The sequence below is a fragment of the Plectropomus leopardus genome, chromosome 4 (genome assembly GCF_026936395.1).
Source record: "Plectropomus leopardus strain MGB_pleo_1.0 chromosome 4, ASM2693639v1, whole genome shotgun sequence".
In the NCBI taxonomy this organism is placed as follows: Eukaryota; Metazoa; Chordata; class Actinopteri; order Perciformes; family Serranidae; genus Plectropomus; species Plectropomus leopardus.
In genome coordinates, this window is record NC_142179.1 from 26,155,966 (window position 1) to 26,591,980 (window position 436,015).

Below are 436,015 nucleotides of genomic sequence, written 5' to 3' on the forward strand. Positions count from 1 at the left end.
CTGCGAAAATGGCATGATCGTAAAAAGGGGCTTAAAAGTGGAGTCGCACAACAATCATGTAATTAGGACACATAAAAGCTAATAGCTGAGTAAATTCACAGGCTGACTCTAAAAGCTCTCATGAAGGTAAATGAAAGTTTTGAGACTGTCTGGTAGCTGCAGGGATTGAAGACCTTACATTTTAAGGAAGAGGTGAAGCACCACTTCTTGAAAATGGTTCCTACTTGCCTGAAAGATATTGGCTAAAAATAAAATAACAGGACAATGCAGATGCAGCTTTTTCCACCAGAGTTGAGTGGTGATAAAATGGTCATCTATTTCTCTTCTGCAGTTGTGCGTCAGAGGGAGTTGTCTCACAATTTAATGCGGTTATGGCCATATGGAAAGCATTAAGGTCATATTACATTCTCATGGATTTCACATTTGATTAAATAAGACAGTTGCTCAAGCATGTTTAACCCTTTTCTGATATTTTCTCACGAGATCAGATTTAAAACTTAATGTATTTTCCCTCCATTTTCCTTTTTCAGTCCCACATTCAGTGAGATGACACAGATGTCGTGCTAAAAAACACTGCAGCTACATTTGACACTATCCACATTTCCTCCCCATGTTTTGATCTGTTTAAAAGGGGATGCCCTATTCCCCCATCTGTTGCGGATAGAGTATGACATTTCAAAATGATTAACATTTAAATGTCAAAATAACCAAATATCGACAAACTGTCCAAATCTCAAGAGGGATTTTTTTTTGTTTGATAGATAGATGCAAAACAAGTTTTTTGTTTTGCTGTATTTGAGATGATCAAAAAAGCTCTCTGCAAAAAAGAAGAAATGTGAAATTAAGCTGTTTGTGTTCACACAGCTCCCATATGAACGAATGCAAGAGGTGAATTTAAAATGTAGAAAGCAAACACATGACCAGATAAGATCTTAAATGTAAAACTTAAAAAAATAATCAAATGCAGAAATTACTAAAAATAACTTGCAGAGATAAGGTGTGTGGGGATATTTCAAAATTTACAGTAACACAATCATTGTTTATTTCATACATGAGGCTTGATAGGAAGCTTATTTTAATTCCATTTAATTGTGACAATATGTTCTGCAGATCTCTTGAGAGTTTCTCTGTCTCCTGTAACCGACAACAAATGTGGAGACGATGAGCAAAAACATCAGTTTAAGACAGAAAAAAATCCCCAGCTATTCATTTCAGACTTTCACTGACACAAACATACAAGGTTGAGGTGAGGACAGCACGTTGTAAAATGATAACGTGTGGAGAAAATATTGTGAATCCAACACAGAAAAGATTTCCTGTCTGAAGTGAGTCACTATCCTGGGAACAATCTGCAGATGTTATAACTGGTACGTAAGAGACCAGTCATGTTGAGAAACGGTGATTAAGCTGAACCAGGTTTTCCAGAATAAATGAGATTAAAGAAACATCAAATTCTGTCAGGGATAAAATTTACAAAAATGTGCAATCATTAAAAGCAGATGTAAAAGGAGGTGTAAAAGTTTCAATTGTGGGAGTTCATATTTTCATGTTGTTTCTATAGATTGTGTAGGTGGAAGTGGAAATTATCCACTAAATCCAGATAGCAGGCTGACTCATTTAGTGACAACAAAATAATAAATTTGAATGCAAATTTTGATTCTGACTGACACTGACTATTTTGGGAAATATTTAATGGAACTTGAGCATTAAGATGGCATTTTATTGCAGTAATACTGAGGGCCTAAAATCTATCTATCTATCTGTTTTTCAGCAATATTCAGCTAAAAAGTGTGAAATTCACAAAAAAACCCAATTTTTAATGAGAGCTGTCTGAATAAAATATAACATCTTCAATTACTTGTTTTGCCCATTTCACATCTGTAGTTGGGATTGTTATGATGTGTTTAGACATCCGTTATAGATTGCTATTTATTTATTGAACAATTTACAATACAATGCAAAATTTACAAAAACCTCAAGCAATTTATGACAAATGCCTAAATGAAATATAACATCTCCAATTACCGATGTGAAACAGGCAAATTAAGTAAGGCAATGTTAATGGAGATAGACTGCACTTTGCAATATAAATTGCAAATACATTTTATGCTGGTTTAATGTTATTATTTCATAATTTTTAATTTGTAGGACACATTTTTTCTCATTCACCTGAGCAAAGATGTAACTGAAGGATGTAGGAGATGTGAATTCAGATTTTCTGGTGTGAAATTGAAACCTATGCATTAGAGGTGAATTCCCCAGCTGTTAGCTCATTCCAGGAAACTGACTGTAGAGCGCATATTGAGTCTGTGTATACGCCTGAGTTCCTGTTAGACCTCTGAAAATCCCTTAAGGTTTTCATGTTATTTCAACCTTTTCTTAAATGTATGCAGCCTATGATACGCTTGGCCTATCTAAGAAAAATTAACAACACCGCTTTGTTTTCTTTTTATTTTATTATGAAGAATGTCTGTGCATTACAATAGACTCTGGAAAAAACAAACATGTATGATGCAATGGATACATGATGCCCTTTTCTATTCATTCTTATTTTTCATTTTATCAGCTGACCTCAAAGCTTAAAAGAGCAAGAATTTTGTTCAATGATAAAATCAGTAAAGTTGCAAATTTTCAAATAAAATGTCGCTGATGTCACATCCCATCATTACTCCACCAAACAGCACATATTACTTATTAGAGCTGCGTTATGCACTCAACCTCTGACCAGCGAGATCCAAGCAAAGAAATGTAATGCAGGCCTAAGTTTTCTTGTCTTCAGCTTGTCCCTGAAAAGTTACATTGTTGAAATGATCTGGTTCAGAAGATGACTTGAAGGAGGACTTGAAATTAAAGCGCCCGTTATATAATCACAGTTAAAGGGAACTGAACCGTTTTACGCATTCCCCACTGAATCCACCCAGAGCACAGCAAACATCATCTGATTTCTTTTTAAATATTCACTTCAACCACAGTGAGATCAGTACTTAAAACATAGTTTGAAATTCACACAGAATCAATCACAAAAAAAGTAAAGTTCAGTCTGCCGGTAAAGAAAGGCAAAAAACAAGGCAAAAGATTATACTGTAGCTGGTACCGCCATCCTTGGTTTTTTTGTGTTTTTTTTTTTTTCCTGAAATGTACAGGAGCATTTGCTACAAGTAACAACAAACTTATACCTGAAATAGAACTGAAGTCACTTTGTAAGGAATGTGAACTAGAAGTGCTATTAATGCTCACAACTGAATTTAAGACTCAAAGGCTGAAAGTGTACTGCATCACATTTATAGGAAAAGAGATGGAATTTTTTGGGAGGGGCAGGGAATTTTGGTTGGACTATGGGTCTTCACAAATCCCTAAACTATGCCATCAGTTGTTCACAACATCAACAATTTAATGGAATTGCTTTCTTTAAAAGAGGAGAGATTTCAAAAGCGTCTGGCCCATGATTACCGTCCGTTCATTGGTCCGTGATGTGGAGGAACGTTTGCTCCGTTTCAGCCTGATCAGCTGACGTGTGTACGAGGACTGATTGTGCTGGGTGTTGTTTTACTGCAGAGGTCCTCTGGGGCTGCCAGTGTGATAATCTGGGGGCGGAGAGGGGGGGGGGTGGGGCCGGGCTAGATGAGCTCCACGTAATTGGCGGGGAACATTCCGAAATGGCCGTCTGGGCTGAAGCCTCGCCACCAGCCCTCGTCTATCATCTCGATCCCTGTGATGATCTCGTCAGGGTCAAATGAGATCTCTGTGTCATCAGCTGGAAGAAAAGAGTCGTGTTTCATGAGCATCAGCAAAATCGCTGTGTGTTTTTCTCTTTTACATTTTCTCACCATCTATTTTAAAAGGTTGTTTCAGTGTTTTAACCTGGACGCTGGGCCCCATTTTCCCATGTTTTTGTGTAAGAGACTGATGAAAACAACAATTTTAAAAACTGGATCATAGTGAGCAAAGAGCGCTGCAACAGGCAGCAATCTAACCACTTAGGTCGATTTTGCACTGTAAACTTACGTCCACTAAAAGCGCTTCTGGTGGGCTCAGATTGTTATTCCAAGTGTCTGACAACATTATGGAAAAGATGCAGAGGTAAACCTTTTTCTTTAAAGAGTAAGATCCTTTTTGTTGAAACAGTAACAGCCTAAAAATTGCTATCGCCAAACCCTCCAGACTCCATTTAAATAAATGGTCATTTTAATTTAATTTTACAGCCAGCATATTTTCAAATCTAACTGCATGTATTAAGAATTTATTTAAACCAAACCAGAGTTGGTGATTGTTGAAAAAAAAAAACAAGATAATATTTTTTGCTATTTTTATTTTCAGGGTCAAGACAAGATCAAGACAGCTATAACCAAATTTAAGACTAATTTTTGGACTTTTTCTGATTCAATCATTGCAGGTTGGCGTAAAGGTATATGTGTGGTCCTATGCGGAGGTAGGCTTTATGTAGGAATATTATTAGAAAGAGTTAATCTAATCTACAATTTACAAGCAGTTGAGTCTAAGTATAAAGTACAAAAACAGTATTAGGTTCAATGGCTTGGAAAATCAGAAAATGTGAACTTGTAAGTAGAGGCACTCGACTCTTTTTAAAAAGATGGATAAATTAATCAAATTTGATAAAATGTTTGTGGCATTCAAGACCTCACAAATTCAAATTTAAGACTATTAAATAACCTATGAACCAAAACTTATCAAATTGAATTTAAGACATTTCACAGCTTTTAAAGGACCTGCTGACCCCCTGATGTGTGTATTATGATGCTATAATCACTTTTTATTTAATTGGACTCTTGTGGGTTTGGTGAGAGTAATTTGGGGCTGTTTCTGCTTAAACAAAAAGGATCTTACCTTTAAAAAAAGATCTATTTCTGACATAATGCTGCTTTTCAGATATTAAGATGAGTGTATGTGTCAAAAACAACCACTTTCAGTGGACGTACACTGACATTGCTCTAAAACTCCAAAAGCTAGTGTTCTCATTAGTAACTTCGACACAAAAACATGTGAAAATAACTTATCCTTTAAGAAAAACTTTAGGAGCCAATAATTACTCCTCTGCAAACATTACAAACAAGTAACAACTTAAAAGTAACATTGCACTAAATATACTTTTTTGAGTTAACATAATATTTGTGCTGTCCCTTGATTACATTATCATGGTGTAGTAATATATATATAAAAAACTCACCAGCCTGGTAGTCATATAAGGCTCTGGCACAGATGCCTCTGTCTGATGTATCCTCAGCATTCACCTCACAGGAGTTACTCTCCTCCACCTACAATTATTGTTATTTATTAATTTATGTAACAGGAAAAAAAAAAACAGGTCATTGGATTTCCTGCTAAGGCATGTAAATAATCACCTGAGCGGGCTCTTCATAAGCCGTCTCTTGGATGTAGGAGTTGGCAGTTGGTGCCACCTCTGAAAAGACAGATTATTGTCAGTACGACGTGTCTGAGCTGTGCTGTCTGCCGACCAGCAGGTGGCAGCAGCTGATGCTGACAGCACTGTTCGGCTGGAGGGAATAATGTGCTTATGATGAATTACACAAGAATTCTTATAAGAAGCAGATGGGTGGGTTGGAAAGCTGATGCTTAACACTGAGGCTGGTGTTGTGTGAAATGAGCCCCCACCTTCAGACTGCTCCTGAGGGGCCGCCTCCTGCTCATCATACTCACACCTGGACTGTCCATCATCCACATCAGGCTCTTATCACCCAAAAACACAAGCACAGACATGCATGTACACAGGGGAACACACTCACAAGCCCACACAGGCTAGAAACCACCACCAGTCTCAGACATAAGGGGACTGCTGGCACATTTTACATGAAGAGTAACAAAACAATTATCTGGATGTTTCTTAAGAAACAAAAGAGTACACTGAATGGAAGCATGACTCCTGAAGATTATAAGGGATATGAAGATGATCACACAAAGACACGACGATGAGAGATGAAGCATGGAGCTTTTAGTTAAGTATGAAAACTGTCACCCAGCATGTTGTGTGCGCATTCTTTGTGTATGTGTGCGTGTGTGTGTGTGTGTGTGTGTGTGTGTGAGCTCACACCTGTGGCATGGACAGGAGAGGCGGAGCCTGCTGGCACAGGAGAAGCTTGGCGCTGAGGTGAGCTGGCTCGCTCACTTTCATACACTGGCTTAGACAGAAAAGGGCTTTGCAGACGCCCTGAGCAGAGACACACATGGAACCCCCAAGACATGCAAAACAAAAAAAATGGACGAGAGAGAAAACAAAGTGCAGACTGGTTGAGCTGAAGAAGAGAAGACACCATGATGGAGACACAGCGTTAAATATGACTATGAGACAGTCTGATGGAAAGTTAAAGCTCCGAAAAACAGACAGCGTTGGGAGGTGATCTCCTCAAGAAAAATCACCTGTTTGTACCTACCGCTAGCTGAGAGAGCTTTGCAGTAATGCACGAGGGACTGTGACATTTAAAGCAAACAAATTTATATGGAGAAGTCACGGGGTACACAGGGGTGATACCTGGCTGGGGGCTTGCAGGGGCAGCAGAGGGGACGTCTGAATCGCTGGGCGTTATTCCCCTCTCTCTCTGCTTGAACATCTCTCTGGGGTTCACAGCGCGCTGAGAGATGAGAGAAGCTGCCTCCTAGGAAAAAAAAAAGAAGAAGAATACGTACAATAAGCATCAGACAGCCACGGGTTATGAATAATGCAGTGGGAAGTGTTGTTGAGGGGAAACTACAGAAGAGACAGATGTCTGGTATCCGTTAATGATCACAGAGAGAGAGGAGAGATCATGCAGTAAAGACTAGAACAGCAGTGAGTTACGCCGAGCTTCAAATCGTTTGATTAGAAAGACACAAACGCTTGTTTTAATAAAGGCAAGAAGAAAGGATGTTTGGCCAGAAGAGAGCATTTTCAGGAAAGGGGAACTCACATTGGCCTTTTCCACAGATTCACCTCTCCTGACTGCTTTCTTCTGGGCTGCCTGGTTCTCCTCCTGCTCCTCCTGATAATGTCGATATCAATGTTTGCACTGCTGATGTTTGCTACCTTACTGACTTAAAGCACCAGATGGTATATTTGTGAAAACAACTTTGTGTTGCATTTGCTGAAACTGTCACTATACTCTGAAAGAAGTACATAAGGCACAGTGAAAAAAATAATGTCCCTCCTCCTCCTTCCACTGCTTCTGATGGCATTTGCTAGAATCGAACACGGCACACCAAAATTAAGAATCAGAGCTGAGGCGTCTATCGTAGCTGTCAGCTATGTCCAGCAAACTTCCTTTTTTTTTTTTTTTACAACTAAACAGTACAATAAAATATGTTTCTGAAAACATTCCAGGCGAGAAATAGGCAACGCACTAGAAGAATCTTGATTCATATTTATTCAGCGCTGCTTAGTTTGACTGCAGTTTACCAGCAGTGATCGACACAACAGTTGCGTTTAGAGATTCCTCGGCTCTGATTGGTTGTTTTCATTCACACGTGTACAGCCATTAGAAGCAGCACAAGACAGGTGGGCAGGCAGAGAACATGATTTTTTTCAAAGATTATCTGCCTCAATTAGTGCTGTGTGAATCTAGTGACAGTTTCAGCAGATTTGAAAAAGTAATTTACAAGATGTGTGCACCACTAAAACTTGTTAAACCGTCAACATAATTGTAGAAACTTAAAATGAACATTAATTTCACTTAAATCCACATTTGCATTCATGTCAGCATGTGTCCTGTGTGTCTCTGTCAGGTCACCACTCAAATTATAACCCTGTGACACACTCACCCAGCGTGCTCTCTCCTGCTCTTTACTCTCAGCTTCCTGCTGCTGTTGATACTTCCTGTTCAACAAATGACCATTTATTAGACACGAAGAGGAATGTAATTTGAGCCCTTTAAGAGATGCAACTTCAAACTGGTCTGCATGTCCCATCAGCTTCTACCTACTTTTGTTCATCGATTTGAATGGCCCGCTCTTTGTCCCTTTTGTCCCTCTGCAGCGCTTCCTTGGCCTCTCTGTCTTTTATCTCTTTCTCCAGGTTCTGGCGCTTCTCATCTGCCCTGCGTCGCTCCTCCTGCCGACGGTTTTCCTCTTCTTTCTAAAGTCGAACAAGCCAACAAGGTCAGCGATGGGTTTGATATTTTGCAAATACTACCTTCATAAAAAAAAAAAATAAAAAAAAAAAAAAGCTTCATTTCATAACAGTTGAACTGCAATGAGCGCCACTTTCTGGGTGCATCTGTGACAGGTATAGTGAGGAGCCAAAATTGCACACGAAGGACAAAGTTACAACAACGTTTTGGCTGACTACAGTTTAAACTGCCTGCCTTGTATTTTTGTATATTCTTTTAAGAGAAACAGAAATATGTATAAAATGTCTCGAAACTGCAAACTCTTGCAATATTTTGGAGAGTTTATGCAATTTCAATGAGCCAATGATACATAACATCCCACCAAAAATAACAAAAATTGTTGGGATTTATTTTTAAGCGATACTAAAGGTTGTCATGACGCCGTCTGACAGTTGAAGTTGAAGTTAGCAGTGAAAGTTCAGGACTGTACCTCTGCCTGAGCCCAGAAGTTGTCTTTGTTGGTCTTTCTGATTTCAGACATGGCGTTGGTCTTCTGGTACACTGAGCCCTACATGAGGGAAAAGACAAATATTGCATATTTATAATATAAATAGAAACCAAGAAATAGAATGACAATAGAACTGACATTAACCTCTTTGCTGTGGTCATTTCACAAGCTCAAAAGAACATTTTTTTCTTAGTTTTTATGGTGACAAGACACGTTGGTGGGGCCTTAAGTGTGTCACACTCCAAGTTTGAGATACTAATTAATAGAATTCGATAATTTACCAATATATAGCCAATAATTTACCGAATGTATTAAGCAACTAAGATGCAAGTAAATCAGCAATCCTTAATTCCTCTCTTACAGACAGGCTACAGAAATAGTGCACAAAAGATGCCTCTCCACGGTTTGTAATACTGCTACTACTCTGAAGTGAGTATGTAACATTCCACAAGTTGGTTTGTTTATACGTTAATATGGAATTTAGGCCGGTATAAATGCTGAAATGGCATTGGTGTATGTAAAAAAAGCTGCTCTTCAGACCATCGACTTCAGAAATTCAAATTAGGAATGGCTACTCTCATTCTTTTTCTATAGTGTAAACATGTTGCATAAGGAAAAAAACCCAGAGGACTATATAACAACAGTTTGCTAGCATCATTTACCTAACCCATCTCTTTTCTCTGTTACTACTTGCTATTCAGTCATTGTTTCTTAAATGGATACAAATTAAAACATTTATCTCCTCTCTAACTGACGCCACACCAGACATTTGTTATAATGTGCCTGATTTATATACCATGTGTTGTTTTGATCTTTTAACAAATATTAGATATAAACTAATAGTGGCTTTGGCTCATAAAGGGAGCATAACAGATTATATTCAGTGTATTTATGCCTTTCTTGCAGGGGTGCATTTTCTACCTTTTAAGAGTTTGTTTGAAAAATAGTTTTCAGTGGTAGAGTTGGCTTAGTGTGAATGGAAGACCAGAACAAAGAGGATAAAACAAACACCCAGCTCAAATGTATCCACGTTTTGAGATAAAGGAGCTCAGTTAAGATCTGGTGCTCTGCTTATCTTTCTAGCATGAAACGTAAGCAAACAGGAGGGCACAAGGCAGGAACTGCATGCGCTGCATACCACAGGACCCTGAGGACCGCTGTCCTGGAAGCGGCTGGAAGCTTCTTTGTGGAAGCTGTAGTTGGCTCCCGACGCTTTGGCCACTTTTTGCATGATCACCTCTGGTTCCACGTCCTCCTCTGCTCTGGCGTTTATTGTGACATGGGCCCCCTGAAAAGGCATGAAATAAAAAGTTCATTTTAATGTTCACACAAATATAAAATAATCTAGAGTTTGTATCTTGCTTTATGCAAGCACCACCCAGCGGTCTGTTTACATGCACTGTTTGCTGGTATGATATAAATGATACTGACACCACTCCAGCAAAGCTGTTTGTGTTCTTCAAACTATGTCTGTAGCACGCTGTATAGTATTTTCTTTATTTTATTTTAAGTCCTGCTCAGAGCCAACATTAACATGCAATTTAGTACACAAATAATCTCCTCTGTAAACATAAACAGACTGAAGCAGAAATTCAAAGGCATATTTAAACTGCACTCAAAAATGAGTGCTGTGTTACCTTAAGAAAATTGGCCATGGCACTGACATGATTTGCACATAGTCCTTTCCTGGCGTCCTTCACTCCCTCTCCAGTCTGAAACACAAAGGTTTACCCTAAAAGTTCAAGGACGGCCACTTCAAAGAAGAGAAACAAATGTACAATAGCTAAGTGTAGCACAAACCCAGTTGATGAGGACATATTTAGGCAGACCAGAGTTTGGATCCTGGACCCGACAGAAAGCATACATCACTTTTCCACTGTTAAGTTCTTCAACCAACTCCTCCAGTCCTCCATCTGAAGCATAAACATTGTGGAATTTCAAATGGTTACTGTGGTTGGTTGTGTAACTGTGGACATTTTTTTCTGTTACAAATGATGGGGTGAGAAAGCAGAGGCAAGCACTCCTTTTGTGCTGATATTCCAGTCCTGTAGCTGCATGCTGACAATGAAATTCCTGCACACATTTGATAATATCGTGTTGAGATCATAAAAACGTGATAATATCCACTCGGTTACTTACCCCCCTTTTCTGCCAGGCGGATATCATTACTGTTTCCCTCGTAGGTGAACAAGGCCCTGTGGAAAACACAGGATTTAGGATATTAAAATACCATTTGAACAGATCACACTGACACAGAAGAGAGCTTGTTCCAGAGGCTGATGTGCACCATCTCACACTGAACTTAACAATAGATGTTATGTAAACTGATTTTATGCAACTTTCAGCTTTCAGACTGATTCCTACGAGATACATTTCACACATGTAAGGTACTGTAAATACAACAGTGCTTCAGTTTAACTCCATTTTAAATCAGCCATGTCAGTAACTTTTACAAGCTGCGTGCCCCTGCAGCAGTAAGGATTTCACTGACTTCTCCTTGATACTAAATGCCCAATAAAAATAATTTAGGATTAGCACCCCTACACAAACTAAATCCCTCGTTAATACTGGCACAAGTCCCATCTCCTCTTTGTCAAGTCATGACTTCTGCTCTTGAAGTACACAAACAGTCTGTCTTCTTCATGTTTGGGCAGGCCAAACAGTCTTTTTGGGTTATATATGGGTGTTTAATTATTTTTTATAGGCATTGAATAGTAAAAAAAAAAAAAACGGATAATGATATTAATGACAAGATTATGCTGACACACACTAAGCAGAGTGGCTCCGAATGTGTCAGGTTTAGGTTAATTAGATGGTGTTGGTGATGTTGTTTTAGTCTATAAATTATTTTATGGCCATTGTGTAGCCTCTAATTGTTATATTACTGTATTCAACATTGCTGCAGGGTTTTCAACACATTCATTTATTTGTGGCAGCCCACCACAGCTAAAATATTTGGCACCACAAATAGATTTTATGTTTTTGGAGCTGGACTGTTTGGTAGGAGCACTGTTGACATATATATATATATATATATATATATATATATATATATATAATTATTTGGTTCTGCATTTCATCTCTCGAAGCGCAAAACATACTCTGGGCACAGCCGGAGCAGCAGACCCTCAGGGGCATTGAAAGTGAAACTTAACCATTCTTTTCTGCTGGATCTGAAAGTCTGTGTTCACTCAGAGCTGCTCCGCTAATCCATCAGTCATATTTGATCAGCTCTGAATGGATCGACTGAATGCTGTGATAATAAATAGTATATAAGGACAGTTGGATGTGAGCTGATTTGACTGATCGGGACATTTTCTTATGCAAAAATGATTTGATTGTTATATCTGCTGGTTTGATGCTTTTCTTTGTTGTAAATGAGACTAAATAGAATATCTTTGGGTTCTGGACAGTTGGTTGGACATCTAAAGACATCAGCTTGGACTCTAGGAAATTATGCTGAGGCTTTTTTTTTCTTATAGGTTATAATCAAAACAACTATTCCAGCAAGAAAATAGTCTGCAGATGAATCGATAATGAATAATTGTTAGTTGCAGTCCTAATCTATTGGCTCAAATAGAGGACTTAACCATGACTGTAAGTGATGTGCAACACCCTAGAGTCCTGTTGAATTCAAAATGATGGATGCGCTTATGATTTTGCCATCAGTGCTGAACAGACAAATCATGATTTGCCTGCTTTTATGCTTAAATACTTAACTTGTAGGATGTGCTTGCATTATTGTCGTGAATCCATGTGAGTACATATTACAATAACAAATCTCTTCTTATTTTACAGTTCCAAAAAACAAAAAAAAACATTTGCACAAAGGCTCATAGTCATGATCAGTGGTCAGTGGTCATAAAGGCATTTGCTTCTGATCAGTGCAGTGCATACTTTCAGAGCTACGAAAGTGGAACTGATGACTGATTGTTTCCTTATTCTCTACAACATGTTTACTTGATCCTGTCATCATCAGTTCAGAAATTCTACAGTAAAAGCAAGTTATGGTGCTACAAGGCTGTGGCTGAGCGAGAGACACATTCAGATTGAATATGGGGCCAGCAGGACTCCCTGGACAATTGCTCCTTGGGATTAATTAAATCAGGTCACCATTAAATACTTCAGCAGTCATCAACAGGTTTCATTTTAATCCCAGGACAAACAGAGACACTTCCGTAACGCACAGAGGAAGTTCCTGACTTTGACTTTCACATATTGGCCATATTAAGGCTAACTTCTGATATCTTACCAGGAAGTGGGTGAGGCAGCCATCATATCAACCCATTAACTAAATTTCGCGACCCACATTCTTATCTAAAAATTTAAATAAAATGCAGGCAAAGTCTATAAATTAAAGCGAAGTGTTAAACCTGTTGGTTGATCAGTGCATACGGCTTATTATTAGTGTTACTAGCCATTCAGTTAGCTCATCTTTTACATCGAACAGGCATGCATGTAAGAAAGCTAAACTCACATATAAGCAAAAATGGCTTTAGCTAACGTTATCATTCAGTTTAATGGATATGAGGTCTGCGCTTGTTAACAAAGTAACATTAAGTCCCATGTTAAGTTTATCTAACGTTAGGTTACCATTAACTTGACGACTGGCTCAGTGCTAGCCAACACTGAAGCTAACGCAGTGCCTCCTCTATTGCGCTATTACCGTTTTTAAAATGTTGCTCCTTACCAGTTGGTGTTGGACTTTTCATCTACCACTTCTTTAAACGCAGCTGTTAATGCAGGGCCATTTTTGCTTAGGTTAACTGCCATCGTTATACTGAGTACAGCTAGCCAGCTAGCTCTCCGGGATGCGCCCTTCCTATTGGGAGGAGTGGCGATGATGCTGACTTTCAGCTGTGCAGGAAGCTAGTTTAGCTACTGGCTACATCTTAGCCACGGCATCCTGCATATGTTTAACCGTGACACCCCGAAAGCGCGGAGCTAGTTTGCGTATTTACGTTATTCTAAACTTGACTTGTGAACCTGTCAGATCACATCTCCAAACTATTCACGAAGAAGCACTTTATTATCATTTTAGGAAAATGAAATCGCACTAAGATCGCTCTGCACAAATATTGTGTTGTCCGCACCGCACAAACCTCGCATGACATGTTGTTGAATCAAACGCACCCCTAGGAGCGTAGCGTTTACAGGTATACGGTGGCTCTATAAAGAACAACTTTTTGTTACTTTTATTTACTTTACATGGAAATAAAGTTATATACACTTCCTTGAACTCCTCTGCTTATTTAGAATAAAACTTTTGGTTATTTAGGAACTGTTCGTTATTTATGAGAGGGGAGGGGGTTGTGTTAAGGGGGGTGTCGTCATATAGGCCTACTTTTCTACAGGAAGGACTTTGTCTTTGTGGAGGGTCATACAACTTTAAATGTCAGTATTTATATTTATTTCAGCACCGACTGTTTTAAAAAAAATCCCTTTGGATTTGGAAGACATGTTTTATTAAGAAATTGCCAAAATTACACCATTGATCATGGCCACAAACTGAACCTGAACTGAACACATTTCTTTGGTCATTGCAGCTAACATTAGCCTGTACACACAGTGCTTAACTGTGGGCCTCGGCTAACTTGCTAGTCACCCTTTTGAGATGCTTTTGCTACTTTGCTAAGATAAACACTGCTAGCTGTGTGGTATCAGTAAGATGAGCTGAACAACTAAACTGTAAAAAATCAAACTGCGCTAACAATATGCAGCATCTGCATATTGACAAAGGTTTAAACATGTACATATTTTGTTTTTCAGTTTATCAGCTAACTGGCTCGCTCAAGCAGGACACCCAAACATCAAAGGTAAGCTTTTAAAGTCTAACAACTAATTTATGGTGGAGGGAGAGTTGTACATTTTTCACCTGTCATTTGGGAAGGCTCAAGGAAACATGTTTACAACTTAGAGGAGGTTTAAAAAAAGATATAAATAAACAATGATAGTTAAATCACATCCCAGCCCTCTGTTAAATAACAAAAATAGTCCCTTAGTAGTTTAACACTCTAAAACCTTGAACATAATTTTTCTTGTGCTGCATTTAGACACCTTTTAATATACATTTAAAGAAAAATGTTGACCTCTTCTAAGAAACATGGCTAAAAAGGCAATGGATAGCTTTGCAAGAGATGTCCCAAGAAATTAGGAAAAGAAAAATTAGTTACAAAAAGGGAGAGAAAAGTAGTAATAGATAACAAAAAAGAAAAAAATATCGAGAAATCATATTTATTAACTATTTTATCTTAATATTTTTTTCATTTATTTTTTTTAACCTGTTTGTTTTTCTTTTTGCATTTTCATTTTCTGCTAGATTTCAGGCTATTTTCTGGTATCCTGTAACCTGTAACTTCTTCCAGTGTTTTTTTTTTTTTTAAAGCAATGAAGCCAATATGCTCAAGGTTTCAAAGAGTTAATGTCATCAATGCACAGCTAGCTCTGTCTCAGTCTGCTGCTGGTTATTACTACATCACGGAAACACACAAAAATGACTGCAGACAATGGTAAACCAAGATGATCTTTATTCATATGTTATGACAAGGTCAATAGTTATCTTGTGTAGGCTATGTGAGGACAAGTGGATGTTCATGGTGGCATTTCAAGCACACATATTCCAATTTTTTTTTAAGATGCATGAAGGCTGGTCCTGCATTTGGAGAAAGCCAGGCTGAAATTTTCAACAAAAATATTGGTACTGTTCAAGCAGGTTTCCATTATCTACTGATGAAATGAATCACCCATTTGGGGAATACAGCCCTGATAGCAAATTTACAGTTTATGACAAATTAATGTTCTCTCTATATATACAAAATGACGGTTAAGGCTAAAATTTTTAGTCGGAGGTGTTAGGCGGATGAATTGTAACGAAATCCCTGATATCTGGCAAATGGCTGTGAGAAGGTTCTCCAGAGTGCAAAGCATGCCAAGCTGCCTATATAAACTCTATTGAGCACACTGGACAAAGGAGGTCAATGTCGCACCACTCACATGATGAATCGAGGCTGCATTCAATCGTACAGTTGGAAGATACTCTGCTTTCAAATAAATAAATAGCCAGATGAACAAACAACAATGCACACACAATTTGAACTAGTACTATTACACACAAGTCATTTTCAATTGTGGTCTGGCGGCAGAAGGAGTTTCACTGAATTTTGAGGATATATTTTCAAATCCTTTTAGTGTATACTGTGTTTCAGGAGAACTGGTTTTGACAATTTTCTCTACAGCAGCTAACACGTAAATCTATATTTGGCGCCTAAACCATGGTGTTAATTCTACAATCAAAGCCTCTACATGTTCATGCTTTAGTATGGACCTTTGTGGATGAATGCACCCAATAATGCCCTCAAAAGCAAAATTCTTTCCCCTTTCAAACACCAAATACTTCCCTTTATATTGGCAGCATCAGCACATTATGAGCCATGTCTAACAAAACAAAACAAAAAACAATTATAGCATTTCTTACCTACTTTATCCAACAGTTACAATGGATTATATTAAAACCAATATTACATCATGACACATCACAATCTTGTTCAGTTCCGGTGACATGAATGGAAAGAAAAACCAAAACACCTATTACTAGAGCTTTCAAAGATACAAAAGGTCACAAACGCATCACCTAGACAAACCTTTTTACTGTCAGTCTGGATTATTAATCCCAAAACAAAACCTTTGCAGAACCGAGTAATAACACAAACAAAAGCTGACATACTTCACATCACTTGATATTTAAAGCAGCTCAAATCGTCATGGCAGCTATGTTTACTTACCTCAAGTAACAAGATGCACATGACTTGAAATGACTAGATTCAGAAAAATGTCAAGTCTGTTTGATTTCCCATTTTGAGAACAAGTGACACTAACAAGGCCTTTTCATTTTAGAAAAACAGTAGCAAGTACATGTTTAACAGCATCATTTTAAAAGCTGTTCACATCCAAGTGTTGCTCAAAAATAAATGGAGACGTTAATGAAAAGAACTCGAGAGGAATAATGAAACAGATAAACCTCTCTGTGACATGATGACAGTACTTATGTGACAGCATATTTTTGTGCAACACAGACCGTCAGTGCCTGTATGCATGAAGAACCTCAGGAGTGATCGGTCTTTGATCATTTTGCCTCTTTAGGAAGCATTTTCTTTTAAATGAACAAACCAGTGAACTGTTTTAGAAGCCTGATGATATGGGACCTGGTCATTTTTCTCACCATGGGTCACTGCAGGTAAAAGGCTGATGATTTGGTTAGATACCTGAGTAACTGTACTGAGGAGGTGGCACACAGCTCAGCTATATGCCAAAGAGTAGCTGTGTTCACAGCTATACAACAAGTCAAACAACAGTAGTATTTTGTGCACTATGGACACCAGCCATGGGTGGTAACTTCTACTGGATATAGGGGCAATGACAGCATGTGTGAGAAAAATGGAAGTTGACATTCTCCCCATGGAGCTCCACAACAATGGGGCAAGGGCCAGCTAGCTCTTAACAGCAGCTCTCCAGTGTCCTCAAAATCACGAAATACGGTTGCAATTTAAAAATGCAGTGGGTGATAAGAGATCAATCCTTCTTTGCATCTTTCACATTGTTTCGGGGTGGAGACAGTATGTGCCAACAGATCAGCTGCTGGTAATGGCACCGCACCATTTCGTGTTGAACAGGGAAGATTCTGCCTCAATTGCACATATACCGAAAATAATAACACAGAAAGGCCACTAAATACATGGAAATACAGTAATAACAAGACATCCAGTGGGACACAGACAGTACCTCTGAAATGAAGGGAGAGCTGATCTCCTAAATAAATCAACCATTTCGCTTTTTGAGTAGCACAACAATATGAGTCATTGACGGTTAAAATGATACGTATGAATAGCAACAATGACGGTGATAATCACGATAGCAGGAGTAACAGTTTAAAGTCTGAGTGTGGCGGTATGGACTGTGAAGAGTTTCCGGTATTCCATATGGGAGTGCTTTAAGGAGCCCATCGGATCCTGCTCAGCAGATCCATACAAGTCATGAAGGACAGCACATGGTAGCAGCTCAGCACATGGAAAGCCAGGTGGCACTGTACCTCATTGTATCGCTTCCTGCTCCAAAAGATGGGCTGTTGTCTAGTTTTTTTTTCTCCCCCTCTGTTGCTCATTTGCCTCAAGTTACAAATCAAAGGTGTTTCTTTTGTTCTCATTTGTATTTCGATCTCCCTGGCATTCTCACATTGCATACTTCTGTGTCCATTCTCTTGCTGATTTGTTGTACCTGTAAAACAAAAAGGGTTTCAGGAGAACTTTAATAACTTAATCTCAAAAAAATAACGAGTCAGTATGACAGTGAGCAAAGTTGAGAGGTGCGGTAAATCTCATTAAAATTTTACACTCACTTTTCCCTGTCAGCCTTGTATGTATGGGCAATCTCTGGTACCAGTGGGTCGTCCGGGTTTGGATCACAAAGCAGAGAGCAGATAGACAATAATACTGTGGAAGAGTGAATGGGATAGTAATTAGATTACATTAACAGAGAGGCAGTGTGAAAATGAGAGGGGAATTATTGGCTATGGCCCTGACAGGCCTGCTTCTAACACCTGCACATCCAGGTGTGATTTTGACATTTTTAGATAATCACCACAGAAGGGCCAGGTGATAATTATTGATAATTTTCACATATATATAATAATGATACTGAGAATATCAATATAGCTGCAACCTTCACGACAACACGACAAAAAAAAAACTGCAGTTCCTCAAATTGCCATTTCAGGCAATGCACACCCATGTTAAAATGGCAACTTTACAACACAAATTAACATGTTAACAGCCTGATGTAAAAAAAAAAATGTTATGGTCTCTGTATCGTAAGTCCGTGTTCATGAAAATTGAACAAAAAAGGTAATTAATGCTTAAAGTTACACATACTTAAGGGCATTGCCACTTTGCGTGGAAGGAAGGTGCCATATGTTGACTAGTTGCTACAGTGGCTACAGTTGTGTTTAGGTAATGTAAACATGGTGTAACCCCAGACTCACAGAGTATAGATGTAGCTGTAGCTGCCATTATTTCACTGTGTTTTCAGTTCATGAAAGTTAATTGTAACGTTTTGGTCCCCTAAAAATGCTCGTTCAGCATTGAGCAGGACCCTCAAAGGAGTCGGATGTTCAGTTTTTCCAATCAGCACAATTTCTTTTAATGGTTTTAAGCCTGTTTCTTGCGAGCAAAAAGTAACCTTAGCATCATCACAGTTTAGAATAACTGAAAATGTACCATGCTAATCAAGCTAGCAGCTAGTGTTAAAGTTGGGTCCACTGGGTCCCCTCTGGCTCGAAAAAAAAGAAGGTGGTGCCAGACAAAAAGCCAAACTCAAGGCTTCAAAACAGCAGTGCACAATCCAATGGGGGACATTGTGGTGGCTACGTCAGTTTTTTTCTACAGTTTGTGCCTCAAGAATAGTATTGTTAGTGTCACATATTTACAGGCACTGATTAATTCAGTCTGTTACTGTTATTTTTATGTATCCTCTTCAAAAAAACACTATTACATTTAAAAGTATTTCAGAAATTCCCTTAATACAGGATTCCATTTGCTCAGACTTGACGTCTCTTTTTATGTTTAAACATGACATTAAATGTCATGGACCTGATTTGACATTTGACAATCAGTCTCAACATTTTGACTCAAGACTCACAGTTGAAGACTAACAAAAGCCTGGAAAAAGCTGCATTGGGGAACAGGTCGATATCACTCTTTTGTATGATACAAACATGCTATGCCAGCTGTGAATGGAAAGAGCAGAATTCTGAAAACTGTACAATGTACCTGAAAGTAAGTGGATGTTGCAATGTGGCGAGATATTAATTATTTTTTTACATATAGTGGGGTATTTCACTGGGGGATTCCACTATACACCACCTGAAGGCACACAAGAGTTCTCACCTTCAGTCAGAGTGTATCTGTAAGGTCACTGAGATTGTGTCACATAGTGATCCAAAAGGTCGCATCACATTTAACAGTGAAAGTGTCAGAGCCATAGCTCTGTGTATATAACAATCACCACTTTTAATAAATGAAAATGTCCACACACTAGTATGAACAATGCATTATCACTTACCTTTTGATACTGTAAGTGCAGGTGACCATTGCGATCTCAGTATATCCAGGCAAATACTTCCATTGCTGTTGATATTAGGGTGGTATATTTTTGTGGTGAATGCAACCTATTAGAAAACAGGAAAATATGATGTTATTTTCCAGTAAAGCCAATTAGATATTGCAGTAAAATCAATGAATGACAAGTGAGTTGAAACATTTGCCACATAATGTTACCCTTACTCACTTTGGGTGGTTTGAAGGGGTAGTCTGTCGGGAAGTGAATAGTGAGGAAAAACACTCCGCTCTGATATGGGCTGTCACTCTATTGAAATAAAAATAGAAACAAGATAAGTCGACAGCATTTTAATTGCTTTTGTATCATATTTCAACTTGGTTATGATACAGCCTGACTTACCGGACCCATTATTGTTGCCTGCCAATGAAACACTGGGGGAAAAAAAGCATAAAAGATTAATAACATCTATACGTTCAGATGCAAACTCTGCATGCACAATGACATTCTCTGCTAATGTATCTTAAAAGCCAATTTATACAAAGCAGTAATGCATTTTTAGTTTCAGGCAAACACTGATGCAGCAATTTCCTAACTACTTACAATCATCTCCAACTGGTCCAGCAGAGCACTGAGCTGGTGGGTCCCTTTGTAGGTCTGAAAGCTCCTAAAGGAAAGACAATCACATAATGAAACAGCCTGAAATGTACAGGTCAGGTGCAGTTTTGTGACACCTGTGGTCTGTGGTTTATGTTTATTTATATCGTATACGTGTGAGGACACAAGAAAACACACTGATGCTTAAGCCTATTTAGAGCAATGCACTATATAGTAAAGTATAAGAAAATAGTTTTGCTTGTAAACAAAGACCAGCCTCTTTGAAACATCCCTTGGGCTTAATCCATGTAATATCTGGCTTTATGTCAAGTGGGCTAAGTTAACCTTTTTTTTGGGTTCAACCCCAAAGTTGAAGCAGGCTATAATTAAAGTCTTTTCAGTTGCAGCCATGTTCTCTGTACAGTATTGCACCATTGCGGCTGACATGCAAATACAGGTTTTAGGACATTTGACTTGATGAATATTTTAGTCAGCAGTTCAGTTTCCACCATAGATGCTGACTAGAAAGATTACAAAACTCAACAGAAAGCAACAAAAATGTTACGTGCAGTCTGTTCATTATATCGATGATGATTGTAGATGATTCCCACACATTTTTGTGGAAAAATTTAAAAGCTTTCAAAGACTTTTCCAGGAACCAAAATAACTTTTCCCACTACTTGCCTGCCTGGCGATTTACAAACATGCCAGATTCACATTGTTTTCAAACATAATTCCACCTAGCTGGACAACATGAAGGGAGAACAGAAATTATTATATATATATATATATATATATATAATTTTTTTTTTAATTTAGGGAAAAATGTCCAGAAATCTATCTACACACACACAAACAATGTTGCAGATTTACTATTATTATTTTCAAGCAAATTTCCAGGTAATTTCCTGTTTTAAAAATGTGTAATTTTCTTCCCATCTTGAAAGAAATCAAGCCAATTTGCTCAGGTTTCAAATGGTTAATAATCAAATAACGTCTCCAAAGCTTCCAATGATTTTACTTATTTCGTGACTTTTCCGGGCCTAGAAAACATTATTGTGAAATTCCCTGACTTTTCCTGTTTTCTATGACCGTGGGAACCTTGCAAACGCAATTTCCGACTGCTCATGAAACCGCAACGAGCAGGGACAGAAAAACAACAGATGGTTAAATAGAAATTATCTCGTTATTTAACATCTCCTGAAAGGAAACCTATCTATTCTGTTATATAAATACACACCGTGGCCTGCTCCAGTGCCCCATTTGCCATTCCATATATGGCAACACTGACACTAGGGTTCAATTTTGGCAACAAGCAAGCAGCTGTCATTCAGCGACTAAACACATCAGCCGCCACACTCTTAATGACAAACCACAAGGATAAAGACAACTGTCAAGCTGTGGAGATAAAAGCAAATCCTGCACACGTCAATAAATTAAACTATACATCAAAACACGTAGTAATGTTAGCTTGCTGCTAGCCTAGCGCTGCACTGCGAAATAACTTGTTTGGTTTAAAAGTTAACGCTAGCCACCTTTGCTAAGTACCGATAAGGTTTTACGTGTCACGACGAAAAAATAAAACACAAACAAAACGTAGCTGTCAAAACAAGGGGGCTGTTGTAGCTGTTATCGATTAGAAACAAACGGATACTGTAGCAATGCACCAACAGGGCCATCAGTGGTTAGCTCGTCTTTGTCTGTGAATTACTTTAAAAAGCAGCACAAAAACAAGCACCTAATGCTACGGAACTAATAAATGACAAATACAAACTCTTATAATCTTCACAGAAGGTCCCACATTCAAAAAACTATCTACTGCAATGTATGATTAGCTCGTAAAAAATATACACTCACCTTCTGAATTCTTTTCAACGCCATTGCATCAATGGCTATGCTATGTAGCCTGTCAGCTAACAGTTAGCACTTCACACATAAAATTTGGCTTCTGTGGCCGCGTACTTCTAAATCTATCTTAACGTATAGTCAGGAAATCGCGTATGGCATAAAGCAGGCTCGGGGCTTTTGATTTGTAGTTAAATCTAAGCGTCAAATGTGTCAAATCTTGATCTCTCTGTCGCTTGCAGTTGAAACTGGACAACGAGATATTTTGCTGTCTCTCGGTTTGCTGTCTCTTGGTGCCTGGCAAACGTTTTTTAAAATATCGCGAGACTTTCTTGCAAATCGTGAATTGACCATTTTGCATACAACTTCCATGGCTGTAGTCATATTTTTTTTAATTCTCTCTTTTTTATTTTATTTTTTTGTTAGTTTTGACACAAATCACAACTCGACATCATATCACTTTTTATTATTATGCACGCTAATGAAAACGATTATTTTACAAAACAACTGCACGAGGCCAGCTACTTTTTTATAAAAATTACATTCTATTACTAATTCTATGAACCAGTGCAATTATCATCTATATCATACACTAAAAATAACTGAATTAAACCTAAAAAATGGACCTAGTTTGGGTCAATACTACTTGATTTTACAGAGAATTAAAGGGCTGTACAATGACCTGTCATGAACATCTTGTAATTTATAAAAAAATATATGCATTCAAGGGACAAATAGTCAAATATTATTTACGAATTGTAACATATACTGAAATGTGTGCTTAAAAAGATCTACAACCATAACCATATTTTATTTTGGGTATATGATTTTCACACTAATATAAAAAATAAGCACTAAAAGTAGGTCAAAACATACCATTGTCTTAGGTACTGGCTAAAATGACCCTTGTGTTGTGTTTGTCTGATATTGACCCAGTAGTTTTTAGTGTGCATCAAGTTCATCTCACAAATACTAGATAGGAATGCAGTGTTGTCACAACAGTGTAATACATGGGCTTTAACGCAGCCTGACTTCAACACAATAACTGAGCCCAGGTGTCCACAAGATGTCACTATTTGAAAAGAGCAAAACACACACAGGAAAGACATGGCCAGAAAAGATTATGTACAGCTTTGACCGGAAAACGGTTTTACAAGATCTACAGTGTCATGTATCAAACAAAATATTGCATTCTCTCTTCAAACAAATTAATTTGAAGTTTTTTCCATTACATTTGCTTAAATGTTAAAGTGCATGACAATGGAGCAGCAAAGTACAATGAGACCAGACACGTGTATTATTTACGCATACATAAGAATAAAGAAAAAGACTATAGAATTGTTCATTCAATACCCAATCATTGTAAAGGCATATTCATCTGAGTCAGCTGCATGCTCTGGTTTCTGCGCAGCCTTGTCTCGAAAGGCCTCATGAGCTTCCCTTTATATGTCTTAAACAAGAGTGAAAAAAGAGCTCTCATTATTTTAGTGAGTGTGTATGAATGGGTCGCAGTGTTCATTCTTCTTAAATGGCTGATTCAGTGTCAGGTTGAGGATCCTATCGTCAATGTGACACTGAGAGGGACCATTTTCCTTTGGAAAGCTGAAGATTCCTTTAGATAATATCTTATTGTTTGCTCATCTCTGTGCTCTCAATGACCTGCCTGTCCTCAGGGCCTGCCTGTAATCAGATTCAGAGGTAGCAGTTTGGGTCTTGTGCAGCAGGGGCCTTGTGTTCTGAGTTTGTCTACTTGGAGAGGCCATTTATCAGCATGAGGTTTTCAGACACGGTCAAGCCCACACTTTGTTGGCTTGAAGCCTCGGTTCACAAAGCCTCCCACAGTCACCCTACTGTAGCTTCCTCTGAAATTTCAAATCGCATTGGTTTTTCTTGCTACTGTGTGCTTCAACCCTTTGCAACCTCAGCAAATTGGTTTGATTTCTTTCAAAAACATGGGGAGAAGGGAACAAACAACTTAACAACTCACAGCCCAAAAATAGCAAGTAATTTGTTAAAAGTTTTTTTTTTTTTAAAAAGAAAAGAAAATTACCCAAAAAAAGTGAAAAAAAACCCCAAAACAAAACAAAAAAATCCCAACAACATACAAACAAGAAAATGGAAAATAAGTGCAGAAAATTTAAATATATACTGTATATATTTATATATCTATACTTTTTTTCTGCGACATTTTTAAATATTTAATTAGAATGATTATAAATATATTTTTCTAAACATTTGTCCCTAGTTTTTGATTGTTTTCTAACAATTTTGCCCACTTTTGAAAAACTAATTTTCAGGTCAGTTTTCTTCCTCACCTTTTACTAAAAAAATTGTGGGACATTTCCTGCCAAGTTTCTCACTGCCTTATGTTTTTGAAAGAATTTAAAGCAATTTGCTCAGGTTACAAAGGGTTACATAGCTTGTTAGAGGCGTCTAAACGCAGCACAAGAAGAACTGATGCTGAACCAGGTCTTAAAGGGTTATAAAAAATGGTTTCCAACTAGTCCAGCCATGGGGTCCAGATTTCCCCATAGCCATTAGTTCAAGGTCTGGATCTAAAAGAAATGACCACATATTTATTTGACAAAATGTAAACAACTCATGCACAAAATGAAATTAAACACATTTCAAGACAAATGTGCAATTAGTTAAAAGTGCATATTTTTGTTTAAAGCCTAGTGACACTGCAAAGGCACAGCAGGCCAAATGATACCAAGAACAGGGCAATAAAATAGTTTCTGTGTTCAGAAAACAAACAAAAAAAACCCCAAACAAACAAAAAGAAAACCTCACTCTACATCATGAAGCCTCACTTTACAATGTCTGTGCTGAAAATTCACTGTACTGTACACAATGTTTGTTTTTCACAAACTTGTGATGGTCTCGAGTCACTTGCATCCATTCAGAATAGACCTCCGACCCACTTTTGGACGCACCAGTTGGGAACCACTGCTTTAAACCTACAGGGTTTGTGGTGGACAAATAGAAAGCCCTTCACTTACAGCATGATGCTACCTTGTAAACGTTCAAAGCAATAAGCAAGAGCGGCTTTCATAAGGCAACATATCACTGACCTGTATGGGGAATTTCCCACCTATAAGCAGAAGTTGAGTTTTTAGTTACAGGCCTGGTGCCCCAAGTTCCAAATTGATGTATGAGCCAAGGTGTGAGTGTGTCAGAACTGGGATGATATGGGTGGGGGTAGGAGCTTACTTGACCCGTCTCATGAGGAATATAGCCTATAGTGCTGTTATTTGAAACCACAGACTCAACAGACTCCAGTGATCTGTCTTTTTGGTCACATGAATCATCATTAGAAGAAGTTCCATTGTATAACAGAAAGCTTTCCACTTATTGTGGCAATTATCCTAAAGCTGCGTCTGAGCTTAAGTATATTCCTCTCGACGACACTTTTCCCATGGTTGCCATGACAAAGCGCATATGCTTGCTGTCATTTTCGAAAATTAACTTAAATGGATCTTGCTAATGTCTGAATTATCCAATAAAAGCACAGCCAATTAATGCTGAGCACAAGCTGGGCTCTCAGTCCCCAGAGGTGTTCTACCTTCGGTCAGTGTATTAGCTTTCTGAGGGCTCTCCTATGGAACAAAGATCCATTGTTCCCACATACTAAGAGATATTTGTTCACTCCTTGTATCAATGGTCTTGATTTGATTATACACTCAGGCAATATGTGCAAGCAGTGCTCATGTTTGCAGTGAAGTCAGCACTCTGCACAATCAAATAATTCTTGAGCTAAGCAACTGGAAAAAAGGGTCATTATGTGTGGAGCAATCAGTGTTTCATGGCTCATTTCCTTAGCTGTGATTTGATTTTGCTTGTCAGTGTTAAGGTGGCCTTTGACCCAGAAAATCTCAGAATTATTCCTCAAATCTTCCTTTCGTTTTTGTGGATATCAGTGTTAGTGAGGTTTTCAGCACGGATCAATAACTAAAAGGGCTTTCTTCAGAGATCCCTTGTCTTCTCCTTGTGTTTCTGACATTAGAAACACGCTGGTACACGACTGCATGTTCTGCATTTTTATTTTTTTGGCTTACACGGTTTAAATGATGCAATCATATAAACATTTATAGCTTCAAGGATGTGCTTATTAAATGGCATTATATGCTTTAACTGTGGCTGTAGACTACTCTGCAGGTTTTATTGGCCTAATTGCATATAGCTGGTTACGGGATGTCTCATTTACAAGCAGGGGTCCCAGCGCAAAAATAATAACTTCATTTTAGTTTTTTCAGAGACCAAACCTGTTAAAAGTGACAGGCTGAGTGATGACTTATTTAATGAAAAACAGTTTTTGGACTCCTTTTCAACATACGAAAACAAATTTTAAAGAATGGTCCCATTCAAAAGCATCTTATGTTAGGTAGTGTAACCCTTCAAAACCTGAATTAACATCAGTTTTCTTGTGCTGTGTTCAAATGCCTTTCACAAGCTATTTGACCCTTTGAAAACTGAGCAGATTGGTGTGATTTCTTTCTAAATCATGGAGAAAAAGGCAATGAAAAACAGCAAGAAAACATTATTTTTAAAAAAGATTCGGAAATCGTTTAAAAAATAGGAATAAATTGTATTTACAGTTATAATAATTTTATATTTATTACATTAAATTAAAATTACATTACAGAAAAAGTATATAATAAAATATATAAATATATATAATATTTTCAGGACATTTTCTTGTTTGTGTTCTACTTTTTTGGGGCTTATTTTCAGGTAATTTTCTTGTAACTTTTTTGCTCATTTTTGGGCCACATCTTTTTAAGTTGCTCAATGCCTTCTCCCCATGTTTTTGAAAGACATCAAACCAATTTGCTTCGATTTCAAGGGTTAAGCTACAGCAATGCATCAGATAAAAAGTTTATTGTTTATTTCATGCATGGAAAATCTAAATTGAGAAAGTAAATACAAACATCAGAAAAAAAGATGAATACAAATGTTGAATATTTTTCTTTGGAATGCACTTAAATAGTGCTAAAAAAAAAGTGTTACAAACTGGAAGAACAGGTAAAACCAGTATACCATATTGCAAGTTCTTGTCCAAATATACTTAACTCCTTTCATTTGGATTAAACCAATATCACTAAAAGGTTATTACAACACTGATCATGAGTATTGGATGAATTATATTCAAAATGATTTATGTGTGTTTTTTTTAATTCTCCTCTGATTATCAGGATTTAATGTCTCTCCAGAGAGGGCAGAAAGAATGAGATCAGATCCAGTCCCCTGCGTCTATCACTTCTGATCCACCCTTATCAGATGTGCATCATGTGGAGCACAGACACAAACCACACATATAGTCATAAAGAACCAGTAATCCTCTGGGGTTAAGCACTTAAAGAGCAATCCCCAGAGCCCTCTGTGTCTCTGTGTTGCTCCACAGTTCTGGCATGTTGATTGACAGCTCTGGAAACTGTTTTACTGTGCTGCTCTTGCAATGAGTGGTCTCCAGAGCCTTGGTAATAACTAGTCTGGAGTGTTGACTAATACGTTTAGCGGTGACTCTCCATAATCAAATGCGTTCCAGCTGTTTGAGTTCTGATGACAAATTCAGGTTTTCCCAGTTTGCCGAGCTTCCTTGAGAGACAAAGGAGGGATTTCCTCTGAAACAGACAGGCAGTGGCAGCACCAACAAATGGCTTGGTACTGTTATCAAATAGAAAGTCTGACTAAATATAAACTTATCATCTGCAGCCGGAGTGCATAAATGAAGTAGAAAGCAGAAACAATGTCCCAAGACAAAGAGAGTAGATATTAAAAGCACAATAAAAGAAGTAAAAAGAATCTTTCAGTCACAGCATGTGGTAATATTTTGTGACCACGGTCAAAAGGAAATATCTTCGTTATCTTTGTACTTTTGCAGCTTGGCATACACACATGTGCACCCTCTTGTCAGGAGATTTGAATTTAACTGTTGCTGCATAAGATATAAAAGCAGCCACCTGTCGCTGGACAGGATTTTACTTTGCAGAGGTGTGTGGATAGTGTCTATGATTGTGTGTGAACGTAAGTGACTGGGCCATGGGGGGCTGTCCATCCTGCTGCACAATAAACAGTTTGTTTCCCAGGAGCACCCCTCATGTTCCTGTTGTTGGCTCCATCGCTGCTCACTGGGAAACGTCCTGGCCTCTATTGTCCAGGAGGTCGAGGGGTCACAGGATGCTCCTAAAGGCCCAAAAGGGGAGGTAAGAGGTTGGATCATGAGGCATGATAAAGAGCTAACCCCCCCTCCACACATGCACCCCTTAAAAAACAAAACATTAAAATTGCTTTCTTTTTCTCCTCTCTTGTCACAATGTCTTTCATTTGGAATCCCAGTCATTATCAAGAGTTTCAGGAAATGAAATCAGGACAATGCTCTGACCGACTATTTCATATTGAACATCCTGAGTGCCTTTAGTACGTTTTTCATGTGTAGAGCTCTGTTCCTTGCGTGCGTTCTTTGCATATCTTTTATTGGAGGACTTAGTCCACAAGCTTTCCCATACAAAAATGGGAAATTCAATCTAAGCAGCTAACAGAGGGTAAGGCATATCATTAAAGACAAAAAACAGCCAAGAAAGGAGTGGTTGTATTGTACCGTTTTAACCACACAAATGTTATACTTTAACCACAGCCAGGGCTTAAACACCAGTTGAGAGTATGGAGCAGATATATGCTTCTGATTACAGTGACCTTTTAAACACAATAGCACATAAACAGCCACATAAATGCTGTTTTTGCAGCCCAACTAAATATGTCGCCTCATAACTGCAGACATTCATAATAGTTTAACTGAGACACCATGCTGCCATAATGGAAACTTCTTGCGCCTTTCTTGGAAACATACAAACTGACATTAAACTCTGAGGTGTGTGTCAGTCTGAGTTCTTGTGTCTGTGTGTAACACCATCAGGGCAATACTTCGCAGTGCAGATACTTTTTTAAGGCTTTTGAGCAGTGGCAGACTCAGGCTGTCTGAGAGGCTGGGGCGAAAAAAACAAACAAAAAGGACACCAACTGTATGCCGTGGAGCACCAGAGTGCAGGGAATTGTCTAAGATGATGGGTCAAGGTATATTGCACTGCATCATGTTTTCCCAATTTTAAGGCAACTCTTGAGGGCACATTTTCTCTACTGGAAGGACAGGGCATGTCATCATGTTTTCCCCGCTATAAGGGCGCTTTAGAGTGCACTCAATCAGGTTTTCTCCACTAGAAGGGTACCTTGGAGGGAACTTTGTCATGTTTTCTCCACTGGAGGTGTACAACAGATGGCATTTAATCATGTTTTCTCCCCCTTAAGGGTACCCCAGAGGGGACTTAATTATGTTTTCTCCACTGAAGGGGTACCTTAGAGGGAATGTTTTCTTTCCATAATGGCATCCAAGAGGGCACTTTTGCTTTTTTTCGCTTTTTGTTTTTTCTTTTTTAAAATACCTTGATAACCCCCTAGCCCCACCCAAAGTCCATCAGTGTTTTTGACCAATAGTCTCATTCTTTTTTTATTGCACTTGAACCAAAGAGCTTTAGGCCCTGCAGCCTGTCCTGTGCCTCGGTGTACCGGGGGAATAGGATGAGTAGACATGTTATTCTCTGGAAATTCATGGGGACACATTCATCTTTTTTATGGAGCTGAGCTAACTGGAGCTTTGAACAATATTCCAGATGCTTGTTGAACTGCATTTTATCAGCTTAAAAATGGATTGCTATCCACAGCATCAACAGCAACAAAAAGTTTGTGATCTTTTATGTTTGTATCTGTCCCCCAACTTTCTTTTGATGTGTTACATTACATTTTTAGATAGTGCCATCAAATGACTGACAGCCTGATACATCTACTGTTTCTCACATTCATTGGTAAAAATGACACATATATCAAAAAATAATTATTGCACAATTACAAAGTGGATGTTCAAGCAATGGCGAAAGAAGTTGTCAAATATTTTACTTCAGTTAATGTAGCAATGGCAGTGTGAAAGTACTCTATTATAAGTATTGTATTATATTCAAAATTTATATCTTTATTTTAATAATTAATTCAAATTTATTTATAAAGCACACATTAAAACAATAACAGCTAAACAAAATGCTGTTCAATCAAGAAAACCATAAAACAACACAATAAATAATAACAATGTATCAAATGACCATGCAAAAATGTGACAATGTGAAAAGTGATAATGTACAAATTTTATAACCAGAATCTGCAGCTGCATAACAGCATTACAGGGCTTTATAGTGAATTTCAGCTCATTGTTAAGCTGCCACATGCAATTTTAGTGTTTGTTTCTCTATCACAGCTCTAACTGCAGGCTTTCAGCTGCAGCTATTCTCCGCGAGAAAGCTCTAAAAACTCTCTGTACACAACCTGCGCAGCACCAAACTGCAGACAGACCGTTAGAAACTAGCTGGTGACCTGTAATGGAGCAACTAGAGCTATAGAGGCAGGTATTTCTCTAAGGAGCAGGTGGAGACCAAAAACAGATCTAAAGGAGATAAAGCTACTGTGGAAATAACAATTTACTGTTTGAAATTTAAACTGTTATGTAGTTTTTGGTAGTTAAATCTCAGACGTTTGCGGTGCCTGGTGGCTCAGTTGGTAAAGCAGTTGCCCGATGTACAGAGGTTGTGTCGTTGCTGCAGTGGCTGCGGGTTTGAGTTCAGCCTTCGTCCTTTGCTGCATATCATCCCCTCTCTCTCTCCCCCCTTTCACGCTATGTCTGTCCTATCAAATAAAAGCAACAAAAGCCCTAGAAAAATCTCTTTTAAAAAATTCTCAAATGTTGATATGTAAAATGTAAATGAGTAACACATCACTACAATTTTCTAATAATGTAGTGGAGTAAAAAGTATATTTACCTTTTGAGTAAAAGTATAAAATAGTTTTTTAAAAAAAGTTTAAAATAAAAACAAACGAAAACTACCTGAAATTGTACTCAAACACAGTGCATGAGTAAATGCACTTATTACATTCCACCTCTGCATGATTGTAGCTTTTCATTGTTCTTAACCTTGTTATTATATTTATGAAGACTTGTAGTGTCTGATGAAAGATGAGAAGTTAATACAGGTAACATGAGAGACAATAGGTGCAGCACTTGGCCATCTTCATTTTTCAACCACAGGCAATTATGAATATTATGCTTGTAGCTTGAGTTACATGTTATGAATCTTCCTCTAGGCGTGACCCTCACCTCGTCTTGCCCTGTCATATCAGGTTAGGAGTTATACTGGTGCAGGGACGTGACAGCTGGAAATGGTTTGAGGCTCTCTGGATAGTTTGTTTTCAGACTGCGCTGCAGGGAATGGATGAGAGACACGTGTGGGTCAGCCTTTAGCTGTAATGCCTCATGGAGATTAAACTGTGACTGTGAATGATATCGGTGTAAAAATCTGCACTGCAGCATATTTAGTCTGTTCTTAGTGTTCCCTGTCTGTCGGACCTGAGCTGTCCAGGTATCCCAGTAATGTGTCACTATCTGACTTAATTAGACTCCTCTGTGCTTTGGAGCTCTTTGACCTATTGGGGATTCATTTCCTGGCCTGTTGTGTTTCCAAGTCTGCAACTGGGGTTCTGGCATAATTTGCGTTCTCACTTCCCCAATCCTTCTCAGATGGTGGGGTGCTTTTCCTTTCTTTATGACCAAATAAATCTGACTGGTGCCAAAGAAAAAAAAATGGGATTAAAATTCCCCCTTTCGCTGTCTTGAGGAGCCCAGCTGCACTGCACTGTTTGTTTTCCACAGCACAGTGCAGCTGCAGAGTCGAGCATTATAGAGAGGTGGGCCAAAGCAAAACAGAAATGACTTATTTTTGTTGGTACGTACCTTCCCATTCACTGAGTGATAATTGTATTGTGGCGTTAGAAAGCAAGAGTGACAGTCTGGTTGAGATAATCTTAATGTGGTTCAACGTGCTTTCTGTTTACATGTAATATCTCCGAGGTGGTTTTCTTCACTCGGATGATTTTGTACAGTAGCTCTTTTTCTCAGAGTTAAATTTTCTCTTCTCACCACAGTCTATTTGAGAAGACACACTGTACTCGCTGCACTTACTGTATGATGTTGAAGCGCATGAGTGGCAACACAAATAGTGACTGTCGCCAGACAATGATAATAGCCTACATGGTTGAAAGCTGATGTAAACTATACAGAGCGACATGTACAGTGGGTTCTTTTTTTTAAAAAAGTGCTGCAGATATTTAACAGCTATTTTAACAACCACACAAGCAGCGAGTCATTCACACAAGAAGGAATGAGCTGCAGAGAAAAAGAGAGAGAAAGAGAGGTGCTGATGCACCTAGAGATAACACATGAAGAAATGTGGTGCAGCAGGTAAAACGCGTCTGTGAGTAATATTATCTGGGCACTGTCAGTTGAGGTGATTCTCGGTCAATAAGGCCTGGATGTAAATGAGCATGACTCGAAAACCCTGCAGGTTTATGAGAGCTCACTCTCTTGGCCGAATCACTCAATACCTGCCGTAACCCCGGAACAGAGAGGAGACTGAGAGAGCTGCTCTTTGCTTAATTATCCGACCCATCTCATGCTATTTCTCTTGGATTTTTTTCCCTCACAAACAGTCCTCTCTAATCATGTCCATTTTCAGTTCTTAGAGTCCGGATATGTCTGATCAACATGACTCAGTTCCCTGCAAAGAGTACACAGCCAGTACATCGATTTACTAACAGCAAAACATGGCACCTCTTTTATCCTCTGGATTAAAAATAGTATTCAAAACACTGGGAAAAAAGATCTGTACTTTCAAAATCATGCAGTTACTACCTCAAGGCTTAAAAACAGGAGCACTATTACCCCAAATTAACACAACCCTTAGAAATAATCTACTCTGACTGATATCTGAGCCCAAATTGACACAGACGTAAACTGTTATTTTGTTGGAAATGTACAGATCTCAGTCTCCTAATCACTCCTCATGTCTAAAAATTCACATTGAAGTGTACTAGCTTCGGTGGACCTGAGAAACACATACAATCTTTCTTTTTTTCTGAAGCCACTCTGCCTCCTGTGCACACACTACCAGCTGTACACGTTCAACTGTGAGGCAACCTCCAGCAGCGAATCGTGCAGCAACTCCATGGGAGAAAGATTTACGCACCAACACATAAAGATGATGACTTCCAGACCCTGTGCATTATTCTCACCGTGTGCTGGATATGCTCATTCTATAACTAGAGTACAGGGTAAAAGAAAGGGGACCAAAAAGACAACACTAATAATAAGTAAACCATGTGAAAAACAAAAGTCCTGTGGCTGCACATAGACAAAAACCAGCAAGGACGCTAAAAATATGCAGAAGACTTGTGGTGCAGTTTCCCAAGGCCAGAGAAAGGAAATAGACTGACAGTTTCTCCCTGACCTCTTTACTACCCCCCTGTAACCTCCTAACAACCCCCACGGGGGATCCTGTCTCTATGTGTAAAACAGACAGTCAAAAAGCATCCTGGAAACTCTAGAGCCACGAAAACAAGGGGACATGAGGAAGTCCAATAAGCTTGTATGTAGAGGGCTCAGTCGGGAGATAATCTCGAGGCCACACAGACCAGGCGCCAAGCCTATAGAGCCTAAAAGCTCCGTGGCGCAGCAGAGCAGCGTGGTCATTGTTGTCTTTGGAAAGTAAGCAGCTTCAGTGAGGCCAGTGGTGTGAAAGCCACCTCTCTTCTTGAGTGTCTGCTCCAGACCCTGTTGTTGACATACAGGGCAGGTGCAGCTTCTGCTTTCTACGACTGCATCAAGTAGAGCCCCCCTAAACACACACACACACAGAGCTTGGATGTCACAAGACAGGGTTTTATGGACAAAGACAAAATCTACCATTTTCTTTAATATCTCTGCAACAATCAGCAAGGCACTGCTGAGTTAACACAGGGCCCACAGAGATGAAACAATGGCTGGATTCTTCTGGCTTGAAGATGGCTATGGGAAATGGCAGGGATGCCAGGGCTGATAAGTGACCGAGGGGCTCATGTTACTTCCAGCTGTCTGCAGCCGTGCATGCCTCTGCGAAACGTATGGTTCACGCATAATGCAAACCATTTCATTTGCGTAATGCTCGTAAAAAAAGAAAAAAAAAAAAAAAGAAAAAGAAAAATCTGGCGGACATATTAAATAAAGTCAACAGCCTCTCACTTGGGCAGGGTTTTACATCACAGGAAAGAATCTCCAATCCTCGGGAGGAGCGCTGCAATGAGTCCTCAGCTGAGAAAACACAGGCAGTTGAAGACTGTGACCTTGCAAAACGATAATGTTAACTGGATCAATAAAACCAGGCGATCACAGAAAGCCTGGATGCAGCATCTGGACAGAGTCTGGCTCAGGCTTTGTGGACAATTATGGTAGCCACAGAGCTGTGCATAGTAAAGAGTGTCCACGAGGACCTGTTGGCATTGTTGGCTGTGCTTGTTTTTTTCCCCCTTTAACTATAAAAGAAAGATTTCCATATAGACACAGCAAAAATAAAGAGCATATTTGTCCTCTTGTATTTAAGACGATGGGAAATAAAAGTTAATATAAAATCAAGCCCATAAAAGACTAATAGTACTTTAATACAGGCTGTATATTTGTGCTGTAAACCGAGGTACACTGAAAAAACAGCGCCACAATGCATTAGCATCACCTCAATACCAGTGAGGGCCTCTTCCTGTCCATTTGGAAAATATAAGTACATTTTCAAGCTACTGCACACTCCAAAAGGAGAGTGCTTTTGGCAGGCTTTGAAGTTCTCAGAAATAATGTTCCTTAAAAGCATCCTCTGCAATACAGGAAAACATGAACATATATTTTTGTCAAGAGGTGTGAGCGAGCACTTCTGAGCATCCATGTAAATCCATGCTGGGGGACTAAAGGGCATGTTTGATGTCTTTAAAGTCTCACAGTGTTGCATCTTTTGCAAGAGAGGCATTCATTCATTTATTCATTGTCTTTATTGGAATCTAAGCAGATCAAGCACTGGGCAGAAATATGTTCATTCGGTCTGTTTCTCACTGAATTAAATGCCGTCACAATTCTGATTTGATCATATAAAAATAAACATTAGCTGTCTTTGAGTGTTTTTCTGCAACCAAACACTTTCTTGTCTCCAGGAAAAAAGATACTACAAAATGCAACACTATGCCAAAAAGAAGGAGAAAGGCGAGGAATCAGACTTTGCAACAAAGTCCTTTATTTTCTTCTCTCTGCACAGTTTAGTGTTTCAGTTACACCCTTTCGGCAGTAAAAGCTGTCATCTAATCATATCCTCACACAGTCTTAAATGCCATATACGCCCATACCAGCCTGGAAAGGAGACCTTTCTGTGGATTAAAACGGATATGAGGTTATTTTTGTGAGATCCATGATTGCATGAGGCACTCCCATCCAGACTTAGTGTGATGACTGAGGAGGTGAGCTAATATGGCACAGTGGTGATGCAAAAACGAGTTGTATAAATCCATCTGCAGTGGATCTGGCCCTTTGGTTGAGAGGACAAATGTTTAGTTTTTCTGTCTTTTTAAATCTTTTGATCCATCTGTGATGCCTGAAAGAAAGTTGGTACACATTTGGGGTTTATATATCAGGGTCATATGAGGGAAATTTCACCATGTTTAAAAAATGTATAGACATCATGGATAATTCAACACCAGCAGTAGATATTGAATGATAAGAAACCCTTGAATCAGTTTTTTTTTCTTCTTCTTTTTTTTTTTTAGACGGGTCAGGTTAGGAGGGCAGTCGTGCAAAGTATAGCCTGGGGGCCAACTGTGGCCCTCAGACCTATTTTAAAGGCCCATGGCTTGTCTGTCAAAATATACCATATGATGAACACAATATTAGATAATCAAGCATGACATTTTATTTATTTTTATTCACCTCACAATGGCAGGACAGTCATACTGTTTGGAGATATACATCAAGAAGGATTTACGTATGTAAAACTAACGAGTTTTCATGAACAGACAGTATAAAAGCAAACTTACAGTTACCTAGAACCGGATATTTTCTGCGAGGTAGCAAACATGGCCACAACAAAGAAGTGTAAAGTCACTGTGAGGGCTGTGCTTTTCAGGAGTAGTGGAAAGTGGACTATGTTTTCTCTATCACTTTTTTGTGCCATATTCAGATGCTTTTCACAAGTATTTAGACCTTTGAAACCTGAATTGGCAATGAGCAACTTGGCAGTAATTGTCCAGCAAACTGTAAAAAATAAGTACATTTAAAACATATTATCACTCATATTAAAACAAGATTTTTAAAAAGCTAGGGAAAATATCCAGAAAACTATATTTATAATTATCACAATGAGATATTCATAGTATTTCACAGAAATATAATATTTTTTAATCTTTTTTAAGGGCTTTTCCTTACTTTAAAATTTCTTTCACTTTCCTGTTTCTTTTGCATACTTTTTTACTAATTTCTTGCTAATTTCTTCTTTCATTGCTCATTGACTTATTCCAATGTTTTGAAAGAAATCAAGCCTATTTGCTCAGGTCTAATGGGTTTAAAGATGAAACAGTTATTTTTGTGTCATTGTTTATGTGACTTTTCTTCTTTTTTTAAATATCCCTTATGAGGCAAGAAGCTGCTGGCCCACAGGTATTTTCTCATTATCAAATCTGCCCCCCCTTTTCAAAAAAGGTTTGACAACCCCTGGGTATGGGTCAGGGACATAAACACCATGTGTTGCCTCAAAATTGATGCAGAAAAGGCACAAACTGGTGCCTAAAAATTTACCAGAATGCAGGAAATTGTGTTTGATGCAACTACGCCCTTGGTTTACACAGCCCAGCTTTATAAATACAAAGATTTTAAACCACAAACCACAATTTTCATAAGCTTCATCTCCCAAAATTCAAGCTGTACAAAAAAAAGAGAGAGAAAAAATGGAGACATTGCATAGAGCTCTTTGGATTAATGAAAGAACATGACTTGGGTACCCTTCAAAGACAATCAAATGAGACCTAAATCTCCTGAAGTGAGATAGATGGACGCAGCAGTAGCACATTGTGTGATCTGACATGTCCTCCGCACACTTTAACAAGTATTATTAGAGAGCTTGACAGGGCGGGTTTTGCCCTGGCAAGATATGTTGGACACACTGCAGCAGATCAGAGAGAAGACAAGGGAAATGCTTTAACGCCTCTGGAACAGTGAGGCGCAAACGTGATGAGGAGATGGGAATTACTGCTGAATTAAGCACCACTTTGATTGGAAACTGATTGACCGATGGTTGGCAAAACATGAAAGAATGACCTTGAATTCTCCAAAGCCAGTATGGATTGGCACACAGCATCTCCCCACTCGCTCCATCTCTCCTCCCTCTCTGTTCCTCAAACACACATAACACCACACAAACACACACACACACACACACACACACACACACACACACACGAAAACAGACACACACACCACACGTGGAAGGTGAAACACATACATGGGTATCGACACACACAAGTGCTCCATCTCTGCTTTCCCCCTCATTCTCTTTAGTGAAGGGGGGTGAAAAAATGAACACACTGTCACGTACGACAAGCCAGAGTTGAGAGAGCAACTTCAAAGTAAGGCAGATGCAGGGACAGCACCCACTGAATAAATTTTCTGGCCACCAGTCGATCTGCCCCCAGGCTAAGATTGTGGCTGTTCGCATCTCTCCTGACCCCTCATCAACTCCCAGTTAAAACCAATCCTGCTCCAACGAGGCAGTCGTGAAGAGAAGGGAGGGATACGTAGGCAAATTTAAAGGAGATAGAATCCTCTAGGAGGTGTGAAGAAATTAATTTCATCAAATGCTCGATTGTCAGATTTTCCCCCAAAAAGCAGAAGTGCAGCTGCTGTGATGATTAAACAAGCACAAAAGGCTCCAATGCTAAAAAACATAACCCCCCCCCCCCGAAACAAACACAAAAATCCACCTGAAATTAATCATTCAACAAACATACAATAATTATGTTTTCCAAGCAAAGCACTAAGCAGTCAATTAGTGTGCTTTATTTTCACGCCTGAAACCATTTTGTAACAATAGGCATCCTTTTGTTTGTGAAATGGTGGCTTTCTCACTTTGGAATAAAACATTTGAGATACACTGGATTTTTTTTTTTTTTTTTTACATTTATCACCAAAGTGTTACATCTCACTGTGCTGTTACAGCTCACTGCGAACAACAGTCTACTTACTGCATGCCAATGGTGCTTAATAGCACACTGCTGAAACTTGTGCGTGTGTGAGAAGTGTCAGTATTTAAGAGATATTCCTGTTCAGCGTCTGCTTATGCATGTCATTATTATTTTTTCTATGTTGACTTGTTTTAATATTTGATTTCTTTATTAATCATTCATAAGGCTATGGTGCATGAGCACTGAATAATTGTAATTACACCTGCTGGGACATACATAGTCCATTACATGTCTGACATGTGATACTTTTAGAAAAAAATCTGCATTTTCTTCGTTTTGTGCAGGGCAAAAAAAAATACATTACAGCTCAGTTTCAAACTAAAGGGTTGCATCACAAATGTGGATGAACGTCTTTTATAAGCATCATTTGGAGAATGCATTCTCTGCATACTGTAGCCCAGAAAAACAATGATATGTAGCCCTGAGGGCAAATATTCACCTGTGTGTGTGTGTGTGTGTGTGTGTGCATGCAAGTGCAAACATGTGTACCTCAGTGTACGAAAAACCCCACTATCCATAAACCACCCCACATGCAATTCACAGAAGATGCAGTATGCAACTACAGTATATGTTGCTTTTAACTGAATACAAATACACACGCTGACATGCGCACACACATACCCAGGAGGAGTGTGGATCTAATGAGGCCCGTGGAGACACTGCTGAATTGTCAGTCAACCCTCAGCTTGCTGACACGCAGTCGACAACATCAATGACTTCTTTTCTCAAACAGGGGGAAGCCTGTCGAATTGCATCAGAAGTAAAGAGAGGTCCACTGGACTTGGACTGAGACAGGTGAAGATAGGCTGTGGGTAAGAAAATGTTCTCAAAGAGCTTCAGGGACACAAGAGTAGCATCTAGCTTGTGTGTTTACACCCAACTTTGCGAATTTGTCAGCAAACACTTCTTTTTCAGGCATTAAAAACACATCTCCAAGTCATGATTCAGATTTATGTGCAGGTTACTCCACAGGAACGAAGAAAAAAAAAGCTGAAAACCACTTCCCCACATCCCTTCTTCCTTCTTCCAAGACTGCTTGCAAAACAGGGCCTCCAAAACTGTTCCTCAAATCAACAATGGGGCCATGCATTTCTGCAGAGAGAGCGAGAGAGAGAGAGAGAGAGAGGGAGAGAGAGGGAGAGAGAGAGAGAGAGAGAGAGAGAGAGAGAGGCTTGTCCTGTCATAAGGAGGCCTGCATGTTCAGAGGCTTGTTGTCTCTGTCATGCCTTCAGTTGTGCCATAATAGGCCCATGCTTATCCCAGGTGTTATTGCGCTTTGTCTTTCCCAGCACATTGTTTTTAGGACACACAGACGTGCAATTTACATGGCAGTGTGTAATTATGACTTTCTCACTGAATCCTGGTCTGTCATTTTCACACAGATGGAAGCAGTGTGGTCTCTTGCCCCATAGGCGTAGATTTAAAAGTTAGCAGATACCTTTTATTTTGACAAATTTAAATACATTGACACCATATACAAAAAAAATGCACACACTGGTGCGTAAATTTCACCAGAACACAGGAAATTAAGTATTTGATGCTCCAGATGTTCTTGTAGTGGACCCCAACATCCCCCCCATTTCATAGGTGTCCTCCCCAATGTTGCTTTATCAACTTATGGTGTAAATATATATATTTATATACACATATATATAAAAATATGAATTTTATCTTCTGCTACTTTAATGTTTTAATTGGGAGGACAACACCTGAATTTTGAGGGGCTGCGTCCCCCGCCTAAGTTCACTTAAAGTTTCTATGGGTAAAAAAATGTTGTGTTTAGTTGCTACCACACGGGCAACACTGGGGTAATTGCTCCTTTTTTATTAAGTATGCATAATAATAACAATTATAATTATTATTATTATTTAGAAATAATACATAGTCAAATAACTGCACTTTAAATGACTATGCCTTATATCATATGTATTTGCTTACTGTATTTCTCCATGTGCAACCCTCCACTATTCTGTTCAAATGCCCTCATTTTCCTGCTTGCTGTGGTGGCTGCGCGTTGGTGGCTTGAGGGTGAAGAATAGCTGATCTACATGGTGGTGAATGAAGTGTCGGTTTTCAGTGCTAACTCCTCCCCTACGGACGGGCTGCGCTTTTCTTCCACTTGAACAACCAAGTAGTTTTTCAGGGCGCATTCCCCGGCAGCAATGTGGAGGGAAAGGGCGACCACGTCCAGCTGAACATTTTACACACTTTTGCAACGGTTTTTATACCTCTTTTATAAACTTTGCACGAGAAAAAACGCGACTCGTCGCTTCTTTGGGAGGAAAAACAATCGAGTGAGAAGTGGAGAAAACTGCAGCCTGACCGTCGCGTGTTTTTTCAGGGTTTTTTCTCCTTTAACTCGAGCCATTGTTTTCTCACACATGGATATTAAAGGAGATAACATCGGACGCGTTGCTTGCTCTTGAGTAACCCCTCTCGCTCGCTTTGGACTGTAGTTTATGTGGTCCCCGGGCTCTGTAGGAGGAGGAGAGTCCCATTCCTCAGCAGCACAACAAGGAGACACACACAGGGGCCACAAGTTGTCCACAAGCTGCGAAGGAGACCAAACTTTGCCAAGTTGCTGCGCATCCGGCCGCTGACGCCAAAATATCCTGCGATATTTTCGCAACTTTAACTGTGGATTATTATCGCGAGGCTCGTCATGGACCAGGGGAGCGCGTTCAGAGGATGAAAAGGGGCTTTTGAAACATGAACACTTTCTTGTAGTTAGTTTGCTACTCCTGTGACTCGTTTGGACTACACTGATCTGTTAAAAAAATATTGATTTTTTTCCGCCTCTCGTCGATACTATATATTCTGCAAAAATGCCACAGTTGAACGGAGGTGGTGGGGATGATTTGGGGGCCAATGATGAGATGATATCGTTTAAAGACGAAGGGGAGCAGGAGGAAAAGATCTCCGAAAATGTGTCAGCGGAAAGGGATCTGGATGATGTGAAATCCTCGTTAGTGAACGAGTCGGAAAACAACAGCAGCTCGTCAGACTCAGAGGTAAGGGCACTGCAAATATTAAAGCGTCTCTACGCTTCCTAGCGTGCGGAGAAACGAGATTTAATAACGCTGAAAGTTTCAATAGTTTCTTCCCCTCCGTGTGTATATTTCTCCCCCTTGTCAGCAAGCAGAGAGGCGCCCCCAAACCAGACCCGACTCAGAAAGTTATGAGAAAGCAAGAGACTACTTCAGTGAAGGTAAAAAAAAAAAAAAAACATACACAAAAATAAGCAGTACTTTCTGTGCTATAGCTGTCGCTTATGTGCCTTTTCTACCAACTCTTTCTTTTCTTTCCCTGCAGCACTGAGGAGGCAGCAAGATGGTGGCTTTTTTAAGAGTCCTCACTATCCTGGCTACCCGTTTCTCATGATCCCAGACCTCACCAATCCATATCTATCCAACGGTTCGCTGTCTCCGAGTGCACGAACAGTAAGTTTCCCCCCGTGGATATGTTACACTTTCCTCCCTTTTTTCCTCGTTTAGTCGCGCTCTGCAAAAACTTTGGCCGTGCGTAAAAGTTCCTTGTGCACTGCCAGACCGCCATATTCCCTCCGAGTGGCCTCTCAAGGAGTACTAACAACTTCTTTGTTCTTTTTTGGGGATATAAATTTCTCCTTGCCACCCACCCCCTCGACGAGCCTTGCATTTGACAACTTCTCATTCGGCTCAAAGTTCAGACACATTTAGTAATTCTTTTTTTCTTTTTCTTTTTTTTGATTGATTTAGGCAACCCCTAGTCGAGAATACCCTGCAACACCCATGCTGCACGTTTTTTTACACTAAATAGTGACCTTTCTTTACCAAAGCTTACTTTATCACTCTTAAGATTTCTATTTGAAGATTTATTTTGCACTTGAGATGCGGATATTCTTCAAGATTGTGTTTTAAAAAATGCAAATCTGCTTTCCTTTTTGTACTTGTTTTTAAGGAAGGCCTCTCTTCAGTATGCAGCCCAGCAACTATCAGCTCCTTAAAACCCTACAGGCTTTTTGCACACATTCCCTGCAGAAAAAAAGCTGTTCCTGAAGTCATATCCTACAGTAACAACAATGTAATACCTCACTTTGACATACATGGGAGGCATTTCACGGCGGTGTCTGTGACAGCTGTTGTCCGGAGACTTTAAAAAACTCCAGATAAGGTTGACAGTCTTAAGTAAGTGTTGTTGATGCAGAGTTCGCAATGATTCATTGACTTGTTGCATCACATCTCCATGAAGCTGTAAAGGGCTCGCAGCCAGCGCTGGGATTATTGTTGCATTGGTTCTCTCCAGTATAATCCATACATATTACACATTTAACACGCCTTAATAACAGGATAATAAAGCGTGGAGACCTTCTAATAAAACTCCACAGCTGTTAGCAATGCTGCAAACATGACCAATGAAGTCACATAAGAGAGTTTGTGATTTAAAAAATAAAGTGAAAATGAATGCTGATTCCAAACAAACATTGATTTTAAGCAATATTACCATAAATATTTGTATTGGACCAACTAAATGCAATTTAACTATGCAAACTCTCTTGCAATAATCCCCGCAGGAGAGCTGTGTTCCTCCAAACTCGTCCATCCCCCAATCCATGTCACATCCCCCCGAAAAACAAGTACTTTCGTTAAGGCCTGGCAGGCATCTGACTGAAAAGACCCCCCTTTTGCCTCCCCCTCCCTTTTTTCTGTCTCCTTTTCACTGTTCCAGGCCCACTCCCCTCGCCTCCCTCTACCTTCCATTCAATTAGAAAGGCGTTAGTTGACCATTGTTATTCTGAGCAGTCTTGATGGCTTCATTGGAGGTCTCCATTGGGGCTCATTAACTAAATGGCTACTCTGCTCACACTAGGTGATACATACCACTGTGTGTAGATCGTCTATCTCGTTGCTTCTGGCCATCAGAGCTTCGGAGAAATAATGTCAGAGATAAACATGCAGGAATGTAAACGCATTTTGATAATTTGCGTGTTTTCTAAAGCAGGAGACTTGTTTATGGAATAGTTAAGTCACAAACTCTCTTACGTTACTGCGTATTAGCAGCCTATTATCTAGTCTCTTCTTTGTTTTGTCCTGTGTGTCCCGTACAAAAGCAACTCACTTCCTTGTGTTTTTGTCCAGCGAAGCAAAGTTGAAAATTAAAAACCGCTGTTCTTATAACTCAAGGCAAAGTAGCAAATAACTGGAGATTTTAAAAATTCAGAGGTATAATCCTCCACATTAGGAAGAGAAAAGAATGAGGTCAATGGGACAGGGTGAGCTGACTGTGTCAATCATCAGCGTGGCAGAAAACATGCAGGCAGACAATGGCTGGCATACTTAGCAGACGTCTTAGGGTCCACCATATTGCTCGCGGCTTAACGCAGTGAATTTGATTGATGAGGGAGTTTCAACTTAGCACCTTTTTAGGCTCGCATTCTAGAGGGGGGCTTGTACTTTGTTTACACCTGTGGATGAAGTTCAATACAGATGATATTTACCAGCGGCCTGCACCCACGCCTGGCAAACAGCTTAGTTTAACTGAACTCTTAATGCATCATCATTGTGTGGGATATGCTGATTGGCTTGTGAGATTAAAAAAGTGCCCACTGGGTAACCTAATGTGTGTTGCCACCTCTCACAAACAATTCTAGTGTATTATAGTGTGTGTCTTGGAAAGCTCTGCTGGGACTGACAGATTTGTTTTATAAGTGTGGTGTGGTATGTGGTTGTACTTGTGCTGCATGAGACAAATTAAAGTTATGGCCCTCAAACAGATCACGTGACTATTGTAGAATCCACTGCAGTTTCTAGTTTCATAGCTCTGAGCGTAATGTCACTGTTTTTTGTAATTACAGATCGAACAATGTGTGTGTGTGTGTGTGTGTGAGGCGATCTTTTCCACATTTCCTGCATTTCTCTGTTTACAACTCCCCCTTCCGGTCTGGCATCTTTTGCGTAATAATAAAGCTCTGAAGCAGTGTAATGCATATGTATTCCGCACATATCAGCATTTAAAAGCTGCTCCGTAACAGATACGAGATGTTGCTCAAGAGTCGCCGCGCAGTGATTTCACTCAGTAATGTGCAACATGATGAAGGATTTGAGGCCCGAACTTTTAAATTTGGATGTGGCAACCCTATCATGAGCAATGAGAGACAGGCCTACATGGGATCAGCACAGAGTTCCCCTGAGGGCCAAGCATAACTGATTTAAAGCCTGCTCAGAGCTGACATTCTGCTGTAATCCACTGAGAGCTGAGGAGGGAGGTTTTTATGTTTGCAGAGATGTTCCACCAGACTTCTGCCGGCTGTGGTGTGCAGAGAGTTTTTTGTTTTTTTTTTACTCCCCTACCAAGTCATCCCGACAAATCCAGCTTATTGTTTGTCAATTCATTGATGTGATTATCGCCGCATTGTTCCCGTAGTGACAGACTAGTGCCAGATTTAATTGGTGAGCGCACACTCAGCTTTGACGCCACCTCTTGTCAGCTTCATCAGCACTTTTAGATAACTCTGCTAGTACATCATCATCATCACCAAAGAGTGAAATGCCTCTTGTGTGTGAGAGGTGGCACGTAAGCGAGAGCGAGGTTAGCCGCTTGAATATATCTTCATCAAATGCGCAGCAGGACACTCCAACTCCTGAGCATGATTGTTGAATAGAAAATTGTTTGAGACTGAGATATGAATGGAGAGCTTGTATAAGTCTGAACATGTCGGTGGCTAAGATTGCATGCCTCTCTGACTCCCTCCCCCTTTTCTGCTGCTTTTGGTGCTTAAAAATGTGCAGACAAAGAAAAAGTCAACACAGACATTGTCCCGCTGAATAAAAGGGCCTCTCCCTGCATAAGCAAACGCTGTTTGTGTGGAGGTGTCTTTTCATCAGGTGGCTCACTTGTCATTTTGCTCACCTTGCTTGCCTATGAGTTTGTGTGTGAGTGTGCACACATGCATCCATGCGTGCTGCACGTTTGTGTGTGTAAAGTCAGTGAGTGTCAGGGGCTGATGGAGTTGGAGGGGAGGGGTGTTCAGGTGAGGCTCTGTGGATACTTTGCAACAGAGGCAACAGTGTACAGGGCTCACATTCTGACAACCCTCAGTGTTGTGTTCCTGAATGTTAGCGCGGCAAATATTTTTTCAACCAAGCACTGTGTCAACAGAGCTAACATTTTTTGACTGGGTTTATAGTTTTTAAAAGATTTTTCCTTCAAAGGCAAACACATCTACATCAATTTAGTGGCACTGTTCAATTAAAAACAGATCGCGAGCAACCGCAGAAATGCCATAGCAGTCTGGCTGAGAGCTCTCGCCTGGAGTGATTCATTTCGATAATGAACTCAGTGCTGGGGCTTGAGGAAATTAAATTAAATTTGGCAAAAAAAAAAAATGTTTTTTGAAATATTAGATTAATTGTGATTTAGTTTAGAAGATGTGGGAGATGTTTGGAGTGGGGTTTGTGCTTTTACATTTTAAGATTGCAGCATTTTGATTCATTACAGTTAGAATTGTATGTTTTATTTCAACAACTGTGTATCTCAGCAATTACTTTCATGTTACAGGGGCAATCAAGGTTAGGCCTAATTAGAGAAACACAACCAGAGCAGTTTATAGTGATGATTATATCGCCTGAACATGTTGCAAATGTTCCATATTACATGCATTCACGTGTAAAAATCACGCACAGTGATGTCAAAACTTGAGAGAATACACTTTTTGTAATCTGTAACTTCACATACAGCGGCTCTGTCGGAGTCTTATGCTGATGCTGACTTCATAACATCACTTGTATGGAACTGTGTGAAATGGTGTCAGTCCTGGTCTGTATCCTTCCCTCTTTGGTCTCTGTGGAAAGCATGAGCTGGCGTCAATTCCTCCCACTACCCCATAGCCTGCTAGTTCACTACCTAAACCCACCCACCCGCCCGCCTGACATTAGAAATTCTGTTTATAGCGCTCTCTGGCTTCTCGAGCGCAGGGCCCATCAGGAGCATCTCAGCACCCTTTGAGGAAAGGATAACCAACATCTCCCCTCTCCAGCCGCAGACTCCCCATGTTCAGTGACATCAATGAATCCCTTTGATGTGCCAAGATGAATATGTGCGCAAATGTGTTTTTATCAATTAATGTGTTTTTCTCGTTCGCCGTGTTTGGCCGGAGCTGCTGCGTAGTCTGGTACATTGCTTTTTCCCTGTTAAAAATTTGGGTGAACTTGTGTCTGAGTTGAGAGACATTTGGCCACAGGTGAACATCTCAAACACACCTGCGTTCACACCCAAATCTCTATAAAGCTTTGAAGCAGTTTAAAGATGTGTTGTAGACCACATGTGTTCAACATCCAAACAAAAACAAAAAAAGCTGTTGTAGAATTAGATATTAATGCCTTTCAATAAACAAGAAAAATCTCTAGCTGTTTGTGGAAGAATCTGCTCATCAAGGCCACTTTTAAACTTATTGCTATCCTTGTGTAGTGGATAGTCACGGCAGGGTTGAGCTATTGACACTCAAACTCAGAAGAGTTAAGGTTGAAATACAAAGCTTGCTTTCATCAGTCCTCCACAGCTGCTAATTATCAAAAAGAGAAGCAACGAATTGAAACTGTGGGAGATGGAGATGTGGGAGGTGGAGACATGTATCATGTGTCATGTGAATACCAGCTTAGTCATGTCTGTTCTGTGGTCTTAACCTGGAGCCCTGCTGGAAGATGGGGGATGGGGGGGCAGAGGATGGGCCCCTGGGTTTGTCAGGAGGGTGGTCAGACTCCCAGGTGACCACAGTCCTGAAATCTGTTTGTCCTGAAACTATTTCTGATCACAAATTGATCGTCCAACTCTTTTTTCCAGTAAAACCACATAAATCCAAACTTGAGCTCCATGTGGGTTATTTTTTATGATCTTTTGTCAAGTCAGCATGTCATAAGTGGAACATATTTGGCTCATAGTCTACTAGTAAGACAAAAAAACTGAGGCGAAGGCATTATGGCTTAATTGTTTGATAATTGGGCTGTAAAATTCCACAAAATAGTGGAAAACGGCCATTAAAACTTCCCAGAGTGCAAGGTGACATATTTAAGTAGCGTGATTTGTGTTCAGCACCCAAAGATATTGCGCTTACTGTCAAACATGACAATGACACACATCAAATTGTCAAAATTGAGAAGCAGTGAAAATTTGGAGGAATTAAGTTTTTAACATGACAACAATGATAAATTAGTGCTGAGTATCTGCACTCCATACATTTTAAGGTATTGTTTGAAATAATCTAGTACCAAGTAGTATTGAAACTTCTTCAGTCAAACAACACCTGCATCTGATCCCTTTTTTACCTACATCTACAAAAAAGTTGACCGTATGTATGGTTTTGCTCGCAGCCAATTACTGCAGGCGTTCTTTGATTTATTGTGACATGTGACTGGCTCACTGCCACAACAGCTACAACGCATTCAGTTTGTGGTGTGGTGAAGTCGAACATGGTGTATTTGATGGAACTGGCAGTTTTGGGTGTGCCGAGATGTCACCAAAACCTTCATATATGGCTACACTGCACCCCCATGGGGTCTGGTGGCATTTTATGCAACAGAATGCTTCCATACATTTTGTAAACTCAGTTTTTAAAGGAAATATATAAGGTTATTATTCACACGATTGGTATTGAACAAAGTAGAAAAAAGGGTATCAAATTGGTATCGCTATCACTCAAAAGGTCTAGTGTGTAGGATTTAGTGGCATCTAGTGGTGTGAATACAGATTGCAACCAACTGAACTTCTGCTGTGTGCCAAGCATGCAGGAAAACTGCGGTGACTTGACTTTAAAAAAAACCACCCTATCTAAAGCCAGCGTTTGATTTGTCCATTTTGGGCTACTGTAGAAACAAGACCACGAAATGCATTGAAAATACTATAAGTGATAAGTTATAAGTGGCTCATTCCCAGGTAACAAAAACACAACAATATTTAGTTTCAGATGATTGTACAGTAATGGAAACATAATTATGAATATTATATTCTGCCAATATATTTCCCAAAACCCTACACATTGGACCTTTAAGGGTATTGTGTTAGTCACTTTGGTAATTTTTTAAATGATACTCAGCCCTACTGATAGACAAAATAGCTGCAGCTAAGTTTTCTGTTGATCATCTCGTCAGTCAACTGTTGCTTCGGCTCTAGAGGGCATTATATGAATGAACTTTTTAGATTAACTGGTAATAAAAACAGTCCTTAGCTGCAGACGTACAGATAGACAGAGGTGGGTTGGAGGCAGTACACTATTGCTGCTGGACTGTCCCATATAAGTGTATGCGGCCCTCTCATAGCCATAACCACTACTGTTTAGCTCACATAAAGAAATGTTTTCCCTCTGTAATTGTACCTTAAACGCTTCACTCCATGCTAATAAAACGTGATTGTACAGCAGGAAGAAAAAGAAAAAGCTCTAAACAGGGTTTCATCAGTCTGGTATTCCAAGCAGCTGTTTTCAGTTTAAGCACTGCAGGCAGCAGGAGAGCGAGAGAGAGAGAGGGAGAGAGAGAAAGCAGGCAGGAGGAGAGATTGTTGATGAGATGTGGTGGTGGGAGCATAAACTGGGGCAGATACGGGTCCTGCTATTCCTTTGCCTGTTATCCCGAGGTGGGCCGGCTTCCAGACCTTGAGGCACTCACTTATCTGAGGGATTCTGTCTCCCACAGAGTGCAGTTTCTCCACCGTCGACCACAGTACTTCTATTCCCTTACAGTCAAGGCCCAATCGGCAAACAGCAGGAGGCTATCAGATCGTTCACATGTTGCATCGGTACTGCTAAGATTTGTATCAGACTTTGCTTCAGTTCACGCAGAAATGCGTTCTCGCTGTGCCGCGTCTCTTAAAGGCCATGTCTTACAGTATGTGCGTAGTATCAGTGAGGTTGTAGTGGTCATACTAAATTAAGAAGTGGATGGATATCCGTCCAGGAGGAGGTTAGTTGACAGCGAGCAGAGCAGCTGTTCTTCTTGTTGAAGTTATAAATCAGTTTGGCTGCTTCCCACTGAGTTTGTCCCTGCTATGTTGGAGTGAGTTTGGACTGCTGGAGCAGCTCGCGTCCCCTGACGGACGCATGTCACGTCAACACATTGCACCTGCATACACGTGTGACCTAATGACCTTAACCAGATTATGGTTGATTTGGGTTAGCTGTAATTTATGTAGGTGATTCACTGATTATACCTCCTCCTCTTGTATTTGTTTTATGTCACAACGTGGATCTGTCTTTCACTTGATACCTATGAAAAAATAAAGATTAAAACTTACATAGGCTATAAACTTACAGCTGTAACTGATGATGTAACCGATGAGACTGACGTGCCATCTGTAATCTGAATTTAGCTCCAGCCCTAAAAACACAAGTAGAATGTGTAATGGATCGTATGTTTGACTACATAAATCTTAAACAGAGCCTCAGGGAATTTTCCATGTTTTAATACTTTTATATAAGGAGGACGTAAGCTACTATGTGGTTACTTTTACTGAATTTGTCTTAAATACAAGAGGAAAAGTTCTACAGTTTTACATGGAGCTGTAGAAGTAAAACCAGTTAAAACATTCTGTTTAACTTGCTGCTGTATAACGGCAAATGTTCTCTAGCTGTCGATGCAACGGAGCATTATTATGTGTTGATTTATGTGGGGTTGCAGCAGTATACTGGTTTCAAGGTATACCATGCCATAAAAATTGGTAGTTATCATATTGTGTACATTGCCTTATCTACTGTACTGAAAAAATATAACTGGACACATAATATGACATTTATTTTAGCTATTTTCAAAATGAGAAGTTTACACATACTTTCATTTAAAAATATTTTCAAGTTTCAGTTATAGTGATAAAAAAGTTTGTTAAAAAAGCGATCTATTTTCACACCTTTAAGGGTGATTGTAAATGATAATAATAATTCTGTAATACCATGAAAAGACAATATTTTCTGAGATGGTAATCGATCGTACCATGGAAATCTCTCACTCTTGCAGCCCTGGATGTTTTTGTTTTGTTTACCATCACACACGTTTCTTCATTTTAAGTGTTCTGTCTCTTCCCTCTTGTGTGCTCGCTAGTTGAAATTATGCATGTGGACAGTTTTAATATGTCATGTTTAAAAAACACCAGGCAAGTTTGGGAATTTTCTTTTTAAATTTTATTTAAAAATAAATGAATAAATAAATCTTGGGTCATTGAAAAATCATGGAAAAGTTTTGAAATATTGTCCATTACAATGTGTGGGGCCCCTGGTGTATTCCCTATAAAAGTCCAGATTTTCATTTTATATTCCACAAAATGGCCATATTTGCTCTTTTCAAATAACTGGATTTTTTGTTATAAAGTATCAATTTAAGATATGGCTGGGTCAAACTATTTTTTGTGTTGAGATAATTGAATAATAAAATATCATACAAGTAAGTGCAGTTTTCCCATGAGATCAGTCTGCTTGTCCTAATATTGATAAGAACGTAACCTTTGGGTGCCCCTTGCTTCCTCCAGTTACCCTGGTAAACCAATTGTACTTGTTAAGAAGTCACAATGTTCTGCGGAGCAACAAATTCAATTAAAGAGGCACAAGTCATCTAAAATGTGGAGCCTCCTTATCTGGACCAGGACTTGTGGATCCTGTTAGAATAAACAGCAAAAGCAGCAGAAACTTCTGATATTTATTTCTGCCTCAGCCGATAAATATGACTCTTTCTTGACCTTATCTGCTGAATTTAAAATGATGAGGTAGAGATTAGTTATGAGTAATGGCTGTTGTCCAGGGCCTTGTGCTCCTCGGACATGAGACGCTCTGTGATAGAGGGATTCCCCTTGTGCCTGCCTCAGATGATCAGCATGATTAGATGTCTTTGTTCTGTGATTTTGTCACTTGACAAACTCAGGTTTGTCTCTCTGGCTATAAAATGTTAGCACGAGGTGAATCTTGTTTTGGATGATATTTTGATGGATGGCGGCTCCACATCCTCCGCTGACATAATCCCCTCGTCCATTTACATGGCTATATACCAAATCCCTACAAATGTGACTGACTTATTTGCCTCAAATTTAGAGTAGCTACATTAGAAAAAAAAAGATCTAATCAGCCCTATATGACATGGAGTAGGCCAAGGAGCCCTTTTGTTTGATTTGTACATGGGTTGGAGGGGCCGGCTATTGGAAATCCCTGAAGCAGGCTTTAGGGGCAGGTCTGATTCTCGTGTGAAATGGGAAGGCTCTATAGCTCTCGGCTGACTTGACTGGGGCTGTATGGGTGTGTTGGCAGGGGGAGCGCCGGTCATGAATAGGGTCTTTGACTACCTCAGACTTGCCCTGAAAGGCAGGACAAAGACCCTAGGGCAACGGCTTAGAGCCTCACAGCTGAGCTACAGAATGCTTGGCCCAGTCTTCCTCCCTCCTTGCCTGATTTAAATACTACAGTGGCTTTCAGCATTCTGGCGACGAAGGCCCGCATTCACTGCAGCACATTTACCATCAACTTTTCTCTCTGTTTTTGTTTACAGTACACTAATGCCAGAGCTGTTTACGTAATCCATTGTATAGAATCCATCAGAGGTGCTGGTGAATATGCATCAGTGACTCTCTTAAAACCGCCTGAAGATCAGCCTCATGTTGTTCGTATTAAGCAGAATTTATTTGGATACAGACTAACTGCTGGCATATGTGTGCATCACCGCTAATCACAACTCTACCCGGAGTCGTTAATTATGGAACTTTTTTTTTTTTTTTTTTTTGCTTATCTTCGTGCAAGATGGAGACACGTAAACAAAACTTGGTGCTCACCTCTAATTGTCTTTGACAGATCCGAGCGACTCGTTGAGATTTTGCACGGGCAAGAATAAAAAGCCATAAATCTTTTCTGCAGAGTTAATGGGGTTATTTGAGTCCTGTCCAGACACTCTCTCCCCACAGAGTGTCTAGTTTCAGATGTCACTCAGAGCTTTGTTTGCCCCCCAGGGTGAAGGGTTAGAGGTCAAGGTTCAGGGCCAGTTGGCTGAGTGGCCACAAAAGCCCAGGCTTCCCCTCAGCACATCCGATCTCTTCTTCCACACCAGCCTGTAGCCACAATGACGGGATCAGTTTGCAACATTTGTCTTTTCTTATTATAACCTAAAATTCATTTTCGCTTGTGTCAAGAGTGTAATTAGGAGGTTATAGTTCACAATTTCACAATGAGGTCATAAAATTGTCTTAGGTTTACGGCTTGAAACTTTAATTGTTTCTCAGTGGAAAATTGAGTAATTATTCAGTTACACTTTTGTTGTGTTTACAGTCCAGCTTCTGTGTAAGCCCACTTTTACCATAGAACACAAGCCTTAATTGGTCCTTGCATGGTTTGAGATTTTGTATTTTTGAAATCCCTGCACTTCTTCTTCTTCTCTCTCTCTTCCTCAACTTTAACAATCAAAAATAGCAATACAGCAAAAAATCTCACACCACAAAAAAGTTCTTAGTTTCTTTGTTCCAGACACCTCCGAAAGTTTGCAAACCCACAGCCTCGCCCGCATCAGCCCCCACCCACAAACTCAACTTTTCTCCCTGCTCCACCACCACCACCCAAACATGTCCTCCAGCCAGGTTTATTATGCCGTTTCACGCAGACCAAAATTGCAGCTGCATGGAGAACAATCTGGAGCACATTAGCTCAGGCGCTGTGATTTATAAATTGTTTCTCAGGCCATAAATCCCTGCTGTAATTGTGCACAAGCACCCCTCTCTTTCTCCAGTCACTCCCCCCTTTGCTCTCTCTCTCCTTCTCCCTCTCCCTAAGTCTCTCTGTCGCTCTCTGAGCAGCTTACAGTTCTTGGGTTAACACTAATTGTTTGCAGGAGTGTGCAGTTTGGATTGAGTGGAAGTTTGTAGCATTGTGGCGCAGATTTGAGGCTTGCAGAAACAGCTCTTCATGAAAGATAAACTTTTCTACTTTTTTATGCTGTTCGTGAACCCTCTTCTGTCACGTGGTGTGTGCTTAGCGTCCAAAATGGGATACGAGCATTTTGTCTTCAGCTCCATGTTGCTGTGGTTCATGCTCTGCATTCCTGAATACTGTGTAATTGTAAGGGGCCTCTCCTAAACTCTGTCCCTGGGAATTTGATATTTGCAGCAGCCCCTGATCGTAATCACCTTGCCGTTCTCATTAGATTGTATTGAAACTGAAAGATAGCAGCAGCTGTATATATTGTTTTAAATAGCATGTCCAGCCTTGAGTTCTCAGTGGTCTGGTTAATGTTATGAAGACATTTTTTCTGTAGCTTTAAAAACTGGAACAGCCCGTATAAATCAATCCTCTCACAAAAAAAATGTGTAAAATGTAATTTATTCAATATTGACAGAGCAAAAAAAACATTCTGGGGAAGCAGGCAGTCTGTTGCTTAATGTTTCTCCTCCATTGTTTTGCTATAAAGAGACCTGATGAACCTTGAAGAGGTACGGGACCTCATGACCCAACCTCATCTCGCCTTGTGACTCCTCTAAAGGATTTTACCCCCCAACCCCGAAAACTTATACGTTCTTACTGGAAAATTTATTCCTAACAAAGTTTCAGACATGTAAGAGGATCCCTGGATGTGAACGCGACTTGGAATTTACAGCCAAAGCTATCACAGGATCATGATTTAGCACTCAATATCAGTGTGCACAGCGTGATGAAAACGAAGCCTGTAGATTGCAGGGGAATGACTTTTACAAATGTTTTAAGGTATAAAAATGCTCTGGCGACGTTCCAGACCTCCCTGCAGTCGGCTGACAATACGCATAACTAATTCTGGGGAATGTCATGGTAGCAAGTTGCGCACTTTGTGGCACACTGGAAGTTTGAAACTACTTTTGGAAATATTTTTCTTATTCAGTTAGATCCTGTGTAACGGAACAAGCATTATAATTCAAATGAGATTATTTCCAGTCCCACATTATTCATTTATTTTTTCCAGTTTGTCTGATTTAGCTTGTTCGGATTGGGAAAACAGCAGATAAGAGAATTATTTTTCTTCTAGCTTATTTTGAGATATTGTCATATCTCTTTAAATGTTTCTAAAAGTGTACATGCATGCTTTCATTTCAAACAGTCAGCGTCCGACTGTCGGAGCATACCTGTGGCTTGTGAGTGTGTGTTTGAGTGGGACAGAGCTGGGTGGGGGAGGGCGGGCGGCAGGGCGCTTGGACAGGAGACGGAGAGTGGGGTGAGTGGAGTTAGCGGTGGGGTGATAGGGATGTCAGGTAGTAAAAAGTGAGATGAGGCAGGGCCCAGGAGTCTAGAGATTTGCACTCAGAGAGCAAACACAGGAGGCATCTGCAGGCAGCTGTGTGTGAGTGTGTGTGGGGGGGAGGGGCTGCTGCCGCTGCTCAGGACAGGGGGAGGGGGTGTGGAGCTGGGTGGTGGTGTTGGGTGGTGGTGAAGAGAGAGAGAGAGGAGGTGGGGGGGTGGACTTGCCGAGTGAACACAATCAGCCCTCTGTTTTCATAAGACTTGTGGTATGTGAGAGCAGAAACAAATGTGTTTAATTTAGGCCCTTTTTTCTCTCTCTTGCCTTCTCCACTACACCCACTTATGCCCACCTCAGGCTTTCAAAACTGACTTTTTTCCCCCTTAAAGATGCCTCGTTGCCTCTCCTGCCACTGTCAGCTGCTCTTAGGAAGTTTTAAAAAAGAAACAATCACCCAGTGTGCCCTGTCAGAAAAACTTTTAGACACACTTTTAGCAGATGTAGTCAAATTTACTCTTTCGGCGGGGGTAAATATTTATCTGCAGTTTCTGGAAAAAGAAGAAAAAAAGATTATTTTTACGTCTTTGCAGAGAGTTTGGAGTGATTACTGCACTGTGGTATTTGCCCTGTTCAGTGTGAGGGGCGCATGCTGGATTATTGCCTCCTAAATGCCTTGGCAGGAAACGCTGTATTATATTGGTAACCCATGCTGTCTCCAGTCAATTTGTGCTCGGCCATAAATGAACAATTCAGGTCTCACTTGTGTGTCATTGGCGTAGACTTGCACACACACCTACGTTCAGACGTGCTTACACACACACACACACACGCACACACACATTTGATTTCTAAGTCGAGCTTTACTGTAAACATCCAGCCAACCACCGGTAACCACCTCGTGTTCTGGAGTTAATTATACAGACGTTTACAGCTGTGAATTTCAATGAAACGAGGCTACTCCCCAAACAATAAAAAGTTGTGTTCCTGTGCGACTGGACAAACAATGCCACAGGATATGGAAAAGGACAACATCTTTGACATTCGAGGTGTAGCCTGTCTTGACATCAGATCACGCTGACATTAATCGGAGGAGTCTGTGACAACTGAAAGCAGATCTCCCAGGTACGAGAAACCACATTACTGACTGCACATAATTGACTTGTATAGCCTCGCGCCCTCCTCTCTGTCTTTATGAGATGGCCTTGCTCTCACCAGATGCATAATTATTTTCTTGTGTGTCTAATTATACAGTGAGTTTTATATGAGCTGCTGTTACAGAATTACTCACTTATTCCTAAGTTTAACCTCAGCGAGGCTGGACTGTTTCTTTAACCACGTCTGATTCACAGTACCTGAGAGTCAATGAGACAGAATGAGCAACAATGGCTGCTTCATTTAGTGAGTAATATGAACTCTAAAGCCGTGGATACAGGAAGCAATAACTCAGGATCATGTCATGCAAAAGGAAGAGAAAAAACCCTGATACAAATAATTGCTTGAGTTGCAAAAATGCAAACTCCTGCTGAAGTCGCAGCTCACTCACACTGAAGCAGAATGTTAAAGAAGCTCTTCAGGGGGGTTTATCTTGGCCTTGTATTCTGTTAATGCTGGTTTATTACTGAAACAGCAGTAAATTCACTCCCAGGACTTTTCACATAAACCCACTTTTCTGGCCAGCTTGGCCTTATGCAGAATATGCATGAGGCTGTCATGTAACACCACTGCTCACTGACTTTGAAAAACTAAATTTAGGAAATTCTTTGAAAAAGTAGTGGACTTTTGCACCTCATATTCTTGATGGGGGGAAAAGATTGAAACAGCATATTATCGCAATATTTTTGCATGCCAATATTGAATCACTACATGGACGCCAATGTTTTTTTATTATATTAATTAACATTAAAAATACAAATTTATCATTTGGGGGCCTACTATAATAATACAATCAATAACCTTTTTGGGCACCTTGATACAAAATGCTGCAATAAAAATGATTTGGTGCAAGATGAACATACTGAAAACTTTTTATTAGATAAAATAAGTGCTGATAAAGTTTTCTTTGGGGACATAATTTTCAGTTGAAAAAAAGTTAAATATTTTGCAATATATTTTATCGCATTACCCAGCATACTGCAACATGTTTAAAAGCAAGCGAGCAATAATATAATTTCTTAGACATTGTGATAATATCATATTGTGACACAGATGTCGTGATAATGTCGTATTGTGACTCATTTAGTGATAATATTGTATGGTGGGCCTCTGGTAATTCCCAAACCTACTTTATATGTGGCTTAAATGATTTGAACAGGATTTTTTTCTGATTTTGAAATAATTAGTTACCCGTATACAGTTTCTTCTCAGCATCCTCTAAAGAGCTGCTGAAATTTTCCGTCTGCTTCATTTAGACGTGGAAGGAGTTGCAGTCAGAGTGTGTAAGCATCTTGGAAATCTTGGAAAAATCTTGTTGCTGTGTTGTTGGGACCTCCCTCACGCTGCCTCCCCTCTTCACTCTCCTCTCTCCCTCTTTGCACTAATAGTTCTTTTGTGTACAAGAGCATGTTAAGAGGCCAATGAGCCTGGCCTTAATAGGCCACGTTGCCATAGAAACCGCAGCACTCTGGATGTCTGACCTTTGACCCAGTTTTTTTTGCTGGCTGTGAATAAGAGTGCAGGACGACCAACCGGGTCACAATAGAGGCCCGGCGAACTGAGGGAGTGCCCCTGTCATAGTCACTTAACTTCATTCCTCTATGGGCTAATGGACACTTCAAATGTGGTAACCATTAGCGGTGTGCTATCTCCACTGCAGAAACACAGGCTTCGCAGGGTTAATATAATGTGAAGAGACTCGGCTGTTTATTTTAATTCTGGTGATGGGCTGGAAAATGTACAAATGTTCTTAGAAGTTCTTACGGGGTTTTTGAGCATCTAAATACAGTTAGTTGAAGCACATTTCGAAAAAGATGGGCCAGAAATCCAGTTCGTCTGTTTTGAGGACTAATTTCTCCGACTGAAATATGTATATCTGTTGTTTCTTTCTCTTTTTTACCTTTCTTTAAGATAGCTATAATTAATAACTTCCTCCCTGACTAATCTACTTACTTCATAGTGGACCGGATAATAGGACATGGTCCCCATTCAGAAAAATTTGCAGTGGCCCAGTGGTGCATTGTGGGCCTGACCAGCTGAGCTGCTTGTCGTTTCCCCATCAATTACACACTAATTAGCACAATGACTGCCGAGGTTTGCTTAAGAATTGTCAATGTAATTGCCTCTAATGTTGGTAAACAATGAGCCTTAATGCAAACTCCAAGACAAGGCGGGGGCTCCTTATCACATTGTCTTTGTGGCCGAGGCTTTAATTGTGTTTCAAACATAGATCAGGTTGAGGTGTCAATGGCCCCTGCATAAGCAGGTGATATCTGCAGAGCAAACCAGGGAGGGACAGTTGTGTAGGGGGCCTGACAGGGCCATTGTCTGAAGTTGCTGTTCATATGGGCAGGGGACGGTAATTAACACCTCAGCCAAACAGCAAGCTGTGCGGCCCATTTGTTTTCTGTTGGGGGGTAAAAGAAAACAATGGGGAGGGGTTCTCCACACAGTAGGTGATTGACATTATCTGCTGGAGCGATCCGCGGAGGCATTCCTGCTGCTCCGCTATTCAACACGAGTTAGGCGAAGCCATTTCACAAGCGTCTGAGCTGCCACTTTATACATATTCACTCTTTTATTTGTGGTTTGACTTTGTCTGATTGTTTGCGAGTTAATGCAATTCAACTCAAGATGCAGTAAAGTGTAATCTGTTTAAGATAGTCATACTTATTTGGCATTTCGGCTGTATTGAAGAATGAAAATGTTTTCCTTTAACAATTATTTTGCACATTTTATCCGTTTTGGATGAATTATCTGAAAGCAACACTTCAATAAAAGTGCAGATTTCTTGTCAAAAAATTATTTTGGTAGAAGTTAAAATCCTACATTAGAATATTATTTAAGTAAAAGTGTTATAGTATCTGATGTTTACTATATGTAAGTATCAAAAGTAATTTTCTTATATTAAGTGCAATTAACTACTGAAAGTAAAAATACAAGAATGATAAAGTTGTCTTTCCTTTTTAACATTTTCCACCACTGAAAATGGAACCTACATTAGACTTGAAGAAAAACAAGGCCTTTTTTTTTTTTTACAACATGAAGGATTAAAATAACAAAATCCAGTTTTTCTTTTCCTCTGATTCTTTCATTCATCCGTCCGTCACTTCCTCCCTTTTCCCCTTCCTTCCATATTTTATAGTTAGTAACTAAAGTGCCCAGGGAAGATATATTTGAGTAAAAGTATACATTTTATTTAGGAAATGTGGTGGAGTAAAAGTGAAATATAACATACACACTAAAAATACTTAAATACTGAAACGAAATATTATTACTTCTTTACATAACACCACTACATTTTATAGAGCTACTAATTTCACATTGATATTATTTTGTGACTACACTTTTTTGACAGTCATTCTGACTTCTCACTGTAGCCCTGAAGTGGCAGACAGTAGCTAGCAAAAGTTTGGGACTTTTTTTATGTCCCTTTGGCAGAGAGTCTGACTTAGTTTGACAGCAAATGTCCAGACATCTGTCTCTTCTCCGTGCTCTGATGTTGGCCTGCAGTATGGCACCACACACTTCAGAGATGACAAAGACTCTTGGCTGTGTTTTCCTTCGCTCTGTGAGAGCGATGTAACAATTAGAACCCAGCTCTGGCAGGCCACATGCCCCAGAGCATATGTTGCATTCTCTCTGTTCAAAAAACCAAAGGGCTCCAGTGTAGCTTTTTGGAAAATTTCAGTGGCATCACTGCCACCTTTGTCGCATCTGGGTCCTGTAAAAGTAGCACATTCTACTGATGTCTATTCTGAGCGTTGGAGGCAGCAGGGAGGGCTGGAAGACAATTAGAGAGCTATGAAAATGGATCAGCTAAACTTCACTTTAGTTGCACATTTCTTTCAGTAGTCGGTCCGAGTCTGTTTACCAGAGCTTCCAGCTCCCATGCTGAAAGAGATATTGCAGTGGGCCCCGGCCATATGTCTGTATTTGTCTCTAATAAAATAAGGGCATGTGTAAAGCATTGCTAAATGTCCTGCAGTAACATTCATATTAACGTATCTTCTGTTTTACAAACATTTTATATCACTTAAGACATGTCGTAACTCCATTTTAACTGCTGGTTCTCACTCAGCTGTCCTAACTTTTTTTCTTACACTTCCCTTGTGGGTTTTTTTTTTCTCACTGTAACACTGAGAAAGTTTTTGCTGAGCAGCACAGCCCACCATTCCTAGCCTTTTGTTTCCCTCTCTTCCTCTCATGTGTGAGTGTGAGTGCTGTGCTGCTGTAGTCTGGACTGGAGCTAATGTGACAGTGTGCGGCTGGCATTTACCTGGCTGGATGTTTCGGCGAGTGTGTGAACAGTTGCTCCATAGGGCACGCTGGCAATTAAAAGAAAAGTAGGCACTCAGGAAAAAAAAGTGCCTGGGGGCATGTTCCTCAGTCCTGGCAGAAGCTGTCAAATAAGGGATGGATTGGGTGGGAGAGCCGGGGTGGGCACGGCCGGGCAAGACCAAACGCTCACAATAGCGCTCGTTTCATTTGTGGAAGGACTCATGATTGACATAGATTAGACAGAGAAAACTGCATTGTTTTGGATTTTCTCTCCGGAGAGCAGCATTCATTAGGCGCCATGCACACAGCAGAGTAAAGTTTCAATAGGGAGCTAGCAGCCTCTAAAAGCAACTGCCTCCTGACAGTTGTATGGACTTGGGCCCATTAGTTGGAACCTACGATTCAGCCTTGAGCAGTATAGTGAAAATGAAGAGGGCTGATGTCAACTCCAAGAATTTCCCCCCTTTTCGAAGGGAAAAGGGGTCCCCTTCCCCCTGCCTTGGTGCTCTGTTGGACCCCAGCTGTCAGGAAACAATACCCTCTGCCTGCTCCGACAAACTCATTCCTGAAAATGTTTTTTTTTCTCTCCCTCCTCTCCCTTTTCCCCCTCCTGCTATAATGTCTTTTCCATTTTTAACCCACAGCCATCCAAGCTTCCTTCCTCCTTACAAACCCTGAGTGATGAATGAAGTTTTAAAAATCAGAACCTGAATGCATGACTCCTCCAGTTTGCTTGTTTGTCATCATTTATCCTGCAAAAACTTTCGAAAAGCAGACAAAGCTTTGCATATATTCTTTAACTGCTGTCGTCAGTCATTTCTTAAACGCCACTTAGTCTCTTCCATTCATCAGATGCTTGCTATGGGTGGAGGAATTCATATGCACAACGCTATGTAAACACATATGATAGTATGCATTGTAGAATAATAACAGAGAATGCATGGCAAGATTGTGTAAAAACCACTTACTGACAGAATTTATAACTCATAACAGGCAACTTAAATAATGATCTACGATACCTTTATGTCTCGGCACAACATGGGCCTGGATGAGCAAAACATAACCTATAATATAAAACCCTTTTAATTAATTTGAAATTGTACCAGAGAGAAAATCCACATGCATGACAAGCTGCTGTGTCCGGTATTTAAACTGATTCATAAACCAGATGGTTGAGCCGTGCTTTTTGGAGCTCTGGCTTCATGCTATCTCCATTGCTCGAGGACAAAAAAAAGCTTGTTGTATGAAACAGTAAATCACAAAAACCTCTCCTCCAGTACACACAGCTCAGTCCGTGGTGAAGGGACAGGCAGTAAGGTTGTAGAAGTCTTTGTGACGTGATAGAAAAAAGAGCAAACACTTGCACAACCCCTTATGATAACTTAGATACATGTGTGAAAAGAAGTGATACTGAAAAGAGGAGGGACTATGTTTGGGGTTAAAAGGCCAAACCAATGGAGTCGAGTCCACGTTCGACGCTGTAAACGGGGCTTCCTTCCAGCTGTCTCTTCCCACCCGCTCGGTGATGGGCGCCCACAGCTGGCCTCTTGTTTTTCCTTGACAAACGGCAATTTCACAGTCCTCCACCAGTCTGCTGTGTTCACATCGCTCTCCCTGCTCTCCCCCGTGCCAGAACTCACTGTCTGACTCCAGCAGGGACGTGTTGGTCTGGTACAGGTGTCTGCTGGAGATCTCTGTGGACTTGACACCATTCATACCACTTTTTCACGCTTTGGTCCCTATGGTTCAATCAAAGTTAGAGAATTTTTGCAAAATAGAGCCTTAGATTTAGGTTTTTGTTCTTTATATCATGTCTATTTTTAATGCATTTTGTTTTTATTACTGTGCATGTTTTTCTTCCTGAGTGTTGTTTGCTTCTGTTGTATAATTCTCCTCCTTTTGTGTCGCTTGCAGTACCTACAGATGAAATGGCCTCTTTTGGACGTCCCTGGATCTGCAGGACTAAAAGACTCCCGCTCTCCAACACCGGGGCATTTAGTAAGTAGTTACACTCAGAAGAAAACTAAATTTTAACCATGACAAGATCAAGGCAAGGACATTGGAAAGATCAGAGTAAACTAGATAAAGTGTTTTTTTGACAAAAGCACAGTATGGCTTCTCTGAGGAAAAAAAGAAATATTGCACTTACTAAATAACTGTAGCTCCTTTTATACTTCCTGTTTAAGGTGGGAATATTGAAATGTAATGCCACTTCGCCCTACTGTGTGTAAGGTATATCAGCAGATTTTCGGTACAGTTTTCTTGCTTTTAAACTGCCACAGGAGGTAGTAACAGCGCCAAACGGTGTCTGTACAAACTGAGAATCGGCAGCACGGGACCATTAGCAGGACGGGTGTGAAGTTGTGATGACATGATATGAGTGCTCACCTGCTGATATTTATAAAGCAGGTAGAAGCATTTAGTAGCTAACTCAAAGAAAAACAACAGTGACCATGAATGTCTGTAAACTGGGAGAACAAGATTTAGGAGCTCCTTACTCTCTGAGTAGAATGTGAAATAGGTTGCCATATAACAAAGACGGTAAATGATTGTTATTGTCATTATATGCCCTTGTTATGGTTTAGAAAGCATTGCCGACACATGTCTTATGGCACATTAGACCCCCGTCACACCTCTTTTGATTCCATGATGCCGGTATGCTGTCTGTAATCACACACTGGGGAAGAATGATGCTGTTGCTGTTTGGTTCTGTGAAAAATGCAAAGGATGCATAAATAAGGGACTTCATTAGGGCCCTATAGACAAATCTTTGTGTACAAAGGGCTTGTGTGAACACCAGCAGTATCCCAGCACTTTCCCATATTTTGTGGCACTAATAAGATGTTTCCTCCAGGGCTGCATCCCACGGTACATTAACTTAATTATCAAACAAGTCATGTCAGTTTATCAGGAGAATCAGTTTACTGATTATCATGTAAAAGCTTTAATCAAACAGTCACCATAATGTGGTTATTCACAATAATGAAATTATAGTGTAAATGTACTGGTCCCATCCCACCTACAGCTCCCCCTCCACACAAACCCCTACAGCACCCGCACGCAGGCCAAGTCTGTCTGCCTTTACCTCAATAACTCAGTCTGCATCATAAATCTCTCAGGCTTGAACCTCCTCGCCATTCTTGAACTTTCCCACACAGGTGTGAACTAGTCATCATGGTGTCTCACTCTGTTTAGACAATGCAGGTCCTCAGCAGACCTGTTTGGTTTGTGGCTTCGCTGAGGGATGTGTGTTCGGGATCGAAAACATTAGATAACGTGAGCATCTATCTGGCACCTGCTTGATCTTATCAGGACGTTTTCTGGTTAGGGGGAAGTCATGTTAAGCAGTGCATGGAGCAGAAAGCCACTGTCACTGCACTTTGGTAAATACAGCCGTTGTGACGCAGCACCCTTGACCTCACATATCCTGGCTAGACGACGTGCTTGCTGAGTTTGTGGTTGATTTTCTGGATCTCATAATCGCAGCGATGCACATGACAAAGTCCTCATTGAGCGCGAGTCAATGGGAAACTGTTGTGGAGAGGATGGAGTTTGCTCATGGGAATCCAGGACTGACTTAAGTCTCAATAAACACCAATTATATATTTTATTAGAATAAATGCTGACCTGTGAGTGACCCTGTTGATTTTTCTGTTAGACACAGCAGCTACTGTGTGAAATCCTGTTGCAGCAAGCCTTTTTAATGACTTTTGACTTGTAACATTTTGAAATCTGTGAATCCACATCCTAGGGAGAAAAAGTCAAAACAATGAGTACGATAATAGCAGTTAGAATTTAAAGGAAATGAAAGCACATTGACTGTGGTTGAGTTCCCTGCTTGGCTTGTTTCTGTTCTGTCCTTCAGTGGTTGCTGCTATTTTTCATGTGGCTCTATGTTGTTGCTTTTCTCCTTTTTTTAAAAAAAAAGTTTGACCTTCATCTCTTTCAACGTCATTAAGCAAGAGAAGTCAATACAGAAAGAAACATTGTGGAAGACTGAGAATGTGGAGGGATCAAACTGAATAATTAGTAGCCTTCATTTTCTTTGTGTATTTAAATATGTGCTTCCCTTAATTTTGCAACGTTTATCCTTTTGCCGCATGCAATTAAATGTTATTTAAATATTTTTATATCTGCACACAGGAACTTACAAATACTTACACAGGTTCTGCATTGTTGTTAGTGTGGATAGAGGCTTCTTTTTAAATCTTGGTTTTAAATTCAACTCATGCATTTTATTGTGATCAGTTTCCTATTGATATTGCAATTGAATAACACAGCTCTAATGAATGGGCAGCCCAAGACCAAACAGCTTTAATGGAACACTTGAACTGATGGAAAAAAGAAGACGAGATAACATTTAAATTTAAAGCAGTATAAAGAAGGTAGGGAAGTTCACTGAGAGTGTAACAGCTTTCAGTATGTGAGCTAAAAGAGGAAGTCACCATGCTTGATCTGGTGACCTGTGACTAGAGGGTCATTTGATTAGTGGTGGGAAGCTCTAATACTGGGCGCGGCGTACCCTGGGCACAGAGGATAGAGAGTGAAACACCCTGCTGTGCCTTACCCCCCACTCTGGGCCAGGAGCCCACATGCCCCTCTGGTGTGCTGCTGCTGACAGGGAGCCAGGCTGATTATGTGCTCATTACTCCAGCCGAGGAGAGAGAGGGAGAGTGGGAGGGGAGCAGCAGGCTGGCTCCCCAGGCCTGCAGGCTCCCCAGGCCCCAACACTGCACTAATGAGAGCAGGGGGAGCGGATGGGCACACACGGGGGGCCAGGGATTACTGCCCAGGGCCAAGAGGAGCCAGAGAGAGAGACCTGAGGAGAGGAGGCACCAACAGGGACCCCTGGAGCAGACCTGTACTCCTGCAGTCATTCTGCAAGCATGTGTTGAATCTGACATCGTTGTTTTGTTTCTATGATGGACTGGCGTGGTTTGGAATATGTGTCAAGACCTGCTTGTAGGCACATCTTATATTTTACATGTGTGTCAACTATGCATGTAATAGTGAGTGGCCTGCTCAGTCAAGCACCTCTGCAGATTAATAAAGCATCCACTGGCGAGCCTTCGCATGAAGACAATGTTGATATTTTTTTGTGAATGACATCATCTCTCTCATTCGTACATATGCTGCCCTGCAGAGATTTATGCGCTCGTTGTTGATGATCTGAAATTTCTATAACATCTCCGCTAATTCTGGCAGCGCAGAACAAGACTAGAGGATGTTAAATAGAAATCAGAGCAGTCGGCATATACCAAAGTCCAGGGAAAGACCATCCTGTCACTGTGCAGATTGGGTCCATAAGGCCCGTATGCTAATCGGAGCCTGCTCTGGCCTGAGATCCTCAATTATTCAACAGACAGGTTTGTTTAGCATTCAGTTGGTATTGCTTTTGGTAGTAATGGTGGTGGTGGTGGGGAGGGAGGACTGGGAAGAAGGGAACAAGCTTTTCTGTGAACATACCGCATCCCACCATGCATACACACACATGCACACACACACACACACACACACATGCATTCAGCACCCCAAAACCCCATATAGACCCCGGTGTTCAGAGGGCTGCCTCTTCATGAATAATACATCAAAGGCGCTGCAGGGCCAGGTGATGCAGTATGGGGAACATGTCAGCCCATCAGTAGTGGCCGAGCTGGACTAGAGAGGAGAGGAGAGGAGAGGAGAGGAGAGGAGAGGAGAGGAGAGGAGAGGAGAGGAGAGGAGGCGAGGCGGCTTCCGTCTGAATCATGTGCATCTCGGACTCATCTTGCACAACGCACCGATTGAGAGTCATTAACACTCCACTGATAATGAAGTCAAGGCTGCGTACTTCTCTCTGAGGTCACTCACACTAATTTCTCCATAATGCCTATTCTCTGTGTCATTACTGACTACACTGACCTGTACTGTTATTCTGGATTAGAAGGAGCTGTGACTCTCTAATGAGGTAGAACTGACCAGGCTGCCCATTCCCTCAGTTACTTATCAGGTCACGGCGCACTCAGTGCTTAAATATGGGCTGATCTTTACTTGACAGGGACGTAAGAATCACCCTCTTTGTTTCAATATCGTGTTAGCGTCAAGGGTAATCAAGGCATAGAGGGACCTGGGTCCTGTCAGCGTGTCATATGTCACTGAGTCACAGAATTGTTTAAGTGAATTGAAGTGGGGAAGGTCTAGAGCAGCATTCCAGAGATGCCTTTTGTCTCTCTGCATGTGTCCGGTGCAATCTCACTCTCGGGGCTGTACGACACTTTAAGTAGAGATATTAACTGAAAATGTGCTGTGTTTTTTTTTCTCCCAAAGAGATATATACTTGCTTTCGACCCATATTCTTTCAACAGACCTTTGACTGGGAGTCCGGTGAGATTCTCTCGCTTTGCATTAGGCAGCGAACAACCGGGATCCATCACGAAATCAAAGGCTTTGGGAGGACTGAACTGAATACTGATCTAAGGTCTGCAGTCCTGCTGGGCCACTGCAGAGACAAGATCCTCTCTAGAAATGGAATAAGGAACCAGCGCTTTGATTCCAGGCAAACTCTGACACAAATGTAGAATCGGTTCATGAAATTACACCATTTATTAGTGGCAGATTTGCCAGAAAATAATGCTAATGTGCATCATTTTACAAATATTTATTAGATTCCAATTTGTCCATGTTTGTGTCCATATATGCTGTGCTCATTTTAAGAGCACTCTCAATTTATTTAATGACCAATGGGGATATTCACTCCAGTAATATGACGCTGTTCAGCTCTGTATTATTTCAAGCTAGAATATTACTGCCGTTGACCCTTTCAGAGGCGATGACCAGACCAGCAAAAGCGCACGTTGTCTGTGATGAATGGCATAGTTTTTGGAGCAGTTGATTTTAAAGACATACGACACGGTCGGTCCCCTCTCACGTCCGCTTCCTGTTGGCGTTGACAAACAAGGCTTGGATTTCTCAGCATGCCAGGCATTCTTTTCACCCTGTCTTTCCTGGAGTTTTGAAAGGCCTCTGAGCCTCCCACCCAGAATCACCGAGCATAAAGACACACAAAGCTGCGGGGTTATTCAGTTTGTTCTAAGCTCTCTTCCCCATCGGCTGTTTGCCTAGTAATTCAATTCAGATGTGCAGGATCCAAAAACATGTTTGCTTGAATGAAATCCACCCCTCCACCCACATTGACCAAGGACTGTGCTTTTCTTAGCGCCGTTCCAAGTTGGACAGCCAGGCGAGGTACTGCCACCTCGGCCTTTTTAGCTTCAAACCCTCCTAGGAGACAGACATCTTTTTCTCTGCACCGGCTCAGCAACTTTTTTGCTGTTTGTTCTTCCTTCAAATCTTCCTGTTACTACGTCCGATCCGCTCTAAGACTGGTGCGGGTGTTTTTACTTTACACCACTGCAGACCTGTGTGCAACAAGCTATGTAGAGAGCATGATTTCTGTCAGTCGATGTAGATACCATCTGGTTCCAGGTTGCCCTTTATCTGTCCTATCACGTAGATGTTGTTTATATTTAAAACACAGCTCATGTTCCTTGCGGTTACCTTATTACACTTTGCTTGTGGATCATGAAACCAGACATATGAAGCTCTCATTGGGGGGATATTACCTCCACACAGAAAGCAAGAGAAAGAAGGCATTGATATGTTAGTGTTTAGTTTTAAGTCATGATTGAGCCATTAGTGTAGTTTTTCAGTCTCACAAAACCGCATGTTTTGCTTGCTGAGTTCTGCAGAGCTTAATTAATTTAAATTAGTTTCAAGACGATGCTGATTTTGATTTATTTCATTCAAAAATGATTTAAAGAGAGGAATGTGCTCAATGAGGAAGCCATCTCAATTCCTTACGGATAAACCTTGGCAGGTTGGATACAGGTTAGAGTGGTTTTGCATGTCTGCAACCTGCACACTCCATTTTTCCTCCACATTTTGTCGAACTGCTGAACTGAAAGGCAGCCTGGAGTTGAAACTAGTGCCTTCAAACTTAGAAATATGTGTAGGGAGCACACGATTGGTTTATTCCAGGATATGAATTATTAATAGGCATCATTTCAAATTCTCACTGAAGTGCTTCCCAAAATGTGTTGGCACCCAGGTCTAGAGGTCTCAAACAGCCCTCACAATATAGGGAAAATTCAGGCATATTGTACATTAAGTAGAACAACAAAGCACAACTCAAATATACATGACATGTGGGAGCTGGGATTTCAACCGAGCAGGTCAACACTCTTTCTGCCACGAAGCTTCATCAAAGCCTTTTCTGTGTTGTGTGAAATCTCTGTGCATCATCGTATGCATTGACCTTATATGCTCTACATGTGGGGAAACCTAAAAAAAAAGTCCTGAGCAAAGTGATCTTAATATAGCCTTGTTTAACACCAGTAAATATTTTCCTCACTCCATCTGGCATTACCAGAATCAAAGCGCGCTTTAGACAGGGGAGAAACCAATTTGCTAAAGATTTAAAAGGAGGAAAAGGTTGGACCTTCCTTTAAAAAGAAAAAAAAACGTGGCCAAAAAAAAAGCAAAGATTTGGGACAATTCTAAGCAGCGTGAAGCAAGAGAGTGTACAGAAGTCTCAATGCAAACCTTGTTCCCTTAGCAGACCACGTTGGAGAGAGACGAGAGGTTGAGAAGGGGGTGGGGAGGGATATTGAAGAAAGGTTAGCCTGGAGGAACAAGACTCCTTTCTCCCCCCTCCAATCCCCCCCTCCACCCCTTGACCCTCCCATGTGACAAGTTGAGCCAACAAGTGCTCTATTCAGCCAGGCAGCCAGGGGAAATGACTGCAAGGCTGAGCGCTGCCTAATGAAAGCAGAGACGCTAGTTATTATTATTGTCTTGATCATCATCAACGTAGCTGTAATGCCAGTCAGATCTCAGCTGGGGTCTGTGTGTAAACTGTTGTTGAAATACTAAAAAATCCACACCATGTGTAAAAGAAAGTTTCATCTCTGGACTTTCTGTTCTTCACCACTTATCCAAAAGACTCAGTTCACCTTAAAATTAAAAATACATATTCTATATCTTACCTGTAATGCTATATATCAATCTAGATTGCTTTAGTGTGAGCTGCAGAGTGTTGGAGATGCTGGCTGTAGAGATGTCTGCCCTCTCAAATATAATGTACTTAGATGGTACTCCACTTTTGGTGCTCAAAGTGCCAAAAAAATACATATATAAAAACCAACAATGTCGTGTTCCAGAAATCACGACCAGGTTACTGAAGATAATCCACAGAACTTGTTGTGAGGAGTTTCATGAAGGAACTGTTCTCTTTCTACTGAACTATACCTCTATAACCTCATATCATGTAGGGCTGGGTGACTATACCAAATCACTAAGCAGGAGGAAGTGTGCATCTACTCATGAACAAGAGGCTTACGCTCTTGAATGCTCAAGAGGTAAAAATGAACGGGGTCCACCTTGGCTAAGCTATAACGTTAGCTAGCACTGTTGGCGGGTAAAGTTCAGTAGAAAATAAATATTTACAATTATTTTTTGCAGAGGGAACTGTGCATCTACCTAGCAACATTGAGCTAGCTAACATTATAGCTCAACCAAGGATGATGCCATTATGTTTACATCTTAAGCATTCAAGAGCATGAGGCTCTCATTTTTTTAGCAGATGCACTGTTACTCCTGCTTAGTGATGTGACTGGTTGGTGTAGTTTGGTAGAAAGAAAATAGTTTAATAGTTTATTGTATGAAACTGCTCACAACAAGGTCTGTGGATTATTTTGAGTAACAGGGTCATGATTTCTGGAAAGAGACATTGCGATTGAGTTTTTTAGATGTATATGTTTTGTTTGAGCACCACAAGCCGAGTGCCTTCTAGTTCCATTATATTGGAGAGAAGGGAGACATCTATATGGCCTAAAACTCTGCAACCTACCAAAACAATGTAGACTGATAAATAACAGTACAGGTAAGAGAAAAAAGGTGTTTATAATTTTGAGGTGAACTGTCCCTTTAAGCTATACAGAACTTTAAGTGTTTTTCTAACATTAGGGTCATCTGCAGTATAATGTGGCAGTGTAATCCACCCATGGGCGTCTGCTTCTTCCCATCAAATGACTGCTGTCAGACAGAGTGGGAGCTGATGTCTCCACTTGTTTATGGGTATTCAGTTTACCTTAGACTGATTGTGTTTGTTTGTGGCTCGCTGGTGTGACTTTTGGACTCGGTGGCACCGTTGTTTTTCTTGTTGGACTGAACAAACAGTTCTTTCCTCAGCTAAATGACCGTAATGGTCTTGGCATGTGTCTGCAAGGCTTTTTAGTGTTCCTTGGTGCTGGTCCAGATTGCATCACAGGGCCGGTCACATGCACAGACTGATGTGATGTTTACCGTAGAGGGCATTCACACATGATGGCTTGTTTACACCATTCCTTTTTTCTCTTGAACAATCTGAAACAGAAATCATGTGTGGTGTGTACTATGGGGTAGTTACAAGTTTGCTTTAGCCACAAGCATAATAGCTTCAATGCATTACATCCACTCTCTTTTGAATGTTACCTGTCAGACACTTGTTGCACATTGGTCGCCTCCTGCTCATAACTTCTTTGTGTCTGTTCTTCTCTTTTTTTTTCCTTCACCAACAGTCCAATAAAGTCCCAGTGGTGCAGCACGCCCACCATGTCCACCCACTGACACCCCTCATCACCTACAGCAATGAACACTTCTCCCCCGGCACGCCACCATCACACCTCTCCCCAGAGATCCTCGACCCAAAGACAGGTAATGTCTCATGGACAGACACTGATTTACTTAACCGAACACCGAACACAAGTGATATTACACATAAGATAGCATTATACAGAAAATAAATTAATAAAAAATATTATAAAAGTAATAAAAATAAGATATATTGTATATTATATATTATAGATTTCAATTTAGAGTGCGAGCTGAGTGTCTTGTTTTCTGTTTGAAAAAGATAAAGGTTTTACCTATAAGTCGGAGGTACCTTTGTTGTTTCATCTCTGTAGTGATCGAAGAGGGTCAACCTTTAGTCTATATTCACAGTAACTGAATTAACTGGATAACACCTGTGCAAAATTCATGTCAGTTACAAAAAATTCAAATAGTGACAACCTGTCACAGGAGAAAAAAAGTTTCGAAATGTCCACAGAAACCAGAAGGCAGGCACTCTAATGTGCACAAATGAACGCACGCTAACGAGCTTGACAGGGTCACGTAGCCTGAAAAGGAAACCGTGTGTTTAAACACATTTTGGAAAAACTGTTTCAGTTTGGAATGGACAGCGCAAGTTTCTATGGACATTTTGTAACTTTTTCCACCTTAAGAAATGGTCACTATTGGAATCACCAAAGTGAATTCGCCACAGCTGTTGTACTGTGTAAAGGTAGATAGATTTTGGGTGGAGAATCATAATTATGGTGAAGATAATAGCAAGATGCTAATATTGTTTTTTTGCGTTCTGCATATTATAAGCTGTTTTCTTTTGTCTCTGGCACCTGCAGGTATTCCTCGGACACCTCACCCGTCAGAGCTCTCTCCGTATTACCCCCTGTCTCCTGGTGCTGTTGGCTCCATTGCACACCCTCTGGGCTGGCTCATGCCACAGTAAGACGCTCTGATTTTCAGCTGTCCACTCAGTCAAACGTGTTTTGTTCTTAGTTACAAAGTAAAGTTAAAGTACTAACGTTAGCAAATTAACTCTGTGTCTAACTACTTTTGGTTGGTTAACATTTCTGAAAGCACAACAGATTGATAAATAGAGAGTCAAAAAGAAAAGCTGAAATGGACATTTTTGTCATTTCTTTTCCTAAAGCATTGTCAAATATTTATCCCCTGTTGTCCAAGTGCAGGTGCGCCATATAAGAACAATAAGAAATTTAAACATTTGAGTTCACCAGGAGGAATTTATGAACATTCATGGGTTTTGCTACGGCTCTCGTAATCAATTGCAACGGTGCTGTTCCACAAGCAGGGGATTTGAGTTGATGAGTAGAGGATTAGTGCTGGTGGGTTAGCTGTCAGCTGTGTTTGATCCACCTCACACTGGAGCTTTCGCTCACTCTGTCTCACTCTGTCTCCCTCTGTCTCTCTCTGTCTCTCAGGCAGGGCCAGCCCATGTACTCCATCCCTCCGGGGGGATTCCGTCACCCCTATCCAGCGCTAGCAATGAATGCATCCATGTCCAGGTGAGCGGATCATGTTCGGCAACACCCCCACCCTCCCAAAGGAAGACATCTAATATCTTCTGTTTCTATGACATGCTGTAATCACATTTCTCCTGCTTTCTATGTCTGCTTATTTTTAAACGTTAGGTAAAGGTAAAAGAAATGGCCAGTGTGTACTTTTAAACTTTCATTGTTTGCAGTGTTCAGCTGTTTTGGCAATGTTTTACAGAAATAGCATGAATCTTATTTTGAGTAACACACTTGCCACTGGTGACAAAAATTGTCAGATCACGCACAGGCAGCAGTGTCAAGACTACAAAGGGATGTGAGGTCTTAGTCGATCACAGACAAGTTCAGCTTCTTAAAGAGTGTGAAGGCATTATTGGCATTCAGCACTCCCCTTCTGTCTTTTCTCTCGGAGCTAAACTTCTGTGGTCAGGCCAATGTTCTGAGCCACTCCACAACACACACACACATACTGCAGAGATGAAAGGGCTGGGAATCGATAACGACAAATCAAAGCTCATCTGAACCTACGCATCCAATCAGACTAAACTCTCTGACCCTTTTTCAAAACTGGAAAGATTTGTAGGGGCCTTCCGGTGTTGGTTTGAGATAAAATATTCAGAAGGGTGTAGCTCCAACCTGAAATGGACTGACAACAATTGCAAACATGCCTTGCAGAATTTAATGCATCAGATTTAGTGCATGCCAAATACCATGCCAATAATTCAACATAAATGAAAAATTTAAATGGCATTTTATGGCTTACAATAATAGACCTGCTCTAAGCAGGTTTCAGAGTGAAGCTCATCATTTCTGATATATTTTACATTACTTGTTAATCAGTAACATTTATCTTTAAAATTGTGATCATGCAGTAAAATTGAAGTAAATAAAGTAAGGGTAGAATCTCATGGCAACAACATACTGTAGCTAACGTCAACATGAATGCATTACACAGATGGTAATGGGAGGATTATTTTTTTAAATGTGGAGTTGACTGCATGCAGTCAACTTGGAGAAGTGCTGAGTTATTCATCTGGGACCAAGTGGGATGTTTACAGATTTAGTCAGTATAGGTTGATTGCTGTGGGAGAAATGCGGCACCTTCTTGTTTTTACAGCATGAATTATTTAGTGCTTCAAAGAAAAAAATGGAAAATAAATCAAAATATAAGTTCTTAATAGCAGATATTTCATTCGACTCCATGTATTTAAATTAAATTTTTACAGATTTAATATTTTTTTTACTTTAAGTCAATTTTCTTCAGTCAGATGGTCAGAACGAGGAGTCATAACGAGCTTCTGTGTGAGTATTTTCACCGTAAACTCTGCTCCTCCATATCACAGTATTTTTGACCAAATACCTCAATAGTGATATTGTGGCGATATTGTAGGGTTGACTATCTGTGCTTTCACAAATCATTTACACAAAAACCTTTTTGATAAATAATTATCAGTACTTTGGATATAATGACTAAGTGGGCAAAGGCAAAAAAATGAAATGGCTAGAACAATCTGCTGAGTTCATAAAATTAATCGCTTTACTGTAATGCAGACTTTAAAATCTGGACAAGATTATACTTATGATATTGCAATATCCAAAATCTACACAATACCAATCCTCATATCATGTCAGGCTGGGTGATTTGGCCCATAAATATTATTGGCTATTCTGCGTTACACAATATATATCCTGATCTCTTGTAATCTCCTCTAAATTATTGTAGACTACTAAAATACTAACCCATTAAATAAACTACTGCATTTAAACAGTAAAGTTAAAGTACGGTTATTAAAAAGTTAAATTAAAGTAATGTTACTCAAAATTCAACTACACTTGTTATAAAGTTAAATAAAATGTTGTAATAAAGTTCAATTAGCACTTAGCAGAGAGTCAAACAGTTAAAGCGGTGCTGTTAAACTTGAGCGATAATCAAACTAATAGCTCTCCAATTCATGTAATAATAATAACTGGTTTTTGAGACCATTTAGTTGCAAAAAGGGACTAAATGGTCACTGTCTAGAGCCCAAAACACAGCTGCTCACGTGCACTATCGCCCAGGAGAGAATGGTTTGGATGGGCAGTGGAGTGTGACGAATCATTGTGCCGTTGGCTAAAAAAAGATTTGGTGACAGTATAAATTTGATGTTTGCCATATACTCATTTTACAAGCCGCGCAACATCGAATATAATCAATGTATCTCCCATCCCTTATAGTACAATATCAATATAACATCAGTTCATTGCCCAGGGTTTGACTGTTATAAACAGAACGGCCTCTGTATATGCTGTAAGTGAACTCTGGTTAAAGCATACTGAACGTATCATGAGGTAAAGCTGCTGGTTCTGGACTGACACATGTTAAAATAGAGGAATTTTCCAACATTAACTCGGGTGTGTGATAGAGGGAGAAGGAGCTTAATTTACCCTCGTGTTCATTACAATGCTCCATTGTATTAACAATTGGAAATAGAGAGAGACACTTTGTAAAGGTGTTCTGTGTGGACGGCTGTCAGAGCGCTCTCTGGAACGTGGTAAGGAAAGTGGTTTCAGGTGTCACGGCCATGCTGTCGCCATGGTAACAACACACTCCACTTTTCTCCAGCCACTGCTGAATAAAGGGGCTTTTGAAAAAGTCTTTATTTGAACAAAAAGCAAGCATGTAACTCATTGTGTGTATGACTTTAGTCTAGACGGACACAGTAGGCACTGTGAATTTCACGCGGAGGGTAAGGCAAGGCAGACATGTGCCAAGTTAGCTGAACCGTCTCTCGTCAGGTTAACAGAGAATCGCTGTTAAACCCGAATGTTAAAACATTGCCCTCTGTTGCCCTCTCAGCTTGGTGTCCAGTCGTTTCTCCCCTCACATGGTGACTCCGCCACCACACAGCCTCCATCAGACCGGCATCCCCCACCCGGCCATCGTCTCCCCAGCTATCAAACAGGAGCCCAGTGGTGACATGAGCCCCTCGATGCATGCGTAAGGACGTCTTTTAATTGTGTCAAAACGTGCTCTCATTGCCGAAAAATATTTCCCCTTGTTTACTGTTATTCACCAGCACCTCTCCACCATTCACGGTTTATAAACGGCATGTTTTTAATGTTTCGGATTAGCAGGAAATCCCCGGTTCCTCCCAAGAAAGAAGAGGACAAGAGGCCTCATATCAAGAAACCTCTGAACGCTTTCATGCTGTATATGAAGGAGATGAGAGCCAAAGTAGTGGCAGAGTGCACTCTGAAAGAGAGCGCTGCCATCAACCAGATCCTTGGAAGACGGGTAAGTAGCACAGACACACATGTGCGTGTGAGTTTATGATTTATGTGTGCGTGTTTAGCAGTCCTTTGATATCTCCTGTCTTTGTCCACAGTGGCATTCCCTGTCAAGAGAGGAACAAGCCAAATACTACGAGCTGGCCAGAAAAGAGAGGCAACTCCACTCCCAGCTCTATCCAGGGTGGTCAGCACGAGATAACTATGTGAGTGGCACATTTCCATCATCAGCTCTTATATTAATGAGTATAGGAAGTTGTTTTGTTCTCACTAGGCATATGCAAATATGACTGTGTCAGTTAACCCTTTGAAACCTTGAGCAACATCACTTTTCTTGTGCTGCTTTCAGACATAGTTCACAAGTGTTTTAAGTTTTGATACTTGAGCAAATTGGTGTGTTTTCTTTTAAAAACATGGTAAAAGGCAATGAGCAACTTGGTAAGAAATTATTCCACATTGTAAGAAAATTGTAGAACTAGAAAATTACTTTGAAAAAAGCTAGGGGAAATGCTCTCAGGAAACAAGAAAAAAAATAGTGAAAATATGTATAATTATAATTATCAAAATTGCATATTTAAAATTATGTTACAGAATTGTTAGAATTTTTAAAGCACTTTCCAAGTCTTGTGTGCCTTTTTTTTTAACTGAGGCTGTGTGGGTGGTGTACTTTCACTATGAGAATTAACAGCAATGTTTTGATCTGTGCAGGGAAAGCGAAAAAAGAGGAAGAGGGACAACAAACCAGACTCAAAACCAGAAGGTAAGGGGCCTTTTCTCCGGACCACCTTTATATTTTGGATTTTTTTCTTCATAAACTTGCCTAAGAAAGAATAACTGTAGAAACTAACAGCGAGGGCTTTATTTTTCTTGAAAATCCAAAGAGCAACCTGTGACACTGCACCTTTATTCTATTATTTTAAGCCTTTTTGTGCATGGTTTCTTTTCTTCACTAACACTTACTAACTTCTTCCCTGCTTCTATACTTTGACAAGCAGCTTATGAGGTTCAGTGCTAATAGTGGCAGGTATGTGTGCTGTTGTGCAACCACCGTAATTTGCCAAAAATAAACAAGCTTTCCACACTTCAGTGCACATTTTGATCGTGTCATGCTCCTTTTTTGCATCATAAATGCATACCATCTGAATATGTTTAACATGTTTCACTTTCCGTGTTACAGTGTCTTTTCATTTGTTTCACAACTTCCACCGCCATCGTTGTCACTGTTTTTATGATTACCCGTTCGCTTCTGTCACCAGCAGCATTCAGGGACGTGAACCAGATTTGCAGCCAGCAGCAGATTCATAATTCAGCGTTCTCACTTTTCCTTTGTGTTCCCCCAGACTTCTCAATAAGAAGCAAGAAGCAGTGCGTGCAGTACCTGCCCTCAGAGAAGATGTGTGACAGCCCGGCGTCGTCCCATGGCAGCATGCTGGACTCGCCGGCCACCCCCTCTGCAGCCTTGGCCTCCCCGGCTGCTCCGGCCGCCACTCACTCTGAGCAGGCCCAGCCGTTATCGCTCACCACCAAACCGGAGGGACGCATGCACCACCACTTCTCCCTTGCTGGGAAAGCTTCTGGATCCACATCTTCTTCTTCCTCCTCCTCTTCCTCTTCCTCTTCCTCCTCCCACACCCACCTCTCCATCCCAATTGGTACTTCAGGTAGCCAGTCGACCACCCCCATCCTCACCCGACCAATCCCTTTCACCTCTCTGCACCCCTCCATGCTCTCCCCCCCTTCCCCTTTCCATCAGGCAGCCCTTCACTCCCATCATGCCCTCTTCCAGTCGCAGCCCCTCTCCCTGGTTACCAAACCAACTGAATGAATCCGCAAAGTCAAATTCTCTCCCATTTATTGTGCTGTATATTGCTTTTCTTTAAAATAGTTATTAGAACAACTTTTTTTCTAAATAATGAAAAGGAAGAAATATTATTGGTCAATATTTGACTGTCTCCTTTTCTACATCTCTCAATGAAAACAAAATGTATTTTTTGTAAAGTTTACTGCAGAACTGGTTTCTTTTTTGATGCATTTATCCAATGAACCTCTTGTATAAAAGAACCAATGTACATAAAGTTTCTCTATAAAAACAAAAAGGAACAAAAACATGTTTTCTTTTTAGCCAAAACCTGATTAATGTTAGTATTAAGTTTAAGTCATAGTACTGGCCAATAATTGCAGCCCCCTCCCACCCCCCCACCCCCTTTTCAATTCACGAGTGTGTGCCCTTCTTTGACATGTTAAATAAACATTTGAAATTGTTTCTTAAAAGAAATGCCTCGATTTGGTTTTTTCGACACATGTTTTTGTCATCTAATAAAGATAGGTTTTTTTTAACAAGGTAATGTGGTTTGGATTAATATTCTCATACTAGTGACCACAGTGCATAACAAGTTGATAACTGCCTTTTGGAGGTGTTACAAATGTAGATTTAATGGGTGGTATAATTCTATAACAGCCACAATGAAATTGAATAAAAGTCCATAACACACCTGCCATTTCTTACTCAGCTTTAGTTCTAAACAGGGAACATCTTCATAAAAACCTTGCTGATGGTGGCAGCCAGTTTTAATGTTTAATAAAGCGGAATTAGGCTAACCACACTGGAAAAAGAGAGCCTGAACCAGGGTAACAAAATCTGAAGCCCAAAATAAATGCAAATAAAAAAATAATAGACATCTGCTGCGTCTCGGAATATAGCGTCCCACAACAATGACAAAAAAGCAGGTCAGCCCCATCCCAGCACACCGAACCCTGCTCGGTCTCCCTGTTCCTCTTGCACTTTTACTGCATCTTTATTCACCGTTTGGCACACTGCTTAGGCTTTAATTAACTCAGAGGTAATGGGATGGAGCCCTTGGGACCTCATTAGGCATTTCAATTAGTGAAAAATACACAAGGTAGGTTACAGTTTTTGGTGGCTTTGGAGATGAGGAGTAGTGCCAGGGATGGACCAATTATGTCGGAGCAGGGGGGACTGGCCTGGACGAACCCATCGATACCAACCACCTTCTGATTTTATCCAAGATCTTACCAGCAGGGAGAACGGGGGGATGTAAGAATGAAAGAGTATTTGAGCTGACTGGAAAATTCAGAATGTGCATTTTACCAATAAAGATGAGTTTCCAGATAGTAGACAGCACCATCAGGATACTGGAAAAAACAGGGCAGTCTGAGTTAATTGATTCTAAGCTTGGACGCAACAATAATGATCTCAACATTGTCAGAAATATCTAGAATTTTACTGAGCATGTGTTATTTATCCTCAATTTTCAGTTAATCATCTTGCCTCGCTTTCAAACGGGTTTCAGGTGGACCGAGGTTGTGTATTTATTTCTGGCAGAGGCACCAAACTGTCAATGCTCCCCTCGCTCCGTTTTAAGCAATCATTAGCCATAATAAATCTTTTGCTTATTTGCCGTTCTATCTTACATCATTCCGGGCACAAACCACCACATAGTCTCTGGTGCCACGGCTGCCGACTCGGAGCCACTTCACCAATCCGTCAGTGAAATTACAGGTAATGAGTTGTCAAAACAGCCAGGAAATCTGTCTCCTCAAGGCCATACATCCAGTGCAATGTTGAATTCTCCTAAGACACTATCCTTATTATGAAACTCAGCCCCCAAGTGAATGACTTCAAATGTGGCTGGTTATACCAGGTAGTTCCTTTATTAAACACATTCCCCTGCCTGTGCCTGCTTTTTTTATAGTTTCATCATATTGTAGGAAATCCCATGAAAAGCAGGAAAAAATGATTATTTCAACATAATAAACGTGAGCAAATTGGATTTTTGCATAGGCATTTTCTCAGCTTTAAACTAAATATCCATCTGAAATATAATTTTAAAAATGTACGTTGTCTCAAAGTTCCCATGCTCCACTCAAAATGTAACACGCCACTGTTTATCTCTAATAACCTATCTGGTTGCTGCTCCACTCAACATCTGCCATGTAAGCACGAGGTCAGATTTAATACATGTTAATTTTTGCTCATTAAATTCTTCCAATCTCTTGCCAAGGTTCTTTTTTGGGCCTTCCTTTGATCTTGAATTTATTCCAGGTTAACCCTTTGGTAGTTCACATGCAAAATATTACACTGGGAGCTATCATTTAAAAAGTCAGCACTGTTTAGTTTAAATGCACACAACTTGCCTGCTTGATACATTGATGTCATTGTTTAAAAAAAACAACAGCTACATAATTAGAATCAGATAAAGCTGATCCTATATCTTCCACTGACTCATGACCTTATATTCCCATTAATAACAGGATGCTATGTTTTCTTCTCGTGGTGTGTCCCAAAGCGATATTAATTGATTGTTTCTGTAACATTCACTGAGCTTAGCAACACTCAGCTGGTGCCTTTGTGCAGATAGGTATAGCTGGCTGTGAGCTTAAGAACCTCCTTAATGTATTATTCATACCCATTTGACCTTAAAGATGGAAATGCAAATGGGTGTCAAAAATGAGAGGGACCATCTGACTTTTCAAATGTCAAACCACATGCCACACTTAAGACATATTCATTACAAATACCCACAGGTCCCCCACACTTAGCTGAGATGTTAAACATCTCCAGATAACATTTTGATGATTATCTCTACAGCTATTACACACCTTCAATTGAAATCCCTAAAGTTTTGTTGATATTACTTGTGATGTAAAATCAAGTGACTTGTCAATTATTAGACTTAATATTGGCTTAATCTCAAGAATATATATATTTCAATAAGTTTAAAAGTTATTATATGATTAAATAATGGGCTGATAATTATATGCACACTAGTTATCATGACTTTTTTTTTCAACTGCATTGTATATCAATACTGCCATCTGCTGATAAGGTCAAATACTGATGCAGCCACCTCATTTGAAGTAAATACTGCCACCATGTCAGCGCCTTACCTGTGGGTGGCAGTAACAACATAATTGTTGTCTCCTTCTCCATATATTATCAGTGGTGGAGGAAGTACTCAGAAATTTAACCTGAGTAAAAATAGCAATGCCAATGAAATACAAGTACAAGTACAAGAAAAGTGAATCAAGTAAAAGTACCAAAAAATTAGCATCACACTCCATTTTAAGTACCAAAAGTATTCATTATGCAGAATGGCTCATTTCAGAATAATATATTTAACTGGATTATAATTATTCTTGACTTAGCTTGTTTATCATTTTAATGTTGCTGCTGCTGAGGTTAACTTAATCAGTAACAATACATCATACATCATTTATTTGTTGATTTATATTTTGTACCAATCAATGAATCAACTGTAACAAATGTTATCAAATGGATGTAGAAGAGTTAAAAAGTATATTTCTCCCTGAATTGTAGTGCAGTAGAAGTATAAAGAAACAAAAATAAAAGTACAAGTACAGTTCTTGAATAATGCACCTTGTTACTTTTCGCCATTGTATAATAATAATAATAACAATAATAATAATAATAACAACATTTCATTCTTCATTAGAACTCTCTTTACCTTTACTAGCTCAGGTCAGCTGAGTGCAGGGGGGGTGTCAGCACAATAGGAGGATGTCGGCCTCACATACAGTAACTTCTGTGTCTGAATCTGGCCTAAATATTTAGTCTCCCTTTGTTTCCACATCTGCCATTCAAATAAAACTAAATAATGCAGCCGTGAAAGTCATCCCCCCACTGAGTGCTGAGATTCACAGACACAAAGAGCTCAAGTCAACTGGCTCAAATCTGCAAACATACATTGTTATACTCTGTGAAACATATATAGAGAGATATGCAAAGGTGAAGAAAAAGTTCAACGTTGATTTTTATAAAAAGTGCGAGTGAAACATTTACATCCTCCAGTCTGAACAACAGTCATAAACTGTCAACAGTATTTAAATGATGGATGGCTGATGCATCTTATCCGTGTTTACAGCTGGTTCAAATCACTTCAGTGACTGACTACAAGGCATGAAAAAAAGAAGTGTAAATGTAATTGTAACTTTCCACCCAGTGATTATCATAACTGTAGCCGGACTGTAAATATGTTATGCCGAAGCTTGTCTAGTATTTAAACCTATAGTGGCAACATCTGAGGGTTGACATAATGTAATCTGATAGGTTGTGCCAGTTTCTTGTTGCTAAACTGGTGGATCCAGATTTTCAGGGGTGGGGAGTTCCTTTACACCCAATAACAAGCAATTGTTTGTGAAGATGAATCCATGTTGTACTTTCCAAATTATGATGTCAGAGCTACGACTGAGCTGCAACATATTTTAGATGTGAGAAATGCCATTGACGTTTGGCATTTGAATCTGATGCAGTCAATAATGAATTTCAATTAAAATCAGTTAGGCCTATTAATTCAAGTTTAAAGGACAAGCATAGTCTATAATAAACCAACTAACCAACCAACCGAATTTAAAGTAGAGGACATGTCCTTTTACAATAAGTACAAGCACTTTTTAAAAAAAGCAAACTCAACACCAAATTTACCTATAATCTCATTACAGGTAAATCACCTTTCACCTATAATCTCATTATTCTCATCATCCACACATTTACACAAAACAAAGGTGTGATGAATACACAGCCCTGCCTTTAGTAAGCAAATAGATAACCGATAACCTACATGAATGCATACAAAGAAAGGCGGATCTTCTATAAGTATCATAATGCACCACACAGGGGTGGGGTTGGTGGGGGTTGGGCCTGTCTTGCCAAAATTGACACAGAGAAAACCCAACAAAAAACAAAACATAGGGCGTAAATGAAATGGTGGAGTGAAATTTATTTCGGAAAGCATTAGAGTAGGAGAACAGATAGAGACAAAACCCATTGAGAAAGCAGTACAAGACACACAATTTGCAAATGTTTTATGTTTTCTCATTATCTGTTGTTCTTGCTAGTAATAAACAGGCTCTAATAAATGTAAAAAACACACCGTTGTTGTTGTTGTTGTTGTTGTTGTTGTTGTTATTGTTGTTCTTCTTCTTTTTCTTCTTCTTCTTCCTCTTATTATTATTATTATTATTATTGTTATTGTTATTATCAGTAGTAGTAGTAGTAGTAGTAGTATGGGGGGGCAGATAAAGTATCTTTATTAGTTCTTCATTGAAATAAAACCTGGCTATCCCAGTCTGACCTGCTCCCACATCCCCTCCTTTGAAAGCACGGTCCTGTCATGTCAGGCCTCAGCCTCTAGTCGTCAGTAAACCTCGCCGCTGTGTTTTCCTCTGCAGAAGAAGAGCAATCTCGATTGTACACGGAAGCAGGAACAGGACCTCCGACCTGTCGACTTGTGTTTGTCACCGCGGATTGTGGCGTCGCAGACTCAGATTAAAGAGATTCGGTCGGCGTGATAATATTTAGCGGACACAATGAGGACGGCTGTCGTGGTGGTCACTATATTTCTGTGTTTCTGCTTGGTCAGAGGTGAGTGTTTTGTGTCGTTTTACTGTTTAACTGCTGTTTCTTCCTGACAATATTCACATATATGTGAGGGAAATCCCCACTTGCCTATCAAGGTAGCTGTGGCTGTTGCTTTATTACACAAGTATCACTTTTTAATCGAGAGGGGAAGTGCTAACCACCGAGGTTTGGTTTGGGTTCAATAAATGGAAACAGTGGGAATATATTCTTCATGTCCCTGCTGCTTAAACCAGTAATTCAAAACCTTTTTCATGTGATGGCCTCTACATCGATTAGGCCTCCCTTTGATAAGATTTCGCTTTAGGGATCTCCACGTGAAAATATTTTGGTTGTTAGTTATGATTAACTTTGTAGTTTTTAGCTGCAGTTAGCTGCACACTTTGTAGTTTTTAGCTGCAGTTAAGAGGATAAATATTCAGGAAGTGAAATCAGAGTAGTCACTTCATGACTCATACTTACGGTGGGCACTCTATTATAGTAAATTTAATCGTCATGATCAAATATTTCCCATTTTGTGAGTCTCCCTGAAACCCCCTCAAAGATCCCAAGGAGTCCCTGGACCCCTGGTTGAGAACTTATGGTTTAACCTTTATGAAACTGAGCAAATGGACTTGATTTCTTTCAAAAACATGGGAGGAAGACAACAAAGAACTTAATGACAAAATGGCCCAAGATTTAGAAACATTAAGGAAATGTTACAAGAAAATAACCTGAGAATCAGCAACGAGAGAGAAAGAGAGAAATGAAAAGTAGCCTACAAAAGACAATCAAACAAGAAAATGACCATGAAAACGTGCTATATTCTTTATCTGCTATCTTTAACATAATTTTGGATATGTAATTAAAATAATCATAGATATAGGCTTCTGGGAATTTTTCCCAGATATTTCGATAATACCTAATAATCCACCCAGGTCATTTTCAGGTCATTTTTTGTCAACAAATCTTTTTGCGATTTGCGTAATATTTCTTGCCAAGTTGCTTAATAGGATTTTAGCCATGTTTTCAAACCAATTCAAACCAATCAAACCAATTTTAGCAGCTTTTAGAAGTTTAAATGGCTGTGAAAGGAGTCTGAATGCAGCACAAGAAAACCAATGTCGATCCAGGTGTTAAAGGGTTAAACCCTACCTACCTTTTGTGTATTAATATGTTTTGTGCAAAAATAAGCACAGGTAATTGGACTAATCTATTTGGTTTAGTTTTAGTTTCTGTCACCGAACAACATAATCAAATATCTCTTTACATAAAAGACAAAGACGCTGATACTTGTCCTGGCTGGTATATAAGCCATGTGTGCAGGGATTCATGTGTCAGTGAGAGGACCTGTGACGTCACACCGCCATCCCATAGCAACCGTTTTATGGACCCTGTTGTCAAGTTCCTAATAAGTGCAGTATACACAACAGGATACATATAGAATCTTAATTACACACCCAGACAACCAGTTCTCGTCTCCTGAAACTCCACCTAGCTGCCTTTTTTGATGTGTCATTAAGTGTGTGACAATTTGAGTAAACACAAGTTTAGTTAGGAATATGTGTGTGCAATATAAAACAATTCAAAAATAATAATAATAAGTAATTAAGCTTTTAAAACTAGATTTAGACATAGTGCCCTTCTACTAGACATGGCCACGGGGTTACCACTTTAGTTGATATTGTGCTTAACTTAATACATTTTTAAATGCCAAATTGTTGAGACCAACTGACATGCAGTTACCCTGGCACCTACACGGGCCCACAAATCTTGTGTATGGGACACAGCATGTCACACGGGTTAAAGTGGGTCATACACTGACATGTTACATGGCCACTTATTTAGGTACAGTTGTACAGTCTTGTGCATGAGCTTCCACTGGTTAACAGTTTTTGATGTCTCCTGTCTAACATTTTCATTATCTGTAAAGAAAATTCATCACATGACACAAAAAAACAAGTTGTCAAAACAAAATCTCCTGGTGACGTACGATTTAAAAATCAAAAACTCACAGTAACACCTTTATTGCCAACATACACACATCAACTACAGCAAACCTGGTTGTACAGCTATTATCTCATCCAACTGACACACAGGAGCTCAGCAACAAGCATCAATTTGCAGTAAGAGAGCCACCCAACTAGCTCAGCAGCATGAGGCACTGCTTAATGATGTTGCTTCTCTTGCAATACATCATTCGTATTTGTAATACAGGCAATACAGTTATTTTGTATTGGTACATTTCACAATTTCAACTGTTACATATGGTTTGATGAGTAGCCTTCGAAATGAAAAAAAAAAAAGGAAATGATATTGACTTTCAGTGTCATTTATTCTTGTTTAGCCAGTACACCAAAATAATTCTTATATTTCTAAGAAGGCTGCTTCCTTGACTTTAATGGCCTCTATTTCAGGCGTTTGTACAGCATATAATCTAATCATCTAATGAAATCTTCTCGGTTTATTCAATAAAATGAGGTAAGCTCATGAGAAGAAGACTGCAAGAAGGCTTTACCAACAGGGTGGGACAGAACATACAAGTAGTGGAAACTAATTTTAAAAGTTTGCTCTTGAAACAAAGAAGGAAAAGTTATGTGGACAGGCTAGTTGATTTGTTGGAGTTGCCAATGCAGAATTCAGAGATTTACAATCAGGCTCTATATTTCTCTTTGTTCTGCTGTTGTCACCCTGTTTTGTGATCTGGTGCTTAAATTTATTTAGTTTTTTTTTCATTTTCTTATTTACAGGAGCACCAGCACAAGAACCTCCGGGGCTCCCCGACAAACCACCTGTAAGCACTGAGGAGCAAAGCAATCAAGAAACGCAAGGTAGCAAAGACAATCTACCAGCAGGATCCCCCACAGGGGATGAGAACAAAGATGTAAAGAATACTACTGGAGTGGACAATAACCCAAATAATGTAGAGGACACTGATAAAAAGCCAGCACAAGCGCCAGTACCAGCAGATGTCAACGTACCACAGTCGGCAGATGCAGACAATAATGCTAAGGTGAAAACTGGCGCGACACAACAAGTTGACAATGAAAATAAGCAAGGGCAAACAACTTCACAAAGTCAAGCAGATGTAAAAGGCAAAAAAACAACACCTGAAAAAGATAAAAATAAGGATGAGAAGCCTGCTCAAACGTCAAAAGTTCAACCTCAGATCACTGAAAAATCAGGAGAGAAAAGCAAGGAGACAGGAGGGCAGGACACAGACAACGATCAGTCAGAAGGCAATGACAGCAACAAAGAGAAGCCGCAAGGAACGGACGCCAATGAGAAAACAGCAGCACCGTTGGATGACGATGTGGTGAAAACAGCAGCACCGTTGGATGACGATGTGGTGAAAACAGCAGCACCATTGGATGACGATTTGAGGAAAACAGCAGATGACAACAATGAGAGCCCAACAGGAGAGGATGACAACACAGTAGAGGACGGCAATCACAACAATGACAACAAAGCTGAAGAAGTGGACAAGAAAGCTGAAGAAGTGGACAAGAAGAAGAATAATCCAGAAGTAGAGGACCCCAAACTAACAGGAGGGAAAAGTCATTATGACCCAATTGGAATGAAGGATGAGGCAGAAAGCAGTCATTTCTTCGCCTACCTTGTCACCACAGCTGTGCTGGTAGCCGTGCTTTACATCACTTACCACAACAAGCGCAAGGTACTTAGCCATTTGCTCTCGCTCAGACCTCTTTGAAACGTACCTTCTGTTTCCACTGACCCAGATTTTAGTTGCAAATGTTATATTACGTGTCAACCATTTTCCTGCTTGAATGCAGAGCTAAATCTGTTGCTGATCTTTGTCTTTATAACCAGTCAGGGTTTCCACTATATGCAATGAAATAATTGAATAGAAGTAAGAAGGTAGATTTATCAGTCATTTTTTAAACAAAGTTTAAAAAAACGAATACTATGAAGATTTCATCCGTTTGCTGGGGCATGTTGCTGCTGATGGCATTGTTCAATTCCTGCACTGCATTTTTAAAATTTGCATCAGAGTCTTGTGTCCTTATGGCTCCCAGCACGGTCCGACCATCCAGTGCAACAGCTTGAGTCGGGATGTTCGGGGTTATCCATGAATCTGTGAAGATGTGTGCAGAGCAGCCTCTGATTTCCGGTTGCTGAATGAGCCTTGATTGCATCTCATCCACTTTATTGTCGTGACTGGACATTAGCCAGAAGAAGGCTTGGTAGAGGAACAACTCTCGGTCCAAGTCGGATTGGACTAATGCAGTGCAGAAATATGTCATACACTAAATATTAGCATATTACAGTTGAATCTTTGGTATATGTGGTAAGCTTGTGAATTGCATAAACATTTCCCCCAAAACAAGCACATGACAACTAGAGATAATCCGTAATGTTAAAGTACCTGGATGTTAAAACATAATTTAGAATCTTAGAATCTTTAGAATCTGAGCCTGAAAGGAAAAAAAAAAAACAGTCAAAACTGGGAAAAATTTAATATAAAACATTAAACATTGTCCAAAAAACACAGCATATATTTTAAGAGCCTTTTGAGATATAACTCACACTCTTCAATAATCTCATCGTATTTTAAATGCAACTAAAGACAAGTGGACAATAAAGCTTTGGGATACATAATTGTTTAAAATGATTTACAATTTTCAAAATAAGTTTTGTATTTCTGGGGATAACTAGCGAGGATATCAATATATAAATCAACTGGTCTATTATTCAAGCACATTCCTAATGAGTATCCTTAGTATTGCAATATTTTACTTGGTGATATTGTGTCAATACACAGACGCCAAGTATCACTTTTTTTTGTTTTCAGTCCCCCAGATACTTTTTGCTGCACTAAAAATGATTAAATTGACATGAACAAAAAATCTGAAAAATGTATCTTATAAGCTGAAAGAGATGTAAACAAAATTTTTCTTTGAAGACAGATTTGTAGTTGAAAAAAAGGTAACAAATGTCAACATATGTTAATACCCAGCATATTGGAAATGTTATCTTGCACTAATATTTCATTGTGACTTACATACCATAATGATATATCATGGAGCCTTTGATAATTCCTACCCCTACTAATGACAACAGAGAGGAACAACCTTGGAGCAGTACGTTGACATTTTAGGAAAAACACATTTCTTTTCCTACTGAGTTGAATTATATACAGTTTTGTTCTGTAGGTCAGGCGTCATACAACATGCAAAGTTAACCTTAAAGTTGTCATTTTCTCGTTTTTTTTCCACAGATAATTGCCTTTCTTTTGGAGGGAAAGAAATCCAGATCCACTCGTAGACCTAAATCCACAGAATACCAGAAGCTGGAACAGCATGTAAGTTCTTGATTTAAAGAAATAAATTCCACCCTTTTTGAAACTAAAATACAGCGTCATTAAATTAATTGCGATTTTTTTATTATTTTATTCTCACCATTTTCTTTCAGATGTAATCTTAAGTCACTCTACTGAAGCCATTGCCTTGAGCAGCTGAATACACTGGGGGTTGTGTGTTAATATATTTTCCTGGTGCACTCTGCGTTGATTTCACCCCTCGTCAAATGGACATTCTTCTATTTTATACCTTTTAGATGCTTATTGTATGACTATGCAGATGACACTGTTGCCTTATTGAAGGAATTAGTGAAATGCAGTGAAGGTAAAATAAGCATGCTGTTTTTGCACTTGTGTCGTTATTCCACTTTTGAGGCGATCTTGTAATTTGACCTGACTAAGGTCCTGACTCAGGTTATTCCAGTAGCAGATGAAAAATATTAGCTTGTTTGGAGACTCGTTCGTACAGTACATCTGTGATTGCACTGTGCAAAAAATATACTATATGAATCTTTGTACAATTCTGGCTTTGTACAATGTCTATGAGCTTGTTTGAAATGTCTATCAGATAAAATGTATCAAGAGTTTAGATGTAAAAAACTTTCACAATGGGATTTGCTCATGTTAATAACCCTGCGGTGTTGGCCAGATGAATGTAGCGATCTTTATTTTTAAAAATGTGCTGATTTGCTTTCTTGCTAAGAGTTAGATGAGAAGATCAATACAACTCCTAAATATTTCCGGTGAATATCATATTAAGGCCACAGACAGGTACCGGTGAGTTTATTTTAGTGTAAGGATTGGAAATGGGCTGAACATGTAGCCTATGCAAGAAAGCAAACAAGCATATTTCCCAAAATGGCTAACTACACCCTTAAGATACAGCTAAACAACTGCATGATGTATTAACTGCTGTCAGGGTGTTGGCTGAACAGGTAAATGGATTTTACTTTAGGTCAATCTGAGAGGTATGACTCGCAATGTTAAAATGTTGCTAATCTGGAAACTACCAGTCTGGTTACAGTATGGCTCCCAACACCTCTGATGAGCACTTTTGGATGAGCAACTCTATTGTACCACTTGCTTTGCATTGACATCAGACTAAAATGCAGTTAACATAAAAACGGTTTTGTAGGAGGACGTGGGCTCGGATCTGTACTGCTTTCACTGTTAGGAGCGGACTGTTTGAATAATATGTGTCTCTGGGGAAAGGTTGACCACTAATACATTAGATTAAATCTGCCCTCAAGACTAGGTGTGTGTTTATTTTCAGAGATGACAAGACTTGTGCCAAATTGTGAACGGTTTTACTGTGATTCAATGTGTGATTCTTGTGTGTGCCTGTTTCCTAAATTAAATTTTATTTGTACTGGGTGATGGTCATAATATATGGAAATCCCTCTCTGAAAAAGGAAAAAATATAATCTAATTTTTTCTTGGAAGAATCAAAGTCCATAATATTTCCCAAAGTATACACTTTTATTGTCTGAAAAGAAAACTCCTTTTTAAGCCTTTAAAAAAAATGTTATCAGCTCTTTTCATGAGTGAAATGAGCACCAGTATTAGCTGGAAAATGTCAAGAGACAATCTTTCATTGTGCAATGTAGGGGTCAACCAGTATTGGTTTTTCAGGGCAGATGCCATTTATTAATAGTTAATGGGACTGATAACAGATGGAACTGATATGCTTTTACAATAAAAATGAAAATCTTTTTGTCAATATTTAGAATTTGGAGCACAACAAACTTCAACACAAAACTGTTCAAATACCTTTATAGTGTGGTATTACATCAACAATCATGCAAAAACTTCATACTACACTATGTTCTCAAAATTCATGAAGAAAATGTCAGTATTGTGTGTCACAAGCCATGAAAACACATCACAGTGTAGTAAGACATCAAAAATCTTACAAAAACGTCAGTTTTGTATGCCATCAAAGATCAAGCAAAAAGGTCATAGCATAGTATATCGGCACAAATCATGAAAAAATGCATAGTGTTGTTGGCAAAAATGTCAGTGTAGTATATCGTGAAAAATCATGAACAAACGTCATAGTATAGTATATCGTTGAAAATCCTGCAAAATAATCATAGTATAGTATGTCCTTCAAAATCATGCAAGATCTTCATAGAATTGTATGTTTTCAAAAATCATGCAAAAACATCACACCATACTGTGTTGTCAAAAATCATGCCAAAATGTCATAGTATAGCAAACAAATTCATGAAAAATGTGATCTGATAGTTTGCTGTCAGAAATCATGAAAGCATATCATAGTGCAGTATGTCATCAAAGATCACGCAAAGGCGTCATAGGATAGCGTGTCGTCAAAAATCATGCAAAAATGTCGTAATATGCTATGTTGTCAAAAATCATGAAAAAAAGGTAATACTATAGTGTATCTTCAATAATCATGCAAAAAAAATCATAGTATAGTATGTAGTCAAAAACCATGCAACAACCACATAAGTATACGATGTTGTCAAAATTCATGAAAAAACGGCATAATATAGTATGGCGTCAGAAATCATGCAAAAGCGTCAGTATAGTATGTCTTCAAAAATCATGAAAAAAACATCATAGTATAGTATGTTGTCAAAAATCATGTAAAAATCTCATCTTATAGTATGTCTTCAAACATAATGCAAAAAGGTAGTAGTATAGTATGTCGACAAAAATCATGCAAAAATGGTGTAGTAAAGTATTTTGTCAAAAATCTTGCAAAAACATCATAGTATAGAATGTCATCAAAAATTCTGAAAATCTGTCATAGTGTAGTATGTTGTCAAAAAATCATGCAAAAATGTCATAGTATAGTATGATGGCAAAAATCCTGAGAAAACATCATAGTATAGTAGGTCGTAAAAATCATGCAAAACGTCATAGGATATTATGTCATCAAAAATATGCAAAAACATCATAAATAGTATGTTGTCGAAAATCATGCAAAATGTCATAGTATAGTATGTTTTTAAAAATGAGCAAAAAAAGTCCAAGTATTATATGTCGTCAAAAATAACCCCAAAACATCATAATATAGTATGTCTTCAGAAATGACCCAAAATGTCAGCAAAATGTAATTTATAGTATAGTATGTCCTCAAAATTGATCCCAAAACATCATAACATAGTATGTCATCAAAACCTCATAGTATAATATGTCGTCAAAAATTATCCCAAATTGTCATAGTTTTGGGCCGTTTTTGCAACATTCTATGCTATGGCGTGTCTCAGCAGTGTATTTTATGTAGTTTTCAGCTGTTTTTGGACAAGACATTTTTTGCAATACTATTGTATGGCATTTTTGGTCTTTTTTTCGACGTGCTATATTATGGTATTTTTGGCCATTTTTGCAACATTCTAATCGATGGCGTGTCTTGAAACGCTGTTTTATGCAGTTTTCAGCTGTTTTTGGGACATGTCAATTTTTGTCATTTTTCACGTTACTATAGTATTGCTTTTTGGGTCATTTTTTCAACATGCCATATTATGGTATTTTTGGCTGTTTTTTGCAACATCTTGGAACATCTTAGCATCTTGGAACACTAATTTACGCAGTTTCCAGCTGTTTTTCGGACGTCATGTTTTGACATGTTTTGCCATACTATGGGATGGCATTTTTGGTCTTTTTTTCAACATCCTATATTGTGGTGTTTTTGGCCCTTCTTTCAACATTCTATGATGTGGTGTGTCTCAGCACTCTTTTTTACATGGTTTTCAGCTGTTTTTGGGACATGTTATATTTTGACATTTGTAGCCTTGCCTTTTCAGTCATTTTTTCAATATCCTGAATTATGGTGTTTTGGGCCGTTTTTCAAAGATTCTACGCTATGTCATGTATCGGCATGCCTTTTTATGCTGTTTTGAGGTGATTTCAGGTGTTTTTGTGACATGTCATATTTTGACATTTTAGCTGTCACTATAGCCTTGCCTTTTCGGTCATTTTTTCAACATCCCATTTTGGTGTTTTTGGTCTGGTTTTTAAAGACTCTATGCTATGGCGTGTTTCGACACGCTATGTTATGCTGTTTTGATGTGTTTTCAGCTGTTTTTGGGACATGTCATATTTTGACATTTTTGCCTTACTATAGCCTTGCCTTTTCGGTCATTTTTTTCAACATCCCATTTTGGTGTTTTTGGTCCGTTTTTGAAAGATTCTATGCTATGGCGTGTTTCGGCACGCTATTTTATGCTGTTTTGAGGTGTTTTTAGCTGATTTTGGGACATGTCATATTTTGACATTTTTGCCTTACTATAGCCTTGCCTTTTCGGTCATTTTTTTCAACATCCCATTTTGGTGTTTTTGGTCTGTTTTTGAAAGATTCTATGCTATGGCGTGTTTCGGCACGCTATTTCATGCTGTTTTGATGTGTTTTCAGCTGTTTTTGGGACATGTCATATTTTGACATTTTTGCCTTACTATAGCCTTGCCTTTTCGGTCATTTTTTTCAACATCCCATTTTGGTGTTTTTGGTCCGTTTTTGAAAGATTCTATGCTATGGCGTGTTTCGGCACGCTATTTTATGCTGTTTTGAGGTGTTTTTAGCTGATTTTGGGACATGTCATATTTTGACATTTTTGCCTTACTATAGCCTTGCCTTTTCGGTCATTTTTTTCAACATCCCATTTTGGTGTTTTTGGTCTGTTTTTGAAAGTTTCTATGCTATGGTGTGTTTCGGTATGCTATTTCATGCTGTTTTGATGTGTTTTCAGCTGTTTTTGGGACATGTCATATTTTGACATTTTTGCCTTACTATAGCCTTGCCTTTTCGGTCATTTTTTTCAACATCCCATTTTGGTGTTTGTGGTCCGTTTTTGAAAGATTCTATGCTATGGCGTGTGTGGGCACGCTATTTTATGCTGTTTTGAGGTGTTTTTAGCTGTTTTTGGGACATGTCATATTTTGACATTTCTGCCTTACTATAGCCTTGCCTTTTCGGTCATTTTTTTCAACATCCCATTTTGGTGTTTTTGGTCCGTTTTTGAAAGATTCTATGCTATGGCGTGTTTCGGCACACTATTTTATGCTGTTTTGAGGTGTTTTCAGCTGTTTTTGGGACATGTCATATTTTGACATTTTTGCCTTACTATAGCCTTGCCTTTTCGGTCATTTTTTTCAACATCCCATTTTGGTGTTTTTGGTCCGTTTTTGAAAGATTCTATGCTATGGCGTGTTTCGGCACGCTATTTTATGCTGTTTTGAGGTGTTTTCAGCTGTTTTTAGGACATGTCATATTTTGACATTTTTGCCTTACTATAGCCTTGCCTTTTCGGTCATTTTTTCAACATCCCATTTTGGTGTTTTTGGTCCGCTTTTGAAAGATTCTATGCTATGGCGTGTTTCGCACGCTTATTTAATGCTGTTTTGAGGTGTTTTTAGCTGATTTTGGGACATGTCATATTTTGACATTTTTGCCTTACTATAGCCTTGCCTTTTCGGTCATTTTTTTCAACATCCCATTTTGGTGTTTTGGTCCGTTTTTGAAAGACTCTATGCTATGGCGTGTCTCGGCACGCTATTTAATGCTGTTTTGAGGTGATTTTAGCTGTTTTTGGGACATGTCATATTTTGACATTTTTGCCTTACTATAGCCTTTGCCTTTTCGGTCATTTTTTTCAACATCCCATTTTGGTGTTTGTGGTCCGTTTTTGAAAGATTCTATGCTATGGCGTGTCTCGGCACGCTATTTTATGCTGTTTTGAGGTGTTTTCAGCTGTTTTTAGGACATGTCATATTTTGACATTTTTGCCTTACTATAGCCTTGCCTTTTCGGTCATTTTTTTCAACATCCCATTTTGGTGTTTTTGGTCCGTTTTTGAAAGATTCTATGCTATGGCGTGTCTCGGCACGCTTATTTCATGCTGTTTTGAGGTGTTTTTAGCTGTTTTTGGGACATGTCATATTTTGACATTTTTGCCTTACTATAGCCTTGCCTTTTCGGTCATTTTTTTCAACATCCCATTTTGGTGTTTTTGGTCCGTTTTTGAAAGATTCTATGCTATGGCGTGTTTCGGCACACTATTTTATGCTGTTTTGAGGTGTTTTCAGCTGTTTTTGGGACATGTCATATTTTGACATTTTTGCCTTACTATAGCCTTGCCTTTTCGGTCACTTTTTTCAACATCCCATTTTGGTGTTTTTGGTCAGTTTTTGAAAGATTATATGCTATGGCGTGTTTCGCACGCTTATTTAATGCTGTTTTGAGGGGTTTTTTGGTGTTTTTTGGGCATGTCTTTTTTTTCATTTTTTCCTTTCTATAGCCTTTCCTTTTTGGTCATTTTTTCAACATCCCATTTTGGTGTTTTTGGTCTGTTTTTGAAAGATTCTATGCTATGGCGTGTTTCGACACGCTATTTAATGCTGTTTTGAGGTGTTTTTAGCTATTTTTGGGACATGTCATATTTTGACATTTTTGCTATAGCCTTGCCTTTTCGGTCATTTTTTTCAACATCCCATTTTGGTGTTTTTGGTCCGTTTTTGAAAGATTCTATGCTATGGCGTGTTTCGCACGCTTATGTTATGCTGTTTTGAGGTGTTTTTAGCTGTTTTTGGGACATGTCATATTTTGACATTTTTGCCTTACTATAGCCTTGCCTTTTCGGTCATTTTTTTCAACATCCCATTTTGGTGTTTTTGGTCTGTTTTTGAAAGATTCTATGCTATGGCGTGTTTCGGCACGCTATTTCATGCTGTTTTGATGTGTTTTCAGCTGTTTTTGGGACATGTCATATTTTGACATTTTTGCCTTACTATAGCCTTGCCTTTTCGGTCATTTTTTTCAACATCCCATTTTGGTGTTTTTGGTCCGTTTGAAAGATTCTATGCTATGGCGTGTCTCGGCACGCTATTTTATGCTGTTTTAAGGTGTTTTTAGCTGATTTTGGGACATGTCATATTTTGACATTTTTGCCTTACTATAGCCTTGCCTTTTTCGGTCATTTTTTCAACATCCCATTTTGGTGTTTTTGGTCCGCTTTTTGAAAGATTCTATGCTATGGTGTGTTTCGCACGCTTATTTAATGCTGTTTTGAGGTGTTTTAGCTGATTTTGGGACATGTCATATTTTGACATTTTGCCTTACTATAGCCTTGCCTTTTCGGTCATTTTTTCAACATCCCATTTTGGTGTTTTTGGTCTGTTTTGAAAGATTCTATGCTATGGCGTGTTTCGGCACGCTATTTCATGCTGTTTTGATGTGTTTTCAGCTGTTTTTGGGACATGTCATATTTTGACATTTTTGCCTTACTATAGCCTTGCCTTTTCGGTCATTTTTTTCAACATCCCATTTTGGTGTTTTTGGTCCGTTTTTGAAAGATTCTATGCTATGGCGTGTCTCGGCACGCTATTTTATGCTGTTTTGAGGTGTTTTTAGCTGTTTTTGGGACATGTCATATTTTGACATTTTTGCCTTACTATAGCCTTGCCTTTTCGGTCATTTTTTTCAACATCCCATTTTGGTGTTTTTGGTCCGTTTTGAAAGATTCTATGCTATGGCGTGTCTCGCACGCTTATTTTATGCTGTTTTGAGGTGTTTTTAGCTGTTTTTGGGACATGTCATTTTTTGACATTTTTGCCTTACTATAGCCTTGCCTTTTCGGTCATTTTTTTCAACATCCCATTTTGGTGTTTTTGGTCTGTTTTTGAAAGATTCTATGCTATGGAGTGTTTCGCACGCTTATTTCATGCTGTTTTGATGTGTTTTCAGCTGTTTTTGGGACATGTCATATTTTGACATTTTGCCTTACTATAGCCTTGCCTTTTCGGTCATTTTTTCAACATCCCATTTTGGTGTTCTTGGTCCGTTTTTGAAAGATTCTATGCTATGGCGTGTCTCGGCACGCTATTTAATGCTGTTTTGAGGTGTTTTTAGCTGTTTTTGGGACATGTCATATTTTGACATTTTTGCCTTACTATAGCCTTGCCTTTTCGGTCATTTTTTTCAACATCCCATTTTGGTGTTTTTGGTCCGTTTTTGAAAGATTCTATGCTATGGCGTGTCTCGGCACGCTATTTTATGCTGTTTTGAGGTGTTTTTAGCTGTTTTTGGGACATGTCATATTTTGACATTTTTGCCTTTACTATAGCCTTGCCTTTTCGGTCATTTTTTCAACATCCCATTTTGGTGTTTTTGGTCCGTTTGAAAGATTCTATGCTATGGTGTGTTTCGGCACGCTATTTAATGCCGTTTTGAGGTGTTTTTAGCTGATTTTGGGACATGTCATATTTTGACATTTTTGCCTTACTATAGCCTTGCCTTTTCGGTCATTTTTTTCAACATCCCATTTTGGTGTTTTTGGTCTGTTTTTGAAAGATTCTATGCTATGGCGTGTCTCGGCACGCTATTTAATGCTGTTTTGAGGTGTTTTCAGCTGTTTTTGGGACATGTCATATTTTGACATTTTTGCCTTACTATAGCCTTGCCTTTTCGGTCATTTTTTTCAACATCCCAGTTTGGTGTTCTTGGTCCGTTTTTGAAAGATTCTATGCTATGGCGTGTCTCGGCACGCTATTTTATGCTGTTTTGAGGTGTTTTCAGCTGTTTTTGGGACATGTCATATTTTGACATTTTTGCCTTACTATAGCCTTTGCCTTTTCGGTCATTTTTTCAACATCCCATTTTGGTGTTTTTGGTCCGTTTTGAAAGATTCTATGCTATGGCGTGTTTTGGCACGCTATTTTATGCTGTTTTGAGGTGTTTTCAGCTGTTTTTAGGACATGTCATATTTTGACATTTTTGCCTTACTATAGCCTTGCCTTTTCGGTCATTTTTTTCAACATCCCATTTTGGTGTTTTTGGTCCGTTTTTGAAAGATTCTATGCTATGGCGTGTTTCGGCACGCTATTTTATGCTGTTTTGAGGTGTTTTTTGCTGATTTTGGGACATGTCATATTTTGACATTTTTGCCTTACTATAGCCTTGCCTTTTCGGTCATTTTTTTCAACATCCCATTTTGGTGTTTTTGGTCCGTTTTTGAAAGATTCTATGCTATGGCGTGTTTCGGCACGCTATTTTATGCTGTTTTGAGGTGTTTTCAGCTGTTTTTAGGACATGTCATATTTTGACATTTTTGCCTTACTATAGCCTTGCCTTTTCGGTCATTTTTTTCAACATCCCATTTTGGTGTTTTTGGTCCGTTTTTGAAAGACTCTATGCTATGGCGTGTCTCGGCACGCTATTTCATGCTGTTTTGAGGTGTTTTTAGCTGTTTTTGGGACATGTCATATTTTGACATTTTTGCCTTACTATAGCCTTGCCTTTTCGGTCATTTTTTTCAACATCCCATTTTGGTGTTTGTGGTCCGTTTTTGAAAGATTCTGTGCTATGGCGTGTCTCGGCACGCTATTTTATGCTGTTTTGAGGTGTTTTTAGCTGTTTTTGGGACATGTCATATTTTGACATTTTTGCCTTACTATAGCCTTGCCTTTTCGGTCATTTTTTTCAACATCCCATTTTGGTGTTCTTGGTCCGTTTTTGAAAGATTCTATGCTATGGCGTGTCTCGGCACGCTATTTAATGCTGTTTTGAGGTGTTTTTAGCTGATTTTGGGACATGTCATATTTTGACATTTTTGCCTTACTATAGCCTTGCCTTTTCGGTCATTTTTTTCAACATCCCAGTTTGGTGTTCTTGGTCCGTTTTTGAAAGATTCTATGCTATGGCGTGTCTCGGCACGCTATTTTATGCTGTTTTGAGGTGTTTTCAGCTGTTTTTGGGACATGTCATATTTTGACATTTTTGCCTTACTATAGCCTTGCCTTTTCGGTCATTTTTTTCAACATCCCATTTTGGTGTTTTTGGTCCGTTTTTGAAAGACTCTATGCTATGGCGTGTTTCGACACGCTATGTTATGCTGTTTTGATGTGTTTTCAGCTGTTTTTGGGACATGTCATATTTTGACATTTTTGCCTTACTATAGCCTTGCCTTTTCGGTCATTTTTTTCAACATCCCATTTTGGTGTTCTTGGTCTGTTTTTGAAAGATTCTATGCTATGGCGTGTTTCGGCACGCTATTTAATGCTGTTTTGAGGTGTTTTTAGCTGATTTTGGGACATGTCATATTTTGACATTTTTGCCTTACTATAGCCTTGCCTTTTCGGTCATTTTTTTCAACATCCCAGTTTGGTGTTCTTGGTCCGTTTTTGAAAGATTCTATGCTATGGCGTGTCTCGGCACGCTATTTTATGCTGTTTTGAGGTGTTTTCAGCTGTTTTTAGGACATGTCATATTTTGACATTTTTGCCTTACTATAGCCTTGCCTTTTCGGTCATTTTTTTCAACATCCCATTTTGGTGTTTTTGGTCCGTTTTTGAAAGACTCTATGCTATGGCGTGTTTCGACACGCTATGTTATGCTGTTTTGATGTGTTTTCAGCTGTTTTTGGGACATGTCATATTTTGACATTTTTGCCTTACTATAGCCTTGCCTTTTCGGTCATTTTTTTCAACATCCCATTTTGGTGTTTTTGGTCAGTTTTTGAAAGATTCTATGCTATGGCGTGTTTCGCACGCTATTTAATGCTGTTTTGATGTGTTTTTTAGCTGTTTTTGGGACATGTCATATTTTGACATTTTTGCCTTACTATAGCCTTGCCTTTTTCGGTCATTTTTTCAACATCCCATTTTGGTGTTTTTGGTCCGTTTTTGAAAGACTCTATGCTATGGCGTGTCTCGGCACGCTATTTAATGCTGTTTTGAGGTGTTTTTAGCTGTTTTTGGGACATGTCATATTTTGACATTTTTGCCTTACTATAGCCTTGCCTTTTCGGTCATTTTTTTCAACATCCCATTTTGGTGTTTTTGGTCCGTTTTTGAAAGATTCTATGCTATGGTGTGTTTCGGCACGCTATTTAATGCTGTTTTGAGGTGTTTTTAGCTGTTTTTGGGACATGTCATTTTTTGACATTTTTGCCTTACTATAGCCTTGCCTTTTCGGTCATTTTTTTCAACATCCCATTTTGGTGTTTTTGGTCCGTTTTTGAAAGATTCTATGCTATGGCGTGTCTCGGCACGCTATTTTATGCTGTTTTGAGGTGTTTTTAGCTGTTTTTGGGACATGGCATATTTTGACATTTTTGCCTTACTATAGCCTTGCCTTTTCGGTCATTTTTTTCAACATCCCATTTTGGTGTTTTTGGTCCGTTTTTGAAAGACTCTATGCTATGGCGTGTCTCGGCACGCTATTTAATGCTGTTTTGAGGTGTTTTTAGCTGTTTTTGGGACATGTCATATTTTGACATTTTTGCCTTACTATAGCCTTGCCTTTTCGGTCATTTTTTTCAACATCCCATTTTGGTGTTTTTGGTCCGTTTTTGAAAGATTCTATGCTATGGCGTGTCTCGGCACGCTTTTTAATGCTGTTTTGAGGTGTTTTAGCTGTTTTTGGGACATGTCATATTTTGACATTTTTGCCTTACTATAGCCTTGCCTTTTCGGTCATTTTTTTCAACATCCCATTTTGGTGTTTGTGGTCCGTTTTTGAAAGATTCTATGCTATGGCGTGTCTCGGCACGCAATTTTATGCTGTTTTGAGGTGTTTTCAGTCTTTTTCGGGACATGTCATATTTTGACATTTTTGCCTTACTATAGCCTTGCCTTTTCGGTCATTTTTTTCAACATCCCATTTTGGTGTTTTTGGTCCGTTTTTGAAAGACTCTATGCTATGGCGTGTTTCGACACGCTATTTAATGCTGTTTTGAGGTGTTTTTAGCTATTTTTGGGACATGTCATATTTTGACATTTTTGCCTTACTATAGCCTTGCCTTTTCGGTCATTTTTTTCAACATCCCATTTTGGTGTTTTTGGTCCGTTTTTGAAAGACTCTATGCTATGGCGTGTCTCGGCACGCTATTTTATGCTGTTTTGAGGTGTTTTTAGCTGTTTTTGGGACATGTCATATTTTGACATTTTTGCCTTACTATAGCCTTGCCTTTTCGGTCATTTTTTTCAACATCCCATTTTGGTGTTTTTGGTCCGTTTTTGAAAGATTCTATGCTATGGCGCGTCTCGGCACGCTATTTAATGCTGTTTTGAGGTGTTTTTAGCTGTTTTTGGGACATGTCATATTTTGACATTTTTGCCTTACTATAGCCTTGCCTTTTCGGTCATTTTTTTCAACATCCCATTTTGGTGTTTTTGGTCCGTTTTGAAAGATTCTATGCTATGGCGTGTTTTCGACACGCTTATTTTATGCTGTTTTTATTTGTTTTCAGCTGTTTTTGGGACATGTCATTTTTTGACATTTTTGCCTTACTATAGCCTTGCCTTTTCGGTCATTTTTTTCAACATCCCATTTTGGTGTTTTTGGTCCGTTTTTGAAAGATTCTATGCTATGGCGTGTCTCGGCACGCTATTTAATGCTGTTTTGAGGTGTTTTTAGCTGTTTTTGGGACATGTCATATTTTGACATTTTTGCCTTACTATAGCCTTGCCTTTTCGGTCATTTTTTTCAACATCCCATTTTGGTGTTTTTGGTCCGTTTTTGAAAGATTCTATGCTATGGCGTGTTTCGGCACGCTATTTCATGCTGTTTTGAGGTGTTTTCAGCTGTTTTTGGGACATGTCATATTTTGACATTTTTGCCTTACTATAGCCTTGCCTTTTCGGTCATTTTTTTCAACATCCCATTTTGGTGTTTTTGGTCCGTTTTTGAAAGATTCTATGCTATGGCGTGTCTCGGCACGCTATTTCATGCTGTTTTGAGGTGTTTTCAGCTGTTTTTGGGACATGTCATATTTTGACATTTCTAGCCTTACTATAGCCTTGCCTGTTTCAGTCATTTTTTCAACATCCCATTTTGGTGTTTTTGGTCCGTTTTTGAAAGATTCTATGCTATGGCGTGTCTCGCACGCTATTTTATGCTGTTTTGAGGTGTTTTAGCTGTTTTTGGGACATGTCATATTTTGACATTTTTGCCTTACTATAGCCTTGCCTTTTCGGTCATTTTTTCACCATCCCATTTTGGTTTTTTGGTCCGTTTTTGAAAGATTCTATGCTATGGCGTGTCTCGGCACGCTATTTAATGCTGTTTTGAGGTGTTTTTAGCTGTTTTTGGGACATGTCATATTTTGACATTTTTGCCTTACTATAGCCTTGCCTTTTCGGTCATTTTTTTCAACATCCCATTTTGGTGTTTTTGGTCCGTTTTTGAAAGATTCTATGCTATGGCGTGTTTCGCACGCTTATTTAATGCTGTTTTGAGGTGTTTTCAGCTGTTTTTGGGACATGTCATATTTTGACATTTTGCCTTACTATAGCCTTGCCTTTTCGGTCATTTTTTCAACATCCCATTTTGGTGTTTTTGGTCCGTTTTGAAAGATTCTATGCTATGGCGTGTTTCTCGCACGCTATTTAATGCTGTTTTGAGGTGTTTTTAGCTGTTTTGGGACATGTCATATTTTGACATTTTTGCCTTACTATAGCCTTGCCTTTTCGGTCATTTTTTCAACATCCCATTTTGGTGTTTTTGGTCCGCTTTTTGAAAGATTCTATGCTATGGCGTGTCTCGCACGCTATTTAATGCTGTTTTGAGGTGTTTTTAGCTGTTTTGGGACATGTCATATTTTGACATTTTTGCCTTACTATAGCCTTGCCTTTTCGGTCATTTTTTTCAACATCCCATTTTGGTGTTTTTGGTCCGTTTTTGAAAGATTCTATGCTATGGCGTGTTTCGGCACGCTATTTTATGCTGTTTTGAGGTGTTTTTAGCTGTTTTTGGGACATGTCATATTTTGACATTTTTGCCTTACTATAGCCTTGCCTTTTCGGTCATTTTTTCAACATCCCATTTTGGTGTTTTTGGTCCGTTTTGAAAGATTCTATGCTATGGCGTGTTTCGCACGCTATTTTATGCTGTTTTGAGGTGTTTTCAGCTGTTTTTGGGACATGTCATATTTTGACATTTTGCCTTACTATAGCCTTGCCTTTTCGGTCATTTTTTTCAACATCCCATTTTGGTGTTTTTGGTCCGTTTTGAAAGATTCTATGCTATGGCGTGTCTCGCACGCTATTTCATGCTGTTTTGAGGTGTTTTTAGCTGTTTTTGGGACATGTCATTTTTTGACATTTTTGCCTTACTATAGCCTTGCCTTTTCGGTCATTTTTTTCAACATCCCATCTTGGTGTTTTTGGTCCGTTTTGAAAGATTCTATGCTATGGCGTGTCTCGCACGCTATTTTATGCTGTTTTGAGGTGTTTTTAGCTGTTTTTGGGACATGTCATATTTTGACATTTTTGCCTTACTATAGCCTTGCCTTTTCGGTCATTTTTTTCAACATCCCATTTTGGTGTTTTTGGTCCGTTTTTGAAAGATTCTATGCTATGGCGTGTCTCGGCACGCTATTTTATGCTGTTTTGATGTGTTTTTAGCTGTTTTGGGACATGTCATATTTTGACATTTTTGCCTTACTATAGCCTTGCCTTTTCGGTCATTTTTTCAACATCCCATTTTGGTGTTTTTGGTCCGTTTTTGAAAGACTCTATGCTATGGCGTGTTTCGACACGCTATGTTATGCTGTTTTGATGTGTTTTCAGCTGTTTTTGGGACATGTCATATTTTGACATTTTTGCCTTACTATAGCCTTGCCTTTTCGGTCATTTTTTTCAACATCCCATTTTGGTGTTTTTGGTTCGTTTGAAAGATTCTATGCTATGGCGTGTTTCGCACGCTATTTTATGCTGTTTTGATGTGTTTTCAGCTGTTTTTGGGACATGTCATATTTTGACATTTTGCCTTACTATAGCCTTGCCTTTTCGGTCATTTTTTCAACATCCCATTTTGGTGTTTTGGTCCGTTTTGAAAGATTCTATGCTATGGCGCGTCTCGGCACGCTATTTAATGCTGTTTTGAGGTGTTTTTAGCTGTTTTTGGGACATGTCATATTTTGACATTTTGCCTTACTATAGCCTTGCCTTTTCGGTCATTTTTTCAACATCCCATTTGGTGTTTTTGGTCCGCTTTTGAAAGATTCTATGCTATGGCGTGTCTCGCACGCTATTTAATGCTGTTTTGATGTGTTTTTAGCTGTTTTGGGACATGTCATATTTTGACATTTTGCCTTACTATAGCCTTGCCTTTTTCGGTCATTTTTTTCAACATCCCATTTTGGTGTTTTTGGTCCGTTTTTGAAAGATTCTATGCTATGGCGTGTTTCGACACGCTATGTTATGCTGTTTTGATGTGTTTTCAGCTGTTTTTGGGACATGTCATATTTTGACATTTTTGCCTTACTATAGCCTTGCCTTTTCGGTCATTTTTTTCAACATCCCATTTTGGTGTTTTTGGTCCGTTTTGAAAGATTCTATGCTATGGCGTGTCTCGCACGCTTATTTAATGCTGTTTTGAGGTGTTTTTCAGCTGTTTTTGGGACATGTCATATTTTGACATTTTTGCCTTACTATAGCCTTGCCTTTTCGGTCATTTTTTCAACATCCCATTTTGGTGTTTTTGGTCCGTTTTGAAAGATTCTATGCTATGGCGTGTCTCGCACGCTATTTAATGCTGTTTTGAGGTGTTTTAGCTGTTTTTGGGACATGTCATATTTTGACATTTTGCCTTACTATAGCCTTGCCTTTTCGGTCATTTTTTTCAACATCCCATTTTGGTGTTTTTGGTCCGTTTTGAAAGATTCTATGCTATGGCGTGTCTCGCACGCTATTTTAATGCTGTTTTGAGGTGTTTTTAGCTGTTTTTGGGTCTTGTCATTTTTTGACATTTTTGCCTTACTATTGCCTTGCCTTTTCGGTCATTTTTTTCAACATCCCATTTTGGTGTTTTTGGTCCGTTTTTGAAAGATTCTATGCTATGGCGTGTCTCGCACGCTTATTTAATGCTGTTTTGAGGTGTTTTAGCTGTTTTTGGGACATGTCATATTTTGACATTTTGCCTTACTATAGCCTTGCCTTTTCGGTCATTTTTTCAACATCCCATTTTGGTGTTTTTGGTCCGTTTTGAAAGATTCTATGCTATGGCGTGTCTCGCACGCTATTTAATGCTGTTTTGAGGTGTTTTTAGCTGTTTTTGGGACATGTCATATTTTGACATTTTGCCTTTACTATAGCCTTGCCTTTTCGGTCATTTTTTCAACATCCCATTTTGGTGTTTTTGGTCCGTTTTGAAAGATTCTATGCTATGGCGTGTCTCGCACGCTATTTAATGCTGTTTTGAGGTGTTTTTAGCTGTTTTTGGGACATGTCATATTTTGACATTTTGCCTTACTATAGCCTTGCCTTTTCGGTCATTTTTTCAACATCCCATTTTGGTGTTTTTGGTCCGCTTTTGAAAGATTCTATGCTATGGCGTGTCTCGCACGCTATTTAATGCTGTTTTGAGGTGTTTTTAGCTGTTTTTGGGACATGGCATATTTTGACATTTTTGCCTTACTATAGCCTTGCCTTTTCGGTCATTTTTTCAACATCCCATTTTGGTGTTTTTGGTCCGTTTTGAAAGATTCTATGCTATGGCGTGTCTCGCACGCTATTTAATGCTGTTTTGAGGTGTTTTTAGCTGTTTTTGGGACATGTCATATTTTGACATTTTGCCTTACTATAGCCTTGCCTTTTCGGTCATTTTTTCAACATCCCATTTTGGTGTTTTTGGTCCGTTTTGAAAGATTCTATGCTATGGCGTGTCTCGCACGCTATTTAATGCTGTTTTGAGGTGTTTTTAGCTGTTTTTGGGACATGTCATATTTTGACATTTTTGCCTTACTATAGCCTTGCCTTTTCGGTCATTTTTTCAACATCCCATTTTGGTGTTTTGGTCCGTTTTGAAAGATTCTATGCTATGGCGTGTTTCGGCTATTTTATGCTGTTTTGATGTGTTTTCAGCTGTTTTTGGGACATGTCATTTTTTGACATTTTGCCTTACTATAGCCTTGCCTTTTCGGTCATTTTTTCAACATCCCATTTTGGTGTTTTTGGTCCGTTTTTGAAAGATTCTATGCTATGGCGTGTCTTGGCACGCTATTTAATGCTGTTTTGAGGTGATTTCAGGTGTTTTTGGGACATGTCATATTTTGACATTTTTGCCTTACTATAGCCTTGCCTTTTCTGTCATTTTTTTCAACATCCCATTTTGGTGTTTTTGGTCAGTTTTTGAAAGATTCTATGCTATGGCGTGTCTCGGCACGCTATTTAATGCTGTTTTGAGGTGTTTTTAGCTGTTTTTGGGACATGGCATATTTTGACATTTTTGCCTTACTATAGCCTTGCCTTTTCGGTCATTTTTTCAACATCCCATTTTGGTGTTTTGGTCCGCTTTTTGAAAGATTTCATCATATGGCGTGTCTCGCACGCTATTTAATGCTGTTTTGATGTGTTTTTAGCTGTTTTTGGGACATGGCATATTTTGACATTTTTGCCTTACTATAGCCTTGCCTTTTCGGTCATTTTTTTCAACATCCCATTTTGGTGTTTTTGGTCCGTTTTTGAAAGATTCTATGCTATGGCGTGTCTCGGCACGCTATTTAATGCTGTTTTGAGGTGTTTTTAGCTGTTTTTGGGACATGTCATATTTTGACAATTTTGCCTTACTATAGCCTTGCCTTTTCGGTCATTTTTTTTCAACCTCCCTTTTTGGTGTTTTTGTTCCGTTTTTGAAAGATTCTATGCTATGGCGTGTTTCGCACGCTACGTTATGCTGTTTTGAGGTGTTTTCAGCTGGTGTTGGGACATGTCATATTGTGACATTTTTGCCTTACTATAGCCTTGCCTTTTCGGTCATTTTTTCAACATCCCATTTTGGTGTTTTTGGTCCGTTTTGAAAGATTCTATGCTATGGTGTGTCTCGGCACGCTATTTAATGCTGTTTTGAGGTGTTTTTAGCTGTTTTTGGGACATGTCATTTTTTGACATTTTTGCCTTACTATAGCCTTGCCTTTTTCGGTCATTTTTCAACATCCCATTTTGGTGTTTTTGGTCCGTTTTGAAAGATTCTATGCTATGGCGTGTCTCTGCACGCTATTTAATGCTGTTTTGAGGTGTTTTTAGCTGTTTTTGGGACATGGCATATTTTGACATTTTTGCCTTACTATAGCCTTGCCTTTTCGGTCATTTTTTTCAACATCCCATTTTGGTGTTTTTGGTCCGTTTTTGAAAGATTCTATCATATGGCGTGTCTCGGCACGCTATTTAATGCTGTTTTGATGTGTTTTTAGCTGTTTTTGGGACATGGCATATTTTGACATTTTTGCCTTACTATAGCCTTGCCTTTTTCGGTCATTTTTTCAACATCCCATTTTGGTGTTTTTGGTCCGTTTTGAAAGATTCTATCATATGGCGTGTCTCGCACGCTTATTTAATGCTGTTTTGATGTGTTTTTAGCTGTTTTTGGGACATGGCATATTTTGACATTTTTGCCTTACTATAGCCTTGCCTTTTCGGTCATTTTTTTCAACATCCCATTTTGGTGTTTTTGGTCCGTTTTTGAAAGATTCTATGCTATGGCGTGTCTCGGCACGCTATTTAATGCTGTTTTGAGGTGTTTTTAGCTGTTTTTGGGACATGTCATATTTTGACATTTTTGCCTTACTATAGCCTTGCCTTTTTCGGTCATTTTTTCAACATCCCATTTTGGTGTTTTTGGTCCGTTTTTGAAAGACTCTATGCTATGGCGTGTTTCGACACGCTATGTTATGCTGTTTTGATGTGTTTTCAGCTGTTTTTGGGACATGGCATTTTTTGACATTTTTGCCTTACTATAGCCTTTCCTTTTCGGTCATTTTTTTCAACATCCCATTTTGGTGTTTTTGGTCAGTTTTTGAAAGATTCTATGCTATGGCGTGTTTCGGCACGCTATTTAATGCTGTTTTGATGTGTTTTTAGCTGTTTTTGGGACATGTCATATTTTGACATTTTTGCCTTACTATAGCCTTGCCTTTTTCGGTCATTTTTTCAACATCCCATTTTGGTGTTTTTGGTCCGCTTTTGAAAGATTCTATCATAGGGCGTGTCTCGGCGCGCTATTTAATGCTGTTTTGATGTGTTTTTAGCTGTTTTTGGGACATGGCATATTTTGACATTTTTGCCTTACTATAGCCTTGCCTTTTCGGTCATTTTTTTCAACATCCCATTTTGGTGTTTTTGGTCCGTTTTTGAAAGATTCTATGCTATGGCGTGTCTCGGCACGCTATTTAATGCTGTTTTGAGGTGTTTTTAGCTGTTTTTGGGACATGTCATATTTTGACATTTTTGCCTTACTATAGCCTTGCCTTTTCGGTCATTTTTTTCAACATCCCATTTTGGTGTTTTTGGTCTGTTTTTGAAAGATTCTATCATATGGCGTGTCTCGGCATGCTATTTAATGCTGTTTTGATGTGTTTTTAGCTGTTTTTGGGACATGGCATATTTTGACATTTTTGCCTTACTATAGCCTTGCCTTTTCGGTCATTTTTTTCAACATCCCATTTTGGTGTTTTTGGTCCGCTTTGAAAGATTCTATCATATGGCGTGTCTCGCACGCTTATTTAATGCTGTTTTGAGGTGTTTTTAGCTGTTTTTGGGACATGTCATATTTTGACATTTTTGCCTTACTATAGCCTTGCCTTTTCGGTCATTTTTTCAACATCCCATTTTGGTGTTTTGGTCCGTTTGAAAGATTCTATGCTATGGCGTGTTTCGACACGCTATGTTATGCTGTTTTGATGTGTTTTCAGCTGTTTTTGGGACATGGCATTTTTGACATTTTGCCTTACTATAGCCTTGCCTTTTCGGTCATTTTTTTCAACATCCCATTTTGGTGTTTTTGGTCAGTTTTTGAAAGATTCTATGCTATGGCGTGTCTCGGCACGGTATTTAATGCTGTTTTGATGTGTTTTTAGCTGTTATTGGGACATGGCATATTTTGACATTTTTGCCTTACTATAGCCTTGCCTTTTCTGTCATTTTTTTCAACATCCCCTTTTGGTGTTTTTGGTCCGTTTTTGAAAGATTCTATGCTATGGCGTGTCTCGGCACGCTATTTAATGCTGTTTTGAGGTGTTTTTAGCTGTTTTTGGGACATGGCATATTTTGACATTTTTGCCTTACTATAGCCTTGCCTTTTCGGTCATTTTTTTCAACATCCCATTTTGGTGTTTTTGGTCCGTTTTTGAAAGATTCTATGCTATGGCGTGTTTCGGCACGCTATTTTATGCTGTTTTGAGGTGTTTTTAGCTGTTTTTGGGACATGGCATATTTTGACATTTTTGCCTTACTATAGCCTTGCCTTTTCGGTCATTTTTTTCAACATCCCATTTTAGTGTTTTTGGTCCGTTTTTGAAAGAGTCTATGCTATGGCGTGTCTCGGCACGCTATTTGATGCTGTTTTGAGGTGTTTTTAGCTGTTTTTGGGACATGTCATATTTTGACATTTTTGCCTTACTATAGCCTTGCCTTTTCGGTCATTTTTTCAACATCCCATTTTGGTGTTTTTGGTCCGTTTTGAAAGATTCTATGCTATGGCGTGTCTCGCACGCTATTTAATGCTGTTTTGAGGTGTTTTTAGCTGTTTTTGGGACATGTCATATTTTGACATTTTTGCCTTACTATAGCCTTGCCTTTTCGGTCATTTTTCAACATCCCATTTTGGTGTTTTTGGTCCGTTTGAGAGCTTCTGTGCTATGGCGTGTTTCGACACGCTATGTTATGCTGTTTTGATGTGTTTTCAGCTATTTTTGGGACATGGCATTTTTTGACATTTTTGCCTTACTATAGCCTTGCCTTTTCGGTCATTTTTTTCAACATCCCATTTTGGTGTTTTTGGTCCGTTTTTGAAAGATTCTATGCTATGGCGTGTCTCGGCACGCTATTTAATGCTGTTTTGAGGTGTTTTTAGCTGTTTTTGGGACATGGCATATTTTGACATTTTTGCCTTACTATAGCCTTGCCTTTTCGGTCATTTTTTTCAACATCCCATTTTGGTGTTTTTGGTCCGTTTTTGAAAGATTCTATCATATGGCGTGTCTCGGCACGCTATTTAATGCTGTTTTGATGTGTTTTTAGCTGTTTTTGGGACATGGCATTTTTTGACATTTTTGCCTTACTATAGCCTTGCCTTTTTCGGTCATTTTTTCAACATCCCATTTTGGTGTTTTTGGTCCGTTTTGAAAGATTCTATGCTATGGCGTGTCTCGGCACGCTATTTAATGCTGTTTTGAGGTGTTTTTAGCTGTTTTTGAGACATGGCATTTTTTGACATTTTTGCCTTACTATAGCCTTGCCTTTTCGGTCATTTTTTTCTACATCTCATTTTGGTGTTTTTGGTCCGTTTTGAAAGATTCTATGCTATGGCGTGTCTCGCACGCTATTTAATGCTGTTTTGATGTGTTTTCAGCTGTTTTTGGGACATGTCATATTTTGACATTTTTGCCTTACTATAGCCTTGCCTTTTCGGTCATTTTTTTCAACATCCCATTTTGGTGTTTTTGGTCCGTTTTTGAAAGACTCTATGCTATGGCGTGTTTCGACACGCTATGTTATGCTGTTTTGATGTGTTTTCAGCTGTTTTTGGGACATGTCATTTTTTGACATTTTTGCCTTACTATAGCCTTGCCTTTTCGGTCATTTTTTTCAACATCCCATTTTGGTGTTTTTGGTCCGTTTTTGAAAGATTCTATGCTATGGCGTGTCTCGGCACGCTATTTAATGCTGTTTTGAGGTGTTTTTAGCTGTTTTTGGGACATGGCATATTTTGACATTTTTGCCTTACTATAGCCTTGCCTTTTCGGTCATTTTTTTCAACATCCCATTTTGGTGTTTTTGGTCCGTTTTTGAAAGATTCTATCATATGGCGTGTCTCGGCACGCTATTTAATGCTGTTTTGATGTGTTTTTAGCTGTTTTTGGGACATGGCATATTTTGACATTTTTGCCTTACTATAGCCTTGCCTTTTCGGTCATTTTTTTCAACATCCCCTTTTGGTGTTTTTTGTCCGTTTTGAAAGATTCTATCATATGGCGTGTCTCGGCACGCTATTTAATGCTGTTTTGAGGTGTTTTTAGCTGTTTTTGGGACATGTCATATTTTGACATTTTTGCCTTACTATAGCCTTGCCTTTTCGGTCATTTTTTTCAACATCCCATTTTGGTGTTTTTGGTCCGTTTTTGAAAGATTCTATGCTATGGCGTGTCTCGGCACGCTATTTAATGCTGTTTTGAGGTGTTTTTAGCTGTTTTTGGGACATGTCATATTTTGACATTTTTGCCTTACTATAGCCTTGCCTTTTCGGTCATTTTTTTCAACATCCCATTTTGGTGTTTTTGGTCCGTTTTTGAAAGATTCTATGCTATGGCGTGTCTCGGCACGCTATTTAATGCTGTTTTGAGGTGTTTTTAGCTGTTTTTGGGACATGTCATATTTTGACATTTTTGCTATAGCCTTGCCTTTTTCGGTCATTTTTTCAACATCCCATTTTGGTGTTTTTGGTCCGTTTTTGAAAGACTCTATGCTATGGCGTGTTTCGACACGCTATGTTATGCTGTTTTGATGTGTTTTCAGCTGTTTTTGGGACATGGCATTTTTTGACATTTTTGCCTTACTATAGCCTTGCCTTTTCGGTCATTTTTTTCAACATCCCATTTTGGTGTTTTTGGTCCGTTTTTAAAAGATTCTATGCTATGGCGTGTCTCGGCACGCTATTTTATGCTGTTTTGAGGTGTTTTTAGCTGTTTTTGGGACATGTCATATTTTGACATTTTGCCTTACTATAGCCTTGCCTTTTTCGGTCATTTTTTCAACATCCCATTTTGGTGTTTTTGGTCCGTTTTGAAAGATTCTATGCTATGGCGTGTCTCGCACGCTTATTTAATTCTGTTTTGAGGTGTTTTTAGCTGTTTTTGGGACATGGCATTTTTTGACATTTTTGCCTTACTATAGCCTTGCCTTTTCGGTCATTTTTTTCAACATCCCATTTTGGTGTTTTTGGTCCGTTTTTGAAAGATTCTATGCTATGGCGTGTTTCGCACGCTAATTTATGCTGTTTTGAGGTGTTTTTAGCTGTTTTTGGGACATGGCATTTTTTGACATTTTTGCCTTACTATAGCCTTGCCTTTTCGGTCATTTTTTTCAACATCCCATTTTGGTGTTTTTGGTCCGTTTTTGAAAGATTCTATGCTATGGCGTGTCTCGGCACGCTATTTAATGCTGTTTTGAGGTGTTTTTAGCTGTTTTTGGGACATGTCATATTTTGACATTTTTGCCTTACTATAGCCTTGCCTTTTCGGTCATTTTTTTTCAACATCCCAGTTTGGTGTTTTTGGTCCGTTTTTGAAAGATTCTATGCTATGGCGCGTCTCGGCACGCTATTTAATGCTGTTTTGAGGTGTTTTTAGCTGATTTTGGGACATGTCATATTTTGACATTTTTGCCTTACTATAGCCTTGCCTTTTCGGTCATTTTTTCAACATCCCATTTTGGTGTTTTTGGTCCGTTTTGAAAGATTCTATCATATGGCGTGTCTCGGCATGCTATTTAATGCTGTTTTGATGTGTTTTTAGCTGTTTTTGGGACATGGCATATTTTGACATTTTTGCCTTACTATAGCCTTGCCTTTTCGGTCATTTTTCAACATCCCATTTTGGTGTTTTTGGTCCGTTTTGAAAGATTTCATCATATGGCGTGTCTCGGCACGCTATTTAATGCTGTTTTGAGGTGTTTTTAGCTGTTTTTGGGACATGTCATTTTTTGACATTTTTGCCTTACTATAGCCTTGCCTTTTCGGTCATTTTTTTCAACATCCCATTTTGGTGTTTTTGGTCCGTTTTTGAAAGACTCTATGCTATGGCGTGTTTCGACACGCTATGTTATGCTGTTTTGATGTGTTTTCAGCTGTTTTTGGGACATGTCATTTTTTGACATTTTTGCCTTACTATAGCCTTGCCTTTTCGGTCATTTTTTTCAACATCCCATTTTGGTGTTTTTGGTCCGTTTTTGAAAGATTCTATGCTATGGCGTGTCTCGGCACGCTATTTAATGCTGTTTTGAGGTGTTTTTAGCTGTTTTTGGGACATGTCATATTTTGACATTTTTCCCTTACTATAGCCTTGCCTTTTTCGGTCATTTTTTCAACATCCCATTTTGGTGTTTTTGGTCCGTTTTGAAAGATTCTATCATATGGCGTGTCTCGGCACGCTATTTAATGCTGTTTTGATGTGTTTTTAGCTGTTTTTGGGACATGGCATATTTTGACATTTTTGCCTTACTATAGCCTTGCCTTTTCGGTCATTTTTTCAACATCCCATTTTGGTGTTTTTGGTCCGTTTTTGAAAGATTCTATCATATGGCGTGTCTCGGCACGCTATTTAATGCTGTTTTGAGGTGTTTTTAGCTGTTTTTGGGACATGTCATTTTTTGACATTTTTGCCTTACTATAGCCTTGCCTTTTCGGTCATTTTTTTCAACATCCCATTTTGGTGTTTTTGGTCCGTTTTTGAAAGATTCTATGCTATGGCGTGTCTCGGCACGCTATTTAATGCTGTTTTGAGGTGTTTTTAGCTGTTTTTGGGACATGGCATATTTTGACATTTTTGCCTTACTATAGCCTTGCCTTTTCGGTCATTTTTTTCAACATCCCATTTTGGTGTTTTTTGTCTGTTTTGAAAGATTCTATACTATGGCGTGTCTCGCACGCTATTTAATGCTGTTTTGAGGTGTTTTTAGCTGTTTTGGGACATGTCATATTTTGACATTTTTGCCTTACTATAGCCTTGCCTTTTTCGGTCATTTTTTTCAACATCCCATTTTGGTGTTTTTGGTCCGTTTTTGAAAGACTCTATGCTATGGCGTGTTTCGACACGCTATGTTATGCTGTTTTGATGTGTTTTCAGCTGTTTTTGGGACATGTCATATTTTGACATTTTTGCCTTACTATAGCCTTGCCTTTTCGGTCTATTTTTTAAACATCCCATTTTGGTGTTTTTGGTCCGTTTTTGAAAGATTCTATGCTATGGCGTGTCTCGGCACGCTATTTAATGCTGTTTTGATGTGTTTTTAGCTGTTTTTGGGACATGGCATATTTTGACATTTTTGCCTTACTATAGCCTTGCCTTTTCGGTCATTTTTTTCAACATCCCATTTTGGTGTTTTTGGTCCGTTTTTGAAAGATTCTATGCTATGGCGTGTCTCGGCACGCTATTTAATGCTGTTTTGAGGTGTTTTTAGCTGTTTTTGGGACATGGCATTTTTGACATTTTTGCCTTACTATAGCCTTGCCTTTTCGGTCATTTTTTCAACATCCCATTTTGGTGTTTTTGGTCCGTTTTTGAAAGATTCTATGCCATGGCGTGTTTCGGCACGCTATTTTATGCTGTTTTGAGGTGTTTTTAGCTGTTTTTGGGACATGGCATATTTTGACATTTTTGCCTTACTATAGCCTTGCCTTTTCGGTCATTTTTTCAACATCCCATTTTAGTGTTTTTGGTCCGTTTTGAAAGAGTCTATGCTATGGCGTGTCTCGCACGCTTATTTAATGCTGTTTTGATGTGTTTTTAGCTGTTATTGGGACATGGCATATTTTGACATTTTTGCCTTACTATAGCCTTGCCTTTTCGGTCATTTTTTTCAACATCCCATTTTGGTGTTTTTGGTCCGTTTTTGAAAGACTCTATGCTATGGCGTGTTTCGACACGCTATGTTATGCTGTTTTGATGTGTTTTCAGCTGTTTTTGGGACATGGCATTTTTTGACATTTTTGCCTTACTATAGCCTTGCCTTTTCGGTCATTTTTTTCAACATCCCATTTTGGTGTTTTTGGTCCGTTTTGAAAGATTCTATGCTATGGCGTGTCTCGCACGCTTATTTAATGCTGTTTTGATGTGTTTTAGCTGTTTTTGGGACATGGCATATTTTGACATTTTGCCTTACTATAGCCTTGCCTTTTCGGTCATTTTTTTCAACATCCCATTTTGGTGTTTTTGGTCCGTTTTTGAAAGATTCTATGCTATGGCGTGTCTCGGCACGCTATTTAATGCTGTTTTGAGGTGTTTTTAGCTGTTTTTGGGACATGGCATATTTTGACATTTTTGCCTTACTATAGCCTTGCCTTTTCGGTCATTTTTTTCAACATCCCATTTTAGTGTTTTTGGTCCGTTTTGAAAGAGTTCTATGCTATGGCGTGTCTCGCACGCTATTTAATGCTGTTTTGAGGTGTTTTTAGCTGTTTTTGGGACATGGCATATTTTGACATTTTTGCCTTACTATAGCCTTGCCTTTTCGGTCATTTTTTTCAACATCCCATTTTGGTGTTTTTGGTCCGTTTTTGAAAGACTCTATGCTATGGCGTGTTTCGACACGCTATGTTATGCTGTTTTGATGTGTTTTCAGCTGTTTTTGGGACATGGCATTTTTTGACATTTTTGCCTTACTATAGCCTTGCCTTTTCGGTCATTTTTTTCAACATCCCATTTTGGTGTTTTTGGTCCGTTTTTGAAAGATTCTATGCTATGGCGTGTCTCGGCACGCTATTTAATGCTGTTTTGATGTGTTTTTAGCTGTTTTTGGGACATGGCATATTTTGACATTTTTGCCTTACTATAGCCTTGCCTTTTCGGTCATTTTTTTCAACATCCCATTTTGGTGTTTTTGGTCCGTTTTTGAAAGATTCTATGCTATGGCGTGTCTCGGCACGCTATTTAATGCTGTTTTGAGGTGTTTTTAGCTGTTTTTGGGACATGGCATATTTTGACATTTTTGCCTTACTATAGCCTTTGCCTTTTTCGGGTCATTTTTTTCAACATCCCATTTTGGTGTTTTTGGTCCGTTTTTGAAAGATTCTATCATATGGCGTGTCTCGGCACGCTATTTAATGCTGTTTTGAGGTGTTTTTAGCTGTTTTTGGACATGTCATTTTTTGACATTTTTGCCTTACTATAGCCTTGCCTTTTCGGTCATTTTTTTCAACATCCCATTTTGGTGTTTTTGGTCCGTTTTTGAAAGACTCTATGCTATGGCGTGTTTCGACACGCTATGTTATGCTGTTTTGATGTGTTTTCAGCTGTTTTTGGGACATGTCATTTTTTGACATTTTTGCCTTACTATAGCCTTGCCTTTTCGGTCATTTTTTTCAACATCCCATTTTGGTGTTTTTGGTCCGTTTTTGAAAGAGTCTATGCTATGGCGTGTCTCGGCATGCTATGTTATGCTGTTTTGAGGTGTTTTTAGCTGTTTTTGGGACATGGCATATTTTGACATTTTTGCCTTACTATAGCCTTGCCTTTTCGGTCATTTTTTTTCAACATCCCATTTTGGTGTTTTTGGTCCGTTTTTGAAAGATTCTATGCTATGGCGTGTTTCGACACGCTATGTTATGCTGTTTTGAGGTGTTTTTAGCTGTTTTTGGGACATGGCATATTTTGACATTTTTGCCTTACTATAGCCTTGCCTTTTCGGTCATTTTTTTCAACATCCCATTTTGGTGTTTTTGGTCCGTTTTTGAAAGAGTCTATGCTATGGCGTGTCTCGGCACGCTATTTAATGCTGTTTTGAGGTGTTTTTAGCTGTTTTTGGGACATGGCATATTTTGACATTTTTGCCTTACTATAGCCTTGCCTTTTCGGTCATTTTTTTCAACATCCCATTTTGGTGTTTTTGGTCCGTTTTTGAAAGATTCTATCATATGGCGTGTCTCGGCACGCTATTTAATGCTGTTTTGAGGTGTTTTTAGCTGTTTTTGGGACATGTCATTTTTTGACATTTTTGCCTTACTATAGCCTTGCCTTTTCGGTCATTTTTTTCAACATCCCATTTTAGTGTTTTTGGTCCGTTTTTGAAAGACTCTATGCTATGGCGTGTTTCGACACGCTATGTTATGCTGTTTTGATGTGTTTTCAGCTGTTTTTGGGACATGGCATTTTTTGACATTTTTGCCTTACTATAGCCTTGCCTTTTCGGTCATTTTTTTCAACATCCCATTTTGGTGTTTTTGGTCCGTTTTTGAAAGATTCTATGCTATGGCGTGTCTCGGCACGCTATTTAATGCTGTTTTGATGTGTTTTTAGCTGTTTTTGGGACATGGCATATTTTGACATTTTTGCCTTACTATAGCCTTGCCTTTTCGGTCATTTTTTTCAACATCCCCTTTTGGTGTTTTTTGTCCGTTTTTGAAAGATTCTATGCTATGGCGTGTCTCGGCACGCTATTTAATGCTGTTTTGAGGTGTTTTTAGCTGTTTTTGGGACATGGCATTTTTTGACATTTTTGCCTTACTATAGCCTTGCCTTTTCGGTCATTTTTTTCAACATCCCATTTTGGTGTTTTTGGTCCGTTTTGAAAGATTCTATGCCATGGCGTGTTTCGCACGCTATTTTATGCTGTTTTGAGGTGTTTTAGCTGTTTTTGGGACATGGCATATTTTGACATTTTTGCCTTACTATAGCCTTGCCTTTTCGGTCATTTTTTTCAACATCCCATTTTGGTGTTTTTGGTCCGTTTTTGAAAGAGTCTATGCTATGGCGTGTCTCAGCACGCTATTTAATGCTGTTTTGAGGTGTTTTCAGCTGTTTTTGGGACATGTCATATTTTGACATTTCTAGCCTTACTATAGCCTTGCCTGTTTCAGTCATTTTTTTCAACATCCCATTTTGGTGTTTTTGGTCCGTTTTTGAAAGACTCTATGCTATGGCGTGTTTCGGCACGCTTATGTTATGCTGTTTTGATGTGTTTTCAGCTGTTTTTGGGACATGGCATATTTTGACATTTTGCCTTACTATAGCCTTGCCTTTTCGGTCATTTTTTCAACATCCCATTTTGGTGTTTTTGGTCCGTTTTTGAAAGATTCTATGCTATGGCGTGTCTCGGCACGCTATTTAATGCTGTTTTGAGGTGTTTTTAGCTGTTTTTGGGACATGTCATATTTTGACATTTTTGCCTTACTATAGCCTTGCCTTTTCGGTCATTTTTTTCAACATCCCATTTTGGTGTTTTTGGTCCGTTTTGAAAGGTTCTATGCTATCGCGTGTCTCGGCACGCTATTTAATGCTGTTTTGAGGTGTTTTTAGCTGTTTTTGGGACATGGCATATTTTGACATTTTTGCCTTACTATAGCCTTGCCTTTTCGGTCATTTTTTTCAACATCCCATTTTGGTGTTTTTGGTCCGTTTTTGAAAGATTTCATCATATGGCGTGTCTCGGCACGCTATTTAATGCTGTTTTGAGGTGTTTTTAGCTGTTTTTGGGACATGTCATTTTTTGACATTTTTGCCTTACTATAGCCTTGCCTTTTCGGTCATTTTTTCAACATCCCATTTTGGTGTTTTTGGTCCGCTTTTGAAAGATTCTATGCTATGGCGTGTTTCGACACGCTATGTTATGCTGTTTTGATGTGTTTTCAGCTGTTTTTGGGACATGTCATTTTTGACATTTTGCCTTACTATAGCCTTGCCTTTTTCGTTCTTTTTTTCAACATCCCATTTTGGTGTTTTTGGTCCGTTTTTGAAAGATTCTATGCTATGGCGTGTCTCGGCACGCTATTTAATGCTGTTTTGAGGTGTTTTTAGCTGTTTTTGGGACATGGCATATTTTGACATTTTTGCCTTACTATAGCCTTGCCTTTTCGGTCATTTTTTTCAACATCCCATTTTGGTGTTTTTGGTCCGTTTTTGAAAGACTCTATGCTATGGCGTGTTTCGACACGCTATGTTATGCTGTTTTGATGTGTTTTCATCTGTTTTTGGGACATGTCATTTTTTGACATTTTTGCCTTACTATAGCCTTGCCTTTTCGGTCATTTTTTTCAACATCCCATTTTGGTGTTTTTGGTCCGTTTTTGAAAGATTCTATGCTATGGCGTGTCTCGGCACGCTATTTAATGCTGTTTTGAGGTGTTTTTAGCTGTTTTTGGGACATGGCATATTTTGACATTTTTGCCTTACTATAGCCTTGCCTTTTCGGTCATTTTTTTCAACATCCCATTTTGGTGTTTTTGGTCCGTTTTTGAAAGATTCTATGCTATGGCGTGTTTCGACACGCTATGTTATGCTGTTTTGAGGTGTTTTTAGCTGTTTTTGGGACATGGCATATTTTGACATTTTTGCCTTACTATAGCCTTGCCTTTTCGGTCATTTTTTTCAACATCCCATTTTGGTGTTTTTGGTCCGTTTTTGAAAGATTCTATGCTATGGCGTGTCTCTGCACGCTGTTTCATGCTGTTTTGAGGTGTTTTCAGCTGTTTTTGGGACACGTGATATTTTGACATTTTTGCCTTACTATAGCCTTGCCTTTTCGGTCATTTTTTTCAACATCCCATTTTGGTGTTTTTGGTCCGTTTTTGAAAGATTCTATGCTATGGCGTGTTTCGACACGCTATGTTATGCTGTTTTGAGGTGTTTTTAGCTGTTTTTGGGACATGGCATATTTTGACATTTTTGCCTTACTATAGCCTTGCCTTTTCGGTCATTTTTTTCAACATCCCATTTTGGTGTTTTTGGTCCGTTTTTGAAAGATTCTATGCTAGGGCGTGTCTCGGCACGCTATTTAATGCTGTTTTGAGGTGTTTTTAGCTGTTTTTGGGACATGTCATATTTTGACATTTTTTGCCTTACTATAGCCTTGCTTTTTCGGTCATTTTTTTCAACATCCCATTTTGGTGTTTTTGGTTCGTTTTTGAAAGATTCTATCATATGGCGTGTCTCGGCACGCTATTTAATGCTGTTTTGAGGTGTTTTTAGCTGTTTTTGGGACATGTCATTTTTTGACATTTTTGCCTTACTATAGCCTTGTCTTTTTGGTCATTTTTTTCAACATCCCATTTTGGTGTTTTTGGTCCGTTTTTGAAAGACTCTATGCTATGGCGTGTTTCGACACGCTATGTTATGCTGTTTTGATGTGTTTTCAGCTGTTTTTGGGACATGTCATATTTTGACATTTTTGCCTTACTATAGCCTTGCCTTTTCGGTCATTTTTTTCAACATCCCATTTTGGTGTTTTTGGTCCGTTTTTGAAAGATTCTATGCTATGGCGTGTCTCGGCACGCTATTTTATGCTGTTTTGAGGTGTTTTCAGCTGTTTTTGGGACATGTCATATTTTGACATTTTTGCCTTACTATAGCCTTGCCTTTTCGGTCATTTTTTTCAACATCCCATTTTGGTGTTTTTGGTCCGTTTTTGAAAGATTCTATGCTATGGCGTGTCTCGGCACGCTATTTCATGCTGTTTTGAGGTGTTTTTAGCTGTTTTTGGGACATGTCATTTTTTGACATTTTTGCCTTACTATAGCCTTGCCTTTTCGGTCATTTTTTCAATATCCTGAATTATAGTGTTTTTGGCCGTTTTTGAAAAATTCTATGCTATGGCGTGTGTTGGCACGCAATTTTATGCTGTTTAGAGGTGTTTTCAGTCTTTTTTGGGATATGTCATTTTTTGAAATTTTTACCTTACTATAGCCTTGCCTTTTTGGTCATTTTGTCAATATCCTGTCAAAATATGACATGTCCCAAAAACAGCTGAAAAGGAAGAATACTTTGACTTATTTATACTATTTGGGATGACATCCTGTACTGTGACTACCTTTCACGAGTTTTTTGCATGGAATGGCCCAACTTAGTCAGTAAAATTGCCCCCCGTGACTGTGTGTATCACTGATGCCATCATAGTCTATTGTAAACAGAGCAACAGAGAGAGGGGCTGTGCACAGCTGTACATCGAAATAAGCCAAAGTTGCAGTGAAGTTGCAGTGATTTGAGAAGATTGCATGGATGTCATGAATTCACAGAATTGCCTGAATTTTCGCAAATTGTTAAGTGCATTTTGCAGCAAGTATCAGAAATAGTCAGAAATAGTTCCCCATTACTGTCATTTGGAGTTTAAGGATAATTTTTGAGTTCACATATTTAACTCTGTTACATTTCAGTAGTTCCAACCTAATACTGGATGTACAGTTCAAAATCAAAAATAGAAATAAAAAAATAATGTGTGAAATATTTTGGGTATTTTAAATTTTGTTTTATTAACAATGCATCCCTTTGATAGGATTGTATGTTTCTTCAGGTCATCAATGGCCCCCAAAACATACCGTTCACATTATACAAGGGAAACCACGATTCAGGCAATACAGTCTTGAGGAAAAATATTATACATCACTTTTTTTTTTCTTCTCTGGTTGAGCTTACTCTATGGTACAGACATACAATAAACAGATCCGATCTGACATCACTCAGCTGATCTAAGAATCATCTCTCTATGAGTCCATTTGTGTAGCAGCATTATAGGAAAAACAAGCCAATGGATACAGAGATCCCCCGTTTCCCTGGAAACCTTTTACAAATCCTTTAGTCATCACACCGCTCCCCCCCTCCTCCATCTCAGCCAATGACAGACAGTGATATTGCATTTTTAACAAGCATGAAACAGCTCAAAGTGACATTAAGGCTTTGTCATGCTTGTTGCACATGCAGTGGAAGTGGAGCACAGAGGTAAGAAGGCATAGAGCTGGGGGGCTGCTGGGCTTATGCAGGTTTTGGAGATGTCTTGTGAGTAGAGTTTGGTACTAAATCTGTAATGAATCATTCTAAAGATTAACTTGTACAACAGAGCATCTTTCCAAAAGATCAACCCATCTCCTGATAAGATTACTAATGATGCGATGGCTGAAGAAAAACACCAAAGGTCCTAAGCAAGTAAAGGATGGCATAAACTAGCATTAAATTACATGCTATTCTCCTCATGTATTGTGTAAGGTTGGCATATATAGTGCTTTAGAAAATACAATACTAGTGATGTTTGATTGTCTGAGATACAAGAAATAGAAAAGTAATTGGCTGTCTGTGCTGAAACGAGGCTACAGGTTATAGGAGGTGGTGAGGCAAGAGAAGCAAAAGCACGTTACCTGGCTAGAACAGATCACAAGTCGGGGTGGGACATGAACCAGGGAGGCTCCGGACAGGTTTTTAAAACAGCAGGGCCCTTTTGTTTCATACGGAGAAAAAAACGTGGGGTCAGAGGAATCACTGGGGTAGAGACAACAACATGCCTTATTCATTTCATTACAGAAAAACACCACCTCTGGAAAGAGATAAAATGCTGATAGAACTATTTTTTCTTCTTTTGAACACAATGTGAGTCTTTGTCTTAATGTTCCAGCTTGTCCTTTAGCATTGTGTTGATGCATTATTGAGTGTTGTTCAAAATTGCCGACCCATTTGAAAACAGTATTTGGTTAAACTGCTCCCCCTTTTTCCTGTTTGAAAAAAAAAGTCTGAAACAGCACTGGGCGAGTCCGGTTAAATTTTGTTTACAGATACCAACAGCCTTTTGTTTCCAAGAAAGGCGAGCAATGACCACCTCCTCCTCTTCCTTGGATATAGTACTCTGTTTTAAGCAACAGAAACATGCCAGATGCCTCCCCAACCTTATTTCTTATATTTTCTCAGTCGTTTTTTTTATTTATGTTCGTAAGGTGGCAGGACCGGGGCTGTGCAGGTAACACAAGGGGGGAGGATGATCAGGATTCTGCAGGAGGGTCACCATCCTCTTCAACAGGTTTTGGTTGTTTTGTCAGGATTGCCTCTGCTTCCTCATACATCTGAGAAAAAAGTCAAGGGAAACGTTATACATGGGATGGTAAACACAACAGGCTCTGACACATCAAGCCAACTGTCAGCTGACCGTCAATGTTGGGCCGTCCGTGAGTGTCTATTTTAGTCCCCAGTTTTTAATGGGTGTGCAACACTGTTAGCACTGTGGTCGGCTCTTCTCAGCTTTTTTTCTGCCAATTCAGCATCTTCAATTGGAATGAGAGACGGTGGAGCGAGTCTGTGAATAAAATTTCTCTGTTCTCAGTGCACAGACAAACAACTAAAGTCAAGAGAGCGAGATACCAAAAAAAATACTTTAACTGATTGCAGAAATGGTTTATAATTGTTAAAGTTGTTGTTCCCTGGAGTGCAGTAAATAACCTTTGTTATTTCAACATCGAGTTGTATTGTTAATGGCTAACTTAATTATCTGGATAAATAGCACCATGAATCCATCCTGTCGGTCTTCTTGTTTCTCTTTCTTAATGATGAACACAAACTAGCGCCACCTGCTGGTATGAAGAGTTATTTCCTCTCATGCAGGTGCAGAACGTACATGTTATAGCTGGATGATGGTTGTAGTCTTTTTAGTGTGTTTGAGTGCAACTTTTTGGCTGTGACACAGGCAACATGAGGTGATGCAACAACAGTCAGCCTTCCTTGCCACTAGTTTTTTGATGCTGCTTTGGTGTGTCTGGGCATACAGATGTGGAGTTTCAGAAAATAGTATAATAACAGCGGGGGAAGGGGTGGTGTAATGTCTTACCGGCATGAATTGCACGTCCTGGAAGAGTTCCTGTATAAAACATCTTGAGGTCAGGCGAAACATACAGTGGGCTAAGAGGTGGGAAACCTCAGAGTACAGGCAGATGTCATCAAACGCATAGGGAAACTTCTCCTTTATCCTGTGGGAAAGAGAGAAAATGAGCAGGACTTAAAATAACCCTTTGCAATTCAACATTTATCTCAATAAGTGCACGTAGAATAAAGAGAGAGCTTTACGTCAGTAGTCCTGTTTCGTGGCCTTTGGTTCCTACAGAGGAGCTGAGGTTGATGATGAGGCGGAGCACCTCCTTCCTCAGCAGGACTCGGGAGGCGGGGCCATCTTCTGATATGGCCTTGCCACCTACATGACATGTGAATAAATTGTTTATTTTGTTGTGGAAATGATGTAATATTTAACTTTTGTTGTCATGACAAAACTGCAGACTGTAAGAATTAAACATATTTTTCAGCAGTTTATATAACAAAGGAGTAATTTCACAAATGCAGTGAGTTTTTGTTGTCGTTTAAAACATGACATCTTGATAAAGTCTTAAAAAACACTCATCCCTGCAGGTATGGGTAACTCATGCGCTTACCTATGACAATGTCAGCAGGTGTAGGCGTGCTACAAACTGAGCCTTGTGACACGGCAGCGTCGCTGCAGCCCGACACCCCAGAAAACTTGGACTGAGGCATCACCTCCAGACGATGGCCGCTCTGCCCTCCCCATGATGGGAAGTCGACATAGTCTGAGGAGAAGAAAGATCTGTCGTTATACACTATATATAAAAAGATCCGTCGTTATAGTTTAAGAATGCCCATGTGAATGACTGAAAAACTAAGAGTGTGTGTGTGTGTGTGTGTGTGTGTGTGTGTGTGTGTGTGTGTGTGTGCTCACCTGTCCGAGGGTGTGTGCTGTTGATCTGTGGCTGTGTGGGGTATCCGAGGACGATGGCTCCTACACAGTAGAGGCAGTTTTCTTCAGTGTGTTCCTGCAGTCCCGTCTCCTCTGAACCCACCGTGTGGTTCTGGGCGTCGCCTCGGCACACGATCAGCTCAGAGATGCTGAACTGCTGCTTCAGTGCTGGGAGAGCAGGGCGGTCACCTACAGAGGGCGAAACCATGGTGATCACAAACGCAACAAATCTCAAGATCTTTTTCTTTTACGTTTCGTTGATTTCATTATCATTTAATCACACTGAATTTACCGTCTCCATCGCCAAAGAGGAAGCGTTTCTGCTGAAAGTAGGCGGAGTCTCCAATATGGAACATGTCGTTGATGTCCATGGGCAGCGCTAAGCCAACATAGTCATCACTGCACCCGTAGGTGGCGCTAGAAACCATAGAGCGCACTGAAGAGCAGCGGTGTAGAGTGCTTTGGTTGATGGGACTGAGAAGTTCCTCTTTGTCCAGAGAGGCAAAGCTCAGAGCCTTCAGAAACCTAGGGAGGGCAAGAGGAGAGGTGCGTGAGAGGATCCGGGGGGAGAGACTGGGGCAGAAAAGGATCATGAGGAGTAAGTGAAAAAATAAAAGCACAGAGACACAGACTTAGTGAACAGAGAGTCAGAAGCAAGTCTGAATCATCACAACGGCTCTGCAGCCAATCAGGGCGGCAGCAGAGGACACGAGCATCTAAGGTGTGATATCACGGTCTTAAAGCAACGTCAAGTACCGATCGATAAAACACACTAAAGAACCCAAACATCAGTAGAGCAAAGCTTCACGTGGAAAAACATACCTTGTGAAGCACATTAGATAGGAAAAATAATAATAATTGGTGTCCTTGGAAAAAAAGGTGTTTGAGCTGGTCAGTGTTGGGGCTGCTCAGACTGGAAAAAATCATTATCACGATAATTTTAGTGAATATTGAGGTCATGATTCTTTAACAAGATTAGACATCACTTTAATTGAACTTTAAAATCTATTATTTTTAACAGTGAATTTCCTTTAAGTTCAAATAAAATTCAACTGAAAGAAAAAGAAAAAAGGTAAAAGGAAAAAAAAGAAATTAAATATTAAACACAAAAACTCACACATGTAAACACATATACATACTTAAATAAATACTATAAAATTAAATAAAAAAGTAAAATTAATTTCAATAAATGAGATTTTGCAGTATTGCACCTCCACAACATAATAAAAGTGAAATGTGGCACAATAATTTATGTCAATTATTTATCTTAATTGTCTTGCTGACATTATCATTTGAAGCAAAAATTAAAATTGAAAATAATCTCATTAATTGCACAGCCCTAGTCAGTCTGACCTAAAGTTGTATACAAGTGTACAGTTCCAACAAGTGGACAATAACAATATATATCAAAGGTTTTTTCAAGTCATCCAAAATAAAATAAATGTATTAATCTTTTTATTTACTAATGTGTCGTAGAAGATAATTATTTTCTAATTATGCAAATGTAATCATGAGTAATTGTATGTTGTGATATGATCCAATAATGTCATCGGGACTTTAGAGTCTTTCACTGTCCCCAGTAAGTCTGCGTGTTATGATACTGTCAGAGCGATGACACCTTGCAGATGTTTTGTCTACACTGTTAGGCACAGCTGTGTGACGTGTGAAACACGCTGGTTAAAGTCGAATGACGCTGTTCCTTTAAGTTTTTGGTATGTCTCTGTCCATGCACAGGTGCTGTGCCAAAAGCTTCTCCGATCACATTTACGTAATAAATAATAATAATCAAGTGAGGACAACTGACGCCCACCGAGTTCTTTTCGTTATACAAGTTTACAAATTTTCTCATTAAGTTTATTTAATTATACATCAAGTGTGTGTTATCAGTTATTTAAATAGTTTATTTCACCGTTCATTCGTTAGTCAAGAGTACAAGATTTTCCTCAATGGTACGTCATGAAAAATGTCATCTGATAATGTCTTAAAAAATGTAATTAAAACCATCACAGTATAGTATGTCTTTAAAAAAAAATCATTTAAAAAATCGTAGCATAGTATGTATTAAAAGTGTTACAGGAGATTTTGTCTTCTAGGATGTCATTAAAAACATCACCAGCAATTTGAGCAACATATACATTAAGTATTTACATTAGAAAAGCCTCAATTTACAGTAAAATGGCAATCATGGAAAATCATCCTATAGGATACATTCAAATTATAGTTAATATAATAGTTTGTTCTGATGCAACAACTCTTCAGTAGCATTTTACAGTTGTAGCTGGTCAACTTGGAGCTAGTTTTTCTACTTTGGATAGTCATTTCAATCCAGTAACGCCCCACCTGAGGGTCAGACCTCCTCCAAAGGGTCACAAAAAGAATTTGAAGCAGAAAAGTTGCAGCTGAGGGGCCAAATCTGGCCTTTGACAGGATGCCAGGTGGCCTGCTGACCATTCTCTAACTCACAATGGAGATACACAGATTCACACTGAGATGTTTTTTGGACTTTGAATATAAATAATATGCATAAGTGCATTAAAAAAAATCAAAATACAGCTTATTAAAACACAAACAAAAAAAGTGCCAGGGGAGGATCAACCACATCCCCCGACAGAGATCCCAAATGTCCTAAAATCCTTGAAACATCCATGTGTACATCTGACCTGTGCGTGACTTTGGCGAGCAAATTCAGATTTAAGCGCTCTAAGGGGTTGTGAGATGATTCATGAAAGACAAAATTATAAACTACTCTTTTCAAACTATTAATTTTTCAAACTTTTCTCTACCTTATGCTTTTAATAAAAAGTTGTACTTTTTTACCTCTGTGAAAACTGAGAAATCTCAGGTGGAAATCAATAATTGAAAGAACTGCTGACAAACAACTCACAGCCAGAGATGTGAGGAGGGGCCCCAAATAGACACTGCTTTTTTTTTATTAAGGTGCCACAAGCTGAAAAACTTAGGATCATTTGTATTTCACTCACTTACATGTTTTTCTGCTTTTAAGTTAAGGCTTCTCTTTTGATCTAAAACGAGTAACTGTAGCAGACAGATATATATATTGGAATAAAAAGTACAATTTCCCTTGGAAATGCAGTGAATAAATATTATAACTCACCAGGGAGCGCATAGTCTTTCCAAGCATGTCCACCCATTCATTCTGTTAAGTAATGTCCCCACAGAGCAGAGCAGAGCAGAGCAGTGCAGTGGCTCCTTCACAGTGGCACCATATTTCTGGCCTCCACTTCGTAAATGTCTGGCACCTCTCCCATGGACGACGACACCATTTGGACAGAAGTGCACCCATAACGCTCCATCTCATACCGGATCAGCTGTTTCCAGAAGCCATTATTCGGTCTCACCACGGGTCGACTGGTCCTCACCCACCCGTGGGCCTGCAGGAGAGTCGCTCCGCGGTGCTTCATCAGGTAGACCATGCACAGGGCGGCGGAGCGGCTCACGCCCGCGTTACAGTGCACCAAAGTGCGGCCACCGCGCTCCGCAGTCAGCTGGATTTTATCCGCCACCTCGTCAAAGTGCTCGCAGAGAGGAGACATCGGGGAGTCAGAGAGCGGGATGTGGATGTACTCCACACCGGCAGGAGGAGGGTAGCGGCTCTTGGTCTCAGTGACGTTAATGATGCAGGTTATTTTGCACCGAGTCACCTGGGAGGGATCATGAGCTGCTCTGGCGTTACTGACATAGAGATGCTCGGTGACTCGGCACAGGCCCAACAGACCTGCAAGACCCGACTGATGCATGCGCGGCGTTGACTAGTCCACTTGTCTGACCAAAATATTACTGCAAACTATCTGCACCCGATCCGTGCATGGATGTATAATCAGGAAGTCCGATCCGTGCCGCCTGTTTGATCAGTTCTGCGCATGTGCAAGCAGTCCACCATCTTGGACAGCTACCTACGGCAGCCTCACATGGACAAACAGGTCCTGATGCGCGAATATTGATGTGGAGACAAATTATGCTTGAAAATCGCTGTCCATGCTGAGGTCTCAGGAAAAGACTCTGAAAAGTAAAATTTGTATAAAATATAACTGATTATTGATATATGACAACAGCTTGATTAAAAATATGTTTGCAAGTGCGGAGTTTCACAACAATTATTTAGTATTAATAATTAATTATAATTATACCATAAAGCCTATATAATATCATTATACTAAATATATTTTGGCAGTACATCAGCAACCGCTTGGCCAATTTGGACATTTTATGGGTGATTATGGGGGTTATTGAGGATGTTGAATCCATTTCTGACATTTTCAAAATGTATGTTTTAAACCAGAAGTCTGCATATTCTAACTGCATTTGGGCTGATTTTGATGAATTTTTATTCAATTTAGGCATCCTCCACACTAAATGAAACATGACAATCAATTAATGAATCCGTCAATCAGATTGCCAATATGTCCATGCAGAAAAGGTTTGACTATATGATAGTAGATGTCTTATTTTAATTAAATAGATACAGATATACTTTCCATTGCCTTAGTTGAGTTCTGAACGCTGAAGTTGGGGTACACGGGCTTTTCACCGAATTCACAAGCAGGACCTCCGATTTTGGGTGGCTTTCCATTGTACTTTTTCTCATAGGAGGCCAGAATATCTTGACCTCCTGAACGCAGCATGATGACAAGCAGGTGCCCATCTCATTCTGGATGTGAGCCATGTGAATCCTCTTCTCAGGGTCCGTATGGAGAGGGGATTTCAGGATGCTCACAAAATCTCTCTGGTTTTCCAGCTCAGTGGATCCCTGCATCTTGGTGTCGAGCTGGATTTGAAACTAAATGTTTCAGTTTATCTGCTTTGTCTTTCTGCAACACAGCATACTAGTATTAACACGGTTCCCACAGTCATGGAAAACCTGGAAACGTCCTGAAATTTCACAAAAACATATTCCAGGCCTGGAGAAGTCTTTGAATCAATAACTGGTTGGATTTTACAGCCCTCTAGCAAAAAATCCTGAAATGTTTTTTTAAAAGTATTTCTTTTTAATTGTATTTATTTTTTTGGTATCATAATTTAAATATAACGTTATTGTAACAATAAACATAGTTTTTGGGACATTTTTCCTCCTTTTGGATAATTTTGGAGGGTGGCTGTGGAGGGCAGGCATGAGTGGGTGGAGGAAAGTGGGCATAATTGTAAAGTGAACTGTATAGTCATCTGTCTATTTCTGTGAAATCAAATAAAATACAAAAAAAGAAAAAAAAAGAAATGATGATCTTAATTTAATTTAATTGCAAAATCTTCATATTGTGTACCACTGTGCTGCTCAATGAGAAGCAGAAAAGGAGATTAAATGTGCTATGCTGGTGTGTCTATGTAGGGAAATAACTGTAGTTAACATGCAGATAAAGCATTAGTTATGTTACAGTGTGTCCCTTTAAGTAAACCGATAGCAGAATACTGTAGTGCCTTTTGCTTTGAGGTGGTTGCTGCGTGGAGCTGCTGGTGCCTGCAGGCAGTCCTCGGTTGCCCAGGAAACACAGATGGTGGATGAAGGGCGCGCATACAAAAGACCATAAACCTGTGGCAGCAGCTGGAGACCGAGACCGCTGATTAATTCAGGTCTGTGCTTAGTCAAAGGCGTCTCTGTTCTCTCTTAATACCTCCCATCCATTTTCTTTGTCCCGGGGCTTCCGTCCTCCACTTTATCCCGTTTCCCCGGACTGCTCTCCCGTCAGTGCGCAGCTGTTGTTGGCACTCCCACATCTGCTTGTCTCGGATCGGCAGCCATGTAGACGACGCTCCGCCGCAGCTCGTGTTAGTGCGTAGCGTGGAGGTCCAGGGGGCGAGCAGCCTTTTACTGCGGGCTAATCGCAGCACTCACACGGCGTGAATTTGCAGGGTCGGCGGCTGCCCTGGGCATGGAGGAAGAAGAGGAAGAAAAAGAAGAAGAAGTGATGTTTTTGCACCGTTTGATGCTGCGGGACAGGTGCATGTGGAACCTGGACATCACTGGTAGGAGAAAAAAAACACTTCACCTCCTATTGTTTTGTTCTGTTTTTACATTTTTTTTCTAATTAAACTAGTCTAATCGGATTTATCTGTTGTTAAATAAGATAAACATGGACTCAATGAATTTCCTGCAGAGGAGGGCCTAGTCTGTCTTCCCTAAACCTGACATCCTTTCAGGGTTTATGAATATTGATATATGCTTATTTATAGAAAAGCTATTTCTGGTGGACACATGGTAGATTAGATGATTGGTTTAATCTCGGACGATATGTTGCTGGCAGTGTTACAGTATAATGTATAGCCCAAACCAGATAGACAATATCTATAGCATGAGCTGCATGCAATATACCATGTTTTTTTTGTATAGCTTGCATAGGTAGGCAATTGATTTTTTTTTTCGAGGCGGGGCACAGGGGACGTCACCCTCAATATTAAGAACATGTGCATTTGCCCCCTCCCCTCAATTAAAAACATAACAGCAGCACAGCACCTTCATTTTAACAAAACTGAAGACATTTAGCCTACACCACAAATTGATGCAGCCAATGCACAAAATGGTGCGTAAAAATTCACCAGAACACAGGAAATTAACTGTTTGATGCTCAAAATTTTCTGGCCTGTTTAAAAATTAAGGAGGACACGCTCCCTTTTATGCTAAAAACCCACGCCCTTGACTGCATGGACAACAGAAATGTCAAACCAGTTCTTAACCCTTAACCCCCTAGCTATGGTCTGAAGTTCTAATTTAATACATTTCTTTAGATTTTCCTGGGCAAAGTAGGACATCAAATACAAAAATGCAATGCAAAAACATACTGGATCATCTACTGTAACATCAATTCATAGATATTTATGATCAGCTGTAAACATACCCATTCAGTATGCTTTTATTTTGTAGGTAACCTTGTGGTTGGAGGATTCATCCACAGAGCTGCCGACATGTCACCAGTCAGGAAACTGGGAGGATCCAAATGGAAACCAACAGCAGGACAGGTTATGTGTACAGGCTGGATTATATTTACCAAAAATCATGAGGGAGGATAGTGTTTCACAGCACATAACATCAGATGGATAATTGAACAGCACTACTCAGTTAGATAACATGTCTTTTAACAGTGGGTGTGTTTCAGTCTCATTTGTGTAAGACTAAATAAAGCAGCAACAACGAGCAATCCCTTGGGTGTCTTAGGAGGTCAGTTGGGTTGCGTCCCACTTTTCTGCTGCTTTGTGTTGTGTGTTCCTCTCCAGTTACACTGATGAAAAAACCTGGGCTCGCGCTGGACCTCACGAGCTGCACGACTCCATCGCCCTCCGCTGTGTGCTGCCTCACACAACGGTACTGGATCTGTCTGTAGATTTACACCGCTGTGACTTTTATCCCCCCTCATATTCACTTTACACTCCACCCTGTGACTTGTTATATAGGTCTAGATGAATATAAACTGCAGAGCCAATTTTTACGGACTCTTATCTCGCTTTTTGCCACAGGATGTGTCCCTGCGTATGTGTGTGCGTTAAGCCTCTGTGCCGGCTGAGAGTGCAGATAAATGAGGAGCAGATAGAACATGGGAGATTAGTTATGTGTTAAATCGCTGCCATATTTTCCGCTATATGCTGCTGCCCTTTTCCAGGATTATGGTTAAGAGAGGAGATAAACCTGTGAGTGGAAACCGTGACCAAATCAGATTTAGCATGATCAGCTTTTCAGATTCATTATTCAACATTATGCAGGATAATCCTGGAAAGTAAATGTTTGCACAAAAAATACCCAGAGTATGACGTGTAAAAGAGTTCAACTAAAAATGATGTTCACCTCTCTGTTTCCTCCTCTTTATTTTCTTTTTTTAACAGCTGTCGTGTCCTTTCTCCTGCAGCGATCGATGCATGGTGCCATCGCTGCTGTCCTGTACCTTCAGAAGGAGAGGATCCATGTCCAAGTGTTCCCCCACTGGGAGACGACTTCTGCCGCTCCTGTGTATCAATGAAAAAGGGCTTTGAAGAGTTCAAAATGCCACCGCAGCTTTGTAGTCAGTGTCAGCATGATCTGATTTAACAGGAAGGTATTTCACGGCTGGTGTTTTGGGTCCAGAATAGTCTGCTGTAGCGCTCTTTCCTGTTTCCCTCAAATGTGCGGTAATACTAATATAGCTTTGTCCACCCCCACTCTCATGTTTTTTTTTTTTCTTTTTGGCTGATCATAAACACTGCAGCCATCGAACAACCTCTCATCCTTATTTTCATCAGCCGCCGTGTGCAGTAACCTCTTCGCTCTGTTACCTTGGTTACCTTGTCTTTCACACTTTGGCCACTTCTCCCTTTATAAGACACTTTAAAATCACTAGTGTTTTTTTTTTTTTCAATGTGTGTTAACTTCTCACCAAACTAAGCATCTATCTGCCAGATTCAAAACTGGAAAGCTTTAGTTTTTCAAGCCTGTTAAAAAAAATCTGCTTTAGTGTGTGAGAGTTTTCTCACATTATGACAATGTGTAATTCTCACAGTATGTTCATTGTTTGTCTTGAAACGTCTCAATTTGGGTGTGAAGCCGACTAATTTTTACAGTACAAACTCTGTATTTTTACTGTAGCGTGTGGGCGTGTGAGTGTCTGCGTGAGTGCATGTGTTTGTGTGCATGTGCTCTATTTGGTGTGCGTGTTTGTTCCTCTGCATGTGTCCGTCTGACAAAACACATTCGTAATGGGCCTGAAGCTACTAGCTGCTTTCAGTGGTTTTTCTCATTGCTGCACAGATTCTTTTCTTTTAAAAAAATGCCTGAATCTCTTCTTTTAGCACTCTGGATGTACCAGACAAAAGGATAAAAACCATATTTACAAATGATTCTTAGCATTTGTTACGGCTCTAATTGAAGTACCAGTTAGGTGGGGGTTCTTGTGATTCAGATAATCACAAGAATGTCGCTGGAAATTAATGGTGTGTAGTTTTCTAAATGGTGCCTGCTAGTGTTAATTAAACTGTCCTGATGCCTACAGCCCCATCATCTGATACTTCAGCAAATTACAGCAAATGCTAATAATTATGTGCAAATAGCTTTTTACCCAGGTCTGGATTCTACTAACAGTATCTCACTAATATCTAACAATACTAATGTCTGCTAACAGTCGGATGATTACTAACCTGTACTCTGAATGCTGATGGCTGGCCTTGATCTTTCTAACCCACTGACTAACCCCTCTGCTTTATGCCCGCAGTCTGACGCACACACTCCTCTCTCACGATCCTGCAATCCTTCTTCTAGAAATCACAGACAAAGATGAATTATTAAAGAAGAAAATCAATGAAAGCTGTTAAAGTGAGCATGTCAAGAAGGGTTTCAGGACTTGGGAAGGGAAATGTTATTAACCACTAGATGAAAAGAGGAGCAGAAAGAGCTGCTGATATCAAACTGGGTTGACCACATACTTTAGAAGAAGCCTCGCAAAAATGATTTGATCCCAAAATGTCTCACGCCGCTGTTCCACACTTTGCAGGCTAAATTCACATCTTTAGAGGTCGTCTTTCTGTCTCTGCCTGTGTGGTCAACCCTCGCAGGTGAGTGCCTGGCTTGTTGTCACCACAGGCCACGCAAACCTTCACTACTAACTTACTATGGTGTTGATACTAACAGTGGTGAGGCTGTAAAGGCCCGCCTGTTGCTCCTACTAACATCCGTGTTCTTTCTGACTGAAACTTCCTGGTGTTTGTAATCAAATTATTCCGTCTCTTTGTTAGTCTGTAATTAAATCAGAGCATGCCTCTTGGTACTGGGGATGTTTATTAAATGACATTACATGGAGGCTTTTACCCAAAACATCTTCTAGTGCCATGAGTGTATGCTTTTTATCAGTGGGAACAAAGCTCTAACCGTGTTAGTGACGTGCTCGACCCAAATCCTGATAAACAAGTTCTGTTCTCTCAACAAGCTACTAACATCTCCTAAAGTTAAATAACCAGGTACTAACCAAAGAGCTTTTATTAGCTCACTGCAAACTAACAAACTAACCTACTAATAAACTAATAACCTAACAAAAACTAACTAAAATCACTAACTTTGTGCTGAGTGGCAGAATATGTAAAGCATCCTGTTTTGGAGGCGTGGCATCACTGACAGAAACACGTTTTCAAGAGTTACTGATCTAATGTGCCTGTTTGTGTGTGTGTGTGTGTGTGTGTGTGTGTGTGTGTGTGTGAGAGAGAGAGAGAGGGAGAGAGAGAGAGAGGGATAAGAACAGCGTGTGCGTGTTTGTTCTCTCAAAAATAATTTTAAGGAATAGTCTACCCCCAAAGTGATAATTTATATGCGTTACTCAGCCTGTGTTACATTGAATTCATGGGGAAAACTGCTTTTCTTGCATGCCTCCACAGTGCATGAAGAATCAAAAAACAGAGAAAATTCTTGATAAACTGAAGTCATAGAGGGCCATGCTTGCTCAGGCGCACTACCTCTCCATACACGAGCCTATTGATGTGGAAGGTTTTTGAACTGTACGGCTTTAGTTTAAATGCATGTGTCTGGGAAATACTGAGCATACGACTGGATACATGAGATTGTGTGAGAAATTTTTGAACTCATGTTTTGTTATAGTTTTTGTGTTCTTAAACGTAGCCCCCATTTACTTCAATATAATAAAAACAAATTTCCCATTTTTGGATTCTTCGAAGGCATGCGAGAAAAGCAGAGTTTTCGTCATAAGTTCCATGTAGCACAGGGTGAGGATTTGAAATACAAAAGATCATTTTGGGGGTGTTGCTTTAACATACCAATTGAGGTTACATTAATTAGAACAGTTTTAGTCAAATATATCCACAATTGCTCTTTTAGCTGTGCATCAAGATACTAAACTTTAGACCTCTCAAAAAATTAACTGTGATGAACAATAAAGCATGTAAAGAGAAATAAATTCAATGTACACTACTATTTTTGTACTTAATAGCTGATATACCAGCTGACTTTACTACATACTTTTGTAATAATCAATTTTCGCATAAAAAATAAAACGGCTTTATGGTATTGTCTCCTTTGTCATCCATTTAAATAAAAAACTGCACACACACACACACACACACACACACACACACACACACACACACACACACACACACAAACACCCATCTAGACAAGCATTCAAACTGACCACAACAACAGAAGGTACAGTAGAGCCCTGTCCATGAATATGTTTTCCGTAAATTACGAGGGATTTTATTTCTATGGCCATATGGAGTGCCAACTCCAAGAACGCCATTTATCCTAAATAACATCTTCCCTCTATTGATTGCTGCAATCCCGCTGAAGCGTGAATACTGTTGCAGCACGCTCAGTGCTTGCATAGTCCTAATGCATCCATTTTCTTTGAAAAATAAAAAGTATTTAGGAATCCACAAAATCTATGTAATTAATCAATAACAGATTATTTTTTGTTTTATTATTTTTGTGTCTGTTTTTTTGGGATCAAAGCTGGACTTTTGAAATGTACTGAGACTTTCTCATGTTTGTATATGATAAAACTTGCCATATGTTGAATTGATTCATATACACCAATCTACATGTTGCCACACATCAGTGGGAAGATTTTTAGATTGTCGTTCATGCAGTATAACAGCAGGGGGCAGCAACTCATCAGGGTAGAGGATTTGATGTTTTTTGGTGCAGCGTAAGCTCTAACTATCCTATATGCTTCTGCCTATACTCACAAGAACTGGACACATGTTTGAGAAGGTGCAATGATTTCATACAATTTACAATTTCTGTGGATGATAGAATATGTATATTTGCTATATTGTGGTAGTAACTATGCATGTCTGATTCACTTTAACCTTTTGACTCTGGAGTTTTTTTCTTGTGCTGCTATCAGATGCCCCTCACAAATATGTTAACATTTGAACCCGAAACAATTTTTTTTAAAAGCTAGGGAAACATTTCTTGAGCAAAAAAATGTTTTTTTTAATTTTACTTTCTTCACCCTTTTTTAAAACTAATTTTAAGGTTATTTTCTTGTACTTTTTAATAATTTCTTGCTAATTTCTTCTTTATTTGCTCATTGCTTTTTTTTGGCAGAAATCAAGCCAATTTGCTCAGGTTTCAAAGGGTTGAACTCCATATTTATCATTGACTGTTACTTTATTTTAATTGACTTTATATTAATTTAATGAATTATTTTATTTCATTTTATTGTTTTCAAACTTTATAACATTAGCATGCATAAATGTTTCTTTGTAAAATATGCACAGTACATTATTTAAGTGTCTCATCTTTAAGGGGGTGAAGTAATGACTTTTTCACCTTAAAACAAAAGTTGAAACACTGGATACACGCACAGTTTTGTAATTTTGTTATCTGTATTGAAGGCATTTATTATTTCCTGTATTATGTTTGAGATTCCTCTCTGTGACTCTGTCTGGCAGATGTCTGTGATGCAGCTGTCATCAGACTGCTTTTCCAATGCATGCTGTGGAAAGCAGAAATTGTCCTTGTTAGACACGCAGATTCGATTTTGCTGATTTGCTCTTGCACCATCCCTTGTTGATCTAGATACAAAGGTCAAAGGTTATCCCATCTATATTTTGAGAGTTTGAAAGCTATGCAGACTGCAGCAGTGTCAAATGATATTAGATCCAGCGACAAATGTGACCAATTTGTTTATCTATTTATAACAAATAATTCTGATTATTCTGTCTTTGTTACTCCAACTAAATGTCAAACAGGTTTATGTGTGTGACACAGACAGAGAGAATGATAAAGCGTTTGTGTTGCACACCTCAGTGGACCTTCATTCCATTGTCTTCCTCCTCCTTTGCTTGTGTCGGACAGAGGGGGTTCTGCTCTGCCCACCCTTTGAGTCCCGATGTGATCCAGATGACGGGGGTTCCAGAGGTAGGAGCAGCGGGGCCCAGGGTCTTCATGGGTCACCTGTAATTTACCACAGAGCTCAGAGAGCAGAGTCTTAACACACACAAAACCCCTGACAGAACACTGAGGCTCCACTTAAAGTCTTGAATATCACACAAAACTCCAGTTCAAAGGCAGGTATGTTGGGATGAAAAACATTAATCGGCTTAATGATGTTTTCTCGCGAATGGTTAGTTTAGCCATGCTTTGAAAACACACTAATGCTCCAGTTTACAGGGACTTGGATGCAACAGAAGCATTTGTGGCCCAGAAAGAGAGTGAGAGTGAGAGTGAGAGAGAGAAAAAGAGGGAAAGAGAGAGAGAGAGTGATGGAGAAGAAACAGTGCGGGCTGGCAAGAAATAATTCCACAATTATCTCATCGTATCAGAATTTCTGGAGATTTTACCGACTATGTATTTCCGTTTTACTCTTTCCTAAAAAAAGAATGAGGAATGTCTGTGCACAGTGCAGATGTGTCTGTGTTTATGTGTGTGATCCAGAGGCAGCTCTCTGTAACCAGAGCCTCCATCACAGGGAGGATGTCTGCTGAAATAACAGCTCGCTGCCTCCAACGGAATTTGTCTGTAAGCTGTAAAAGATGGCGAGGGAGACGAAGAAGAAAAAGTGAGCTCGGGAAGTATTTCTCTCTGCGGCGCTGTAATCAGCAGCGTTCGGCCCTGCAGAGTTTAAAATAGTAAATCCGCTCAAAGACAGTTCAAGGGCTGAATAGAGATTGCTCTCCCCTGTAGGTATGTGTGTTTGTATGTGTGTGTCTGCTTAAAGTTTGAATGAAGATGTGTGAATCTGGTTCGAATGTAGAGGGTTTCTATTTTTACGGTACAAGTCTTATTCAGGTCTGCTCTACATTCACACTTGTTAAATGCAGTATTTAACAAGCTTAACACTCCACACTGTCAATAGAAACTCAAATCAGTGTAATTTAGTAGTGAGACCATTCATCTGTAAATACACTGTAAATGCATCTGACAAATCACATAAACATCCCCTTGCCAAATATCAACTACAAGCACCATTACAAACTCCACCCTCACTGAAACAAGCCCCGTAGAAAAGTGCATAAATTGGTCTGTGTCATCACCAGAGTTGTATCTCCCAAACGTGTTTTACTTAAAGGTGTCAGTCATCTCTTATCGAGACCGGTAGGTCTTAAGCTTTGAAGAAACTGATTTGTCAGTGGGCCACAATCTGCGACAAAGACAGTCACCTACTTTGGAAAAAAAATCAAGCATAAAATCAATTTTGGGCTGTTGGTGAGTGTTCACTTTAGTCGCTGTGGTCTATCCCACACCATTTGCCCTTGTTGGCACAAGTCGGCTTTTATTCAGCTGATTCATCATGTTGAATTCGTGTCAGCAAAGGCAGAGCCAGTCGGTGATTGAAATCACTCTGATATGCATTTCAGCTCAGCGTATGAAAAGAGAAACGGAAGTGAAAAGTAAACAAAAAACTATAGTCAATAGGGCGTGAGATCGAAACAAGGCAAAAATATTACACTCTTCTTTCTTTTTACAGTTGCATATGTCTTCATGCATCATAGAGTTAGCCCTTGCAATCTGCCACATAGCAGATACAGACCTCAGAGCTCATGGCCAGCGCCCATATTATTTTGGGCCCCAATACAAGTATTGGTGAGCAGGAATGGAAGTGGAGAGCAGTAGAATTTGGGTCAGGGGTTGCGGGTCTTTAAGCGTACAATAGAGGCTTTAACACAAGGGCAGGGGGAGTTCATGAAAATGGTTTGCAGACATTTAAAACACTGGAGAGAGAAAAAATCCAGCTGATCTCCACCAACAGGGCAATCTCTGTCTTTACCAGACTGCAGGTTTTTCAGACCAACACACATCGAAGGACTGACGTGAGGATTGACGTGACTGTCTGCAGAAACACGAACATAATATGGTTCAAGTATTTTGGAAAATCTGAGAGCACAGATTCTTGTTCTACTTTATGTTGATGCAAAATTACTGCATACTTGTAGCTGAGTGTTTTGCGGTGATAATCCAAAAAGACTTTCTTCTTTGCTGATTCTTGCTTCACTCTGCTTCTTTGGGTTGTAAAGTTTTAAAAAATAACAATATTGATACCAACACCAGGCCCCTTAAAGTGACACAGACACCGACAGAGTGTTTAATTCCTATTTTTTTCTCTATCTGATTCAATTACCGTCATGTGAAACCAATTAATTGTGCAAAATGCCACCAGATGCCACAGGCATGTAGTACAGCCATACATTCTGGGGGCATCTCAGCTGTGAATGAAGGGCCTACCGGGCACAGGCACAGGGGCCAAAAGTGTCAGGGGCCCCGTCTGACACTCATCTTCAAAATGTCACTTAAAGTAAAATGTAGTGACCCAGAAGAGACACAAAAAGACAACAAAGAGATGCAGAGGAACTGCAAAGAGACCGAAAATTACTGCAAAAGGGGCCAAACAAACACAAAGGGACAATGAATGACTAGAAATCGACAGAAAAAAAACAGAAAAGGGTCCCCAAAAAACTTCCTCAAAGAGACACAAAATGGCTACAAAAAATGGCAAAACAAGAGACAAAACCACGAAGAAGACACCAAATCACCAAAAAGAACCAACTCAAAACAAAACAAAAAAAATCCTCAAGGAGGCACAAAATAACCCACGGAAGGGGCAAAACAACCAAAAAGAGACACAAAAAAAACCATAAGAGACACAAAATGACTACAACAAAAAATAACCAAAACCACTGAAAAGTCTGTGTGTGTGTTTCCAGTCCTGTGGGAGAGGTGGCAAGACCTTTTACAAGTCTGTACCCAGGGGCCAATTGTCTCATAATCCGCCCATGATCAGGCAAGCTGAACTTCCAACTCTATCAACTATGCCATGCTTGAATTCACCACATCACGGGCTGTATGTGTTGCAGCTGCTGTGATAGTGGGCCAATCACATTAAATCAAAGAATGCTTGCTGTGATTGGCTGTGAGTAAAACCAAACAAACTGTCTTTTTTTTTTTTTTTTTTGATCTGGGTACAAAAAGGATAAAATGCAGGTACCATTTAACTGGAAAAGTTTTGACACTACTTGGGTTATTTCAGCCTATAAAGGTATCAGGTACGGATACCCAGCCTTATTGCTTCATAACTTTGAAATCATCTTCCATCAAATTGCAGGACACATGATCTGCATCCATTAAACTATTTCACACATGATCTACCTGGTCATACCGGATCCTCCTCCCTCCTGTGTCTTTCTTCCATACACTAAGTCTTGTTAATAGTGTGAAAATGGTGATATTAAGTCAGAGACCTGGTGCTTCCTAAACGCCTTTCTTTCCCCCGCCTGCAGCCAACATTCAGAGACTAGATAAGCGGACGGTCGGAGAGACCAATCTGTCCTGCTGGCTGGTGAATGATGGACAGTAATTAAAAGTTAGCTAATAACCTCTTCACACCTGACATTTCAACAGGGAGGTCCTGGACACCATTATCTACATATAGATTAAACAGCGTAATTGGCAGGGAGATAGGGTTAGGAGGATCGCGAAAGGAAAAGGAGAAAAAAAGGCCAGGCCATCGCCAAACCATTAAGCAGAATATCTGAGTGACACTCTGATTTTGCTCCTCTTGCTAATGCGACAGGAATTGAGCTGAACTAAAATGCTAAATGAATGAAGCCTATCTCGGTGTGGTTATTACCGGGGCAAACATCGGCCATGGAAAATAGCTTTAATTTCATAATAATTGCTAGATGGACGTGACTCGTTAGAGACACAATATGGGAGTGGAAGGAGAAGGAGAGAGAGGGGGAGGAAGGGAGGACGGGAGAAACTCTTATGAGGATGAATGCTGTTAGTTGGGCTGCACTACTTTTGCTCCCACTCACTGCAATTTGCACCAACTCATTGATAAGTGATACTGTGGACTGATGAGATAGAAATGGAGAGAATTAGTTGCACTGTCATTAGCATTGTGGACATGTGAAACTACTTCATTTGGAAACTAAAACATTGCTGAAAGAGTTTCTACACAGGTTACACTTTTATAGTTCCCGCAGGTTTGTGTTGAACACTAATAGATTATTACACATGCACCACATCATAGCTTTCAAAATTTCTGATGGCTTTACTAGTGAATGTGATATTTAGGTTATGAACTACTCACTTTCCCTGGCCTGTATGAGAGCTGCTGGCATCTCCATTATAGGGTAACTTAAGTGTTTTCCAGCCTGGACCCAATTTTGTCCCATGGTTTTGTCTCTAAATGACTAATGGAGACAACATTTTTTGAAATTGGTCCAGTATTAAGTGAGAGCACTGCAGCCGGCAGCAGCAAAACAGACTGCAATGTTAAGTTGACGGGCAATTGTGCACCGTCAATTTAAGTCAATTAAAAGTGCTTGTTTCTGCCACTGACAGGCTGAGATTGTTATTATGTCTGACAAAATTATGGAAAGGACCCCACAGAGACAGACATTTTGTTAAAGAGTAAGATACTTTTTGTTTAACAAGAAACAGCCCCAAAATCACTATTGTCAAACCCACCAGACTCTATTTAGATAAATGCAAAATGTATTATCATACAACACACTTCATTCAATGTTGACAGGAAAAAAATAAACAACAAAAACATAAAACATATCAGTCTGTCTCTTCATTGTCAAACAATCACCAACTCTGGTTTGGTTGGAATACACCCTCAATTCACCCAGTTAAATTTGAAAATATGCTGGCTCTATACACGCTTAAATAATTGTTGATTTAAATGGTGTTTGGTAAGTTTGGCAAGAATGATTTTGGGGATGTTCCTGATTAAACAAAATTGAGCTTACTCCTCAATAAAAAGGTCTTTCTCTGTAGGGATTGTTTCCATAATGTTGTCAGAGCAGTTAAAAAAAATATTGTGTCCATTAGTCACATAGACACAAAAACACAAGGTTAAGGTTGAAAAAGACAGAACTTACTTTTTAAGGCCTTAAGTCCATTGATTTAGGCTATTACTTTGTCACGCTAAAGGAATAGTTAGACTTTTTCTAAAACAGACTTATTCTTGTTCTTCATGAGAGTTAGGTGAAAAGATTGATAGCGCTTATATTTGTCTTTTATGCAGCAGCCAGCAACTGGTTAGCTTATCTTGGCACAAAGACTAGAAGCAGGGGAAAACAAAAAAGGTAAAAGAAGGTAGAAGGTAGATTTATCAGTCTTTTTTTTAAAACAATGTTTCAAAAAACCTGCCAGCACATCCAAAATTCACAAGGGCTAATTATACTGCGAAAGTCTATACAAAAACTAGCTGCCCTGTTGTCATTGGAGGTTGCCAGAAAAAAAGCAGTGAAGTCAATGCTCCTGGCCAACATGTAAATCCAACACAAAATGCACTCAAATAAAACCATATGGTTGATTTGTAAGACTACAGTTGCTGGTAAGCAGTTTATTTTAACCTTTGGACAGAGCAGCCTAGCTATTTCCTGCTGCTTCCTGCTTCATGCTAAGCTAAGCTAATCACCTGTCAGGAGTAAGGTTAACGGACAGATGACAGTGGTATCCATGCTCTCGTCTCACACCAAGGTCATTATGTTTCATACACATTCCCGTTGCTATGTTGAAACATCTAGCATTTTTTTTTAACTTGTGTTGAAACCTTTTCCAAAACAAAACTGAATTAGCCAAAATGCAGAATAGATCCTTCACAACAGGATGAGTTTGACAGATGGAAAGCAGGAGAAACTGCCAGCTCTCAAAAGCAGAGGAAGGGAGTCTGTCCACACTTAAGCCCTTTTCTGTTGCAACTCTCCTCACTTGTGTTAAGTCAGTAGAAAAGTGATGTAAAACTGTGGCTGAAAAAAAACCCAAAAAAAAACGAAGAGCCATGAAAACAGCCTTATTTGCTTCCTCCAAAATAAATCAAATTGACAGTAAAGACTGAACAATAATGACAAAAGCATGCAGATGGTTGCACCCCCTAAAGCTATCAAGGTAATGGTTATCTAAAAACCTGCCAGGTCACTGCTCTGTGTTTTTCTGACTCGTATTATTACCCCGTGATGAATATAAACCCCCTCTCCAGCTATAGGAGGGTAATTTAGTCAAATTTTGGACAGCTTTTGATTTTTGGCCTATTATTTTCACTGTCTGAAAAAGGGCAATTAGTCTTCTACTTGATGCAATTGCTTTTACTCAGTAGTTGTTCTTTTCTTTTTTTCTGCATGAGCCATCCATTGAGGGATAATAACGGCCCCCAACACCCCCGAAACATTTCCTTTCAGTGGCAGATAATGGCCACTTGCTTGCTTTAACAAGTCTCCTCTATATCCCTATGAATAACCATATGTTTTGTGGCAGATTGGTCATCTTCATTGCACAAATGTATATGCAGATAAACTATCTTAAAGAATGCAATTGGCTGGTGTCTCATTACAACATGAAAACCTCCATTTCTGTTGTGGATTTTATGTGGATTTTAAATTTTGAGAAAAGAATGGAAGATAATTACTCAAGATATTGTATATAAAGCATACATATCAGCTTTTTCAGCTCAAAAGTAAATAAAATGAGTGTTAATTATTTATAAACATACGTATCTAATGAAATTATCAGCTTAATCCTCTCTACAAAAAGGTTTCAAATGATTATTCTTGGGTCTTTTTTCACTCCGTCTCTTGGTATATATCCTTCTCTCACATACAAGGCTGAGGACTGATTCCAACAAATGAAGCCCACTGTACAGCCATCACATAGAGCATATTTGGCTCTCTAATTATAAGTGTTAACACATTGCTTGGAATAATCAGTCACGAGTGCCTCAGCCAAAGACTATTACGTATACACTCTAGCTCTTCCAACAGCAACCACACATACAGTATGATAAAGTGTTTAACTCGTATATTCATCAATTTTATTGAATTACTTAAATTATTTAAATCGCTATAAACTGTCTAAATTGAGAATATAATTATTCTTTTACATTTAAAATCTGTCAGAAAAGTGTCAGATAAATTTTCTCATCTGAAGCTGAACTGATATTTGCTGTCAGTAATCTTTTCATTGCATGATATTTAGGTAAATAAATTCAATATTTGTAAAAATGTAAATGTTCGAAATGTGACATTTAAAACATTTGCTTGAGATTTTTTGGGGATTAAACGTCCACCAATGCAAAAAGGAAGAATACAGTGTGAAGTTCAGCTCTGTACCACTAGATGTCCCTCTTGCTTTAGTCTGGAGGCCTGGTGTTGTGATTGGAGTGTGTGTCTGAGCCATCTGTCCATGACTTGTCTATCCAGACCCCAGGTTCATCCATCATGTCCAGGGGTGCTAGTCTCTCTAAAACCAAACAAGAAAACATTTCTTTATTCCTCCTCTTCATCTCTCCTCTCGGCTCATTCCTCCTTCTCCTCTCACATTCTCCACATTCTCTCTCCGTCTGTCTCTTTCCGCCCCCCCTCCCGCCTTCGATAAAAGGATCACTTTACTGTTTATACAAGGGGATTGGTGTTGTTAACAGGTCTAGGGTAATGGGATCCCTACTGGCAGCCAGGCACGGAGAGGGTCGCACACCCTCCTCTTCCCCACACTCGCACCAGCGATACTCTTCTGATGGATTGCACCCACCATTCATCTAAATTATGTCACTGGCAATGAGCTATCAGTTCAATCTGGCCTTAAACGAAGCACGGGGTTTGTTTCTGTTGACACTTCCTCAGCATTCACTTCTCCTCCTGATTACTGTCAGGGCCTGTAGGAGTGACGCAACTCGGCCAAGCTTGCACCCGGGCCCCCACTCTGATGCACAGTGTGTGTGTGCGTGTGTGTGTGTGTGGCCCTATTTTCACTGCCACTTTACAGCTGTTGAGAAGCAGTTATCAGAAGAGGACTCTGGATTTGCATTCAGCAGCTACAGACTACATGAACCCTGACATTGCTGTACAATTACAACTCATTAGGTGAAACTTTACTCAAAGTGCAAATTGCTTCACCTTTATCGTAAAACCTCTCTTTACGACAAAGGTCAAGCTCTCAACTAGACTTCCAAAGTTAATCATGGCAGAGGGATCAGTCCTGTTCGACAATGATATACAACCAGGTTGACTGTGTAAACAGAAAGGTGTTTCTTCACTCCTGCCATCTTAATCCACTCCAGCCATTTTGGATCCTGCGTTTCTCTTCTCTCCCAGCCTTCCCTGAGCGTCCCCTCCTCCCCCATGTGTTTAATTCCTTTTTCTCCTGGCGTCCCTTAGAAATACTCCCAGCTGCATAACAGATGTCGAATATCCTTCTTTTTCTTTCTTTCTTTTTGTATCCTCCTTTCCCTTTATCTATATAACTCCCCGATGGCCATGACGATGACTGAATTCATAATTCTGACCACACAGCAACACACGAGATACCGCCGAAAACCGTCAGTGCCATAGAGGCTGTAACATCATTTACATTTATTACAGTTCTGTCTGTCTTTCTCTTCGCCGGGCCTTTCTTTCCCCCTTTTTTTATTTCACTCGATGTGTCTCTCGAATTTGCAGTTCGCCTGGAGGAATTCCACCCTCCTCCAGCTCAACGCTTTTGACGAGGCGAGTGATGAGGGACCGCAGACAAAGTGAGAGGGCCCGGAGTGCAAACAGAGAAAAGTTGCTCTCTGTTCTTTCCACTCATTGAGTAAAATTATGCAGAGTTTGATTCATTGAGCAAATTCCTGAAGCTGATTACTTGACCGTTACACTCATTCATCATGTTAAGCTTTAGAATGCGAGATAAAGTCTTCCCCATCTTAAACACACAAAAACACCTCACACTTTTTTTAACTAGATGGGGGTGGAGAATAACAAACAAGCAGAAATTGAGAAAAGAGAAAATGAGGAGACCAACATTACGCTGGTTTTGTGATTCGCTGGTTAATTGAGCCTATCTAACACGTTGTTAGCTTGTTATTTCAGACAAACAACCCAATAAATGTTCCCCAGATTACATTATTACAGTTGTAAAATGTACCCAGGGAATCAGTTCCTCTATATAAAAAAAAACCCCTCGTGATCATGCCTCCCCCATACTCATTGTTTTTTATTGAGTTTTTCACCCACAGGAGCCAAATATAGAACTAAAGCCGAGCTGATAGAAATAATGTGCAATACTTAGTTTTGAATCTACACTCCCATACGGCTTAAAATGCACGTTTTACCGATGCCTGACAGCAAGTTCACAAGACTTACAAAAGAAAGCCCTTTCACAACATTTGCGTCATTCCTTTGATGTCTAGACGTTATATGTTTCTTTTTTTTCTTTTTTTTTTGAGAAACTAAAAAACCCAACATCTGACGGGCTAGTGTGTCATCTCCTAAGAGAGAGGTACTTGACTGAAGTCACTGTGCAGACAGTACAAAGCTTCCACATTGGTCCATATTCATGAAGGTGTAGCTATTACTGACATATTTTCTTATGGGAACAAATCACCAGTAGGGTGTAAGAAGAAGCTGTGGCGTACACTACAGTCTCTGGAGCTTTGTCACATTCAGCTGATCTGAGTCCGGTCTTTGTGCGCCTGTCGTGTGGGGAAGTTCCCATGGGCGGGACAGCGATTCGGCCCCCGCCTCCCTGATGAGAGTCAGTGGGTGGATAGTGAGACGGAGGGCTGAGTGAGTAAGGGATTAGGGCGACAGAAGGTAAGATGTAAGGTGAAGATCAAGGAGGTTCAACAGCAAAAGAAAAGTGCAAAAGTCAAAGAGAACTAAAGAGACAGAATGAGAGAGCATCTGTTGTGTCTTGTGTACTCAGCAGTTTGGGTTGGGCCTCCAGTCTTTCAGTTTTACAGTCTCAAATGGATGATCTATTTCTGGGAGGGGAGGAAAGTCAAATCATGGCCTGTGAGACAACTGGCTCCTGGGCACAAATATGCAAAAGGCCTCACCACCTCCCCTATATAGGAGGAAGACACACAGATCTTTTGGTGGTTTTGTCTATTTTTTCCACTTTGTGTCATGTGTTTTTTTTTTTTTTTGTTATTGTAATGCATCTCTGTAGTGGTTTAGTGTCTCTTTGAGGTAGGCATATATTATATTTGTGCCTGTTTTTAGTTGTTTTATGACTTTTTCTAATCATTTCATCTCAGTCACTTGTGTCTTTTTGTAGTTCCTTTGCACCTTTTTTTGAATGTTTTGTGTGAGACAATTGCGTATTTTCTGGTCATTTTATGTCTCTTTTTGGTTGTTTGTGGTCTCTCTGAAGTAAGGATTTGGGTGTCATTTTGTATGTCTTTATGGTATATTTGTGTCTTTAATATTTTTGTCTATTCTTAGTCATTTTGTGTCTCTTTATAGTTCGTTTGCATCTCTTTGTGGTTGTTTTGTGTCTCTTTGAGATAATTGTGTGCCTTTTTGGTGATTATATGTCTCCAAGTGGTTGTTTGGTGTCTCTTTGAGGTCCTTTTGTATCTCTTTGGTGTATATTTGTTTCTTTTAAAATTTTCTTTGTCTCTTCTTAGTTTTTTTTCTGTCTCTTTTATGTGGTTTTGTCATTCAGTCTCTTTTTAGTTTCTTTACATCTTGTTTCTGAGGTAATTTTGTGTCTCTTTGTTATTTGTTGGTTATTTGTTTGGTTGTTTTATCTCTTCCTAGTAATTGTTTTGTCTCTTTGTAGCTCATGCTCCACCTCTTTATGGTTGATTTGATCTATCTGATGTAATGCTGTGCCCCATTAAGGTATGTTTGTGCATTTTTTGGGTTGTTTTGTGTCTGTTTGAAATAATTGTGGGTCTTTTTGGTTGTTTTGTGAGTTGTTGTTATTGTTGTTGTTGTTGTCATTTTGTGACTCTCTGCTGATGTTTTCCGTCTCTATGAAGTTCCTTTGCATCTCTGTGTGGTTATTTTGTGTCTCTCTCAAGTTTCTCTAATGTATATTTGTGTCGTTTTTGGCCATTTTGTCCCTTCCTAGTTATTTTATGTCTCTTTGTAGTTTCTTTGCACCTCTTTGTGGTGCTTTTGTGACTCTGAGGTCATTTTGTGTCCCATAAAGGTGCATTTGCACTCTTTTACATCGTTATGTGTCTCTTTGTAGTTCCTTTGCAACTATTTGTGGTCATTTTGAGTCTCTTTTCGGTCATTACATGTTAATTTGAGGGACATTTTGAAGTTAAAGCCCAGGGGTTCCCTTGACACTTCAGGCCCCTGGGCCTGAGCCCGCTTGGTCTGTTCAGTATTCCATCCATGGTGCAATCCTTACTCTACTCCATGCAGCTGTAAAAACTACAAATGGTAACAAAATCATGATAAAAGTATTTCATCAGAAAATCCTCCAGAGAGGGGACGCACCCTCCATGTGCACACTCTACGATAGCCTTTAAATTACAGAGACATTGGGTACGTATGCTAGAAGAGAAAGCTGCAAGTGTGCCAGCAATTAGTCAGTAGCTGTGGGTGTCATCACTATTCTCAGTTTCCGTTTTCATGATGAATTCATTGTGATTCCTGCAAATGCATTGACAATTTTAAGTGTTTGTTGACTACTTGCAAACATATGACCTTAACACACAGCGCTATTGATCACTTACACTGATTGTTTTTCTTGTGTTTGTTGGGACCATTGCTCTCTTTGCCAATATTCCTCCTCCTGCAGGATGACATTGAACATGCGCCGAGTTGAGCACACATGGGAGTGAGGGTTAGCAACAAGTCAATAACCGAAACACAGCAGAGCAGTGAAGGTTATAGAGGTGCTGTATGCATGCAGACTGCTAAATGTGTGACTACCTGTGTGCCTGAGCGTGGCTGCCTGCCTGGCTTCTGTAGTCTGTTGTGAGGCCTAGGTATTCCTCCTCTACCTCATTAGTGCTGATTTACGCCACAGCTAGGTGAAAGCAGGCAGGATGGACCTCCCACCTCCCCCACACACTCATACACACTCTGCCCCCCCCATCTCTCTCTCTCTTCTTCTCCTCTCTTTCCCTATCTCTCTCCTTCTCATTCTCCTGCCGCTCACAGACAATGGGGCCCTGGAGAATACCGGCTTGTGCTGAATTATTCAAATCAGCAGTGGCAGCAAGCCGGAGAGCAAAGGAGAGAGGCAAGGAGGTAGAGGAGAGAGAGGGGAAGAGAGGTAGAAAGTGAGAGAATGCAGGATGATGGGAAGAGGATGTGGAGGGGGAGAGAGAAACAGACAGAGAGAGAGAGAAAGGCATTGTAGAAGTGGTGAATCTCGTTGTCTCTGCATGCAAATAGCCTCTTGCTCCTCACTCCCTCCTGCTCTTTTTCCCTCTCTATGAGTCACCCCCTGCCCTTCACTGCTTCATTAATACACATCTGTACCTCGGCCCTCCCCTCCACCTCCTCTCTCCGCTCCCTCCTAGTGAGGAGGAAGAGAGAAACAGAGGAGTGGGGGAGGAGGTGGTGGTGGTGTGGGTGAGGAGGGTGGGAGGTGGGTAGGCGCTCGACAGCAGCAGCAGCACGCTGTTGGCAGGAGGAGAATGTGCCGGTAATTAGCCAGCACCGGTACAGACGAAAAAACCCAGGAAGGAGAAAGGAGAAGAAGAGGAAGGGAAAAAAGAGCAAAGCTCTGAAAACAAGCCTCCTGCCAGGCTAAACTCCCCAGAGGCGAGACCTGGACATGTCGGTGTGCAGTCTGGGAACAAAGGAAGAAGAGGAGAGCTGGGGAAAAGATGGGAGGCTGAAGAGTGGGCCCATGACAGCACCTGCAGAGATGGAGAATTTGATTGTGTCTGTGTGTGTATGTGTGTGTGTGTGTGTGTGTGTGTGTGTGTGTGTGTGTGTGCATGTGTGCGTGTGTGCGGGCATGTCAGCATTATTTTCGTGTGATTGTGTATGCCTCTCAGTGAAGGATGCCTTCAGATGCACAGATACAAGATTCATCACCAGAATGTCTACCTCAGACTGTAGGGTAACAGCTATGTTTATCTGCCTTATATTTGAAATAATCTGCTTCAAAATTACAAAGAGATTCTCCTGTCAAGACAAAATCCCTCCAATGCTGATTGGCTGTCTAAATCCACTACCAAAATCAGCCTCAGTCGGGCTGCACAGCGTCAGATAGTTAGACAAGAAGCCACGAGAGGCCAAGGTTTACTGTTATTAGTAAAGCCAAAAGTGTGAGTTAATTTATAATTTATAATAATAATCACAATATTCTCCCCAGAAACATAGTTGTTGAACAGGTGGCTAAACAGCATTAAAGTATATGAACGCTGATCACTGGTGATGGTGTTAATATTCCTGCATTCACTTAACAGCAGCTTCAAACATGACTCAGCTAATCATCCTGCACCATTATTTATCACAACATGCAACAGACAGTTTCTGCCTTGATAATGCTAACATGGCAGATGGCACCTCCTGAGGTCACAAAGGTGTGATTTCCCACAGTGATGTGAGATGAAAAAGGAACCTTATCGCCCAGTGTCGTCGAAGGTTAATGAACTTAAGTCTAATGAAGAGACTCTGACCTGTCCTTACTAATTAACTAAGAGCCTCTAAATTTTACCGCCAGTTTTTTTTTTTTTTTTTTTAATACAGAGCTACTAAAAACGGGCGTCAGTGGAGACTCAGTGTGTGTGTGAGTGTGTGTGTGTGTGTGTGTGCGTGTGTGTGTGTGTCTGTGTCTGTGTGTGTGCAAGAGAGAGAACTTGACCCTTGAGTCCTTTGCTAGCCTCATTAGTGAGAGGACTTGGTTCATTAAATGATGTGAGCGAGCGGTGTGGGCTAAGCGCAGATCACACACTGAGAGGCTGTCCCTGTATTTTTCTTTCGTTAATTTAGTGTTTTTGTAGAGGAAAAATGAAATGAGGTTTGTCTCACACCTGAGACAAAGATGCATTTAACTGTCACTGCAGGTCTGTGAGAAGTGTGTTATGGGTTCCTGCTCACCTTCCAAAAACAATGTGTTTTGCAGCCAAGCACATCAAACAGCCTAATTGGTTTATCTCACTTTCTGTTGGAAGGTGGGTTCAAAACAGTAAAGTTTCTTTGATGGTCCGAGTATTACAGTCAAAATGACATATGGATTATATACTATAATGATACTGCAGCTACATGCAGCTTTGTCTGGGTGGATGTTTCTCATCGCATCTGTTGAATGACAATTTAGGGTTGGCATTGTTAGAAGACAGTTGTCAACTACCATGCGGCATTACTGACTGGAGAACATCGTATCTCTGTAGAACGCAAGATATGTTTTGCCAACAAGCATTGGTTATCTATCATCAAGCATTCAAGCATTCTGTCCCTTCACAACATCTAAAATGTAATTTTATAGTTAAGTTTGTTTCCACTCAGAAAGTGTAATCTACCAAGGTAGGTTTTGCAATTTGCAAATCCTATGATAGCATTTGCAAATTTCAAATATCACTATAAATGGCTAATAGCTGCCAGTGGGTGGACTGAGTTTAGGTAAGAGGAATAAGAGAGCCAACCAAGGAGGGCCATTGCTTCGCTATCCCAGGATTTGCAAATTTGTTGCCTGAAAGGTAGAAGCCTAGCTTGCTAACCTAAGCACTAATCCCCAACAGACGTTACATTTCCATCCTGTTCTACCTGCTGTTGGCAGCCCTTGATGCTCAATGTTGTGTTGCATGTAAGGGTCTATCTGGCATTAACTCTGTCATTACTGGGCTCACTCAAGCGATGGCAAATGACTAGTATAACTCACAGAGACAGGTAGTCCTGTAACCTCAGCACTCCGTAGGCTACATGACTGCATGTTTCATATGACACAAAGTAACATACTGAGTGCTAAAATCACAGCTGCGACTAAAGCTTTTCTCTTATGCTCGTGCTGAACACAGTGGCGTGGGCCTCTGTAGATGGAGTGCGAGCTAGAAGCATGCATGGAGGTGTTTATGCTCAATACAATGTTAGCTGCGTTATGCCCCAAAATGACAGGGGTACGTACAAAAAAAATACTCTTGCATAAGCAAGTCAATGAATGTTACCAAAAGAGCATTATCAGAAAAGAAGTTAACATGAGAACAGTATCATTGTCTTGCAACAAAAAGTCTCCTCTTGCACTATAATGGCTATTTCCGTCTAAGAATATAAAGTCTAAGGCATCCATGTTGAAATGAAGAGCGCAGTGCACAGTGGCCACCTAGCTGCAAAAATTCAGAGGAGCACAACCATGCACCATGACTATAGCTGATATGAAAGCCGGGATGGTGTCGGTTTTTGGTGTGAAAACCTCACTCCACAGACACAATGACAACATAAAGCTGGCTTAAGCTCTAGCAGTGACCAGCAGCCTTGCAGCTGAATCACTTCCTGCTGAAACTGAAGAGATATGATGGACTATTTTTAGTGCCTGTGCCCACACAGGAAAATTCACGCTCCCTGAAGAACAATAATGTCGGTGGCAGTGGGTTTTTTTTGTTGTTGTTGTTTTTTTTTATGTGTATAGCCTACTTACAATGCACTTATAGTATTTGGCCAAAGCGTTTTGATCCTGCAATAAAAATTTAACTTAAATTGAATTTCAGTTTGACACTGCAAATGTGTTTCATGCTCATTTTCGAAACTTGCAGCTTGACAACAACACAAAAGCTGTGAGACAAAAATGTAGAAAGTAGAAGTCTGATGTGGAAGTACAATATGTCAAAACTCACAGTTTAAAGGCACTGAGCACATCCTGCTATGCTCCTTCCTTGCTATCATTGATGTGTGGTGGCCTCTCGTGACTTGGCTGTGGATCGATTCAGCCCCATGCGCCTGAGAGCGTCAGGCCCGTCCAGCCGTGCGGAGCCCCAGGAGAGACTGGCTGTGGTTTGACATGCTCGATGCTTCCCTCCAGCACAGCAGCAGCAGCCATCCGGCCCCGGCCAGCCTCCCTGACGTCCCCACACAACGCATGGAATGTCAGCCCAGTGTGCTCTACTGGGAGCTGGGCTTGGCAGTGCTGGGTACAGGGCTCAGATGGACCGCTGATAGGGCCTTCTGCCCAGCAGCCCCATGAGGGCAGGTAGAGAGGGTAAAGAAGACAGGTGTGTTTATGTTCCACTTGTTGCCCCCCCTCCTTTCCCTCTCCACAGAGGCCAGGACAGATGCCCATGACATTGATTTTGGAGGAGGCAAAGACAGAAAATCAGACAAAGGGGAAAAAAATGGTACATGGGATGAAGGCAGAGAAGGGAAAAGGTGATGTGATGGTATGAAAATTGATCTCATAAACTGCTCAATAAAAATCAATAAAGGATTCCTGTAGGATGCAGTTTGTGACAAAGGCTTCCCCTCTGCAAACAGGCCTGTGCATACGATTTCCTCTGCTAATGCATACCCAGCCTGAGGCAAGAAACACATTTCCAGGAAATCCATTTTTCTCAATGTTCCCTGGGCAGTTTTGAGTAGTCCCTTCATAGTCATCAGAGCCTTTTTGGAAAATTAAATGAATACTACACCATGCTCCTGGAACAAGCATTATGCAGGGTGTCTAGGTTGACGACTGAAGCGGAGTCAGGTCGTTTGGCTCAGCAGGTTGCAAGGCTTTGAGTAATCAGGGTTTGGGGATTCTAATTAGGACAATTAAGTCCTAATTACAATGTAAACACATTCTGCTGCCAAAACCCTAGACCCCTAGAGTGAGGCCTCTGTACCGTAGCCTCCCATTCTGCTCCGCTGTCTAAAGAACAGCATGGCCCCCATACTGTGCAGACCTAACACAGATTTAGCTGCTGTAAAGTACCAGCAGAAAACTACCTATAGACGAGACATTTAACCTTAAACCATCAACAATAGGTTCAACATACTTTTAACAAAGATTTATCTGCTAATACTTTAAAAGCCTTATACATTTCCACTGACAGGAAGATTTTTATAATATATAACTGAGTTTTTTTTTGTGGTTACTAATATGGGCAGATTATAAAGATTATGGGTTCCTGGGCACAAATATCCCGAGCCCGATCAATTCTCCTAAATAAGATAAGGACACGTAAACTTTGCAGTGGTTTTGCGTCTCTTTGTGGTAATTTGGTGTCTTATTGTGGTGGTTTTGTGTCTTTTTGCAGTCATTTAGGTTTCTTTGAGGTAATTCTGTGTCTTATTGACATAGTTTTCTGACTTTTGTTTTTTGGTCATTTGGTGTTATTGTGTCATCTTTTTGTGTCCCCCTGTGGTTGTTTTCTCTCTCTCTGCAGTAGTTTGGTTTTTTTTTTTAACTCTTTGTATTGTTTTTTTTCTATTTTTAATGTTATTTTGTGTCTCTCTGAAGTGGCTTCGTACTCACTGTAGTCATTTTGTGTCTGTTATTTTGTGTCTCTTAACAGTTGCTTTGCACCTCTTTGTGGTTGTTTTGCCTGTTTTTGATGTTATTTTGTGTCTCTTTGAAGTGGCTTCGTACTCACTGTGGTCATTTTGTGTCTGTTGTCATTTTGAAGCTCCTCCTGGTTGACATGTATTGATTTGAGGGACATTTTGCAGGTGAGGGCCAGAGAAGCTAAATGTAGGCCTATTTCAATTGTGAATATATGTGGAAAAATGCCGTTTCTGTTCACTGTGTGCATTCAGTATTGGTGCACTATGATGTGCATATAGACACACGCAAGATCAGCCTGTGGTTAACATATTTCATCCTGTGCACACACATGAATTGTTTTTGTTTTTCTTTGTTTATCTGCCAAGGCTGTAACCATGCAGTCAACATTCAGGGCAACTTAATCTGCCCAGAGTTCTGGGATCCAAATCAAAATTTGAAAGCTAAATTCCTACTATATTATATGATTTATCATAAGCATGTACAGCTATACAGTACATTACACGAATATGGACTTTACATGGGCTATCTGACAAATATAGGATAATAAGGACATTAATGTTGTTGAATAGGTCTGTGAGCTGTGTTCTGCTGGGTTATGGCTACACCACTTAAACAAGCAACATGCAGAACTGCAGTGCACTGTAATACTCCAACCAGTAATGGTAATTTGATAACAATTTGTAAGTATGATGACATTTGATGATTATGTGTAACAGTGCATGGTTGCCTGTTGTAACATAGCAATATTTTTTCAAATATATACATTTTTTAAATCTATATATTGAGGTAGGGGGTGAGGGAGATGTGTCTGCCTCAATTTAACTTTTAATTACTGTGTTGATATGTTCTTTGAAATTTTTATGAACATGTCATCTTTCATCCTACAGCTTTGGATACAGACTGAAAATGACTTTAATTGCATATAGCTTGTATTGTAGATGTATGAATGTGAACATAGGTAAGAGTGTTTTAGGGGATTTGATTGTGGACAAAAATACTGATAAACGATACAAGTGCATTTACCCGTAGCTGTGATACAGCATGAAAAATACTGTCACTGATAGAATAGTAAAGTCGCTGATGCAAAAACTAATTCTCAACATATCATCATCTGACCAATACCAACATGTAACAACCATGCAAAAAAATATCCCCTCAACAGATGACACTACACATGGCTGCTGCTGCTGCTGCTGAAAATAGAGGGGGCGCAAACAGACAGAGGCACCAGACAGGACAGTGCTGTGTTGTTCTCCCATCAGCTCTAGAGGCTCAGAGATGAGAAACATACAACGAAGGAGCTCCTTAGAGAGAGAGCAGGGAGGTGACAGGGTGTCAGGGTGCTGTCACCACCCAGGATCGGGATTGTTTGCAGCAGAGAAAGGAAAGTGGTTTGCTGAGGTCAAAGAGCCACCATGAGCTGTTATGCCTTTGAGGGAAAAAAAAAGTATTCTTAGACTTTTAAGCCTCAGCTTTTCCCATCTTTAATATTCTGATGATTTCCCTCTCTCCATCTCTGCATCATTCTCAAATTTCATCATTGCCTTTTTTCCAGTAAGTCCCTCTCAGTGCAATTGGCAGTGGGCCTGATGAGGCCGTGAACTATATATAGTCCCTGATGTCCAGATTCTTTCCTACAAAGTCATTTGATGTAACATGTTGCATGTATAAAGTAATGTAATGCAACATTTTTATCTTGATAAAATGTCATTTGATATTTTCTTCCTCTGACTGATATTATTTCTGAAACCCTTGTAAAATGCTGGCCATTCTCCAGACAATGTTAAGGCCCACAGAGAGAGATTTGTTGTACATTTTATTATGTGTTAGGGACCTTTCATGCTAGTTTTTAGTACAGCAGGGATCCTGGCTGCCCTTCCACACCCAGCCCACCTCCAGTACCACATAAGCACCCTAATTGTCACGCCACTTCCCATTACACATGTCATTCCTCATGCCACGCTCCCATGCCCATGTGCCTGGCCAGCTGTTCAGAAAGGGTTGGAGAGCAAGGACAGGGCAAGGTGTCACTGTTTCCATGTACTTATGTCACTTGAACTTTGGTGTTAAATGAACAATAATTAGTTTTGGTCAAAGTTTTTCTGGCCCGATAAAAAAAATATATTCTGTACATGTTGTAAAGATTATACTCTGATCACTGTTGCATACTGGACAAATCACTTTTTTATGAATAGTCAAGGAATGATTTATGTTACCAAATATCAACATGTTCTCACTCCTCACTCATCAAATATGGCAGCTTGGTCAGTGGCCCTATACCTTTCAAATAATGACGCTCTGAATAACTCTTTAGCAGCAGTTTTGGATGTGTAAGTTTCTGTTTGTTCAGCATGTTTTCATTCCGAAATCGTTAAATACCCTGCTTTTTCAGTGATTTCGGCGTCAGACATCAATGTCAAGTCACCTTTCACAGTGTTTTGATACAAAGCTGGTCAGTCAGATGACACCTGTCGTGACAGTATAATACGTGGATGGGCAGCATCAGTTCATAAGGCAGCCGCAGGGCAACTGTAGCGGCAGTATGATACTGCTCCAGACAGCATCAGTTAAAAATATTGCTGGTAAAGACGTAATATAATGAGCTGGAAAGTCCCTATAAGGTGGGCGGGTCCTACAAACTCCGAACTGTCACTCAGGAGCCCGATGTTCACCTCCTATACGGATGTAGAGCCAACTGTGATTTTTTTTTTTTTTAATGTAACCACGTGCTTTTGTTGCCTAAACCTGACCATGTGTTTTTGGTGACATCCCAGCATTGGTTGCGGCAGCCTGGAATGTTAACAGCGGGTGCAAGAAGATACCTAGCACGTAATATATAGACGTGAAATCCACAGACAAAGCAGGGACATGTGACAACTTGGGATAAGAACATGTTGGCTTGTTATCTGGGATATTCTGACTTCATATTGTTACAGTGAGATGAAGTGGAGATGTCTTGTCCAATTTTTTTTAAACAGTCCATGGTCGTTACATACATACTGTGCTTTTTTAAACTAACTACTGCTGTGTTCACAGGAAATGTAGGTTTGGACACCAAGACTACTTAGTTAGAATTAGGAAAAGATTATAGTTTGTGTTAAAATGATGTTGACTTTTGGTTTGACACAGGACACAGCGGTCTCCAAGGTAAAAGTCCTGTGTTAGTTTGGCCCATCCACCCCAACCACCTTTCCACAGGGATTTTCTAGTTCTTTATACTACATGGCACAAATGACTTTACAGTAGAGTTGGTTAAAGGCCCAGTGCGTCTCATACAGATGCTTAAAGATGCCTTTTATGTTTGTATCAGATGTCGAGGGCCACTGACCAAGTTGCTGTCTCTGACAAGCTGGGAGTGAGAACAGGTTCCAAATATCTTTTTAAAAAGTATAACTGTTTTTATATCAAGTTTGTGTTATTTTAGTTGTGTAATTGCAGGTGTCACTTTTTAAATGTTTGAGTTCTCATTGTGAATGCAACTTCACAAAGATCACATTTTTCCCAGGTTCCTCACTGAGGAAAAATATAATCACTGTCAGTTCTCAGCCTTGGGAAAAAGGCAGTGTTAAGTACATGAGGAATACATTTGAACAGCTTGATATTAGACAGCTTTTGTTCTGTCTCATTACCTTGGCAAATGTAATCTAGGACTCCAAGAGACTCCCGTCCTTTTGAGCGCATTTGCTCCCCGTGATAGTATTTCCCCCGTGCGCTCCTTCCTCTCTGAGAATAGCTGGACCTGACAACTCCTCCACCCCCACCTGCCACCACTTGGACAGAGCAGAAACTATATTCGGCAAATGAGGCAGGGAACAGAGGCCATGGTTGAATGGTCCTAAGGTGAAGGCGAAGGCTGTGGCTAGGGGAGCGGGAAGGAGGACCAGAAGCCTTTCAAAATGAGACTGTTTCACAGCCATGATGATCTCACTTCCTGCTGGGCAGGTCTTGCAGAGCGACCTGTGATGTTGTTGCTGAAGCTGAGAGGCTGGTCTGAAGCCCCTGGAGAAACAGGAGGTTTGTGGTGTAATGCGGGGGTGATGAAACAAGAAATATACACAGTCACAGAGATGCATACATGCATGATGCATGCATACATCACCGTTGGACAGAGAGGGGGAGTGAGAAAGAACATCTCAGTTTTCTTAATTTCCACAAGCTATTTCTGTATTATTCGTGACATAACTACAGAGAGACATTTAACCTCTCCAACATCTCAGTATCTTAAGTCATATTGTGTGTATGTGCTTGCATGTGTTTATTTGCTGGGCTTTTATGCACTTAGTTAAATAATTGTTTGGCGTGAGACAGATTTGTGAAGAAAACTACAGTCAGCTGCTGCAGTTGCAATTATTAAAATGGCTGTTAAATTTGTTCATTAGCACTGAATGAAAAACATCATCAGTCTGTCATAATGAGGATGTGCTCTGTGGCTAGAGTGCAAAGTGTAGTTATGATGGTGGTGGAGCAAGCTGGTCATCCATCATGTAGATTTTCATTTATGATTTTAAAAGGAGCATCATTTCCAGTTAAAAAGTTGCTAGTGGTAGTTGTTAAAATGCATCAAATACAAACCACTTCCTTTAAAGCCACTATAATCACTTTATTCTTAACAACGACTCACATGACTTGCTTGTCTGTGAAGAGAACAACAGAGAATTATCACCTGACTCTGTTGTTTCTTTTCAGCATCTTTCAACTTATTGTTTTTCTTTTCCAACCCTTAACTTTATAATCAAAGTTGACTCTCATTGTCACTATTAACTGCATTTTTGGCAGCAAGAGACAGCAGGAGGCAGCGGTTTTCAGCAAAAAAGCTGTTTGGCTCTAAACCCACTGTACGCCAGAGTCTTACAGGGCTCTGATTTTCAGGACCCGCCCCCTAACCACAACCACAACATGCAATACCGCATCTGCCCTGCTACCCACAAACATGACCAATAAATTCCCCACCCCAATGCGACCTGATGACACAAGATCCGCAGCCCAAACCAAAGCTGCAAATCCTACAATAACCATGTGGTGTTCAAAAATAATTTTGTGACATGATGTGGCTGACATTCCATTTGGCACCAAAGAGAGCATCAGCAGTCATAAGGTAAAAGATTAAAACATTTAATTAAATTATTATTATTATTCTCATTTCATTTCAATAAATCTATCATCCACCACCCTCGATCCAACCGGCACTAAGACAAATCACCACCTGCGAATCACCTTTTTTGCAGGTCACCCCCCAGGTACCTGACCTGATGCAGGACTGCCAGACTGCCCAGCACCAAATGGCAGACAGACAAACTTAACAACTAGCTGGACACCATAGTAAAGCCATAACAGCTAAAGAGACAGGTATTTTTTTAGAGCTGTCTGAGCTGGTGGAGACCAAAACAGAGCAAAACAGAGAGAGTGATTTGACATACATTTGTCAAGGGGCCAGAAAGACAACTTCAAATCAATGCTTTTGTTGCCCCCTAAAAAAGTCTTCTGATGTGTAACAGATGTCAGTTCTACAGTAGTGGTTTGTTTGGACTCAAGAGTAGAACTGGGTAGTTAGCATGAGTTAACATTTGAACAAAAACAAGTCAATTTGATGTTGAAATCCTCCTCGGGCAGCGCAATTTGAAGACAGTATTAAATGCTCGTCACCAAAGATGTCACCAGAAAATGAGCGCAGTGTGTGGTCGTGTGGTTAACTTATTTCTTTCATTTTTATGCAGTTCCAGTTGTTTTTGATTTTTAAGTGAGGTCATGTAGCAGAAAATGGCTCTGAAAAAGAGTCTAAAAAGGGGGAGCTTTAAGTATTTATGCGATGAAATATTTATTCAAACAAAAGAGGTCTGTATTTTATTAGGCAAAAACTGCAAAGTTACATTGATTTTAGATGAGGCAAAAATCGCTGCACCCATGTGTTATGTCTTTATGGCTACAGACATTTAAGTGAGGGTGATTATTCTGCAGATCAGATGTTGGTTTGGCTGTGCAGCTTAGATCATCCTGGGGATTTAAAGGCCTTTTGTGTACAGCATGTTGATCTAATTCCTTCTCAGAAAGTTTCTGCTTAATTCAATATACAGTAATGCTTGAACTGCCAATTCCCCTGCAGCTGGACATAAACTTTTATTCATCTGAATAATCATCTATGAATCGTGGTTCATAAAACAAATTGTCGTTGTAAAAGACATAAAGACATTTTGCGGGCAGCAGAGAGATTGTGGAGTGAGAGCTAGTTGGAAAGGAGGAGATGCCGTCGTCTTGTGTGCAGAGCCTTTCTTGTGCTGCTTCCTCTTTTATGGTCTGACCTTTCTCTTAATTGGCTGCCATGTCTTTACACTGAGATTCTGTTGGTCTCCCAGCCAAGTAATTTCTCCCCCTCTCTCAGCTAAAGCGTCTCCCTCTGACCCATAAATTGGAAGTGCTTTAACCTTTCCTGAGTGTTCACTTTATAGTGCACTCTTTATTCTTTTATTATGCAGATGAGATGGATTTTCAAATTTCAAAAAGGGACTGGTATCACTCACACCTGCTTTTATTAAATACCTTTCATTCCCGAATTTGTGTTTTAAGACAAAATTTATGAAGAGAGCACAAAATAAATGACAGAAGAATGTTAATTGGCTCAGCACAGTTAATCTCTTTAAAAGAGAAAACAACATGACTACGTAAAGATGCACATGCTGCATCATTGCATGCTGTATTATTGCCAATATTTCCAAGAGATTAAAAAAAATATCATCTCCTCATTATAGTCAATAATCCGTAATTCACCTAAATCAGCTGGTATGTAATATTCCCCACAAAAACAGATGCTTAAAACAATCAGAATCAGAAATGATGGCCTAGTTTGCTTATTTCATCCAGTTATCTATAAAAGCCATTACGTGTGCATTAATCAGCCATCTATTAGACTAAACAAGGGTAATAATATATCTGTGAAAGTGTATGTGTGTGCTTGGGGTGTAATATACTTGATGTATTGATATGTTTATTTCAATTTATTTCAAGACCTCATCCTGCGACTCTGACCCCGAAATCAATACCTCCATTTATGGTCCACCACCTTCAATCAATTCTGCCCCCGTCTCCTCTCCACGATGGACTGCCTCTGACTGGACACATGTAAGCAGAGCTCCACAAGCTCTGACTTTCTTTTTTTCCTCACTTCAGCTGGCTGCCTTCTGTGTCACTGTGCAGTGGGAGGTAACTGGTCACTCAAATCCTAGATTGGCTGCTGGTCATCATCCTACAACTTTTCCACGGCACTCTTTGCCACTCTTTGCTCTCCTGCCCTCCTTTCTCTGCGTCCTCCTCCTTTTTTCACCTCCCTGCTCTGCTCGTGACTGGCAGCTATATGGCTCTGATTCATGATAAACAAAGCACGCAGCCAAAGGCAGACTGAGAGAAGCACATGCTGAACAAATGCGAATGGCCCTTAGTTCTGTCACGAGCTTCTTCTCTTTCCACGCTGCACACTCTGTGTCATCGTTCCTGGGCATACTTATCTGCAGAAATGTATAATCTCATTCCTATGAAATATAGATGCTGTGTACATGTAGATACGGTGAAGCATCCCTTTGACCACACTGCAAAAATTGCATTTCTACCAACACAAGCACAGCTGTTAAGAACATCGCCTGGCCCTGGCATTGGAGATTTAGCCGTTTAGCTCGGTCACCTCTTTTTAGAAAAGCATAAGGTTGAGAAAAGCCAGGAGGTTTTTATTCTTCTTAAAAAGCATGCATGAGCTGGCAGTATTGCTCAAACAGCCCTTTGCCTCCTCTGGATTTATTAGCCAATTTCCACTACCATTGTCTTTCACTTCAATCTCAGAAGTGAGGGTGCAGCAGGCAGAATATAGGGCTGCAATCATCTGAGTGTGTGGCGACAAAACCTCCAGCGCTCGCACCTGGAACTCAATAGATATTCATGAACATTCTCGTATTTAGAGAAGGAAATAACTTAATACCGACAGTGTCGATGGAATAATAGCCATTTCCTGCCTGACTTGCAGCCCCTCAGAAAATGAGATTGCGCTGGCCGTCATTTTTCTTGTCTGCTGGGTGTTTCCATGCAGGGGTCTATGGCTGCGGCTATGCTCCCTGCATTGGCAATGAGGTGCAGATAGAGAGAGGTGAAAGAAATAGGGAGGGCGAGAGAGGAAGAGCGAGACACAGAGAGAGTTAGAGCAAGTGAGATTGGGCGGGAGACGGAGGATTTGTTGTTAGATTTTTACCATGAATAAAAATGGAGGTTAAATAGAAAATAAAAACATAAAATAGAGCCGAATCATGTGTTTCATTTTCTAAAACGCCAACATGGTGTCCTCTCATCTCGCCCCGCTTTCTTGATGTAAAAGACCTCCTGGGTTTTAGAGTAAACAGGACACAACTGGACCCAGCCCAGAGATGCTGCTCCCTGGCTGAGCCAAGGAAAATATTTCATTCATACCATGATTAAGATTGATTACTTCTCTGAGGGAACGAGAGTGTCCACTAAGGAAGAGAGAGTTCGAAAAAAAAGGAGAGTGAGGAAAAAGAAGATAGAAGAGGGAATTGAGTGACGGGAAAGGATGCCTGACCTGAGAGACAAAGGAATCTTTCAAACTATTCCTTACCATTACTCGGCCTGTCACGTTACCCTCCGCCACCGCTCTTATAAATTAACCATCTCACAGAGGAGCTCAATCCTGCAACCCTCTCTCTCCTCCACAATTAGGTTTCTCCTCTTTGTAAGCCTTCCTTATCTCTCTGCTTTTACTCAGGCCTTCATCAGCACGAACATACATCACGATTTTCCTTTTCGTTCCATTCTTATTCAGGCCTTCATCCTCACGAGTGCGCAGCATTCATCATGAGTTAGAGAAGGTCTGTTTAAGATTCTAGGTAGGGTTGTTGCTTCACGGAAAACCTACAGAAACATACATTTGGAGCTATAAGAAATGAAAACGCCCACTAAGACAATGCATTTTCAAATTGGTAGTCGACTGAACCCAGACCTTTTTCATCTTGACCTGCCATGTTGACCTGTGGCTTTCTCTGCTGCTGAGTGATTATAATAGAATTAAGAACTTTTAGTGCTAGCATAAAAAGATTGCAGCGCTGAGAGCACAGACGTAGGGATTCACTTTGTGTCTCTGTAGAGAGGCATGGATGGATTACTGGATGGGCCAACCAGGCACAGGCCCAGGTGCCAAAAGTGTCACAGCCTTTCTTGGCCACTCCCAAAATGTCACTCAAGTGAACACATACAGACCTTAATGAGACAACAAAAAAGATAGAGATGCAAGGGAACTACGAAGAATTAGGAAATGACAACGAATTGCAAAGGAACTACAAGGAGACACTAAACAACCAAAAAAGGCAAAAATATACTTCAAAGAAATAAAATTACTTCAAAGAGACAAAAACGACGGCAGAAAATGCAAAGAACTACAAAAAGCCATGAAACAAAAGAGACCCAAAATAATCAAAAATATGCAAATACATCTCAAAGAGACACAAATTTACACAACTGAGGAAATGCAAAGGAAGAGACTGAAAACGACCAAAAACCCACACGAATCAGGCTGTTAAGACTATGAGACATATGTTCAGAACCGTGTTAACTGAGTCATTTAAAGGTTTTCCCTCACCATGATTCTTTTCCTAAGCCTAACCTCTGTATCTTTATATTAATTATGCAATTTTAGGTTATGCTAAGTCATAGGATATCATACGAACAGTTGTGTGTGCATTTTCATAGGATATTATAAGAACTGTTCTATAAGGATATGTTGCACAAATATACCTCAAAGGCAAACAAAATGACTTCAAAAAGACAAAAACAACATAGAGATGCAAATCAACTACAAAGAGACACAAGAAAACTACAAGAAGACCCATAAGAAAAAAAAGAGACACACATCTATCTCAAAGAAACACAATTTTACCGCAAAGAGACATGGAATTACCATATTTGCACAGGACTAGTATTACGTTTGGACTTGCGGTAATTTGTAATAATTGCGGACAGTGTCTGTGATTTTAATCCTGTGCAAATCAGCCATGTCCATGATTTGTAATTAAATAAAATATAGCATAAGATTAAACATACATTGTTTTGTTCGGTCGATTAAGACTAATCAATGACGGCAGAGTTAGCTCAGTGCCGTTTGATCAGCCTATATGTACGTGATGCTGCGGTTTTCTACCCTAAAGTTATTGTAAATAAAGAGTTATGATGATTACGATTCATGGACCTTATAAATAATATAGATTTTTTTGCATTTACATGAAAGGGGCATATCTCCACCTACTGTGGGGCAGAGGACATAATACTGTCAATAAATTGATTCTCCCCCGTTGCTTGCATACTGGGACAAAGACAGTAGCCCAATTAAATGGCCTAATCGAGCTATAACCGTAGCTCGACTAAACTGCATGTAAACGCACTGAGTTGTCAGTAAATCCGAGTAAAATACATACATCGCTTATCCAGTGACCATGAAACATAGATGTGGGGGGTAATTTCTAAATTACATGAGGTCCCCAGGTAATGCTAAGCCCAAGCGAATAGGGATTAATGGATAAAAACACAAAAAGATGCATACCAACTACAACAGATTCAGAAATGCTGCTATATGAGGTGGTGGGGCCTTTTGTATATCTGTGCCCAGGAACCCATTTTCTCATAATCCACCCACAGTTAGAGGACCAAATCCAGGAATGTGTGGCTGAGCTCTGGCCATTTCAGTGTGTCTCTTTGCTGTGCACGCAGACAGCAGTCTGAGGAGAAAAGTCTTGCTATCCTTGGCTGAGTTGAAAGACTCCTTTCTGTGAGATGCTTTGTGAGAAAGAGTGAAAAAGTGTCCGTGTGATTTTGTGTGGGATAATAGTATGAATTTGCGCTGTGGAGAGAGATTTTTCTATAGAGAGTTCAGAGTTGCAATAAAAAGGGTAGAGACAGTGAGCGAGTGTGGAGAAGCAGTGGTAGGACTGTGGGAGTCGGAGGGGGTGGGTGGGGGAGTGTTTAAATTAATTTGATCTCAGATGCCTCAGAGACATGGCCGGCGTGAGCCTCGCCACGCACCCGGACAGAAACCTGAGCAGATTGCACCGCTGCTTTGTATTCCAAATTAATTGGCCTCTGAAGATCGCCCTCCACCCCTCACAACGCTACTGATGCACATTTTCCTCCCCTCAATTAAAAGTGTGTACCCCACACGCAGCCCTCTCCCCTTGTTCCCAATGACTTCTCACTCCCCTTGTTACCAAGAATAAACTGGGCCTTCACATCAGAGCTTAGCAGGACCGTGGGGGGAAAGAACAATTAAAGGCAAGAGGAATTATATGATCCATCAGTCTGAGTGTGTAGTGATTGTCACTAATTGCACTTAAAGGATGAGGCTCCCTATACTTTACATTTTCCTGTTGCAAACAAATTCAAAGAAGACTAAAAACCAACAATGAAATGATTTCTGTGTGCCATAGAACTCTGTTATTGTCAAAAAAGCATATAAATGAAACACACTGTTGCACTGGGGGACATACTCCTTCATCACAATGTAGAGGAGTACTGTTTATTTTGAGTCAGTACCACATTTACTATCCTGCTGCCTTAAATACTAACTAAAGCACCAGCATGTGTAATATTTACTGCTGTTTGAGTAACATTTAATAAAATCTACAGTGCCTCGCTGTTTTAGGAAATTACTGAGCCTTCTGAAAGAGTGAAACTATACATTTGTGGCCCTTTATTCAAAACCTACAAGGGCAAACAAGCTACAATGGCCCAAAACATTTCCATTAGGTGAAATGTGCTGCAGCTTCAGAAACCATGTCAATTCACAAACACATGCCAAAATCCGAAACAAATACAATGAAAACGTGCTGCAAATTAACAGATGTGCTGCAGAAAGCCAAAAAATTAAAACTATTCACACTGTAAATAGAGAAACAATGCTTGAGTCACATGAATGTTTGTGCCAAATCTGAAAAAAAAAATTCCCTTAAGGTGTTTTTGAGATATCACCCTCACAAAAATAAGAGAGATGAGGTCACAGTAAACTTGACCTTGGACCTATGACCACCAAAATCTAGGTAGTTCATTGTTGAGTTGAAGTGGATGTTTGTGCAAAATTTGATAAAAAATAAATTCCCTCGAGGCATTTGTAACATAAAACATGTATTACCTGATGCACAAACCAAACACATAACGTTCCTGGCATGGTTATCGCCAGTGCAGAGATAAACACACAAACATCTGAAACAAATACAACAGAAAACGGTGCATATCCAGTTAACACGTAGGTTGTTGCACCTGGTTCTCCCCCTTTGAGGCCTGGAGAACTTCTGTTGTGTTGAAATTTGCTGCGTTTTTCTGCTGCATTTGTTTTATGGGTTTGTGAAATTTTTGAATTTGCATTGTTTCTGTATTTGCAACTCGTTTGCCATTAATGTATTTGTTTTGGCTTTCTGCAGCTTGTTTTGTTCATTTGCAGCACATTTCCAATGTATTTGTTTTCCATCTGTATTTGTTTGGGATTTTTGTACGTGTTTTTGAATTGGCATTATTTCTCCAAGTGAAATTGTTTAGGGATGTTTTAGCACATGAGCTCTTTTTGGCCACCGTAGATTTACATCTTAAGAAGGAACTACTTGGCTTGCAGCTGAGTGTCACAATCAGGTTGAGGAAAAAGATCAACTTCTTGTTGGTTTTGGTCTTTTCATAGGACTTAATAGCAGCACCAGCATTTAATATATTTTACAGTAACTGAACTGTAAAACATCAAATTAATCCATAGTATTTCTTCTGAGGACTAAATTGTTTACATATTTTGATTTTCTCCTCATTTGTTGTATTATTTTGTATTTCTACAACAAATGATGAAAAGCCCCTAAGAGACACTTTTGGGAAATTTTAACTTTCAACATCTTAAATTGTCTTGTATACTCACTACTGGGAAATGTGCCTCTTAGGAATTACAGTCAACACAAGAGCATGTTGAGCATTTGTTTTTCTTTTTGAGGGTTAATTAAGGGTAAAGCTTGTATCAATGATGAGCTAAAAAAAGTCACAATTAATGGAATTGCTCAGAACATTTTTTTTCATCCATATCAATTACCAGGTTTAATGTGTGGCAGGGTGTAATACATGGGAAATGTGGCCTGCAGTACAGGCCTGATTGTTTGGTTGTTCTGTTCTTTATGAACTGTGAACGCTCCCTGAGCAGCAGGGGGGCAGTTTACAGCTCCACCTGTGATACACAAAAGATATTACTATCCTGCTCCCTATAACTGAAACCCACCCTTGATTCGCTCAGGAACAAAACCAGCCGTAACAAAATGGTGACGATAAACAAACAAAAACATGCATCCGAGGTCTGCATTTGATCCCTTATACCACAACTTTCTCTGTAAAGTCACGGATAGAGAAGTGGAAAAGTGATCCGTCTTGAAGTAAAAATAGTAGAAATGTGCTCACAACTGACATATTTATTTATGAGATTTTAGAAGTTTTGAGGGGGAAGTAAAAATGTAGGATGAATCTATTTATTGAACAAAGGACAGCAAAACACCACAACAAACATCAGGCGGGAAAAAAAAAAAAAGAAACACTCAAGATGCAAGATATTTCAGTCAGGAGAGATGTGAAAATGTTCTCAGAGGAGAATTGCCCCTGCGGACGACAAATGCCAAAACAACTCTGACAAAGAAAGAAAGGAGGAAAATATGAGTGAACAGAAGGAACAACAATTATTTATGTAAATAATGTGCCATTGCTGCTTATAATTAGTGGGAAAATTAAGCAGAAAAGAAAAGAGGGGGGGTGAAAAAAACATCACGCATGTCACCCAACTAATTTTTCTCATGCAAATTAACAATCGAAATTATAAATGGAAATGGTGTTGTTGTGATCGAGAGAGAGAAAAAGGGAGAGCAATGAGAGATGCCCTGCTTTTTTTCTCTCTCTTTCTTTTCCTCACTCTGTTTGGAATTCATTATCGGGTGAAGCAAGCAGAGGCAGATGCAGTTTGACACAAAGGGTGAAGTCGATAGCAGCAGCAGGAGGAAAGAAGTTAGGATTATTTTTTCGGACAGAACGGCTTTAAAAATATAATTGTTTCATGCGAGAGGGCAGGAGGAAAAACTGTTGTGTGATTTTAATACACCTAGAAATCGTCATCCATCATTCCTAATATTATACCTTAATGCTTATTTGAGTGGATTAAACCTACACACCTGCCTTGACACACAGCACTAGTGTCTGTTTAGCTTTTTCTAGTGTATTTGTCCTGTTTTTGTCCACCTCTCCTGGCTTTTCAGTGTAAAAACTGACCTGTGCTATACACTATATATGTCCCTGTCCATAACACCACAGCGCCAGTGTGCACAGATCAGATGTGCCGAGGTGCTGACACAGTTATCAGACACAAAATCCCCGCCGCTCTCCCGGCGAGAGGTGCTGGTTGCAGGGACTATAAAGGCAGTGTCAATGAGGGTGTGATAACTGTGAAAGTCTGTCTACATGTGTCTCCTGTCTGCTCATCTCTCCTGTTCCTCCTTCGCTCACCACCGGCACCCCACACACACTGCGACCTGCTTTTTCTGCCTCCCCTCTGTCATTGGGAAGTGTTTTTTAAAAAGGAGCCGGGATCAAACGAAGTCGGAAAATGCCTGTCTGGCGTTCATCTGACAGCCCTGCATCCTGAACCCTTTTAAAAGAGGGTGCAGAGGAAAAAAGGGAGAGAAAATAGGACATGTTTCGCACAATTTATGCAGCGTTAATTTTCCAGCCCCCGCGTCGACTGTTTACAGAGTCCTGCGCATCTCAAACCTCCGTCTCTTGTTCTCTGTCCCCCCCCTCCCTCCCCTCCTATCTCTCAAACCACAATCCCTCCTTTACTTTTCCTCCCACCCCTCTCACTTTTTGTGGCTTATGTTATTCTGATTTTTTTTTTCTCCAGTCTTTTTTGTGTCACTAGTGAGGATGCTCTCCCTTGGGGTGGCTAAATTTACATCTCTCCATATGACAAACACAAACAAAGAAGCAAATAAATCAAATGTGAGGTAGAGAGGGGGAAGGAGAGGAGGAGGCAGAGAGCAGTTGTGGATGTTTATCTGTCTCAAAGCATATACGTATATAAAAACAACAGTGCGATAATAATGATTAGTTATGTATAGATTATGACTGCTACACTGGATGGATATAATGATTGGATATTCCTTCATAGAAAACAATACTTGCAATGCTTTGTTTTTATTTAACCCTTTGAAAACTCTGAGCAAATTGGATTGATTTCCAAGAAGGCAATGAGCAATGACAGAAAAAATGACCCCCAAAATTAGCAAAAAGATCAAGAAAACTGCTTGACAATGAGCAAAAAAAGACAAAACAAAACAAACAAAAAAACAAGAAATTAAAAAACAAGTATATGACACAGAAAATGTGCTTAAAATTTATAATGATTCTGTAACATACTTTTGAATATGTAATATTCATATAATTATATATGTACATATATTGTTTTTCCGTAGCTTTCCCCCCCTTGACATTTTTTCCAAGCTTTAGAGCTCAAGGTTTAACATTTAAAATACCTGTTAAAGGCAGTGAAAGAAGAAAAGTGATGTTGCTCCAAGTTTCAAAGGGTTAAAGACTATATAGACCAAAAAAAACACCCTTAAGACCCAAACTGTATTCTACACCAGATGGTAGCTTGCCAAATTTTGGATACTAAAATTTGATTGAATAATAATAATAATAAAATAAAAAGAAGTTAAAATATGGTTGTTTTTTAAGGCCTCAAGTGTTTGGTACAGAACACAGAGACTGAACCGGACAGGAGGAGCCATTACCTTAACACCAGCACAGTGTCACCTGTCATCCCTCTCAGGGGGCCACGCTACATCCAGGTTGGATATGTGTGTTGGTGGGTGCATGTTTGAGTGTGTGTCAGAGGAGTCTAGAGAAGCTAACCCCCATCACTGCTCCCAACCCCTCCCTACACCGCTTCAGTTTACCATAAAATTTCACTTATGAAAATTCATGCGGCGGAAACAAAGCCCAAAAGAATCAAGTTGTGCTCAGTTCCTGCTTTGTCTGTGTGAGTGTGCGCTGTAAGTATGTACATATATGTATGTACAACACTTCAGCAGGATGGAGGATTCATAAACAATGGACTATACACATGTATTCAGAGCCTGGTGTCTATTTCCTCCTCCTGCTTCCATATCTGAATATTGAGAGGAGCATTGGGTGGGGGGGCTTCTGTAGAAGAAGGAAAGGGGGGAGCTTGATCAGTCCCAAATATATGTGTGTGTGTGTGTGCGTCAGCGCTTGTGACAAGCCTAGGAGCCCTGCTGTGTCTCAGCGCGTCCTCTCTGATACATTATTAATTAGGTGGCGTTTAGAGTAACGAGCAGAGCATTTGAGCCCCCCTCTCCCCCCCGCCCTCGGTGACACGCTCCCTGGGAATCCGCTGTGTGACTGCAGATCAGAGGAAGCGACAATCCGACACTGCATCACCACCTTCCAGGAATACCACAGAGCCGGGCTCCCGGGGAGATGGAAGACAGGAAGTATCACAATACCTACAGCTGCATGTCTCTGCTCTCACACATTATATTTACAGGGGTCTGCAAGAGTTTGTCTCCTCACTGACATATTACAAAATATCCAGGTGTAAAAAGTAACTAAACTACTCTGAACCAAAGAAATTTTGTTCTGTGGCACTTATACTTGTAAATCCCCCGTGTAATACCACGTATTAAGTGATGACTTTTCAATAAAATTTTTCTCTGACCTTTAACAAGTGGTATGTTTCTATAAGCAGATATTACAAGAGTGGATATTACTGGATAAATCAATGGCAGGTTTCAGTGAACATTTTCCAAATAAGTTTAGTATGAACATTTCGAAACTTGCCAGATATGTTAAAAAAGTTTTCCATGTATTGATTAAAAAAAACAACAACAACAAAAAAACCCAAACATAATTCTGTAATATTATGGTTTCTCTTCAAACATATTTTCTGATGTAAAGTATCATTTCCAGGAGACAGAAAAATTATGTGTATATGGCTCAAAGGCATAAATAACATAGCGTTTCTGTAAATTTTAACAAGTCAAGTAAAATTGTGACGTGTGTTTGCATTTGGCTGGACTTATACTAAAAGTGTAGGAGTTAATTTCAGTTTAAGTGAAATAGGCAGGAATACTTCACCCACAAAATGACTGTTTATATATGTATTAATTACAGTGTTGAATTCATGATGCCTCCATGGTGAAGGAAGAATCCAAAAATGGAGAAAATTCATTATGAATTGAGGTAAGGGGAGATGCATAACAGCAGGAAAAAACTAAAACATCTGCTTATAAACTCTCACACAACTCGTGCAGTATAATACAGGTCTCATTTATCCAGTCATATGCTCAGTGCTTCCTAACCACATGCATTTTTCACTTAAACAATTTAACAAGCAGAGTTCAAACACATATGGTTACCAAGGCTCCCTACTTGTATGCATTAGTGTTTCAAGGTTTCTTAGAGGGCAACATATCCTCATACAACAGCTCGTATGATATCTAAAGAATTATCCCCCAGCGGATGACGTTACACACTTAACATAAAGTTACATACTTAACGTTAAATTGCGTATGTGAGGTTTAGGAAAAGAAATGCAGTGATGACATTCCTTTAAAAACCTCAAAGATTACTTCATTTCTCATGGTTCTGAACACCAGCCTCTTGGGAAAGTCCTGTGTTTTCTGATGCATCCAGCTGCAAGTAGTCACATATTATAGCTTTGTGGACTTCTGCATCTTAATATTACATTTTTGGTATCTTTTTGCATCTGCTCTTACAATTCCAGGATGCCGCTACTGTGATGTCAACAAAAGCACATGGTAGGATGACACTTCATGTTGTTATGTTTAGGCAATAACATCACATGGTAAACAATGCCAGGATGTCAACAAACGCACATGCAGGCATGGATGGTTAGGATTAGGGGAAGCGGGCACATGGGTAAGTGTAGAAAAAAACCCACATTGAGACAGGAAGCGTACACCACTCTCCCGGATCAAAGTCTGTGTTTTAATGACCTATCCACCTGCCGCCCGCCCACCCTTGCTCTACTTATATTACGTCGCAGCGTTTCAACCTGATGCCGTCCTGCCACATTTCATTTGCACGCGACAGGCTCTGTTCGTCCAGGCAGGGTCAGCAGTTGCTGTCCAGCCGGCTGCTGCCATCAGGCCGTGTTCTCTACTGACGCTGTCCATTTGCATTTCAAGCACATGCAAAAGGTGCCTTTTGACGTTGCGCTCAGTCGCCAAAGGCTCTGACAAAGCGGCACTTCTTTACGTGTTTGGAATGATAACGGGCTGTAACACGCAAACTTGCCTCCTTATGCAGATTACTTCTTCCAGACTCAAGCACATTTGTCACATAAGCCTTCCCAAGTATGTGGGTTTATACAGAAAACGCTGGCCCATGATTACATGGATGATATACAAAGTGTGGTGCATCACTTTTAAATAGCTTAATGTACAAACATTACATGAGAACAGCCTGAATGCCCCCTTAACATAAGCCTGTGCCACCCTCTGGCTGTATTGTTAGTCTTTTGGAGAAGAGAATCACACCTATGTAAGTGGTGGTATGCAAGACTTGTGGTTAATATATTTGTTTCTCCTAAAATTGCATGTGGCTCCAGCCTGGCCCCCCATTTGAAATAGTCGAGAGCTGGTGCTGCCATGTCCCAAAAATTACATTGCCGACATTGACCACAACTGCTGATATATCACACATATCCAACGTAACTTTGTCAGTGATAACTTAAGTGGCTTTATGAGCGTGAGTGTGTTTGTGACGCTAGAAAAATGGTGGGCGAGTTGTGGCACTTAGAGGATCAACAGCATGTTAATGAGCCACAAATCCTCTCCTCTCCTCTCCTCTCCTCTCCTCTCCTCTCCTCTCCTCTCCTCTCCTCCTTCCACTGATTCTGATAAATGAAGACTGGACTGTGCAGATGCTTTTTCCTATTATTATACACCTCTCCCACTGATAAATAATGCAAATGCAAACCTTCACCCACCAATTCAGTGCTCTGCATCTTTTCTCTCTGCTGTTAGTTCTGCTATTGTTTTGCTTGATTTCATATTTTAGGTCATAACCCCCCCCCCTTCCTCCCACCAGTGCATGTTCGCATTATACTCATCTCTTTCTGCTATTACTGTCTGACTAATTCAATAATTTTCTCCCCCCTTTGTCATCCCTTCAACTCCCCCCCACCCTCCTTTCTCTCCTCCGTCTGCCCTTCAAATCTTCTGGGTCTGGCTGAGTCTCTGTTGTCTGCCTCATTACTGACTGTTCAGCCATTTGATTTTCTGAAACGGCTGTGCAGCCACGCTGAGACCTTCTCATCCCTATTATTGTCCAGCACCACACAAACAAGCACACACACACACACATGCACAGAAACATATAAAGACACAAGCAACCTTTCCCATTTTTCTTGTATGATGCATGCAGCATCGATGAATACGTGGAAATTCTGAGTTTCCATTTGCTACGTGCGGAGTGCCCAAACACTGGACAGTGTTATAGTGCAGCAAAGCGTGATGGTGACAGCTAAGATTTAGCTTTTATTTTTCCAGGGCTACTCAGCAGAATGTAAAAAGTGCCTCCATAAAGAAGTGTATCGTAGAGCGACTGCCTGTGATTCCACACCACAGTTGGTGATGACACCACCATTCCTCTTGGTGACGGATGCACTGTTGCATCCTCCCAACTCTCAGCCCCACTCAGGTTATGAATGTTGCTGGCATAGCATGGCAATACCGGGGCAAGTCTTTTTCTTCTGTCTAAAGCAGAATTTTAGTCTGAAACAAAAACCAACAGAAGACACAAGGTGGAAAATTGTGCAATTCTGTCGCCTTGCCGCTCTGTTTAAGAGGTACGAACACAGAATGGGTGGGACAGAGTTGCCTTGCCTTTGAGCGGGCAATGGTGGTAGAAACAATGTCAAATGTATGTGTCTATGTAAAAGGGACAGCTGTCAGGATGGGATCCTGGGCTGGATGGGTGTGACCTCTTTACGGTGTGGTATGCGAACAACCCACAGTGGGAGATTTAAAAAGCAGCTAGCAGCAGTTAATGGTTGAACAACAGCTGAAAATATGAATCCGGAGCTCCTTACGCTCTGAGCAGAGGACGAGCTCCGCCACCATAAAACAGACAGTCAGTGATTAATACTGCCATGTTAAACCATTGTTACTGTATGAAATAGACTGCTGATGCATATGCTGTATGTCCCACTACAGTTAGATCCTTTGATGTTAAATGTCAACCCTGTTATGCCTCTTTTGCTCTCGCAGTGCAGGCGTGCTGTCTATAATCACACACCGGAGCAGCATGATGTTGTTTGGTTCTGTGTAAAAATGCAAAGGCAGCACAAAGAAGGAACTTTGTAGTGGCCTGATAGCGTGATCTCTGTGTAAAAATGGCTTCAAAAGCATATTAGCACAAAAGTCAAACATGAACACGTCCAAAACCTACGTCTTTAGTACCACTTGTCATTTATGTCTCTAACCCAACCTCATTTTCACAGATTGGTAAGCCTTGGCCTGGAAATTCCCTGACCACAAGTGTCAGCCTCAACGCCTCACATCCCAGTGGACTGCGGCAAAGGACATATCAACATGCCCCTCGTCCACCAGCATCTCACAGCCAGCAGCAGGCAACACTGTGTAACTACATAAATTTGCTCGTGTGTGCTTGAAAAATTGCCGGTGCTTCCTTCCCTTGTTTTCTGAGTGATTGGCTGTCATTTTTCTTCACCTTGGTTTGTTTTCCTTTTCTGTGATTGAATCAGCATACAAATTAGGCTCAAGTGATTGAGCAGTGAACTACAGGTTTGGAGGCCTCTTGTCTTTCCCAGTGACAGATATGACCGCAGGAATCTTCAACCTGAAATTCAGCTATGAGATTTAACTGAATGCTTTTAAAATATTCAAAGTGGGTTTACTGGTATATGAAATGCTAAAAAACATTTTTATATTCATTACCTATTTATAATTCATGTACATATACACTCTCGCGCACACATGCTTGTACCTGCACAAACCTGTATTGAGACTATTCATTATCTACCCCCCTAGAGCAGTCCAGAGGGGCAAACTGTGTGGCCAATGCAAGCCAAACATGCTTGGAGGCTGCAGGCCAGAGCCAAATGGGCCAAGCACCTGCCCTAAGTGTCAACAGGCCCCCTTGGCCCTGAGTGCCAGACGTCCTCCTGAAAGAGAAAAGAAGATGGAGAGCCAGATAGAAAGCCATCTCATTACCTACTCCCCGGGGCTGCAACTAAGCAGGGGATGGAGAATGTGAGGGCCATGTCACCTCTGTGGATGGCCCTCATGAACTGTGGTTAATTGAAATCTGATATATCTGAGTCCCTACTTGGCGCACAACCAGTCAAACAGCAGGCTTAGTTTCATCCTGCCAAGTGAGGCTGGGAAAAAAAATGGAAAGAGCTCCATCTTTCACTTTTTTTACATCTTCCCCGGCTCACTGTCTCTTCTCCAGTCATGCAATCCAAAGAGTTATTGATTTGTTTGCGAGCTGTGAACATGGTCCATCATTGACAGTGCTCTAGGATGGTAAGAGCTGATCATACAGCACAGTTTGATGCTAACTTGGTGTACTGCGTGCTGACCTTGGCTGGGGTACACAATGCGGGCTTGCTGAAATCCCATAGCCTCTCACAGAGGCGGATGCCAGGTGGGGATACAGGCGGTGAAGACGCATCTACACAAAGAGCTGTTTAACTGTCCAGAGGCCCTCTGGGTACTCCACCTTTCACTTTATCCTTTTAATATTTCATATCCTAGCCCCAACCATGCTCTGGCCAAATGCCTCTGCCCGGGTTGCTGGAATATGGATGAGAGTGCACATTTACCCATTTACCTGGATGTCAGTCGGAAGCAGCTCTAAACAATACACCTCTCCCCCCAAACCCTCACCTCTGCTCACCTCACTGGGCCCAGACCTGGCTTGTTATAGAGAGGAGGAGGGATCGAAGGCGCAGGAAAATAAACTGAAAAATCCTACAAACAGGGGCTTTGGGATAACAACACCTACGAAGAAGAGATATTCGATTCAGAGGAGGAAGATTATAGTTAAACACAAAGTTGACTGAGTATGCGGATGCTCTGAAATGTACATTTATTGGCCTACTGAAAAAAAACACACGATAAGCTTATAAAATACAATTCATTTACATTAATTATTAGTGACTAATTAGTAACTCCCAACCTTTTTCCGCTTGTACTTATTCTACTTATATGTACTTATGCATAGATGAATGAGTATTTACATAGTGCTAGAATATAAAATAATTAGTCATACGGGCATTTGGGGCCAAGTACGTCTACTTTTGATCAAGCGGGAAGCTGTGCGGCTGAAAAATGAAACCAAAGTGGAAGCGCCAAATACTGCAGTTCCTCTAATGGCCACTTAAGGCTGGCTCCAAAAGCAAGTCAATCCCCATAGACCCCCATGTTTAAATGCCTCGCTTCAGAGCAGAAATACACAGTTTACAGCCTGGTACAAAAAACAGTTTTGTCTCTATAGCCTCGCTATAAACTCGCATCCAAACATGGTCACCCTGGGTCACTTCTGACTCCAAAGATCCAATATGGCGACAACCAAAGAGTCCACAAACCAGTGGGCGACATCGTGGTGGCTATTATTTTTATGCAGTCTGTGCTTTTGGTTACTGTGGTGGCAGCGAGTGCTGTTTAAAACTACGGCTAACATTCATCGATCAGCTACTTTGTCAGAAGTACAATAGAAGAGCATTTGCTGTATGTGTTTAGAGTACATTCAAACAATTTAACATTTTTTAATGAGGAAGTCAGTCAGTACTGATAATAACACTGATCTGATTTCACACTGCACACAATGTGTCTCAGTCATTAAAAGTGAGCAGAACAAAACTTTAAAAAAGTTTGTAGAAAAAAAATTATGTGGTTTTTGGCATATATAGCAATCTGTGAAACCATCAAATAGCCTAAAATACTGTGCCTACTGAACCCCAACCAAATTTACAATTGACTAGCCTTTATGAACATACACATGTGCTTACGAAAAAATCCACGTTTTCCCGCTGGTGTAGGTTTTTAGAACAAAGGTGTTTAATGTGCAAATCTAATCACCAATTTACTCAGATTTCATGAACTGACACCAAATGTGAGTAATTTTCCACACAACAGTATGCTATGTTAAAAACCATTGACATCGACATAAAAGTCACCCTATGATTCAAAATTTCAATGCTTTGGATGTGATTTAGCTAACCATCAGTTTAAAACAGTGTTAGAAGAGTGAACAGTACACAGTGAGGCTGTTATAAAGGAGATAAAACTATGCTGGGTTGCATGCATGCATAATTTCATGTGTCAATCCGAATGCAGCGTGGGAACGGCAGACTCTGCCACTAACAATAAAATAATAGCTAGTGATAATATATTTTTTTTTAAAGTTTTTTTTTTAGCTGATTATACTTCTGTACCTTTGCTGGAGTAGGATTTTAAATGCTGGACTTTATTTACTTGTACTGGAGGGTTTTTAATTTTTTTTGGTACCGCTTATTTACAGGATCTGAGTACTACCGGAGCATTTTAGTTGCTTCTGCACTTGCCTGGTTGGTTACCTCAGTGTACCCGTACATCTCCATGCACTAATTGCATGTATAGACTTTTAAGATTGGGCAGCCACTACACAAGACTTCACTTAATGCAATTAGGCTGTGGTTTAATTGTTCTTTAATATCTATGGATAAAGCCAATGTGTTACATAGAGTAATTATGGCTAATGACTGCAGTGGGAGAGAGGAGCAGGAAGTGGGGTGTGTGTTGAAAGAAGCCTGTGAATTCATTTTTGTCTAATAGACCTTTTGTTGAATTGGTTCCGTCCGCATGTGATAAGGGTGTTAAAAATTAATGATTTATAACTATTGAGCCAGCAATCACATTTTAATTAGGCAGTAATTTATGATAATTTGTCTTCTTTCACAGCAGAACAGTTAATAATTGTTAATTAGCCGTTGATGATTTGTCCTTTGAACATATACCCTAATGGCCAATTCTCAGCCTATATGAGCAAAGACCTCTGCGAGAACCACCCGAGTATGTGTTTAAACACATGTGAGAAGACAGACGTGGAAAGAATATAGAAATATTAGACAAAAACAGAAAACAGCAACATGTCATGTCCATCTGTACCATCTCTGTATTGGCACCGGATTTTCTCACATAACCAGGCTGGCTATGTGTGCCTGCCAAGTCTATCCATCTATCTCTGCCTCCGTGTGCCAAGCCAGCACAGAGAGAGAACGAAGACGAGAACACACTCCAGGAGAAGTTATGCCAAGTGGAGAAAAGTGGAGAAAGTGGAGGAAAGACTTGGGGAGAAAGAATGCAAAGAAAAAAAGGGGAACCATACCTTCTCCGCTCCTTTCTAAACAACTGTTATTTGTTTAACAATTTCAAGTGGCTGAAATTGTCTGTGTGTCTAAGTCTTTGGCTTTAGATATTGACCCCGGGCTGCTTTCACTCTAAGTGCTAGCAGATTGCTGCTGGGGCTTTCCACTCCATGCTGCACTCTGCTAACCAGTGCTGTTTTTTATTTGCCGTCTCCATTCCCTCACTTCACTTCTTTCCTTGTGAACCGCAGACTCTTTGGGTTTACTTTAATACATAGGCTTACTCCATTTCCACTTGCACATGGTCATTTGTGCAGCAAGATTCGTGTGCAATTTCTGAAACGAGGTGAATAAAGGTAGATAATAAGTATAAAGCACATATATTTTTGAAACATGCTGCAGCGGGGTAAGTTAGAGAGGTTAGAGGGTAGACTACAGGAGGGACCGCAGTTTTGGTTTTGCTGGACGACTGAATAGAAGACAGAGCTGTCAAAAGACTGCATGTCTGCAGGATGAAAAGCAGCGAGGTGAAGTCAAGCTAACCCCTTTTAAACCCTGTTACCGATTTCAACTATTCATTCATTCCACCAGTATATAGGAGTCTTCAAAGGGGCCGTGTCAAAGAGGCAGAGAGAGGGGTGTTCAAAAGGCTGTGACAATCAGGAAAGTCTGTGGATATGAAATGAATTTGGGTTCCTTTGTAAGATCTATCCTCTGTTGGCTGCTCTGTTTGATAAGTAAAATACATCTTTAATATATTTAGCAGGTTTCTAAAATTAATAACAGCATATTTCAAGTTTCATATATATAATACATATTTTTAACTTCTCCTCTAAGACATCTCCTTTTGATTAAAATATCTCTTTCCAGTTGTTCTTCTTAACACGGTACAGATTGCCGTAAAGGGATAGAGTGCGTTGGGGAGGAATATAACAAAAGTTATACTACAAAGAATATTGTTTGCAAAGCTGTTTGGATCATTTAAGCCATCCTAAATGTCTCCGCAGCATTTGTCCCTATCCACTGTCAACTTACTCCTCCACCTTTGAAACTCCACCTGATGGACACAAAGCTTTTTAAAACTCTTAAGTGGGGCTGCAAACTTCTGGTTGGTTGATTGGTTGGTTGATATTGCTCTTATCAAACCAAACTCTAGTTGGTTGGGCAATTGTTACTTTAATAAAGCACCAAGGCATTTCTTGACCAAGCTAAATAAGTATTTGTCCTCTGTGATGGTTGGTATTGGTCCTGCCCCTTGCCCACTGTGACTGGATGGTTGGTGACAGTGTTGAATGCAGCGTTTCACCCAAAGTTTAACACTTTCCAACTCCTTTATTTAATCACAAATTGCATAAATAACCACAGAAGACAAAAACACATTGAAATTTAAGGCTGTATTACAAAGCTTTTCAAAGAGATGCAATCACACTGCACACAATGGGTCTCAGTCATGAAAAGTGAGCGGAACGAATTTGTGTGTAAACTGTTTGCAGAAAAAAATGTATGTGTATTTTGGCGTTCATCAACATGTTAGTAGCTCCCATCTGTTTGTAGGTACTAAAAGAATCTACACCTGCTTCTGACTGCACATAGTGCTTTTGTAAATTGGGAATGCAGAGAAATATTGCTTGTCATCACAAATTACGATTGGCGATTGACATTGTCATTGCGGCCCTATAGCGTGATCTTAAATGCGTCTAGATATAACTAACCCTTGAAAGTGTTAATGGGAAATTGTTAATGTCGAGCTCTGTGACAGAAAAAAAAAAAAAAAACATTGGACACAAAACGTTACAAAACACGCATTCAGTGCCAAAATTATTGGTTGACGAGACGGTAGCAAGATTTTCTTTGGTTGATTACAGCCTTACTCTTATGAGTGTACTAACTTAACTTCAAAAGAATCCTCATTTGATTCAGAAGCGCTCACTCAGCTGTCAGCTCCATCCCACCTTCACACACTCACACCTTGTCCTCCCTATTTCTGTCACTCGCCACCACACACAACTGTTGTTTTTCTATGTGGGTTATAAATTTGCAATCCTTCCACCTGCAGAACTCAACTTGGGGCTCATCCTCTTAGCACTTTCTCATCCACTTTATGCCTCTCTGTGACCCATTCACTGTGTTAATAGTGCTCTTCTGTGCCCTTATGTGAACACCACAGTCAGCTGGAAGTCACTGTAATGGAAGAACAGGACAACAGTGCCCATTGAGACAATTATTCTAATGTATTCACCTTCTGACGTGAGAGAGTATTTTTTGCAAATGCACACTTTCATATGTTTGTTCATGTGCTGTCATCTTCATTTTGACAGTTAAAACACTTAACATGTGTTGGTGAAAAAGTGGCCTACAATTATGTATTTAAAGCTTTCGTGACGTTGTATACAACGAAAGCAGCATGAAAAACAAGCAAGAGCCTTTATAGGTATTTTCTATTTAAATAATGGCACACCAATTTACTGTGAGAGCAAACAGGAACCTTGACTCCAGGTCTGTGCTGTATGTGTTTCAACTCTTTGACCTACTGTTCTTCAAGCCCCGCTTTGTGGCCTGTGGTCGAAACACATATTTATTTGTGTCTGCGTGAGCGGGATCGCACAAGGGTAATTACAGTGACACAGCTAAGTGTTGTCATATGACGTGCTCTTATATACTCAGCTCCTACACAGCCGAATATATATGCATCTTTTGGCGCTCTTTTGTTTGAAGGCATACCATAACCCTGAGCACACAAGGCAAGGCAGCTGCTAATTAAATCAATATGAGATAATGAAGTGCAATTAGAGGCACTGGCTGGGCCGATCCTTTGCTGTAAGCACCGTTTCCCTCCCTCTGGGCTCGCGCCTCTTTAGAACCTGTTAGTTTTTCCACTTCCAGGAGCCACAATCCCCACAGCAACCGTTTGGAGGAGTGATCACTGAGCTCCCGAGGCTGCCAACGCATTCTCACACTCAAACAGTGTTCTGCTCTCCATTTATCCTCACCTACCTCTCCGAGCACAGAGCGCACACATGCTGTTTACTCCCCCCCACCTCACTCCCCTCCTCTGCTTCGTTCTCCAGTTTCTCACATTTTCACCTCTGCCTCTTAGTGCTTCTCCCTTTTTCTCCAAACCTGGCAACTTGTACGATGCTCTTTTATTCTGTATCGGGGAATTTGTATTTCAAAAAGTCGTTATAACGGCTCAGAGGATGATGAGAGATGCAGCGCTCTGCTGCATGAAGTGAGAATGTTGTGTTAATTAGACACAGCACCTGTTTTACACTGAACTACTGGATTTATTATCTGCAAAATTAAAGATTTATAAACGGTACAAATACCGCACTGTGCTATATTCTTCATATTAAGTCCCCTAATGAATACAGTTAATCATTATTTTTATTATTACTTTACATTACCACTTTATTATCCTCTGGGTTTGCCAGCTGATTCTTAAAAGTCACCAGATGGCACTATTTAGCTTTCACATATTGCATAAAGAACTCAACAAGAACATGCTCATAGTTGATTCCTCAGATGCAGAACTTCACCAGCAGCTTCCTTCCAAAACTCAGTGGTCATGATTGACCTCTATACCAAGCAGGATCCTGTCAGTGTTACGCTGTGAGCTGATACCACACAGCAAAGAGTGACACACTCTTGAGGATTCAGCTTTCACCAGCTAAACATCTGTGTCACACTGTGAACGTGAAGAAATGTCACACCCTGATCTGAGATTTGCTGCCACTCTCTTAGATGTTCACCGCATGAAATGAGCGGAAAAGTCAACAAACATATTCTGATGGAAAAACAGGTGAAAACAGGAATTGTTCTGCATCGGGTCTGTCTTCATGCTTTCCCTTTGGCATCAGGAGCACTTAGCAGTGGCATCTTCAGCACCGTGCGTGGTGACGTCTAATGGGCTTTTAACAGCTTCGCAAGGGGACTATTTGTGTACCATCAGTGGAAGCCTGTGATCGCTATGTGACAACAGTATTTTAAACTAGCTCCACAGCAGCGTAGGATGAGTACCCTGAGCTGTGGCTTTCCCCAGGGGAGCGTATGCTACTGAGATCTAACAGCTCAACTTCTCTCCCACTTTCCAACTCAGGTGTCTGTTTCCAGCGAGACAACTGAAAGTCTTGATTCCTCCTTTTCACCAGAAAATGCATGTTTGTGAAGAAATAGAGCACGACTAAACAGGGCGTTTTCGACACCCGCTCTGCAGAAGAGAGGGAAAGTTTTGATTTGTTGCAGGAGATGTTTGGTTTTCCCCAGAGACAAAGGAGTCACACTTATTTTATTATTTTCAATTGACTCAACATGGAAACTGTTCCCTGTTAGTGGGTAAGCTCATGTTGCTCAGCGACTTAACTTGTGCCATGCAGTAGCATTAATACAGAGTATCCACCAGCACACAGCGATCTCACAGACACAGACAAACATCAAATTCACTAAGTTCACACCACGTGTATTTAAAGCTGAAGTAAATACAACCCAATTTAACAGCCCCTATTACCGTCTCATATGCTTTACACCAGGCATGTCAAACCGGTCCACAGGGGGGCCGGTGTGGCTGCAGGTTTTGTTTCCAACCAAGTAGCAGCACACCAGACTTGACTCATTTAATCAACTGATCTCCGTCTTCAGACAGTTGATTGGTCAAACTGTGTGCTCTTGGTTGGTTGGCACAAAAACCTGCAGCCACACCGGCCCCCCTGTGGACCAGTTTGACATGCCTGCTTTACACTGTGTCTTGATGTGCACATGAACAAATGCAGTCGCGCAAAGACGACTGACACCTGAACAAAATCTTCCTCAGTGTTTGGCTCTTCTCTTGATACGTAACCGTAATTACACAACACATTACACATTTAAGGTTGTTTCAGTTACTTAAGTCATTTAACTAATCTATGTGTTAGTGGATACTGTGAAAAGATGAGTATTTTAGCTGGAATAATTCCACACTGGGGTTTTTGGACTCACATAGTTAATCTGTACCATTGCATACAGCAATTATTCCTCTCTCAGTAACAGCACTTTATTATTATTTTATTTATATATTTTCATGTGTATCTTTAAGTCACCATTTTAAGCCCCCTTAGCATCAAGCAAGAGTAAGAGTAACATTAGTTTCTACCTGCTAGTCTTTGCAGGTACAGGTGGGAGTTTAGTAGACTCAAGGTGACGTGCAAAAATTGAGTGAAGAGAAGCTGGATGTCTGCTGTATTGCTGTTTTGGTGTCAATATAAGAAGATTGAAACGAGACATTGTAACCCACTTCTTATCTACAAGAAGGGCAAGAAAACACTAAGATGGGTTACAGATATATTGTCAAATGTAGGCATTGTGGTGCTTGAAATTGTTTTCTTAATTGTGTAGTCTTGAGTTGTCTGTTGTCTTTGTATGCTGTGTGTTTAAACTGCATTTCCTCGTCTACACTTAATTACAGTAAATGCACAAACTTTGCTTTTATACTGCACATGCTGTTGCTGTACACAGGTTCAACCTCTTGTTTTCAACAAGACATTTTTCTGCAAATCCAAAAATGTGTCTGCACAGAGCGTGCACGAGCAATGTCAAAAACAATGTTTAGGTAAAGCTATTAAATATTTCCTATGACAAACCTTCTGTTGAGAGAAAAGTGAGTAAAAAAGCTCAGCCGTAAGTCTTAAGATTTTTGTGCCCAGATAGGCACAACCTTCTTTATCCCTTTCAGTGTTTGATACATGTGTCCAACAAGAACTTGATAATCCTCTCAGTTTTTATTGTGTTGTTAATGTATTTCATTTTTTGACATTTTTTTTTACACTACAATTATACCTATTAAATAAAGGATGTAGGTTTTGTTTCAGTGTTGGGTGACACTAATATTTAACTGGATGTTTACAAGGTTCCTCTGCCATAAAATTTTGAGCATCTAACACTTTACTTTTCTGTATTGTGTTATTTTACTGCATCAATGTATTGTGAAAATGTCTTTAATTTTGTCAAAAATAAAAGGTCCTCTAATATTTTCAGATTTTTAATGGGGGACACATATGTTTTAAATGTTGAGGGGGACCTGTCCTTTGTGTCCCCTCTGAAACCAATACCTGTGTATTAGATTATGTTGAGTGCATTAAGTCTCTTTCGTGTTATGTTCCTGTACCCTTAACAAACTCGTGAGGAAAAAGAGATAAAAAATTGGTCACAAAAACAAAAAGCTCTTTCACAAAAACAAAGATTAAAAAAACTGCAAGCGCATTTCATTTCCACAAAAAAACAAAACAAAAACAAAACATTAATAAAAGGCCTGAATGCACCTTTTAGTGCTAACGTTTAAACTGTACAGGCATATAAATGATCTATGACACATGACACCAGGTGTTTGGCCTTTTTATAAATCACTTCCAGCCATGTATCAACCAGTACCAGTCCAAAGAAAAAATTATATAGCGGACTGCCATGTTCACTCATTTTCTAGAGTTCACTAATAAATTAACGGATTCTTTGGTTGCAGATGCTGTTGCTTCCCACCAGCACAAAAAAACTCCACTTATCCTCAACAACAACAACAACGGTACAGAGTTTTCCTCTAATTGCTTCTAATAGCTCTCAGTGGGGAACAAGTGAGCATAGTCAGTGGACCCTCCACTATAACTGGATGGGAAAAGAGTAATTAGCTGTGTGTATGGGAACTGTCATTATGTATACATGTTTATGTCAGATATATATAAATATATATATATATATACTATGTGGAATAAAACAATTAGCAGGAGTCGGGGTATAATGCTGCGGTCTAATTGTTTACTCTCCTGTTGGTTATAATAAAGCTAAATATTCCATGCATAATGAATTCCTGGAGGAGTAAATGGAGTAACGTCAGGAGCAGGCCTGAGCCGAGGTCTGTGATGAGTGCCAATCAATTATCACCTCCAGGATTTTTTCATCAAAGGAGAGATGCAGGGAAGGGAGGGAGGCATCTCACATAGGTTTAGATTTTTGTTTTTTTGGGGATGTTGATGCAGGTGACCCATCCCCCTCAATATTAGAACTTTACACTCTAAGTTTATTTTGGCTTCTGTCATTTGTGTCATCACATTGTATGCTTGTAATGACACCATTGTGCTACGTTTTGTACGTGTGGTGTAAAACTGCAAAAATGCACAGTGGCACTAAAGGAATGATTGATGAGTCAATTGCAATGCTTTTGAAATCTGTAAAAAAAAAAAAAAAAAGAGCACATCTTGAAAACTGAATAACATAATTACGAAGTTCAAATACCTCACGGAGTACTAAGAAATACTTTTTGTTTACTTCTACATTTGAAAATCTTTTGGATAAATATGCTTTGTGTTTCTATTTTGAAAAATCCGATTAAGAAAAACAAACCAAACAATGTCACTATTTGAATTATCTTGGGAATTATTATGGTTTGTTGATTTACATTACCTTTTAGCTTAGATTGTACAAATTTAAGGGACATTAAGCATTTGAAGATAATAAAAAAAAGAGAGAGAATTACATCACAATAATCAAAAATATCAATGTAGAGCATAGGGTAAGAGCAACTTAAGCTCTGCCCTTGACATGATAATAGCTCCTGACCCTTTGTAAGTTACTACAATTTCTAACTTTCTATTATATATGTAGACACTGTGCCCTACATCTATCTCTGAGAACAGGGAATAGGGGTGGGGGGATTGTGATTGCACCACTGTACAAATTGTATCAATTTGGACCATCTGCCAACCCTTTATTTTTTATATGGAAAAGCTTAATAAAAAGATTCTTGAAAAGAAAACTATCAATGTAGGCCTTGGTGGACCATTTCTATTGCAGAGTTCAAAGGGTTCAAGCCTCTGACATCATAAATTGACGTAGAAAAAGCACAAATTGGTTCATACAAAAATTACCAAAATGCAGGAAATTACATGTTTGACGCTCAAAATTTTCAGATGCATGTTGAACCAAAACCTACGCCCCCCGTGTATCACATACTGGTATCCCCCCTCTCCTATTTTCCCATTTTTACAAGCGGAACAATTATAATGCATTGAAACACAGTCGCTTGTAAATTTGCAATTAAATAATACATTTATCTGAGACTAGAGTTTACAGCATGTTTTCTTGTTTCATTTGTTTGAAAAGTATTTTAGCAAATTGAACTGCAACAGAAATTAGGAGAGTTATCTTGGAATCATTTTTGCCTCTTTTTTTTTTAAAGAGAAAACACGAGACTTAATGACTTTTAAAGATGGCTATTTTTTTTTCTGGTGTTAAGTTTATAATAGCAAAACCCAAGACAGCAAGGGAGCGGAGAGGAGGAGAGAAGAGAGATGGGAGGGAGATTAGGAATGTAGAGTGTGGGATGTTATCTCAGCTGTGAATGAGACAATATAATTATGATATGGAAATGATGCTGAAAGAGAAAAGTTGAGCAGACTGGAGCTTATCTTGTTAGGATGGCACTTTGCCTACAATCTCCGATATCAATTACTAATGTCTCAATAACAATTACAAAATAATTTATCTATTTGGGATTCTATTCTGTCCTTCAGTAATAATATTATAGACTTGAAATCAATTTGCCATGCCCCCTTGAAACATATAAATGAGTTTGATGCTATTCAAGCATTGTTTACTTCAGTGGCAGCCAATAATGCTGAGTGTGATTGGTGATACATTAGTGAGATGGAAAGAACCGCGCAGCGCCGCAGAGTTTCTTTGAACTTCTCTCACCAGGGAGAACTTTTGGTGAGTGCGTGCGCAGAATACACAAATAGTCTTCTTCTCAATCTTTTATTGGAGAACAAATTCAAACTCTTTTCGCCCTGCATTTTAACACACGCACACGCAGGCAGGGGTGCACTCACACACACACACACACACACAGACAGAGTGAATCTGCCATTTAATAATTATGAGGCGTAAAATCCTTGCCGACGGCGAGCATACTGAAGGATGTAATTATGACCTCTTTCAGAGAGCCCACGCTCAGTGGCAATGCCTACATTTCCACCCAGAGAGAGAGAGAAAAAAACTCCCAAGGAATGACGGGAAAACGTGCCCTTCATTGCAATTAAGGACAATAATTCTCTGCAAGAAAATTGTTTCAATTGCTTTTCAGCCCAGGAGCAAAATGGCATTGATGGGGGTGATGGTTTGAAATGGGGGTGACGGTGGGACGAGGAGTGACATTTTAGATGGTAGAACTGTTGGTGAAGTGTGTGTGAGGAATTTAACTATGTGAGAGGGTGCAGCAAAATCAGGAGGTGGTGTAAAGTAGAAACATGAAAAAGTACATGTAAGCACAAAAAAAAATGTGTATCAACATGATACATGTATCCTTCAGGCGGGGATCAGGCTCAGTAAAAGTAGAGGATATGTCACACAGTAAGTTCCTGTGTTTCACTAACCCGAAATAAATCTCAGCATGCAGAACAGAACTGCTCTGTTGTCCTTCAGCTCACTTTTATCTGAGTTGTTTTTTTCTGTCAGCTGTTGAAAGTGCTTCTTTTTTTTTTGCCTAATTTAATTGGAAGGGAGTGAAAATAAAATATTTTAACAGTTTTAAAAACATGCTGAACAAATTTAAATATGAATATGAAATTTGTGTTTCATGCTTGAAGATAAAGATGAAACCTTATAAAAAAAATAAAAATTTTGAGAACATCTTATTTTATAAAGCAGATGTCTGTCTAGATTGTGCTGCACTTCCTCTGTCTGTATCGCACCCAGTTGTCTCTAACACCACAAGAAGTTGGTGGAAAATTCCTTAAGTTGTCTAGTGCTGCATAACAAGTCTTGTTTAGTAACAGCCACAGTGTGGGGTTGAAGGTCTATTCCACTGAGAACAGCAAGCACAGCACATGCATCCACTGATAAATACACGATGGGGCACCACCATGGCCTGCTGTGCACAGAGAGAAACCATATATATGCTCCAGCATCTGTGAGCTTCTACTCTCTGAAGCTTCCTCACTGGCTCCAGAGGCAAAGTGCCGCGATTGACCGGGACCTTTGGCCTTGCTGCACAAGCAAAAGGAGAATTTCCTTTAAAGATCAATATTGTATTGCATATTTATTATGGCACAAAGGCCTGTAAATTCACTCTGGAAATGATTAGGGAGTAAGGGATATTGGATATAAATAAAACAGTAATTCAATGTATTTTGTGAAGTCCGTGCTCTTAAATAAAATTTGATTTACTCCAATAAAGTAATGCTTTAAACTGGCTGACAACCAAACAGGGCAAAAGCTATTTTCATACCTCAAGATAAGCCTTGCTATTTCAGCCAAGATGGTGACATTAATCTTGGTTTTTTTTAAAAAAGGCAAACAAAAAGGCAACTATTTTAATATGTGCTTTTAACTTTAGACTTAAGATAATATTTTGAATTTGCGGGTGTTGTTGCTTATCAGCAACAAAAGTGTTCCTACTATTTTCTTTCAAATTAAAAGTGCTAACAACGTCTGTGGATTATTTGGATTAACTGGGACATTCTTTTTGAAAGGACAGAGGGCATTTTTTTTTTTAACTATTATTAAATAAAAAGGCATTTTTTTTTTTTACTTCATCTTTTTTTAATGTGGTGGCAGCAAAGTGTCAGTGTTTGAGATCTCAAAAGTGATTTAGGTCATCTGACCCTTTCATTTTATTTTTGTTACTAATTTTGGTGCAGAGAAAGGCCCTTCACACAATTTTGCTACTATTGCCTATGAATAGATGAATGTGGTTAAACATTTAGAATCCAAGAAAGTGTAAATATTGATTTATTGAAACCGCTCAGAAAATCTGATGAGTCTGTCCTCAAGTGTGACAGCATAAAAAATGTTTCCTTTCAATATAATGTCTTTACCTGAAGTGCAAACTGCTATCTTTACTTCATGATGGTGAGGACAGCTGGACTCTGAGAGGGGCGGGCTGCAGGCAGGGGGATCCGGATGCTGTGTTTGTGTACAGTATGAAATCCTGCGGTGGGATTGCATCTGTGGTAGCTGGCGGAACAAAGGTCTGAATGAGGAGAAATGGGCACCAGGGGGAAATGGAAAGCAGCTTTAGAGGAGGGAGGCATGCACGCACGTGCGCGGGCTGTTTACATTGGGCTGGGACGCTACACGCCGATGCATTCCAGCGCTCACGGTGGGCTCACCAGATCCGGATCCATGTTTTCACGCTTGACTTTTCATTACCTAAATGTGTGCATATGTGTGTGTCTCAAGATTCTGCTGCTCTCTCATGATATGTAAAAGCACAAAGCTCTGTAGCTTCTTAGCAGGGAATATTTATGAATCTAGTGTCTCTGCCTCCACCTCCTTACACTGTTCTTGTCTTTGTTTTCAGGCCATTATCACACACCTCTGCATGTCTGTCATCTGCCTCTGGTTGTTGGGGATTTGACAGGTAGAGCAACCCGCTGCAGGGGTCATATGCATCCCAGATCCCTTCTCTGTCTCTAAACAGTTAACACTGCTCCTGTCCTCCCCTCAGCAGGCAGAGGGTCTGCCGTCTTTACTGCAATCAAAATTCACAATAAAATGGAATCCTTTATATGCAAAACAAACAATGCGGAGGAAATAAAACATTCAGGCGAGCTGTCAGGTCCTTTCAAGAATCAATACGAGGCCTTTTCATCTGCGTCCCAACCTCTTCCTGGTAATTATCCTTCATATTTTATGCCCCCCTCTATGCCTGCTTACACACAAACATATAATGTACCACACACATGCAAATTAACGCACACACATTTGCTTTGAAACGGGCACATAGAATTTTCATGAAACATACACAAACACACAATAAAATACTAGCTTGCATAAATCCTTGTTATTATTTACTAGAAACCATGCTTTTTTAATTACAATACAATACTAATTACCAGCTATTATTAGTTTTTTCACCTTGGGTTCATTATAGACAGATATCTGTGGAAATGCATAATTTTTTAAACGGGTACCTCGGGTGCTTTTGCATATACGGTATATACTGTATCTACAGTGAGAAAGCACAGGGAGAGAGAGCCAGCAGTGTCCAGTCAGACGCCTTGATCAGGATTAAAGTGTTGTCAGTGACAGAGTGACGTGCCCTTGAACAGAATCACCCTTAAAGTGTCCTGTCATCACATTCCTGCCTCCCATTATTAGGGCCAGGGGGGCCTCTGGGACGACAGAGAGTGATTGGGCGAAGCCTTCCCTCTCCTAACCAGGCTTGAGCCCCCGTGATACCAGACAAAAGATAAAAAGCAGAAAGAATAGATGAGGTCTTATTGGTCCCATGGTGGAGATGGTTATGAAACTGGGAGCTGAGTGGAATACCTGAGCCGTTGCTGTGTTAAGAGACAAAAGTGACTGACGAGCAGTGGATAGTTAAGTGTTTAAGCCTCCACATATGATGTGCACCCACTGGCAAATATATAAACTACTGCCAAAGCTGTTTTCACCTGTCTGAACATGAGAGAGTCTGGATGAAAAGCTACAGCCAGTAAGAGGAGGCTCACGTGACTGAAGCTGTGCTAGCCCTACAACTCGTGAGTTAATCTGCAGGCATGTCTTCACTGCCAAATTAGAAATAACAAAATTATCAAAACACCTCACTGTGATCAGTTCATGTTCTCCTTACAATCCCACCGCAGGATTTCATACTGTTCACACAATAAATCTGAAACTGAACATCAAAAAATATAGCTAGGGGTGATTTTTATTTTTGAGCTATTATTTTTCCTCAAAGTCAGCCAGATTCTCCAGCCTGTTCTCATTGACAAGTCGTCAAATATCGTTGCTTTTGCTGTGATTTGGCGTAAGATCCTGAAGCCATAAGCCACCTTTTGCGCCTGTGTGATACACCGCCGGGCGACATCAGGTGAGAACGTAGCCAGACATTGTTATGAAATGTTACCGGACGGCACCCGCCGTGGCAGCATGATACATGGAAGAGCGGCATCAAGCGAGAACGTGGCTGGATGGAGCCTGTCACATACACATGATACACCGCTGGACAGCATCAGGTTGAAACACTGCCTATGACAACGTGATATAAGGAGCGTGAAGGTCACTGTAGGGCAGGTGGGAGGGGCAGTGGATGGATCCGACGAACCCAGGACATTTATGCTGGAGTTCAGAGTTCATTTCCCATCTGAATGAGAAGGGTTTTTTTTCTACACCTTATCATGTGTCTCTTTTTTATGGAGCCTCCAACTGAATTTGAAATACATATTTCAATTACCTTGAGTGTTTCGGAATTTATTTTAAAAAATCAAACTTAATTTCAAACAAGACACTTTCAAGTGAAGTAATTTTGTATTTTCAAAATACTTAAAATACATTCTCGGTGACTAATAAAACATAAAAACGGGACATGGTAGAAACTTTGCAGTGATGCATGTCCCTGTGGGACCGGTGGAGGTTGCGCGGCCATCCACCATTATCAGAGGCAAGTTTCACTTATTTCAGTAGTTTGCAAAATGTCCTATCGGCACAGATTAATTGGCCAGACCAATAAATGAGTCAACCTCTATTACATAGTGCCCCCAGTGCTCCCTGCATAATGCAGTTTATCTAGAGCCGTTGTGAATTGCCCAGAGAACCTGATATGGAGAGGGCAGAAAAGAGTCGCAGCAGCTTGTGAGAAATGCCAGTGCACCAGAAAGAGTCACAGGACACCGAGGAGTAAAATGTAGAATAGCTAGTATGGTAGCCTCCTGCATACCAGTGGGTACTGGCCCACTTATAGCACTGCTTGTATCATATGTTAATGAAGTTTAAGACTTCATGCATGAATTTAGGGTTGAAGTTTCAATATTTTCAGCTTGGCTAATCATCTTGCAATTGTCTTTTTGGTAATTTCTGTTCTTACAGGGGAATTTGCTTCTAACTGCATCTTTACAATTGTTAGCAATGGGGCCACACCATGCACTCTATCTGATCTGATTTTTTAACAAATTTGAACACTTTGTTCTTTTTTGTATCCATCTGTCATACCATGACCCTTGCTTTGCAAGTTGTGGAGTCTCCAACCTCTACTAAAGAATGGATGCACACTTTTCTTCCAACTGACAAAGTGTGAACAAAAAAGGAAAAACTGCATTTCTGTGAAAATCTGGCCAATGAGAATCCTCTGAGATGGAGAGGCCGTGTGGTAGTACGTATGGGCCTGGGAGGGTGTGATGGAAGGGCTCTAATGAGGCATAGCAGAGAATGAAATATTAAAGTTTCTAATTAAATAGAGAGACCTCTTCCACTCTCGTCAAGGTTGTTTGGACCATTATCTCTGCCATGTGATCAGCAGTGACCCGATCCGTTTAGGAGTTCCCTTGTGCTGGAACTGACAGAGCGCACATGCGTATGCGTGCGCGTGCGTGCACACACACACGCAGAGTCAGTACTGGCACATATACTGTACACACACCTATCACAAATCTCCATCAACCTGCTGGAGAGATATCTCCCAGTTTGATGCCTTTCAGGCTGTTTATACTTTACAACTGGCAGTCAAGTGTGGAGCTGGAGCTATGATTCTTATTTATTGAAAAAAAAGAAAGAAAAAGAAAAAAGTTTGTGGAGCTAGGGACTGCTGCTCTCCTTGACATTCAGGACCGATGTTTTCTGAAGGTGAAACCTGCATTTGGGACCCTAATACTGAAGAAAAGAAGAAAAGAAAGAGGGGCAAGAGAGTGCCCTGCAGATGGAGAGAAAGAAAGAAAGACAGACAAAAAGAAAAGAAAATTAAAGATGCTTTCAGATGCTGTGGACTGGTGCATGTGGAGTAGGGGCGAAGCAACCCTCCATCCAAAAACTTTCATTCTGAGGTGCATGAATGTGTGAGCAGCTTGTTTTCTGAGACCTGGTGAAAATGTAAAAAGACCTTGCTCTTTACAAGCACTGAGGCCTGGGACAAAGAGACCTGGGGCCTGCATACTGCTGTATATTAAGCAGACAGCCATTGTGTGTGGAATAACGACCATCCTTGCTTGAATTTTAATCATACTGTTTTATTAAGCTCACTGGGATTTTTCCTTGACATAGTTTTAATGATTTGTCCAGCATGCCGGGCCTTCTGTAACCACACTCTGACACTTCGGGTCAAGTCACAGCATAAAGGAATATATTTCTCATACAAAATATATTTGATTTATCCCTTTATTGGCATTTTTTATCCTTCGCTGCATATAATATAGATTTTTCTGTAACAGTTAGGGTCAACCCGTCATTATTTCATTATATCTACATGCTAATCTATTCATCCAAAGATGAGTTTTGATTTGAAAACATGACAATCGGCCTCACAAAGCCGTATAATATCTAGGTTATAGAAACAGACTTCATTTTTATTGTGCTTTTCGACCTTTTTAACAGACTTTTTTATGGGCTTTACACTTTTGCCTCTCATTCATCCATTCACACTCTTACGCCCGGTCTTGGTCTTTGCATCGGGAGTGTGTTGCTCGGATCACCTGCACTCTGTAATTATTTTAGGATTTATACTATGAGAGCAAATATGTATTGCTCTATTCACTTGCTTTTCACCTTCACAACTTTTGACTACATTCACTGCAGATCAGCAGCTGGTATAGATCTGGCAGCCAATTGGGCCCCAATAGGTGGCAGCAGAAGGCGCTCAAGGACTCAGAACAAGCTTGAGTGCCCAACAACACGAGCAAAACACTGAGTCTGGAACATCAAACAGGATCCTGACCTTGCAGACAATATATTTTTCCTCTTTTAATACAACCAAGCAAAACCTCCAACATTTTGAACTGAGAAAAGCTCATTTCACTGCAACAATTTGTATCTGCCTGAACAGCACTGTTCATCCCTTGGGGGAACTAGAATTACTGCTGCATGCTTGTATGTCTCTGCAAACAAGTCAAGTTGCAGTTTCAGTTTACATCTATGTCTGTCAAGTAATGACAGTTGACAATGCTTAAAATATGGATGTTATTGCAAAGAAGCTACAATTTATAAAAAACACACATCTTTCTCCAGACAGCAAAGAAGATCTCTACAATCACTACAGTTTCAAGATGGACACCTAAGATTAATGTCACCATTTCAGTATCTGACCAAATTACTGTTCCTGTGTTCCTGTGAAAAATGGCCAGAAAAGTGTTTTTGCAGAACATATGATGGCACAGTGAAGTTGACCTTTGACCTTGGGGATATTAAATATCAATGGTTCATCATTTTATCCTATTAAACATTTATGTGAAATTTTGTTATAATTAACAAATATATTTTCTTGAGTTATGGCCAAAAACATGTTCTGCTGGGTTAACTGGCCTTTCACCATGAAATTGTAATCAGTACATCGTTGACTCTAATTGGACATTTGTGCGAGACTTAAAGAAATTCTCTCAGGGTGTTCCTGAGGTATTGCATTCATGAGATTGCGGCAGACAAGGTCACATTGACCTTGACCTCTGACCACTTTAATCAGTTTTTCATTGAGCCCAACTGAACATTGCTGTGAACTTTGAAGAAATTTGCTAAAGGACTTCTTGAGATGATGCTTCATAAGAATGAGACATATAAACATACTGGCGGACAGATAACCCGAAAACACCTCTGGCCACAGATCACAGAATATTACAGAGAAGCAACTGTCAAAGTAATCCTCATATATGCATAGTATAAAAATGCTGGAAAATTCTTTCTGTGACACTTGATTTTGAAGACTAATGTGCATTTAGAGGCTATAAAACAGTAGAAGAGTGCTGAGACAGATTGGACCAAACATCCATCATGAATCCTGTGCCTGTTGGATGTTAGTTCATGTTGATCGTGGCTGAAATAACAACACAAGTAGAGTCTCAAAGTAAAAAAAAAACAAAAAACATATGTCTTTTACTTCGCAAAATATTGAAAAATCCATATGGGGAAAAAAGAAACTACTCTGAACTCCTCTTATCTGTCTACCTGTTTGTCTGTCAATCTGTCTGCCTTTCAGTGCACCCATCCATCCTTTCATTCCTCCTTTCATTCATAAATTGCTGACTCTAGCCAGAGTCTTTCTTCCCATTCATAAAGTGGCATGAAGCAAACAAATCAGATCGCATTTAAACAGAACTACACACACACAAAAAAACACACATTCAATCACTTCACATCTCTTTCCGGTGAACTGTCTTGATTCTGGCGGTACACAACAACATCAAACACACCATGCTGAGCGCCCGCTGCCCCCGAGCACATCAGCTCCAACAGCATGCCTGGACATAATGTGTTAAGCTCCTGTTGCTTCCTGACTCCATGCTTCCAACTTCACTTCCTCCTCCTTCCCTGGCCTGTGCTCCCTCTGGAGACTTCAGCCTGATTGGATTCTGAGAGAGAGATCGAACATAGAGGTCAAAAAGAGCCTCGAGGACGGTCTTCATCTCGGCTTTTGTGCGTGTGTATGTGTGTGTGTTGACACAGGACTCTGGTCATTCATGTGCACTCTGACAAGGAAAAGTACTTTATGAACTACAAACCTCATTCTGGGTTATATTGGAATTTATTGACATATACCTATCTGCAGCATAATGAGCTCAGATCATATGTGTGCATGTTCATTATTAACCTTTCGTTTACAGTGTATCATTGAGGCGATTTATCACGACACCATCGCCTTATTAATCATACTATATGGGACACTGGGACATGTTTTTTGCTGACTTGAATCGTGCTGTGTCCGTCCAATTTCGCAGCTCTATAGGAACATGCAGTACAATACTAATAGAGGCTGCTGTGCCTGGGTTAAACCCACGCTCAGCCATATAAGCACCGTGAAGTCAATTAATTTCTGGCTGCTTAATGACTTGGAACCTTTGTGGTGCAGACACCCCGCCCCTCGCCCACATCTCCAGATTGATTGAGTGGATTTCTTGGACATGGTGCAGAATCCGCAGATATGCTGTGAGGAATGATCACATTCAATTTCCCTATTACTGCGAGTTAAAATGCCATCAGAATCCTGTACCTGCACTTTAAGAAAAAACATTGGCAGAATTAATATATTAATGTCAAAAAGGTGAATTTCAAATAGGTCTTTTTTTCGCTGCAGAGAGCCAACCAAATTGCATATGACAGAGAATTTAGGATGTGTTTGCCATAACCTATAAACTATAATGCACATGACATGCAGGTATAATGTGAAGGTCACTGTGTACTCTGTGTACATGTGACATGTGTGCACAGACTTTTTTTTTCCTCTGGATATCATCATTCTAACTGCACGACGCAAGGAGGCGAATAATTACGTCACTCAAAAAACCATCAGTCCTCCTCGCTTGGGTCACTTCCTTGTCCTCCCTCTACCGAGCGCTCCCCCCCGTGTGTTCTCCTGCCCCTTTACCATATAAATGTCTCCTTGACGGGTTGGAAAACTGCCCCTCCGCAAACTGTCCGCTTGTTTATTTCCTGTGATTCCTGAGAGAAGCAAAAATGCACTGATCACTATCCCTGCTGTTCAAGGCTACCTGAAGGTTCTTGTCCTCTCAGAGTTCCCTGGGCAGCGGAGGACGGTGGGAGGGGAGAGACGGGAGAGAGAGATCGGAAAAGATGCTGGGAGAGAGAGAGGGAAAGAGAGATAAGGGAGATGTGGGGAGGCAGGCTGTAAGTGAATGAAGGTGTGTGGGTGAGGGAAGGTGGGGTGGGCAAGCCGTGAAATTGCTCCCAACAGTGGCGACACCGCTGTGCACACTGCTTCCACCAAGGCCTCCACCAGTCTCCTGCAATGGGAACCCCCCCCCGCCCCTCTTCTAGCCCCCCACAAACCCTCAGCTCCCAAACCCCAGACCCCCTCCTGTCTGTCTTTTTTTTTTTTTTCAGGTCTGTTGCACACGGGGCGGAAAAGATCGTATTTATCACCTGTCAGCATTTGGCAGCCCTGAGTTACGCGACGCAGGACAGCATAAAATTATCATACACAGGCATGAAATTACAAAACCGCCCGGGGACCCCACAACAAAATTATTTCATTTTTCCCCCTCCCAAAAAAAGGATGGAGGGTGTTTGGTTGTGAGGTGAGGGGGTGACAGGTGAGAAGTGGGGGTGACAGACGGAGGGAGTGCTGCAGAGAGATGAGGGAACCGATAGTGATAGAGAGAAAACTCCAAGAGGACATTTTGGGAAACTGTCCTTCACACTCAATGTGTGATAAAAATAAAGGCTGGCTCAGGCTCAGCAGCGGTGACGCCACCACCTTTGGTCAAAACAGACTTCTGTGGGGGGTCAGATATCCATCTGCTGCTCACTTTTGTTGTACATCAACAGTCTTTTACCACTTTTTTTTTTTTAAATCACTGCATCTACATAGGGAAGCACTGCTAAAATCAATTCCTAAAAGTTATTTTACTTAGAGATGTCTTAATGCTGTGCACCATTAGAAGAATGACTTTAGCTGCAAACACATGCTCCATGCACAACAAGTGACAGAAATAAGGTATACTTTTACAGCAGCAAAGCAGTATTTCTAGGGGTGTCCTAGTGGGGGGGGGAATGAGACTGATTACCCAGGGCCCCAAAGGGATGGGGGGCCTTAAAAAGCCTGGGATTAGAAGTTTGGTTTTCTTTGCACATTTTCACTTGTTTCTAATTATTAAGTGCTATAAGTAAATTAAATTGGCTGAATAAAGCAGCTGATAGTCTGAACTTTGTATAAAAAATAGTCGCAGCCCCTAGAGAGTAGAGGCCCTTCTCACCTTTTAAAGGTGCAAAATGTTTTAGTCCACCCCTGTGCAGCCACAGTCGATTTGGTGACTTTTACTGCAGGAGTGCCAACGTATGCTGTCATGGCTTTTCCCAATTAAGGAAAATCAGGGTTCCAAAAAAAAAAAAAATAGAAGAAAGACAGACAGAAAGACAGAAAGAAGGAAAGAAAACTGATTGTGTAAAAACATTATAAAAGGTGCTGAGAGAGACATGGATCCAGAGAAGCCCACAGAGGGGGCCCACAGAGACCACTTATACATATAGGGTCTAGATAATGGTGCTCCAGCCCTGAGCGGGCACTTGAGCAGCAACAGGCAGTTGTTTAGGGGGTAAGAACACAAGTAGGTGTATTTGCCTCCCGATTAACCTTAAAACAGTACTTGCTATTTTTCATATTGCCCGCCACCGCAGATATGTATAGATATGACTTTGGTACACCTCTCTCTCACTCTCAAGGTTGGATCGAAATCTGATCAAATGGTAAAACTAGGCAGTGCTTATCAAATATAAATCAAGATTATGTTACTGCACTGCCTGTTTCTCTTTTAACGTGCTTTCAGAAACATATTTTAATGCTGTGTTTGGCTGTGATAGTGAAAGTTTGTGAACAGGAAGAGGGCGCCATGCTGCTTTCTTCGAAAAACACAGAAAAAATGAAGATCAAACAGTAATCTAAACAGCGCTGATCAAATACAAACCAAGATTCTGTTACTGAGTTGCCTGTTTCTTACTTAAATTATTTTCAGAAACATGTTTAAGCTTACGGTTTAACTGGAATACGAGACCCGGCCGGCCACCATTTTTTCACACGGACCATTTCACATTATGTCACCCACCAGTGGAAGTGTTAATTGGTCTGATCGCGCGTATAGCATTCTGGTAGTTGTAGGTTTTCAACCTCTTGAGCATAAGCACCCATCTTCTCTGTTTTCTCTGGTCATATAGAACCAATTTCAAAAATATTTGTGTCTTTCTATTGTGTAGATGGCCTAGTTTATGTTTTCTTTATCTCGCTTTATATCTGTGAAATACTTCTTTGAGCAATACAAACTTTCATAGTTTGTGTCCACGGTTTTTGAGTTCAAGCTCTTCAAAACAAAATCTGAAACTGATGAGTGTGTGTTTCTGTTTTACCTTCTAAAAGGGCATTTAAATTGACCTTTTTCACCCACCTTTTGGAAGTCTGTTTTATGGCACCTTAGTCCATCTATTGTGTTTGTGTGTGTAGGCTCGGATGGCATTGACAGAGGAAGAGGTGGCTTTACATAGGTCCTCCATAATGCTGTGGGTATACTAAATGCTTCATTAACGCCACACACAGGAAATGGAGGGTCAATATTTATAGACCCTGTGCAGAGCACTATGTAGATACGGGATCTATTGGCTTGCATTCTAGGGAGGGGAATCAAATTAAGTCAACGAGGGACTGGAGTTTTTCTCTCGGTCTCTCTTCCTCTATGAGACGGTCAATTTCCCAACGATCGCCGGTGGTGGCTGGCCGCCATGAGGCTTGACCCTAAAATGTGTGGAGAGGAGGGAGAGCTGCACTGTTGCAGAAGTCAGTGAAGGTGGCAGAGAAGATAACTCTTGCAGGCATTAAAAGAGTTATAATGTTAGAAAAAAAAGAAAGTTACCTTCATTCTTGAAAGTCTGCGCGGTATCATTACAGATTATCCAACATTAAGCTAAAATCCTCATTTTACAGCAAAACTTTTAACATTAACAGATCAGAGAAAAGAAAATAACTCCTGGAGATTTTACTTCTCCGGGGTGAAAAATGTGCAAGGTAAATAGCTTTGGTAGAAAAGTAGAGAAGGTGAGACTAAGTTACATTAGCACAAAGAGAGGGATGAGGAAAAAGAGGAGTGAAGAGAGAGAGCTAGAGAGTGTATGCTTCAGCGAGAGAGAGAGAGAGAGAGAAAGGAGGGAAGATATTGCCATAATTCCTGTGTGTCGGCATGGCTGTTAGGAGCTCAGGTGGTTGAGCGTTTGCCCCGGCCAGGCCTCATCAACGTGAAGGGCGATCTCATCCTTTCTGCATCTCTCCTCTCTTCGGCTTGATTAATTGGGTTCCAAATACGCCAGCGGAATACGTAATGCGCCCCTCACAACAGCACCCCCTCCCCACCTGAACACCCCCCTCCTCTCCCCACCACCGACACCCTTCCTCCCCTCCACCTGCCTCCCAACCTCATTGCTCTCCTGCTCCTCTTCCCACCCTCCCACCTTCTCCTCCTCTCTGTCTCACCTCCATCTCCCACCCTCTCTTCTCATCTTAGACCCTCTCTCTCATTCTCATTCCTCGCTTCCTCTCTCCATCTCTCTGTGTGCTGGCAATCTCCAAAACACATTAGCATACACTTGGTATTCCGGGCGGGGGGGGGGGTGGGGGGTGGGGGTGGGGATGGGAATGAAGAAATATGAAAAACAATTTAACAATAATAATGACGCTGATGATAAAATTAATTATGCCCAGGGATGGCGGATGAGAAAAAAGAGAAGGAGGCCTCAACAGCAGTCGCTCACTTAATTTGATTCCCAGACGCTGGCGGATATCAGGTGCCATTTGACAAGCAGACACAATGAGTGTGTACTACAAAATCTCTATGTGTGTGTGTGCGTGCGTGTGTGTGTGAGTTGCATGTGTAAGCGCCTGCGTGTTATCCTCAACAAAGGTGCCGTTACAAGCCTCTCAGACAACACATGGGGTAGTTCTTTTCTTTTTCACAGTATGTGTTCACAGTGACACTGTGTATGACGGCACACCCTGCAGACAACACAGCAAACGTACATGTGGGCATGCATACATGCCAGCCCACCCACATCTCTGCCTGTGCACTCCTGCTCACGAAAAAGGCTCAGAAACAGAAAAACACACTCTGCTTTTTCAACTGCGAAACCACATCAGTAGCCCGCACCAGCGCACAACTCTGCAAACATGTTGACGCGAGTGATGTCGCCTCCATCTTACCAAATGTAGATTTTCCACAACTTGTTTTTATTTCCTTAGTCTTATGAAACATGCAGCCTCTCCCCAGGGACTGTGATTGACACATACAAGCTTTAGGGATAGGAGTCAAGCATGACTGGCTCTCTTGGGGGGGTTAACATTTTAGAGTATTTTTCCCTCCATAACTACTGCTGCCGTGATGTCTTTCTGTAGCAAAGCTGTCTGGCGCTGCTATAGTAACTCATCTCATTAGGATAAACGGTGAGATCATCCTGGGTGGGGTCTGTTTCAGTCTCCTCTGCATCTCATGTTGCATTATCACGCCTGTCATCATGCATGTGCCATGCTGTGTCCCCTTTGTGTTATTTACGCCGCAGCTTAGCACTTTTCATAATTCCAAGACTGCACAGTGTTGGAGCAGAGTAATAAAAACATCCTTATCTTGCTTATTCGGGGAATCTTTAAGGTTTAGGCTCTCACTTTCTGTCTTCATCTGTGGGTGTGTGTGTGAGAGAAGAAAGATGAGGGTGGGAGGAGAAGGAGAAGGGGGGGGGTTGATAGAAGTGAAAGGGGGCAGAGACCGGTGGCTGCATTGATTTAATTTGCGGAGGTTTGCACGACGGCGAGGCATTCCTTTTAACGATCACTAAATTGTTTTCTGACAGAACCCCACCAAGCAATTTCTCCCCCCCACCACCACCCCTCCCGACATTTGATTTACATATGATCTTTAAACACCGCCGAGGCCGCGCTAGCTATTTGGTTATCATTCAAATCACTCTCCTCCATGTCACACTCCAGGATAGGTCACTCTCCTCACGCCGGCTCCCGAGACGAGACGGCGGAGAGGGAGGCGAGGGGGGGGAAAAGAGGAATGTATAACTAATGAAATAAATTGATTAAGGGGCGAAATCAATTGGTTTGCAGGCCGCAATGAAGATCTAGTGCTTAATTTAGCATGGACCCTGCAAGCCGGGGCATTAGCGGCAGAAAGGGAACTGAAAATCTAATTGGTGCTAAATGAAGTAGTGTACAGTAATGGGCACAGGGACACCGTGAGGGGTTCCCATCTTTTCCCTTTTTCCGAGCTCCAATCACTGCCCTTTTTGAATGCACTCAAAGCACACCTCAACTTTGATTCTCCCTAATGCATTTAATAAGCCTGGTTTATTGGAATGAAGGTAAAAGACAGAGAGAGAGAGAGAGCATTTGCATGCCTTTGAAGAATAAAAGAAGAGCACTTTTTAACCTGAGAAGTAAAAAATCCCAGAAATTTGAGCGAGCTGATGGAGAATAATGATTGCAGTGGATCTTTTTTTTTTCTTTCGGTGAACGTGTGAAACATCTTGACAGATGCGGATAAATGAAAACTGAATGCATTTCTGAGGTCGACCCGAACCCCTGATTTCATTTCCTTCCACAGAATTGCACATGCAAACATGCTTCTGCATATAATCGGCCAAGGTGTGCGACGATTTCTCGTACTGTGTCGCTTTACAAAAGATCCATTTATAACGTCGTTTTGACTGCTTGTACAACGGAGCCGCGAAAAGGTTAAGTTAAGTTTAAGCCAATTAGAATCCCGCTGAGGACAACGGGGTCCTCCTGCACATTGGCACAATTAAGGCTGATCTTTAAGATGAGACACACTGCCAGGCAAAGCTCTCCCCATCAGAACAGAGTAGCTGTAAAGCACAGCGACAAAATGACATTATCTGTCTGCTTGTTCTACACCCCGACTAATGTAAAGTGAGGTTCTGACATTAAGAGGAGTCATCTTGAATGTGCAGCTGCATGTTTCCACAGAGGCCCGTTTCATGTTGACTCTTCCCATTTATTTGAAATGTTAAGAGGAAAAAAGTACAAATATACAAATTGGATATGATACTTTTTTTTTCTTCTGAAGCAAAACTGGTAAATTTGTGACCGAGTGATGGGGGGGCGGGTTACGTCAATAAAATTCATAGGTGCTGAAGAAATAGGCATTGATTTTTTTTCCCCCGTTTCTGTCTTTTATGAATGTGTTCCACCTTTCCTTACCTTCCCCGGACTGCTTTTTACAAGACAGGTTTTAGTGAGTCGCCATAAAAGCAATGAGGAGCTACTTAAGTGCACAACAGGGACAGACCCCTGTAAAGATCATCAACAACCTTCGCTTCTTTCAGAGTGGAAGAACGCGGGAAGGAGGATGTAGGAATGTGAAAGATAGTAAATAAAAATGAAAGTAATTGTGAAAAAGCAGTTTTCTAAATCCCTCTTTTTAGTGCCTCAGTCATGTTAAGCAGCTGGAGCGATGGGGAGACGTTCCGCATGGTTTTATTCACACATAGAGGCAATAAACCACCTGGATGTTATCTAAAGCAGACCACATGCAGCCTGATTAAAACGGGTGGAGTTTGTTTCCATCTTTGTTGATTACAAATGCAGTTGTAACTTGTGTGAAATTACTTCCCCCTTTATAGCCAGGGCAGTCTTTTTCCTGTTGCTGTTTTCCAGAAATGGCTTTTCCATCCAGATGTCTGTAGAGAAAGCAAATAATCATAGATCTGGTGCAGCGTGTGGCTCTGCTCTCGATCCATCAGTCACCTAATAAACATTTTAATTCTTTGCTTTTAATTGATTTTAGTGTTCGGAAGGAATGTCTCTGGCTTTCAATGCCATGCAGCTCGTTCATCAGCTCTGTGTGCGAATTCATGCTGAAGGAGACCAGAGATTTGGACTGCAGGAAGTATTTGAACAATTATGCATTCAGTTACTATCTGCAGAAGATATCAGACATGCATTCATGCTTATGCACCGTAATTGTCATTTTGATAAATTATGGATTGGAGTGATCTAAGGGATTTTTGCAGCAGGTTTCTTTAAACATACGTGTATTTATAGGGATGGAATAATGACTGATGTAGAGGAATATGTCAAGCTATTGAGATGGAGAGAGAAAGAGAGAGAGAGAGCGAGAGAGAAAGAGAGAGAGGGGGAGAGAGGGATGCTATTGCGAGTGGCTCAGACTAGGAGAGTTATCAAAGTGGCTCTATGCATGTGAATGAGTCTATTGATCGCAGGGCGGATCGATGCTGTATTTATAACACAGGGGAAGGCTGAATCAATGCATACTTAATGTGTAAAGAGGCGGGGATGCTGGGGCAGGGGTGCAGGACGAGGGCAGGAGGTGGGAGGAGACGAGGAGGGGTGTGTGAGGATGGAGAGGTGGAGGCTTGTTAAATAACCAGCGTTTACATTTTTCTGTTTACTCAGCACTTGTGCGGGAGCTGTGTGTTTGGAATGTTTTAGTACACGAGGTTAGGCATCAGAGCCTGTTATTGTGATGAGCCGTCAATCAAAACTCCATGTGGTGATCCGTGCGTGTGCCCTCGAAGCGACAGTTCGTCTTAAACCTTTACAGCCAATGCAAACAAAAAAATTCTATCAAAACTGAAAAGTCTTTTTACACACCCTTTCACAAAAGTGCACACCAGCACTCACACAGCAGATGTAATAGTAGTCCATGTTGGAGGAGGCTCTCGAGGAAGGCCTCCAGACTCCCCTCTCCACATGTTGGTACCATATAAAACAATTAGCATTTTAATTGTTTTGTGTTTTCTTTCATTTGCTCCTCTTTGTTTTCTCTTCTGCTGCATGGGTGTATGCCTGTAAGGGTGCATAATTACAATAATATCCTCTGGTTTTGAGAAACATTTTGTTTTTAATGAAGCAGTAAGTTTCTTTTTAATCAACTTAAATTATCAGATCATTTCAACTCTCAAGAATTGACTGTAAATGAAAAGAGCAAATTGAAAAATAAAACTAGTTTTTTTTAAAAAATGCACATACTTAAATAAAATGACATTTAACCCTTTGAAACATGAGCAAATTGGCTTGATTTCTTTCAAAAATGTAGAAAGACAGCAATGAGCAAATAAAGAAGACCCAGGGCAAGAAATTAATAAGAAGTTACCAGAGAATTAGCTAATATTGAAGAAAAAAAAAAGAAAAAGAATAGTGAAAGAACAAAATCACAAAAAAATTACCTGAAAAAGGGTGTTAAAATAAAATGATAAATATGAATAATGTTTTCTTCTTTAATGTAACCCTACTCTAAATATATAATTATAAATATATTTTCTTAGCATTATTCCTCAGTTATTTAATAACTTTCTAATGACCCTCTCTCTTTTTTATCAACCAGTTTTCAAGTAAGTTTCTTGTCACCTTTCATTATTTTTTTGCACTTTGCAGGACATCTGTTGTGAAGTTCCTGATTGCATTTACCCTATACTTTTTAAAGAAATCAAACCAGTTTGCTTATTTTTAAAACACTAAATGCTTGTGAAAGGCATCTTAAAACAGCACAAGAACACTGATGTTGATCCAGGTTTCAAAGGTTAAACCTCCTTCAACATGTGAAACACGGGCCGAATTTCACAGTCAACTTTAGCTCCAACATGTCTCTGATAACGCAGGAAGTGACGAGTGCTTTCCCCGCGGTCACATCACATGTTGACGGCCGGAGTAGAGCTCAAGCATCATGTCGTGTCGAGGTTCTTCCGTTCAAAGTGCTCCCAGGGAACACATAACATTTTACTGCTTTCTCCTGGCTGGGAAATTTTTTGGTAAGAATACTCCTGTGGGCCTGATTTGGTTTTTGACTTTTATAGCATCCTACTGAAGACTGGAGGAGCGGACTCGCTCACCGCCTGTCGTAAACACACATGCAGGTGGATACACCGAACATGTGTGAATGTTACACACACAAGCTGATATTTATAGTAGGAAAGGACTATATGGACTGTTTCCTATACCTTTGTCTGAAATGTCATCTTTACTATCAGCAGAAGGATAGCACCAGTGTTAAAGGCTGTAATGTTTCTACAGTGGCCCTGACCTGAGGCACCAAAGTCATTAAACCAGCCATGCGTCCTGGCTAATTAAAGGTTAAGTCAATACAACAAAGAGGCCTTGAAGGCAGAAAACGACGACTAAGAGCTAGTCTTGCGTTGAGGGGTTAAGACAACACATATGACCAACATAAACATCTACATTTACAGTATTCTGTGTTACTGCTCATCATAAAACAATATGACTGTATCCTTGACCCATGCTACAGTGTACATCCAACACACCCAGTGCTGTTGAGAATAACATTAGGTGTGTTTTAATTTGACCTGGCAGACAAGAGCCGCCTTGAGAAGTTGTCACAGCCGCGTTGTTAAAGGGCTCTGGCCGAGGTGAGCGGTCTGGCCATCCAGCAGGTGCTCGGCAGGAGGACTATTTCCCAGAGATTTATGTCCCTGAAAAACGTACAGGGAGGGTTCATGGAAAACTCACAGAGGTCAGGGAGCTGATTTAATTTCAGCTGTGAGTTAATTTTTATTTCCATGTGGACCTGATCAAATTCTGCAACAGAGAGGGTTGTAGACATTTCTGAATCTTTATGGTTTCAATTTTCAAGTTCTCTAAGCAGTATGAAGTTTTGTATTATGCACAGAGCAAACTTATGTTTAGCAAATGAAGCAAATAGTACCAGAGACACAAACTGAATGATAAACACAGTCATTCAGAATTAAGGAAATAGTCTGACAATTTGAAAAAAAATGCTTTTTTTTCCTGTCTTATATTGTAAATATGAAGCTACAGTCATCTTAGCTTAGCACAGATGAGTGCCCACTGTTCCATCAGACCAAAACCAAAACCAAAAGCCAAGTTAGTCCAAAAAATGTCCCACTGGACTGAAAGCCTGACAGCCCATTATCCCCAAAACAACCGTTGCTCCGAAATCCCATTTCTCTAAAAATACACACTCTCTGTCAAACAAAGATACATTACATTTGACAATGTGGTGAATGTGTGGATTTAGGCACAAAACCACTTGATTATGGTTACTAAACATTTGGTGGCACAAAAGTTGCTGGAAAAGCAGGTAGGGGTCCAGGAAAAATATCCAGGTTTGGGGGGAAATGCTGCAAATGTCAGCGATAACTCTCAGGATTGGTGACTGAAATGCTACTGTAAATGCCACAAAGGGTCTGTAAAAACACCAGGATTTGGTGGCTTAAACGCCACTGGGAAACACCACAACGTGTGGTAAAAACATTAGGATTGGTTGCTAAAACCCAGCTGGGAAACGCTACAAACATCTATTAAAATACCAGGTTTTGGTGGCTCAAACGCTGAAAAGGGTCTGTAAAAACACCCGGGTTTGCTGGCACTGGCGTGTATTAATCGCTCATCATTTGCTGGGTTATTCTGGCAGAACAGGTTGTTGGAGAAATGGGCTTTTGGTCCAGTGGGACATCTTTTGGACGATGAGGCTTGTAATTTTGGGCTTTGGAACAATGGCATGTTACCCACAGGGAAACAGGGAAACTTTTAGCCTGGCTCTGTATAAAGGTAACACAGTCTGAGCTACTCCTTTAAGTTTTGTGTTTTGCTCTAAATTTAACTTGTGTAAACAGGGCACAGCCGCTGTGTTACAGTTTGGGACACTCTTTTGCAGACCCCCCTTTTTTTATCGCAAAGTTTAAAAACGGGGGTGTATCTTTCAGAAACATCTAAAATATAGTCCAGTGGCAAATACTGTAAAATAATATTACCATTGTAAAATATTGTAGAATAGTCACAAGTTTCAGAAGAGGAGGAAGTGTAACTATACCATAAATATGTTTCCAAAAGAAAAGAGCGGTGCTGCATATGTGCTCATCTGACGGGCCTCTGGCCTTGACTTCCAGACTCAGTTCTGGACGTATGCTTTTTATAGCTCTCCCCCCATTTGAAACTCACATCTAAAAAGCAAACATTTCTCTCTTTCTGTTCATGCGCACCATCCGGGGCCCTGGTCTCCTGCACATGTTGGCACTGCTCCAACGCCAGCATCTGCTTTCTGCGTCCTGAGCCCCATCCAGCACCAGGAATCCCTCCTCTGCATGGAATGTTTCTGTTCGCGGGAAAAAAATAGATCCCTCGCAAACTGTGCACTGGTATTCAGACTGTGTACAGCCCGAGACGCTGTAAGCTGTTCATAATGATAAGACCTTTCACAACAAGGAGGGCTTTCGCACACTCAGCTGAATGTGAATTGGCAGGTTCAATAGGCCATTAGTGCAACGCGGGGGGAAAAAGGCAGCACAAAACATGACATAAAAAGTCATAACAACTCAATAATGCTCCCAGTTATCATCATACAGTACAAACAGCTGATGCTGACTGAAGGTAGCTGTGTGGCCTGCAGTAAATTACAGTATAAAATGTCATGTCCAACATTAAGTACACTTGATATTCATTTACATCAGCAAGTATCAATACTGTATGCAGGTAGCTACAGTATGTCATGCTACTTCTCACAATGAGCCTTTGAATGTCAAACAGAGGTAAACTCAAATCAGCATGTGCAGTACAGCACAAGTCTATCCACCCATCTACAGAGCATGCATGCACACGCACACACACACACACGCACGCACACAAAGGTGTGCGCAACGGGAAACATTACCTCTATAACTCAATTTGGAGTGGGATGTTAAAGTGAATACACAATGTGAAAAATGAGCATGCAGTTACAGTTGAAATATGGATGTTCACAGGTACATATATTTGTCTGCACGCTGAATCATTTAATCTCACCTCTCAGAGACTGGAAAATCCTTTCACAAGTAAATTTATTCTGTGATTAATCCTGGGACAGTAGAAAAATATTATTCATGAATTTTTCCAATGTTCCAAACATTCAATTTAGGGCGAGGAAAAAATATGCGAGATATGCTCCATAGCTGCATTGAAGAATATTCAAATAGACACATTAAGGAACACTGGACCTTCCTCTGATTATATAAGTCTTTAATCACTAGAATTACCTTTACATGTTAGTGGTGTAATCTACAGGCTGTCTGTGATATGTAGAAAATAGGCAAATGTTTCCCTTTAATCTATCCGTATCTTAAAAAATGCAAAAGTTTAACAAATTTAATGGGTAATATCTAAAAATATAAAAAAAAGAGAAAACAGCAAGAGAAGCGGCGACAAAGATGTGTATTTCTTGTGGAAATAATTATCTGTATAAAGCATATTAAAACAGCAGGGGGGAAACGGGGAAGATTTGAAGAGCTATGCGTGGCTGACAACAGACTCCTGATGTATGGCATTGCAAATTTCATTAAGGGTAAGAATGGCCTGTGCTAAAGCCCAGAAATATCACTGGTGTTTTTTTAATTTGTCAGGTAATTTGTTACAGTGTGATTGAAGAAAGCGCTCATGTAATTGGAAAGAGTCAATCTATGAGGGAAGAAGGGGCGAGGACAGATGAGGAAAGAGAGAGAGATGAAGTTGGGGATGAGGGGGTGGAGAAGAGGAGAAGGTGGGGCAGATAAATTGGGCTCAAAGAGCACGTTTAGCCCAGACGCCAGCAGTGGACTGAGATATAAGAGGACAGAGGAGAGTAGATAAATAGAAAAGCAATAGACAAAGTGAATACATGCAGATAAATGGAGGCTAATTTTAAATTTTAATTGCAGACAATATCCTCAGCACGATGCCTGTAAGGGAGACTCTTTACTCCCTCTCCTGTTGCACAAACACGTCTCAAGATTGTGGGTGCTCCACACATGTCCTCCAGGCTGCGTGGATGTGGTCACTCGCACGACTTTGATAGCTAACAGTCTCTCGGACTTGAAACATTCACAGAAAAGCTGAGATCACGGTGGTCTGCCCAAGGCTCAGAGTGGGTGTGGGCTGCGGTACAGCAGCCTGCACGAGTGACTGGACTAATGAATCACACTCAAACTTTTGCAAGACATCTAGGTCACTGGGCCATGTGTGGCGGTGATTAGAAAATTACAAAGTGTTTACAGCCTCATTATTGATGCCATGTATTGCTGCAATTACATGGCAGTGTATTTGTGTGGGTCTAAATGATAATTTGTCATAAAGATTTCTTCCGCCCTGCACCTGTTTTTCCACCTGAATGTGAAGAGTTAAACTGCAGTTAGAAAAGCAAAATATGGAAACTAAAAATGATTTCCGTGACCATCTCAAACTCTTTCAAAGTCTTATTTTTGTTGTTTTTTCCCCCCAATGAATTCCTGAGGTAAAATGACAGGTGTTTTGCATCTAATTCTTTCCAAAATGCTGTCGTCTGGATGCCACTGATTGTAATCAGAAGGACTGATGATGCTGGAGGTCTTTTTACTTTCAGTAACTTCAGGGGATCTTTCAACCAGCAGGAGGCTTAAACGGTGAAGTGCTTTAACCAACAATCAGAACACAGAGCAAACACAAACTAACACAGTATACGGCGTGCTCGTTTTAAATTTATGATTAGAAAACAGCTGTTGAATAGGCGGAATAAAACTGTGGCACGCTCGCTCTCAGTATACAAAAATATGTTTGTTTATTTCACAATAGCAATTAATTTGAATCACCTGCGTAAACATATTTTTTGTTCTGTGAATACCTTTTCACAGAGACCATAGAATTTCTAGCTTATATTGCTGCAGCTGAATTTCTGCATTATTACATTTCTGTTGCGCTCAGGTACAGCTCTGTATGGATCATAAAGGTAATATAATGTATGCATCAAGTATGAGATGAGAGCATAATTATGTTCATCGGAGGTTTTAGAGCTCAAAGGTTTGGTTAAAATGGCATTTATTTGGATGTATAATGTTAGGTACTTTCCTATGGTGGATGGTTTCTTACATATATGTGCCTGGTTGTTATGATTCAAGCTTTAGAGTTCAAGTATGTGCATTTATTAAAGGTAAAACACACTGACAGCGCTAATGCAGATCTCCTCATACTATCTCACTTGTGTTAGAGACAGTTTAAAAACCTTGGTGGCTTATCTAATGTGTGACAAAAAATAAAGAAAAACTGACATTGACATTGGAAAACAGTTTGTTGCATAACAGTTTTAGAATTTATTTAGTTTCCCCAATGCTAATAAAGTGCAACATCTCCACTTGTATTGAATCATGCTTCCTTATCCGGTGTGCATATGACAATATTTATTTGTAACTAAGGGAACTGTCTGTGACAAAAATGTTTTCGGTTATAATTTCTTACATTTAAAGTAACTGCACCGAGATGTCAAAGGATGTTTTATATAATCGATGACAGGTTTGTTAAGTTTGGGCAATTTATGACACACAAACAGCAATCAATCAACCAAATTTGGCTAACAGAATATTTGATCCTGACAGTGTAGCCACACATCAGCGCATTAATCTGTTGTTCTTGATATACACTGACAGAATGATATACATATACACGACTAACTATTCTGGAACAGTTGATGCTGCACACCCATAATGCAAGGCACTTAAAGGGACATTTCACCCTGAAATTAAAAATACATAATTTTTCCTCTTACCTTTAGTGCTGTTTACAGTCTAGATCGTTTTGGTGTGAGTTTTTAAGTGTGTGATGTCTGCCTTCTCTTCTCTTAAATATAATGGAACTAGATAGCACTTGGCTTGTGGTGGTCAAAGCACCCAAAATATAAATAAATGAATAAATAAAAATTAGAAAAACTCAACAGCAATGTCTCTTTCCAAAAATCATGACCGGGTTACTCAAGATAATCCACAGACCTTGTTGTGAATAGTTTCATGTAGAAACTATTTTCTTCATTCCACTTGAAAACAGTTTCACTGCGCAAAAGTTAGTGTGCAGCTGCTGCTATCCCATGTAGCGTAACTGAGCTAGCTGATGTTACAGCTCAGCCAGTCAGGACACCATTAACGTTTACATCGGGTACTTTCATTAGCATGAGCCTCTCTCACAACAAGGTCTTTGGGTTATATTGAGTAAGTGGGTCAGGATTTTTGGAATGAAACACAACGGTTGAGTTTTTTAAACTCTTTTCTTTTGGCAGTCGAGTGCCATCTACTTCATTATATTAGAGAGAAAGCAGACATCTCTACGGCCAATATCTCCAACACTCAGCAACTCACACCAAAACAATCTAGACTGTTAAATAGCACCACAGGTAAGAAGAAAAATGTGTATTTTTAATTTTGGGGTAAACTTCCTTAAATGCGACTTGTCTTTCTGTTATTTTATTTGAAAACAATTTGGTTTTGCTGTTTAGTGTGATAAGTCAGTTCTACACTGTTAATACAGAATTGCACCCTGGGACAAATAAAATAAACACATAGAAATTAATTCATCACACAAGCCAGAATTTACTGTCTTTTTTACAGCATTAATTCTCATAAAAATAAATGACGCTCTAAATTTAAACACTTTAAGTGGTATAATCATATATAAAATCCAACTAAAGTTTTGTCACTTGGCAGAAAAAAATGTGAAGTGAAGACACGTGCAGACTCGTGGGGGTGTACGCTGACATACTAACACTCTCACTCACATGCAAACAGACAGTATTCATATATCTCAGAGGGCTTAATAGGTTGTGTCTGTCATTTGAGTGTATGATGTAGCGGTGGCAGTGTGATATGTTGCTATGGAAACATAGTGGCATATCTCTTGCTGTGGCGCTCTGCGCATTTCATCACATTCGCTACAATAATAAGCATAATAATGTGGGTGGCGAGAGTATTTTAAAAAAGGGATCAGATCACCCCTAAATTGATGTCAGTGCGATCAAAATGACAGCATCTATGCAAATTTGAATAAACGTCACGGCTAGTGAAGAATAAAGGCTTAATGCGTGCTACAAAAAAAAAAGAAAGAGAAAGAGAGGCGTTCCACTCATCAGGAGAAGTCGGTTTGTAGAAGCTGTTATTTAGCCGTAGCTCCCATTTCGTCCTTCTCCTTCTCCCCTCCACAGCTTATTGGCCTTGGCCACCCTGTAATGTGTGGTGCCTACACTGCCACAATTCCTCCTGGCTCTCAGCTGAGTATGTATCGATTGCTTGCTGGTGTGTATTACGCTGAGGGAAGGTGTCAGGGAGAGGGAGGGAGGTGGTGGAGGAGGGAGGTGAAAGACAGAGAGGGGGTTAGGTGGAGGAAATATCCTGACAGCTCACTCATATGTTCGACAATAACACCTTCAGAAGTTCTGTGGAAAAAGGCTTCAGAACAATGCTGGGTATTGCCATGTATCTGCACCTGTATCTCCATGTATTCATGAAAATGAATCCCTTCACAGCTGCACAGATCCGTAAGGAGAAACCTCATAATTAGAGGCAGAAATCCTCTATTCAATAAACTAAACAACCATGCAGAAAAATCAAAATTGTTAATTCCTCCCTTTCCCCCCTTTCTCTAGTCCAAACATGGAGATGAGTTCTCCCATTTATAATTCAGTGATACTGTATCAGGCCCGATCCCCACAGCAGCCCCTTCTACTTTCCACTGGCCTATGATTACAACTGGCTATATATAGGATAATCAGCGTATGGGACTTCCCTCATTCTCATAAAGGGAAATGAGCCATACGGATGGTGTAGCCTTGCTTGGCTCAGCACAGTGCAGCACAGCCTTGCGTGCACACACACAAAGACAGCATGAAGAGTGCAGATGTGGGTAAAGAGGGCAGAAAAAAATTCCAAAGAGGGTTATATCTTGGATTTAAGTACAGGCGTATTACAGCTCTGCAAGTGCTATTGCCTTTAGTCACACTAACAGGGAAACAGCTAGCTTCTTGCACATTTATCTGAATTGTTAATGAATACATTGTATTTTTAGCCTCCTTTTTAAAATGATCTTTCAGTATATTAGTTGTTTCAATAATTTTGCAAACGTTTATTTTGTTTGTTTCACTACTCTACTCTAATCTTATTTCCTGCTGTGTAGATGACCCAATATCCCCACAGGGATCGTTAAAGTTTTATCTAATTTGATCTAATCTAATATGCACAACTAGGCTAATGTGTATCCACAGAGAAAGGCTTCTTCATCCCCTTCCCTTCCTTTCACCTGGCACTGTCAGAGTCTCCTGGCTCCTCTTGCAAGCTACAAAAGCATCGCTGCAATCAAAGTGAGGAGAGTATGTGGCCATGAGTATCCCTATGCAGCACATAGCAGACAGGGGAGTCTGATTCATAGTGGGCCACTCTGCTCTTCATCACTTTAATAAATGGCCCAGGGGACTGGGGAACATTTTGCCTGCTACAGAGGTACTGATCAGAATGGGGACATTCAAGCTCTCTGTCTCTGCCACTCCTTTTACCTTGCCCACTTCCTTTTGTCTCTTCTTCTCTCTTCCCTCTCTCTCGCTCTCTCTCTCTCGCTCCCTTGCTGTCCTTCCCGGCCATGTCTGTCTGGGTGTCTGCCTTAAACAGGATAGATTCTCTTGGTGCTTTAAAGGATGGCTACATCAGAGGGCCAGCTGGCCTCACTCCTTCATCAGCGACACTGACCTTCTGCTTGTCACCGCTTAAGCGGCCGTCACATCCACTCCACGGGCTCATCGGCCACTGCCACAGAGAGAAAAAAAAAGCTAAAGAGCCACCTTAATCCAATACAGCGTCTGAGAGCCACGTAAACAGCCAGTGTTTTATCTACTGGGGCGGACGCAGTGTGTGTGCAGTGCTGTGTGGGGATGTATGCTGCTGTGTAAAGGGCCGGCGATGATGGTTTGGCGGTCGAGCTTCGCTCTGGAGAGAGATAAAAATTTATAACTGAACTAATGTGGAAGTTTAAGATTAGAGCCATGGAGCTGCATTCATGTTTATTACTGTGACATTACAAGGTTTTGGTTTAAATGAGACAATGTGAAAGTACCCATTCAACAATCAATAATTCAATCATTTTAGAAACTATTCATTTTAGATATTTATATACAACAAGGCAGCAACTTCATGAAACTTCAACCTTGTGCAATGAAAGCCTCTGTAAAAAAAAAAAAAAAAGATACTGGCTCTTTAACGACTCCTTCACTTACAGTGCCGGGGCGACCCTGGCTCCTGAACACTTACTGACCTAAAGATGCAGTGACACAAAAAGCTCAAAGATAATTAAATATTGATTTTTGTTTTCTAATCCTATATAAAAATTGTCCTGAGACTCCCAGCGGTAGTTTTCACACTCAGTAAAAGACGGGGGAAAAGTCTGGATTGGCGGTTAACCTCTATTTCATGTAGGGGGGTGGGGGTGGTGTCGGCGCGGGGTGATGGGATGGGGGTGGCTGCGATGCCGATACGTTCTTGGCTCCAGCCTTGAACCTGGCCCGCACCATTACTCTCCTGCTGCTGATGACACTGATCCCCTCTCTAATCTTTCTCCTGGAGCGGACCGTGGCAGGCTGCCTCTACGCTGCATGCCCGATTGATATTCTCCTCACCCAGCCCCCCCCGTGTTGAATTTACACCCCCCTCCCTCCTCCTCCTCCCCGATCCACTCCCTTTTTTTTACTACCCAACCCTGATACCTCGCTCCATCTCCTCTCGTGCACAGAAGCAGAACTTTGAGGTGACGAGGAGCTCTCTCGCTCTCTCAAAAAAGAAAAAAAAAAAATCACCTCCTTCAAATGTTCTCCCTTTCTCTTTCACACACACTCAGCACAAAAAAACACTTAAACTCATTCACAAATGAGTGCCTTTGGCCGTGCAGAATTAAAAAGTTAGCCACTGGTGATCAATAATGTAAATAAAACTGTAATAGCATTAATTCACAGTATGAGGTGGAAACATGAAAGCAGATTGCTTCCTTGTGGCAACGCTCAATCAAAGACGTAATGCAGAAAAGCTTTGCCAAGTGAGAGTGTGCACAGCACTGATTCTCAACTACATGGTCAAATGCTGTTATTGTTTACGTGTGTGTGTGTGTGTGTGTGTGTGTGTTATGATTTTAGCAAATCACATTGTAGTCACACTCAATCAACACAAAGATGTCCACAGCTTATGTTGTGAGATTTGTCTGTCAGGAGACATGGAAACAAGAGCAGTAACACACATTCAAATCCACACACACACACACACACACACACACACACACACACACACACAGATATAAGCACACAAACACCCGCACACACACATAGATGGAGCATGCCCTGCAGGGGGCAGCAGTGACCAGCCCAGTCTGCACCACAGTGCCTATGCATTAACTTTTTATCCCCTCCATCATGCACGCAGACAAACAAACACTCCTCTGGGGTTGTGGGCCAATAAAAAGTGATCTTATTAGCCCCCCCTCACTGCACCATCTACCTCCTTCCCTCCTCCCCTCACCCTGTGGAACATACAACACAACCTGCTGTCACCTCCGCCGCCAACAACCCCCCCACCCACAAACACACGCTCTCAACTCCTGCAGCACCACCTACGCCACCCCATGTGTTCAACGCCGTGCATCCTGATCCCCTACTTCATTAAATAACACTCCAGCACTGCCACCATGGCCTTCGCTTGCTAAGTGCTCCCCCATCGCCCCTCTTAACCCTGCTCTCCTCCTGCGTGTAACTGAATGGATAACCCAGTTAAGAAAAAAAAAAGGGTAGAGAGAGCAGGGCAGATCCAATCCACAGATTGAAGTCTCAGCTCCACGTTAGTTAGTCCCAGGTGGGTCCGGTGGGAACATGTGTGGCTTCTTCCATAATAGATTATGGTAATGCCATGAATACAGTGAAAAACAGTGGGTCTGGGTTTGGGCCACATAAACACTTCTTGAACATTTGGGCATGCTGAGACACGACATGTTTATTTGCTGTGACATTTTTTTTAAACTCAAGGAGATGTTTATTCAAGGCAGCGTGCAAAAGGAGCCTCATGTTTTATTTACAAAGCCGCTGAAGTCGCAATGAACTTATTTGAGACGGCGTCCTGACCAGCACCAAGGTGATCAGGGATAAGAGGGTTCCTTTCAAATTCCAAATGCCGTTGTTATCGTGAGACACTGGCTGTGGAGCGCCATCCATCATGATTTGTTTAAAAGTTTAAATAACAGTGTTTACCCGTCAGCAATTCATGGGACCTCTGAACAAATGACCCTGAGTTTTGAGGTTTGTCAAACAATGAAATGAATTAGTGTGTTAAAGTATATGTGTTGAAGTATTCTGGTCATTTGTTAAGAAAGTCATAGCAATTACTGAGCAATGGCTAACAGACTTATAATAAAAATGAAACTACTTTCACGTGAAATGCATGTTTTAAACACTTAGACAAGAAAACAAGTCAGGTGTCACGTTTAACATTCATCACTTCACCTCCACAGCTGCAGGCTGCATGTTGATTCTATATATCCACGGCAGGCCCACCGTGGAGGGATAATTCTGTTTGTTACCTGCTGCTGTTATCCGTACCTAAGCTGTCATTATGCCTCTGTTATGCAATGTGTGCCGATGTGATCGTTGTATCGAAGCCCCAGGAAATATTGTATGGCGGTTAAGTAAGAGATTATTCAGGCCACCGTGTGAAATGCTCCTCGGCACTAGAAATAGCTGATGGAGTGGGTGGGAATAGTGTGTTATCTTTGTGAGAGCCCAGTTGTTCCCAACAATCAGAAAAAAACATGACAAGAACATTGTGTTATATACAACTAGAAAATTTAGGTCCTGGACATTCTATCTGCAAGTTCCAATCATAATATATCTCAACTTAAAAGAACAGAAAAAGAAAAGAATTAGAATATCTTAAATGCATACCTCGTCTAATAACATTAATTTTATTCAGTCAAGCCTTCCTCTATTCCTCAAACTATTTATTTTAAATAAGTCTCTATTGTCAAAAGTGTCAAATGTGTTTGCTTTTCTCTTGAAAATTTATACAGACTTTAAGTCAAGACATCAAGTCCAATCTAGTCTCTGTTCCACTAGCTTCTGTAACTCAACATAATCCCTCATCAAACACTTCTTTCATCAATCTTTCTGAAAAACTGAACTGTGTTCCTATTTGTTTTGGGGTTTTTTCATATTCTATGGCGCACCCAGCCTCCACTACAGCAGTTGCTATTAGAAGGTGAAACTTCTGTAATTTCACAAGTTAAACACCAATAACTTTGTAAGCACTGAAAAAACTACAGCTCCCATGAAAATTTACCAACATGGTACTTATCGGTGTGTTCCACTTGTACTGCAAATTCGGTATTTCCGAGTTGGCGGTTGGAAATTTCACCTGGAATGCCCCCTGAACCCTGAAGTCAGATCTCCAATTCAGAGGACCATCGCCAACCCCATCCTCAAAATCCAAGATGGCTGCTGTGTGCATCAACAGTAGGGAAAGCTGTGGTGATATACTGTTTATTAGCACAATTGTGTCAGTTGTGTCATTAAAACAGGCGACCACACAGTTTCTGTATGTTTGTTTTTGCCGTAATGCATTGTTATTAACTGTTAACACTTACAATGGTTTACCTGGCTTGAACTGGTATCGCTGGCAATGTTTTGTTTGTCCAACTTGTTGTGCAGGAATGTGATCAACACGGATGTGACATTATTTCCAGCTCCAACATCTAACTTTTCAGTAAATAGAATGCAGAATTAGTGATTGTATCTTAAATATTATCTTTAAAAAAGTGTTAATTTACAATGTGTGGACATGGAACTAATGACTTAGGAGAAATCTTGACCCCATGACTGGACCAGTTAGGAACCACTGGCCTTAAGAATGATCCGACACTGGCTCTAATCTGTATTTGAAGTTATTCTAATTATAAATAGTTTAAAAAAAGAAGCTCTCTAAGACCTTTACAGACCCTTTATTTCAAAGTCTGCAGCAGCTAAAAGCAGGTAATGTATTTTTTTCTGTTCAGGAATGCTTTAGAAAGCACTTCAGGGTTAAAACTGACATCACATTATTTCCATAGACTATAAACTTCCTAAACTGTGCCCTACAGTATAAGAGCTAAACATTTCTGTTGTCTGGAAGCTCTCAGTACTGCGGAGAGGCATCTATCTGCTCTTCTGTCTCAGCGTGACCGCAAAGACCTTGAGCGCGTGCGCCTATTAGAGCAAAAGTCTGGCTTGATCCAAAATGAATTTGTACATGACGGCTCTGTCAAACATCCATACACCTCCTTCTACCCCCACCAGCAGCTCACCCAAACCCCCCAGACGGGCAGACAGGTGGACGGCACGCGCAGGGGCAGAATGCTTCTGGAGGGGGTGGGTGGGCGATATTGATTCAGTGTCTACTGTACTTGGAGAGAGAAGGGGCCAACGGCGCTTTTCTTACAAGGCTAACTCTGGACCAATCTCATCACACATTCTCTCAGGGGACTTGTGCTTTTTTTTTTTACCTTCTCCCCCTTTTCTTTTCCTCCCACTCTCTGCGTTGCATCCATTCTCTCTTTCATTTTTATTCTGTTAAAGGCAAAAAAAAAACAAAAAAAAAAAAACAAGGTCGACAAAGGTTGTCCTCCCAGCAGTCAACAGAGGGAGGAGGGGGGGTACAGATAGCTCTCCAGAAGACAGGCCTGAGAGCCGAGATATCCCACAATGCAGCTGATAAGAAAGTGGGCCATATAACCTTTGGTAGGCACGTGACAGGAATGCAGACGGCGGACAGCGTTGTGAAGAGGATGGGGATGGGGAGGGAAGATGCTGCTGCTGTGGCTGCCGCACTTGAAAGATGAAGTCAAAGTCGGGAAAGGAGGGAGGATGAAGAGGGAAGGCAGTGATAAGCAAACGAAGATGTTAGGTGCCAGAGAGAGAGGGAGGGAGGATGAAAGAGAGATAAAGAGCGGAATTGAAGGGACGGAAGTGCAGTAAAGTGGTGTATGTTACGTCTCACTGAGAAGCGAAATAACAACTGGCCTGGCTTTATTCTAAATCCTACACCTATCGATAGGAATATTATATTAAACTGTTTTTTAGCTACATTGACATCACATTTCTGCTTATGTCTTTACTGCTTCTTTCACTGAAAGAGTTTTTGGGTCTCACTGTCCAAATAATATTTGAAACAAACCAATTTGACAGCAAGTCAAAGCATCTCTTCTCAAATCCTCATCATTTCACATCTTTGACTTTGAAACACACTACATTTGAATCCCTTGTTCGTGATTAGACTGGCTGAATTAAATCAATACACACTTTTTTTTTTTTTTAACACAAGCATCACTGGGAATATATCCATATCCATGGTAATGCTACATTCAGCAGCTCCCTTTCCTCCCAGCTGCATGCTAACACATATCAGCATGATTTGCTCCAACGTGGGAATAATTGACCCTGAACAATTATTACAATGAGCGCTCTCATTTTTCTTCTCCTCAGCCTCCCTCGGCCATGCACGGTGGAGGCTCCCCCTCAGGTCTCTAAAAAAACGAGGAGTTGCCGTGGCACGGCACAATCCTGGCGAAGACACCTCACAAATGAAGTTCTCCTCTCCATCTCAGGAGACTCCATCGCCATTTGTTTTCATTATTTTGACAACCCTTTTTAAGGAGCTCTCCTCTTCTGCCTCCATTCGCCTCCCCTTCTCTCTCTCTCTCTCTCTCTCTGACGCTCCCACCCGTGCCCCCCATTCCCCCCCATTTATTTGGAGCTCATCCCGAGCGAGGTGCAGCGATGTGTTTCAGTCACAGCTCTCTGCCTCAGAAGACATGAGGAGGGGTGGGAGGGGATGAAGAGAGGCACTTCCTCACCTAGATAAATAGACACCTCCTATCTCTTTCTTCCTCTTCTCTCTATCTCTTTGCTGTGAGGTTCTGAATCAGTCCAGACTGGGTTGTGTTAGCCCTCCAGCTCTGTTTCTGGGCCTTTTGCAGCTTTTACAACAACATCATCACAAAGCTGAAAACATACAGAGGAATAAACCAATTTCTTCCATTTCCCTCTCGCTCCACACCCATTATTTACTTTTCAGGAAATGTCTCCATCCTGCTGGAGGTCATACCATTATACCGATAAATTGAGAATATGTTAATCATCATTTCCATGAATATGCAATGCAGGTCATATTATTCAATATAACCATTACCTTAATTGTACTGTAATCAATGCTAAATTGACATTCTCTTTGTGCGTGTGGGTGCGCTGAGAAAAGCAGCTGAAAGGGTGGAAAATACGAGAGATTGAATCTGTAACTGAAACAAAGCAATGCCCTGTTGCACATTCCCAGACGTGTTCGCGTTTTGAGCCAGCGTTTTCTTGTCAGTCCCTAAAGTGAGGTACCAAAGTATCTTAAACAGTCTGATTTGTATATTCCTGCAACAAAGACCTCCAACATCAACACTTCATCAAGGGTAAACAAATCGTCCTCTCTCTCATCTGATTTCACCTCCGCTGCATTTGTGCGTCCTGTTTCAAAGCTGGTCTTGATTTGTCTTTGGTTTCAGCCCTGCCTCACTACCGCACTAACAGAGCGATACATGAACTCAAAAGGAAAAGTTGAAATCTTGTGGGAGAACAGGCTGTTCACACATCTGGCTTGATTGCTATACAATCCAGCAAACGCTTTTTCTAGCACGGGTGGAGTTTTACACGTTGGACCGTGCAGCGAGAGACACAGTGTTCAGACAAAGGAAGGTAATTGGACATTAAATTAATTTCACTTCAGTTTAACATCTCACCTGACCTACATTTTCTGAACTCTCAAGAATGAGAAATTGTAGTATTTGCAAGTAAGTCATGTTGCTTTCTGACAAAATGTCTAAATCCACTCTCACTTCGTTAGAAATCGGCAATGGCTGACAGTGGCTAAACAAAGATGGAAATATGTCACATCAAATCATTTTCAATGTAGCTTCAAAATAATTGAAAAGCGGGAAATACTGATTCAATCTGAAACATCAATGATAACCATCAGGCTTTGGTATCAGTCCATCAAGAAATTCTTTTTTTCCCTCAATTCACCATTTAACAATCCTAAAGGGAGTTATCCATCGTAGAAGAGACAAACAACCTTCTCCATACAGCCATCGGGCATATGAGTCACAATCTGTGAAACAGGTGCTAATTCACCATCGTGATTTTCAGCATAGCAACATACTCTACATAGCACTAATGCCATCAATAAAGTGTGCAATAAAAAACTTTCTGGAGTTGTAAACAGCCACATAAACAAACACTAAATAAACGCTTCACCAGGGCCGTCACCTATTTTTTCCGTCTTGGTGGGTCAAATACACAGAGGTCAGTAATGATGTGTTTTCCACTTCCAATTTCCCTCTCCTCTAGGAATTACATCCATATTGGAAAATCTAGCACAACATGATTTACATCCAGTGCCAACCTTTAGTTCCAAGGGGAGGGTAAAGAGGTCACAGACCAACACGTAATGTTTCATTTTTTATTGACCGTAACCACAATCTTCCCCTAACCTTAACCAAGTTAATCATGTTATAACTATTTCCATAATCTTAACCATGTTTTGATTTCCATGTGCAGATGCTGTGCAAGGTTTTTTATATATATATATATATACTGGCATTGGAGGTTAAAAAAAGCAGTTATTGAAGGTAATCCTGTATTTTACAGACTTTTTCAATATCTACATTGATGTTTCACATGCTCGTCCGACCCAATTTCATCCCAATTCATCAAATTAAGCTGCTTTGTTTGGGGTGTCTGTGGTGCAGGGGGTACAGCGGGTTGTCCAGTAATTGTAAGATTGGCAGTCCGATCCCCGGCTTCACCAGTCGGCCAATACTGAACCCCAAATTGCTCCAGATGGTTGTTTCATTGGTGTGTAAATGCATGAGAATGGTTAGTAGCAGGTGGCACCTTGTATGGTAGCCTCGGCCATCAGTGTGTAAATGCGTGTGTGAATGTGTGAACATGAAATTTATTGTAAAGTGCTTTGAGGAATCGGAACACTAGAAATGTGGTATACATGTGCAAAAAAATGTCTTGCTAGATAGCCTTCAAAATCTGTTTTGGACGTTCACAAACGGCGTGTTAATTCAAGTTTGTTACATGTACTGTTCAAAATCAGTTTCTGCCTGTTAAATGCCTCCAGTTTTGTTTTTCAAAATAAACTTACAGCATGGCTCAAACACTTACTTTTTAGGTTTACTTCTTTCATGTTAGGCAATAAAAGTACATGGTTAGGTTTAGAAAATAATGTCATGGTTTGGCTTAAAATAAGTACGTTTGTCACATATGTCATGTGACAAACATCACTAGTGTAGCATTCTACACATGCTAGAACACAAATTATTAAAAAAAACTTTATTAAAATAAAGTCTGTTTGCTGCTGCCCAATGCATATCATACCGCCGCAAAAGGTGTCTCTGTGCATCAGTTTCTTGCAACAACATCACTGACAAAGTGGTGGTGTTTGATGAGTTAAGAGGGAGAACAGGCTGGACTGTCTGGCCATAAAGGGTCGTGTCTTTCATCTTGGTGATGGAGGCAGGCTCAAAGGCAGGTTTAGAAAACATCTTTAAACATCTTTGAGTTACAATACTTCATCATAAAATAGTCAAGAATCCATTTAGTAACACATTCATATAAAATATAACTGCAAGAGTCTATATAGACATTGTGCTTTCCAAACAAATCAGCCTTATGATCTTTGGAAAACAGCAGTGAATGTGTTTTTGGGGGGAGAGATGCTTTACTTTTTTTGTTTTACAAAGTATCGTGGCTCAATAGGATTATGTACTAAAAATATATGTGATCATGAAAGGACATCTGGGTGACGGAAAGGAACAGAGGAGGACTATGCAAAGAGGAGGGACAGAAAAAAGAGAGAGAGGTGAATCAGAAGAGAGAGAGACAGACCGAAGGCGAGATAGGGATAGTTTACCACCAGCGTTCCTTTGCTCGGCAATGATAGCCAGTGAAGCAGAAAAGTGAATTACCCTTCTACTCCAGCACTTCTTAATTTAATATCTCCGATGAGCGGCTTCAGCTCTGGATTGGGCCTGGGTGTGCACATTCGTGCTGTGTCACAAAACATTAGACACTGTCGCTGCTATTCATTTCTGTATGGTAATTCTGAGGCACACCTCTTACTAGGGGCACCAAGGGACATCTCTCTCTAGATTTTCTATTTTGGGTATTTTATTGGGAGAATTATCATCCATTGACGTATATTTAGCTCCTTTTTGTGGAGCAGTGGAAGGATGTGTAATGGCTGATTGAATAAAAGGGCATAAGCATTTCCATTGCTCATCTATTTTGCCTTCATTTTTGTTTCCCCTGGAAGGAACCTATGCTCAAGGGTAATAAACAATATAAGTGTGAATGAAACAAAATGGATTTGAGCGTTAGTTACCACTCTTCGTTTCCAACGCCCATATTACAACACAATTTGTATGCATCTTGCTTTACACGTTTATACTCGGCAGTTTACCATCCAGACACAGTAAGTCAAAACAGTGGCAAACTGCCAAATATTTCAATGGTCTGATGGTTGTGTGAAAGTGAAAAGGTTACCTGCTCTTTAGCTTTTAGAGATATGACGGAGCAAGCTTTATGAGTTTCACTTATCAGGAGTTAGCTCAACCATGAGATGCACCTCCAAGGCTTTAAGGACGGAGACGGTAACTTGGTGGGATCATTGTGGGTGGCGACTTTCTTGATGCTGAGTGCTAAGTGTTGCTGGATGCACATTGGGTGATTGGACTCCCCATAACCTAACACCCCCCCCCACCCCTCCACCCCACCACCACCATCACCATCCTTATAGCAAGGCAATTGGCAGGCAAACAGCTGCTTGGTCTAAGCGGGCTGCATATCAATGGCTCTAATTAATTGGATTAATGGAGAGGGTTCTGGGATTTGGGGAGAGGCTGGAGGAAGCATTTCAGCGGAAACAGAATTGCCGTCCCCGAGGGCAGGGGGGTCGTGAGGGAGCTGGGAGGGGGCACACGACTGAATATGGATGAGGAAAAATTGAGTTAAAACAGAGGAGACTGCGGCATTCATTAGACCGCCCACCCTCTGAAGTAGCTGCTTAATATGCACGCTATTACTATGCAAATCAGCGATAATGAAACGCAGAGGATTTTTTTAATCAGAGGAAGAACAAGCAGATGTTGGGAGGGCTTGGAACGAAGTGCCATGAGTGTTTGTGTGTGTGTATATATATGTGTGTTGCTGTCTGTGTGAATATGTGAGAGTATGTACATGCCAGAGCTGGAAGGTGTTGAACCCTTCTCTGAAAAGAAATGGAATAATGCAATCAGTTCTTTAAAGCAGTTTGTAGCGAGCGTGCACTTGGAGAGGGCACAAACACCACGGGAACAAGCTATCTGGGGGCCTCACTCCAACTGATTAATCTTCTCTGCAGGAGCTGCATTAAGAAATCAGAATTAAGAACAGGTTATTTATTGGGGAGATTTGTGTTGGTACCTTGGGGAGAGATAAAGCTTGATCGACTCATACCCGACCAATCTCTGCGACGCCTACGGTGATATGGTAAATCCTTGCAGCAGTTCTCCCCAACTGGAGAGTCAACATTGGGATACACCAGCTGTGCTGGATGGGCTGGTCTTCCTGCTGGCAACAGAGTGGAGTCGTGTGTGTACGGAGTTGTGCAACCAACTGAGAATGATGCCATGTGCTTGTGGCATCACACATACGTCAATGAGTGTATGTATAGTCTGGTAAAGACTCCTGCATGCAAAGTGTCTCCCTGTAAGTGGCTCCCCGTGGCTCCTTGCTCTCACAGCCTAATCAAGGCATTTCTCTGTGGGCCTGTTACATTAATTGTTCTCTCAGCACAAGTGGAGGAATCAGGCGGACTGGATGAAGTCATCGATCATCGGGCAGCTGCCTTTTTAGCAGTGGCTGCCCTGCAGTGCCAAACCAGAGCAAGGAGTTGGGTGGGCCGAGACTACACAGACTGGCCTGGTCACCAGCCTGTGGTGTCAGTCATGGGGTTTATTTCTTTTGCCATACAAATAGATTCAAGCATCCTACAGAGTTAATTGAGACGAATTAAACAAGAGAATGAGGTTGATTCTATCTGGTAGGGATCGATACTATGAGCCATGTGGATTACAGCAGACAAGGATGCAAACATTTGTGTTGAGATGGACTCCAGCATTGGAGCAGTTGATTGTGTGTGTTGTTCATATGTGCGACTGAGAGAGAAAGAGGAAAGAGGGAGAGTAAACAAATTAATGTGTCAGCCCTTTGCCTCAATAGATTGTTGTCATTAGGTGGAGAATGTCAAGTGGGTCCTCCCTCGTAGGCCATATAGAATATTACAGGAGTGAATCTCCATCCTGTTTGACTCCCCATGGCACAGTAATAACAACAATCTAATGACGTACAATACATCAGGTGTACTGAAGTCCCACTGTCCCGGAGCCAGGCTGGAATTTGATCTCAGGCCTGATAATGAGAATGGTGATGATGATGAGGTGGCTGAGTGATGATGATGGTGGTGTCCCTTGTTAGTGTGTCTCAGTCCTAATTAGAGAGGGTTATTACAAGGCTGGATGTAAGAGCTACTATAGGTAGACCAGGCAGACTCAGTGGGTCTCACTGATTAACTACCCCTAAATAAAATCAATTTCTCCATACAGGCACACAGCTACTATGAGGAATTATTTTGCATGCCCAAAAGTTCTTTCTGCTACAAATCAAATCACTGTGTCATCCGGTGGTGGTGTCTGAGCATTCTTTAACAATATAAGGAAACAGAGGACACAAGCGGATATATATCATAGTGATTCAGTAACCTGTGAAATGTTCATTAGTGGATGATTTGTCTTTGGAGACTTTGACGTCATCCAAGAGGGCACTATTCAGAGGTTCCCAAACTTCTTTTATGCCAAGGGCCCCGAAATACTGCACTGCCCGGCAGGAACTCTCCACCAATTATCACCATTGACCCATATTTCTTTGCAAAGCAACGTCTATCAACCCAAATGCCAAAATAAATGTTAGGTATGTTTCAGCAAACCATGGATAAGTTTCAGCGCTGTGTTTTAAGTGTGGTTATTTGTTGGCTTTAAACATCCACTACACCTAGTGAGTTTGCTGACACAAAATGCTAATGGAAATACAGCAACTGGTTGCCAAAAAACACCCCCGCTTGATGGCAAATGCCGCAGGAACACAGCAATGCATCACTAAAAAAAATATCCATGTTTGTTGGGTGCAGCAGCAGGGCAGTAGGGTCTCTGTTATGGGTCAAGCTCCAAAAGTGCTGGATCCCACGATTCCCACAATGCAACCAATAATCCTTCATTAGGCTGCCCCTCTCTTCTACATACACTCCACACCTCCAGTTTGCAATGTGACTTTCTCCAAAAAAAACCTAAATCTCAAATCTGGATAAGAAACAATTACACATCAAGGTTATTTTCTCTTTACAGATCTCCCTCTACAGATGCCAGATATAAGAGAGCTATTTTCACGGCTACTTCTTGTGACCAAGCTAGGGTTGGGTATTGTTGTGGTGTTTTCTGATACTGGTGTTAAAACGATACTTTTAAAATGGTACCAGCGCTTAAACGGTGCCTGAATCACTACTTTTCAAATCATAAAGCATAAAACTGTTAATGACACTAAAGAATGGCTTTTTAAATTTTTTTTCAGGCAAATTTTAACTTGAATATGTCACAGTAATTATACTGTATATTTAAATATACAGTATATATACGGATAATTACAAAGCATTATTAACAAATTCGCCTTAAGAATAAAAACAAACCCTACATTACAATAATCAAACACTAAACAACAGTTAAAGGATGGCTAACAGAAAAAAACACATTTTGATTTGAGGTCTTTAATTGCCTCAATAACTCAGGAGAGACTCAGCAGACAGACATGTCTCTGTTATCTGTGAGTAGCTGAGGCTGTCACTAATGAGAACAGCTGCTCCACCTTAACAGTCCACCTTAAGGGAGCCTGAGAGGCTAATGTAGCTTGCTAACTTCGGTGCTAACCTCCTTCATTTCAATCAGCAGGTGACAATGAAGACACAAGAGTTTGTCTTGAGTCATGAGGAGCTGTAGCATTTATTCACTGACAAACAGCGTAAACTTCATACTCCATGCTCTCTGCAGCCTCACTGCCACCAGAAAACACACACACAAGTTTATCCAGTTTATCTTATACAATCCAACTACTGATGCACATTTTCAGTGATTAAGTCCATTTATGATGTATGGAACAACAGTTTTTAAACTATGGGGTTTCTTGGGTCATGACCAAAATACTACAGTGTGCCGGCCGAAACTCCACATTGAGAGTCAGCAGTGCACTACACTTATTACACTCAGAGAAAGAGCCATTGAGCCACAACGTTGATAACTAGAGCTTTGGCTGCACCTTGCGACACTGAGACCAGCTCAACGAGCCAAGTCCTACTCCGGACTCAAACTGTGAAGGTCAAAGAGGATAAACCCTGTTATGCTCCGTCGCTCCACAGGGATATCTCAGCATGTGTGTGTGCATGTATGTGTGAAAAGTGTGTGTGTCGGGCACTAGAAGGAGCATATAAAATCATCACACAGCACAGCACTCAGATATTATATTGAGCGGCTCTCACTCACATTTCCCACCGTCACTAACTCTGCCACTTCTCTTTTCTCCCTCCACTGTTGTGACCTCAGGGGCAGCTGAGACGTCAAGAAACCGTGTCAAAAGTAGTTTTTCGATGTGGGTAATGCGTCACATTTTGATTTGTTATTAACAGTGTTTTATATGTTTACAGACAATATGTTAGAACAAACTAGATGAAAAAATTGAATTCGGTAAGAGCAATAATGCCAGAAAGGGACAACAATAGCTGATTACAAGTGCTACACATTGTCTACATGTAGACTGTTCTTTGTAAATGAGTTTTCACGATGAATTGTTAAACAAAGGAGCTAAATCAATGACAGATAGAGCAGCAGTTCTTAGACACAGCTGTAAGTTCACACCATGGAGCATGTCTGTATGTTACTCTACCTCTGATTGCTGCTCAGATATTACTGTATAATAAGAAATGCAGCCACAGAAACATGTCAATCGATGTAAGCAGCAGCAGAATTCTGCTTTTACTGTCATAACTTTGTCTTTAACACGATCATGCAGTTTATCTTGCATTTGTTGTGTTTTCCAGGGTGTTGTCATGAACACGGAATCTGTTTGGATGTGTGTCTGTGTGTGCTCGCCTTGGTTTTCTTTGTTTGCATCTGGCCTTGGCATGAAGGGGCCGGGAGGTTTGGTCAGAGAGGCGCTGGCTGATGTCAGCTGGCCAGTGGGCACGCGGTTCAGTCGCATCAGATTGCCATCACAGGCCGGTTTTGGCTCGACTCTGACGCGCTCGCGCTCACTCTCCTGTCTCCCCATCCCCCATCTTTCCTTAGTAACTCCAGCCTCTTTGTCTGCCTCTGTGTGTCTAGATGTGGATTTATGTACTGATAACGCTTTGGAACCAGTTCATCACTCATTTTAAAATTGCCTGACCAATTATCGTTGGTTTAACACCCTACTAATGCCGACCAGTTACACAGAAAGCTGCTGATCGGGGGCGTTACCCTGTGTGATATGCAGGTGGTTCACAGTTCCAATTTCACACAAGCCAGAGTCTATTTACTTCCAGTTGAGCTTGTTTTTTTTCTGCATAGCGAATGCATGGACCTCCTTGATATCTATTCTGCTTCAATTAGCAACAGATGCCTCCTTGCAGAGCGCTAACCCTAATTGTACGTGATGAGCAAAGCTAATCGCCCTGGTGCTGCCTGACCTTCCTACAGCTGTGAGGGGGAACTTCTCCCACAGTCCCTTCTCAGACCCTATCCAAACACACACATGTGCGCACACACACTCTGTGCTCCCCAATATTTAAAATCGAGGGTGGCTGGGGGCAACTGGGAATGGGGCTAGCTTTGGTGACCGCAAATTAGCTGCTGTAATTGCATATCCCTCCCTGCGCCCATAATTTTTCAGGCCTGTTTGGTGCAGTGAGGAGAGTTTGTTTGTTTTGGTGTCAAGGCGATTTAGAATCAAAATGAGGACCTCCAGCGCACATGTGGACCCCCAAGCCAAATGGCAGCGCCATAGCCTTAAATAGCGCTGCCTCGCCCGCTGCATCGTGCAGCCCAGAGGGAGACAGGGCGAGAGAAGAACCAACTGTGTTCACTTAAGCATTTTGCCTGACTTTCATGGTTTTTGCTGCTCACTAATACAAATAACCAGGAGCGCTGCAAGAAATTCTAAGCCCCGTGACAACACTTTAACAACAGCTCTGATACAATAAATATCTAAAATCACTGGCATGTTCAAGGGCTCCTGTCCAGCTGTGGGTCCTCTGATATATTCAGGGTCACCACCCAGTGAATAATTGTTCAGGGCACAATTAAATAACCATTAAAATGCTCATGGTGAATATAGCATTTCTGTGTATCAAGGTGGTAAATAGTTCTCATAGAGTGCACTGCCACTGGGGTCAACTGTTTTTACTGTGTATGTGGTGTGAAATGTAGCTTTTTTTTAAATAAAGACTGAGAAGTTGTTTCCACTGTTCCTCTTAGTGAAGTTACCCAAACACCAATATCATCATCCTCCAAGATAGAAACAAATTTGATCCTTGCCAAAAATGGAATTTCACAAAGTCTGGAGCTTATTGTTTTGCATTAATAGTGGTAACTCTTCAAAAGCCTCCGGCTTATTGCAGAGGCTTACGCAGAGCTTACATAAGTGTGCGAGGCAGAATAAGTGAGCTTTGTGTGCTCGTGGACCACCGGGCAAAGGAGTAAGCCAGTGTTAGGCTTACTGAAAAGTCCAATTTTTCTTATTTACCAAAGACAATGACTTGCAGATGATTTTGCTCTCCTCAAAAATGTGCAAGCTAGCAAGCAACCAAACAAGCATAAATCACATTAATTAGCTTTGCAGCTGTGGTGCGGTCCTGTTGATGCCTCAGTGGCTTCAGCGAGATAAGAAATCCTTATGCCATAGTGTAAATACAAACAGCAAACGAAGACTGAACAACAAAGACCAATTAGTGCCTTGGGTTGATAATTTAGGCTCATATTTAGATTAATTATACTCTTGAGGATCTGAAAATAAACATTTGATTCAAACCTATCTTAATCAAAGACACAAATTACCTGAGTAAATCCTCTTTATCCTTTGCTTTAACTGTGATTTAATCTCTCTCAGCTCCTCTGAATTGTAAACTAAGAATTGACTGAGAAATGTTTGGAAGTGTTGGATTTAAGCAGCATGTAATGTGCATGATAGAGATGACTGCAATATTATGTGAATTGCTGTTACTGTAAACTCTGTCTCTTGTCCCTGCTTCAATCTCCTCTGCTTGGATAATGCAAGTAGATCATATTAAATTATATGCATATGCTGTATAATTTACAGAGAAAACACTTTTTGCACTCTTTATACAACAATGTACTTGACCGAAATTACAGTACTTTGTAAAACTGAAGGATTTACTCAGGTAAAAGTAATTGAAATAAGGTCAGTAAAAATGAGGAAATATGTTATATTCTAAAAAGGAAAAGGGGGGGGGGGGTATATTGATATACAGTATATGATGCTTCTGTTAAATCAACGAAGACTTTAAGGCTACAAAACAGGTGCATATGTAAATGTCAATGTGGGACAACATCTGCAACATGACGGCTCATGTCCAAACCAACAACATAAACGTTACTTGTGTGCATTTATACAACAGCCTCACTGTAGCTTCGCCAAAATTAACCAGAAAAGAAACACAGCTCAGGCAATTAGACAAAAAAGAGTGATAATAATTATAGTATATATAGTAAGTATATGGACACCACGGCGGGTGGAAAAAGCATTATAAAGCCACATAAATTAAACAGCTGGACACACAACAGCAGAATAAAACATCATCCATGCTGGCGACATATAGATATGCAAACAGTATAAACTCTACAGTGACTGCAGCCACAAATAAACATTAAAAGGAGAGACACACTGCATATCGCACACACTGCACATCGCACACACTGCGTAGCACACGCACGCAATTCTGCGTTACCAGGCAATGCAGTGGTTGTTGACATTCTCGTGGAGAGTGAGTTCAGAGAGTGTGTTGTTGTACTCACCTGTCTGAATGTCATTCTATGAGTCTTAAGCCCCGCAAAGTACTCCTCCATCTGCTTGTTCGTAATGAGTCCACTCAGCCTCTGTCCTGGTACGAGTAGTCCACTCGGGCTCTCTCTTCTAGTAGGAGCTCCTAAAATTCAAAAACATTTTGAGCTGAATGAGGCTCTGCAGTCACATTGTGGACATCAGTGGAAAGGCCTCACACACTGCTGGAGGATCCACCATTATCATTATAGCATTTAGCATGCTAGCCAGAGTTAGTCTGCACCTGTTGATGATAGTAGGTGTGTTTGATATGGGTCACTGAGCATGCTTTCAAAGTGGTGTATTAAAACAGTGATAAATTAAAAGGACACTTTGCAGATTTTTTGACCAGCTTTGTATCATAACATTGTTGGTAGTATATGTAAATGAACAATGGTAAAGCTCCCTCCATCTTACCAGCACCTAGATTTCCCTGCTCATTGTTGAGCTCACATCCAATCAGATTTTCACTGGACTGTTGTTCAAACTACAGATTGCACTTCTGTATTTTCACATGCCACCACAATCACTAAGAGTAAAGTAGTGATCAAGAGAGAGGCCAGCCCACATGTCTCTCTCTCTCTAACGCAGACCGAACTCAGATCAAACAATAAAACAAGGCAGTGCTGATCAACTGTATACCAAGATTATGTTACTGCATTGCTCATTTCTTACATTAAATGTTTTCAGAAACATATTTTAGCACACTGTTTGGCTCGAATACAAGAATGTGTAAACAGGAAGTGGGCACCAAACTGTGTCCTGTACTTTTAAAACAGAGGCTGAAAACACTGAGACAAAACGCTAAAATAAGCAGATAAAATATGAACCAAAATTCCGTTACTGTGTTGCCTATATCTTGCCTAAAATATTTTCAGGAGCAAAATTTGGCTTACTATTAAACTGTAATTTCAAGATCGTTTGTTACCAGACAGCTATATTGTTTCCTCAAGACAAAAAAACAGCTGATGCCACTCAGTCACTCAGGTATTTGCATCTTGCCACTGTATCGACAGTCTAGTTTTATAAAAAAAGTCCATCTTTCCAGCAGTGAAATAATTAAGTTATATGCAAGTATGTGTTATTTCCTGAGTGCACAGCAGATCAGGATTGTGGAAGTTTTGATAAAAACTGCAGCACAGTCTAAAGATTCATCTGTAGCCTCATACCTGGTCAACCATAGAGGTCTGGAGAAAAATCACAGTTGGACCTGGATAACATTGCATTTTGGCAATGAGATTGTGCTCAGACCTTCAGTTCTGAAGAGGCGCTTCTGATTTGTTTGTCGGACCAGATAGATCAACAAAAAGAAAAGAATAATATTTTCCACAGTGGTGGAGGATTTAGCCGATTCTAAAATTGGTTGCATACAACCATGCCTTTGCGTCTTCTTCAACTGACAGTTTACATCGAAAAGGCTGACAATTGACTTTAAGGGTTGATGTGTTTGGTCCATTGTTTGTGCTCTTTAAGAATTTTTATTATTGTAAAATGCTATACTGGTGCTTAAATTGTGGTTGAAGTTGCAAGCCAGGTTTTTTATGTTCTAACGTCAAGATGTCAAGAACCTGTTAAAGTCAATTTGTAAGTTAAATAATAGCTCAGTGGGCGGTGAACTGTATGCTTGCTGTTAACATATGAAGTCACTCATCCATTACTAGTGATTGTACAAGTCATAGGGTAATAAAGCTAAACAGATTTCATATGTATGTGCATACAGTACGCACACAGATACCTGTATCTCTACACATGGCCACTTTGAGCTGCAAGTTGCAGTTGTTTTGCAGTAGAACAGTAAAAGCTTGTTAATTTGGGGTTTTTGGAGCTGCTGGCACGAAAGTGACATCAAAGCATGACAATATAGTTGCAAGATGATTTCTGGCGAAGGCAGTGCCAAACACCAAAGCAGTGAATGTTTATCACTGAAGCTGTTGCCAAGAACCACAAAAACAAGAATCTTGAGTAAAAAGAAAAAAAATATGGACTTCATTTATCACTTTAAACAAGTGAGTACCACCCACGTGACAGCATGTTTTCCTTCAGTAACTAATGTTGTCATTGAACTCTTTGGATGTCATACTAAGAGTTGGGTGTAGCAATGTAGGATTAGTTGTTAACTGGAAATGACTCAATGGAAGTCCACCACTAAACTGCACCTGATCTGCTGTGTTCTTCAAAGTATAACAGTTCTCTGGGCTGGACTGCTAACACTGCAGTTGTATTGCAGTATTTGACACATGCCACATTCACACAGAGGGAACTGAAGGCTTGCCTGTTAATGCTTGTCTAAATGAAGCCTGGGCATACACTGTTCATGACCGCGTCCTTTGGCCACCACAGTTAAACACCACACTGACCGCCGCTGGTCAGACCCCAACCACCATGGCCACTGACATTCTCAGTGGTCATAGTTTTCTTTTTTTCCATTGTGCTAAGCAGCAAAATATATTTTACTTGTTTAGAGAGGATGATTATGAGAATAACACATGGCTCCGGTGAAAGCAGTACCGCATAAATCGTATTGAGTGAAGTTCTAGTTTTTCAAGATTGTTAAACTTTTGGCATAAATAGTTTGAGTTTAAAAGGGGCCTTCTCTACCATTAAGCCATAGTTGTGGACAGAACGATTCTTCATTCGTGATTTTCCTCATATGCCTCCATTTTTTGGCAGTTGGCTATCAGACATGTGCATCACATGTCTGAGCAGAACGAGGCAGGGTGGTAGCATTGCGTTGATATAGTTTGGGCCCCCACCATGTGCTGATGATATCATTATCTAGTTGTAACCCTGATCAGCTCCATGTGTTTGTGGGAAAGCTGCAAATACCAAAACAGAGAGGGTTCACTGCCTACATGGAGAAAACACAAACCAAAGCAGAGTTTCTCTTTAAAAACTAAAGGTCCGCTTCATTCAAATTTTGAACACAAAAACAATTCACATGGAAATTAAAGTTGTTTACACCTTTGTCTGACATAAACAAAAAAGCATATTGTGATACTGAGCTAAAACTGTGTATAACCAACAAAGGTTTTTAACAAATTGATTATGTTGTCTCTCCTTTAGCATATACTGTAAGAACCACCATCAGCAATTTTCAACATAAATTTCTGTTTCTAACTTTAGCGAAAGTAAATTTAACTACACTGACCATACATTGGTCAAAGTCTTACATATATGTAAACCCACAATCCACCTAAACAACCTTCCTGCATATTGCCGGCTACATAAGAATCCCCTTCTTTCCATTGTAAAACTTTCATAATCCAGGCAGCATTTAAGTTCACCTCAAAATGTAACCAGAGAAACAAAAAACTGCAACTTACAGTGGCGACCCAAGACTCTGGGAGGCCCCAGGCAAAGAATTGCAGCCCTGTGCTAACAAACAGTATCCAGTTGTTATATGATAGCCAAAGGGGCCTCACTTATACCCATTTTTCACCAATATGGAACCAGTTTCGTTCTGGTTCTTGCACCTAATTTTTAACTGCTCAGAGCATTAAACCCAAAATAAATAGTTTCAGAGCCACAACAGTTGGTTCTCAGATGGAGCCAAAAAGTGGCCTTTTCTTAACCTGAACTGTGAACCATAACCATAACAACATTAGTGTAGTAGAAGCATTGTCCCCTGGGGCACTTTATACCAAAATGAGGCGACTGACTTATTTTACTTTATTTTGTTTATTTTCTCATTTTTTTATCAAGTGTAACTCATATGACCTGTGTGGACACTGATAGTGACTCAAAAGATTTTACACACAGTATCACTTTTATTTGTTTGCACTATTTATTTTAATTTGAGACACTCTTTTTTTAGACGCTATTTAGAAATGGGTAACACCTACATTAGGTATCACCTCACTGCCTTTATATATATTCTAAGGTGTAAAGTGGAACTAATTAGTTGTGATTATAGTGGTGGCAGTGGTGTGTTTGTGTGCTTTCATGTGTATGCCTTCGATGGGGAAATGCTAAAATGGGACTAACAAAGTGAGTGTACAGGCATATTTCTTTCCTGTGTACCAGTCTGAGATGACTCTTGAAATCTTCGAGGTAATTGTGCCGCGCACACACGCTGTTCTATGTTGATTAGTGTATTGTTTCCTAACCAGCATGCCATGAGTCACTTATGAAAGGGCTGTGTTAAGCCATGATGAGGAAAGTGCTACGGATGTGATTTACAATGCTTCATAACCGTAATTAATACAGGCCTTAATGATGTTAAGTGTAGCAAAGCTTCTAACACCCTTTGTATAATTCATGACCCCTGTGTTGTCATTCTTCTTTTCCAGTCGGTGTTCCCTCCAGTGTTCATGATTCCTGTGCTGGGAAAGTTACTGTTGCTACAGAAATGGAGCAGAAAAGCACGATTTTGTGGGAACAACCGAGAAATAGATGACGATTCACCCGACTTAGGCGTCTTGTGTTAAGGCTCTTCATCTTTTTCCTTTTCCATATATTTCTCAATTTTTCTTATTCAAAATCAAAATTGCAGCAGTATTGTAGTTATAGATATGTTCTTGGAGTCCTGCTTGTTTCCCACTTTGTCTTCGAGGTACAAGCAGCAACATGTGCCTCAGGGCATAAACACCCAAACAGATGTTGAATTAGTAAAGATTTTGAGCAAATGGCATGTTAATTCACAAGCTTGGAAAACCGCCGTGATAATCAAGAACCAGTTTGTTCATCTCCAAAAGCCTACAGTAAATGCTAATCTGGGCCTGAACTCAAAGAAACATTAAAAAAATGTGATCTCATCGTGCCAATGATGGCTGTAATATTTTTCTAAAAGTCCCCTTGAGCTCTGCCAGCGGTGGTGCCTGTGCTCTAAAAATGTCAGTCACACTGAAGAGGTTAACCCCAGCCCTATAAGAGAGCTGATGGAATATTACACAAATAGACGGACTGTATCTGATCCCAGCTCAGCATGTTGTAAGACCATCCCATTCCAATCTTGCCTCTCTCTGTCACCTCATTAAAAATACAAAGAGGGTAAAGAAGGGCCAGTCCTGAGCAATCTGCGTTAAAGCTGCCAGTGAATGCAGCAGCGTTAATGTCATTTAATGCTGTTTCATCTGAAAAGCCACATTAGAGTCAGATTTAGTAATCTGGGTTTGCCCATGCTCGTCTGTATGATGTCATTATGCTAAACTGACCTTTACAGCCAGATTAGGAGGGGTGGAGGGAATAGAAGGAGGCTTTGGAAAGGGAATTAACAAGAAATGAAAAATGGTGTATTTGGCATATGGATGATGAAGTATTCAGCAGCATTTTCAACCTAAGTGCCATCGACTACAAATCAGACTGAGAGTGACAAAATGCTTCTTTGTGGTTTGATCAGCTCACGCTCGTGTCCTAAAATTAATGTTTAGCTCTTTCAGGAATTCCTGGTGTCAAAGCCAGGCCTTTTTTTAACACCTCAATAAGCCTTGGCACAAAAAACAAAAAACTAAATCAAATCATATATATATATATATATATATATATATATATGTATATATATATTTTATATATACATATATATATATATACACACAACATAAAACTACTGGGTTGTTCCAAGCCCACTGTGCTTTTTAAGTTCATTTGTTCCACTTAAAGGTTTTCAGATTCTTTTCAGTCTACCCGCTCTCACTGCAGCGGGATTCTTGTTCTCTTTACATTTGGACAACATCTATCAATATGAGCTTACTGAGCCACTGCACACACTGTCCTGAGACAACAAGGTGTAGCTAACTCAGCAATCCCCCACTTCCAAACTTGTGGGATAGAATAAGCACTTAGATACAGTTCTCTTTGCCTTTTACCCAAAACCACGACTGATGATAGAAACACAGATGGCAAGAGTGAAAAAAGGATTAAAGGAGCAATTGGTGGTATTTAGTGACATCCAGCAGTCCAGACTGCAGATTGCACCCCGCTAAAACTTTTCCCTTGTACAAAGCATGAACTCCCAATTAGGATTAAGTGTTCATAATTCAGGAGGTTTTTTACTGGCAGTCATGATTGAAACCAGTAAAAAAACACTGAATAATGCAGTTTCACGTTACAAAAGTGGTGTTTCTCCAATGTTGATCGGCTCGTTGCAGATGGGCTGCTAGCCCAGCACCTGCTAATATGTTCTGACCTTTTTTTCGCTGATAACATAAGATCAAGAGGTTCAGGAGGCTTTTTACTGAGAGCAGAATTATCCGCAGAGGTCTCTTTCTCTCCAAAACAAACAGACCCAGTGATTTAAACTGGTAAAAAACACTGAATAAAGCAGTTTCATGTTAAAAATCTGCGTTCTTCAAACACCGTTTGGCTCACTGGGGAGTGGCTGTTAATTACACTGGCCGACGCGAAAACACAAATGGCTCTTTCAGAGTGAGGACACTAAACTTGCTTTGCCCAGGGACCACTTTTGCAAACTGACAAGAGGCCAGGGGCCAGTTAATAGACCAAAATAACATTAATAAGCAATGCTGTTCCTGTCTCAGTAACCCCGCACAGGTCAGCTGTATGCAGGGGTGTTTCTAGGATTTGAGGACAGTCCAGACCTCTGCTGGAGGATGAGGGGGATCCTCCCTGGGTACTTTTTTGATCTATGTTAAAGGTTTTTAATGTATTTAGGCACACTATTTAGCCTACAAAAAATCCCAGTGTTGATTAAGGTTTTTCCATTGTTAATTAGAAAATGTAAGAAGGGCCACCTGGCGCACTATTGTGGGCCACATTTGGCTGATGGGCCATGTGTTGAGTATCACTGTTCCAGAGTCAGTGTTTGGTTTGTCTGCTCTGGGCTACTGTAGAAACATGGCAGTGATACAGGAAAACTCTGCGGGTAAGGACCAGCTCCCTATATAGATAGAAAGGACTCGTTCCAAAGTAACAAAAACACAGTGACTCTTATTTTCACTAAAGAAAACATATTTACTATATTATTTGGATTTATGCTTAATCCTACACACTGCACCATTAAAAAACTCCACACTTAATCTTGAAGCTGTGCTATTGATCAACGTGGCCATATTTGATATTCAGGGAAGTTAGAGCTCTCTGAGATCTATGCTTAAGAAGATGGATAGAGCTATCGACTGCAATCACAGCGTCGGCCCTCTATCCATCACTCACAATTCCAAACTAGGCCGCACATGTCCTGGCTACTTTACACTGGTTTCGCCTAACACGGGGGAGTGAAAAGAGACATTTGCACACACAATTAACACATAGGGAGCGAGGGGAGGGAAACATTACACGAAAATGTTTTACTGTGACACTGTTGAGCTTTGGCAGTGTTAAATTACTGGGTGGTGAACTTATTGCCTGCCCTGTTGGCACGAGGGGGGATTTTCCCTTTTGCTGCTCTCCTCCTGGAGGCTTAAGACGGAGAGGTTTCTCTCTGATGGAGGTGTCTTCTGGGCGAAAGGGGAAGAAATATTGTCTTCCAGCTGAGCTTTGACACATCAACACCAGCATTGCTCAAACATCCCTAAGGTAAGGAGTTGGGGTAAAATGAAGAGAGGGAGGGTGTATATAGGCTATAGGAGGCAGCGGACTAGGAGTACATGCATGTTTAACGTTACAGATCAAAAGAGTTAACTCTTCGGTCATAACATAAATGTCAAAAACTTGGCACTGACAACTTGTGCTCAAGTATGTATTACAGATAAAGCATGTTTAGGCATGTCAACTACACAAGATGCATGAATGTGACACTTTCATAACCACTGCATACACCTGACACATACCCGAGCACTTTCTTTACCTACAGGCACTAAATGCATCTCTTGTCAGTCCTGGTTCCTTTCTCTGCTGACATGATAAGCGCTCACTGCACAGGGGGGCAGATTCAACTTACACTTCCTTATCATGTCATTATCACAATGTCATGTCATTATCATAATTATTATCATGTTACGTTCTTCCAGGGAGAAAGTAATTGATGGGTCAGCTAAATTTGTCATCTAAGGAGAAGGCACCCCCTTGTTAGTGATCCCTGAGAAATTGCTCAGTGAGCATGTTTGCTGCGCGTGTCTGACTGAGGTGTGACTGTCAACACTGAGCTGAGACCACCAGATGGTGGGGGATGGAGGGGGTGTAGACCTTTGATTGCAGAGTAAAACAGCAAAACATACAGTGCTTCAGACAAGATGGCAAAACAGAGCAATTTCCCGCAGACAGGGGGAGAGAAACACAAGAGATCCAAGCACGTTTGTCTCCTTTTTCTTAGCCCTGTGGGACTCTGCTGAAATGAGTGCATGGTTCCTTCAGTGCTGGTAAATGGAGCGCTTCGATTCCTCCAGCAGAGCCACCATCCCACCCGCTATAACGGCCAATCTGCTCTTCAATTGGGCCTGTCTGGCCTGAAGCCGGACTAAAATTCAGATATGTTCAACATAGTTTGAGTACATCAATGTGTGCCTCTCGGTATGACACATTTCTGTGTTAAAGATGTGCTATGCAGGATTTTCCTGATTTTCCTGACATCATAATATTCTACAAAAATACTTTTCTGGTTGAGCAACATGACAACTCCCCCAAAGTGTAACTTTTCTCTTTCGATCACACCCTGGTGTCTGACTGCAACATAGGTCCTAAGGCCCGCCCCTCCATGTTAGTGTATGGACATAGGCCAAACTCAAATAAATAAAAACAGAAAAAACAAAATAAAAGCAAAAACCCAAATAAATTTTTCCCAAAGATTGTTTCTGTCACTGAAGGTAATTCTCATCACCCTGATGTTTGTTCAAGTGTTTGTTTTTATGATAAGTTCAGTTTTGAGGGGTTACTAAATTATACAAAAGGGGGCTTTTCCGACAGCGTTCAATGGAGCTACTCGCAATTGGATGAACGGGTGTTTTGGGGGGAACTCCCCAGCTGCGGATATCGCTACTGCGTACCTGTATCTCGAGTATTTTCACCTCATTTCAGCAAAGTGAGGTTAAGTGGGGCCCTGTCGTCCATCTTTATATCCAGGCTATGGTCATAACTCAGGAACAGAAGGGGAAACATTTGGCCAGATGCTGAATTAGTGACACAAAACTTGGGTGCCCACCTTGAAACTGTGCTGACTCTGTAGATCATCTGTGCTGCCGGGGGGAAGATGTGTCTGTTAAGCATCCATATTTTCACAGACATGAATGCCAACCGCAAGTGCAATGTGACTGGTGCACGGGTGTATACAACCGTGAGGCGGTAATTCTAGTTTTCTTCTTATTTTCTGGGTTCCAGGTTTTTATGGGTGTGTACCACTCCAGCGCGCAGGTGAGGACGAGGCTTTATAAAAAGGTAAGGACCAGGTGCCAAACTGTAAGCAGCATGCAAAAAAACAAAAATGAAAAAAAACATAAATATCTCTGGTGTTGGCTTTTACTTTAACTTTTGTTCACCAACAGTAACCGACAATCCTGCATAATATACCTTTAATGTATGTTATGTATTTGTGTAAAAAAACAGAAGTAATAAACTATGAAGAAAGGCAGGTAAAAGATGCATTGCATTCTTAAGCTTTGTTTCTACACAACATGATCCTGTTTGAGTCACAGTTTATTTTGTCATTCTAAGCCTGGATGTCACTCTGTCTGCTGTGTCTAAACAAACAGTAAATGTGCTGTGAAAAAAAAACTCCCGTTTACCCGTTTCTCTTTCACCTCTTGTCAGAGACGTACTCTGTGAAGCCAACAGTAGTGTCTCAGCGAAGATCAGAGTGACAGAGACGACGACAGCAGAGGGAGTGACAGTCGTGGGGACAGGAACACTCCCGTGCTCAGTGCTCATGCACTATTCCATCATTAGCCAATGAAGCCCTCGTAAAAGTGAGTTATGTGCCACGAGAGGGGAGGTTCCATATGGCACAAGTGATCCAGAAAGGCAACGTGTCGCAAAAGACCCCCAGAGCCCAACAAGTCAGCTTTTACAGGGGCCTCCCTCCCTGTCATTAATTGATTTTAATAACAGGCTGCGAGGGGGCAGAATGCTCTCATTCATTGGGCTGATGGGGCTTTTCCCAGGTCCCTCAGCGAACACTGCAGCACTTAGAGCTGTTTGTTTGGATTGCCTCTAGTGTGTGTGGCTCTCAGACCGGCTCGGTTACTCAGTCAGACACATACTCAATGTCCCCGCCGTTCACTCGCTCGCTCGCTCAAACATTTGTTCATTTACCAGCTCAATAATTTCTTCACTCAATCACTGGTCTAGTCATTTATACACTCATTTATTCATTCCTCCTTGTGCACCCACCAAGGGCTATCATGCCTTAAGGTTCATGGGAACATGATGGGTGTCTCACAATGGGTCATGTAGCCTCAGCGTCACACGCCTACTCCACTATGTGTAGTGGAATTTTTATGGGGGGAAAAAAGATATAAACAACACTTTAATCCAAAAGTCCAGGTAAAACAAAATCACTGAATGTTAAAAAAAATACGTGTTGAAAAGATGTGAAAAGACTAGGAAACGTAGTGGAATTGGATTAGTAAAGTGCTTTTTTGACCATTTCTGTGTCCAGGCCAAGCTTGAATGAAGTGTCTTTTATGATGAGTTAACGAGGCATGGTATTTGTCTAACAAGTAAAATAGGTTGGAGAATGTTACTTTTCATAACATTTTGCATGTTTCTTCTGTGTTATTGTTATTTTAAAAAGCAGAAAGTTAGTAGCGCTCTTGCAGTGAAATTTCAGGAAGGTGTGAAGGTATGTAATGTTACATACCACCCAAGGCTAGAGCCATCCTTAATAAAATCCCTCCCCTGCTGCAAATTTGTGAATCGTGGGATGGTGAAGAACTCTCCTGACTTACTCTGCCTCTGATCGGCTTACCCTGACATTTTTTCCCTAACCCTAACCAATCTCGCTCCTCTTGCCTAAACCTAACCAATCCAACCAACCAAGCACGACTACTAGCCACTCATAAGGAGAATAGGGCGGGTCATCCCTTCGCTTTCCTAGGATTTGCAAGTCTGCTACCTGGCTCTATAAATATCAAGAACAAACCGATGTGAAGCAGCAGACTCTCGTTAGCAGCTAACTCAGTAGCACAGAACACTCATGTCCCCTGAGCCCAAGAGTGAGCTGCCAAACAGCTACAGACTCTCGTTAGCAGCTTAACTAGTAGCACAGTAACATACAAACCCTGAGCCATAGCGTGACAGAGCCACTGCACAGCATCAGACTCTCGTTCAGCCGCCAAAGCATCTAATGTTAGCACAAAGCACCCAAAGCAGTGATCAGTAATTGCTGCCGAGCCGGGTAGTCGATTGGACGAAAAGAGCCAAAAGAGCTTGTAGAATGTAGCAAACTCCCCGCTCACACACAGCAGGTATACAGAACAACACTAATGTATCAGCGCCTTTGAGTCCCTTTTAAAAGAGCTTTATAAATAAAATGCATTATTATAATGCTGCAAGCTCTAACATTAGTTGTAACCCTAATGCAGTTACAACTCCTTCAGAGAGCTGCTGATTTTTTTTCAGTTTTGAAACCCAATTTTAATATTTGGTAATCTTTGAATGATTCAAATGTGGTTGGGTGGTTGATGACACACTTTTCTGTGGTGTGAAAAACTCATTACATATTTTTATTTTTGATTTTCCTTGACTTTTAACTAAAACAAGTCTCCATGTTACATTAGACTGTCTCTTTCTGAGGATGTGGGTCCCTTTTCTACCCAACCTCCATTGTCTCAGTCATTTCACCGACTCAAAGTGAAAAAATCCCTCCTTTTTGCATATTTTTACCCTTTCTTTGATTGTTCAGCAGTCTGACTGAAGCTGGGGGGGTGGCGGCTGTTCACCGGATGACGGGGAGGGGATAGGGAGGGAGCTGGGCCTGTCATAACTGTATAATACACCCATTACTCCTGTGCAGCAGAATTACCACTGATGGAAATGGGATTTTGGAAGATATATGGAATGTAATTATTATATACATATATGCATAGCCTTTTTTGCTCTGAAAAGGAGCTTTGGAGTGATATTTTCAGGTGCGAGTGGCTTGTGTATGTATGTGTAAACGCATATGTGCAGCTGTCGCTATGTGTTTATTTCTGTGTGTGCACTGAGTGACTGCTGCTTTACTTTGACAAGAGCGCACATAGTATTTTAAGGTCGTGTTTTGTTTGCTGTTTTTTTATTTTATTTTAAAAGTAAGAAAGAGCTTTTCCACCCTAGTATTCCTGTAACCAGTCGGTTACCTCTGCAGCATCCCTCCGCTGAGGTCGACCCTGTGCTGAACATCTCTCTGAAGGCTAAAGTTTGACACTCCTAAACAGGCAAAGGGGGTCATGCTGACTCATTCCAGCAGAGAAGCTGTCTGAAGAGTTATCAGTCTCTAGAATACCAATTTTTCAAGCTCTCTCAACCAAATAACACACACAGAGGAACCAAATTCCCCCGCAGTGAGTAATGCCAAGATAAGAAATAGAGAATATTTGCTATCCATGTGAGCAGAGGGAAATATTACTTTTAAGTTGCGCACAAGTACCATGCAGTGCCATAATGTCCTATACTGAGTTTCTGTATTATTCTAATAAGTGTGCAGCTGAAGCATGCATCACAGCAGGGGAAGCATGAGGCAGTATGTATGGTTTTCAGTGTGGTGTACCGTAGGCGAGGGGCCTCTGCAGGAGGTTTTCTTTGGAAAGCACCTGGGTGTGAAAATAGGGCCTCCCAGTCTGGCCTGAGAGGCTGTGTAAACACAGGTTCCAGTCGGGCCAGCTTGCACTGGACTGGACCTCTCCAAACAGAAACCATGAGTCAGCCTCAGGAACCCATCCACGTTCCTCCTTCAGGGATAATCAGCCAAATGCAGCCTGGAAAATGTACATGCTATAGGGGTAATGGAGGCAGTGGGCTATATAATAACATGTTTTATCCTTATGGATTTTTTTTGTAGGAGAAATTAAGCACAGAGTGCTGATTTTAGACCTGATTTCATCACAGAAAACATTACCTTCTATCATTTTATTTTCCTTCACAATGAAACCGTCCTCTAAACAACCAGGCAAATACTTTTACTGTCTCAAAAAGTACCTCCCTCAAGTGACTTCATGCATGATATCTGTCGCACAAATTGAGTCAACTGAACAAAAAAAGATTAAACTTTTCCTAAATAAAAGGAGAAAGCCTATATGAGGCACTGGAGTCTTTGCAGCCATCTTCATGTCAGTGTCTGGTTGAGTGGAAGACTTTATTAAGGCATTCGGGCGTCTGAGTTCTGCAGAGAGGGAGACTTTCCCCCTCATCTCCGGTCTGCGTGAGTGGAGAGGCAGGGGCCTCACACTCCACTAAGGAATATTTATCTTTCCAGCTGGTTAGATGGATTAAATGACCATCCCGCAGAGAAGGGAGAGGGAAACAAGGAGAAAGAGGGTTTGAGAGAGAGAGAGGTGAGGAGATGGAGAAAGTTTTGTCGGGGAAAAGAGCCACAGAGAAGGGGAGCAGGGAAGAGGGCGAGGAGTGGAAAGATGCTTACCATCTTCCACTCAGGAGAAAATAAAACAATAAGAATGACTTAGCAAGTCACATTTACCCCCATCTGTGCCAAATATGATTGTGACTTTGTCATCTCTCAGTGGCGAGGGGGGGCCAGACATGCAAAAACACGCTAACGCACGCACACATGCAATTACAAATGCACAACGCACACACAATGACATACAAACACACAGAGCTAATTAACTTCCTGACACATTCACAGAAATTCATTTTAAAGACAGAACGCATATGTTCATGCAAATGTGATGAGGACCCATTAGATGCTCAAATATCAGAGGCAAATGGAAAATATTTCTCAATCACACTCCGTTTGTCAATTTGATCTGACTTACATTTTTTTAATATGTAACACTACCAGAGCACCTGCTGCCCCTGCCAGCACTCTTTAGTAAGGTCAACTCAAAGTCAAACCTGTTAAATGGAGAGTTAGGATTTTCTGAAGTGAGGTTGTATGGGGTACTTGTCCATAGTTACTGTGTTGCACACAGGAGATGTCAGTCAGCACACCGCCAGTTTTGAGAAGCTGGGTGGGGTGCTGACACGAACACTAAGCAATGCACTGCTGTGGACAGAGGGTGGCAATAAAACATATTTTAGCAACTTAAAAGTAAAAAACAGACAAAACAGATTATATGTGCAATATATTAAGAGTATTTTTATGGTTTTACCCTCTGTCAGAAGCCTGCTGCAAGCTGTTTATGTCTTCATTTGCCATCTATGCTCTCATCAAAGCCTTTAGACTCCATTGACAAAAACAGTCATTTTGGCTTGCTGAAAACAGGGGCTGCTCATCTACCTCTGGCTTCAATATTTTGAACTTTTGACTTTTGAATGCGCACTTTTTCAATGATTATGAAACCCAAATTCACGCAATAAGACAAATGATACAACTGATTGAGGCAGCATTAGCCTAGCAACTCCTGTGTTCAGAAATGTTAAATCACTGTTTTTCTCACTGGATTCTGGCTTTGAAGAGAACGATATGACAGCTTTATTTTCCCGTTGGAAATCACTGTGAGAATATTTAAAGTGTAGTGTAAATTTAGACTGTTATTGATTTTTTTTAAGTGTGTTTTTTTTTTAGGTGGCAAAAATATGTTAGGTTGCTGCCCCCATACACAGCAATATATTACTTAGCCTCTGGTTCAGGATTTTCTGTATCTGAATAAGTCATTTTATAATTTTTTTATTGCATGAATATTCCAAATCAATGGACAGCTTAAAAAAAAAAAAAATCGCCCCTCCACTTTATCGCCATATTATTACCAGCCTACTTTTATGTAAAAAAAAGGGGACAAAAGTCTCATTACCAGGGGTTTTCATTTTTCTTTTCATTCAGCCACTACTCCGTTTAGTGCACTGGGCATTACATATAATCAGCCCACTGACATGAGCACATAAACCGCAAATAAAGGAGTGTAATAACATCAAAGAAGTGCCCTGTGAAATGTGATGCCGGGGTATTCAGACAGGAATGTTGAATGGGTGGCAGCTATGTGTGTGTGATTGTGGTTATGCAAAGTGCAATCTAAGTGGGGAGCTGAAGTCATGGAAATTTCCCTCTATAAAAGTGAAGCATGACAATGGATTTGGAGCATCAAGGCCTGCGGGATTACGGGGATCACATAAATCCCCCCGCGCCATAATTTTAGCAAACCACATCAAGCTCCATGTTAAGGGTTAATAATCCAGTTCCCCACCTCTTCCTGCTCCCTTTGCACCCAACCTCAAATCCCAAACATTAACATGTGTATCCAGATGTACTGTACAGAACATAAAGCCTTACGCACACACACTTTACTGTACAAAAACACACACATAAACAAACCGGTATTCCCTGCACATGCACAAACCGCAAACTTGGCACATACACATAAGCTTACCACACACACACCTATGCAAACAACACACACACAGTCTGACAAACCCACTCAGAGACGGACTATGTTCTCAGGTCTGTCATGTCCCCGTGCATCTTGACATCATGGCAGCGTTATAGCTGTTGGCAGGGTGTCATGGAGCATGCAACCAGGGGAACTGAACCCCCTCCCCAACCACCTTAAACTCCCCCTCCTCACAACTCCACCCTGCTCCCAACACTGCATCATGTGGAGCTCTGAGGTGTAAGAGCAGAGGATCTTGTCGGAGGAGCTTGAAATCGATCGATGCGCTACAACAAGCTCTCCCCACCAACACTTCAGTAGCATGTGTGTACGTGCACGTGTGCCTGTGTGTGTTTGCCTCCTTCTCTCTATCTCTCAGTCTGTGTCCACTTTAACATCTGTACTAGCAGTAATCAACAGTTTACACACACAGCACTCTCTTCGAGCTGTTTGGAAAGAGAAGCGTGCCACGAGGAGAGCTCCGGCTCCTTTTCCTCTATTAGCCTGCTGTCGGAGGGAAGGCAGGGATAATATATAAGCCAACAGGATTAGGAGGCAACAAGGCATCAGGCTGAAGAAATCCCTCCCAGCCTTGGGGTCCGACTGAGGCCTTCGCTGCTCTTTGGCTGCACGAGGGCTAACTGAGCCTACCCAATCAGTGCCCTATTCATGCCATGTGTCTCTGACTGTCATGCAGTCTCCTGCACATATATTTACCCCTCTTCCTCCAATAATCACTGGATACTGTCTATCCTGCAAATAAGAGGTCAAATCCAACATAGGCAGCCTTATTGCGGTTTGACAGTCATGATTATAGCTTCTCTACCTGTGGGAATCACTTCCATCTGACAGTCTAACCTGCTTTAACCACGTACAGTGCGTCTTGTCCGGCATTTGCATTTCAAAGTAGGTGTAAGAACCTACATCACAGGCTTGATGGCTGCCTAACAGCAGCGCGGCTCCCTATATAAGGTGTTGAGCTGGAAGTAAATCCACGCGATTAATCAGGTCTGAAGCTAAAACATAATAATAACCCCCTTTATATTAATGCGCAGCTCATGGCTTGAACAGCTCCGTGGAAAGGCCATTAGTCACCAGCTCCCTGCAAAGCCACAATTAAGCAGTCGCATATTACTCTCTCTCTCTCTCTCTCCCCCTCTCTCTCCAACTTTAATCACAGTGCTGTCTCCTTCGTTATGTATTCTGTTCCTGGGTGATCGTGTCTTTAGGCGCTGACTTGGACAAGGAAATCATTTTATTTTTCTATTTGTTAAGCTGTGTATTAACAGAGGTATTCCTGAGCTAAGGTAGCGAGAACGAGTGGCTCGAGATGGAATATTAGCTTTCTAAACAGCGAGCGAACCTAACACTTCCAAGTTCAACACGAGAAAATGGCAAGGCATTTTTTTGTAAGAGCTTAGAAAAATACATCATTACAGATATAGATATTATTTTAGCACATTTTAGAAGTACATTTTGCACCTCATCACCCGCTGTTCTTTCAACTGAGAAAGTGGGTGTATGAAAAGGGGGAAACTGACAGATTTTATAATTGTTATAGAAATCTTATTTGAATTCCGGAGCTTACTGATTTTTTTTTCCTTGTGAGGGACACTTTAAAAAGCTGTCATGCACACCAACCACAGGCATTTCCCTCCCCCTTCCCCTTCCCCTCCCCGCGCTCCCCCTCTCCTCCTAGTTCTCCCTTTTTTGTGATATCCTCTAATTTTGCCCATGCCTAGGCAAATTTGTCGCGGCGCGTGGGCCCGTTTGATTTCATTAAACAGAATATTTAAGCATAAAAATTGTTTAATCGTCTCATGTCATTAGGAGATGGATTTCATTTTGCATACATTTGCATACTTCCCCCTCAAATTAAACCAGGCAAATATGCAAATGCAGAGGCCCAGGTTATAGCGGAGGTGTTTATTGTCATCACTTCAGGCAGTTCCACACTGCAGCGCCTCCGCAGAACAGGGGTGACAGCAACATCTGGACGCCTGGGGGTTGGGAGGGAGTAAAGGGTGGAGGCAGAAGGTGTAGGTGTGGGGATGAAGGTGTGTAATAGGCTGCTGTTCAGTTTTGGCATTTTTAACACCAGAGAGCACTGATCCAACTCCTGCAGCATCTAGTACACCCGAAAAAAATGAATATCCGTCATCACTCCATACTTTAATTACCAACTTCATCCCCAGTGCTTTGGATGCCGCCACGCTAAAATGTATAGTGAGCCAATGAAGACATAAAACACAGCACTGTTCTTTCAACTGTAGCCTCTGCATGTGTTTTTATCAGCTGTTCTGCTGCTATTGTCCACATGGTTAAGCACTGCTGCTAATGAGGCAGTAATTAGCAACAGTGTAACGTTTCTTCACCCGTGCTTAAGTCTTCGCTCATTTTTTCTCCCCCCCCCGCACTGTAATTTTCTCATGCTGCAATTTCAGGCATCACAGCAGAATTTGTTCCAGCACAATAAAAGGCTGAACCACAGAGATGAATAGGGCAGCACATTAGCACAAAGTGATTGCAACTTTTTTTTGCAAAATGGAAAATGTAGGTCTGGATCTAACCTCATTTTATTTCCAATCAGAAGAATGCACTGTGGACGATCCAGATGAGGTTCCACTGTCAGATTCATAATTAGGTAAACACTTCCCCCTCCCCATCTATCATTTTATAATCTATTCTCACTGCTCATCACCTCGGCGTTGTTACATATCAACAACTGGAACTGAAAGCAGCATTGTTTAATGTATGTAAATAAACATACAGTGAGGCTGAAGAGTGTTTATCATAAAAATTAATTGATAAACATGCAGGAGATTCTGGGAGCAGGAACAATCAGTGTGTTTATATACGTGGTTATTACCCATGATGATGCACAGCCAGCGAAATTAATGGACAACAGGATCGCAACCTGTTTTCAAGACCCGCCCCAAGAGAGAGGGGAGAAAAAAATACTTACAGCAGATCAACACACGCACACACACACACACACACACACACACACACACACACACACACACAACAAACTGCACTTAACAGCTGGAGTTCATCTCCTCACAGCAAACACTCTACCTTTTTATTTACTCCTCTACTCCTTGAGTTCTATATTGTTTATTTTTTTAATCATTTTTTATGATTGATATCCGTGATATTCACCTTAAATATTATGGTTAACAGTTTCTTTATTGATCCTACACATGATTTTGTGTTAATATATTGTTGTTAATTGTTTTTTTATTGACCCTAAACAAACCTAAATTACTTATACAGCAGATCTATTATCCAGACACATAAACACACACACACACACACACAAACACACACAAACACATGTATAAACAATATGAGATACTGTATATGAGGTTTTTTGTATACATGCATGTTTATATATGTATGGTTTACTTATTTAATTACCTATTCTATTCTATTGAGTGTTACTCTTAAACAGTGTCTTTATGTGTAAATGTGTTTCAACTGTCATGTTAATAAAGCCTAATGAATTTAATTTAAAAAGAGGAAACAAGTGAGAGAGAGTGTCTCCAAATAGCAATAGACTAAACATACCTCAGCAGGACCTGCCTCTATGTAACCCAGCAGTCTATAAACAAGCTGTAGAGACTAGAGCTCTGTTTGTGTGTGTGCGTGCGTGTGTGTGTGTGTGTGTGTGTGTGTGTGTGTGTGTGTGTGTGTGTGTGTGTTGAGACAGCTAGCCCTACCAGCATGTTACTGTACATGTCTGTTACAATCAAAGAAAAGTGACGATGAAGGATCCTGACAAACCATTACGTTCATATGTTGCATTAACAGGTTAGCCGGCCACAGACAGCTGGGGCCCAAAAAGAGGTCCGGGTGACTTGTAGTGACTTTGCAGAGTGGCAGAGGCCTGATGACACTCAGCCCCAGTGGCAGGGGACTGGGGTAATAAATCACGGGCAGTGGCAGTCAGATAAACGGTGCTCTGAAGCTGATTGGGAGGAGAAACTATTGTGACGAGTGTGTGATGGTGAGGAGGCATTGACGACCTGTGTGAATAAGGGTCACCGCTCCGCAGAGGCAGACCCAAACAGCTCCCTGCGTCTTAATTTACCCTGAAAAGCCATTACAGCCACTCGGCTTGCTTCTTCCTGACCCTCGCCTCCTCTGTCCTTCTCCTCCCGCTCGCAGAGGAACAGTCATTCTGCAGGACCTCGATGGCCCTTAAGCACAAACTCTGAAATGAGCTCTCCTATCTGGAGGCAGACAGACTGAGGAGCTGCTGTCTCACAGAGTGGTGGCCCCTCTGCTGGTCATTCAGGTACTTCTAGACTAATTCAAGCTGTTCAAACATCGTATTTTCACTGGTTTCAAGAGCTGCTTGCATTGGACAAAAAAGGAGGGATTGTATTTTTCAGGGACTAAACTATCAGCGCCATGCTTCTCATAAATATGAAGTATTGTCATAAATGTACAAGAGTTTTAAAATATTGCCTGTAACCAGTACATTGTTTGAATGTAAATTGCAACATTTACTCAAGTAACTTACATTTACATTTCATAGGAAAATATTACACTTTTTATTAAACCATATTTGACATCTTTAGTTACTAGTTATGATAGAAATTAAGATTTAATACTATGACATGAGCTTGTAAAATATGATGCAATTTAAAGATTACACCACCCAAAATAGAACTATACAAAATTCACATACATGCATCGGCAACAATAATCCAATAATGAAAAATATAATAGTAGGACACTCACTGGCAGTGTTGGGGAGTAACTAGTTACATGTAATTGAATTACAAATAAATGTAATTGTAATCAGGTTCTGAGAAACAATATAAAATTAAATTATGGTTGCTAGTCAAATTGTTGGGTTGGGTTACAACTAAATATAATGTTTTCAGTAAAAAATGTTTCTATGCAAAATATGACATTCACCCTGTTGCTTTTCATCTTTTTGCAGTGCAGAAATACCCTTTTTTCTCCATAGTGTATTTGTTTATCTCCATTGCCCAATTTAAAACATTTTTTTAGAAAAATAATCATAAAGTTATAACATGCTATTATTTGCATTCCTTTGATGAACTAAATAATAACCTTACATTTCAAAAATGGCCTCCACCTCTGCCCACATGGGGCATTTTTCTAAATTATGAGTACTTTTACATTATATACTTAAATTAAAATGTTTCCAATAATTCATAAATAATGAAGTGGTCTTTTCAATGCAGCACTTTTTCTTCTAAAAGTATTTTGCACAGTTATGTTGCTACTTCTAAAGAAACTTCCTTCATTGCTGCATGCGATGAATGCTTTAAATACACAGGCCTATCATTATGTTGCACAACACAGCAAATCTACTCTCCACATTTGGTTGCAACCATAACGTGCTAATAAGCATATGATTTGTTATCATGATGATCATATGTTTTTATTTGTTGAATTTGCTAAAGACAACCATCATAGTCAGTGATATTATACATATTACATATTTTTGTGAGTATATTTTCACAGTGGCTCGACCTCCCAGACTCAGATTTCTCTCTTTTTGGATTTTTATGGCATCTGTGATGTCATTATTTATTGTTTTTGAGTGCTTGTTTAAGAACTTTTTTATAAAAATAGATATGTTCATTAACAATTAAATCCTTGTATTTCTACAGGAGTGATGAGGACAGTTCGTGATGTGTTTTTTTCAAATTCTGGCTGCTTCAATTTGAAGCAGTTAAATAAACTGCTTAAATAAACGTCTTGCTGTTAAATAATTGGTTTGACTAAAACTAAAAAAGGTTAAAGTAAGAGTCTACTGGCAGCGTAGGAATTATAAGGCAACCTTTATGAGTCACAGCATTCACTGGAGCCAGCACAAACACTGGTGTTGGACTAAGTGTGCTGTTGTGCTACTTGGCAGAGTTAATAACTACTCTTTCAAAGAGGAAAAACAGTCATCCCTCTTGATCACTAAAAAGCTATTCAAAACTACTAAATTGCTCTTAAACTTCACTTCACCAGTAAATCAGCACTGCCACTTATTTTCATTACAAAAGAACACATTCTCCACTACAAGACTCTCTATTAGCCTCAAGTTCAAACCACCTGATATAAAATGTGCACCGAGGTGGTAAAGAGAGGAGCAGATTTCAAGTATCATAAGATTTGTATAAACGCTGTTTGCTTTAAAGCCTTTTTTGTGTTGCTATATGATAATCCATACAGTCATGGTAGTGTATAATCCGCTCAGTGCTGACAAAAGCAGGAGGAAACTGCTGCTTTCACAGCAAAATGTTGAAACAGGTCACAAACAGGTCCAGAGCAGGAGCAGTGTTAAGCTTTATAAAGCAATTTGCACAAAGGTGGCTCCCCAAACTTTCCAATAACTACACATACCCCAATGTATATACAATATTTGTGAATATTATTATGTTGTTGGACTGAAAGCTTAAACTATGACTTGATGAAAGCGAAAATAATACTGTTTCCTGGTTGCATGGATTACAGTCTTTTCAGTGGGAAGCATCCAGGAGTCCAGTCCAGATTACACAGACAGCAATTCAGCCCGTCACTGTTTTATAACAATGTGGTGACTAAAGCTTGTGCACAGCAGCACTGTGCAGAGGAGGAGCTGCATTGTTTGCAGTGGCTCATCTAACCAGCACCCTGGCGACTCTCTCCCCTGAGTGACGCCTGTCACTGACACTCTATCAGCTGCCTACATGCCACCAACACCCCCTCTGCTTCACCCCTCTTTGTGTGCTTTCTCTCTGTTCCCTCTATGTACTATCTTGCCTCCTCTTCTCTCCTAGGATAGTTTTCTGCTCTCGCTCTCTCTGACTCTCCTGCCCTCTGTCTCCTTTTTCTTTCAGTGTCAACACTCCTTCTCCCTGTCTTTCTATTCCAACTGGCTCTCTTTAAAACTCTCCTCCTCCTCCTCCTCCTCCCCCCATATCCTTCTCTCCCCACCTTACTCCTTATCCTAGCTTTTCCTTCCTATTCCCCGTCTCATGATTAGATAGCATTGGTGTTTGTGCACTGGCTCCCAGTGGACAATCACACTGTGAGGGTTGGACGAGGAGAGGGCGGGGGGGTGTGAGGGTTCCATTTTCTGTTAGAACAAAACACGCCTGTGGGGCCAGCAGGCATCAACTGGAAATGCAATCTGGGCCTTTGAGCTGACACCCAGGGTGGGGTAGAGGTGTGGTGCGGGGGGAACAGGGGCCGCCGTTGTTGTGGTGGGACTCCAGAGTGAATGTTATCGTTCTCAGGAGATCCCAGGCTGCTTCCCCGGGCCCTCACCCTCTTTCAAACTTGGACACCTTTGGGGGGAAAGCGGTCCCAGTGGCCTGCAATGAGGAGGGCTAATTCTGAGCACGACGCCCTCCAGCCTTTTGCTGAAGCCACAAGCAATGTTGAAAAGTGTTTATTGATCGAGAGGGCGGCTATTTCTTTAAAAAAAAAAAATCTGTGTTTATATGACTATGTTATCAGATAGGAGTGTCATTCTCCACAGCACAGAAGATAAGTGAGTGGAAATGTGTAGGAAGAGGAAAGAGAAGGGCGGACGAAGGGAACATATAGGTGGTTGGTCTCGGCAGGCTGGTGTGAATGCAGATTGGGAGTTCCTGGACATGCATAATTCACCACAGGGGAGATAGGAGAGGAGGTGGGTAGGAAGAAAGGGAATAGAAAGGTGGGTGAGTGAGAGAGAGGAGAGAGGGAGGGAAAGGGGGAGGAAGGAGAAAGAGGAAAATGAGCAGTGCGTCTCAGGCAGCGTCAGCGTCTACAGTGAGGAGGTAATTAGGGAGCTGTCACTTGTTCCTGTCAGGCACCACTCCCGCTGAAACATCGAGCATGTGTGTGTGAGTGTGTGTGCGTTCGGTTGTTCTTGTGGGGGAGGGCTGAGCTTGTATATAGCCGTGTGTACGCGCGTGTATGTTTGCCAATGCATGCGGGGCTGCGTGTGTATATAAATTGTGTGGAGGAGAGCGGGGAGGGTGCGGTGCGAGTTGAATTCAAATGAGACAGAAACACCAGAAGAAAAACAGAATAAAGTAACAGACTCACTGCTAGGGAATTGTAATAATGGTGGATAAATATGACTCAGAAGTACACAGCTCAAAGTATTAGAGGAGAGAAGATGGGGAGAAGAAAACTATCACTCCAGGTATTTGGACAGGGACAAGGATGGAGACAGATAAGGATGGATTCAATTTGATAAATAATATTTGTGGCAACAAAGAATCCACACACATACACACACACACGCATGTGCCAAGTCAGGATAAAAACCCTGGTGCAACAGCCAAGTGATTTGTTGTGGTAAACATATTCATATGCATGCATTATTGACACACATACATACACTCAGCAGCCAGTGTGTCTACTGTCACCCCTCTGCATGCTGATTGTGATCTCAAGTCAAAATAACAATACACTAATGTTTAAACAGCCTACTTGTCATATCAATATAGGCGGAATCTAGTTGACAGATCCTTAAGGTGGAAAGACAGAACCTGCAGCTACATAAATACAGATGTATGTGGTACACACACACACACACACACACACACACACACACACACATACACACATGCACAGCCAGTCAGGGAATGTGATGCATGGGTATTTAAAGTTTTGAATGCCTTTATAATCTGCAGCCCCTCAGGAGACAGTAGCTCACCATATGAGTGAATCAGTGTGGGCCTGTCTGTAGAGTTTTCACTGTGACACCAGCACTCATACCACTCACTGGGTGTTCCAATTAAAACCCACCCCTGCCAGGACAGCAACAGCTCTCCAACAATACTCAGCTCTCCCACACGCACACGTACATGTGCACCAAGCATGTGCGCACATACACACGCCGCTGACAGACCACAAACACAGTCGGGCTGACGATGATGGATGGTGTGCATAACCTGGCTGGTGATATAGACTTTGGCTAAACAGCTCAGGCCTTCACCAGGGGTTTGTCCTCAGGCAGGTGGTGTGCTTCTTCCACACAGGTGGTTCGACCAGTGATGTGGTGGATAATTATCTCACGAGGAGAAATTTCCACAGTATAAGGGACATTTAAAGACTTGAAATGCACCACAATCATTTGTTGTAGCAACATTAAACTGTCAGAGTTTAGCCCAACTGTTTTGCATTGGTTGCTGTTTTCTTATTGCTGATAAATACTGCTGATTATTACATGAGCTTGCTAATTGGCAAGTTGGAAGACACACAAAGAACCAACTGATGAGACAAAACAAAAACACGAATGCAAGCTCTTTCGATATGAGCATAATAACCCTGATAACAATTTGTAAGAACTTCTATGCATCGGTTTTCTGACTTGCAGATTCAGTGTAAACAAGGCATATTGTGAGGCAATGTCACAGAGTGAGATGAGCCATTTTCCCTGGGCTGGCCCATAAAAGACTCATTAGGGCACTTCAGACGTATTTGCACTGCAAGGGGCTGCCATTAAACACATCACAAGGCCTAATAAATGCATTATTTAAAAGCTGTGCTCCAATTACTAATTGATTAGAGTCGAGCGCCTCATCAATAACGCAGAAGCGGCCCCTTCAAATCAAAATACACATGATTTATACATGAAAGGCTTTAAAAGGGATAAGTTCTCTGCTAATCAGTCATAAATGTTTTAAACACCCAAATTTTTACTCAGGATTTAAAAAAAAAAATTGAGGGCCTGTCAGACTGTTCTGTGTGTGTGTGTGTGTGTGTGTGTGAGTGTGAGTGTGACTGTGTGTGTGTGTGTGTGTGTGTGTGTGTGAGAGAGAGAGAGAGAGAGAGAGAGCATTTTAGAGTTTAAAATGTGCACTACAGACAGAGAAACACAAATCCATCCCACTGGGAATCAATATTAATGAGGCAGAAACATAGCATGAAGTAACCCTTCAGTCAAACACAACAAGTTTATAGGATTTTACTTCACAAATAAGTGAAAGGACTATAATTTGCTTTGCATTCCAACTGTATTAAAATAATTGTCCCTATAGGCAGACTACTCTTGTCTTTGAATGCATTGGGCCCGTTAAGACTAGAATGCAATATTAATTACACAATTAATTGAAATGTATGCTTAAATGTGTCATGTACAATTGAAAATTTCAATGTGGCAGGCTAACAGTGACCAAAAACATCTGTTGCTATGAATACATTTCTTATTATTAAATTATTATTGGTCATTTGAGATAGAAATATGCATATTTTTGGTTTTTGTTTTTGTTTGTCGAACTACATAGTATCTACAGTGCTGATGCTCATTAAAGCACTATGGGTGGTTACATCATGTCAGCCTGCACATAATGCAATAAACATTGTTTTTTGGGGGGTTGGAGTTTTTTTGTGCTTACCTTCCAAACAGACATCATAGTATATTCTTCCAGACATTTGAGCCCCTGTGCATATTGCTCATTCCACGGGTGATCATAGTGTGGTAGCGTACCTGGAGGAGAGCAAAAGAGAGTGAGGAGTAGCATAATGAAAAACAAAGAAATAATCAAAGGCCCGAGCCCCAGATGAGCAGGAGGCCCCGAGGAGAGCCCAGAAAAACGAGAGAAAAACCTCACCACAGATATCAAACAGAATAGAATGTAAAGAGAAATTAACATGATTATGTCATCCATGTAATTCTTGCATGCATCCAGCTCCTCTACCGCTGGATGTTCAACACTCTGAATCATTCATAGCTGGCATTGATTTCAAATTTTGTGATACCTCAGCCAGACAAATTATGCAGTAAATCAAGTCAAGTTTATTTGAATAGACAGTTATCACATACAGTGTGTCTGTGGGCTGAACAGGTTGTCGCAGCCCAAGCTCACTAAGAAGACAAAACTCACCAAACAGACCCTAAATGGTAAGTCTGTCCATAAACTACTGAAAACACAAAGGCCAAGTACTGTAGTTGCACTGTGTTACATGTTTCTTTGTTACAATGAACATGGGCACTGCAGTTCAATTTAAATCAGTCCCACATATACCAGCTGCACATACTATAAAGCAACCATACCAATGCCGAAGCAGTCCCTAACAAATGCAATATTTACTCACATTAGAGTAGCCTTGGCTAAAAAAGTTAAAAGAAAGTTTATATTCATGACCAGTTTTTAAGTCCCCAAGCAGACATGTCTTAAACTATTTAAAAACACTCTGCTATGATTAATATTTTGTTTAACATGGGTTTCGCACAAAAAAAGTAAGAAAATAAACATAAATCAAACTCTAAAAAAGTGGCTGGAAGCACATATATACTCTCCTCCCTCACTGAGAAATTTGGGAACTGACCTCCAGTCTGCCAACCACCTGCTTTATTCCGTTTGAAGCCTACAAGACACGCCCCTACAAACCACGCCCCCCACCAGTACAAGACAAACCCACCAGCGGCTACAACGCAGTTTTGTAGTAAATAAATATAACGCCAAGCATAGCAATAATCCACTTCACTGATTTACTTTATTTATTATACATACAGACATGATTCACCTTATGAGTAAGGAGATGTTACCTATCCTTACCCTAACTGCCGGCCTTTTAACCTAACGCTTCTAACTAGGTTTATAGGAACAAATGGGCTTGGGGCTGAGTGCCATAGAAAGTAAGAAAGCACTGTCAGGCAGGCCAGTGTATCACTGGTTTTGGTCTCTTCACGGAGTTTGACGATAACAAAATATAAAATATTCTTACGTTTTCTTCTGGTTAGGATGAATTTACAACTTTGGGGGGGAAAGAACTGCTTTGCATTTTTGGTGTGTATGGCAAAATCCTAAAAAACAAAGCTATAAAAATGCTTGTCTTCAGTGTCAAAAATGTGGCATGAAAAGCTATCCAAAAGTACAAAACAAATATTTCACAGAAATCAACATGTATTAAATTACACGTGACGAATAAGGCATCTGTGGAGAGTTCCATTTCCCACTCTGTACCTTTTAGTCATACCAACACATGGATGTTAGCCACAACACACCAGCCACCAGCTATCTAATGCTTAACAAAGCATCCCAATGAAATACGTTATGGCAGGCCATCCTGTTCACCGAGTTGACAGGCTGGAAGGAGGAAGAGGAAGGGGGAAGGAGACGGGGTGGGGGGTCACAGCGCTTGAACCTTTGGAGGCCAACAGAGTGTGTACTTTAGTGGTCAGAGCATTCAGATGTGAATGTCTCTGTATCAACCAACCTGAATACATAAGACCAGTCAAATCTATCGCTCCCTCTGAACAAGCTTTACATCAAGCTGCACCTGTCAGTCTTGAGCGCATTCAGGCCGAGACAAGAAAGACAGCTAAGTTCCTCGGGGTAGGTGTCATCACTGATCAAATAAAGCGCTTATGAGCATGAGCATTGACTTTGCTGAATCATAAGGTAACTATGTACTGTTGGAGCCCATGAGAGGGTTAGCTTTTATTCCATTCAGTGAATTGCTATGAGCTAGCTAATGAGGCTGAACACCATTTATTGTGTTTACTGTCGGACTGATAACAACTGTATGGCGAGCAGCAGCGTCAACACTGATGATAATGGTGCCGCTGTAATATCTGCTACAGAAGCAATCACGACCGTCATGAAGATATGGCAATTAATGGTCAGGATGTCGAGGAAGATTGTGATTATGTTGATTATGGCAATGATACCGAGGAAGCAGAGGAGATGAAGGTGAGAGAATGTATCTGCTCCAGAGATTCGGATGCAGCCGGTTGTCGGAGTTGTCTAGCTGAGTGCGTCGTGCCACGGGGGGTTGTCACTTCCCGATGAAGAGACAGGTCCATGCCTAAGATGGAATCTCCCAGCAGCCACTGCGGCGCCCTATGGAAGCTCATGCTAATCGCCGGCGCTGGTGTTGCCCCCCCCACTGTCAGCTCACTGAGCTGGCTCCACATCACCAGGGAGCTCCTCACACACACACACACTCCAACAGCAAGCACAGCACAGGGACACACAAGAGGAAGAGGATGGATGGAGGATGATCCTGTGGAGTTAAGATTCACACACGTACACAGTGCTGAGTGTTTGTGTGTGTCTGTCGGACGCACACACATTTCATGATGACACTAATGTGTGATAGTGCTTTAAATATAGGCATATCGTTTATCTGCTAATGAGTACAGGGAGATGAGCCTGTTGAATATGGTAATTTGCTGCCGTATTAGCCTTCAGAGGATAGCTTAGAAAGTGTGAGCATGTGTGAAAAGTGTGTGTGTGTGTGTGTGTGTGTGTGTGTGTGTGTGTGTGTGTGTGTGTGTGTGTGTGTGTAGAGTAGATACATGTGTATTTACTCTAGGCATTGTAGCTCTGTGAGTCTCGATGCTGCACCCCTCGTCTTCCTCTCATACGGGAACTGCTGGCTCACTATGTGCTATCTACCTCTGTGTCTGTTTGCTTATTTAGGATGAGACGCAGTGCTTATGAATGTGTCCAAGGATGTCCCAGGATGTTTGCGTTGCCATGTTTACATGTCTGCCCCAGAGTATATTTATCCATGGTGTGCACTAGAGTTGTCTTGTGTGGATTTTAACTGGTTTCTTTTTGTATCAGCCCAACCTGCGTGCATGAGCTTCAATGTGACAGTCTGGCCGCGCTCCAACAAACCGGTCATTCCTTTTTCTGTAAGCTTTTATTGAGCTTCAGCCGCAGTAGGTGACAGTTTTATGAATTGTAACTCTGTGTTGTCAGCTTTTGCGGCAGCACAATAATTTTTTGTTTGCTTGCTCATCAGCTAAGGAGTACAGGTTAAACACTGGTGAGCTGTTGAAAAGATGCATTAGCTTTTACAGGGATTGTTAACGATCTGGTGCGCATCTCTACAACACTGTTAATTCTCATAATAAATATTAGTTTTTCACCCCAGTGACCAAACTGTCATTTTTCAAACAGAATTGTTTTTAAAAGCTCAAGGAGGCACCGCAGAGTCAAGCCATGTGACAGTCTGAGTGGTAAGATGGTTAGCAAGTGCACACTGCACTGTACACACCATAAACAGTCCTTTTTTTCTTTGCAAAGGACCTTGTGTAGAGGCTGTCCCCCTGGAGGATGAATTCTGTGGATGATATACTCGAGTAGTATAGTGTCCTTGTCTGTAACATGGAGCCTATGGTGGCGGTTCATATGGATGAGATGTGACAGGGGTCGGGAAGTGAGGAGGTGTCTGTCATATGCGGCTGTGCCTTTGACCTCATGTTCTCATAATAAGGGGTAAGGACTCTGCTTTGTCACTCCTAGGTCAGGTGACAGCATGGCGGGCTCTATGCGGGACAAGTAGACAGCAGTGAATCTAAACAGCTATTTGGAGGTAGGCACAAGGGCGAAAAGACAGATACTGTACTGCACTGTACACAAAAGCCTTGTTTACACTGAGCAATCCAGTTCAATTCAGCTCATTCCAGATTAGGGGCTGATCACAATGTGACGTGTCACTAGAGAAGCGTCGCCTGCAAAACCATTGTTTTTTCTGATGGTACAGTACGCTTGTTGGGCACTCCTTTCTTGCTGCTGCGCGGAGGCACGTTATTCTGACGTTTTTTGGGCACAATTTTAATATTTCAACTTTTCCGCTCAAGGTGCCGAGTCACACCGCTCGTCAATGTCACTTTTGGCCACATGCACGCAGCCCCGCTCCACAGGCACTCCCAGCTGTTTTTCCAGCTGCGTTTCCAAGGCCTTTTTGAAACGGTCACACCTGGTGCATTGCTTCTCGGTGTGATTGCCCCTTTAGAACAGTAACTTTTGCATTTCCATTGTCAAATATTGTGGATGGTACCGATAAAGCCATTTCATTTTATCCCATTTTTCTGCACCCCTCGCCTGAGGTACCTGGCTCACTGATCCGACACTAAAAGGTGGAGCTAGAAACACTGCAGTCCATTAATTGGTCAAGAGAGAATTGACACTCTTGCTTACAACAACGACAATGGACTGTAACCACAGTTCCTAAGGTGGCAAGTTTACATACATTAGTCAACTGTATCTATAAATGAAAGACTGTTTTGCTGCCTTCTCTATCTTAACTAGTCATCAGTTAGTCGCTATAGACTGATAAAAAAAAGAATTACATTTACCAGCTTCCACCAGCAGTCACCAGCAACTTTTAAGGTAAAATGTTTTCTTGCATTTTACTCAGCAACGTATTGTCATACAACAACATAAAAACAGCACACAAGAACGGCCTGTGCTCAATGCATAAATTGATTTCCTGAATCAATCAACACACCTTACATATCAATATAACAACTCTGACCGTTCCATATGTTTTTATTGACTCTCTTGCATGTTGTATACTTTAGTGCTTAAAAAATGTATATGACTTTAAACCATGTATGCAAAAAAGAGTGGCGGAGCATCATTCCTGTGCACCTGGTGGCACTACAACCTTACTCTGCTCTAAACACTCCAGCCTGTTTGTTTTTGTCCTGAAAATTTACGGCACCTGTACCACAGACGATCAGCAAGGTGCAGATATCGTCAGTGACAAGGAAACACAGTGAGAGCTGGATGGAGCAGTAATGCAGCTATTTCCATCAGCTTCCATCCTACATTAAAAGTACTGTCTGAGATTGAAACGCAAAATAGATCTATGGTTTACATATCCATACAGGTTCGCACAGTTCTAAGGGTACTATACAGAAAGTGTTTAGTAAAAAGGCAGCTAATCATACACACCGACGGAGAGAGCAAAACATGCATTTTGCAAGTCGCTCTCCTTAATCCTCTCCCTCAAGACCCCAAAGCCATACTTACCCTCCCTCGTCTCTTCTTTGCCACCCCTAAGTCCATCGGCACACATTAAAGCAAAGGCAGAGAAATGGAGGGATGCCAAGCAGCCAAAAGGAGCATTACTCATCAGGGTCATGCTCCACTGCGCAAAACACAATCCCTCATACATCATCATAACTGCCACCCAATGACAATTACAATTGAGATGGCAAGAACTAGGAGAGAGCTCTTTAATTTAACATCCAATTATTACAAGTTATCACCCCTTGATCAATGTAATAAAACAGACAATCAATGTTGCATGTGACACAATAGATGGGGGTCTGCATGGGGTGGGGGGGGGTGGGGGGGTTGTGTATCCTGAGATTGTTGGATAAAAGGTGGTAGGGGTTGTTAGTTGGGGGGACGTACCTCTGGGATAAATACATTTACCGAGTCTCCTCTGAGTCACTCAACACCCTAGAGGGTGAAGCGCCATAAATAGCCATTTGACATTATCACATTTACATATGCACAAATGCTGTAGGCTAACTACCTTGGAAGGTGCTGACAAAATAAAAACAAAGCGTGGGAGGAAGCAAAGCACGCAGTAGTGTATTATATAAAACTGTATCCGTAAATAAAGTTGTTTTTTTTTTCTCCAAGTTTCCTCTTGGCTACAACATCTTCAAACACTTAAAAGTGACTGCAGGTTGTTGGTAGGCCCTTGATCATAAGACAGCAAGTTGTGATGACTTTCCGAGTGATATTCTACCTTGTCATTTCGAGGGCGGCGAAATCTTAAACATCTTCCGTAGATCAATCCAGAACCGGCTTCACAAATAGCATCCCAACATCCATGTTATTGATTATTTAGTGCCACGACAATAAACCAATATGACCTGTTGTAGCAGAGTTGTGTTACCATGGGAGATTAAGTCATAAAACAGCAGCCTGTGCCAATAAACTGCACTGTTTACTAGCTTGATATATTCAACAGAGTAAGAGATTATTTCTCTGTTTCTAATAGGGCTTGACACCGGCGTGTACACTTCCTCTGGATTACACATAAAGGTTGGTGACACATTATAGGAGGATCATCGTTACCCTAACTACTGTAACTAATGAGGCAAATTAAAGTGATGATGACAATGATTCTCAGGACGGCAATAATCATAAAGATGAGGAGGAAATGTAGGATGGGCTTTTATTGTTTTTTTTTGGGGGGGGGGGGGGAAAATGGGAAACAATCCAAAATCAAGTTAATTCGTCTTGCATTAATTGGAGGATGTGAGTTCCTTTAAGCTTCTTTGAACATAAACTAAAACAAACATACTTGACTCACTGTGGCAAAGCATGGCAAAGTAGAGTAAAATCCATTTAGTAATTAAGTAAATCTGCATATCAGTATTAGCCACTATTAGCATAGCGTATTAATGTTGAATATACAAATTCACATCCCCCTTTTCAGAGTGATCAGAGGTTGGAGTCATAGTGGAATAATCAAAATAGGCCTTAAAGCTTTTAAATCCTAATTCAAATATATATGCTAATTAATCTGGATTAATATGTAATTTATGTAAATTATGCATCTCCTTTTAGGATTGTGACTATTGTTTTTTTTTTTTTTTTTAGTAAATGTAGGCAGCAGCACCGAGGGCTGCAGTGAAATGTTTATATCCACAAGTTCCCTTGTTTTTCCCGTTACCTCCTTTTCTCTTTTCTGTCTTTCACTATATGATTTTATCTCCCTCACAACTCTGCACTCTGAGCCCAGTGACAGATTCCTTCAGCATTTCAATCGGGCGCTAAAAATAACCATCTTTTCTTTTATTCACACTGGCTTTGCTATAATGCAGCCACTCTGCGCGGGCAGACTAGAGGTCAATCCATTATCTCACCACTACCCATACAAGCTGCTGTCTGACTCCTCAGCGCCAAACACACAGACGAACCTCACAACCCTCTCTCTAGTATACAATCTTCCCACAGATTTAGTGTTTCCGCATCTCCTCTTCAAAGGGAAAAATCTCCATAAAAGCTTTAAGAGAAAAAAACACTCAAATGTTTTAAGTGTTATCCACAAAGGCAGTTTATTAGCACTTTCTTTTGTGGCATCTTAAATATATTTTGCATTATCTGAAGAGAAAATTAGATGGTTGTGCATGGTTTTAAGCGTTTACTTTACATCTAAAACAATCACTTCCTTTGTGTTTATTTAGCTGATAACTACAATGCACATAATTTATGTATGCTTCAAATCAGCTGATCCATTTATACTTATTAGGAAGATAAATGCTTTTAATGTTTTGACATGCATTACTTTACTGCTGCGTGCCACCGCTCCCCATGCTTTAATTTTCATATGGCTGTGGCACTTTATTCTCCATTGGCAATAATGTGATTCTTCCTCCAAAGAGATGAAAGATCAATATTCTCTCAGGCCTGTGAGTTAAGGGGGAAAAGCAAGAAAAATAAGACCATCCACTTCATCCCTATTGATATATGTCACAGTAAGACGATGTAGATCATAATGAAATTGTTGAAAATGTACAATTTATGTGTCAATGAGTTAGCTTCGATGAGGTTTCCACCACACTCCCCACAGGCCATTGTCAAACCAGAACCATTAGCACGTTCTGTGGGCAACATTAACCTTTCTACATGGGCTTACCAATATCTCATCACACCCTGAGTCTCACCGCCCCCTGCTTTTAAACACTGCTCGTTTATGAGACTGGCCGTCTCCAAGGCCTTTAAAACATATATATGCATTAGAAAAATGATCATTGATAAAGTCCATCATCTGCTGCATTTTCTGACTATTTATTTGAGTTACGGCCGCCCGTCTGCCTCGTCTCCGGGGGCTTGGGTGCTTTCTACTAAAAGACACAAGGCTTTTTTTTTCCCCCAACAGCCATCAGTGAGGCGTCATTGTCTTTTAGAGCATGTCACTTTTCATGTTTGGGGTCAAGAGCTCAGGAGAGAAGATAGCCACTCAGTGGAACAATCAGGGGAAAAGTATTGATCTATGAGCATTTGGCTGCCACCAATTTATGCACATTACCACTAGCTGGACAAGGTAAAGCTGAAACATCACACACAACATTAGAAGAATTTAGAATTTTCAGTCTGAGTATTCTAATGCGTCCTTGTTATCTTGCAGATAATAAAAGCATGCATTGAACAGTAAAAGTTTACATTCATATTGCTTATGTGGGAGTAGCTAACATGCTAGTGAGAACATTCTGCATTAACACTGTATGTACCTGTGTGTGTCAGGGCTTTCCTGTGTGTGTGTGTGTGTGTGTGTGTGTGTGTGTGTGTGTGTGTGTGTGTGTGTGTGTGTGTGTGTGTGTGTGTGTGTGTGTGTGTGTGTGTGTGTGTGTGTGTGTGTGTGTGTGTGCGTGTGTGTGTGTGTGTCAGGAGGTTGATTGTTGTGGTGGTGGTGATCGTGGCTGCAGGGCTCCTAATGAAGGTGTGCGTAATAAAATCAGTGCACTGGGGTCCTCATTCTGCGCCCCGCCTCCCTCAAACTCCATCTGATTGAAAATGGAACAGCTGTGATGATTTAATTTACATGTTAATAACCAACGGGCCTCCAGAAAATCGTCCAATAAACGCCTTTTTATTACCGCCTGTATCTCCTACGACGCAGGGGAATGAGTGAGAGAGGGATTGAGTGAGTGGGGGGGGGCGAAAGGAGAGGTGTATAGGGGGAGAAAAGGCGACAGTAATTAATTGTTTTAAGCGATTCTATTAAAACAAAAATTATCTGGTGGAGATGTGTGTGGAATGTACATGGACTAGTTGGCAGCCTGCGTGGGTTGAAGAGTAGGAGTGGGATGATGACGGTGTGTGTGTGTGTGTGTGTGTGTGTGTGTGTGTGTGTGTGTGTGTGTGTGTGTGTGTGTGTGTGTGTGCGCGCGCGTGTGTTTGGGGGGTAACGACTGTGCCTTTGCTTCTTAAGCTTAGATGTGAATTATTCTTCTCTACAGATTTCCATGAGCTCACTTTCAGTCTGGATTTTCATGATATCCTGTCAATCTGATTTCATCTTGTTGCCGTGCCTGAGACAGCATTAAGTTGTCAGCTTGGAGGGAATACAGACTTACTCATAGATGCGCGTATATACTATTAAACACTTAGACAGCACAGTGTCTGCGATCGTTCACAGCAGGATGCACATTTTTATGACACTCTGCATGCTGTTGCGGCGAAGGTTGGAATAGTTTAACTACGCGTTATTAACATTGTCTATATCATCAACGCCATCGTCGTCATTGCCGTCTTTACTACCAGCGTTGGCGGAGAACTCACACCACTCAGTGGGTGCCATACTGCTTTTTATGGATCAGGAGTGCTCGCTGAGAATAAATTCTGGACCACTATAAGTACTGATTCAAAGTCCTCTGTGGAGCTTGACTGGTGGCAAAATAATCCTCTGTCATTAACTTTTATTGGTCTCCTGGGCATAGCTGTTACATCACCAAGTCTAAAGCGCTAATAGAAATTCAGGATTTGTTGAAGTTTTGCCTCTTGTTTGCCTGTTGTCCTCCGTGATTTAAACCACCCTCCCTCCCCTCTCCTCATTCCACCTTTCGCTCTGAAACCACCCAGGGAACTGAGAATTCCTTCCCAACCAAGGAGAATAGAGAAAGAGAAATAAGGGTTGAACCGGGGCTCCCTGCGCTCATCTTTCCCACCCCTTTTCATTCTCTCCATCTTTTCTCCTCCTCCTTCACCACCTCCTCCTCCCCCCCTCATGTCCCAGTCCTCAGAGAGGTGGCCCTGCCACTGTGGCCATTCATGTCATTGTCAGCGAAGCCACATGGTCGCGTCTCCCTGCTTCTCTTGGGACATGGGGGGCCACAGAGACAGGGCCCTCGCTGGGTGGGAACAGTAATTAAAGAATAGAAGCAAAAAATATAAAGAGAAAGAACAAAAGGGAATTGAACAAAAGGAATAACAGATTAGGCTGGAAGGGGGGAAGGAGCAGGCTTGAGGTCTGTGGAAATCATTAGGGAATATTCCCAGGCAGTGTACAGTACTGCATAACAGCTCAGCGGTGAGATCTATTAATGATCCAAATACCTCCAAGCCCTTCTACTACCACTCACGTAAAGTGCTGCAGGGGGAAGATATGTATGCAAAGGGTTTGCATCACCGTGTTGTGTTGCGTCGTAGAGTAAGTTGGAATTTCATCCCACTGTCACGAGCATCCTTGTCACCTCTTTGATCACCGGGTGTTCATTTTATTGACTTGGCTTACTGCTGGTGTGTGACATTAGAGAACACAGGTTGGCTGGGGTCCTCCCAGCCCTCGGAGATTTGACACAGTTAGAGCTGTAATGCATTTGGTGCCCTAAGGCCTTGTCATGCCAAGAAGGAAAGCCAACCCACAAACAACACCTAAAGCTGTTTGCCTTTCAATCCTTAAAGCAAAGAGATCTGACTGTGACATTGCAGAAAGGCAGAGAGAGACAGAACCAAATTTATGCTAATAGAATATTGTTTAGTGGGCTTTAAAAAACATTCCCCCTGCTATGTTGTGTTCGCAGCTGGGACTGCCAGGGGGAGAGGGATACAGACAGAGATAGTGAAGAAGAAAAATAGAGATAGTGAGAGAGAGGTAAACAGAGAGATCATGCCTACATGTCACACATTCCAATACGGATCGGAGAAAAGTTCTGGGGTGGTTCCCAGGAAGCGCCAACTTTGGAGAGGTAAAAGGTCACTGTATCTGGACAATGACGCCAGCTCAGCGTCTATTGACGGGGAGGGGCCAGGGGCATTGTGGGAAGGGCACGGAGTGGCTCTTACTGCCAGTCATGGTTGTGTAGTATTTGCATGGGCTGCCAATCACCTCAGAAAGGAATGCACTCGGGTCAGGAGGGTCAGGCAGGCGGAGTCGGGCCGAGAGTGAACACAACAAGCCCTGACGCATCAGGGATGATGGGCTGGTGTGTGTGTGCGTGTGTGTAAAGTTGTAAATAGTGAGATCAAGCCGCAGAGCAAGTAAAGACTCCCCATACACATATTGTATAGCTCAAAGTAGAACAAAAGCACAAAAGAAATGATCACTTATATCTTACCAGGCTGGTCATATAACACTGGCACATCTTCCAAAATCAAACTCTTTAGCCCCTCAAGCTACTTTAACTCTGGCAGCCATTTCAAAGTTTGTGTGACAATTCTAGCAGGGCCCGCAGCTCACCCTAACCAGCCTCACCCCCATCGCTCTGACCGTGAGCAGTTCTGTGAAATGGAAGGAGGAAGAAAGCAAATTGTTTGTGCCGTGGGCCCTGACAGGAGGCAACAGCACCCCAGTATTAGCTAAGGATAAAAGTAATGGGATTTGTAGTGGTGAGGCAGTGTATGTCGCAAGGTGCTGTTGATGGGTGATAGGGGTGAATCGCTGCCTTTAAAAGCTGATAAGTATCTATGTGAGAGAGGGAACAGAGAGCAGGGCAGCTGGCAACAGAGCCGGGCTCAGATAAATACCTTTTCTTGCAACCACTCCATGTGGCTATATCACCTGTTATTCATGTATTAGGATTTTGTTTCCCATCAACCATTAAATTGCATTAAAATTCTTTGTGTCCACATACTCCGCAGACACTTTCAGTCAGTGCTTCATCTACAAGTGCAAATTATGATCCTGTTGCTAAGCTAAAACAACATTTTGGTGTTTGATTTTGTTATTACCATGAAGTTTTCGCGTCATATCAGGTAACTTCGACAGACAGCTGCCACCTGTCTAAATCACTCGTGTAATATGTTTATCAATCATGTTATATGATTGCTCTAGGCTACTCTGTGTCTTCAGGCAATGTTGGATCTTTCTCTCACTTTAACAGCATATGTAAGTTTCTTGTTATCACAACATACCAGCTCGGATGAGAAAAGTTTGTTTTTTGATGGGGTTTATAATAAACACTAACAAGACACAATGATATATAGTTATAATAGGAGTTTCTTGTAAAAAGAATTATTTGGTGTTAAGTAAAAACGGTAAAATAACAATATAAATGTGGGCCGTGGTGGCAGCCACTAGCCAAAAAAATTATAAATTAAATCAATGAATGAAAATTCATTAGGATTGATTGGAAACACTTATGACTGTAACAGTGAGTCATATGACCGCAACAATTTGAATCATACTATTCACATCAAAGACACGTACTGTATATAGATGTTGTATTGGCTTTTGGAATGTAGGTCTACATACCCGTCACATTAGAGCAAGCAAGACTGTTTTTCCTGGATTAAAATAACGTTTACATTTCCAACTATGTCCTCTAGAAATTTCATTCTTATGTTACAAAACTGCTTTCTTAATTAAGTTGTCATTGCACCGCTGGCTGGATTATGTTCAGACAAAGTTTCTTTCAGGTATCACAACACTGCATTCATGTACCAAATACTCTTCACAAGGAGATGGTTTGGGAGTACTGCGGCCGTACAAAGTGCAGGACCTTGTGACCAGAACTTCAGGTTTGTGTTCCAACACTTGTCTTAGGTTTAAACAACAAAAGCACTTTGGTTACATTTAGGTAAAGATTGTGATTTTGGTTAAATGTTAATAAACAAAGGTAAAAAAACAAACAAAAAAACAAACATTTATTTATTAGTTAATAAATAAGTTTCCCTCAAAACATATTTACTAATTCAGATTAAATGTGTGTGTGAAGGTAATTTCTAGAAGACTGAGCTGACATTTATAAGCCGATTTTAAATGAGTAGATTTTAGAGAAAGGCCACATTTGGTGTTCTGTGATTCAGGCTGTTAGACTATGTTCTGTTTTTTTCTTTCGTGCTGCTGCCGCGCAGCAAGCATTTGACTTTGGAGACTGGGCTTTGACTTTATGTGTAATGTTTTTGTTCATTTTTTTCGTGTCTGTTATACACTTTTTAAATGTTTGTTTTTCGTACCCAGGTTGGTAATGAGCAACTTGCCAACCTAGAAAGTTGCATGTTTAATTTGGTCATTCCCTGTGAAGAACTGCACCTGAAGTGTATATTGGTTTATAATACACACTTTATGAAAAAATCTTCACAGAGAGGAGCTAAAAGAATTAAATGTGAAACTTATGGTTTATACAAAAACAAAAACCTTTTTCAGCCCCCCCTGGTCAGAATATGCTCCCAAGGCTATGAATTATATGAAAAAAAACAACATTATAATGCAAAAAGGATCTTGTTAGTATATGAGAAACATTTTACATCATAGCGATACCGTAAGCTTCAACATATTGTTCTCTAAACATCTTTAAATTCAAAACATGATGTTTGAATTATCATTTTAAATACTCCAAACCCTCAAAATACAACAACTCACAGGACTCACACACAAGAACCCCGACAAGTATAATTAAATTTTTGGTTGTTAACTAGCATCTTCTATGTTTATGCTTCAGCTGTGTATTACTGTCTTTATCGGGGGTAAAACTATTTAATTACCAGTTAAGCAACATTGCAGCTTCAGGACTGCAATGGAAAAAGTAAAGCAGTCAGTTGACACTGTTCTCTCACACTTGTCTTATACTACGCGTCTTCTTACACAGTGGCATTTCCTTCCTGTTAAACACCATAATAACACAACTCTGACTACATGAATGTAACCAAACACTCTTAACTAGAGAGGGTGTTGAGGTGCTGTTGAGTCAGGCAGTTAGCGCCAGAGTCAAAGCAGAGCAGTGAGCCCTCTGACCACGTCCGTGAAAGCGGGTCAGCATTAGCGGGCCTTTGGAGCTCAACGCAGCAACCGCAGTGGCTGCTGGTGTGTGACTGCACAGAGCGAGAGCTGAACAGCAGGTGGAGGCATGGTTTCCACTCACTGCTGCTGTCCAACCTGCAGTAGCCATACACAGTATGTGTCAGGTCAGGTGCGTTTGTAAAATGGTTGCATAGATGCAAATTTGATTTAATTGCATTTCTTTTAATCAACTGCAAATAGTTTTTTATTGTAAAAATGAGCTGTATTTATGATCTTTTTCTGAGGTGCATGTGTGTATCAGAAGGGCAGCAAAAAATAGCGAGCTTTAAATATAAATAAATACTACAATTACTTTAATAATATCAGATGAACCTTCCCTCAAGTTTAATCAAACATCTTAATGTCTTGTGTTTATTTTCTCGGGACACCAGTGGAGCGTGTCCCCTAAGAGCCTATCTCGCTACCGCTCTGCTTTTCTGTCAGCCGCAAACTGGAAACATTGGTTCTCTCCGCTACAAAATTTCATCCTTTTTAAATTAAACCTACAAAAGAACCCTGAACCCATGCGCTTGAAAAATATACAGACATGTTATCCTTTGCGTTCAAAAATACACATACTATCAGTGAATGTTTGGAAAGAGAGGTGAGGGAAGAAGAGAAAAAAAAGGAAAGGGAGCAGAGTTTCTCATATTGACTCAGCGGGCGCTACGCCACGCAATTAGTCCAAACTACGAAGAGAGGGAGAGGCGGGGGAGAGTGAGATAACCCAAAAAATAAAAAGCTGTCTGTGGAAAATTTGGAGCACTTCCCAAAATACACAAACTTTCCCGACGAGCACATTTCTTAGGTATGTTGTAATCTCATATGGCTGGCCTTTTCTGAGCCCCTCCGTGAGACTTCTCTCTCCTCTCTGCTCAGCTTTCCAAGCTCCCCAGCCCCCAGACCTCACCAGTCTACTTCACAGTCTGGCCTAGTCTCAGGCCCCCAGCCCCTGCCTCCACAAAATCCCCTTCCAAAACCCACTGTCCACACATGGCAATCATTAGGCAACTCTCTTAAAGAGCAACATTATACCACCAATTGCAGCCTTGCATGAAATTTTGATCACTTAAACCCATCTTAAAGAGGCAGCAGCCACTTTCTGCTCCACAACCTCCCTTTTCTCTCTCTCCATGAATGGTAATGCACTTACCTCTCAATGGTAACCCCCCACACCCCCCACTTCCCTCATTGTACCAGCCCAACAAAGCCAAATGAGGCTTGTAGCCACTTATGAGAAGCAGCACCATTAAGGGACACTCTTTAAATAAACCTCATGAAGAAGAAAAAAATACAACGCTTTGTGATTATGTATCGGTTAGTTAAAGGGTATTTTCTGCTGCATTTGCTCTGCTTGTAATGCAATACGTACAAAAAAGAACAAGCATTGGTGCAAAAGGGGGGAACTTTTTTTTTCTTCCACAAATCATTCTGCTGTCTCACTCCTGTATCTTGTTATTCTCTAAGTGAGTAACGCTAGAATTGCGGGCACAGGCTAAATCTGGGACTACAGAGGAAGGTGGAGAGACGAGAGCAAGAGCCAAAAACCCTGCTGAGCTCTCTCGTAAACAATGATTAAGGCACCTCAAGCAGTGGCATGCCCACTCTTTGCCACTCACCTCACACCACTGGCTAATTAGCCGGGGCTTTGCTTTTACTGCTGGCTTTAGTGTCATAAAATTAACACGTTTTGCAAAACAGCAAAACCGGGCTCAAACTGTGGCGAGGGTTTAACAAGCCTCTCCTGGGTGAACTGTTTGTCTCACACAGAGGAAAAAGCATGGTCCCTGTAGGCCAGCAATTGCCATTTGCGGGGCATGGGGGAAATAGAGAGGGGAGAGAAAACAGGGGGAGAATGAGGAGATAAAAAGCAGGGATGTAAGGAAAGGAAAGGAAAGGAAAATGGACCGGGTGAAGAGGGGGATTAGGGCTCCATGTGGAGCCGTTTATCCTGAGGAGCACAGGGAGGAGAGATAAAGCTCCGGAGGGCCCCACACGGCCCCTCAGACAGACCCTGTGCCAGGGGAACAGCTTACCCTGCCTTGTGCCCAGCAGATGAATAGGATTTAAGCAAAAGTAGATTTTGCTGAACTCTTCCCCTTCCATTCATCTTCTGTCTAGAAAAACTTTCCCCATTCTGAAGGGGAGCCACGGCGGAGACAATGGCGTGTTGTAGATGAGCCGGGGGTAAGAGAGGAAGACACGGCCAGTTGCTTTGGTGTTGGAAGAGTTCAACTGGCATGGCTGCCAAGATTAGGAAATCCATAATAGAAAACTGATTCATAATGAAACATTCAGTGTTCAGTTCATACACAGTAATGCAAATCAAATTATGCTCTTTTTTATTTTGATGTACTAACTGTAGTCTTAGTGGTGGAGTCTGGAAACAATAATTTTACCCTTATTTTTGAAAAACCCATCCAAGTCTAATTACCACACAAAAACACCCAGAGGGAAACATGGGTTGTACCAAAAGAACATATTTAAATATTATGGGTCTTTAAAACACACTGCACACAAGAATGGTAAGAAGGGCATAAAAAAAAAACAAAAAAAAACTGACATTTAATCACAATATATCTACATTACACCACAGCAGCACCAGCACTGGGCTCATCCCACTATAACTTGTTTGCAGAGGATTGCAGCGCGGCTCTTAGTTTTAAATCAGATATTCAGCCGTTACTTGGCCTGTTCGATTTTCCCCACTAATTTTTTTTTTTTCTTGTGTGGCTGCATATTAAGAGGCACAACGTCGTTTGGAATGCTGGTTTCTATTTTTGAAATGTTCTGAAACGATGTTTGCATACATTTGCATAGCCAAGTGCAAATTGAGCCATGAATATGCAAATGCAGAGCTGATGTCTGTGGCAGCCTCCGCTCTGCCAGGTTTATAGAAGAATTTGTTTACACACACACATACACACACATGCACACGCTTACACACTCACATATGCAGATTTTCTCTCACCCCTTCCATCTCTGCGTGCTCAGGGAGGACTACTTGTTTAAAACATGATTCTAAAAATCATTCATTTGCTTGTATTGCCTTATTAAGTTGGTATTTTCTGGGTGCTGTTTTTCTGTTGATGTGCTGGCCTGCATGCTTTTCCATTGCCTCATTAAGGCGTGAGATGGACTGCGTACTCGCATAAAGGTCCTCTAGCTGACACTGAGACTAGACGCCAGCTCATGCTCAGTGCAGCCGGCCCCTCAAAATAAAGTCTGACTTAATTTGTTTACTGTATCTGTGGGCACTCACTCTGCCACCCTCTTAGCTCTCCCTCCCACACTCCCACTGTCTTTCTCCTTCCTTTAACCTCACAGCCATTACAGGCATTTGACATGAGAGTTTTAAATAGAATTGTTGTGAGCACAAAGTCTGTATTATGAACTGAAGTTGTAGCGGTGGTTGTTGGAGCCTGTGATAAAAAAAAGAAAAGGGATCATACAGTGCGTACTATAAGTCATCTTGACCCTTGCAGGTCCAATCGGGAGGTTCATCCAGATCTTGCTGCTCCGCTTTATAACTGTCAGGAGCTGTTGTGCTTTTGGCTTTTTGGAACACTGACAAGTAATCATTCATCCTCACATTAGAGGGCAACATTTTATCACGCATCATTTTAGGAAACAATAAGATCTTAATCTTTCTGACCATCAGTGATTAAAGCCATTTTTTTATTTTCAGACACATCAAGGACACCAACATCAAAGAACTAGCAGCGACAAAAGGTGACTGTTGCATCGCCTCATATCGCTTATGTCTCGACCAAGATGTTGCACTAAGCACACCCCAAAGATCACAGCCAATGGCCAACTACCACGTCCATTCTGCAAAATGTCTATAGCTGCAGAAACATTCTGTTTGTAGCGTGCATGATCCTACAAACAGCACCGACCGCCAGTATGAGAGAAACCCAGCAACATGATGGCGCAACAATTTATTAAATTATTTATTAAAACAATTTATTATACATGAAGATGTGTTTCACATTATAAATAGCGATATGTATCCCTCATTATTACCCATACTTTAAACATAATCCGTCATAACTAGCTAAACACAACCTTAGCAAAGCTGGGAGTAAATTAGGGAATGCTAAGTTAGATGGCTGATCATGGACTGACTTAATGTTGGCTGGATTCAAGATATTAGTTAGCCCATTAGCAAATTAACAGCAGAACCTTATGTTAAAAGAATAAATATATTTATCGTGCGCCACCAACCAGTAACACTATTACAAACCGTTTCTCTTAAAGAGCTCAATGGCTAAAAAGAATAATCGTATTATATAACACATTTGTTTTGATCTTACATTGACTTTAGTTGTTTGTTTGCTTACTTCACTTCCATTTCTCTTCTCCTGCACTGATATGAACGGCCAGTTAGAGTGATTTCAATCACCAACGGCTCCCCATCCTCTGCCACCAATACATCATGATGAATCGGCTGAAAAAAGGATCAACTAGTGCCAACAGTGGGGGACACACTGCAAAAATTCGAACAACAGACTAGGGCTGCCCCTCGAAAGTCGGAGATTAGAATTATCAGTCGGAGACCCCTATGTCAACTGCGACTGCTTCAAGAGCAGTCAGGTTTTTTTTTTCTAATTTTGCACATTTACGAAGCATCATTAGCGCCATTAGCTTGTTTACTTTCTGATGTGAATGCCGCTGTCACACTGAACGTCCCACGGAGCCCATTCAACTTTAAAAACCTATGGAACTGTTTGGAAGACCAAACAAATAGTCGAATGTTCGTAATGAGCAGCCAAATCCTATGCTCACCAATAGCCCAACGCTGACCAACAGCTGACTGTCGGCTTGGTGTAAAGAATTTAAAATGTCAGCAAGAAATCTGTAAGTGTGTGTAAGCCTCACGTATCATTTATTCCCGCTTAGGTGGATTTTCAATGGGCCTCTGATTAGAGGTGGTCCAACATTTGTAATCCTCCATCCAGCCCTTAATGGCTTAAGTTGCGGCTCCTAGCTGATTGGCACCGTGTCCGTGCACAGTGTTATTGGATAAGGAGCAAAACAACAGTTTAATTAGGGAATAGGAGAGAAAAAAAACAAACCTTGCATTTAAGTTTTCAATTAACCCAATTATGGGCAAATGGATGAACAGCCAGAGACACAATGGGAGCTGTGTTGCTGGCAAACACTTGCCTTTACTGGTGCACTTAGGCTTCTCTAACATCTCGGAGGTTTTTTCTTATGATTCCGTGCCTCCATTTCAGATCTCAGTGGGGATCCCAAACAAAGCCGGCGAAATCTGCACATGTACTCCAGAGAAATTATGCTAATGAAGGGAAAACAAAAAAAGAACCTTATCATGACGCTCCATTCCCCTGAGCCCCAGATTAAAAACTCATTCATTTGTTAAATATTTGACACATCTATGCTTGAGCTTTGAGCTTAGGGATTTGCGCAGTACTTCATATCAACTTGTGTGGGAGAAATGCCCCCCTCTGATACTGTCACAGACAACCTGGCACATTTACAGAAGGCCAGACAACTGCGTGCATGTGCATATGAACACAGCTTCCACAGTAATGTGCTCTGAGCCTCTATGCAGACAATTCTTTGTTTATGCAGCACCAGTGTTTTCTATAAGGGCTTATTGGCTCACCACAAAAGAAACAAGATTTTAATCTCATTATTCCTACAAAGGCAATTTATTTCTCACTGTCTTGTTGCTGAACATGCAAACTACACATGCCATGTTGTGTGAGATGTCCTGCCAACAGGTGCTGACCTAATGTAACCCTACAGCTACAATATTAAACCTAATACATACGGAGTTGTGTCTAAACAACTCGGCTCGAGCCCCTTGAATATTTAAAACACACCCTGCACCTCAGGTTAGCACGTGAAGTCGACACAGAACTGTGCAACCATGAAGGAGGGATGAGGGGAAACATGGGAGAAGTAATGCAGCAGGGCACAAAGCCATTACGCCTACCCCGAAAATAATTCACTGGGGACAAAGCAGCTTTACGGCTTCATTCCTGGATAAGAATAAAAGGAGGGGGTTAGGATTTTGTCAGGGGGGATTCAGGGAAGGAGGAGTGGAGGGGGTGGCATAATTAGATGATCACAAACTGTACCAGCGGCTCAGTTTTCACTCTGTGGTCCAAATTACAAACCGTCATATTTTTAAAGTCATGCTGACATTCTTTCGTCCCCAGCAGCTGCCAAGAACAACCAAGGCCGGGCTTGTCTTGGCATCTGATCAAAAAGAAGGACCCAGTTCCAGTCACACAGCAACTGAAAACATTTACACAGCTGGGACCCTCGAACCCTGAGGCCGCCCTGCCCTACTGCAAGGACCTGCGCTGGGGCAATGGGGGAGAGTGAGAAAGGGGAGGAGAGGGGGACCAGGTGCTTTTGGGGAATGTAGGAGGTCCAAGGATGGAGCAAAGGATAATGACCACTATGAGCTCACTGCAACTCACCCGCTGTTCCCCTTGTCCCCAAAGTCATGCTTACCTCCGCCCCCAATTTGATGAAAGGACAAAATACGCACATGAGAGTGAATGCAAAACACCAGCACGACACACAAGCATGCACACATGCATGTTTATATGAAAAGCAGGTATCAATATGATCGTGCTTTCCTCTTGATGTCTGTGTTTATGACTGCGCTCATGTGTCTACTGTAGGAAGTGTCTCTGTTTGATAAGCTGTGTTTGTGTGTTTATACGGAGATTAGAGTAGATTTCAGGACTGGATCATGGGATATAGTCATAGATAAACTCTGCACTGCATGCAGCATATCCATAGAATAAATGTACATACCAGATGAGCTACACTTTTTATGCATACATTCATAAATATACCAGATGTTTGCATTAATGCTATTTGCGGAGAGTTTTGACTCCTTCGCAGGCTTTTTCTCTGCGTATTGGGAAACCATCAGAGTGAAATACAATATTGCTTTACTCTGGCTCCTCTCCCTGGTCAACAGTTCAACACAGGAGGTGGACTTACATACACCTGTCATGATCAGCGCTGAAAAACACAGAGCTAAAGTGAGAAAGTCCCAGCAAAGCTGAATTTTACCCTCTCGTTCGGTTTTATGGAAATTGTGGGAATTTGATTGCTTTAGCATATGAGCGCATTCTTAAAGGCCTTGTGAGGAGGATGTCAACAAATCTGGATTTTGCCTTAAAGCAGACCTCCTTTTACCTCTCGCTACCAAACAATGAGGGAGGGATCAGATTAAAACAGAACAAGTTTTGAATCCAATCCAGGTGAGAGGGAGATGGGTGAGGGGAGGCTTCTGTATGAGAAACGTATGGAGAAGAAAGGTAGTGTTTAAGTGATGGTGGTGGAGAAGGGGGGAGGCGGGAAAGAGCGATGAATCCAAGGTTGTCTTGACCCCTCGTGACCTCATCCCAGTAACTCTGAAACCCCAGAGGAACAATGACATCACTCCCTCATTCCAAGACAGAGAATCAAAGCACTGCGGTGCAAGACCATCAGTCTGCACGCACACACACACACACACACACACTCACACATGCTCGCACTAACTATTAGACCCCTTTCTTAATGTGTGTATGTGCATGTGACCATTCACCACCATGGAAACAAGAGAAGAAGTAGGAGGGAACTTCTCATAAGTAGAACCAGATTTGATTTTCAGGCATATTTGCCCACCATAGCTTTTATGCTTGATCGCCTCCTGAAAGCTACTCCTGTGAAAAGCATTTCTCAGTGAAAGGCAGACATATGAACTGACATGACCGTGACCTATCGCTTCAAACACCTTATAACTTTTTCCCCTTACCTATGTTTCCACAGCTAATCCTATAAAAACAGGCATACAGTATGTCATGATTTACGATAGCAAAAAGTGAGAAGACTTAAATATCTCAACACCACAGACCACCAGACACCAAAGAAGTCATTCATCACTGGTCTGCGCAGCCACTATAGAACTATTGGCCGGATATTTCACAGATAATTCCTGTATTTCATGTAAGCTTTTTTGCTGATGTGTCTCTGCAACGGAGCAGTTCGGGGCTATTGTGAAATGATGGCAGTTTGCCTCACGTGGAAACAGCAGTATAAGGTAACACTGCTAATGTGACATGAATGAGTAAAATCGACTTGAAGGATTAACCTCAAAATTACATTATTGAGTTATTAGAAAATAACGGCCGCATAACACGAGTATGTGGCAAAATGACTAAAGATGATATTTAGTAATGTTTAACATTAGTGAACAGAAGACCATGTGGTAGAAATGGCTTCATCTCTCTTGCCAACAGAGTATTTATTCTGTTTTACAGTTCCTCTGTCTGTGAATACCATTGTGACTGACACAGTAAGATAGTTTGAGAAACTGACTTCTAATAAGAGAATAATTCCTGTCTGTGTCCATCACACCACACCAGAGGACACACTGCATGAAGAAAGGGAGCAAATTCTGAACAAACTGGGGTCAAGGTTGACCCAAGGTCAGTATGAGAGGTGTAACACAAACAAACTAATAGCAGAAAGTACAGACATTTATGTAGTACGAGGTGTTAATGAAATACTGAGCATGTAACTGGATACATGACTTGGCTGAGATTTCGTAAACTGATGTTTTGATGTAGTTTTACTGTTGTTAAACGTGATCCCTGTTGACTTTAATTTATCAACAAAGTTTGCCATTTTTGCATTCTACATTCAGCGGCGGGATGTGAGAAAAGTCAAATTTGTCACAAATTCAAGGTACCACAGCATGAGATATTAACTTGTCATTTTGTGGGTAAATTATTTCTTAAAAAAAGGATTTTATTGTAGACTTCCAAAATACTTTTTCAAACTTTTGGAGATATTCAAGGGTGCTAGTAGTTAAACTTTGTTATCTTCAAACAGTGCCGGGCTAGTTTTAGCTCTGTTTCAAGTCATTATGCTAAAATAAGCTAACGGGCTGAAGGCTGTTATTTCACTGTACTGTGAGTGGTATCAGTCTTTTTATGTAATTCTTGACAGGAAGGCTAATTCTAAGCATACATAGGCAATATCTTAACTAAGCACATTTTCCAAAATGTCAAACAAAGGGCATTGAGATAGTTTATCACTATCATTAAACTGTATTATTAACAGGAAGCTGGCTGTTGTATATTAATAAAAAAAGTCATAACCATCCATTTAAAAATGTAGTGTATTTGTGTGAATAAATGTATCCTGACAAAGACTCCAAATAAAGCGAGCGGACACTCCACACTGTACGAGGTTTCATTCTCGTCTACTGTGGGCTAGATGGGGTAGGCCTGTAATGAAGAGCCTTGAAAATGGCAACATGCTAATTGTAGTAACTATCTGATTGGTGTAATAGTGCTTTACGGGTTATGTGGTGGGTAATAAAGTGACAGTGCGTTTAGCTCCAAATCATGCGGAAGACGCACGCTGAGCTGTCTGACGCTGGCAGAAAGGACTGCTCAATTAGGGAGCAGATTTAAGATGAGAGCGCTGATTCCCCAGCCCAATTAATTAGCACTAGAAGAGAGGAGAGGCAGCCAGAGAGCAGAGGAGAGATTTAGCCAGGAAGTGCCCACCAGGGACTCGCTCTCCTGCTCCTGCCTCCTCACCCTTACTCTATTCCATGCTCTATTTCCCTCCTTCTCCTGTTCATTCTTTTATTCTTACACCGAGCTCCTCTGACTCCTAGTTCACCTCATGCTCTCCCTCTGTCATTAACAGTCTTGTAGAGGTCCAAGACACAAGTATAATAGTCTGCTTTTGATAACACCACCGTTGCACCTTGTCCAATTTGTGGGTATTGCAAATTCATTGTAAAATGTTCTCATTAGGTAATTCTGAGCAAAACAACGCTGCCACGAAATGCATAAGCTTTGGCTCTAAAGCAGAAGAGGCTTGCTTTAAAACCCCTCAGTGGGTCCGTCATTGCAAACACATGTTACGCAGCCAAACATTGTTCAAGCTCACAGAACTTTTGGTTTTAGTTATAGTCAAGATCTAAAGGTTCCCAAAGCTATCAGATGGTTGAATTCCAGAGTAATGTGTATGAAATGATGCAAAAGACATCTAAAAATTTCCATATGATGTCATATGGTCATAAAAATGGCATATAGGATTACTTGAATGTAGGACGACTTACACACATCAAATATTTCACACAATATGGACATATGGGTTACGCTTTAGTCAAGTCCTGGCACAAGCACATACAGAACATGGTAACTATGTTTCATCTGATGGACACCATTTTACGATGCACTGACTGATTTTTTTTTTGTGGTCAAAAAGCTGACATGACAAACGCTTAAGCAAAGACTTAAGCAAAGGCTTATTTACACACTAGCAGATACAAAGAGGCGTTAGCATTCATTTGAAGTTGTCTGTCAGTCCACCAATGGATGAAATACTGAACAGGCTTACTGAGCACAGGCCATGGGGCCCAAAGTGTCACTGCCCCTCCTGGCATTTATCTACAAAATGTAATTCATATTACTGTAATAACCCTTTTCCACCAAAATTAGCATGTGTACATGTTTTTTTTTTAAAGACAGAAAAACCTGCCAAAAACAGACTGTAGACTCCTTTCCTACTGTCAGTAGACTAGAGCTGTGTGCACAGCTCTACAGCAGACGAGCAACCCTCTGTTTTATATTTTTTTACTTGGTATGTCACATTTAATGTCAAAGACAGGCTGGTAAACAGATCAGTTATCAGAGAAAAGCAGCACGGAGGCCACTGAAAATGTGATTACTTCTTTTTTATATCTCTTACCTATGCATTCTCTCTTTCGAACTGGGTGATGACTAATTTGTAATGATGTTTGAGCGCTTCCTGGGCGGAGGTGGACGGCATTTTCCATCAACGCATCATTGCATCTCGACGACGTTGATATGGGTGTGAATATCAATTGTAACCTTTCAAATACATACAAAAGCCAGATGTAAAGACCACAAAGGAGACAAAACAACCAAAAAAGACGCAAAGCGACCTCAAAGAGAAACAAAACCTCAAAAGATGCATATTGACTACAAAGACAACGCAAAACAAAAACACAAAAGAGATTCAAAACCACAGAGTTTGAGTGTCTTGCTTCTATAAAGGACAGGTGGTGGGTCCTTTTGCATATCTGTGCCCAAAGGCACATTGTCCCATAATCCGCCCATGTCTTCACCTGATGAATGTACAGCCAATATTCTCCCTCCTTTAAGCTCTGTTTTGTTCTCAACCAACTTCTGAGGGAAACATCTCATCCCTGCTAAATGTTCCACTATGTTCACCAGCTGGTTGCTGACTTTGTCTGCTTCATGAAGCTTTGTGCCAAGAAAAAGATTCAAACCTTTCGGGCTTCAAACTTAGCACGCACACTGACATCTGATGGATTGTAAAAGTTATAGCAGCCCTTCAAGACTGCAGCCAAAACACCAAAAGTTTAATAGTTTTTTTTAAAAATAGTTTGAGTCTTGTGTGTGCAATAAAAGTCCAAGAAGCCTACGTGTTATTATTAGATCTGTAATACTCTTGTTCAGAAGGGCTGCATTAAAGTAGATGTTACTGTGCAATATGTAATCGTAAAATAATTCATAAATGCGCTGTCCAAAAAGTCTGGATATAAGATATTTTGTTGACATAAAATACAAATGTACCTTAGTTTTAGGCCCACGGTCCACGATGGGCTCATGGGTTTTAACTTCATAGTCTAAGTGACTAAATTTAATGAGTCACAGCGAGATGTAAGTGGAGAATGATATTCATTAAATTGTCTTGTTACTTTCATTACATTATTACTTTGTATCAGATGCAAATGTTTTCATGATATTTTCTCGCTGCTGCGTACATCACCGTATTTCTCAATTGTTCTCTTCTATTTTTACCCCACTCATGTTCACATCACATAGTTTAACTCTAAGCTTTTTTAACTGTCTAACTGAAAGAAGCTCTTTCTGAAGCAGCAGTGAAGCTTCAGAGATCATCAGTCACATGGACTTTTTCTATCTGAGACCAGCTTCTTCACACAGTGGGGTTTAAACAGCTGCATCTAAAACCTACACTGAAGAGAGCAGTGAGGGTGAATGAAATAAATTAAGTTGTGGGCTGTAAAGCCAGAAGTAGATATTAAGATAAAGCTCTGCAGAGTTGGTAAACCAGGTATAAAACAGCAGGTGAATAGGTAATGCCAAGAAGAATCCGCAGAGATGTTTTATTGTTCATCTGGTTTAAATTGAGCCAACAGCCTTCAATTGTATCAAGACCAGCTCGAATCAGTGTTTGGCAGTCATGCATTACTAGTAATAATAATATTGCTTTTACCTAGTGGTGTATGAATATGAATTAGCTGAAAGTCAAACTTGAGTAAAAGTACAGATATCTCACCAGAAAATGACTTTGGTAGATATTATAGTCACCTTTTAGAACATTACTCAAGTAAGTCTTTAAATAAATGATATTTACCGCAATTTAATATCAAGTCATTTTATTACATTAATGAACTTAGCTTTAAAATAAATGTATAAATAATGCTGGTGACAAAAAAGCAAGTGATCAGAATTCTGAGGATTATGAGGGTTATTTCTTCTTAACATGTACTCCGCCCCCTAAAAAATGCATTCGCCCTTATTTGATTAACCTGTGATCTAACTTGCAAGCTAAGACCACTAATACGCCGAACCTTCCCACTTTATTTTGTAGTAATGAAGTAACAAAAATGCACAGGACATTGACATACATAGATGCTTGAATAAAACTGTAGCAAATTACTCTTACTCCCATACATTTCCATGTATGTTACATTGTTACATTGCATCACTGCTTTTACCCAGTAACAAGTGGTGTAAAGAATTACTAACAACATTTTAGTAACAGCCTAATATGACAGTTGCCCCGAAAACTAAAAAACTTGATATAACCTTACTTTGTTGTCTTATAGTAGTTTTGATTTGAAATCTAACAATCAATCACAGTTTTAAAATCGCAGGCACGTAATCGTCATCACATGTACATCAAAAAGCTGCAAGCAAGTTTGGAAGATGTTAACGCTTACATTCAGCAGCTGGAAAAATTCCCATGACTTTGATTTTGTTGGGAGAAAGATGACAAGAACATTGTTGTTCTGGGTAGTGGTACTAAGACTCTCTACACTGCAAAAAACACAGCCTCAAACCTCCTGGAGCAACAACTATGACTGACAGCACAACAACATGAGGCTGATGGAAGTACACCCCATCGAAGGCGAGCCCTCCTCAACCACAGAGGACGGTTGTAACGCTACACTGGCTAAACAACCAAAACTGTTTTTTACTTTTGGTTAGCTCCAGGCTAGAATTAGAAGAAGAATTACTGAACTACTGCTTTTGGCTGGATATGTGGTTGATAAAGTCTTGCCTGTATCTCCATCAACTGACTCTCACACAGATCCTTGGGAAATTACCCGTCACGGGCAACAGAAGACGTCAAGTAAAAATAAATCATTTACAAGCTCTCTTGCCTTAGCTTTGCTTACTGACGATTATAAAGAACTCCAGTGATGCGTCCTAAAAACCAGAAATAAGCATTTCAGCACCTGTGGTTCCTACCTCTGGTGTCAAAGTCAGAAAGTACCACTAGCTTAAGAGACTTTTTTTCCTACAACATAAAATACATCAGTAAATACCCCAATCGCCAACTTTGAAGCTTTTATGTGTCTTTAAAAAGGCGGTGGCTAACAAGTGGCTAAATGAGACTACAGAACATTATCCTGCCGAGCTGCACTGAACACGGCTTTACAGCCTCATAGCAGCGGGGCTACGACTGCTGTGTAGTTCGTTATAGCCTAACATTAGCTTTCAACTTCTGGCAATTGCATTTAGGCTTCAAAAATCCTGAAAGTGGTGTTCATTTGTGAAGATTATCTTAGTGAACAAAACATGTAAGTATCATAAACGTTTGTTCACTACAGAGCTTATTTTCTACAATGATCCAAAATCCAATGGAAAAATCCAATCGGCTTTTTTGACGAGGGAACCAGGGCAACATTAGCATCTGGGTTGGCCTACAGAAAGACGTCATCCCTGGGGCACTCTATGCTGAAGTACACATGGGAAGTCTGAATTTTTAAGGAAAAAGGACTATCATTAATTTTTGGGGGTGTAACGAAAAAATATTATAATTAGTAGTGTATGAATTATTGTTGACAGAGAGTATTAAGTAAGGTAAGTAAGTAATAGTACTGAGTAGGGCTGTGCAATTAATCAAATTCTCATTTCAATTTCAATTTCAGCAACAGATTTCAGAAAATTTTTCAGAAAAAAAAACTTTTATCGAGAAAAAACAATTGTTTTTCTACATTCCGTTTTGCAAGTGCACCCTTATTTTGTTATTTTGCATTTTCACCCCTTCTTCCCTCAGCCTAAGTTCAACACTTTGCAAGTTGTATCAGCACGAGGAAAGATGACGGAAGAGAAACAGCATTTGGTGAGCAAATTAGGCAGAACAAAGTTTGTGTTGTGTGGGAACACCTTAGATACAAGGCTGCACCACATGGCAACACATCACATTTTTTAAATCATCTTAAGTTTAAACATAAAGTGGTCTTTGACCAAATAATAAAAAAACAAAAGGAGAAAAGGACAACCCCATCAACATCCACCGCAACGCAGACATCAGTTAAAGACATATAATACAAAGCAACTCAATAGGAATTAAATTAAGGAATTAAAAGAAGCTCAATGAGAAAAAGTATTAAGGGCAATTAAAGTTCAAATATTTAAAGAAGTTTGTTATGTTCAATAAATGCAGTATGTGTACAAAGTCAATGAGTAATTGTGGTAAATAATCGTGATTTCAGTATTGACCAAAATAATTTTGATTATGATAATCAAGCAGTCCTAGTAGTTAGTCATAAATAATATTTTTGAGAGACAAGCACAAGACTGTATACCACGTAGTGGTGCTACACAATTAATGTTTCTCCTGCAGTCATTCATGTCCGTGATGTCAAAGTTAATGCAGGTTTCATCAAACCAGGCCATAGATTTGTTACTGTAATAGTTTTCAGATTAGTTTATGATGATGCCAGACCTTTCCCTTGGGCTGGTAGCTCAACAATACACTGGAAACCGATTATTTGTGACTAAAAAAAAAATACCAATCTGCAGCATACATATTTATTATGGGATGTAGCCGATACCTGCGATGGTTTGTCAATAAGCAAGGGCTGTGAATATATTGTGTCTGGACCCGTGACCCCGCCTGCCTGAATGTCAGATAACTTACACTATTACTGCCACAGCCCACCGGCCATCTATCAAAACACAGCCAAACGTCAATATCAGAGACTCGTCCCAAAACTCTAAAAATTACCCTGGTTAGAGGGAGGAAAATAAAAACCAATCAATGTGTGGTCTGAAAGGAAGGGCCAGTCCTCACTGTGCTGTATGAATTTTTGATGCCTCTGCTGCTTAAGCTCCAGACTATCAATTACGAGATAAACAGGGTCTAGGTGATTGTTGTCATGGTGCACAGGGCTGCCATCCAATTAGATCGCGCGCCGACTAATGTGTTAATATCTTACATAATTGGTGTTGGGGGCTATTTTTTTCTCCCGCTCTCAAATGCCAGGCTGATCCTTATAGAGACTAATATTACACCATTAGCACAATCTTATCTGGGCAAAGTAATATAGATGAAATATATAGAAAAGTACTGTATAACTCAAAAACCCATTCCAGTGGCTTGACAGACTATTTTCTGCATGTTTCCTAATCATCACCTTTTTTAGGTCCCACTTTCCTTCCTATTGTTAAGCCAAAAAATGTAATCAATAATATGAACATAATGTTCCTGCTGCAGATCACTACGATGTTTTCAGCAAATAAATTTTTATCAGTTTTTTTTTTTTTTTCTCACTTGGCTGCGAAAAGGCGTGCAGATAAAACAACACCAGCTTTGTTGTCAGTTTTTTTAGGGGGGAAGAGGCGTGGAGATAAAACCTACAGAGACTGGAGAGGAAAAAAAATAGATTTGGGACAGAAATAAGCAATGAGAGAGGGGAAAGTAAAGAAACAACAGAGCAGAGAATATGTGTAAAGAGCAAGAGAGGAGTCAGAAAGGAAGAGCAATAAGGGAGAAAAAAGAGAGGAGAAAGAGAGAAGGGAGCAAGGGATGAGACGGCTGCCTGGAAAGACGATTAGTATTCATGCGGCGTGGCGCTCCAGAGAGGATTAATGGACTCTGATGCCTAATATCCTGGAGAACAATTAATTTGCCCACAGTTTTGTCATGGTTGAAAGTCAAATGCTGGAACAGATCGATGCGCACAGCCGCCAGTGAAATCGCGGCAGCCCCTTCTGCCGGGCGCAGAATTTTAATTTCATCATCATCATTTTCCCCGGCTGCCACCCTCGACGAAGCTGTCCCTGACATGGCTGAGAGGGCCGCCACATCCCAACAGGCATGGTGCACACACACATTAAAAGCAGAGTGAATACACAAACATGCAGCACACACTCACACACAATCAGGGTATAAAAACTCGCATGTATGCATCCTTTGATAGAGACAAAATTCAACACTCATACATATAAATCCTATTCTGTACACTTTGGCATCAATCAATGATGCAGAATGCGTCGGTCGAAATACGGACAAGGCATTCTGAATCTTCCCTCTGCCCTTACTGCATGGCTAATCATAAACACCTCATATCTTCACTTTCATCACCCACAATACTCTGCGACAGCAGAGTCTCAGCATAGAGCACAAAATCACACCACAGTTTTTTTCACAGTTAGACATTATAAATGCAAAACATTTGAGAAAAAGAGTAAATAAAAAATAACATTTGACAAGGAATTTAGGTTAAAAAAAAAGAAACTTCAAATGTCAAAACAGGAGTGTGGCATCATGGTCAAAGGTGCATACTATATCACCGTGATGTCATTGGTAGAAATCCTGGAACCAACCGAACAAAGTCGTGACACTCAAAAGCAAAACGGAAAAACCAAAAAAAAAAAAAAAAAGAAAGAAATTAAAAATCTTGGACAATCAAGTTTCAAAACACTGACGATTCATCTAAAAAGCTGGATATATCCAGATCTCCACCAGGAGCCTATGCTAATAACATCAATAACACAATCACATGTTGACATCACCATCGGCAACACAGCGTCGATCGCCACGCGTCGCCGCACCATCGTCAGAGGCGGTAAATATTTCATCAGGGATGCAGATGTGTCAATTAAAGCTACGTAGAGACACAGCGAGATCTCTCGTCTGACTCCTCGCTTTATTTGTCTTTTAGCTTCTCCGCCTAGCTCAAGGATATTCTCATTAGCACATTAATGCAACACAAATGAGAGGGACACAGGAGACATCCAGGGAGCCAAGTGGGGAAAAAATAAAGATGTGCTTGTGGAGGATGAGCGTCACTTCATTTGGGGCTAGCATGGGAGCTTTGCACTAACATAATATGGCTAATTCAGTAGTGTTTCAAGCTTATGCCTACGAAAAAATCTAGAAATTAAATGACACCAAATGGCAGTTTAAAAGATTTGTTTTCATATATAAAGAACTTAGAAAGTTAAAATTTGGTTACATCAGAATCTGCTGAGAAAAGGTGGTTTCCAGCTATAATGAGAATTTATGTCATCTTTTCTTGATGGCCTGCTCATGACCAGCCACTCAGTATCTCAGTATTATCTTACAGTCTTGCCTTCAGTTCCATGGTTTTTGTCATAGTTAGCCTCTGCGGGGGAGGGAAAAAAAAAAAAACGCAGACATCATTCTATGAATTATTAAAGGCGCCGGCGCTAATTTATTTAATGAATTAAGAAGAGTCCGGTGGGGGGTATTTCAATAATGGAGCACTGTTAGTAGTGTTTTAATAAGGATGGCACACACTGATTGGGTAATTACATCTCAGCTCTCCCCATGCTGCTTCACTCTGGGGCCACAAGAGGAGGAAGCAGTGTGACAGTGGAGAAGTTGTCTGGCTTCTATATTTATCATAAAACACACATCATGACATGCAGTCCTACTCGCTGGCCTCCCATTACAGATGGAATTGGGTTGCGCCTCACAGCAGTCAGATGAAAGAGTTATTGGATAAATGGGTGCACTGCACAATCAGTCAACATGCAAAATATTTGTGGATGTGGACCTGCATGCATGTGTACATTGTGTAAATATTCATTGATTTTTGGTAAATGTAGGGGTAACAGTGGAAAGTGTTTAACGAGCATTTTTGCATTATTACAGGAAAGTAAACTTTTTTTTTTTACACAGGAGATAGTTAAACTTAAAAAGCCATAATGTAAATGTTCATTGATTTTTGATATATATAGGAGTTACTGGATTTCTGATATGTGTTAGGGGTAATGGTGGATTTTTGATATATGTAGGGGTAACTGTGTTTTTTTTGTTGTTTTTTTTTTTACATATTTAGGGGTAAAAGTGGAAAGTGTTTAAGTAGTTTTTTCAATTGTTGTAGGAAAGTAAAACATTTCTTTTTACAAATGAATAATTAAACTTAAAAAGCCATTTACAAAAATAAAAGGCAACACTGCAACATCGTTGAATGAATGTCTACCAGTTTAACGTATACTTAACACTGTCTAGTAATACTACCAAAGTAACACAGACATTCATAATTTTACGGTTGCAGGCCTGAAATAATCACAGTCATTACATTCATCTCAAATTCAACTGTAATAAATCAGCAAGGCCGAGTTCATATAAAGCATGCAAATCAGTGACACTAAAAGGTAATGTCAGATAACAAATCTTTATGGTTACTATGACTACTGTGCACCAGCACACGATGAAGGCGCTCATATTGCACTGTGGCAGTGCTTGCAAGAACTCATGATACTTATTGTGGCATTATAACTGCAGTAATAAAACATTAGAGGTGAATCATGCAATCAAGTTAAGCATCAGTGACTTGAAATGTTCATTTTGTGTCACAGTTACATAACAATGATCCATGTAAATTTGTAATTCACTACAGTCGATGGAATATGACAATATTAAAAGCTTTTTTCTTTGCAGGTTAAGTGTTTGGTTTAGTCTAAAGCAATAAAAACGTTATTTCTTTTATAGCTAATGTATTAGCTATTGCATGTACGTTTTCATGTTTAGGCATATTATTATGTAATCTAAAGTGGAACTACACCCATTTTCAAAATTTATACATGTTATTCCTATGGTCTAAGTAGTCCAAAAATATAAGTAAACATGAACAACTCTCTCCCAAATCCAAATACTAGAGTGCATACTATGTTCAAGATGACACTGAGAGCAGCCAGGGGAATGCTCTGAGTGTATAAAAGTAGAGCATTTTCTGTTTGAGAACTACAGACACTACAATAGAATAAAGCTCATCTGGGTATAAAAAAAGAAAAACATTCTGTGGGTCCACCAAATCAGGCTCCCGTTCATTGTCTATGGAGCAGCTCCAGACTTCATACTTGTGATGTCATCAACATCACTAGTTTGAGACTTACTTCTTTGGTTTCTGGCTTTGACAGAGAGTAGCGCATATTCACAAATACTGATTGATCTTTCCTGGGCTATGAAAATAATATATTCGAATTCTTGATTTAGGTATTACCCTTTAAATATTTTTTATTTCTTACGTGACGCTTCCAACTTAAACATTGTCAAGTATGAAGACCTGGAAAGTGTGAGGAGGACCAGAGTGCAGAACAATATAATACTTTTTTTTCACTACATCATCTAAGTGCATGTTTACAGTGATTAATAGTTAGATGTTTATATAATGAGCAGGTATCAATTAGTGGTGCGGCAAAGTCGATCAAACCACGCAATCATTTTTAGACAAAATATCACTTCAACACCAAACATATGATTTCTAAAATCGGGAGTTTAATCTCTCTGTGCATTTATTTAAAAGCCTCTGAACAGCCTGTTCTCATTCCAAACTAGTCCATAGCACCACGTCACTGATTTTGCCAAAGGATACCTTTTGAAACAGTATGATACACTGCCAGTTAGCCAAAAGGTAAGTGTCACGGTGGTATGATACGCCGGCAGGCAGCATCAGTTTGAAACACTGTTGGTAACAACATAATATAAGGAGCTGGAAAGTCCCTATAGGATGGGCAGGAGGGGCGGTGGATGGTTTCAACAAACCCTCTGAAATGTAGATAAGAAGAAGTTCGTCGTGTCTGAACAAAGAGTAAGCTCTGTGTGTCATGAAGTGTTAAAAAGCACAACCAAATATATTTCTAATTTAAAAATTGACACTTATTACTGCATTATAGTATTAAGCACCTGTTTTAAGTTGCAGTAATGATGATAAAATGTTTCAGCTTTTAGCATTAAAATACACAAGCCACATGATTACAATAAAGGTGTCTAACTTTATATAAAAAAAAGAAAAGTGATCAATCGTGTTAGTGCTTGATTTTTAACACTTCTGCCACTTAAACACAAAAAAATGAGAAGGACCATAAAGGAAAGTAGATTGAGGGAGGGAGGAAAATAATCATTCCTCAGCAAAAATGTCAGGCTTGGTTATGAATTTTTTAGAAAGCAATAAAGCCCACAAGCCTCGTCTGGCTCTTGTCTCACCGTTCAACACATCCAATAGCTTGCAGTGAGACAGAGAGAAGGAGAGAGGGAGCGAGAGAGAAAGAAAGACAGAGACCGGGAGTGAGAGAGAGAGAAAAAAAGAGACTGTCTATAATGGGGGGGCTTCATTGGTCGAGGCCGGGCCTGTAATGGGACTGGATCCCGATCAATAGAGACGCTCCTCAGGCCATTCGTAGGCGTAATGACTTTAGGTTTCTCAATAATTAAGATATTGTCACTGTGCTGACTGCAGGGTCAGCCAATCATTAACCCCATGTTAAATATGCCTTTGTTTTAATTGCTTTGCCTTAACTCCTCCAGATACGCAGGGATGAAAATTAAAGGGACAGCAACCCTTTTTCTGTATGCATGTGAGAGTCAGAGAGAGAGAGACGGGGAGAGATAGCAGCCCTGAGGCGTAGATGTGTGTGTACTGTTGAGGTGTCTGTTTTCAGCATGTAACCAACCTATTAATTGTCCCTATTTTTAGCTTTTGGAATATATTCTTTCTTTGAACAAAGGCATCAACTGTGCTGTGGCAAAAATTTCTTGTTCGCTTTAAATATAAAGGTATACTACTGGAGGTATTACATGAGAGGAGCCAACCTATTTTCTTTTCTTTTGAAGACTTGCTCTATTGAGCGAATTCTTATGGAGGTCGCGTCATCTGATTTTCATTTGGGTGTTTCAAAGGCAATGCGAGTGCTACACATTGTCTTTCAAATTTCTGGGCAGCGTGGCTGAGTGTGGAGCCAATGGTGGTAAAAGAGGGCTGCTCAGCTCTTCTGTCACACAGGCACGGCCTACTCAGACGGTAATATTCCTACCTCACTTCCCCCATCCCAGCAATCACTCCAAGCCATTCCTACCCCAGCTGGGTGATGAGAAACAATGAATTTATATCCGACGTGCTGCCATTCTTTTCTCTCTTGCACACAGAGTCCTGTGCTTGCCTCACTCCCCTCTGCTGCCTTGCCATTGGCGGTTGGTAAATGGACTAAAGCGCCACTCAATAGGCCGATGCACTCCGTCAAGGCGAGGGGGCTTGACCTTTCCTGGCGTGGGGAAACGCAATTCATATCGGCCCCGGACCAGCTGCCCGCTAAACGAACATCTCATCCAATTTCCAGACGCTTGCAACACAAAAAACAGGAGTGGGGGGTGGGTGTGTGTGTGTTGGGTGGTTGGTAGGTGGGGTGGGGGGCTGGAGTAGGGTTGGGGGAGAGGGGCTTGTGGGCAGGGAAGTCCTGATGGATTTTAGATTGGTTTCTCAATTTCTCTTCACTCTGGAGAGGCGGGGGGAGAGATGAGACAAAGAGGAAAAACAAACACCAAATACGTGAACGTGCACACAAACACACACACACACACACACACACACGCACACGCACACGCACACGCACGACACAAAAGGTTGCTTAAACTGACCTCTTGATTTAGTGATTATTTATTTACTTGTCAAGCTGTTTATTATGCAGAGTTGTTAAATGATTTTATGGGATTTCACTTGATATATCTGACTGCACCCCCTTTTTTTCACTGAATCTAAATCATCAACACCAGACAGACTATTAATGACGGACCACCAAGAGAGACGGTTACTGTGGAGACCGCATTCCCCCAGGACTTACTCACGACAAACACACAAACAAGAATATAAACACGCCAACGTGCACACACAGGAACCCACAACCACACACACACACACAGTCGACTCCCCTTGGTGAATACACACATACTTGGAGGTTTGCAAAGACACAAACACTCACGCAACCGTTCTCTCTACACAGAAGGTGTTTCAGTGTGTGCAGCGGTTCATTCAACACTTGGTTGCTTTTAAAGCATGATCATTTATTAAATAAAAGAAGTTGGTGTGCACTGCAAAACGGCAGAGTAAATTAAATGTAGGATTTGTCATCATATACTGGCGCGATGTAAGACAAGTCCATTCGGATGCAAGGCAAGCAAACTGTCTGAGAGAGAAATGAGGATCTGCCCGGGTGTGTTTTTGCATGTGTGGGTGTGTCTGTGTGTGTATAATATGTGTGAAAGAGCAAGACAGACACACACAGAGAAATCAGAAGGAAAGTGGCTTGTGCATCAAAGCAACACTGTGGCCTTAACATCCCATTAAGTCCCTTCTCTGTCTTGAAGATGGCCGCATTAATTGTCTACCACCATATACTGTATCTAATATATCCTCTGCATATATGTGCCTGTCTTCATGTTCCCTCCTTCCTCCCTTTTAGCTGTTTGAATAAATATTTGACGCATCATATATTATTTATCAGATACTAGCTTCATTTATCGAGTGGAAATAATATAGTATACATTTCAATTTTGTTATGGCTGATCTACATTTTACCATTTGCTGCAGGGGATGTCACAGACCTCGGCGGCAGAGCTGGAGAGGGCTGTTGCAAAGACGCCTGTGCTAAGGCATGCAGACAAATGCACTTACGCATAAACAGAGACACATAAACAAGCACACAAACACACACACACAGACACAAGGAGGTAAACAATTCCCACTTTTGAGAGAGTTATGCCTTGGGCAACAAACCAATCATAGCTCTGCTGTATGAGCATGTTTTTTAGATAAACAACTGGTATTGGTAATTTGGCACAGCTCCCTTGGACACGGCGATGTGTAAGCAGTGTGTCCTTAAACTGTGAGTATACCAAATGAGCCGCACAGCAGCACTAAGTCAGATACAGGGACACAGTGCCTGAGGTCTCTTGGGTGTGCTGCTTTTCCCTGTAGCCCTGTGTCTGCCTGGCGATGTCTGCATGGCAGTGTTAGGCCTGGCCCAATTAAACCTATTTAGAGAGCCTTCAGCCTTGGGCTCACCAGGGACTCAACATGTCATCCTCCCTTCCACAGACATGTGACTTCCTGCCTGTAACAAAGACGGCTCATGTGGTATGATGTAACTGTTCGCCGTTTTCGTGAAATATGCACTTTTCCACCCTCAGATTTGATGTTTGTTATTCTTATTACTAAAGTATCAATGATACCTGTTTTAGGGCGACTGTCCTCGTAGCTCCCCTCATTCTTGGTGGTAGTGATGGGTGGGATGTGGGATGTGGGTTGGCTACATGGACAGAGATCAGATTTCCTACACCCCACAAAAGCAAACACAGCTAGTCGGCAGTGTGTGCCGTGCATCCCCGGAGTCCAACTGCTGCTCTGAAACCAATTTAGCAGCCCAGGCTGGATGGAGTGAACCTCTGCCCCCCTCCCTCTTTTCTTCTACCCATCCATCCATCCCTCCCTCCCTTTCCTCTCCCTTCTGTCTCTACTCAATTCTCCTCTCCCTGAGCGTTACTCTTTGGAAGACACACTGAGACGGTGGGAGAGGGAGGGAGGAAAAGGGTGGGAGAGTTTGGGCATGAGAAGGGGGAAAAAGAGGGGAAAGGGTTCTCTTCTTTCTGAAATCATGCTCTGGATCAGTCTGGAGAGGCCTAGTGTGTTTGGATTGGCATGGCGGCTGGCAGACGACAGGGGGAGGTGGAGCTGGAGGAGAGTTATAAATAAACATTTCAACAGGACTGGGGAGAGGTGTCGGCAGGCCTCAGGCCACGGACCTTCCCCGGGCTCATTGGCGCCCCTCCAGGTCACATTACATGAGTAAACTACCACACAGCAACACTGTGTGTGCGTATGAATGTGTGTGACAGAGAGAAAGAGAGGGGAGACCTGGGAAGGTGGAGTGTGTGTTGCTATAGCAGCAAACTCAATGAAGGCTTCACTGGCCTACCTCAATGCACTGAGACAATTAGCATATTATTACATAAAGACAAAATGTTCCATTCACACTTCCTCTACAGAGGATGTGCTAAGATGTTGGCCTATAATGGAAATCCTTATTCATTCATTAAAAATTAATAAATTCATAAATGAAACTCTTGGGGTGGCACACCAAAACCGAAAGCCATCACTGAATTTCAGGAATTCTATTATGCTGTTTAAGTATAACTGAAAACCATGTCAAAAAGATATCTACGGAGAGTTACGGAATCACATTCTGATGTGCTTTGGTTTCTTATTTTACAGTTAATATTACTAATTTTCTGATGTGCATAGACTAATACTGGTGCAGTTAACATTCGGAGTTCCACAACAATCCTGTTTTAATGTGTTATATATCTATATACACGTTCTGAACGATTTATTGTCCTTCAAATACACTGTAAAATCTGACAAGTTGATCTAACTTAAAATAATCTTGGAAACTGATTGACCTGAAAAAGGAAAGTTAATAAAACAATGAATCTTAATTTCTGTTTGCTATATATCTAAGTGTTAAGTTTACTTGAAATTGAGCTGTATTTACTTTATGAAGTGGTTGCAACTTAAAAATGACAAATGAAATCACCTTGTTCTTTTAAGTCTGAACCACTCCAGTAAATCAAGTTATACTGACTAAAACTGATCATGACAACGTGGATTTTGCCAATGATGAAATTAGACGAGTTCTGTTTTGTTTACATGTTTAAGAAAATACAAATATGATTGACTAGTATGCAACCAGCAGAAATACAGTTATATGGCACAGTGAACTTGGTTTACTGAAGTTGTTAAAACTTAAAACTTACAAGTTTAATTAATTTAATCTTTCTAAGTTGTAAAAGTTTCACAAAATTAAGTAAATATAACTAAATGTTAAATTAACTTAACGACTGGATATAAAGTAAACATAAATTAAGATTGATAGTTATATTTATCCTAACTTTGGATAGTTACGCAATGACAGTGTTCAAGAAATGACAGTTCTTCCAAATATATAATGTTTCCCTGATAAGAGATCAAAAGTGCCCTGTTTATTTTTGTACAGCCATCATTTTGTAAATCTACTGTGTTATGCAAGACTTTTTCTTTAAAAGTACCAGTGTGTAGGATATACAGGGATATAAACTGGTTGAAATGGAATATAATATAATAATTTAGTTTTCTTAAGTTTATAATCACCTGAAAATAAGAATCAGTGTTTCTGTTACCTTCGAATGAGCTGTATATATCTACATAGGGAGTGGGTACTCGTTCACAGAGTCCACCATGTTGCACCGCCATGTTTTACAGAAGCCCAGAACAGACAAATCAAACACTGGCTCTAGATAGGGCCATTCGTGTTTTTACATCATAGTAGCCCCACAAGCCAAACAGCGTTTGAAACAAGAAACTATAATTCAGTACTTTTATGGGTTTAAATCACTGAGTTTTTTTGTATCAGAGAGAAAGAGACAAATGTAGATAATAAGCAGGTCCTGCTAAAAACTTCCTGTAAAAAGAACACTGAAGGAATCCTAACCAGGAGTTCACACTTGGCACGTGGGAGAAAATTCAGCTGGTTGCAATCTGTACTCCTCTGCTAGATGCCACTAAACCCTTCAAATCGCTCCTTAACTGTTTGCAGCATTTTTTTTCTTCTAAGTGCATCAAATAGTAAAAACAACAAACACACTGCATCAAGAATATACAGAAAATAAACACATAATTTAAAAAACTAATGAAAATATGCAAAACGGACAATGATACCGATATTTGTGTGTACTCACATATGCAAACAACTCTAAGTAGGACTTTGCTCTGATCCATCACCACATAGAGAAGAGAAATAACACGAGAAATGAAAATGTTGCACTTCTGCCAAGCACCTAACTGGCATTTGAAAGAAGCCACAGGGGTAAAGTGCAATACAGTGCATCCAATCCTGGGAACGAGAACAGACGCCCAGTACTTTGCCCGCCTCTGCCCAGGCTGAGAGCTGTGGAGTTGGGCACTGGACTAAGAAACCCTTGGCAGCCAGGCCAGGACTCTGCACTACTTATGTGTTTTGGAATGCCAAAAATGGATATCAGTGTAAGGTGTGGCCTGAGGAAAGGTTACAAGAATGTTATGCATTATATCTGTATTTACACATGGCGCCTGTATGGGATGTATGCCTCACAAATCTGAAAGTCCCTGTAAGAAAATGTGTGCAAGTACACACTGTTTTATGACTTCTGTGCGCAGATTTCTTTGTCCAGTATAAACTCAGGCTCCCAAATGGTTTTCCACCCAATCAGGCCTCAGCACTCCCCTCGAGTTCCCCTGTGTAACTCAGGTTCACGGTTGATGGGGCAGATCCCACAGTTCTGCTATAGGAAAAGAGACATTTTGGTTTCATGCTTACTTATTGCAGGCAGAATTTTATGGTTGTATTTTGGCAAAGAGAACTGGTGCTTTTGGCTTGAACAGTCTACATCTGTGCTCCACAGGGGTTATCTGGTGCCTTCACTGCAACCTCTCTATTAGAGAAATGGGGTATGGTGAGAATATTTAGTTGAAGGTGTGGACAACAACCTATAGAACTATGCTGCAGGACAAAATGTCTTTGTGCGGATGATTATGTTTGAAGAAAATTTTTGTGGCTGCACCATTATAGCAGCTAACTTTGGGACTTCTTGAACACATTAAGGCTTTCATGAAAAATAAATCTTCCAAAAGCCGAAACGATAAAACACTGTTTTTAAAGGGCTAAAACAAAGAAAACTATTAGGAGGAATGGTGGATCCAGCTGCATTTTAAATTAACATGAAAGGGGAAAAGAGAAGGGAAAGAACTCTGAAGAAAAAAAGGAACTCAAAGGGAAATGTAGACCACAAAGTGCTATGAAGTCAGAGCAAGCCTATCTCTTTTTAGTCAATTGTGGTTTTGCTCCACGATTTACTATAAAAACCTGGCAGGGTCCGTGGGGGCTAGTTAGCAGATCCCACTGATATGACTGGAGCTGGGTGGCTTCACCACATGCTTGGCCAGGGGTGAAGGGACCCATAAACACTTTGAGGCTGAGGGTGTGGGGGTGTGGAGGTGTGTGTGTGTGTGTGTGTGTGTGTGTGTGTGTGTGTGTGTGTGTGTGTTTGGGGGGTCATCTACTGTACCTGCAGAGGGACTGTACAGCCTGCAGTTTAACCAAACATAACTGAACCTATCGAAAGCAGCTTTTCGTAACTGTCTTATAATAGCTTATCATTGGTTTTTATAGCATAATCATGATAGAAATCAGCCATCATTTGTTGATTTGACTTCTACTGAACTTCTACTGACACATGAGTAAAAAGGCTAACTTTGCAGTGACAAAAACCCATGACTCTCAAACAACTTTCCAAGCCACTGCACTGTGTGATAGCAAAAAAACAATAAAATCAGATTTTTCCAAATCTCTGGTTGTGGAAACTACTGGGGAGACGTAGGTCAAGTTCAAGACTTTCTTTAAACAACAGTCTGACAACTGTAATTGATTGATTATAGAGCGCATTTTTTTTTTCTACATGGATTTGAAGAAAGTGCAAAAACACAATGTGTACCTTTGGTTGATTTTATGGTCTAGGTCCATTTTTCCACACATATATGTTATTACACGTCTGTTTTTTCTCCTTTTTTGTTCATTCAGAGAGAGAGGGGGAGAGAAACGGGAATACAGATAGGGGGAGGAAAAGCAGTGCAATACTATTACCATTTCCTGTTTCTGTGGAGCCAGGGGTCTTCAGGGAGCGAGCTGAGAGGAGTCCTGGCAGCCAGCCGCCTCTGATGGGCCAAGACATACTGTGGAATGGGGAGAAAAATCATGAAACCTGCCTGCAGAGAAACCACTTTTAAATAATCCCAACACAAGGCTCGAAGCGCTCCTTCTACACCACCAGTGCCTAATGAGAAATTAACTTAAAATCAGATAAGCACTCAAAATAATCGCAAAAATGGCTGCATATTGCAGTTCTTTAACTGCAGCCACATTTCCCGTGAAGAATCTCTTTTCCGTGAATATTAGCTCTCTGTATTCTCTTTGTTGTACTTCTGGATAAAACGAGTCGACTCAAAATACTTGCTCTAGGCATCTCATCTTCACAACAGTGAAACAACTGTTTCTAATTAAATTTTAGTATCATTTTCCAAATAGTCTTTACCAAGAAAACATTCTTTATAACTCTGAGTCTTTTACACTGCGGCTTTTCACTATAAACACTCATAATATTACACCACAACTTAACTGCCAAAAGAAAAAGCTGAAACGGAAACATTAGCAATGGAGTTTGCACTGTGGAGGTTAGATGAAATATGAAAATATGTACAACATCTATTAGAGGAGGATTAACCAACAAGCTCTAAAATACACTTTTGTGCAAAAAAAATCTTAACATTGGTACATTATTGCTGCAGCACTAAGGCTGTTTTTGTAGAAAGAACAACAAACAATCCAGCTTCTTCGGCATCAAACGGAATAATATAATTCATGGCAGAGAGACTACTTGGCTACATACATATTTACTGACTTATAATATAGTAAACATAATTTAAAAACAGTGGCGTATCTTCCTGTAAGTGAGATTGGCGGCACCCAGAGGGGGGACCCAACCCCCCACCCTCCATTTTTTAAATTTTATTTTATTTATTTTGATTTTTTTAAATCAAATCTGAGGGAAAAATTATCCACAGACAAACTCCTGACTGTCAGTCTGCAGAGGTACCAACTCTAGCCCTTGCAATGTAGTTCATGTTAATGTGTCCATCACTGAGTGATCATCACAATTAGAAAATGCTCGAGCATTAATGGGTATGGTGGAGTGAAGTGTATGTGGAGAGCATTAAAGCATGAGAAAATGAAAAGACTGTCTATGGCGCAGTACAAAAAAAATAAATACCATGCATATTTTATTATTATTATTATTATTAATTTTGTTTGTTAGATAAGTTGCTTATTTGTGTGGATTTCCAATAAGCTCTTGTGTGTAATAAATACAATAAATATAAGAGATTTATTTTTTTTTCTTTTTTGGGGGGGATGAGGGGTTGTTGGGCCACCAGGGGAGGCATGCCCAGGATACTGAATCTGCTTTCCTCTGGCACTGTTTCCTAATTTATTTGTTTATGGTATGGATTTCACACACAAATAACTGCAAAGCTCTCTTATTTTAACTTATAAGTAAGGATTTTTTACATCAAAGCGTCAGGTACATGTTAAACCTAAACTGGAAATCTGTCTGGAGAGGGATCAGTTAAGTAAACAAATACAGTCCAATAAGAGGTAAATGTTGAAGAGCTCCTGAAACCCCTGGCCCACCCTGTAGGAGACCCCCTTTCTCCCCAAACGGTGCTACCCAACACAACCTCCTGCCCTGCCAGCATGCTGCTCTCCTGACAAGCTCCGACTCTGAGGCCCAGAGAAAACAAACTGGCTCTGATTGTGAAAATAGTGCCGCAGGGCCCTCCTGGTGCCCGCCGCTTATCTCACACAAGGCAAGCTTTGTGTACTGTGGGGGCTCCTCGCTGGCCCTCAACCACCCCACCAGGTGGAGACTTCCATGGCCAAACTCTCCTCCTCCATCACCCCACTCTCTCCATCACTTTCTCTCTCTCTCTTCCCTCATGCGCACTGCGCCGCCTCCATTGAGACCACTGAGTATATTTTGAAAAGGGAAATTGATCCACAGGCCTCACACTGATCTGTGGGCAAAAGCAATTCCTTAACAGTTGGAGATGATGAGACTTCCCAACCATGAAATGCCAAACATTATTCCATATACATGGTGCTTTGAATGAAAGTTTGACACTTGAAAGAACCGTACATTTGAGATGAGCAGATTTTTTAAGTAAGAGATAAATGTATAGCGGCACTAAGTGTAGCAATGTTAGTTAACCTACATTTCCATGCAGCTTTTGAGTAGTGCAACTTTTTTTTAAATTTCATTAAGAAGCATAGTAACATGTCCAAATACTTTTATTGTCTCTTGAAGTTTATGGAAATGCGTTTGTTTGTTTTGGTGTGATGTTTAGTACAACATTTGTTCATTATATTTTATATCAGAACCATGAGTGCCTTTTTAAAATTGGTGGTGGTGGTGGGCAGGTGAGCACCATTTTAGGAAGTCAGCATATGACTGAGGGCCACACAGGAAAATTACACACACACACTGACTTTTTTCGGTCATTTTACTTACATTCGGTCATTTACTTACACTTAAATGTATAAAAGTCAACAGTTATAGTCAATGTAATACGAGTGTTATAAATTACATTCTAGCTTCCACTTTTTATTACATTTGAAAGTAATGAAACAGAGAGACAGTACAGTGTTTGACATTGGTTGTAAACACAAACAGCAGCTGAGCTACGGCCTCTGCTGCTTTGCAACAATGCCACCTGCATAAACCACACACAAAAGTGCAGTACAACTTAATATTTTCAACAATGGCAATTTGATATGTTTATTTATGATTATGATAACATTTTCCAACAATTACTTGAGACGTTTGCCGCCAGTCTGCTGCCGCCGCAAGTTAGCTTTGCGCACATAGTTATGAAGGAAATTAAATATTTTGGACCAAGACTGCAAACATTTATTGCCTCCCATACTATCAGCAGCAGCAGATTAGCTCCACTTCTTCCATTCTTACCTTTCACAATAAAAGCCTTAGGCATATACACTACATTACTGCTTACCAGAGTCAACTTTCTCACATGCTAAGGCTGTGGTGATGAGTTTTTCAATATATTTAAATGACTTTGCTTCAGATTTTGCTCTGGACTCTTCTTTCAGTTTGCATGCAACATAATAAATTATTATTTCAATTAAAGGTACTGAAACAAATTTATAGATGAAACAAAAAAGAGGCAATTTATTGTTTGGGCCTGAATAAAAATATAATCATGGATTTTTTCATCTAGGAAAAATTTTGGAAAACTGTTCTTTAGAGATCAGCATGACTGGAAACAAATTTAAGGCAACTGAAAGGAAGATCCCTTCTCATTGAAACCAGTGCCACAAAATGCATTTTTTTATCCAGACTATCAGTCTAATAGCTTGCACAAGAGAAAACTGGTGCACAAACTGTATGTAAAACAACCGATTAGTCTCACAATCTTGGATCATTCCCAGTATGATGAATAACCCTAAGATCAAGACCTCTTTTGATGATGACTTTTGGCAAACAGACAACACTTAAACAGGAGAGGGAGTCGTTTCAGGAGGTTATATCAATGTAGGAGGAATACTGGAAGGAGAATAACACTTGATCATATTTACAAGCTTTCACAAATGTAATTATTTTCAACACTGCAAATATGTGTTGTCACACAACCAAGACAGCATAGCAGAGATGTTAGACCACTAATACGGTAGCACTGCCACTATGGTTGCTGGGCATGTCTACTGGAGTGATATTTGACAACAATCAAATGGCTGCCTGTCTGTCTGATGTTCAGCCAAGACAGATTGTCAGTATAAGAACAGATGCTTCAGTGTTGCTGGCTTCAAAATAGCTGGATGCGATATTTGTATCGGCATCGTTTAAAAGTAAATGATAAGTCACCCACAGCTATGAGTGATGTTTTCCCTGAGGTCACGAGCCAAGTCGAACTTCCAGCTGTGCCAAGCTGGCTGTATAATAAAGATAGTTACCGTAGGCTATTTACTGAGACCGGCGGCAAATATGTAGCAACAGAATGTTATGTGGAAAACTGACTAGTGTTCAAAAGTTTATTTACTTTACATCCAAGCTAATTACAATATCTGTGACAAAGACAACCCTGGGCTGACCTCTCCATTGGTAATAACAACGGGTGAAGGTCTGTTACAGTGCATTTCTTCTTTCCATCTGTATGTGGAGGCAAGAATCCTCTATGGGTTTTATGGCAATTATTTGGAGTCAAGTGTAACCGCAAATTTATAACAGGCTGCCACAACAACATTTTTTTAAAGACAGGACAGCGTTGCCTTAAAGCTTTGTACAAATCCACCTGGCACACTTAATGGCCCAAAACCATCAGTAACTTTAACCGCTTGATTGATGGAGCCTGATGTGGGCTGTGCAAAGCCTTTAAACTGGTTTACATGTGGGTGGACAGAGTGCTAACTGTTGTTGCCAGTTGAGAAAAAGTGAGTCGTCCCTTACGCAAATGCCTTACATAATGTATAATTGAAGTTGTTGGTAAAGAAACTGGTTGCTCTGAGATGTTCTACAATATTTTCTCCCCTGTATGACTGCTGAACTCTGAGGCAAAAAAATTTGCATTGATAAAGACCATGTTTTTTGAACGACTGACTCCAAAACCTGATTACCACTCATGATTTAGATGGCTGAACTTTTCCTCCAACCGCATTCCACAGCTGTCAACAATTTTGGAACAATTTAGAATAGTTTTGATTCTTTTTTTTTTTTTTTTCAAGTAGACTTGCACTAGTTAGTTTACCATGCAGTCATTAGTTGTTGGTAAGTAAATTAACAACAGCAGGCATCTCAGAGATTTGAGGGATGATTCAGAGAGATGTGCACAATTGAGACCATAAGCTTGCAGACAATTACCAAAATTAAAAAAAAATTCTCCAACATTCCTATTTTTGATTTAGCTTCACTGCAGCAGTTTTGATATTACCATTTAATCAAGAGCTGGCAATCTCTGTATGCAAATGGTTTACCAACAACTCTTATCCGCACCCAATATACAATAAAAATGTGGCAATCCGTCTAAACACATGAACTCACACAAGCCAGTTTTAGACGAAAGTAGAGAGCTCGATAATTAAGAGAATCAAACATCTAACCATATTTCCCAGGACTTGCTTGACCAAACCTAGCTGAATGACAGGTGAAAATCCCACTTAGATCCATCATGAACTGTTAAAGGTCATTCCTTAATTCAAACAGCAGTTTGACCATTAAATCTAATGCTCTGGTCATCCACATCCAACCTAAAACACCATCTCTGAACAGATATCTGGGTTACAATCTCCACCCATGTGCAACCACCTGTTACCATACTGACTATGCAATCACGCTGCCTCTAAAATTCACCTCTACACTGTCACATGGGTCACGTGATGATAGCTGGACTATCTCCATGACAACTGAGCAAACTCCATCTGCTGAGAAAGACAGAGACACTGTTGACAGTTTCAGAAAGCTCCAAATATCATTTATGGAAAAAGAGGAAACTGAATGGATGCAATAGTTGCTCTATCTGCTTGATGTGTCTGTAATTCATTAGCAGAACTTTCAGTTTATTTAACCACAGAAACAGGTCACTTCATATGACCATATGACCAACATTAACCAAGTGTTTAAATTGTCAGACCTTAAACATATACTGCAGCAGGCTGATTGGAAAACGGTGTGTGCCATTTCAAATTCATAGACAAATGTCCTATATTGACATTTACATTCGAAAAGCTTACTCATGCATTCACACTATGTTATTAAAATGCTTATACTGCATATGTAAAACCAGGTCTAAAGTGTTAAAATATCCTATGCATGTATGTGTGTTATTATATGTGTGGGCACATTATGTTTGTGTGTGTGTGTGTGTGTGTGTGTGTGTGTGTGTGTGTGTGTGTGTGTGTGTGTATGTATGGGGTGTCTATCTATTTATCTGACAAATATGAATCAATGCACTTCCTTAGCAATAAACATACTGGTAAACAACAAATGCTGTTGATTTTTGAAAAAAAAAAAAACTGTTTGTATGAAGTTTAACTTCTAAAACAATCCTTGCTTCAACCAGACATTTTAAACAGACAGCAATCAGACTCAGGTATGAGCTTTGTCAATGAGGAGAAAAATCAGCCTGATAATTGATTTGGTCTAATAGCTGTGATTTAGCTCTGCTGGCAGCTGTGTACACACGGAGCTCGACGCAAAGTGCACCTTAACTATCAAGACCTTCATTCAACTGACTGAGGATTGTGTAGAGGGGGTGGATAGAGAAAAAAGGGTAAGGATCAGCCTGACTTTGAGGTTTATCCAAAGCAAGCAGCAAATGTCCAAACATAAAAGTGACAATTTGTTTTATTTTTCTACTTCTTGTTAGTTTTTCCACCTTATCCCCGAAAAATAAAATCCAATGATCAAATTTGTACAACGGCATAAGGGGAAACTAATATCTTCCATATGGAACATGAAAATGCTGGGCTGCAGAGACTTGTTTGAGGTACACGCTGTTGCACCAACCATATTTCAGTTGGAATTCATTAGAAAGTTGGGGCTACATTTTTCTTATGGAAACCAAGAGAAATGAGAAATGTGGATGAGGCTGTTTTTTCCGAGGTCCTTGGAGAGTGTGTAAGTGATCTGAGACACTCGGGGTGGCGTCTGGATGAGCCTGGGTTTGGATCAGGACCCTGCATCTGGGGCACATGTGCCGTCAACAGGGACAGAAAGACGAGGATACAGAGCCAAAACCAGAGCCAAAACCTCTCTCTCTCTGACTTTTTTTTCCTTTGTCTGAACAAAAAAAAAAATCTAATGTCTTTTTTGACTGTGCCACAAATCTACACCTTCTATAACTACAATGTAGCTGTTTAAAGGCTCTTGTGGAAATAATAATGGCAAGCACAATAAAATTAGTTATAATCTAATGTGTTTATGAAGCAATGCTGTTGACACGCTCAATTGAAGAACGGTCTCAGCAAAAGATTTTCCTGTGGTTAATGTGTTTGGTGGCGCAGAGGAAAAACCAACAACAGATACACAACACTGCTAAAGACAAAAAGAGAAAAACAATAGCGCAGTGATAAACAAAGAAAAAACAGTGGATGTTGTGGTTCTTTGGCTGAACAAGCTACATCTAGTCCCCCCTCGCAGTGTCTTGGCATCTCTCCGGCTAGCCCTCCATTAGCAGCATCAGGAGGCCCGGGGCAGCCGACAGGAGTGTGACCCGAGATTATTGTCCTGTGTGCTTGTTTGGGTTAAGGCTTTAGATGGGGAAATGGGATTAGGATGGGCCCGGCTGGAGAGACACACACTAATGGGAAGCAGAGGAGCACTCGCCTGATCCTCCTCTACTCACAGAGAGCAACCCTGTTATCCCACCTGATTGGATTAGCCCCCTGTTAAATGTGCTATGATAAGGGAGGACCACTGCTGAGTCGCTCCTCGGTGCTGCTGGGGTGGAAGCACACAGATACTGTACAGGGAGCAAACAGATTCCTCCACAATGTTTTTAATGGAAGATATCTGTTTTGTGTTTGGCACTGATCTGGCTGTGATGACACAATGATGGTGTATATATAACACTGGCCAGCGCTGGCATGACATCATTGTCCTTGCAGAGACTTTTCATATTTATTTCACCAATACCACAAAGATTTGTTGGATACTTTTTGTCCAATTACATCATCTTTAGTTCATCCCTACTTTTGGAGTATGCCACTACACGTTCTCACTCTCGACTCTACAAATATGGCTTGGGCAGTGGCCCTATGCATCAAACTAGGACGTTCTAGGTATGCCGCTTTCAATCTGTCAGTTTATGTGCAGTTTCCGCTTGTCAGTTTGTTATGTAACTTCATTCACTAAGTAAGTTACAGGTATACTTTCCAGGAAATATCTATTAATGATTGCAAACAATGTCACCAGCAAAAATGAAAGTATAAGCCAATCTTAGATTCACTCTTATTTGCTATAAACATCCCAAACATAGCCAAAAATAGATGAATGCACTAGTACACACTACAAGTGGGTCTTAAGAGATGATTGAGAGTGATTACTTTTGTCAGAGTCTATACCTTGGTTTCTTTTAGGAAAATCCTGCTCAGTATAGCTTCTACAAGTATGTCACGTGGCATACGCGATGTATGTCAAGTAACATAGTTTTTAAAAAATTCAACATTGACTTTTGGTTTTACACAGGACACAAACAGTGGTCGCCTCTTCACAAGGGGTTGAACAACAGTACGTAAATAGCTGGCTTTTTAACTGTAATTTAGGGGCTATAAGATAATTTGTTTTCAGTTTTGAATAGCATCTAATAATGTGCCTGTCTGAACAAAAACAGGACAAAAAAGTATTTTAAAATTTGCAAATTTAGTTCACTCCTCTGATCTGACTTGACAATGTCATCATATCATGCCAAAGTGCAAGGGTCGGGGATAGCTCATGGGTCAGCCAGACAGCACAAGGGATTTGCAGTAGCAGGAGCTAATCAATAGTGCGGACAGGCTGAAAAGGCTGAGAAAGACCAGAAAATTGCCAGGACAGTTCTTTGGGAGCTGCTTTTATGTTCCATAAAATATCTTGGACGCAAGGGACTTAGTTGCGAGGGCATAGCCATCGAGATGGAGTTTTTAATCAGGTAACGATCAAGTGTACGTAATATGAGGATTTGCCCATTAGACATGGATGGCTTTGGTGAAGAGAACTGGATGTCCAACGTCCTGAAATATTAGAAATATTTGCACATGCAGAGAAACTGTATCTGAAGCGAGGGAGCGCACATTTTTTGTACTAACAGCTGATGGAAACACCAATGTAAGTAGGTTGAAGCAGTTTTCTTGTAGCTCCTGTAAGCCTGTCCACACACAAAGTCATGCACACCATTTACACTGTGCAGCATCCTTCAGCGCACGTGACGGTAGTTGACGGCGAGGGCCACTGACCGAGCTGCTGTATTTGACACCCTTAGAGTAAGAATGGGTTGCTATACTAGACTATAAGGGACTTTAAAGTAACTGCATCTTGTTTCACTGAGCTTTTTATACATATGCAAATCTTCAAGACTCAAAGTTGCTAATTGCAGCCACTCTACCAATCAGACAGTAATTACTGGTATCCTGCCTGCCTTTCCTTCCAATGGCTGAGCAGCTAATTTGAGCCGTGGTTTAAACAGCTGGAAAACAGCATCCTGTGGCAAAACTGGAGGCCTGTGTTTGAGCATGCATGAATGCATGTGTGTGTGTGTGTGCGCTTCTGTTGCTATTTATATGGTGAATGGCACTTTTTGGAAAAATACAGTGTAAGGTATATCGAATTAAACTAGTAGGAAAATGTGTCTGCACACATTCTGGGCAGATGTGTGCAATGTAATATTTCTCCAGAATCTCTCCAGCTTCGCCCAGAAAGTCAACGCCTCTATCAATATGTTAACTCTATCTGACCTGCCTGTCAGCTCACTCCCCTTCCCTGTGATTGATTAACATTTTATTAATGTTTTCATTTGCCACCGGTTCAGGTGATACAGCATGACACACAGCGCCTACTCTAGGTGATGATTGGATTAAAAAGGTTACTGATCCCATAATTGCTTTTAGATTACACTCCATGTGAGTGTGTGTCATTAATGTAATGATTATCCACATTGCACCAATGTTACCTCAGTGAATCTTTAGCCATTTAGTCTTGATAAGGTGACATGTCACACTCATCATCAGACACAGACATAATCTGCTCAGACAAAAATCTTCTCCAGATTTCAAGAAAAACCTTAAATCGAGTGTCATTATGAGTAAAAGCAGCAACTTACAGTTTGCTTGGTTGGTGTCATTTCACCCACCTACTCGTCATTTGCTGGTCATTTCGGTAAAGCACAACGCCACAGCCGATGGCTTTCACAACAGTGTGGTAAAAATACATATAATCAATTAAAGCAAAGCCAGCACATGTCCGGCTGACAGCCACTTAAGGAATTAGCCTGTGGTATACAAATCACTGTTAGCTAATTAACTTAATTGTTGTTAATGTGAAGCATGGGCAAAGGCTACTCTCTAATGGCTGGCCAGCCAAATGCTTCTGTTTGCTGTTGAAAAACAGTCTTAACTACGTTTGCTTATGAAAGGAAAACTTCCCTGAAGATTAGTATCGGAAACCTATCTTCTACCCACCATAAAAAAATGCTTTTTTGTCAGTTAAAGGCATGAATAAAAAAATTCTATTTTCTGAATCTACCATTTACACACACTCTGTATACTTACAGCACTTTTCTCCTCCAGAGTCATTTTCACAATTGCACCACTTTTCGTTTACAGGCTATTTTCAATCGAATGTTTTCATTTTTGTCTCATCTCCTGGTCATTAGCTGCAGATCTGTGACTCCAGCAGAAACAGATTGAGAACGTACTGCAATGATGTGCCTGTAATATTATTTTGTAAACAGCAAAAGTGGAACATTTACAACCGTCAGTTGGAGTAAAAACTATACTGTTTCCACTCACGGATTACTGAAATGCACCATGACTGTAAGAGGTTTGCTGTAAAAAGACTATAAGAAAGGTGTAGATGCGATGAAAGGAGTAGATACGCAGGAACGTAGAAATAAAATGGAGAAGGGTTATACTGTGAGTTGACGTGTCAGAGTGGGTGACATTGTGTAGACTAAATGGTGTTCTGCAGTCTTTTTTATTGCAGTTTCCACCAGTTTGTGTTTTGTTCTTCCAGTAAATGCCTGGGACAAGAAGTGCTTTATGCTCATGCTACAGGTAATGAATGCGTCAGTGGAGTTTCTGGCTCAGGTAGGCACAAAAAAACTTTGGCTCCGGGTCCAGTTACCGTTTGTATAACGTTTCAGTGGTTAGTTTGATGTAAACCTAGCTTGAACCCAGAACACACTGACAGGTAGCTCAGTAGATGAGTGGAACCTGATAAGAACAATTAATGTGTTATGAAGTCGATGAGGGAAAAAAAGATAATTCATCCCTGTGAATCAAACTAGACATCTTGTGATGTGATGTGTACTGAGGTCACATCACAGTAGCCTAGTCTCAAAATGAAGTAAATCTTTCTTTATTAAAGCTGTAGTTGGTAACTTTTATTAAAAAAAAAACTTCTGTCATATTTGCTGAAACTGTGAGTATATTCACACAGCACTGAATAAGAACAGGTTTTCCCACATTTTAATTTCTTTGTGGTGGCCTGCGACAATGAAATCATCTGCCACTATGTACTGATTTTCTACTTGGGGAGTTGGACGTTTTATTAGGAGTGCTGTTGGAATATATATAGCATGTGGTTATTCATTGCACCACACTTTCAGATCACAGAGCATACTCTGGGCACACACGGAGCTGCAAAACGTCAGGCACAGTGAAAGTGAAACTTCATTGTTTATTACGCTGTGTATAAAAATTTGCTTTTACTTGACTCTGTAACAGCTGCTCTATGTGATCTGATCAGATGACGGATCAAATGATCAATTATCCGCAACTACCCGCATCTGCTATGCCTTCACGGACCCACACAAATGTCTGAATTTAGAGAGTAAAAAGAATCATATATGGGACACACAAAAAAAAACCTGAAAATTTGTTTATCCTCAGACACCACCCACATTTGAGAAAAGAAATAGACAATGCAATTTCAGAATCTTGATTCATATTTTAACAGCGCTGCTGCCAAATTTGTCAGTTTGACAACACACAAACAGTAACTGGCGGCCGCACTACAGAGTCCACGGCTCTGACTGGTTGTTTTCGGTGCCCATGGTCAATTCTACTATATACCATTATAAGCACTAGAAAGAAGAGGGGGGATGTCATTTTTTCACAGACTGTTTATCTCATGTTCTTCTTTCAGAGTATAGTGAAAAGCAGGTAAGACACAAAGTTCTTTTCATTAAAGTTACCAACTGTAGCTTTAACAGTCAACAGTGATCCCTCTTGCATTATACAGTTATGATGGTCTGAGAGACACAATGCAACAGTAGCAATTTCGCTTCATTGATGACAGAAGACAGAAAACTCTGTGCATTTTTCCTGCACAAAGAAGCTCATTTTTCCACTGGAATTAACAAAGAGCAGTTCTGTTTAGTCTGTGATTGTTTTTCTCTCTGTTGTTATGCTATTATTCTGCAGAGTTTCAGCTGCAAATGCTAAACTTTGCCGATGCTGACACATCATTGTGAGAGAGCACATGTACGAAACCACAGGCTTTCGAAGCATTAGATGTCACTCTTAAGCATTTCATTTGGGAATGTGCACAAGGATTGTCATGGACTAACAATAAAAAGAAAAATGTTCTTACGGTGGTGAATGAGAAATGGGAGTCATGCTGTTGTTTATTAATGTAATTGTTGAATTATGCTGTATATTCATAATACAGTTCAGAGTGTATTCATGTATATTTTATGTTAAGCTATGCAAATCTGTACATATGAGTGTAAAGCATTAACTATATGTGACTGTGGTTTTGCCCATTTATATATATATATATATATATATATATATATATATATATATATATATATACTCATATTATACTCATATTTTATGAGTGTGTGTTCATGGTTCATGTGCTGGCCTAGCTGTGTTTGTGTGCGTGCCTGTGGATGTCTGTGGGTCTTTCTCATCCAGAGAGCAAGTCGTGAAACCTAATTGCTTACACATGTGGAGGATTTTCAAGTGTTTAGTATAAAGTTAGTTTCAAGAAGAAGCAAAAAAAAAATGCAAGAAGGAGGCGGGGGGGCAAAGAACTGAGCTGTCTGCAGCTAGAGACAGCCAGCCTGAACCCCCTCCCTCTGCTGAAACCAATTCCTTTCTCTTTCTCTACTCACAGGAGTAAAGGTCAAAGGTCATGGGGGAAGATCTCTGTGATTGGACACAGGCCTGTTGTATCAAACGTGGAGGACACAGTAAAGCTGTAGTGTGTAATGTGACACTCCTCTGCAGCTGATCAAAGTGATATCATAAATGAAAATACATCTACCTTGTAGTCACTAAATATACATGTAAATACAAAAGGGTAAAGGAAAAAATAGTCTGGCATACCACCCAAACCTCGCTTCACCCCTCCTCTTACCCCTCACCCTTCTTAGGGGGAGATAAAATGTTCCAGAGACAGGGAACCAAGCACAATTTCAAAGATGTATCAGAGGGCAAAGATGGAAAAGTGCTTTTAATCTTGTGTAACCCTATAGGGCTCTAAATGGGAAGGGCTTCAGAGAAAGGATCCTTTAAAGAGGACATATAATCCTAATTAAAACACTGAACAGAGCTACCACTTGATCTAAGGGGGCCTCGGCTTTAGCTCAACCATCATCTAGTTCAGATTCTTTTATTGTTGTTGAAGCCACACTAATGAAATAATGGTCACAGTCTAAAGAAGCGAATCAAGCGATCATTATTGCCATCCTACACTGCTCTAATGAATACCTTCACTTTATGCAAACCTCCTATTTGTAGCATGTGCAAGCTTCAAAGCCTACATGGAATCGAATGCAATCTATCAGACGGTCATTACTGTATATATAATCTGAAAATTCTCCTACTGAATGCCTTCAGTGCTGCAGAAAATTATGGGTTTTTTTCCCTCTATTTTTATAGTAACAAATGCAAAGAATATTAGCATACATTAAAATACAGTTTGTCTTCCCCTGCATAAAGCCTAAGAGCCAAACACAGTTGATCTCAAAAACAAGATTATGACTAACTTTGTTTCATTCTGAACAATCTTGTGTCCTTTTTTTTTTTTTTTTTTTACAGTGGTGCTTGCCCGCCCCCCCACCCCAATACCCCTGCTCACTCTAGCTCCCCACCCCCTCCCTCCCATTGATCAGTGTAATTGAGAACAGCCATGGCCCCCCACTTCTCTGCCGTCCTCTCCCGCTGCCCCCTCCCCAGCCTCATGAAAGCCTAGACATCTGGTCCGCATACACCCCAAGTCTTCATCCCCCCAGTCACCTCCGAGCCCCTGTCCTTCTCGGGAAGTAACCAGACAGAGTCCCAAGACGATTGAGTGGTTGAAGAACAAGAAGATGGAGAAGAAGGAGAAAAACATAAAGATGGAGAGGGGGAAAAAAAGGAGAGTCAGTCAAACACACAACAAAAAAAGCAATAAAAGTACAACCTCAGGGAGCTTTGTTGTGAGGCAAAACTTGCTGTATTATGACATGAGGATTTAATTGTAATAGATTACAGTTTTATTGTATTTTTACCACCGTCTTAACGGTAATGTAGAGCTCTTTATTCTTTCTTCATTGCACAGATTAAGAAAACACCATATGAAAGCTGAATGATAGGCCTGATTCTGCAGCAGTGGGATCATTAGCCTTTATGCATATAATATGGGCATAAAGGCTATTAGGTGTTATAGTACTATAAAGACTTGGCAATATCGCACGTTTGAAAATATATGACACTACTCTATATTGCCTTTATGTTAGGAAATATGTTTCCTTTTCTGTGGGGTGATAGAAAGGGAAGTCTGGGACTTTAAGTTTTATGTATATGTGTTTTTGTGTGTGCACGAGTGTGTGAGTGTGTGTGTGTTCATCCAGCAGCAACAGCAGCAGCGGTGTAAGTTACGTGTTGCAGATAGAGATCCGGCAGGGACAGATTTAATTAACAGATATCTCTCCTTAATGTAGATTCTTTTGGCTCCCTCTGATACATCCCCTTGTGCTTATCCAACCAGAAATAACTTATCTTGGCTCTGCACTAGTCGTAATGTATTTCTTACAGCGTTTAAGGGAACAGGGGTTTCGGCAGAGAGACTACACCTTCATGTTTACTCACAGCAAACAGCACCCGACGAGATTAGCGCTCAGAGAATTGTCGCTAATATCTGCAGTATGTATTACATTCACATACATTCTCTGTCCAACGCAGCTTTCAACACATTGTGTTTCACAATTTTTTATGTGTGTGTGTGTGTGTGTATTAATTTGCCCGCCATAAACTAAAGCTAATAGAGATTTGCCCTTTTAACTATCTCTCAAGGTGACCAGATTACTGACATCAATTAAAGCAGGTCCCGTTGGCTGGATGCCCAAAGCACACGCTCAGCCTTAGAGAAAAAAAAGAAGGGATCATCATCCAATAAATCAGCCGAGGAAAGGAGAGAAGGGGAGAGAGGGAAAAGGAGGGGAAAAAGTGGGTAAAACTGGATAATGCAATACAGAGAAGAGGACTTTAGTATCCTTATAGAAGCTACTTGCCCTGCAGCAGGGTACACAGAGCTTGTTTCAACGATTCCAATAGAGAAAATAATGAAATAAAGTTTAATGCTTATGGATTCTATATATGGATTGTGAGGTAAGTACAGTTCTGCTAGATGTCACAGCTCAATGATGTGGAACGAGTCAATAGAATGGAAGAAAGAGAAGGATAAATAACAGCTAATAAACAAGAGTTTAAAAAAGATAAAATCAGGGGTGAAATTCATTTTTCAACTGTAAAAATGTAATTATTGACTCAAGCATCAATGCAACAAATTTTTGTTTTGTATAATAGCATAATTTCATTAACTGTACTGTAACAAACAGCCTGCTTTTATAAAAACAACCACATAAGCTGACTGTGCAAGCAGATAATGACCCATTTTTATGTTAATATTAAGGGCGGCACCTTCAAGTGGCCATAGTCATTTCAACAGGAGCAGAGATGCAAGTGAAATGATGTCGCTTAAAAAGCTGTAAAAATTTTGCGTAATGTTGTACAAAGACTGAAGAAGTCCCAATAAGGTGGGAGGGAGGGTGGTGGATAGGTCAAACATATACAGGGCTTTCTCCCACATGGCTATGTTTGTGTCCCAAAGTCAACGTTGACTTAGTTTAATAACAATATAACATAGCTTCCTAGCATGTGTAGCATGCTACACTAGTGATGCATGACATGTTTTATGTCACGTGGCATAAACTAATTTCATGACAAAAGTATTTTTGTAATGCCAAACCATGTTGTTATTCCTACAGCTAACCACATAGTTTTGTAGCCTAAACCTTACCAGGTAGTTTTGGAGCAGAGCTGCAACTGTTTCATGATATTAAGAATGTGATAACAACAACTAAAACTAGGAAGTTTAGGAGTGTATCTGCATCCATTTCATGACATTAAGGATGTGTTAAAAACTGAAACCATTAGAATGGTAACATATGTTGTTTTCAAGCTGATCATTTAAGATGTTTTGGAAGTCAGCGAAAAAATAAACCTATTCTGTTTTTTTTTTTGGTTTGAGAGAGCACTGGTTACAAAGTGTGTAAGCATAGTTTGTTGGCCTGTGAATAAAGTGTGCTGTGTGTGCATGTTGGTGCACATGTCCGCATGCTTGTCTTAATGTGTGTATGTCTGAGCATACATTTGGTTACAGTTCACATCTGTGTTTGTACGCACATACATATGTTTGTGTGTTTGCAACATTTTGTATATTTTGAGTGTGCATGTGTGTATATTTTTTGTGAGTTAGCAAGAGCGCATGCATGGACTTGTGTGTGCGTATTCATGTGTGCATGTGTGTGTCACCCCGACTCTCCCCCAGGTAACTGTTCACCCGCTCATTAACACTTTACACTGATAGTTGTAAGCTAAAGTTGCCTCAGTGTGAGTCAGACTCCCGTATCTAAGTCCGCCGGCAGGCAGCCCACTCCGCTCATACTTAACCTTGTGGATTCAAAGTATTACACATCATTATAGAGGAATGTGAAGGCCTGTGGCTTGGTGGCTTGTTCAAGAGAGAGATCCACAAGTCGAGCTCCCGTATTTACCCCCAGTCTCTTCTTTTACAGTATTTCCCATTCGGCCTCTGGTGTAGGGTTACTTGAAACCGAATCAGTGGCAAGTTTCTGGTGGATTCATTATGCAGGTGATGCAACGTCAACGTCTTTGTGTGGGTGGGTTAACTGATAGTAATCGCTCCCTCATGGGCATGTAGAGAACTAAACGCAGCTACTGCAAGCACAGATGCTGTAGGGCTAAGACACAACTTCATTCATCAAACATATCAAGGTTAAATGTTGTTGTGAGAGGCATGCCGTATTGAGAAAAGATGGCTGAATTCCAGTGTAATGAAGAGCATCATGCATGCCTTGCGTGTGTGTGCAGCGATTGATCGATTGATGAAATGAAATGTGTATGTCCGTTCAAACACACACACACACACGTACATACACACACATACACACACACGCACACGCACGCACACGCACACACACACACACACACACACACACACACACACACACAGACGATGAGTCCATCATTAAAAGGACTAAAATACAATCCAATGACACATAGCACTCTGTTTAAAAGCATACTTTGAGGGGGGATGAGGAACTTTAATTAACCTGGGTTGCAGATAGGAGGGAAGGAGCCGTTATCCAGTGGCCTCTGGCATGCTGCCTGTCCAGCCCTGAGAGGTGAAATATATTCTTATGGATCTGAAGTCAGCACCATGCAATATTCTTTCCCTTCACATACACATTAACCTTGCAGGTGTGAACACGGACAAAGATTGGGACAGATGATAGAGAGAAGTGATACAAGAGATAAGGTGGCAGATGAGGGATGGAGGGGAGAGAAGTTGCGCAACCACATCACCGCACACAGTTAGCAATGTGATCAAACATACTGTGAGTTCTCTAATTGAACTGGAGTTCTCAACTGCATTTATCCTCACTGACCCTTATGTAAACCAAAGACCAAAGCTTGGTGAAACTCTGTGGACAAAAGAATGAATGGAGGGGAAAAAAATCAAGATTTAATTGATATCTTAAACGATTAAGACATTTTTCCTTGCCTCATTGAAACTGCACCCCTAAACTTGACAGTTCATAATGCACCACCTGCCCCTGTGGCCTATCCTGTCTCTGTACCTCCACCCTCTACCCCCCCTCTGGGTTAGTGACTCTGTAGACCTTGGGTCCAGCTTTCCCAGACGGTGATTTAAAATAACAATTGCATGCATATCAGGTTTCAGGCCTCTGAAATACATGTGAGATGAGGTAATGTGATCAGTCCAGAGCGCCATCCAAACCACTCTTTACTCTCTCCCTTTGTGCATGTGCACACAAGTGTGTGTCTTAAGTATTTGTCTTCATGTTTGAAGTTAAAGGCCAACAAGAATGTCTCCAAGCAATGTTGCTGAGTTTACGTGTTTTCTTTTTATTTTACACTCAAAATGTGTCGTGAATAAATAATAGACAGAACTTTAGCTAGTCTCTGTCATATTGGACACTGTGTCAAGCTTGAGAGCTTAGCGCCTGTTTTCAATTAGATCCCAAGTTAAAACGGCATTAAAGTCTTACATGGTTTCATTGAGTCAAAATTACAACTCAATTAATACCCCATAAAATGGTCACAGAGTTAACGATTGAGCAAAGAGACAGAGTTATAACGTTACCCATAACATTAAAATCAGAAGTCAGGGCTGCAGCGCCTCACTGCACATGGAGACACACAGGACGCTTGTCGACCCAGTAAGTGCCAGTGAGTAAACACTAATAATAGCTTCCATAAAGCCACTCGTATGGCACTGTGGGCCAGGCCCACGGGGACCATTAAAAAATGCTGTGGCTCAGGGCATCCCTCGCTAAGATCTGGGCAGAAGTATTGTGGTTTAGCGTGACACTGGTGGATGGCAGCAACAGTGAGGTGATAAGAGAGCGACTTGTGGAAACAAAGAGCCAGAGGGACAGATACGACAAGCAATTAGAGAGGAGAATAAAAGCAGCCATTATGCTGGAAAAGAAAGTACAGGTGGATGCTCTGCAGTGATGGAGCAGCACTCTGATTAACAGTAATACCAGGAGAATTGTTTTTCTGATTAGGGGGGACCACAGCTGAGCATGGCATTTCTATTTTCTGGGATGATTTGTGGACTTCTCAAGCAGCTCAGCATGAAACGCTAACAAACTACCTGAATACAGTACATAAATAATAAATTAGAATAGCAAGAATAGAGCAGGTAATTATCCATTGAGGTGAAGACGCAGGGGCAAGCTAGTTTCTCTTGCAGTGAAGCAGAGTTGGGTAGATTTCCGGTACTGCTGGTCCTGTATGGTGTACAAGCTTTAACCAGTTTAATTTATGCAAACCGACTGAACAGCAGTTGCCTTATGCCACCTTTTGTCAATTTTAAAAGTAACATTGGCTTTCATCACAGCACTAAATCTAACTCAAATTGCATTAGTTATAAGCAATATGACATCTTTATTAATATAATATCATGTTTGTTAATGTACTAATGGAGCAACTAGTGTCACACAGTGAGCAGAGGCGGCCAGTGTCAAATTTCAGCAGAGGAAGTAGGGGCCAGAGCGGCACTGCGTTTGTTTTTTTTTTTACTTTTTGGAGTCAAGAGAGGAGGCACAGAGTTAGTCTATTAAAAAGACCACTATTATGGCAATATTTTGGATTTGAAGTTGACGAAAGAGCTTTCCTTACTGGATGCAGGCGTTGTTGTTAGCTGAATTTTTGAAGGATGCTATATTGCTATTTATATCTGATGTTGGCTTTGAAAGTGCCACAGTTGAAGAGGACTGACTGATTCATGAAGTTGGAATGAGGAACTATTTATACAAAACCTATTTTTTTGTTTGTTACAAAAATCTAAACACAGTGTCAGCTGGCTGAAGAGAGGTCCCCAGCAAGTTGAGAGTTTCTGCTAAGGTAAATGACCATCACAAAAAACAAGCTACGCTAACATTACTTGCTGCTGGCTATCTTGTATGTAATTTTCAGTTAAAACCATAATATTAAACCTGTGTTTTCTGATATATAAAGTCACATTACAAATGTAGGAAGATAGCAAATATGTTACTCATACATCTTTTAAGTGTCTATATCTCAGGTCTGATCTTGAGTGCACAGCTGATAGGTACGTGGTTTGTTTACATTAACTGACAGAAGTGCATATTTAATAGGGCCTGCATGGAAACAGAGCTCAGGTGTTACACAATGCTATGTGATAGCTAGACACTCGCTTTCTGTTGGGACACAGTGTCACAATGTCCCACTGAAGTTTAACTGCTGAATCACGTGGGACACCTGGTAAAATTCAATAAACTGGTCTGGTGTTTGGCGTAATATCAAACCGGTTTGAAATTTTTCCCATCGGCTCAACCCTGCAGTCCAGTGCTTATCCCCAGTCCATCTCTCTGTAATTTTCCTTCTTCATCTCTCCTCCTCCTCCCCTCTACATGGCTTTAATAAACACGCACTCCTGGTTTAATCTCACAGTGACACGTTCATCTCACTGCAGAGACAGGGGCGAAATCACTCACTCCCATCCTCCCCCTACATGTCCCCCGCTATTTTCCTGGTCCCATCCCTTCCATGACAGGTACCTTTCAATCGGGTAATCATTGGTTAAGTAGCCATTTTCCATTTCTTCCCCCTATTGAAGGCTGGCCATGTAGAAAAGGTAGAGCCTTGTAGGTATGGCTGCTAATGGGCCGACAGACAAGGCCTCCCCATTCTGTCAGGGGAAGCTGAGAAGGAGAGCCTCTTATCAGCAAGCCACAGCCACCATCCCTCACCAAATTGGCTTCTCCTTACCATCTCCCCCTTTCTCCCACTCTACCTTTCTACACACCACCTGCTTATCCACAGCTCCTTCCCACCCTTATAACTTTTAATATAACTGAACAAATCAGACGATGGCTTTTTTCATTTGTTCAGATCATTGCACTGTATGAGGAATGATGACAGGTTGCTTCACAGGTTGCTTAAAGTGCAATCGGCTGGACTGAAGGGAGTCAAACCTTCATACTGAGAGCAGTAGTAGAAACTCCATTCTGTGATTTTCCATAGTCCCTTTTCTGTTTTTCATTTTTAATTTTTCCCCATTTTTCTCTCCCTCTCTCCAATTCCAATTTTTAAGTGGAAACACTGAAACAACTTGTGCCATAATATGCAATCGACCATTACACGTCGCTCCCTTTTTCTCAGCGTTTTTTGCCAAAATATTCCTACATATTCCCTTTTATCCCTGGATGTGCGCAATTAAAGTGCAATCTCCTCTCCCGCTCTCCCCCCCTCAGTCCCATATGTTGTTGAGTGGTGAAGCTGTTGAGAAAGAGAAGTGTTAACCTCCTCTCCAAACCGCAGGCAGAAGGGCTGCATTCCTCCCTGAGTACTCAACGTGCTGTTTATCTGCATCCATGCACTCTGTTACCATGGCAACCCCAACCAAATACACTGGCCTGTTCAACTCTGTTTAATTTTTTCCTCCCTTTTTTTTGATTTCATCACTGGGCTCCCATGCTCACTCTCACTAAGATAAACAGAGATGGAGCCCGTGCTCAGCCAAACCTGCGTGAGTTTATTTTGAGTCTCCGCCCGGTTCGGTCCATGACGCTGTTTCGCCATCCCTCTCACTTTTCACAGCTTGAAAATTGGAAAACGCTCAGCGTTTGTGAAGCAGAGGAGACTGGAGCTTGTGGTTTGACTTGGCTCGGCTCATCTGAGACATAACGCCCCAAATAGTTTGAGAGCAGCGTGTTCATTGCATGGCTTACGACATGTCAAACTCAGAGATGAGACTAGTCTAAAAAAGCGTGGCCTCTGGGAGCAGTGAAGATTCATTATTTATCTGTTTACACACTGTCACCACTATTCGAAATAAACAAATTTGATCACTTTCTTTCATATGCGGAATACACACATGCACGCAACCTTGTCATATTCAGGAAATTAGGGGATGCCACTGAGATGAGCCCTAAAACTCACATTAATGGACTAGCCAGTAAGACGACACTTTGTTCTCTTAATTAGCACTTCTCCTCCATTCAGCCGGCGTTCCAATGGTTGACTATTCCTTTATTAGGCAGGATTCCATCTTCAGCTTTCCAATAGGCACTTAACTCCTGCCTAATAGAGGATTTTCCCACACTTCCTCTGACAAGCCATTCAACTGAGAAGAGTTAATTTGTTTCTAATGCTTGGCTAATGGAGGATCCTGATGGCAGGAATTGAGTGCTGGATTTTTTGGGATTGACTTCCTCGCCACATCCTCATCTGAAATGAAGTCTATAAGATGAGAATTTTTTTTTTCCAATAAACCACAGAGTCGCTGCGAGAATCAGTTTACCTCGAGGTCTTAAGACTAAAAAGGGGGCAGAACGGAAATGAAAAACTTTAGGCTAAGTTACACTCTGCTACACATGAAGCTGAATTTGAGCATTGTGCCCCTAAAGGCTCACGGAGGACACAATTTTGCAGCCAGAAGGGAACTCTCTCTTGCAACGGTGCATACATTGTTGCTTTTAATTATTCTTCTTTTCCTCACTGTGGATGTCAGAGGGGGGACTCTTTGGGGCTATCTCAGCCCTGCAGTGGCCAGTCAGTTAGCGCGTGAGTGACAGCCTGTGGCACTATCAGCTGTCCTGCTGCACAGCAGGAGTGTCAGGGAGGGAGAGAGAGAGAGAGAGAGCCGGGGGTGAGGGTGAGGACGAAAGCAGAGCCGTGCCAGGCGAAGGGGGGATGATGAGGCTCACCGAGGGCTATCTTGAAATAGCACTTTGGCCCAAATATGGCTCCTCTAATCAATCTAATTCCGTCTGCAAGCTCTGGCCTTCTCTCTCAGACGTTTCACTGCGTCAAGATAACCTTATCTTAACCTGCCACATCCTTTACAATTAGCGCTCTCTCTATAGACACACACAATAGCGCACACCAATGCAGTCAAACACACACACACATAGATGCATGTTCTCATGTGTGCACCCACGCAAATCTTGCTCCATGAGTGCAGTGGAAACAGCTGCAGCTGCCTGCTATTCATTTCTACTCTGCTTTAAATTTAGCCCATCTAGTTAAAAGTAGCGTAAAGATTTTTTTTAAAACTACGTCTTTACAAACCAAAGCCTGTCAAAAATCCTCTGTTTCTGTCCATTTGGTTGTTTCATATCTTACGAATGTCGGAAATCCACTGTCAGACATTTAGCACGATCTGGAAAGAGAAGTGCATCCACTGGGATTGAGCATGAAGACGGCATGAAAATGTAAGTTGTAGAAAGAGTTTAGCTCTGCTCTGTTTATATTTCACACCTGTGTTCTGGAAGAGCGAGCAAGCAGTAGTGGAGCATCGTACACAAGTGACAGATGATCATCAGAGCATTTTGGCGTGGCTAGCGTGGGGGAGGGATGGGTGGCTGAGGAGTGTTTAAAGTGCCTTGGGCTCTGTCACATCATCTCAGATAGGTGGGGATGGAAGGGTATGAAGATGAGACTTTAATGAGCTAGCGCTCAACATGGCGACACTCACCACACCTGATCAACTACTGATCGCCATGGGAATGGTCCTTTCCCTAACCTGCGGGGAGACAACGCAGAGACAGAAAATCCTGACGGAAACACGGGCAGATCAAAGAGAATCTGCTAGAAATGAATATGTTTAGGCTTGTGCGCATTAGCATAAGCAAAGGGATTTCATACATGTAATGATCAAGTATTTGACTGGCTGCTTTTCTTTTGTTCCATTTTAAATTTGCCTGGCTCTATCCTGGTCCAATCTGTGAAAACATCTCCGCAGAAGATAAATCTCAGCAAGGTCAAACTAACAAAGACTTCCCCTCCTCCCTGCTTTCTCTTGACTCTGATAACTCTTTGGATTTCAAATACCTTTCCTTCTGCCTTCCATGAAGTCAGGGACACAAGCTGGCTATTGATCCGTTGCTTCGCTGTTTTATGTCTGTGCATTCAGTATATGTTTGTGTCTGTGCCAAGAATAATGGCGTGTGTGCTTCTGTGTGCTTGTACAGCTTTGTTTGTGTCTGTGAAATCAAGAGAGGTGCGCGCGCACACGCGCGCGCACACACACACACACACACACACACACACACACACACACACACACACACACACACAAGCCAATGGTGACTTGTCAGGATAATTAGGACTAGTAATGAGATGTGGAGGGTGGAGTGGTTTACCTCACCAATGCTGATGACCAATGCCCTTGAAGTACATGAGGGATAGATACAGATAGAGTCTGATAAGCACGCAGCCAGTGACACAGAGAAAACCTGACTACAATACCACCTTAAACGAAGCATTCAAACGAAATTGTCTTTCCTCCAGTAAATAACAAAAAGGAAATCATTAGTTGCAATCTATTAAAAACCAACAATAAAATACATTGCTTGCTTTTGTTCTGAATCACTGATAATCCCTGTTTTGCATTTACTTGCTTTAATAAAACATCATATTTGGAATTATATCTAATAACCTCTAAACAGAGCAGATTATTTGGAAGCTCTTTACAGGAACGCAGACAGCACAAGAAACAAACGTTTAACCCTGAGCCATTTGCCCCTCATTTGATACCACACCAAAAAAAAGAAAGAAAAAAGATTAAAATAATTGATCAATTTACTCAGGGGCCAAACTGATCAATGAGATACATTATTAAAAGAAGGCTATTGATCAGGATGGGGGCAGGCCGAATAAAATGTTTACCGCAGCAGAGAGGCCGGGATCAATTGTGCAGCCAATGCAGTTGAATAGAGCCCCATACAGATCAATGTGTGATGGAGCAATAGGGCTTATGGATCTGCCCACTGTCCACTGTCCTTTTGTAGCAGACAGAATGAAAGAGTGAAAGCCTGAGATACAGTGGAGGCTATGGGGAGGCAGGCTCTGCCATCTTTGTTACCATAACAGACTGTCTCATCAATGGGAACACTGGAAAAGCATGGATTCAACTGAGAGCTAGCCCCCTCGTTCACTGCTTTTATTGTGTGTGTGTGGAGTATATTTACATTACTTTTTAAGTCACTGATGTTCTGAATAACGTCGATTTCTAAAAGTTGGTGCTCTTCAATCATGTTATATGATTAGTCATAATAACTGTTGAGTCTTTAGAAACATTTTTAAAGCAGCAAATATAGGTTATGATATTGTAACAATGGTTGTATTTGCACAGATGGAGGCCTCTGTTCGACTCTATGGGCAACACTCTCCTCAAATCACAAGCACGGATTTGACAACCAAACTTTGCATATACATACACAGCCAATCAGAATGTCACTACCCAAATCTGGCTGAGACAGTACATATAGGAGCCCTATGATGGCCTCAGCATCCTACATCCTCTTTAGCAAGCGGCGTGAGAGTGACAGGGCCGTTTAGGTAGAGGCCTCTACGCGTGCTAATAGAACCAGGGTTACAATGTTGTAACCTTCGTTCTATCACACACAAGCTCCACCCTCTACTGGACTCATGGGTAAAGTGAGTGGAGCCTCATGAATGAATGCCCTGTTGCGACGTAAATTTAACCTAGCCACACTGATCCTGACTCACTTAAAGTTAGTCATCACGGCCAACTAAATTCTCTGAAACCTAGACTCCCACATCAGAGCCGTAGCAGCAGCTGCCATTACACTGCTTGGTATTGCAACAATGATTAGCAGCTAACATAACTTTTCAAATGAGTACACTTTCAGTTGCATCACCTCATATTGATAAGGTAACCTAGACAAGATAAAGCAGTGCACTGCGATGGATTTCCTAGTCAAGTTTCAAGTCTCTGCAAGTTGATCTCCACAAACGGTATGCCTGGAAGGCGGGAAAATCCCACTCAACTGTCTACAGCGATTGTATGCAAATACATGTAAAAATATGCAAACACACCAGTTTGGTCTTTTTAGGAAAGTTATTTTCAGTAGAAAAAAAGCTTCTTCAGAAAAGTCTGAACACAAATTATTTTGAGTTAATGAATATTTGTGCATGCTTTGGCAAAAATTGGACAAAGCAAAATGAGCCTGTGTGTTCCTAAATCTGCATAAGTGCATACACACTGTATGCGTGAATTGAAGTATAGCGCATCTATACATGCAAATCAACACGTGTTACTATATGTGTGTATATATATTATACTATATGTATATATGATATATGTGTGTACACATTATGTGAGTGCGCATGTGTGTGTATGAGTGTGTGTGTGAGAGAGAGGGAGAGAGAGAGAGAGAGAGAGAGAGAGAGAGAGAGAGAGAAACAATTTAGGGGCTGTTGATTGTGGACAGGAACATTAAAAAAAAAAAAAAAAAGTCAACACAGACCACTACTCTGCCATCAGTTCAAGGAGCTATTTTCCACACAAAAGAAAGCTTTGAGGAGAGAAAAGAGAAGGGCAGAAAAAAGAAACAGATTTTAAAATGTGCTCTAAAGAAAAGCAGACTCGAGGCTCCTCTCTTCCCTCCCTTCTTTTCTGGCTCCTTTCTTTGCAGCTATAGAAAGAAACAGAATGATTGTGGGGTGCAATCGGGGGGAGAGACGGGGGTTACTGAATAGACCTCAACGCTTTTACAGATTTCCTCTCTCCCCACCATGGAGGACATCTGACCTTTGAGGAGGGAGGATGAGGGAGAGAGGGGGGAGACAGAGATAAAGAAGGAGGGGCAGTTGGGAGAGAGGGGAGGGAAATCATAATGAAAAGTGGTAATTCCTTAGAGAGGGAGTGAGAAAGAAATGTCTAAGGGCCAGTAATGAGATCGTCTGACTAGCGGGTTGCTATAGCAACCACCACAGTATTACTATACACTACACTGTATGAATGAGAAAAAGACCATCTATTGTTGCCACAAGTGGATGGGTCAGAGAGAAAAAGACAGACTATGAGTATGAGGCGAGGAGAAGCGACTCTGTTAAACGGATGATACATTAAATGGATTCCATACAGTTTAAAGGGAGAAAAATTAATAGAGAAATGTATGGACACAATAACTTTTTGGTGAGTAGGGATCACTATAATGTACTGCAAGTTCTCTTAAATTGGTCAGTCATATTTAAGAGGTTGAATGCTGGGAGCTCCACCTCCTGGAAGGTCCAGGTTGGAGACTGTGTCTGTAGGTCCTGCTTCCTTGGCTCCGCAATCTCTAATTGGCCGGCCAGGGATCCAGGTGGGGGGAAGTTAACCCCATGCAATTGTTTGGTTTGTCGGCAGGTCAGCGCCGGACTCCCCCAGCTCTGAGTTGAGCTGCAGATCTGATTACTGTGGTCTCTTTACAAAGCCTGCTTCCACCACCTGCTCCCACTCCACTCCTCCAGCCTCTGATAAACTATCATCACTGCAGATTGAGACAAATGATCTCCCTCTCCCTCGTAGTCCCCTGCCCAACTGTTTGTGCATGTGTCAGTGTGTATATGTGTGTTCCAGAGAAGTATAGAGAGAGCGAAGGGGGAGGTGGGGAGGTGGAGAGAAGTAAGAGCCATCGAGAGAGAGGGAGTTTTACTTAGTGATTACACAATGTTGTGAAGTGGATTACATTTACGCCTCTTTATGTGTAAAATCTTGGAATAATTTGGATTCCTTGGTGAGAGCGCAAAGATATCCAGGAAGGGGGCATGAAAAGATCTGTTTACAGATGATTTTTTCAGTCAAACTTGCTTTTTTTTGGGTCTGTACAGTGTAGTCGTGTGACAGTGGCCTGTGGGTAACGAACATTTCCTTCCTCGGAGGAAGTACTGGTTCATGTGAGCCCCGGAGACAGGAGGCGGTGTGGGTCAGCGATAATCATATTGAATGGACAATGCCGCAGATAGGTGTGGGCGAGCTAACACGCATGCCTGGTTTGACAGGGAAGGGCCTGCAGGAACTGGCCGTGAATACGCACTCACGCTATGGGGTCAACAACAAAACAAAACAGCCAGATAAGAAGCTCAGACATCCCACTTCCATTTTTTTTCAGTTGGTTTGTGTGGGTATCATGGAAAAGGCACAAAGACGTGACATTTAGAAAAAATGAGCAGACATGCACTGTTCCTGGGCCTCGAGTTTGTGAATGTGTGTGAAAGAGAGACAGAGAAGGGGAGGGGGGTGAAATATCACCGTGCTCACTGACAGATGTAATATTCACATTAATAAGTTTAAATACCTGGCTAATATTTCTCTCTAATGTTTAAAAAATGGATGTTTTATTTGGAGTAAGCCTCTGATCTCCTCTCTCGACACAGACAAACTACCTTAAACATGCCAAGTTGGGTGGAAAGTCACATTCACCATATATGGGCTGAAATGTAATCCAATTACATTTACAGTATTTAGTAAAAACACCAGCATGCACATTTATTTTGAGTTTCCAAATTTTGATCCAAAGTGTGTTATGTTAATTTTAAATATTCACTGCCCAAAGGACAATGTTGCCACAAGAATGTTTTACACTTGCGGTAGGAGACAGAGAGAGGTCAGTGGGGAAGGATGAAGGGAGGAGGAGGAAGGGCGGACCAGTCACTGACACATACTTACTTCATCTTGGTCATTTTTAAATTAGCAGCCAAGTTACATAATTATACAGTGCTGCTCAATGACCCAAAAAGAGTAATTCATATGGTTTTAGGCAGTGCTGGAAGAAGTACTTTTTTACTTAAACAGATAGTTTGGGTCTTTTAAAGTGGGGTTGTATCTATAGTCAGTGTGTCACATACAGCAGACGCCTGTTGGCACACCCCCAGTTTGTAGAAGCAGGCTCATGTCTGAAACAGAAGCTAAGAAGTGTGCTGCTGTGGAGGAGTCAGCAACATAACCTACATTAGGCACCCCAAAAAAATTAAATTTAGTTAAAGGGAAATCTGATTTTTAATGTTTTCACTGGTTTACCTTTTGTCATACAGCCATATCCGACAGTGAACTGAAGCCGTTAATACACTCTCTTCAAAGCCAGACTGAGAAAAACAGTGATTTAACATGGCTGACGCAGGAGCTGCTGATTTACCGCTGCCTCGACCAGCTATGTTGTTTGTGTTATTGTGTGACTTCAGAGAAGTTAGTTTGATTTCACCAAAGTCACACAATGACACAAACTAACTAACTAATCCAGCCAGTCGTATCAGCAGCTCCTGCGTTCAGCGAGCCAAAATTACTGCATTTGTCAATGTCGTTATGTTGCTCTGACAAAAGCATTGATTGGGAACTTTGGGGGAAAAGTACAGCAGTTAAAAGTACTCTCAATTTAGTGTAAGCTTAAACTGTTCTACTTTCTTTTTCACGTAGGACGTTTTTAAGTTTTGCTGCTGCCCATCCACAGCCATACATGTCTAAGCTTCTTTCTCAGCACTCCTGTCGCTTCTCCAAACTGTAGACTTGCCAACAGACAGCTACTGAAGGTAATGCATCAACTATAGATTATAGCTCATACAACTCCTCTCTGAAAAATCCAAACTATCCCTTTAGGTAGCAAAGCCACAGTGTAGAAATACTCTGTTACTCCTGTAAAAGCACAAAAATATGACATTAAAATATACTTAAAGTTCCAAAACTAAAAGTACTAATTATGAATCGTGTTCTGTTTCACAATAATGTATATCATATTATTGAATTCTTATTAATAATTAATGCATTTATGACACTTGTGTTGCGGCTGGTAAAGGTGGGGTTAGAGTGAATGACTTTGTATACTGCTGGGTAGCTTTTGAATATCCCCCCTGGGAATCAATAAACATAATTTATTAACAGATTATCATAATTATTTTTTAAATATTACTCTAAATCTACTGGACTTAATAACTAAAGTTATTCAATAAATTCAATAGGGTAATAACTACAAAACCTATTGGAAGCAGAGTAAAATTATAAGTATAAAGCAGCACAAAAACTACATTTTAAAAGTACTGCCCTTCATTTGTTGTCAACTTATAATTTGGGTTACACATGGACAAAATAACATAACTTCAATCTTAAACAATCCCCTCCTGGCTCGATTTACAGATCCTCCAGAAGTCTCCATTCCCTGCATACAAAATTGCCAAATAACCACTGTGAATCCCATATTGAATTGAAAAAGCCCAATATGACAAATTTACTTGACTAAAACACCAAACAATGCTATACACTTCTTCTGCACCCATGCTGATTTAACAATCCTCGACTAATATTAGTTTAAAATTAAAGTTGTAAGTCAAAGGGTCATGATCAACCTTACTACAAAGAACAGCCTTATGCCACCACAAAAAAAGTACAATACAACAAGGAAAAACATCTTACCATGAACTGTAACAAAAATGTCACCCTGAACCTCCATCTCGTTTTAAGTGCTGGGAATGCAGCATCAACATAAAGGAAGAGGATTGTCTCATGCTACTCAAAAAGGCAGGTGGCAAAACCATCGAAGAGTCAGCGGCCCAAAAACTACAAACCTAAAATTCTAGAGGATGTTTTTGACAGAGGAGGCAAAGTGAGTGAAGGGAGTGACAGAAGACGCAGAAAACACAGAGAGATGCCAAGTGCTGGGGAAAACTATTTGAAAAAGACCAATATTGAGATGGTTCTCTTTGCTTTTAGTTGCCAACACACATTATTTTTTCTCACCAAATGGAACTGTTTGTCGTCCACGTCTCAGAAACAAAGGAGACATTCTGTGACAAAACTGTATTTGGACCCAATGGACATGTGACATAACTTTGGAATGAATGTTTTCATCCAGTATTTGCTCTTTAATGTTTAATGAAACGGGTAACCAAGGCAACCTCAGGATGTTTTGCTTTCCCAAAGCAGTGAGAGGGACATAAATGCCATTTCTATCTATGCTCTTATCAGCACTGGACCGGAGGACACAGGCTGCCCTTCCTTGTCCCTGCAACTACAGCCTCTTTTAGGAATCTGGGGCCACTGCTCACCATTGTGCTGTCCTACAGGAAGTACGGTTCACTGCTCACTCCCAGCATTCACTGGGTTTCCTGTGTCAGGTTACCACGTCCTGTGTTTATTTTCTTTGCTTTTTGTCTGTATCCACCCTATAGGATTTTTCTAACATCCACCAAACCGTACAAAAAGAGAAGATGGCACTATCTCAACTACAGGACAAATGCGTCTTTATCTCTTCGGAGATATACTTCTCGCACCATGAAGGATTCTGCTTTGTCTTACTGTGACCTGTCTTTTGGCGCAGCTTTAAATTCCCAAGTCTCTATCAGGTCTGCGGAAAAGAGTTTTTCCCCACCTAAACCAAAAGGAACCTCAATCAATTTCAAATTAAGCAGTCCATTCAATGGACATTGTCTTTGACAGATAAGCTTGTTACACCTTGAGAAAAGGCTAAAGGAAAGACTTTAAAACAATCTCTTCAAAGTAATTATTGCTCTGCTCAGAGTTTTTTTCTCTCTCTACTCCTCTAAAACAAACAGCTTTGGAAAACTTAGCAGGGTGTGATTGATAGAGAGCATGAATGATGTATAAAGTCTATTTTGCCCGGATCGATACTGAATTTCATTAGGACACACCTCACATGCACACAGACACACACACACACAGACACACATACACAGACACACATACACAGACACACATACACACACACACACACACCATCTTCACTGAGGGCATTGCAGGGTTTTCACTGTTCCGAGCCCTCCACTGTATTTCCATTGATGAACATAACAGGATGGCTATGAGCCTGTTATCATTCCATATCAGTGCCTCTAAAGAAGGTGCCCTGTCTAATGCTGACTCCCACACTTCGCTTTAAGTTGCCTTGATATGGTTAGGCTTTCCACGTGCTTCCACAAAGAGTTCACCTGCATGCTAAGCACTGACCTCTCAACCAAAGCAACACAGCCCTTCTTCATTTACCCCTGTGAGATTCCCCCTGAGGATAACTCACCTCTATTGTCCTTCCTCCCACTCCTCTGTATGCCCGCAGTGATGACCATGCTGCTCCCGCATTCACATCCAACATCTGCCCCGGTGACTCCCATCCACCTTGACAGCACGGGAGTGGAACCTTGAAAGAGGGAGTGGACATATACATGATCATATATTGCACCATTTGGGCTCTTAGATATACATGTCTAAATCTTTTCTCGTCAGATGAGCAAAGAGTGTTAAACAAGGGAGAGACTAAACAAGTATGGTGGACGGAGAAAAAAGCGGGGTCTGGAAATCATTTCCTACATAGTGTTTATATACAGAGCCAGTGCTGGTCTTTAGATGGTGTTCAAACACAGCCCTGTGTTATGGGACTTCATACACCCTGGCCAGACACACCAGGGACAGAACTGGTGACAGATGAGGACATGAGAATACACTCTTTTTGACCCACTAAAATAGTTTTTGCTTTTACAGAAACTGCGTTTCCTTGCAATGGCTCATTTCCTCTCGGCTTAGCCCTGCAATACAAGACAGATAAAGGAATACTGAATGCAAATCAGTGAGCTCAGCAAGAGAGAAACCAACTCAGTGGCATGCTTACTCTGAAATCTGTCCACACAAGAAAATATCCATATAAAAAACACAGAAGTACAAGCTCTTTTTTTATAAAGAAAAAATACATGCTTCACAATCCCTCTCACTAATCTCCTGCAATATATGACACACATGTGCTGAGGAGTAAATATTGCCATTTGGATGGATCCACTCACCAAAGAATATCAAACAAATTCAGAAACAATCACAAACATACTCTACAAAGCCACACATGGCTACACCATACACGGCGAGCCGCGGGTCTGTGGACAGACAGCGTCTGAGCATGCATCACACTTGGCGTTTTACGACAGAGGTCAATCACTGTGACCTCTGTGGGCTTGTATTTCATGGCGGGACTTGGGCAGTGGACCGTGAGGTGGTGGTGGAGGAGGGTTTGGGATGCTACCGCTCAGGATCTCATCTCCACGACTCCCAGGGGATACTAAGCTCTGGCTTGTAATGAGAGGCTTTAACTTATTTTACTTCATACGTGTCTTTGTGGTGTGTGTGTGTGTGTGTGTGTGTGTGTGTGTGTGTGTGTGTGTGTGTGTGTGTGTGTCTTTGATCCTCAGGGCCTGAGAGGGTCCACACTGTTGATAAATAATGACCCTATATGTGTCACTTGCCATAATGCCACTTCATAGAAAATTATTAGGGATAGACCAAATTTGAAATTCTAGCCACTGAGCATTTACTGAGAACAATGTTTTTATTTTGTTTTTGCTTTTATTTATTCCTCCTTTTGTGCCAGGGAAACAAATAAATCTACACTATAACTGTTTTACTAGTTTTTAGGCCTTTAATACATTAGTTTTGAATGAGCACATCTTCAACGGTACAAATAAATGAAACAACCTTTTAAATAAACCATTCACATGAAAAACATCTTTAAAAAGCATTTTATATATATAAAATATTATAATTACCCCTCTGATATCTATTTCATATTGCTTTAAAAACATCAATAAATTTCGCCCATAAAAAACTGTATTTATTCAAGTTTCTCGTCAAAACAATATTTTACATGAGTACATTGAACACATTATGAGAACGTTATGATTTACCTTTGCCCAATACTCATTTTTACCAAATAGAGCTTGAACACATAATAATGTAACTCAAAGTAACCCCCATGAGCTGCTAATTCCAGCCACCGGCTGCTAATAGCTTACATTAACAAGCTCTCCTCCTGCTGACTGTAACGCAGATTATTTGTTGACAATGCAGCATTTTCAAGGAAACAATAGGGTGAGTCCTGACGTGACGATTGTGAGTTAAGTGCATCTTTTCTTTCTGAAAATGTCTCAGGGAAAACCACTGTTCGTCCATAACATGTTTTCTATTGTCCCAGGAAGTACGCTAGCTGCCTTTAGCCATCTCGTCACACAACAGTGAGATCACAGAGCCTGTGATCTGCTCAGTAATTTAATTTTGTGGCCATTAGTTTCAGGCCCTGTTTTTAAGTCTGCACAAAATTAATGTGGCACAACAGCAAAACATCGGCCACTGCCATTGCTGAATGTCACCTTACTCGCTGAAAGACAGTCAATAAGGCGGATATCAGCCGATACAGATGTTCAGCTGATAAATCACTGCATCCTTAAAATTATGTTCATCCTGCACCATAAAACCTCACTGCCCCTCGTTTTTTTGGTGACAAACTAATAAGAATATTGATGTTCAGGATTATGTTTTCATGCTCCTTAATTCGACTCTCGTGAGGCATTTCTGTATATTGAATCATGCTCTCTATCCAGGTATCATTGATTGATCAGATTATGGTAAAGATATTTGTTTACCCAATGTTGTTACACTACTATGGCTCACTGTTTCTGTCAGCATAAAGGTCTTTCCATATCTAACTAATCATGAAAAAACAGCCTGACTGAATTCACAGCTTCACAATAAAAGCAGACACAGAGGGCAAAAATGCTGTAGGAGTCAGTAGAGAGCAGGCAAATGTTTCACTGGAGGAAAGGTGCCACAGCCACAGCAGTACACCCCGCTACACTCTTCCCGTAATGCTCATTTGTTTCTCGCCAAGAGCAAAAGTCTTGGTCCAAACTCCATGACTCCAGTTGTTACTGTATCATGTCTGTTAAGTAGATACACATAGAGGCATGGGTTTACACACTTCTACTCTAAGATCAGCTGCTCCTCTTGTACTTTGCAACCCCCCCCCCACATACACACACACACACACACACACACACACCTCCCCATTTTCTGGGAGTTACATTCCACGCATAAAATATGCAACCCAAAAAGCCTCTGGGCCCCCTAAGAAATAAAGAGGACAGTTACCGTGGCAACCTTGAACAACAGCAGCACACAACATCCCGCTGATGGACAGCACACTCCAGGAGGCCGGAGCACAGGTGCTATTTTCTTTCAAAACATAAAGAAAGACAGAAAAATCAGAAAGTGCTAATGTTTTTAAATATAAAGAAAATTACCTTACCAAATGCTTTTTATTTTTTAAAGGGCCCTTTATGACTTTCGCAGCTCAGATGTCTTGTGTCCAGTGAACATTTATGGTTGGTCAGGAAAATAAATCATTATTTTTCTTATTGCTGCCTTCAGACATTTAGACTGTTTATACTTGAAGAAAAAAAAAATTAAGACATTCTGAGGGTCATACAGCAAACACCCTGCCCACTATGCATACACATAAATTATTGAAAATATTAAAAAATGTTTTGAAAATTGGTCTCATTTATGTGTAATAACCCCGATTTACCTGCAACACATACAAGCAGTTATTTTGTTGTTGTTGATTATCCAAAGGAAAGAAAGCAGCATTAATGTGATATCTCAATTCTTTGCAGGTAAAAACATCCATTGGCACACAGTGAGGGAATATGAAGCTAGTGTCTCTAATGTGATAATAAAAGGAAATGAAAACCCCAAAGGAAACATGTGAAAGATAAAGGGATGCAGAGGGGGAGTGGGAGTCGTGCTTGAGGATGTGTTAGTGGCATGGAGCGTGGGTCCAGTTCCCACAAAACACTTGATCAGCCTAATTAAAAGAACCTTGGCATGATGCGTTCTGAACAGTGGGGACTCAGGCGGCGTGCCAAGTCTGCACTCACCTCCTCTCTCCCACACACATCCAGACACTGCCATCAGCCACCGCAACATGAGGGATAAAAGAGAGAAAGCAAATTCTGGGCAAATTCTCAAGACGCTCTGCTTTGTGATCCAGCAAAAACAAGGCAGGAAACTGTATTTGAAGCACAGCAGAGGCTCACTGTCAAAGATGTATCTGCTGTCACTGACCACTGGCTCTCCTGTTTGTCCTCTTAGTATGAAAAGCGTTTTCTGAGTCGCTCCGACACAGTATCCTGAGTGCTAAAGTGAGTCATCTTTGGCAACTCCTGGAAAGAAAACCAGTCTTTTGGAGCACTACTGTACATATGAATCAAACTTATGTATGTGGACGGACTGCCAGAACTTAATGCGTTGCACATTGCTGGAGCATGCAAACACATATGTACTGTATCCTAGCACGCACACACACATAGAGACGCTGCGCACACTCATACAAACAGCTACGCATGTTTGTTTAAGCTTTTTTTTCCCCTTTTTCTCCAAAATAGACACACCAGGGTTGCTACAACAGTAGGACGCAATCTACAAAACAACCCAGCTCAGTAGAGGAGTATCATCTTACACGGGAAAAAATTGTATATTTTTATTGGGTAAGAAACTGGAAAATATTAGAGAGTACTCTGGACATGAGGTTTTTTTTCTGAATTCAAAGGGAGAATCTTGGTTTTATTATTGTAAATGATAAAAAAAAAATCATATTTCCCCTCTATGAAAGATTATGCTGTACACTATGCACTTAAGAATTTAACTCTGGTAAACCAATGTTAACTGGAAGACCATCTTTTGCTGCTACTGTAGTAATCACGCACAGTACGTGTGTCCAGTTACTGAATTAATTCTCAATTAGAATTTAAATGGCCTTTGCATGCATTTCAATCATTTTGACAGGATTCAAATAATGTATTTATTCACATTTTTTTAATCTTAATTATAAAGTCTTTAATGTCTATAAATGCATAGGAATACAGAATCTGTAGGCAGGGCAAGATTTAGTATTGGAAGTGTGCTTGTGTCTGTTTGTAGTCTGTTTGGAATTTAATTTTACTCTCATTGACGATCGTTTGATGACGATTTAACTTAATATTACAGTTTTTCCCACAGATTTAGAATGTGATGCTGGTGTTTTGTTCATTTGTTTTGTTGTTGTTGTTGTTGTTGTTGTTGTAATCTTGTGTGTGTCTCTCCAGGAAGTGTGAACGCATCCCAGGTGGAACTCTTCATGATTACTTTTTTCCCTTCAGCAGCATTTTGAGGAGTTTGAGTGGTGGGAAGGATAATTTATCAAATCGATCCGGTTAGAGTTGATCAGATCAATGGATGAGAACTTTTGCAGAACTTTTAGACCAAGCACAATCAACAGTTAAGTTTCACTTTCTCCATGTTGCTCCATATGTGCCCACAGTACACTCTGCACTCAGAGAGGTGCAATCAATAATCAAGCAGTATATTCTAATAGTGCTCCTTATGAACAGTCTAGCTCCAAAAATATAAATCAAGTAGTGGCAGAATATGTTTTCATCATGGCAGGCCACCACAAGTAAATGTATGTGTGGGAAAGCCCGTATTACCCTTTTAAAAATGTATCTGCATTCGTATGCAAATATCTGTTTATCGGTATTAATTGAAATGGCCGGCATATAGTAAAAGAAGTCTTTCCCTGAATATCCTTGCTACACCAGAACCGACAAATTATTGGCTGTTGTCCCCACATGCTTACCGTCAGATGGATAAACAATGGGTTCAGAGACTGTCAATTCTTCAGCTCTGCAAAAAGTTTGGGCTTCTGGTGTGAAATGTATCAGTGGTGCCTGCTGCGCCCAGTGTGTGACCTCCATTACCTGCACCCTCTACCTGTACTGTGAAGTCAAACCACACTGTTGTAATTTCAACTGCAAGACAGCAAAGTATATTGTACCTCCGCATGTCAACTTGCCTACAGCACCACCTGTCCATTGAAAGCCCTGTTCTTCCACCTTGCTGCAGTGAGCAGACAGCAGAGGACAAGCAGGTAATGGGATTGCCACACCCTGTTTGGGTTCAAAGCCATAGGAGCTCTGAGCTGTAGGACAGCATGCCGGGATGTGTCTGGGGAGCATCATCTGGATGCTGGAATTGCTCAACCTGCACAAGCTCATTGTTCTGCGCTGTCTCGATCTATGCAGGAAGGAAAAAAGACAAGAAAGTAAAAAAAAAAAAGTCCTAAAAAAAGAGTGTAGAGGTGTGTGGATGCTGGCAGGTGTGCACAAATGTGCATGCATACATATGCACGGTAGTGTCATGACACAGCCCTTTTTTCCCCTACGTCAACTCTTTGGATCTGCACCTTTGAGATAAAAGAGACGAGAGGAAGCCTTGTTGCTTTTTCAGCCAGTTCTCTAATCCTTCACATTTACTATTACTCCCCTTTTTCTCCTTAGTTTTCTCTATCTATAGAGCACAGGTTGTCACCGTTAAATTTTCAGTTTCCCCTCAGTGCTGAGGACCCTCGAGAAATACCCATGCACGAAGATTAGGAGCCTGTAATTCCTTTTGTTGTTGAGGCTATAATGAATATCATAAGATGCTTATTTTGTGAGTATCAAGTCTGTATTTGAATGACGAGCATGTGCTCTGGGTGGGTTCTCCTCTTTTTAACCATGCGTCATTCTCTCCCTTATACCCTGCCTTCTATATGGTGATAAATCCAGCAGCTTCATGCTGCATCCAGCATCGCTCTGCCCTCCCTCCCACCTTTACTAAAAAAAAAAACTTTTCCATCTTCCAAATCCCTTCATCCATGGCCTACAGGTTATCTCCCCTACTCTAGACATAATCCTGGCCCCTCTGGCAGAGAAAGAGAGACAGAAAGAAAAGAAAGGACCATATAGAGACAGAAACAGAGACAACGACAGAGAGAGAGAGACGCACAGGGGGAGACGGAGAGAGCCAGACAGAGAGAGAGAGTAGCACAGGGAGGAGGCACAAAGAAAGGTAAAGGTACAGAGAGAAACTATGGAGACAAACAGCAACGCTGTAAAGTCAGTGGAGCAACAAGAAGACGTAAACACGCTACCTTCTCCAACTGCCTTTACCAGTGAGGGGGGGCGCAGACCTGTCAACGATTGTTAACACATGTGTCCAGGCTTCCTCTAGGCCGTTTACTTGGAGACTGAAGGAGGCTCAGCACCAAAGATTTATGGCTCCCGGGGAAGAAAGGGAAGTGTGTTATTGATAAGTTGCCGAGAGAAGGCGAGGGCACCCACTGCAGTAATTAGAGGATGAACTTGCAGCCCATTGATTGAATGGAGTCCTGGACAGACACCAGAGCCACCTCATACAGTAACACAGTCACAGTGTGACCTCACTGAAGACAGGTGACCTCACCTCTGAGCCGAGAATAAAGGCTGAGGCTGTGTATCACCACAGCTGAGGACTCAGAAACAGTTTGATGTGTCTATGAATGATCAACAAATGAGCCTCTGCAGCTGGTGTTGCATCAGAACTCAGCAACACAGAAATCAATGATGAGCAGCCAGGCCCATGCTGTAGTGTCCATGTGTGCGTCTGTGCACGCGCAGTGTGTCAGTGTGTACATGTGGGTGGAGGAGGAGGGGCGGGCGAGGGTTGCTTCTGTTAAAGCCTAGTATTATCCCAGCATTCACCAGTGTTTCCAGTGACCACAGGCTTGGAGGGCAGCCCAGTCCTTCTAGACATTGCTTAGCAATGGGACCCACCATTGTTTGATTTGGCTGCATATTCCAGTGTTTTCAGCGTTGCCTAAAAGAGGAGGGGTCAGTGGAAGCACTGAAGAAGTCTGAGCTGAAAGGAGGAGGAGAAGCGAGGCTGCAGTCGGCCTTCTTCCCATTCCCCAGCTTTCCTAGAACTTAGGAAAAAAACAACAGATGCAGGGGCCGAGTTCAAGTTCTGTTTCTTTCATTTTTTCCACCCTCCATTCGGTACCAACAATAACTCTCAGCTTGTTTCAATCGGCTGTTGCAGCAGATAGGTTTACTTCATCAAGATGACTTAGATGGTGATAAGTATCTTTAATCAAGGCGAAGTATGTTAAATACATTCCAGAGTAAAGGCAATGACGGGGTGATACTATTTTTACAGTCCACACATTTGACCTGAGCTTGCTTGAGCGTCCTTTGTTTGTGTTGCAATGTGCGCATGAGTGTGCATGCACGTGTCACTTGTTAAACTCAGTTAATTAAAAACCTAGTAGCACTCATTTATAAATCTTTACCATGTAGTTCCCATTTTAAACCTGTCATCCACATCACCGATACTGTCAAAACAAAACTCAGAAACTGTTATTTATCGCCTGTTCTTAAAGACAGGTTATTGTAGCTACTTTTAGGTGATATGCATAAAAAGGTAAATTGTTCCAGTCCCTGGAGAGTGTTCAGTTTGAGCAGTTCATCGTAACTAACGCTGAGGAACTTCCAGGACACAAACCCACCTGAATCCTTTTGTCCCCCAGAGTCAACATTTTAACAGTGCAGAGCTCCCATGCGTAGCCAGGAGCTGGTTTGGAAATCTGAATCCCTCCATCTCATTAATAGTAGATGCCCTCCATCCAGAGTTGGAGATGCCTGAATAATCCTCTCCTGGGTTTTTGTCATTCAAATGTATTCCACCCAATGAGAAACCTGTTCTGCAACTTGGGTCTCATGACTTTGTCATGTGCTTCTTGTAGCACCATGGGGACTCTTTTTCACTCTCTGAGGGACCTGCAGACTGGGCAAACTTTCTAAGGACACCTTAACATGCTTATACCTTTGTACAGACTGTCTCCTCTACCAAGCAGTATTCTGTGCTGCGTCAACAGGACAAAACCCAAATGAATCCACTCTGACTGTAAAATAGATTTCACTCACAGCAGTAACTAAAGTGTACTCCTCTTCCTCTTACCAAACGCACCAACCCCCCACTCTCTGCAACTCCCTCTCGCATCCGCCTTACCCTCCTCTTCTGCCCAGGTGAGTGTTGTTCAAGCTGCAGCAGCAGTGGAATTACACAGGCAAGACGAAGAAAGCGGACAATTATCTTCAATATCTGTCAGACACATGACAGCAACAGCCCCCCCTTTCCCACCCACCAACACACCACACACACACACGCACACACACACACACGCTCACAAGCCAAAGGAAAGTACAAAGAATGGGGGTGTGCTGCTCTTTTGATTGTTCAGAGGCATAGAAATTGTCTCTCTCTGTCTCTCCTTCTCTCTCTCTTTCTCCTACCCCCCTCTTTCTCAATGCCTTTTTCTGCTCATTACCCACCACATTTGCATGCAGGCTGCCAAAGAGCAGGCAACTATGGGGAGGGAAATAAAATAAAATAAAAGGATTAGAACAATGGTAATCACCGGTGCTGCATGCATTCGTGTGTGTTTACGTGCGTGCATGTACACACATGCATGCAAGTGTGACAGAAAGTGAAGTACAGAAAAGTGTTGAATATGAATTCATCTTTGACGGTATTTTAAAACGGGATGAGAAAGAAAAGCTTGAAAGATGCAGGTGTAATTAAAATCTGAGGCTGACTGTTCTTTTGCGGCACAACAACTCTAACATGCATTTGCTTTAATTCAAAAAATGAGCAAATTTTACACAGATCCAGATTCAATCTGAAAACAAAAAAATAATGGAAAACCATTTACAGCCTCAACAACAAAACGATTAATAGAACTTTTCAGTCTGTGTGTGAAGCAAAAGTGCAGAAAAAGTTAAAACGATGCAAAATGAGGAAAGAACTGTGAGTGAGCTCCCTACTAAGAAAGTGTACTAAGTTATAATATTTTCCAACTTTTCAGTATGTCCTCAGGGTCTTTACCTTCCAGAGTTGCCAACTAATGCCCCGTGGGTAGAGGGGCTCCATAACTGACATGAGCTCAAGCATGCAGACAAGTGCTAATAGAGCTGGGCCATATCAGCAGGGCTGGAGGGATGGTAAGGACTGGCCATATCACAGCCCAGGGTAAGACCTGCAGGAAAGACTCTTTCAGAGCAGGGAAGGTCGATGAAAGACCCCCATGTGCCACAGAATGGATTATGTCTCCTTCTCTCTCAGCGCACTGATAACCACATCAGCTTCAAGGACCCCCTCAGGGCCAGTGCAGGTGAGGCTAGCTATCTCTCTCACTTACAATCATGAATCCTTGATGCATTAACTGAGTTTCAGATGCACGCGAGTGTAGAGCAGTCTACGCTAAAGGGAACAGATGGGGATAAAGGATGGAATGTGTTAGTGTGGAGGAAGTGGAAACAGGAGACCAATCAGCAGAAGCACAACAAAGCTAGGGGAATGCTAACCTTTGAAGGACTAGCAGTTTGAAAGAGGCGGGTGAGTGGGGATCTGTGATAATAGCGCACACTTGATCACGCCATTACCTCGAATTAGGGATAATTAGCCTCGGTAAACTGGGCACGAAACACGCCTATGATGTTGGGCCCAGAAGGCATGCTGTGGTACCTTTTACAGCCCGGTGGCTGATTTTGGGCACACACAACTGCTGCTCACAGCACGGCGAGGAAGCGATAAAGAGAGTGGGCCCGGCTGGCTGGTAGCAAACTGGGAGTAATTATCAAAGAGAGCTTATAATCAAACATCCGAATCGCAAACACGGACTATAAAACCCCTTTGGCTTACATCCAGGAGTCGTTTTATCCAATTAGGTAAATGGCTGTAATGTGGGGGATTGAGGTGGGGATGAGGGGAGGGGGCTGAGGCAATAAACGAATGGGGCTCCACAATCATACATTGCAGGGGACATTTGTCAATATTTTTGTCTTTCAGTTATTCTCCCATTGTCTTCTGTTCAAATAGCACCAGAATCAGACAACTAGAGTGCAAATTTTAGTCACTTCAATTCTGGCTGCTGCACTGTTGGACAGCAACAACTGTTTTTGGCAGTGTTTTCCCATTCCAATTAGCATTCACTGTATCTGTATTTAATTACAAAACGTAACAATAAAGAGAAAGGTAAATCAAAGGTGTAATTTATTCTAGAAAAAGGTTCAGCTTTGAACAAAACAGGATTACACCTAGTCAGGGCCTGCTAACTAGTGAGCAGATGCAGGGTGATCCGAGTAGCTTCCTGATCTGTAGCCAAATTTAGTCTCCTTAAATACTGTGTGTATATACAAATCACCATCATCAACCACAAAACAGCTGAGTAATGACTGAGAGATAAACCAGTGACTTTAGCTCCCTTGTAAAAGGGTCCTGGTGGTTTTGATGTACCACAACCCTTGTCATTCCCTTTCAAAATCAGTATTTTAACAGTGATTGCGACAGCTCTCACTTTAAAGAGCTCTTGCCTCACTTACCTCTGTGTGTGTGAGTTAACTGGGAGCTGGATTGTTCAGTGGTGATGAAATCCAGATACAACCCAGTGTGTGTGTGTGTGTGTGTGTGTGTGTGTGTGTGTGTGTGTGTGTGTGTGTGTGTGTGTGTGTGTGTGCAACAACACCCCACCTCCACCACACCGGAGAGGAATGTACCAGGCAGGGTAAAGAGAGGAAAGATGCTAAACTCATGGCCCTCAGAGCTCCTAAAACCTGAAAGTCACATTCCACATCATCTTGACACTTTGTAGGCTACTGAACAATCTGGGGTTCCCTTTCTGTGAGTGACAAGCTTTTACACTGTGGGCTGTTGCCATGCACTTGTTAACCCTGCTCCTCTTCCCTTCTGCCATTCAAGGCACGGCTCACACTACAGCAATACTATGTTAAGAGCTATGCAAATAGCAATTTCAGACACCACAAGCAAGAGCAGGATATTTATGGAGAAGCCTCAGAGTCGCACAGAAAAACATGTGCAGCTACAACCCAATCACCAGAATAAATGTTGGCATGGTATGCTTCTTCAAACCCCGGATATGTTACATTTGTATGTTTCGTATGTAGCGGATATATTGAAACCTCACATTTCTTAATTTCAGTTCTATGTTATGACAGTGTCATGCTTAAAATGTGGACAGGTTAAGGCACAAATCACTTGGTTAGGATAAGGGGAAAAAATGTTTTAGATTAAAATACATGGTTTTGTTGCAACAAACACGGCTAGACCTGAGTTGTCTTGAGCTTGTGTTAAAAAAAAAAAAAAAACAAATCTTGATGCTACAAACACAGCTGGACATATCCAGTACTTGTTTTAAAAAAAACACCTGCTTTTGTTGCTACAAATACAGCTGGACATGTCATCAACTTGGTTAAAATACTCCCACTTTTGATGCTACAAACACTGTTGGATATGTCCTAAACTCGTTTTAAAAACAATTGCTTTTGTTGCCACAAATGCAGTTGGACATGTCCCCAGCTTCTTCAAAAAAAAACAAAACACCCATTTTAGATGCTACAAACACTGCGGGGAATGTCCAGAACTCGTGTTAAAAAACTCCTGCTTCAGTCACAACAAATACAGTTGGACATGTCCCCAGCTTTGTTCAAATACACCCACTTTTGACACTACAAGCACTGCTGGACACGTCACGAACAGTGTCACTGTTATGTTGTGTTAAAGGCCCATTTTCATAATGTAAAAGCATAACTCCAAAATTAAATGTTGTCCATGAAGGGAATATTTCAACATTTTGGGATCAATATCAGTTTGTTTTGAAATCTGTTATGCACTTTGCCTTGAGCAAAAAGACTGAATGCAGAAAGCATTGCCACTTGAGCAATTCTTTAACTATTATTTTTAGACTTACATTTGGATCTACCCTCAAAAATGAGCCCCGTATTCACTCTACAGAGGAATACACCCGAAAAAAATCGAATCAAATGTGTGATACTAAACAACCTCCTTCAAAGTACAATTAACCAAAAGTAAACACGATACTGTCAGGTTTCTGTTACATATCACCAAAACTACTGATTATTCATCAAAGTAACCACTAACCCCAGGGATAAAGACTGAGTGAGAAGCGCAGGTGAGCAGTAACAGGGGAGCACATGCAGGTGTGTCTGTTATGGTATCTATGCATTTTTTTAAGCATGCAAAAGCATGTGTGTGTCTGCACGTTCATGTGTCAGAACGCCTGCCTGCACGGGTGTGTATGCTATTGTCAGAGAGGGAGGCAGACACCGATTCCTCCAGATGCGAACACCTATGCTGCACTCAGCCTCAAACTCCTCCACTAATAAACTCTGATATTAGTTACAGCCTCTGAACTCAGGAATGTGGCACTTTAACTCTTTCCTGCCCATACAGGCTGCATTCGACAAGCCCTCCTCAGCCCAGGGCCCGCCTGCAGAGCCACTCAGGCATGAGATGCTGGCTGTGCGTGCATGTACGGGGCATGTCCTACATGAGCAGACACATACAGGGCTGCTCGATAGTGAGGTGGCCTCCATCCCCTCGGGGCCTGAACAGGAAAACACAAGAGCAACTGGGATGGTGTTTCCTGTAAACACCTTGGTGTTACAGTGCAGGTGTCATGCAGGAGGCAGAGCAGCACAAGGTGCGTCTATGTGTGTGTTGGCGAGTATGCAGGTGCTGGGAGACAATGCGTAAGTGTGCAGGTGTTTGAAGACAATGCGTGAATTTTCGAAGAGAAAGGAGTGGCTTGCTTTCAGGAAAATAAATGTTTGTTGAGCATTACAGATGCTTGAATCTGTGTCTCACAACAGACAAATAAAAAGACACTTTGTAAAAACATTTTTTCCAGGCTCTGCTGTACTGTATGGCTTTCAAAATATACACAGCAACACTTGATCTCTTCTGGTCTTATATACAGCAGTTTGTGGTCATTCAATTACATCATTATTCTCCACCCTTCATCATTTTGTCAGTTGATGAAGACGAGAGACCCAAGTGGTGATTGATGTGATTTACAGCATAACCTCAGAATACTAAATCATTAGGCTCACTTCCTCCTTTAAAGAAATCCAAATCCTGCAGACTAGATACCATCGCTACTGTCTTAAACAATTACTGGCGGCCGCTTTGGCATAACTGTGGGCACAGATCACAGACTGTAGAAGCAAACATGCATGTATCATCTTTGCCATCACTCAAAGGCTTCTGACTGGATGTTTAAGCTTTGGGTTCACTGCTTGCCCCCGTCATCTTGGTGGAGCCACGCAAAAGCCACAAAATCCTAACATGGTTAGAAACGAGGATGCCTTGGTGAAGCAGAGGTGGGGGGAATAAGTGGCAGCCACCACAGCTGACTGTGACGGGGCTGCGACACTTGTCAATCAAGCAAGCACACACCAAAACATAATTCTCTTTACGCTCTGCAACGACCTTAATTGAACAATTATTCTAAAAATCACCACCAAGACACTCTTTTTTGTGGAGGAAAGCAGTAATTTTGTATCTGAGATGGATGTTGTAAGCATATAGGCTAACAGAGGAACTGTAGCTTAAGGGCTTCATGCACTGACTTCACCACTCAGTCATTGTAGATTTGTTCTAGATCCTGGTTTTAAATAGTGGGTCTTAAAAGGGTGCTGCAAATCTGTTATTGGACAATTTAATTTAAGTTTTAATTTTTTTTCTTCCAAAAATTAGATGTCTGAAAATACACATTAATATGAATCGAATATATAACTAGCAAAGATAAATTAGCCTATTTAAAAAGCCTATTTAATTTGAAGTACGCAACAATGATAGGCTAAGTGGTACCCATGAATCTTTGTGCAAAAATGTGAGCTACACCGAATTTCTGTGCAGCACCGCTTTTTTCACTGTGTCATTTATCCAAAACGACCATGTGAACTAGTTACTTTAGAACTGTTGAAACAAACTGGCCAATTAGCTACATGATTATTCCAAGTGTGCAGACACTGTTGCAAGCAGTAATGATCTGTTTTGAAACTTTTTGAGTCACTAAAACACTCTAACATACCGTCCACCACAGAAACCACTGCCAAAATTGCAGGGGGCACTGCACCTAGCAAATTTTTCCACACATTCATTTATTGATGGTGATACACCACAATATCAACATCTGGCACCGCATATTGATTTTCTATTTTTGGAGCTGGACCATTCATTAGGTGTGCTGTTGTTATATGCATCGTATTTGGTTATTCATTGCGGCACACTCTCAGAGCACAGAGCGTACTCTTGGCAAAGACACTGCAGCATAACATTACGCACCGTGAAAATGAAACTTAACTATTCATTATGCCGGGTCTTAATAACTGTCTTTCATTCGACTGCAGCAGCTGCACCTCTTGATTCGATCAACTGATCAATAATCAACCCTGCTAATCAAAATCCACACAGTGCTGCTGAGTAAAAATAAACGCATGCAGTTTCACCTGTGCTGCATTCATATACCCACAAAAACCTCAGAATTTAGAGAGGGGACACAGAATGACACAAGAATGATACAAAGGGACACAGACAGCTACCACCACACATTGATACTAATTCTGTGGTAAACACTGCCAAGCCATGTTACAACTCCTGCTTACTTAGCAGCTACAGGCATGCACAAACAAGAGAAGACCCGAAAATGTTCTGAGAATTATCTCAAGTGCAACTCAATATATGTAGCAGGGGGTGTCTGCTCCATCCCGAAGACCCCTGGTCTATGTGGGCCCAATATAGATTTGATTAAGTTATTTGTGATGGTATGTTTTTTGTGGTTATTCCCACAATGTGTGTGTATGACCTAATTTTCAAATTCTTTATCACGTTTGTGTTTACATGCTTACATATCTACAAATACATCTGAGTATTCACGCAAAAAAAAACCTTGCACTTGGCTCTAGCACAGAACTGTTTTGTGTGTGCGTGCATGCGTGTGCGTGTGTATGCGCGTGTGTGTGTGCACACGCGCACGTGTATGTTTGTGTTTGTGTGTGTGTGTGTGTGTGTGTGTGTGTGTGTGTGTGTGTGAAACTGTTCCAAACAGGAGCGCTAGCCTTCTTAATGAATCATTAATCCGCAGACGAGCCACGCAGGCAACAGATGCAGTCGCAGACAACTTCTATGAGAACTGCACAGGTGGGAGGGAGAGGCTGGGCCCGGGTGGTTGTGGGATGTTTAGACAATTTGGGATCAAATGAGAGAAATATTATAAGGATTAGAGATTAGATTTGTCATATGCTTTTCCATGCAGAAGACAAGATACACAGACAACAGCAGCAGAATGGGGGATTTGATCTGCAAAAGGTCAAACAGAAATTGCGTATCACTTTTTTCGTGCTTGTATCATGCACATGTTTACACGCGTGCATCTGTCCTTTTCTCTGAAGCATGCAAGCATATCTCCAGATTTGTAAAAGTGTGAAGCAAGCGGTACGTGTGTGTATGTGTGAAACACAACTTCTGGTTGACATTCTCCAAATCAACCAACTCCACCCTCAGGATCAGGCAGAGGAAGGATGCTGCTGGCCCTTTTAGCAGTAGAAAGAGTCATGTTATGATTCAGCTCGCACTCCCTCAGAGGCGTCAGCCAATCTGTGGGCTGGTGGCAGTGTGAATCAGGACTGTTGCAAACTCCCACTCCCACACTTTGAGACTGAAAATGTGTCTTTTGGATCACGAGGAAGTGTGACTAGCGAGGCTTGAGCTCTGAAGGAGAGTTTATTTCGTGTGCCCTTAACGTGACAACACAAACACATTTCCGAAAAACGGAATAACACCACTTGTAAATAAACAGTGAAGTGATCAGAAGATGTGACAGCGTGCCTCAAGTAACATGGACACACACAAAGGAACATTCTTCTCAAACTGCCAGTTTAATTAAGTGTCTTTTACTTTGGCAATCTTTCATCATTATTTACTGTTTAGACCACAGTATGTTTCTGTTCTGTAACTGAAGCCATGTTTTAACCCAGCAAGTGAAGAAGCAAAGTCCCTACTGAGATCAATTGAGTTTTGTTATTGTAATATTAAAACTGGAATTGCCATCATTTAGGTAAACAATCACATTTAGACTTACAGCACTTGTACATGCTCTAAGGAGCACAGTGTGCAATGTATGTGTGGTTAAAGGGGCTATTTAGGTGTCAGGTGGATTGAATGTGTCCTTTGGAGCAGGCTAGTGGTGTTAAACTGCGGGGCTGCAGCAGGGCAAGCTGCAAGAGCATGACTGATCTATTGAGAGGAGCATCAGTGTGAATGCAGCCGTGGCTCCAATCAATATCGCCTTATTTGTTTGTGTGCACGCATGTGTAAAATTGTGTGTTGTCTCTCTCAGTCTCTCTTTCAAGTTGTGTAAGTTAGGACCTTGCATTTAGGGAGCGATGGCGAAAAGGGCTGAGAGCAACGAGGGGTGGAATGGAGAGAGAGTTGGCATTTCAATCCCACAGAGAGGCAAGCGAGGAGAGTATTCATCGAATGATCTCGGCTTCATTCACAAACACAAAAGCCACTTGCTCTTTCCTCGGTGACAAAGAGGCCAGCTCATTCTTTTGCATTTACCTGCTTAGCATCAGGATCGTATTCCTCTGGTTTTATTCAGTCACAGCTATCAAGTGGCCTCTCTCCTGTGCCTCTTGAAGACTGAATGAGGATGAGCAGTCAGGGTGCTGTAGCTGCTGCCATAGGGGGAACCTCTAGGTTTACATCTGATGAGGGGAACCATATCCACACGATGGGTCACTGCATAAAGAGACCAGGAGTGACTGCAGACATGCTTAACTAAAGGTTTTCTTCAGGCCGCTCCTCAACCATAAATTGGATTAACACAAACATGCAATACTTTGTAAAATTAATTTGTGCTACATTATACTATTTTCTTTCATTTACTGTAACACCAACCCAGGGCTTCAATTAAGTCTTCCTGAATGTTGTGAATTTCAAGGACTTGAATGAATTCTTTGCTTTTGCCTGAGGCCCATGTCTTACAGAGACTCATTGCTTGTAAGCAACATGATTTTACATGTTCAGATGAGGTTATTCAAAACAATGGTCTTTTCAAGGTTGCAGTACAGTTTGATGAAGCACTGTGTCCCAAGGCAAACCTGACTATTGATCGCAGAAATCTGATTTGTTATATTAAGTTTATCATTAGTGTGCAAAGATAAATGCATGAAAGATGAAAATATGGAATGAAAGTATTAAATAATTGCTTCTATTTAACAAACAATTATAGTCTATGACTCATACAGTCTATTTTATAATAGAAAAAATTGAATGTAGGCCTATGTCTGGATGTGGTTCTTTTTTTTCTTAAATAATATCTCAAAGCACATCTGGGGTCACCAAATAGCTCCAGACTCCATCTTTATCACACTGTTTAAGAGTCACTGTTTCAGTGACATTTGTTTGTACTTTGATGCTTGTTTTAATATTGAATCTATAAAAAAAATGTCCAGCTGTGGGATTTAGGGGGTATATTGACAGAAATGTAATATAATAAGTATGCATTCTTTAGTGTATAATCATCTAAAAATAACATTTGCCATGTTTTTGTTACCTTAGAATGGGACGTTTACACCTATACAAGAAGTGTGTCTTTGTCCACAGAGTCCATCATGTTGGACTACCAAACACTGGCTCTAGATAGGGCCATCTGCATTTTTGTTTGTGCCAGTGTTGTTAGTGGTTTAAAACAGCGGGTCCAATTGTTTTGAAGAGGAAGAGACCTCTGTTGATAATTTGGCTCCTAGGAAAAACCTCCTTAACATCGGGATCTTAAGTTACCTAAAAAAAAATGTGAGTAGACATTAGCAGGTGCTGGGCTAGCAGTCTGTCAGCAACAAGCCGAACTGCATTGAAGAAACACCAATTTGTAAAGTGAAACTTGTTTTGTCTGTGTTTTTACAGGTTTTATGCACTGCTCAGTTTGTTTTGGAGAGTAGAAGTGCGGATAATCCCGCTCCCGGTGAAAACCTCTTGCACATTGAACACTGAAGGAATCCTAACCAGGAGTTCACGCTTAGCAAACGGGAGAAGTTTCAGCTGGCTGCAGACTGCAATCTTTCCCACTGGATGCCACTAAACCCTACACAATGGAGGTTTTGGAGTTTGGAGTGCGAACTTTCAAATAAAAATGATTAAATGACCTAGAACTTCAATCACTGCAATGTCACTATTACCTAAGAAATAATGTTAACTCATCAAGTGTAGCATACTATCAGCTTAACTATAAGAAATGAACTCATGATGCTTATACTGCCTGCACATATAAAAAAAAAACAACAAACATAATGAATGTTTGTTTGCTCCACACAAATAAACAGACACACACTGACACATTCATACCAAGCGGACCGCTATTCCAGAAGATGTGCTACCCTGATGACAGCCCCATGATGAGAAAGGCTCAGTGCTGTAGAGCACATGACAGTCAAAGGTACCGTCCTGTCAATCAGTCAGTGTTACAGTGGGATGCCAGGGCTGGGAGATGGCAGTTTTTGAACTCTGGAAAGTTATGCTGAAACCTAAACCAGACCCCCTGGAGAGCAGCCCACAGAAAAAAACAGGTGCCCTGCACATGATGCGACTGATGGTAGGGTGGGTTGGGGGTGACAATCACCCCCTATACTACTCATCATGTAGAGTCATGGGGCTCACGAGCCAGTGTCCCCTCAGGAATTGTGGTGAGTTGTTGGACACGGTGTTCTAATAAAATAATAATAAAAGAAATAATCAACTCAATGAACTCCAGTCCAACTGAGAGTTGCAGTGACTTAACTTTTCAAACAGTGACATTTGAAGGCCACAGTTTTTGTATCTTGTCAAACGAGCCCTGAGTACATGCTGCTACTGTAGCCTATTTAAGCATTATTTTCTAACACAACCTACATGCAAGAATGAATAACAGAAAACAGCGGCCCAGCAGGCCAAGGCAGTGGAACAACATACTGTCAGCCCCTCTGGTGTTTTGTAGTCTCTGATGGAGAAGACAGGTCAAAGGTCATGGCTGGGCACACACAGAGGAGATCTCCCTGACCTGTGCACACATGGCCTCTCACCTCACCCACGTCACGGTAATACAAACAGCACACAACCTTACTGAAACATTTAGTGGCTATGAGAGAACTATTTCTGAGAATGATGAGGAGCATCTATTATTGGCGTAGTGGTTTGACCTTGCACCTGTTCAGTGTGGCATTAATGGAATGGTGGGGGGGGTGGCTGTTCATGTGAGCGCCTGTCTATGCACCCCTGCGCTTTTCCTTTTTATATCCGTGTGTATTTCACGTCAGTGCATTTTGACATTGTATTTTTGAGTGCACTTGTGTGGTACAGTATGTTTTTGTATGCATGTGCAGGATTTCTCTGCCTCCTTAGGTATGCGCTTGCGTGTGTGGCCTTGTGAGAGAAATTTGTGTGTGTACTGTATGTGTGTGGTACTCCCCCATCTGTAAAGCCCCCCCCCCATCCCCACAGGGACAATGCAATCAGACGTCACCACAGGAACCTGATATAATGATCGCTGTGGAGTGTGCTAATTAACACTGAATAGAGCTCATAAGCGCGGCCCTTTTGCCAACAAATCAGCCAACAGCACAGCACACGGGCGTTTGTCAATGAGCCGAGCTGAGGCTGGGTCACAAACTCGGCACAAAATCCAGCTCATTCCAAGGCTAGCGCACTTACACCTCCAGATACATGTGCGGCACATTGAGAATACATGCTCCTTTATTATGGGTGTAAACAGCCTGACAAGGCACAAGACTTTGAGGGAATCGTGTCCTTATTCAAGTGCCCTTAAGCTGTTTTCACTCCCTGCTGCAGTAAACAGTATCATTATTTATATCACCGTTGCCTATGAGGGTGTGTGCATACACTGGGAAAGCATCAACACTAGGTGATAGCGGCACACAAATTAGAATACACACTAACACACAACCGCTGGTCTCCTTTGAGATGTCAGCGATCTGCTCACGGTTTGGTGGAGCTATTGTTCAGAAGGGCTCATATTCTTTAACGGGGGGCCTTTTGTTGTTGTAAACAGCATGAATTTTTAATCCAGCCCAAGATTCTGGGCTGGTAATGAATGTGTCTCGGCTGCCAGCCTCTCTAGGGAGGGAGGCCCCTGGCTCCTGTTGCTAAGTTTCAGCAATGCCTGAGTTCTGGAGGAATCAGCCTGTTACGCCCCACCAATCTAGAACACACACAAACACACACAAAAATATATATGTGCATGGGCACACATGTGTACACGAGTACACTCTTGTACATACACCAACAGTCACTTGGGCAAACAACCACTGACTTAAACACACAAAACCAGCCTTTAACATCATAAGAACCTGAACTTTTAAATTTAAGACATATATAGTGTTAATGTATATTAATTGTTATTAACTGTTGCATTCCTTAAATAAGTAAAATGTATGGACACACAAAGGGGCATAATTGCAACCTATAGACACTCAAACATCCAGGCATTCAAAGAGACGGCAACATTTTTCAATTAACTCACTCCCTTTCTATTAAGTCTCTTCCTCTTACCCAGCTGATTTTAAGGAGTGTTTCTGTTTTCCTTTTTCTAGCTTGCTTTTTTTTCTCCTCAGAGAATCCATATCTTCGATTCTGCAGCCAGAGGCTGTCACTCATTTTATTAGTCTAAAGCTTGCTCGTTCAATAGTGTCAATTCCAAGCCTTGGACATTGACCTAAAGGAGTTCCTCCTCAACACCCAGCTCCAAATCAACCACTTCCTCCACAGAAATTTTCCTCCGCCAAGCACTTTCACCATCAACACTAAAATGCCCAGCTCACCCCTGACCTCATAGCTCCAGCTAGAGGAATTTATTTATCTGCATCTTTCAGTGAAGATGCTGATGCTCTCAGATTGCACATAATGATTGTGTGCAAGCCTTGACAAAATCATGCACATAGTTAAAAGCTAAAGCTCTACAATGGAATCTCTCCATTCCTGACACATTAACGGCATCTCATCTAAGACTGCAGAGAGAAACAGTAGTTGTGTGATCTTGATTCTGAAAATAGATCTGCTCCCATTGGAGCCTTTCCTGTCATAGAGGAAAGCTTCAATAAAACTGAGAGATGTATATGATATGTCAAAGGGTTAAATCAAAGTGTTGCTTTTTTTAAGTAAAAAAGCGGTGGAATTCTCCCCTGCCCTCTTTTTTTCTGTCTTCTCCTCCCAAAGCGATTAAATTGCTGATTGATTTTTGTATCTCAGCTCGATTCCTTGCCCCTCGCTCCCCGTCTCTTGCCATTGATCCTCACAAGGCTGCTGACTCCAAAGTCAGAGGACCCATCCTCTCTGGCCTCCGGAAATGAACTTGTTAGATGGGCTGTGCGATTTATTGCTCATGAGGCCGGGGTGTCTCTGTGTGAATGTGTGAGTGTCTATAGGGGCTGTCTGTGAGTGTGAGTGTGTGTGTGTGTGTGCGTTTTTGTGTGTGTGCATGTGTGTGTGGGTCGTGAGCCAACTCTGCTTTCACAGAGCTTGAAAATTTATTGCATGTCTGCATTTCTCTGCACACCGGTGCATGTGCACGTCCGTGTGAGGGAGCTAAGTGCTGAATTTATACCAGCATGTGTTAGTGTGCATGCATGTGTGTATGGACATTATTCATTTTTGACAATGTTACACATTATACCACACAAGTTGGAGATCTTATCTTCTGTGACAAGTTCATGACCCTCAGTGTCTTGTTTAACTTTCACTACGCCTGATCTTGTGTAGTTGGCTGTATCACAGTTTACCATCCCAAATACATAATTATTGATCAGCTTGAGGTTTTGTTTGGCAGTTTTCTGCTTAGGTAAGATGTTAAGAGTTTATTCTGGTATCGTGCGGTGCAGTGCTCACTGATCGGCCCTGTCCACCTGTGTGTGGCGTCAGACACAGCCCTGTCCTCTACTGCAGCCTCCTCTGACATATTGATTGGGTTCCATTTAAAAGCCCTGTTCTCCCACCATTATTTACTCCAATAGTAAATCTTTACAATGCCGTAAAAGACTGTTTTACGCACTTGGATTATACAATCTCCCTGCTGCAGCGGCCAGACAGGCGTGTGTCAGGCAACGAGAAGAGAGGAGGTGTGGACTCGGCACCTCATCTCTCCCTAGAGGCATATGCAGTGCAATGGCACCAGAAAGGGCCTTGGCACTACTTTAAAGGCTGCTCCGAGAGAACGAGCTGACTGCTTTCCCTCGACTTCACTCTCCTCTCTCCAGTGTGCTCTGGCACTCCTCCACCCTTTTGTTTTAAATTGCCCATTTTTTTTGTACTTGGTACTGTGGCATTTAATTTGATAAGAGTGCCAGCTACTGTTGTTGGTTTATAGTTCCGCAGAAAGTGATCTTGCATAACTGACCCAGACCTCAAACAGAAGCTTTGTCTTACACTATTCCACTAACTGAAGGCCTTCTGTTTGGTTTCAATCATCAACTTGAGGGGAATATTTTATGATTAATTTGAAGTGTGTGCCGCAGCTAAGAGGTATGGAAATTATAAACTCTTATCAAACAAACACCATGGAAGTGCTGAGTGATTAGTATCCATTAGGACGTGTGTGCCAGGTAGTGAGGAAGTCACGCACACGCTCTTGACTCGCAGAATTCTTAGAGGTCACTATGCATCAACGTAAATCATTCAGCTTGGATATACCCGAGGTCTTTATTTCATTAGAGGACATATGCTCCGCTTGTTCCCACTGCCTCTCTTCATTGCCGACCCCAGGCCTTCAGCCCTGCCCAGGCGCAGTGTTGCTATGGTCCACATGGCCGCCAAGTCACACCGGGGGTAATAAGTACTTAATTTAGGAGCGGGGAGGCGGGCCATGGTTGGCGTTTATTGGTGTTGATGCCGAGCAGACTTCAAAAAGCCACTAGGCCCATAATTTATCTCTCTCCACGGACCCTGAGTGTTTCAGGAACAGAGCGAGGAAGACATAGAGAGTAAATGAATGTGAGAGAGAGAGGAAGAGAGAGAGTGTGCGTCTGTCTTTCAGTGGGTGTTTAATACTGCTTGGCTGTTGACTTTGGTGTACTTATTCTTTGATGTCAGTAACACGATCATCAAGGATCTTTTCCCCAGCCCCCTGCAGTAGTTTTGCACAGGCAGCCGCGCGTTCCCTCTCACAAACTCATCCAAGTTGAACTTGGCTGTCCAAATCATCTGCCGCTAGTAGCGCTCACATGGGATACCCAAGCTGAAAGTGTACACTTGAAAAAAAAAAGATCATTTGGAATAAACAATAAATAATTCAGAAGAGCGGTTAAATAAGTAATAGTGTGATATCTATTTCTTTGGTGGCGCTATTGCCTTTCTTTATTTATTAATGGGCTTAATAGACACCGTGTCTTGCCATGAAGAGCAGTCTCTTGAACTGAGTCCTTAAGGGAAAGAGAAAGTTACGACTTCGTTTATCTTGCCCATCTCCCCATATGCTTTTTTGTCCGTCTCTGTGAAGCGGCGAGACACAGAGCGCAGTCTAGACTTTTTATTTTGAGGGGGATACGTGGGGGAAAGGGTCAAGAAGTGACATGGGCCAGCTGTGGAATCCTGATCACAGCAGCTCCCCAAATCTTCCCCTCCTTCACATCTCTCTCTCTCTCTCTCTCACACACACACACACACACACACACATACACACACACACACACACACACACTCCCATTCCCAGGTCTCCTGTAATAGCCATGAGATGCTCCAAAAATACCCTCCCCCACCACATCCAGAGGAGGATATCCACCCCTCTCTAGGGAGATAGAATGTCTCTCTCCATATCTGGCAACCATGACCACAAATTAAGTGAGGGGTTCTGTGAAATATTCCCTTCGTGTGGCTCTGGGTTTAAAAGCGCCCTGAAGGATACAGGAACTCCTCAGTCTAGAAACGAGCATATGTGTGAACACTTGAACATCAATTCACAATTAAGTGATACAACAGCCTTCTTGAGCCCTCTCTAACTTGAGGGCTGACTGTCGCTGAGCCACACAGCTTTGAATCACAAAGTTGGGATAAGAACACTCGGATGAATGCAGCTCACTACACGCTACACCTCTGAGCTGAGCACATGTACGGAAAACTGCTGTTACTGTAGATGCGTCAATGTGGCACATAACTTGCAACAGCAAATGTTTTCCTCTCAAAAGTAATGTGCATCTTACATTGTGGATAGTAAAATGTGATGTTTTTCTAATGATCGTAAATAAGCTAATTGAGAGCAAATTCATTAAAAGTCAAACGCAAACCACAAAAAGCAACTACCATTACCAGCTGGCTAATGGTGATAATGGTACGCTTCCTGTAATTCTTGAGGTAATAAAGGTGCTTGGATGAAAATGGCAGTAAACTAAGGCGGGTGGGCTGATGGGCTGTTGTTCAAGTGTTGACACCTTCTAATATGTTGACAAATGTGTGCCTCGGTGGCCAGTCAACAACTCGCTAATATACGGCCACAACACTGTGCTGCTGAGGAGGGCTGAGGCAGTAGAGGCAGTGTGGAGCAGAGCAGGGGAGTGTAAGCGTTTTAGCAGATAGGCGGACGAGAACACACCGTCATCCTGAAACATGGCTGGCTGCAGCCAGAGGTTGTAAATCTAGCAGCACCAGAATTTCAGCACTGGCCACAATGTGACCAGGCACCTGCATTCTGCAGTCTGCGAGGTAGACAGTGCAGTGTTCGGTAGAAATACACACTACAGACTCCAACATACAATAATGCACATTTCTACAGAATTATTATTAGTATCCATTCACTCCAAGTTGTTGCACAAAAACATGCATGCCTTCATACACACATTACACACATCTGCACACACACACATCCCTCGCCATCTGAGGTTGCCCGCAGTGAAGAGAGGATAAGAAAACATAGCCAGGTCTGCCCCCTCTGGCCTGTGGCTGTTGGGAGGAGAGGATGCCTCTCGCCTCCCATTTCCCCTGGTCCACAGGAGGCCCATCTCCACACAGCCACTGACCCATCTGTCCCGCATGGCTAACTGGGCTCCTGTGTATTCACCACAGCAGAGCAACACTGAGGGGAAGGAGGGGCGATGGGGGCCTACAACATCTGGGAACCATCAAGCCAAAAGAGCCTTAGATCCTGAGATTCCAGGCTCCGACCCCTCTCCTCTCCTCACCCCCCACCCCCTTGCCTCTACTCAACCCCTCCACCACCACCTTTCCTCTCCATCTGTCTCCCTCCCTCTCTCCTCTCCCTCCTCTTCCTCTCCTCCCCTCGTCCCGGCTGCCCATCATTTCCATGTCTCTTCGGCAGTGGGCCTAATCCAAACAGATTGTCTAACTGTTTCAAAAACATACTCCCTTTCTCAGCCCCCTCTGCTCCCCCTCTCTGTCCTGTGTTCATCCCAGGGAACAGACACTCTCTTTCATAGTGGAGGAGGTGCTGGTGTCAGTCTGGCCTGGGTTAGCAGGTTACTGCTGCACAGAACCATTTCGGGAGGAATGAGCTAGCTAGGCCCCAAAGCACTTTGGCAGATCCCCATTTAATACTCAATCCTGACACATTACACGCCATCCAACCCTTTCCTCTCCCTCTTCCTCCACCTCCCTGCTAGGTCTGTATAGGAATGGCCACAGCTGGCCACATTGGCGCACTGTGTGTGTGTGGTTCAAAGCCCATTGTCTCAGACATATTGTCCAGCCCTGCCACCCTATTTCGCAGGCTAGTGCTGGGCCACGGGGAAGCCATTGGGGGGGGGGGGCCCAGTAGGGGGCTCAGGAGCTAGGAGGTATCCCAGGAGACCACCAGGCCTCCCACTGGGTAGCCTGCCTACATCAGAGACTCACCCTGCCACTGCCTGCTGAACCCCTGCATACTGTGTTTTGTTTAGAAGGAAGCTCTGTCCCTATTTACCATAATTGAATTAAAAGGATTAACATGGTTTCAGTGTTGCTCACATCTGTGTTCTCTATGATTCCACCTCTCTCCTTGTGTCTCGGATTCTTGAGGGAGGGGGACTGAAGATTTGGAGCTTCTTAGAAAATACGTTCTGTGAAATAAATGCAAGATTTTACATAATTTAAGTCCATTTTATGTAAAGCAAAATATGCTATAAAAAGTCCATTAGATTGTACTCCATTAAAAACTAAAGACACTAGAGACATTAACTAAATGTTCTCTAAAGGCCTCTGAAATTGAATATAAAGCTTTAGAGATTTAAGGTATAAAGTAATAACATAAGATGATGCTGTAAAAACCCAGTGGAACTCACTGTGAGGACTCTCTGTGTTGATTTTAGCCCATTCGTGAAGCTGCTGTCCCAATTGGATTGTGACTGAGGGTCAGGAAAGCAGTGGCCTGCAGATCAGAGGCTGGATTAATTGTTGACACTCTCCCAGTCCAAACAGAACCCTTACTACCCCCATTACACACACACATACGCACACACACACACCCGCCCAACTACATCGAGGTCCTGACAGACACTTTGATTTATGTCTAGCCACCAACAAAAAAAGAGAACAAAATCAATTGGCTATTACCGCACTTAGCACTGGGCTGTCACCACCTGGGAGTAGGGTGTTGAAAATAAAAGACAGAGTCCACGTAACTCTTCCATACCACTCCATATACTCATTCCCACTGGGGAGACACAGATCACTGCTCAATCTCCATATACACAGCTAGTCTCCAATGTGAGTGTCTGTAACACTTGTGCTCAGCGGCGGCCGTAGCCCAGAGGTCAGAGAAGCAAGCTTGTGACTGAAGTGTCGATGGTTGGAACTGCCAGACTGGCTGGAAAACTGTGGGTGGAGAAAGCAACAACCACTGCCACAACACCCCTGAGCGAGGCTCTGACTTCCATCTGGCCGACAGAACAGTTCTGTGGTTGCACTGAGCTGCTTGCAGGTGTGAGTGTTTGTAACTGCATGGATAGAAAGCACAGTGTTGATGAAACAGATCCGACATGTGACATTCAATAAATGTAGTATCTGAGAAAACGTAGTTGTGCTGATTCCCCACTGATTACTGGCTGTGAGCAAACTTCATCGGCAATGTCGTAGCGTTCAGATTTATTCTTACTGCACAATTTGTCTCGACCTACCTCATCTGTTGAGATGGTTTTTTTACATACGAGTCAGATTGTGCATCAGTTATTTTGTACATATATACCCTGACATATTGCGACACGGTCAGCTGTGTAAGGTTGGCTGAAATACTCTTCTTGTACTGTCAATGTACCCCTTCACCTTCCCCCGACCCTTCTGTCCTCCACTCGAAATTGTCCTGCTGTATTTAGTTCTTCATATTCCCCATGGAAGCTATTCCAGGCACGCATCATGCAAGCAATAGGGGGATATTTTTATGGTCAAGCTTCAGGGGGTGGGGTGTAAGGAGGTAGGGGGTCACTGCATGGAAAAGGCAGGGATGTATAATTTAGGGAACCATGACACCACTGGAATGATGCAGAAAAGTTTACTCAGACACAGCGAAAAACTGGAGGAAACACAGATCGAGCTGAGAAACTGAGAAATCACACAATACTGTACAACACCTTTTCTCTTTCCCCCTATAGGGGTGAGCCAAATGGAGTGCAGTTGTCAGTGGCAAAATGGGCCACATTGCATCACTCTCTCCCCCCCTTCCACCATGTCATCTTGTCCCTCGCCAGCCCAGGAACCATGTCTGACCCAACAACTGTGTGTCTGCCAACTGGAATGCGGGCCAGGGTCAGTGGCGGGGGCCTCATGGCCTCCAAGGGACTATTCTGAGAGCAGGAGCTCATCTCTGTTCTAACCCTATACTGGCGTCTTGTGACTGTGGTTAAAAATGGCCCAATGTGCTCACTGACTCTAAACACAATCACTCTCTCTCTCTCATGCACTCACACACAAGGCCTCACTGGGGAGCTGCAAAGTGGAAACCAGGCGATGTGAAGCCACAGAAGCCTCATGTGGTCCCGTGTTAAGCTTATTTTAAATGTCTGCAGTGTTCGTCACAGGCATCATTACAATCAAATGGCATAATGATAATTTGGGGAAAAAGTTATAATGACATGCTTGTGCAATCAAGCTCAGTCAGCATATGTTAAATGGTGCTAAGACAGTAATGCATATTATCACTGTCTCAAAAATGATGCATAACATGTTGCACAGCTACAATCTGCAAATCATCTTTGTGTCCATCTGCAGTTCCAAGTTCCAACCCGCTGACCATACACTGTAATCACTGTGTATTTAGCGTTATCTTTAGAGAGCTGGCCCGCGTGAGACCTCTTTACGACACTGTAAACTTTAACTGCCTGGGTCTTACTGCTTTAACTCCAGTCCAGCCACCCGAGGGAACCAGGGAGCTTACGCAGGGAGCTTATGGGATTGAATGGGAGAAAGCCACTGTTGTCCATCTCAGCAGCAGCAACGGCAGCATGACAGCTCACAGCCAGCTGTTCCTACTCTGCTGTATGGCCATAAAGATGCAGTATTTTGCAAGTTATGTTCAACAGGTAAACCTGTCTTACACAACGGGCTATATTTTTTTGTTTTACTCATATTTACTCAGATAAGGGGTTATCTTATCTTATCTTACTTATCTTATCTTATCGTATGTTTGAGGACTTTATATGTCCATAGAGTGCAATATGGTCTGAACAAACACTTAGCTTGTTCGGCTCTCTAAACAGCCCTCATAATGTCAATCCAACATAGTGTACACTGTATGTCAGACATGTTCAAACAACCACTAAAACTTCTATATTCTTTTTTATCCATGGTCTGAGGATATGGATAAACTGATTCCCAATCCCATAGACTGATAGCTTACTGCCTCTCCAGCTTGAGTTGGCTTTTATCTCCAACTCTGCATGTGATGGAGAGGCTTCTTGCTGTTAAATCATCTATTTCATGAGTTGCTGGCACTCTGAGGGGGGAAAAAAACCTAAAGGAGGCTATTAGAGCCTGGCTGTGTTAATGCAGCCACCCATTAAAAAATCCCCACGGAGCTGAGGAAAGTGGACTCTTACACTTTAAGTATCTGAACACACACAAACAGGCTTGCACACCACCAAAAAAAACATGGAATCACACACACAGACATGCGCTCAGATATTATTTGTCTTATAAACACGCAGCATTGCAGACATCCTAATGTACATTTAAAACAATGCATTACACAACATTGTTAAAATCGTGTAAAATTTTCGTAGCTGCTTAGGTATAAACAAAATCCAGAACAATGTTACATACGCGCAAACGTTGTGCAACAAATACCCACACAGACACCTGTTGTGACTCTCAGATTGCCAGAGCCCCAAGATAGTCGGTCATCTCTGACTGCTAGCTCACGTGAGCTGCTGGGGGTTGGGACAGAGCTGCCTTCTGGTGCAATACAAACAGGACTTTTATAGGCATGTTTACGAGCGGGTGGTCGTAGTCCCTCGTTTTGGGACAGGCTGGGCTAAGCTAGGTTGAGCCAAGCTGGACAGGAGGGGGGGGCAGGCAAGGATTGATGTCAAGCAGGACAGTACAACCCTGTCTGGGCGTCTGGGTCATATACTATGGCCTCTGCTCTCTCTGGTTTCAGCTCAGGTTGCCTTTTCATGTGGGCTCTCCTACAGGGGGACACTAACTGTCAACATAGCTCCTCTGTGAATGGCATAGGTCAGAGCACACATGTGTTTGTAGGGTGTCTCGTTGGTGCTCACAATGGATCATGTCAAGAAAGCACCCCACAGTGAAAATGAACCCTATAAATAAGAGCTTAACATGCTGCTCCACAAAAACACGGTTACGTGGCTTAGGTCGATGCATTGATGTTCCAGTCACATCAAAGTTTGCATTTAAGGCCAGAGTGGACTTTTAGCCAAGGCATGGTTGCTTTCTAAGCTTCTATACTGTGTAGTATTATCACAGCTGTGCTAAAGGCCAGATGAGGCTCTGACTCCATGGGCTAAGGAATCATTATGGGCTCATAAAGGGCCCTGCGCCAAGCCTCCACTCAATAAGCCTGGATCCACATGGAGCCAATGCAGCTGATTAATTAGTCAAGCAATCAATGAGCTGCGCCTTCCATCCACTGATTTCCTCTAGTATTTTGCCCAGGTACTGCAGCAATTATCACACACGTACAAACTCACGCGCAAGCGCGCACACACACACGCACGCACGCACACTGTATGCAAGAAAGCATACATATATACACACAAATTCACACACAAGTCATCACACACTTTCCCTCCTTTACACTAACACACACGCCTACAAAATGATAATGAGATACAAAAACAAAGAAAAACACTTTGAATTGGGGATAAGAGGCGACGAAGGAAAAAAAAGGCTGTGGGAATAAGTAAGAAAGTTCTCACCTTCAAAGCGGTGAGAGCAGGCTGGCTGTCAGTCAGGAGAGGGAGGTGCCATTTGAAGGATCAGTCATCCCTGACAGTGCTGTCATGGAGAGCCTTAATTAGCCAGGATTACTTCCTCACTTAATGAAGCATGCGCTTCTTCGTCTCGGCCCGGATACCACTCTCCCCTCTCCCCATTTTCCCTCCCTCAGGTTTTCTCCTCCGTCTATCTCCCTCACTCATTCTCTGTAGCTCTTTTCCTGTTCTGTGGGCTTCTCTCCAGGCAGGCTGCTCGAATCGCTCTTCATATTGGAGACTTCTCGCATCCCCTATCACAGATGCTCTGTCACTTTCACTAACCCAGGTGAGTGTGTGTTCACTCTCCTGTCTGCTCTCTTTCTTCCTCATGCACCTTCAATTTCTCCTCAGTTGTATCTTTAACTTTTGCAGTTATAGTTGGCAGTTCTCAACCACCATGCTTGGACAAGACCATTCGGTGTATTGCTTGTTCAACTGGCACCAACAGACGTACAGTCTGAGTAACAAAAAAATATTGCGCGATTAATTTTGTGGTCCTTCCAAAGCCGCATCGCAATGCTGCCCCACATGAGAGTTGATGTAAAGTAGCTGCTTGTCTAAGGTTTTGCAGCAGGTGAAGGCACTGGCTCATGACCTTTCTTGACACTTTTCGCTGTATTCTCACCAGCACAACAACATCAAAATATTATGACAATATTATAAAATCATATGAAGTATTTAAACCTGTTGAAGGACAGCAGAAGAAGATGGAATAGTTAAGTAAGACAGTGAGGATGTGATGGGAAGGGAGAAGAGGGTAGTCATAGAGAGGGCTGACTAATAAAGTAGTGAAAGGATGGGCAGAGTATGAAGAGAGGAGGAGGAGGAGGAGAGAAGTGAAGGAGAGGTATAGGCTCGGAGGAGCAAGGAGAGCAATTTGCCGCCACAGCGCACACAATGTCCCCTCCATGCCTGTGGGCCATGTGAAGACTGCTCCTTCAATTACACTTCACACTGGTCAGGGAGAAAGAGATAGACAGAGAGAGACAGACAGACAGAGAAGGTAAGTATGAAGGGGGGACAGAAACAGATAGAGGCATAGAGATCTCAATGTAGATGTAGACAGCAAGCATGGGATGTAGCAAAACGCCAAAAAGAGTGGATCAGACAGTTAATGGGTCTATGGGTTTCTAGTTAGCAGTCATGACTTTCATAAACATATAAAGATGTTTAGAGACTCTTCAGTAAGAAAGACCGTTCTGACAAGAAAAATTACACCATCTATCATTTGTTCGAAAGCCTAAAATTACCATTGGTACACACCGAAAAAACCCTCAACAGACACGACGCATCGGATGACTTATTGCCGTGATTGAATTCAGTCCCATGGCACAGGGAATCAGCAATTTAATTATTTGCGTTCAAATTTTTGTTCACTCTGTGTATTAAAAACTTAAAACAAAGTGAACACAACAAGGAGAGGATGTCTGAACAAGCTGTATATCTTTACAAAATAGTAGTGCATCATGAGCAAAGTGTGAATAATTCACTGCTGCACGTAATCTTTCTTGGCTTTGGGAAAAATGTCACCACAGTTTTTTACATTTTGGATGGTGGTGTTATGGTCATTTAGCTTACCTATGACCTTCTTTGCCTTCTCCCTGCTGCAGTAATTTTAACCTGCAATCTCCTATTATGGCAGTGAGAGTAAGAACAACAACACTGTCAACACATGCATACTTCCATACGTCAACTTGCCGTAGTTGATTTAGTAAAGAAAAACAATCTGCACAGGATGTTTTATTTTGAAATTTGACAGGATTTGCTGCTGTTGTGTTGTGCAGGTTACTTCCTGCATGAACTGCTTTATAGCTTGACGCAGAGAGCCTGGATAAATGGTGGATAAATTGTTTTGAGCGTCACACAACGGACGGGAAATGACTCAATTCACTATCAGAGTTTACGATTATCTTATTTTATCAACAATTAAGTTTGCAGAGTGATAACCAGGAGGCATTCCAGGATGGTAAAGGCATGACCTGCCCAACTCTGTGTCTGATTGGCTTGCCAAATATTCTTACCCTAATTGTTAACCATTCCTGCTTTGGCTGCCCAACCGTAGTCGGCTAGCACAAGGGAGATTTGTTTACCACCAGGGCAGAAGTGACTTCGGGGTTAACTCCCCTCACTTCAACCAGCAGCTGGAAAGCAACAGACAGGAGCTCCACTTAGTCTTGAGAAGCAGCAGCATTTATCAAGTGAAAACTGTGCACTTACACTGCACATTTACCACTAACATGACCATTCTGACTGCTAGATAAAGACCCATTTCTCTGCTGCGCTTCGTATACTGTGATGCATTCACTGACACTCATATCACACACGCACACTTTCACTCGACCACTAATACCATATGCCCTGACTCTAAAGGAGCCACGCCGCCCTTAAAGCACAATCTCATCAACAAAAGCACAGAGTGCTAGCCAATCAGAGGCTGAGTAGGGCCGGTCATGACTTCTACCTCCTAAGGTGAAAAAATACAGTTTACTTCACTGTCCTACGCAAACCTCACAAATGTTTAGGCCTGGTGGGGTGTCTCGTGGGCCTGATTGTGCGTCAGGCCTATAACACTGTAGGGGAAACACTGCCTATGTTTCAATTTCCCTTGGGATCAATAAAGTACCTATCTATCTATCTATCTATACCTGACAAGGACCTCTACTGGCCATGCAAAGTATGAACAGTGTCTGACAGGAAATAAGACCAAGGCAGTTTCATAAAACCTTGAAAAGAGAAGGCTTAAAGATTTGTCAACATATGCAGCTGTTAATTTGCTGTTTCATTCTTACATTAAATTTAATGACAATAATTTGTTGTAACTCTTGCCATGCCATTTCCCAACCTTAAACCTAACCATAGCAGTTAAAGATTAGAAAATAGTCATTTAGTTTTTGTCAACTGTAACAGTCCTGGAGGCCACTGAAAGGAAGTCACCGAAAACAATGTGGAAATAATATTAAAAATTTGAATTCAAGGTCCACCTAACTCTAATGTGGTATGTCCTTCTTGTTTAGTTTTTGGGGACCTGTTATTTCAGCAGAAAAAGAAAATGTACTTGCACAAAGCAGTAACACTATCTACAACCCTTTACTTTCTGTACTTAAAGATGGAGTGCAGTACTTTTACATATAGATTTAAGTACACTGCATTCATGCCATTGCCAAATAGGTTCACACAATGCTGATTAGGCCTATCGCCACCAGGGAAAGCCCTCTGTATTTCTGAGTATTCCAAAGTTTTGGTGATGGGTATCTGTGGTGACTTTCCTTCACAGTTTCACAAGATTTGCTGCTTTCTACGTCAACCAGCCAGAGCGAAAAGGGAGAAGAGATTTTTTTTTTTTTTTATTTTAGATTTTGTTTTGGTTGTCTCTCTGCTTGACACTGCTTTTAGCTTCATCTGTATGTGCGTGATTCTGATGTATTTATTCAAATTAAGGAAGGGGGAAGACACCATAGCGACAGAGCAGCAGCTTAAGTATGGGGAAGGCTATGACGGAAAACCCTAAGGAGTGTCCAGAAGTTTCTGGAATTGATGACCCGCATAAAAACAACCAACCTTGGCATTCAGGTTAAAAGTTTAAAAAGTGTAGAGAGCGCTCCAAGGGGCAGTGGAGATGGGACGAGCATACCTGCTGGCATATGATAGAAGCGCACGTAAAAATTATTTATGTAATTACTTTCACTGCCAGAGGGGGGAGACAAACATGCAACACTTCAGCTCGAAAAAGGATGCGCCTGTGATTAAGTATTGCAAATCCATTAAGTCTGGAGACTTCCAACGGACAGATTTTTAAAAAGAATAGTCAAAATCAAAGCAGTAAAAGCGGAAATATCCAAACTTTAAGCTGCTTAGTCAGGCTCTAAAAACAGCAGATCCTACATTCCCCATAATGCAATTCTATTGCATATTTACTTAGAGACTGCCCAGTAAAAATGCACATCTTTTTAACTCCGCAATTCCAATTTGTACTACTTTAAATTGCAAAATTCGTAGTCTCTAGCCTCAGTCCTGATGGCCTCATCAGACCTGACAAATCTCCTCCAAATCCCCAACAGACAACTGTTTTCACAGGCAGAGTAGTAAACTGATCTTCATGTGTAAAATCAATGCAATGCCTCTTCAAAACAATATCCTGGATTTTCTACACTACCATTACTGCACTGATGAACATGGGGCCACATATGGTCAATGTCCAATATGCTTCTACAGCATCATCTATATAAGAGTCAAAAGGCTGGAGGAGAGTAAGACATCCAGTCCACATTGGACAGGAAAACAGTTACAGAGGGACCTCCAACAGGCTGCTGTCAGCTGGCCAGATGAAGTGATAGAAGGACCACAGCCTAGCAGCTAACATGGCTAACAGATATGAAGCCAACACAGTGGCTGAGTGAGGGTGACAGGGGGGCATGCTCGAATACAGGCTACAGTCAAGATGGAGGCTGCCCCCCCCCCACTCCTCCTCAATAGGTCTCTCAAACATGCCCACCAGGCATAGGCCGGCTGCTGACGAGAAGATCGAGGGAGGTAGAAGGCTGCAGGGATTGAGGGATGGAGGTGGAGGTTTGGGAGTGTCGGGGGTGGAGGCAGTGAGGTGGGGGGTGTCTGTATCAATCCGTCACAGGCTGACAGCTGACTCCTGCGCCCGCCGTGGCCATGGGCAACTGACCAGAACCAGGCCAGAGCTGGCCAGCTGTATGTGTGCATGCATGTGTGTGTGCAATTCAGCTCAACACACACACACATATATACGTCTCATCTTCCATCCAACAGTAGCCATATCCTTCTCGCCATCTCTCTGCCTCTCTCGCTCTCCCTGCCTCCCCAGCCTGTCCGTGACATCTTACAAGTCAATCAATCAGTTTCAGCGAGCTGGCATGAGAGCACTGCATTTATCCAGAGCACACCCTGCCTGTCATACTTGCTGAAGTATTTTTATTTAAACTGACCTTCAAACCAATCCACTTTTCTCCCTCTGTAGTGCCTCAGGTATGTGCAACAACATAAGAGAGTCTTCAGAGAGAGAGGAATGGCAGAGAGCAACATCTGGTGTCTTTCAGTTCCACCCTCAGCAGCTTTTACCTGGGCTCCTGGTATTTGAAAACCTCTGTCTCTGGTATGCCCTCAGAAAATAAAACGATTTTTTTCATCTGCATCCATTTGTATGTGTGTCAGCTCTTGTGTGTGCACGAGGGTTCAGTCAAACATTCAGGGGCTCTTTGTGATTTGTTGATCCATTGCTGCTTAAATCCAAATAAATTCATGTACCCAAAATCATGGAAGATGTGTGAAACTAAAAGGGTGTGTGTGTGTTTTTAAATATTGTATTACACAATATCACATTACATATATATTTATATATATATATATGTTCTGCAAATAGCAGCATAAAAACAGTGACAGTTTAATTAATCATTACCGTTTCTGTTGTCTACTGAAATTTGTTGGCGTTGTCCACCCTAATCCCACTACCACTGAGATTCCTGTGCTCCACATGTTTCAGTGTTTATTCTCCACTCTTTGCTCCAATCTCTCTCTCTCTCTCTCTCACACACACACACACACACACACACACGTAAAAACACACGGTAGCCCCCTTCCCTTCTTTCCCTCAGCTCCACTTCGAATTTGGAAGGACCTCTAGCCCTGTGTCTGTTTTTTTGGCCTGGTTTTACCCCCCTCATCCCCATTCTTCAACAAACCTCAGCCCCCAGGCCCCTCCCTTTTGTACCCCTGCAAGCCTCCCCTCCACCACCACCACCACCCCCTCCAGCTTCTGACAGTACCTCAGCGGGAGAGCGCAGCCCTGATGGATGCCACAGATGGGCCTTTCCCTTGGAGCTCCCAGCCATGGCGCAGTGTGTGCTCGGCAGGGTCAGAAGCCAGGCCTCCCCATGAAATGCATGTTGTAACAGGAAACAAAAGAAGGGCCCCCATCCCCACCAACAGCCACAACACCCCCTTTAGCCTCCTCTCCCATCCCAAAAACATGGGGGTGGGGGGTGGGAGGGCTTATAGCTAGCCAGGGAGGGTGAGCGAGAGTGAGGGGTGCTGGAGGGTTAAAAGTTGGAGGGGGTTGTGGGTCATATGAAGGGGGAGCACTTAAAGAAGAAAACAAGAGAAGATGTGAGGGGACATTTTCAGCTGGGGTGTCAGATGGACGACTTTGCTCTCTCGCAAAGGGCTCTGTCTTTTGCCCTTTGTTCTGTGTAACAGTGTCCCTGACGCTGTGTGGGCGTACGGCTTTCACGCTAACGCACACGAGTGTGTTTATAATTGGACGGCTCAGAGTGTGCACATGTGCGCTTGTTGTTGGTTGCATTGTAACATACAGTCGTTGTCCTGTTGGAAGTCCACCTACATCCCACCCAGTCCTCCGCAGCCCCACTGCATGTCAGTCTGCTCAATAGATATCTTGAGTGACATTGAGAGACAGGCCTTCAAAGTGCAGCTCCCTCAGTCTGAAAGAGAAGAGTCTTTGATGCTACGGGTATCGCTACCAGCATCACTTCACACTCACCGAAGGAAGCAGCTATCAGCCAGGATTGTTCAATAGACCCTCTACAGGGCGTAACTAATTATATAATAGCTCATTACAAACTGATAATGTAGATACATTAGAATAGATTACAGTAGACTGATGGATGCAAGAAGATGGACAGATAGATAGATGTAACACTTCAAATCTTACACAACACATCAGAGGTTTCTCTGGGACACTGAAAACTGATAAACATCAGTAACATCAAGTAACTAGTAGATTACTGTAATGCTCGTATAGACAATATTTCTGGTCATATGGCACCATATAATCAGAATGTTAAACTAAAATACACAGTGTTCGCATTTCATCAGAATGAACGTCTGTTGGTTGCAAGTTCTTTCTGTTGTGTTATGAACGAGCTGCGGCTCGTCCTTGTTTTCTGTATCTGTAATGCGCTTATGTTGCAAATAAGTTGTCAAAGAGGTAAATATGTTTCTCAATTTGCTTGTGTTTTAGATATTTGCTGCTTGCTTTTCTAAATGTGTCATATGTTGTCAAAGTAGTGAACATGTTTTCTTTTGTCTCATGTCCATTGGCACATTTAAGCAGCAACGTAGCAAAGTAGCAGGGTGTCAAGCCACGTATCTCAGCAACCATGATAGATACAGTAGTTCTAAGCCCCTTTCAAACACGCAAAACAAACCTGAAATTGTCTAGACATCACGTGGAGGACCTGTATGTGAGAATGTAAATTTCCAAATAGGTTGGATCGGACATTAAACAGATTTTAGCCTGCCTGTTCCCCAGTAAAAAGTCTGTGTAATGTCAGATTGAGCCATATGTGAATAGAGCAGGTAATTGTTTGGAGAATTCACTGCAAGCAAGTAGGTGTGTTGATGACATTTCTATCATACAGTTGAAACAAAACCAGGGGAAAACAAACATCTATGGGAGAAGAAGGGTCATTTTCACAGAGACAGCCACAAAAATGTCTAACTGGAGAGACAACAAGATTCAGCAACTTCTGTCAGTAAGGGCAGACATATAAATCATGAGACAAATTCAAGGAACTGCAAGAAACTCCACTGTTTATGACCAAGTTATGAACCAGCTACATGAACACAGTATAAGAGCTCATTTATGCTCAATGTTACAGACATGGATGAATCCCTCTGTCAATACATTGTGCTAATTTTGTCTGTGTTTTGTGCACAATTTCTGCAAGCTTACAGATACCAACAAATCTGAGCAGTACCACTGGAGATCATGGGGGCAGTATAGCGTAGTTCAAGCAAGATATGACAATAGGAGACGCCAAAGACATTTAAAACATGGCAAAACAGAATTCTCCGTTCACATGTAGCAATGTATATGATGGTCTCACAGACTACTGACTTCTACAATACTGCCTACATTAAAAGGTACTTTATTACAACCTCCTCTACAGTCACCTCATTTGTTGATGTGTGAAACTTCTGACTGCCCTTTAGGACCATCTATAGTCTGTATCTATGCTATTATAAAGGACACATGGAAGTATGAGGGCAGTGACGTTTACAACAAATGAAACAGATGTTCATAATTTTGTACATGAAGAGAGTATAAATGAGCCCTAATCTGTGTCATGTCCTACACCCCACAAGCTCTACCATCCCTTCGTTAAACCAAATGGAATATTTCCAGTAGTTAAGAACTCTTTTGACACAGACAATCTTGCATGCTGCATGTGTGAAAGGGAAACTCTGGACAATGTCCCGGACCTGACTCTCCAGACATTGTTCGAAGTTTATGACAAAACAGACACGTACATAGACATATTGCAAGAACAGGCCTCCCACGTTCTCTCTGTCTCTCACTGAGTGGGCGCAGTGAACTCTGTGTGTGTGTGTGTGTGTGTGTGTGTGTGTGTGTGTGTGTGTGTGTGTGTGTGTGTGTGTGTGTGTGTGTCTGCATTAACTTGAGCTAAGCTGATCCTAGTTAGATTCCAGCCTGTTGGAGCTGAGAGTCACACCAGGCAGCACAGCCAGCCTCTGGCTATCCACTAAATTAAAGGCCTAATGCACAATCCTTCGTGCAGGCTGACAAACTAATGAAATGGAGAAGTAGGGGCCCCCGGGAGGATTGGGCGGCAGATGAAGACACCTCCAATGAGGGATTCAACCCAGGAGCAACCTTCCCACCTTGTCTTTTCCATCCACGTCTCGCTATCTCTCTCTCTCGCTTTCGTTCTCCTTCTCTCCATTATTCTCTTTCTATCACTCACTTTCTCTTGCATTGCACACAGCAAAGGGTGTCAACAGCATGTCTAAGTGCACAGGGAAGGTGCTGTACAGTTCTGCTGTGTGTACTTATATATGTGTGTGGCATTGGATTTTCAATGTGTGTGTACGGTTATGTGACTCCAGAGAGTTGGGGAGGTGGGGCAGGTTTTTTGGCAGCGGCCTGTTTGTTGCCACCAAACATGACGGTCCCCACAGAGGACTGAACAGACTTAACCCACTAACCTTGAAAGAGGTGCTTTGTCTATAAATAACTCCCACCAATTAAAGCTGTTTTTCTGAGTCCTCCCCACTGAGCCTGGCACCTCGGAGTCCCCGACGACTCGTCTCTCGAGCAGCGCGGCACAGGAGCCACAACCCTGCTAATTAGAGTTGCTATCATTCACCTGCCCCTGTCTTGCTGCTTGGCCCTACTGTCACACAAACACACAAATACATGCACACGACATACAAATGCAAAATACCTACATTCATCCACAAAAAATACTACGATATTACAATATCTTAAGCAGAGGATTAGCCCCGAGGAGATGACTCAGTAATTTAGTTATTTGCCCACTTGTTCGACATGGGTGTTTTATCAAAACTGCCAGCAACAGCGTACATGACGAAATTTAACATTAAGAAGAGGATGCGTCACAACCCTCCAGTGCTTTTGGCGAGTGAGAAAAGGCAATTGGAGGCGAGGAAGAGAGAACGCTACAGAGGGAAATGGGCTGAATTACACTTTAATTGCCATCGCTATTAATTAGAAGTCTTGGAAATCTGTTGCGGTTTGGGTCCCCCCCTCCCTCCCTCTCTCCGCTTTGTCGTCCTTATGAAGCTATCTATTAACATCTTAATTGCCGCCTGGTCGGCTGTGTTGTGCTGTGGCAGCCACAGTGAGTTAGACACAGCCTCTCTGACATGCAGTTCTGGAGGCTGTAGGACGAGTTAGCCGGATGGCTGGCTGGTTAGCTGGCCGAGGGAACACTTTGGGCTGGATCAGTAACAAAAACAAAAAAACATCCAATCAGCAGGCCTGCACGGGGCAAAGACAATTGCAAAGAGTCTTCTATTCGACAGAGAGAAATTAATAGTATCTACTGGGGGGCACTGCTAAAATGCCTCTTGCCTCTTTCATTCCTCTGCTCATGTGTTTGTCATTGTCAGGGGTGTGAAATTGGTCAGTCAGATGCTGATGATGAAGTGGGTAAAATGTAATGAATTCTATCAAGCTTATAAGTGGTTGACCTAGGGTTGATCAGGGGTTAACACCACTTCACCCCTAAGACAGGTCCCATTAGCAATTATATTGTGCATTAACAATCACAGTGTGTGGGCTAATGCTAGAGTTTGTGCATTGTCTTACATGTGTGTGTTGGTGCACCATTTAGTGAGCACGTTATCGCTGGACAACTATTCCACAAGTAGAGAGTCGGCTCTATGATGAAACCTAAGCATGAAGAATGGCTTGTGTGTCATTGACACCCACAGACAGGCCACAGCCGGAGACTGTCAGTCAAACCCTATCTGTCTATCAGCGTCTGCTAACCAGCCTGCAGTCGGATGTGTTGTGTTAAATGGCATTTTTACACATTAATGCATTTGATTATACTGAGGGATGGATGGAAGGCTGTGGCAGCTACACAAGACACTCTGCACCCCCCTCCCTCAAACACCAGGCACCACACCCCTGAACACACACACAAACGCGCTAATAACCCTGGCTTTGACATTTGAAGTAACATTATTATAGGGCTCATTTGGAGCACAGAAGCCCCAGGCAGGAGGCTCTGTTCATCAGGTAGGCCAGGGCTGCTTGAGACTGCAGGGTCAGGTAGGGTAGGGGGCGTAAGGAGCGGGGGCGGTGGGTGTCAGAGCCTCTGGGTTTGACATTCACAGCACAACAGACAGCAGAGATGGATGCTGGGTAGCATTCCATCTAAGCACGCATGACAGAGCCCCTCCCTGCACACAGCCGCATTCAATCCCACATATGACCTTTCAAGAAAACTGGGGTCAACTTCAGGGTTTATTTTTTTTCTGTTGCTGCAACACTGACTCCAAAGGTGAGACAACAATATCAAAACTCGTTGTTGTTTTATGTTCTCAGTTCTGCTTTCAGTGGGTTTTTTCTCCTTTGACTTCACCCTGGACACATCTTGAGAGAAGTTAGCAGCAGGAGTGCTGTCTGGATTAGTGCCAAGCTGCACGCTATTACTGGCAGATCTAAAACACTGGCAACAGGCTGGGTTGTGCGGATCAGGATCAGGGTAATCGCCTCTCTGTGGCTCCTTGTCCTTTCCCAGTCTTTAGCCTTTGTTCAGGGGTAGGTTAGGTGCGTATGAGAGTGTTTGTGTGCACATACACTACAGTTGTGCTTTGTGTGGCTGCATATACACGTTTTTTCCATGTTCATGTTTATACAAATGTGTGTCAGTGTGTGTTCTTGTGCAGGTGCAGGTAGTGTGTGTGTGAGTGTGTGTGTGTGTGTGTATAGGTTAGATGGGGCTCACAGGGTCAGGAGATGCTGCAGGGCTCTGCTGACGGCTGCAGGAAACCAATCAACCTTGTCTGTGTATTCCCCGACCCGTCGTTTTCTTAATGACCTGCCCTGACAGGCCTGCTGCAGCCCCAGCCAAACCTCCCCGCACCACTCAATGGATGACCGGCCCCCATCAGCAACATGCTAATGACCCAAAGAGAGGGAGAAGGGGTAGAGAGGGGAGTGATGGGCGGAAGAGAAATAGGTGGAGGCATGTAGAAAGAGAGTAAGAAGAAAACAGAAAGAAATAGAGAGGGTAGGGTGAAACAGAATGGTTCCCATTTTACAAACAATCAAGGCTATCAAGGCACCGCTAGCAGGCAGAAAATACATCTCTACATGACCTGTATGATGTCATGATGTAAATGTTTGTAGCATTTAGAAATATCGTAACATCTCAGAATAACCTGGTGTATAGTCAACCAAAGAAAATCTTTCTTTGGTATTTCTTCAACTGAAATACAAACTACTCTTCAACCAACCGATTGGTCGGTGGGGGATAAAAATCTGCACGCTACGTCTAGATTGACTACATGGCCACAGCACACTGAGTGCAATCTACCTGCTAGCCTCGTTTGTCCACCAAAGCATTTTTCCTATCACAGGGCACTCTACCACCAAATTGGTGTTCAGGCGGTGCGTCGGGTGGCTCAGTGGATAAAGCAGGCACCCCACATATGAGGGCAGTGTCTTTGCTGCTGCGGCCGTGGGTTTGATTCCAGCTTGCGGCCCTTTGCTGCATGTCATCCCCTTTCTCTCCCTCTTTAATGCTAGCAATCTCCTGTCCTATCTAATAAAGGCAAAAATGCCACCCCCCCCAAAAAAAAATTTATTCAGGCAAGTGTAATGCCCTGGGTGGAAAATAAATGTGATGTCCCCTTCAATATTATCTGAAAATAAACTGCACACTGTAACGCTTTTTCACCTGAGCAGCGTGCATGAGTTTACTCACTACTGAGGATGAACAGGACTGATGAGAAAAATCAGACATGCTGGACACTATAGAAGTTAACCCTGGGGTTGACAATATCATATACAATATAACACTATTGACATTAAAAATCTCTGTAAATGCATGCAAGAGAGAGAGACCTACTATTTTTAGCGCAGAAGTTAACGTTTCGCTTCAACAACAGCTCTGGTGTGATTCTCACACAAGCATGGTAATCCAGTCTTGAATTTTTAAAGTTGAAGATTGGAGTTTGAAGACATAGCTAAATAAATCCATAGTGATACATCAAACACTGAATGTCTTCTGTGATTATTTATCCTTTTTCTGAGTAAAAATGAAAGGTGAAAAATGTTTAACTTTGGGGAAAATGCTGCACTCGTCATTGTAACCAATCATCCAATTACAGTGAAGAAAGGGCAGGACAAATACTAAAAAAGACAACCATCACAGAGGTCAAATAGAACAACAACTGCCATTTTCAGCTCAGAAAAGAAACGCTTTAATGGACACATAGCCTTATTAAAGTAAACAATGAGAATTTGTTCAGACAAGAGCATGTAGACTAACCAATCCATCTATCAACCAGAAGTTTACAGCCCTACGAATAATAATACTATTTTTCTGTTCCAGCAATATTATATTGTATACATTGCAAAATACACTGCACTCACACTCAGACAGTTTAAAAGTGCCGTGGGAGCACACGTATGACTCCACCACCCTGGATCAAGGGTCAGTTTCATGAGGTCATGATGAGCAAAACTATAAATGCAAAAGTTATATCGGAGTTTAGTTCACCTTATGTTCTCTTTGTTTTCTGGTGGCGTCCTTCCTTTCCCCCATCCTTTTTATCCTCATCTTTTTATCATCTTCCTCTCAGTCCTCAAGTCAATTTGTCACCAACATCACTAAACTGGTCTAGTAGGTCGGAGTGCATTCAAGGGATTATCACACACATCCAGCCAATGTTTCAGTGAGAACTGGGCCTGTTTATTGCTTTATCAGAGTAGAGCTAAAACGATTCCTCCAGAAACTCAAGATGCAAAAACTCATCATTAAATCCTATATATGGCACATTGTGTTTACCCTTATGCTGTGGACAGGTATCATGAAGTGGTGGCATGGAATTGCAAAGGGAAGGAGAGAGAGAAAATATGAAACAAAAGCCAGAAAAAAACTGAAAACATCCAAAGTTATACTCTGTACAATGTATCTCTTTTAAAACTAAACTAACATACCACAAAAGCACGTCAGTGCATCAGCATCTCAAGCATCTAGTCTATGCATCCAGTCCATGGAGTGGACCCAACACAGCAATATTAATGGTAGCATATTATGTAAGTCAATATTAGTTTGCATTGGCTGAATTCTAGTTGCTACAGTTGCTAACTGAAGGTCCATCCTCAGAGCTCGCATTCTCTATGTAAAGTCTAAGTCAGGTGTATCTATCACAATGCCTCGCTGTAAAAGTAACACATTCAATTTACCAACGATCTTCGTCAAAGTTCATCATTTCCATACATTTGCTTTACAGCCATACTCACAGCCATATGCTTAAAAGGTATTTAGAATCTTTTCAATTATGTCTCTCCCGATGTTTCAAGGATGACAGCATCATCCATTAGAATTAACATTGTGTACCATTTAAGAGAACCATCTTCCCTGCGTCCGTGTTTAATCACTTATCAGCACATCTACAAATAGCACAAAGAAAGAACATCATGTAGGTGAGCTTTGCCCCACTCCTATTGTGGATGTAATTATAGCAGAGCCAAGAGTACTTGTTGTGACATTGTAAGTTTAATGAAGTCATATAACTTTCTATACTTTTGATCACAACACATGCCATTTAAGTTATTGCACAAATCTGTAGAAGAAGCAGCACAATGGTAAACTAAACACAAGAAATGCAGCAACTCCTCAATATATTATTTGGTTATTATTAATATTTTGTACCTTTTCTGACATGGGTGAGTCACCTACTAATGACACAGTCATACTATACTTCTCTAAACTTAGGGAGTTTTGTCACCGATCAACTGGGGGGTTGAAACACACCATATGAGCTTAGATTTGTCTCTGAAAGCCTCACAGTCGATCATACTCTGCCATTACGTTGTTGCTTTTTTTTCCAATTCAAGTGAGAAAATTAGGGAGTGCGTATTTGCTCTGAGCAAACAACTGCGCAACATGGCAGCAAAAGGTTTATGATGGGGTCAGGATTTCGATCCAGGTTTTCACCAACACTGATGACTGGCGCTTGAAGCATATATGGAGGTTTGAAGAAATTACATCTACATTAATGTATATACAGAAAACAATACAGGTGCAATACTGTTTTAAAAAAAAGCTGTGTTTCTCCACCACAGAGGGAGCACACAAATACTGTGTAAATTCACAAAAACAACTTAGCATCAACTATCCAGGTTAATGAACAAGCTAGAATTATAAGAGGGGAGGTTAGTATGTCGAATCATCTAAGAATCTCTGAAACAGCTAAACTAACATGCCAATACCACGCAGATATAAACCTCTTACACGTTTTACGTTTTTTCCTCTAATTGTAGGTAATTGGGCCTTTAAACCAAAAACAGCACTGCATTAAAAAAATACAAGGGGGTGTGTCAGGGTGGGCATGTAACAACTGAAAGATGTCCAGTCAGAATGACAGCAAAAACACAACGTTCACATCACAAATTAGTCTGCCATGACAAAGATGAGATACCATAGGCCTTGTTGATCTCCAGAGGGTAAATTCAGGTGTTGCAGCAGCACAAAGACAAGAATAAGCAGAAGAAAAGTGTGAATAAAATACGTATACAACCATATGGGAGTAGAGGAAATATTATTAACTGAAGACCAATTAAAGACATAATTATGAGGTAAAGTGAGCCAATATGATTAATAGTGGCCAGTCTACTGTTATTCAAACAGTGTGGGCCAGAATAATACATACTTTAATTAAGTAATTATACTTAATGAAGTCTGTATTAATAAAGCAAAACATAAATATAATGAAGTATATAATGTAGTAAGACCATATAACATATTAACATAGTATAGTATAACATAGTACAGTATAGAGTTAAGTATTATGTATAATATATGGTATAAGGTCTAATGTAATAGTAGTAATAATAACAAACTATAATCTAGTCCAACATAATATAGTATCGCACAGCCGTAAAACAGAATGTCAAATGTTATATGGTATAGTATGGTACAGTATAATAGCGTAAAACACTGTATGTATATAAAATGTCTTAGCATAATATAAAATACAATAGTAGTTCATAGTATAGTATAGTACAGTACAGTATAGTATGATTAAAAATACTTAGTATAGTAGATGGACTGCATTTAGGGAGCATTTTTAATCTTATCGACCACTCAATGCATTTTAGAACACAAGCCAGCATTCATCCATTCACACACACATTCATGCACTGGTGGCAGAAGCTACCATGAAAGCAATTTCAGGTTCAGTAACCTGCAAAAGGATACTTCAACATGTAGACTACAGTGGCCCGGGATCGACAAGCAACCTTCTGATTAGTGCATGAAATGCTGAGCCCAAGCTGGGCTCATATATACTGATACATCAAGATATATCAAAGTATATAAGTAAATCACTCCAACAGAGTGGTGTGGGGGGGTCCTGTCAGATGGTGTTTCATTGCTGATCCTACATCGTTTTGCTGTAGCCCTCTGCATCGCCACCCTTGTTGCTTCATCAGAATGGCACCTTTTGAATAAAAAAAGGGGGCGTCATTTTCATACATTGCTGTTGTAAGTTTGAACTAGGCCTAATGAAGCTGAAGAATGAGCAAGACTCTTCATAGAGGTTGTTTAAAATTAATAAGTTATTTTGTCTGCAAATTTTGGTAGCATTCTTACCATATTAGTTTTTTTTTTTGTCTTATAAACCACTCCATTGGTCTTTTTTTTTTGATAGCCACAATCTTACATTTTTGGCAGACAGATATCCCTTCATCTGTCCACATTCAGGCACCAATCCAGCCAACCAACAAACCAACCATGCTGGTGTTCATTTCTCCACTTTCTATCCCCTGCTCTGTGCGGCTGTCTGGTCATTAAGGTCATTGACCTGTAATCTGATAGCAGTCAATGAGCTAACCAAATGAGCCACCTAATATCTGAATCCTGCTGCAAGCACAGACACTCTCAATAATGCTGTGTACATTAACAGCATTAACACAGAAAGGAGGAGAACGGGTGGCTGGGGGGAGGGAGGGAGAGGGAGAGAGAGAGACAGAGCATGAGAGAGAGAGAGAGAGAGAGAGAGAGAGAGGGAGAAAGAGAGAGAGAGGTGGCAACACTGAGGATGAAAGAAAATAAGAAAACCTTATCTATCATTGAACACTGAGATTTTTTTTCCTGTTGTACGAGACACGGCTGCGTGTGCAATTCATCATCTTTTATTTAGAAGATGTACGGAGACCCATAAAGCCTCGTAAGATGAAATATGTCTCTTGAATAAATTGTGAATATTCTGTGTTTTCTCTCTGTGATGGAACAGTATTTCAATCCCTGTCATTATGATGCTGCCAGAATCCCCTGGCAGGCACGAGGAGGTTTAGGACTTTTAAGCCGTTTGTTTCATCTCAGGTATTAACCCCAATTTTATACCTACGCAGTGAGATAATCATGGTTTCAAGCTGTTAGTATTTTCTTCACTCACCAAATCTGCACACTTTTAATCCCTAGAAACTAATTAAGATTTATATAATTATCATTTTTGCCAGTTTAGTTTCCTCACTTTGTGTGTGCCCGAATTTTGTGTGTGTGTGTGTGTGTGTGTGTGTGTGTGTGTGTGTGTGTGTTTGTGTGTGAGCGGGAAATAGAGACAAACCATAGAAGAAGAAATTGGAGGAAAAGCATGTTGAAGCCCAACCGTCTCGAAGAGGAAAGTGAATGGAGGTAGAGCATTAAGACAAGGTTTCCTTTATGTGTGTTGGGAGGCATCGTGCAGCTGCAGTGCTTTGGGTGGGCACTGACTGACCACCCTTCTGAACACACTCACCACACTCACATTCTGTCAAACACACACACACACACACACACACACACACACACACACACACACACACACACACACACACACATTCTCACACACACACACTCCCCTGTCAGACCCTGGAAATACCTCACATTCCTTCCACTTCACTGGCTGCTTTACAGCCAAGGAGAGATAACAAAGGAATGGGCAGGCATTGAATACCAGCCTGCAGTGCGGACTCAGAAAGCTTTTTTTTCATATTATTATCAAAACCCCAAGACGCAACACCTTATCTTGCCCGTCCCATTTAGAGATCTGACTGGCCGTTCTGCTAATGAGATACAGTACACTGTACATCTAAGTGAGCCACCAGCCTGGCTCACCTGTTAATCCCATTGAAGTGAAACCTCATCCTACTGTCTGAGCAGCGCGTTGGCTCGTCCACGTCCCTGGGCCCTGACTCGTACCCTGGCCGACTCCAGCTCTACCACTCTCCCCTGGGATGAGGTTTTCTCTTTCTCCTGGGCTCAAGTTTCCCTGGGTCTCTCTCCTCCTGTTTCACCTCCTGTAACATGCCTCCTTTCCTTTTGCCATGCTCAGGTCATCTATAATATTCACCCCCATGAGTCTTCATCACAATGACAAAGAGGGATGGCTAACAGATGCAGTGCAACTCATTCACCTGTATGTTTTGGTCCACTGATGCACAATCAAGATCTAATAGATGATATTGCTTGAACAGGAGACAGCAGATTGATTTCCACGGCCGGTTCATTATAGTGTAAGGGGAGAGCTTCACAGTCAGGTGATGTTCCGGCTGAAGTCTCTCAAAACCTCTGCTGTACGTTGGCCCGAAAACAGGACTGACAGTGGAGGAGCATGGAGCCTGGAAGAGGGCTTCCCAATGAGACTGGCAGGTGGAAATATACAGTGATTCAACCATCACTTCCCAGCTCAAACTGTCTCTCATTCTCACTTCACGCTCTAATCTCTTCAAGACATGTGCAGCCTACCTGGTCACTGATGAAACTGACTTACACACGCAGTGTCTTTGTTCATCAGAGATTATATAGGAATTAGTTTTCAAGTTATGATGTTTCTATGAGATGAACAATTCAGCATAAACCAATTTCTAGGACATACTGTAAACTCCTGCAGGATCAGCTGACCTATCAAGTGTGTTACTGAAAGTGTAACGTGTAACATGTAACCTTTCCCTGGGTGGGGAATCTGAGCTGCTGATCCTCGGTTTAGTATCTAAGGTATCAATATCTGGTGTTCTCTAAAATATCTTAAGACCCGAGATCTTACAGTTCTCCGGGTTTATTAAACTCACTAGTTTCACAGAGCATTAAGACCTCCACTCCACAAAAGACACAAAAAACCGCACACCAGCTGAAAATAATAGACACTGGAAATGCCTCTGCAAACCAGTCAAGTTGAGCAATAGCCAGAGGTGTGTTTTTGTAGAACATTATGATGTTACAGTCAAGTTAACCTTTGGATATGTAATGATAACACATAATTGTATCCTATTTGACATTTGTGTGAAATACTGTCATAATTAACATATGAATTCTTAAGTAATGGCTAAAAACATGTTTTTGGAGGACCGTAAATATCTAATTAGTTCATCAATGACTCCAACTGAAGTTTTGTGACAAATCTGAACAAATTCTCTCAAGGCGTTTTTGAAATATTGCTTTTACCAGAATGGGACAGACAACCCACACACATAATGGCTTCGACAACAGCGATCACCAGCCCAGAGGCATAAAAATGAATAAAGGTCTTCTGTTGAGTTTATATTCTCTGGTACACTTCTTTTTTAAACTCAGTTTTAGTTTTCTAAAAGAAAATCCACTTGACTCAAATCTACCAACTAGTAGCAGTTTAAGTCAAAAAAGATAAACATGCCAGGAAAACTGAATTCTTCTTAGTTACATTTCTTTTGATTAGGTTCCTACCGGTTCAGTGAAAGGGCTCAACATCCAGGTGTCAGCGACCAGACAAGATGACGGGTTCCACGAGCATCAATGACAATCCAGACAGCAGATGACGCAGCTCCATCCATCATAATCCATCCATCTGCACACAAGTATACAAAACATTTACAATATTGTCAGAATGTTATTGTCTATCATACTAGAATTTACCAAAACAACCCTTATAATAATGTCTCATTCTGTGCTCTGTCATTTTAATTTCAAAATAAAGCATATCTGGCCTTTAAGAGATCTATGTCAGTGCCATGTAGGCTGAGTCCTTCGCAGCAGTCCAGGTTCGATTCTGGCTTGCAGCCCTTTGCTGCATGTCCTCCTCATTCTCTCTCTTCCTTTCCTGTCACTCTCTACCTGCACAATAATAAAGGTAAGAAAAGCTACCAAAACTAATCTAATATATATATATATATATATATATATATATATATATATATATATATATATATATATATATATATATGAAACTGCACAAAAAAAATAAAAATGCATCAAAATTAAGGTTGTTACTAATCACTGACATGCCCCAGACTGTGAAAATGAAATGTTTTGTATTTTTTCCATAAACACTAACAGTGGCATCATGTACATAAACTGGCATTCAAAGGGTTAAAGATATTCAGTAATTCTCATTACAACATAAGTTTGTCAAAAGGTTTAAGTCTGTAAAAGTGAAAAATAATGATAGAATCTAATATTTATATGGCAGTTTTAGGGAGAGGACATTTTTGACTCCTGATGACGCCAGAGGCACCAGGGTAGATATTTCTCCTTCAGTGTTTTACACATTAGCTTAAAACCACAGTTGAAATGCGCAGAAAGTACCTCATATGCTTTACTGGAGCAGCAGCTAGCTTGTGCATAGCCCGTGTTGCGCTTAGCTTAGCCCCTAGGCCACAATCACGCCGACAGAGGTGAGCAAAAACCGTGCTCATTTCGACAAAAACCTACATTTACTTCACATCACATCAAAACGTTGTGTTGTGCCTGGTTCAACCACATAATGTTGGAGCGAAATCTTAGTACTGACCAGCTAACTTTGGGTAGCTAACTCACGCGATAATACGCCACTTAAATGGGAGGAGCCGCCACACGCTGTTTTTCCAGTCGCTGCTCTTCGGTTTAGACGTTTTCCCCCCTGAGGGTTAATGCTGTCAGCTCGCGTTAAAATTCCTGTAAAACTTAGAGGTTTCTTAATTCACTTTTTTGCACATCTGACAGAGCTTGTGTCACACACCTGTCAAGGTTGCGTGCACTGCGGGCACTGCGGGCACGCGCTCTACCGGGCTACCCTTTGCTGCATTCACGAAATATCGGGACAATGGGAAAAATAGGAGTATCACCCCCGATTTCTGCTTTCACACATTATTCTATGGAGGTTACATATATTCACACCGGATCAACAACTTAAATTCGCTACCTTCATGTGTTATTTGAAGCATTTCATTAACATTAGAGACAGATAGTGTATAGCTCCTGTAAAACTGACTGAATCCTCTGTATTAATCGCGGATTTTAATTGGTTTAAACAACCACCAGCCATGTATTTGCAGCCATTCTGTCAACAGTTTGTTGACATGTCTGTAGCGGAGATGTCTGCAATTCTTCTCTCACCCTAATTGTCACCAATAACTACTGACTGTAAGTGATTCCGGTGTAAACGATACAACGTGAACGCGTCATCACCTGCGCAAAGCAAGGGGCGTTAGCCAATTAGCATGTTTGTGAGGCGTTTGGGGAACATGTGTAAATTGCGACTACAGAAAGTAACCTCCGTTACGTTTGTTTTTTGATTTTGTTTTTTTGTTTGGTTGGTTGTTTGGTTGGTTTTGTTTTGTATTTAAAGCTAAGCTTGACATTTTTTGAATACACTTTACTTTACTCTCTGGCAGAGAGTTACACTAGGAGATTGAAACCACTCTCATTTATCCACAGTAAATGACATCAGCATCATTTAGCATTTTATGGAACACAACCCAGCATAAAAAAGCAGGTCCGGAACTGTAATATAGGCCTACATTGGGTTTTTCGTATGGATAAAACAAAGGAAATAAAACATATTTATTGGGGGTTTCAGTGGTTAGTGGAGTTAGAGCAAGCAAAGTTGCTGCTCAATTTTCTTACCTTATTACAGTGCCTAGTTGTTTCCCCAAACAACTGGCTGGTGGCCAGCAGCCAAAGATAAGTTTCAAGAGTTGTGAGATGATAAACAGAGCAGAGAGCAGGAAAACACATCTATTCTACACAACAACAAAAAAATCTATATTTCTCTCATTTTTGCTATTTTATTTTTGTGAGTATCTTCATAATTATACTTCTTCAGACCTCTAAAATGTATTTGCATTAAAAAAAAAGTGGGCAAAAGTCATTCTTTCATTGACCTGGTCACAGCTGATAGATGTATAAAACCTGTCATAAAGAGTTGCACATCTTTACTTTATTTTAAGAGGTCACCAGTAAAAAGGTCAAGAACCACTGCTCTACTAGCTACACTAGCATCCAATGTATAAAAAAAAGAAAATATAAGCAATATATAATAAGCAATAACATACCACACAACAACAACCATTTCAAACAAAGGCAAAAACATTTTCACAAACAATTTCTTTGTGTACATGAAAATGTCATTTTTCAGCATTATTCATGACCTATGAAGATTTGAGGAGACAGACAGAAAGGAGAAGTCACTCAGATTTGGGTGAATTTTGGAAGCGCATGAAGAAAATTGGGAGGGGTTAGGGCATCAGGGCTGAGCTGTGAACCCAGCAGGAGGCCATGTCCCCCCTAGGGAGGGATGTCCGAGCATGGCACCCCCTCAGGGCAAGACAGATAGACAGAGCCACATAGAGTTAACATGATGGTAACAGTGGCGGGCATCAGCTTCCTCTCATTGCGACGTCCTTGTAGAAATGCCAGGCCTGTGGGTGTGGTGGGAGTGGTTTTGTGGAAGAAAGTGGGTGGGTTGTGTGGTGATAACGTGGTCCGGTGGTAATCCCACATGGCACAAGCAAAGCCCCAGGTAGTGTTGCAGGAGAGCAGTGGCAGCTCTGTGTCATGGTTGGCCAGGGCTAATGTGTCAGCTGGGTGTTTCCCCAAATCAGCCTCGTCCTACACCAGGACAGCCCTCAACCACAACGGGCCGCTCAAGACGACATATGCTGAAGGCAGAGACTCACTTTGTATGTGTGTGTAATTTGTGTCACTTCACACACAGGCTTGCATGAATATTTCTCATAAACATGTATTCATGGAGGTGTGTGTCTGTGTGTCAGCATCTGCCTGCTTGTCAGTACATGTTTGAGTGTATACAGTGCATGTGTATGACTGAGCCCGAGTGTGTGTGTGTGTGTGTGTGTGTGTGTGTGTGTGTGTGTGTGTGTGTGTGTGTGTGTGTGTGTGTGTTTGGACCCAGACCGATGGCAGTGGGGGTCTTATTGATGTTGATGCAGTCCAGACATCTTTATTTAAAGCTGATGTGGTTAAAGTAGCCTCTTAAGCCGCCCTCTCCACGCCTCTGTGGTCTAAGCCAGTGTGAAGAGGTGTGCTAATCGCTCTGCCATGTCTGCGTGCGAGACAAGCGGGAAAGTTCCCTGCAGCCCGGTGATTTGATCACAGCTGATTAGAGACGCACCCATTGCCAACAAGGCAAACAGGTATGAGGGCAGATTAGTGCTAGAAAGTATGTAAGAATAGAGCATTAGTTGTTCGCTCAAAGGCGGCTAAGTGTCTTAGTGTGACGTGGCACTCTGAGCAGCGCATAGAGCTGCAATTTGGATTCAGGAGTACAGAGATCCAATAGGAAATCTGTGGAAGGCTGACTCCAAAAGCAGCAGCAGATCCTTCCCCTGCTTGCCTGCTCCTCTCCTGACAGAGCTGCTGCTGATCGCGCCGCCTCGGGCCTGTTGTGACTGGATGCTGCCGTCCAAGCCTACATGTCAGTGTGAGACAGGCTCTCCCTGACCTCTCTAGCGCTAGGGGCCTCCCAGCCCCAAGGAGGGGCCCCCCGCTCCATCACATCCCTTCCAATTACTGACATCCTGCCGCCTTTGAACACACAGGAATCATAGTGAAGAATAGCAGAGGTCAGACTGCAGATGGAGAGGGGTGGAAACGGCAGAGTCTAAGTAAGAGGGAAAGAAAGAGAAAAGGGGGGAAGAAGAGTGAAAATGCTATTTGTGTCATTGATGCCTCTGTAGCCCCACCACCAACCCCTCCATCCTTTTCAAGGCTCCTGACTGAACCCTAATCAGGAGCAACTGTTTCAACAACAAAGACGGAGGGGCAGCGAAAGTTAAAAAATAGCCCTCTGATTGGTTTAAACAGAGAAAAAAAAGCACAAACATTCCTGCTGCCTCCTGAAAACAACTAGTTTGGGTCAGTTTATATGTGATAAACAGCTGCCCTGCTGGAAAAAAAAGTGGAATATGAGGATCTCCAGTTTTTCACTAATTCAATCATGAGGCCTCACTGAGAGGACATTTCCTGTTACTTATAAGGAGGTAATTAATATGAAATTACATTTTCCACAGTAATAGTGGATCGGACTTGTTGAGTAGCAGACATGTACAGTAAATAAGCAGTTTGGTTATGGGAATGACATGAAACACACAAGCTGTGATTGGTTTCAACGTAGAGTGTGTTTCATAGCAAAAGTCGCTGATGAATGAATGACTGTGCTCGAGGAAGTAAATGGAGGGGGGGGTTGTCGTTGGTTGCCTGTTTGCGCATGTGTGCATGCAGGCTGTGGCTGTCCTATAACGAATGGCATATGAGATTGGTTGGTGCGCCTGGCAAGGGCCCAGTGCCCTTAAACCCAAATTAGCCTTTCCAAACCCATATCCCCCTGGCACAATGAAAAATCCCACACATACATATAAGCCCACACACTCACAAATACAAACACACATACACAAAAAACCACCAATGACCTCACTCTCCCAAACTGTGGTGAACACAGCCAGGCCAGAAATCCCTCTAAGGCCTCCCTTTCAGACTGTAAGCACTGTACTGCTGAGTAGCCATATCAAGGGTCATTATAGGGTCAAAATGGGCTGCTATTAGACTCCAGCAATCCCTGCAATTCAAGCATATAAAATGTGCATCACATTTGCGGTAAAAGCATTACATCAAACTAGTTTTGACATGCTCGCTGTGCTGTGGAAAGCATAAAAATAGCTCCCTTTTATGATATAAACTATACCATTTATGGCTTTTTGTCTTTTATTTTTGCCTAAGCAAATGAGTTTTTGTGCACTCTCCATTTCACCAAAATGCACTCTGTGTGTGTGTGTGTGTGTGTGTGTGTGTGTGTGTGTGTGTGTGTGTGTGTGTGAGCATGTGTGTGAAAGTAGAGTTTAAAGGGTGTTGAAAACTATTAGCCTGCTGCAGAGAGGCGCTGTGCAGAGAATGAGTGATGAATTATTGAAGTGGCTCTTTGGTGTGAATGAAGTGTTGAAAATGTACATTGCCACGGAGCACTCTGACGTTCCTGTGAAAGGCTTTCAATAGCATGTGTTAAAATGCATGTGTTAGTTCAGACAACTACTGTTCCACGCCTATTTCCTTGAAACCATTAACAAAATGCAAAAAAAGTGGGTGCCTACTCTTCCCCTCTTTTTTTAGTCTATACTTCCCTCTCTTTCCTGTTAAAACACTTCACCTCCTCCTGTTATGATTTTTCTTCTTTTTTTCCCCTTTTCTCACTGTCTCTTTTCTTCTCTTCCCCCTATTCTTTTCCAACAGGGGCCTCAGAATTTCCTCTTGTTACAGCACATCCAGTGATCAGTCACTGTGATTCCACTCTTTCAAGTCTTCCCTGTTTCAAAGAGCCATTGCCGTTGGGGGGAGAGTGAACAGGAATCTGAACCAATGCTTTTCGACAGCAGGGCCGCTCCTGCATGTTACACCCCAACAGCACCAATGGAGAAAGGCGGGGTGGGGTGGGGGGGGTGGCTCTCAAATACACATCACACATGAAAGTCACCTCACTCCAACCGGGAGAAATCACGGGCCCTGACGGAAAGGTAACAGCCGGCCGCAGGCACTCAGCGAGTTGCTAGGAGACAGGGAAGCAGTGTATGGTCGACGGGATGAGCGGATGGCTGGTGTATTCGCTCAAATGGAGCTCACTGACACGTACAGACACACTGACAACATACAGCTAAACATAAACACAGTGAGACATGAAGGGAAGAGGCATATAACAAAAATACAGAATGTGACATGACTGCATGGAATAAAAAAAAAGGGAAAAAAGGGTGCTTTAAACTGGATTATATCCCTAAACTTACATGATATCAAGGCATTTTTGCATGACTTGTCAATTCAGCCTGCTCATATGCAATAATCCCAAATATATTGAACTGTTGATCAACGCTGCCCCCAGAGCTGCACACATACAGTCAGTTCTCTTTCCGGTATTAAGGTGTTTTATGGTTGTGGGTAATAAGATGGCTGCTCGCCTCTCTCCTTGACCTGCTGCTGAACCTGCCATAGTTGACACGACTACACTAGAGGGATGGGAGATGGCAAGAGCCGAGCAACTCCACCTGACTGTGTTCAGTCAACAAGAAAGCTACAGCTCCTGACTCATCCAACCTCTTAATTTCAATCTCTCCTTCTGACCCAGAATTCCTTCCCCTCAATCCGACACGTTAGTTCCTGCGAGGAGAGCATCCTGGGGATTAAGGCATGACGTGATGTGTTTCCAATGATTTAGCTCCCTCACTATGTGGTGAGAGATGCTCTGTGGAATGAGCCAGGCTGCCCGCAGATACCGGTTTTGGATGAGTGCAGGGGGGAGGCTAACTCGCCTTATCTAAAGTATTTGGAGGGGAGGACATGGACGCCTTCTCTTCCATTATATCATTATGTAAACACGGGGCTGTGCCACAGGTTGACGGGCTGTATTTCATAAATCGGCAGAGAACAAGCCTGTCTTGATTAAGGCGTGCTTACATCATCGTGGGAAATCAATCTGTTTAATTGGCCTGCTTTTGTCAAATATATTAGCTTAAGACCTGTATGAGACCATTATATTGAAGAGTGTAAATGAATATGCTTTCAGCAGTCAAGATTCACTGAGCTTGTTGTTATGATTTATCGTGCTTACTAAACATGTTTTTCCTGACTTGACCATGCTGAGGCTGACGGAGGGGGAAAATATGAGGAAAAAAAAGGTGCAAGAAGCGACGCAAGTCATCTTCAAAGTGGTTCATTTCATGACTGCAGTCATAATGATGCAAGATCGACTGAGTGTGGCAACATTGGATGAACCGCATATAAAAAATTCAATAAGTGTATTGTATAATGCTGCAAAAAAGGACCGTCACCTGCGTTTGAAGCATATATCTACTTGACCTGTTTTGCATATGATGTTTTCTTTTCAACAAAGCAGCCCGGGTTTATCTTCCCCTACACTGTTTTAAAGTCACGTCAACCGTTTTAGCATTCATGGCAAGCCACAGCAAGGCACAATAACAAGTGGTCTATTCAAATTAAATCAGTAATGGCATTGTCCATATTTCAGGCAGGTCATGCGTTTTTATTTATTCAAAGAATGAAGACAGGTCGGTTCCTCTCACAATTATCTCTTTTCATTTAAAGAATGAATGTGCATGTCAGGGCTTCTTTTACTCTCTTTCTTTCTATTCTAAGTCCCCCCCATCCTCGCTGCCCCCGCCATCACTGGGCGACAGTAGAGGTCGTTAGTGGAAGAGGGATGATGCCAAACTTGACTGGAGTCGAGCCTTATCTCTATTCTTTACACTCTCGCTTTTGTTTCAAGGGCTTTGTTTACACACGCCCCATTAATCACCTTCTGCCTTCCCACAATCCCACAGCATTTAAAGTGGGTGCTCGTCCTGGGGACACTGTGCAGCACAGGTGCCAGTGTAAATCTCTCTTTCTTCTCCTCTTAAGGAAGGAAATGAAGATTCCCAGACCTCTGGTCACCTTCTCCTCTCAGGTTCCCCTGTTATCTCTTCTTTACTCTGCCCTTGGCCTCGATCGCTATCTCGACATATCACTCCAACTCGGGGCCCCAGAGCGGTCTGATTACCAAACATTCACACACCGCCTCACCTGGGCACGAGTCTATTGGCCCACCAACGCCACCTCTATGCCGTTTAATCCAGTCCCGACAGCTGACTGACACTGCCCTCATGTCTTGACAGCAAAGTGTGAGGGTATGCAGACAGGATGTTGTTGAGCAAACATTAATCACACCGCAGGAAGCCACTGGCAAAGAGGAAGATGGAGGACAGAGAAGAAACCGCCCGCCAATGGCTCCAAGGACTGCAGGGTCACCTCTAGAAGGACACCTCTCCGTAAAGAGCCCCAAATGGTATGCAGACAGTCCTCCATCTGCCTCACCGTGGGATGGAGGCCACAACGTAGAGTGCCCTAGGGATGCCGTTTTTCTGTAGGCCAACTGGAAAGTTAGTTTCACCCTGGTTCTGATCCTAAAAAAAGCATATGGGATTTTTCCATTAGATTGTGGATCGTTGCAGAAAATAATTTCTGTGGAAAACAAATATTTATCATAGTTACATGTTTGTTCAGCAAAATAATCTTCACAAATGAACGTCACGTTCAGGATTTTTGAAGCCTTGCTTTAATTGCCAGAGGTTAAAAAAGCTGATATAAGACTGCCTTCTTCCAGCCTTAACTTTTAAGGTAAGATTACCTGGGCTGTGGGTAAGAAAAACCATGGGGACACCTTCTCAGTTTATCCGTCAGTTTTTAATGCCCGCCTCAACCATAGGACAACAACTCAACTGAACACACACACGAAGCATCTCTGGTATCACTCCTTGGAAGGATCATCACATTAAATAGTTCCTTATTGTTAACTTAAAGTAGGAACAATTTAAACAACATATGAATTTGGTAAAAAATTAAATGAACTTATTGATCTAAATAAATCAGGGAATAAAGTAAGATTATCTACTAAATAAAATAAAACTTCACAAAAATGAATCTCACCTTACACAAATGTTAGACTATAACAAACTACACTACAGTCGCGTTACTGCCGCTACATGGCTGTAAAGCTGTGTTTGGCGCAGTTTGGTTTAATGATATTTTGAGTTTCATTTAGCCGCTTGTTGGTAACCACCTTATTTTCAGACACATAAAAGCTTCAAAGTTCATGAGAGGGGTATTACTGAAGAATCTTATGTCGTAGAAAAAAACGTGAAAGTCACTTAAGCTTGTATTAACCACAGACCTTATTTAAGGCTTCTAAACAAAAACCCATTTAAAAAAAACATTGACTTAAAGACAAGGGAACTGGAAGGGCTAAAATGCTAACTCATTTCTGGGTTTTAGGACTCATTACTGGGGTACTCTAATGTCATCCATGTTCCAAACTGTCCATCTTTTCCTCGTTCTATTCAGATATGCGAATAAGGGATACTCCTGCAATGACTTTGACACTCAGAATATCAATGAATGTGTGAAAATAGGTGAAAACAGGCGCCATAATGAGGACAGAACATGTGAAAATGTGTGAATTAATTCCTCTTCAGATACATGGCTGCATTCTGATATTGGTCCAAGAGAGTATATGTGCAGTCCATGTATGGAGAGCCCCTCTACCAGCGCTTTAATGCATAGCCCTGTTTAATTGCATAGTCAATGCATTCATCATTCAGAATGCAGAGCTTGGCTAAAATGAATTGAATTATCTGGCGGGGAGAACAAAGAGATGTATATTGAGTTTGTGTGTAATTTATTGTTGCAGAGTGAAGCGAGCGGAGAGCAAGAGAGAGGCTGGGAGAATTAGAGGCAGAGAGGGAAGATAGAGAGACCTGGAGGAGGACAGGAGGGGGGGGGGGAAGGCACAAAAAGGGTGAGGGAGGAGAGGGAAGATAGAGAGGTCTGGGGGAGGCGAGAGGAGAGGCAGGGAATGAGAGAGTGAGAGAAATGAGTAGGAGAGAGGAGATAGGGAGGCCAACAGAAGTGGAGGGGGGAGACAGAGAGAGAGAGGAAGACAGGGAGGATGAGGAAGGGGAGAGATAATAGTGAAGCCTGGAGAAGGAAGAGGAGGAGGAGAGAGAGATGGAGGGAAAAAGAGAGGCAGGAGAGGGAAGCTTGTGAGCCAGAGCCAGAGATAGACCAGAGACAGACCTGACACCTTCCTCCAGATTCCTGAGGGGATAAAACACAAGCACTGTGTGTGTGTGTGTGTGTGTGTGTGTGTGTGTGTGTGTGTGTGTGTGTGTGTGTGTGTGTGTGTGTGTGTGCGTGCGTGTGTGTGTGCATGTGTGCATGTGTGTGTCCATCTCCACATGCCTGCACAAGTATGGAATTTGACAACAGGGAGATTTCTGGGAGATTTCTTGAGTTGTTATACATGTAAATGTTGAATGAGCGATCCACACCTTTCCCAGAATTGAACACCTGGACACCTACACAACCACCTACATGAAATCACCTGCCGTCCACGGTCTCACTCACTCACACACTTGCATGCTTGCACACACACACACACACACACACACACACACAGAGACACACATTTACTCTGCCAAGTCTCCATCTCTCTCCGTTGACTGTGAAGTAATTGCAGTGAGTATTGAAGAGAAAGCTTGTGGAGCCCGTGGTGGTGGAGAGAGGAGGGGGGGCGGGCTGAGGAAAATCTATTTCCCAATACTATCTAACTGCAGCTTTCCTCCAATGGACTTGCATTCCTGGTACTGGCTGTGTCCCATTGATTCCTTCCCAACATCATCTGAAAATCTATGAGCATAAAGGGCAGCTCCACGAAGTACAAAGCACATAAGTGCACATCATGTTCTATACGGTCACTGTAGGAGAAACTCTCGATCTCACCTTCTCTCGTTCGCTTTGCTCTGTGTTCTTCATGCTACCTCTTCCCATTATTCTTGGCCCAATGCTCAAACACTGTTGGGTGGGAAGGATAGATCCAGACAGAAGAGGGGAAAAGAGGTGGAGGTGAATAAGAGGAGCAGAGGAGAGGCACTGGGAAAAGGCCGTATGGATTATTCCGCGCAGGTTGTGACATTTCCTGACAGTGCATTATACAGCAGAGAGCTAAGCAATGCATGTTCACATACTGTTTCTGTGGAATAACTCAAACCTGGAAACCTAGCACAGGCTTTGGCCTCAATACTTGCAGATTCCTTTGCATCTTACACTGTAAAATCTGACAAATTGATCTCTCTTAAAAAAATCTTAGCAACCGATCGCCTTGAAAAGGAAAAGTAAATATAATTATAAATGCATGTTTACTTTATTTATTAGAGTTAAGTTTACTTGAAATTTAGCTGCATTAACTTCATTCTGTGAAATTTTTGCAATTTAAAAATGACATTTGAAATGTTCTTTACAAGTTTTGGCAACTTGAGTAAACCAAGTTAATCTGACTTAACTTGATCATCACAAAGAGGATTTAGCCAATGATGTTATCAGATTTGCGAGTTCTGTTTTGTTAGCATGTTTTAGAATATACCAGTATAACTGACTAGTTTTCAACCAGCGGAATATAGATATTATATAGCACGGTATACTTACTGGAGTTGCTAAAAATTAGAAAGATTGATTTACTTATCATTTTTAAAATTGTAACACCTTTACAAAATTATGTAAATATAAATAAAGTTTACAATTACATATAAAATAAACTTAAATTAAGATTAATAGTTATATTTACTTAAATTTTTAAGGCAATGGGTTTGCTAGATTTTTAATGAAGTAAAATAAACTTCTCAGATTTTACAGTGTACTCTGGATTGTTTTGTATTTTATTGTATTCTTTTAACATTTCCTTACAAATGACACAAAACGCAACTGGCTTCTCTTAAAGCAGATATACTGTATATGTGCTTCGTTAAGATGTAATGTCTAGACCTAAGCCCTTAGAATATGATCATGGCATCCGTACAACATTCCTTGGATGGATCCATACTGTCCTACACACATTCAAGCAGATGGAGTCTGTGCCAAACAGCTCAGTGCTTAGACTGGGGAGTAGGCTACCCGGTTCCTCCTACTCCAAAAGCTTGCCAAGGATTTAAAATTAGACTGTGAAAAGATACACATTGTACTGTATGGTTTAGAGCTACGGCTGAGCATTACACCACCTTTCCATAACACGATCTTGAGGCAAACATTCAATATAAAGATAGGGAGAGAGGGGGCGAGTGTGTGTGTGTGTGTGTGTATGGTGGTGGTGGTGGTGGGGGGGGTCACAGTTGAAATTTCTGGAAAATTGTCAACACTGAGAAAGTGTTTCAAGGGACTTTAAAAACATGTGTCAGTAAGAGGCACAGATATTGATTGCCTATACCATGCACCACCTAATGATGATTATTTCCTGACTGCAGGCTCCCTCTAAGGCGTCACAGTGGTGGAAAATATCAGCTATAGTCAGCTGGTAGGTGCACCATATATACAGTGTTTTTTCTCCTTCAGAAAGAGTCTCCATCTGCTCAGTGTTTATTAAATGTTTTTAGCATTCCTTGCATGCAGTCTATTTTTATTTATTACTATGAGTACCACCAACACAAGTTATCTGTTATGTTTTGGGGTTAACTTTTGGGTATTTTGGGTGGACTGACCCTTTAAAGGAATGGTTTAATATTTTGGGGAATGCACTTGTTGGCGTCTTGACAAGAGTTAGATGAGAAAATCAATAAAACTCACATGTCTGTATTGTCAATGTATAGCTAGAGCTAGCAGCTATTAGACTGATTTAGCATAAAGACTGGATGTGTGTGTGTGGGGGGGATGGGTAGCTAGCCTGGCTTTGTTCAAAGGTAGCAGAATTACCCTGTTTAGACCACTTCAACGTGCTTTTCAACGGCTGTTGTTATGATCTAATCATAACAACAGCCACCAAGACGCATTTCTGATCCTTTTAGTCAAATCACTTGCTGAGGTCACATTTGATCACGTATGTTTTTGTCGCCTAAATGCTACCACCATCCTGATCCGTCCCCAACAAGGACAGCGCGATCAATGCAGAACATGACAGTTGTTGAGGTGGCAGTGTGCTTATGCTCTGTAATTTATCCATTTAATGTCGAGTTGAATAAAGTGCTTTGTGACGGTCCCTCGTTTTGCCCTATGGAAGGAGATGTGTTAATTTCTGCTGACAGTGATATCTCCAGCTGTGCTGACACAACTGTTGTTGTAAGTTGCAAGCATGCTACAGAGCAGCTAGCAAAAGTGTGGGCATGATAGCTCTGCACATGGCAGTAACAAGTGGTCAGCTGGAGATGCATGATAGGCACAGGTATGAATGGCAATGCGTCTCAGCTGTCCACTTGCGTTCGGATCACCAAGACGCATATTAATAGTAGGACTAAACAGGCTCAGTGAGATTAAACAAACCATGATAGGTGAATTAGTGAGCTTTTAGAGTTTGTTTTGTAATTTGGGTGAATTGACCCTTTAAAGATTCTGTTTCTTGAAGTTTAATCAACTCTACTTTCAGCTGAGTTACATTAACTGCAGTGTTAGAGCTACATTATTTTCAGGGACGTACTGGGACTGAATTTAAGGCAGTGACTTCAAGATGGAGTTTTTTGGCAGTAATTTTAACACTGGTACAGTTTTTGCAGTATGAGGAGAATCTGATGATGCTGAAGACCTTCCAGGCACATAAGGATGTCTTGCTGACACCTCCCTTCTCAGTTTGTATAACACATCAACACTGCACTGAATCAAAACAAGACCAAGCCAGGCAAGGCTATAGGCCATCGACAGTCTGCAGTGGCCTGGAGGTCATAGCAACTTTGGCCTTTCGACCACGGAAAATATTTGTCAATTTGGCACATTGAGTACCCATTTTATTTTCGTCTCCTATACACCTCCTTTTTGCTATTTTCACTAATTAAGTTAACCACAAAAACACTGACAGCTAGAAACTCTTCATGATGAAATAATTGCAACAAAAACAAGAATCAGTCCAAACTGGGAGAGGCCGCTCTTGTCCCCCCGCTACACTAGAGTAGATTGACCCAGTCTGACGGGCACTGTTCTGTTCTGTGCTCTCTGCGGCTTCAAGGTCCAGGCCCACGCCACAGCCGAGGACCATACGACTGACATCAGAAACTGAAAAACAAAATCTCTATGACCATCAGCCAGTTTGATTATTTTCAACTAAGACAAATAAAAAGTTTTTAATTTCTAAAAACTTTGATGAGGTCATCCCTACCTCTACTTTACATCACTCCTAATAAGCCCATGTGGAAATATCTCAAAATTATGTGAACAAAGGAGCGAAGTGTAAATGTCACTTGCTACTCAACACTTAGGAGCAAAGTAATTAAAGGAAAACATACACTATACACCTCAACAGAGGTGTGTACTTGAGTCACTTTATTTGGACTCAAGTCAGAGTTGAGTCACAAATTTGATGAACTCGACTGAATGGACTTGGCAAAAGTTTTAAAAAAGAAAAAAAAAGGATAGCACCTCAATTTGGACTTTCATACAGTGACTTGCGACTTGAGATCTTTTTGCCTTGAAAATACTTGATACCAATCCCCAAGCCCAAAATTAAATTATAGATTAAAAAGTTATTTCAACATTGTGCCACAAATCAATTTATTTCCCTTAATTTGCTCAATCAACTCACCTTAATATTTATAGTTAATGTTGACTTAAAAGCTTAAGTTAATAACAAACTTGTTTTAACAGTCAACTTGGGACTTGACCTAGAACTCGAGTGCAAGGACTTGAGACCCGCTTGTGATTTACAAAGCCATAACCTGGTCTCACCTCTGCACATCAGCCTCACCTCGTCTCATCTGGCATTCCTGTGCTTGCTGCCTATTATTTACCCAAAGGAACAATTTTGTATCAACGGTGAAGAGGAGCAAATGACTTGTGCCAAAATACCCAGAGGTCAAAGGTCATTTGATGAACAGAGTGAGATCAAGATGCATTAGTCGTGGAAGCCGCAGCTCAATGGCTGACAGGTTAAAGTTTGTCAGGAACGCAGGTGTCCATGAGTCAATGGAGCGAGGAGCAGCAGTACAGGTGAGGTCACATTCCCCTCCAACACAGGAAGCTCCACTGTTAACCGCCTGAGGTGAAAATATGAGTTGCAACGGAACAAAGCTACATGTGTGTGTCTTCATACCATCCAGTCTTTATGTTGTGTGTTATTTTATCAGTACACAAACTATTAACACCTCAAAAGTGAGAGTGATCTATTTTTAAAACTCAACACGCAACATGTGACTTAATGACTTTTGACACACCCAACATGCCTACAAAATAACTATCATGCCCGATAGAACAGTTTTGTTGCTTTGCCTCACATATAGGCACAAATAAACAACGCTCGACACGACCAAAACTGCCCCGTGGTGAACGAGCAGGCACGGCGCCACAGCTGCGTCCCACACAATCATGTTGACTAGAGGCCTTAAAGACAACATGTCTGTGTCAAAAAAATGACAAAGCAGTGTCATATATGGCTGCAAGCTGGAGTGAAGAGATTGGAGAATCATGGGCGATGTTAAAGTGACTTAAAACTGGATGGAGGAGAGAGGAAAAGAGAGACAGAGAGCAAAATGGAGAGAAGAGGTCAGTGGGAGACATAACAACCTCTGGCCCTGTCGCAAGAGTTTAGTCAGACAGCGGAGATCACACAGCGCGTTTAGGTTAGCTGGGTTTGGCACACTGCTTGTGCAGTTTACAGACACAACTATCCTGCAGTTTTTGCTCAAGGAAAGCTGGTGTTTTCAGAGAGGCTTAGATGAGAAGATGAATGGAGAGAGAAAGGGGGCCAGAAAGGATCTTGGGCCCAGAGGAGGAATGCAGAGAAAGGATGAGTCCTTTCTAAGAAGATGGGGGACGGCCAGAGCCGGGCGCAAAAGAAGATCCTGTTTGCTGTCCCTTGATACAGTATACACACTAAATAGTCTTTGCAGCAGATTTCAGAGACAGACCCTTGTCTTTGTTCGGCTAATAGGCAGACCACTCTAAATGGGCTGTTTTTCAACCCTCTGACACAAAGACACTTTTTCATGACTCCTCAGTGCCATCGTTTTCCTGCTCCTCTTCTTCAGATATCTGGAACAGAGCGCTCTCTGTGTCTTGATGTGTCGCTCCCACAGCACCGGAGCTCCGAGCAAACTCTCTCACACCGCTCCCCATTGCCAGGCTCACATACCTAGTAAAACTGCACTGCACAGCAGACACATGCCAGGAGTGAGTAACTACAGGGTCCCACAGAGTGAATATGTGAGCCATTAAATGACCAAAATGGTCAGTCATAATACCCAATGGCTGAAATCAACATTTTACTACAGCCCATTAAGTTTTTGCTCATAAAGATGGAATCAATAGTAGAAAATAATATCCCTATGACGGCCTTATACAGAGTTACAGAGCAGTTCCACGACTGAATCATCACTCAGTACAATCAGAATATACATTTTAATGAGGTATGTTGCCCTTTTCTAAGAAGGTCTGTACTTGTTGTCAGCTGCACTGTATACCCAGGAGTTGTTGTTACTTGACTGCTCCGAACCCTCAGGCTGTTTGGCACCTACTGGAGGTGAACTGAGTTCATTATCTAATAGCAATTTCCACTGGTGCTTCTCATTCCTGCATGCAAACAGTAAACAGACAAGCTCCCAACAAATACAAACACAGAAAAATACAAATTACTTACATCCATATTTTTTTTTTTTATCTCCACTAGTACTTTAACTAGTTATAGATCATTGCTGACAGATATATGAACTGCCAATCCATGTGGCTTTTGTCTTTGTTTCAATTTCAACTTGGGATTTGAGTGGATTTCATGGTCCCCAGAGTCATGCAGACTTGCCCCATGTATAATGAACGGTGTAAATATTCAGCAAAGGTAAAATCCATAAAACTCACAAAAAGTTACAAGGGATTTCCCTGACAGCAGTTTCCTCTTCAAAATTTTAGCTCAAGTTTACAATAACATTGCAGTTTTTCCGATGCTGTTCAGTGTGTTGTAAATGGGCCACTAGACCAGCACCTCCTAATGTGTGCTCATCTGTTTTTTCTGACCCTAACCCTTTAAAACCTGGTCCAACATCAGTTTTCTTGTACTGCGTTCAGACAACTTTCACAAGCTATTTGACCTTATGAAACCTGAGCAAATTTGGTTTGATTTCTTTCAATAACTTGATGAGAATTACCACACAAATAACATTTTCAGGTCATTTTCTTTAAACTTTTTATTAATTTCTAGCTCATCTGTGAGCCATGTCTTATTAAGTTGCTTATTGCCCCATGCTTTTGAGGTAAATCAAACTGGGAGCTGAATTATATGCAGAGGTCTCCTTCTTTCCAAAACAAACAGACCAGGTGAGTTCAACCAATAAAAACAAGAAATAAATTACGTTTCACATTTAAATATGTGTTTTTCTGACACTGCTTGTCGCACAGGGACTTCTAACTAGAGTGACTGATGTGAAAACTTGAATGGCCCTATGTAGAGCCAGAGTTAAGTTTGTCCGTTCTGGGCTATTGTAGAAATATGGGGGTGCAACATGGCATGACACCATGGAAGAGGGCCTGCTCCCTGCGTAGATATAAACAGCTGAAAACACAACTGAAAAAAAGGACTTTAAACTGCCTGATTGGGGAGAAAAAGGCTGACTGGATCACAGGACTTCTAGCTGGTGTGCACATTCAAACACAGAAGCCATTTAACCATTTATTGCAGGAGAATAAATGAAGGATGGATTACTTTTTTTGTACGAAAAGGCAAATATCAATACATTGCCAAGCATAACACAATAAAGAATAATAAACAAAAAAATGTTTTCGTTATCTTACACTCAATGCATCCACTTTCTAATAAGACGACCCAGAAACCTTCATTAGGGTCCTATTCATAGAAAACGCAAGTGAATACAAAGAAACAATATATACAGCCTTTTTCTCAGCTAAATCAAAATAATTTAATCTCCAAAATGATACATGATAATCTTTTGGAAAGTGGAATAGACACATTAAATAAGTATTAGCATGCAGACAATCATACAATTTAAACAATTAATCAGCTGAAACATTTTGACAGATTGGTACAAACGATTTACTGGTGTGGCAGCATGGTCGAGGACAAAAGGATCTGCACAACACACACTCAGCCCTTATATAACCTGCCCCCTCTATAAACTCCTCCTGTGTCCACAGATGAATCTCTCCACCCACTCATGAGGCCAGATGCATAATGATGTGTATGCACAAAAACCACGAGTATGCCTTTTTCCTCACATAAACTGGTATTTATAAAGGAGGAATGTGAGGTGAGAGTGTGCACACCTCATGCATTCTTCAGAGCAGGTGCACACAAAGTTTTAGCTGCGATGTCTGTGGGTCATATGATAAGAAGGAGATTAAACATAAGGTAAAAGACAGAAAACAATGCTTTAAGGTTGTCTGCCAACTTCATCGGTTGTTTTTTTTTGTTTTGTTTTGTTTTTGATTTTAACAGGTTACATTGCATTCTGTAAAATATCAATCAAAAGTGTATTTATATACTCAATTTTAAATCATTTATGAGTGATATATTACAGCATTATTTTTATTTACATTCATCTCCCTGTTAGTGATCGTTTAATTTTGTCCTGTGGAACATTTTGTAATTTCCACATGAGGGTTATGAATAAATCATTAATTGTCCCTTTGACAGTTCATAAAATGAGGATTGAGATTTCACTGTGACAATGATTTGCAGAAATTTGATAAATAAGTGCTACGGACACTGCAAACATCCTAAGCAGTGCATAATGATGGCTGCTCTGGCATTGCTGGAGAAACTCAGCGATGCAACACAGTTGGTGATATAGCATTTTTTTTACTGTATTTGTCACTGACAGGTGTAATGAATGGTGGAGGGTCACACGTCAACATGCAAACGGATGTTTAAGGGCATTTCTATGGTCATTTATGGTTAACTGTGTGGGTGCAGAAACAAGGCTTGTGCCCATATGTTTAGTGCCACAGTGATTGATATTCATAAAACAGATTTTTAAATCTGACAAAAGAATGCATATTTCTGCCTCTGTGCATTCAAGCTGTTGATTTATGTTTTATGCATCTGACCCCTGGTCTCACAAATACACATTCAAGCTTGACATTTTTCAACAACAACAATTCTTATTTTACGGTGATTATATGCTAAAGAAAAAATACTATATTATATTTATATTTATTTATATATTTATCATATAATATTCAATTTCTTCCAATATATCTTAATAAATCCTACACTTTAAATCTTTTTTTGCCCTTTAAAGACTGTGATATATTTTTTATTTTTAATATTATCACATTATATTTTATTTAGTTAATGTCAAATGAAGTCAAACAAACAAAAGGTTTGTATCCCTCTCTACGGCAGAGAAAACGAAAACAAAAACCAGACCTGCTGTTGTGACGACTGCAAAGATTTACTTTCAGTGTTGCTTTTTAACGCTTTGCTTCATAAAGTCTTTAACCATCAATGCGCTGTTTTCATGAGTGTGGCATCAAATGTCACATAGGCTGTCTGTAGACTTTGATGGATCAATCTCTCTCCCACCAGCCATCCCCAGGGCTTTCATCTGCTTATCTCTGACCACTGTCTGTCTGACTGACCGCCTCACTGCTCATTCACACTCGGAAGCTTCCGCACAGCCCTGCAGCGCTCACTCACTCAAAAAAAAACCCTCCACACATACCATACTCAATAACCGCAACCATTAGTGGAGGCGTGTTTGTAAGTGAAACATCTCCCCCTCCCCATCTTAACACTCTTTTTTGCGTGCAACTTATGTGGTATGCAGACATGTGCGTAAGCATAGCCTCGCTAAACTACTACTCACTTGGGCCTCTCTCAAGCCCATTCATGTCCTGGACTAGAGTCATACATGTATAAGCAATTTGTCATCCTCCTGCGGAAATTGGATAGATTCCATGCTCCCGGGCCTGCAGGGCACATAGGCACACATCCATTATTTGTGGCATCTTTATGACTTTAATCTGCACTTATCAAGTTGTAAGTTGTTTCATCTCTAATTTGTTTCCCTAAGTTTGTTCGCAACATCATCTTGTTTCTGCTCATGATCCACTTACTGACAACACACGGCTCACACACACACTTGCGCTCAATCTTCTCCTCTTTTATTAGAAGTTCTCATATAGGCTTATTTACATATCCTACCGAGGCATATTCTGAATGTGACTGCTGCTGGAGGCTTTCCCGCCCTCTCCAGAGGGTCTTTTCAGCCGCGGGGCTGCTGCAGTGATGGGATTAGGGGAGGCCTGGAGCGTGTCCACGTCTGGAGCCGAGCAGGACCGTGCTCCGACGACCCACCAACCTCAATGCTATTGTCCCGCTTCCCAGCGACCCACTCCAGGTGCCAGGCAATAGCGAAGATGCTCCAAACTTTCCCAGGAATGAGGCGGACTGACTAAAATAGTTCATTTAGCAGCACAACCTTTGCTGCCCCCCCCCCACACCACCCAACTCCTTCGCTTCTACCACCACAAACTCACTGAGAATCTGAAAAGGAGACTATCATCAAAATAAAGGAAGAGGGGATGTCTTTCTTGCTCTTTCTCCCTCTTCTCTTGCTCTCTTACTCACTCTTTTAAATCTAAATTCCCCTTTTTTGGGGGAGGGTGTGGGGGCCAGTGGGAGGACAGTTGTTTTGTCTCCCTCCATTGGCTGATTTACATCTCCACAGCTTCTCTATCAAAGTGGCCATTGTCAGTTCTGACCTATGAAAATTACAGAGGACACTGGGGGCCTTTCTCCTTTGACAGGCTATAGCTAGCACACACACACACACACACACACACACACACACACACACGAAGACATGAAAAAAAAAACACAAACAGTATAAACACACACCCACAAGATACACCCTCTGCTTTTTATTTATTCAGATTTTACACAGATGCTCAGCCAATCGCCCTCTTCTCCACTGTGCATGTCTTTCTAAACATCCAGAGAGGATAGAGAGGAGGGATGAAGGGAGAGGATGGAGGGAGGGGATGGAGGGAGGGAGAGGCGGGTCATCTAGGAATAAGGGAGAGGCATCCATTTGCACACCAATTGTTTTTCCTTCTCTCTGAGCCAGGGAGAAGAGAAAGACCACCTCTCTCCCTCTGAGACCACCGTCCCTCCCTCCTCCTCCTTCTCCTCCCTCCCTCCCTCCCTCCTCTGTGAAAACAGCGTGAATGGAGAGCCACATTCACTAGCAATGAATGGGATGGGGTGGAAATGGGTAGGGGGTCATTCTGACCACCGCAGCCCTCCAATGCCAGCGCCACATGTGCAGCATATTAACATATGAAGCCTTGTCACTGCTGTGTCCACCCTCCCAACTGACCTCATTCACACACAAACACACGCAAACACACACACACACACACACACACGGAGCCTTTGGGTCAGGTGCGATGCTATTTTATCACCCGAAATCTCTGAGCGGCTTAGAGTGATTGTGCACCAACAGCAGGGTGAACTTTTGGGCAACAAGAGTGGCAGAGGGTGAGTGGGGCCAGTGGCAGACAAGCGGGAGTCATGCCAAAAATGTAGATTTAAAAAAACAGAATGAGCCCCACAATAGCAATAAAAGGCAAAGCTTCCACCACCGGAATTAAAAGAGGAACCGCGCAGCAATCTGCAAATCCGAAAACCATTGAACTGTAGTTAAGCAAATTGGAAAAACAAGTGCAAAAAATGTGAGAAGAGGGCCAAAGAAAACGTACCTTGGGCCCTCGCTGCACAGGGACCTTTTTTAGACTGCCTTTCCTGTTAGACTTTCCCTCATCGAGACAGTGCGTCACACGCGGGGAGTCTGCAAGCCCAACACATGTTAACCCTTTGCAAGCTAAACAGCAGCCTTTTCCTGAATAGTGCTCCACAGGGCCTGTTCGCACACTGTCTGCCGGGTCCGGTTTGTTTGGACTGAGCCTCTTACTACTCCACCATGCTCCACTCAGGCTGTAATCTATTTTACAGCGCAGAGGATTTAATGATCATATTACAGCTTCTACCTCTCAGGAGTGCTTGTCTACTATTAAAAAAAAAAAAAAAAAACAAGTTTGGTTTGCGGCCAACTGGCCCATGTTGAGTCGTTGCAGCCTTAAACAGTTGCACAGTAATATCATAATGTGAAAAAAGCAAGCAACTCTCACCTTTGTGCGTACTGCCTGCATGTTGTGCGTGTGTGTGTGTACTGGTAGGGGGCTAGTTATTAATCACTGCCTGAGAGCTGACATCAGGCAGCCAGTAAACGTTAATTAGGACCACCCAATGGCCAGGCCAGTGTCATTAGCTAATTGAGTTTGTTTATGTGTTTGTGTTTGCGGGGACCGAGAGAAAAAGAAAAAGAAAAAAAACAGTGTGTGGAAAAAGGAAGTTGGGAGGCAGAGGGGGGAGGAAGGCGGGAGGGAGAGATGTGGGCTTGTCTCATCCAGTGCCCTGTTGTGGTGACATGTCCTTCAGCTCCATCCATAGGGAGAAAGAGACGGAGAGAGGGATGGAGAGGGAGAGAGGATAGAAATACAGCACCCCCTCACCACTCGGTCTCAGGAACCTGAGGCCTCAGCCACGGCCGGAAACTTTCTCCACAGGCAAACTATGGAAAGAAAGACATGCTTTCCCTCCGCTTTCTCTGATTTTTTTTTCAGATATATTGTGCTCTGTTCCTCCACAACCGCTGATTTCCACAAGCATGCATCTTTTTGGAAATCAAATACATTCAAACATGCATACAGTTAACGCACATATACACATATGTGAGCTCATGTTCCCTCCAGTCTCTCCCTGGTGTGTGTTTCACACACCACCTCTGCTGCCTCCCCGGGGTGTCTAGAATGATGCTGTGTGTAGAGAGCAACTATGCCTCAGCGCTGCATGGTCTCAGACGGCCTGGTGTGGCTGGCTGTGGTTACGCCTGTTGAGTCCGCCTGACCACCACATGATGAATCACATCCTCGCTCCGTCCAAAACGACACACACTCACACACACACACACACACACACACACACACGGGCTGACCCACCACCAGTTCTCTCAGCACAGTGCGGTCCAGGCAAGTGAAACAACTGTCCTCTTCCCTTGTCGTGCATGGAGATTAATTTTAACAAGCCAACAGAGCCCCGAACGGCAGCACAGAGAGTAGGAAAAGCAGCAAATCCACCAAGGAGCAAAGGGGAGGAGGGAGAAGCTGAGCCGCAGCCCTCTGCTGTCAGGGTCTCTCTTCTTCTCTCGCTGTGATTTGTGCCCTTGGCCAGGTCCGATTCATGTCCCACAGATAGCTCAGCTCATGCCCCAGTAGGCTTGTTAGAGCAGTTGAATGAACGCCTACATGTAAGGATTTCGCCCAAAAGCTAGGACAAAAACAACAACAAGAAAGCAAATCCAGGCGGACAGACGACAAAGTGAGACATTGCCCAGTTTGTTTTGTAACTTTCTGCCACTGCTTTTTATAGGCAGCACAGCGGTCATTGAGATCATTGTTGTCTGCTGGTAAAACACTTCCAATTTCAATTACAGTTTGTGATACAAAAGAGAAAGAAAGTCTATTTGAGGAAAGCATCAAATGTGCTTGTTCCATTTTTTCCTCTCTGTTAACATCAAACACAAAACAACAAACTCACTCACAACTTACAAAACTGCAAACTGCATTTGCGTATTACCCACTTCTGCTAGCATGTGTTTGTATATGTCCATGTGTTTTACAGCAAATCTTACAGGAGCAGTGTGTAGGATTAAGTGACATATGATGGTGAGGACTGCAGATGTCAACCAGCTGAAACTTCTCCCATGTGCCAAGCATGAACTCCGGATTAGAATTCCTTCAGTGTCCATTGTTGAATTGGTTTTTACCAGGACCAGAATTATGCACAGAGGTCCTTTCCTCTCTAAGACAAAAAAAAAAAAAGAACCACTTTCACATTACAAATAAGTGCTTCTCTGGCACTATTCAACTCATCGCAGAGTGGCTGCTGGCCCAGCACCTGCTATTGTGTGCTTACGTTAATTTTCTGATAACTTAAGATTGAGACTTTCAGGAGGGTTTTACCAGGGGCAGATTACCTACAGAGGGCTCTTCCTCTCCAAAACAGACCAGGTGATTTAAACTGGTAAAAACTCAGATTTCACCCATGCTTTATATCGCTTAAAAAAGCTGTTTTTTCAGATGCTGTTCAGCTTGTCACTGAGGGGCTGCTAACTAAGGTGTCCAATACAAAATGTAACGGCCAAATCTAAAGCCAGTTTTTTGGGTTGTCCATTCTGGGCTACTGTAAAATATGGCGGTGTGACATGGTGTCCGTGGACAGACTCACCCCCGATGTAGATGTAAACTGATCAGGTAACGTAATGAAAACAGGACAATCTTGATCTTCAGGTGTTTATAAACTCAAGAAAACCTACTAATTATATTATGCTTCATTTCTGCCAATATAGCTGCCCAAATCCAACGCACAAGGCCTTAAGTACAAAATCTGGGTCAAATGTTTTTTGTCAAACAAAATCTTGAAAGAGTAAAATTTGGCAAACTGATATCCAAGTAAGGGACCCTTTCCCAAACTCCACACTTGGATATAAAACATCAGCACAAGTTGTTTTTGGAAATCAGTGTCATCTAACCCACTAATCCAATGAGGTGCAGAGACTCATTTCTTGTTCACGCTCAAGTAATCATGGATTTTATTTTGAAAGTCAGTTTCATTCATTCTTTTAGTTCCTGTGCGTGGCACGACTGCGCTCCACACCCAGATATTCTTCATGTGGAAGAATTTCAGAAATATTTCTGAACATAAAGTGAAATCAAATCTAATCTAATCATTAACAAATTATATTTTACAATATTCTTCTTTTTCCCACATCAGTCATTTTCCAGCATTACAGTACACACATAGTGGGTAAAATTACAGTACAGCACCTTAGCCAGTAAAACTATCCCAGTTAAGACACATTCAATGCTGACACCTGTGCATGTGTGTAAATTATTTTCTGATTGTGCAGCTTTGTGCGTCCCATTTCAGTTTGTCTGACAGAAAGCTGCCTCTAACTGTGTTCACCACACTATTTGGTGTTTTCTCTAACTACTAATAGACCACCGGGGATTCTGCTTAGCCAATCACCTGCAAGCACTCCTGAGTGGAGAACAGCATTCTTCCAGTGAGTAGGGTGAAGGGTATAGAAGGGGTAAAAACAAAAACAATGGGAAAAGAATGAGAAAATCACCCATCGGAGAGGTAGATTCCTGTTACCATGGCACCTTGGTAGGTTAAAGACCATAGAGCTCTGAGCTAACCTGCCTCCACCCCCACCTTCCCTCCCCTCCAGCACACCTTTTACATGCCCTGGAGGAGCGTTGGAGCGCTCGGTGGAGCACATCCATGAGAGATGCTCCACAGCGAGGCAGGGGTGGAGAGACACTTCCAGCTGGATGCTGGGATCCAGGGAAGAAGTTCTAAAATTAGCCCCAGCATGGGGTGCAGGAACAGGGGAGCGGGGGCAGGGCTGAGGGAGGGAGCGTGGAAGACGAGTAAAGAGAATGAGGGTGGGAGACTTGTGGAGGAGAGGGAATGCTGGGAGGCTGAGGGGGGCGGAGAGGGTGGTGACAGCACACATCTACTGAGACGCCTCTCTGCACATTCACTAGGCTGTGGCAAATTAAATGTCTGAACTAGCACTTCATAAATATACAGGCATATACACACCTCTCCACACACAATTATGCATGTTCATAACACCGGCTCTCACACATCCGCACATTTACTTCCACTCATGAGCGGTACACACATTTATAGTGTGCACACACACACACACACGGGCAAAGCGCACAAATACCACATCATTAAATGATTTGCTCATTGTGAGATCACTGGGTGGCTATGCTGGGGCTTAAGCTCCGTGAATGGTGCAGTGTCAATGGGCATCTGTGTCCCCGTGTCCCACTTAGTCCCCTGCCGAGGACTCCAACCTGCTGCTCAGTGTGGGAGAGCAGAGGGCAGATGGGTAGAGTCCGATTATAGAGTTGTCTGACCTCTCTCACAGGCAGCTCACTGTGCTCTATGCCCAGGGCCAGCACAGAAAGAGTGTTTGTTGTTGGTATTAGGAGCTAAACGGCTTAACGGTTAGCAGACGTGCTTCTCGAGGGTCGAGCACATAGTTTTGACTTGCTGCCAGGGCTCTGAGATCCAAGGCAATTCGGCTAAAAGGCAGAAAGGAAAAGGAGACTGAGAAGGACTTAACTATTATTAAGAGGCACAGGTGTGCGTAAATTGAATGCAGTGCTTCAGCAATGGAGGAGATAAACTTTTACCATTATATTAATTTAACTAAGTCACCTGCATACTATCTTTGCTTGCAATTTTGTTATGACCAAGTGTCCAGTAGCCCAATACAACCTTTTAACACCTGTGTATCATTGCATCAATACAATACTACAACATTCTGTCAAACACAGGTGAGAGTACGTCACACATGTGCAAGTCACAAGCAAGTCCCAAGTTACAGAGTGCACCACTTTAAGGTACGTTCTAACCAAGTTTCTTTTCCTACAACTAACCAAAGTAACTTTACTTGCCTCAACCTCACCTCCATAACTCTTCGGTTAAGAAGTAACATCATTTGTGTGGCACTAATTTGTAGGATATCATACAGACTGTTTTGTGCATTTTTGTGGTTTATCATATTCCATTGTATGAGGGTATGGTACTATAAGTCAAGCAAGACAAGTCAAGTAGCCCAATTGTTCAGGTCATGCAAGTCACAAGTCAAGTTATAAGAAATTCTGATGATCTGGTCAAATGTTATCTTTTCGCTAGCCCTCTGGCTGCTGCAGACCTTGCATACCCTCTCACCAACATTATTGAAAAAATAACTTGACTGCAAATTTTATTACTTTTCAAATAGGCGGCTCTGCTGGTCTGCCACTGCCTCATAGGTTGTAGGCATTAAACTAGAAATCACCCGATAAAGGACCCCTGTAATGAGTCCAAAAACCTCGAAATGGATTAGCATTTCAGCACCTCTGGTTCCCTCGCCTCAAAGTCAGTGGGTTTTTTAAATGGTTCGCTGGTTAGATATCTCAAATAAGGTCTGTGGTTAACACAAGCTGCGGAGACTTCATGCTTCATGTTAGTTGTACAACATGAAATACACCAGTAAATATCCCACTTGTGAACTTTGAAGATTTCATGTGTCTTAAAAAAAAAGGTGGTTGATAAAAAGTGGCTAAAAGGAGACCATCGAACGTCATTACACTAAGCCACGGCGAACACGACTTTACAGCCTCAAAGCAGTGGCGATGTGACCGTAATTTGTTTGTTTATAGCCTACATGTGGGCCTCATAAATAAAATCATAAAAGTGGTTCACTTGTGCTGAACAAAATGTGTAGTATCATAAATGTTTATATACCACAGAATACCACAGAGCTTATTTTCTGCAATGATCCTAAATCCCATGTAAAAATCTCGTAGGCTTTTTAACGAGGGAACCGGGGGAAGCTAACTTCCTGGTTAGCCTACAGAAAAGCATCTTCTGTGAACTTTATTATGCTTCAAAAACAAAACTTAACTTCTCAAAACTTACAAAAAATGCAGATATTTTATTTTAAAAAAGGTCAAGTTCTTTCTCAAGTTTTAGTTAAGTCTCAAGTCATGAATACTGAGTCAACAGCAAGTCGAGTCTTTTATTGATGTTATTCAAGCAAGTGCCTCAAATTTGCAACTCTAGTCTGACTTGAGTTCAGTCATACGACTGGAGTCTCCCACTTCTGCTATAAACATGTCTGTAAAATAGTACAGTGACCACTTTTTCTGCCAAACTGAGGGACCCCTCTAGCCCACGTGTCACTCAATCCACTGGCTTCCTGTTTGGGGCTCTCCACTTCCTGTCTGAGTTTGATGTCTCAACAGAGACAGCACACTGCACATCAGAGTCAGTTTCTGATGTTGACAGAAAGTAGCAAATACATGTCAACATTTCCTTCAGCTGAGCTTTCAGTCACATGCGTGCTGCCAGTGGTTGTGTGTGTTTATTAATGTAAGTGATGTACATGGATAGAATGTGCCTGAAGCACACAAAACTGACGGCTTCTGTTATTTCTGTGGATTTCGCTACAATTAAGTCTATGTACAAACCACGGCTAACATAAGCACACAAACTAAAAAGTAAACTGCACTCAGATTAAGTTGAAGTACTGCTAACAGACTGTGTCAACTGTGAGCGCAGGCCGAGATGAAAAGGGCTACAGTAATCCCCTCTAGCCCGTTGATTTCCCTAATCTCCTCCTTTTGTTGTTGCTGGAGCCCAGAGGAGGGTGTGACAGGGGTCAGGGGTGAAAGTTAAGAGCCTAGATGGATGGAGGAGGAGGGGAAAGATGAGGTTTCATGCCCTGAGAAGACTCCGTGCCTTTGGCTGAAACCACTATTTCCCCTGCAGCACTGCCTCCCCCACGAAAAGGCAAGAGATAAGAGCAAAGGAGGAGGGCCCTTTTGGAAACACAAACAGGTTACTGACTCACAAGGGTCAAGGGTCAGTGGGAGAACTTCCAGCAGTGAACACCTATCTCTATTGTACATCTCATCACAGATAGTCGCATATGCATGCACATACATGTCCTCTGAGTAAAGTGGGCTTATACTTTGGCTTTTGAGGAGGTCTACAGAGAGCAGAAATGTTCCTTTACAGATGAATTCCTTGTATTGGATGTTTTCTGTTTTTCTGCCACACTAGTTTCAAACTTGTTTTGACAACAGCGAGGCAGCATAGTCGGAATACTAGAATGAATGCGTTAATTGGTGTATTACATGATAGAAATATCTCCTGAATGTAGACAAACAGGAAAAGTTTAGACAAAAGACAACTCAAGGTGAAAGACAGAGAGAATGACGTCCTGGCTCACGCATCTGCAACAATGCCCACACTCTTCTCAGCCTACGCCATTTTGACAGAGGTGCGAAGGTCCCACCCTCCAGCCAAATACCTTTGGGATTATTACCACGCAGCCTGAAACACGCCGGGCCAAACGACCTACCCACAATCTGGGTAAAAACAACATCCGAGCCGTGGCGCTGGAGAAATCCCCGGCCTTTATGTGAGAGGTGACTGGAGGAGATGAGGTTGCACTAGCATGTCTTCTCCTCTGTGACCCCGGGGGTTGATAGGTTGAGAACAGTGGCTCGCATTGTTTGCCTGTACTGCCCCCCCTCTCCCCTCCACTCCTCCACCCTGCCTTCTCTTCACCCTGTACCCCACCCAGCTGAAGATCGAGTTAACTCTTGCCTGCGGTCACTCCACCTCGCAGGAACTCAATCCTGCTCCACTCTGTGTTTCTCTCCTGGGTCGGCCGGCGAGAGGTTAAAGCTTCAGCCCTCTTTTCTCTTATGATTCATTACCACCAGAGCCCGGTGGAGGATGAATAAAGGCCCTAACAGAGAGCTGCTGCACCACTGCAGGCAGATATCAATCAGCCAGTGTGCTGATATTGTGCGCTTTGAGCTTTTGTATTCCTCTGAGAATTAATGTGCAAATGTATTCCTTGGGCATTGTATAATTATCAGTTTGTGTGTCAAATGCTTCAGAGTTTGTGATAATTCGCACGCACTTGCACACGTGCAACGTACAAAGTGTGTGTTACAGTATATGTGTACTGAGGGAAGAGCTTCCTTTGTCTTGTTCCCAATGCTAAGGGGCAGAGCAGGGGAGCAGGGCTGGGCCAGCAACTCATAAATCACAGGAGAGGATAGAGAGTAACAGCTCAAATTAAGATAAAACCCCCTTAATTATCAGCTAAACAGCCTGGTGTCCCCTCTCTCCCTGGGCTATCTGTCACCCAGCAAGCAGGCCCAGTCACCAGGGGACAGGCTTTACTGCTCCTCACACACAGAGTGGAGCTGCTGACACACACACATGCAACACACACTATCTCAATCCTCTCTTTCAATGGCATAAAATCTTTTCTCCATTTCACACGCACATAAAATGGCCATCCCAAACTTCAGGTCCACACGCATCATCATCCCACATGTGGCTGCCAATCAAATTAACTTGTAACACATCACTTTTTGTTTGCATCTGTAACCCCCCCTCTACACACACACACACACACACACACACACACACTAACTCTCCTCCCCCTTTTCTCTCTTTGCTTATTCACCGCGCCAATTATCATTACCCTAATGACTTCTCAATGGCCCTCAGTCCTCTCCCTCTTCAAAGGCTATCTCTACCATGTCGTCCTCCTCTCTCTCAATTTGTGGCCCAATGAGATGTCCTGACATTTTTGTGTGCTTGCAGTGACACCCACACAAACGCACACACACGTGCAGCTCCTCTCCCTTTCCCTGGAGGTGCATTGTGAGGTGGGAAAGTTTGGAGGTCTGGGTCTACTCGAAGCTGGAGAGTGTGGTTGAAGCATACTGAGGCAATGTGTGTGAGTGTGTGTGTGTGTGTGTGTGTGTCACTGCACATATTTAAAGACTAGGCGAGAAAGAAAGGAGAAGAGAGAGAAGGTGGAGAAAAAAAAGAGACCAAAGAACTCTATTTTGGCATTGGTGGTGTTTGAGTGTTCTTTTTTTCACCAACTCTTCTTCGTTTTTTTTCCCCTTTCAGTTCTCTTGGAGGCAGTGTATTGATTTTATATTAGGCCTGAGCTACCATCTGGCTGCTTTTCATTCCTCTGTTTTTATAAAGCAAGGGGAACAGAGAGAGAGAGAGAGAGAGAGATCGAAAGAGACCGGGCTCAAAATTCATTATGCGTTAAATAAAGACAGTGAGAGAAAGCGGCGCATACAGAGTAGTGTGTGTATGTGTGCGCTTTGCCATGTAAGTTTATGTTTGCAAGCATTATCTGTGTGTTATGTGTTGTGTTCATGCATGTGAGTTAAGAAGGATTGGTGGGCAAACAGGCAGCTGAGCGAACCCACAAAGTACAAAGAGTTCAATTTGACAGCGGGTCCCTGCATTTCCACAGAGGGATCTCTTCATACACACATGCTCCCACCCCCACAAGTCCCCTCATCCTTTCCCTCATGGTTGTCCCCGATCTACAAAAAAAGAGAAAAAAGAAAACAGATAGTCCCCAGGAGAAAAATCTCAGCCCCCAAGAGCCACAAATCTTCATCTCTCTCCATCTTCCCTTCCTCTTTTCCCTCCCCATCCCTTAGGAGCTAGGTAAGCAAGCACACCGCCCTTTCTCATTCCCTCCTATCATCCATTGATTTGTTCCATCAACGTGTGATCGTCTGATGACAAATATTTAACATCCGGCCACAGTATTGATCTGAATACTCGGAGTGAAAAGGGGATTGTGGGTGTGTGTTTCCCTCACGAGGTCAGGCTCGTGTTTGCCCTCAGTCTGGGGAGCATGCTGCAAAAATGCCTGCATTGTTTCCATGTCTTCATTGTAAAGCCTTGCTTTGCAGACTGGCTGCAAAAATTATCAGAAGCTTTGAAGTATACCCTGATTTGAAAATTTCTATTTTACATGTTAACAGGGTACCAAGAAGGTGATTATCCTTTGTCTCAGTTATCTCAGGCTTTCTATTTCAAATTCTGAGTGTGTTCACAGAAAACGAGAAAATGACGCGCTGAACGTGTCATGTGATCATGTGCTGCCTACTTCCGCCTTTGAAGAATATTAAAATGAATTACAGCACAAAGCAACACTGTTGCCTCAGTTAAGGCAAGAACTGACAGAAAATGACACATAGTGAAGTTAATATAAGCGTTCTATTTAAGCTATTATATCACTCCGTTATTTCTAACGTGACAGCTGCATATTCAGAAAGATGTAAAAACTAGAATCAAGAACTATATTTAGGTCCGACACGGTTCCATAATGAAGGAGCATGTAAATCACTTTAGTTCTTGGACTAATCAAAGTGAAATGATTTCAGGGCTTGAATAATATTTGTGATAAATACCACTAATCTATCAGCTGTAATATAATAGCAATGTAAAACTAAGCTTATAAACATAATAAATGGTAGTGATATGGTATAATTGTAATTGCATTTAATGTGAAATGATCATCATCCTGTTTAAAAATATATAGTGACCTATTAATGTACAATGCAATCTGTGATTTTTAAAGATGCGCCTTGCAGAGTCACTGTGGACAAACTGAGCAGAAAACACCACACACACATTTAGTGAGTTCAGTTCAGTGAGAGTCACAAATGAGTAGAGTAAACAATGTTCTCAGATTTTCTGCATCACTGATAAACTGTAGGTTGCTGTGTAGTAAAAAAAAACAACAACAACAACAACAAAAACGCATTGCTAAGCATATAGCGATACTGTAAGCCTAAATGCAGGGCCTCCTTAGGTGGCATTTGTGTAACACTATGGCTCAACAAGCTGTATAAAGTGTGCTTGTAACGTTTTCTCTTAGCTGACAATTTGTATGGCTCACATGCTGACACTGATTATAGTGATGCTCCTCAAAACAGCTCTGAAAGATGCTTTTCAGCAGATTTCAAGCTGAAACTCAGAACATAACCTGCACACACCGAGTTAAGTTTACCAAATAAGTTACCATGGTGATCTGAGCCAGGTAGTACCGGAAACCCTTGTTTTAAACTCAACATACAGAGTACACCCCTCTGGAAAGCCTGCAGTAAAGTTAAAGATCTGAGTTGGAAATGCACACAAAATTAATGACAATTAAAATTCAACAATAAAGGCGTTAAAATTAACAGCTGATTGGCTCATCTGTCACTTTCGCATCAAATATTTGTTGTCATATTTGAAGGGTGGGTGCTTTGACTGTGACAAAAGCCCCTTTTACACCAACTATTAAACCTACCAAATGTGAAAGGTAATGTTGCAGCTTCTAAATAAGCTTGAAATAGCCACCCACAGGCGCCATGACAGATACCACCAACCTGCTGTATTTGGTTGTACTCACTGTTTTGCTTGCTGATCGAGGGTGCTTCAGGTGTCAAATGATTTGCAGATGTGTGGAGAGTTGCTGGATGAAGCTAAATTGATTTGTCAGACTGTCGCATCAAAAAGATATAAAAAAAAACATTCCCCCGAAATAATCAGGCTTTTATGAAAACAAAGTTCAAATCAATGGGGCGATAAACACATTTATCAAACAATCAAACAAAGATTTAAACAAACACACAGCAGTTGAAGACTGTATCCTCTTGGCATCTTTCCTTGTTGACGAATTTAGCACAGCTGTCTTGAATGAGAGGATCCTGTGATGCCAGGCCAGGCGGTGCGTTCAGGTGACTCCAAAAAATGGGAAAATATAAAGGCTTGATAGAAATGGCTCTACATGTGTATTTGGCGTAATAATTTACTACAGAAATGCTCTGTGCAATTATTCAAATGTGCAATATTCTTTTACCTCTTGAATGCGGGCTACATTTGACATTTTACACACATTGCATTTATTCTTATTGTTTTTCTTACTCATTGTACATTGTAGCACTGCACACATAGTTTATATTTCTAACTTCTGTCTAGCATCACTCTGTAGCTTTATTTGCAGTGGCCCTAGACTTTAAACTCTGTGTTAAAAGGGCTAGAAACTAATCATTATTGACCAAGACTTCATGAAAGACATAAAAGCAAAACATGCTGAATCATTCATGGCTGTGTTGAATTTTCTAAGCCCCCCACCATGCGGATGCTGATGCTGAGCAAACTGTCAGTGAGTGCTGCTGTGGGGGTACTCACAGCCCGCGCTGAGATCCAGGACTGCTCTGTGATTAATGGTAGGGGACGCGCCCCACTAATTGTGGTTCCTGACACAGGCACACGTCCCCAGACAAAGCAGGACAGGGCTAGAGCAGGGTGCCATGCTCAATCACCTTCCAGCAGAAAGCCTGAGTGGTGCTCTGGGGGGTTCGGGAGGAAAGAGAGGTCATGGGATATCTGGTGATGACAGTAGAGGAGAGAGAAGAGTGTATCTAACCAACTGTGGGAAGCATAGGGGGTGTTGGAGGTTTGGCCATACGGCTGGGACGAGGATTTAGAGACAAACAGGGGAGAAAGAGTAACAGAAACTAGAGAGGTAGACCGCGTCCTGACATGGAAGGGAAAGATTTACTAGGCCTTACTTTATCCTTACTGGATTATCCTCATTGGATTTGAATTTAAGTCTGCTTCTGGTCTGTGTAACTACATGCACCTGTTGCAGCAATATCGAATCATTACAACCGTATTATTTTATTGCATACTGTCGGGTTTTGGAAGTATTTAAAAGTATAAAGTATCAGGAATTTACCCCAACACAAATGAAAAGTATGTTATTCCACTCTGCTGCACCACATGCAGGTCTCAGATCCATTAAACTCTCAGGGGTCAGTGTTTTTAATACACTTAAACTCTACAATTTTACGACATGGGTAAACATTTTACTCGACTGACCCATGGACTCTGTAAAGGCAGAATAAATGGCCCCATAATGCAAATGCTTTGTGCGTCTCTTCCACCTGCCGGCATCTTTTGAGAGGACAGATGGAAGTCATGAATTGGCTGCAGCGAGGGACCCCAGACACTCTGCTCTATCAAGAAATCCCTTTATAGGGGGAGGGAGGCAGACTGTTTTCATATTGTGTCTATCGGCAAAAAAGGCACTACAATGGGATAGTGCTGATAAAAGGCAAGCCCACAGTTCTGCTAACATTACTTCACCAACTTTAGACTGATGACAGGATCATTTTGAACACTTTGCACAGTCAATGGCTATACTGTAAATTTATATTCATATGTCTGTGCTTGTGTGGATTTAAGTTTTTGCAAGCGTTTGTGCATATGCATGTTTGTGTTTGCACTCGTGAACATTTCCTAATAATACCTTCGCAGCCCTATCGTCCTGGGTTCAAGTCATTCAGCCAGAGCCCCCTTTGGTCCCTCTTTGGCCTCCTAGGCCCCCCAGGCCCCCGTGAGCTTCCCACAAAAAGTCCACAATGCTATTCAAACAATAGGCCAAGGGACAAAGAGCACATTTACACAAGTGGAGCCTTCTTTGAAAGCAAAAAGGCACTGTTTGGAAGATTTCCAAACCCCCCACCCCCCCCACCCCAGAAAAACCAGAGCCCCCTTTTGCCCCTCCACACCCCAACTCTCAATTCCCTAGCTTAAAAAAAGTTCACCATTCCAGTGATGGAGACGTGGGAGCCAAATATACTACACCAAGCCGAATCCCACCCGCCAGTCCACAAGCACCCCCAATTTAGCCAAACCCCCTCTTTATAGGACAAAAGCCCTTTAGAGGCCGAGTGTATGTGAGGGCTCTGGTGGATACCATAGTGGCTTAAAGACCGTGGAGGCCTCTAAGAGACACTTCTTTTACTCCCAGTCTCCCTTCATTTTTCTTTCCTTCTCTCTCTCTCTCTCGCTTTCTCTCTCTCAGCCAGTGAAAGGTTCAGCAAGGGGTAGAAAGAGTTTGGAGAAGGGAGGGGGAAATAAAGGAGGAGGTGGGGGGGGTAGAGGGTGCTCTTATGTCAACATTGTGGTATTTTCCCAAAGATGCATATCGCCTCTATACAAATAGGAGATGTATTTATAGGAGTACATAGAAAGCTGCATGAGAGGAGAGTGTTTGGCCGAGCTTTCTGGCCACGGCCCCCATGGCTCCATGGATGGTCTTCATGGCTAGTGAAATTGTTATTCTTTAGATGCACGTTGGCTGGGAAACACACAAGTTCTCAGGCGACCACACAGTACTCTCCGTCCCAATATGGCTGCCATGCAGAGGAGCCCATTGAAGGAAAAGGTCCAGCGCCATACATCTTGGCCGGAGCCAATATCGCAAGGGCTCTTTGTCAGTGTGCCTGGCCACACAGCCGTGGCTAGGCAGCAGGCATGTTTGGAAAAAAATGGCAACTTTTCTGCTTCTGGATGAGTACGAGACACACCAGACAATTAATCTGCTAGTTTGGACCTAAAATAATTGTTGCTTTCAGATCCATTACAGCAACATCTTCTCAATAAGGGAGATAACTGGCAACCAGGTCGCTATAATAAATATTGGCATTGTACATTTATGCAAACCATGGATACGTAGCTGAAAGCTGCACCACAGCCCTGTAACTACTCTGAAAACTGCCCTGACAACTGCCTACCTGCAAGAGCATTGACCCAAAAAGCTAATTTATGAATGCGGCTGCTGCTGCTATGGTTCACTTCTGAGATGACAAGCAGGTGCTTCAATGAACATCGCTGGCAGAAGTGTAAGCAAGCTTTTAGCTGCATACTGTAGCAAGACAACTGAACTCACTTAAATTACCAAATATTTTTACATATTTGGACAATTTACCAGTCATCTAAAGTTTGGTGGAAATGTTATCCTAGGCTCATTCTTTTTTTCTCTGGTTGTACGTAGAAGTTTCGGGCGCTGTAACTTTGATTGTTCAGATAGAAAACCACCTTGTCTTCTTTGTGCTTCCACAGTGCCAGCTGTTTGATCCGCCAAAGCCAAGAGGAAGAGGCTTAACGCAATAAAGTCTGTGCACATTCACGTGGGCCCCTACTGCCGTGCTTGAAACCGTTTCCCCTCCACTGCCTTCCCCTCACAGAAATGAATGGAGGCGGCAAGCTACCGCACAGTGGTGTTAAAGCCCCGAAATTTTGTGAGTTACTATTGTCACGGAAAAAAACCTTGGTCACTTTATATTATTAATATGTGAACACTTGTCTATACTTGAACATATATTATTGGAGAGTGAGCGTTTGGCTGCCAGGCTAAAAGTGTAGGCACGTGGGCATACCTGTTGCCTCGCTGTCTCGGCCCAGAGCCATCAGCTGTCACTTGGTCAGCACACTCTCAATGATCTAACATTTCTTCACTTCAGCATTCCGTTGAAAGTTTGTTTCTAGACATTAAAAACACGGACAATAAGGGGAAACAAAACTTCCTGGGAAAAAGAGGAAACTCCACTGTCCATCTGTAGCACTCAGAAAAACAACTCTTGTCCACTGGGACTCCACACCTGGTCTGAATTGTCTCTTAATTACTTGCACCGGCCCCTTTCCAGACTCACACAAGCTCTACCCCAAGGTAAGCCCAATCCACCTAGCCTAAAAGCCATTCAGGACAGACAAAAAACAAAAGGACAGTGTGCACTATGAAGAGAATATATTAAAACTTTGTTTCTTTATATTTCAACAGCACTGTGATTACTGTGTGGTTAGGTTCAGGCACAAAAACATTTGGTTTTGATTAGCAATAATCATGTTTCAGCTTCAAGTATCCATTTTTCGAGAAACAGTTGCTGCTAGAAAGCAACAATATCTCGCTTAAAAACAACTGGTGTTGTTTGTCTTGAGCAGCAGTCTGCAGCATGACAGTCATCTCGCCTTGGTGTCACACCATCCACCATCCCTATCAAGGACAAAGTCAGCTCAAAAACATGGAATCAGAACTATATCACTTTAGAAACATTGATATAAATGGGCTTAACTCAGGAAAATAAATGCTGGATATTTAATAAAGAAGTGGGTACTTTTCTTTATGACTCATTGTCCCGTGGTGTAACCCTTTTTACCTTGACCAGAATCCCCACAACTATGTCTATTAAGAGAAAAATCTCTTGTAACCACCAGGTCTTACTAAAGCAGAGTTTGGACTGACAGTAACAGGTTTTATCGTAGCGGTCCGGCTCATTCTGTATAACTGGAAGAGCCTATAATGGGGTGTGATAGGACCCAATTGCAGCACAGAAGAGCAGGTGAGTAGTGGTTAATGACGTTTATTTAAACTTCTGGCAAGTTGAATGGAGCAAATGTGAGTATAATCAGGTTGCAGGTACAGTAAGTAGGAAGTTATCAGTTCTGGGCTGGAGCAAGAGTTCGTAGAGAGATTGGGGTGAGTTCACGTTCACAGATGATAGTTCAGAGTTCGGGTTGGGAAATTGTGAACGTGTAGCAAACTGGCGGGTGAATGTATTAGGTAAGTTGCAGAAGCACTTACAGCAGTGAGCTTGTGGGAAAAGTGGTGACTCCAGAGAGGGGCAGGCAGGCCCATGGTCAACGAGGAAGCAAAGTTGGCATCAGGCAGGCAGGCAGCGGAGCAGACGAATTCAGTAGGAGCAGGAAGCGGGATCAATGAGGATGGGCAGGGAATCAATGTACCATCAGAACAATAAATATCTGCAGGACTCACACAGAGATGTTTTGCTCGGCGGGAGGCTCTGAAAACAGCCAGAAGAATGGTGATCTCTCTTAACGGAGCCAAAGCAGTAGAATACTGTTACAGCCATATGCAGACGAGAACCAGGAAATGCACAGGCAAAACTCGTGGTCGGAGACAGCAGACTGTTGGGTTTACCGCGGCAGAGACGAGGTGAGATGGTCAGAGTCAAGCCAAGTCGAAACCAGGAAAACAGACCAAGAGTGAGTGCTGAAAGGTCAGGCATGGAAGCGAAGACAATCTGGCAAAGAGTGAAAAGAGTGAGGCTGCCTAAATTCTGGCTTGATAGGTGATGAAGAGCAGTTAGGAGCACCAGGTGGAGGTGATGAGGCTGATGAGGGAGTGGCCAAGTGGAGAGAGAGAGGTGGGGTGGAGTAAGTGGAAAAAATACCACAGCAGCAGGAGAGAGGCAGAGCAGACTGTGACAGAGCCCACATAGGCTGGAGTTTACAGAGTGGCTTAAACTAAAGTATAATAGTCAGGGTGAGTAATGCTTCAAGCAAGACTAGTCACACATGGCAAATCTTTCTAACTCATATTAGAGGAGTAACACCGTAGAGGTGGTGGAGGTTAATAGGGGATGAGATGTTTATGTATGTGTGAGTATACTGTATTGTTTATGCATATCTATTAATATGTATGTCTAATAGGGATCACGATGACAAAGTGGGTTCTCTGTGGCTGCCTGTGTTGGTTTTGGTGTTGTTGTTGCTTATTTGTCTAATTTGGTTTGACTTGCTTTTTTTCTCTCTCTCTTTTTCTGACTGTGGATCTTTTTATATCTATACCATTTGTATTTTTGTACAAAGTCTGAAAGTCAGTAATTTTGAATGTTGTTAAAATGAATAAAAAACTGAATGAAAAAAAATGATATGATACACATGAAACCCACAAATGTAACATGTCTATGGTTTGCAGAAATGTACGATGGCAACAAAGACAAAACTAGTCAACAGAGCTTCATGGACACAACAGTTAACTGGTGTTCAACTGTACTCATCACGAACCTGTGAGCACAAGCCCTCATCCTTCCATAAAAAAAGGGTCAGCCAAACCAGACAGACAGGTAGTGTGTCATAACAGGAGTCCTCTGGCATACACACACTGTGGTGAGTCTTTAAGAAAGTGTGTAACCTAAGCAATTTGCAAATACAAAGCCAGGTTTAGTCAACAGTGGAGAAGGTTTAACCTTGTTTGATCCATGAGCAGTCAGCCGACCCACCCTGAAAAAGACACACTGCACCTTTTTATGTAATAAATGAATTGTAGTCAGTCGTGTCAGCCCTACTGCCAAACATAAGTCAAACCAGTGTCAGTACTGGCAATGAACTTGTTGTACCTTTGTACAATGTGTCCTCTGTGAACAATGAAAGGTGACAGATCTAATTACTGTCAATAATTGGCACCAAATATATTGTACTCGCGCCGGAATTAAGTGCTTAAAAATATCTACAAAACCTAAAGACGTGCAAACAATTGTGTACACAAAAGCATAAAATGCCTTGGGTATTCAGACAGATATTTTTACTGATTCAGTGACTAAACCTAACAGAGAATCTCCAGCTTCAATTTCACAGTGAGCAGTGTAATCAGCATTTATTCCCCAGCCGTTTCCCCACTTTCTCCCCTCATTCTCCCTCCCTAAACAGGCCCTCCCAGGTGACATGACAGTCTCTCACAAAACCAGTCTCTGCTGTTTGCTAACGCTGCAGCTCTCTGAGCATCACATTCACAACAGGCTCTGCAATCCTACACAGCAGGCGGCGACTACAGCAGCAAGCACAAACACACCTGAATAACACAGACAGGGTCCTGCAGGGAGCTCCAGTTTGAGTGTTTGTGTGTGCATGTGTGTGTGCGCGCATGTGTGCGTGCGTGCGTGTGTGTATATTCTAGACAGCAGTGATACAGGTTGATCACTAGCCCCGTTAGGTAGCATTGACGTCTCCACCTCAGAGCTGGCACACAGGGGAGTTATTGATTAGCATTAAGCATCCATGCAGATGGCCAATAAAGAGCAGGTGAGCCAAAGAGGGCCTGGGGAGTGGAAGCAGGGGAGGTGTGTGTGTGTGTGTGCATGTGTGGCTGCAGGGGGAGGAGCAGGTAGTAAGACGGTGTAAGGTCGCCAAAAACAACAGAGATGATGAGGAAAACAGGCAAATCAGTGCCTCTTAATATTGAGCGAAAAATAATGTTATGCAAAAAAGATGAGGGAGATTTTAAATTTTCTTTTGGTTGCATGTATTGTATTTGGAGCAGTAGTCTATTGTTTTGAGGGTGCCTTTGTCATTGCTGATTTATTTAATGTACAAAGGATTGGAGCAAAGACGTCGGGGAAGATGGGTGGATAAAATGCGACACAGGCTGTGAGCAGGTGTACATGGCATTAATCGTCTTGGCTTCCTAATCCACCAGGAAGCCACATTTTCCAGTACTCCTGATGCTGCTGCTCCGCGCTTTAATATGGTGCAGGTTCCTGCATGCTTGTCAGGTATTGTGCATCAGTTCACAACTTCCCTGTCACATTTATCACTTGGGATATATTGCAGGCTCCTTTGTAATTCACTGATGATCCTCAGGGTAAATACACATTATTCTACAGTATTGAATATTCTTTGAGTAGAAGATTTAGTGTGCATTGAATACCAAACTATTTAAAGTTAGTTGATGCAACTAATACATTTTTTTGAAGGCTTCTAAGTAAGAAAACAAAATTCCCCAATGAAACGCAAATGCCACCTTTAACGTCATATTTATTGTTATTTAGTTACTCAATAAAACATATACAGATATATACAATATGCAGGAAAACAGACGACTGCACTTTACATATTATTAAAAAAAGAAAACAAAAAAAAGAAAAAACAGTTCGTAAATTGCCGTCACAGTCCTCCATCTATTGTTTCAGAAATTCAAATTCAACAGAAGCTTTATTTAAAGATTACAAGATTGCCTAACACACAGCAAATTTCTCTTATTATACATGTGCAATACCAATAGTCTTTTTTTTAATCAATTCCCTTATTAAACAATCCCTTGACCTCCTTTTCCAGTTCCCATTGGCTGAATCGTATGCAAGCGGCTGAGCTCATGAGGTCGACAGCAGAGGCGAGAAGAGAACGAGGGAAAGTTATTTTTGCCAAAATAAAGAATAGAGGACTACAAATCATAAATGATTAAGAGCAGCAAATGGTAAATGTTAACATTTTCTTTGACAAGGAGGGAAAAAGTTGTGTTTAAAAAAAATTGAGTTACATTCATGCAAAATCACCCCTCTTCCCATCTTCCACTAGCTCTGCCGCTTCTTATGAAACAGTCGGCCTCATTTGAGTGTGGGGAGGAAAAATCTCCATTTCTGTGTATATTAGGAGACTGTAAATTTAGGGGGTCAATTGGGGGGCAGCAAACAGTACAGCTTAAAATGTACACGTTAGAGCTGAGGTGAGAGCAGGCAGGCTGTAATGAGCAACAGAGTAAAAGTCATGGTCGCATCACAAGACTCAACACTGGTATACAATCAAAGCCAATGACAACTGAATATCTTTTCTTCTTCTGCGTCTTCTGGTTTTGTATTCTCCTCCTTTGACATTTCTTTATTTTTCTTCAAAAAAGAAAATTAAAAAAAAAAATATTGATTTGAGGTTTTCCAGATGTGGGCGTTGTTGAATCGAGCCCGCGCTGTATTGTCCAGCAGTGTGTGAGAGAGCGTCCTAAAGTGTGACTGCATGTATCAGAAAAAAACATGGTATTTGCATGTGTGTGTGTGTGTGTGTGTGTGTGTGTGTGTGTGTGTGTGTGTGTGTGTGTGTGTGTGTGCACATGTTTATGTGTGTGAGTGTCTGTGGTCATGTTTGCATTTATGAGTCTAAATGTTTTTCTGTCCCTGAACAGGCAGGAGCTGCTCGCAGTTGCCTCATCAACACGTAATCTTCATCCTCATCACCATTATTTGTCTCTGAAGCTTTTCTTAATCTTCTCTCCTTCTTCCTGCTGGGCGCTCAAGTCAGTGCCGCCACGAATGTCCCAAATCGGTTAGAGATATCAGAGTGGAGAGAACGCCAGGACGAGACAGGCCCCCCTCGGCCCTTACTGTCCCCCAGCTCGTCTGTGCAGTGGACGGACAGGCACTGCAGGTGGTTCCCTCCGTTGCTCCCTCCTCCCCCTCCTCCTCCACCGACTCCTGGGGCCCCAGCTCCAGCCTTACCCTGGGACAGCTCTGATTCTGCAGACAAGCACAGAGAGGAAAAGGTTAATTAAGACAAAAAATGAAAAACAACTTCAAGCAACTGGCATTCTCTGATACAGATGAAGCATTTAAAATACACACTTTTAATTAAACCAGTGTCATTTTCACTTCCCACTCTAAATCTGCACTGTGAAATTAATTCAACACTATTACACCCCCCATCAATACCAAAAGGAGGCTGTAAGCAAAGCTTCCTCTGCTCACACTCCACCTCCTCATGCCTCATATACACAAGTGAAAACACACACAAATATACACGCATTCATGCTCCCAGTCAGGCGTGCAAATGTGGAGCGCTCCTGTCTAACCTCCGGTCAGAGGGTCAAAGGGCACAGAGAATACTGGCCTTTAACCCTGCTTGACCCAATTTAGTGTTATAATGACTGTGCCACAGTATCGACCCTGTGTCAGCAAGGTATGGAGCCTCATATTAAATGGTTGCACCGAGATTCCAGAAAAATCCATACACAGGTTGATTGTAAGTCATAGACATTTTTTTTTAAAATCAGCTGTGCCAGAGAGTTAATGCTGACGTCTGAGATGCATGCTTCACATATGGAGAAAAATCACTTTGTGCTTTGTGTAACGGAGAAATTAGTCAAGGGGAAGATTGACGAGGACGGGAAGTGCTTGGCTAAACTATACATAAAAAGCGCAGCGTCACACTTCATCTGGCAAGAGACAGGCTGCAGCACACTGAGGGAGGAGAGGGTAGAAATGAAGTAAAGTTTTAAAGACAACAAGAGAAACACAGCAACTAGGAGAGAGGTAATGGTGCAGCTATGTGTGATGACACCAGTGTTGCATCGTGTGCTTTGGGTTTTGCCTCCAAGGAAGCCCAAAGCACAGAATAAGTGTGTGCGATGTTAGGGCTCCTTTGCTAAAATCAGTCCGGTTATTCACCCACTTCCTCGCTGCACAAAATACACCTTGCTCCATGTGGATGGTAAGCAGATCAGTGCGCTGCACAAAGACACAGAGCTTTAAGGTGCAGGATGTCTGAGTGTAGAGACAGGCAGAAAACAGCTCTGACAAGCTGAGTTACATGTGTCAGAGAAGGGAGAGGCTGTGATAGACGACACAGTCTGGGCACAGAGGCTGCGGATCACAACACTCCAGTCAGTCTGCTGATCACCTGAGAGACAAGAGCAGCGCAGACCTCACCGCAGAATCATCCGTGTTTCCCCCCTTTTTAGCTCATCTTTCTCTGCTACTTAAACAGTTTTGTTTTGCTTACTGTTTTCATCCCTCTCCCTCTCTGCTTTCACAAACCCGGAGGCAGCGGTGACACAGTGCTAACAAAACACAGCCAGGGAAGAGAAGGCCATCCCAGGCTAGGCAGCGAGGACAACCAAGAGAGGCAGGGTGGGCAGACACGCAGGCAGTGAGGCAGGCTTGCCCCCCAGCCTGTCTGGGCTGCGACCACTGGAATGGAAAAGTGGGGGGATTTGGTAAAAGGTCAGGCAGCCAAGCCTCCCGTTGTGCCCTGTTTCGTTTGTCTCTCTGACTGCCGGCCTCTGCAAATTTCTCTCTTTCTATCTCCATCTCCCTCCCAAGGACTGGAAACATGGGGGGGGGGGGTTGAGGATTTAGAGCAGTGTTGGTGGTGGCAGTGACAAGATCTAACATTCGCCAGAGGGTCCAGTCATATACCTCAGCATGGCGGATCCCCACCCCCTGCCAGTATCAACCCCTCCTCGCCTCACCCCCCACCTCCACCCACTCACACTCCCCTCTCCCCAGCGCTGTGCCCTCCAGCACCCGCCAGCAGCTCATGCTAGCTGGGCACAGCAGGGTCCGCTCCGGCCTGAATAGGCAGCCAAGCGTTCCCCTGGCTCACTGCTGACACACAGCAAACTGACAACACGCACGGCCGAAAACACACAACACGCCAACCACTGCCGCCACTGCCATACCCACACCAGCCCTCAGCTGCTGCTCCACATGCACACACACGACCCGCATACATATGGACACAGACACACACACACACAGCTAAACACGTCACTCAACTTTAACGCAAGGACAAGAGAAAAATACACACAGATCAAATTACAAACATGATCACTTTCTTTTCCTGTGCACACACTCACAAATGTGTCGCGTGTGTAATCCCAGGATTCATGCTCAGGTGTGAGCTCCAGCAAAAACAGGATTTTTTGGCATATATTTCTAAACATTATTTAAGAAATTCCCTCAAAAGCAAAAAAATATATTTATGAAATGTTAATTTTTCTATCATCTCAGGATCATCAAGTTTGAAAGTCTGAAAAGACTGATTTCTATCTGTTACAATACACGATTCAATCAACAGCATATGCAAAATCCACCACTTGTAAAATAAGCCACACACTTGACCACCACAGGATTAAAATATCACCCCAGCATTACAGGGTAGCCAAAAGGGATTCGAGGGATGTGATTTTTACGTAGAAAAAAAACAAGACACTACCCTTAAATTGTAAGCATTATCCATGGCGGCGCATTCCTTTAAAAGTGGAAACGGCAGTGTGAAATTCTATATCACACAAGTCTAATTCCCAAATCACCATGACATTTTGCAAGCAAGGAACATATGTATATATATATATATATATATAAGATAAGATATTATATATACATATATATATATATATATATATATATATATATATATATATATATATATATATATATATATATATATATTATATCTTTGTTGTTATGGCTGCTCATTGACTTACATAGAATTCATATCCGTGGTAATATCTCAATAATAGCCTATTCATCTGAGGGGAACAAGTGCTTAGCATCAACAAGCGAGGGGGAAAATACCTAATAAAAAAGGAACGGTAACAGCACGAGCAGCTGCGCTGAGCCACAAATACACCTAAATATCCTTAACCACATTACAGCCAGGAAAGATTACCACTGTGATGTGTTAAGTAAATACTGAATTTAATGCGATGCACTTATATCACTATATCTCTCGCCACAAGTGCACTACTTTGTTATTTAGTGCCTGGTGATGATGCTCTCACACACACAAACACAAACACACACACACACACACACACACACACACACACACACACACACACACACACACACACACACACACACACACACACACAGCAGTGGGGTTTTTGGAGCCGTCTCACAGACACAGCCAGAGACGATTTACAGAGATGAGCAGAGCTTCGAATGCCATGAAGGCTGGGAGCACAGCACGCAGCTCTGGTTGTCGGGATGACACCAATGTGTCTGGGAGCTGACGGCCTGACACGGGTTTACATGTCATATCACACACACTCAACACACTCGCAGCAACGCAGGGAGGTAAACAACGGCTGCTTGGAGACCGTGTTTTCTAGCAATTTAATAATAAGTGTTACAGTGCGCAATTATTTTTTCAATTAATCCAAAAAGAAAAAAAACAACAACACAGTTATTAAAAATAATGACAGTAAGCGTTTGAAGCTGACACAGTTATTATGACTGTTTGTAAAAAAGTATGTAGGGCAAAAGGAAACTGAATGAAATGTATTTCTTTAGCAGAAGAAGAAAAGCTCCTGTTTGGTGCGAGTTCCTCAGAGCCGTCACATTGATTTCCCAGGCCCCAGAATCCCATGCGGCAGGCCTCTGCCCTTTCCATCCCAAGCTCTATACTTCCATGACGACACTTCACCTTTAACCCCGTGCTCCCGAGGGCGTGACCCCGTCCTCACTGCACACAAACCAGCCCAATCAGAATGCCGGGCTCGCTGACAAAAACACCCAAAGGCCTCCGCTCCTATGACAGTGTGTGACATCAGGTCAGATTCCTTTAGCATAACAACTACCACTATGGCCTGGTGAGAGGATTCTGTCTTTGTCAGCACAAAACACCCATCACAATCGGAAAAAAATCGGGTTTAAAAAAAAAAAGAAAAAAAAGGGGGACGAGAAAAGGTCTTCTTCGCTGGAAATATAACAACTTAAGGTCCTCCTATTTTCTCATCACTTTCTCAGAAGTGACAGGACATGCAGGTCGCTGCTGAATCATTAAAGAAAATCAAATAATTTCCCTCAAGTTTGGTCATAAGGGAAGTCTTAAAGATGATATGGGGGCTAACAGAGGCATTGTCCCAGGTATCCCCTGCCCCAGGGTGGGTAGGGGGCATATGAGGCTCCCTGCAGCCCCCATCCAACTGACGTAGTGTGACCTTTCCTTCAAAGCAGGGAGGATATCTAGAGCGAGGGGGCGCATTTCTCACACAGGGGTTATTTTGGTTTGAATTTCCTCTGTGTTCTCTGGCCTGCAACATAAAAGAAAAAAATCTTGTCCAGGCAGGCATTGCCCCCAGCATTCGTTACCTTCTCTCCAGCAACACACCCATCCCCATCCCCTCAAACTCATACCAACACACACACACACACACACACACACACACACACACACACACACACACACACACACACACACACACACACACACGTGCACACACGTGCACACCTCCCCCTCTGGCCACAAGAAGCGCTTAAGAAACCAGACACAAATCAGAACATGGGAAGTGATTTAGTGCCTCCTTCATAACTCAGAGCCATGTCCAGGACCTGTCCAGCATGTCATCCAAGTCGGTGACATATTGATCTACTTCGCCGTCTCTATTTTGTTTCAGCGCGGAGCTGCAACACTTTGTTTTCTGTGTTTTCACCCTTTTTGGAAAAGGTCAAGCACAAATGAAAACAGTGGCAGTTTTGAGGTTCAAAGCACCTGCATGACAATGACGTTTAATTTGAATAAAAATAATAATAGGGGTAATTATGAATTCTGTTTCAGGAAATGCAAAAAAAAAAAAGAAAAAGTGTAAACAGATTGTTTTATTTTATGTAATTAAATAGATCCGATTTAAAAAATGATATTCTCTATTTTTCTTTTGCTGCTGTGTGTCAACTAGTTACATTACTTTAAATACATATACACATACACAGATAAATATGTTCTTTCATGCAGACGAGAATGAACAATAGTCATGGAGCATGAAACTGATGGAAAAAAATGTTTTAAATTAAATTATTTTCTCTTCCATGAATGCAAATGGTAGCTATTACCCAGCCACTCGCCTCCTGAGCGAAACTACAGATGTTCTCTGAAGAAAAAAAAAAACTATCTTTCTTACTTTCTCTTTCACTCCATCAGTCTCCACTTCCGACACCCAGGAGAAACAGCTCCAGTGTCATAACCCATTTGTCAATTGCTCAATACAAATTAAAGGTGCCTGACGACTACCTGTATGGTTAATAACATAACTGCTGCTGGCAGCATGACAACATCTGCACCTCTGCAAACCTGAAAACACACACCTTCAAAAAAGCTGTACTTATATCCTGGGCAACATATGATCCCCCTTCAGGAGCCTTTTTTTTCTTGTTCTGGCATACATTCAACAAGACAGTGGACATTTGGAGGCATGTCACATACATCTACGATCGAAGGTTTTAAAGTGCTCGTTCTGCGCATCTCCCAGATAAACTCAGCTTTCCATTCCCTGCTGCATCCGGGGAGAATATTTGCCACATGCTGAGACAAGTTTTATTTTATTCTAACACCCTTCCCCAGGGAAAACAAAACACCCGATGAGCTGCTATTTTGAAGAGTTGAAAATCCAGCAAGGCCTGACACCTTTGTTCATCTTTTTCTCTCTTCATCAGTCACAAGCACGCTTCTTTAATAGGCTTCCTTTGACTGTCACTACTGCTCAGTGTCTTGCAAAAGCCCAAGAACATACAGCATACACGCACGCGCACTCACACACACACACACACTCACGCATGTTGCATGTAAACAAACACGGATGCACACGCACATATACAAACACTGGCTTAAATTCCAAATGCCTTAAATGCATGATAGACGCTTTTCAGTCCTGCACTATTTACAAGTTAAGTAAATACTCTTAAATATTTTCAACACATTAGAATTAAGTGAGCATGTGCCACCGAGTGAGACACCTGAGATCGGGGAGAGGGGTGGTGGTGGGGGGGGGCTGGAGCCGTGAGCCTGACACTGAGTCTAAATAAATCAAACTTTATGTCTACACCTGACAAATTCACACTATCAAGTTGCAGTGTCTACAAACCTGCCCTTCGTCACACACACGTGCATACCAGCGCGCGCACACACACACACACACACACACACACACACACACACACACACACACACACACACACACACACACACACACACACACACACACACACACACACACAGATGCATGCAATCACAGACATAAAGCGAGAACAGGGAAATGTTTTCTTTGTCCATGCATCGGGGATGATTTTGTTCAGGAGGATGTTAGTTTACAAGACGTTGCTTCGTCATCATAATCATGTCTTTATGTTGCTGAAATCAGCAGTTGTATACATGAACGAGCTGCTCTTTGTGGCCCCCACGAACCCGTCAATAACCAACTTACAGGAGTTGCCTGAGGATGAATTATGACTTTTGGACACAATATTACAGAGGCTAATTGCTATGATTATCATAATGATTATCATTACTATAATACAGGAGTGTATGAGGGGCTTGGTGGAAGTGTGTTGTTGAAAAAAAAAAAGTCAATATGAAACACCTTGTAATGACAGGTAAAGAACACAGACTGCCCCGAGCTGTTTTTTCCACATTCAAGCATGTGCCAATCACTTTCTCCTGTTTTTAGAAAAAGGAAATAGAAATTACTGGTGTGATTTGTGGGCTTGTTGTCGTACTGAAATGTCAAAGGCAGCTAGTCTCACAGGATTGTTCTCCATGGTGGAATATCAATACAGCTCTTTCAGTGGATTTAAGTGCTTTCTAGTAGGTGTGATAAGATGCAAGTTCCCTCTTTTCAAACCTGTCAAAGTCAGAGCCAAAGAGATTTGATCATGATTAGAGCTGTTTATGGGCTGATTATTGAGAGGGAAGAGTGAAACTATTCCACAGGGTCAACTGAGAAGACGTTTTAACTGTGCTGATAAAAAAAAATTTAAAAAGTGTGTGTGGCAAAAAGTAAAAATAACTGAATCACTTCCTACGCCCGCTGCTTGCCTGTTATCAAGACTGTGCATAAGTTTCCAAATGAACGGTCGGCTTCTGGCTGAGATATACAGAAGAGAAGGGAAGAGGAAGAGCGTAAAATATGTTCTTTTTAAATAAAAGAGGAAATAATATTAACTGACACCGTACAAGGAAAGTGTACACTTCTACTCCTGATGCCGTGTTGCACACAGGGCTCTGCAGGCCGTGAGCTTACAGCGGCAGGTATAGCTGTGAAAAACTTGTGCTGTCATAGACAGAGAAGGCCAAGAATATGGGGTCCAAAGGGGGCCATTAATGCAGCACGCATCACTTTAAACAGGCATGCAGGGAGCACAGAGAGGGTGAGCTGGGATGCACTGGGTGAACAGACTTCAGCTCCGAGAGCACTTTTTTTTTCTGTTATAGGCTACTTGCCTGCACATTCAAACATTCAAAGGAAGCTGGCTGAAGAATGATGTGGAATTTCTTATTCGGATTGTGGCGAGATGTGTTTTTTCTCCTGTAGTCTCTCTTTCTCACACAACACAACTGGCAACAAAATGATCTGGGGTCCCTCTGAAGTTTTACACAACTTTGAGCACTTAAAGTGAAACTGCACTGAGCGATGGAAACATTCACCTCATTCGACCACAGTGACCCTTGACCTTCAGCTTCAATCATCTGAAACAAACTCCACTGCATCACTAAAATACACACACCACCGTAATTCACCTGTTTAAACTCCCAAGCAGTTAAAGTTAACTTCCTATCCAGCACCAAATGAAACAAAAAAAGAAGAAGAAAAACACATCGTGCATGAGTTCTCAGGGCAAAATCTAAACTCTCACCAGAAACAGATAATCTTATATTTTTGGTCATACTAAAACTGATGACTGAATTCTCAAATTGTGTAAAAATTTTAATGTGAAAGCACTCAAACTTCTGCTTATAATTATAATAACTTTGATCAAAATGCATTTTCAATTGTGGTTTCATTTTTAATAAAGTATTCCAAATATTTTGTGTGTGTGTGAATCAATATAATAATTACTGTTTATCATTATTGAACTTAGCCTGTAAGAAAACTTATTGTTCAAGAATGGAAATAATCCATGCATAATTCAACACTCCTGAGAGAGCAAAATATAGACTTATATACGTAAATTAAATTCTGATAACAGAAAGGAGTTTTTGAGAGTGAAGAGGTAGAAAACGATTCCACCTGGAAGAAAAAAATCCTAACATATCTTCTACTTTGTTAGACAAATCTCCAACTTATGTAAGCGTTCAGAACATTTCTACTGCAAAAAATATCTCCACTGGTTACATAATCTTGTGCTGATGATTAAAATGTTATTTAAACTTAATTTAAGTGGGAAAAAAACATCCCCATCGTCACTAGAATTACATAAATTAAATTGGTCCTAATAAAAATGATCATCTTTTAAGAATTTTCCTGACCAAGTTACGTTTCGTTAAAGCTAATGGCCTAATAAAGTGGCCTGATTTATTTCAAATTAGTGTCAGTGACATTATCTCCCCAGTGGCAGAATTTTGTTCACAAGACTGAGGACTAGAGTGGTAGAGGTGGATATTTTTTGCAGTGTGAAAAGCCTGTGGGATGCTGGCTCTTATGGAACTACACTGTGGGCTATGACTTATCTTAAATTATTATGTTATTTTGCTCCCTTCTGTGTAGCCTAAGCATCCGATTCAATCTCGAAAACCCCCCCCACTCCCAAATACACCTCCACCCTTTTTTTCATCTTTGCTGTCTGAAGCACTCAAATGAGAAACTGTCAGGAGCCGTGATTTGTGCTAACTAGCTATCGATCGCTCCAGAGCTGCATGCCTCGTGTCCAAGCAGGGAGGGCTGAAAGAGGAGAGGAGTGGAGAGGGGAGAGAAGGAGAGGAGAGAAGAGGAGAGAGAAGGAGACAGGAAGAGACAGGAGATAGAAGAAGAGAGGAGGGGGAGAGGAAATGAGAGCAGGTATTAAACTATTCTGCTTTTAAATACCTACTGATTTTTATGAATTTGTAATGTTAAATGTGCCATCAGCCCCAGAGAAATTAAGACGGCGAGCGCAACAGGGTGACTGTGGCTGACTGCCTATTAGTGTTGGGTTTCCAACTCAAAGGAAAACTCATTAATCAATATCAAAAATGATGATGTTACTTATCATCTCCTGGCATCAGTGAGCTTTTTTTTTGCTTTCATTTTTTTTACACCGCGATGCTCTGCTTTCATTTTGTTTTCTGTTGTTGTTTTTTATATAAATTAGTAGAACTCAATTACTTCTTTTGTAATTGATCATGGGAAGAAATCATGGGAACAAAAAAGCTACAGTGTTCAGTGATTTTGTCATTTGCCCCCTAGTTTAGCTGAGAGGACCAGTAGAGACCAATTATGATGAAAACAAATAAATGGATGAAGTGAAATGTACTAGTTTTGATTATTGTGGCTCAAATTAAAAACGTACACTGCTCGTTATTTTTCTGCTGATTTATAATTGGGCTGACCCGTGATATTAGCCTGCTTCAACAGTGGAAATAGTTGCAGCGCTCTTTCAAAGTAATGGCATTAGTGTTAGCACCCGACACCCTGTGCTCAGTCTCATATAAACAATGCGCCTGGACTCCAGACTCCGCGCGGTGCGCGCCCCCGCCCCTCTCTGCACCCGCGCTCATCAGAACAAAGAGGCGCTCGAGACGCGCTCGGCGCTTTCCGCAGTTATATACATACACATTGTTATATATCCATACATCCACATGCCTTTCGATAGCTTTATCCTGAAAGTGGGCAATTCTACCAGATTTTTCATGTATCAACATCAACCGTATCTACTTTGGTTTGAAATTATGTAAATAAAAAGAGCGTGAGAGAGAGAGAAAAAAGAAAAGACACGAAAACTAAAAACCAAAATGGATAAATAAAATAAAAATATAACCTATAGGAAAATATGCAACTTGTCTAATTCTGCAATTGTATTGTATAATACTGCATTCAATTTGTATTATAACACAATTACAGCACATAAAATAATAATAAAAAGGCCATTTATAATAAAATAATAATAAAGGAAATTTGTAATAATAACGTAATATTAATATTAATTACAATAACAACGTCTATAATCCATTTTACAATAATTATAGTTATTGTTCATGTAAGTATTACAGGAAGAAGAATTAGAATACGAAACTAATCCGCAGCAATGTAACAGTAAAATGATTCATCTGCATTTTAATTTAAAGCCACCATAAAAACATTAAGATAAAACTCTTTATAACCATAAACCTACACCTGCAGATTGTTACGTCTCCGTCTAGTTGAAAAACTGTCACCGTGTCTTTAGGCCAAAAGATTTTACATTTTCCTTATAAAAATAACCAACTTATTGTAATCCTACATTTACTCCAATTATTTTACAATAATCAAGGTATGTAAAAAATAACACATCGTTTAAAAGTGACAAAATATACAATAATAAATAATTACAAACTTCTTAATAATTATCAAACTACAATTTTAAACCAGGCACTTAAAAATATGCGATTAAACGCTTTGTAAATTAACTATTTCACACGGACGGTAAAATACAAAGTGGATAGCTGTATTCATTTCATCACAATATCTAATCCTTGAAATCCTGTCCTGCCAATCTAAAATCAATCCACTTTCACCAGCTCGGTATTATCCCATGGTAATAACAAAAACAAACACGTAACAAGGCGAGGGAAACCCCGCTGCGCAAACGCATATCCTCAAAAAGCTATTAATCTTCTCAATGTAGTTGTTCACCCTGAAAACCGAGATAAAGACTCGCAGGAAATGTTTACTTTACTTGAGCTGCTCTTTTGAAGTGCCTCGACAACGAAGAAACGTATAAAAACACATAGTCGAAAAGGTACTAGGTTTACTTTGTTCAGTCAGGTGGCATTTAAAAGTGCTCCACTCTGAAATATATATATATATATATATATATATATATATATATATATATATATATATATTTACGTGTTTCATATACGGATCCAATTTAACAGCAAAAATAACGCGGAAATCGTTTTTTCGTTGTAAAAACTTGAAAGGCGACATGATTAAATTTATTATCTTCCTATAGACTAAACCTATAAATTCAAAGACACCAGTTAAACAGAGACGCCTGCTTTCTGGCCGCACAGTATAGACAAAAGGTCTACTATTATATATGTATTTTACCTAGTATATATGTGATGTTACACTTCATTTCAGATCAAATAAGTGACATTTTAAGGAAGAACATATACTAATTTCAGGAGCAAAATGCTTCAGTTAATGCAGTCTGTTTTGCATGTGTGAGAGTGAGAGAAAGAGAGTAAAAAGTGTGTAAAATCTATCCAAAGGAATAAACAGTTTCATTTACCTTCTTTGCTGTTGTTTTGGCTCTTATTTTTTTCCCATGGTCCCATGGCCTTGTCATCCTCTGACCCGTCCATCATGGCCTTGTCACTGGGCACGTACCAGGTGGCGTGCTGCTCTGCCATGAGGGTGTCAAGGTCAATAGTGCCCATTGAGCCCTTCCCAGCATCCGGGCTGCAGCTTGCCAGCTCATTGTCTCCGTTCTGTGAGGGACAGTCGCCATTCTTTTTGCCATTTTTCATGGCCAGGGGCTGGTCCTCTGAGATACTGAATTGCTGCCGCTGTAGCTGGATCTGGGCCTGCAGAATCTCCAGAGGATGAATTTCTTCCTGGCCAGAGGTGCTGGATGGGGTGCGTACCTGTTCCACCCCAGGAGTGCCCGGATGGCTCACCCCACTGGCCCCTGTGCCCCCACCAGCATTCAGTCCATAGCTGTCTGGTGTCGAGGTAGTATGATTGTTAATGCCCATGCCAAGGGGCTTCTGTCCATTTACCAACCCGTGGTCACTCCGCTGCATTTTGGGTGAGCCGGTGATCATAGGGCTGCGATTAGGCTTGGTGGCCGAGGCCCCTCCTGCATCTGAGCTGGAGGACACCTCATCCTCGTTGCCGTAGTGGGTGCTGACATCGTCAGGAAAGTCCACTCGTGGCGAGCTACTGTCAGACTTAGCGACACTCTGAATGCCACTGTCCAAAGAAGACATCAAATCGGCCTGGTCCCCCAACATTAAATCGGCTCCTTTTCCCCAAGAAGGTGATTGGAGGTGTTTGTCATGGGGCGTTCCCCCACCCCTCTCCCCAACGCCAGCAGAGGGGGTCTGCTGGCCTGGACTTACAACAGGGTTACCATTGTCAGGGGAAAAAAAAATTCCAGGGCTCACATGTCCACTGTCTCTTTTTCTCCTCCCTCTCCCTCTCCCACTCCCTGTTGTTGCCTTCCCCTCACTGCACGGGGTAGCGTCCATGTTGTAATTTGGGGAGAGGGCACTGGCTTCCCCCTGCACCGTCTGGCTTTGACTTGCAGGCTTAGAGTTGCTATTCCCAGTGCCAGGCATCTGGCTGTTCTGGGAAGTGCTGCTCTGAAAATATTCAGGTCCAGCACTGCCAGTCCCATTAGATGTGCTGCTATTAATGTCCTGCTCTGTCTGACTCAGTTTTCGCTTGCCCTCATTTTGGTTCTTCTTGTTGAATGTTACGTTAAGATTGGGGGCCCCTAGGCTAGCGATCATGTTCTGGCAGGCTGTGGAAAGGGCCGCCAGGCAGCTCTGGCCGAAAACACTGTCTTTAGTGCTGGTTTTGCTGAAGTTCCCGAGGGACAGAGCTCCGAGCTTACTAACAGACGACCGCTGGCCTGGGGGAAACTCAGACTGAGGAGGGTAGCTCCCTGGTGAGGTGTTCACCCCCTGGGGAGCACTGTGGGCAGGTCCCTGACGGTTAG

General features: G+C 41.2%; 6 protein-coding genes and 2 long non-coding RNA genes across 21 annotated transcripts in view; 3 read left to right on the forward strand and 5 right to left on the reverse strand.

Moving 5' to 3' along the window:
* Positions 1–2,436: 2,436 nt before the first annotated feature.
* Positions 2,437–13,432, reverse strand: dbnlb (drebrin-like b). 7 transcript variants are annotated; one of them, XM_042488249.2, is made up of 15 exons: positions 13,253–13,430; positions 10,702–10,757; positions 10,363–10,475; positions 10,200–10,274; positions 9,701–9,850; positions 8,545–8,622; positions 7,929–8,080; positions 7,768–7,822; positions 6,921–6,992; positions 6,506–6,629; positions 6,068–6,184; positions 5,632–5,706; positions 5,361–5,419; positions 5,186–5,273; positions 2,437–3,754 (listed from the first exon to the last, which is right to left on the reverse strand). In XM_042488249.2, exons 1-15 carry the CDS (start codon positions 13,333–13,335, stop codon positions 3,618–3,620), a joined length of 1,434 nt encoding a protein of 477 aa, XP_042344183.1. In that variant the 5' UTR covers positions 13,336–13,430; the 3' UTR covers positions 2,437–3,617. The 7 variants fall into 7 exon arrangements, with proteins under 7 accessions (XP_042344183.1, XP_087933087.1, XP_087933089.1 ...); XM_088076961.1 differs by lacking the exon at positions 6,921–6,992 and having other exon boundaries at positions 13,253–13,432; XM_088076963.1 differs by lacking the exon at positions 5,632–5,706 and having other exon boundaries at positions 13,253–13,431.
* Positions 13,433–15,067: 1,635 nt separating this feature from the next.
* On the reverse strand, positions 15,068–22,416 carry ube2d4 (ubiquitin conjugating enzyme E2 D4). Its single transcript, XM_042487880.2, has 7 exons — positions 22,123–22,416; positions 20,272–20,335; positions 20,071–20,102; positions 19,900–19,977; positions 19,675–19,780; positions 17,954–18,047; positions 15,068–17,832 (listed from the first exon to the last, which is right to left on the reverse strand). The coding sequence occupies exons 1-7, from the start codon at positions 22,144–22,146 to the stop codon at positions 17,787–17,789; spliced, it is 444 nt and encodes a 147-aa protein (XP_042343814.1). The 5' UTR covers positions 22,147–22,416; the 3' UTR covers positions 15,068–17,786.
* Positions 22,417–40,334: 17,918 nt separating this feature from the next.
* On the forward strand, positions 40,335–77,577 carry tcf7l1b (transcription factor 7 like 1b). 2 transcript variants are annotated; one of them, XM_042488208.2, is made up of 12 exons: positions 40,335–41,297; positions 41,422–41,494; positions 41,599–41,726; positions 61,824–61,907; positions 70,505–70,640; positions 71,387–71,489; positions 71,987–72,070; positions 74,895–75,035; positions 75,170–75,332; positions 75,424–75,531; positions 76,034–76,085; positions 76,666–77,577. In XM_042488208.2, the coding sequence occupies exons 1-12, from the start codon at positions 41,112–41,114 to the stop codon at positions 77,148–77,150; spliced, it is 1,743 nt and encodes a 580-aa protein (XP_042344142.2). In that variant the 5' UTR covers positions 40,335–41,111; the 3' UTR covers positions 77,151–77,577. The 2 variants fall into 2 exon arrangements, with proteins under 2 accessions (XP_042344142.2, XP_042344143.2); XM_042488209.2 differs by having other exon boundaries at positions 40,339–41,297; positions 75,173–75,332.
* A 4,957-nt stretch (positions 77,578–82,534) lies between these two features.
* tgoln2 (trans-golgi network protein 2) lies at positions 82,535–89,394 on the forward strand. Its single transcript, XM_042488905.2, has 4 exons — positions 82,535–82,727; positions 85,451–86,376; positions 87,940–88,023; positions 88,134–89,394. Exons 1-4 carry the CDS (start codon positions 82,673–82,675, stop codon positions 88,137–88,139), a joined length of 1,071 nt encoding a protein of 356 aa, XP_042344839.2. The 5' UTR covers positions 82,535–82,672; the 3' UTR covers positions 88,140–89,394.
* A 30,521-nt stretch (positions 89,395–119,915) lies between these two features.
* LOC121963737 (rapamycin-insensitive companion of mTOR-like) lies at positions 119,916–128,443 on the reverse strand. 4 transcript variants are annotated; one of them, XM_088076968.1, is made up of 7 exons: positions 126,296–126,486; positions 123,473–123,705; positions 123,163–123,369; positions 122,861–123,013; positions 122,502–122,625; positions 122,266–122,404; positions 119,916–121,507 (listed from the first exon to the last, which is right to left on the reverse strand). In XM_088076968.1, the coding sequence occupies exons 1-7, from the start codon at positions 126,334–126,336 to the stop codon at positions 121,427–121,429; spliced, it is 978 nt and encodes a 325-aa protein (XP_087933094.1). In that variant the 5' UTR covers positions 126,337–126,486; the 3' UTR covers positions 119,916–121,426. The 4 variants fall into 4 exon arrangements, 2 of the variants coding, with proteins under 2 accessions (XP_087933094.1, XP_087933093.1); XM_088076967.1 differs by having other exon boundaries at positions 123,473–123,753; XR_015776474.1 differs by lacking the exons at positions 119,916–121,507; positions 122,266–122,404; positions 122,502–122,625; positions 122,861–123,013; positions 123,163–123,369 and having other exon boundaries at positions 123,567–123,705; positions 126,296–128,443.
* A 203-nt stretch (positions 128,444–128,646) lies between these two features.
* Positions 128,647–134,164, forward strand: LOC121944595 (uncharacterized). Its single transcript, XR_006105919.2, has 3 exons — positions 128,647–129,159; positions 130,055–130,492; positions 131,031–134,164. It is a non-coding gene; the product is annotated as an uncharacterized LOC121944595 (long non-coding RNA).
* Positions 134,165–135,925: 1,761 nt separating this feature from the next.
* Positions 135,926–413,937, reverse strand: LOC148189789 (uncharacterized). 4 transcript variants are annotated; one of them, XR_015776325.1, is made up of 7 exons: positions 413,668–413,937; positions 380,729–380,849; positions 330,584–330,703; positions 299,028–299,116; positions 256,890–256,981; positions 231,160–231,290; positions 135,926–136,060 (listed from the first exon to the last, which is right to left on the reverse strand). It is a non-coding gene; the product is annotated as an uncharacterized LOC148189789 (long non-coding RNA). The 4 variants fall into 4 exon arrangements; XR_015776324.1 differs by lacking the exon at positions 413,668–413,937 and adding an exon at positions 381,818–382,024; XR_015776323.1 differs by lacking the exon at positions 413,668–413,937 and adding an exon at positions 381,792–382,024.
* Positions 413,938–421,644: 7,707 nt separating this feature from the next.
* Positions 421,645–436,015, reverse strand: part of mn1b (MN1 proto-oncogene, transcriptional regulator b) — a 17,530-nt gene continuing 3,159 nt past the window's right edge. The window contains exons 1-2 of the mRNA XM_042488032.2: positions 434,582–436,015; positions 421,645–423,130 (exon numbers count right to left, since the gene is read on the reverse strand). The exon at positions 434,582–436,015 is cut by the window's right edge and continues 3,159 nt beyond it. Coding sequence (XP_042343966.1) covers positions 422,907–423,130; positions 434,582–436,015 — 1,658 coding nt within the window. The 3' untranslated portion in view covers positions 421,645–422,906. The remainder of the gene's footprint in view (positions 423,131–434,581) is intronic.

Excerpts from the sequence above, each read along its gene's own strand:
- dbnlb (XM_042488249.2), bottom strand. The coding sequence starts at position 13,335 with ATGGCAGTTAACCTAAGCAAAAATGGCCCTGCATTAACAGCTGCGTTT. Across the intron at positions 9,851-10,199 it reads CCATGGCCAATTTTCTTAAG|GGGGCCCATGTCACAATAAA; the intron begins GTAACACAGCAC and ends ATGCCTTTTCAG. Across the intron at positions 5,707-6,067 it reads CTCTCCTGTCCATGCCACAG|AGCCTGATGTGGATGATGGA; the intron begins GTGTGAGCTCAC and ends TTGGGTGATAAG.
- ube2d4 (XM_042487880.2), bottom strand. The coding sequence starts at position 22,146 with ATGGCGTTGAAAAGAATTCAGAAG. Across the intron at positions 20,336-22,122 it reads CGTTGAAAAGAATTCAGAAG|GAGCTTTCAGACCTACAAAG; the intron begins GTGAGTGTATAT and ends TCTTTCCTTTAG. Across the intron at positions 17,833-17,953 it reads TACAAGGCTGACAGGGAAAA|GTACAACAAATCAGCAAGAG; the intron begins GTGAGTGTAAAA and ends TTTGTTTTACAG.
- tcf7l1b (XM_042488208.2), top strand. The coding sequence starts at position 41,112 with ATGCCACAGTTGAACGGAGGTGGTGGGGATGATTTGGGGGCCAATGAT. Across the intron at positions 41,495-41,598 it reads AAGAGACTACTTCAGTGAAG|CACTGAGGAGGCAGCAAGAT; the intron begins GTAAAAAAAAAA and ends CTTTCCCTGCAG. Across the intron at positions 75,036-75,169 it reads ATGAGCCCCTCGATGCATGC|CAGGAAATCCCCGGTTCCTC; the intron begins GTAAGGACGTCT and ends GTTTCGGATTAG.
- tgoln2 (XM_042488905.2), top strand. The coding sequence starts at position 82,673 with ATGAGGACGGCTGTCGTGGTGGTCACTATATTTCTGTGTTTCTGCTTG. Across the intron at positions 82,728-85,450 it reads GTGTTTCTGCTTGGTCAGAG|GAGCACCAGCACAAGAACCT; the intron begins GTGAGTGTTTTG and ends TCTTATTTACAG. Across the intron at positions 86,377-87,939 it reads CTTACCACAACAAGCGCAAG|ATAATTGCCTTTCTTTTGGA; the intron begins GTACTTAGCCAT and ends TTTTTTCCACAG.
- LOC121963737 (XM_088076967.1), bottom strand. The coding sequence starts at position 126,336 with ATGAATGGGTGGACATGCTTGGAAAGACTATGCGCTCCCTG. Across the intron at positions 123,014-123,162 it reads CAGCACACACCCTCGGACAG|ACTATGTCGACTTCCCATCA; the intron begins GTGAGCACACAC and ends TCTTCTCCTCAG. Across the intron at positions 122,626-122,860 it reads ACCTGCTGACATTGTCATAG|GTGGCAAGGCCATATCAGAA; the intron begins GTAAGCGCATGA and ends CATGTCATGTAG.